General features: G+C 45.1%; 2 protein-coding genes and 1 long non-coding RNA gene across 9 annotated transcripts; 1 reads left to right on the top strand and 2 right to left on the bottom strand.

Moving 5' to 3' along the window:
- Nucleotides 1-34,912: 34,912 nt before the first annotated feature.
- Nucleotides 34,913-76,832, top strand: GALNT11 (polypeptide N-acetylgalactosaminyltransferase 11). The gene is made up of 12 exons (XM_069729757.1): nt 34,913-35,002; nt 35,261-35,581; nt 51,451-51,574; nt 53,963-54,129; nt 61,075-61,200; nt 62,037-62,286; nt 64,522-64,639; nt 67,046-67,198; nt 69,792-70,010; nt 73,054-73,158; nt 75,051-75,188; nt 76,150-76,832. Exons 2-12 carry the CDS (start codon nt 35,299-35,301, stop codon nt 76,279-76,281), a joined length of 1,815 nt encoding a protein of 604 aa, XP_069585858.1. The 5' UTR covers nt 34,913-35,002; nt 35,261-35,298; the 3' UTR covers nt 76,282-76,832.
- A 24,097-nt stretch (nt 76,833-100,929) lies between these two features.
- Nucleotides 100,930-426,478, bottom strand: KMT2C (lysine methyltransferase 2C). Of its 7 annotated transcripts, none has more exons than XM_069729749.1 (60): nt 426,000-426,478; nt 365,759-365,847; nt 362,391-362,529; nt 349,952-350,137; nt 333,500-333,645; nt 333,311-333,420; nt 300,245-300,407; nt 297,858-298,029; nt 295,560-295,674; nt 293,761-293,933; nt 292,570-292,712; nt 290,843-290,953; nt 288,485-289,173; nt 279,755-279,874; nt 275,043-275,156; nt 274,051-274,152; nt 267,050-267,154; nt 266,247-266,428; nt 265,685-265,849; nt 265,485-265,594; nt 261,029-261,082; nt 259,138-259,350; nt 246,352-246,480; nt 244,751-244,870; nt 244,394-244,524; nt 236,972-237,149; nt 229,345-229,449; nt 229,011-229,058; nt 227,419-227,556; nt 225,357-225,389; nt 225,086-225,229; nt 201,787-201,925; nt 200,613-200,827; nt 199,692-199,765; nt 199,163-199,342; nt 196,532-199,063; nt 188,404-188,732; nt 186,392-188,076; nt 184,843-184,951; nt 169,868-169,946; nt 166,777-166,840; nt 147,683-147,915; nt 144,914-146,443; nt 143,654-143,866; nt 143,378-143,542; nt 140,635-140,773; nt 132,964-133,111; nt 131,813-131,991; nt 131,565-131,716; nt 129,399-129,648; nt 120,955-121,094; nt 120,693-120,797; nt 116,880-118,002; nt 114,661-114,797; nt 114,240-114,382; nt 113,828-113,996; nt 111,599-111,715; nt 111,421-111,494; nt 109,598-109,706; nt 100,930-102,938 (listed from the first exon to the last, which is right to left on the bottom strand). In XM_069729749.1, exons 1-60 carry the CDS (start codon nt 426,140-426,142, stop codon nt 102,846-102,848), a joined length of 15,195 nt encoding a protein of 5,064 aa, XP_069585850.1. In that variant the 5' UTR covers nt 426,143-426,478; the 3' UTR covers nt 100,930-102,845. The 7 variants fall into 7 exon arrangements, with proteins under 7 accessions (XP_069585850.1, XP_069585853.1, XP_069585851.1 ...); XM_069729752.1 differs by having other exon boundaries at nt 114,252-114,382; XM_069729750.1 differs by having other exon boundaries at nt 143,378-143,539.
- Nucleotides 426,479-509,207: 82,729 nt separating this feature from the next.
- LOC138643575 (uncharacterized) lies at nt 509,208-509,753 on the bottom strand. The gene is made up of 3 exons (XR_011314192.1): nt 509,537-509,753; nt 509,386-509,460; nt 509,208-509,258 (listed from the first exon to the last, which is right to left on the bottom strand). It is a non-coding gene; the product is annotated as an uncharacterized lncRNA (long non-coding RNA).
- Nucleotides 509,754-576,716: the final 66,963 nt, after the last annotated feature.

Here is a 576,716-nt window from a genome sequence, read left to right as displayed (position 1 = left end):
TACACCTAATCAATGAAGCCCTTGTCTTTTGTAAGAAATAAAAAAGCACCATATACTCACCTTAATGCCTAATCCTCGATGCCCATGTCACCTGGAAAAGAGAAAAAATAATAAACCACCATATCTCGCACCTATACGCCATAATCCATACTGTCACATGAAGATGCAAATCACTTGTAGAATAGTCACATCAGCTGATGCAACTGTTCTACCTGGCAGCCGGCGACACACTGACAGGGACGTGTAATCACTCCTGCAGTTTGTAGCACTGAGCTGCCGTAAATGAGGTAATTGGAGTTTATCAGCTGATGAGCCATGGTTACCTCACATATGGCACCACTGCGTGAGAAAGTTCTCACGCAGCAGAGGTGTCGTAAGTGAGATCACCGGTGCTCAGCAGCTGATGAACTCTGGTGAACTTTCTCACCGCAGCCCAGTGCTACATACTGCAGGAGTGATTACATGCTACTGTCAGTGTGTTGCCAGCTGCCAGGGAGAGCAGTCACAAAGTCATCAGGATCGTTATGGATTATCTCTTCATTTTGGACAGGTGAGGAATATGGTTGTTTATTATTTTTTTATTAAAAGGAACCTGTCAGCAGATTTGGCCGATATGAGTTACGGCCACCGCTTTTCAGGGCTTATATACAGCATTATATATTACTGTACATAAGCCCCCAACCCAACCTGGAAGAGAAGAAAAATAACTGTTATTATACTCACCTGCAGGGGTGGTCCGGTCTGATGGGTGTCGCTCTACTTGGTCCGGCACCTCCCATCTTCTTGTGATGCCGTTCTCCTGCTTGCTTCATGTGGATGACGCGACCCTTGAATCGCGTTCCTACGCAGCAGTAGTTATCTGCCCTGTTGAGGGCAGAGCAAAGTACTGCAGTGCGCAGACGCCAGGAAAGGTCAGAGAGAGTTGCAGCCCACAGCTGTCAGTTTTTCCTGGCTGGTTATCAAAAATACAGGGCAACCTATGTAAATTTTCTTTTTAATTTTTTATTTACAGGGTCGTTGATGGGTCAATTGATGACACTTTTCCTGGTGTCTGCCCCTACTTTGAGCTGTTTTGGCAGTTTTTGGGCCCTCCTGAAGGTGTTGTCTATGCGTTTGGCTTTGCCTCCCATTGAATTCAATGGTGTTTGGTTATGCTCGATGAACATCGGAAAGTTTGGTGAACATAGCCTAACCAAACCTTCAAAGGTTCGGTCATCTCTAGTCATAATCCTACTACTAACCCTAGTCCTAAACCTACACCTAGCACTAAACCTACCCCTAAACCAACCTTAAAAAAGTGTAAAAAGGTAAAAGCAGCTCTTGCTCTGCACATGATTCAATACTATCTTCCTTCATGAGCTGCTCATCCACTGTCATCTCAGGCACATCAGTCAAGATGAATTTGTCATCCATGGCTGCCCTGTGCATAATCAGTGACCAAGATGACAAAACTCCCTTCATTATATTTAGAACTTTGCCTTCTCAATTACTGCCTATGCAGTGCGCAGAAGCTGATGATAAACTGCATAGGCAGGTGAGTAACCACTGTGACTCCTTCAAGAAAAGAGTTTGCAGGCATTATATGAGTGATGCAAAATTTTGCCCTCCATAGGCTTTGGTGTAACGGACAATACCTTGTGAGCCACCATATGCTATGAAGCTGGTTAGACCCCACAAATGTTCTTTTATATCAATCTGCAAAATTCCCACAAACAATCTGCTAATTTTTTCGAAAGCCTTTCCAGAAAAGTGGAGGCTGTCTTAGTTGCAAAGGAGGGACTAACTTCACATTATTCCTATTTATTTAGAATGAGATGGTTTAAAAGCTCCTGTAGGTGCAATGTGTAGGTGTACTAGTACTTTTGTCCATATAGTGTACAGTATGTAATCAACCTAGGGACGATCAAAAGAATCCCATCCAGTTAACATGTATTTATTACAGATGAATTTACAAAATTCTTGTTTATAAAAGCCTGTAGTATTTTTCCGTATTTAATGAAATTGTTGTCTTCGAGCCACAGTAATGTGAATGTTTCCAGCGCTGCGTTCCAGAATCGGAATCTGTTTTCCTTCTGATGTGTGTAAACATCAGTAACCATGTTGAAGTCCATGTGCTGATACCATTTCAGTTTTCTTTAAAAATTTGCTTTGTTCATCAGTGACCTCTTTATTAACTGTGCTTTCATTACATAAGTGGAATTAGAATCCTTTTGGCTTGCAGCAAGCATTCTGTCATGTGAGAAACAGATGAAAAACGTTACAATCTTTATCATTCCTCGGCCAGGCAATCATTCATGATCCAGAGCTCCAGCACAGACAAGAAATATGTGACACTCTGTTATAAACAAGACAAGTCAATGGTTCACTATTCTTTACTACTTATTTCCACACTCTACTCAGTGTATGTGTCTCAGAATGGACAACAAGATGTCCACCTTTTTAATATAAAAAAAACCTGCATGTCTTACATTTCATGGACTTATGTCAATATTTAAGCTGGAAATAATTATCTCGCAAATCATGCCGGTCCTGCGTTCTTTGCACTTGAATCCCATTGTCGGTCAGCAGTTTGGATTGGCAATATGAGCAGGACTTCCTCCTACTGCACTCGGAGTGCTGTTTTTAATCAACTTTTTCAGTGCATAAGTCAAATTTACTTACTATTATTCCAGTACTCAAACTGTAATTGACTACAAGAGAGATCTGAGAGTGGAAGGTGAGGGACCTCCCCAGTTCAGACGTCCGTGTTGCACATAAATGTTGTATCTAGAAAGATCTGAGAGTGGAAGGTGAGGGACCTCCCCAGTTCAGATGTCCGTGTTGCACATACGTGTTGTATCAAGAGAGATTTGAGAGTGGAAGGTGAGGGACCTCCCCAGTTCAGATGTCCATGTTGCACATACGTGTTGTATCTAGAGAGATCTGAGAGTGCAAGGGTGAGGGACCTCCCCAGTTCAGACGTCCGTGTTGCATATAAATGTTGTATCTAGAAAGATCTGAGAGCGGAAGGTGAGGGACCTCCTTAGTTCAGACGTCCGTGTTGCACATACGTGTTGTATCAAGAGAGATTTGAGAGTGAAAGGGCGAGGGACCTCCCCAGTTCAGACGTCCGTGTTACACATACGTGTTGTATCCAGAGAGATCTGAGAGTAAAAGGTGAAGGACCTCCCGAGTTCAGACGTCCGTGTTGCACATAAATGTTGAACTGGGGAGGTCCCTCAACTTCCACTCTCAAATCTCTCTTGATACAACACCTATGTGCAACATGGATGTCTGAACTGGGGAGGTCCCTCACCCTTCCACTCTCAGATCTTTCTAGATACAACATCATGTTGTATCTAGAAAGATCTGAGAGTGGAAGGGTGAGGGACCTCCCCAGTTCAGACATCCGTGTTGCACATACGTGTTGTATCTGTTTTTTTTTTTAACAAATGGAAAATGTACCCAGTATAACCTGTGGAGCTATTTACATTTCGTTGTTTTTTTCATGGACCGCGTGTCCATGAAAAACGCATGGAGACAGGTCCATTTTTTCCAGTATCACAGAAGAAAAGTGCCAATACAAGTCTATGGGTCTGTGAGGACACGTACAGCACATGGATGGCATCAGCATGCGGTCCCTGTTCTATCTGTGTGCTGTCTGTGATTCAGGAAAGATATATATCTTGGTACCGTGTTAGGGCAGTCTCACACATCCAGATAATTCCGGTACCGGAAAAATCGGTACCGGAATTATCCGTGTCCGTGTGCCCGTGCGCTTCTGTGGCACATCAGTGTGGCACACGTGCGGCACACGTGTGCCGCCCGTGTGCCCACTGGGTACCACACGCACCGTGCTGGGTGCCATACGCACCAGCATCTGGTGCTGAAGTCCCATTCATATCTTCCCTGCAGCAGCGTTTGCTGTAGAGAAGATATGAATAATCGTGTTTAAAATAAAGCTCTATGTCCCCACCGCCCTCCCACCCCCTGTGCGCCCCCCCTGCTGTTCTTAAAATACTCACCCGGTTCGCTCCCTCGCTGGCGCTGCTTCCTGTCCTGGCCGCACCTTCTACTGTATGAGCGGTCACGTGGGGCCGCTCATTTACAGTAGTGAATATGCGGCTCCACCCCTATGGGAAGTGGAGACGCATATTCATGACTGTAATCGGCGGCCCCACGTGACCGCTCATACAGTAGAAGGTGCGGCCAGGACAGGAAGCAGCGCTAGCTAGCGAGGGAGCCGGGTGAGTATTTTAATAACAGCGGGGGGGGGGGGCGCACAGGGGGTGGGAGGGCGGTGGGGACAAGGAGCGTTATTTTAAACACGATTATTCATATCTTCTCTACAGCAAACGCTGCTGCAGAGAAGATATGAATGGCGGCTTCAGCACCAGTGGGGGGACAGCGCTTAATGTAGCGCTGTCTCCTGCACGGCACACGGACTGCACACGGACAACGTCCGTGTGCGGTACGTGTTTTACACGGACCCATTGACTTTAATGGGTCCGTGTAATCCGTGCGCTCCCATGAACACTGACATGTCTCTGTGTTTGGCACACGGAGACACGGTCCGCAAAATATCAATGACATCTGCACAGATGCATTGATTTCACTGTGTCTACTTGTGTCAGTGGCTCCAGTACGTGAGGAAACTGTCACCTCACGTACCGGAGCCACTGACGGGTGAAACCGGCCTTAGCCAGTAGATAGAAAAATATTTAGAATTGAAAGTCCTCAGTGGTTGATACCTTTTAACCCCTTCACCCCCGGAGCTTTTTCCGCTTTTTCATTTTCGTTTTTCGCTCCCCTCCTTCCCAGAGCCATAACTTTTTTACTTTTCCGTCAATATGGCCATGTGAGGGCTTATTTTTTGCGGGACGAGATGTACTTTTGAACAATACCATTGGTTTTACCATGCAATGTAACAGAAAACGGGAAAAAAATTCCAAGTGTGATGAAATTGCAAAAAAAGTGCAATCTCACACTTGTTTTTTGTTTGGCTTTTTTGCTAGGTTCATCAAATGCTAAAACTAACCTGCCATTATGATTCTCCAGGTCATTATGAGTTCATAGACACATAACATGTCTAGGTTATTTTTTATCTAAGTGGTGAAAAAAAATTCCATAGTTTGCTTAAAAAAAAAAAATTGTGCAATTTTCCGATACCCGTAGTGTCTCCAATTTTCATGATCTGGGGTCAGGTGAGGGCTTATTTTTTGCGTGCCAAGCTGGTGTTTTTAATGATACCATTTTGGTGTAGATACGTTCTTTTGATTGCCCGTTATTGCATTTTAATGCAATGTTGCGGCGACCAAAAAAATGTAATTTTGGCGTTTTGATTTTTTTTCTCGCTACGCCATTTAGCGGTCAGGTTAATCCTTTGTTTTTATTGATAGATCGGGCAATTCTGAACGCGGCGATACCAAATATGTGTATGTTTGATTTTTTTTAATTGTTTTATTTTGATTGGGGCGAAAGGGGGGTGATTTGAACTTTTATATATTTTTTATTTTTTTTATATTTTTAATCACTTTTTTTTTTAAATTTTGGCATGCTTCAATAGCCTCCATAGGAGGCTAGAAGCATGCACAACTCGATCGCCTCTGCTACATAGAGGTGATGCACAGATCACCTCTATGTAGCAGAAATGCAGGGTTGCTTTGAACGCCAACCACAGGGTGGCGCTCAAAGCAATCGGCCATCAACAACCATAGAGGTCTCAAGAAGACCTCTGGTTGTTATGGCAATCCACTGCTGACCCCCGATCATGTGACGGGGGTCAGCAGTGCGAGCACAACCGGCCGCGCGGCCGGGAGCGCTAGTTAAATGCTGCTGTCAGCGCAAAAATGTATTGCCACAGGTAGATCCATTCTTTTTTCTCTTATTGTGTGGCGGTGAGAATTCATTCTTGTTCTAAGCTTTTGCCCTGTCTCCCCCACATACAGACCCCCAGTTGGACATTTAGTACAACTATGTATGTGGGGGAGAGAGGGCAAAATCTTAGAACAAGAATGAATTCTCACCGCCACACAATAAGAGAAAAAAGAATGGATCTACCTGTGGCAATACATTTTTGTCTCCCAAATCATAACATTATGGAAATGAAATTACTTGTGTTAAAAGGTAGCTTCAAATCTCAGAGAGTCACAATAGTCTGGGAATATAAACTGATGACGACCTTTGACAGTCTTAATGCAGGAATGAATGTGTCACACGGATTTATGTCTTTTTACAGCAACTAAGGAACTTGCCCCTCAGACTATGAGGGGTCATCACAACAGAGACCCTAATCAGAGGACAATAAAACAATCCTTATCTAAAGGTACTGTCACACTAGACGATATCGCTAGCGATCCGTGACGTTGCAGCGTCCTCGCTAGCGATATCGTCCAGTGTGACAGGCAGCAGCGATCAGGCCCCTGCTGGGAGATCGCTGGTCGGGGAAGAAAGTCCAGAACTTTATTTCGTCGCTGGATCTCCCGCTGACATCGCTGAATCGGCGTGTGTGACACCGATTCAGCGATGTCTTTGCTGGTAACCAGGGTAAACATCGGGTAACTAAGCGCAGGGCCGCGCTTAGTAACCCGATGTTTACCCTGGTTACCATCCTAAAAGTAAAAAAACAAACACTACATACTTACCTACCGCTCTCTGTCCTCCAGCGCTGTGCTCTGCACTCCTCCTGCTCTGGCTGTGAGCGTCGGTCAGCCGGAAAGCAGAGCGGTGACGTCACCGCTCTGCTTTCTGGCTGCCCGGCGCTCACAGCCAGACCAGAGAAGCAGAGCGCCGAGGACAGACAGCGGAAGGTAAGTATGTAGCGTTTGTTTTTTTACTTTTTAGGATGGTAACCAGGGTAAACATCGGGTTACTAAGCGCGGCCCTGCGCTTAGTTACCCGATGTTTACCCTGGTTACCGGGGACCTCGGGATCGTTGGTCGCTGGAGAGCGGTCTGTGTAACAGCTCTCCAGCGACCAAACAGCGACGCTGCAGCGATCCGGATCGTTGTCGGTATCGCTGCAGCGTCGCTATGTGTGACGCTACCTTAAGAGCTGGCCCAATATTTATGGACATAACTGTTTATCACTCATGGTAATTCTGCTTCATGTCACCTGTCTTATCCATGGTTTGTTTGTTTTTCTGTGCTATGTTGTGCATAAATATGTGATTCTTCAGAATTTGTTTTAGTCTTTGCCTGAGGAAGAGACCTGTGTAGTCTCAAAAGCTTGCAATTTGTTACCATCTTTTCAGTTAGCCATTAAAAGGTATCAACCACGGAGGACTCTCAATTCTAAATATTTTTCTGTCTGTGATTAACATTGCAAAGGATAGATGTTTTATAATTTATTTATCCATCCATGAAAAACACTGATGACACTGATGGTAAAAATTAACACATGGACTATACACTGATGACACACTGATCCAAAACTCTGATGACATCGGTACCATTTTTCATGTACATGTTTAAACACGGACATGTGAATGAGGCCTAAGAGTAAAAAATATCCAAAAGCAGTGCAGCAGATGTAAGATAGCTTATGCCTCTCTGGATGCTCTGTGTTCCTCTTCCCATTACTATTTTCCCCCAATACTGCTCTGTCACTTAGTTCCATGTATATCAGCTATTGGCTTCATAATATTACAAACCATGCTAAGTGCCCCTTACTTCAGCAAATAACTGTGTCCCAGGCTAGCCCACAAAATTATGGACCTGATATGGTTCCTATTCTACCAATGTATGATTTTTCTTCCTTTCTAAGTTTATTATCTGACTTGTTTCTTTGAGCTTGTCTTTCCATTCTGATCACTGCTTGTGAAGATCTGAGGTTGTGGGTTGTATTAATCACCCAGGCAGGTTAACGATGCAAACAGTTTATTTCTTCTGTCCACGGATTTACAGCAACTCTGGGTAGATGGCCACAATGTAATGCCCCCAATCCACAAGATTCCAACCCAGGACCGGTAGTATGACTGTCACAGTACCAGGCGATACTCACTATCTCCCAACTTTTGGTTGGCCCACAGCTTTTGTACCTCCCTTCGGTATAGTCGCGGCCTATGCTCCTCCATATTCTCCTGAGGCCGAGCCCCTCACCTGGGACTTTCTGCGAGACCCCCTGTGGTGACAGCTTCACTGGGTCTACTATCCCCATCCACATAATGGGACTAGTGACTGGGAGATCAATGGCTTAAATTGAGGCCCATGAGACACTAACGAAAGTAATGGAATGATTGCTGTACCTGATAACATAAAATCCATCCCGCACGTCTTCCTCTGCTTACTGTCACTGAATGGAAACGTGGATTCTTGAGACTGAACACTTTCCAGGAGAGATTTGTGCACCTAAAGGTACCTTCACACTGAACAACTTAACAACGATATCGCTAGCGATCCGTGACGGTGCAGCGTCCTGGATAGCGATATCGTTGTGTTTGACACGCAGCAGCGATCTGGATCCTGCTGTGACATCGCTGGTCGGAGCAGAAAGGCCAGAACTTTATTTCGTCGCTGGATCTCCCGCAGACATTGCTGAATTGGCGTGTGTGATGCCGATTCAGCGATGTCTTCACTGGTAACCAGGGTAAACATCGGGTTACAAACAGTACATACTTACATTCCGGGTCTGTCCCCTCGCCGTCAGCTTCCCCCACTGACTGTGAGCGCCGGCCGGCCGTAAAGCCCTGCGGTGACGTCACCGCTCTGCTTTACGGCCGGCCGGCGCTGACACAGTGCAGGGAAGTTGACGCCGGGGGACAGACACCGGAATGTAAGTATGTACTGTTTGTTTTTTTTACATTTACAATGGTAACCAGGGTAAACATCGGGTTACTAAGCGCGGCCCTTCGCTTAGTAACCCGATGTTTACCCTGGTTACCAGGGGACTTCGGCATCGTTGGTCGCTGGAGAGCTGTCTGTGTGACAGCTCTCCAGCGACCACACAGCGACGAAACAGCGACGCTGCAGCGATCGGCATCGTTGCCTATATCGCTGCAGCGTCGCTTAATGTGACGGTACCTTTAAACCAACGATTGAGCAAATAATCGGGCCACCATCTAGTCTCTAATAAAACACAACATTAAGATCAACATAACTGGTGCTACATGCTGGAAAAAGTCTGCGTGACACCCCAGGGTCCTGGTTGTCACAGTGGCAATGCTTTCCTCATGGAGAGAGCGATGTCACGCTTGGAAGCGAAGGAAGATCTCTTTCACCAGGTAAACACAAGCATACAACATGTTCACACTCCAGGCCAGAAGGGGGAGCTCTAAACCCGATTTAAGGGGAGATTCCCTAGATATACATTCTGGTCTGGAGGGAAAGTCAGTCTGTCAGAGGGACAGAGCAGAGTGAGTGAGTAGTCTGTCAGAGGGACAGAGCAGAGTGAGTGAGTAGTCTGTCAGAGGGACAGAGCAGAGTGAGTGAGTAGTCTGTCAGAGGGACAGAGCAGAGTGAGTGAGTAGTCTGTCAGAGGGACAGAGCAGAGTGAGTGAGTAGTCTGTCAGAGGGACAGAGCAGAGTGAGTGAGTAGTCTGTCAGAGGGACAGAGCAGAGTGAGTGAGTAGTCTGTCAGAGGGACAGAGCAGAGAGAGAAGGCCAGACAGCAGACTGGAGCAGTCTGAGGCCAGAGAGTTGGAAAAAAACCAGAGAGGAGCTTGTCACAGAACTTCATGAAACAACTATTTCTATGTTTTTTTAGCATAATTACTTTTTGTGTGAGTCATTATGTTTTGTTTTGTTTTTCAAAATCCAGTATGCTGTAGATGTGTACATTTTAAAGGTTTTTCTAAAGGTATTAAAAATGCATATAAAATATCTGAATTAAAAAAAATCCCAAAAATTCATTAAAATCATTTTTTTGTGAAGGAAGCCTTTAGTGTGTTTATTTTGCACAGAGAGTCATAGCATGAAGTCCGCTCCAGACATTTTTCACAACATTTTGTCATTGCAGCTTGAAGAGTTTCTTCTAACAACCTGTATGCTACCTCTGATGACCTCCCGTAATGTGACAAGCCCGGCTCGAGCTGCTCTAAGCCTAAAAGCTCTTTATGTGTCCTTAATACGTTATTGAACCTGTATATGAGGGTTGTGTTTGGAAAATGTTTTCTAAATTTTGCTACAGTTGCAATCACAATTAATCACCCCCCACTGCAAATTTGGCTTATTAGCAAAATTTATGAACTTCTGCTGATTGTCATAAACTAATTAACCTAGAGCAATTTAAGACGCTCAAGACAACTAATACAACAGGTGCTTTCTCCAAGTCATGCCACTTTTAGGCTACAGTCCTATGATCAGCTTTTCAGTGACTTTTGATGTTGCAGGTTTTCTGCACCCCTTAAGTAAAGTACGGTAGATTTGTATTTTTTTTGTAAATTTGCAGCATAAAAACAACTCCCCAAAAACTCATAGCTTTAGAAACTACGGCTACTTTATTGGTGTTTTTATTTTACAAGCAATTGTTTTAATATGTATAAAATACACAAAAAATGTTGCTGCAGTGTTTTGGAAATTAAAAAAGCAAACAAAAAGAAAATAGATCTGGAAAAGAATATGAAACTGGAAAAATAAAAATAAAACTATATATAAAATAATTTGCAATATTTCTCTATAGAAATAATGTGCTCAAAGTGCATTTGACCAAACAAATGAAGCCAAAAAGTGCTAAAATGCTGACCTTTTTTTTTTTTTATAACAGACAAAGGTTGAAAAACAAATAACACAAAAATTGAGCTTAGTTTAAGTTGGTATTCATGCAGAGCAGAAACAAAATGAGCACAAATCCTGCTATAACTATATAAAAAGCAAAAATGCATTTAAATAACATAGGGTTCTTAGTAACATTTTTTTTTTATGAAAAACAGCAAACAAGTCATCCCACCATCGGCAAGGTGACCCTGCTCGGAATGGTCCTACACTGTCTAATATTAAAAACTTTACCACATTTCAGAGTTGACCTCAATGTGTGAATAAGGGCAAAAAAAGGGTCGGGTCCTGAACTGTGGACACCAGTCTTGTGAAGCTATTTAAATGTCATTTCCAGCTCAAGGGAGGGAGGCCACGGCCTGGATTGCAAAAAAGGCAAAAATACAAAAGTTGAGCTTGGTTTAAGTTTGTATACATGTAGCACAAAAACACTTGTTCACATTGGTCATAAGGCATCCAAAACCTACAAGGAAAAGTGCATTTAAATAACATATGGTTCCTAGTAACACTATTTTTGATCAAAAATAGTATAAAACCCATCCCACCATCGACAAGGTGACCCTGGTTTTTTTTTATTTAGTTACAGCAGGGTCTATGTTCATTTTGCTTCTTGCAGGTTTATGTGTTGCATGTATACCAACTTAAGCCAAGCTCAATTCTTGCGTTTTTTCTTTGTATTTTTGCATTTTGTGCAAGCCGGGGTGTGGCCTCCCTCTCTTGAGCTGGAAATTAAATTTAAAGGCTTCCCCAGACTGGTGTCCACAGGTCGGGACCCGGTCCTTTGTGTGCTCTTATTCACACAGTGAGGTCAACTCTAACACATTGTAAGGTTTTTAATATTAGACAGTGTAGGACCGTCCCGAACAGGGTCACCTTGCCAATGGTGGGATGGCTTTTATGCTATTTTTGATCAAAAACAGTGTTACTAAGAACCCAATGTTATTTAAATGCACTTTTGCTTTTTATTTATTTAGTTACAGCGGGTTTTATGTTCATTTTGCTTCTTGTAGGTTTTGAAAGGTTGAAAATGTTTTGAAAATGTGCGGCTGCTTACATCCTAATTAAAAATAAATGTAAACTGTCTGATGATTCGATTCCAGATGCTTCAGATTTATTATTAGAATTGGAAATCTTTTTGGATAAATATTTTAATTACAAAGAAATGTGCTTTTAGAGCTACAGCAGTGTTGAATGGTCTGGGTGCATAAAAATTGGAATTAGAACAAATGCAGATGATAGTCATAGTAATCGAAAAAACATGTCCTTCAGGAGTGTGAGGTCAAATCAGGATTTTTCTGCCAGATGTCACAGCCCTGCTCAGATCATAAATAATTTAATGTTGTGGCATTGTAGCCTATCAAGTCATTGGAGACTATGGAACAATAATGAGATTTGTTTGTGGCTTATCGAGGTTTGCTCTGTTTTTCTACTCTGCTATATGTAGTCCACGTGTATTTCCTAATACAACAAGAGGCTCATTCACACGTTCATTTTTCTTGAATGTGAAAGAAAAAAGATTTTCATTAGAGTATTTTGTCAGATTTTTATCAGTGTCCGGTCCATGTGTCAGTTTTTACCATCAGTGATTTTCTCATATGCTAAACAACACAGGAATGGCATGCAGATGACTTCCATGTGCTGTCAGTGTTTCACAGAACTATGGATGTATGGGTCATTTTCATTCGTGATTTGTTACAAAAATAGACGTGTTCTCATTATTTTCCACGGAGCAATAGGGCCGCCAATAAACACAGGCTTGTGAACAGCTCTATAGCCTATAATGGGTATATGCTCTGTCAGTGAAAAACACGGATAAAAAAACGTATGTGAAAAATGGATGTCTGAATGAGGCCTACGGTTCACACTTGTGTTAGGGTTCATTCACAAGTCCGACTTTCACGTACAAGTGCTATTCGTGTAGAAGACTGCATTGTGTAGAATATTGTAGAAGACTGCATCAGTCAGAGAAGTATCACGTGACATCTGTCATGCCGTTCTGTCTGTCTCTGGTTTTCGGCATGACAATGCATATGTTTGCTTTAACCCTTTACTCTTTTCCCCCTAATTTGAGCTGGGATACTGCTGGCTGTTACCTTAATGGAGCCTTCTCAGTTCCCTGCTCTGCTACGCAGTCGTACATGGGCATTTAGGTATTTGCCCTGCTGCATACCTTCCTCATGTGCGGCCCCTGGTTGCTGCTGTGAAGCTGTCCGTGGGTTGTGAGGTCAATTGCGGCTGGTGCATGACTTTCCACATGGCTCAGTGCATGCAGTCTCAGCCAGGTGCCCTGAGCCTCAGAACCAGCACTGTGTGTGCTGTAATGGTTTCTGTGTGTGCTTAGGGCGTGCGCGGCCACACCTCCCCTGCTTTTACCAGGGTTAGGGTGTGTACTTGATATGCTATCCCCAGCCAGTTGCTGAGGGGCAGCTCATATATAAAGTTCCCCTGCCCGATGGGCGGGGCCTGAGCTACACTCACAAAGCTCTTGAACTTTGCTATGTGTGTTTGTGTTCCTGCCCCTCTCCTGTCTATGTTTTGGTACCAAAGTCCTTGCCTTGATTCCTGTTTTGTCCTGTTCTGGCGCCTGTCCTGGAGGCGGGATATCCAGGCCCGAATCCTTGATCCTGTACCTGTCCTGTACCTGAACCTATCTGAACTGTGTCTGCTGTGATTATGTTCCCGGAATCCCTCTGCATCTGGAGCCTCACTCCCAGTGATTTTGAGTCTCTTGAAACCGGTGTTTCTGCTGAGCATCTACTACTCTGTGCTCTGACTACCATGCGGTGTTAACCCCGTCTGGCTCATGTCCAGTACGGTGGTGTCTGCACCATCACGCTTGAGTTCCTTCCTAGATCCTATGCCCGGAGCCTGACGACCGCAGTCTGGAACCTGATGACGGCTGTCTGGAGCTTAGAGCCTGATGTCTCTGGTGGTGCCTGTAGGTCGTGTCGGATGTCCGGAACCGAACGACTCCTGTCTGTCTGCCCGTGACCCTGGGTCCAGATGTCCTGATGTCCTGCCTGTGTCTTGATGACCTCATGGACCCTGATGTCCTGATATCCTGTCTGTTCCCTGATGTCCTAATGTCCTCCCTGTGTTTCATATCATGATGTACCTGATTTCCTGGGCTGCTATGCCAGTGTCCCAGCCGATGACCTTGGCTGCCACGCCAGTGTCCCAGATGTATATCTGGTATTCCTGTGCCCTGATGCCCTGCCTGTGTCCTGATGTCCTGAGGTCTTTCCGGAGTCCAGATGTCCCAATGTCCTGTTTGTATCCTGATGTCTTGCCTGTACCCTGATATCCTCATGTACCCTGATGTCCTGCCTGGGTCCTGATGTCCCGCCTATCTGTGCCTCGGTGATCCGTTGGTGCCTTGGGGTCCACTGGGTGGTACCCTTCTGAGGTGTGGAATTGGGAGCCTGACATCGTCCTGTTTTGTTTATGTACTGTGTGACTTTACTTTAGTAAACTTTACTTTCTCTATACCTGAAGTATCGGTGTAATCAAGTCCTACGTGTCTCTTTCCTTGTCCACATGCTCAGCTGCCACAGAACCCCGGTCGCTGCCCTCCCCTAGTTTGGGTAGGATGGGTCCCCCTCTGTGGTTTAAAGGGTCTGCATTTCGTCCCCAGGGGACGCACGCCCCACGCCTTCTGATGTTGGTCGGCTTGGGGGCGTCTATGGGCTGGGCCGCATCTGCGGCTGCAGCTGATCGTGACAACATCAAGTGCAGCTATCAGTGAAGGGAGAGGAGAGGTGAAGTCCCAACAATGCCTTGCAACTGTCAAATCAACATGGTATAGAGTCAAACCAATCAGTAGGGACGATCATAGCCTGTATAAAAGCAGAGGCAGGAAATGCAGCAGCCATTGTCTGATGAATCTGTCAAAGTATGTTACAGCTCACAGCTTTTCCACAGAGATAGAGAAAGCCATAAAATCTTGAATAAACTGTAAATATATTGTGTGTGACAGTGCAGCAATGATTAGTGTGTAAGGAAAAGAGAACATTAGGGGAATCACTGGGTCAGTGAAGAAGGACCTTGAAGAGCCATGTAGGTGGCAGATGCTGTTTGCTTGATCAGTCTGGTTATAGCGCTGCTGCAATTCAATCACACATTTTTTCTTTTGCATTTAAGCCGAAGCAAGCCACCAATATTGCGGAAATAACTCTTTGATTTTTTTGTACACCCATTGTACGTGCATTGCACACCCATTGTATGTGATTTTTTGATGCTTCTTTTTGGGAAAGAAGCAATTGTATTAAAAAAATAAAGAACTTTAGAAGGAAAAAATATATATTTTCATTTCAGAAACTGCAAAGAATATAACCGTGCAGAATATTATTAAACAAGCTGTTGGTTACCATCGATTCCCATCTATTTTCCCATAGCCAGAAATGTTGAGGTTACTTTGGAATTATTAAAATTGTCTTTGTATTAAAGAGCTTGAAAGGGGTTACACACAGTCCTAGGAGACCTCAAAGTGTCATACATGGATTTTTTTAAGGCAAATAGCGCCTTTAGAATACATTTGATTAGTTGCAAATTGATTTGCTGTGAATCAAATCTAATAGGCAAATTCCGTTAAACTTTTTTATGTAGCTGCTCAAGACTTGCAAAAACAGCATTTATGTGGGACTCCAGTCAGGACCAAGCCAATCAAAAAGTTTTTTAAAGATTTTTTTATTACTTTTTGTAGCTTTGCTTTTAATTTTAGTGTTAGGACAAGTATGGGGACGCTTGACGTGGTTTGCGAGCTTGCATATCTTGACCAAAATATCGACCAATACCTCATATATTATGTATTTTATTTTTGCACGTAATTTTTCAGGGTGTAGACAAGCCCAGCATTGATGGCCTTGTAAACTAGGGTGTCTGTTCTCATGGGATGCACTTATATAGTGCTGGGCAGACCACCTAATCTAATAGTATGGGCGTCACTGTAAGCCAGACACTGTACAGGTCCTTCTCAAAAAATTAGCATATAGTGTTAAATTTCATTATTTACCATAATGTAATGATTACAATTAAACTTTCATATATTATAGATTCATTATCCACCAACTGAAATTTGTCAGGTCTTTTATTGTTTTAATACTGATGATTTTGGCATACAACTCCTGATAACCCAAAAAACCTGTCTCAATAAATTAGCATATTTCACCCACCCAATCAAATAAAAGTGTTTTTTAATAACAAACAAAAAAACCATCAAATAATAATGTTCAGTTATGCACTCAATACTTGGTCGGGAATCCTTTGGCAGAAATGACTGCTTCAATGCGGCGTGGCATGGAGGCAATCAGCCTGTGACACTGCTGAGATGTTATGGAGGCCCAGGATGCTTCTATAGCGGCCTTAAGCTCATCCAGAGTGTTGGGTCTTGCGTCTCTCAACTTTCTCTTCACAATATCCCACAGATTCTCTATGGGGTTCAGGTCAGGAGAGTTGGCAGGCCAATTGAGCACAGTAATACCATGGTCAGTAAACCATTTACCAGTGGTTTTGGCACTGTGAGCAGGTGCCAGGTCGTGCTGAAAAATGAAATCTTCATCTCCATAAAGCATTTCAGCCGATGGAAGCATGAAGTGCTCCAAAATCTCCTGATAGCTAGCTGCATTGACCCTGCCCTTGATGAAACACAGTGGACCAACACCAGCAGCTGACATGGCACCCCACACCATCACTGACTGTGGGTACTTGACACTGGACTTCAGGCATTTTGGCATTTCCTTCTCCCCAGTCTTCCTCCAGACTCTGGCACCTTGATTTCCGAATGACATGCAAAATTTGCTTTCATCAGAAAAAAGTACTTGGGACCACTTAGCAACAGTCCAGTGCTGCTTCTCTGTAGCCCAGGTCAGGCGCCTCTGCCGCTGTTTATGGTTCAAAAGTGGCTTTACCTGGGGAATGCGGCACCTGTAGCCCATTTCCTGCACACGCCTGTGCACGGTGGCTCTGGATGTTTCCACACCAGACTCAGTCCACTGCTTCCTCAGGTTCCCCAAGGTCTGGAATCGGTCCTTCTCCACAATCTTCCTCAGGGTCCGGTCTCCTCTTCTCGTTGTACAGCGTTTTCTGCCACATTGTTTCCTTCCAACAGACTTACCATTGAGGTGCCTTGATACAGCACTCTGGGAACAGCCTATTTGTTGAGAAATTTCTTTCTGGGTCTTACCCTCTTGCTTGAGGGTGTCAATGATGGCCTTCTTGACATCTGTCAGGTCGCTAGTCTTACCCATGATGGGGGTTTTGAGTAATGAACCAGGCAGGGAGTTTATAAAAGCCTCAGGTATCTTTTGCATGTGTTTAGAGTTAATTAGTTGATTCAGAAGATTAGGGTAATAGGTCGTTTAGAGAACCTTTTCTTGATATGCTAATTTATTGAGACAGGTTTTTTGGGTTATCAGGAGTTGTATGCCAAAATCATCAGTATTAAAACAATAAAAGACCTGACAAATTTCAGTTGGTGGATAATGAATCTATAATATATGAAAGTTTAATTGTAATCATTACATTATGGGAAATAATGAAATTTAACACTATATGCTAATTTTTTGAGAAGGACCTGTATTACCTGTGTGTGACCAGCGTCCCATATAAGCCGCTTTTTTGCAATTTAACACTAAGAAATCACCCCCTCCATGAACTGGTAGATTGTGAGTCGCTGTCTCATCAGTGGAGTTGAGCGAATTTGTTTGGCTTCAGTTCCGAATAGGATTGGCAGCGAATGTTTTTTTTTGTAATATTCGTCATTAGCGTCAATGCGAGTAGAAATTACCGAATATGTTCGAAACCGAACATCAAACGTACATTGGGCGCGTATTGCGTACCAATATGGCACGAATATGGCAAATTCAGATTCGGCGACCAATTCCAAACAAATTCGCTCAACTCTACTCATCAGTATTTTGGCACCTGTGTTGCCGCCATTTTTACTACATGGTTTTGCTGCGTCCTGATGCATTAGTTCTGAAACCTGGGAGATAACACTCTTGTCCCTTTTTCTGGCACCTGTGCATTTTGCCGCCATCTTTACCATATGGGTTTGCTGCATCCTAATGCATTAGTTCTGAGACCTGGGCAGATAAAACCTTTGTCCCTTTTTTGCTGTCTTAATTCTTGAATTTTTGGAGGAGTTTTTATTCCTCTTTTTGTGGCTTTGCTTTCAATTCTATTTCAGGAATGTAACAAAACGCCTTGTTTCGGGTGCCATCACTATCCGTGGTGCACAGGCCCTCTCAGTTTATGTGAATAGTGTAATAAGATATTGTAATTGGGTGTCACTAAATAAACCATATAATAGTCTGTTACTGTGGAATAATACAGCATTTGTCTTATCCCATTGGTCAAGCTTATTAAACATTTTTCATCAGCGTTGCTCAGTCCATAAATGTGTGGGGTATTTACTACACAGCAGTTACTGTTACAGTGAAAATATTATCCGCAGTTGTAACAAAGAACTTCTGTTCCAATATACTGCGACTGAGGAAAAGAGCTGAGGAACCAGATTTTTGTGTAATTTGTTTTGGCTTAAGGATTTTGTTATTCTTGGTTTGTACTTCACTAACATTGTACCTCCTTTTTACTATGTGCTTGTGTGTAAAGCTCCAAAAGATTTGTATCCAATCCTTTATTTACAAGCAGGGAAATCAGGTAACTGTGATCCAATGAACGCAAAAAGGCAAACTTGTCAGTCCAGCCTAAAACTATATAACATTATAAGGGATCAGGGTTAATGATGTCCCTAAGGATAGGTTTTACGTTTTGTTTAATGTGTATACTGGGAAATACTCCTGCAGTAAATATCTGATGGTCACATAAATTTTCATTAACCAAAAACTAAAAGAGTTTGCAATTTTTATTTACTTATTTGATGAGAGTGGGGTAATGAAAGGTTTGCAACCAAGGGTACGCTCACATCTGCGTATAAAAAGTAGCTGAGATTCTCAGCCAGAAAAGTTGGAGAGTGTCAGGCGATTATCATGCATTTTATTTCTCACCTAGTCTAGTGTAACGCGTTTTTAACATCAGCTTTTACATACAGTAACTCTCTGCCATTTCAAGCTAGTTTTCAAACTGATAAAACAATCTTATATGCAGATATAGATAGCTATAAATATATACGTGAAATGTATAGTTAGTGCAGTGCGTATGTAGCTTACTGTACATGTATTTAGCTAGTAATTAAATAAATTAAATAAAAAATAGTGTGGGAGCCCCCTTCATTTTCTTAACCAGCTGAGGGAAATGCTACAGCTGGGTACTGATTTTTATAGTCTGGCAAGGGGGTAATAAACATGGAGCTTCCCAGGTTATTAATATCAGCTGACACCTGTCTTTACTGGTTATTAACAAGGCTTGACCCCAAAAAATGATGTGGCGTCCCCCTATTTTTAATAATCAGTAAATGCTAGGAAGACAGTTGTGGGCTGATATTATTAGCCTAAGAAAGGGGCTATGGATATTGGCCCCTTCCCAGACTAAGACTATCAGCCCTCGGCCACTCCAGAAATGATGTACCCATTAGATGCGCCATCTCTGGCTCTTAGCCTCTCATTTTCCCACTTGCCCTGATGCAGTGACCAGTGGAGTAAAAATATTGGAGTTGATGTCAGCTTTTGGATGTCAGCTGACATCAAGCACAGGGGTTAGTAATGGAGACGCTTCTATAAGACACCACCATTACTATAAAGATATTGATGAATCTTTCATGCTGCCCTGACGCGTGTTTTGCGTAGTTGGTTTCTTTCTCTTGAGAAAACATGGAAAGTTCATCAATTCCTTTATATAATGGGTAAGCAATGTACTTGGCACTAATTTTCACATCACCCTCTGCTGTATATATGGGTACTTAAGTGCAACAGCTATAGGGATTGCACTTTCTTAATGGACTGTTGGTATTTACCCTTTGCAGTACTGCAAAAACTGAGCTTGATGTGGTTTATGCTATATCTGTGTACACTATTAGATATTGATGTTCCTCTATTACAATTTCCTCATTATTGAACCAACATATACACAGAGTAAAATTTTAAACATGTTCTAATAAAAATTATTTTATACTTTTTGATTGGTAGTTTGTGGCTTCTCCAACAATAGACTTGTAGTTTTAGACCATACAACCCCTTTAATCATGATCATTTTTTCCTGTGTAACCTATAGAGTTAAAAATGCAGTCGTGCAGGCAGGTGAGGCAGTGAAGCTCTAAACAGAGATGCAGGACTACTAACCCTCACCTGGTAAGTTGGGTGGATTCTCTAAACCAGAGGTTTAGATATGCAGTACAGACCAGAGGCGTTGGCGCAGCAAAGAAGTGGAGCTGAATGTGTCAATGTCCACAGTAGCAGTTCCGGCTCAGCAGTAGCAGCTCCCACTCATGCTAAAGAGAATTATGTAGCAGAGCTGAGGAGTACAAAAGTCAAATGTTACCTTGTAGCAGCATGGAGCATTGTAGCTGGATATGCTGGATGGCAACTTGAAGCAGTGTGGCACAGCAGAGTTGGAAATGCTAGAAGGCACTTTGAAATTATTTATCAAAGCCCGGACTAGGATATCTAGATATATTAGGAGGCTCACCTGAAGCAATTGAGAAGAGTCCGATGGCAAGGAAGAGCTGGGGATGTTAGGAGGCACACTTAACATAAGTAGCAGAGCTCAGTGGTGTGGCAGCAGCAAACATCAAACTACCTGAATACTCAGGCCATGCTAAAAAGGGCAAGAAATATAACATCAGAAGTGTCACCATAATAACCCAACCCGCACCTGAGCACTGGGAAGCAGAACCAGGCGCTGGTGCTGGAACAGACACTGTAAGTAACAGGGGTTTTAGGCGATAATAATAATATACTGTGTCCTTAAAGCTACATAGTTGCTTTATTTTGCCACAAAGTATTTGTACTGTTAAAGGAACACAATAAGGCTGCAATTCATCAAGGCTGGCGTTTTGTATGCCAGTCTTCATAAAGAGTGTAGTAAGATGTACCAAATTGATTAAGAGGTGTGCTACTCTTAAAGGGGTTGTCCACTACTAGAACAACCCCTTATTGATTAAAATGTTTGGCCTCAATAAAATAATAAAGCCTATACTCCCCTCCCGTGTCAGCGGCATTCCCGCGGTGTTGGCACTCCCTTTCGCCGAGGCTCTCATGCTGTTGTTGTGACATGTGAGGCCAGCACCCAATCAGCACTGGCATCACTGTCCCCGCTTCCTGTAGAATTGAGCAGGAAGAGGAAGTCAGAGATCAGCTGCAGCCCAGACTTCCTCTTCATGTTTGATTTGTCAGAAGGCAGGAACGGTGATGGTGTCACTGATTGGGCGCCGGAATGACATGTCACAACAACCGCACAAAAGCGCCGACACCGCGGGAATGGCACCGACCTGGGAGGTGAGTATAGGCTTTAATATTTTATCGGGGCCAAGTGAGGGGTATGAGAAGAGGTTGTCCAAGTAGTGGACAACTTCTTTAATGACATTGGTACATTTTTCTGATGCTGTGTACACTTCTGTGGTAAGTTATACCACTATCGTGATGTAAATTATTATGAATTTGTAGGGATTACTGTCCATCACCTGCTCTGACCATGTTTCAAAAAGCTGGGGGACTGACATTTCTCCTGACAAAAGTAGGTCTTGAAATTCTTACAGATGTGTACGGTCTCACCTGCCTGCAGATTGTGTGAAGGTCTCTAATGTCTCAAGATATAAATGTAATATATATTACTGAATTCTGCTAGCCAAAACCATTGACCACTACACTTCACATTACAATAACTGGGTGGATACAATTACACACAAAAAACATAAACATCTCCTAAAGTGTAACGTAAAAACAAGGGTTTTATTTTCTATTTTTTTCTATATATAGTGGCCAATGGGAAGGCAAGGAAGGACAACTATGTACGTCTTGGAGCATCGAAGAAAGTCTTGCAGAAACTGGAAGATGGAGACCACCTAAATTGCAGTGTCTGGCTGGGGTGCTAAGCGCCCACCACTAACCAACTCCAGGGCCCCACTTTTTCATGCTAATGTGACATTATCCTCAATCTCAAATTTATATAGTAATGAACTGGGAAGATTGATAAATGAATAAGATGCCACCTTTGTCTATACAGTTAGGGCCAGAAATATTTGGACAGTGACACAAGTTTTGTTATTTTAGCTGTTTACAAAAACATGTTCAGAAATACAATTATATATATAATATGGGCTGAAAGTGCACACTCCCAGCTGCAATATGATAGTTTCCACATCCAAATCGGAGAAAGGGTTTAGGAATCATAGCTCTGTAATGCATAGCGTCCTCTTTTTCAAGGGACCAAAAGTAATTGGACAATGGACTCTAAGGGCTGCAATTAACTCTGAAGGTGTCTCCCTCGTTAACCTGTAATCAATGAAGTAGTTAAAAGGTCAGGGGTGGATTCCAGGTGTGTGGTTTTGCATTTGGAAGCTGTTGCTGTGAGCAGACAACATGCGGTCAAAGGAACTCTCAATTGAGGTGAAGCAGAACATCCTGAGGCTGAAAAAAAAAGAAAAAATCCATCAGAGAGATAGCAGACATGCTTGGAGTAGCAAAATCAACAGTTGGGTACATTCTGAGAAAAAAGGAATTGACTGGTGAGCTTGGGAACTCAAAAAAGCCTGGCGTCCACGGATGACAACAGTGGTGGATGATCGCCGCATACTTAATTTGGTGAAGAAGAACCCGTTCACAACATCAACTGAAGTCCAGAACACTCTCAGTGAAGTAGGTGTATCTGTCTCTAAGTCAACAGTAAAGAGAAGACTCCATGACAGTAAATACAAAGGGTTCACATCTAGATGCAAACCATTCATCAATACCAAAAATAGACAGGCCAGAGTTAAATTTGCAGAAAAACACCTCAAGAAGCCAGCTCAGTTCTGGAAAAGTATTCTATGGACAGATGAGACAAAGATCAACCTGTACCAGAATGATTGGAAGAAAAAAGTTTGGAGAAGAAAGGGAACGGCACATGATCCAAGGCACACCACATCCTCTGTAAAACATGGTGGAGGCAACGTGATGTCATGGGCATGCATGGCTTTCAATGGCACTGGGTCACTTGTGTTTATTGATGACATAAGAGCAGACAAGAGTAGCCGGATGAATTCTGAAGTGTACCGGGATATACTTTCAGCCCAGATTCAGCCAAATGCTGCAAAGTTGATTGGACGGCGCTTCATAGTACAGATGGACAATGACCCCAAGCATACAGACAAAGCTACCCAGGAGTTCATGAGTGCCAAAAAGTGGAACATTCTGCAATGGCCAAGTCAATCTCCAGATCTAAACCCAATTGAGCATGCATTTCACTTGCTCAAATCCAGACTTAAGACGGAAAGACCCACAAACAAGCAAGACCTGAAGGCTGCGGCTGTAAAGGCCTGGCAAAGCATTAAGAAGGAGGAAACCCAGCGTTTGGTGATGTCCATGGGTTCCAGACTTAAGGCAGTGATTGCCTCCAAAGGATTTGCAACAAAATATTGAAAATAAAAATATTTTGTTTGGGTTATGTTTATTTGTCCAATTACTTTAGACCTCCTAAAATGTGGAGTGTTTGTAAAGAAATGTGTACAATTCCTACATTTTCTATCAGATATTTTTGTTCAACCCTTCAAATTAAACGTTACAATCTGCACTTGAATTCTGTTGTAGAGGTTTCATTTCAAATCCAATGTGGTGGCATGCAGAGCCCAACTCGCGAAAATTGTGTCACTGTCCAAATATTTCTGGCCCTAACTGTATATAGTGTATGAAGTATATTGTGAAAAGTGCTGCTCATATAAAAGGATGGTGGCTACTCTTGCACATGGGCCCACCAGAGGATTATCCTGTTCTCCTGTGGGCCAGTCCAAGCCTGGTGGGGAGTATCAGACATTTGCATTTTTTTCACTCCTTTACTTCTGACTGTGACCTAAAATCAGTAGAAATATAAAATACAGCTGCGTTAGGAACTAAATCACAACATACCCACCCCCCTCATAGAATTTCACAGTAGCATTATCCTTGTCTAGAAATCATTATTGGATTGTAACCAATTAACTTTTCTGCAATGAAAACGTTCACGAGATAAAAGTCCTTCAAAAAGCTCTTTATTGCAATAAACATTTCTCCTTTTGCCAAAGAAATGTTTTGTTAGCATATCTTTATTCAGCCACATCGAGGTCCACTCAGTTCTTAATAAGTAATAAACTTTGGCCAAATATTTCAATGTGGGGGAGTGAATATGGATCCAGTGTTGAAGTCTGACTTTCCGGCCACAAGCTGCCAAAGTGCTTACTAGCTTCTTTTATTTCAAGTGAGACCTAAGTTCAGTTAACTGTGATTCAGTCCAAAAGTTGTATAATAGTTTATAGAATAATTTCCTATTCAATAAATATATAAAAAAAAGTTATACTGAGTATTATATACACATTATATTAACAAAACATTTTGGAGAAATGCAATTTTTTATAGAAACTCTATATTTCTATGATAAAATTTCTAATTTTTATAATCTATTAAGAGTTGGTCAGCTATACAAAAGAACCAATTGAACAAAAGTAAGCAATTAGCATCCCTCATTCTGAACACTGCATGCTACACAAGGCAAAACACCAGCATGGCTGGTGGGGTCGTGGGCATCTCTGAAAGTGTCTCATCTGTCCTAGGTCCAGTGCCGGGTACTGCATCCTCATACCACCACCTCTCTCTGCTCCTCAATGCGTCAGATTGCTATGGAGTCCTGGCACGTACCTTTGGCATCATGCCTCTATGCCTTTAATGTTAGCCCAGGTGGCCACTACCAAGGACCACATCAGGTCTAGGACTTCATGTCAGATCCAGTCTGCTATACTGCTGGACAGCTCTGCTATACTAATCTCTGTGCCAAACCCAGTCTGCTATACTGCTGGTCAGTTCAGCTGTACTAAGCTCTATGACAAACCCAGCTCTGCTACACTTGACTCTTTAACAAATTCAGCTCTGCCATATCGCTAAATCACCTTAACACTATTTCCTCAAATTCCCTGACTCCTGGTTGCTTCTCCGATTGCTGTTCTGCCACTAAATCGTCTAATGTTCCAACATGACCTGTACAAGCTGCATAACAAAGGCTCCTCAGGACGGAGGGTTTTGAGGATCCACCTCACCAAGTAAGGTATAACAAAAAGTTTTCTTAATACATAAGAAAAGGGAAAATCAGAATACAAAAAAAATGTTAAAATATTATTTCCTGATTTGGTATCACAAAACTGAGTACATCCCTCACATTTGTGTAAATAATTGTTATATATTTTTATGGGACAGCACTGACGATATGACTTGGATACAATGTAAAGTAGTCAGTGTACAGCTTGTATGTCAGTGTAAATTTAGTGCCCTCTAAATAACTCAACACACAGCTATTAATGTCTAAACTGCTGGCAACAAAAGTGAGTACACCCCTAAGTGAAAATGGACAAATTGTACCCAATTATCCATTTTCCTTCCCCAGTTTCATGTGACTCATTAGTATTACATGGTCTCAGGTGTGAATGGGGAGCAGTCATGTTAAATTTGGTGTCATGGCTCTCACACTCTCCCATACTGGTCACTGGAAGTTCAACATGGCACCTCATGGCAAAGAACTCTCTGAGGATCTGACAAACATAATTGTTGTTCTAGATAAAGATGGCCTAGGCTATAAGAAGATTGCCAACATCCTGACACTGAGCTGCAGCACAGTGGTCAAAACCATATGGCGGTGTAACAAGACAGGTGCCACTCAGAACAGGCCTCACCATGGGTGACCAAAGAAGTTGAGTGCACGGTCTCAGTGTCATATCTAGAAGTTGTCTCTTCAAAATAGACGTCTGAGTGCTGCCAGCATTGCTGCAGAGGTTGCAGGGGTGGGGTTCACCGTGTCAGTATTCAGACTATATGCTGCACACTGTAGCAAATAGGTCTGCATGGCTGTCATGTCAGAAGAAAGCCTCTTCCACAAATGATGCACAAGAATGTCCATAAACAGTTTGCTAAAGCCAAGCAGACTAAGGACATGGATTACTGGAGCCATGTCCTGTGGTCTGATGAGACCAAGATAAACTTATTTGGTTCAGATGGTGTCAAGCATGTGTGGCTGCAAATAGGTGAGGAGTACAAAGACAAGTGTGTCCTGCCTACAATCAAGCATGGTGGTGGGAGTGCCAATGGTTTGGGGCTGCATGAGTGCTGCCAGCTGTGGGGAGCTAAAGTTCATTGAGGGAACCATGGATGTCAACATGTACTGTGACATTCTGAAGTAGAGCATGATCCCCTCCCTTCTGGGCTACAGAGCAGTATTCCAACATGATAATGACCTCAAGCATGCCTCCAAGATGACCACTGCCTTGCTAAAGAAACTGAAGGTAAAGGTGCTGGACTGGCCAAGCATGTCTCCAGAACTAAACCCCATTGATCATCTGTGGGGCATCCTCAAAAGGAAGGTGGAGGAGCGCAAGGTCTCTAACATGCACCATCTCCGTGATGTCGTCATTGAGTAGTGGAAGAGGATTCCAGTGACAACCTGTGAAGCTCTAGTGAACTCCATGCCCAAGAGAGTTAAGACAGTGCTTGAAAGTAATGGCGGTCACACAAAATATTGACATTTTGGTCACAATTTGGCCATTTTCACTTAGGGTGTACTCACTTTTGTTGCCAACGGTTTAGACATTAATGGCTGTGTGTTGAGTTATTTAGAGGACAGACCAAATTGTCCCTGTTATACAAGCTGTACACTAACAACTTTACAGGTGTCATTTCTTTAGTGTTGTCCCATAAAAATATATAATAAAATATTTACAAAAATGTGAGGGGTCTACTCACTTGTGATATACTTTATTTCTATGTATTTTCTTCTTAGAGGCAGTACTGCACATAATATAGACAGAAGCTAACACTAATATATTTGCAGACATTAATAATGTTGAACATGTGGCAATTATGTGGATGCGCATTGGCAGATGATGATATGTACTATAAACTCACATTTTGCTTGATGACCATGACAGGATGAAAGGACATGTGCAGACCATCACAGAAAGCTGAAATATCGCATTGTGCTTTTGAAGCTAAATGAAAAATTGCAGATACCGGTAGATAACTTTACTAGACTTGTCATCTTAAAGGAATCTTATTTCATGGTCACGGTAGACCATCAACGCAACAAAGAACCCTCCGGTCAGCCCAGGTTCTGAAATATTGAACCAAATACAACAGCTCCCCAAGGAAAAAAACTTGTAGACGGCATTGCAGACAATCATTTGCCAATAGGGTCTACTTCTTGGGAATTCTTCTTGATGGTTGACATGAATGTATGTAACATATTAGATCTAATTGATTACTGTATATGTTTTCTGTGTATAAAGATAATATTGAAGAATATGATAAAATTATAAATCCATGCTGTTTAAAGATGGAGGGAGGTCTTCAAATCAATTTGCTCTGCTCTGGACTTGTTCTGAAGCATCTGTAGTTCATAACCTAGAGTACAGAAGCTGTCTACTCCGGGGTCACATTTTTATCTGGAACTGTCAGTTCTTTTTCAACAAGGCCAACGCTTACAATGTAATGATTATCCAGTACAGTGAACCCTCAGCAGCTTTCTAAGAAAGCAGCTTTTCAGAAAACATATTGGATAATTAGCACTATGAAATCCAGAGTGCTAGAAATATTATAAGATCTGCTTTATGATCTCTTAGTAAGTGTTAGGGCTATCCATGTTTTTCACAGATAGAATTTGTATCAGTTATAGTCCACTGGGCTAAGTGTTCCGCACAAATTCACGGAGACATATCCGATCTTGATCCAAGTCTCGGATCAAACTTGCCAATGCAAGTCTATGGATCCATGAAAAAATTGGAAAGCATTTGGATGTCGTATGTGTGCTGTCCATTTTTTTATGGATAGCTTGTTAGGAGATGCTTGAGAAACTTCCTTTTTTGACATATGAGAAGAACTGATGACATTCTGAGAGTGAAGACTTAAAAACTGATCAGATCAAAAACACTAATGAAACTCGGATGACTTTTTGTGTATGAGAAAAATCACTGAAGACTAAGAGGTAAAACGCATTTATACCGCATGATTATCTGAAATGAGCGTTGCTAGCGTTTTCCAATAAATGTGCAGTGCAAACAGGCTGCCAAATACTTACTGAGCAAAGAAATTGCTCATTTGCCGGGTAAAATTATATTTGGGTTTTCATAACAGATCATGATTCTTGGCAGCACATCTTTTTGCTTATGCACACAAAATAATCATTTACAGATCATGCATGGACATTTTAAATCTGATCAGCCTGTCTTGTACCAGGGTCAGCGTTAGGGGCAGGCAAACTAGGCATTTGCCTAACGTCCCCACTCCATCAGGGGTCCCCATCCAGTAGCTTTCCGCTAATAATGACACACCACGTGGCCGCTATGGAACTCGTGAGTCAGGGGGTACCGATGCTGGCTCTGCCCACCCCGTGTCATGCCTTCAACTGTCTGGCATCATAGATAGATAGGTGAGTATGTTTTTTCTTTTAAATCAGTGAGTACATTGTGGTGGCCATAATACTGGACTATGGGGTGTGCATTATACTATATGTACTCTATGGGTCTGCATTATAGTTCATAGACTCTATGAAACTGCATTATACTCTACTGGGCAGCATTGTACTCTGTGGGGCTGCATTATACCCTATGGGGTTGCATTGTACTCATTAGGGCTGCATTATACTCTATGGGGCTGCATTATACTCTATGGGGATGCATTACATTCTATGGGGGCTGTATTATACTCTATGGGGCTGCATTATAGTCTATTGTGTTGCATTGTACTCTATGGAGCTGCATTGTACTCTATGGGGTTAGATTAAACTATATGAGGCTGCATTATACTCTGTGGAGGCTGCATTATACTCTATGGAGGCTGCTTTATATTCTATGGGTCTGCATTGTACTCTATTGGGGTGGCATTATACTCTATGTGGCTGTATTATAGTATATGGGGCTGCATTATCCTCTATGGGGGCTGCATTATACTATATGAAACTGTATTATGCTCTATGGCAGCTGCATTATACTCTATGAGGCTGCATTATACTGTATGGTGCTGCATTACACTCTATGGGGCTGCATTATACTCTTTGGGATGGCATTATACTTTGTGGGACTGCATTATACTCTATGAGGTTGCATTATACTCTATGGGGCTGCATTGTACTATATGGGTCTGCAGTATACGACATGAGACTGCATTATACTCTATGGGGGCTGCATTATACTTTATGGAGCTGTATTATACTCTATGAGACTATATTATACTTTATGTGAGCTGCATTATACAGTATAGGGACTGCATTATACGCTATAGGGCTGCTTTACACTCTATGGGGGCTGTATTATACTCTATGGGGGCTGCATTTTACTCTATGGGGCTGCATAACACTCACTGAGGCTGCATTATACTCTATGGGGTTGCATTGTACTCTATGGGGCTGCATTATACTCCATGGGGCTGCATTGTACTCTATGAAGCTGCACTGTACTCTATGGGGCTGGATTATACTATATGAGGCTGCATTATACTCTGTGGGGGCTGCATTATACTATATGAGGCTGCATTATATTCTATGGAGGCTGTATTATACTGTTTGGGGCTGCATTATACTCTATAAGGCTGCATTGTATTCTGTGGGGATACATTGTACTGTATGGGGCAGAATTATACTCTATAGGGTGGCATTATACTTTGTGGGGCTGGATTACAGTATACAGGGCTGCATTATACTCTATGGGGGCCGCATTATACTATATGAGGCTGCATTATATTGTATTGAGGCTGCATTATACTCTATGGAGGCTGCATTATACTCTATGAGGCTGCATTATACTATATGGTACTGCATTATACTCTATGGAGGCTGCATTATACTCTATGATGCTGCATTATACTGTATGTGTGCTGCATTATACACTATGGGGCTGCTTTTATTCTATGGGGCTGCATTATACTCTATGGGGCTGTATTATACTTTTTGAGGCTGTATTATACTCTAAGGGAGCTGCATTATACTCTATGGGGGCTGCATTATACTCAATGGGGCTGCATTATACTCTATGGGGCTGCAGTATACTCTATGGGGCTGCATTATACTCTATGGGGCTGCATTATACTCTATGGGGCTGCATTTTTCTCCATGGGGCTGCATTGTATTCTATGAACCTGCACTGTACTCTATAGGGCTGGATTATTCTATATGGGGCTGCATTATACTCTGTGGGGGCTGCATAATACTATATGAGGCAGTATTATACTCTGAAGCTGCCTTATACTCTATGGGTGCTGCATTATATACTATAGGGTCTGAATTATACTCTATGGGAGCTTGCATTGTACACTATGGGGCTGCATTATACACTATGGGGTGGTATTATACTCTGGGAGCTGCATTATATTCTATGGGGGCTGTATTATACTCCATGAGGCTGCATTATACACTATGGGGGCTGCATTGTACTTTATGTGGTGGCATTGTACTCTAGGGGTGGCATTATACTCTATGGGGCAGCATTATACTCTATTATTCACAGTCATGTTGCATTATACTATATGGTGCTGCATTATACTCTATGGGGGCTGCATTATACTGTATGGGGCTGTATTATACAATATGAAGCTGTATTATACTCTATGAGAGCTGCATTATACACTATGAGGGCTGCAATATTCTCAATAGGGCTGCATTATACTCTGTGGGGCTGCATTTTACTCTATGGGTTCTGCATTATATACTATGGGGCTGCATTATACTTTATGAGGGCTTACATTGTACACTATGGGGCCACAATGTACACTATGAGGTGGCATTATACTCTATGGGGGCTGCATTATATTCTAATGGGACTGTATTATACTCTATGGGGGCTGCATTGTACTCTATGAGGTGGCATTGTACTCTATGGGGTGGCATTATACTCTATGAGGCTGCATTATACTCTATGGTGCTGCATTATACTCTTTGAGGGCTGCATTATACTCACTGAGGCTGCTTTATACTCTATGATGCTGCATTTTACTCTGAGGGCTGCATTATACTTTATGAGGCTGTATTATCCTCTATGAGGCTGTATTATACTCTATGGGAGCTGTATTATACACTATGAGGTCTGCATTATGCTCAATGGGGCTGCATTATACTCTACGAGGCTACATTATGCTCTATGGGTGCTGCATTATATACTATGGGACTGCATTATACTTTATGGGTGCTTGCATTGTACACTATGGGGTGGCATTGTACTCTATGGGGTGGCATTATAGTCTATGTTGGCTGCATTATATTCTAAGGGAACTGTATTATAATCTATGAGGCTGCGTTATACTCTATGGGGGCTGCATTGTACTCTATGAAGCGGCCTTGTACTCTATAGGGTGGCATTATACTTGTGAGGCTGCATTATACTGTATGGTGCTGCATTACACTCTATGCGGGGCTGCATTATACTCAATGGGGCTGCATTATACTCTATGAGGCTGAATTTTACTCTATGAGTGCTGCATTGTACTTTATGGGGATGCATTATACTCTACAAGGCTGTATATGTACTCTATGGGGCTGAATTTTACTCTATGGGGCAGGATTGTACTCTATGTGGCGGCATTGTACTCTATGACTCTATTGGGCTGCATTGCACTATATCGAGGACTATGGGGAGTGTATTATACTATACAGGGGCTGCATTACACTATCAAGGACTATAAGCTGTGTATTTTATTGTATGTACTATATTGTGGTTGCGTTATTCTGTATTGAAGGATGTGGGGGAGCATTGTACTTTATCTCCCCATTCTTCACAGGAGGACTATGGGCAATATATTACAATATATGGAAGATGATGGAGAAGGCGGTATACTATATGGCTTACCGTGGGATGCATTATACAAAGGGGAGTGCATTGTACTATGTGGACGACTATGGGGGTGCATTGTACAATATGGAAGACTATGGGAGCATTATACCATATTGAGTACTATGTGCTGTGAATTATACTGTACGGAGGACTATGGCTAGTGTATTATACTATATGGAGTACTATGGGGAGTGCGTTATACTGCATAGAGGAATATGGAATATATTTAACACAAAAGCACCCAATCAAAATAGATGGACAATAGAGCTCAAAAAGCAAGAGTGACACGCATCATGGAGAATATTGGACCACCACAACCAAAGTATAATCCAAAGAATAAAAAAATGTATTAAATCATAAGCTAAAATATACAATACAATATAAAAGTCTGCTAGATTCCAGAATACAGGAGCCGAGGTTACTTAACAGTGCTAGGAGTAACTTAAACCAAGTGTTTAATATGCAATGGAGGAATATGGGGGTAAATTATACAATATGGAGGACTATGGGAAGTGCATTATACTGTATGGAGGACTATCAGGTGTGCATTATACTATATGGAGTACTATGAGATGCATTATACCAGGGGTCTCAAACTCGGCTGGGTATATGGGGCACATATAGAAAAAATTTGAATTTGGGGGGTCCGCATTCTTTGAAGGACAAAGTGACATTTTTAGTGATATAAATTTTTATACACCTTTTGAACATTTTTGCCGTGTTTATTTTATTTTTTTTAGAGCTCGGATCGTTATGGATGTGGAGATAACAGATGTGCACTTATATTGTAGTTACGTCCCCATCCAGGTCCCCATATTGTAGTTATGTCCTCATCCAGGTCCCCATATTGTAGTTATGTCCTCATCCAGGTACCCATATTGTAGATATGCTACCTATTCATTGAGTGATTGAATTGTTTATGCTGGAACAAAAATAATTGTTCTTGGCAGCACATCGCCCTTTGAAAACTGCAGATGTGCTGGTGATAACATGATACTGTACAGGGACAGATTGATCTGCTAGTGATCCTTCTGTGCCCATCATTGTTCCTCAGCCAGTGTACTGGGAAACAAGTGTCGAATGACTTCAATAGTGCTGATCACGCTTGTTTAACGGCCTCACTCAGCGCATGTAAATACAACCAAAATGTTCCTGTGTGATGGTGCAATATGTTAGCATTTGGAGACCCACATTAAAGTTTTGCCCAGGGCCCCACTTTGTCTAAAACCAGCCCTGCTTAGTAATCATGCAGATGTCTATGAATCTCAGTCTGATCACGGACCACAATGCATGGACTATACTCACCTTCTGTGCTGGCACCATTCCCGCGGTGTTGGCACTCGCAATCCCAGGGCTCGCCTGCGGTTGTTGTGACATGTGACGCTGGCGCCTATTCAGCGTCAGTGTCACTGTTCCCACCTTCGGACAAATTGAGCATGAAGAGGAAGTCCGGGCTGCAGCTGATCTAGGATTTCCTCTTCCTTTTCAATTCGACAGGAGGCATGAATAGTGATGCCAGTGCTGTACGGGCACCGGGGTCACATGTTACAACAACAGTGCGGAATCCCCAGGAGATGGAGTGATGACAATACGGGAATAGGTCCTTCACAGGAGGTGAGTATAAGCTTTAATATTTTATGGGGTCCAAGCGAGGGGTATGAGAAGAAGTTGTCAAGTAGTCGACAACTTCTTTAATGTTGGAAGAATTTCAGTATATGTAAAACTGCGGTTAAAATTTTCACAGATGGTACATACGATGCTTAATTTGTAACTTCTGCGGCATTGTTTAACTCAAGTCCCCAGACTAATTTACTGCTTTTTGGAACTATCTTCTACAGCAAGTACTTGCATACTTTAATAGATCAGCAAATAACAGAATGAAGGATGTGAATGATGTAAATAAAAATATTGAATAAAAAAAAAAAGTCTCTTAAATATGAAGGATCTTCAGCATTTAAGAGTATCCGTCAGATCTTTATGTGTGGTTCAAAAAATGCCTGAAATCCCCACATTATGAAAATTCTGGAGCAACTTTTCCAAGAATATTGCTTTGTGCTATTCCTCTGTTATTCCTCTTGGAAACATATGAAGAAATTTACAACTGATTGTTGCCACTTACTTAGTCCTACACGGTTTAACACTGTTCAATTAGTGCAGACATTATCAGACCATGTAGGGACAAACGTCCAAACTTTTGGTCTGTACTGTATATAAATTAAAAATGCATATATATATATTTACGTACCGATTGTTGTTGCTTCCAAATATGATTCCTGCCTAAATGTGTAATAGATGTGGAATGCTCACATTGGAGGTGAAGAGTCAAAGCGAGTCTATGGACAATGACTAAGGACACCTGTCTGAAACGCATTTATTAGCCATAGACGGCTTTGGAATTGCGACTTTTTACAACTTTTGTGACAAGGAGTGTTTTAATGGAAGATCCTGATATTGGAACCTCCTTCCTCGCCAAGAATGGGGTCCCGTCCCATAGTCGCTGTCAGAGAGGTGTTTGCACACGCTGGCTCTTTCTATTTATTTCTATAGGACATGCGAAGTCCCATTATCAGACCAGTCACTGGCCACAGTGGTGAGCTGCTACTGATCGGCTGCAGCGGTCATACATCCCGGGGGTGAATGTCATCACTTGCATCTGGCAGTAGATACGTTTTGCGCCTTTTATTTTTCAACTGCTTCTGAATTTTTGGATTCCCCAGAGAACCCCCTCTATGGTAACACTATGGTCACCCACCTGGATCCACACCTTTTTTTTTTGCTGCATAAACCTGGACATTTGTTGGGTGAAAAAGGTGACAACCTGTATTGTTTGCATCCCAATCCAGCAGTTTATACACTATAGGGCAGAATTTAAGAATAACTGTGTTGCCTATAGTAACCGATCACAGAGCAGTTTTACTTTCACCAGTCCACTTTTTTTTGTGTGTAACTGAACTTCAGCAAAAAAACAACCGATTAAATGATTGTCATTCCTCACATTCCCCGCACATTCCATACAATAATCATCACACATGCAATAGCATTCAGGGCAATGAGCCCTGAATGCTATTAAATAAAACATAAAATGACCGATAAAAAAAAAACACGAACAACGGCCATTTTCTCGTAGCTCTGAATCAATGCAATCATGGCGAGCAGACTAAACCAATATGTCTTCCTACAGGAGACAAACTAGTGAAGATCAATTCTGCCTCTACAGGACAGCTGAGTGAAGCTCCCGGTGAGCCCCGCCCAGAGGTGACGTCATGCAGCGGATCCCGCCCTTTTTATTTTGCAAACAGCTTTGCTTCAGACACGGCAAGAGAGGAGGCGGGGCTTGTGCGGTTTGTCACTCTGTGGGCGGAGACTGCGGCCAGTCACTCTGAAGGGGCCCCAGGTAAGCTGCTCGGTGAAGGGCCCCCGGGGGTCGCAGCGTGTGTTTTCTGCTGGGGGGCTCGGCTGTGGTGGGTGTTAGGCGCAGGGCGGCTGTGCGCAGAGTGCAGCTAGACACTAGCCTCCTGCAGGGTGACCTGGTGACACATGGACATCTGTGTGAGCGGCTGCGGGGGCTCTGCAGGGCACTGAGGGGACATTGCTGCTGTGACTTCATGACTTCTGCTGTTTTTCTTAATATTGATCTTTGTGATTCCGGCAGGGACGTGAGAATGGCCCCTGGACCATGCTAGGGTTACCATGGGCAGCGCCGCGCTCCGCTGTTTCTGCTATGGCTGCCTCTTCACCTCTGTGACCTGGACACTTCTGCTCTTTATTTATTTCAACTTTAGCGAAGAGAGCGCCGGCGTCAGACATGTGCCCGTCAAGGGGCTGGAGCCGTACAAGCCGCACCCCAAGAAAATGTACCCCCGCCTGTCCCGGGACTCGGCCGGGATGGAGTCCGATGGATCTAACAAGGGCCGGGCTGGAGATCACTTAGGAAACTTTGTGGAAACCAACGACAATTTCTCCCCGGAGATGGGTAAGAACACCGCAGCGCATGCGCTTAAAGGGGTTGTCCAGGATTTTACCAGAACCCCATTCCCCTGCCATTTATTTTCTTACTCCTTGGGTCCAGTGCAGAGTTTCTGCTGCTGTTCCCGGTGTCTGTTATCCCCTGCAGACGACGACGAAAAGGCGCTGCAGCCAATCAGTGAGGTCAGTGGCTCTGAGCGGCACACGACTTCCACTCAGGCTGCGCTCACTCATTGATTGGCTGCAGCGCTGTTGACAGTAACAGATATCTGAACCAGTGGCAGACTCTCCCTGCATTGGACCTATGGAGGGGAAGGGGAGTGTGGTATAAAACAAGCACAATCCATCACCGGTCCTGCATCATTGATCGTTCATATCAGTCCTGTGACCAGTGCTGCTAATCCTTGGCCTCAGCGGTATCAGTACTGCCCAGGCGGACCGCTGTGGCCGGTGAATGATATGCATGATGTCGCCGCTGCAGGGACCACGGCCATAACCACAGTGGGTGCAGGGGTGGCCCCGAATCCTGGAGCCTATAGGCTGTGAAACATCATGAGGGGACCAATACTATTAAAGACCAGTTGTTCTTGAGGGGCTTATTGGACATTTTGCACTGGGCCCACAAGTTTCAAGGTATGTGACTGGCAGTGACCACCCGCTGGAGGATTAAGTAGGTGAGGAATGCTTACATTGCGTTGTATGGAATGATTATTGTGCATTGTTGCGTTTTATATACCATTTTGATTCTTCATTCTATGGTTGTAAAACATTTAAAGGGATATTTCATTGTTGGAAAGAGAGGGTTAATATTCCCAGGCCCAGTAGTGTTTGTCAATATTTGGTTTCTAAAAGCTCATCTTGGAGACTGAGAGAGGGGATCAAGTTTGTGCGCATATGACTATAGAGCTGGCCATAGACATGAGATGGTTATCTGCAGATGATTGGCAGATCCTGCTAAATCTGGTGAGATCCCTACAATCTGATTTATGTAGAGGGTGTATGCATTAGGCCGGGGTCACACTTGCAACTGCAATGCGAGAAACTTGAGCGAGTGTCTCGCCTCAATACCCAGCACTTCCACCCGGAGCGTTCAGCTGCATAGAAATGCGTGCAGCCGCACACTCCGGTCCTGAGTGCTGCCGGGTATTGAGGCGAGTTTCTCACATTGCAGCTGCAAGTGTGACCCCGGCCTTAGGCTGACTTCAGCCATCCAGGTGTGACTGTTAGGGAAGAGTCAGACCACCATACAACTTGGATGAGGATCACAACGCAATGCTTGGACTGGCAGGCGGCTCTCCTGACCTGAGTGTGTTGGCTGCATAGAAAAACATACTGGCACGCTGGGGTCAGGAGAGCCACCGGCCAGTCCGAGCATTGAGTTGCGATTCTCGTCCTAGTTATATGGCCGTCTGCCTCTTCCATTAGAGTACAAACCATGATTTCCCATCCACGGTTCTCCTGACAACAGCTTGATATATACCGTCAGGAGACGCGTGGGTCAGGAGACGCGTGGGTCAGGAGACGCGTGGGTCGGGAGACGCGTGGGTCGGGAGACGCGTGGGTCGGGAGACGCGTGGGTCGGGAGACGCGTGGGTCGGGAGACGCGTGGGTCGGGAGACGCGTGGGTCGGGAGACGCGTGGCTGGTCTGAGCATCACTGTCCATACTTTTACTGCATTTCAGAGAAGACTGAAATCGAACTTAAAGGAGATTTTTCACCTTTTGGGGCAATTTTTTTTAATACTCAAATGCAGGTATGCTTTACTGTTACAGGCTCTTAGTTTCCCTTGGTCTGTGTTCATAAATAAGGTGAGAAGAACTAAAAGAAAAAGAGAGAAGAGTTAACTCCCCATCAGTCCATCATAGCGGGTCAACTGACGGATTCTCATTTGGCTCATTCTGAAGCCAGCAAAAGACAGGAGTGCAAAGTACAGGCGCTAAAAGGCAAATGGATCAACATTTTTAATAAAACCAATTTGCACAAATTGTTTTTAGCCTAAAATACATGCATTTAAATAAAAAAAAAAAAACACTCTTTAAGGCCTCCATAAACATCAGAATAAATTTGACTGAGCCCACTGAGATTGTTGTGCTTGGCTGACAGTCCAATGTGTATGGGAACTTCCCGACTATATTAAATGATAGCATACACAAGGGAAATAATGAAGGAAGTTTAGAGGGGCGGGCTATGTTTGCATTGGTTTTTCAGCTGGGGGGCACAGGTCAGATCTGGGAACCGGGTGAGAGCAGGCCCGGACTGACTGTCAGGAGAACAGGAGAATCCTCCGGTGGGCCACCTCCCTCTTAATTATTATTATTATTATTACTTATTATAACCATTAATTCCATGGTGCTGTACATGTGAAAAGGGGTTACATACAGGGTTATAGATATCGTTAACAGTAAACAAATTTACAGTGACAGACTGGTACAGAGGGGAGAGGACCCTGTCCTTGCGGACTTAAGGTACCGTCACACATAACGATATCGTTAACGATATCGTTGCTTTTTGTGACGTAGCAACGATATCGTTAACGAAATCGTTATGCGTGACAGCGACCAACGATCAGGCCCCTGCTGGGAGATCGTTGGTCGCTGGGGAATGATCAGGACTTTATTTCGTCGCTGGATCTCCCGCTGACATCGCTGGATCGGCGTGTGTGACGCCGATCCAGCGATGTGTTCACTGGTAACCAGGGTAAACATCGGGTTACTAAGTGCAGGGCCGCGCTTAGTAACCCGATGTTTACCCTGGTTACCATTGTAAAAAAAAAAAAAAACACTACATACTTACATTCCGGTGTCTGTCGCGTCCCCCGGCATCAGCTTTCCTGCGTCCCCCAGTGTCAGCGCCGGCCGGCCATAAAGCAGAGCACAGCGGTGACGTCACCGCTCTGCTTTCCGGCCAGCGCTTACAGAGTGCAGGGAAGCTGACGCTGGGGGACACGACAGGAATGTAAGTATGTAGTGTTTTTTTTTTTACTTTTACAATGGTAACCAGGGTAAACATCGGGTTACTAAGCGCGGCCCTGCACTTAGTAACCCGATGTTTACCCTGGTTACCCGGGGACTTCGGCATCGTTGGTCACTGGAGAGCTGTCTGTGTGACAACTCCCCAGCGACCACACAACGACTTACCAACGATCACGGCCAGGTCGTATCGCTGGTCGTGATCGTTGGTAAATCGTTTAGTGTAACGGTACCTTTACATTCTTCAGAGCAGTACTTGGCATAATACAATTGATTCATTATGAACAGACAAAGGTTGTATTCGTGAATGAGGGTAAAGTCATATTTACATGTAGCTGAAATCTTGGGTCCTGGAGGTGATGTTAGCGGTGGTCCCTTGGCACCCCAGTCCAACATTGGGTGAGAGGGTTGTTTGCATGGAGCTGGTGGCACCTGAAGATGTGCAGAGACTATGACGGAGGTATGGAAGTCGTGAGTAAGCGCTGCCTGCCTCCAGCTCTGGAGTTGTTAGAGTAGAAGTAGTCAGCACGGCTGGCACGAGTCCTAGTCACTGCTAATCTGCCACAGAGAAATTGGCATGAGATAAATGAGATCAGGCATACCTGGGTTGTAGCTCCGGAAATGCACAGCATTCGCCCATGCCAGCTACTGATACCTGAACTTACTAGTGTGATTTCTACATGGATGATTTGCACTTACTGTAATTAAAAAAAAAAAAATAACTCTGTATTTTCAGTTTTTCTGATTTTGTGAAATGTATTTTTCCTATATATGTTCAATTTGAACTATTAAAGAGATGGACATCACGCCATCCTTGCTCTGTTACCTACTAGAACTAGAAGACCCTTTTTTTTTTTTTTTTTTTTTTTTTTTTTAGAAGGTTTTATTGGTATGTCAAATCTAAAGTTTTGCAATATTTCTCCACTCTTCCTCATATACCATAGTGGAGTCCTGGGTACGTCAAATGAGCATATTAAAAGGGATATCCAAGTGCGACTACCCCTTTAAGTGGCATCAAGTCCATTTTGACGTCTAGCTACAATTTGTTAAGTAACTGCCAACAGCCCCTTTAAAGACCATTGTAAATGGCGAACAGATTTGTGGGGAATTGGATTTTCCCTACAGCCTGTTGTCTCTTGCTCCTAAGGCGAGTATCTCCATAGTAAGAGATCTGTTATTCATGCCGTCCTCTGTTATATTTTTTGTAAGCTACTAAAGTGTTCTGTCACATTATCATTCATGCCGCACACTGCTTTAAAGGGAATCTGTCAGTATGCTCCACCCCATAGGCATGCCATAGGAAGCTGAATAAAATGATACCTTGATATCTGCGATTCGATTCTTTATTCCGGAGAAATCCATGTTTTTCTTATATGTAAGTGAACTGTTAAGATCTATGGGCTGATCATAGATCTTCCCAAGAATCTGCCTCCAGAGTCTAATTTACATGAAGAGGCAGTTACCAGTATGATGTGTAATGGCCGCTCCCCTGATCTCGCTGCATGTGTGATTATAAGGGCTCGTACACATGACTGTATAACTCAGACAAATGTTATCTGTGGTTTTGATGGATAACACATGTCGCTATGTTATTCTGTGGAGCCATACATGTGTCCCGATATTTTTATTTTTTTTTAATCGGAGCGAGTTGGTCCCAGGGAAAAAAAATCACAACATGTAAGATTTGCCGATTCGGAGGACACTTGCCGATTCATATTTATGGTTCTATGGAAAACAACATACCACACTTGGATGACATCTGAATGTGGTCTGATTTTTACCGTCATACTGAATGGAGAAGATGGAGAATTTATTTATTTAATTTATTTTTTTAATAATCAAACTGACTCTCAGATTGGGAAAGGTTAGGGTCACACATCCATCTGACACATCTGCAGGTTCCTCTCAGCTTCAGCTTCCATCTCACAGCCAGACAGTGTGACAATAGTGTTGGAATACAGCAGAGCTGTGAGAGCTACAGCTGCTAATATGTTTGTTGTTATGCAACAAAGTTCAGTTCTACTCTTCTGTGTTAGTTACATGTCTCACACTGGTAAGTCCCCCTTTTATTAGAAATAATTATCTCTGGAGGCAGATTCTCAGGGAGATCAGTATCCGGTCCATAGAGTCAGGAACAATTCATTTACATATTTAAATAAAAATCAGTGGATCTCTCTGGAATAAGACGTCAGATCGCAGATATGAAGAGATCACTTTATTCAGCTTCTTATCACCTACATGCCCATACAGACAGCTCTGCCAGATTCCCTCTAAGGCCGGGGTCACACTTGCGTATGCAATGCGAGAAACTCGCGCCTCAATGCCCGGCACTGCCGCCGGCACTGCCGCCGGCACTCGGGACCAGAACGTGCTGCTGCATGTATTTCTATAGAGCAGAACGCTCCGGTCCCAAGTGCTGGCGGCAGTGCCGGGTATTGAGGTGAGAGACTCGCATTGTGACCCCGGCCTAAGCGTTTACCACTGCTGAAACTTTTAGAACTTACTCACATGGTTCAGTAAAGATGCATTTTTCTTAAAATAATTTGAAAACGTATGAAAAAAGCACAATCTGACAGCACTGCCTAAATCTGTTTTTAGGGTGTATTCACACATTGTGGTCATGCACCAGTTTTTGCAGCAATTTTGCAAGGACCACCCCGTCCAGCTGCCACGGAAGCCCAAACTACCCAGGTCCGGCTGCATCAGAGGTACGACGTCCAATTTGGTTCACTTCTGCGCCATCAAGGCCTCTGCCTCTTTCTAGATTCCTGTGATATTGTACCGCCACGGGTCATGACATCGCGGGGGCCTAGTAAGCTCCCTAGGGTGCTGGGCAGAGGATTGCTGGCACAGAAGTGAACACTGCCCCGATCTGGCTGCCACCGAGGACCGAACTGGACGCTGGACCAGGGCATTTCTAATCTTTTTGCTCATCTTATACTAAAGGAGTTTTCCCAAATTTTTAGACAGTGTGCGAACAGTAGAGAATTTTATAAAATAATGATATAATTAATCCTTGAATTCCCCCCTTTTTGCTAGCTGCCCCAGTAATGATGTCCTGTCATATGCTATACATAAAAACACCTCTGCTGAACCAATGATTGACACATGCACAATTAGTCCCTACTGTTTGATCACAGTCCTTACTCTTTGACCACTTTTTAGAAATTCTGGATACCCCCTTTAATCAGAATGGATTAAAGGGGTATTCCAACCTTTTACATTTATGGAATTACCATAAATGTCTGATAGATGTGACACTATGAAGACCCATGTAGTGAGGAGACCACAGCATCTAGGTGGAGAATGAGCGGTGAGTTAGCAGCACATTCACTTCTATCAGAATTTTGGAAGCGGTCGAGCAGTTACTCTCCACATAGCTGGGACCTGCATTTATCTGAAATTTATGGCAAATCACCCCCCCTAAAAAATGCCCCTTCAAAACTGTAATTTGAGTCAATTGTCCAATAAAGTATCCTGTAGCCAGTGATTTGGGGCCTCCTGTCACAACAACTCGTATTGATAACAAATAATGTGGTTTTTTTTTTTTTTTTTTTTTTTTTTTTTTAAATAGATTTTTATTGAAAGCGAATATGAACAATACAATTTATGCATTTTCCAGTATATTACAAAATTTTTACATTTTCCAAACCCCCAACAATCCCAACAAAACCCAAACCTCCCCCTCCCCTGACAGCTCATACCCATTTATACTTTGTTACCAGTATTGATGGCTCTTTGAGCCATTTGAATCACTTATGTCCGCTTGTTCTTTAGCACTCTCTTCCTTTCAGAGGCCCTCATCCTCCCATTTCCCATAACTACTCATCCCAGCTCGAGCCACGGAGACCACATTTTATCAAACGTTTCTATTTTCCCACGTCTTTTGTATACCCCCTTTTCCAAATTGAGACCATGTTTAACATATTTCAGGAATTCACCCCTTGTAGGCGGCTCATCCTTGATCCAGTTCCTTGCTATTACCTTCCTTGCCATATATAATAGCCTAGCTATTGCTATCTTCCAGGTGTTATCCACTCTAATTTCCTCTACATGTCCCAGTATACACACTATCGGATCTCTCGGCACTCTGCATTTATACGCCCCTTCCACACGGCTCATTACCACCAACCAGAAAGCAACCAGTCTTGGACATGTCCACATCATGTGGTATATTCCTGCATTCTCAGTCTTACATCTCGGGCATTCGGAGTCAGCACGCAACCCCGCTCTGTGCAACACTTCTGGTGATTTATAGACTCTGTGCAAGATGTACAGCTGCGATAGTCTATACGGCTCGCTCAGTGACACTCGTGGAACCCACTCCAACACCGACTCCCAGGTTTCATCCTCCATTGGGCCTAAATCTCTTTCCCATTTCGCTCTCGCTTTTAGAGGGAAGTCTAGTAAATATGCATGTAGAAGGTCCTTATAAAGGGTGGTAATGACTCCCCTTGTGGACCCTTCCCCACATACGTATTCCAGAACTACGTCCTCCTGGATCTCAATACCACCGCCCTTGTTTTGCGCTTTAAAGGCATGTTTCATCTGAGCATATTGGTACTCCCCAGTCGGTCTCAATCCAAACTCCCCCTGCAGCTGCGAAAAGGACTTTAATCCTTGTTGTTGAATTATCTGAGCCACCAAGTGGATTCCTTTGGCCTGCCACTCCGCCAGCACTCCAAGAGCCGCAAACTCAACCAAATTATTATTAAGCCATATCGGTGTAAATTTAGTCAGCCCCGTAACCCCCCGAATATGTCGCAGTCTGGTCCATAATTTATGTATCAAAAACATAGTTGGGTATAATTTCCCCAATACTCCCAAGGAGCCATCCTCCAGACACTGCGCCACCGGTCTTCGGTTTGTCACCCTCTCCATCAAGTGTTGTACCGCACTGGTAGACGCTCCCCGGGCCCAGCCCTTCAAATGCTGGCTCTGGGCTGCAAGAAAATATAACTCAGGATTGGGTAAAGCCAATCCTCCATCTTCCTTGGGTCGCTGAAGCGTCTCCAGGCGAATACGTGGGTACCGCCTCCCCCATATCAGGCTTCTAAAAAGAGCATTAATCTGCCGGAATTTCCCACGTGGAATCCAAACTGGCGCATTATGTAGGACGTAAAGTAATTTGGGCATCAGAACCATTTTAATGAGATTAACCCTACCCACCACCGATAGGTGTAATTTATTCCACGCATCCACTTTTGCTTTAAGGGCGCCCATGAGAGGAGTCAAATTCCTATACAAAAACTCTGTAACTGGGATCGAGATCCATATTCCCAGGTATTTGAAAAGGGATGCCACCTTAAGCCGCCCCTCTCCCAATGGCTCACTTCTGCTCTCCTCCACCCCATCCACCTCAAAGAGGACCGATTTATCCCAATTTATCCTCAATCCCGACAAGGCTCCAAATTTCCAAATGATCTCGATAGCCCCATTCAAGGCTTCATCCGGGTCCGCCAGGAACAGTAAGATGTCATCTGCATATAGCGCGATCTTCTCCTCAACACTCCCATATCTGAACCCAGGAACCTCATCCGATTGTCGGATCTTAGCGGCCAGTGGCTCCACAGCTAAGGCAAACAGAAGGGGCGACAGTGGGCAACCCTGCCTCGTACCTCTGGCCAACTTTATAGGCTGAGAAAGTTCCCCATTCACTCTAATTCTAGCTGTTGGTAGTGAATATAACAGTTGAGTCCATGCCACAAATTGCGGACCAATACCCATACACTTCAACACCCGCCAGAGATATCCCCACTCCACACTGTCAAACGCCTTATGGGCATCCAAGGATGCAATAACCCTTCAGCCACAGTTGTCAGACTTCAGCTGTAGGTTCATATGCAGCCTCCGCAGATTAACCGCTGTAGATCTGTCAGGCATAAAACCAGATTGATCCGGATGTACAAGGTTAGCAATGACGCTGGACAAACGGGTAGCTAACACCTTGGCCAAGAGCTTGACATCGATGGTTAACAGAGAGATTGGTCGATATGACTCAGGCTTCCCCAGATCCTTATCCTCCTTCGGAATAACCACTATAATAGCCTCCCTCATAGATGCTGGGAGATACCCTTGGCATCCAGCCTCCTCCAGTATTAACTTTAATCTGGGAATCAGCACTTCCTCCAAACTTTTATAGATTTCGGCTGGTAACCCATCAACCCCAGGTGCCTTCCCATTAGCCATAGACTTCAGCGCCCGACTCAGTTCCTCCTCGGTGATAGGGGCATCGAGGCTCACCCTATCCTCCTCACTCAATTTCGGAAGACCCAGACTCTCAAGGAAAGTCTCCGTATCTCCGGCTGACTCATTGACCCTGGAGGAATATAAGTCCGCGTAAAAGTCCGCAAAGACCTTTATAATTTCAGGTGTTTCAGATACCCTGCTCCCCCCATCTGAAACCAACGAATGTACATACGAGGTACCACGCTGAGCCTCGGCCACCACCGATAGCATGTGTCCCACTGTTTCTCCCTCCTGAAAATAAGCCACCCTCTGAAACTCCCGCTTCCTTTCAGCTTTTCCCAGCAGAATCTTTTCCATACAATTTTGCGCTGTTCTCAACCTTTTCTCTGCCTCAGAAGTCCCCAGCACTACCATCTCGTCCTCTGCGGCTTTCAGCTCCTCCATCGCCACTCTCTCCGCCTCCCTTGTCCTCCTCTTACACCTACTAATGTCTCTAAATAGTAACCCTCTCAGGTACGCTTTCATTGCATCCCAAACAGTTAGAGCATCTGTACTCCCATCATTTAAAGCAAAGAATTCCGTCACCTCCTTCCCTATACCGTCCAAATCAATACTCTGTAACCAGTTAGGATGGATCTTCCATTCTCTCCCACTTGCGATCCGTGTCCCCAACAACCTAACCTCCACCTCTATTGGACTGTGATCCGAAAGGGCCCTCGGTAGATAACGCACCTCACCCACCATTGTGTCCAACAGGCGGTTACCCAACGCCATATCAATTCTGGATAGCGTAGCATGAGCCGGTGAATAGCACGAGTATCCTCTCTCCCCAACATGTCTAACTCTCCATAGATCAATCATGCCTATTTCACGCACATAGGTACCAAATGTTGTAGTGTGCCCCTCCGACCTATTCTGGGCGTTCTTATTTTTATCCCAAAAGTCATCACAGATATTGTTCAAATCCCCAATAATTAAGAGTGGTAGTGGTTCCCATCGTTGCACCCTCTCCAACACCTCCCTGATCTTCTTACTTGAATATGGAGGTGGAATATACATTGCCGCAACACACAATCTCACTCCATACAATATACATTGTATCACCACATACTGACCCTCAGCATCCACGCATACTTTCACCTCTTCATACTGCACTCCCACCGGCACCAACACTGACACACCTCTTGAGTACGTCGAAAAGGTAGAATGATACCCTTTCTGTATCCAACGTCTATTCAGTACGTCCACTTTCTCCTGTATCAAGTGCGTCTCTAGCAAGCATATCATAGAAGCCCGCTGATCCTTCGCATACTGCAAGCTCGCAGCTCTCCTAGACTTATCCGCCAGGCCTCTCACATTCCAGCTCAATATCTTAAAGCGGTCCCCTATTATGTGACTCATCATCTTTAGTTATGTCTTTACTCCCCGTTCTGAGCTGTCTAACTTCCCTCCCCACCCTCACCCCTCCCCCCCCTCCCCCACACCCCCCAATATTATACATTCTGCCTCTTATCAAGAGTGGGGCACCATCACCCATTGCGAACACTCTTGTTAACGTAACCTTCTCCTTCCGCCTCCCGCTACCGTTTATAACAGAATTCGGCGCAATTCTTAGAAGAACAATATAATTCAACCTGTATTAAATTACAACTGCAAGAAACTAAATAAACTTTTAGTACGCTGCACACCCTTCCTCCCTCGTACTTCTCCGCCGCATCAGCACACCCAGTACATTCCCTGAATAATACCCAGCTCCACCCTCCAAGCTTCACATTTCAATTACCAATGTACTGTCAGTCCATCTCTTTTTCCCCTTTTTGAAAGAATTAAAATACCTCCCGACTAACCCACCCCACATTTTCAATCTCCTTTCCCTTTAAGCTTTTTAGCGTTAAGATCTATCCACTGGGTAGCGTCCTCCGGCGTCTGGAAAAAATGAATCTTATCCAGCGCTACCACTCTCAGTCGTGCCGGAAACATCATGGAGTATTGCACTCCCAGTTCTCTCAGCCGTCTCTTGATACCCGTGAACATCATCCGTTGTTTCTGTACCAGGGCGGAATAGTCAGGGTAAATAGCAATTCTTTGACCTCCAATTGTCAGATCCGTCATGTCTCTAGCTTTCCTCAGGATAATGTCTCTGTCTCTGTAGTTTAGGATTTTGGCAAGCATGGTACGGGGATTTGCTCCAGGGACAGGTGGTTTCGGTGGGACCCTGTGGGCTCTTTCTACCGCAAATACTTTTGTCAGTGCTGCATCACCAAAGGTCTCAAGGAGCCAGCTTTCAATATACTCCGTGGGATTCCTCCCCTCAATTTTTTCAGGGACACCCACTATACGAATGTTATTTCTTCTGGACCTATTCTCCAGATCCTCATTTTTTGCAGCCAGCTCCGATATTGCCTGAGTAAACTTCCTCTCCGCTTTCTGCAGCTGCACTATATGGTCTTCTGCCGTGCTCACTCTTTCCTCCACAGCCCCCACACGTTTGTCAATCTTCTGCAGGGCTGCATTTATCTGGGCTGTATCCCCCTTGACCTCCTGTAGCTGCTGGGTGAGGGATTGTTTGCATGCTGATACCAGTGCAAAAACGTCTCTAAGAGTGGGCTCTGCTCCTGACTCCTTATCTTCAGATCCCCCTACTACCACTGCCATGTCACCATCCCTGCTCCCCTGCTGTACCTCCTGCTCCTCTGCTGGGCTTTCCTCCTCTCCTTCTGTGTCTGTGTCTGCTCCGGCGTCCTCCTCTGCTTTTCCTGTGTTCCCTGCGGCCTCCACTCTAGCAAACTGCTGGAGCTTTGCCGCCGCCGACATTCTCTTCTGGCATGCTGCGTTGTCCTTCTCCGCCTTCTCTCTGGCGTCGGCGCCATCTTGACTGATCCCAGCCTCGCCGGCTCCTGCATCTCTTTGCCTCCTCCTGGTCATATTTGTTGACCTCGAGGCCGCCTCTATTCACCGCCGCACTCCCGGGACTTTCCTGCAGCCGGTAAGCGCCTTGAATCGCCGCTCAGCTGCGGCTTATAAGGATAAATTGAGCGTTAGCAGCGGGAGCGCTCTGTCACACGTCCGCTCACATGGACGTTCAGGCCACGCCCCAAATAATGTGGTTTTAAGACCACCATGGCTGAGTGTGTGGAAATAGGCCACCCTTATGTGTGTATCTGACCACATGGAAATTTGGAATAAACCACGCTGGACAAAGTCTCCACATATCTAAGTAAAAGCAGTCGCGAAAAAGGCAAACTACTTTCCTGGCAAGCCCTGGCTGTTTTGTGTCTCTAATGTTCAGTTCCCCTACATGCATTTGTCCGTCCATTTTGCTCTTTTTTTCTCCCACAATGACGCATTACACAGGTGGATGGAGACCTCCTGTTGTCACCCAGTGCATGGACGTCTTCAGTGTACAAAGCCAGAAGAAAACACAGACGTCATCATTTCAGGACAACATTCGTATGATGAATCTCTGGCTTTCACTGCGGTTTTCTGTTTAAAAGGGTGAAATTCTGTAAAGAGGAAGTAAAATCTTGCAATTTTCACGGAACATAGAGGTTATGTGCACATGTTCAGGTTTTTTCGCGATAAAAACTCATTAAAAACGCATACATTATGCATTCTATCATTTAGAATGCATTCTGCAATTTTTGTACACATGATGCGTTTTTTTGTCAGCAAAAAAATGCATTGCGGTAAAAAATGCAGCATGTTCATTAATTTTACCGTTTTTTCACGTTTTTCCCGCTATTCTATGCATTTGGAAAAAACGCAAAAAAAGCATCAAACGTGCAAAAAACGCATTAAAACCGCGAAAAAAGATGCGAAAAAATGCATTGCGGTAAAAAAGCAGCATGTTCATTAATTTTGCATTTTTTTTTCGCGTTTTCTATGCATTTGGAAAAAACGCAAAAAAAAAAAAACATCAAAACCGCGAAAAAAAAACCAAACAAAAAAAAAAACGCGATAAAAACGCATGCGGATTTCTGGCAGAAATGTCAGGTTTTTGTCAGGAAAATTTCTGACAGAAATCCTGACGTGTGCACATCGCCAGACAGTCGCCTAAGAACATTTTCATGGGCTCATCATCAGACCAATCTTATTGTGCGGTATAAACAGGCAGCAAATGAATAATGTACGGCTGCCCAGAACGGCAGATCCACTCCTGTTCTCTCAGAAAGTATCTGATCTGCAGTACGCAGCAGAGGCTGCTACGCATTGGACTAAGCAATACCATTCATTGGTTACAACCTGCAGTGGATAAGTGAAGGTGCAGGGGATCAAACTTCACTAAAGCATAGGTCATGAATATTGCCTGCCTTGACAGCTCCTTAAGGCTTGCCCCAGTTTGCATAATACTGTTAGAACTAAAATAGGACTGAAGAGTTTTACAAAAAGCAAATAATAATTGGTTACTAGAGGAACACATGTGGCACAGATCTCTAGGAATAATGCTGTAACTCTTTTCAAAGCAGATGCTCCTTTTGCCTTTGCAAGAGCCCAGATTAAGATTGCTAGCATTGACGTAAGCCTTTGTAAGAGTGTGATCGGAAATTATAAACTGACATGTCACAAAGAGAGCCTTGCCTAAAACCAAAAGCTGTGCAAGTCATTTCTTCTGATGAGTCTAGCTCTTTCATTTACAGGGACTGCTACTTCTTATATCATATATTATGGGATAGATTCAGTCTACGTTCAGTATGTGGAGGAGGATTTTTAGTTCTTTTTGTGGCTTTGCTATTAAGTTACTTTCTTTATTTGGACCATCGTGCCACGTGTGTCTGGACCATGCAATCAGTATTTTTTTATATTATGCACTGATCAACATCGAAATTGCAACACTAAGAAGGAAGAGTTGTGGAATTATGGAAAACACAGGAACGATAGACATATTAATGATCTGCAAACTAAAAATAGAAAAAGCATTTTCACAAACATCTCAATTATTCAGTACTGAGTATGAGCACCAGATGCAGAAATACCCACACGTGGCTTCTATCAGTGAGGTTATTAATGGTTGTCTGACGAATGTTCTGCTACACTGAACACACTTGGGCAAATCATCAAGATCTTCTGCTGGCAGCTCCCTTTGCAATTGCTGATCAATGACATCCTAGATGTGCTTGATGGAACACAAGTCCCGAGAAGCTGCAGGCCATGGTAGCATGTTTAGGCAACACAAGCTGCTCACAGCAACATGTGGCCTGCGGTTGTCGTGTTGATTTAGCCAAACCACTGGTTCCATGATTCATCCATTATGTACTGGAAAATGAACATCACACACAAAGTCTAAGGTCTATCAGAGTCTACACAAACCATCAGAACGTGTTTGTGCAACATTGGCTATGAGCCAGACATCCAGCTAAAGGTGTTCAATTGACCTCACACTCCAACCTCTCCACAATGGCCAAGACCAAAGAGCTGTCTACAGACACCAGGGACATAATTGTAGACCTGTACAAGGCTGGGATGGGTTACAGGTAAGCAGGCAAGCAGCTTGGTAAGAGGGCAACAACTGTTGGCACAATTATTAGAAAATGGAAGAAACCCAAGATGATTGTCAATCTTCCTCGGTTTGGGGCTCCATGCAAGATCTCGCCTCGTGGGGTAAGGATGATTCTGAGAGGTCAGGAATCAGCCCAGAACTACATGGGAGGACTTGGTCAGTGACCCGAAGAAAACTAAGACCACAGTCTCAAACATTACCTTTAGTAACACAGTATGCCATCATGGCGCGCAAGGTCCCCCTTCTCACACCAGCACATGTCCAGGCCCGTTTGAAGTTTGCCAGTGACCATCTGTATGATCCAGAGAAGGCATGGGAAACAGTCAGGTGGTCAGATGAGACAAAAATAGAACTTTTTGGTATTAACTCCACTTGCATGTATGGGAGAAGGATGAGTACAACCCAAAGGACACCATCCCATCTGTGAAGCATGGTGGGGGAAGCCTCATACTTTGGTGCTTTTCTGCAAAGGGGACAGGAAGACTGCCCCGTATTGAAGGGAGGATGGATGAGGTCATGTATTACGAGATTTTGGCTGGCAACCTCCTTCCCTCAGTAAAAGCATTGAAGATGGGTCTTGGCTGGGACTTTCCAGCATGACAATGACCCGAAACACACAGCCAGGGCAACTATGGAGTGGCTCCATAAGAAGCATTTTAAGGTACTGCAGTGCCTTAACCAGTCTCCAGACCTGAACTCAATAGAAAATATTTGGCAAACTCAATGTTGCCCAGTGACTGCTCCGAAACCTGAAAGATCCGGAGAAGATCTGTATGGAGGGGTTGGGCCAAAATCCCTTCTGCAGTGTGTGCAAACTTGGTCAAGCCCTACAGGAAATGTCTGACCTCTGTAATTGCAAACAAAAGTTTCTGTACCAAATATTAAATTCTGTTTTTCTATTGTATCAAATACTTATTTCATGCAATAAAATGCTAATTAATTATGTAAAGGTCATACAATGTGATTTTTCTGGATTTTTATTTTTAGATTCTGTCACAGTTTAAGTGTGCGTACAATAAAAAATGACAGACCTCTCCAATCTTTGTCGGTGGGAAAACTTGCAAAATAGTCCGTGCATCAGATACTTATTTTCCCCACTGTTTGTGCGTGGGATATATAATGTTTATCTTTTTATTTGGTTTTACATAAACTTGTCCGATAGTAACACCTTTCTCTTTCCCAGTCGTTCGTGCTATTAATATATTTAATGCTTTCTGATAGGAATGATCTTCAATGAACAAGACCAGGATGTGCGGGATGTTGGCTATCAGAAGCATGCCTTCAATATGCTGATCAGTAATAGACTGGGCTATCACAGAGACATTCCAGACACCAGGGATCCCAAGTATGTTTCTAGTGCTGTATTATGTGGTCAGTGCATAAATCATATTCATTCCTGCAGAAGAAAAATCAGTGTTATGATTGTAAGAGGACCAGGAGGAGTTTTTGGTAGTTCAGTAAATGCAGACGTCTGATGGATCAGAGTCAGGTTGTAGCACATATTGCTTTGCGTAAATTAAGCATTACGTAGGCAGCTTTGATGTGATTACTATAGTGTGGTGCATTGTATCGGGTCTTGTTTTGTGAGTTCACTGAAGCCACTGCCAAAGAATCATAGAATCATAGAATGTTAGAGTTGGAAGGGACCTCCTGGGTCATCTGCTCCAACCCCCTGCTTTTTTCTAATATCTAATCGGTGTCTCCTCCCATTCAGTTTCATCCCATTGCTTTTTGTCTCTCCTTGTGCAAATGAGGATAAAGATGATCCGTCTACAGTGTGACAGCCCTTGAGATATTTGTAGACAGCTATTAAGTCTCCTCTGTCTTCTTTTTTGCAAGCTAAAGAAGTCTTTCCTGATTATGTAGGATTGGATCTGATCCCAACCGTTGTGCCTATATGAAGCTACTGAGAGCGCACAACGCCTGTGTGTTACCACTCAGCTTCTCAAAGACGTCTGTGGGCTACATTGAACTCCCACAGAAAGCTATGAGAAAATGAACATGTGCAGATCGCTGCAGGGCGGAAAAAGGGAGTTCATCCTGCACAGACTTAATCAAGAGCAGGACAACATTACATCCTGGAAAAAACTGCAATATTATTTTTTTAAGTGAATTACAAAGTAGCTTTATATAAAAAAAACAAACTGGAGAGCTTTAAAGGTGTTTTCTCTCTCTCTATATATTTATTTATCTCACCATTTGTGAGGGCAGTACATAATAGACAGGTAGAAGTTGATCTCCATTTCAGAGACCTTCTTTTGTATCAGATCTGCTGCCTCCGGTTATGTCTGAACAATCATTGTGCTGCCGCACGATTTGTATAGTTACAGTGAAGTTGGATAGGTTTTTAGTGCAACAGTTCATAGAGGCAGAAGCACCTTGATTTTACTTAAATGGACAGTCACAGGATATACCCCTTTAAATTGCGGAAACTAGCTGATGGCTTGTATTGTTCTTTTTTTCTGTTTTGTTTTCCTTTAGGGAATGGGAAAAAAAAGATTGAATCATCCATAGATAGTAACTTACTACTGTAATATAGTTCTATAAGCCCAGGTTCTGCCTTAATGTTGCTGCTTTTTCCCAGTCCCATCGCTTTGCTTGGATCGTTGTGGAAAGGGATCTAGTTTACTGCTTATTTTAATAGCTAAGCCAGCCTACTTGTCCATCTTTGCTTTGGCTGAGACAAAGAAAGGGTCTGGCTTAGCAGCTGATGCTTATTTTCTGTGGAAAACCATTTAAAGTGTTTGACCTCCATTAAAAACTCTACCATCACTGTGGATGGGGTGAAAGTAACAAAATGATGGATATTCATCTGTTATCACCCATGTCGATACAGCGCAGGCTGTTCCAGTGGTGGTTATAAGGTTTGGCGGCCAGATGTATACATCAATGTGTACGTGTGGCTGGAGTTGCTGGCAGATGAGCAGTGGGGGTGTCGGACTTCCACTGGACTATTGATGGTAAATCCTGACGATGGGTCTTCAATATTATATGCACAGAGAACCCTTTAAATAGTGCACATTACGGTGAAATAACCTGGTGCTCCTCTGTGATGTAGTGTATCATGTACACACGGTTCATCTATCATGTACACACGGGTCATCTATAAGAATGGACGCTTGTGTGCTGCATTTGTAGGGCTTTCCGATGTGACAGGATGCAACAGCTGAGTATCACATGTCAGCGGCACATTCCACACTTCTAGAATCTATACATCTTTTACAACAGCTGCTTTTTCTGATAAATTCCTTTCCAAACATCTGCAGAGCATTTTTAGTGCAATCTTACATTTTTGTGATGTAACCTCTGTGACCCACAATTTGCAACCCAGACCCCACCATGAACGACGCAATCTTTTCCATAGCACTCACTGGTGGCAGTATACATGGCTGATGAGTGTAGTTGGAATGTTACAATGGTCGCTTTGTTACGGGAAGCTCCAGTTACTGACATGAAGGCTCTGCTTGCGGATTTGCTTTATGCGGTGTCTGTAGCAGATTATTGTGGATTTATTTGCAGAATAAATATGAAGTACCCATGTTTATTCCGCCCGCATGTTACCCTCAAATTGAAAAAAAACTTTTGATAATATGCAGTCTTGTGTTTATAGGTCTCCCCCTAGGTAAAAAAAAGACTAAGGGGTTCTGTCAAAAGTTGAAAATGGTAATGACCTATTTTATCTTTGGATCTAACTGACTTCCTTCATTAACATGATGTTTGTTTGTTTTGTCAGGTGTGCTAAAAAGATTTACCCCACAGAACTGCCCCTCGCCAGCATTGTGATCTGTTTCTACAATGAGGCCTTTTCTGCTCTTCTGAGAACAGTCCATAGCGTGTTAGACCGCACGCCGCCCAGTCTTCTACAGGAAATCGTACTGGTGGATGATAACAGCGACCTAGGTGAGAACTGCCATAGGGATGGGACGCTTAGCTAGCAGGCACATTCTGTTAATTAATATTAAATCATATAAACGATGATACAGAGGCCGTCTGTACCAAAAAGGACATTGGAGATATAGACACATCTCTCGGGAAGCGTGAAGGCTTACACCTCTAATACAGAGTAAGTGACACAAGATGCACTTTTCACAATTGTTGACTGTTAGTCACAGCTTACCTCCACCACCTCTACAACAACCCTATATGCAGTACAATGACTGATAACCCCACTAGACATGGTAAATAACACAGGATCCACTTTTTACAATTGCTGCTAGTCACAGCTCACCTCCACCTGCACAATGACTAATAACACCTTTTATATACAGTAGATGACACAGGTTCCACCATTCATAATGGCGATGTCACAGCTCACCTCTTCCTCCTCCTGTTCACAATGACCTTTGCACAGATCAGCGTATCTTCTATGCAAGTAAATAGTCTATTGCTGCTAATATCCATGTGAAGAACATAAATCATGAGCCTAATATTCAGCCCAGTGGCCATTGTGATAAATGCATTTATTTTAGCTAGTGATATGAAAAAAAAACATTATCACCCGTTTTTATAAAATAAAATTACCAGAAAAGCCTGATTTTTAACAATGGGTCATTTTTGATGATGGCTTCCCTTTCAGATTTTTTTTGTTCTTTATTATGATGGTCAATTCTCGCATTTATTAAGCAGTAAAAATATCTTTGTCAGTACAGATGGAATAATGTTGTCACTCCGACGATCCTTAATTATCTGGTCATGTTTAATGCTAGATGGTAATCTGGTTGGAATATTTTGTGCAATAATTAGAGATCTGACGTTCTCCTGAATGTTTTTGTCCATTGTGTGTCCTCGCTTACAGCTGCACAAGCCCCAGAGACAGAGAATAATCAGCAGCTGCTCAGTAGGTGGAGGTCAGCCTGATGACCACCCGTGTGTAAGGAATTGTTACACTTTAATGTTGTGAGGTTTTGTGGACTCTTGGTCTCATATGCACTTACATGACGGGCTCAGGCAAACAGCTGTACAAAATGGGTCTGTAATATGGCTTCCATACAGGTACATGAGCCCTTTACAAAGCGTTTGTCAGTATTCAGGTGTAAAAAGATTTGAAAAGTCAAAAATGTTGGCGGAACTCGAGTCATGCCATTTTTGTCCAGCTCTGGGACGGTGATTTGTTCGCTATGCCACATATGTTCCTCCAATCCCTGCTGCACACACAGAGGCACCCGTCACTTGTCAGATGCTCCTGGTTATTAAAAATGCAAACCCCCTAGTGACTCATGAGCCTCGCACTTCACCCTGCCCCCTCATCAAGACTGACATAAAGATCCCCAATCTCTTGCCCAGATTTTCTTTTTGGATGAAAATAGCCGTAATAATAAAGACATTGGCCCAATGCTCTGCCATACGTGTTTTGTACTAGTTAAATATACCTATACACCTGACCACACACCAAACATGCTTAGTGCAAAAGTATGGTGCCAGGATATATGGAATAAGGTTCAGTGCAAACATACGAAAATCATACCAAAGAAAAAAAGCACCAAATGAACCAAAGATTACTAAAACAATATGTCAACTTTATTGATACACAACAGTAAAATAACAAGTAAAATGAGAGCAGGGACTAGACAATGATACACTGAAGGGTGAAACCACGGTAAACAAGCAGGTTACATAAGTAAAGTATCTAGGCCACGCCACTAATGCATATAAAAAATAAAGTGCAGGTGTGCAACATAATATGGATACTAGCAAAGTGCAAAAGCCATAAGAACCAGCAAAGTAACAGACCTAGAGAGATAAGAATGCCATAAAATGTAAGGCCTGTATATATCTGTGTATACGCAGCAGCACCCACCCCAACACGCGTTTCGGCTAACAGTGCCTTCTTCCGGGGGATGGCATCAGGAAATAGAATAGGTTTTAAATATATTAGGCCGGCCAATCAGTACAGCCATGAAGAATGATGATCGCTCTATATTGGCGCATGCGCAAGTGGTCACTACCCGATCCGTGCATCACCAGGGGCGTCACCGGATGTGCGGGCCAATACTGCCAGGGCCCGCCCACTAGATGACGTGGACGGAGATCCCGGCGCGAGGCACACACAGCGCCGGAAAAGACGCAGCCAGCAATGCACAGCAGCAGAGCGCCACCGCGCATGCGCGCAGAGCTGAGGCCGCCAAAGCGCACAAAAAAAAAGTGAGATGGCATGAAGTGAGACATATAGTGAGAGTAAATAGAGTGGGAAAGAATGAGTGACAACTAGGAACGTTAAAAACTGAGCAGTGTAGGAGGCTGGGACAAGCCAAAAGAGAGAACAAATAAAGATGCAAATAGGTCAATAATAAATATGGTCCTAAAACATTACATACACATATGAATATAAAAATGCAAGGTATTATACAAGGAAAACATTATGTGAACATGTTACATATAATAAGCAAACATGCAATTACTAAAATAGTAATACAGTGAAAAAACACCATAACAGTAGTGATACTTGTGAGACATCATCCATCTTTAAGAAGACATCAGTCCATGGTGAAAAATGCGCCTAAAGGGTAAAAAACATGAAGCTCACATTCCATGTGTTAAGACGCTAAGAGAGAACAATGTAGAGAATTCGAATATAATTAAAATATGCATTAAACACATGAAGAAAATAAAATGGTACCAAACAGATGCCAATAAAAAAACACTAGACTGGTGATTAGAGAAAAGGAGCAAAGCGTAGCGTTTCATTAAGGCCAAGCAGTTGTATAGTTTTAAGCCTCCATATCCACCGAGATTCTTTTTGTGCCAAAATTTGGCTCCGGTTACCACCTAGGGTGGTATCAAACCTCCGATCTATCCCTTTAACTACGAACCCAGAAGGATCACATGAATGATACAACTTAAAATATCGGGGAATAGTTTTTAAAGACTCAAAATCAGGCTCCTTGGCTGCAGCCAAAATATCCCGGACATGCTCCCGCACACAGACCTTAAGAGCTCTTGTAGTAAGGCCCACGTAGATCTTATTACACGGACACGTACCGTGATAGACAACCATGGTTGTTGTACATGTTATTGTTTGGGTAATCAGGAATTCCTCGCCCTCAGAAGACAAAAAATGGTTGGCTTTGGCAATGTTTGGGCACGCAACACACCTCCCACAAGGCCTGCAACCCCAAGTGGGGCCACGGGAATGAGTCCCAATAGAAAAAATGGGGGGCGATCCAATTAGTTGCAGATAACTCCTAACCAAATGGTCACCCATATTTTTAGACCTGCGTGCTGTAATAGAAGGTTTGGCTGATAGATATTGTCAGAGTGGGATCCGCGGTAAGTATAGGCCAAAACTTGGCCACTACTTCCTGCATCTCCCTCCAACGGGAGTTAAACTGTGTCACCAACCTTCCCTGATTAGTGGTCTTGGATCTGGCAGTTGAATAAAGGAGTTGGTGTCTATCCATGTTTCTTGCCCTATTATAGGCCTTTTTAATACTTCTTCTGCTATAGTCACGGTTCATGAAACGAATCTTCATGTCTTCAGCGTGGGCCTCAAAGGCTTCATTTGAAGAGCAGATCCTCCTAATTCGGAGGAACTGGCCAGTAGGGACGGCATTAATTACATGTGGCAGAAGTGATGATGAAGAATGGAGCACTGAATTGACAGCTGTATCCTTACGGAAGGCACTGGTCAACAACATTCCATCCATCCCCCTCTCCACCAGGACATCTAAAAAATCAATACGATAAAAATCAAATTTGTAGGTCAAATGTATGTTGAGCTGATTGTCATTCAATTCACGAAAAAAAGATTGTAAATCAAGAGAAGAACCCCGCCAGATCAGGAAAGTATCGGCGATGTAGCGGGTCCAAAATATGACCCGCTCCATCAACGAACCCCGATCCAACGAGAACAGATCCCTCTCCCACAGCCCCAGGAACAGGTTAGTGTACGAAGGTGCACACGCAGCCCCCATAGCTGTTCCCTGGAGCTGCAGGTAGAAGGATCCGTTAAACAAAAAGAAATTATGCGTCAAAAGAAATTTCAAAAGCAGTACCAAAAAATGAGTGTCACTGGAGGAGAGGCCAGTCTTGGATAAGTAATAAGAAACAGCACTCAAACCATCCTGATGGCGAATATTGGTGTACAATGACTCCACGTCACATGTGATGAGGAGCATGTCCTCGTCAACATGAACGGAGTCGATTTTTTTTTTTTATTTTTTTTAAAATCAGAAGTATCCTTCAAATATGAAGGAATAGTGCTGCTGCGGTATACACAGGTATATACTGGCCTTACATTTTATGGCATTCTTATCTCTCTAGGTCTGTTACTTTGCTGCTTCTTATGGCTTTTGCACTTTGCTAGTATCCATATTATGTTGCACACCTGCACTTTATTTCTTATATGCATTAGTGGCGCGGCCTAGATACATTACTTATGTAACCTGCTTGTTTACCGTGGTTTCACCCTTCAGTGTATCATTGTCTTGTCCCTGCTCTCATTTTACTTGTTATTTTACTGTTGTGTATCAATAAAGTTAACATATTGTTTTAGTAATCTTTGGTTCATTTGGTGCTTTTTTTCTTTGGTATGTTTTGTACTAGTGTGCTTGAGCCTCGTTGTGGGCCACCATCACAAATCCTTCTAGCTCTTAAAGGGTTATTCTCTACTTCTTTAATGGCTAAAATTGCTAAGGGCGTGAAAAAACAAGCGAGATTGCCATTTACTTGTTATTACAAATCCTTTGTTATCAAAATGTAGACATTTTTAATTTTGTTTACTGCTCATTGCCTACGTTGCCAGCAATCTGTGCAGTCTATCATACGTGACCGATCTTCTAGGCAAGGAGTGCAGCGCTTGGAAGCTCTTTTCTCTAGAACCTGTAAGTGCTGCTCTGAAGCTGGCCAAATCGCTGAATTCGTCCGTCTTCGGTGCACCTGCACTCCTATGATGCTACAGAGATAAAGCTACCCCTGTTCACAGGTCAGGCTAGCTCTGCAACCATGCCACTGTTCTGCGTTGTCAATGTAAATCAAGAGGGCACTGTTCCCTAGCAATTAGGAAGCCGGGGGCAGGAGAGCGGAGCGCACGGGACCTAAATAGTGTGACATCCTTTTAATAAATTAATCCGTTTCACCTTTTAAAGATCTTTCCACTCAGTCCAAAATTTCATGAGGGTGTTCCCCAACTTCGCCAAGGAGATGTTTTATGTCCTCTTTATCCCTATGACACCTAATCACATTCATTAGGTAACCATATAATGCGGGGTTGTGTCAGATCTCCCAGTGTGACAGCAGGGCCTTTCTTCTCGAAGGAGAAGGTTTGTCCTAATGGGAGAACATGTTTGTCACTATGTGCGGGACACGATTTCCTAGGAGATCAGAAAGCCGTGGCCACTCTGTCCATGGGTTGTGCTTTGGTTTGCAGCTTAGTGACATTATTTTTCTATTTGTATACAGCCTCTTTAATTACTACACCTTTTGGTAAAGTTACGAGGTGGCCAATATGGATGCCATTGTGTCTTTTTTTTTTCTCCAAAATTTACAACAATAAAATCTTCACAGTTTCACTAATATACTCACCACAGAAAATAAAACAGGACAACAACCCTGAGACTGCTATTACTGCTAAGATTGGGTTGCCACCAACGAAATAAATAACTTGCCTACTAAGGCTTCTTTCACACTAGCGTCGGAATCTCCCCGTCGCAATGCGTTGGGGAGAGATTCCGACGCTAGCGTTTGTTGCATTGCACAATGGGTGCAGCGGATGCATTTTTCCGGCGCATCCGCTGCCCCATTGTAAGGTGCGGGGAGGTGGGGGCGGAGTTCCGGCCGCGCATGCGCGGTCGGAAAAAGCGGTCCGTCGGGAGAAAAAAACGTTACATGTAGGGTTTTTCTCTCCCGACGGTCCGCCAAAGCACGACGCATCCGTCGCAAGACGGATGCGAAGTGTGGCAATCCGTCGCAAATGCGTCGTCAATAGAAGTCTATGGGGAAAAAACGCATCCTGCAAACACTTTTGCAGGATGTGTTTTTTCTGCAAAACGACGTATTGTGACGGATTTAAAAAAACGCTAGTGTGAAAGTACCCTTAATGGCAATGCATTCCCAAGTTGTTTCTTGATGGGAGGTGCCCTGAAATGTCACTTTAGGTCAAGTTTATTAACTAGATTTATTAACTCGTCTTATGTGAGCACACGCGGATGTTATCTGAGCATCTGGTCGCGCTTGTATATTATGTTCTAGTCCCGGCGGCTGCAGGATTTGTGGCTGTTAGACAGCCTCAACATGTGTGGGTATTGCCTGTTTTTTGGGGAATCCCCACATGTGTTGAGGCTGTATAACTGCTGCAAATTATGCAGCCACAGGGACTCGAAAATAATATACGAGCACGACCAGTGACCAGATGATCAGATAACACCCAAGCATGCTTGGATAAGACGTTATCGGAGCACATTCGTTGATCACTACTTAATTAGGGATTTGGTTATTTCCAGATAACATTCTGGATTAAAGCCTGCCATGTACTTTGGATGGCTGTCAGCTGATGAGTTCTTCTGCCAATCGTTAGTCTGGCAGCAATCTCTACAGTCTGTCCCATACACCGGAGGGCTCACTCAGCTGACTGCTCCTTTGTTTTCTAAGAGAAAGCCGCCGACAGACTTCTCTGCCATTGACTTATCTCAGGGAAAGGAAAGTGATCAGTAGTCAGAAATCGGACATGCCCGATCGCCATCTCCCCCGACCATCAGTCAACTGTCACTATTACTCATCAGTATCGTTGGCTTTGGCTGACATTAGTCTAATAGGTAGGCGGCCTAAGACTATTTTTGGCTGATGCAGGACTAGCTGAACTTTCAGCTGCTGGTGAATGCAAGATGTTAACAAAAACTCCTTCTTTGGCAGGTGATTTGAAGGGGCCATTGGAGGATTATGTTAAAGAAAGCCTACCCAACAAGGTGAAACTGGTGAGAAACAAACAGAGGGAAGGACTTATTCGTGGAAGGATGGTTGGAGCTTCTCATGCGACTGGTAAGAATGTTTTAGACCAATCGCTTGTCATTGCCAACCTGACTATCGGGAATGATCACTGGGAAAGTCTGTGACCTGCCTTTAATGTCGCCTTGAGCTTTCACGTTAATGGCTTTCTGTGACCTATATGGCTGGTGTGGGTTTGACCATTCCTAGAGGGTTTTATGTTACCGGCGTAAGGAGAGGGTCACCTGCTATGTCTATATGTCCCAATAGACCCAAATTCAAAGGTACAAGCATGTAAAGGAAAGAGAAAATTGCTTTGAGCAGATTACTGGCTCAAAATAATGGTTGTCCTGTTTGTTGTGAATTTCACTATTGATTTAAGTAAAATTTCTTTAAGAAATTATTTTGTTTTTCACATTTATGACCTTCATGTAGGACATCAATAACAGATTGGTGGGTGCCCCGACTCTTGGCACCCAATTTATAGACTGTTTGAAGAGGCTGCAGCAACCTCGTGAGATGTGCTCCTCCATGGGTTCTTATGTGTGCTATAGTTGATGAACGAATAAATTCACAGGACCCTGCTCCAGCAGGTAGGTCAGTAGTCCATGGCCGTTGGGTGGGAGCCCTACAAACAATGACATTGCACCAGGCCAGCTAGCCAAGAGGAGTCAAGGTTGGCAGAATGTTCCCAGGGCTCCCATCTACCGGCCACTGACTATTAACGTGGCTGCTGGACCAAGGTTCTGCTAATTAATTTCCTCATTTCTACCTTTAACAACTACAATTTTTCCCTCTGTGTGTGATTATGTAAGTGGGAAATGTTTCAAGTAGCTTTTAATGTTCTCCCCACCTTGCAGATACCTGCCATTTCTCTTCTGTACTTTCAGGTGATGTTCTGGTGTTTCTGGACAGTCACTGTGAGGTTAATGAGATGTGGTTACAGCCTCTACTCACTCCCATCAAGGAAAATCGCAAGACCGTGGTGTGTCCAGTCATTGACATCATCAGCGCTGACACCCTAATGTACAGCTCGTCCCCCGTGGTGCGCGGTGGATTTAATTGGGGTCTGCACTTCAAATGGGACCCGGTTCCCATGTCTGAGCTAGGAGGTCCTGATGGATTCACTGCTCCTTTTCGGTAATGGTTTAACATTTCATGGTCAATTATTTTGCATGCAAAAGTTTAGAGTAATCTTTATAGATAAATTGGGATTCAGTCCTGATTTACAGATTGCGAACCCCTCTACAAAATGCCAAAATAAGAAAGAAATGAAGCAACATCAGGCTGTTACTGTCGTGGTTAAACCCCTAAATTTGTTTTCCTCTTGTAAAGCTGTACAACACAAGAAGCATTCTCATCGGGTTCCTGTAACTTTGTGTCCCAGATCGGATACATACAGGACTCCGCTGCCAAGGGGTCTCGTAGCAAACGTCTGGCAGAGATGTCAATGTGAATACTTGACCTGACTCTTTGTATCTGGAATGTAAAGGATTCATTTGACCAAGAAATGGATAGTATTCGAGTCTTACTAGCTGGATTGTTTATTGGAAAATGTTATGTGGTTTTGTTGGCGGCGAATCTGTAGTGCTGTAAATTCACTCCTGCAATATGGAAGTGATTTTTTTTTAAACTTTCCAGAATTGAGCTGGTCAAAAAAAATAAAAATACTTCCCAGAAGTCCTTAACACATGAAGGTCATCTGGTCTTTATCCACCTCACAATTACATTGAAAGTAATAATTACCAGTAGAAAACCAAAGTCTTTCATAATGTTGTTGGCACATGGAAATGATACGTTATGGACAAGATTTAGGGGATCCAGCGCTGCGCTAGAATACTATAAATTTGGCGCATGTCGTCATTTAGAGTGGTTGGTTAAGGAATGTCAACTGTTCACGGGATAGATGTATAATTCTTGGGGGTCCTACTGCTGAGATCTGCACCCATCTCCAGGACTAAGGAATCAAAGTGAGTGAATGAGACAGTAGTGAGCATGTGCGACCACCACTCCTATAGGCCGTGAATGGATTGGTGGTCACACATGGTCAGTATTGCTCCATTCGCACATTTGCTATAGGGTTACACTGACATTTTCATTCAGGAACGTTATTCTTGAAGCAGTGGCGGACCTGAGCACGTGTATGGCTAGGTTCACATCGCGTTAGTGCCATCCGTTTAACGGATCCGTTAATCGGATACGCTGATGCCCAAAATCGCTTTTTTGCTACAATCGCGTTAACGCATGGTACCATTGCGTCGGCATGCATTAGCAATAGAGGTCTAGGCACAGCAAACGCTGTGCTTTAGACCTAACGTACCCGAAAATGCGGTAAACCGTGTTCGAGGGTGCGTCACAAAGTAACGCATCATCACTAACGCATGCCGATTTTGACATGCGTTAGGATGCATTACGATAATGTAAGTCTATGGGCGCCTTAACGGATTCGTTACATTGCGTTAGTGCCGCTAAGTAAGGGATCCGTTAAACAGATCGCCATAACGCAAGATGAACCTACCCTATGTATCATGCAGTATACATGGATAAGAAGCATTGCGGTCTCCTCTTATGATACAAATACAGTCCTTGTGCCTTCATTAAAGGAGATCACTCGCGTGCTCCTGAATGGGACATAGGTGCCATTTCAGATGCAGTCCATGGCAATTAGTGGCCCTGTTTCTGGAAAGGATATTAAAGTGTATGTATCATCAGCAAATGAACAATTTTAAATTACGTTTTTGTGTTTTTAAGTGTATAGTGTATATTAACACATTTTGGCATTGTGTGTATATATATATATATATATATATATATATATATATATATATATATATATATATATATATATATATAAAATCTCAAATCTTAACACCCTGTCCTTCCAGAGAGCATGTTCACCAGCTTCCTCATCATCAGAGGCAGGATTACAATGACAGATGACCCAGGATCCACCAATCACAATACGTGATTACTCCCCCACCTCCTTTTAACTCTTTGCGCAAGCTCATTAGATGTTTTAGTACAAAACATGGGGTCTGTGTCGGTCTATTGTTGCTAATTTACACGTAGATTTTCTAAAACAAAAGGAATTGGTGTCTAAAAAAATATGTCTGAGTGGCCAGAATGAAAATTGGAATATGAAAGATTTCTAATATAGATTGTGATATGGAGAAAAAACATTGCCAAAATGTAAAAAAATAAAATGCATTTCATGCAAAAACCTGATCTCATAATTTTCCGATAGCACATTAAAGTCCTACAAAACTGTTTTGATATTTGGATTTGTTCTTCTGGCCCAAATCCTGTATAAATGCTGTTTTGTGCATTAGATCTTGACATAACTCACTGTTTATGTGTATTTCTCCTATATTGCAGCTCTCCCACCATGGCTGGAGGACTTTTCGCAATGGATCGAGATTATTTTAACACATTGGGGCAATATGACAGTGGCATGGACATTTGGGGTGGAGAAAACCTGGAGATATCATTTCGGGTAACTATAGGAAACATTTGGAGCTGGATAAAATGTATTTATATACAGCTAAATAAACTTTTATTCTTTTTGGGAATTATTTTTCATTCATGCCTATTTCTGCTTATTACATAACATTTCCTTTTCACCTAACAGAAGCGTAATCTTTTACATCACATTTTCCCCATTTATGGCATATCTGTGATTTCCCTATAGATGCTCCATGTATTCTGCAATTACCTCTCTAGGACCCTGCTCTTCGTAGTAACTGTAGCCCCCCGTATTATGCATCAGCCACTAAGCTGCTCTGTGCTCCGCATAGTAACTATAGCCCCCCGTATTATGTATCAGCCACTAAGCTGCTCTGTTCTCCTTGTAGTAACTGTAGCCCCCGTATTATGTATCGGCCACTAAGCTGCTCTGTTCTCCTTGTAGTAACTGTAGCCCCCGTATTATGTATCGGCCACTAAGCTGCTCTCTGCTCCTTGTAGTAACTGTAGCCCCCCGTATTATGTATCAGCCACTAAGCTGCTCTCTGCTCCTCGTAGTAACTGTAGCCCCCCGTATTATGTATCAGCCACTAAGCTGCTCTCTGCTCCTCGTAGTAACTGAAGCCCCCCGTATTATGTATCAGCCACTAAGCTGCTCTCTGCTCCTCGTAGTAACTGAAGCCCCCCGTATTATGTATCAGCCACTAAGCTGCTCTCTGCTCCTCATAGTAACTGAAGCCCCCCGTATTATGTATCAGCCACTAAGCTGCTCTCTGCTCCTCGTAGTAACTGAAGCCCCCGTATTATGTATCAGCCACTAAGCTGCTCTCTGCTCCTCGTAGTAACTGTAGCCCCCCGTATTATGTATCAGCCACTAAGCTGCTCTGTTCTCCTTGTAGTAACTGTAGCCCCCTGTATTATGCATCGGCCACTAAGCTGCTCTCTGCTCCTCGTAGTAACTGTAGCCCCCCGTATTATGTATCAGCCACTAAGCTGCTCTCTACTCCTTGTAGTAACTGTAGCCCCCCGTATTCTGTATCTGCCACTAAGCTGCTCTCTGCTCCTCGCAGTAACTGAAGCCCCCCGTATTATGTATCAGCCACTAAGCTGCTCTCTGCTCCTCGTAGTAACTGTAGCCCCCCGTATTATGTATCTGCCACTATGCTGCTCTTTGCTCCTCGCAGTAACTGTAGCCCCCCGTATTATGTATCAGCCACTATGCTGCTCTCTGCTCCTCGCAGTAACTGTAGCCCCCCGTATTATGTATCAGCCACTATGCTGCTCTCTGCTCCTCGCAGTAACTGTAGCCCCCTGTATTATGTATCAGCCACTATGCTGCTCTCTGCTCCTCGCAGTAACTGTAGCCCCCCGTATTATGTATCTGCCACTATGCTGCTCTTTGCTCCTCGCAGTAACTGTAGCCCCCTGTATTATGTATCAGCCACTATGCTGCTCTGTGCTCCTCGCAGTAACTGTAGCCCCCCGTATTATGTATCTGCCACTAAGCTGCTCTGTGCTCCTTGTAGTAGCTGTAGCCCCCTGTATTATGTATCTGCCACTAAGCTGCTCTCTGCTCCTCGTAGTAACTGTAGCCCCCCGTATTATGTATCAGCCACTAAGCTGCTCTGTGCTCCTTGTAGTAACTGTAGCCCCCCGTATTATGTATCTGCCACTAAGCTGCTCTCTGCTCCTTGTAGTAACTGTAGCCCCCCGTATTATGTATCTGCCACTATGCTGCTCTTTGCTCCTCGCAGTAACTGAAGCCCCCTGTATTATGTATCAGCCACTATGCTGCTCTCTGCTCCTCGCAGTAACTGTAGCCCCCCGTATTATGTATCAGCCACTATGCTGCTCTTTGCTCCTCGCAGTAACTGTAGCCCCCTGTATTATGTATCAGCCACTAAGCTGCTCTGTGCTCCTTGTAGTAGCTGTAGCCCCCCGTATTATGTATCTGCCACTAAGCTGCTCTGTGCTCCTTGTAGTAGCTGTAGCCCCCCGTATTATGGATCTGCCACTATGCTGCTCTCTGCTCCTCGCAGTAACTGTAGCCCCCCGTATTATGTATCAGCCACTATGCTGCTCTGTGCTCCTCGCAGTAACTGTAGCCCCCATATTATGTATCGGCCACTAAGCTGCTCTCTGCTCCTCGCAGTAACTGAATAGTCTAGAGTCCCATTCACACAGGCTCATTGATTGCTACGATTTGCTCTTTTACACGTGTGTGGTACAAGAATTGGCCAGGGTGAATGCCGCAGATCCACAGTAAATAATAAAACAATTAATGATTGGACGACTCTCCTCTTCGGCTGCAGTGGGGGATTTTGCCCATAAAAAACTTACTAAAAGCTTGTTCTCAATCTTTATTCATTTGTTAGTGGTTTGGAAAGTCCTGTCCTGTATAGACGCAGGTTTTAATGATATTTTCTCTCCTGTTCAGATCTGGATGTGTGGAGGAAGCCTTCTCATTGTACCTTGCTCCAGGGTTGGGCATATATTCCGGAAAAGACGCCCATATGGATCACCTGGCGGCCATGACACTATGGCTCATAATTCCCTAAGGCTAGCCCATGTATGGATGGACGACTACAAGGTATTTGCTATTTGTATTGTATTTACTTTGCTTTTGTTCGTACATTATGAAATGGATACTGTGGCCGCAGGCTGGGCTCACGCTCTTTCTGCCTCTTTTCATCCATCTATGGCTGCTGAGAACATGGCAGAGGTCTGCTCCGACCACAAAATTGTACTTTACGCCACTCTATGGAGTCACATAATAAAACATAATTCAAGGTAGAAGTCGGTCACAAGAGCGCTGAAAGGAGACACTGACACGAGATGAAGTTTCAACGGAAATACCGTCTTCTTCAGGTGGGAGAAGACTGTATTTCCGTTGAAATGCGTTGTGGCTAAACTTCATCTTGTGTCAGTGTCTCCTTTCAGCGCTCCTGTGACCGACTTCTACCTTGAATTCTGTGTCCATCCTCCTTTGGAGGTTTTTGGTTGGAGCTGCGGCGGTGCCTGGCACTTATCCTTGGGGCTCCCTCCTCAGCGCTCCTAAATGACCGCCATATTTTGACTTGCATAATAAAACATAGCAGGGGAGAAAATTTTTCACAATTACACAATCTTCTTCATACAGTGAAATGAAAAAGTAAGTAAACCCTTGGGAATTACCTGTATTTCTGCATAGATAACAATTGGACCATGGTTAATTAGTATTCAAAGTCACAATTATAGACAAACACAATGTAATTAAACTAATAACGCACAAACCATTGTACCATTCATGTCTTTTATAAAACACGTGGAGTAAACATTCACAGTGCAGGAGGAAAGGTAAGAGAACCACGGACTATAATAATTGGCAGATTCCCCTTTTATTTAGCAGCATTCACCCCACCAAACATTTCCTTTACCTGCAAATGAGATTTGCCCAAAGCGGAGTGACTTATAGGATTTTTCTCCCTGCAATCATTAACATTTCTAGGATAACCCGATAGGGTTAAAGGAATCTGTCACCCCAAAATTAGCCTATAAGCTGCGGCCACCGGCATCAGGGACTTATCTACAGCATTCTGTAATAGTGTAGATAAGCCCCCGATGTAAGCTGAAAGATAAGAAAAACTAGTTAGATTATACTTACCCAGGGGCGGTCCCGGTTCGGGTCCTAAGGGCGTCGCGGTACCGTCCGGCGTCTCCCTTCTTCATACGATGACCTCCTCTTTGCTTCCTGTCGCGGCTCCTGCGCAGGCGTACTTTGTCTGCCCTGTTGAGGGCAGAGCAAAGTACTGCAGTGTGCAGGTGCCGGGAAAGGTCAGAGAGGCCCAGCGCCTGCGCACTGCTATACTTTGCTCTGCCCTCAACAGGGCAGACAAAGTACGCCTGCGCAGGAGCCGCGACAGGAAGAAAAGAAGACGTCATCGCATGAAGATGGGAGGCGCTGGACCCGCACCGCAACACCCATCGGACCCGAACCGGGACCGCCCCTGGGTGAGTATAATATAACGTGATTTTCTTATATTGCACATCGGGGCTGATCTACAGCATAACAGAATGTTGTAGATAAGCCCCTGATGTTGGTGGCCGCAGCTTATAGGTGAATTTTGGGGTGATAGATTCCCTGTTAAGGTCAGGACTCTGACTTGGCCACTGCAATACACAAATCTTTTCTTCATCCGTTCTTTAGTTAATTTACGTGTGTGCTCTGATTATTGTCTTATTTCATCACCCAACATGGGGGTCATAGACTGCTGCTCTTAGTTTCGCCTAGAAAATATTTTCATGGACCTTTTAATTCCTTGTTACTGCAATGTTCATAAATCACATTGCACCCTCCACCATGCTTCACAAGTGGGAAGAGATTTTGGGTTTGGTTTGCGCTGTTCTTTTTCATCCAAACAGGGTAGTGTACATTTGTGGAAGATCAATGCCGCCTTTCCATAAACGCCATTCCTGTTAAGTGTTTTCTAAAAGTGGACACCTAAGGAGTTTTTGCAGCTTGTAGATCTTCAGTATGTCTCAAGTTCTTTCACATCCTTTTGATGACCATTGTTCTTTTTGGAGTGCAGCAGTCCTGAATATTCTCCATTTATAGACAATTCATGTAGCCCCTGATGTACCCCCAGGTGTTAAAGCCTTTGTAGCCACTTTTGCGTTTCTATATCATGACTTCTGAAAATTGCATGGAATATTAATCAATCTTTCTTGAGAAGACCATATTGGTCAGTAACCAGGCTTTGTGTGCCTTTGTTTTAACTTGCAAAGCAATAGTGAAGTCCATACTTCCAATCTCCTTTCCTCAATTGAAACCTTTTTTGCCTATTAGCTTGTGAGTTCGTAATTAACACCAAAGTTCACTTTTCTCTCTCTGTGCGTTTCATGTTTTGCTTAATGTGCTCCATAAAATACTTCAACAGAACAGCTTTGCGTTATTATATAGTGTTGTATTAGTTGATAAAATCATTTTGATAACAATGAGACCACATTGTATTCAATGCACAATGTTGAAATTTTCACTTTTTCTTGCAACTCTGTGACTACCCATAGCCTCAGGTTAATGATTCTTTAGATCATGTGTAGTTTTCTTACTGGCTGCATAAAAATTACTAGTCCAGAACCACTTTTAAGTAAATGTTCTGAGCAGTGACGTACATTTACAGTATTGACCTTTCTTTTATGACCAGGAGCAGTATTTTGTCCTCCGACCTGAGCTCAGGAACAGAGATTACGGAGACATCAGCGAACGAGTGGCCTTGAGAAACAGATTGAATTGCAAGTCATTCAAGTGGTATCTGGATAATATTTACCCTGAGATGCAAATTTCTGGTCCTAATGCCAAAGCCCAACCACCTGTATTCGTCAATAGAGGCCAAAAGCGGCCCAAGATCTTAAAACGTGGGAGGGTAAGATGATTGTTTCTGTCACGCTTTCTATATGTGCTGAATAGTTATATACATGAAGGTGGGCAAATGGCCTGTTCCAAAAAGAATAAAGCTGACTACCTAGCACCACCTACCAAATATTGCCATGAGCTTTGCCACATGACTTCAGATATTTGGTCGAGTCTCCTGAAGCAAAAGACCTCCGTTATAACATAGAAACCAGAAATTGTGTATAAAATGCCAGAATGATTAAAAATTTGTAAAAAGCTTCCAAAAGTCAAGGAGAAGAATTTGAGGATTAACATTCTCTTCTTGTAAATCCTGAAAAAATAACTAAAATGAGGGAAACAAAATGTGGATATAAAACGGGAGAGGAAATGATGAAAATCACTAGTATGCCCCTGGGAATTAGGCTATGTAAGACACCCGGCTGGAATGCTCAAGATCAGAGTTAATGAGCATAAAGCAAATATAAGACATGGCGCAGTATGTAGTAACGTGATTTAGAGGAATTTGCTTGTTGGAGGAATGGTGTGGGGTCACAAGTACATGTATGTACACATGTCTTTTATTGGGGAATAGTACCCCAGAAGTACGCTTTTGCCTTCACTCTACCAAAAACTTGGTTTTGGGAACATACACCTTTATCTAAGGGCTTCCGTGTCTACAGTCTCTTATGTCACTTGGGTAACTCCTTTAGGCCTGATGAAGAGTTAAAACCTGAAAAGTTGCTACCTTACTGTCACCTTACGACCACCAAGCTATACTACGGTCACTTTGTTATTGAAATAGTGTGATTTCTTTTATTAGTGGCTTCTCATATCCTGAAAAAAATCACTTCTGCATGCTTGTGTCTATTGCTGTGCGGTTCCTCCAAATGGCTTTACTACATGGAGGAGTTAAGGAGCACAGCGGTCTGCTCCAGAAGAACCAGCACCAGCTGTTATAAGGAGAATCCATCAGCAGGTTTTTGCTATGTAATCTGACAGCAGATCAGAGATCACTTAGTTTACGGGATGCATCAGTTATGATAGGATCAACGTTTTCTCTATTGCAGAGTTTAGCTGTGTATAACTCGCCCTTATCACTGATTTCTGTGTGCAGCAAAAACCTGCTGCCAGAGTCCCTTTTAATCTGCAATTCGGCTAGACTAGGGAACCTAAACCCTTTTAATAGTACTACATCTAATGAAGCATCCTGGGAGGGATCCGAGGGTATGAAGACATTAGTTGCTGGCAAGGAAGGAGGACATTATTTAGAGGCCAAAGCCCAGAAAAGATCTGTAGTGAGGACAGAATACACAATCACTCTCCCCTCTCCCCCCCCAAAAAAAAAAAATAAAAAAAATAAAATAAAAATAAATAAAAAATTGTGCCAAATTCTTCTTGCAACAGTTCTTCTGACAAGATTAGCACTCTCCCCCTCCCAAGTGAAATCACAAATAAAGAATGATGGACATCTGCTTTCTGATAAATTTCAACGATTGTGCAATATGTCTTACATATTGTTGTTATTCAGTACGAGATACCAACTTTGATGGGGAGTCAGTCCTATACAGCATCTGGGTGACAAAGTCAAGCCTTGTGGTTAGATCTGGGAGGATTTAGCCTGTTTAACTGTTTTATTGACTCGCTGGTCCATGGAATACAGTGGGAAATGGTTTCATCTAATTATCTCATTCAGCAGAAGAGAATCACTAAAATATTGACTTAGAAGGACAGTAAAAGGATTTACCTCAGTTGTTGTGTCTGTCCTTTCCATCTTACGTCTCTCCTTACCTAACTACATCAAGCATGAAGCAAGATAACGGCCCAGATCACCCATTTATTTTCATGCTGTACACTCACAGACTCTTCCCATGCAGGTCAGAAGCAAGAAGTCTCACAGCTGTTCAACTAGTGAGGCAGCAGAGAGCCCAGCTTCAGCCCTCTTCAGTGAGACAATCATTATTCCACATATTCTATACAAATATTTGAGACCTGTGAATCTGCTGATGTCAGTGGGTTTGGCTGACTGATCGTCAAGGGAGATGTCAATCAAGCATGTCCAGTTCGGATTGCTGATCGCATTGTTCTCCTGGAAATAAGCCTCTGGCAGAGATGTCTGTCTGCGACTTTCCCATAGAGAAAACAGGAGTATTCTTCTGAGCGAGTGCTCCTTTGTGTCTGCAAGATGACCAAGATGGCTGCCGGCCAAATGATTCACTGAAGCATCGTTCAGCCATCTGTAGTACACTTTACTGGTGGCCATGGCTGCCTCCATCTGCTTACACTGTGATGCCCTTTCTATTTAAATAAACATCCAGAGGAATTTTCTTTCACTAGATTATCTGTAAAACAAAAATTCCGTTGGCAGTATCTCTTAATCTGTGGGTTATATCTTTTATTCGATGGCTTTATGCACATGGTCACTAGAGAAGGTGCCGAGATGTAAGGATGGTGCTGATTGGCCTTACAAATGCACTGAACCCAATTAGGGCAGGGGAAGGCGCCATCTCTGGTGAGTTACCGTAGGACGTGGGGGACAGTGGGGAGAGAGCGCTTCCGTACTTAGATTATTATTATTCCGCACGCTTACCTGCTACTTCTCTCAGTTTCGATCATAGGAGGTAAAGCCAACATCAAAACGTTCTACGGTTATACGAAATAGGTTATTTTAGTTTTTTTATTGATGGTCGATCAAAGAACAATCACAAATGACGGGTTATGAAGACCTAAAATCACATAAAACATGCACTGAAATCAGACCTAGAGAGGGAAGGTCTGGGTTTAATAGAAGTAAATGAGTACGTGATATAGTGAAATTCAGGTACATGGATCCAAATTGGGTGAGGCACCCCTCAGTATCGTATAAAACCTATTGGGACTGGGGGAAAACCATAAAGCATACATGGCACCCATGTAAAACCTCATTCTTTTTTTGAAGGCTAGCCACAATCTGGGTTTCAATGGAGCTCCATGATGGCAAGCAGACCACCTGTTGTCATAGCAACCCATTGGCACCCCGTTCAGTTATCAGCTTACGTAAGCTCATGTCTAAATCACTTCTATTTTTTTTTTCTCAGCTCATCAACATGCAGACGAACCGGTGTCTTGTGGCCCAAGGTCATCCTAGTCAGAAGGGAGGATTAGTCGTTGCCAAAGATTGTGACTTTAACGATTCTGACCAGGTAATGGCGTTACTGTATGAGAGGGGCCTGGAAGAAACTATTATCTGTACAGTCATGGCCAAAAGTTTTGAGAACGAGACAAATATTAATTTTTCCAAAGTCTACTGCTTCATTTTTTCTAATGGCAATTTGCATATACTCCTGAATGTCAGAGTGATCAGCTTAACAGCAATTACTGTACTTGCAAAGTCAATATTTGCCCAGAAAATGAATTTTAACCCCCAAAACACATTTCAACATCATTGCAGTCCTGCCTTAAAAGGAGCAGCTAACATCGTTTTAGTGATTGATCCATTAACACAGGTGTGGGTGTTGATGAGGACAGGGCTGGCGATCAGTCAGTCATGATTAAGTAAGAATGACATCACTGGACACTTTAAAAGGAGGCTGGTGCTTGGTATCATTGTTTCTCTTCAGTTAACCATGGTTATCTCTAAAGAAACACGTGCAGCCATCATTGCACTGCACAAAAATGGTCTAACAGGGAAGAGTATCGCAGCTACAAAGATTGCACCTCAGTCAACAATCTATCCCATCATCAAGAACTTCAAGGAGAGAGCTTCCATTGTTGTCAAAAAGGCTCCAGGGCGCCCAAGAAAGACCAGCAAGCGCCAGGACCGTATCTTCAAACTGTTTTAGCTGCGGGATCGGACTACCAGCAGTGCCGAGCTTGCTCAGGAATGGCAGCAGGTTGGTGTGAGTGCTTCTGCACGCGCTGTGAGGCGGAGACTCTTTGAGCAAGGCCTGGTTTCAAGGAGGGCAGCAAAGAAGCCACTTCTCTCCAGAAAAAACATCAGGGACCGACTGATATTCTGCAAAAGGTACAGGGAGTGGACTGCTGAGGACTGGGGCAAAGTCATTTTCTCTGATGAATCCCCTTTTCGATTGTTTGGGACATCTGGAAAACAGCTTATTCGGAGAAGAAGAGGTGAGCTCTACCACCAGTCTTGTCTCATGCCAACTGTAAAGCATCCTGAAACCATTCATGTGTGGGGTTGCTTCTCAGCCAAGGGAATCGGCTCACTCACAGTCTTGCCTAAAAACACAGCCATGAATAAAGAATAGTACCAGAATGTCCTCCAAGAGCAACTTCTCCCAACCATCCAAGAGCAGTTTGGCGCCCAACAATGCCTTTTCCAGCATGATGGAGCACCTTGCCATAAAGCAAAGGTGATAACTAAATGGCTCATGGAACAAAACATAGAGATTTTGGGTCCATGGCCTGGAAACTCCCCAGATCTTAATCCCATTGAGAACTTGTGGTCAGTCATCAAGAGACGGGTGGACAAACAAAAACCAACAAATTCTGGCAAAATGCAAGCATTGATTATGCAAGAATGGACTGCCATCAGTCAGGATTTGGTCCAGAAGTTGATTGCGAGCATGCCAGGGAGAATTGCAGAGGTCTTGAAGAAGAAGGGTCAACACTGCAAATATTGACTTGCTGCATTAACTCATTCTAACTGTCAATATAACCTATTGGTACTAAACATATGATTGCGATTATATTTCTGTATGTGCTATAAACATCAGACACTAATAAAAACCAGAGGGCAGCAGATCATGTGAAAATATAATTTTGGTGTCATTCTCAAAACTTCTGGCCATGACTGTACACCAGATCTGGAGCTTCTCGTCTGTGCTCGTCCTAGTGGTACTCTGTCTAATGTAATGATTAGTAACCAGCATTAATCCCAGGCATTAATGACTTTATAGGGCAGAGGACTCATACAGCCATGCAGTCCTGTTACCTCCACATAGGCGCAGCCTGTACATATATAAATGACGATACCAATGTCAGAGGCACAGGTCAATGCAAATTGTAACAGAAATATTAGGAGTGAGAACCAGCAATGGTGCAGGATGATAATACATCTGTGTGACATTTCCAGGTCTGGACATATAATGAAGAACATGAGCTCATCCTGAGTAATCTATTGTGTTTGGATATGTCAGAGACTCGATCCTCAGATCCTCCTCGACTGATGAAATGTCATGGATCTGGTGGATCACAACAGTGGGTATTTGGCGTAAGTATATTTAATATACCTTTTAATGTATGGAGACTGGGAAGCGGAGATTGAAGCTATGTTCACACATTAGGTATTTGGTCAGTATTTCACACACTCCTGATTTTAGCTTACAAATACTGAATGAGGGGAAAAGTATAATAGTAACAGGTCACCACTTCTGCCGTTTGCTCGGGTCTAAACTATATTGGCATAAAAGGAACAGATGATCACCGGTGGATTTTGTCCTTCATTAATAGAATAAAAAAACCTTTCTCCCCACACACTCTCATCTTTGATTGACAGCTCTGGCTTCATAGAGCCAGAGAAGGGCTGAGCTAGGTGGAAAGGTGTACTTAAATTATTGGCCCCACAGTGAAGGACTGAGCGCTTATAGTTGGTTTGGACAGTCATTCTGTACTGCCAGATTCCCTTTAACGTGGTGAAACCGTTCAGTGCACCTTCCAACCTACTTGTTTCGCTTCTATCACCGCCCTCCTCTGGCTCCTGTAAAACTGGAGCTCTCAATCAATGAAGAGTACGGTGGAAATCAAGTAAGTGGGAAAGTGCACTGAACTGTTTGGCCATGCCAAGGGTGCAAAAAGTGACTGTGCTTTGTCTGATCCGTCATTTTGTGCTAACAGACTCCCTACAAGTTCCTCCCTTGACTAAAATGGTCAGAATCGGAGGAGTATCACTCCGAAAATAAATGATGTGCCATCAAAAAAATTCCAAGCATGTAGTAAGTGTGTATTGTGCCAGCGCATTGTGTATCACTGGTCACAGTGACTACACCCTTCGCCAGTTGTCCTAAAAACCTCAGTAAACCTGCCATGGACATGGGTTGGCACCAGTATATGGTTGACATTCCGGGAATAGTACACTTTGTGACTGGTTTTATGAGGAATGAGGTTTGTTTTTTTTTATTGCTTCTTGTGTGAATAAGAAAACAGAATTAGTAAGAAGTGCTTTCTTCCTCCAGAAAAACAACCGCCTCTATCAAGTGTCAGTCGGGCAATGCTTGAAGCTCATGGACTCCCTCAGTCATAAGGGATACGTGGCCATGGCAATCTGCGATGGGTCACCAGCTCAGCAATGGCATCTGGAGAACTGATGGAGACCCAGCCGGACCTGTCCACAAAGACTACAAGAATCTCAAAGGCATTACAAGCCGTATGCTGCTATTTTAATATGATACAGTTTTAAGGAATATATTGTCAATCTCTTAACATGTTGCGCATGTAGGCAGAGGATTAGGTGCGAGCATAGCAAACCGCTTCCCGCTACTAATGTGCAATTTATGGCGACACTTTAGAGGTGGGGTCGGATTTTAAAAATTGTTTTAAATAAGCTCTTGAAACATCTTTGATATATAGGAACTTGAGACCATTTTAAGCTGTTTTTTATTTTACTATACATCATATCATCAGTATTTTTACAAGTTTGTACAATTCAATCGTGACAAGTTTTAACTTTAGAAATTCCGGAGCAACCTGTTAATTTAACATTGACTTTGCATATGCTTTGCAAGGCTTGGGGCATTTTTTTTAATCTATTGCTGTCTGTATAATTTTATGTTCTTTCTCGCAAATTGATTTAAAAAAAAAATTTATCTGGGAATTTTTTTTTTTTTTAAAGAACACTATTAAAATGACATGAAGAAGGCAGGCTGTCATTCTCATCTGTAATGGCTGCAGTGTATTGTGGTGATTGTAAATCAGAGGACGGCAATCGGCGTGCAGATGAGCTGCGGTGATTTACCCTTACTAGAAAGTGTGCTATATGTAGCAACCAAGATTAATGTATTTCTTAATATCTTGTGTTTTGTTCAATCATCTACACTGCTCCAAAAATTAAGGAAACACTTGAATCGTCGAGATCCCATGTGTGATCGGGGTTGAAATATATATATATTTCTCCATCGCCACATTGGGGGACACAGGACCGTGGGTGTATGTGGGTTAGCTCCTCCTCTGCAGTATTCACTGCCCACTAGCTCCGGATAATACCAATTCTTGCTTAGTGTTCGTAGGAGTCACACTGCGTCTGTTTCTTTCCAGATGTTCTTATTTTTATTTTAATTTTTTTTTTTCACTTTGCGCAAGAGGATGCAGGGGGCGACGGACCCTTTTAAGGGGTCCGATCTCCCCCGAAACACCAACAGGCGAGCACGGCGAGTTTACTGCGACGTGGGATGCTCGGCCGTGGACATGCCCTGTGAAATCCTAGGGGAGCGAACCCTTAGGATACACAGAGTACGGTCCGGCTGCCCTCCTCTGCTCCACCACTAAAAGAATAGCGGTGCTGCAAGGAGCTTCCCAGTCCCTCTCCAGCCCCTCATCAAGAGGGCGCTGGATCGAGGTGGACTGCATCGCTCCTCATACCTCGCCTGAAGAGGATCTCAAGCGGTGAGTCTTCTGGGGTTAGGGGGGCTCCCGAGCGCACCGCGGGCTCGGCCACATTTTGCGGCCGGGCACCACTAATTTAGTCCCCGGCTTCTGATTCTGCTAGGCCGCGGTCCGCACACTGCGAGAAGCACCCTCCAAGCTCTCGGCGGTCATCTTGCCACAACAGGGGGACCTCAATGCCACTTCTCACCGATATCAGTGCGGCATCTTGTAGATTGTGAGCCTTCGCGGGCAGGGTCCTCATTCCTCCTGTACCAGTTATGACTTGTATTGTTTAAGATTATTGTACTTGTTTTTATGTATACCCCTCCTCACATGTAAAGCGCCATGGAATAAATGGCGCTATAACAATAAATAATAATAATAATAATCTGGACACAGGACCTGGGTACGTGCGCTGCGCGCTGACACAGCTCCCATCCTTCTGCAGGTTCTGCTTTACTCTGGGCTCTGGTTTTCTAGCTGCATAGTGCTCTGTTTTTATTAGCTGCACAGTGCTTCGCTTTATTAGCTGCACAGCCTGCACGGAGATTAACAGACAACATGTCTCTGCAAAAACGCATAGTGTTCTTTACTTCTTGCACTTCCTGTCAGGCTATGCTACCAAGCGGGCATAGTGCCCCACTCTGTAATGCTTGTGACCCTAAAAGCGCTCAGGAGCCCCCTGCCGCAAACGAGCCCGCGGTGACCAGTCCCCCTGAGTGGGCTGTCACTTTCGTAGTCTATGGCTTATTTAACTAAGGCTATTGAGTCCCTTCAGGATCCAACCAGGAGCAGGACCATTAATTCGCCTATTCAGGAGGATTCCCCTACAGCTACGGAATCTTCAGCCTGCAGGGGCCGCTCTTATTCTAAGCACATGTGGCCATCTAGGAAGCACGTCCGTAGCTAGTCCCCCAGGCCCTCTGGTGCCTCGGCGTCTGGTAGCTCCTCTTCCCGCTCCCCAGGCACCTCTTCCAACCAGGACTCTGATCCTGAGTCCGATGGGCCTCTAGATCTGGAGTCGCCAGGTTATCAGAGCACTATAGATAGTCTCATTGAGGCTGTCAACCAGTCCCTTCAGGTCGACGAGGAACCGGCGACCTCCAGTACGGATAATTTGGTGTCCTTCAAAAGGACTAAACGTACTCACAGAGTGTTTGCCAATCACCCGGAGTTCAAGGCCATAGTCCAGAGACATAGGGAGCGTCCAGACAAAGATTTTCAGGGCCAGAGATCTCTGGAGTCCAAATATCCCTTTTCTCCTAATCTCAGAAAACAATGGACAGAATCCCCTCCTGTGGGTCCTCCTGTCTCACGTTTGTCCTCTAAAATTATCCTTTCCGTGATGGACGGATCTTCTATCAAAGATCCCACGGACCGCCTAGTTGACAGCCTTGCCGTTCAGTCTTTGAGGCTTCAGGCTCGGCACTCTTTACCTCCTTCGCTGCTACCTGGGTAGCCAAAGCTGTGGCTTTTTGGGTAGACTCTGCATAAGACCTTACAGAACAGCGACCATTCTCCTGACATAGCGGAGCTTGCAGATCAGATCTCCTTGGCTGGCGATTACTTAGTAAACGCTTCCCTGGACGCGGCTAACTGCTCTGCACTTACGGCTGTTAACGCTGTGGCGATTAGGAGAGCGCTATGCCTGAGGAACTGGCGAGCTGACTCCGTATCTAAAAAGTCGCTCACGTATCTGCCATATCTCAGTGGCCGTCTTTTTGGTGAAAAACTGGGCAAACTGATTTCCGATGCTACGGGGGGTAAATACTTCCCTCCCCCAGCAGAGATTCAGGCAACCGTTCTGACGACAGCCACAGGCCCAGTTTCGGCCCTTTCGTGGAACCTACTCATTGCATTCCTCGGCCAGTTCCCCTGGTTCGCCGCCGGAGACAAAAGCCCTCAGGCTTCATACAGGCCCAACCATTCCTGGAGGGGCCGCTCCACACAATCTAGGTCCAGGGGATCCAGACCCCAATCATCTTCCAAATGAAATCGATTTTTCCTCCCCCCCTCCAACCCGGTTTTTCGCTTCCTGCCCTCCCGAAGCGGGAAGGCGCGCCCGAGCTTTTTCCCAGGCCATCCAGGCGCTCCGATAAGACGGAGTAATTGTCACTGTCCGAGAGGACGAAAGATTTAGCGGCTTTTATTCAAACCTGTTTATGGTCCCTAAAAAGGATGAAACAGTAAGGCCCATCCTGGACCTAAAGCTCTTGAACGGATTTGTCAAAGTCTGTCATTTCAGGATGGAATCCCTCCGTTCCCTCATTGTTTCGATGGAACACGGCGAATTCTTAGCATCCATCGACATCTGGGATGCATACCTCCACATCGGTTCCTTACGTTCCACAGGGACAAGGTAGATCTCCGACCGTCCCCTACTTTCCTCCCGAAGGTGGTGTCTTCCTTCCACCTCAATGAGGACATCGTACTTCCGTCTCTTTGCCCTGCTCCAACGCACCGCGTGGAGAAGGCTCTTCACTCCTTGGATCTTGTCAGAGCCCTCAGGAAGTGTCCAGGACGGCATCTTTTCAACAGACGGATGCTCTGTTCGTGCTCCCGTCCTGGCGGGACACCGGAAGGGACTGGCCGCCTCTTAGTCGACAATCCCCAGATGGATTCGGTTGACTATTCAGGAGGCTTACCGCGTCAGAGGCAAGCCTATCCCTGCGGGCCTCAGGGCACACTCCACTTGGTCGGTGGGTGCTTCCTGGGCCATTCGGAATCAAGCGTCTGCAGAGCAGGTTTGCAAAGCTGCGACCTGGTCTAACCTGCACACCTTTTCAAAGCATTACAATGTCCATACTCAGGCATCTTCAGATGCAAGCCTGGGTAGGCGTATTCTGCAGGCATTGGTAGCGCACCTGTAGTCAGCAGGTGCCATAAGTTTATACTGTTGGGTTGTTATTCCCCACCCAGGGACTGCTTTTGGACGTCCCACGGTCCTGTGTCCCCCAATGTGGCGATGGAGAAATAGGGATTTTTGTGTACTCACCGTAAAATCCTTTTCTCTGAGCCGCTCATTGGGGGACACAGGACCGTGGGACGTCCAAAAGCAGTCCCTGGGTGGGGAATAACAACCCAACAGTATAAACTTATGGCACCTGCTGACTAAAAAGGTGGTGGAAGGTGTCCTGGGGCATATCTTCCCACACTTTGTTCAGGAGATCGCCGATATCCTGATCTGTTTGACACATCACGACGATGGATGCACTGATACATGATGTCCTATGAGGTCTCAATTTGATTGAGGTCCTAGGAACGTGAGCCCAAGTCACACAATAAATACCTTCCCCCATGGCAGTAAACACAGCATATAAGGTCTCTGCAAAGACCCTTCACACAAATAATGCTTAACCACACAGTGCCTGGATCATCTTGCATTAACAGTTAATGAAGTTGTATGTTTACTGAAAAACATTTCCTATTTGACATATAAAAATATAGCAATGTAATGAACAGGAAACTGTATAAACCAAAATACACTACCAACGCAGTGTTGCAGTCTGAACGGGCCATTGATGCACAGTCCGTAACACTTCTCCTTGAAGAGACACTGGAGGTGAAGCTGCACTACAATGCTCAGTGCATCCCGACCAGAGACTGAATGGAGCGCACCGAAATGGCTGACGTGTGACGTCACAACCTTTCTCCTGGGTACAGTAGCCTAAGGGGCTGTACAAACCTTACGCATTTTGGAAATGCTCAGTTTCCTTAGTCAGAGGGTAATGGATAGACGCTGCTTCAACTGATTTTAGACAAGTAGAAAGGACGCACCCTCAGCTCTAGGTGGAGGTGCTGGCTGAGCTGGTTGTAATCCAAGTCAACAAGTAGTAGACAGCCGCACTCTGAGATTGTGCAAGAGAAGTCTTTTAGTATACAAAAAGTACGGTATATTAGTACACCACCTTGCTTGTAGAAGGTAGACAATTGGTATAGTGATAAGGTTATGTTTCAACCCAACCTGGGTCATTCTCAAACAACGCTAGAGAGGGGAGATACAATCAAAATGTACTGTACAAATATGCAGTGAAGGCTAAAATACCTGATACAAAAGTATACATGGTACAAACAATAGAAATCCAAGTGATACATGAAAATTAAAATGACGACAAACAAAAAATAACCGTCAAAATTAAAACTGAAAATAGAATCCAGCAAAAAAATGATCCAAAGAGAAAAGGAATAATTGGAGTAGAAAAAGGGAAATCATTTTGTAAAAAATATAGTGGAAATAAAAAATGACAAAATAGTGAAAAAAAATTGTAAAAAATTGGTATAAAGATTTAAAATAATAAACAACCAAGTGATGGAAATGAAAGCACAAAAGGTCATGTGAAAAAGTTAAAAAAATGTTAAAAATAAATAAAAATGAGGATAAATATATTGAAAATGAAATGAAGTTAAATGGAAAAAAGGAAGAAAACTTGGAAAAGAATAAAATTGGGGAAAAATGTTTTTTATTTTTTATTTTATATACCACGCACCTAAACCCATTCCTGCTAATTGGATCGGACCACAGCACCTTCCTCCATACATTTGGGGAGTCTCCCACATGTCTTTTGGCAAACTCAAAACAAGCCTTACAAATTGTGTGTATAAGTAAAGGCTTTTTTTCTGCCCACTCTTCCATAAGGGCCACCTCTATGGAGTGTATGGCTTTATTGTGGTCTTATGGACATACTCCAGTTTCTGCTTGGGAACTCTGCAGCTCCTTCAGCGTTACCTTTGGTCTCTGTGCTGCCTCTGTTTAATGCAGGGGTGTCAAACTGCATTCCTCGAGGGCCGCAAACCATGCGTGTTTTCAAGATTTCCTTAGCTTTGCACAAGGTGCTGTAATCATTATGTGTGTAGGTGATTAAATTATCACCTGTGCAGTACAAGGAAATCCTGAAAACATGACCTGGTTGCAGCCCTCGAGGAATGCAGTTTGACACCCCTGGTTTAATGCCTTCCTTGCCCAGGCTGAGAGTTTTGGTGGGCGGCCCTCTCTTGGCAGGTTTGTTGTGGTACCATGCTCTTTCTATTTAAAGTGAACATGTCACCCCCAAAATCAAAGGTCAGCTAAGCCCACCAGCATCAGGGGCTTAGCTACAGCATTCTGGAATGCTGTAGATAAGCCCCCGATGTATCCTGAAAGATGAGAAAAAGGTTAGATTATACTCACCCAGGGGCGGTCCTGGTATGAAGGGTGTCGCGGTCCAGTCCGGGGCCTCCCATCTTTTTACGATGACTTCCTCTTCTTGTCTTCATGCTGCGGCTCTGGCGCAGGCGTACATTGTCTGCCCTGTTGAGGGCAGAGCAAAGTACTGCAGTGCGCAGGAGCTGGGAAAGGTCAGAGAGGCCCGGCACCTGCGCACTAGGCTACCTATGGCGAGCACATGGAGGGCTGTGGGGCCCTCCAAAGAAATGCCACCCCACACCATTACTGACGCACTGCCAAACCAGTCATGCCGAAGGATGTTGCAGGCAGCAGATGGCTCTCCACGGCGTTTCCATACTCTGTCACATGTGCTCAGTATGAACCTGCTTTCATCTGTGAAGAGCACAGGGCGCCAGTGGCAAATTTGCCAATCCTGGTAGTCTGTGGTAAATGCCAAGCGTCTTGCACGGTGTTGGGCTGTGAGCACAACCCCCATCTGTGGACGTCGGGCACTCAGACCATCCTCATGGAGTTGGTTTCTAACCGTTTATGCAGACACTTGCACAATTGTGGCCTGCTAGAGGTCATTTTGCAGGGCTCTGGCAGTGCTCCTCCTGTTCCTCCTTGCACAAAGTCCTGCTGCTGGTTTGTTGCCCTCCTACGGCCCCCTCCATGTCTCCTGGTAGCACCTCCAGCCTCTGAACACTACGCTGACAGACACAGCAAACCTTCTTGCCACAGCTCGCATTGATGTGCCATCCCGGATGAGTTGCACTTCCTGAGCCACTTGTGTGGGTTGTAGAGTCCATCTCATGCTTCCACGAGTGTGAAAGCATAACCAACATTCAAAAGTGACCAAAACATCAGCCATAAAGCATTGGTACTGAGATGTGGTCTTTGGTCCCCACCTGCAGAATCACTCCTTTATTGAGTGTGTCTTGATAATTGCCAATAATTTCCATCTGTTGTCTATTCCATTTGCACAACAGCATGTGAAATTGATTGTCAATCAGTGTTGCTTCCTAAGTGGACAGTTTGATTTCACAGAAGTTTGATTTACTTGGAGTTATATTCTGTTGTTTAAGTGTTCCCTTTATTTTTTTGAGCAGTGTATAATTTTATAATCCAACCCTGACATGTACTTTTCAGCAACATTGTCCCTGACTTGTTTGGAGATCTCCTTGCTCTTCATGGTGTTTGGTTAGTGGTGCCGCTTACTTAAAGGGGTACTCTGGGGAGATAAAACATTTTTGTACTGTCACTGCCCTCAAACTATAAAAACAGCAGCTGCAACTCTATGCGCCCCCCCCATCCTGTCACACAACAGTGTGAAGCTTCAGGGTAAAGATAACAGAAGTGCACTGGGAATCTCATCTTTATAGTTTGGGGACAGAACAAAAATGTATCTACCCAGAGTATGCCTTTAATGGTGATACAGCCTCTGCAGCCTTTCAAAAAAGATGTGTATATACTGACAGACCATGGGACATTTAGATTACCCACAGTTGGACTTCCTTTCGTTAAGCATGTGACTTATAAAGGTAATTGCTTGCACCAGAAATTTTTAGGGGCTTAAAGGGAACCGGTCACCCCGTTTTTTCAGTATGAGATTAAAATACTGTTAAATAGGGCCTGAGCTGTGCGTTACTATAGTGCATTTTGTGTACCCCGATTCCCCACCTATGCTGCCGATTAACTTACCAAAGTCGCCGTTTTCACCTGTCAATCAGGCTGGTCTGGTCAGATGGGCGTGGTGACATCGCTGTTTCTTCCCCCAGATCTTGCATATCTTTCCGTTGGTGGCGTAGTGGTTTGCGCATGCCCTACTTCTGAATCCAGTGTGCAGGCGAAGAAAAAACGCGCGATCGGCGCTATTTCCCTGGTGATCGGTGGGGGCGGCCATCTTCCTGAGGCCGCGCGTGCGCATATGAAGTCCTCTGCTGCCCGGGGCTTCAGGAAAATGGCCGCGGGATGCCGCGCGTGCGCAGATGGAGATCGCGGCGGCCATTTTCCTGAAGCCGAGATGCGAACTCGGCTTCAGGAAAATGGCCGCCGCGATCTCCATCTGCGCACGCGCAGCATCCCGCGGCCATTTTCCTGAAGCCCCGGGCAGCAGAGGACTCCATATGCGCACGCGCGGCCTCAAAAAGATGGCCGCCCCCACCGATCACCAGGGAAATAGCGCCGATCGCGCGTTTTTTCTTCGCCTGCACACTGCATTCAGACGTTGGGCATGCGCAAACCACTACGCCACCAGCGGAAAGATATGCAAGATCTGGTGGAAGAAACAGCGATGTCGCCACGCCCATCTGACCAGACCAGCCTGATTGACAGGTGAAAACGGCAACTTTGGTAAGTTATTTCGGCAGCATAGGTGGGGAATCGGGGTACACAAAATACACTATAGTAACGCACAGCTCAGGCCCTATTTAACAGTATTTTTATCTCATACTGAAAAAACGGGGTGACAGGTTCCCTTTAATTGCAAAAGGGGTGAATACATCTGCACATGCCAATTTTTAGTTATTTGATCCCATAAATATAATTTATTCCTATATTTTTCTCACTTCACCAACTTAGACTAGTGCTAATGCATCACACACAAATCTGATTACAAAAAATATTTAGACACAGGTTGTAATGTAGCAAAGGAGGTGAATACTTTCGCAAGCCACTGTATTGCATGTGCAAAATTGCAGAGTCCCAATAATATAATTCTATCGGGACCCATAGAAACGTTTGTACACACAGAACAGCCGTCGTCCATAATGCATCCCGCTTCCACCACAGCAGTTTTATTTTTAATATTACAATAAGTACTTTTTAAAGATGAATGCCACTTTTCCACCTTTTGAAGAATTTATCACAAATGTCTCCTTTTGAGTTAAGCACCACAATATCCACAGAAGTAATTTGATGGGTCTGACATGTGGCATTGCAGGCGGATTGTGCCAAGCTTTTCTTTTTTTACGGTTATGAAGAGGCGCACACTTCTTCATGTATCAGAAGTGCCGGGCGAGTGGTGTGCACCTGTTTGTGCTTTGCCACAAAGCGTACTCCAGTCTCTGCTGGAGTAACATTTGTGGCGCACTGAAGGCCACCGCTCATCATGAATCTGACGAGCGGTGGTCGCCAAAACCTAGTCCCCTGCTCTGCCCATTTTGGCAGAGCTGGGAGAAACTGTCATGAAAAGGTCAGAAGTTACAAAATGTAAGCGCAGCTCTGAGATGCGCCTACATTTTGCCACTTTTCAAATCTTTTACGCCAGAGTTCTCGCGTGGAAGCTTTGATGAATTGAGCCCATAGAATTGCGCAATAGAAAATCTATACTTTTTTACTACTTCCATATTCCTAAACTGAACAATCCCTGGACCCAGACACCCACGGCTTTACTTGCAATTAAGAGAACAAAAACATAGCAGAAAATACATTATAAATTAACGTGAAAAAGCAGGCAGCAAATATTGGTGGTTGTAGTAGTAAAATAGCAACATGATGTGTATCAAGTAACTGAATGCAAAACAATTTTATTGGCTGGTATATAGTGTTGTTGACTTCAAGCTCTGGCACAGAAAAAATTACAAATAAGAAAAAGTTCCATTCCCATCCACTGACATCAAGAAAGAGATCAGAATAGCAGGAAAAAAAGGGCAGGGTTAAGATTTGGTTGCATTAAGAACTCAAGCTGCTTACAAAGCGGGAGCAGAAAACAGCAACCTGGAGATGTAGCAGTCCGGAGATGTGACTTACTGTACTACTTAATGGGCTCCTGTATATAGGGGAACAAATGACAAACAAGAACTAGAAAATTATGCTTACAATTAAAATTGCCAGCCTTAAAATGTTATAGCAAGCTCCCCTGCCCCCCCCCCCCCCTTATGACACAACAAGCACATCCTGCGTGTTGCAATTACCCTTGAAAGAGTAAATTAACCTCTTTAGCCCCCTCTAAAGGTACCTTCACACAACGATTTCGTTAACGCTTTTTGTGACGTAGCAACGATCCCGCTAACGATCTCGTTATGTGTGACAGCGACCAACGATCAGGCCCCTGCTGGGAGATTGTTGGTCGCTCGGGAATGATCAGGACCTTTTTTTGGTCGCTGATCACACGCTGGATCGGCGTGTGTGACGCCGATCCAGCGATGTGTTCACTGGTAACCTGGGTAAATAACGGGTTACTAAGTGCAGGGCCGTGCTTAGGGTACCGTCACACAGTGCCATTTCGATCACTACGACGGTACGATTCGTGACGTTCCAGCGATATCGTTACGATATCGCTGTGTCTGACACGCAGCAGCGATCAGGGATCCTGCTGAGAATCGTACGTCGTAGCAGATCGTTTGGAACTTTCTTTCGTCGCTGGATCTCCCGCTGTCATCGCTAGATCGGTGTGTGTGACACCGATCTAGCGATGTGATCTAGCGATGCGTTCGCTTGTAACCAGGGTAAACATCGGGTTACTAAGCGCAGGGCCTCGCTTAGTAACCCGATGTTTACCCTGGTTACCAGCATAAATGTAAAAAAAAAACAAAAAGCACATACTTACATTCTGGTGTCTGTCAGGTCCCTTGCCGTCTGCTTCCCGCACTCACTGACTGCTGGCCGTAAAGTGAAAGCAGAGCACAGTGGTGACGTCACCGCTGTGCTTTCACTTTACGGCCGGCAGTCAGTGAGTGCGGGAAGCAGACGGCAAGGGACAGACACCGGAATGTAAGTATGTGCTGTTTGTTTTTTTTTACGCTGGTAACCAGGGTAAACATCGGTGACGTCACCGTTGTGCTCTGCTTTACGGCCGGCGCTGACAGTCAGTGCAGGGAAGCTGACGGCGGGGGACGTGACACATCGGAATGTGAGTATGTACTGTTTTTTTTTTTTTTTACTTTTACAATGGTAACCAGGGTAAATATCGGGTTACTATGCGCGGCCCTGCGCTTAGTAACCCGATGTTTACCCTGGTTACCCGGGGACTTCGGCATCGTTGAAGACAGTTTCAACGATGCCGAAGTCGTTCCCCCGATCGTTGGTCGCTGGAGAGAGCTGTGTGACAGCTCCCCAGCGACCACACAACGACTTACCAGGTCGTATCGCTGGTTGTGATCGTTGGTAAGTAGTTTAGTGTAACGGTACCTTTAAGCCTTTTTTCACCTCCCTGGCCAGGCCAAATTTTACCTCTGGAACGCTTCAACAGATTCCATTGATTCTGAGATAGTTTTTTCGTGACACACTGTACTTCTTGATAGTGGTAAAATTTGTTCGATATGGCTTGCGTTTACTGGTGAAAAAAATCGTCAATTTGGGAAAATTTTAAATATTTTGCAATTTTCAAGCGTTTATTTCTTATGCCCTTAAACGAGAGTTGTCTCACACAAAATAGTTAATAAATAACATTTCCCACATGTCTACTTTACATTAGCTCAATTTTTGAAACATTTTTTTGGGGGGTAGGAAGTTAGAAGGCTTAAGGCTATGTGCACACGTTAGGATTTTCTGCAGAATTTTCCTGAACAAAACCAGAATTTTTCTGCAGGAAATCCGCATGCGTTTTTTGTGCGTTTTTTCCGGAGCTTCCCAATGCATTAACCCCTTCATGACCGGGGGATTTTTCGTTTTTCCATGTTCGTTTTTCGCTCCCCTCCTTCCCAGAGCCATAACTTTTTTATTTTTCCGCCAATTTGGCCATGTGAGGGCTTATTTTTTGCGGGACGAGTTGTACTTTTGAACGACATCATTGGTTTTAGCATGTCATGTACTAGAAAACGGGAAAAAAATTGCAAGTGCGGTGGAATTGCAAAAAAAGTGCAATCCCACATTGGTTTTTTGTTTGGCTTTTTTGCTAGGTTCACTAAATGCGAAAACTGACCTGCCATTATGATTCTCCAGGTCAGTACGAGTTCATAGACACCTAACATGACTAGGTTATTTTTTATCTAAGTGGTGAAAAAAAATTCCAAACTTTGCTAAAAAAAAAAAAAAAAAAAATTGCGCCATTTTCCGATACTCATAGCGTCTCCATTTTTCATGATCTGGGGTCGGTTGAGGGCTTATTTTTTGCGTGCCGAGATGACGTTTTTAATGATAGCATTTCGGTGCAGATACGTTCTTTTGATCGCCCGTTATTGCATTTTAATGCAATGTCGCGGCAACCAAAAAAATGTAATTCTGGCGTTTCAAATTTTTTTCCCGCTACGCTGTTTAGCGATCAGGTTAATACTTTTTTTTATTTGATAGATCGGGCGATTCTGAGCGCGGCGATACCAAATATGCGTAGCTTTGATATTTTTTTTATTGATTTATTTTGATTGGGGCGAAAGGGGGCTGATCGCTGCTATGTAGCAGAAATGGAGGAGTGCTGTGAGCGCCGACCACAGGGTGGTGCTCACAGCCACCGGTCATCAGTAACCATAGAGGTCTCGAGGACCTCTATGGTTACAATATACAAGCATCGCCGACCCCCGATCATGTGACGGGGGTCGGCGATGACGTCTTTTCCGGCCGCCCGGCCGGAAGCGGTAGTTAAATGCCGCTGTCTGCGTTTGACAGCGGCATTTAACTAGTTAATAGGTGCGTGCAGATCGCGATTCTGCCCGCGCCTATTACGGGCACATGTCAGCTGTTCAAAACAGCTGACATGTCCCGGCTTTGGTGCGGGCTCACCGCGGAGCCCTGCATCAAAGCAGGGGAGCCGGCATCGGACGGTATAGTACGTCCGATGCCGGTAAGGGGTTAAATAGCGGCAAAAACGTGAAAAATCTGCAAAATTAATGAACATGCTGCGTTTTTTACCGCAATGTGTTTTCGTGGAAAAAAAACGCATCATGTGCACAAAAATTGCAGAATGCATTAAAAATGATGGGATGCTTATGTATGCGTTTTTTAAGGGTTTTTTCCCGCGGAAAACGGACGAAAAAACTCGAAAAATCCTGAACGTGTGCACATAGCCTAAAAGTTGACCGGCGATTTCTACATTTTTCCAACAAAATATACAAAACCATTTTTTTAGGGGCCACCTCACATTTCAAGTCACTTTGAGGGGCCTATATGACAGAAAATACCCAAAACAAACACCATTCTAAAAACTGCACCCCTCAAAACCACATTCAAAACATTTAACCCTTCAGGCACTTCACAGGAATTAATGAAATGTGGAAGGAAAAAATTAACATTTAACAGTTTTTGGTCTAAAGTTTTACTTTAGACCCCAATTTTTTTTATTTTCACAAGAGTAACAAGAGAAAACAACTATCACCATGTTGTATTCAGTATGTAAAATAGGGGACAGGTCACTGAGATCAGAGACCTTTCATAAGCCATAATGATGAAAATCTAAGCAGAGTACCACAAAGACCCCACCACAGGCCGCCCTGGAGCACGAGAATCTCATTAGCTGAAAATAAAGATTAAACAACCACAAGACGGATTTCATTAACTCAGGTATCAGTTTAATCAGTATAATGGCGCCAACCTGACAATGTCTGTAGATTAGTTAGCACAATCATGCTGACAGGTTCACTTTAATATTTGGTACAGAAACCTTTGTTTACGATTACAGAGGTCAGACATTTCCTGTAGTTCCTGTCTTGTAGTTTGCACACACTGCAGCAGGATTTTGGCCTACTCCTCCAGATCTTTAAGGTTTTGTGGGCTGTCACTGGGCAACGTTGAGTTTCAGCTCCCTCCAAAGATTTTCTATTGGGCTCAGGTCTGGAGACTGGCTAGGCCATTCCAGGACCTTGAAATGCTTCTTACGGAGCCACTTCGTTGCCCTGGCTATGTGTTTAAAGGTAAGGTGCCACCAGTTTTCTTGTAGCTTGTTTTTTTGTGAAATTAAGCTTAAAATAGTAATTAAAATGTATTAATGCAATGTTTGCACACATTTCTATATGAAAAATATTATATATTTTCTTACTAATGTACAGGGTTACCACTAGGGGGAGCATTGTTTGTTTTAGACCTCAAGCAGCTATAGCTTTACTGTTAGCTGGAAAATTGGGGCAGTAACTGCTGACATCACCATTTCCCTCCCCTTTTGGGTGTTCTAGTATCCCTGAAGCAGAATGTAGAGTAGCATCACAGGGCAGCGCCATTTTGTGGGTGACTGCCCTGTGATCTGCTATCACCAGCAGTTACTGTCTCTCTCTCCCCCATCAGTCTCTCTCACCCACATTACACAATTCTGTCACCCCCCTCAACAATGTCTGGCCATTCACTGCAGACCTGCAGCTCCTTCTTATCTTACTGAGGGATTAATCATAGCTCCTGCTGGGTAGCTGACAGCACTTACCATAATGCTAATGATACACTGTTCCTCCTTGATGTCTCTGCTATTCTACCCTGCTTCTCTCCTGCATTTTACATCTGTCAGCCCTCAATCTAGGTTCTGTTCTGCTAGAAGCAGTACTGCTTACGTTAGCAGATCCGAGAGCTCCATGAAAATGGTAGAACACTCCCACTACTGTGAATTGTGCAGTCCACAGAGGCATGCCCAGTTCACAGCAGTGAGTTCTATTACAATAGATAGGCGGAGTCAGTCTTATCTCCTATGACTACAGGGTGCCGCATTATGACACTGAAAGTGTCCTGCTGCTCTTGTGAAAACAAAATGTCAGCCCCCAGTGCTTCTTTAAACTCATAACACAAAATGTTTCAAATGCATTCGAAACTTGGTTATAACAGCATGTTATGCTACATTACATTGATTTATTAATGATCTACAAATGCAGTACCTTCCATGCGCATGCCATAGCGTACATGCCATGACCTGCGCAATACCAGTAACGCTAGTGCTGCCGCTCACGTTCGCTCTGGGATGGAACCCTACGTGGGACCTGCCGCAGCGCTTCCAGGTCCTCCTGGTGCCAGCTGCAGCAGAGACTGTGCCCTGCTAGGAACTGATCGGCCCAGGGCTGGGAAAGTTTTCTTCACTGCCGTCTTACCAAAGGTTGCCCAACAAAGACAGGAAACCAACTGAGGTGGTGGAGAGGCACAGCCCTTTTAGCTCTGAAGGTTTCCTGTCCTTGAAGGGTGGATCCACTCTCTCAGGCGGTGCTTTCATGTTGGTCTCATCTGACCACATGACCTCCCATGCCTCCTCTGGATCATCCGAATAGTCATTGGAAAACTTCAAACGGCCCTGGACATGTGCTGGCGTGAGCAGGGAGGCCTTGCGTGCCCTTCATGATTGTAACCCATGACAGCGTAGTGCATTACTAATTAAAATGTTTGAGACTGTGGTCCCAGCTCTCTTCAGGTTTTTGACCAGGTCCTCCCGTGTAGTTCAGGGCTGATTACTGACTTTTCTCAGAATCATCTCAGAAAAACTAACAGGTCTGTGAGCGGCAGAATTCTTGCTGGTTGGTAGGTGATCAAATACTTATTTCATATAATAAAATGCAATTTATTTATTTAAAAATCATACAACGATTTTTATTTTTAGATTCCGTCTCACAGTTGACGTGTACCTACGATGGCAGGCACGGTACTGCATAAGGTGCGCGCCTCTGACTGGGGAGCACACTGAGCAAGCAACAATAAAATACGGTCAGTGCCCAGTCCCCCCCCTTGCACCACTCCCCTTGGTGATGCATTAATTAGGTTGCCCCAGCCTGCCAATGGCCCCTAAAGGGGAAGGGTCCTACAGCCACTCCTACAGGGGTTAAATCCAGGTGTCCGGCCGGGGACTTCCTCTTTTCACCGGCGGACACCTGGAAGCTTTTGTCCCTCCCTCCCTCCCCTCCCTAGAGCTGCTGTCGCACTGGCGGTGTTTGGTCAGGGTTTTGCATCGGTATTTGTAAGCCAAAACCAGGAGTGGAACAATTAGAGAAAAAGTACAATAGAAACATAAGCACAACTTCTGCATTTATCACCCACTCCTGGTCTTGGCTTACAGGTGCTGATGTGGAGTGCTGGCCGGGTGCTGCTAGTGTGACGGCAGCCTTACAGTGGCTAATGGCCATACTAATTGTAAATTGTAAATGCAGAAGTTGTGCGTATGTTGCTATTATACTTTTCCTCTAATTGTTCCACTCCTGGTTTTCGCTTACAAATACCAATGCAAAACCAAAATACGAGGCGGTCCTCATAGCAGCAGCTTTTGCAATCGTCTTTTTCGGAGCACTGCGCATTATCGAACTACTACCACGATCAAAAAAAACGTGTCAGAAGGAGACCTAATTAATGAGGACATAGTAATATGCAGCGAGGCTCTGCAAATTCGGGTGAGAAAATCCAAGTGCGATCCCACCGGGTCCTGGTTAACTCTACAGATGGCCCAGTTTGCCCGTTAAAACGCGTTCAAAGATACGCCGTAATAAGACAAGCAAGTAGATTTTTCTTCACAGATACAGTCGGGTCCCCTCTGACCATATAGGGATTTTTGTGTACTCACCGTAAATTCCTTTTCTCTGAGCCACTCATTGGGGGACACAGAACCATGGGTGTTATGCGGCTATCTCTAGGAGGCTGACCCTAAGTTGAGACAAAAAAAAGTTAACTCCTCCCCTGCAGTATACACCCTCATGCTGGCTTCCAGAGACCCAGTTCAGTGTAAAAGCAGGAGATTATTAACAACATATAACATAATATTAGAGTACAACATGACAGAGTAAGCAAAGAGCCAAAAAGAAAAGCCATGAGGCTAACAGGGTGGGAGCTGTGTCCCTCAATGAGTGGCTCGGAGAAAAGGATTTTACAGTGAGTACACAAAAATCCCTATTTCTCCTTCGCCACATTGGGGGACACAGAACCATGGGACGTCCCAAAGCAGTCCCTGGGTGGGGAAAACTCCACGTACCAATGGACTATAAATGGGCAACAGCCGCTTGCAGAACACGTCTGCCAAGGGCCGCATCCGCAGAAGATTGAGTGTGGACATTGTAGTGCTTCATAAAGGTATGCTGGCTGGACCATGTTGCGGCCTTGCAAACCTGCTCTGCCGGCGCCTGGTGCCAAATGGCCCAGGAAGCACCCACCGACCGAGTTGAGTGTGCCCTAATCCCCGGCGGGATAGGTCTGCCCCTGATCTGATAAGATTCTTGAATAGCTGATCGGATCCATCTGGCTATCGTGGCTCTAGAAGCGGCTACGCCCTTTCTGTGACCCTCTGGGAGCACAAAGAGGGAATCAGACTTGTGGAAGGGGGCAGTCCTAGAAACGTACCTCCTGAGGGCCCTTACCACTTCCAAGGTGTGAAGGGCCTTTCCAACCCTATGTCTTGGCTGTGGGCAAAAGGAGGGAAGAACGATATCTTCATTAAGGTGGAAGGATGAAACCACCTTGGGAAGAAAAGACGGAGATGGACGTAGGACTACTTCTTGGTGGAAGGAAAGGAAGGGCGCCCGGCAAGAGAGGGCGGCCAACTCTGAGACTCACCTGATAGAGGATACTGCCACAAGGAAGGCGACTTTCCAGAAGAGGACAACCAGCGAGACGTCCTGCAGAGGTCCTGAAGAACACTCAGGACCAAATTGAGATCCCAAGTCTCTAATGGCATTCTATAGGGGGGTACCACGTGAGACGCCCCATGAACGAAAGTTCTGACCTGCAGGTTAGCAGCAATCCTACGTTGGAACAACACGGATAATGCCGAGATCTGACCCTTGAGAGAATTGAGCGCCAGACTGGAGAAATTCCAGAATGGAGGGAATAGAAAAGGCAAGAGGAGGATGTCCACAGAGCCTGCACCATGAGAAGGCTTTCCAGGTGCGGTGATAAATGCAAGCGGGAGACAACTTGCAAGCACTAATTATGGTGGCAATGACTTGCTGGGAGAAACCAGCCTGAGTTAGGATCCAGGTTTCAACAGCCACGCTGTTAAACGTAGGGCCCCTGAGTTCTGGTAGTAGATCGGCCCTTGGCGAAGCAGGTCTGGGCGATCTGGTAGCCGCCAGGGAACGTCGGATACGAGTTGAACGAGCTCTGCGTACCACGAGCAACGTGGCCTTTGCGCGGCGACTAGGATCAAAGGAACCCCCTCCATCTTGATTTTCCGGATTACCTTTGGTAGTAAAGGAAGCAGAGGAAACACGTACGGAAGATGGAACTGATGCCATGGGAATATCAGTGCGTCCACCCCGATGGCTTGAGGATCCCGAGAACGCTCTATGAAGTCAGGAACCTTTGTGTTCAGTCTGGACGCCATCAGATCCATGTCTGGAGTCCCCCAGCGAAGACATCTGCTGGAAGACCTCCGGATGGAGTTCCCACTCCCCCGAGGCGAGACCCTGGCGGCTGAGAAAGTCCGCCGCCCAGTTCTCGACGCCTGGAATGTGCACTGCAGAAATGGTGGAGCGGTTGTGCTCAGCCCAGCGGAGAATGTGAGAGACTTCCCACATCGCCGCCCTGCTGCGGGTACCCCCGATAGTTTATGTAGGCCACAGCTGTGACGTCTGATTGAATCCAAATTGGGTGACCCGTAAGGAGGAAGTGGAAATGCCTCAGGGCAAATCTGATCGCTCGAATCTCCAAGATGTTTATCGGAAGTCTCGACTCTCAAATTGTCCAATGTCCCTGGGCAGTGTGGTGGTGAAATACCACTCCCCAACCGAGGAGACTGGCGTCGGTAGTTACCACCAGCCAGTGAATTGGGAGAAAAGCCCTTCCCCGGCTGAGAGATGACTTTAAAGTCCACCATTTGAGCGCTTGCCTGATCCGAGGGGGCAGAGGACATGGCCGATCGAGGGATAAGGGACTCCTCAATTGTCCAGTAGAGCCTGTTGTAAGGGACGGACATGAAGTTGGGCGAAGGGAACCGCTTCCATTGCAGCCACCATTTTCCCCAGGATCCTCATGGCAAAACGAATGGAATGAGGGAAGGGACGACAAAGTGTCCGGGTTCCCTGTTGAAGCGCTTGGGCCTTGGACCGAGGAAGTAGGACCAGCCCCTTGGATGTGTCCAGGATCATGCCTAGGAAGGAGATTCATCGGGATGGAACGGGGGAGGACTTGTCTAAGTTGATGAGACAGCCCAGGTGTGAAAGGGTATCCAAGGTAATGTGGACGCTTTCTTCGCAGGCCTGATAGACGACCTCCTGATCAAAAGTCCGTCCTAAGTATGGCAACACGACCGGGAATGAAGAATGGCCATGACCACCACCATGACCTTTGTGAATACCCTGGGCACGGTGGCAAGGCCGAAGGGTAAGGCCGTGAATTGAAAATGGTCCTCTTGGATGGCAAAACGTAGGAACCTTTGATGTGGCGGGAAGACTGGGATATGGAGATAAGCAGCTTTGATGTCTATTGATGCTAAAAATTCTCCCCTCTCCATTGAGATGACTGACCGGAGGGATTCCATCCTGAAATGCCGGACCTTTACATATTTGTTTAGGAGCTTTAGATCCAAAATAGGGCGCACCGTCCCGTCCTTTTTTGGAACGACGAAGAGGTTTGAGTAAAAACCTCTGAATCTCTCGTGTTCTGGAACCGGAACAATGACCCTCGATGGTGCGGTAAAGCGCGCGAGACTGAGGTCCTGAACTTGGAAGATGAGAGGGAAAAAAACGAGCTGGAGAGGAGGCGAAGAATTCTATTTTGTAACCAGAAGACACCAGATCTCTTACCCATTCGTCGCGGATGACGGAAAGCCAGACATGTTGAAAGAGAAACAGGCGTCTGCCTACTCTGGTGGTGTCGACTGGAAGACTCCCCGAGTCATTGTGAAATCTGGAGGGCCTGGATCCCCTAGTTCTGGGTTGCCTCTGCTTACCTCGCCAGGGCCGATTTGGTCTGTATGAGGGCCGAGAGTCTGTCTGTACGTGGAGAACAATCTGATCTGGACGAGGCTGTGGAGGAAGACTAGAAAGGGCTACTGCAAAAGGGCTGAAAACAAAAATGTTGCTGACGATGAAAAGCAGTTTTAGACCTGTGCTGCGGGAGGAATTTGCTTTTCCCTCCTGTAGCATCAGAAATAAGCTGGTCTAGTTTTTCTCCAAACATATGTCCGCTCTGAAAAGGCAGAGAAATCAGAGACTTTTTAGAAGAAGAATCCACACGCCACTGACTAAGCCATAGTGCTCTTCTAATGGGGACGGCGTTTGAGGCAGAAATTGCCGCACAGTCTGCTGCGTCTAAAGACGCGTACATCAGTCTCCAGCCATAGCGATTTGTTTGGCGAGATCCGCTGCCTCAGACGGAAAAGCATGGTCCTGAATAGATTTTGCAAGGGCGTCTGCCCAGAAAACCATTGCTTTTGCAAGCCATGCCGCAGCGAAGGAAGGGAATAGCGAGGAACCTGAGGCCTCATACACTGAGCGAGCCATGGAATCTATTTGGCGTTCTGTGGGATTTTTAATTGAAGCACCATCAGGTACAGACAAAAGCGTTTTGGTAGCCAAACGCGATACCGGAGGATCTACTAGTGGAGGTTCTGTCCAATCTTTGACAAGACCCGTAAAGTGCTTATCTAGTCGCTCCCTGTGTCGCCTGACTATCTCCAAAAAGTCTGGATGAGAGGCGAACACCCTATGGGATCGCTTGGTTCTTGTAAAGGAAACCGCGTGATCCGGAGCCGAATTCGTGTCATCATCAACCTTTAGCGCATGATTGACAGCTTCAATGAGGAAATCCAGTCGATTGAAACTCCGGAGAATCCGGGTCCAAGGATGCCTCAGACTCATACTCAGAGTCATGATCGCTGCGAACCCCTGGAGGGGGGAAGGCACTGGTGACAACACGCAGGTCTCCACAGTCTAAAAATTACAGACCTCTCCATTCTTTGTAGGGGGAAAACTTGCAAAACATGTATATTACTTACCGGTAATGTGTTTTTTTTCGGAACCCATGACAGTACTGATAGAGGGGATCTGCCCTCCAAGGACAAGAAATCTTCAAGATAAATAGGGCGGCGCCTCTCTTCGCATCAGTAGATTACAGAGCATGAGAGGACCTCCAAGTTAGTGTACACACACCTATATAATATAGAAATATATATTTTATAAACACATATATACAGTATATATATATTTATATATACACATATACATATATATAAAATGAAAAAAGGAACAGCATCAAAATACTACCTTGGAATGACGTGCAAAGCTTTCCAAACCACTATTGCAGGTGGTTCAAATATAAAGAAAAAAAAGGAAAACAGCACAACAAAAAGTAAAAAATGTGGACTTTAATGCCTAAAAAAGTGCATAAGTGCCATGGCGTTCACAGTATCAAAGTGCGCATGACTATGACGTCATTACCCATGAATCTTCGCGCTACACCCCACGCATGCGCAGATAACAAATGAAGTGCCGGGCGCCATCTTGTTTATGGTATTCACTCGCCGTTGTACATATGCCACGGCAAAGGCAATACATGAGCACTGAGGTGTAAACCAACGTCCCAAGTTAAAAGCAAAAGCTTCCTTAGATACCGGCATAGTTGCCAAAAAAAAAAAAGGAAAGGACGTTAAACCAGGGCGTTTACTGTCACTAAAAACGGGACTTCCATATGATCAAAATGGACACATAAAAAGCCCAGGTCGTGGCATAAGCCTTTCTTACATGGGTAATGACGTCATGGTCATGCGCACTTTGATACTGTGAACGCCGTGGATATGGCGTCTACAAACAAGATCGTGTGTGAGTTTCTTTTTTTGATTATGCTTCGTTTGGCGGTGCACCTGCTAGAATTAATTATGGCGATTAGGTACTTATTGTTTTTAGGTACTATTGGAGAGATCGCTATGAGTTATGCATTTTTAACAAGATGTCTTAAAGGGATATTTGATCACGGCACTTATGCACTTTTTTATGTCACTCTGTTCCTTTTTTCATTGTATATGTTTTTTGTGGAAATCTGCATCTAATGTTCTATTTTTGGTATTTTTTGTCCATTTTTTCTTTTTTTACAAGTTTTTTGTATTATTTCTCATTGTTTGTTGTGGACTATGGAAAACAATGTGCTTGAACCTGGCGTTTTTGCGTATACCAGTGAGGATGGGGAAAGAATACTCGGGGGTGTAGAGGCAGATGCTACCTTCCTGAGCACACCATCACTGTATGACTTGAAGCTGAAGTATGAGAACCTTATGAGAAAATTGACTACGGTACAACTACATTTAGTTACCCTTAGCGAATATTATAAAGTGAAGAAAATACCAAGGGGCCTACGCTCCAACATTCGCCCCAACCTCATGAACAATGATCCAGCTTTTTGTGCTAAGTTCAGTATGATTTCTAATAAGTATGGACTTGACATTCTTTTGAACATTGAGTTTTTACAGCAAGAAGTCAAGAAGTATAATTCTGAGATGCCAGTTTTGGAAATGGAAATTAAGGGTCTTATGAAAGATAATGAGTGGAATGGATACTATGAGTCCTTAAAAATTAAATTTGATAAACTACGACTTGAACTAGAGGATATGAAACGTAGAAAATGGAACCGGGATATGGAGGACTATAAGGATGGAAACATCTATAATTGGCAAAGAGAAAATTCAGGGAACTGGAAGAAGAAAGGTTTTAGACTTTTTGGGCAGAATGTGTGTGCAACTAATGATGAGATTTTTTCGCCTAACCATGGTTTTTTTTAGGTACAGATCCTCCCAAGGAAAAACCGAGCACATCAGGAAAAGGGGAGGAAAGAAGCATCGGAGACAACAAAAAAGAGAAAAAAGGGAAGGGCAGATCACCGGTAGAAAAGCAAGTGGTGACGAGGAGCAAGGAACAGGCCTAATTGTAAATATATATAAAAAAAAAACTCTTACTGATAATCAAGTCTCTGTTCTTAATAAGGGATTATCCTCCTGGAAGGATTCTATCTTTAATCACCAATGGAGTGAGTATCACTTCCTGCGGAAGTGGCAATGTACCTTCCAGGTAACCCTGTAAGGAATCTTAGCTTTCAAGTATATGCCACTAACTAATCAAGTGGATCTGAGCCCATTTTACTACCGGGATACAGGTGGTGAGTGCCGTGCAAGACTGAAGGTTCCCCAGTCATGGACAGGAAACCACTGATGTGGAAAGATGGGACACCTTTTTATCTTGAAGGTTTCCTGTCCTCATTGGTGTGGTTAGGGTGACAAAAATCGCCAGTGTTATGTTACCACCAATTTCTGCAGCGAGTTGACCTAATCTGTGCCCCACACATTTAAGGTACCGTCACACATAACGATATCGTTAACAATATCGTTGCTTTTTGTGACGTAGCACCGATATCGTTAACGAAATCGTTATGTGTGACAGCGACCAACGATCAGGCCCCTGCTGGGAGATCGTTGGTCACTGGGGAAAGTCCAGCACTTTATTTTGTCGCTGGATCTCCCGCTGACATCGCTGAATCGGCGTGTGTGACGCCGATTCAGCGATGTCTTCACTGGTAACCAGGGTAAACATCGGGTTACTAAGCGCAGGGCAGCGCTTAGTAACCCGATGTTTACCCTGGTTACCGTTGTAAATGTAAAAAAAACAAACACTACATACTTACATTCCCGGTGTCTGGTCATGTCCCTCGCCTTCAGCTTCCCGCACTGACTGGTGAGCGCCGGCCAGCCGTAAAGCACAGCACAGCGGTGACGTCACCGCTGTACTTTACGGCCGGCGCTCAGTCAGTGCGGGAAGCTGAAGGCGAGGGACATGACCAGACACCGGGAATGTAAGTATGTAGTGTTTGTTTTTTTACATTTACAACGGTAACCAGGGTAAACATCGTGTTACTAAGCCCGGCCCTGTGCTTAGTAACCCGATGTTTACCCTGGTTACCCGGGGACTTCGGGATCGTTGGTCGCTGGAGAGCTGTCTGTGGGACAGCTCTCCAGCGACGCTGCAGCGATCGACATCGTTGTCGGTATCGCTGCAGCGTCGCTTAGTGTGACAGTACGTTTAGGTAAGTGGTGCTTCTGGTACTATCAGCAGCCACATCGTGTTTGTTTGTTCTTTCCCAGTGTCATCATTAGATACAATCTGTGCAATTAACTAATATTTGACAAGAAAATTTTCAAAAAAGATTATACAGCCATTTCAGAGTAGGCACACTAACCTCATCAGGTCTAAGATCTATTTAACAATACATGCAGTTTGTATTGTGAAATGTGGTGACTGATCAGGTGTAATTGATTTACACAGTTTCATGCTACATTTTAATGCAACTGTTATTGGGTCAAACTGGTTTAGGTGTTAGGTAGTTGTAGGGGGTGAAGAAATGTGACAGGCTATATTTTGTAACTTGTCAATTCTAAACAAAAATTCCATAGTAAAACATTGGATTACGTGAAAGCAGAACATCACACTCCTTATAGTTGTAAAATATTTTTTATTTGTAAATGCTGATCTTCTAAACCTGTTTCCACAAATTCCAAAACCCATAACACTCTGTATACTCCAAAAAAAAATCATTTTTTGCCAACATTAGATACTATTTTACAGGACAGGAAAAAAAATGAACTGTAGGACAAATACTGGTAGGATGTTGGGATATTTTACAAGAAAAATATTCAAGAAACAATTTCATACAGCTATTTATCAAGAGAAAAATATATACAATTGATTTCTTCTGTACGATAAAAAATACATCATGCCATATACATTACAAGTTCAAGACTGTGTGACTGAATAGATCAAGAGCATACAGTCCACTTTCATTGTGCACACAAATAAAAAGCTTTTTTTTTCTTTTTTTATATTCAGCCCGTGAAGTGTCAGTACCGAAATTTGCAGTACAAGAATAGGTGGGAGAGAAAAAAAAAAAAGTTGATTTGCAAAATTAAGATTCTACAAGCAAACTTAAAATGTATCTTTTTTTTTTTTTAAAGAAATGTAAACAAAAACAATTCATAAATTTTTTTTTAAATTAATTTTTCCAAACTCTATCATTAAAGTCCTGGAAGTCAATTACTCTAATAATAAATTCTATTTTTTATTATTTTACCCTTAGTACAAATGAAATAATAGTTAAAGAATTGTCTTCTTCTGCTTAACATGATCCTTTATATGTCATGATATAAGCTAACTGATGACCTAAATCTGACGACTTATATATATTTTTTTATATATATATATATATTTTTTTTTCTTTTTTGCAGAAAATAAAATGTAAAATACAAAAAGTAAAAAGAGGAAAAACAAAAACAGCCCTCCTTTGGGTAGATGTAGCAGTTATTCACAGTTATCACGAATTATAAGCACAAAAAACCTGACTTGCAAAAGAAAAGAACAGGGATGTTACAATATGATTTCATATGTGGGGCAAAAAACAAACTAGTAATGTTAATAATATTAGAGATGAGACACACCAGCTCACCGAGAAAATGTATAATAAAAAGACCACAGTAACTTCCTGTTTTAAACAAAAACACATCCCCTTTAACCAGTTTTCATTATTAACTAAAAATACGTTTTGTCTTTAAAAAAAAAAAAAAAAAAAAAAAATCACACTGTAACATCCCCATCTTAAATTCTGAAAAATTAGCACCCAAACTGCTGTGGAGTCTGGTAGCATTTGGTCAATCACTATTTTTATACTGTATTATATCTTCAAAATATTTACAGGTCTGTACAAAGTAACATAATTTTGTTAATTCTGCAGGTAACAGCAGCAGCTTGGCTTTCTTCTATTTCTTTTTCTTTTAAAAAATAGCTTCATTCAGTTATCCAATAATAAATACAAAATGTTTCTCTTATATTACAGAAATAAAAAAAAAAACTACAATAAACTGACTCATGGAATCAAGTATTTTAAATGTATTTTAGTGCAAGTTATTTTCCCTTAGCTCTATCCCTAAGGAAGTCATTTCAGTACATTCCTTGTTCAGTGGTGTCTACGTTTATTTTATTTAGTTTTCTTTATTAGAGGGCCTGCCCCTTTTTCATATAAGGCTGTGGCCAGCACATTGGGCATCTTGCTTAGCTGGTGATCTCAGTCTTACATTCATGTGTTTGCCCACCTGCTGACGCATTTCTTGACCCAGTGAATTTTTTTTTTTTCTTCAGCAAGCTCCAAGCAGAAGCGGTGAACTCTACAACCAGCTGCCCCCTTCATCACGCTTTATGGAGGCCCGACAGCTTAGTCTGCCAGTGGTCTCCTCTCTCGGCAGCAACGAATGTCACTTCCCAAGTAGATTCTTCACTTGAAGACAAGCGTGTCATTTTGACAGCATTTTAATATCACATCTCAGGGACAAGTACAAACTTGGAGAAGCAAGGAATGCATTCAGTTCATCCATTTCCGGCAGTTTACGGCACCACAGTGGCAGGGGATCTTGTGCTGGTCGTCTTCAAAATCAAACTTATAGTCATAACAAAGCTGGAAAGACAGACAGGTTATGTTACAGATTACCGGAGCCACTCATTCTCCAGGACAGTAAAACAGCAAGAATGACGGAAAGAAAGTGAGAAAATCCTAGCTTCTCCTCCGATGAGGATTCTGGTACAACTCAATACCGAGGGCAACCTAGAAGGCCAATTTTCATTTTTGCAATTTTTTTTCCCTTTCATCATAGGGTAATATGCAGCTTTTACTGACCGTGGAAACATACCCTTATTGTCGGTACAAGTCCCCTCGAAAATTTAAAGTGCTGCGGAATATGTTGGCGCTATAGAAATAAAATTATTATTAAAGAAATTGAAAATTCTAAGTGGGTTGAAGTGATGAAAAAAATTAATGCAATTCTGGGCATGTTTTGTTTCTTACGGCATTCATTGTGCGGTACAGTGGACATGGCAGCTTTATTCTTTTTTTTTTTTTTATAAATATTCTATTGATTTTAGATTCAGAACTTAGTAAAACCAATAAATGATGTTTGTGTCACAATTTAAGTCTGAACTTTTTAAAATTTGTTTCCATCAATGGAGCCGTATGAGGATTTGCTTTTTTGTTGGGACGGGTGTTGATATTTTGCTTGATATCATTTTGCAGAAAAAGGGAGATCGTGTGTTTTCTTTTTTTTTTTTTTTTACTGTTATCCCCCTTCAACACCCAGGCCATTTTTTTTTTGTTATTTTTTGCTCCCCTTCCTCCCAGAGTACAAGTTTATTATTTCGGGTCCAAATGGCCATGTGAGGGCTTGATTTTTGCGCGACAAGTTGTAATTTTCAACGACACAATTGCATTTACCACATAACACTGGAATATTGGTAAAAAAAATTCCAAGTGCGGTGAAATTGCAAAAAAAGTGCAAATGAACAATTTTTTTTAATCATGTTCACTAAATGCTAAAACTGACATTATGATTTCTCCAGGTCATTACGGGTTCAAAGATACCAAACATGTGTAAAATCTTTTTCAATGCTCGTTAAAAAAAATAAACAATTGCTTCATTTTCCGAGACACGGAGCATCTCCATTTCTTGGGATCTGGGGCTCGGTGAGGGCTTATTTTTGCAGCCCCTGTTAATCTTTTTATTGATACTATTATTTTGGGGTAGAAAAGGAGATTTTTGTGTACTCACCGTAAAATCTTTTTCATTGGGGGACAAGACCATGGGTGTTATGCTGCTGCCACTAGGAGGACACTAAGTAAACAAAAGATTAACTCCTCCTCTGCAGTATACACCCCTTCACTGGCTACAATTTCACCAGTTCGGTAGTAAAGCAGTAGGAGCATGAACAAATGACAAACTATGTCAAAAACCAAGAAGTAACAACAAGCCAAACAGGCTAACAGGGTGGGTGCTGTATCCCCCAATGAGTGGCTCGGAGAAAAAGATTTTACGGTGAGTACACAAAAATCTCCTTTTCTCCTACGCCTCATTGGGGGACACGGGACCATGGGACGTACAAAAGCAGTCCCTGGGTGGGGAGCAATATGCTAATACTCCATGTACCACTTGCTTACGGCTAAGGAACTGCCGCTTGCAGAATCAGAATACGCCTGCCAAGGGCGGCGTCTGCAGAAGAGAGAGAATGAATGTGGTAATGTTTGGTAAAAGTGTGCAAACTGGACCATGTCGCAGCCTTGCAGACCTGCTGTGCTGACGCCTGGTGCCGAATGGCCCATGAGGCGCCCACCGACCGGGTAGAATGGGCCTTGATCCCAGCTGGGATAGGAACACCTTTGACACGATAGGATTCTTCAATGGCCGACCGAATCCATTTAGCAATAGTAGCTTTGGAAGCGGGAGAACCCTTCCTTGGCCCCTCTGGAAGAACAAACAGGGCATCCGACGTGCGGAAGGGAGCCGTCCGCGAGACGTACCGACGAAGAGCTCTCACCACTTCAAGAGAGTGCAGAGCCTTCTCAATGCGGTGGACCGGAGCCGGACAGAACGAAGGCAGAACAATCTCCTCATTGAGGTGGAAAGAAGAGACGACCTTGGGCAGAAAAGCGGGAGAACTCCTCAATACCGCCTTGTCTGAATGAAAAATAAGAAACGGAGGGCGGCAGGAGAGTGCAGCCAACTCCGAAACCCGCCTGATGGATGTAATAGCCACTAGGAACACTACTTTCCAGGAGAGGAAAGTCAGGGACAAGTCCTGTAGCGGTTCGAAGGGAGTCTCCTGGAGAGCTCCGAGCAATAAATTAAGATCCCACGGATCCAAGGGCATTTTGTAGGGAGGCGCCACGTGGGAGACTCCCTGGAAAAAAGTCTTCACCGGCAATCTATTGGCAATCTTTTGCTGGAAAAGGACTGACAATGCCGAAACTTGACCCTTTAGAGAGCTAAGGGCAAGTCCCGACTCTAGTCCAGACTGAAGAAATTCCAGTATGGCAAGGATGGAAAATACCAAAGGGGATCGCCCCTGTGCATCGCACCATGAGAAGTAAATTCGCCAGGTACGGTGGTAATAGCGCATGGAAACAGGTTTCCTAGCCCTGATCATGGTGGAAGACACCTCGGGAGTGAAACCCGCTTGGCCTAGAATCCAGGATTCAACGGCCAGGCCGTCAAAGACAGGGCCCCTGAGTTCTGGTGGTAGTTCCCTGTGAGAGAAAATCCACGCGATTTGGAAGACGCCAGGGGGCGTCGGCGACCAGCTGAACCAGTTCCGCGTACCATGCACGGAGCGGCCAGTCCGGCGCGACAAGGATCACTGGTACCCCCTCTGCCCTGATCTTCTTGATGACCCTGGGCAGCAGGGGAAGAGGAGGAAAAATGTACGGGAGACGGAACTCGTGCCAAGGCAAGACCAGGGCGTCTACTCCGATGGCCCGTGGATCGAGTGACTGAGCAAAGAACTGTGGAACCTTGTTGCTCAACCTGGATGCCATGAGATCCACATCCGGAGTCCCCCAGCGAAGACAGATCTGCTGAAAAACCTCCGGGTGAAGAGACCACTCGCCCGAGGCGAGGCCCTGGCGGCTGAGGAAGTTCGCCGCCCAATTCTCCACACCCGGAATGTGGATCGCCGAGATGGGCGAATGATTGGATTCCGCCCAGTGCAGAATGTGGGACACCTCGAGCATAGCCATCTTGCTGCGGGTTCCCCCCTGATGATTGATGTACGCCACAGCCGTGGCGTTGTCGGACTGGATTCTGACTGAGTGACCCGCCAGAAGGTGATGAAACTGGAACAATGCTAATCTGATAGCTCGTATCTCCAGGAGATTGATGGGAAGGCGAGACTCTCGAGAGGACCACCACCCCTGAGCTGTGTGGTGGTTGAAAACCGCCCCCCAGCCTATGAGGCTGGCATCGGTGGTCACCACCAACCACTGCACAGGGAGAAAGGATCTTCCCTGGGTTAGGGAGGACTTCAACGTCCACCACCTGAGGGTCTTTCAGACCCGTGGGGACAGGATGAAGCGGCGGTCGAGGGAGGACGGATTGCCGTCCCACGCCGACAGAAGCACATGCTGAAGAGGACGGAGGTGAAATTGCGCGAATGGAACCACTTTTCATGGCAGCTACCATCCGCCCGAGAACCGGATGGAGTGGGAGACTGGACGGGAAAGACTTTGGGCTCCCTGCTGCAAGGCCAAGGCCTTGTCTTGAGGGAGGATGACCAGACCGCGAGAAGTGTCCAGAGTCATTCCAAGGAAGGTAATACGCTGGGCCGGAATCGGAGAGGATTTCTTGAAGTTTATCTTCCAACCCAGGCGAGAAAGAGTATCCACCGTGAGAGCGACGGACTCTTCGCAGGCTGGGTAAGAAGGACCTTTTATTAGTAGGTCATCCAAGTACGGAAGTACCACCACTCCCCTGGAATGAAGAATGGCCATGGCAGCCGCCATGACCTTCGTGAAGACCCTGGGGGCGGTGGCGAGGCCGAAAGGAAAGGCCATAAATTGGAAGTGCTCTCCGCAATACGCGAAGCGTAGGAACTTTTGATGCGGAGGAAAGATTGGGATGTGGAGGTAAGCATCCTTGATGTCTATGGACGCGAGAAATTCTCCTTTTTCCATAGACGCGTATACACAGGGAAGGGGTTAAGCTTTCTTGAAGCAGCTTACCCATGATCCTGTGCCTGTGTCCCCGGGGAGGAATTAGCCGTGGCGGTTCTGGAGAGCTGTGGACGTGTGGGCTCCTTGCAGGGAGGTAGAGCAATATGGCCCCCGAGATCTGCAGGGCGCCTCTCGTCCCAGACGAGAAGTGCCGAAATAGGGGGCGGGGTTACAGCCGTGGGAGGGATCTGCCCACTGCGGCCTACTCCAGCTGAAAAAGCCGGGGACTAAATATTTGGCCTGCCTGGCGATGTGCGGCGGCGGCCGCAAGGAGCGCTGCATACCACTGCGGCCTACTCCGGCTGAAAAAGCCGGGGACTAAATTTCTGGCCTGCCCGGCGATGTGCGGCGGCCGCGACGGAGCGCTGCTTACCACCGCTGGCTGACGGCGCCTCTCCCCAGGGACCCGGACCGCATCGCTGCCGCAGAGTGGGGGCGCAGGGAGATTCTATGCTCACAGCGTCGCAGGACCTCCTGTCCTGTGAGGGTGCGCACTCAATCCATGCACCCTGGATGGGGGATGGAGAGGCCCCTGATGCGTCCTCATCCCCAAAAAGGGGTTTGTCTTGGGGCTTTGTGGATCTTCCTTCTGTCATGCCCCGGAGAGGTACATGAGAGCAGGGCTCTATGTGCTCGCTGCAGGGAGGGGGGTAGTGGGGGGAAATCGGGACCAAGGATGGAACCGTTGCCCCAGCAATAATTTGCCCCAGCAAAATTTGCCCCAGATGTCGCAGGAGAGGGACGGGGAGGTATACTCGCCGTGCTCGCCTGTTGTTGGTTCGGGGGAGAGCGGGCCCTATAAAAAAGGACCCGTCACCCCCTTCACTCCGTTGGGTAAAATTAAAATCAAGAATTAAAATAAAAATTTAAAACAAGAAAGTTAGGGTCTGAAAACAGACCCAAGTGCCTCCTACAGACACTAAGCAAGAACTGGTGAAATTGTAGCCAGTGAAGGGGTGTATACTGCAGAAAAGGAGTTAATCGTTTGTTTACTTAGTGTCCTCCTAGTGGCATCAGCATAACACCCATGGTCCATGGTCCTGTGTCCCCCAATGAGGCGTAGGAGAAATGATAATTTGATCAACTTTTTTTTAATTTTATTGCAATGTTGCATCGACCAAATAAAATTCTTGCATTTTGATTTTTTTTTGTTACGCCGTTTACCAAATGGATGAATCCTTTGAATATTTTGATAGATTGGGCGGTCCTGAACCTCAGCAACAACAAATGTGTATTTTTGATTTGAACTTTTCTATTTAAACTTCTTTTTTCTTTTTTTTACCCTTTTTAGTGGCTTTAGTTGTCTCTTTAAGAGACTTTAAAGGGCCACTGTCACCCCACCCCCTCCAGCCGTTATAAACTAAAAGAGCCACCTTGTGCAGCAGTAATGCTGCATTCTAACAAGGTGGCTCTTTTAGTTTTTGGTTCATGTATTCCCAAAATAAAGCGTTTTGAAACTTATCCAAAATACCCGTCTTTATCCAGGTAGGCGGGTCCTCACTTCCCTGCTTGAACGGCTACTCTGCCGTCACTCAAATCTTCAGGGGCTTTCGGCGCCACCCCCTCCGCGCTGTTTTCGCTTCAAAACCGGCGCCTGCGCTGTGTACTACTGTGTTGTGCAGCCAGTGCGGCCACCCACCTTGGGAATCCCTGCCCCGCAGTGTGTTATGCATTATGCAAGGTGCGGGGCTGGGATTCCTGGGCACGCGCACTGCGTGTGTCAGCGGGGGAAACCTGGGTGAGTGGCTGACACACGCAGTGCGCGTGCCCAGGAATCCTAGCCCCGCACTGTGCATAATGCATAACACACTGCGGGGCAGGGATTCCCAAGGTGGGTGGCCGCACTGGCTGCACAACACAGTAGTACACAGCGCAGGCGCCGGTTTTGAAGCTAAAACAGCGCGGAGGGGGCGGCGCCGAAAGCCCCTGAAGATTTGAGTGACAGCAGAGTAGGTTAGTGATGCGCTTCTGACTTGAACATGTTACATGCCAATGTCAGAGCTTACCAGCGGCATTTAACATGTTAACAGCTGCGGATGGATCGCGATTCCACCAACGGCTATTAGGGACACATGTCAGCTGATCAGATTATGATATGTCATGCTGTTAAGGGGTTAAGCTTATGAGTTAAGGGGTTGGCAGTAGCAAATACCCGGATTTTGTATTTTTGAATTGGAAAAACAGGTGTGTTTGCACATAAAATGTATGCTTATGCGATCTCACTACATCTGCACACAGGACACCGGATGCAGTCTGTGGTTCAGCGGCCGGACACCTACAGGTCGTACATTTATTATCCATCCTGTGATTGGAGCAACTGCTTTAAACTTGTTTGACAATTAACGTTTTCTGGGTTATGAATAATCACAAATGTATATTCCTTGTACATTATCTCACACAAGAAATAAAATCATAATTAAATAAATGTAATATTAAACACATACCTCTATACGAGAAAAAAAAAAAAAAAAAGATTACATATTATTTATTGTTATAGCGCCATTTATTCCATGGCGCTTTACATGTGAGGAGAATATACATACATATATATATATACATATAGAATAGAACCTTGAAATTACCTCTTCACCCTTTTGTATCCTCCGGTTGGAGCTGATTATTATCTTATGCCCCTTCTCAAATGTCACTACCTCAGCCACACAGTTAGGAGCACATGAATGGTTAATATACCTGAAAAAAAAAAGAAAAAAAAAGTCACAGCTGCACTACTAGCAGAGAGCACAATAAGGGTATGTTCACACGTTCAGGATTTCCATCCTTTTTTTTTCCTGACTGTTTTTTAAAAAACTGCAGCTCTTGGCAGAAAACGCAGGTCCTTTTTTTGGTCCTTTTTTGGTCCGTTTTTGATGCGTTTTTTGATGCGTTTTTTTGATGCAGTTTTCTAGCCAGAGTCTGTGTGTTTTCTAGGAATTTTTTTAGGGTTAAAATGGCTGAAAATACCCTAACCCTACCCCTACCCCTAACCCTACCCCTAACCCTACCCCTAACCCTACCCCTACCCCTAACCCTACCCCTAACCCTACCCCTACCCCTATTCTAACCTTAGTGAAAAAAAAAAAAAAAAAATTCTTTATTTTTTTTATTGTCCCTACCTATGGGGGTGACAAAGGGGGGGGGTGTCATTTACTATTTTTTTATTTTGATCACTGAGATAGGTTATATCTCAGTGATCAAAATGCACTTTGGAACGAATCTGCCGGCCGGCAGATTCGGCGGGCGCACTGCGCATGCGCCCGCCATTTTGCAAGATGGCGGCGCCCAGGGAGAAGACGGCCGGACGGACACCGGGACGCCGGGTGAGTATAAGGGGGGGAGATTAGGGCACGGGGGGGGCATCAGAGCACTGGGGGGGGGCATCGGAGCACTGGGGGGGGGGCATCGGAGCACGGGGGGGCGGGATCGGAACACGGGGGGGGGGCAGCCACACTCCGCCCACGCACTTCCGCCCGCTCCCCGCACTTCCTGCTGCAGCGGTTCTGCACATCAAATCGCAGTAAAACCCGCAGATATATTTTTGATCTGCGGGTTTTACTGCGGTTTGGACCTCACAATGGAGGTCTATGGGTGCAGAACCGCTGCGGCTCCGGAAAAAGAATTGACATGCTCCTTCTTTTTTCCGGGAGCTATTCAGCGCGTCTTTTTTTTAACAATTTCCGGACCATGTGCACAGTGTGTCCTGTTTTCCATAGGGTACAGTGTACTGTACCCTGCATGGAAAACAGCTGCGGAACCGCAGCGGCAAAACCGCCGCGGTTCCGCGGTAAAAAACGCACTGTGTGAACATGGCCTAACTTCCCGCTCATAAGAGGCCTTCGGGTAGCCCAAGAAAGCCATTCCATATGGAGCTACTGTCATAAATCGAGGCTGCAATCCTTCGATCAAAAGATTAGCATATAATCATAGAGGTTACCTAGTCAAGATGATGACAGCAGAGAAACACTACAGGATTCAACCCAATAATAAATCAGAAGTGCAGCACTATTATAATAAGCCAGGTCTAGATGTCTCGACTAAGATCATCACAATGTACCCATGAAATAGTGCTCTGCATCCTCAGATACTTTGGTAATGAATTAGGCACTTGCAGTTCGGTGTTTCAGAAAGAAGAACGCAAGATAAGACAATGGTGCATTTTACTAAAACTGATGACTTTGGAAAGGCTGAACTAGAATATTACCACCACCACAAAGGTTTTTTTTATTTATTTTAAGTAAATTTGAAAGAAGTTAAATGGCTAAGCAGAGCTGATATAGCGGCCCCTCTGTATCCCTTCTGAATAGTCAGTGGTCTTAACACACAAATCTTTGTGTAACAGCTCTGTTGTCTTACAAGTCTCCTGGTTATGCCAATCCCTCAGAAGACTGAAGGCACATTTTGTACCCACCTTGCAGGTCCTCCAGTCAAAGTTGCATCAATCACATGTTCATTATCAATACGAAACATATATACACCACGATTCTGGAATGAAAGTATTAGAGAAGGTCGCATCGTTAAGTTTCCATTTTACTGCTTCTACTTTCCATAAGTAACTGAAAATAGTAAAGTGATCCAGCAGGTGGTACCTGTGACTCGTACAACTTTTCTTTTCTATTGGCTACTTCATTGCGAATTATGGTTCCAATGTATTCAATCACCATAGTGTGCTTTTCAATGTCTCTAGCAGCATATAACCCCAGACCCTAAAAATTAAAAAAACACTCAGAATAAGATATGGCATTGATGTACATCTATTACAAATGCGTCAAGGGGCGCCGATAGATGCACAAAATGATGCACCCCCTTGCCGGCGTGCTGTAAATGCTGCTGTTCGGGATTATGAATAACACAGCCATTGTTTGCCGGGAAAGATGGAATCTTGGCTTGTGAGCCAGCATCAAAATTAGGGAACCGATGCATGACATGACTGTACGTCATATGTCGGTAAGGGGTTAAACATTCTTAAGGTACCGTCACACTGAACGATATCGCTAGCGATCCGTGACGTTGCAGCGTCCTGGCTAGCGATATCGTTCAGTTTGACACGCAGCAGCGATCAGGATCCTGCTGTGCCATCGTTGGTCGGAGCATAAAGTCCAGCACTTTATTTTGTCGCTGGATCTCCCGCAGACATCGCTGAATCGGCGTGTGTGACGCCGATTCAGCGATGTCTTCACTGGTAACCAGGCTAAACATCGGGTTACTAAGCGCAGGGCCGCGCTTAGTAACCCGATGTTTACCCTGGTTACCAGCGTAAACGTAAAAAAAACCAAACACTACATACTCACATTCCGGTGTCTGTCCCCCGGCGCTGTGCTTTCCTGCACTGGCTGTGAGCGCCGGCCAGCCATAAAGTACAGCGGTGACGTCACCGCTCTGCTTTACGGCTGGCCGGCGCTGACAGTGCAGGAAAGCACAGCGCCGGGGGACAGACACCGGAATGTAAGTATGTAGTGTTTTTTTTTTTTTTTTTAACGTTTACGCTGGTAACCAGGGTAAACATCGGGTTACTAAGCGCGGCCCTGCGCTTAGTAATCCGATGTTTACCCTGGTAACAAGGGGACCGGCATCGTTTGTCGCTGGAGAGCTGTCTGTGTGACAGCTCTCCAGCGACCACACAGCGACGCTGCAGCGATCGGGATCGTTGTCTAGATCGCTGCAGCGTCGCTTAATGTGACGGTACCTTTAGTGGTCCACAAGTATTTTAATGGTAATTATAACATACTAGAAAATTGATGAGTGCTTTTTTTTCTCTAAGATGGAAACAGACTCAGATTACAGTTGTGTGGAAAAAGTGTTTGCCCCTTCCAGATTTCCTATTCTTTTGCATGATTGTCACACTAAAATGTTTCAGGTCAACAAACACATGTAAATATTAGACAAAGATAACGTAAGTAAACACTAAATGGCAGTTTTTAAATGAAGATTTTTATTATTAAAGGAAAAAAGAAATCCAAACCTACAGGGCCCTGTGTGAAAAAGTAATTGCTCCCTAAACCTAACAACTGGTTGGGCCACCCTTAGCAGCACCATCTGCAATCATTCGTTTGCGATAACTGGTATTGAGTCTTTTACAACGCCCTGAAAAAATATTGGCTCGCTCACCTTTGCAGAATTGTTATAATTCAGCCACAATGGAAGGTTTCCGAGCATGAACCGCCTTTTTAAAGGTCTTGCCATGGCATATCAATCGGATTAAGGTCAGGACTTTGATTAGTCCATTAGGACTTGCTGGTGTGTTTTGGATCATTGTCCTGCTGCATAACCCAAGTGCACCTCAGCTTGAGGTCATGAACAAATAGCAGGACATTTTCCTTCAGGAATTTTTGGTTGACAGCAGAAATCATAGTTCTATTTACCACAGCAAGTCTTTCAGGTCCTGAAGCAGCACAACAGCCCCAGACCATCACAGTACCACCACCATATTATACTGTTGGTATGATGTTCCTTTTCTGAAATGCCATGTTACTTCTACGCCAAATGTAATGGGACATACACCTTCCAAAACTTTTGTCTTATCAGTTAATTTGTCTAATACTTATGGTACATTGTTTGGTGATCTGAAACACTTAACTGTGACAAACATGCAAAAAAATAAGAAAACTGGAAGGGGGCAAACACTTTCACACAACTGTATATCTATGGGCTGTTGGAGGATCGGTGATCACTTCTTGTAAGGTCACATTCACACAACAGTATTTATAACACACATCAGGAGAGGAAGAATCAGAGACAAAGTACAACAGTAACACGAGCAGCACTCCTGTACTATGAACAACATTTGGCTTACAAACACCAAGGTGAAATACACCAACCTGAATTCGAGACCTGGCCAGGTACACATTGGATTTCCATTCAGTCTTCATCTTCCGGTACTGAGAGGATTTGGAGTGGACGAATTGCTTGCTGTAGGGTGCGTTCAGTTCCCCAGTGACTGTGCTCTGGAAGGACTTTGAAGTGCTGGTGCTGTTTAACGTGTGAGGCCTGTTCATGTTCACATAAAAAAAAAAATGAACAGAAAACTGAAGATTACTTGCACCCAAGAAGTTATCTACAAAGATACCCTGGGCTAATTTAAGCCAAGCTGGCACGGACAACACAGCAGTTGTTAAGGGTACATACGTATACAGCCAAAGACAACAGGGTTTGTAAGCAACACACAGGAGCACAGAGCAGCACAGTTGCTGTAAACCCTCAGCTGTACAATGTGAAATGAAAGGAAAATACCTTAACACAAACCTCTTGACATGATTGCTCATTTTGGGCTCAGAGCGGGCGCAGCCTGAGGGATTGATGGCCAGAGGGAGCTGCATCAGAGGGTTCCGGCCGTAACGGAAAGTGTAACTCTCACAGGCTTCCACTCCAGGTAGCTGAGCAATGAAAAAACAACAATAAGCCCACCACATAATTACATTAACATATACAACAATTAAAATGCCATTGTGAAAAATGCTAAAAATGTTTACTAATCAAGTGAATGCAGACAATAGATATTTAATAATAAAAAACACAAAAATCCTTTCTGCAGTTTTATTCACTGTTGGCGGTGTCTTTATGTGAGTATTAGCAGCACCACCTTGCAGCTTTTACTATGAAATGGTGTGGTCCACATGAGTGCAATATAACGCCAAGTATTTTCTGCTATTACCGATTCTGCTATTCTTGTAACAGCTGAAACTGTTAAACCAAAAAGATCTTCCCCCTTCAGGTACACTGGGAAGAGCCTGAGAATTTCTGAACCCTTCCGACAGTTTGCAACAGGCTCCAAGATTTTGTCCCAAACACCTAAGAAAAAAAAACAGGTTGTCAACAATTAATGCAAAGGTACAAGACATCCCACAAAATAATTGAGACAAGAAACCCCCCATGCCCTCATTCCATTTAGGAGACTCGTTAAGCAACTCTACGTATTCAGCACCAATGAGAGGAAGAAAGAAAATGACAATGGTCTGTGTCCCCCAATGAGGCGTAGGAGAAATAAGGTTTTAACCCAAGTTTAGTGAATTAAAGTGACCCTCCACCTGGGACTGAACATTGTCCGTACATTTTATACATAGTGACACTCCAGGGTGCCAGTGTCACTTCAGTGGCTTGAATACCATTGGCGTTTTTATAATACTTTAGCTATGAGGCCATTAATCAGGTCTCATCGCTTCTGCTCAACTCTGCAGCTCATCACAAAGTGATTGTGTCACGGGGATGGGGGACAATTAAGGAAGCCTGCTCCCGGTTACCCTATCAAACCACTTAAAGGGAATTTCTCAGTAGGATCAACCCTTACGCTGTCTATGTGGGTATGTAGGTCATAGAAAGCTGAATAAAATGATACCTTGATATCAGCAATCCGATGTCATATTTCAGAGAGATCCACATTTTTCACAGTATGTTAATGAGCTGTTAAGATCTATGTGCTTGACATAGATCTCACTGAGAAGGTCTCCTGAGCTTATTTTAAATGAAAGGTGGAATTACCATGTTGAGACATCTAGATCAGGAGAGCAGATTGTCAGTCATTACAAATTGCAAATGGTAAAGTCCCCTTTAATTTAATATAAGCTCTGGAGGCAGATTCTCATGGAGATCTGTGTCTGGCCCATAGATTTTAACTGTTCATTAACAGAGAAAAAAAATAGATATTTCTGTAGTAAGAGCACAGATCATATTTATAAAGGTATAATTTTATTCAGCTTTCTATGACCTATATGCCCATGCAGATCACTTAGGAGGGGTGATACCACTGATCGGTTCCCTTTAAGTATTGCAATCCCTACTGACCATGGCAAGAGTATAACTTCAGAGATCAAGAGCCAGTGATTCACACTTTACATTGTGAAAACATGGTCATAAAAGAGACGGTCACCTGATAAGATCCCTCCTTAAATCTGACATCTCCCTCTCCCTGGGTGGCACCATAATAACACCTAGGCAGCAGGCACTCTGTCTGGGTGTTATATTTGACACCAATCTCTCCTTCACCTCCTATATACAAATATACAATCTCTTGCCCACTCTTGTTACTTGCACCTAAAGAACATCTCTAGAATCTGCTTCTTTCTCACCATGGAAACAAAGACCCTCACTGTTGCCCTGATTCACTCCCACCTGGACTACTGTAATGCTCTATTAATTGGCTTCCCCCTCACTTGACTTTCTCCTCTCCAGTCCATCCTTAATACAGCAGCCAGGGTGGTCTAACTGGGTTGTCGGAAGAGTCCACTCTGTGCCAGTCACTGCACTGGCTGCCCATAGTTGCTCGCTACGCTCTGCAAGCGACTTTTGACTAACCTCTGCACTAATCCATACCTCCCACTTCTGGCACCAAGACTTCTCCCGAGTTACGCCAATGCTCTGGAATGCTCTACCCCAATAAATTAGGACTATCCACAACTTACACAGTTGTAGGCGCTCCCTCAAAACACATCTGTTCAGAGCATGTGTGTAACCCATTCACTATCTGAGAATTACCCTCCATCAAACTCCACCGCACCCAACAGCACCACAAATACTGGCTGGTGACCACCTCATGCAGCTTTCATCTAGCCCCCATCTTTTATCTATCCCCATTTCTCAAGAAGGACAGACCATCATTATAAATAACCCCCTGTATTTTGTCTACCCCACCTCATTGCAGATAGGTAAGCTCTCATGAGCAGGGTCATCTTATTATATTTTAAACGTTGTTGCGTATGACTTGTGTATGAACTGTTTAACTGTAAAGTGCTTCGGAATATGTTGGCGCTATATAAATAAAGATTATAAAAAAACGTAGAGAAAAATAACCAAGGCGGCTAAAAAGGCAATACATTTCTGAAAAGTAATTTTGAAAAAGTGGCAGAAAAATTGCTAAATTCTCCCTATTGTGCATACCTTTTGGCGTATTATCTGTCAGGACCAGGTCTTCGTGTCCCTGTTCATGGGCTCTGATGACAAATAAGGGCAACCCATCATCCTCCTCGATGGAGCAGAGGTACCGGCAGCGCCTGTTGGGGTACCGCATACTCCAGTATAACCTGCTGGCTTCAAAGCCTACTGGGAAAAGAGCAGTCGCAGAGTGAAAGTCCTGCATTTGCTGTGGTAGCAACTGACCAATTGCATGGAAGATCAAGCTGCCAACACGGAAAGTGTGGTCGCGTTCCCCACGCTGCACTATGCTGGCTATCTGCCGCACCTCATCACGCTGAACGTAAACTCTACGAAAGACTGCAAAGTAAGTCAGTTCTTGCTCATGAGCTCCCTTTGGCTTGTGCATGGGGCAAAGCATAGTTTTGTCTTTAAAGAACATGCATTGTGCTTTTATTGCACAGGTGAAGTGATAGATATTGGTGCACCGTAACCTGTGGCAGCCACTTGTGGCTCCCGTTTTATGACAAAAGACACACTTCATCTGCAGTCCGCGTCTCAAAGCAAGTTCTACATTAATTAAGGCACCAGCCTGTGTCTCATAGACTTCGGTAGACCAAAGAGCACAGTTTAGATGGACCCAAAGGTCAAGGTCAAGGTTGAGCAGCCTTGCAGGCCCATCCGTCATTCCATCACCTTCTTCATGGCAGAAACAACATTTTCTAAAATCTTTGGGCAGAGGATCTGGCTTTAGAGACGTTCCTAGTCTTTTCAAAAATTCATCTATGTCATCCTCGCATTGAGGCTTAAAAGGCATCTTGGGAATAACAATTTGAATATTCCATTTCTTCCACTTCATCCCTTTCCACCGCTTGCCGAAAGGCCGAGAATCATCCAGACCACAATGCACCATTCTCGGCCGAGGTTTTAACTTCACCGTGACTTTCAGCTCATCCGGCTTTGCCTCAACCTTCGCAGTTTCAAAAGCAGCGGGTGGAAATGAAATCGGAGGAGACGACGGAGGTGAAAACTTGTCCTGCAGCAGCGGAAGGCAATGAACGTCCAGGGTAGAAGTGTTGTTACTGTACTGATGACATGACTTTGGTTGCGTTTCCTTTACAGATGGAGATGTTAAGGAACAATCCGGGGGCTAAAAAATAAATCACATTAATCCAATAAAGACATTGCTAAACCTTCATTCACAATGTCAGCAGAAATGTACAATTGCCCCACAAAACTGTCTGCACCAACAATGCTCAATATTCGCCTTACAAACCCCTACTACGCCTTATTGTATCTGCTCCTGCAACTAGAGTGCAAAGTTACAAGTCAGAGGATGTCGCACGCCGGGCAATGGGGTGTGGACCGGGCTCAGCTCCCGCTACGCAGCCTGTAACTGCAGCGGTTCTTATTTTTCAGACACTTCATGTTTCATTTAATGTTGTGGCGGAGTCAATCAAAAGGTCGTATGTACCCTACAATAGTGCAAGGTAAAAAAAAAAAAGCTGTAGTCCGCCCAGAAAAAGGTTGAGCACTTTTACAGCTCTACTAATGAAAGAATATGATGAAAATATAATGACGGGGTTAAGATTTTTGAGACACAAATTTTAATTTATGTTTTTTATTTTAAGTAAAACATAAAATAAAGAAAAGTATTTGTGTATATACATACACACACACTGTGGTTTGCAAAAGTATTCAGACCATGTGACACTTAGATTGCACACAGATGGACATCCGCTCACTAAGCATGTGACTTAGGACGGTAATTCCTTGCACCAGAATTTTTTAGGGGCTTTACTGCAAAAGGGGTGAATACATATGCACATGCCAATTGTTAGTTATTTGATCCCATAAATGTAAGCCTATATTATTCTCACTTCACCAATTTAAGATTATTTAGTGCTGATGTATCACATACAAATTGGATTGCAAAAAATATTTAAACCCAGGTTGTAATGTAACAAAATGAGTAAAACGCCAAAAGGGTGAATACTTTTGCAAGCCACTGTATTTGTGGCTACTTAACTACCAATGGCCTTAATATACTGCATGAAGATATAAAAGGGAACCGGTGAGTAAAATCAGCTGCCTTCCTGCAGATGGTTTACAGCAATTAGTAAGGTTAAGAGGTGCTGCTCCTGGGAGAAGGCAGACATGTTTTTTTTTAATTACATAGAACTTCATTAGAAATTAATTCATTTATACTACCAGAACCACGGACAGCCTGAATCAAACACTAGCTCTACCATTGCAGCAATGTATGATTTTACTCTGAAAAGCTGGCTGGGTTCTGTCTCTGATGCCCTGTGGCTTTCTCTCTGCTCCCCAGAACTGACAGGTCTCTCCTTAGACACTCATAGCTGTCAATCTAAGGTCTCCTTCACACTTCCTGGTGATTTTGGTACTGGAAAAATCAGTACTGGTGAGATCCGTACCCCGTGTTTGTGTGCCATGCGTAAGGAATGAAATGCAGTACAGAAATAAAAGAGTGATATGTATTAAAGATGTTCAAAGATAGAGATAGTGATGATGAACATGATAGACCGATAGAAATATGTCAGTTTGCTATATATTAGTGCTTTGTATGTGTTTTTTATGCACTTGTTTTTTATTATAGTCTTTATGACATTTGACTATGGGGTTAGTAATGGGGTGTTTTATAGACGCCTCTCCATTACTAACCCCTGAGCTTGATGTCAGCAGCCATACAACAGCTGATATCAACCTCAATCCTATTACCCTACTTGCCACAGCACCAGGGTAAATGGGAAGAGCGGAGGCTAAGCACCAGGTTTGGCGCATCTTATGGATACTCCATTTCTGGGGCGGCTAAGGGTTGATGTTGGTAGCCATGAAGGGGGCCAATGTCCATGGCCCCTTCCTAGGCTATTATCAGCCCAGAGCTGTCTGTTTAGACTTTACTGGTTATAAATTATAGGTGGACTCTACCTCTTTTTTTCTGGGTTCCCCATTAAACTAACCAGTAATGTCAAAGCTAAGCAAAAGCTGTGAGGTGTTATTAATAGCTTGGGAACCCTTTGGGATATTGGCCCCTTCCCCAGATTGTTAACACTAGCCCCCAGCAGTCAGCTTTCCCTCTGCTGTTTATCAAAATTACATGGGAGCCCAAGACATAAAACATAAATAAAAATAAGTTTAATATGGGTGCTGAATAGATCTCCCATCATTGTCGCCTGGTCGAGTTGATTTCAGGGAGACCAGTCGACAATGATGAGAGCTGCCCTCCGCAGCCAGCGCCTTGGAACAGCGCAAACTGTACCATTTTTTCCCAGGCGTCAGTATGTGTCACACTGACGACACACAGATGTTATCCGTGTGCAGCACACATTTTGTCCGCGGTCCATGTGAAAAACCCGACATGTGTGCATGACCATTGAATACAATGGGTGTGTGTGTCCGTATTTGCGCTCCTTTAAAAAACACTGCATACAGACACAAAAAACAGACATGTGACTTGGAATAGTCATCCGAGCCACAATCCCTTACCAGCTTTTCAAAGTATGATTGATGCCGCAGCATTTCAGAGAACATACACAGCTGCAATATTGAATCCCTTGTCTGATTTAGGCTGTCTGTGATTTGGGCAGCACATACTGCCAAGATCTCTTTAGGAAAGGGTTGTATGTGATTAGAAAACCATGTGTGCCTTCTCCCAGGAGCAGCACCACTGTTGTGCATGGCATGTGTTATTGGTGATCAACCTCATTGAATACTGTAAACCATCTATAGACAAGAATGCTACTCTATCAGTAAGAAAGCAGACAAGGTTCTCTCATTTTAGACATAGCCAATGCGATATTAAGCTGCAGACATTACCTTCATCCCGTTGCTCTTTGCCTGTGCGGCAGAATGCAGCATGAAGCAGTTGTTGCTGCAGAAAACAAGTTCACCATCCATGCGTCCAGGGCTGGTGAGGAGCTCCTGTCAATGAGAAATATCTTTAGTTAGTTTCTAGACAAGTCATCTTTATTGCCCAGAAACTAATTTTAGTGATGACACCGTCATTTGCCTATTGATGATAACTTTCTGCCACTCTGAACAGTTAACATGTATTGGTATAGGAAGAATATTAAGATACCTGTTTGGGAAAGCTTAAATCTTTCATAGTTTTTCGCACCCCATTTCCAAACACCACAACCTTGCAATGGCAGCACCATGATTGCCTAAGAGACGGAGGATTACCCATAGGTGGGTGGTGAGGTCTGTACGCTGGCATACCTAGGGAGGGGGAAACCAATAGAGATCACACAATACTGCTATAGATTATTCACTGCTGAACAGTAATAGACATCAGTTATATCTGTGTGTACACAGTACCCAGAAGACACAGTATTGAAGGGAATCTGCCAGCAGGATTTCATACCTCAAAGTATTTATACATGTGGCTCTTTCAAAGACAAGTCCAGCATTAGCTTTACCTGGTTATTCAGTTCCTCTGTTACTGAGAAATTGGAGTTTGAATGGATATGTAAATGAGGCTGAAGATCTATTTGTAGATCTGAAGCTTCTGTCACTCCAGCTCTATTTCCTGCCCAGCGCCGCCACCTTTGCTACATGCAGGATGTTTGACAGCCTCATTTGTATATCAATACATACAAATACTGATTTCTCAGTAACAGAGGAAAAGATCGACTATGTATTGCTGGATTTGTCTATGCGCAGATAAATAGTTTAACCCCTTCAAGTCGCGGCGCGTTTTCATTTTTCACTTCCCTCCTTCCCAGAGCCATAACTTTTTTATTTTTCCGTAAATATGGTCATGTGAGGGCTTATTTTTTGCGGGACGAGTTGTACTTTTGAACGACACCATTGGTTTTACCATGTCTTTTACTAGAAAACGGGAAAAAAATTCCAAGTGCGGTGAAATTGCAAAAAAAAGTGCAATCCCACACTTGTTTTTTGTTTGGCTTTTTTGCTAGGTTCATTAAATGCTAAAACTAACCAGCCATTGTGATTCTCTAGGTCATTACGAGTTCATAGACATCTAACATGTCTAGGTTATTTTTTATCCAAGTGGTGAAAAAAAATTCCAAACTTTGCTTAAAAAAAAAAAAGTGCCATTTTCCGATACCCGAAGCGTCTCCATTTTTCATGATCTGAGGTCGGTTGAGGGCTTATTTTTTGCGAGCCGAGCTGACGTTTTTAATGATACCATTTTGGTGCAGATATGTTCTTTTGATCGCCCGTTATTGCATTTTAATGCAATGTCGCGGCGACCACAAAAACGTAATTCTGACGTTTCGGATTTTTTTCTCGCTACGCTGTTTAGCGATCAGGTTAATGCTTTTTTTTATTGATAGATCGGGCGATTCTGAACGCGGCGATACCAAATATGTGTAGGTTTTTTTTTTAAAATTGTTTTATTTAGGATGGGGCGAAAGGGGGGTGATTTAAACTTTTATATTTTTTTCATATTTTTAAAAACATTTTTTTTTTTACTTGTGCCATGCTTCAATAGCCTCCATGGGAGGCTAGAAGCTGGCATAGCCTGATCGGCTCTGCTACATAGCAGCGATCATCAGATCGCTCCTATGTAGCAGAAATGCAGGTGTGCTGTGAACACCGACCACAGGGGGGCGCTCACAGCAGGCCTGCATCAGTAACCATAGAGGACCTCTATGGTTACCTTCCTGATGCATCACCGACCCCCGATCATGTGACGGGGGTCGGCGATGACATCATTTCCGGCCGCCTGGCCGGAAGCGCCGGTTAAATGCCGCTGTCTGCGTTTGACAGCGGCATTTAACAGGTTAATAGCGGCGGGTGAATAGCGATTTCACCCGCCGCTATTGCACGCACATGTCAGCTGTACAAAACAGCTGACATGTCGCGACTTTGATGTGGGCTCACCGCCGGAGCCCACATCAAAGGGGGAGATACGACATGCGCCGTACTATTACTGCGCATGTCGTGAAAGGGTTAAAAGTGTGAAATCCTGTAGATAGAGTCCCATTAAAAGGTTATTCCCAACTGTGCCTTTCACTGCTTCTATGTGCCGGCCACCAGAAATAGGGCTACAAAAACAGCAGAGTGCAGCTGCGTTACGCTGTTTGCGCAACTCTCAAACAAATGAGAGTTACAGAAAGAACGTAACAAATCTGCGCTCTGGAGTTACGCCAACCGCGCAGCTCACTATTTAAAGCAGTTTCTTCAGCGGATATTTTTTTCTATGGGAGTCAAGCTAATAACATAGTGCAGCTGCGCTCCGCTGTTCTCTTAGGCCCCATCCCTGGTGGTCAGCACCTAGAAGCCATTCTTCCTCCGTTAGCCATAAGAACAAAAATGTTAAAAATACACAGAGGATGGGAAAAGGAAAGTGTCCACACGGAATGGGGCTCATAGACTTGACCCACACATGGGACCTAATTAAAAAAAATATGTACCTAAAAGGTCAGGGCTGATTTACATAACCACATGGAAGCCATATTTTAGTCTATACTGTCGTCGCCACAATGTGGGACGTTCTGAGACATTGTGCCTGTTCCATGCTCGTATTTGAAATTTACAATTTAATTTGGAAGAGCCACTCTAATATATTAAGAATCAAAGCAGATCTCTCCTTATTCCATACCTTGGTCAAGGGTTTTATAGCTTATCAGTATTCATGTATAGTAACAATATAATTGGCTCATCTTATCTCTAAATATGTGGGCTGGCATATACATACATACATACATACATACATACATACATACTTCTAATTGGCTAATTTAACACTGTTGACACCCAGCCCGTGGGTCTAGGTGTCCTCCTAGACTGTAAGTTTAGTATCTCTCACTTTGCTTTGTTTTTTCTAAGTTACACAAAGACATTCCTTAGCCCCCTTATCTGATCTATGTGAAAATGGACTTCATCTTGGAAATATAAAATATAAATCCTGCTCTCACAATACTACAGCCATAAGCCTCAACCTCATCACGGGTTTCGCCATCTGAACCAACAGTATAACTTACGGTATTTCGAGGAACCAGTTGGTTAGTGTCATGAAAACTGAAGTAGGATCTCCAATGAGATAACCTTCACGTTTTACTCATGGATCCTGACAAACCTTTTTTACCTGTCTTGTAACATGCAACTTTTTATATTCTTTCCTAATTAGGCAATGAAGCTCTGATCTCATTGTGTGGACATGTTTGACATACGGAAGTTGATAGGCCCCATTCATGTGATGTTAAGCACAAGAGAGGGATTTTTGGTACTCATCATAAAATCTCTTTCTTGGAGCCTACATTGGGGGACACAGGTAACCATGGGGTGTATGCTGCTGTCGCTAGGAGGCTGACACTAGGCAAAAAAGGAAAATAGCTCCTCCTCAGCAGTATACAACCACTGACAGGCACCAAGTACCTTAGTTCGTGTTAAAGCAGAACTCAACATATGTAACAACCCAACAACAAGGCACGTTGGCCTAAAAGTTACACACAGTTAGGGAGGGTGCTGTGTCCCCCAATGAAGGCTCCAAGAAAGAGAATTTATAGTGAGTACCAAAAAGGAAGTATTCATTGAGAGGTAGACTCGGATAGCTCTGACCAGATCCAACTTGTGGGTGGACTTTTCCAGCGAATGGACCGGAGAGGGACATGGAGAAGGAAGGACAATGTCTTCATTAATGTGAAATTAAGAGATCACCTTAGGTAGGAAGGATGGAACAGGTCTGAGAACTACCTTGTCCTGATATAGAATCAGGAACGGGGAAAGGCAGGATAATACTGCTAACTCAGAAACTCTCCTGATGGACGTAATGGCAACTAAGAAGGCAACTTTACATGACAGGAAAGAAGACGGAATGTCTTGAATGGGCTCAAACGGAGAGTGGTGGAGTGCACCAAGGACAAGGTTAAGACCCCATGGATCTATTGGAGGACGATAAGGAGGTGCCAGGTGCGCGACTCCAGTGTCTGTAGTAGATATGCGAAGATGCTAGCTTTCTTGCCCTAATCATGGTCTGAATGACCTGATGGGAAAAACCATCCTCCCTCAAGACTGCGGCTCAACAGCCATGCCATTAAACTCAGAGACTAAACACTGGTGGAAGAGGGGGCCTTGTGAGAAGATCTGGACGGTCTGGAAGCCTCGAGGGAGCGTCCATGAGCATGTTCACCAGCTCCGCGTACCAGGCCCTTCTTGGCCAGTCTGGAGATACCAGGATTACGGGAATTCCTTCCGCCTTTATCTTTTTCACGACTCTTGGAATCAAGGGGAGAGGCGGAAAAAGATAAGGCAGCTGGAATTGGAACCACGGGATCACTAGAGCATCGCAACAGAGACCTGGCTACGAAATGAGGAACCTTGAGATTCATCCAAAACACAATCAGATCGATGTGTGCCCCATCTCTGGCAAATTTGGTTGAAAACAGCTGGATTGAGAGACCACTTGCCCGATGCGAGATCCTGATGACTCAGAAAATCGTCTGCCCAATTTTCCACCCCCTGAATGTGCACAACAGATAAGGTAGGAACGTGACGCTCGTCCCATTGCAGAATCCTTGTTACCTCTGCCATCACCTGTCTGCTGCAAGTCACGCCTTGATGGTTTATGTAAGCCACAGCAGTGGCGATGTCCAATTGTATGCGAAACGGTTGGCCTGCGAGGGGGGATTGCCAGCGGCGAAGGGCAAGAAAAATTGCCCTGATCTCCAAAAGATTGATGGGGAAAGCGGCTTCTTGGCCGTTCCAGCGACTCTGCACTGTGTGATGAAGAAACACCAAGGTTACTTACTGGTAGCCGTTTTTTCCAGAGCCCATGACAGCACACCTGAGAGAGGGATCCGCCCAGTCGGGACAGGAAACCTACTGAAATAAAAGGGCGGTACCTCTCCCTCGCTTCAGTTGGTTTTCAGAGCATGAGAGGCCCCTTGGTTAGTACACATGGCAATCTACCACCACATTGTAATAATAAATAACACCCACTAAAAAGTGCACACCAAAAGGGTGAAAAAGAAGGGAGGGAATATACAGGTGCTGTCATGGGCTCCGGAAAAACCGGCTACCAGTAAGTAACCTTGGTGTTTTCCCGTCTCCCATGACAGCACACCTGAGAGATTTTTGGAGAAAGAACACCTTAGGGAGGGACCACCGCTTGTAGCACCCTTCTACCAAAGGTAAGGTCAGTTGAGGAGGATAGATCTAGCCGGTAGTGTCTAAAGAAGGTAGACGGTGAGGACCAGGTAGCGACCTTACAAATCTGATCAATAGATACCTCTGCTTTTTCTGCCCAGGAAGTAGCCACGGCTCTGGTGGAGTGAGCCTTGATGCCTTCAGGGATCGGGGCACCACGAGAAGCATAGGATAAGGAAATGGCCTCCCTAATCCACCTAGCAATAGTACCCTTGGATACCCCATATCCCTTCCTGCTACCCTGGAAAGCTATAAATAGGGATTGATCCTTCCTCCACTGACTAGTCAGAGATATATACTGCAAAATAGCTCTTCTCACATCCAGTGTATGAAATTTCTCTTCCCCTGGGTTCTTGGGATTATCACAAAAAGAGGGCAACACAATTTCTTGACTCCTATGGAACTTAAGTACTACTTTCGGCAGATATGCCGGATCTGGTCTGAGCACTACTCTGTCATCAAATATCTGCGTGTAAGGAGGGGAGATAGACAGGGCTTGCAAGTCACTCACCCTATGGGCTGATGTCAACGCTACCAGAAGTACTGTCTTAAGAGTAAGTGTTTTTACTGATGACTCCTGCAAGGGTTCAAACGGATCACTAGTCAGAGCCTCTAACACCAGATTCAAATCCCATGGAGGAACCCTCTGAATTACCACTGGTCTAGACCTACTACAGGATTTTATAAAGCGGGACACCCATCTATTGGAGGCCAGATTACAATTATACAAGGCTCCTAATGCTGACACTTGTACCTTGAGCGTATTAGTTGCTAACCCTAGTTGCAACCCCCCTGTAGGAATTCTAAAATAGTACCCACAGGAGCCCTGTCCCCCACAGGTTGCCCCGAAAATTCCAGAAACTTTTTCCATGTTCTGCCATATATCCTCAATGTTACTGGCTTTCTACTTTTTAACAAGGTGGAGACTAACCCTGGTGAAAACCCCTGCCTACTCAGTAATGCCCTCTCAAATTCCAGGCTGCAAGATGGAAGCCCTTCACTTGAGAGTGGCATATTGGACCCTGAGTAAGCAGGTCCGGAATTTCTGGCAGAATCCATGGATCGGTCACTGACATTTGTCTCAGGAGGGAGAACCAAGGTCTTTTTGGCCAGAATGGAGCAATCAAAATTACTCTCGCCTGCTCCATTCTGATTTTTCTTACTACCATCGGAATCATCGCTATTGGTGGAAACACATATGCGAGACTGAAATTCCATTGTATTTGGAGAGCATCTACCGCGAAAGGTTTTTCTCTTGGATCTAGTGAACAGAAGCTCTCTACCTTCCTGTTGCTTAGGGTGGCAAATAAATCTATCACAGGTAAGCCCCAAGCCTGCACTATCTGTTGAAACACCCGGGGATTCAAAGACCACTCTCCTTGCCTCAGTGTTTTGCGACTTAGGTAGTCTGCCTTTATATTCTCGACCCCCTTTATGTGGAGAGCCGAGAGGGATAGAAGGTGGCGCTCCGCTAGTTGTAGGAGGACAGACGCTGACTTCATCAGGGAAGGGGATCTCGTCCCCCCTTGGTGGTTGATGTACGCAACAACTGCGTGATTGTCCGACATGACCCTGGTATGATGACCCTGGAGGATGGGAAGGAAATGTTTTACAGCTTTTTCTACAGCCCATAACTCTCTTAGGTTTGACGCTTGTTGTGATTCTAATTGGGACCAAGATCCCTGAACTGAGAGTGTCCCCAAATGAGCTCCCCATCCTGAACCGCTTGCATCTGTGGTGATGATCTGGTCTATCGGAGTTATCCACTGGACCCCTGATGTCAAATGGTCTCTTATGGCCCACCATTTTAGGGAATCTTACCTCTAATGAAAGGCGTAGCTTTCCCTCTAAATGCCCTTTTAACCACCTATGCGCTGACAGGACCTCCCATTGTAATTGTCTTAGATGTAACTGTGCCCATCTTACTGCGGGTATACAGGACGTCAGAGAACCCAACAGGGACATTGCCCTTCTCAATGTCATTACGGGGTGATGAATTGCTGACTCTACAAGATTTTGAATTTTGACCAGCTTGTTTTCTGGCAAAAGACAAAGCTGACGCCTGGAATCCAGGACTAAACCCAGAAAAGATTGCACTAGCTCCGGCGTCAACCTTGACTTGGCAAGATTTATTTTCCACCCCAACCGCTGTAGCGTTGATATGACTTGTTCTATTTGTGTTTGGCAATGTGTTGATGAGTTCCCTATTATGAGGAAGTCGTCCAGATACGGAACTATAACTACATTCTGAGAGCGGAGGAAGGACATGACCTCTGACATTAATTTTGTAAAAATTCTCGGTGCTATTGATAGGCCGAATGGTAGGGCAGCATACTGATAGTGCTTGAGACAGCCTTGTACATAAACCGCCACTCTTAGGAATTTTTGGTGGTCTTGATACCTTCCCAGCGTGCTCTGCGCTGAACGCCAGCCGCGCACCCGGAAGTCGCTCAGCAGAGGGGGAGAGAGCGGCGTGTCAGCCGCAGAATGGCTCCAGAGATCCGGACTGCGCTGGACCGACGCCCGCACGTGCGCAAGAGCCCGAAGGATCTGCGGACGGCGCTACCAACATCCCGAAGGCCGACATACAGGCGTCCTGCCTGTGCTTCAAGTGCCGGGACGGGAGTGGGTAAGTGGATCTTCTATCAACGAAAAAACAAAAACAAAAAAGTACCGCCGTGATTCAGCACAAGGGTTCCCGTCAGGACAGGAAACCCAACTGAAGCGAGGGAGAGGTACCGCCCTTTTATTTCAGTAGGTTTCCTGTCCCGACTGGGCGGATCCCTCTCTCGACTGGGCGGATCCCTCTCTCAGGTGTGCTGTCATGGGAGATGGGAAAAGACAGCTCCCCAACTGAGGAGACTGACGTCAGTGATGATGACCTGCCACCAGAGATGGAGGAAGGACTTCCCGAGGAGGCTGATAGTGTCCATCAGGGGTCAGGGCTTGCCTCACCTTGAGAGGCAGAAGCATGGGATAGTCCAGGGAGACGGTCCTCTTGTCCCAAGCAATATCCACAAAATCTGAAAGAACTGAAGAAGATCTGTATGGAGGAGTGGGCCAAAATCCCTGCTGCAATGTGTGCAAACTTGGTCAAGAACTACAGGAAACATCTAACTTCTAATTGCAAACAAAGGTTTCTGTACCAAATATTAAGTTCTGTTTTTCCATTGTATCAAATACTTATTTCATGCAACAAGATGAAAATGAATTATGTAGAAATCATACAATGTGATCTTCTGGAATTTTTTTTTAATTAAGATTCTGTGTCTCACAGTTGATGTGTACCTACAATAAAAATTACAGATCTCTCCATTTTAATAGGTGGGAAAACTTGCAAAAATCGGCAGTGTATCAAATACTTATTCTCCCCACTGTATATGTGGAATGTTGTCAGAGACTTACCAGTACTATTAGGCATGAATGGCATGCCGTGCGGTTTCATGCTGTATGATCCTATGAGTCTGGTTTGGGGTATAAACCCTGGTCTGGGGCGCTGACGTAATAGCTGTTGCCTGTACTCCATGTTTGGGTTCATCCTGTGCCCATTCATTAGGAAAATGGAAGCAGAGTCTGGAGCACTGCTCACTTCATAGCTGGTGGGAATGTGAACTTGCAGCAAATCAGCAAACGCAGCCACTACTCCACTGATGTTCTAGAAAAAACAAAAACAAAAAAAAAAAACAACACATGGAGACATTAACCCCGAGACTGTTTTCACTTTCCTGACCAAACCAAATTTTACAATTCGGACCACAGTCACTTTATGAGGTAATAACTCTGGAACGCTTCAACGTATCAAAGTAATTCGGAGACGTTTTTCGTGGCACATTGTCCTTTATGCTAGTGGTAAATTTAGGTCAAAATGTTTTGAGTTTATGAAAATATCGGCATTTTGACAATTTTTTGCAATTTTTAAACTTACAATATTCTGCAATATTCTTATACCAGTTAGTTATGCTGAACAAAATAATTAATAAGTAAATAACATTTCCCACATGTCTACTTTACAGCTGCATAATTTTTTAAACCATTTTTTATAGGAAGTTAGAAGGGTTAAAAGTTAATCAGGAATTTCTCATTTTGCCAACAAAATTATTGGCATCACATTTGAATTTTTCGTTACCAAATATGTGTAATTTTTTTTTTTTTTTACAGGGTCTCGCAGACAGGCAGGGAGGAGGCGTGTCAGATTTTGCTGTGAGCAGATGCTTACAGGCCATGCTATAAGGGGTTAAAATAGTAAAAGTTTTAAGTTATAGCCTCTCTTTCCACTTGCTCTGTAGCGGTGGCAAGTGGGGTAAGAGTTGTGGGGTTCATGTCACCTTTGTATTGTAAGGTGATATCAAGCCCATGGCTTTGTAATGGAGAAGCCTCAATAAGACACCTATCCATTACTAATCCTATAGTTGTTACACGTTAAAGACACAGCCAGAATAAAGTATTTTAATGAAATAAAACAAAAGTCTTGTAGATTGTGAGCCCTCGCGGGCAGGGTCCTCATTCCTCCTGTACCAGTTATGACTTGTATTGTTTAAGATTATTGTACTTGTTTTCATTATGTATACCCCTCCTCACATGTAAAGCGCCATGGAATAAATGGCGCTATAACAATAAATAATAATAATAATAATAATAATAATAATAATAACAGTTTCCCATATTTAACATACGCCTAATTCCTGTGATGCCTCTGTTTTCCTGCAAAGAAAATAAAATGATAAACCAACACAAATACTCCCTGTTCCGATGTAATCCATTTAGGAACTACTGTCCCACGACGATCTCCCATGTAGAGCTGTCACATCAGGAGATGTGACCGCTCTACAGGGGCCTCCGATGATACACTGCAGATAATACTCCTGCAGCGTAGTTCATCTGAGTTCGTGCTCTCACTTTACGGCACTACAGCTGCGTGAGAATTTTCTCACGCAGCGGTGCCGCAAGTGACAGGACAAACTTCGGTGATCTCTAGGCGCACACAGACACACATCTTTTGCTGTGGATTAGACTGACTCAATGGAAGTCAATGGGTGCAGAAACGCTGCAGATCCGCAAAAAGAATTGACATGCTGCGGAAAATAAAACTCTGAAAATCCGTGCGGATTTTTCCACAGCATATGCACACCAATTCTGGATTTACATAGATTAACATTGGTTGTGCACTACATTGCAAATTTGGTGCAATTCCGGGAGTCCAAAAATGCTGCGGATACGCAACAAAATCCACAACGTGTGCACATAGCCCAAGAATCTGCACATACATTCTCTCACAGAGTGGTACACAGACCTCCTATTGAGCTCATGCACGGACAGTTACAGTGACAACCTGTGCATGTACAAAACAGGCAGCCCCTGCACCCCTCCACTAGGCCGATGAGCACACACAGCCAGTCATGTCTGCAAACTGCAGACACAACTTGTCCACAAGGTTCGGCATCTGAATTTAGCTTAGGAGTGAGAATAAAACATACAGACAAAAATGTTCTCCAAGTGCTGGATAATCTAGAACATACACAGAAGGTAAAAAACAAATCTGTATACTTAACTATGGATCTACAGGTACATTACCTCAGCAGCTGTAGGGTGCAGGGTGATGGACACAGAGATAAATCCAGATTTGGGTCCATTTGGTGCTTGTGCAAACTGTGATCCAAAAAGCAGGGTACCTGCTCCTGGCTCTCTCTTCAATCCACAATCTCTGGCATCAGATCCTGGAAAGACTAAAAGAAGAGGAATCATGTAACTGGGATCCTCGTGGCCGATCTATCATCGTAAATATGGACCACCCTTATTTGATTTCTCTCAATATACGGTACCTTTTCCTGTGCTGCTCGGTAGCATTGGAATGATGGGGGAAGGTGCGGGATCTGGAGGCTCCTCTTTCACCAGCGACAAGTCTGGGTATCTGCTAATTTCCATCCCAACCACACTTTCAGGAGATGAGGAGGGCACAAAACTGTCAGGACTATCCCTGGCATCACAGTGATCCTGAACCCTGGTAAAGAGAACATACAAATTGTTAGCACTGACAAAGCATTGTACCACGTCACCAAACAAACGCTGACACAAAGTTTAAGTCTAAGTGCACACGTTGCTGAATTGCTGTGGAAATTTCCGCGGCAATTCCGCAACTCCTGCCGCGGGTATATCGCATGTGGAATTGGCATGCGTATTCCCGCTAAACACTAGCGTTTTGCAAGCGTAATTAGCTTGTAGAATGCTAGCGTTTTCCAAGCGATCTGTAGCATCGTTTGGAAAACTGATTGAAAGGTTGGTCACGCTTGTCAAACAGTGTTTGACAAGTGTGACCAACTTTTTACTATTGATGCTGCTATGCAGCATCAATAGTAAAAAGATCTAATGTTAAAAATAAAAAAATAGTTATTCTCACCTTCCGACGTCACCCTATCTCCTCAGCAGTGCACGCGGCGGCTGGGATGCTGTGTGCGAAGGACCTGGGATGACGTCACGGTCACGTGACCGCGACGTCATCGTAGGTCCTTCGCACACAGCATTCCAGCCGCCGCGTGCACCGCTGAGAGGCGGGAGGACTCCAGGGGCCATCGGAAGGTGAGTATATCACGATTCTTTATTTTAATTCTTTTTTTTTTTTTTCCAACAATTACATGGTGTCTAGTCCGTGGAAGAGAGTCTCCTCTCCTCCACCCTGGGTACCATCCGCGCATGATCCGCGTACTTCCCGCATGGTGGGCATAGCTCCAAGCGGGAAGTAAGCAGATCAATGTGTTCCTATGTGTGCGGAATCCCTGCGATTCCGCAAATTAATAAACATGCTGCGTTTTTTTCTGGAATGCATTTCCGCTTAGGAAAAAAACGCAGCATGTACATACAAAATGCGGATTGCATTCTTTTAAATAGGATGCATAATGTGAGCTTTTTTTTTTGCGTTTTTATAGCGAAAAAAACGCGAAAAATCCGGAACGTAAGCACACAGCCTACATCTCACCTCAACTCCTCCTGATTATTGTGGGGTGGAGTTGGCAAAGAAGCAGGGACATCCACTGATTTAGGTCCCTGAGTCATGGCTCTAGCCAACAAGTCATCCTGGGACCTGAAAGGCAGCTGAAATTGTTTGGGTCCCAGAGCTTTGGTAACTGAAATACAAGATAGATATAAGCACAAATATACAGGATATTTTCTTTATAAGAGAATGAAACACTTAGGGGCCCAATTCACCATTTGCAGTTTTTTTTTTAAAGTTCCATTTTGTTCTTGTGGTATTAATCATGTCTTTGTGTCAAAATCTTCGAAATGACGCATGTAGATAATGAATTTTGCAGAAAAAAAAAATTCTTTCTCTATCGCCTCATTGGGGACACAGGAACCATGGGTGTATGCTGCTGCTACTAGGAGGCTGACACTATGCACAAAAAAAAGTTAGCTCCTCCTCTGCAGTGTACACCCCACCGACTGGCATTATGCACTTCAGTTTAGCTTTGTGTCAGTAGGAGGTGGACACAGGTCTTTCATTAGACCCATATCTACCTCAGTGTGCGTCGTTTTCTTTCAGGTTTTCCGGAGGGATACAGGGTGAATAGTCACCCCGGCCACCCCGTATCCTCATAGATCCCACAGCAGGACCAAGACCCCTAGCACACAAGCGTGCTCAGAAGCCCGGTCCTGGCTCCGTCCCCCACCCACCAGAGCCTGTCGGTTGGAGGAGACGAGGACATCCATCACCCTCCCCGGTTTGTGGTTAGTAACGGACGGCGTGGGATGTTTTAGGTGAGTATTCAAAAACATACCCCTTCCCTCCTCAAATCCGGGGTAGTCAATGGGGGGTGCCTTGGGATCCCCTTTTTTCGCAGGGGGCAGAGTTTTTTTCTAGGCCTGGTCGGTCCTTCCTGACCGCAGGCAGAGTCACATGGGGCGGGGGTCGTCGCTCCTTTTGCGTGGCAGCCTTTTTTTTCTGGCAGCCGCGCTACCTTCTTTCCTGGGCTTTGCTCTCTGAGGCCGGCGCGGCTGCCTTAGAGGCAGCCGCGCTGCCTTTCCTGCGGCCGCACTGTTTTTCTCCCGGCGGCCTCACCTTTTCCTGGCGGTCGCCGGCCTCTAATTTAGGCCCCGGGGGCTACTTCTGGTGCCGCGACTCCACCCACTTGGACTCCGCCCACTTCCTGTTTCTCAGGTGGGCTTTTCTCCTCCCTGTATCCACCGATGCCTTGCTCATCTTCGGCGAGCTCCGCCCCCAGCGCCATCTTGGTGCCCCTGGCCAGGCGGTTAGCTCCGCCCACCACCTCTTGTGCCGCTGTAGATATTTTCTTTTCGGCTCCAGGAATGTCTTGCCCTGCCCCCTCCAAAAGTGCAGATCTTGGCATCCCAACGGTTCCGGTGATATCTTGCGGTCGCCTGAGCCCTGTAGCAGGCTCCGGACAGGAGAGGGTCCCAGAGTTTTTCCCTGACTGCCTGTACACCTGCCTGAAGGACCATCGCTCCTGAAGACCATCTTCAAAATCGTGCAGCCTTACTTCTAGAAGTCGCTTCACCTGACGTGAGTAGCTCTGCACTGCAGACTTGACTCTCTCCTCTGCCCTCCCGTTCCCGTAACCTGGCATTTCCCTGGGGCTCGTTCGCCATGTCTAATTCTAAGGGCCTCCTCTTCTTCCTCTGCCTTAGTCACTTTGTGTGTTCGTTTTTTTTTTTTTTTTAACTGCAAGCTCTGTCAGGCCTGCAGCAACCCCATTATGCCCACCGCCCATGACCCCCCTGCTTCTCTGCTGGAGAGCGCAGCCCCCACCCTAGCCTGGGCCTCCTCTCTGTCACAATCGGTAGCAGATCTAACACGGGTTTCTCTGACCCTTGTGTTCGTAATCGATCGGCTGCCCCTGCAAACCTCCTCAGTAGCCAGCGGATCGCAGGAAGCTCCGTCAGAGACTTCCAATATAGGCAGCAAAAGATCCAGGCAGGAACGCCGGTCTGAATCCTCTTCCCGTTGAGTCAGGCGAGGCGTTCCCTGATGCGCCTTTGGAGAATAATTTGGAGCTGGACTCGAACCAAATCGCTACCATGAGGGATAAGGTTCAGAGTCTCATTGGAGCGATCAATCGGACCTGCGGCATCAAAGATCCCTCTACGGAACCCGCAGATCAGGCGGTTTCGTTTAGACGGTCTAAACCACCTCCCAAGGTTTTCGCTCCTCATCCTGAATTTGATGAGCTTCTAGCCCGAGAAAGAGAGAATCCGACCAGTAGCTTTCAAAGAGGAAATCGCCTTGGCGTCTTATATCCTTTTCTCCGGATCTCATCGCCAGCGGGACCGTTTCTCCCTCTGTGGACCCACCAGTGTCTAGACTATCAACAAACACCGTCCTCCCGCTGTCTGGTGGAGCGTCACTGAAAGATTCCAACGATAGAATCATAGAATTCTTTGCCAAGTCGGCCTTCCAAGCGGCCGCGTCTACCCTATGTCCGATCTTTGCTTCCATCTGGGTTGCGAAGTCTATATCCGAATGGGCCTAAAAACTTCGTCTGGGCATCCTGGCCGGAGCCACACCAGAACAGCTGGCGGATTGCTCTACACAGATTTCCCATGCTGGGGAATATTTAGTTTATGCTTCCCTGGATGCCGCGTCTTGTGTTGCTCAGGCGTCCAGTAACGTTGTTGCCATTCGTCGCACCGTTTGGCTTAAGGCCTGGCAGGCGGATCTGTCATCTGTCATCTAAAAAGTCCCTTACCAGCCTGCCTTTTTTCAAGGATCACGTCCTTTGGTTCCAAGCTGGACCAAATTATTAAGCACCCCCCCTAGGCAACAATTTCTGTCCTTTCGGCCCTTTTTGTCATTTCGTGGCGTCAGATTTCTTTTCCCAACAGCAGAAGCCACAGGCACATCAAGAGAAGAAGGTATCCTTCAGACCTACCCCTTCCTGGCATTCCCACTACTCCCAAGGTAGATCCTCCAGGTCTATGAAAGGAAGTTCCACCTTGGCATGACTCCCGACTAGTCCCCAGCCTACTTCCCAAGCTGGGCAGCAGTCTCCTCTTCTTCAGGGACGTCTGGATCACCTCAGTAGAGGACGCATGGGTCAGGGAAGTTGTATCATCAGGATACAAAATAGAGTTCATTTCACGGTCACGGGATCGTTTCTTCGAATTCTGACCTCCAAGAGACCCCGCTCTGTCCCGGGTTTCCTTGCAGTGATCGCTCCCCTTCTCAAGTCCGGGGTAATCGTTCCCGTCCAAGAAAAGAAAGGTTCACAGGGTTCTATTCAAATCTTTTTGTGGTACCGAAAAAAGGCGGTGTCACGGATCCCTTCTCCGTGGTGTCACTAATTTGTCACGTGCCCGTTCTCACACGTGTCTTGGGGTTGTGCCTGCAAGGGTTATCTATCTCCCCTCTCTCAGTCCAGCATTCAACCCCTGCCCTATGCTGTAATCGGAGCATAAATCACACACCGACCCAGGCCACACACCCGCTCATACACGCTGCCACCACTCACCGAATACACGGGCGATGAGTCCCAGACTATTAATACTAGTAATGTCTATCACTCATAAGGCTCACACACCTTAGGCGATGGATTCTTTTAGAACATTCAAGGTTCAACTTGTTAAAGTTTTATACTTTAATAACAAAAGGTTCAATGCTTACAATAAGAAAAAGGTATAAAAATATAATAAAAAAAGACATACAACTTATGCAAAACAGTATAAAATAAAGAGGAGAACTTACAAAAATTATGTAACTGGTAGTTGCTTTCTGCTCCCTGAGGGTAGGATGAATGTAGATTGGATCACACCAGCTTCCCAGGCTGCCCCCATCATGTGAACACAATTCTGTCTGCAGCCTAAATTTATAACTTTGGTCTGGAGGTCAGGTTTTTAGACCGGCCCCCTCAGGTTAATATCATAATTGCTGGCTTTCTGATTGGCCACGGCCGCGCTACTAATGAATATATTATTTTTCTCTTGAGACACTTGTGAAAATGTTCTCAGGAATAGATACCTCAGGCCACAATTAACATCTCCCCTCCAAGCACTAGGAGGTGTCAAGTGTTCCTTTCTTCTTGGCCCTAGCCAGACCTCCTGGTGAGATATGGAGACACAATTTCTACTAGTCCCAAGGAAGTTCCTATTAATACCTAGGTGCGACTTGCCTGCAGGACAGATGTTACATTATCACTAGTCACACATATAACCCTAGACATATGTCACTACATATATATATATACATACATACATATACACATATACATATATATACATATACATATATATATATATATATATATATATATACACACACACACATTTCACCACAGACGGCAAGGTTCACCCCATTCTGGATCTCAAGTTGCTGAACAGGAGGGTTCATCATAGACACTTCAGGATGGAATTCCTTCGTTTAGTGATTGCTTCCATGGAGGCTCAGGAATTTCTGTGCTCCATAGACATCCAGCATGCCTACCTCCATGTCCCAATTTTCCCAGGACACCAGAGATTCCTACGTTTTGCAGTACATCAGGACCATTTTCAGTTTGTCACCCTGTCGTTCGATCTCGCAACCGCTCCCAGGGTTTTCACGAAGATCATGGCAGCGCTGATAGCCATCTTGAGGGTCAGGGGCCTGGTACTTTTTCCATACCTCAACGACATCCTCATCAAGGCTCCGTCATTTTCTCAGGCTCACAAAAGTCTGTCCATTGTCCTCAACATTCTAGCCCGTTTCGGGTGGCTGGTCAACAGGAAGAAATCCTGCCTTATTCCTTCTCAGCGCCTCGTATTTCTGGGCATGCTCTTTGACACTCGTCAGACCAGTCTTCCTTCCCGAAGACAAGAGATCCATCCTTCGTCGGGAAGCTTGCTTCCCCCAGGGTCCTCGGCTTTCCTTCTTCCAATCGGCCATGGAGGTTCTGGGGAGGATTGTTGCAACATCGGAAGCGATTCCCTTCGCCCAATTTCACTCCAGACCTTTTTAGCAAGCTATTCTCTCACAGCGGGACAGGTCTGTCTTCTCCCTGGATCGTCCGATTCGGCTTTCGCCTCGGGTCAAACGAACCCTCAACTGGGCGCTGACACCTCTCATCTCTCAGGGCAGGTCCTTCCTCCCAGTTTTCTGGCAGGTGGTTACGACGGATGCCAGCCTTTTCGGCTGGGGTGCGGTGTTTCGTCGCCTTATTGTTCAGGGTCGTTGGTCGGCGCAGGAGTTATCTCTGCCGAGCAATGCCCTCGAGATTCATCCATCTTTCTGCCTCTTCTTCACTGGGAAAAGGATTTTCAGGTGTCTGCCAATTCGAAACCACGGACAGTGCCACAACAGAGGCATGTCAACCACAGGGGGGGGGGGGGGTGTTGACTCGGAGTTCTCTGGCCTCGGCTGAGGTATCCAAGATATTCTTTTGGGCAGAGGCAACGGTCCCGGTGATATCCGCAGTGCATATCTCCGGTGAGGACAATTGGGCCGCCGTCTTCCTCAGCCGCGAGGAGAATGGTCCTTGCATCAGGAGGTCTTTAATCGGAATTGTCTCCAATGGGGGACTCCAGATGTGGACCTCACGGCGCCCCGAATGAGCAGGAAGGTCCCTCGGTTCGTCTCCAGGCCCCGCGATCTTCTCGCAGTGGGAGTCGACGTTCTGGCCATTCCTTGGTCGCAGTTCATGTTCCCCTGTTTCCACCCCTGCCCTTGCTTCCCAAGCTGTTGAAAAAGATCAAGGCGGCAGGGGTGCCGGTCATTCTTATGGCCCCGGATTGGCCCAGGAGATCTTGGTTTGCGGAGATCGTCAATCTTCTCGCGAACGTCCCCTCGCGGCTTCCAGACAGTCCCGATCTGCTGTCTCAGGGCCCGATCTCCCACCCGAATTCTCGGTCGCTCAGTTTAATGGCGTGGCTGTTGAGACCGCAGTTCTAAGAGCGTCCGGCCTTTCAGATCGGGTGTTTTACACTATGATTAAGGCTAGGAAGCCTTTGTCTTCCAGGATCTACTGTTTCACCCAGAAGGCTTACTTCCGTTGGTGCGTGTCCAACCGCGTTTCACCTATGTCCTTTTCCCTTCCTTACATTTTGGCCTTCCTTCAGGCAGGACTGGATGCGGGCCTTGCCCTTCGTTCCCTAAAGGGCCAGGTTTCTGCGCTCTCCATTCTCTTCCAGAAGATGTTATCTTCTCGGCCACAGGTTAAGACCTTTCTTCAGGGAGTAGCCCAGGCTGTCCCTCTGTACAGGGCTCCTGGGGATTCATGGGATCTTAATCTTGTTCTGGTGGTTCTGAAGGGTTCCCCCTTTGAGTCTCTCAGGGAGGTTTCCCTGTCAGTTCTATCATGGAAGGTGCCCTTTTCTTGTGACCATCACCTCTATCCAGCGCATTTCGGAGTTGGCGGCCCTTTGTCGACCTCCTCTCTTGGTTATCCACCAGGACAAGGTGGTGCTGAGGCCTCCGCCTGCCTTCCTTCCTAAGGTGGCATCCACCTTTCACCTCAAGGAGGACATCGGCCTACCTTCCTTTTGTCCAGCTCCGACTCATCCTCTGGAGCGATCGTTGATCTACCTAGTTAGAACGGCCTCTTTCCGGGAGACGGATTCCTTTTTCGTCATTCCCGATAGCACGAGTAGAGGCCTGCCGGCTTTCAAGGCGACTACTACTTGCTGGATCAGAACGGCAATTTTGGAGGCTTACCGGGTCAAGAACAGAGTGCCCTCTCCTGGGATTAAGGCTCACTCTACCCGGGCAGTCGACGCCTCCTGAGCGGTGCACAACAGGGCTTCCGCCCTTTAGCTTTGCAAAGTGGTAACCTGGTCTTCCATCCACACGTTCGCCGAATTTTACAAGGTCCATACCTACGCTTTGGCGGACGCCAGCCTAGGTAGAAGGTTCTTGCAGGCGGCAGTGGTTAGTTCTCTGACCTGATGGAAGTCTGTTTTCCCACCCCAGGGATGGCTTTGGGACGTCCCATGGTTCCTGTTTCCCCCAATGAGGCGATAAAGAAAACAGGATTTTTCGTTGCTTACCGTAAAATCTGTTTCTCGGTGCCTTCATTGGGGGGGACACAGCACCCTCCTATATTATTCAGTTTCTGTTATTCTGTGTTCTATGACTGTTCTCATGCTTAGAGTTCTCATATTTGTGATTGTTATCTCAACTTTATTGTTTTTTCTCCTACTGCTTTCTCACTAACTGAAATGCATAATGCAAGTCGGTGGGGTGTACACTGCAGAGGAGGAGCTAACTTTTTTGTGCATAGTGTCAGCCTCCTAGTGGCAGCAGCATACACCCATGGTTCCTGTGTCCCCCAATGAAGGCTCTGAGAAACAGATTTTATGGTAAGCAACCAAAAATCCTGTTTATGGTGTTTAACCATTCTGGGGATTTTTTTTCTAGCAACCAAAATTGCTGGTTTAGCAAAAATGTTGCAAAATTTGTGCAATTTTTTTTTTTTAAATGGAACATAATTTGAACAAACATTTAAAAAGTTGCAATTGATGAATCCACTGAAATCACCCAAAAATATGAAACTGTCCACAATGACGAGCATGAAGAGAAAGAACACAAAAAATAAAATAGTCTTTAAAAAAGCACAAATTCTAAGAATTAATGTGCAAATGAAAATCAGGTGACATGAAATATAAAAAAAGGCACAAAATGCAATAATGAATGAATCTTTTCAGAAGAAGAAGCTAAACTCATTTATACCATGGCCCCCAAGAATGGCAGCCTTTCCTGCCAGCTCTTCAGTGGTGGCAAAGCCATTCACCATCTTCTGGCAGGCCACTGGCGGTGGAGTGGGAGGCAGAGAAGCCGGAGGAGTGGGAGGATTGCTGAGATTATTTTGCTGTAAAACAGATAATATACATCACCATTAGTGATGAGCGAACATGGTCAGATAAGGTATCTTCTGTTTTTTCTTATTTTTTCATATTATAAACACTTTCTTTTCCCACTTTTAACAATTTTTATTAGTCCCCTTAGGGGACTTGAAGCTGTGATCATCTGAAGGTGATTTTCTCTATACATAGCAGTGCTGATAGCACAAACTGTCTCCTATGAACGCCGGCCACAGGCTGGCTTTCACAGAAGAATCGTAATGACAGGCACTGGGTCATCAGCAGACCCCTGGGTGACATAGCAACCCATCGACGACCCGCTATCACATCATGGGCACACCAATAGAATGACGCACTCACTGTCAGCACGTGTTAAATGCTGCCGTCAGAGATTGACAGCGGGATTTAACAGCAACTGATTAAATCAACCATCAAGCAGGGAAAGATGCTGGCTATGAGTGCGAACCCGCATCCAATCAAGTACATCACTTTTGACGTATTCGTGCCGTATTTTTCGGACTATAAGACGCACTGGACTATAAGACGCACCTAGGTTTTAGAGGAGGAAATTAGGAAAAAAATTAAACAAAAAATGTGGTGAATTCTATACTTAATACCTCCCATCCTGGTATGCGTGGCCCCAATCCTTATCCTGGCATGCGTGGCCCCAATCCTTACCCTGGTATGCGTGGCCCCAATCCTTACTCTGGTATGCGTGGCCCCAATCCTTACCCTGATATGCGTGGCCCCAATCCTTACCATGGTATGCGTGGACCCAATCCTTACCGTGGTATGCGTGGACCCAATCCTTACCCTGATATGCGTGGCCCCAATCCTTACCTTGATATGCGTGGCCCCAATCCTTACCTTGGTATGCATGGCCCCAATCTTTAACCTGGTAGGCATGGCCCCAATCCTTACCATGGTATACAGGGCCCCAATCCTTATATTGGTATGATAGGCCCCAATCCCTATCGTGGTATGCAGGGCCCTCATCTCAGTCCTGGTATGATAGGCCCCATCCTTATCCTGCTATTATTGGCCCCCTTCCCCATCCTGGTATGCTTCGCCCCCAGCAGAAAAAAAGCAGCTGCTTTATGCTTGCGAGCAGCATATGGCAGTGACGTCATGCGATGCTTACAAGCCGCCAGGGACAGCTGTCGGAATGCTCACTGTTTTCCAAGTCGGGACTGTGTGCGTGTCAGCCACAGGGTTCTTGCAGCTGCCGGGCTTCACGTGAGCCGCTACTAAAGGTAAGGAATATTTATTGCATTCCAAGCCTATGGGTGTGGAATGCAGTGAATATTAATTGCCTTAAGTAGCCGACACACTCGAACGCCGGGCAGCTGCGGCTAACACTGTGCTCGCTATTAAAGAGAAATGAATATTCACTCCTTTCCACGCTCATGGGCATGGAATGGAGTGAATATTCATTTCTCTTTAGCAGCGGGCACAGGAGTTCGCCATACAGCCGGCTCCTGCCTTCTGTGACCCGCTGCTCCTCCACCTCAGCCAGATTAGGGACATCTGGACTATAAAATGCACTCCCCATTTTCCTCTACATTTTTGGAGGAAAAAAAATGTGTGTTCTAGACTGAACAATACGGTACCTTAACAGTTGTGAAGGGGATAAAGAGGTTGGCGACAAGTTTTTTATTGATGGTCTATCGTTGGGATAAACTGGCAATATTTGATCAGTGAAGGGGCAACTCAGGCACCCTTGCTGCTCGGTAACAGCTGATTGGAAGGGTGTCCCACTGCTAAAGATCAGATATTGATGGTCCGTCCCAAGGATAACCCACTAATTAAAATGAAGAGGCCAAACTCTCATTATAATTTACTTAAAAGTCAGTTAGTTTACAAAAAAATATACTTTTTGGGGGGATTATAAAGAATTTAAAAATAGTGTTTTTTTTTTTGTTTTTTTTTAAGGTGCCTTGGATCTTTAACTGGCAGCCTTAGTCCAGGATTCAGTAGCTCTACGTCTGCCCCAGGTGTTGGCAGATATATGTTAGGGGGGCTGGCCTGTAGCTAAGCCAGTAACTTCTCTTTCAAGGCTGATGTATAAACCGAAAAGAGAGCCGGCTTAGTAATTGAATTGAGCAGTCAGCCTTCACATGCAGCTCTGATATCACATGACGTGCCAACAAAGGGCATGAAGTGGCGCTTCCAAATTTGCCAAACGCTGACAGCTGAAGATCAGCACACCGAAAAAATACAACAATTAGGTTTTTTTCCCCAGAATTTTATTCTGAAAATATCTGGAAATTGTATGGATGGCCAGTGACTATTACTCAGCCCTGACACCATCTACAGTATCGCTGTGAAGCTTATTGACCATGATGGATGTTGAGCACTTCCGATTATGGATTTCCCACAGTGGTATTGGGGAAGCGGTAGGCCTAGGTGCTTGTTCTATTGTTCTGATGCCTGTAATTACAGTGTAGGTGAACAGTGAGGCAAGTAGCAGATTCTACAAATTATTGATGTTGTTCGTCATTCGGATACAGGAGGTAGAGTCGGAGAAACAAGCTTTTACGATTTAATTTTCCAACCACCAATGTTTTAAATCTCATCTCCCCCTTCAAACTTGGAAAAAAGAATGTACACACCTTAAAGATAAGCTGAGAATAGTAATCAGATACGCCGTCAAGAGAAGCACAGCCGAAAGATCCCAGCAGCCGACTCCCGGCACTCATTGGGCCAGTTCCATAAGGGAGAAATTGTGCAAAATTGATTCCAACTATTGGCTCAATTAGTGGAAGCAAAGAAAGCTGCTAAAGAAAAGAAATTAAGAAAATGTTACTGGTAAAGGATTAATACTCAGGTCATCAAAAAATGCTTTATGTTTTTAGAACATAGCGAATGGCGTTGCTGGGATTAGTTACCTGCTTTATTTGGCTGAAGGTCTCGGAGTTAGAAAATATGGCTGTCTTAGGCTCTTCCTCCTTCTTCCTTTTCTTAGATCGAGGAGCTGGCTTCTCTGCTGTCCTCTGTACCCGCTTGTTTCTTGGTTTCTTCTTCTCAATTTCAAAATCCGGTCTTGGAAGCAAGTTCTGGTTGACAGTAAAGCTGACCAGCTCTTTGTTGTCTGGGAAATGCTAGAAAACACAAAGCGGGGCATTTAGTACTGCGGTCTTGTGCTAGAGCTGAAAACTAGGCCTGGCAGTAGAGGAGCTCCATTATTAAGATTTGTGCCAGCAGCATGATCAAACTCGTGCATCGCTCTACACATAGGACACTTCCTTATTTAACCCCTTGGTTGGCTTACTCTACACTTGGCCCCTTCACACACATTAGCTGAGCATTACATCTGCAGTCTAGTGAATCACAATAAATCCATACAACGCATATACGCCGGCAAATTTGAGCCACAATTCAAACCCATTTCGGCCTTCTTGACCGTATGTTTCACCCCACAACTGGGACTGTCAGGGTTTCTGTCTGAAATAAATTTGCAGCATTGCACTTTTTTTTTTTTTTTTAGCATTTTCAATGTACTTGGAGTTTTTTTTTCCTTATTTCCAGTACTTTGAATGATGAAATGAATGGGGTCATTCAAAAGTACAACTTGCTCAGCAAAAAAACAAGCCCTCAACGCTGTTATAGCTTTTGCATGAAGTGGAAGAAAAAAAAAATGAGAGTACGAGAACGTTAAATTGCCAAGTCGGAAACGGGGTAACGATCAAGCACAGCATTCGCTCAGCAATCTGCCTGTTCAAACAGTATTGCACTCCCAACCGATGGAGCAAAAAAAAAAAAATTACTGGACCTTGGGGAAGGTGAGCAAGCCAGCCAGAACAAACCCTCTATTTACACAGGACCACCAATATTACACTCACTTTTTCTATTTTAGCTTAGATAATAAGCTGTTAAAACCCATTTTTAATTAATTAAAAAAAAAAAAAAAAAGCTCATGGAGATTTTGCTTCAAATCTGCACAGCAGTCACATATATTGCTCCAGATTTCATGCTATGCGATGATGGCTGAATTTCATGCAAAGTTAGTAAGTGGACGACATTTGGTCACATAATTTTCGCACTGCTGGTACAGTAGAAATCTGCGAGTGTTCTGCCCAGAAAACAAGGAGCATGTCCACCTCATGAGGACAAATCCTTGCACTAGGTGAAACCATAGCTCAACTCACCAGTGCATTGCCCGATCTTCCTGTGGACTTCAAATCGAAGGGACCATCTTCAATTGACTGTAAACGTTGCTCAGATTTTTGAGGCAACAGGACCGGTTGTTTCTTGTTTTTGAGCAAGTGTTTTAGTAACTCATTTCCAGATTCCAGTTTTCCTGAGGGGCTGGAGGCAGTGTGAGAAGCTATTTCTGTGGAAAGTGCATTGTGCGATGTGGCTTTATCATCTTCAGTCTTAAGCCCGACTGATGGCTGCTTTACTTTAGAGTCAGAGTCCTCTGGAGATTGATCTCCTTCCACCGGCTCCAGTTTAATTTCCTGAATATTAAGGATGCCCTTGGTGTGCAGACGACTGTCCTCTTGGTCTAGTCTGGGTTCCTGAAGTATCGGATTCACATCTTTAGGGAGAAGTGGCCCTTCAGTATTTACAGAGCTATTGTTTGCTGTGTTGGGTGTTGATGAACGTATTAAGTCAGCCCCATGTTCTCCTTGAAGATCATTCATGACACTGACTGTTGGGGTTGATGCTTCCGAGATACTTGGCGTTAGTGGAGCAGTGGAATCAGATCGTGGCGTTGATGGAGGTGATTTTAAAGAATCGGAGTCTTCTTCCTTTTTCTTCTTTCGCTGTCTTTTCTTTTTTCCTTTCTCTTCTGGAATGATATCAGAATATAACTGTATGAGAGACTGGCTCGGACTCTGGAAGTTTGACGAACTTGCAGGCCTGTCCGGTCCACAAGGGTTTCCATTGTCCGCAACAGTTGATGAGTTGGAGACATTTGGCATTAAGGGGGTATGTGGAAATCCAGTCTGATTGTCTTGACCATATGGGGAAAGTTCTAAAGATCTTTTATCAGGGGTTTGAACAAAAGGTGCAGCAGGAGGAGAGTTACCTACATTTGGATGGGTCACTCCATGTACCATTGGAGATTGCTCTTGGCTAGACTGTTCAAGGAAGTCATTGGGCAAGTCAGAACTGAAGAAAGTCATTTGTGACAAAGGTCTATTATTGGTGTCCGGACCCACTATGCCATGTTGCTCCATTTCTAACCTTTGCTGCAATGCTCTCTGACGATCCACCTCCTGCATGAGTTGAATTCTTTGCCGTTCCTGTTGTTCCCGCAATCGTTCTTTCCTCTCCCTCTCTTGGAACGTTTCGCTGAAGGGGTTGTTGTCATCAAACTCAACCCTAGGTGGGGCATTGGGGTTTACAGCAGCAGCAGGACTGGTTGCTTCAGTACTGACAGGACGTGGCATCTTAGGTGGATTTACTGGTGTGGCACCTCTAGGCGGGGGCTGCCACCCTTGCATGTTTGGCATCCTCGGCTGATTGGGTTGGCCTGATATAGGCCCTGGAGGGTGCAGTGCTTGTGGAACAGGAAAGCCAGGAGCATTCACTGGCCGCGGCCCTCCCACTGTCATCATCGCTGGCGGTGGCAGGACTCCAGGCAGTAAAGGTGCTACTGAAAACTGCTGCTGCTGCTTATTTCTGTATTCTTCTATAAGCTCTGTATGTTCTTTCTGCTGTTTTCGTATCTATTAGAGAGTAAATAAATGATATTGTCAAAGCAAATCCAGAGTCGCATTAAAATAAGTGACGGCTCGCTACTTAAAAGCAAACGTGTGTTACACGGGCGAGTACAGGTCTGGTCACATATTCGCTTATGTGTAGGTTGTGTGCCTGGAGAGAAGCCAACATACATGCTAGATGTGTCAACAGGGCGTCTTTAGGTGACACACATGCCAAATGTGTCCATATGGCACCCTTTTCAAATGGAGGATAAAAAAGTGTGCAAAATTTTGGCATCTGTCTCATAATGTGTCAGAAAAAAAAACACATGGAACAACATGTGATAGGACTATGCTATGTTCATCCAGTGAAGGCCAGTAAAAAGAATGTGAGACTGCTGGTGACTTATGCAACTACATGGTATCCATCAAACGTATATGTAACAAGCGCTTCAATAATTTTTCAGGACTTATTTGTTAAAAATATTTAATTGAAGTCTCTAAGTTCTGGTTGCCTAATGAGTATTTGGCAAACCTAGGATTTGAAGTTAAAATGTAATCAGAGTTTCACTATGTAATCTGAGAGCAGCATGATGTGAGACGACTATTCCAGCGCTTTATCACTTACATTTTGATAAAATCAGTGTTTTCTCTGCTGCTGATCTAGACGTTCTCTGAATGCTTAGCTCTGCATGACCCCACTCACACCACTGATCGGCAGCATCCTGTGAACACTGTGCAAAGGCAGAAAGTTGCCAGTGGTGGGGGTATGGTTACCCAGAGCATGAGGACTAAATGGCACTAGACAACTAGTCCTTTAGTGATAATCTCCTGATGATAAAACACTGATTTCATTAAACATGCAACAAACAGCCTGGTAAGTGATATATATTTCACTGGAATCAGGGTGCCTGCACTTACCGTACATAATGCTGCTCTCAGATTACATATTAAAAAGCGGCTGAGATCTTCTCTATATTGCTTCCTTTCCATGGAAAGATAATTAAAATTTAAAATCTTAAAAATGTATGTGTTAATTTAAACCATTAGCCTAGTATTAGTCTTTGACTAACAGATGCTAAAAAATAAATAAAAATTAAACAAAAGATTGCAAACAGGGTTTCATGTAAGATGTGTTGTTGCCTGATAATTAATATCATCCTATAAGTACCAATGAAATCATTTGGAGGATGCCGGGCAATGCAGCTACACAAGGCGGCCGATGCACCTTTCCAGTACTCTACGGCTTCAGGAGGTGTCATATACCTGCTCCAGCTGTTTTTGCACCATGCTTTGCTGCTCTGTGACATGTTTCAGCTGTTCAGCGTCCTCCTCAGGGAATTCTCGCCCCGCCTTCTTGGCTGTCCGCTGCTTGGCTGACAACGCTTTCTTAGATTTTCTGTGAGCGCCAATTTGTTCCTCCAAGAATTTTTGCTGGATTTGAAGGAGTTGCTGAGTCTCTTGAAGCCATTCCTCATATTGTTTTTTCTGAGAGTCATCTAAAGTAAAAAGGAACAAAAAAAAATGTCAACTCTGTATTAGACGAGACAGAGTTCCAAAAAATGTGGCATTGGTTCTCTAGGCAACTGAATAACTGAACGGCTCTACTTCCGTGCATGAGCGCTGAGGCTGAGGGGCTGAGACACAGACTTCAGTGACACTGATGCTGTTTACATACAATCAGTGCTTTATTAGCAGATTAACACTAAAGGTACCTTCACACATAACGAAATCGTGAACGATATCATTGCAACGTCATGCTTTTTGTGACGTAGCAACGATCCCGCTAACAATCTCGTTGTGTGTGACAGCAACCAACGATCAAGCACCTGCTGGGAGATCGTTGGTTGCTGTCACACACAACGAGATTGTTAGCGGGATCGTTGCTACGTCACAAAAAGCGTGACGTTGCAACGATATCGTTCACGATCTCGTTATGTGTGAAGGTACCTTTAGTGTTAATCTGCTAATAAAGCACTGATTAGCGATGACAGCGGGTGATCAGCGACCAAAAAAAGGTCCTGATCATTCCCAGCAACCAACGATCAGGCACCTGCTGGGAGATCGTTGGTTGCTGGGAATGATCAGGACCTTTTTTTGGTCGCTGATCACCCGCTGTCATCTCTGGTTCGGCATGTGTGACGCCGATCCAGCGATGTGTTCACTTGTAACCAGGGTAAAAGTAAAAAAAACAAAAAAACACTACATACTCACATTCCGATGTCTGTCACGTCCCCCGCCGTCAGCTTCCCTGCACGGACTCTCAGCGTCGGCCGTAAAGCAGACGTCACCGCTGTGCTCTGCTTTACGGCCCGCACTGACACAGTCAGTGCGGGAAGCTGAAGGCGGGGGACGTGACAGACATCGGAATGTGAGTATGTACTGTTTATTTTTTTTAACTTTTACAATGGTAACCAGGGTAAATATCAGGTTACTAAGCGCGGCCCTGCACTTAGTAACCCGATGTTTACCCTGGTTACCCGGGGACTTCGGCATCGTTGAAGACAGTTTCAAAGATGCCGAAGTCGTTCCCCTGATCGTTGGTCGCTGGAGAGAGCTGTGTGTGTGACAGCTCACCAACGACCACACAACGACATCCCAACGATCACTGCCAGGTCGTATCGCTGGTCGTGATCGTTGGTAAATCGTTTAGTGTAACGGTACCTTAAGACTACATCTCCAATCCCACCCCCAGCACCCACTAGCAATTTAAAGTCAGCATACAATGTACACAGAAAGCTGTGGTGCGGGCAGGGGCAGCTTTCTGAGCTCTGCTACATCTAAAAACTCTTGATTGCTGCATAACTGCTGCCTCAGTAAACTAAGTGATACATTGCTGGAATCAGGGTCTCTTCCTACATTATGGTGTTTTCAGATGCAGTAGCAAAACCTGGTGACTGGTTCCCCTAACCCCTGGGCCATTTGTGTTTTTGTTTTTTGCTTCCCTTCTTCTCAGAGCCATAACTTTTTTATTTTTTTGGTCAAAATGGCCATGTGAGGGCTTGTTTTTGCGGGACACGTTGTACTTTTGAAAGACACCATTGGTTTTAACATAACGTATACTGGAAAAGGGGAAAAAAGTGCAATTCCACAGTTTTATTTTTACCATGTTCACTAAATGCTAAAACTGACCTACCATTATCTCCAGGTCATTACGAAACACCAAACACGTCTAGGTTATTAACCCCTTAAGCCCCGAGGGTGGTTTGCACGTTAATGACCGGGCCAATTTTTACAATTCTGACCACTGTCCCTTTATGAGGTTATAACTCTGGAACGCTTCAACGGATCTTGGCGATTCTGACATTGTTTTCTCGTGACATATTGTACTTCATTTTAGTAGTAACATTTATTCGATATAACTTGCGTTTATTTGTGAAAAAAACGGAAATTTGGCGAAAATTTAGAAAGTTTCGCAATTTTCCAACTTTAAATTTTTATGCCCTTAAATCACAGAGATATCTCACGCAAAATACTTAATAAGTAACATTTCCCACATGTCTACTTTACATCAGCACAATTTTGGAACCAAAATTTTTTTTTGTTAGGGAGTTATAAGGGTTAAAAGTTGACCAGCAATTTCTCATTTTTACAACACCATTTTTTTTTAGGGACCACATCTCATTTGATGTCATTTTGAGGGGTCTATATGATAGAAAATACCCAAGTGTGAGACCATTCTAAAAACTGCACCCCTCAAGGTGCTCAAAACCACATTCAAGAAGTTTATTAACCCTTCAGGGGTTTCACAGGAATTTTTGGAATGTTTAAATAAGAATGAATATTTAACTTTTTTTCACACAAAATTTATTTCAGCTCCAATTTGTTTTATTTTACCAAGGGTAACAGGATAAAATGGATGCCAAACATTGTTGTACAATCTGTACTGAGTACGCTGATAGCCCATATGTGGGGGTAAACCACTGTTTGGGCGCATGGCAGAGCTCGGAAGGGAAGGAGCGCCATTTGACTTTTAAATGCAAAATTGACAGGAATTGAGATGGGACGCCATGTTGCGTTTGGAGAGCCACTGATGTGCCTAAACATTGAAACCCCCCACAAGTGACACCATTTTGGAAAGTAGACACCCTAAGGAACTTATCTAGATGTGTGGTGACCACTTTGACCCACCAATTGCTTCACAGAAGTTTATAATGCAGAGCCGTAAAAATAAAAAATCATATTTTTTCACAAAAATGATCTTTTCGCCCCCAATTTTTTATTTTCCCAAGGGTAAGAGAAGAAATTAGACCACAAAAGTTGTTGTGCAATTTGTCCTGAGTGCGACGATACCCCATATGTGGGGGTAAACCACTTTTTGGGTGCATAGCAGAGCTCGGAAGGGAAGGAGCGCCATTTGACTTTTCAATGCAAAATTGACTGGAATTAAGTTAGGACGCCATGTTGGTTTGGAGAGCCCCTGATGTGCCTAAACATTAAAACCCCCCACAAGTGACACCATTTTGGAAACTAGACCCCATAAGGAACTTATCTAGATGTGTTTTGAGAGCTTTGAACCCCCAAATGTTTCACTACAGTTTATAACGCAGAGCCGTTAAAATAATTTTTTTTTTTTTTTCGCAAAAATTATTTTTTAGCCCCCAGTTTTGTATTTTCACAAGGGTAACATAATAAATTGGACCCCAAAAGTTGTTGTCCAATTTGTCCTGAGTACGCTGATACCCCATATGTGGGGGGGAACCACTGTTTGGGCGCATGGCAGAGCTCGGAAGGGAAGGAGCGCCATTTGGAATGCAGACTTAGATGGATTGGTCTGCAGGAGTCACGTTGCATTTGCAGAGCCCCTGATGTACCCAAACAGTACAAACCCCCCACAAGTGACCCCATATTAGAAACTAGACCTCCCAAGGAACTTATCTAGATGTGTTGTGAGAACTTTGAACCCCTAAGTGTTTCACTACAGTTTATAACGCAGAGCCGTGAAAATAAAAATTCTTTTTTTTTTTCACAAAAATGATTTTTTAGCCCCCAGCTTTGTATTTTTACAAGGGTAACAGAATAAATTGGACCCCAAAAGTTGTTGTTCAATTTGTCTTGAGTACGCTGATACCCCGTATGTGGGGGGGAACCACTGTTTGGGCGCATGGCAGAGCTCGGAAGGGAAGGAGCGCCATTTGGAATGCAGACTTAGATGGATTGGTCTGCAGGCGTCACGTTGCATTTGCAGAGCCCCTGATGTACCCAAACAGTAGAAACCACCCACAAGTGACCCCATATTGAAACTAGACCTCCCATGGAACTTATCTAGATGTGTTGTGAAAACTTTGAACCCCCAAGTGTTTCACTACAGTTTACAACGCAGAGCCGTGAAAATAAAAAATCCTTTTTTTTCCCACAAAAATGATTTTTAGCCCCCCAAATTTTTATTTTCCCAAGGATAACAAGAGAACTTGGACCCAAAAAGTTGTTGTCCAATTTGTCTCGAGTACGATGATACCCCATATGTTGGGGTAAACCCCTGTTTGGGCGCACGGGAGAGCTCGGAAGTGAAGGAGCACTGTTTTACTTTTTCAATGCAGAATTGGCTGGAATTGAGATCGGACGCCATGTCGCGTTTGGAGAGCCCCTGATGTGTCTAAACAGTGGAAACCCCCAATTATAACTGAAACCCTAATCCAAACGCACCCCTAACCCTAATCCCAACTGTAACCCTAACCACACACCTAACCCTGACACACCCCTAATTCTAATCCCAACCCTAATCCCAACCGTAAATGTAATACAAACCCTAACCCTAACCCTAGCCCTAACCCTAGCCCTAACCCTAACCCTAATGGGAAAATGGAAATAAATACATTTTTTTTAATTTTATTATTTTTCCCTAAGGCTAGGTTCACATTGCATTAGGGAAATCCGTTTAGCACTAGCGGATTGCGCTAACGCAATGTCTTTTTAGGTGTCGTGTTTAGTGGTCGCGTTAACGTCCCCGCTCTGGAAGATCGGGGATCGGACCTCGGGCGCGCCGCGGACGCTGCAAGCAGCGTCTGAGGCGCGCCACAAAAGAACGGCACCTTGCTAGCGCGAGCCGAAAATGGCACGCTCTAGCGATGCGCTACACCCGAAAATCACATTGCTGTCAATGGTTGTGCTAACGGACCCGTTGCACGGCGTTAATTGTGACATTTTCGCCGTGCAACGCTGTCCGTTAGCGTTAACCCATTAACGCAATGTGAACCTAGCCTAACTAAGGGGGTGATGAAGGGGGGTTTGATTTACTTTTATAGCGAGTTTTTTATATCGGATTTTTATGATTGGCAGCCGTCACACACTAAAAGACGCTTTTTATAGCAAAAAAGTTTTTGTGTCTCCACATTTTAAGACCTATAATTTTTCCATATTTTGGTCCACAGAGTCATGTGAGGTCTTGTTTTTTGCGGGACGAGTTGACGTTTTTATCGGTTACATTTTCGGACATGTGACATTTTTTTATCGCTTTTTATTCCGATTTTTTGTGAGGCAGAATGACCAAAAACCAGCTATTCATGAATTTCTTTTGGGGGAGGCGTTTATACCGTTCCGCGTTTGGTAAAATTGATGAAGCAGTTTTATTCTTCGGGTCAGTACGATTACAGCGATACCTCATTTATATCATTTTTTTTATGTTTTGGCGCTTTTATACGATAAAAGCTATTTTATAGAAAAAATAATTATTTTGGCATCGCTTTATTCTCAGGACTATAACTTTTTTATTTTTTTGGTTATGATGCTATATGGCGGCTCGTTTTTTGCGGGACAAGATGACGTTTTCAGAGGTACCATGGTTATTTATATCCGTCTTTTTGATCGCGTGTTATTCCACTTTTTGTTCAGCGTTATGATAATAAAGCGTTGTTTTTTGGCTCGTTTTTTTTTTTTTTTTCTTACGGTGTTCACTGAAGGGGTTAACTAGTGGGCCAGTTTTATAGGTCGGGTCGTTACGGACGCGGCGATACTAAATATGTGTACTTTTATTGTTTTTTTTGTTTTTTTTTTATGTAAAGAAATGTATTTATGGGAATAATATTTTTTTTTTTCTGCTTTATTTAGGAATTTTTTTTTTTTTTTTTTTACAAGTGTGGAAATTTTTTTTTTTACTTTTTCACTTTGTCCCAGGGGGGGACATCACAGATCACCGATCTGACAGTGTGCACAGCACTCTGTTAGATCGGTGATCTGACATACAGCCGGGCAGGATTAGAGCTGCAGCTGCAGCCTGATCCTGACCCGGAAGTGCTCCCTGCAGGACCCGGATGCAGCCCGGCGGCCATTTTGGATCCGGGGACTGCAGGGAGAAGACGCTCGGTACACGGTGAGCACATCACCGTGTACCGATCGTCTCAGGGAAGCCCGCAGGGAGCCCTCTCCCTGCGCGATGCTTCCCTGCACCGCCGGCACACCGCGATCATCTTTGATCGCGGTGTGCCGGGGGTTAATGTGCCGGGAGCGGTCCGTGACCGCTCCTGGCACATAGTGCCGGATGTCAGCTGCGATAGGCAGCTGACACCCGGCCGCGATCGGCCGCGCTCCCCCCGTGAGCGCGGCCGATCGCATATGACGTACTATCCCGTCCATGGGAATTAAGTCCCAGGTCACCTGGACGGGATAGTACGTCATATGGGATTAAGGGGTTAATACTTAAGTGGTGAAATTTTTTTTACCAAAACCCTTGTTAAAAAAAAAAATGTGCGATTTTCCAATACCCATAGTATCTCCAGTTTTCATGATGTCAAGTCAGGTGAGGGCTTATTTTTTGTGTGCCGAGCTGACGTTTTTAATGATACCATTTTGGTGCAAATACGATCTTTTGAACACCCGTTATTGCCTTTTAATGCAATGTTGCGGCGACCAAAAAAAAAAAAAAAAAAGTAATTCAGGCGTTTGAACTTTTTCGTTAAGCAGTTTAATGATCGGGTTTATTTTTTTTATATTGATAAAATTGATTCTTGGTGATTCTGAAGTGGCGATACAAAATGTGTATGTTTGATTTTTTTATGGTTTTATTTTGAATAGGGTGATTTGAACTTTTATTTTTGTTAATATTTTTAAAAACTTTTTTTTTTTTTTTTTTTAACTTTTGGCATGCTTCAATAGTCTCTATGGGAGACGAAGCTGCCATAATGCGATCGGCTCTGCTACATACAGGCGATGATCAGATTGCCTGTTTATAGCAAGAATGTTCACTTGCTATGAGTGCTGACCACCGGGCAGCGCTCATAGCAATCCGGCAGGGATAACCAGAGGTCTGTTGGAGACCTCTGGTTGTCATGCCAACCCATCAGTGACCTGCGATCATGTGACGGGGTCACTGAAGGGAGAAATTTCCAGCGCGCTTGCCAGAAGCACAAGTTACAGAAATTGACAGCGGCATTTAACTAGTCAACAGTAAGGGTATGTGCACACGTTAGGATTTCTTGCAGAAATTTTCCTGACAAAAACCGGACATTTCTGCCAGAAATCCGCATGCGTTTTTACCGCGATTTTGACGCATTTTTGATGCGTTTTTGACGTGTTTTTTGTGCGTTTTTTCCCAAATGCATAGAATTGCGGGAAAAACGCAGAAAATCCGCAAAAATAATGAACATGCTCATTTTTTACCGCGATGCGTTTTTTTCGCGGAAAAAAACGCATCCATGTGCACAAAACATGCAGAATGCATTCTAAATAATAGAATGCATAATGTATGCGTTTTTAATGAGTTTTTATAGCGTTTTTAGCGCGAAAAAACCTGAACGTGTGCACATGGCCTAATAGTACGCCAATGTCGGACTCCCCGTTTGGTGTAGGCTCCGGCATGGAGCCTGCACCTTTCCGGGCACATGCCAGCTGACATGTGCCCGCAACAGCCACGGGTGAAATCATGATCAGGGGGAGTCCAACATTGGAATACTATTACACCCGATTTCGGAAAGGGGTTAAAACAGTTTACCTGGTAAAAAATAAATAATCTCAGCATGCACTACTCTGTTTTATGGACCTCGTATCACCAGCAGTGCTCCCGTCCGCTATCTATACGAGCGCATGGAGCCAGTTACATCAGCAATTTGCACATGTGAGTGGCCTGACTTAATAGCACCGAGAGCAAAAGGCCAAAGTCCTCTTACTAGCAGCAACACATTCACAGATGTCTGCAGTTAAGAAGACAAGATGGCTCTGGAAATTTATCCGAAGAGTCCCTTTAATGAATGCTTCCTAGAATGTTATCCTGATAATAAAATTAGTGTTATAAAATAATTAAAGGTGGAAATACATGGAACCAATCTCAATCCCTGCATGACATGGCCAATCTCCATTTTTGCCTCCTTCTTCCCAGAGCCATAACACTTATTTTTCTGTCTACATACACATATGAGAGCTTGTTTTTGTGGGTCGATTTACACTTTTGAATGACACCATTGATTTGGCCACATAGTGTACTGGAAAATGGGAAATTGTGAAAAAAGAAAAAAAAAGAAAAAAGCAATTCGGACATTGTTTTATGGGAACTGTTTTTACAGTGTATATATGCTGTGGTAAAAATCACCTGGCAATAGGACTCGGCTCATCAGTACAATTATGGCACTACCAAACATGTCCAGTCATTTTTTTTGTGGTGAAAAAATAAAATCAATAGAAGAAAAAAAAAAATGATATATACAGTACAGACCAAAAGTTTGGACACACCTTCTCATTAAAAGATTTTTCTGTATTTTCATGACTATGAAAATTGTACATTCACACTGAAGGCATCAAAACTATGAAGTAACACATGTGGAATTATATACTTAGCAAAAAAAGTTGGAAACAACTGAAATTATGTCTTATATTCTAGGTTCTTCAAAGTAGCCACCTTTTGCTTTGATGACTGCTTTGCATTGGCATTCTCTTGATGAGCTTCAAGAGGTAGTCACCGGGAATGGTTTTCACTTCACAGGTGTGCCCTGTCAGGTTTAATAAGTGGGATTTCTTGCCTTATAAATGGGGTTGAGACCATCAGTTGTGTTGTGCAGAAGTCTGGTGGATACACAGCTGATCGTCCTACTGAATAGACTGTTAGAATTTGTATTATGGCAAGAAAAAAGCAGCTAAGTAAAGAAAAACAAGTGGCCATCATTATTTTAAGAAATGAAGGTCAGTCAGTCTGAAAAATTGGTAAAACTTTGAAAGTGTCCCCAAGTGCAGTTGCAAAAACCATCAAGCGCTACAAAGAAACTGGCTCACATGAGGACCGCCCCTGGAAAGGAAGACCAAGAGTCACCTCTGCTTCTGAGTATAAGTTTATCCGAGTCACCAGCCTCAGAAATCGCAGGTTAACAGCAGCTCAGATTAGAGACCAGGTCAATGCCACACAGAGTTCTAGCAGCAGACACATCTCTACAACAACTGTTAAGACGAGAATTTGTGCAGCAGGCCTTCATTATCATTATGCCTCCATGGTAAAATAGCTGCTAGGAAACCCCTGCTAAGGATAGGCAACAAGCAGAAGAGACTTGTTTGGGATAAAGAACACAAGGAATGGACATTAGACCAGTGGAAATCTGTGGTTTGGTCTCATGAGTCCAAATTTGAGATCTTTGGTTCCAACCACCGTGTCTTTGTGTGACAAAGAAAAGGATGGACTCTACATGCCTGGTTCCCACCGTGAAGCATGGAGGAGGAAGTGTGATGGTGTGGGGGTGCTTTGCTGGTGACAATGTTGGGGATTTATTCAAAATTGAAGGCATACTGAACCAGCATGGCTACCACAGCATCATGCAGCGGGCATGCTATTCCATCCGGTTTGCGTTTAGTTAGACCATCATTTATTTTTCTACAGGACATTGACCCCAAACACCTCCAGGCTGTGTAATGGCTATTTGACCAAGGAAGAGAGTAATGGGGTGCTACGCCAGATGACCTGGCCTCCAGTCACCAGATCTGAACCCAATCGAGATGGTTTAGGGTGAGCTGGACCGCAGAGTGAAGGCAAAAGGGCCAACAAGTGCTAAGCATCTCTGGGAACTCCTTCAAGATTGTGAGAAGACCATTCCCGGTGACTACCTCTTGAAGCTCATCAAGAGAATGCCAAGAGTGTGAAAAGTAGTCATCAAAGCAAAAGGTGGCTACTTTGAAGAACCTAGAATATAAGACATTTTCAGTTGTTTCACACTTTTTTGTTAAGTATATAACTCCACATGTGTAATTCATAGTTTTGATGCCTTCAGTGTGAATTTACAATTTTTAGTCATGGAAATCCAGAAAAATCTGTAAATGAGAAGGTGTGTCCAAACTTTTGGTCTGTACTGATTATATATACATTACATTTTTTTTCATGAGATGTTTTTATTGATGATAGTTTGGGACAGATGTAATGCTTTGATCGCTTGTTACAGCATTTTTTGTGGAATTGCAACAACCAAAAAAAAAAGTAACTTTTGGCGTTCATTTTTTTCTCATTTACGGTGTTTACCAACTGAATTATTTTGATAGATTGGACTTTTCTGAATGCGGTGATGCATGTGTGCTTTATTTTTAAAATATCTGAGACAAAAGGCGGCCGATTTTAACTTTTCTGTGTTTTTTTTTCTTCATATTTTTAAAACATTTTTGTTTTACCTTTCACTGTTTGGTCAGTCCCCTTAGGGGGATTGAAGCTGTGACCATCTATCTGATCACTTGTGCTATATACAGCGATACCACAACATTGCTGAATATAGTAAAAATCACTGTCTTCTTTGAAGCCCAGTCACAGACTGGATTTTAACCCCTTCCCGACATGTGATGCCACATAGGCGTCACGAAAGTCGGTGCCAATCTGACCTGTGACGCCTATGTGGCGTCATGGAGGGATCATGTCCCTGCAGATCGGGTGAAAGGGATAACTCCAATTTCACCCGACCTGCAGGGACTGGGGGAGTGGTACTTCAGTCCAGGGAAAGGGGGGGGGGGGTTTGCCCCCACGTGGCTGCGATCGCTCTTATTGGCTGCTGAAAGTGAAACAGCCAATCAGAGCAATTTGTAATATTTCACCTATGAAAAGTGGTGAAAAAAATTACAATCCAGCCATGGCTGATGCTGCAATACCATCGGCCATGGCTGGAGACCGCGATCTGCCCCCTCCACCAACCGACAGCGGCGATCTGCCGCCGCTGTCAGTCTTTCCTCCCCTCCGTTCTGTGCTCCGCTGAACCTCCTCTCCCCTCCGTAATTAGGTTAGGGTTGCAATTAGGGTTATAATTAGGCTATGTGCACACGCTGCAGACTTGGCTGCGGAACCGCAGCGGATTGGCCGCTGCAGATTCGTGGCAGCTTTCCATCCGCTGTGCCCATGGTGCGGAAAATACCGTGCGGAAACTCTGCTTTGTATTTTCCACAGCATGTCAATTCTTTGTGTGGAATCCGCAGCGTTTTACACCTGTTCCTCAATAGGAATCAGCAGGTGAAATCCGCACAAAAAACACTGGAAATCCGCGGTAAATACGCAAGTTTTTCAAGTCCGGTAAGTCCACGGATTTTTCAAAAATGGTGCGGAAAAGTCCGCACACGAATCCGCAACGTGGGCACATAGCCTTAGGGTTAGGGCTGGAACTAGAGTTAGGGTTGGAATTAGGGTTAAGATTAGGGTTAGGGGTGTGTTGGGGTTAGGGTTGTGATTACGGTTAAGGTTAGAGTTGGGATTAGGGTTAGGGGTGTGTTGGGGTTAGTGTTGGAGTTAGAATTGAGTGGTTTCCACGGTTTAGGAACATCAGGGGATCTCCAATCACGACATGGCGCCACCATTGATTGCAGCCAATCTTGCATTCAAAAAGTCAAATGGTGCTCCCTCCCTTCCGAGCCCCGACGTGCACCCAAACAGCGGTTTAACCAAACATATGGGGCATAAGCGTACTCAGGAAAAATTGAACAACAATTTTGGGCGTCTAATTTCTAGTGTTACCCTTGGAAAAATAAAAAAATGGGGGATACAAAATTATTTTTGTGGGGAAAAACACGTACTTTTTATTTTCACGGCTCTGCTTTATAAACTTCTGTGAAGCACTTGGGGGTTCAAAGTGCTCAACACACATCTAGATAAGTTCCTTGGGGTGGTCTCCAAAGTTTCCAAAATGGGGTCACTTTTGGGGGGTTTCTACTGTTTAGGTACATCAGGGGCTCTGCAAATGCAACGTGATGCCCGCAGACCATTCCATCAAAATCTGCATTTCAAAACGTCACTACTTCCTTTCTAAGCCTCGACGTGTGCCCAAACAGTGGTTTACCCCCCCACATATGGGGTATCAGCGTACTCAGGACAAACTGGACAACAACTTTTGGGGTCCAATTTCTCCTGTTACCCTTGTGAAAATAAAAAATTGAGGGCTAAAAAATAATTTTTGAGGAAAGAAATAGGGATTTTTGTGTACTCACCGTAAAATCCTTTTCTCCGAGCCATTCATTGGGGGACACAGACCGTGGGGTGTATGCTGCTGCCACTAGGAGGCTGACACTAAGTGATACAAAGAAAGTTAGCTCCTCCCCTGCAGTATACACCCTCCTGACGGCTCTCAGCTAACCAGTTTGGTGCAAAAGCAGTAGGAGATCAATAACAATATATGAGCGTATAGCATGTCATATTATATATGAAAGTATAGCATGTCAGATTATAAAAAACAATCAAAAGCTAATAACAGGGTGGGAGCTGTGTCCCCCAATGAATGGCTCAGAGAAAAGGATTTTACGGTGAGTACACAAAAATCCCCATTTCTCCTTCGCCTCATTGGGGGACACAGACCGTGGGACGTCCCAAAGCAGTCCCTGGGTGGGGACAACAATAGATCATGCCCTGTGTAACCGCTACTTACAAGTGCGCCACCGCGGCCTGCAGAGTCCGCCTGCCCAGACTCACATCTGTGGAAGTGTTGGAATTATAGTGCTTCAAGAATGCATGCGGACTGGACGAATCCGCAAGCTTGCAGGCGTGCCTTGCCGACGCCTGGTGCCTAGAACCCTTGATAGACAGGGAGATAGGCTGACATCTAGCACGGAAGGACTCCTGGATGGTGGAACGAATTCACCATGTTCTCATGGTCGATGAAACGGCTAAACCCTTCATGAAAATGTCAGGAAGCCTTCCTCTACCGTCAGGAAGCCCAAATAAAGCATCCAACCTTCGGAAGGATGCCGTCCTCAAGACGTACCTACTCAGAGCACTCACTTCGTCCAGAATATGGGGGAACTCATTCCATTTTGTGGACTGGTGCCAAAAGAGATGAGGGAAGAACTAAGCCCTCATAACAGTGGTAATACAGTACCACCTTGGTAACAAGGGATGGGGATGGCCTGAGGACAACCTTGCCTCGAAGGTAATAAGGGAAAAAAGTCTGAAAGAGCAGAGCAGCTAGCTCCGAAGACTCGTCAGAGTGAGAATATTGCCGAGGAAAAAGGGGCGACTTTCCCTGATAGTAAAGTCTGCCCGGATGAAAAGGAGCCTACTGTAACGCTCCTAGGAATAATAAGGTCCCAATGAGCTAACGGTATGCGATAGAGAAGGACTACGTGTGAAAACTCTCTGTGAGAAAGTCCCTACTTGCAGTTTTGCTGCGATAAGGCGAGAATATACTAGCTCCGCAAACAAAAAATGGACGTGGTCAGTGCGGATCTCTGGGGCCCCTTTCTGCTTCCGAAAGGCTTTCGGAAGTAGTGGAAGGGGAGTTATGGAAACTGGTACCACGGCAGAACCAGAGCATGGAGTGCGATGGCTCTTGGATCTCGAGGCCGAACCACGAACTCGAGTACATTGGCCTTCAGTCTGGATGTCATCCCACCTACAACTGTAGAGCTCCAGTAAGGGCAGATCTGATGGAAGACTTCGGGGTGAAGTTCCCACTGACTTGAGGCGGAACCCTGACGGCTGAATTTGTTTGCCGTTCAGAGTTCTACTCCTGGGATATATACTACCGAGATCACCGAATAATAGACTTTGGCCCATCAGAGAAAGTGAGGTACCTCGGTCATGGCGCCTGACCATGGGTACCTGCTAGATGACTGACGTATGGCACCGCCGTGGCATTATCCAATTGAATTCGGATAGGGTGACCCGCCAGAAGGCAGTGGACCTGCTGTAGGACTACCGTTCGGATCTCCAGAACAATGATAGGGAGAAAAAGACTGGCATTGGTAGTTACTAATAACCATTGAACTGGGAGAAAGGCCCTGGATGAAGAAGGAGCTCAGAGACTATTGTCTGAAAGTCTGTTTGACTTGCTGAAAACGAGCGGAGCGGAGGAAACCGCTTCCATTGTCGTCACCATTTTTCCTCAGAACTCTCTTAGCAAATCGAATGAAATGAGGGGGTGAGTAATCAAGTCCTCAGAACTCTCCTTGCGCGAGCTCCCTGTTGAAGGGCCATGACCTTGTCTCGAGGAAGAATTACCATCCTTCTAGAAGTGTGCAGGATCATCCTCAAAAAGGATATCTGCTGGGCTGGAAATGAGGAGAACTTGTCTAAGTGTAGCTGCCAGCCCAGGTGAGAAGGTATCGCAAGTGATAGACGACTTAGCGTAGTCCTGGAAGGGCAACTAGACAGTCAACCACACAGGGCAGGACGAGCACGCCTCTAGAGTGCAAGAGAAACATGACATCTGCCATGACCCGTGCGAACACTCTGGGTGCGGAAGCAAGGCCGAAGGACAGGGTTGTGACTTGAAAATGCTGTTGACGAATGGAAAGGCGAAGGAATTTTTGCAGAGGGTAAGCACCCCGAATATCGATGGATGCCGGAAACTGCACCTTTTTCTGTTGAAGTAATGGCTGAGCGGAGGGACTCCATCCAAAGAAGGAGGACCATGTCAAAGGTTGTTAGAAGTTTGAGGTCCAGGGTCGATCTTACTTTTCGTTCCCCTGTTTGGAACCAAGATCCCTTAGATCTAGACTGTGCTGGACAATCCTTTTACAATCCTTTGTCAGTCTCCCGCTCAAAGGATTTGATTGGCCAGTTGTTACTGGTGTGAATCAAGGTAGTTAAGGTCTCCAGCCAGGAGACCATTGCTCTAGCAATCCATGCGGCCGCTAGGGAGGATAGAGCGCCGAATCCGAAGACGGAACGAACCAGATTTGCTATCTGACAGTCCGTGGTATTTTTAATTGATGACCCATCGGGTAGGTATACCACAGGAGATTCTACCCGGTTAACCTGCCCCATGGCAGAATGTGCGGATGCATCCAGCAAGTCATAGTCTCTTGCCATCGCCGCTCTCTTTTCACGGTGCAGAGATAAAAATTAGGAACCCTCGATCCATCAACCTCTTAACAGGGAAGTGGAGAGGAATTGTCCGCCTTCTTGCTTCTTCCGCTAAATAGTGGTGATGCAGAGGGGGGTGCTCGTACGCCAAAAAGGGTGCCTCTGTATGTCCACAGAGTCCAGGTCTCCGGGTGGACAGGGCTGGTTGTCTGGCGTTAGGCCTGGATGCAGAAGAGGAAACATGGAGGCGACACTCCGTGTGCTCGTCTGTTGATGGTGTGGGGAGATCGGTGCCCTTTAAAGGACCCGTCGCCATTAAAAAAACAGGCCAGGCATGGCATCCCACGTAGAGGCTTCTGTCCAGTGAATCGCTTATCCGAATTGAATGGCAAATGCTCTCGAGGGAGTTTAGTCTCTGAAGCTTTGGCAAGTTCAGGCAATATCCAATCCATATTCAGAGCCTTGTTGTCATCAAATCATTGGTGAGGGAGCAGGAAACGAAAAACTTCCGTTTTTCTAGATGCCTGTATGTTTCTAGACGCCTGCACGTTTCTAGAATACTTGCGGCCCCTGCTAGCCGACGGCTCCCATGTAGGATAGGGACCATGTATATTGTTCCTGCGAGCACTCCAAACACAGAGGGTACACAGAGGGATTCAATCTCTAGGTCAGAGAACCATGGATTGTGGTCAGTGAAGAAGTCCACTAAGGGGAACTAGAGGATAAAGCTGGGGTCGGCGGCGGAGGGCTCCTCGGATTGATCAAGCGCCTTTAAGACCAGGGAATACTGGTCATACGCCTTTAAGACCAGGAAATACTGGTCATGCGCCTTTAAGACCAGAGAATACTGGTCATGCGCCTTTAAGACCAGGGAACACTGGTCATGCACCTTTAAGACCAGAGAATACTGGTCATGCACCTTTGAGACCAGAGAATACTGGTCATGCACCTTTAAGAACAGGGAATACTGGTCACGCGCCTTTAAGACCAGGGAATACTGGTCACGCGCCTTTAAGACCAGAGAATATTGGACATGCGCTTTTAAAGATCAAGGAATACATGTCATACACTTTTAAGACTGGAAATACTGGCCATATGCCTTTAAGACCAGGGAATACTGGTCATGTGCTTTTAAGACCAGGAAATACTGGTCATGTGCCTTTAAGACCAGGGACTACTAATGTAGAGTCGATGTGCCCCTTTAATGCAAAAAAACTGTCACCCCAGTGTGAGCTGGCCGGGTGGACCAAGATGGCCACCGGGAGTTGCAGAGTTGATAAAATCTCGCAGAGAGCGAGAAGCGCCAATTTGGGGGGCGGAGCCACAGACACGATGTTGAATAGGCCCAAGCCGGGGCCTAAATTTCTGCAGCCGGCGGACGTCACCAGTGGGTCGTTCCAGGCAAGACTTCCAGAATGCGGCCTACAAATCGGCCGAAGCCGGGGACTAAATTTTTGCAGCCATCCAGAGCGTTACCTCAGAGAGGTGGGCCACAGGGAAGTGGCTGAGGCTGCCTGTCAGCATGTGAATATCCCACTTAAGATGGATCCACTCACCATTGGTGCGCGTCCTGGCATGGAGCCGCCGCGGATGTGGGTTTCAGCGCTGTTCTGTGCAGCGTAGACGGTGCAGGGATAAACCTCAATCCATCATCCCTTTGTTAGGGAGGTGGAGAGGAACCGTCCGCCTCCTTGTACCATCCGCTTTCACAGTGGTGGGACAGTGGGGGCTGCTCGGACGCCATAGAGAGGGGCCTCTCTACATCCACGGAGTTCAGTCCCCGGGTGGACAGGGCCAGTTGTCCGGCATTAGGCCTGGCTCCAGGAGAGGATACATGGAGGCGACACTCCATGTGCTCGCCTGCTGCTGGTGTGGGGAGATCGGGACCGTGAAGGAACAGTCGCCCCTGAAGTGAGCTCAGGCATGGCTTCCCACGTCGCAGGAGAGGGTACGGGGAGGTATACTCGCCGTGCTCGCCTGTTGATGGTTCGAGGGAGATCGGAACCTTGAAAGGAACCGTCGCCCCCTTCACTCCGTTAATTAAAAAATAAAAATTTACAGAAAATTAAACAATAAAATAAAAACGTTGGGGTCTGAAACAGACCCGTGTGCCTCCTACAGACACTAAGCAAGAACTGGTTAGCTGAGAGCCAGCAGGAGGGTGTATACTGCAGGGGAGGAGCCGAGAGCCAGCAGGAGGGTGTATACTGCAGGGGAGGAGCCGAGAGCCAGCAGGAGGATGTATACTGCAGGGGAGGAGCCGAGAGCCAGCAGGAGGGTGTATACTGCAGGGGAGGAGCCGAGAGCCAGCAGGAGGGTGTATACTGCAGGGGAGGAGCCGAGAGCCAGCAGGAGGATGTATACTGCAGGGGAGGAGCCGAGAGCCGGCAGGAGGGTGTATACTGCAGGGGAGGAGAGAACTTTCTTTGTATCACTTAGTGTCAGCCTCCTAGTGGCAGCAGCATACACCACGGTCTGTGTCCCCCAATGAGGCGAAGGAGAAAAATGATTTATGATTTTCATAGCTCTGCTTTATAAACTTATGCAAAGCACTTGGGGGTTCAAAGTGCTCATCACACATCTAGATGAGTTCCTTGGGGGGGGTGTAGTTTCCAAAATGGTGTCACCTGTGGGGGGAGCTCCAATGTTTAGGCACACAGGGGCTCTGCAAACGCGACATGGTGACCGCTAACGATTGCAGCTAATTTTTCATTCAAAAAGACAAATGGCGCTCCTTCCCTTCCGTGCCTTGCCGTGTGCCCAATCAGTGGTTTACCCCCACATGTGAGGTATTGGTGTACTCAGGTGAAATTGCCCAACACTTTTTAAGATCCATTTTATCCTGTAGCCCATAAGAAAATAAAAAAAATTGAGGCTAAAAAAATTTTTGTGAAAAAAATAAAAATACTTTTTCATTTTTTACGGATCAATTTGTGAAGCACCTGGGGGTTCAAAGTGCTCACTATGCATCTAGATAAGTTCCTTGGGGGGGGGGGTCTAGTTTCCAAAATGGGGTCACTTATGGGGGAGCTCCAATCTTTTAGGCACACAGGGGCTCTCCAAACGTGACATGGTGTCCGCTAAAGATTGGAGCCAATTTTTCATTCAAAAAGTCAAATGGCGCTGCTTCCCTTCCGAGCCCTGTCGTGCGCCCTAACAGTGATCCCTTCCCCCCCCCCACAGACATATTGGGTATCGGCGTACTCAGGGCAAATTGTACAATAACTTTAGGGGTCCAGTTTTCTCCTTTTACCCTTGGGAAAATAAAAAGATTGTTGCAAAATCTTCATTTTTTCCTTCCATGTTGCTTCTGCTGCTGTGGAACACCTGAAGGGTTAATTAACTTCTTGAATGTGGTTTTGAGCACCTTGAAGAGTGCAGTTTTTAGAATGGTGTCACTTTTGGGTATTTTCAGCCTCATTGACCCCACAAACTGACTTCAAATGTGAGGTGGACGCTAAAAAAAAAATGGTTTTGTAAATTTTGTTGTAAAAATGAGAAATCGCTGGTCAAATTTTAACCCTTATAACATCCTAGCAAAAAAAAATTTTGTTTCCAAAATTATGCTGATATAAAGTAGATATGTGGGTAATGTTATTTATTAACTATTTTCACCAAATTTCAGTTTTTTCACAAATAAACGCAAAAATTATCGACCTAAATTTACCACTATCATGAAGCTCAATATGTCACGAAAAAACAGAACCACTAGGATCCGTTGAAGCATTCTTGAGTTATTACCTCATAGAGGGACACTGGTCAGAATTGCAAAAAATGGCCAGGTCATTAAGGTCAAAATAGGCTGGGTCATGAAGGGGTTAACAGAGCTCAGTCTTCAACAGACCCCTGGCTATCATAGCTGCCCATCAGCGACCTGTGATCATGTCACGGACGCGCTGATGGTCACATGGAACACCACATCCCCCATGGGCCTGTCCGAATTTAAGTTAAATGGCATTTAACAGGTTAACCATTGCGGGCAGAGCTCTGCTCCACCTGTGGATGTTAGAGGCATGTTCTGGCTGTACCACACATAGTCATCACCTGCCGAGAATCTACTTTCAGAGTCCCAATATTGTAAAGCCCAAGTAGTGGACAACCCCTTTAAGCTTAGTCCAGACTGGTGTACCATAAAAAACAAGCCCAACACACAGCCTACATAACACATTCACACAAGTATACTCACTGACAAATCCTGGACCGAAGTTTGGGGGGTTTGGTCGAATCATTTGTGGTGCTATATTTCCATCCTACAGAGACAAAAAGTTATACATAAATTTACAAACACTAGATGCTGATTTTTCAGGGCAGATATAACATACTACAATAAAGCACAGGTACATTTTGGATCTTTATGGACAAGCTATTAAAGTGATTTTATATTTCTATGTGCTACTGTTAATGTTTATTTTGATACTAGATGGTGGAACGATTCTAACGCATCGGGTATTCTAGAATATGCATGTATGTATGTATATAGCAGCTACATAGTATATAGCACAGACCACGTAGTATATAGGAGCCATGTAGTATATAGCAGACAAATACTACGTGGCCTGTGCTACATACTATGTAGCTGCTATATACATACATACATATTGTAGAATACCCGATGCGTTAATACAAGCCACGCAATATATAACAGTGGCCACGCAGTATATAACGCAGCCCAAATAGTATATAACACATCCCACGCAGTATATTGCAACCACGCAGTATATAACACAGGCCATGCAGTATATAACAGTGGCCACGTAATATATAGCATAGGCCACGCAGTACATAACACAGCCCACATAGTATCTAACACTGACCATGTAGTATATAGCAGCCACGCGGTATATAACACTGCCCACACGGTATGTAACACTGCCCAAGCGGTATATAACACTGCCCATGCGGTATATAATATCGCCCACGTAGTATATAACACTGACCATGTGGTATAACGCAGCCCACGCGGTATATAACACTGCCCAAGCGGTATGTAACACTGCCCATGCGGTATATAACACTGCCCATGCGGTATATAACACTGCCCATGCGGTATATAACACTGCCCATGCGGTATATAACACTGCCCATGCGGTATATAACACTGCTCATGCGGTATATAACACTGCCCATGCGGTATATAACACTGCCCATGCGGTATATAACACTGCCCATGCGGTATATAACACTGCCCATGCGGTATATAACACTGCCCATGCGGTATATAACACTGCCCATGCGGTATATAACACTGCCCATGCGGTATATAACACTGCCCATGCGGTATATAACACTGCCCATGCGGTATATAACACTGCCCATGCGGTATATAACACTGCCCATGCGGTATATAACACTGCCCATGCGGTATATAACACTGCCCATGCGGTATATAACACTGCCCATGCGGTATATAACACTGCCCATGCGGTATATAACACTGCCCATGCGGTATATAACACTGCCCATGCGGTATATAACACTGCCCATGCGGTATATAACACTGCCCATGCGGTATATAACACTGCCCATGCGGTATATAACACTGCCCATGCGGTATATAACACTGCCCATGCGGTATATAACACTGCCCATGCGGTATATAACACTGCCCATGCGGTATATAACAATGCCCACGCAGTATATAACACTGCCCACGTAGTATATAGCAGTGTGGGCACATATCCGTGTAAAAAAAAAAAAAAAAAGATAAATAAAACAATAAAAAAGTTATATACTCACCCCCTGGGATCTAGCGAAGCTGTCCCTATGTGCGCGGCTGCCGCCATCTTCCGTTCCCAGGATGCATTGCGAAATTACCCAGATGACTTAGCAGTCTCGCGAGACCGCTAAGTCTTCTGGGTAATTTTGCAAAGTATCTCGGGTAACGGAAGATGGTGGCAGCTGCGAGCGCATCGTCGAACTACGGAGGGTGAGTATATGTTTTTTTTAATTATTTTTAACATTGGATCTTTTTACTACTGACGCTGCATAGCCAGCATCAATAGTAAAAAGTTGGGGGCACACAGGGTTAATAGCAGCGGTAACGATACCCACGGCATAGCGCGGTACGTTACCGCTAGCATTAACCCTGTGTGAGCGGTGACTGGAGGGGAGTATGCGGGCGCCGGGCACTGACTGCGGAGAGTATGGCGCGGGCGTCGGGCACTGACTGCAGGGGAGTAGAAAGGGACTAATCGAACTGTGCCCGTCGCTGATTGGTCGCGGCAGTCAAGACAGGCAGCTGGCGAGACCAATCAGCGACGCGGGATTTCCGTGACGGAAGTTGCAGACAGAAAGACAGAAGTACCCCTTAGATAATATATTTTATATACATATATATATTTTATATATATATATATATATATATATATATATATATATTTTATATATATTTTACATCTATCTATATCCATCTATATCTATATATATATATAATATATATTAATAGATATAGATAGATATAGATAGATAGATATATATATATATATATATATATAGATAGATAGAGAGAGAGATATAGATAAGACATAATGCGCTGAACTGCGAATGAACTAGTGCTTTTGGATGCTTACTAGTGAGTGGTTAAGGTTTTCAATTACAATATTTGCTATAATTTAATTTTTTCATTTTTTTCCCTGCTAGTAAAGGAATGGAAAGCCTATTGACATGGTCTTTTTCTCTCTAAAGTGCATGTTTGTCCTCCATAGATGGAGCAGTAATACCAATTACAGGTGACTGCCGGTTCTAGTTGGGGTTTAAATGATTTTTTAACTATACAAATTTGAAGAACTATCCCTAGATTAGGTCATCAACATGAGTAGGGTCCGACATCTGGCACCCACACCTGTGAGCGGTTATCGACAGCACTGAAAAGTGCAGCTCTGTTCACTGCCAAGAACTTCAGCTACCCTCCTGTTCTCTTCAATAGAAGCTGATCCGCAGCACCTGGGAGCGACCACTACACAATGAATGAAGCTGCGCTGCTCAGTGCCGTTCACTGTTTACATCCAGCCGAAGTGAACAACTGCTGATCAGTGGAGGGTGCCAGGTGTCAAAAAACTGCTTTAGAGGTCAGCAATTTTGGAATTTGAAAATTGTTCTTCAGGTAGAAGCAATAACATTCATAATGGAAATCTTAAGATGCTACAATATGGGTAACATAAGATGATAATGAACACCTGGGAAACAAATTATTCAATAACAGAATTTAAGTGAATTTTAACAATGCATCTGGATAAGGCATGCGACCATTTATTATCCACGCATCCATTCTACCTGACCTGTGAAATCCCTGGTGGAACAACGCTCTGGCCTTCAATATTTTGAGCAACAGGCATTTGCTGAGCCGTGAAAGGGAATCTGGTAGGAAAAAAAAAACATTTAAAAAAAAGTTTAAATTACAATAACATGATCTAATTCCATAAAGCGAACCTGTCGGCAGGATTGTGCTCAGCAACCTACAGACAGTGTCAGGTCAGCAACGTTATATTCATTAAAGTGATACCTTGTTTGGATCAGTCTTGTGGTTGTTGTTTCATCCTTATTTTCAGTTTTGAGTTAATGATATGTCCGTGCTTCGAGGTGGTCTGTGGTGTCTCCATGTGGTGCTCTCATTAGCTATTCATAATGCAGACTACTGACAGGTCACTGATCCCTCACTGCCCCCTAGTTTACATAATGAATATATATACATACTACAAAGAACCTTTCTGCAGGAAGGTGCCGCGCTGCAGCAAAATTACATTGCATGCTTAATTTGTAGTTAATAACTGTGCTTGAGGTTCTCCTGAAAAGTAATATAAAAAATCCATTTGAAAATGGTGCTCGCCTGAGAAGAAAAAATAAAAATAAATAAATTTTAACCCCTTCATGACCCAGCCTATTTTGACCTTAAAGACCTTGCCGTTTTTTGCAATTCTGACCAGTGTCCCTTTATGAGGTAATAACTCAGGAACGCTTCAACGGATCCTAGCGATTCTGAGATTGTTTTTTCGTGACATATTGGGCTTCATGTTAGTGGTAAATTTAGGTCAATAAATTCTGCGTTTATTTGTGATAAAAACGGAAATTTGGCGAAAATTTTGAAAATTTCGCAATTTTCACATTTTGAATTTTTATTCTGTTAAACCAGAGAGATATGTGACACAAAATAGTTAATAAATAACATTTCCCACATGTTTACTTTACATCAGCACAATTTTGGAAACAACATTTTTTTTTGTTAGGAAGTTATAAGGGTTAAAATTTGACCAGCGATTTGTCATTTTTACAACGAAATTTACAAAACCATTTTTTTTTAGGGACCACCTCACATTTGAAGTCAGTTTGAGGGGTCTATATGGCTGAAAATACCCAAAAGTGACACCATTCTAAAAACTGCACCCCTCAAGGTACTCAAAACCACATTCAAGAAGTTTATTAACCCTTCAGGTGCTTCACAGCAGCAGAAGCAACATGGAAGGAAAAAATGAACATTTAACTTTTTAGTCACAAAAATTATCTTTTAGCAACAATTTTTTTATTTTCCCAATGGTAAAAGGAGAAACTGAACCACGAAAGTTGTTGTCCAATTTGTCCTGAGTACGCTGATACCTCATATGTGGGGGTAAACCACGGTTTGGGCGCACGGCAGGGCTTGGAAGGGAAGGAGCGCCATTTGACTTTTTGAATCAAAAATTGGCTCCACTCTTTAGCGGACACCATGTCACGTTTGGAGAGCCCCCGTGTGCCTAAAAATTGGAGCTCCCCCACAAGTGACCCCATTTTGGAAACTAGACGCCCCAAGGAACTTATCTAGATGCATAGTGAGCACTTTGAACCCCCAGGTGCTTCACAAATTGATCCGTAAAAATGAAAAAGTACTTTTTTTTCACAAAAAAATTCTTTTAGCCTCAATTTTTTCATTTTCACATGGGCAACAGGATAAAATGGATGCTAAAATGTGTTGGGCAATTTCTCCTGAGTACACCAATACCTCACATGTGGGGGTAAACCACTGTTTGGGCACATGGTAAGGCTCGGAAGGGAAGGAGCGCCATTTGACTTTTTGAATGAAAAATTATTTCAATCATTAGCGGACACCATGTCACGTTTGGAGAGCCCCTGTGTGCCTAAACATTGGAGATCCCCCAGAAATGACACCATTTTGGAAACTAGACCCCCAAAGGAACTAATCTAGATGTGTGGTGAGGACTTTGAACCCCCAAGTGCTTCACAGAAGTTTATAACGCAGAGCCATGAAAAAAAAAAAAAAAATTTTTTTCTCAAACATGATCTTTTAGCCTGCAATTTTTTATTTTCCCAAGGGTAACAGGAGAAATTTGACCCCAAAAGTTGTTGTCCAGTTTCTCCTGAGTACGCTGATACCCCATATGTGGGGGTAAATCACTGTTTGGGCACATGCCGGGGCTCGGAAGTGAAGTAGTGACGTTTTGAAATGCAGACTTTGATGGAATGCTCCGTGGGCGTCACGTTGCGTTTGCAGAGCCCCTGATGTGGCTTAACAGTAGAAACCCCCCACAAGTGACCCCATTTTAGAAACTAGACCCCGAAAGGAACTTATCTAGATGTGTGGTGAGCACTTTGAACCCCCAAGTGCTTCATAGAAGTTTATAATGCAGAGCCGTGAAAATAATAAATACGTTTTCTTTCCTCAAAAATAATTATTTAGCCCAGAATTTTTTATTTTCCTAAGGGTTACAGGAGAAATTGGACCCCAAAAGTTGTTGTCCAGTTTCTCCTGAGTACGCTGATACCCCATGAGTGGGGGTAAACCACTGTTTGGGCACATGCCGAGGCTCGGAAGTGAAGTAGTGACGTTTTGAAATGCAGACTTTGATGGAATGCTCTGTGGGCGTCACGTTGCGTTTGCAGAGCCCCTGATGTGGCTTAACAGTAGAAACCCCCCACAAGTGACCCCATTTTGGAAACTAGACCCCGAAAGGAACTTATCTAGATGTGTGGTGAGCACTTTGAACCCCCAAGCGCTTCATAGAAGTTTATAATGCAGAGCCGTGAAAATAATAAATACGTTTTCTTTCCTCAAAAATAATTATTTAGCCCAGAATTTTTTATTTTCCCAAGGGTAACAGGAGAAATTTGACCCCAACATTTGTTGTCCAGTTTCTCCTGAGTACGGTGATACCCCATATGTGGGGGTAAACTACTGTTTGGGCACATGCCGGGGCTTGGAATTGAAGTAGTGACGTTTTGAAATGCAGACTTTGATGGAATGCTCTGCGGGCGTCACGTTGCGTTTGCAGAGCCCCTGATGTGCCTAAACAGTAGAAACCCCCCACAAGTGACCCCATTTTGGAAACTAGACCCCGAAAGGAACTTATCTAGATGTGTGGTGAGCACTTTGAACCCCCAAGTGCTTCATAGAAGTTTATAATGCAGAGCCGTGAAAATAATAAATACGTTTTCTTTCCTCAAAAATAATTATTTAGCCCAGAATTTTTTATTTTCCTAAGGGTTACAGGAGAAATTGGACCCCAAAAGTTGTTGTCCAGTTTCTCCTGAGTACGCCGATACCCCATGAGTGGGGGTAAACCACTGTTTGGGCACACGTCGGGGCTCAGAAGGGAAGTAGTGACTTTTGAAATGCAGACTTTGATGGAATGGTCTGCGGGTATAACGTTGCGTTTGCAGAGCCCCTGGTGTGCCTGAACAGTAGAAACCCCCACAAGTGACCCCATTTTAGAAACTAGACCGCCCAAGGAACTTATCTAGATATGTGGTGAGCACTTTGAACCCCCAAGTGCTTCACAGACGTTTACAACGCAGAGCCGTGAAAATAAAAAATCATTTTTCTTTCCTCAAAAATTATGTTTTAGCAAGCATTTTTTTAGATTCACAAGGGTAACAGGAGAAATTGGACCCCAGTAATTGTTGCGCAGTTTGTCCTGAGTATGCTGGTACCCCATATGTGGGGGTAAACCACTGTTTGGGCACACGTCAGGGCTCGGAAGTGAGGGAGCACCATTTGACTTTTTGAATACGAGATTGGCTGGAATCAATGGTGGCGCCATGTTGCGTTTGGAGACCCCTGATGTGCCTAAACAGTGGTAACCCCTCAATTCTACCTCCAACACTAACCCCAACACACCCCTAACTCTAATCCCAACTGTAGCCATAACCCTAATCACAACCCTAACCGCAACACACCCCTAACCACAACCCTAACCACAACACACCCCTAACCACAACCCTAATTCCAACCCTAACCCTAAGGCTATGTGCCCACGTTGCGGATTCGTGTGAGATATTTCCGCACCATTTTTGAAAAATCCACGGGTAAAAGGCACTGCGTTTTACCTGCGGATTTTCCGCGGATTTCCAGTGTTTTTTGTGCGGATTTCACCTGCGGATTCCTATTGAGGAACAGGTGTAAAACGCTGCGGAATCCGCACAAAGAATTGACATGCTGCGGAAAATACAACGCAGCGTTTCCGCGCGGTATTTTCCGCACCATGGGCACAGCGGATTTGGTTTTTCATATGTTTACATGGTACTGTAAACCTGATGGAACACTGCTGCGAATCCGCAGCGGCCAATCCGCAGCCAAATCCGCACAGTGTGCACATAGCCTAATTCTAAAGGTATGTGCACACGCTGCGGAAAACGCTGCGGATCCGCAGCAGTTTCCCATGAGTTTACAGTTCAATGTAAACCTACGGGAAACAAAAATCGCTGTACACATGCTGCGGAAAAACTGCACGGAAATGCAGCGGTTTACATTCCGCAGCATGTCACTTTGTGCGGATTCCGCAGCGGTTTTACAACTGCTCCAATAGAAAATCGCAGTTGTAAAACCGCAGTGAAATGCGCAGAAAAAAACGCGGTAAATCCGCCATAAATCCGCAGCGGTTTAGCACTGCGGATTTATCAAATCCGCAGCGGAAAAATCCGCAGAGGAACAGAATACGTGTGCACATACCGAAACCCTAACCCTAGCCCTAACCCTATTCTAACATTAGTGGAAAAAAAAATTTTCTTTATTTTTTTTATTGTCCCTACCTATGGGGGTGACAAAGGGGGGGGGGTCATTTATTATTTTTTTTATTTTGATCACTGAGATATAATCTATCTCAGTGATCAAAATGCACTTTGGAACGAATCTGCCGGCCGGCAGATTCGGCGGGCGCACTACGCATGCGCCCGCCATTTTGGAAGATGGCGGCGCCCAGGGAGAAGACGGACGGGACCCCGGCTGGATCGGTAAGTATGATGGGGTGGGGGGGACCACGGGGGGGGATCGGAGCATGGGGGGGGGGGGGGAGAATCGGAGCGCGGGAGGGGTGGAACGGAGAACGGGGGGCGTGGAACGGAGCACGGGGGGGTGGGGGGTGGAACGGAGCACCGGGGGGGTGGTGGATCGGAGCGCAGGGGGGGGGGGGGGTGGATCGGAGTGCAGGGGGGGTGATCGGAGCACGGGGGGGTGATTGGAGCACGGGGGGAGCGGACAAGAGCACGGGGGGGGAGCGGAGCACTGGACGGAGGGGAGCCGGAGCAGTGTACCGGCCAGATCGGGGGGCTGGGGGGGCGATCGGTGGGGTGGGGGCACATTAGTATTTCCAGCCATGGCCGATGATATTTCAGCATCGGCCATGGCTGGATTGTAATATTTCACCCGTTATAATAGGTGAAATATTACAAATCACTCTGATTGGCAGTTTCACTTTCAACAGCCAATCAGAGCGATCGTAGCCACGAGGGGGTGAAGCCACCCCCCCTGGGCTAAACTACCACTCCCCCTGTCCCTGCAGATCGGGTGAAATGGGAGTTAACCCTTTCACCCGGCCTGCAGGGACGCGATCTTTCCATGACGCCACATAGGCGTCATGGGTCGGAATGGCACCGACTTTCATGACGCCTACGTGGCGTCATGGGTCGGGAAGGGGTTAAAATGACACCTGCACAGTAGCAGCAGTTAATGGTGCATATAGAGGTGATCTGATAGCTAATATTGTGCATGCACTGGCGGCTCCATCTTGCTAGAGAATAAAAAAAATATTTCCTCCTCCAAGATGGCGCTGTCTGTGCAGTAGCAGCTCTCGGCGATCGCTAATAGCTGCTACTACGCTATGGCGCCATCTTGGAGGAGGAATTTTTCTTCTGCTTTAGCAAGATGGCACCGCCAGTGCATGCACAATAACAGCTATCAGATCACCTCTATATACACAGATAGCTGTTACTGCGCAGGCGCCACTTTAAAATTGATGTTTTTTTTTTTTTTTTTTTAACTCCTCAGGAAAACCTCGAGCATAGTTAACTACACATTAAACATGCGATTATGCTGCAGCGCAGGTGCCATGGCTGCAGGTGTTTTTTTTTTTTTTTGCAGTATGTACATATATTCATTATGTAAACTAGGGGGCAGGTCAGTGAGGGATCAGTGACCAGTCAGCAGTCTGCATTACGAATAGCTAATGAGAGCACCACAAAGGACCTCCCCCACAGGCCGCCCCGGAGCATGGGCATATCGTAAACTCAAAACTGAAAATTTCTGTGTACTCACCGTAAAATCCTTTTCTCCGAGCCATTCATTGGGGGACACAGACCGTGGGTGTATGCTGCTGCCACTAGGAGGCTGACACTAAGTGATACAAAGAAAGTTAGCTCCTCCCCTGCAGTATACACCCTCCTGCTGGCTCTCAGCTAACCAGTTTGGTGCAAAAGCAGTAGGAGATCAATAACATATGAGCGTATAGCATGTCATATTATATATGAGAGTATAGCATGTCAAATTATAAAAACAAGCACACGCAAATAACAGGGTGGGAGCGGTGTCCCCCAATGAATGGCTCAGAGAAAATCATTTTACGGTGAGTACACAAAAATCTTTGTTTCTCCTTCGCCTCATTGGGGGACACAGACCATGGGACGTCCCAAAGCAGTCCCTGGGTGGGGACAACAATAGATCAGTCCCTGTGTAACCGCTACTTACAAGTGCACCACCGCGGCCTGCAGAGTCCGCCTGCCCAGACTCGCATCTGTGGAAGTGTGGGAATTATAGTGCTTCAAGAATGCATGCGGACTGCACGAATCCGCAAGCTTGCAGTCGTGCTTGCTGACGTCTGGTGCCTAGAGCCCTCAGACAAGGAAATAGGCTGACATCTAGCACGGAAGGACTCCTGGATGGTGAAACGAATCCACCAGTCTAACATGGCTGATGAAAAGGCTAAACCCTTCCTGTGACCGTCAGGAAGCCATCTTCTTACCGTCGGGAAGCCAAAATAAAGTGTCCAACCTTCGGAAGGATGCCGTCCTCGGTACGTACCTACTCGGAGCACTCACTTCGTCCAGATTATGGATAACCCATTTCGTTTCCCGGATAGTAAAGTCTGTCCGGATCAAAAAAAGGAGTCTACTGCAAGATCCCCAGGACCATTAAGGTCCCAAAGATCTAACGGTATGCGGTAGGGAAGAACCACAGGTGAAGACTCCCTGCGAGGAAGTCCATATTTGCAGTTTTGTTGCAATAAGAAGTAAAAATACTAGTACCGCAAGTGAGAAATCCTGACATGGTCAGTGCGGGTCTCCCAAGATCACAGGGCCCTTCCTGCTTCCACTCTAGGGATATGTACTGCCGAGATCACCGAAAGATAGATCTCGGCCCATCAGAGAGTGTGCGGTATTTCGACCATTGCGCTTGACTGTGGGTACCTGCTAGATGATTGACGTATGGCACAGCCATGGCATTATCCAATTGAAGTCAGATGGGGTAACCCGCCTGAAGGCAATGGACCTGCTGTAGGATTAGCCGTACCGTTCGGATCCCCAGAGCAATGATCGGGAGAAGACTGGCATTGGTATTCACTAATAACCATTGGACTAGGAGAAGGCCCTGGATGAGGAAGGAGCTCAGAAATTACCCTTTGAAAGCCTGATTGACTTAATGAAAACGAGGGGAGCAAAGGAAACTGCTTCCATTGTCGTCACCATTTTTCCTCAGAACCCTCCTAGCGAATCGAATGAACTGAGGGGATGAGTGATCAAGTGCGCAAGCTCCCTGTTGAAGGGCCACGAACTTGGCTCGAGAGAGAATTACCATCCTTGTTGTGCAGGATCATCCTCAAAATTGATCTGCTGGGCTGGAAATGAGGAAAACTTGTCTAAGTTTAGCTGCCAGCCCAGGTAAGAGGGTATCGCAAGTGATATAGACGACTCAGCGTAGTCCTGGAAGAGCGGCTAGAAAGTCGACCAAATAGGGCAGGACGACCATGCTTCTAGGGTGCAAGAGGAACATGACAACCGCCATGACCCTTGCGAACACTCTGGGTGCGGTAGCCAGGCCGAAGGGCAAGGTCGTGACTTGAAAAGAAAGGCGAAGGGATTATTGTAGAGAGGGAACATAGGAATGTGAGGGTAAGAATCCCGAATGTCGATGGATGCCAGAAACTCCACTTTTTTCTGTTGAAGTAATGGCTGAGCGGAGGAACTCCATCAGAAAAAGGAGGACCTTCTTAAAGATTGTTAGAAGTTTGAGGTCCAGGATTGGTCGTACTTTTCATTCCCCCTTTTTGGAACCAAGGTCCCTTAGATCTAGACTGTCCTGGACAACCCTTCCACTGCTGGTTGGGTCAGTAGAAAAAAATACGATCCCTTGTTAGTCTCCCGCTCAGAAGTTTTGATTGGCCAGCTGTACTGTCTTCGGGGAAAGGTTACTTGTGTGAATCGAATTAGTTAAGGTCTCTGACCAGGAGACTATTGCTCAAGCAACACATGTGGCGGCTAAGGAAGGGTAGAGCGCTGAACCCGAAGCCACAAGACTGAACGAACAAGATTTGCTGGCCGACAGGCCGTGGTATTTTTAATTGATGATACATCGGGCAGGGATGCTGGTAGGTATACCACAAGAAATTCTACCTGGTTAGTCTGCCAAGTGGCAGAATGCGGGGCTGCATTCAGCAGGTCAGGAAAAAAACCATCTCTTGCCATCGTCGCTCTCTTGACGGTGCTGAGTAGAAAATTAGGAACCCTCGATCCACCATCCTCTTAACAGGGAAGTGAAGAGGAATCGTCCGCCTTCTTGCAACATAGTGCAACCGCTAAATAGTGGTGATGCAAAGGGGGGTGCTCGGACGCCAAAAAGGGGTGCCTCTGTACATCCCCAGAGTTAAGGTCCCCGGGTGGACAGGGCAGGGTGTCCGGCGTTAGGCCTGGATGCAGAAGAGGATACATGGAGTCAACACTCCATGTGCTCGTCTGTTGATGGTGTGGGGAGATCAGTGCTTTTTAAAGGACCTGTCGCCCTTAAAAATCAGACCAGGTATGGCATCCCACGTAGAGGCTTCTGTCCAGTGAATCGCTCGTCAATTTGGTTGATGATATAAATAGGGGAGTCCATCCTTTTCTGAAGCTCTGGCAATCCAAGGCAATATCCGATCCATATTCAGAGCCTTGTTGTCAGCAAATCATTGGGGAGAGAGATCAGGAAATGAAACTTCCGTTTTCTAGATGCCTGTACGTTTCTTGACGCTTGTACGTTTCTAGAATACTTGCGGCCCCTGCTAGCCGACGGATCCCATGTCGGAGAGGGACCATGTATATCGGTCCTGCGATCACTCTGAGCCACAGAGGGTTCACGAAGGAATTCAATCTCTTGGTCAGAGAAACCATGGATTGCGGTTAGTGACAAAGGGGGACTAGGTACTCTGGGATAAACTGGGATCAGCGGCGGAGGGGGCTTCTGAGCTCATTTAGGGTGACAGGCATCGGATTGATCATGTGCCCTTAAGACCAGTGAATACTGGTCGTGTGCCTTTAAGACCAGGCAATATTGGTCGCGCGCCTTTAAGACTAGGGAATACTGGTCGTGTGCCATTAACCCCTTCATGACCCAGCATATTTTGACCTTAAAGACCTGGCCGTTTTTTTGTAATTCTGACCAGTGTCCCTTTATGAGGTAATAACTCAGGAATGCTTCAATGGATCCTAGCGGTTCTGAGATTGTTTTTTGTGACATATTGGGCTTCATGCTAGTGGTAAATTTAGGTCGATAATTTTTGCGTTTATTTGTGAAAAAAATGGAAATTTGGCTAAAATTTTGTAAATTTTGCAATTTTCAAATTTTTAATTTTTATTCTGTTAATCGAGAGAGTTATGTGACACAAAATAGTTAATAAATAATATTACCCACATGTCTACTTTACATCAGCACAATTTTGGAACCAAAATTCTTTTTTGCTAGGAAGTTATAAGGGTTAAAATTTGACCAGCGATTTCTCATTTTTACAGCAAAATTTACAAAACCATTTTTTTTAGGGACCACCTCACATTTGAAGTCAGTTTGAGGGGTCTATATGGCTGAAAATACCCAAAAGTGACAGCATTCTAAAAAATGCACCCCTTAAGGTGCTCAAAACCACATTCAAGAAGTTTATTAACCCTTCAGGTGCTTCACAGCAGCAGAAGCAACATGGAAGGAAAAAATGAACATTCAACTTTTTAGTCACAAAAATGATGTTTTAGCAACAATTTTTTTATTTTCCCAAGGGTAAAAAGAGAAAATTTGTCCTGAGTACCCCATATGTGGGGGGGAACCACTGTTTGGGCGCACGACAGGGCTCAGAAGGGAAGGAGCGCCATTTGACTTTTTGAATGAAAAATTAGCTCCAATCATTTGCTGACACCATGTCGCGTTTGGAGAGCCCCTGTGTGCCTTCCCCACATGTGACCCCATTTTGGAAACTAGACCTCCCAAGGAACTAATCTAGATGTGTGGTGACCACTTTAAACCCTCAAGTGCTTCACAGAAGTTTATAACGCAGAGCCATGAAAATCATAAATCATTTTTCTTTCCTCAAAAATTATTTTTTAGCCCACAATTTTTTTATTTTCACAAGAGTAACAGGAGAAATTGGACCCCAAAAGTTGTTGTCCAGTTTGTCCTGAGTACGCTGATACCCTATATGTGGGGGGAACCACTGTTTGGGCACACGTCGGGGCTTGGAAGGGAAGTAGTGACTTTTGAAATGCAGACTTTGATGGAATGGTCTGCGGGCGTCACGTTGCGTTTGCAGAGCCCCTGAGGTGCCTAAACAGTAGAAACCCCCCACAAGTGACCCCTCTATGGAAACTAGATGCCCCCAATGAACTTATCTAGATATGTGGTGAGCACTTTGAACCCCCAAGTGCTTCACAGAAGTTTACAACGCACAGCCATGAAAATAAAAAATCACGTTTCTTTTCTCAAAAATGATGTTTTAAGCAAGCAATTTTTTATTTTCACAAGAGTAACAGGAGAAATTGGACCCCAATAATTGTTGCCCAGTTTGTCCTGAGTATGCTGGTACCCCATATGTGGGGGTAAACCACTGTTTGGTTTTTGAATGCAAGATTGACTGGAATCAATGGTGGCGCCATGTTGCGTTTGGAGACCCCTGATGTGCCTAAACAGTGGAAACCCCTCAATTCTAACTCCAACACTAACCCCAACACACTCCTATCCCTAATCCCAACTCTAGCCATAACCCTAATCACAACCCTAACCCCAACACACCCCTAACCACAACCCTAACCCCAACACACCCCTAACCCTAATCCCAACCCTAACCACAACACACCCCTAACCCTAACCATAACCACAGCCTAATCTTAACCCTATTTCCAACCCTAGCCCTAATTCCAACTCTAACCCTAAGGCTATGTGCCCACGTTGAGGATTCGTGTGAGATTTTTCCGCACCATTTTTGAAAAATCCGCAGGTAAAAGGCACTGCATTTTACCTGCGGATTTACCGGGGATTTCCAGTGTTTTTTGTGCGGATTTCACCTGTGGATTCCTATTGAGGAACAGGTGTAAAACGCTGCGGAATCCGCACAAAGAATTGACATGCTGCGGAAAATACCACACAGCGTTTCCGCGTGGTATTTTCCGCACCATGGGCACAGCGGATTTGGTTTTCCATAGGTTTACATGGTACTGTAAACCTGATGGAAAACTGCTACGAATCCGCAGCGGCCAATCCGCTGCGGATCCGCAGCCAAATCTGCTGCAGATCCGCAGCCAAATCCGCACCGTGTGCACAAAGCCTAATTCTAACCCTAACCCTAGTTCTAACCCTAATTCTAGCCGTAACCCAAACCCTAAGGCCAGGTTCACATTGCGCTAGCAGCAGCCCGTTCAGCACATACGCTAACGGGCTGCTGCTAGCGCAAGTGCCGACGTTTACATCGCGCTAGCGCAGATAGAGCATCTGCCAGCTCTATCTGCGTTAGCAGTGACGGACCCGGAAACGCTGCAGCCCGCGTCTCCGGGTCCATCACTCAATGACGGCACATCCCTAGCATACACCCATTGTGGGCGTGCGCTAGTGATGCGTCCGACATTGCTGTCAATGGCGGCCATAACGGACTACGTTACACCGCGTTTATGCCATGGTGTAACGTAGTCCGTCTAACGGACTGCTTAGACGCAGTGTGAACTAACCCTAACGGATCAAAGGAAAAAAAAATCTTTATTTTATTTTTGTCCCTACCTATGGGGGTGATAAAGGGGGGGTTTATTATTTTTTTTATTTTGATCGCTGTGATAGAACCGGACAGCGGGGGGGGGGTGGAGGGGGTATGGGATCCGGACAGCGGGGGGAGCGGACAGGAGGACGGAGGGGAGCGGAGGACAGGAAATGACATGACAGAGGGGAGGTGATCGGTGGCGGTGGCACATCGTGATCTCCAGCCATGGCTGATGCTATTGCAGCATCGGCCATGGCTGGATTCTAATACTTCACCAATTTTCATTGGTAGAATATTACTATCGCTCTGAGCCGCGCCCCCTGGGCTAAAGTACAACTCTCCCTGTCCCTGCAGGCCAGGTGAAATTACAGTTAAACCTTTCACCCGGCCTGCAGGAGCCCAATCCGCCCATGACGCATATGCTGCGTCACAGGTCGGAATGGCACAGGTTTTCATGACGCATACGCTGCGTCAAAGGTCGGGAAGGGGTTAAGCCAGGGAATTGGTCTTGTGCCTTTAAGAGGAGGGCATACTGTTCATGTGCCTGTAAGAGCAGGGCATACTGGTCATGTGCCTTTAAGACCAGGGCATACTGGTCATGTGCCTTTATGACCAGGGCATACTGGTCATGTGCCTTTATGACCAGGGCATACTGGTCATGTGCCTTTATGACCAGGGCATACAGGTCATGTGCCTTTAAGACCAGGGCATACTGGTCATGTGCCTTTAAGACCAGGGCATACTTGTCATGTGCCTTTAAGACCAGGGCAGCCACCGGGAGTTGCAGAGGTGGTAAAATCTCGCAGAGAGCGAGAAACGCCAATTCGGGGGGCGGAGCCACAGACACGATGTGGGTGGAGCCTTGAGACTTCCATGAATAGGCCCAAGCCAGGGCCTAAATTTCTGCACTCGGCGGGCGGTAGAAGTGAGGGGCATTGTAGTGGCCGAGAAAATTGAGCGTTCCCGTGACAGGCGAGAAGCGCCAGAAAAGCAGGTGGAGCCGCCTTAGTGCGCCATAGTGCGGGTGCGGCTTCCGGGAGAGATCGGTATCCCTGAAGGGACCCATCGCCCCTAAGAATCAGCCCAGGTCTGGCATCCCACGTCGCAGGAGAGGATACGGAGAGGCGACACTCTCCGTGCTAGCCTGTTGATGGTTCGGGGAGATTGGAACCTTGAAAGGATCCGTCGCCCCATTCGTCTGCGGCCTACACATCGTCCGAAGCCAGGGGCTAAATTTTTGCAGCCAGCCGGAGCGTTACCTCAGGGAGGTGGGCCACAGGGAAGCGGAGGCTGCATGTCAGCATGTGAATATCTCAGTGCAGAGGCCACAGCTGACTGGATCCATTCACCATCGGTGCGCGTCCGGGCATGGAGCCGCCGCGATGACTAGGTTTCAGCGCCGACGGAAGCGCGCGCACTCTACTGTTCTGCTGCAGGTCAGGTTTTGCAGTGTGGACAGTGCAGGGATAAAAGGTGTAAGCCTCAATCGACCATCCCTTTGCTAGGGAGCTGGAGAGGAACTGTCCGACCCTCCTTGTGTCATCCGCTTTAACAGTGGTGGGACAGTGGGAGCTGCTCGGACACCATAGAGAGGGGCCTTTGTACATCCATAGAGTTCAGTCCCCGGGTGGACAGGGCCAGTTGTCCGGCATTAGGCCTGGCTGGGGAAGAGGGTATGTGGAGGCGACACTCCATGTGCTCGTCCGTTCAGGATGCGGGGAGATCGGTGCCCTTGCAGGGACTCGTCACCCCTAAGAATCAGCCCAGGTTTGGCATCCCCTGTCATAGGAGAGGATACAGAGAGGCGACACTCTCCGTGCTCGCCTGTTGATGGTTCAGGAGATCGGAACCTTGAAAAGATCCGTCGCCCCTTTCATCCGTGGAAAAAATAAAATCTAAAATAAAAAATGTAAAAGGTAAAAATAAAATAGAGTTTTGGGTCTGAAAAGCAGACCGGTCCGTGTGCCTCCTACAGACACTAAGAAAGAACTGGTTATCTGAGAGCCAGCAGGAGGGTGTATACTGCAGGGGAGGAGAGAACTTTCTTTGTATCACTTAGTGTCAGCCTCCTAGTGGCAGCAGCATACACGCATGGTCTGTGTCCCCCAATGAGGCGAAGGAGAAATAAAGATGAAACAACCACAAGACGGATTTCATCAACCAAGGTATCATTTTATTCAGAATAACGGCGCCGACCTGACACTGTAGGTTACTGTGCACAATCCTGCTGACAGGCTCCCTTTAATGAAAAGGGTATTTTTTATTTTCTTCATTAGGTAATGGAAGCATATTTGCAGCAGTTTAGCTATTAAAAGGCATTTGCCAACTATAAGAACTCATTGCTAGTGATGAGCAGATTTACTCGTTACTCGCGATTTCCCAAGCACGCTCGGCTGTCCTCCGAGTATTTTTTAGTGCTCGGAAATTTAGTTTTTATTGCCGCAGCTGAATGATTTACATCTGTTAGCCAGCATAAGTACATGTGGGGATTCCCTAGCAACCAGGCAACCCCCACATGTACTTATATTGGCCAACAGATGTAAATCATTCAGCTGCGGCAAGAAAAACTAAATCTCCGAGCACTAAAAAATACTCGGAGGACACCTGAGCGTGCTCGGGAAATCTCGAGTAACGAGTATATTCGCTCATCACTTCTCATTGCCTATCCATTGGTGATAAGCTGCTGATGACCAGGACTATAAGATTGATGGAGACAGCTGAACACAGCGCTCTGTTCTCTATGTTAGTATATTTTCAAAACATAATATTTGCATGTAAATGAATCACAGACTTACCGGTTCATCACCATTGGTGGCATTCCCATGTTGTTTACCATGACTTTATTGATGCCTTTCAGAGCGACCATTTTTGCCTTCATTATAGGATCAGTGATGGCATCAAAATCTGAAATGGACAAAACACAAGAACATGTGAACTACTAAGAAGGAATATTTGCTACATGGATGTAAGAAGATTGGCAGCCACGATCAAACGGAGCAGCGGACGTGACTGGCTCAATTTTTACTAAGGCTGGGTTCACATTGCGGCATAAACGCGGTGTAACGTAGTCTGTTAAGGCCGCCATTAACTCCAATGTTGGACACATCGCTAGGAATGTGCCGTCATTGAGTGACGGACCCGGAGATGCAAGCTGCAGAGTTTCCGGGTCCGTCACTGCTATCGCAGATAGACCTAGCAGATGCTCTATCTGCGCTAGCGTGCTGCAATACTTACGTTTACAGCAGCCCGTTACCGTATGTGTTGAACGGGCTGCTGTAAACTCAGTGTGAACCCAAACTAGGGCAGTCTAAACTCGGCCTAAACCTCCTTTTATGATAAAAATAAAAAGCAACAATTGGAGAGTCGAAGCGGAAGGAATGTTGTACCCACTAAAGAAAAGTTAAATGGAAAAATGGAACCCCTTCCCTCCGAGGCAATTTTTAATTTTTGTGCCTTTGTTTCCTTTCTTTTACAACGAAAAGGGGTGATTCAAAATTGTATAATTTAATTTTTTTTATATTTTTAAAAACACCATTTTCATTTTTAGTTCCTTAGGGAACTTGAATCTTCAATTGTTTAATTTCTATATTCTATATCATGCAATACCACAATATTGCAGTCCATAGAGGGAGTGATTGTCTCCTATGAAGCTCAGCCTGAGGCTTCACAAGTACCGAGATAGCAGGCTCCCAGCAGACATGGGAACCTATTTATGGCCTGTGAGTGGGTCATGGGCATCAAGAGCGCCAACCGGATCACAATCATTAAAGGTGTGGTTCACTAGTGCACAACCCCAGCTTAATCAATTCAATGTGCACGATCTCCTTCCACGTTGCATCAACGTCCGTCTACTGCAGCTAAATCAGAGGCCGCTGGTTGGCTGCAGCCTCTGTATCGTCAGAGCTGACATTTGCACTGATGGAATATTGATGAGCTGCAGACAAACAGTGGCAGCTGACTGGCTGCAGTGGTCATGTGACAATACAATAGTAGGTCACCTGCTGGGAATCACTAGACTGCAGTCCTGAACTGTTAAAGCATGGGGCGGTCAGTGGTGGACAATCCTCTTAAATGTAACTGTCAGCGGCATTTATGGGGTTGACAGCAACGGTTGGAGCTAGCTCGGGTCATTGCTTTTGGAGACAGAAGCCAAGTATAACACAGCCAGAAGTACAAATCCTTTTTAAAAAGCTAATTTTTTGGTCTTTCTTTAATTACCTCATATTAATAAGTACTCAACAGAAAGAGAACATCACCAAGAAATTTGTAAAGTACAGTGGCAACAATTATATAACAAACATAAAAAGAATGAAGGAAGCTGTACTTTGATCAAAGCCTACTTACCAATATTTGGAAAAAAAGGCTCGGAGCGTTGTCGGATCATCGCTTGCATCTGCCTCTGTTGCTGCTGTTCTTGTCTTTCTTGATCTAGAAGATCTTGCAGTAATAAAGGCTGCTCCTCCAGTAGAAGAGGTCTCTCACGACTCTGTTGGAGCATTACTTGCTGAGCATTAGTGATGCCACCTGAACATGACAACGTCTGATTTAATGTTTCACCTGGGGAAAAGTTATTGGCTCCCTGCTGAGCAGTCAGAAAACCGCTGTTTGATGGTGATCCTTGGGTAAACCCATGTTTAAGTCTTGGTCCCATATCTTGAGATAGAGGGTGATCCACTACTTGATTAGGAGAGGTCATGACATTTTGTGGAATGGCCTGCATTACATTTAGCGGTGGAGCTGCCATGACTCCTGATGGAGAAACCAATTTTTCAACATCATTTAGTTCAGAGTTCTCATTTGATAGCAGGTTATCAAGTGCCGGTGAGGATTCTGGTACACCACAAGAGTTGATCGTATCTTGAGGAGGAACCTGCGATGGGTCATTAGGCTGCACAGAATTAGGAGCACTCTCCTTATCTCCTTTATCTGACCGTTCACTCTTACAGGATGGTACAGAGCAAATATCCTCTTCTAGTTGTTGAGTCACAGAGGCCTCCATAGTTGGCTCAGATTTAACATCCGGCGTCTTTGTCTTTGGTGATGCTCCATCTGTGCTTGTTTCATTAGTAACATCAGCCATAGTCTCGGGAATAGGATCAGATGCAGCCTTGGGACTTTCTTCACTGGCTTCTACAGTTTTGCATGGAAGCTCCAACTTTTCATCAATCGGAACATTAAAATCCAGGTCTTCGTTAAACATGTCTTTTTTGTCTCCGAGATCAAGATCTGGATCCGTATAAGCGATTATGTCAAACTTACCCGAGCGCAACAAGTCATCGAGTTGAGGATCATTTGCTTCCAGAGTATCTAAGCCATCTAGTTCAACACCTTTTGCATCATCTGGATCCAGATTTATGTTTTCAAGATCATCATCGTCTAAATCCTTAACCTCAACTCCATCTAAATCTTTTACATCAAGGTCTTTTACAGAAGGATCATCAGGGTCAAGTTTTTCTTCCAACTCACTCGGTGCTGAATTATGACTCGAACCCTTGTTTGAGGTCTCAATAGACAATTGAGTTTGCAAATAGTTCTCGGTCATTAACGGGTGCTCAATATCGTGCATCATGGCATGCGGATTTTGCAGAGTCATCAATTGTTCTAAACCATGAGGCACTTGATTAGAAAAACCAGGATGATGAGCACGGACTTGATCCATCAACCTTGGGCCTTGAAATTCTGGTCTAGGGAAAAAGCCCATTTGCCTCTGATGTGGCATAGGTTGTTCCATTAGATTATGAGATGGCCCGAAGAGAATCCTTGGCCTTCCGTCTGGAGGCCTGTGACGAAGTTCAATATATGGCTGACCCGATATATTATGCTGTTGAAGCTGCATTCCCTGGTGCGAGAAATGTGGTGCCATTCCAGCTGAATTTGCGATCGGTGCATTACTTAACGGTCTAGTCAGTTCAATTGACATATCCCTCCTCATCTGCTGTGGAATCCCTGGACCTTGCATTTGTAATGGAGGACCCAAAAAACGCTCATGACTGGGCACAGGACCAGGTCCTGGTATGGCATACACAAACCTGAAATGAAAAAAAGCAAGATTTACTGAATATTTTTCAAAACACTAAATAAGAAAATGTACTATATACAAAGTTAGTGTAAAACTACTGAGTAGTAACTGCTGCTACTTCATGACCAATATACTGAGCCACAGCAAAGGAGTGGTGTGAGCCAAAGGGCATTCGGAATTTGCTCCAAATTAGTAAATTTGCTATTTCTTTATATTATCCACATTTGGCTAGTGAAATCTTCAAGAATAACCACAAATACATGAAAATAATTTCACAAAGTGGCCATTTACATATACCAGACAACCAGGTACAGTGAAAATCAAGTACGTAACGCACCTATTTCCAGTGTGTGGTCTCATAGCCATATTAGCCATGTCGCCAGGAAACTGTGGTCTAGTGAACTGGCCATTCACAGCAAATTGAGTATGTTGCTCTTTGACAAAAACAGGAAATCGTGGGTTTCCTTTGGGGCCAAGTGCAGCGCGAATGTTGCCAGGGTAAGGAGGTGGAGGTCTGTTAAAGATTTCGTGCTGTCGATGGGCGTTGTCTTGCCACTGTGAGGGATGTCCACCCTGGTTCATCTGTAATGGATCTACTGGTTTCTCTTGTCGGATAGAATTCTTATTTTGTTGCTGTCTCAAAATCATCTCTCGTAACTTCTGACGCTGTTTAAAAAAACAACAACAAAAAAAAAGGAAAAATTCACATTCCCTATATGTCTGGTTGCACATACAATTGTATAGCTCAAGTTAGATTTCACAATGTTTCCATCACAAGGTTTACAGTGATTAGATACTAGGAGACAAAGCTTAAAACCCAAGTGACATTTTAAGCTTTTTCTGACCAATTTTTCAGATTATGCTTTTGTTTTTCCCACCCAAGTCATGTGCTGTAAACGCCACTGTCACAGATTGACTCCACTCGATGTTGTTAGAGGCAGATGATGGCTGAATAAAACAGCAATCATCTGCAGGCAAAAATACAATACGAAAAACCAATCCATCATATCAGCAAGGGGTTAGTAGCCTAAAATAAGGGTGAAACATTGGGAAACATGGTGAAAAACAGGATTTTTGGTTGCTTACCGTAAAATCTGTTTCTTGAAGCCTCCATTGGGGGACACAGGAACCATGGGTGTATGCTGCTGCCACTAGGAGGCTGACACTATGCAAATAAAAAAGTTAGCTCCTCCTCTGCAGTGTACACCCCACCGACTGGCATTAAACTCTTCAGTTAGTGAGAAAGCAGTAGGAGAAAAAACAAGGTTGAAAAACCATAACCACAAACTTGAGAACTGTAAACGTGAGAACAGTCAGAGAACATATAACAAAAACATTGGGAGGGAGCTGTGTCCCCCAATGGAGGCTTCAAGAAACAGATTTTACGGTAAGCAACCAAAAATCCTGTTTTCTTTATCGCCTCTCATTGGGGGACACAGGAACCATGGGACATCCCAAAGCAGTCCCAAGGGCGGGAAAAACAGACTTCCATCAGGTCAGAGGACTCACCACTGCCGCCTGCAGGATCCTTCTGCCTAGGCTGGCGTCCGCCGATGCGTAGGTATGGACCTTGTAAAATTCGGCGAACGTGTGGATGGAAGACCAAGTTGCCGCTTTGCACAGCTGTAGGGCGGAAGCCCTGTGGTGCACCGCCCAGGAGGCGCCGACTGCCCGGGTAGAGTGAGCCTTAATCCCAGGAGGGGGCACTCTGTTCTTGACCCGGTAAGCCTCCAAAATTGCCATTCTGATCCATCGAGCAATAGTCGCTTTAGAAGCCGGCTGGCCTCTGCGCGTGCCATCAGGAATGACGAAAAAGGAATCCGTCTTCCGGAAAGTGGACGTTCTGTCCAGATAGATCCTCACAGCCCTGACAAGGTCCAGCTTGTTCAACGATCGCTCCAGAGGATGAGTCGGAGCTGGACAAAAGGAAGGTAGAACGATGTCCTCGTTGAGGTGGAAACCACCTTAGGAAGAAAAGAAGGTGGGGGCCGGAAGACCACCTTGTCCTGGTGAATGACCAAAAACGGAGGACGGCAAGACAGGGCTGCCAGCTCGGAAACGCGGCGAATGGACGTGATGGCCACAAGAAAGGCTACCTTCCATGATAAAACTGATAGAGAAATCTCACTAAGAGGTTCAAAGGGAGAAACCTTCAGAACGTCCAGTACCAGGTTTAGGTCCCATGCCTCCACAGGGGCCCTGTACGGCGGGACGGCGTGGGCTACCCCCTGAAAGAAGGTCTTAACCTGTGGCCGAGAGGCCAAGGTCTTCTGAAAGAGGATGGAAAGCGCAGAGACCTGACCCTTCAGGGAACTAAGAGCCAGGCCCGAATCCAGTCCTGCCTGAAGGAAGGCCAAAAGAGAAGGCAGGGAAAAAACCATAGGCGGAACGCGGTTGGACTCGCACCAACGGAAGTAGGCCTTCCAGGTGCGGTAGTAGATCCTGGAAGACGAAGGCTTCCGAGCCTGAATCATGGTGTGAATCACCCGGTCCGAAAGGCCGGACGCTCTTAGAACCGCGGTCTCAACAGCCACGCCGTTAAACTGAGCGACCGAGAATTCGGGTGGCAGATCGGACCCTGGGACAGCAGATCGGGCCTGTCTGGAAGGCGCCAGGGAGCGTCCGCGAGAAGGTTGACGAGCTCCGCGAACCAAGCTCTCCTGGGCCAATCCGGGGCGATCAGGATGACCGGCACCCCTTCCGCTTTGATCTTCTTCAACAGTTTGGGAAGTAATGGAAGGGGTGGAAACAGGTAGGGCAGCTCGAACTGTGACCAAGGAATGGCCAGAGCATCGACGCCCACTGCGAGAGGATCGCGGGACCTGGAGACGAACTGCGGAATCTTCCTGTTGACTCGGGACGCCGTGAGATCCACATCCGGAGCTCCCCATCGAAGACAAATCTGATGGAAGACCTCCGGATGCAAGGACCATTCCCCTGCCGCGAGGCCCTCGCGGCTGAGGAAGTCGGCGGCCCAGTTTTCCACGCCGGGGATATGCACCGCGGATATCACCGGAACCGTTGCCTCTGCCCAAAGGAGGATCTTGAATACCTCGGCAAGGGCCAAGGAGCTCCGAGTCCCCCCCTGATGATTGACATATGCCACAGCCGAGGCGTTGTCCGTCTGGATCCGGACTGGAAGGCCCCTGAGGATCCTTTCCCAGTGGCGGAGGGACAGAAAGATGGCCCGAATTTCGAGGACGTTGATCGGCAGAGATGACTCCTGCGGTGACCAACGGCCCTGAACCGTCAGGTGGCGAAAAACCGCACCCCAGCCGATCAGGCTGGCGTCCGTTGTCACCACCTGCCAGTGAACCGGAAGGAAGGACCTGCCCTGGGAGATGAGAGGTGACGTCAGCCACCAGTTGAGAGACCGCCTGACCCGAAAGGAGAGTTTGATCGGTCGATCCAGGGAGAAGACCGACCTGTCCCACTGAAACAGAATGGCTTGCTGAAGGGGTCGCGAATGGAATTGGGCGAAGGGAATCGCTTCCAATGTAGCTACCATCCTCCCCAGAACCTTCATGGCCGAACGGAGGGAGGGAGGTCGAGGACCCTGGAGCAAGCGTATGTCCCGACAAAGAGTGGATCTCTTGTCTTTGGGAAGGAAGACTCTGCTCTGACGAGTGTCGAAAAGCATGCCCAGAAAGATGATGCACTGAGAAGGAATAAGGCAGGACTTCTTCCGGTTTACCAGCCACCCGAAACGGGCTAAGGTGTCGAGAACAATGGACAGGCTTTCGTGGGCCTGAGCGAAGGACGGAGCCTTGATGAGGATGTCGTCGAGATATGGAAATAGGACCAAGCCTCTGACTCTCAAGATGGCCATCAGCGCCGCCATGATCTTCGTGAACACTCTTGGCGCGGTTGCGAGACCGAACGGCAGGGCAACGAACTGAAAATGATCTCGTTGCACTGCGAAGCGCAGGAAACGGTGATGTCCGGGAAATATCTATATCTATTGAGCATAGAAACTCCTGAGCCTCCATGGAAGCAATTACTGAACGAAGGGATTCCATCCTGAAGTGTCTCAGGCGAACCCTCCTGTTCAGCAATTTGAGGTCCAGAATGGGACGAACTTTGCCGTCTTTTTTCGGTACCACAAAAAGATTCGAGTAGAAACCCGTGAAGCGTTCTTTTTCTGGGACGGGAACGATTACTGTTATGCTGTGCTATCAGGCAACACAGTGTGCAGTAATCAGCGCACATACAGTGATATGGCAATAACCCAAAAACAATAGAACAAGCTCTGAGACCTGGAATCTCTGCAGACTGCAATACCTGAACCTATCCTCACACAACTAAAAGCAGCAGTGGATTGCGCCTAACACTACCTATGCAACTCGGCACTGCCTGAGGAGCTGACTAGCCTGAAGATAGAAATACAAGCCTGACTTGCCTCAGAGAAATACCCCAAAGGAATAGGCAGCCCCCACATATAATGACTGTTAGCAAGATGAAAAGACAAAACGTAGGAATGAAATAGATTCAGCAAAGTGAGGCCCGATATTCTAGACAGAGCGAGGATAGCAAAGAGAACTATGCAGTCTACAAAAAACCCTAAAGCAGAACCACGCAAAGGGGGGCAAAAAGACCCACCGTGCCGAACTAACGGCACGGCGGTGCACCCTTTGCGTCTCAGAGCTTCCAGCAAAAGAGAATAACACAGCTGGACAGAAAAAACGGAAACAAAAACAAAGTAACACTTATCTAGCAGAGCAGCAGGCCACAGGAAAGATGCAGTAGCTCAGATCCAACACTGGAACATTGACAAGGAGCAAGGAAGACAGACTCAGGTGGAGTTAAATAGCAAGGCAGCCAACGAGCTCACCAAAACACCTGAGGGAGGAAGCCCAGAGGCTGCAATACCACTTGTGACCACAGGAGTGAATTCAGCCACAGAATTCACAACAGATTACCCCGGATTTGAGCAGAGAAGCGATGGCTGAGAAGAAGCCCGGAACTAGAGCGGGGTCTCTTGGAGGACGGGATTGGAAGAAACGATCCCGAGGTCGGGAAGCGAACTCTATTTTGTATCCGGAGGATACAACTTCCCTGACCCATGCATCCTCTACTGCAGAAATCCAGACGTCCCTGAAAAGGAGAAGACGGCCGCCCAATCTGGGAGTTGGGCTGGAGTCTTGCCGAGAGTCATGCCGAGGTGGATCTTCCAGTCCTGGGCCTGGAGGATCTACCCTGGGAGAAACGAGGACGCCAGGACGGAGTGGGCCTAAAGGACACCGCCTTCTTCTCTTGACGTGCCTGTGGCCTCTGTTGCTGCTGGGAAAAGGAGTTTGACGCAGCGAAGCGACGAAAAGGCTGAAAAGAACGAAACTGTCGTCTAGGAGGAGGGCGACGAGGCTTAGCCTGGGGGAGAAGAGAACTTGTACCCCCGGTGGCGTCCTTAATTATTTGGTCCAGCTGGGAACCAAAGAGGCGAGAGCCCTGGAAGGGCAGACTAGTAAGGGACTTTTTGGAGGACAAGTCCGCCTGCCAGGCCTTAAGCCAAACGGTCCGGCGGATGGCAACGGCATTGCTGGAAGCTTGAGCCGCACAAGACGCGACATCCAGGGAGGCGGAAACGAGGTATTCACCAGCGTGGGAAATCTGGTTGGCAAGTTCCGCTAATTGTACGGGAGGCGCCCCGTCCAGGATACCTCGCCGAAGATCCTTGGCCCATTTTGAAATGGATTTTGAAGCCCAAGTGGACTCAAAAGCTGGACATAGAGCCGCTGAAGCCGCTTCAAAAGCGGATTTCGCGAAGGATTCTATAACTATCGTTTGAATCCTTCAGAGATGCTCCGCCAGACAGTGGAAGCACCGTGTTGGTGGACAGCCTGGACACAGGTGGATCCACTGAGGGAGAGACCGTCCAATTGGCGGTAAGTTCTGGAGAAAAAGGATATAGCACACCCAGGCGTTTTCCCCTCTGAAAACGCCTAGTGGGGTTCTCTCTCTCTCTGGACAAGATTTCCTCGAATTCAGGATGAGGAGCAAAAAATTTAGAAGGTGGTTTGGCCCGTCTAAACGAAACCGCCTGATCTGCGGGTTCCGTAGAGGGATCCTTGATGCCACAGGTTTGGTTTATTGCCCCAATGAGGTTCTGTACGGTCTCACTCATGGTGGCGATTTGGCTAGGATCCAGCTCTGAAATATCCTCCGAAGGCGCATCAGATAATGCCTCGCCCGACTCAGGGGAGGAGGATCGGTGGGACACCAACCGCGGGGGAGGGCCAAGCGGCGAGATGGAGCGCGAAGAGGACTCAGACCGACGTTCCTGTCTGGACCTTTTGTGGCTTATCAAGGAGGGCTCGGGCGGCGGTTCCTGCGACCCGCTGGCCACTGCAGGGGTCTGCAGGGGTAACCGATCCAGCGCGGACACTAGGGTTTGAGATACCCGTGTTAAATCGGCCACCAATTGTGACAGAGAGGCGGCCCAGCCTGGGATGGGGGGGATCACTCTCGGGCGGAACAGCCGGGGGATCCTGGGCGGTGGGAACAATCGGGTTGCTGCAGGACTGACACAGCGGGGAGGACTGACCTGAGGGAAGTTTGCTGTTACAGGACGAACATGCAAAGTACGTGACTAAGGCAGAAGATGAAGAAGTCAGAGGACGAGAGCGGCCCCCTTTAGAGTTAGACATTTTGAAGAGGTCCCTGAAGAAAATGCCAGAAGGTTAGGGGACAGTGGGGCAGAGGAGGGTGTCAGTCTGCAGTGCAGAGCTACTCACGGCAGACGAAAAACCCCGGATACCAGGAGCTGCAGGCCTGGAGGAAGATGCTGTGGATCCCCAGCGCAGATGGCGTGCTGTGTTCCCAGCAAGAGCGCTCTGCGAAGTTCCCCCGGCGCAGGAGCGTGGCACGATGAAGAGAACTCGTGCCCTGAGCGTCCAGCAGCGGCGTGGAGGAAGGGGCGGAGCCAGCCGAGATGGCGCCGGCAGAGTTTGTCGGGCGGGAGAAAGCCCGCCCGATGATACCGGAAGTGACGGAGCGCGTCACCGGAAGTAGGCCCCGGGGGAAGCCGGGGCCTAAATTAGCGGCCGGTGACCGCTGAAATGGGTGCCGGCACCGAGGAAAAGGTGCGGGCGTCCCGTCTGACAGGCGCGGCAGCCGCCGCAGAAACAGCGGAGCGCCGGTGTCGGAAGTAGGCCCCGGGAAGAGCCGGGGCCTACATTAAAAGCCGGCCGCCGCAGGAGACGACCGTGGCCGCTGAAAAGGAGGGACTGCCGTGGAGATAAAAACAGAGCGGCTGTCTGTAGTGGGGCCGCGCCGCAGAGGAAAGGGTCTGGGGCACCGATTAGAGGTGCAGAGCCACCGTGGGAAGGTAGCGCGGCCGGAATTAAGAGCCGCCGCGCAAAGGATGGGCCCCGGAAATTGTCCCTAATTGCTGGTACAGGAAGGGTGCTGCCGCAGGAATAGCAGTGCGGCCGCAGAAATGCAGGAATAAGGGAATCCCGAGGTCCCCCAAATACTCACCTAATATCCCACGCCGTCTACTAACCTTAAAAACGTGGAAGATATTAGACGTCCTTGGAGCTGATGGACGTCCTAGTCTCCTCCGACCGACAGGCTCTGGAAGGCGAGTGGGTGGGGGACGGAGTCAGGACCGGACTTCTGAGCACGCTTGTGTGCTAGGATCTAGGTCCTGGAGAGGGATCTATGAGGATACGGGGTGGCAGTACACGCCGTACTCATAGTCCGCTTTGTGGGACTACAGGTGTGACTGTTCACCCTGTATCCCTTCCGAAAACCTGAAAAAGAAACGACGCACATTGAGGTAGATAAGGGTCTAATGAAAGACCCGTGTCCACCTCCTACTGACACTAAGCTAAACTGAAGAGTTTAATGCCAGTCGGTGGGGTGTACACTGCAGAGGAGGAGCTAACTTTTTTATTTGCATAGTGTCAGCAGCATACACCCATGGTTCCTGTGTCCCCCAATGAGAGGCGATAAAGAAAAATGAATAAAATGTGAGAAATACTTAACAGTTGAAGCGTACAATTACTTTCAGATATGTCCTTAACTTATCTCTAAGGGTATGTGCACACTTTCAGGATTTCTTGCAGAAATGTCCTGACAAAAACAGGACATTTCTGCCAGAAATCCGCATGCGTTTTTTTCCGGAGAATTCCCAATGCATTAATAGCAGGAAAAATGCGAAATATCCGCAAAATTAATGAACATACTGCTTTTTTTTTTTTTTTTTTTTTTTAGTGCAATGTGTTTTTTTCACGGAAAAAAAAATGCATCATGTGCACAAAAATTGCGGAACGCATTCTAAATGATAGAATGCATATGTATGCTTTTTTTATGCGTTTTTATCGCGAAAAAAAACACAAAAAACCCTGAACGGGTGCACATACCCTAAATCAAACAAAATCCCTAGCCAAGAGAGCAAAAGTTTAAATATGTAAATAAAAAAAAATTGTAGTATATGCATAATTGGTCAAGGAATTCATATCTACCTGTGTTGCTTTCTCTTCAGAGTCTGCCAGTGGCATGTTCAGAGAATTTTGTCCATCTGGCATACTAGCTGCTTGCTGAATGTTCGCAAACTGTTGGCTTTGAGGGCTCATGGCAATGTTGGTAGCTCCACTAAAAGCTTCCTCTGAAAATGATCTTTGTTGATCAGCTAGATCATGTGAATCATTAAACCCATCTCCAGTCTGCACATGAGGAGTCATTGGGGGCTGTTCAAAATTTTCCTGGCTATTAGAGGAATGACTAAACATGTCAGCACCTGGACCAGCCATTCGAGGATTTTGGGAGCTGGCGTCGGGCCTCAAATAGGAAGGCGGCAGAGAAGGTCCTCTGTTTTGTGTACCATGTCCAAATGACTCCTGATTAGAAATCAATCCTGAGCGGACCACAGAAGAACGATTAAAGTTATCTGGAACACCTGGCATGGGGGTTCTCGGAGATTGAGAATAAGGGTCAGGAAGAACAGGCCTAGGAGTTCTGTTTGGATGAGGAGAATAAGAATCGGTAGAAGGCCTTGGTGTCCCAGGGGACTGAGAATATGGATCTGACAGAACAGGTTGTGGTGTACCAGGGGGCAGAGAATAAGGATCCATATTAGTAGGTCTTGGAGTCCCAGCAGGGTGAGAATATGGATCTGAAGGCATCGGTCTTGGTGTGCCAGGAGGTTTACAATATGGATCTTGGGGCATAGGCCTAAGTGTTCCAGATGGTTGTGAAAAAGGATCCGATGGTACTGGCCTTGGGGTTCCAGGTGGTTGAGAGTATGGATCTGAAGGCATTGGCCTAGGTGTACTCGGTGGCAGTGAGTAGGGATCTGGAGGCATTGGCCTTGGTGTACCAGGTGGTTGAGAGTATGGATCTGAAGGCATTGGCCTGGGTGTACCAGGTGGTTGAGAGTACGGATCTGGAGGCATTGGCCTGGGTGTACCAGGTGGTTGAGAGTACAGATCTGAAGGCATAGGCCTTGGTGTACAAGGTGGCTGTGAGTACGGATCTGAAGTCACTGGCCTTGGAGTTCCTGGTGGATGAGAATATTGATCTGAAGGCATTGGCCTTGGTGTACCAGGTGGCTGTGAGTATGGATCTGAAGACACTGGCCTTTGAGTCCCAGGCGGTTGAGAATATGGATCTGAGGAAATAGACCTAGGAGTAGCAGGCTGTTGAGAGTAAGGCTCCATGCCAGACCTTGGAATTCCTGAAGAGGTAACAAAGACATCATGGTGTCTCTTATTCATAGTAGGCTGAGCAAATACATCTCCAACAATCGATCTAGGAGTAGGTGGTGACTGACTGTAGGGATCCATTGTTTGTGCAGATTGTCTTGGGGTAGCTGGCTGCTGAAGGTAAGGGTCTATGACTTGTGCTCTTGGAGCATTGGACTGTAAATATGGGTTATTTACTGGCCGTGGTGTTCCTGGAGGTTGTGCGTATGGATCCTGAGCATTTGATCTTGACAAAGACTGCGGGTCACTATGTTGCCGCATCAACCTTGGTGGATGAGCAAATTCATTTGTAGAGGAACGATGTGATGCCTGGTTATATGGATCATTTGAAAAATTCTCAGATGGGCGTGGTGTCATAACAGGCCTTTCATATGGGTCTGTAGATAGTCTACGAGATGCTGTTGGCAATGAGCTATAAGATTCCTGTGGTGACTGAGGGGGGCGAAGTGGTGTCTTAAATGGGGCAGGACTTCCAGGGGAAAGACCTGGAGTAGGGGTGAGTGGAGGCCTTGCATATTGATCTACTTTATTTTGCGCCATTGATTGTCTCTGAATCAATTCAGACCTGGAATTTTGTTTTGCAAAGTCATTGTTTGCGAAACCCAAAGGGCCATCTACAACCAGATCTGTGTTATGTGGGATCCTTGATGGAAATCCAGGCTTTACGAAATGTTCAGATGATATTATAGATCTTTGTGAATTCCCCAACCTCACCCCCAGATCACCACTGGATGGAGATGAAGAAGGATCTCTTATAGGTGATGGTTTAGTGTCCAAACCTTCATTTCCAACATTTCTTGTGGAGCATATATCAATAGGTGACCCGGAGTTCCTCCTGTGGTAATTCTGAACAGGTGGAGGTCTTGGTGTTCCAACCATTTTAGCATATGGATCCACAGGTGATGATGGCCGAGAATTTGAAGATCCAGGTGAGAAGATCATCTGTGGGGACTGCGGCTGAGACCCTTGAGACAGCTGAAGAGGGTCTTGCATCGAAATTCTAGTTGGTGTAGGTGGTGGAGCTTGTGGCTTCACAAATACATCATCAGAGAAGGAGGATGGAGTTTGTTTTGAAAAAGTGTCCTTATTAAAGGTCTGCTGAATTGGAGACATGTTTCCACTATTTTGCTGAGGAGACAATGGACTTTGTATTCCGCTGTTTGGGGTGTCACTTCCTGACTGACTCAAATGATGTTGGGATCCAAACTGCTGCTGTTGCTGCTCATTCTTTACTTGCTCAAGTTTTTGTGTTGCTTCAATCTTGGCTTGCTGTTTGCTCTTCTGGCGCATTTGCTGCAAAATCAGTGGTTGAAACAAAAATACACTGTGAGAATTTTTTATAAAAATATATCTGTAGGCAAAATTCAAATGACACACATGTTAAATATGTACCTGTCGAAACTTCCACTCCTGCTCGTGTTCAGATTCTCTCTGCCTCATTGGATCTTTAAATAAATCTGAATCAATGCGGGAGTTCAGTTCAACTATTTCATGCTGCTGGCGCTTTAAAGAGTCATTGGACATCTGTACTTTGTTGATTCGCAGAGCTGCTCGGTTATCTCTGGCCTTTTGCTGAGAGAAAAAAAAAATACATTTAGGCCTTTACAGTAATGTATTAAGGCAGAACTAGTGAACAGTTTAAAAGACAACATCATTTATGTTTATCCAAATATGATCTCTCGGTGCACAAAGATTATTATCCTACTTGGCAGCACATCTGTCTGCACAGGATGAGGTGCTGCCGAGAACAATAATGTTAATGTAGGCATGAAAAAGCCACTCACTTGGAAAACTTGCGTTTTGTTGGTTCACCGGTTGATTGCCAGCATGTTTACACATGTCGATAATTGGTGGACATGCATTCTGATGGATGTAATATCTGATTATTGCTTTGTCTACATGAGCGTTAAGGCTCACTTACCACATATGGTGCTCTTTCTTGTGAACTGGCTTTTCTCCAAAGTTTTGCAATTTGTTTCACTCTTGTGGACCAATCTACAAAATGTCAACACATGAGACACTATAATTAACAGAAAAATTGAACATGTATATGTAACGTACACACACACACAATAGGCAAGTTTAAAGGTACCATCACATTTAGCGACGCTGCAGCGATCTAGACAACGATGCCGATCGCTGCAGCGTCGCTGTGTGGTCGCTGGAGAGCTGTCACACAGACAGCTCTCCAGCAACCAACGATGCCGAAGTCCCCGGGTAACCAGGGTAAACATCGGGTAACCAGGGTAAACATCGGGTTACTAAGCGCAGGGCCGCGCTTAGTAACCCGATGTTTACCCTGATTACCAGTGTAAATGTAAAAAAAAAAACAAACACTACATACTTACATTCCGGTGTCTGTCCCCCGGCGTTCTGCTTCCCTGCACTGTGTAAGCGCCAGCCGTAAAGCAGAGCGGTGACGTCACCGCTGTGCTTTACGGCCAGCCGGCGCTCAGTCAGTGCAGGGAAGCAGAACGCCCGGGGACAGACAACGGAATGTAAGTATGTAGTGTTTGTTTTTTTTACATTTACGCTGGTAACCAGGGTAAACATCGGGTTACTAAGCACGGCCCTGCGCTTAGTAACCCGATGTTTACCCTGGTTACCAGTTAAGACATCGCTGAATCGGCGTCACACACGCCGTTTCAGCGATGTCTGCGGGAGATCCAGCGACGAAATAAAGTTCTGGCCTTTCTGCTCCGACCAACGATGTCACAGCAGGATCCAGATCGCTGCTGCGTGTCAAACAACGATATCGCTATCCAGGACGCTGCAACGTCACAGATCGCTAGCGATATCGTTGTTAAGTTGTTCAGTGTGAAGGTACCTAAACAGATCTCACCTGGAAACTCGTCTTTCAAGTTTGGGAAGTTAACGTTTGTATATAAAACAGGGGCCACTGTGGCCATTTCACCAAGTGCCTCCTCTTTCTCCCATTTCAGTGTACTCCGCTGTGCATTGGACATAGTATCTCCCTCGGTTTCCATCACAGGAGCTTGCGTTGGCCATACATTGGTCGGGTCGTTCACGATGCCATGATACACTGGGTTCTTATCCCTGGCAGGGCAGAGAGATAGGCATTTTTAGCAATGTGTGTACCTACAGTTAGTATTGGAATACAACAGCCACTTTACAGTAGCCTTAAAAAGTAACATGATTGTTACCAAACGTCCCTTGAAGAAGTGTAGAGGAAACGTGCGTTGGGGTGGAGGGACACGGCACTGATTCCACACACCTTGTAAGTACAATTTAGAGGTTTCATGCTGATATTCCATATGCTGCAATTTGCGGTCATTTTGCTCTTAAACTCAGGACTATTACAGGCCACTATAGCTGCCAGGTGGTGGTCTATGAAAGATATAGATACACAGCCTTTCCCTATTCTAGCATAAGCATTTCTCATGTAGCATGAATTTGCACACAGCATGGTTTAATATGAATAGGTGGTTTTCCTCTTATTGAACAATATCACATATGTAAATATTGTAGTAGATATTTTTCATTGTTGGTGTGTTTAATGGAGTCCTCAGCCATGAGAGTCTCACATTGGAGGTCACTAGATTATTTTTTACCGAACCAAAATGTAAAAATAAATAAATGTTAATGGATTGATATTAAAACCTTTTTCTATTTGTGCTTATTCTGTTGAACTCCCCCATGATGGAGGGATTATTGTGTAACGGACGGGATTGTTGCATGCATGTTAAACACGTTATATTGTTTGGATTATTGATTGATCAAACTAGCATCTGGTAGTAAGAAGAACAAAAACAAAGGAAATGAAGGATATATGAAGCTGGACATACGCATTAAATATCATTGGGATACACCAGCACTTTAGATTTTGACAAGCCACAGCCCTCCTTGCTTCTACAATTGACAAACTGCTGCCATAATGGCATTTCTCTTTTGGGAAGCACAACCGTTTCCTCTGCAATCAGATGGCCCATGGAATCATGGACAAGAGTGGAGTATGCCACAGACATCCTTTTAAAAAAAGTCAACATGAACAATACCTGTTATCTGCAAACGGTGGCTGTGTTAGCGGAGGGAAAGCACCGAGTCCACCGCCTGGTGCAAGAGGATTATGTTGCAGGTGTGCGTTAGGTGGCAACATGCCATTTACCATGGGCATTCTTGGAAAAAGGCCATCTCCTAAATAGATAGAAAATTAATCAATATGACTAAACACCAAACATCTTAATATGATACATTAAATGCATTCACAATTTTTCTGTAAGCTCTGTAAAAAAAAAAAAAAAGAAAATGCACAACATGCATTGAACTAAAAAAGTGAGGAATGTTGCGAAAACTTGTATGCAGAAGTAATGAAAGTTAAACATTGGACATATTAATGAAAATGCTATGTATTTCAAGAAGACGCAAACGTCATTTTAAAGTTTCTCTTGTAAAATGGAAATAAGCGAGCAGTTATAAGATCAGATACGCCACAGCTTGAAGAAAGGGTCTGAACTCGTAAGTACTAAGTAAACGATGTGGGGAAAAGACTACTAGAACGTGTCCTGAAAGTAGTGTTTACAGTCCATACATGGACCACTATGTCTAGTCTGACCGTCCGCCTGCCTCGATCTTAGAGACTTGCATGGGTCTATGAGGATGTAAGTTTGGGTAGGGAGACATGACGATAAACCGGGCATTGCGGACCATACGCTTTTGTAAACCCGGCCTTGTTCTAAAACACAAAACTGCCATTACACCCCAAAAAAGCAGAAATGCCTATACATGGAATGACTACAATCTCTGCCCTTGTTCTGTATTTTTTTTTTATTCATAAAGAAGCACATTGCTCACTGAATTGGGCTGTACTAAGCTGCATAAAGTCTTAAAAAAAAAGAAAAGCAGAATGCAACAAAACCTCCCCGGTATTGAAAGGAGTTATCCAAAGATATATTTTATAATACCAGTTGACCCATATTGGTCTTAAATTTTTAGAGATAAAAAAAACTTGAAAACCCTGCCGACTGTTCCTCTACTTCTCTGCCCATGTCCCTCTACATTCACTTCTTTTGAGGGAAAGTTACGCGACTGCTGCAGCCAATCAATGGTCGCTCATAAGCTGCAGCAGTCACTTTCCGTCCATGCAAATCACCTATGAAACAAGAAGGACGCTCTAAATACTGACCAAGTAGTGGAGGAGCCATTAACTGTCCATCCCAAAAAAGAACAGAAAAAACCACAAACCAGGAACTGCATGAAGGGGCTGCAGGCAAATCCATGCCATGTGAAACCTGTATGTCACACCTTTACTACATTTACACTTTTGTTGTTGTGTGCCGAAGAAGCAGGACTGCTTAAGGGTATGTGCACACGTATCTGTGAGGGCTGCGGATTTTTCCGCAGCGGATTTGATAAAGCCGCAGTGCAAAACTGCTGCGGTTTTTACTGCGGATTTATTGCGGTTTCCGCTGCAGGTTTACACCTGCAGTTTTCTATTGGAGCAGGTGTAAACCCACAGCGGAATCCGCACAAAGAATTGACATGCTGTGGAATGTAAACCGCTGCGTTTCCGCGCATTTTTTTCCACAGCATATGCACTGCGGATTTTGTTTCCCATAGGTTTACATTATAGGACAACACTACCGCTTAGGCATTGGTATGACCTCATCTGGAGTACCCAAAACAGAACTGCACACTAGTTCATAAAAATTATGCCATGGACTTAGAAAAAGGGAGACAGAAAAGTGACAAAACTGATAAGGGGCATAAGGGGCACTTGTGAGATAAGATTAAAAGATTAACCCCCGAAACGACCAGGGGCATTTCCATTTCTGAGTTTCTGTTATTTTTGCTTTCCATCTTCCCAGAGCCACAACTTTTATTTTTCCAACAATATGGCCATGCGAGGGCTTGCTTTTTTCAGGACGAGTTTTACTTTTTAACGACACCATTGGTTTTATCGTGTACTTGAAACCGTGAATATTTTTTCAAGTGAGGTGAAATTGCAAAAAAAAAGTGCAATTCCACAATGCTTTTTTTTTTTTTTACTATGTTCATTAAATGCTAAAACTGACCTGCTATTATGATTCTCCAGGTCATTACGAGTTTATAGACACCAAACATGTGCAGTTCTTTATTATTTACATGGTGAAAAAAAAAAAAATACAATAGCTGATGTTTTTATTGATACCATTTTGGTGTTTATACAATGTTTTGATCACCCATTATTGCATTTTATTGTAATGTTGCAGCAACCCAAAAAACTATTTTGGTGTTTTGATTTCTTCTTTCTTGTTATGCCGTTTACTGATCGGATTATTTTTATATATTGATAGATCAGGCATTTCTGAGAGTGCGGCAATACAGAAAAATGTGTATTTATTGAAAAAAAAAAAAAAAAATAATTATATATATATATATATATATATATATATATATATATATATATATATATATATATATATATATATATATATATATATATATATATATATATATAAGAAAGGCTCATTTGTAGCCGAAACGTCGCCCATACATGTGGGTTGATTAAAATCCTGCACATTTTTCCACTGAAACAATGGAGTGTTGCCTCTTTTTTGGAATTCTATGAAGTTTGTATAATTATTGGACGGATGGTCTAGGGGCCTTGCACCCGAAGATAAATATTTATACTGTGCTGTATATATATATATATATATATATATATATATATATATATATATATATATATATATATATATATATATGCAATCATCTGATGGGCAGACAAACACTGTCTCTATGATGAGGAATATGTTTGTGCTTCGGAGTGACCTGTGGTCCGGTCTTTCCTTGGTTTCTGTGGCTCAGAGCAGGAAGATCAGACTCTGCCTACAGTCCTGACTTGGAGCATGGGCATATCATTAACTGAAAACTTCCAACACTGATTAAACAAGAACCACAAGACAGATTTCTTCACCCCAGGTATCATTTTAATCAATTGGATTTATTCATAAGTGGTTTTAAGAGCTGTACAATTTTCTCTTGTTCAGATATTCAAAATGTTTGCATTTTTTGTGATATGTGGGGAGTATCTTTGTTACTTTCATATTTTATTTTTAGATTTTTTGAAAATACTGTTGGGAGAATAAGTGTCCATTTTACACTTTTTTTTTGTTGTGACCACAAAAAGGCCACTAAAATACATTTCATAATTGGTCCCTTTTCCATAACAATTATTTTTTCATGTCGGATACTTCCCCCTTCCCCCCCGACTTGAATGGGGCTAGAAGTTTTGGATTGGCAGCGTCTTTATTTGAATTTATATTTTTCCTTGTTTTTATGCTTTTTTTTATTTTTTATTGTTGCACACATTTTGTCCCCATAAGGTCATTAAAAACCTTTGAGGGGCATTTCAACATTTAAATACTTTTTTCTTACATTTTATTTCCCATGTAACAAGCTCGGACATTCATAGTCTATAGGCTGTCCAGGAGGTAAAGGGGTTTTTCTGTATTGACGACCATATAGCTAAATTTATCTTGGTAAGAATGTGCCACCTACACACCACAGGTTCCTAGTATTTACAAGCTGCTCGTGTTCTGTCTGCAATGATGTGATGTCTATGAAACATGTGATCGTGGTAACCAACTAGCAGCACACTACATGATTTTAGCAGGGACCGGACGTATTAGGCCTCAAGGTTGGGTTCACACTTATGGCCACACAGCAAGGGAGCAGAGACTGGTCAGATATGCAGCTGAATTCTACATGTCCACGTGGTAAACTATTGATTAGGCCGGGTTCACAAGTCCATGTGCTTGGATTGCCATACCAGCCCCAGTGGCAGGGTTCCTGACCTGGGCCATGTGCCTCTTACGCACACACGGTGCAATTAGCTCAGGTCAGTAGTCCCAGGCCAGGCATTGAGATCCATCGGCAGTCCGTGTTTCCAGGCCTTCGCTGTATAAACATGGGGTTATGTACAATGCAACACGTTAAGCTGCAATCCGTCAAACTGAGAACGGTCGGTCTGCCACACAGATGGTGCTTCTTGGCCGGGAAGTGTGATCCCACACCAAGAGGTCCACAAAGAGACCGATTTCGGTCTGTTAATCAGCGTTGTTCATTCACTGGCCTGTTTACACAGGCCAATGAATACTGATGGAAACAGAACTACAGTACTATTAATTCGATTGTTCTGCTGCCACGCAGCTTGCATACTGTCGGCAGCACATCTTCTTAAATGGTGCGATGTGCTGCCATTAACATACTAAGTCTTTTGTGGTTTGACAGACGATTGCAGGCATGTTTACAGGGATGATAATGTGGATTAAGTGTTAACAGAAATGCTCGTTCACCAATTGTACACTTCTCTAACTGCACTTTTAAATTATGAAAGGAGATTTTCCCATGAGAAAAAACCCCGTGCCAAATTACTAAATTTAGGCCTTGCTCAGGAGGCCATATTTTAAGTCTGCCTGCTATCCTTGCACACAATCCAAGCGTACACTAACCTGGTCTGTTTAACGTACCAAAACACTGCATGTGATTACAGGTAGTGGATGGGCACACGGAGTTGTGGACATGACTGACTAATTTACCTTTGTTTTTTTGTTTTTAACAGCAGTTTGACCTCGGTCTAAGAGAAATTAACTCACCTGTGCAAAATAAAAGAAAATTCGGTCCAAGCACAGACTGCAATGAACAGACCATATGGAGCCTCCGACCTCAACAGCCTCATATATAACTATGAGGAGGCTGTTGAGCTCGGACAGAGTTTCACGGACGTCTGCATTAACCCAAAAGTTTTCCAAAACTGTCCAGACCCCTATCAACTCCACAAATGGAAGGACCATCATATAGAGACTCAAACTAGAAAGTTTGAAAATAAATTTGCCATTCTTTCTGCAACACATGAAACTTCTGTATGATAACTGAATTAATAGTGACATTTACAACCGATATGGCTGACAAAATCAAACACAAATGGAGATATCAATGGAGGACATCTTTTATGGCGCTGTTGCCTATGCCAGGTGATTTAAGTGATCTCCGCTTGCAAGAAGCAACTCTCTGACCTGTTCCTGAAATGAAAGGCTTGAGTCCTCTTAGGATCATTTTCTATTTAATTATCCAACATTTACAACATGTAAATTTAGGAAAAGCGATGTACAGGGTGGGCCATTAATATGGATACACCTAAATAAAATGGGACTGGTTGGTGATATCAACTTCCTGTTTGTGGCACATTAGTATATGGGAGAGGGAAACTTTTCAAGATGGGTGGTGACCATGACGGCCATTTTGAAGTCAGCCATTTTGGATCCAACTTTATTTTTTTCCAATGGGAAGAGGGTCATGTGACATCAAGATTATTGAGGATTTCACAAGAAAAACAATGGGGTGCTTGGTTTTAATGTAACTTTATTCTTTCATGAGTTATTTACAAGTATCTCTGTTTTCAGCCATTGACATGTCACAGGGGTTAACACGTGAGGAGCTGATAGAAATTGTGTTGATGTCTGGTGAACGCAGTACCCGAGGAGCAGATAGAAATTGTGTTGATGTCTGGTGAATGCAGTACAAGGGTCATTACAGGAGATTTCAATGCAAGACACCCTACGCAAGAAAACGGTCACCAATCCAATGTTATTTAGGTGTATCCATATAAATGGCCCACCCAATAAAGTTTGCCTCATCACTGAACATACAGGTCCTTCTCAAAAAATTAGCATATAGTGTTAAATTTCATTATTTACCATAATGTAATGATTACAATTAAACTTTCATATATTATAGATTCATTATCCACCAACTGAAATTTGTCAGGTCTTTTATTGTTTTAATACTGATGATTTTGGCATACAACTCCTGATAACCCAAAAAACCTGTCTCAATAAATTAGCATATTTCACCCATCCAATCAAATAAAAGTGTTTTTTAATAACAAACAAAAAAAACATCAAATAATAATGTTCAGTTATGCACTCAATACTTGGTCGGGAATCCTTTGAAGAAATGACCGCTTCAATGCGGCGTGGCATGGAGGCAATCAGCCTGTGACACTGCTGAGATGTTATGGAGGCCCAGGATGCTTCAATAGCGGCCTTAAGCTCATCCAGAGTGTTGGGTCTTGCGTCTCTCAACTTTCTCTTCACAATATCCCACAGATTCTCTATGGGGTTCAGGTCAGGAGAGTTGGCAGGCCAATTGAGCACAGTAATACCATGGTCAGTAAACCATTTACCAGTGGTTTTGGCACTGTGAGCAGGTGCCAGGTCGTGCTGAAAAATGAAATCTTCATCTCCATAAAGCATTTCAGCCGATGGAAGCATGAAGTGCTCCAAAATCTCCTGATAGCTAGCTGCATTGACCCTGCCCTTGATGAAACACAGTGGACCAACACCAGCAGCTGACATGGCACCCCACACCATCACTGACTGTGGGTACTTGACACTGGACTTCAGGCATTTTGGCATTTCCTTCTCCCCAGTCTTCCTCCAGACTCTGGCACCTTGATTTCCGAATGACATGCAAAATTTGCTTTCATCAGAAAAAAGTACTTGGGACCACTTAGCAACAGTCCAGTGCTGCTTCTCTGTAGCTCAAAAGTGGCTTTACCTGGGGAATGCGGCACCTGTAGCCCATTTCCTGCACACGCCTGTGCACGGTGGCTCTGGATGTTTCCACACCAGACTCAGTCCACTGCTTCCTCAGGTTCCCCAAGGTCTGGAATCGGTCCTTCTCCACAATCTTCCTCAGGGTCCGGTCTCCTCTTCTCGTTGTACAGCGTTTTCTGCCACATTGTTTCCTTCCAACAGACTTACCATTGAGGTGCCTTGATACAGCACTCTGGGAACAGCCTATATATTGAGAAATTTTTTTCTGGGTCTTACCCTCTTGCTTGAGGGTGTCAATGATGGCCTTCTTGACATCTGTCAGGTCGCTAGTCTTACCCATGATGGGGGTTTTGAGTAATGAACCAGGCAGGGAGTTTATAAAAGCCTCAGGTATCTTTTGCATGTGTTTAGAGTTAATTAGTTGATTCAGAAGATTAGGGTAATAGGTCGTTTAGAGAACCTTTTCTTGATATGCTAATTTATTGAGACAGGTTTTTTTGGGTTATCAGGAGTTGTATGCCAAAATCATCAGTATTAAAACAATAAAAGACCTGACAAATTTCAGTTGGTGGATAATGAATCTATAATATATGAAAGTTTAATTGTAATCATTACATTATGGTAAATAATGAAATTTAACACTATATGCTAATTTTTTGAGAAGGACCTGTAATGTTCTGTGTAAACCGAGGGTCCTGTTCCAATTTTTTTTTGCCCATTCTGCAAATACAGAGCGCCGGTTTGGGTCACTAACCATTCCCATTTTATTTAGAGAACAAGAGACCATGCTCCAATCATAAACCGGACCAATGGAGAGATGACAGGGAATATTTAAAAATATATATGTTTATTATATATGTGCACCCCTGAGTAAGGAACTGTGATTCAGAAACGCGCGTCGGGGTGCACATTATCAAGTATTTGGCGGTCCTGGAACATTTTTCCCCTATTTTCATAAGTGGCTTTTTGATAGCAACTGCATATAGCACTTTTTCCTATGCACATTATACACAGTATGCATCCTTAGAAGCAAGTGGGCTTTAAGAATATTGCACATAGCACTTTTTGCACATTTCATTGTGTATTTTTGGTATGATATGTATATTTTTTGATATTTTAAACACTTTTTTATGGTTTCTTTAACTTTATCACTTTTTATAGCATATGCAATACATGGTCCCCCTTTTGATATTTGTTTTGCCTATTGGGGTATATAGTATATAACAGAAATTGACCTGCCTTATGTAATTGGATATTACATTATATTTCAAACCCCACCAAGGTCTCTTGTTCTCTTTAGTGGTCTCACTAAACCTCTGACACATGTGGTGACTCTGGAATTATTAGGATTGAATTATAATAACTTTTGGAATAAGTATTGAAGATTCTTTATATATAGTGTCTGGGTGTCATTACTGTGTTCATTTGATTACCATTTCATTTAGGTGTATCCATATAAATGGCCCACCCAGTACAATATTGGATCAGACTGTGCTCAAAGTAGGCCACAGCTTCCCCAATATGTGGCGTTACCATGTTTATTTGCCCTTACAACATACAGCAGACCATTGCAATGCACTTGTCACTCTGGCATCCTCTACCGCCTTCACTGCTCTCCTTCTGGAGTGTCCTCATTACTAAATCAATGTTGCTGAGTAATTCACATGACCCCACACAAGCACTATACGGAGTCTTATTAGTATTTTATTAGTATCTTATTTTTTTATGAGAAAAAAATGCTGCAAATTATCTCTCTTAGAAAGTAAACAGTCTCACTAGTGGAGCTAGATACCCCATATGTCAATGACTATTCTTTTAGCAAACCTTAACCCTGCTGTGGAACCTTGGGGTCATATAGACACCAGAACTGAATAAATTGAAATATTTATAAAACTGGTCAATCTGACCTTCTATATATTTTCAAGTAACATTTCTGCCTGTGTTGATGATATTTTGAATTTGTTTTTCAATTTTGTTTAAAAGTTATTTTCAATTTTCGGTGTCTGGGACTCTCCTGACCCCATAGTACCTTTATTGTCTGACATTTTATTTTTATATATTTTTTGTTTATTCACATGTTTTGTAATATAATTGTAAATAAACAATGGCTAGACTGAGGACGCCTGATGAAATATTGGCAGCTTTGAATGCTTCTAGTGATGCCGATATTGATAATGAAGGTAATTTATAAGATAATTTGAGCTGGGTCTAAAGTGACACAGATCTCGATGCCGCATCGGATTCACACAGCTAACAAAGTGCTATTATGTCTTACACTGGCAACACTAATTCCTCCGATGATGAGGACGACGATGATGATCCTTCAGGTGAAATTCTTGGCAAAGAGGACTATAAGTGGCTGCTACAGCCAAAGACTATTCGACGAACTCCAATATGGAACATTGTCAAGGCCAATTCAGGACCAAAAGGTTGATGGACGTCTTGCGGATACGCCCTTGAAATCATTACAACTTTTTTTCAACAATGCTTTGATTGATATCGTCGTCAAATGGACGAACCAAAAAATTCAAAGAGCTAAAGTGAAATACAAGACCCAGTCTGGATATTTGTATGGCACAAGCATTGACGAGATTCGTGCTCCACTTGGAATTCTGCTCTTCTTGGGTGCTACGAAAAGTGGAAAAGAAAGCACAGTGTTTGGAAGAAAAATGGCACTGGAAGGCCAATTTGCATAGCAGCCATGAGTCAGAAACTTTTCTTTTTTTATTTCTTCGGTATTGCTTGTGCTTTGATGACTCCACCACTCGATATCAAAGATGGGACGCTGACAAATTGGCACCGATTAGCAAGATTTACATTCAATTTGTCTTGGCTTGTGAAGCGAACTACTCTCCTGGAGTTGGGTGTATTGTGGATGAAACTTTGCTTGGATTCAGAGGAAGGTGTGGCTTCAAACAGTCCATACCAAATAAGCCAAGCAAATATGGAATCAAGGTATATGTCATGGCTGACAGCAAGAACTTTTATTCGGTTTCTTCGAAGATTTACAAAGGAGCTGGAACTCATTGCTTCAGGATTGCCGATTCCTACCCAAGCTGTGCTGGATTTGATTCCTACAATTGTTGGAACGAACAGAAATGTTACAACGGACAATTACTACACTTCGATTCCCTTGGCTTTGGAGCTGAAGGCTCGCAGTTTGTCTTTGGTTGGCACATTGAAGAAAAAAATCTTGTATCCCTCCAAGCTTTCTGGCTAAAGCCGATCAAGAAACAGTTCAGTATGCCTTTTGATCATGCAAACGACTTTACATTGCTGTCCATTGCGCCAAAGAAGAACAAGAGAGTTGCGTTTCTGTCGACCATGCATCGCAAAGAAAAGAAAGATGAAGAAACCGGAAAAGAAGAAATAAATGCTTTCTACAATAGCCAAAAAGGAGGCGTCGATAGTCATGATCAAATGTGCAGCTTGTACAGCACTGCAAGAAAAACGAATCGGTGGCCAATGAGGGTCTTTTATGGAATGATTGACAGCGCTGCGGTGAATGCGTATGTTATTTTTATTGATAATGTACCTTATTGCGCATCTAAGAATTTGGACAAACGCAATAAGTTTTTGAAGAAAGTTGCAGTTGCACTGATCAGCGATTGGATGTGCATCAAACGCCAAAGGATGTCAAGCAAATCATCCGCAGCTGTGGAATTTTGCAGGCACCATCAGAGCTTCCAAGTGACACCAGCAGTGTTACAGGACAGCGCAAACGGTGCAATGTTTGTCCTTGATCGAAGGACAAAAAGACGAGATTTGTTTGCAATGACTGCAAGAAGTTCATTTGTGAAGAACATGGCACTATGACGTGCAGTGAATGCAAGGGCTAAATTTATTGCCAGATCATTCGCTGTCATTATGTTTTTACTAAAATCCACACAGTTGCAGTTATTGTGCATTTTTTTTTATTGCATTTGAATACTTTCAGTTATTAGTAAAGCGTTTTGGTATAAATTTCAGTTTGTGTTTGATGATGACAAATCACTTCAAAGTTACGTTTGATTTCATAACGGTGTTCTGAAATGATGACAGAATAAAACTTGATTATTCTGAACAGCCAACATGTTCATTTTAATGAAATATGACGATTTTGAGCCTGGGGTCATTTAGACCCCACGGTATCAAAGAAGTGATTTTTTTCATGGTTTCACAGCAGGGTTAAAATATGAGTTAAAGGGACTCTGTCACCTGAATTTGGAGGGAACAATCTTCAGCCATGGGTGTTTGATTCACCCTTTCCTTACCCGCTGGCTGCAATATTGGATTGAAGTTCATTCCATGTCCTCCGTAGTACACGCCTGCGCAAGGCAAGATTGTCTGTACTATGGAGGACAGAGAATGAACTTCAATCCAATATTGCAGCAAGCATGCAGCCAGCGGGTAAGGAAAGGGTGAATCAAACACCCGAAAACCCCGCCCCTATGGCTGAAGATTGTTCCCTCCAAATTCAGGTGACAGAGTCCCTTTAAGACAGACCGCCATTAAAGTCAGACAAAACTAGCCAATTTCCGAAGGACCAGCGAGCATTCTAATGCTTATGGGGTCCTCCGACAGATGGCGCTGCGGGATGACAAGTATCAGACTGTGGGATTTTCACAATCTTTGTCACGGGAGAAAAGCTGCTGCCTCAGGTGTCTGGCAATGGCTTTTTCTTGCTCTCCCCATGGGAAATAAATTTGTACTAACAAGATGGGAGAGACAGCAATTTGATAAATCAAAGTGCGTCCAACATGCCATGTGCATGCTCAGCTATAGGACTATGTGCCCCTTATCAGTGTAGAGATGGCTTTGGCTAACTGAACAGACAACCTTGATGAAGCACGGGCAACTGGCTCTTCTTACAGAGACCAGCAGAGTATGGAGTCTTGATGTTTTTTTTAAACTTTTTTTTTTTTTTTACTATCTTAGAGAGCTAATATGCATAAAGTCTTACACACTGCTCAGTGTATTTTAAAACAGGATTTTTGGTTGCTTACCGTAAAATCTGTTTCTCGGAGCCTTCATTGGGGGACACAGGAACCATGGGTGTATGCTGCTGCCACTAGGAGGCTGACACTATGCAAATAAAAAAAGTTAGCTCCTCCTCTGCAGTGTACACCCCACCGACAGGAAGTAGGATATTCAGTTAGTGAGAAAGCAGTAGGAGAAGCAACATGTTAAAGATAGAAAGTCAAACTGTGACAATATAACACAATAAAACAGAGCTGTTCAACTTGGGAGGGTGCTGTGTCCCCCAATGAAGGCTCCGAGAAACAGATTTTACGGTAAGCAACCAAAAATCCTGTTTTCTCTATCGCCTCATTGGGGGACACAGGAACCATGGGACGTCCCAAAGCAGTCCCTGGGGTGGGAACAGCAGAAAAAAACTCCATTCAGGTCGGAGAACTTACCACTGCAAGATCCTTCCGCCTAGGCTGGCAACTGCCGAAGCGTAGGTATGGAGCTTATAACATTTGGCAAATGAGTGAATGGAACACCAGGTTGCCTTGCAAAGTTGTAGGGCGGATGCCCCATGGTGTACCGCCCAGGAGGCGCCCACTGCCCGGGGCAGAGTGAGTCTTAATCCCAGGAGGAGTCACTCTGTTCCTGACCCGGTAAGCCTCCAGAATAGCAGGTCTGATCCAGAGAACAATCATAACCTTGGAGGCTGGCAGGCCTCTTGGCGCACCGTCTGGAATGACAAATAGACGGTCCGTCTTCCTAAAGAAGGTGGTCCTAGACAAATAGATCCTCACCGCCCTGACCAGGTCTGGCCTGTTCAGCGAACGCTCCAGAGAATAGGTCGGAGCAGAACAAAAAAGTGGGAAGGACGATCTTATTGAAGTAACAAGGAGGACACCACCCTGGGAAGAAAAGGCGACGATGGCCGTAAAACTACCTTATCTTGGTGAAGAACCAAGAAATGGGGCGACAAGAGAGCCACCAACTCCGAGACGCGCCTAATGGAGGTGATGACCACCAGAAACGACACCTTGCAGGACAGAACAGACAGTGAGGCCTCATGGGGAGGTTAAAGGGGGGGAACCCCACTGAGCCTCCAGAACAAGATCCACGAGAGTCCGGTACAAGAGAGCTGCATGCACCACTCCTTGGAGAAAAGTTCTGACCTGAGAACGGGACGGATATATATCCTTGTACCGTGATAGCCAGTAGATAGACAAATATTTGGAATTGAATTAGTCTATGCCTGATGAAGAGGCCTGAGAAGTCTCGAAGTTTTGCAATTTGCTACCATCTTTTCAGTTAGCCATTAAGAGGTATCAACCACCGAGGTCTCAGATCTAAATATCTGACCTGAGAACAGGAAGTCAAGGACTTCTGAAATGGGACTTCAGAAAGAGAATGGAAATTGTTGCTACCTGACCCTTTAGAGGACTAAGGGCAAGGCCAGCATCAAGTCCCGCCTTGAGAAAAGGCCAAATGGAAGGATTCAACAGTCAAGATGTTAAATTGAGCAACCAAGAACTCTGGTGGCAGATCGGTCCTTGGGACAGAAGATCTGGCCTGTCTGGGGCCTCCAGTGGAAGTCCGCGAGGAGATTGACGATCTCAGCGAACCAGAACCTTCTGGGCCAATCTGGTGCGATCAGAAAGATCGGCACCCCCTCCGCAATGATCTTCAACAGCCTGGGAAGAAGGGAAGGGGAGGAAACAGATAGGGAAATACAAAATGCGACCCAGGAATGGCCAAAGCATCGGTCTCCACTACAAGAGGATCGCGGACCTGGAAACAAACGGTGGAACCTTCCTAAGCAGTCGCGACGCCAAGAGATCCGCGTCCGGAGATCCCCATCAAAGGCAAATTTGAAAGACAACCTCCCGATGCAGGGACCACTCTCCTGCCGAAAGGCCCTCGTGGCAGAGAAAAACACCGCGGCCTAGTTGCCAATGTCGGGAATATGCACTGCGGATAGTTCCGGAACCATCGCCTCTGCCCAGAAGAGGATCTTGGATACCTCCGCCATTTGCAAGAGACTGATTCCCTCCCTGGTGTTTGACATATGCCACAGCCGTGGCATTGGACGTCTGGATTCTGACTGGCAGACCTCTGAGAACCTTTTCCCAGTGACTCAGGGACAGAAGAATAGCCGCTATCTCAAGGATGTCGAACGGCAGAGGAGAATCTTGCTCCGACCAACGCCCCTTTAACTGACGGATTGCGGGAAACCGCGCCCCAGCCGGGAAGGCTGGCGACCGTCGTCACCACCTGCCATGGGCGAGAAGGAAGGACCGGACCTGGGGAATGAGAGGGGATGACAGCCACCAGCTGAGAGACCATTAGAATCGGACGGAAGGCCGAATCGGACGATCCAGAGACAGCACAGACCTGTCCCACTGAGAAAGGATGGCCTGCTGAAGTGGAACAGCGCAAAAAGGGAACGCTTCCGATGCTGCCACCATTCGTCCCAGGACCTTCATTGCTGAACGGAAGGAAGGCAGCCGAGGGCCTTGCAGAGAACTCCGTCCTGGAGAATTGCCCGTTTCTCCTTGAGAAGAAAAAATAACAAAAAACCCTTGACTGACAGGTGTCGAACAGCATGCCTTAGAAGACGAGGCACTGACTCGGAACAAGACAAGACTTTGTTCTGCTGACCAGCCACCAGAAACGGGACAGAGAGTCGAGGACGATTGTCACTCTCCTGGGCCTGAGAGGGGGGCGGAGCTTTGATGTCTTTGAGGTACAGAATGAGCACTAGGCCCCTGATCCTCAAAATGGCCATAAATGTAGCCATGATTTTTATGAAGACACTGGGTGCGGTCGCAAGACCAAGTGGCAGGGCGATGAACTGGAAATGACTCTTCTGCGCCACGAAACGCAGGGGACACAGGTGTGCTGGGAAAATCAGAACATCGAGATAGGCTTCTTGGATATCTATGGAGCACAGGAATTCCTGTGGTTCCATGCAAGCCAATACTGAACAGAGGGACTCCATCTTGAAATGCCGCAGGCGGAACCTTACGTTCACTAACTTAGGAACCAGATGGGTCGAACTGCGCCGTTCTTCTTCGGCACTACAAGCAGGTTTTGAATAGAAACCTGTGAAGCGTTCCTACTCTGAGATGGAAACGATAACCTCTGAACAAAGAAAGGCAATGGACGCAAAGAAACCTGGGATCAGATTAGGATCTTTTAGAGGGTGGGATTCGAAGAAGCGATTCCGGGGCCGTGAAGCGAACCCCATCTTGTACCACCTCCCTGACCTCAACTGAGGCAAGCCAAACGTCCCTCCAAAAAAAGACGCCTGCCCAAACTGGGAGGAACGCTGGGCCCTTAGCACGAGTTATGCCAAGGAAGATCTGCCAGGTCTGGGCCTGGTGGACCTACCATGAGAATTGAAGGAACGCCAGGAAGGGGTAGGCTTGAAGGAAGCCTTTTCTCTAGCCAGGCGAGACCGCGGTCTGTGCTAGCCAGAGGAATATTCTGACGCCACGAACCAGCGAAAGGACAAAAAGGGAGCTGAACTGCCATATCAGGGGAGGCCAGCGACGCTCGTGCCTCCCGTGGCGTCCTTAATAATTTGTTCCAGCATGTAGTCAAAGACGGGCCCCCTGGAAAGGGAGGCTGGTAAGGGACTTCTTTGAAAACAAGTCCACCTGCCATGTCTTGAGCCAAATATTCCGCCAGATGGTCACCATATTGCTGGATACCTGAGCTGCACAAGACGCGCATCTAGGGAGACAGCTACCAAATATTTCCCTGCATAGGAAATCTGGTCCGTCAGGTCGGCCAGCTCCCCCGGAAGAGGTCCAGCCGTGGAACCCTTACAAGGCTGTTTGGTCCATCTAGCTGTGGTCCTTGAGACCCAGGTAGAGGCAATGGCCGAGGCACAAAGCAGAAGCAGCCACTTCAAAAGCATTAAGCTACTTACTGGTAGCGGCATTTTTCGGAGGCCCATGACAGCACACGAGAGAGGGGATCCGCCCTTAAGGAACAGGAAACCTACAGATACAAAAGGGCGGCACCTCTCCCCATGCATCAGTTGTATTTCAGAGCCTGAGAGGACTGCCGCGGTTAGTGGTACACAAATATACAATATATACATTATATACATTTGAAACAAAATAACCCATTATTGTAATAAGACACCATACGTGAGATTTACATATTACGCTATATACATATCAGGAAGTGCTACCCCCACGTGAATAGGGAGGGAACTAAGGGTGCTGTCATGGGCCTCCGAAAAATGCCGCTACCAGTAAGTAGCTTAATGCTTTATTCGGACTCCCATGACAGCACACGAGAGATTTACAGAGATGTAAGCTACCTTAGGGAGGGACTATAGATTGTAGCACCCTTAACCCAAAGGAAAGATCAGAGGAGGACCCCAAATCCAACCGATAGTGTTTAAAGAAAGTGGAAGGGGATGACCATGTGGCCGCCTTACATATCTGCTCCACTGACACTCCAGATCTTTCTGCCCAGGATGACGCCATGGCCCGGGTGGAATGTGCCTTTAGGTTCTGCGGAGCTGGCCCCCCACCTGCTGTATAAGCTAGAGAGAGAGTTTCCCTAATCCATTTAGCCAGTAAATATTTCGATACTCTAAATCCTTTCTTTGGACCTTGGAAGGAAAGAAGCAGTGCCCCATCCTTCTTCCAATTATCAGTAGCTGAAATATACTGAAGAAGAGATCTCCTGACGTCTAACGTATGAAGCTCCTGCTCTTTAGGATTAGAGGGATTAGGAATAAAGGACGGCAAAACTATCTCCTGTGATCTATGGAACCGTGTCGCCACCTTTGGCAGATATGCTGGGTCTGGTCTAAGGACTACTCTGTCTGACAAGATTTCAGTGTATGGAGGAGCTCTGGAAAGTGCCTGTATATCCCCTATCCTGCGAGCTGAGGTTATGGCGATCAGGAAGGCTGTCTTAAGTGTCAACATTTTGATCGAGGCCTCCTGCAGAGGTTCAAAGGGGGGTTTAGTTAGAGAGGACAGAACTAAATTTAAATCCCATGGAACTGTTCTGTCTTTATGCAGTGGTGTAGATCTACTAACTGCCTTCATAAACCTCGCTATCCAGTAGTTATTCGCTATATTACAGGAAAACAGGGCACCTAAAGCTGAGACCTGTACCCTAAGGGTACTAGGAGAGAGTTTCAACTCGAACCCCTTCTGTAGGAACTCTAGGATTTGTTGTACTGGCACCCCGTCTTGGATATTAAACTTTGAACAAGACAAGAACTTTCTCCAAGTCCTAGAGTAGATTTTCGTAGTTACTTGCTTTCTACTCTTTAGGAGCGTCTCCACCAAGTTTGGAGAGAAGCCTTTTCCCACTAATAGTGACCGTTCAAACACCATGCCGTCAAATGGAGCCCCGTCACTTGTGGATGGGAGATCGGTCCCTGCGAAAGCAAGTTCGGGATCTCTGGCAGTACCCAGGGGACCGCTACAGACATTGTCTTGAGCCAGGCAAACCAGGTTCTTCTGGGCCAAAAGGGGGCGATAAGGATGACTTTCGCTCGATCCTCCCTGATTTTCCTCACCACTAGAGGTATCAGGTTCAGTGGTGGGAAAGCATAGGCTAGTGGAAAATCCCATTTCATGAGAAACGCGTCTACCGCCAGGGGATTCTCCCTGGGATTTAGGGAGCAAAAAAGTTTTACTTTTCTGTTGTTTCTGGTGGCGAATAGATCCACCACTGGCTGACCCCATCTGCGGACGACAAGATTGAAAATGTCCTCGTTGAGAGACCACTCTCCCTGTTTTAACACATTTCGGCTGAGGAAATCTGCTGCCACATTTTCTTTTCCTTTGATGTGAAGAGCTGTCAAAGATAGAAAATTGAGCTCTGCCACCTGGAACAACCGATCCGTGATCTGCATTAAAGTTTCGGAACGAGTTCCCCCTTGCCGGTTTATGTAAGCGACCGCCACTCTGTTGTCCGACAGAATTCTGACGTGCTGGCCCTGCAGATATACGAGGAATTTTTTAACAGCCAGTTCAACCGCCAACAACTCTCTTTGATTTGATGAAAATGTTGTGAAGGGTTCCCACTGTCCCTGGACCACCATGTCCCCCATATAGGCTCCCCACCCTGAAGAGCTGGCATCCGTGGTTATCACGTGGGTGACATCTATCATCCAGGGAACCCCTGCTGATAAATTTTGTTTATCTAGCCACCATCTAAGGGAATTCAATGTTATCGGCCTCAATGTCAATTTTCCATTCAATGCGCCTCCTAAGGCTCTGTCATGGAACAGGACTTCATTTTGTAGGGACCTGGTGTGGAACTGAGCCCACTTAACTGCTGGGATGCAAGATGTGAGTGACCCAAGTAGAGACATTGCTTGCCTAAGTGTCATGGAAGGTGTATTGATTGCTCTTAATACAAAACTCTGAATTTGGTCCATTTTCTCTATAGGGAGGAGACACTGCTGTGTCACTGAATTCAACATTAACCCCAGGAATTTTTGAACATTTAGGGGCTGTAATTTAGATTTTTCAAAGTTTATGATCCAACCCAACCGTTCTAGTTTGGTTTTAGCAATCTCCCATTGTGACAGACAATGATCTACCGAGTTACCTACAATGAGGAAATCGTCTAAGTAGGGGACTATAAGGATATTTGACTCTCTTAAATGCGCCATAACTTCCGCAATTATTTTAGTAAACACCCTAGGTGCCGAGGTGATCCCAAAGGGGAGCGCTCTGAATTGAAAATGTCGAATCCTACCCCCCATTAGTATCGCTACCCTCAGGTATCGTTGGAAATCAGCATGAATGGGTACATGATAGTAGGCATCTTTCAAATCCACTACTACCATGAAACAGTTGTTGAAAAGCATTTTTATTGCCGAATTGATGGACTCCATTTTGAAAGTATGTTTCACCAAAAACTTATTGAGACCCTTAAGATTTATAATGGTCCTGTAAGATTTATCAGGCTTCTGGATTAGGAACAGGGGAGAGTAAAACCCTTCCCCTGCCTGAGAATACGGCACTTCTACCAAAACATTTTTGGAACAGAGAGTCCTCACTTCCTCTTCTAGGGCGAATTGTTCAGTGGGAGATGAGCGCCAGGGTGTTAACCTAAATTTGTCCTGTGGAATATGAACAAATTCCAGCTTGAGACCATGGGAAACAGTGTCTTTTATCCAAACGCTGTTTGTGATTTTCGACCACTCTGCCGAGAAATGCAATAGTCTCCCTCCCACTGGAATTGCCAGTCATTGGTCTTGTTTTTTATTTTCCGTCTGGTTACGGCGAAACATGAGACCTGTACCTCGCTTTCGCCTATCCTCCCATCTAGGACGATCTCTCCCTGGTGAAAAGGCTCGCTTTCCTCCCCGGTTGAACCTTCTTTTGTTGAAGGGACGACGGTATGGATTGAACAGGTTGGGAAACTTTTTCTTATCATCTCCTGCTTTCTCCAGGAGTTCATCCAGGGTAGGCCCAAATAAATATTCGCCTTTACAAGGGATAGCGCAGAGCTTCGCTTTTGCCTGCATATCCCCCGGCCAGCATTTCAGCCATAGGGCTCTCCTTGCAGCATTAGAAAGTCCTGCTGCTCTAGCTGCCAACTTTACGGAGTCAATTGAGGCGTCTGATAAAAAAGCCGCCCCCTCCTGGATTACAGGTAATGCTGAGAGAATGGACTCTCTAGAGGCCCCTTGTTTTAATTGGGTCTCCAACTGGTCCAGCCAGACCATCATTGACCTTGCCGTGCAGGTTGAAGCTACCGCAGGTCTTAAGGAGCCAGCTGCCATCTCCCAGGTTCCCTTCAGGAAGGTATCCACTTTCCTATCCAGGGGGTCTTTAAGTGTTCCCATATCTTCAAATGGGAGAGAAGATCGTTTAGCTACCTTGGCAATTGCTGCATCCAGCTTGGGTGCTTTCTCCCAGTTACCTACTGCCGGGTCATCAAAAGGGTATCGGCGTTTTTGCGCAGGTGGTAAGGAGCCTTTTCTCTCAGGTTTCCTCCATTCCCTATTAATAAGATCTTGTATTTTCTCATTTAAAGGAAACACTCTGCGCTTCTTTTGCTCCAATCCACTGAACATCATTTGTTCTTTGGATAGTTGAGGCTTGGGTTCCGATATACCCATTGTGCCTCTGACCGCCTTTACCAATTTGTCTATCCTTTCTAGGGGTAGGCAAAACCGAGCAGCGTCTTCTTCCGAAGAGGAGGATGATGCTGCTGAATTGTCTGATTCTTCGGACTTGTCCTTTTCCACAGACGAATCAGATGCCCACTCAGTTCTCTGCCTAGAACCTCCTGACTGTGAAAGGTTTTTAAAAGACTCTTTAACCTCCATTCTAATCATCTCCTTGAGACTGGCCGTAATAGAGGAGGATTCTTCGGCTACCTACGGGGATAAGTAAGGTAGACTAGAGTGTAAAATCTACATGCTATACCCCCTCCCCTCCTTCCAGAACCTCACCGTCTGCTGGATACAGGGGTCACATAGTTTTTTAGGGTGTGAGTCAGGCAAGGGAACCCCGCAGATGGCACATTCCCTATGCTTCGCCTTACTGACGTTTTTCCTTCCCTGCATAAAACACATGAGGGGAGACTAGTCACTAAGTGAACTTTCTCGAAGATCACTTACCAGTGGCTGCTCACACCCAGAAATACCGAAGCACGAGGGGGATCCTTTTTGACTGACCCTCCAGACCCCTGTCTGGAGGAGCTTCTGCGGCCCGAACCATCGCTCCTTTTTTCATGTTCCTTCTCCTTGGGTTTCTGGGATGCTTGTTCCAGCAGCACAACCTGCTGATCCTGATCTGAATCCATTTTCAGTAAATTGGAGCCAGAACCCGGGAACATGCTGCTGGAGCCGCCTTATAAGGCCCCTCCTTCGGTCAGCGCACCTTGCCCAGCTTGTTTGTTTAATTTTCCCGCCCCCCCGCAGCTGTGGGGAATCAATCGTCGCTCCGGAGGGATTGCGGCATGATCTCCGGTGGGCGCCGCCATCTTGGAGCCCCCGCGCATGCGCAGGAGCTCACCGATCCGGAAGACGTCGCCGGCTCCGCCCCCCGACGTCACCACAGCTTACAGCGCTTCCTGTCAGCGCTGCAGCTCTCGTGGAACGCCGAGGCCGGCCAGCTACGATCCGATCGGCGCCCCCCAGATGCCGCCGCGCTCCCCCCTGCTCCAGAGAGACCCACAGCCCACGGGAAGGGCGACTTACCAGACGCTGGCCCCGGAGACCGGACACCCCCTGGCGACCGCTCCTCGCTGCCTAGTCACCGCCGTGCCGCCCTGCCAGGGCCACCGTGACTACTTCAGGTACCCGCACCGGCCGAAGTGGGAGACCCTCTCGCCACCAGAATCGGTCCGGCCGGCCTGGACTCCTGTAGTTTCTATAGGCATCCAGTCCCTTCAGGAACAGGAAACCAACTGATGCATGGGGAGAGGTGCCGCCCTTTTGTATCTGTAGGTTTCCTGTTCCTTAAGGGCGGATCCCCTCTCTCGTGTGCTGTCATGGGAGTCCGAATAAAGGCTGATTTTTCCAACGATTCTATAATTGTATCCTTGGAATCCATGAGGGATGCTGCATTAGAAAGTGGAAGGACCATGTTGGCGGACAGTCTGGGGACTGACGAGTCCGCTGCCGAGGAATCAGTCCAGTTAGCGATGAGCTCAGGGGAGAAGGGATATAGGATGCCGAGACGCTTCCCTGTCTGAAAGCATCTGGTATGGTTCACCTTTCCCCTGGCAAGTACCACAACAAATTCAGTGTGTGGAGCAAAGCCCTTGGAAGTTGGTTTTGACCGTCTAAACGAAACCGCCTTTTCTGCGGGTTCCGTAGAGGTATCCATGATGCCTAAGGTCTGGTTGACTGCAACAATAAGGCTTTGCACCCTATCACTCATGCTAGAGGCCTGTAGTGAAACAAAGTCTGAATCTTCCTCTGAAAACATGACCGAGGACGCCCGTCTGACTCGGGAGAGGAGGATCTGGAAGAGGGATCTCACCGTGCCAGACCGGAGGGCGAGATGGATAGGGAAAAGGACAGAAATTCGCTCCTGTCTGGATCTCTTGTGACCTGTGTTGAAAAGGCCGGATGGAGAATCCTGTGACCCACTGGCAACTGCGGGGGGCTGGGAGGGACAATCTGTCAAGCACGGACACCAGGGACGTGACATCCTGGTGAGGTCCGCCACAGACCGAGACAGAAGGAAAGCCCACCCAGGGATAGGGGCCTCGGTCTCACCCGGGGTAGGAACTCCTGGGCGGTGGGTTCATGATGAGCAGACCCATTAACTGATGCCAGAACATTAGGGGATAGGAGAGCTGAGGAGAGTGTCGGGCTGCAGAGCAGCTACTCACAGTAGGTGCAGTCATCCTGTATTCAGCTCCAGACTGTAGGGCTGCTGTGCCAGGAAGAGAAGGCTCCACAGGAAACAAGTACAATCTGCATCAATAGGAAAAATGGCAGTCACAAGAGGGTGTCCAGGACCAGGAGTGAAAAAGCGCACACTGCAGGGACACATGCTGAAAAGCCTGCTCTGAGACAGGAAAAAGGGGCGGAGCCAAACCGCGGGACCAGGGGGCGGAGCCAAGTGCCGGGGGCAGAGCTAAGTCCCGGCAGGAAGGAGCTGACTAAGAGCTAGGTGGGAAAAGCAGAAAGAAGAGGGGCGGAGCCAGCCCTGCAGCTAGGCCCGAGTGAAGCCGGGACCTAAATTAGAGCTGGTGACCGCCGGAGAATGGGGGAGCGGCGCAGAGGATTGAAAAACGCTGCAAAACAATGCCTGCAGCCCCAAATACCCGCAAAATTAAAGGGGAAAAGACCCCCGATGCCCCACTCTGCAGCTAGGCCTGGAAGAGGCCGGGACCTAGATTACATCACATGACCACCGGAGCATGGGGGAAGTGTTGAGGAAAGCCCTAAAACTGCTGCAAAGGTAACCCGAATTAAGGGGCCCACTATTAAAATAAAGGAATTTTTTTTTTTTCCCCCTTTCCCGATCTTCTTTCTTCTGTGATCTTCTTATCTCTGTACCTGGGGAGAGAGAGAGAGAGAGTACCTCCCCATCCAAGATCGGACGTCCGATAATCCAGCATAGTGGGACGTCCGTGTCTCCTCGAACCGACAGGCTCTGGTGGGCGAGTGGGTGGGAGACGGAGGCAGGCCCGGGTCTGAATCACCTCAACACGCTTCTGTGTTAGGGGCTGGGGTCCTGCCGACTAGACGTATGAGGATACGGGGTGGCAGTACACGCCGTACTCATAGTCTCTTTGTGGGACTACAGGTGTGACTGACCACCCTGTATCCCTCCGTGGTACCTGAAAAGGAACGACGCACACTCAGGTAGATAGGGGTCTAATGAAAGACCCATGTCCACCTCCTACTGACACTAAGCTAAACTGAATATCCTACTTCCTGTCGGTGGGGTGTACACTGCAGAGGAGGAGATAACTTTTTTTATTTGCATAGTGTCAGCCTCCTAGTGGCAGCAGCATACACCCATGGTTCCTGTGTCCCCCAATGAGGCGATAGAGAAATGTAATTTTTCTCTTCTCCATTGTAGTCTATAGGTACGGGCTTATTGAGGCTATAAGTACACAAGACCCTGTATGTGTATAACTGGACAAAAGTGAACAAATTTGGAGATAACATGTCTTCGAGGAAGCACTGATGTCAGTGCTGTTACAATTTTACAACTCAATGACAAGTGTCCTGAATTGCTTCGGAGTAAAGACATCATTTAGTTGCTTAAAAGTTGGCGTGAAAGATTCAGCAAACACCTTCACCTGGTTTTACAGATGAGAGGCTATAACCAGGACTAAAACTTACCCTGGTTGTGCAAAGGCAAGAGCTGTGTATGTGGAGGATGAGGATGAGCTGAAGGTGGTGGCGGTTGTGGCAAAGATGGCGGATGGGTGGCTACAGGACTCAGCACAGCAGTAAATAAATCTTCAACATCTTTTCCTTCAAGTTCTGCAAACCCAACAAAAAGAGTAGGAACCAAACATTTTTTTTTTTTTTTTTTTTTTTTAAAGAAAACACTTTGGTGAAAATTTCTTGGTGCCACGATCAAGTGTACAAAGAGGATGGTCATAATTACCTGGAATCTTAGATAACTTTTCCAAAATAGCACCTAAAATGAGGGGGGGAAAAAAAAAAGATTAAACACTATGGCTTTGTTTGGTTATTATTAAAGTTAAGGTCTATGTTCCTACATGGCTTATCACCCATGGAACTTCCACAACGTAAAAACCAGAGTGGTAAATAAGGAGTTATTTAGAACACAATGCAGCCAGGGGATGAGGAAAATAACTTTTAAACTTTTCATATACGGTAAATAAAACTATTTCAGTTTTTACTGAGTGTTACAGTACTGGCATTGTCAGTTGTCAATTTTGACGAATGCAAAATACGCGCTGCGTTGCCAATGTGCAATATTGTTTTAATGCACAGTGACAGTGCTCTCCCTCAACGGCTCTAATGAGAAGTAACAAATCAAAAAGAGAGAGCATAATGCGTGCGTATTGTAAGGAGAAAACACTGTAAGCCGGGATCAGCCTTGCCCCTGAAAGCGACATCTGTTTTGGGGGTGGGGCTGGCCTCTGCTCTCCTTGCTTGCAGAGTACAACCTTTACAATGTACACCAAGAGGGAGCTCTCTTGCTAGGCCCTCCCTTCTGAATTAGAGCTGGGGAGGGAGCACACTGTCACTGTGCATTGAAAAGAATATCCCACAATGACTACGGAGCACGTACCGAGCATGCGTTAGAGCAGACATCCAACTCATGCTCAATAGAGCAAGTACGAACCCAGATACTGAAACAGACGTCAATGATGAGGCGTCATTCCAGGGTGGGGATTGAGGCTGCTGCAGTGACCGCAGCATATGCCCCCTGATGATATCCCGTATGAGTATGCCAGCATGCACTGGTGGTTCTCAAACAAAGCGTCATCAAATAGGAAGGTTAAAAAAAAAATTAAAGCAGATAGGTCAGAGAGGGAATGATAGGGACTTTTTAATGGAAGTAGGTTAGAAAAGCGATTTAATTACTACAATAGACATTTAGGATTAAAAATCAATATACGTTTCAGACCACTCCTTTAATTTACAGTATTCTATCTTTGCAATTACATGTTACTGCAATTGGTAAAGATCTTTGTTGGTGTTTATAGGACTAAATTTCCATAGGAAAGTAGTGAAGGTTTACAATGGAGTATGTTTTTTCCCCATATTTAAACTATTTATTGTTTAATCATGGAATAATTTTAATATAAACATTTAAAGGGAATCTGTCAACAGGTGTTTGCTATGTAATGAGAGTACACCATGACAATAGGGCAGAGACCCAGATTCCAGGGATATGTCACTTACTGGACTGTTTTTCTGTTTCAATACAAATCAGTGTTTTATCAGCAGGACATTATCACTACAGGACGAGAGTCCAACACTGAATAGCAGCTCTCTGGCTATAAAATATGGACAAAGCTGTGGTGTGGAATGGGTTATCTATCATGATACATTGCTATAATCAGGCTCTCCGCCTCTACATGCTGCTGCTGTCTGATTTCATAACAAAAACCTTTTGTTAAATTGCCTTTAACAAAGTAAAAATGCACCGGGCAAAACATCAAGATGAAGTGTTATGTAGTTAAATAATTCAGGGGAGGACAATACTGGACACTTTAGCAGCCAGAGACAACAACAAAAAAAAAAAAAAAAAAAAAAAAAAAAATCACAAAAAGTTCTGTCTTGAATAAAATTGCAAGATGTATCAGTGGTGGCCACAGAGCCTTCTTACAGGGATATGAAGTGGGTAAAGCACGTGACTTTTGCTTATAGATGACAGGAGTATGTCATTTTTTGGTGGACTGGGTGCACATCGATTGCAAAACCGATACCTACTGTTCCTGAGTATGAACACTGTGCACAATAGGTCACAGAATACACTATGTAGATGTCACCGTACAATGGTGCACCTAATATCTGAGCTGAAGGATTGGTAATGTTTTGTGCAGTGAATCTGCAATATATTGATGTACATAAAGGTCTGGCATAGAGAGAACTGAGCCAAACGTTGTGTGCACGTGTGACTATACAATATCCTTTCCCACACTTATAGAGGGAACATTATTCAACTCGAGATGGAAAACAAACGCTTTTACCATCTGTAACCATTTTGTCCAGCTCGGGGCTGAGAATCCCATCCAATTGGTCCTCGCTTAAATGTCGGGAGCTCTGGTTGATATTGGTGTGAGACAGTGATGAGGAATCATCTGATATGGTACCGATGTCAAGCCCCACTAAAAGGAAATGAACACCAGTTTACACATGGAAATGTTTTGCTCAAGCAGCAGAGCAATGGAGTAAATACAATGTAGGGCAGATCGCCTGACTTAGAGCCAGTGATACTGTACAGAGCTGCATTTATAATTCTGCTGGCATCAAACATAAAATCCCATCACTCTGCCTACTCAATACCTATTCTACACATATGTAATATTATGCGTGAATAAGCATGGATGTCTATAGTAATGACAGGGCTCCAGTACAGGGCCTCAGCTTAATGGCACCAATAGAACTATGAACGCAGCTCTGGATTAGAAAATATATGATGACGTAGCTTAGGACAGATGCAATATAAGGGAAGCAATGTATTAAAGGGAACTGGTCATCAGGACATACAACATTTTAACTAAAGGTATTTGTGTAAAGGCCCTTTAATGCTTCTTAAATCCATACCTTGGTTGCAGTATTTCATTTAGAAAGTGTAGGGAAATCCAGGCTTGACATTTTATGAGCAGGGGGCAAACACTGCAATGTCAGCTCTCCTGCCTCCTCTTTTCCTTGCCCGCCCCTGGTCTCTGATGGACAGGTCACTGTCTCAATGACCCCAGCTCGAGTTTCTGTGCAGGCGACATCATTGCCCGTCATGGTCTGATCAGGGGAGCGGCTGGACTTCTTTACAATTTCCAAATTAAATAGTGTGCAATTAATAAGCATTAAAGGGCCTTTACACACACATGCTCATGTACTGCGGTCACCACTGCAATCACATATGTGGACGGGATAAGGTGTGAAGGGGTTAAAGGTGAGCCGTATGATTTTAGCAAGATGTAAGAATCCACTTTGGACATTATTATGTAATTATCTGTACAATTCCAAGGGATGCACCAACTAAAGATATTCAAGCTGAATGTACATACAAAAATACATTTAAGAATATAGAACTTTTAGAATACACAGCATTAAACAAATGATCCTCATCTTAAAAGTGGTCCTGGGAAAATATAACACCTCCCAAAAAGACTGAATAAACAGAAGAAAAAAAAAAAATCAAAAAATCAACTAAATAGTAATGCTAATCTACCAGGATTCACCTGGATTGGGTTGCCCTCTGGTATACACCGGCACAGACAGAGGTACAGCATGTCACTGGACCGCTGCAACCAATCACAGGCCTCACTGCTCAAGCGTTGATGGAGAGGTGACGTCACCACTTCCGGTGTCGGCGCAGATTAAAGGCGCAGCCTGATCTGAACAATGCAGGCGAGTGCCCGTAGGCAATTATCACCACTTTAAAGAACAGCGAACAAGCACATTTTTTTTTTACAGATTAATAAAATGATATTTAATAAACATGGTTTAAAAAAACAAAAAGAGAAAACAAACAAGAAAGCGTGTTGCATGCAGAACCCTAGCAGGTAAGGATGGGTTATGACCCACCTCACTACTGGATTTTTTATGGTTTTCTTACCAAAAGGAGAGGATGAATTCTCGACCTTGAAAGTGCATAAATCAAGACCTACAAGACCCAAACCAGATAAAACGGATGATTATAACAAAGAAAAAGGAGTGGAAGCGAATGTGTCAAGCAGCATGCTGAAAAAAAAAAAAAAATCAATATGCGGTTCGAAACGAAAACATAAAAGAAAAAAGCAGAAGAGACGGCAAGCTGATCCAGGGGAGTCAAATCGAAAGAACCATCCATATGGGAGTGCTCCTGTAGTAAAATGTAGCTATGGATGCTTCTAATACTATAATTTATGCAGTAGATTCCGTGGCTGGAGAAAAACCTTTTGAAGACATACCAGTCTGACTTCCAGACTTTGCAAGATCGTCTGAAAGTATTCCAAAAATATCATCTTCTGTATTCAGCACCTCAGACAGTTCAGCTAAAGGATCTTGAGAGCCACCTTAAAAAGAAAAATGATGCTATATTACACAAAAACCTACCCACTTAAACTGTACTGCGGACAACCAGAAGACACATCAATTATCCAGCTGAGACCACACATTGCCTTCAAAGCAGCAGGTATACCTTTGAAGGAACTCAACAGGAAAATTGTTCCAGACATCTTAGGGACCTAACCACAGATCGTCTATGGATGTAGGCATGCACAGATTTTTCTCACACTTCATATAATCCAAGACAAACTTGATGTTGAGATCAGGGCTCTGTGGAGGCCAAGCCATTACTTTTGGTAATCTTTATGCTGAGGATAGTTCTTAAAGGGGTTGTCAGGGGTACAATGATAAGTCTGTAGTCCCTCCGTGTGACTGCAGACTTTTGAATCCCCCCAGAGCACGCATTGTGAGGATCCGCTGGAAAAGGCGGTGATGCATGCGATATGCAGAGGCAGTCTAGTAGGCGCGATCTCGCTCTGTACAAGTGTATGGAGCGTTGCTACAGCCGTCTAGTGAACGCACTTGTATGGAGTGACGCCGCTCCCACGTGACAGCTTCTGCCCAGGAGTACGCATATCGCAAACATCACCACGGTTCTATGCTCAGAAATAGGTGAATCCTCGCAGCTCACAGTGCGGGGGAAAAGACAACCCCTTTAAAGATATTGGCAGTATCTTTGGGGTTGTTATTCCAGTGCAGAGTACATTAGGAGCCAATCAGAATCCTCCCTGATGGTTTTGCATGATGCATAACAAGAAATGGGCAACCTTGAGGATCATACAGTAGATGGCCAAGGAAACTTAGTGAAGCAGATGAAAGACACATCACTTCCCTTAAAATTGCAAGATGTCAAGCAGTGTCATCAGCCCAGAATTAACTGGAACCAGTGGTACCTAGCTATGTCCATTTATTGTTTCGGAGAAGTCTGGCCAGGTGTGGTCTCCAAAGAAGAGTAGACAAAAAACAAACAAACATATATTCAACATGGAAACTGTGCCAAATCGACTCAACTATCCAGGAAATTTTTTTTACCATTCATCTGGAGCTGGAGTATATACATGGTTGGATCCAGGAAAATATAGGAACTGGGGTGAAGAAATATGACAGGAGGTCATCTGGAGTCCAAATGTGAAGCATTTGCTGTAACAAAAGGCAGTTTGCTCGCTGAAGGGCTGGAGAACGATACAATAATGAGGGTCCGCAGACAAGCTATTATGGTACAGGGTCCTTGTAAGTTTGGAGCTGTAGTTCAGCAAATCATTTCTATTTTGAAAGCATTAATTAGCTTTATTTTAGAAATGGCCACTTTTTGTTTCTATTATAGTCTCGCAGCTCTCCTGAGTATGGTATTTAAATGGGGGACTCTGGGGAGATAAAACCTTTTTGTACTGTCCTTGGCCTAAAGGTACCGTCACACTCAGCAACTTTGCAACGAGAACGACGACAATCTGTGACGTTGCAGCGTCCTGGATAGCGATCTCGTTGTGTTTGACACGCAGCAGCGATCAGGATCCCGCTGTGATATCGCTGGTCGGAGCTAGAAGGCCAGAACTTTATTTCGTCGCTAGATCGGCGTGTATCGTCATGTTTGACATCAAAAGCAACGACGCCAGCAACGTTTTACATGGAGCGAGAACGATAAGTGAGTCGCCGTTACGTCACTGGATCGCTCCTGCATCGTTCTGGAGCTGCTCTGTTTGACGTCTCTACAGCGACCTAAACAGTGACGCTCCAGCGATCTAGTTTAGGTCGGATCGTTGTCTATATCGCTGCAGCGTCGCTGAGTGTGACGGTACCTTAAGATGTCCAGTGCTGCAGTTTTATGATCTTTGTAACCCTTGTAATTCTGCGTGACAGCAGCTGCTCCTCACTGCTCCCCTTCCCACCTGGGTCATTACATCATACACAAAGTGCTGCTCCCCCTGTAAGGAACAGCTAGCCTGAGAAGAGGGGGCGTGTCCTACTCCCTGCTATTAGCCCTGCAGTGAAGGAACCATCAGGCCTCGCCCCCTAATCTTGGACTACAGTGAGGGAAACTATCAGGGGGCTGGTGTGACAGAAGATGTTTTCACTTCACTGCTCACCCCTCCTGTCTGGGACATTAAAGCAATATGGAGCTCCCTGATGTTATCAAGAGACTGGCAGATAACAGCTGCATCTCTGCAGAGAACTGGGGGCATGGCCACACCCCCTCTTGTCAGGCTAGCTGTTCTTTACAGGGGGGAGCAGCATTTAGTGTAAGATCTAATGACCCAAATGGAAGGGGAGAACAGTGAGGAGCAGCTGCTGTCACATAGAATTACAAAGGTTATCAAGATAATAGAACTGCACTGACCATCTCATCATTACAGTTTATGCGGGCAGGGACAGTACAACATTTATTTTTTTTTTATCTCCCCAGAGCACCCCTTTAATGCATTGCCGCATGTCAGTTTTGTTCATGTCATAAATGAGAAACACCACAAGGTTAACTTGGCTATGCAGAATTTTACTGTTTTTTTTTTGTTTAAAAAAAAATAAAAAAAAAATAGCCCCGATTCATCAATACCAGCCGGGCTGTGTAGTCAGTATAAAATGGACCGACAGATTCCTAAAATATATAATTAACCCCTTCATCACCCAGCCTATTTTGACCTTAATGATTCTGGCCGTTTTTTGCAATTCTGACCAGAGTCCCTTTATGAGGTAATAACTCAGGAACGCTTCAACGGATCCTAGCGGTTCTGAGAATGTTTTTTCGTGACATATTGGGCTTCAGGTTAGTGGTAAATTTAGGTCGATAATTTTTGCTTTTATTTGGGAAAAAAATGGAAATTTGGCTAAAATTTTGAAAATTTCGCAATTTTCAAATTTTGAATTTTTATTCTGTTAAACTAGAGAGTTATGTGACACAAAATAGTTAATAAATAACATTTCCCACATATCTACTTTACATCAGCACAATTTTGGAAACAAATTTTTTTTCCTAGTAAGTTATAAGGGTTCAAATTTGACCAGGGATTTCTCATTTTTATAGCAAAATTTACAAAACTATTTTTTTTTTTAGGGACCACCTCACATTTGAAGTCAGTTTGAGGGGTCTATATGGCTGAAAATACCCAAAAGTGACACCATTCTAAAAACTGCACCCCTCAAGGTGCTCAAAACCACATTCAAGAAGTTTATTAACCCTTCAGGTGCTTCACAGCAGCAGAAGCAACATGGCAGGAAAAAATGAACATTTAACTTTTTAGTCAAAAAATTTATCTTTTAGCAACAATTTTTTTTATTTTCCCAAGGGTAAAAAGAGAAACTGGACCACAAAAGTTATTGTACAATTTGTCCTGAGTACGCCGATACCCCATATGTGGGGGAACACCACTGTTTGGGCGCACGACAGGGCTCGGAAGGGAAGGAGCGCCATTTGACTTTTTCAATGAAAAATTGGCTCCAATCTTTAGCGGACACCATGTCACGTTTGCAGAGCCCCCGTGTGCCTAAACATTGGAGCTCCCCCACAAGTAACCCCATTTTGGAAACTAGACCCCCCCAAGGAACTTATCTAGATGCATAGTGAGCACTTTAAACCCCCAGGTGCTTCACAAATTGATCCGTAAAAATGAAAAAGTACTTTTTTTTTCCACAAAAAAAATTCTTTTAGCCTCAATTTGTTCATTTCCACATGGGCAACAGGATAAAATGGATCCTAAAATTTATTGGGCAATTTCTCCTGAGTAAAGTGATACCTTACATGTGGGGGTAAACCACTGTTTGGGCACATGGTAAGGCTCGGAAGGGAAGGAGCACCATTTGACTTTTTAAATGAAAAATTAGCTCCAACCGTTAGCGGACACCATGTCGCGTTTGGAGAGCCCCTGTGTGCCTAAACATTGGAGCTCCCCCACATGTGACCCCATTTTGGAAACTAGACCTCCCATGAAACTAATCTAGATGTGCGGTGACCACTTTAAACCCCCAAGTGCTTCACAGAAGTTTATAACGCAGAGCCGTGAAAATAAAAAAATCTTTCCTCAAATTATCTTTTAGCCCGCAATTTTTTATTTTCACAAGAGTAACAGGAGAAATTGGACCCCAAAAGTTGTTGTCCAGTTTGTCCTGAGTTTGCCGATACCCCATATGTGGGGGGAACCACTGTTTGGGCACACGTAGGGGCTCGGAAGGGAAGTAGTGACGTTTTGAAAGGCAGACTTTGATGGAATGGTCTGCGGGTGTCATGTTGCATTTGCAGAGCCCCTGATGTGCCTAAACAGTAGAAACCCCCCACAAGTGACCCCATTTTGGAAACTAGACCCCCCAAGAAACTTATCTAGATATGTGGTGAGCACTTTGAACCTCCAAGTGCTTCACAGAAGTTTACAACGCAGAGCCGTGAAAATAAAAAATCATTTTTCTTTCCTCAAAAATGATTTGTTTTAGCAAGCAAGTTTTTATTTTCACAAGGGTAACAGGAGATATGGACCCCAATAGTTGTTGCCCAGTTTGTCCAGAGTATGCTGGTACCCCATATGTGGGGGTAAACCACTGTTTGGGCACACGTCGGGGCTCGGAAGGGAGCACCATTTGACTTTTTGAACGCAAGATTGGCTGGAATCAATGGTGGCGCCATGTTGCGTTTGGAGACCCCTGAAGTGCCTAAACAGTGGAAACCCCTCAATTCTAACTCCAACACTAACCCCCCCACACCCCTAACCCTAATCCCAACTCTAGCCATAACCCTAATCACAACCCTACCCCCAACACACAACCCCAACACACCCCTAACCCAAACCCTAAACATAATCCTAACCCTAATCCCAACCCTAACCCCAACACACCCCTAACCATAACCCTAACCACAAGCCTAATCTTAACCCTATTTCCAACCCTAGCCCTAATTCCAACCCCAACTCTAATCACAACCCTAACCCTAAGGCTATGTGCCCACGTTGCAGATTCGTGTGAGATTTTTCCGCACCATTTTTTAAAAATCCACAGGTAAAAGGCACTGCGTTTTTCCTGCGGATTTATTGCGGATTTCCAGTGTTTTTTGTGCGGATTTCACCTGTGGATTCCTATTGAGGAACAGGTGTAAAACGCTTCGGAATCCGCGCAAAGAATTGACATGCTGCGGAAAATACAACGCAGCGTTTCCGCGCAGTATTTTCCGCACCATGGGCACAGCGGATTTGGTTTTTCATAGGTTTACATGGAACTGTAAACCTGATGGAAAACGGCTACGAATCCGCACCGGCCAATCCGCTGTGGATCCACAGCCAAATCCGCACCGTATGCACATAGCATAATTCTAAGGGTATGTGCACACACTGCGGAAAACGCTGCGGATCCGCAGCGTTTCTGCAGCTGTGGGTCCGTAGCAGTTTCCCATGAGTTTACAGTTCAATGTAAACCTATGGGAAACAAAAAACGCTGTTCACATGCTGCGGAAAAAACTGCGTGGAAATGCAGCGGTTTACATTCCGCAGCATGTCACTTCTTTCTGCGGATTCCGCAGCGGTTTTACACCTGCTCCAATAGAAAACTGCAGTTGTAAAACCGCAGTGAAATCCGCAGAAAAACCACAGTAAATCCGCAGCGGTTTTGCACTGCGGACTTATCAAATCCGCTGCGGAAAAATCCGCAGAGGACCAGAATACGTGTGCACATAGCCTTATCCTAGCCCTAACCCTAGCTCTAACCCTAACCATAGTGGAAAAAAAAAAATTTCTTTATTATTGTCTCTACCTATGGGGGTGATAAGCCATGATAAGGGGGGGGGGGGGGGGTTTCATTTACTATTTTTTATTATTTTGGAACGAATCTGCCGGCTGATTCGGCGGGCGCACTGCGCATGCGCCCACCGTTTTGGAAGATGGCGGCACCCATGGAGAAGACGGCCGGACACCGGGAGGCTCGGTAAGCATGAGGGGGGGGAGATCGGAGCACGGGGGGGAGAAATCGGAGCAAGGGGGGGAGAAATCGGAGCACGAAGGGGAGAAATCGGAGCACGGGGGGGAGAAATCGGAGCACGGGGGGGGGGGGGAGAAATTGGAGCACAGGAGGGTGGGATCGGAGCATGGGGGGAGCGGACAGGAGGATGGGGGAGCGGACAGGAGGATGTGGGAGCAGACAGGACGACGGAGGGGAGCGGAGCACAGGACGGAGGACAGGGGAGGAGATCGGTGGCGGTGGGCAGATCAGGGTTTCCAGCCATGGCCGATGATATTGAAGCATCGGCCATGGCTGGATTGTAATATTTCACCACTTTTCATAGGTGAAATATTACAAATTGCTCTGATTGGCTGTTGAAAGTGCAACAGCCAATCAGAGCGATCGTAGCCACGGGGGGCAAAGCCACCCCCCCTGGGCTAAAGTACCACTCCCCCTGTCCCTGCAGATTGGGTGAAATTGGAGTTAACCCTTTCACCCGATCTGCAGGGACGCGATCATTCTGTGACACAGCATATGCGTGACAGGTCGGATTGGCACCGACTTTCATGACGCATACGCTGTGTCACAGGTCGGGAAGGGGTTAATTGGGTTCAGTAGTACAATGCAGGATGTGCTGTCAATTGTTTCATAAAATTTGGCAAAGTTATAAAATGACTGAGCTATTCCAGATCTAAGGATCTCAGCTTTTAGTGGAAATGAATCTGTGCTGCACTTTATGTACATGCTCAGTAGTGACCAGTGCTGTGGAGATGAATCTGTGCTGCACTTTATGCACATGCTCAGTATTGATGCAGGGCTGTGGAGTCGGAAGTCAGGGAAATTGAGAAGTCAAGAGTCTGTTTGGCTTAATGACGGCACAGCCCTGAATCCAATAATCAACATCAGTCTTGATGAGGAGGCATGTCGGAGTCAGACACACCTGATTCATTAAGGGGCACATGTGTCTTAATAAATCCGGCACTTGTGAAATATAGTGTGCTCCATGAAACAAATCTTAATCCAGACAACGAGTGGTGTAAGCCTATGTGCCCACGTTGCAGAATAGAAGCATAATTTTTTACTTCAATTCTGCATACCCTTCGCAGGAAAAACGCATGCGGATTTATTCACGTTTTAGACGCGATTTGCATGCATTTTACAAGCGATTTTCTAATGCATGTCTATGGGTGTGGAATTGCCGTGATTCCACAAAAATAATGAACATGCTGCGTTTTCTTCCATGATGCATTTCCGCTGCAGAAAAAAAACACATCATGGGTACATAAATTGTGGAATGAATTAGAAAATAATGGGATGCTGTTTGTAAGCTTTTTTTTTTTTTTTTTAAAGTTTCCTCCACAGAAAATCGCAGCAAAAACGCTTAAAAACGCAACGTGGGCAAATAGCCTAAGGTATGCCCATAGTGAGCTGTGGTGTCACACCCCGTCCTGCCCCAGCTCTGCCTACTTTGGCGGAGCTAGACATAGATTGAAAATTCCAAAAGTCAGTAAATTTATGCCATCTCTGCAAAAAAAAAAAGCAATTATTTTAAGACTTTTTAAAGCGATTTTAATTGCTTTGATGAATTGGAGCCAAAAGACCTCAGGTAATTGCTTCACTTACCATGTGCATTTTTGGAAGGTGTTGCTGCTGAACTGAGCAGGGGGTCTGAGGAAGGATCCAGAAAAGTTGAGTTTAGATTTACTCTGTACAGAATAGTGGCAGCCTCCTCAGAAGGGTTTTCAATACCGAATTTGTTTTGTCTACTTGTATCCAGAAGATTTCTCCCAAAAAATGCCTCCTGTGTGAAGTAAAGCAGAAGAATTATACAGCGAGAAGAGATTTTCATAATATTTCAAAAAAGTAAAGGAATATAAGAATGAGCACCATTATAAATAGGGGAATCTAACAGTAAAGCTTGCAAGCTACAAAGGAAGGTGAAATGATTAATGTGACCAGCACGACTGTGAACACTGACTAGTCTCCTGGAGCATGTACTGGTTGTATCTCAGCCAGAATGCAGGTCGCCTTACACGGGTGGTCCAAAACTAACATGGATATTAATCCTACATGTTTATTTAATTAAATTAAATTGCTTTTCTAATGTTTGTTAAACTGGATGACATCAGAGGGCAGGCGCTGTGGTCACTGGCATAGTCTGTCTCAGGGCTGGGCTAGTCCCTGCTCTACTGAGCATGTGTTGGTCTCACTTCAGGCGTATGCTCAGTATGAGCTCCCTCCGCAGTATTCCTTTCAATGCACAGTGATATTCTGCTCCCTTCCGGCTCCAATGAGAAGCGATGAGGTGGCCAGATAGCACACTGTCATGGCGCATTGAATAGGAGAGAAAGTGGCAAGCAGGGAGAGCAGAAACCAGCACAGCCCCCGAAACAGACCAGTAATTCTACCATACAAACTTTGACAAAGTAAGTTTTTGAAAATTATTTCATCTCATCTGAAATCAGCATAGACTTGCTGTGTGGATTTTAAGATCCCCAGGATGTGAACTATTCATAAGGACCTTTGGCAGATTTCACTCTTGCAAGAAAAAGAGTGAAATCTGCAACAAAATTTGTGCCCTGGTTTTGGGACAAAATCAATCTTATCAGTATGATGCCTTAGGGTGCCTTTACAAGAGCAAGCTATGCTGCAGATTTTCTGGCAGAGTGGATTAAATTGCAGCAATTCTAAATTGCACAGAAATTGATCTTCCATGTGGATATTAGATGTGCAGCAAGTCAATGATGTTGCAGAGTTGAAGAGCAATTACCCTCTGTAATGGATAGAAGAGATCTACTTACAGCTCACGCAGATTTAACTGATTTAATTGTAAATTCAAAGCAAAAATGTCCGCTTTTATGTCCCCAATCGGCAATACTGTAAAATAGGGATTTTTGTGTGTACTCACCGTAAAATCCTTTTCTCCGAGCCACTCATTGGGGGACACAGGACCATGGGACACAGGACCATGGGTTATGCTGCTGTCACTAGGAGGCTGACACTAAGCTGAGACAAAAAAAGGTTAGCTCCTCCCCTGCAGTATACACCCTCGTACTGGCTTCCAGACACCCAGTTTAGTGCAAAAGCAGTAGGATAGTAACAATATAACAAGTAACATTAGAATATAACATGTCAAACAAACAGTCAAGATCAAAAAAAAAAAAACAAGATCACGAGCCGAAAGGCTACCAGGGTGGGTGCTGTGTCCCCCAATGAGTGGCTCGGAGAAAAGGATTTTACGGTGAGTACACACAAAAATCCCTATTTCTCCTTCGCCTCATTGGGGGACACAGGACCATGGGACGTCCCAAAGCAGTCCCTGGGAGGGAAACAATACAACCAAAATAACTCCGTGTACCATCTGACTACAAATGCGCAACGGCCGCCTGCAGGATACGCCTGCCAAGGGCCGCGTCCGCAGAGGAGTGAATGTGAACATTGTAATGCTTTGTGAAAGTATGCAGGCTGGACCACGTTGCGGCCTTGCAAACCTGCTCCGCTGTTGCCTGGTGCCGGATGGCCCAGGAAGCACCCATCGACCGAGTGGAGTGAGCTCTAATCCCCGCCGGGATAGGACTGCCCCTGACCCGATAGGATTCCTGAATAGCAGATCGGATCCATCTGGCTATCGTGGATTTAGACGCAGCCAAACCCTTTCTGTGACCTTCCGGGAGCACGAAAAGGGCGTCCGATTTCCTGAAGTGAGCCGTTCTGGAAATGTACCTCCTGAGGGCCCTTACCACGTCCAGGGTATGGAGAGCCTTCTCGACCCTATGTTTGGGCTGCGGGCAAAAGGAGGGAAGAATGATGTCCTCATTGAGATGGAAAGATGAGACCACCTTCGGAAGAAATGCCGGAGAAGGACGTAGGACTACCTTGTCCTGATGAAAGGCAAGGAAAGGAGCCCGGCAGGATAAAGCGGCGAGCTCTGAAACCCTTCTGATGGACGTCACCGCTACCAGGAAGGCAACCTTCCAAGAGAGGACAGAGAGCGGAACGTCTTGAAGGGGTTCGAACGGAGGTTCCTGAAGAACCCCCAGAACCAAGTTGAGATCCCAGGTCTCTAGCGGCATCCTGTAGGGAGGAACCACATTGGAGACTCCCTGGATGAAAGTCTTGACCTGAAGGTTGGTGGCGATCCTGCGCTGGAAAAGCACGGATAACGCTGAGATCTGACCTTTGAGGGAACTCAGGGCCAAACCGGAGTCCAGACCAGACTGAAGGAAATTCAAGATGCAAGGGATAGAGAAAACGAGCGGAGGGTGACCCCGGAGCCTGCACCATGAGAAGAAGGTTTTCCAGACGCGGTGGTAGATGGAGGCGGAAGACGCCTTGCGAGCACTTAACATGGTGGGGATGACCTGCTGAGAGAAACCGGCACGAGTTAGAATCCAGGTTTCAACAGCCACGCCGTTAAACGTAGGGCCCCTGAGCTCTGATGGTAGATCGGTCCTTGGCGAAGCAGGTCTGGGCGGTCTGGCAACCGCAAGGGAACGTCGGCTACGAGCTGAACGAGCTCCGCGTACCAAGCGCGACGAGGCCAGTCTGGGATGACCAGGATGACTGGAACTCCCTCCGTCTTGATCTTTCGGATCACCTTCGGCAGTAAGGGAAGGGGAGGGAACACGTATGGGAGCTGAAATTGATGCCACGGAGAGATCAGCGCGTCCACTCCTATGGCCTGGGGATCCCGAGATCGAGCAATGAAGTTGTGGACTTTGGCGTTCAATCTGGACGCCATCAGATCCACGTCCGGGGTTCCCCAGCGAAGACAGATCTGGTGAAAAACCTCTGGGTGGAGTTCCCACTCCCCCGAGGCAAGGCCCTGGCGGCTCAGGAAGTCCGCCGCCCAGTTCTCGACTCCCGGAATGTGCACCGCAGAGATGATGGAATGGTTGGTTTCGGCCCAACGAAGGATGAGGGAGACTTCCTGCATCGCCGCCCTGCTGCGGGTACCCCCCTGGTGGTTGATGTAAGCCACCGCCGTGACGTTGTCCGATTGGACACGTACTGGGTGACCCGCGAGCAGGGCGTGAAAGTGACTCAGTGCAAGTCTGATAGCACGAATCTCCAGGATGTTGATGGGGAGTTTGGATTCCCGAACTGTCCAGCGGCCCTGGGCAGAGTGGTGGAGGAACACCGCCCCCCAGCCAAGGAGACTGGCGTCGGTAGTTACCACTAACCAGCGGATCGGGAGGAAGGACTTCCCCTGGAGAAGAGATGGGCCCAGGGTCCACCATACGAGAGATTGTCTGACCCGCGGGGACAGGGGACAAGGGCGGTCGAGAGATGAGATACTCCTGTCCCAGATGTCCAGCAAAGCCTGTTGCAAGGGACGGAGATGGAGTTGAGCAAAAGAAACTGCTTCGATTGTGGCAACCATCTTCCCCAGAATCTTCATGGCGAACCGAATGGTTCGCGGGCGGGGATGACAGAGCGTTCGGGCTCCCTTCTGAAGTGCTTGGGCCTTGGACCGAGGAAGCAAGACCAGACCCCTCGAAGTGTCCAGGATCATTCCCAGAAAGGAGATCCGACGGGCCGGAACGGGAGCGGATTTGTCCCAGTTGATCAACCAACCTAGGCGCGAAAGAGAATCCAGGGTAATGTGGACGCTTGACTCGCAGGCTTGAAAAGACGGGCCCTTTATGAGGAGATCGTCTAAGTAAGGTAACATGACGACTCCTCGAGAATGAAGGATGGCCATGACAGCCGCCATGACCTTGGTAAATACCCTGGGCGCCATGGCGAGACCGAAGGGTAAGGCCGTGAACTGGAAGTGGTCCTCCCGAATGGCAAAGCGGAGGAACCTCTGATGAGACGGAAAAATCGGAATGTGAAGATAGGCATCCTTGATGTCTATCGAGGCCAGAAATTCCCCTCTTTCCATCGAAGAGATGACCGATCTGAGCGATTCCATCCTGAAGTGCCGGACTCTTACGCACTTGTTCAGGAGCTTCAGATCCAAAATGGGCCGCACTTTTCCGTCCTTCTTTGGCACGACGAAGAGGTTTGAGTAGAAACCTTTGAACCTCTCGTGTTCCGGGACCGGGACAATGACCCCGCTCTGGCGGAGGGAGTGGATGGCGCAAAGAAGGGCGCGAGCCTGAGCTGCCGAGCTGGGAAGACGAGAGGGGAAAAACCGAGTTGGAGGAGGAGAGGAGAACTCTATCTTGTAGCCTGACGATACCAGATCCCTGACCCATTCGTCGTGCACGATGGAGAGCCAGGCTTGCTGAAAAAGGAGCAGGCGTCCGCCTACTCTGATGGTATCGACTGGCGCCGTTCCCGAGTCATTGAGACGGGAATCTGGGAGGTCTGGACCCTCGGGATCTGGGTTGTCTCGGTTTCCCGCGCCAGGAAGGAATAGGCCTGAAGGAGGGACGAGCGTCTCTGTCAGTGCGAGCGGAACGGTCCGATCTGGGAAGACCGGTAGGATTGGACCAGGCTGGGCTGGTACGAAAGGGCCGAAAGCGAAAGTAAGGCTGGCGCTGGAAGGCCGCCTTGGGCCTCTGTTGGGGAAGGAACTTGCTCTTTCCCCCTGTGGCGTCGGAAATAAGCTGGTCAAGCTTTTCGCCGAAAAGACGCCCGCTTTGAAAAGGGAGGGAGATCAGAGATTTCTTAGAGGAGGAATCTGCGCGCCACTCCCTGAGCCAAAGAGCCCTTCTGATAGCGACGGCGTTGGAAGCCGCGGATGCTGCGCAATTCGCCGCGTCGAGGGATGCGAACATCACATAATCGCTAGCCATGGCTAACTGCTTGGCTAGGTCTGCCATATCAGACGGGAGGTCCTGTTCGTTAATGGATTTCGCTAGAGCATCCGCCCAGGAGACCATAGCCTTGGACACCCAAGCCGCTGCGAAGGAGGGGGACAGGGAAGAGCCAGAGGCTTCATACACCGAACGAGCTAGCGAGTCTATCTGGCGTTCGGTGGGGCTCTTAATTGACGCGCCCTCCGGAACTGAAAGAAGCGTTTTAGAAGCTAGCCGCGAGACCGGCGGATCTACTAAAGGAGGATCCGTCCAGTCTTTCACGAGATCCGCTGAGAAGGGGTACTTTGATAGCAGATCCTTCTTACCCGTGAACCGCTTATCTGGATGCTCCCTGTGACGCCTGACTATATCCAGAAAGGCTGGATGAGAGGCAAAGGATTTGTGGGAACGTTTGGATCTGGTAAAAGAGACCGCGTGTGTTCCGGAGCGGAATTAGCGTCATCCTCCACCTTAAGAGCGTGATTGACTGCTACGATGAGGGAGTCGACCGTAGCTCTGAACTCCGGAGCCTCCGGGTCCAATGATACCTCGGACTCATGTTCAGAGTCGGGAACGCTGTGAGCCCCCAAAGAGGGTGAGCGAGAGGGGGAGCTGCCAGATTCTGAGCGGCGAGGAGAGCGTTCAGGAGAGGAAGGGCGGATCCGCTTTCGGGATGACCGAGCCTCTTTATGGAGAGAGCGGCCCCTGCTAACCGACGATTCCCCTGCTATGGAGGGATCTCTTAACGCCTGTAACGGGTTACCTCGTTCCCCGGGAGGATTTTGAATGGATTTGATGGCGTTGGCTAAAAAATCCACGGATTGAGAGAGAGAAGCGACCCACGGGGGGGGACTAGGTACGCCAGAGTCGGTGGCGGTGGAGGGCTCCTGGGCACATGGAGCATCGCAGGCAGAACAGAGGGGGGAACTTTGAGGCCTAGGAAGAGGGGCCTGACAGGTGGTACACGCAGAAAAAAAGGTCGTATGCACCTTAGAGGATTTTTTAGATCTAGTCTGCGACATGACTCTAATGCACAAGAAGCCACAGGGGCTATAATCTGGCCTGGGAAGCAGAGGGCGGTGCTGCAGAGGAGAAGCTGACGATGTCTCCTTACCCCGGTCCTGTGTCCCGCTGTCCTGGGGAGCCGAGCTGTGAATCCAGAGATGGGAACTAGCTGCACGTGGGCGCTGTGCCTCGGGGATGCGGCAGAGCTGGAGCTGCGGCGTGTATGTGAGGACCAAGATGGCCGCCGAGATCAGGGGAGAGATCTCGGCGGCTGCGAGAAGCGCCAGGGACCGGGGGGCGGCGCCGCCGATGACGCGCAGGAGTGGGCGGAGCCTATCGGCAGCGGCCAGGCCGAAGCCAGGGGCTAAATTTGCGGCCCCGGCCCGGCGCGCGGGCGCAAAGGGCCGACGTCTCGGCCCACCATCTGCGCTGCAGCCCGCCAATGTGCCAAGTTGAGGAGGAGCCCTCCGGACCGCTGTGACCCCCCCATCCCCCACGGAACACTTACCCCTATGGAGGTGAGAGGAACCTTAGGATGGCTGGGACGGTGCAGGGATTGGGAAGCCTCAATCCACCAGCCCCTGAGAGAGAGGGGGGTGGAGAGGAACCGTCCACCACCTGAGTCACACAGAACATTGGTGATGCAGTGTGGTCTGCACGGACGCCACGGGGATAGGGCCACTGTACAGCCGAGGGTAGAACCTGGTGGACAGGGCATATGTCCGGCAATAAAAAGGCCTGGCTGCAGAGGAGGATACTGGAGGAAAACACCAGTGCTCGTCTGTATAAAAAAGGGGAGATCGGGGCCCTTTTAGGGGAGAAACCGTCGCCCAAAAAATGTCAGCTCAGGCAGTGGCTCCCACGTCGCAGGAGAGGATACGGAGAGGTAAAACTCCCGTGCTCGCCTGTTGTTGGTTCGGGGGAGATCGGACCTTGAAAGGACCCGTCGCCCCCTTCGTCCGGAATAGATTAAAAAGAAAAAATTCGAGAAATTAAAAATCAGTGTGCCTCCTACGGACACTAAGCTTAAACTGGGTGTCTGGAAGCCAGTACGAGGGTGTATACTGCAGGGGAGGAGCTAACCTTTTTTTGTCTCAGCTTAGTGTCAGCCTCCTAGTGACAGCAGCATAACCCATGGTCCTGTGTCCCATGGTCCTGTGTCCCCCAATGAGGCGAAGGAGAAATTCAGCTTATGTCAACTCTGTTGCTGTTAGAATGGGTCACTATTTTTAGCACATGTAATTAAAACAGATTATTTCTGCGTACACCAACAACAAGTACAGCAAAATACCTGGAGATATGCAGGAAAAATTTCTTCCAATTTATTTTTCTTTTTCCGGTAGCGTTTCTTTATTTTCTCGGTGGTATCACAGCCAGGCATGCATTCATCTATAGGAGTTCCTGGCAGAGGTTCGTTCCAAGCTTAGAGGAAACAACGCACAATTAGGTAAGTAATTTAAAAGATCTATTTTTTTCCCCCTATTTTTAAAGTCCTTGATTCCCATCTTGAAGGAGTGTATGGGAATTACAAAGATCACATAACTACACAAAAATACAGCAGGAGACAACTATAAATACAAAGACTGGTGTGAACAGAGACCAAAAAGTTTATGTTCCAAATCGATAATGTGATACTTGTGACACATACCTTCTTCTTTACCAGTCAGGAGCTCAGACACAGAGCCAGAAGAATCCTTTCTAGATAAAGACCTCTTGGATTTTCCCTGACCGGTTCGGCTTCTTTGGCGCACCATGAATCCCCCAATACCTATGATGATAATGAGTAACACTGTCAGATATTGCATACCACTGCCGGTCTCTCACACATCGGGATTATTGTTACTACATTGACCACATGGGTGATTGCTTAGGGATTATTTTTGAGACACTGACATAACAGTGCAATGTGACCTGCAGTTTTATATCAGAAAACCTCATCAAAGCCCTACAGAAAGTAATACAGCAGGTTATACAAAACTAATAAAAATAGACTGTTTTCTTTTAGAAAAAGAACCTCCGAAACCCACAGACAAGATTGCCGACATTACTAGAAGTAATAATGCTTTTTAATCTCATACAGGCGATTTCCTAATAACTTGTTTACCAATTAGTGACTTCACAAAGGGAATCTGTCACCAGGATTTTGCCACCTAAGAGCAGCATAATGTCGCGACAGAGACCCCAATACCAGCGATGTGTTACTTACTGAGGGGATTGCTAAAAAGTTTTAATCAGTAGGAGATCACTAGTGGACTGGTAAATCTGCTGCCAAGTAGTCCTCCATATTCATGAGCGCTGTATAACCCCGCCCTCACCACACATTTCTGCCTATGCACAGTGTACACAGATTCAGTGGTGTGGGCAGGATTATACAGAGCTCAACATTCAGAGAACTGACAGATCTGCAGCAGACAACGCATTGCTGGAATTGGGGTCTCTGCGCCTACATTATGCTGCTCTCGGATGGGGCAGCAATCTGGCGACACAGTCACTTTAAACCTCTTATCCAATATTTTGGGAACGTCCCTTAGTGCCACCAAAACATCTATGACCCCTCACAACCTCCATGTCTGAGTGCCCTGTGGAATCTAGCACCAAGACATTAGTTGCAGGATCCTTTATTTAGTGATGGGCGACCTCCATGGTTCTGAATTTTCATTTTTAGATAAGATTGAGAATATGTTCAGCAAACTCAACACCTTCAATCAAACATTTATTTTTTTTTACAGTGTGTGTATAGCGTCATCATCCTGCTGTAAGAAGAAACTATCGGTAGGGGATGATACTGCCATGTAGGGGTGTACAAATTTTAAGTACTGGTATGTGGCATGTGTCAAAGTAATAGGCACATAAATGCCGAGACACAAGCTCTCCCAGTAGGACATTGCCCTCACTGACTTGCCTTCTTACAGAGTTCATCATGATGCTGAACCAGAACTTGGCATTACCAGCGCCTCTTATGATGAGTAGGCCTGGCACGACATCACCATTGATTCCAGCACTACTGGCAGGAAGGAGCAGGAGGTTTGCAGGGTGTCGGTGCGATGATCATGAATATTTTTGTTCGACTAGAGTGTAAACCCATTTGTACACACAGATTCATCGGCTATTTTCAAAAACTATATTCATGCAATGCATCAAGAAAAAAATAGTGTGTGACAGTGGTATAGAGAAGCAACTTATTTTGTACATTTATCCCAAAAATTAACAAAAATTAGAAATGTTTTCACAGCAACAATAAGCCTGTACCTGGTCTGTATGGCTTTCGCTTCCTTTTCTTCATTCCATCCATTATTTCGGCAGTTTTTGAGTCATCATCAATTGCTTCCCGCTCTGGACTAGAGTCAGATTTTACATCACAGTCCATTAGGTCACCCTCTGCAACACAAACTGGGTCATTAGATTATTAATAGTGATGAGCGAGTGTACTCGTTGCTCGGGTTTTTCCATACACGCTCGGGTGACCTCCGAGTATTTTTTAGTGCTCGGAGATTTAGTTTTCATTGCGGCAGCTGAATAATTTACAGCTACTAGCCAGGCTGAGCACATGTGGGAGTTGCCTGGTTGCTAGGGAATCAAGCAACGAGTTTATTCGCTCATCACTAATTATTAAGAATATAAAAACATATACGAGGTTCAATAGGAGGCAGAATATGTGCATCAGCTCCTGGATAATACTCATTACTGGACAGCTAATGTGTACAAAAAGTCCGAACAAAGAGGGGAGGTGGGCACGGACTAGGTGAGCAGAATAAGCCCCTTTTGGGGGTGTCAACTGGGGGGTTATTCAGGTTGGTAATTAACACATGTAAGCTCAGCCAGACCAAGAATGCGTGTGTATGGGGAGGTTGTGTGCAACAGTTCATAAGCTATTGATGGTGTGATCTAAAAAGACTGCAGAAATCATCTTCAATGGTGGAAAGAGTATCCGGCAGAACATGATTGCTGAAATGGCCGTTATGCAGGACTTAAGAGCAGCCTCTGCGAGTCTATGTCAATCTGTCTATACATCCGCCTATTCCCAGATGGACGCAGTAAAAGTACTCAATCTGTGATCATTAACTATAATGTTGTAACTGCGTTTGATAGTTACACGACAATGCTTTTTCTACTGTGCTCTAGGATTTTTTTGTTTCTTTCTCAGCTTTATCTAGCCATTGTTCAGCTTGTAATGATTTTTCTTTTTGTTTAATGCCAATACAAAAAATAAAAAGATCTATATCTCCCCAAAAAATGTTTATGTAATATCTGTGTATATGGAAGCAGAATTTCCTATTCAATGTATATAGAAAACCTATTGTTGTGTGTGCCGCTGTATTATAATGGTTCTTTGAAAAGATGCTCTACTTCCCAGTGCAAATACAGGTGCTTCTCACAAAATTAGATAATAAAAAATTAATTTCAGTTCTTCAATACAAAAATTGGAACGCATATATTATATAGAGTCATTACAGACAGAGTGATCTATTCCAAGTGTTTATTTCTGTTAATGTTGATGATTATGGCTTATAGCCAATGAAAACCCAAAAGTCATTATCTCAATAAATTAGAATACTTTATAACACCAGCTTGAAAAATGATTTTAATATCCAAAATGTTGGCCTACTGAAATATATATTTTGTAAATGCACTCAATACTTGGACAGGGATCCTTTTGCATTAATTACTGCATCAATGTGGTATGGCATGGAGGTGATCAGCTGAGGTGTTATGGAAGCCCAGGTTGCTTTGATAGCAGCCTTCAGCTCATCTGCATTGTTGGGTCTGGTGTCATCTTCCTCTTGACAATATTCAAAAAGGGGACAAAAACTGAACTCGGTAATTATAGGCCAGTAAGCTTAACCTCTACTGTGGGTAAAATCCTGGAGGGCATTCTAAGGGATGCTATACTGGAGTATCTGAAGAGGAATAACCTCATGACCCAGTATCAGCACGGGTTTACTAGGGACCGTTCATGTCAAACTAATCTGATCAACTTCTATGAAGAGGTAAGTTCTGGACTGGACCAAGGGAACCCAGTGGACGTAGTGTATATGGACTTTTCAAAAGCTTTTGATACGGTGCCACACAAAAGGTTGATACATAAAAACAGGATTTTTGGTTGCTTACCGTAAAATCTGTTTCTCGGAGCCTTCATTGGGGGACACAGGAACCATGGGTGTATGCTGCTGCCACTAGGAGGCTGACACTATGCAAATAAAAAAGTTAGCTCCTCCTCTGCAGTATACACCCTACCGACAGGAAGTAGGATATTCAGTTAGTGAGAAAGCAGTAGGAGAAGTAACGTGTAAAAGAGAAAGAATAATAATAATATAATAATAATAAACTTTATCTACATAGCGCCAACAAATTCCACGGCGCTCCATAGATTAACAGTTTCAAACACTCAAAGAGTGTTCAAACAACTCAAAAGTATACAGTAAACAGAGCTGTTCAACTTGGGAGGGTGCTGTGTCCCCCAATGAAGGCTCCGAGAAACAGATTTTACGGTAAGCAACCAAAAATCCTGTTTTCTCTATCGCCTTTCATTGGGGGACACAGGAACCATGGGACGTCCCAAAGCAGTCCCTGGGGTGGGAAAAACATACTTCCATCAGGTCCAAGGACTCACCACTGCCGCCTGCAGGATCCTTCTGCCCAGGCTGGAGTCTGCCGTAGTTCGGCGAAAACATGTGGATGGAAGACCAGGTTGCCGCTTTGCAAAGCTGTCGGCGAAAGCCCTGTGACGTACCGCACTGGAAGCGCCGACTGCCCGGGTAGAGTGAGCCTTTATCTCAGGAGGGGGCACTCTGTTCTTGACCCGGTAAGCTCCCAAAATTGCCGTTCTAATCGAGCGAGCAATAGTCGCCTTGGAAGCCGGCAGGCCTCTACGCACGCCATCAAGGATGGCGAACAGAGAATCCATCTTTCGGAAAGCGGCCGTGCTAGCCAGGGAGAAACTCACTGCCCTGACGAGGTCCAGCCTGTTCCACTATCGCTCCAGAGGATGATTCGGAGCTGGACAAAGGAAGGTAGAACGATGTCCTCGTTGAGGTGGAAAGATGAAAACCACCTCGTGAAATGAAGGAAGGCGGAGGCCTGGGACCACCTTGTCCTTGTGGAAAATCAAGAAAGGAGGTCGGCAAGAAATGGCCGCCAACTCAAAAACGCGGCGGATCGAAGCGATGGACCTGAGAAAAGCCACCTTCCGAGATAGAACTGACAGGGAAAAACTCCCTGAGAGGCTCAAAGGGGAAACCCCTAAGAACAACCAACACAACCTTTAAATCCCATGAATCCACAAAGGCCCTGTACAGAGGGACAGCGTGGGCTACTCCTTGAAGGAAGGTCTTAACCTGTGGCTGAGAAGATAATGTCTTCTTAAAGGGAAGAAGAGCGCAGGAACCTGGCCCTTTAGGGAATTGAGAGTGAAGCCCGAATCCAGTCCTGCCTGAAGGAAAACCAAATGGAAGGCAGGGAAAAGGACATAGGTGAAAAGCGGTTGGGCTTGCATGAACGAAAGTCTTCCGGGTACGATAGTAGAACCTGGAAGACAACGAAGGCTTCCTAGCCTGGATTGTAGTGTGACTCGACCGGGACGAAAGGCCAGACGCTCTTATAACTGTGGAGTCCACAGCCATGCCGTAAACTGAGCGACCGATAATTCGGGTGGCAGATCAGACCCTGGAGGCCAAAGCGTAGACGCCCACGCGGGAGGGTCACGAGATCTGGAGACGAACCAAAGGAACCTTCCTGTTCCTTCGGGACGCAGAGAGGTCCACGTCCGGAGTCCCCCATCGAAGACAAATCTGATGGAAGACCTCCTGATGCAAGGACCATAACCCTGCCGCGAGACCCTCGCAGCTGCAGAAGTCGGCGGCCCAATTGTCCGTGCCGGGGATATGCACCGTGGATATCACCAGAACCATTGCCTCTGCCCAGAGGAGGATCTTGGATACCTCGGCCAAGGAGCTCCGAGTCCCCCCTTTATGACTGACATATGCCACCTCCATGGCATTGTAGACCCCTGAGAATCCTTCCCTAGTGACGAGGGAAGAGAAAGATGGCCCGAAGCTCGAGGATGTTGATCTGCGGAAGAGACTCCTGCGCCGACCAACGACCCCAAGCAGTCAGATGGCGAAACACAGCGCCCCAGCCAAGCAGGCTGGCGTCCGTCGTCACCACTTGCCAAAGAACTGGAAGGAAGGACATGCCCTGGGAGATGAGAGGTGACGTCAGCCACCAGCTGAGGGACCCTTGACTCGGGAAGAGAGTCGGATAGGACGATCCAGGGACAAGACAGCACTGTCCCACTGTGACAGAATGGCCTGCTAAAGAGGTTGAGAGTGAAATTGGGCAAAGGGGATTGCTTCGAACGTCACTACCATCCTGCCCAGAAACTTCATGGGCGATCAGAAGAAGGGAAGCCGAGGACCCTAAAGCAAGGGTACATCCCGACGAAGGATGGATCTCTTGTCCTCGGGAAGGAAGACTTTGGTCTGACGAGTGTCGAAGAGCATGCCCCGAAAAACGAGGCGCTGGGAAGCAACAAGACAGGATTTCTTCATGTTGACAAGCCACCCGAAGCGGACTAGGGTGTAGAGGACGATGGACAGGCTCTGGTGAGCCTGAGAAAAAGGGGGACGGAGCCTAGAAGAGGATGTCGCCGAGGTACAGAAAAAAATAATAAGCCTCTGACCATCAAGATGGCTATCAGCGCCGCCATGGTCTTCGTGCAAACCCTGGAAGCGGTTGCGAGAACGAACGGCAGGGTGAAGAACTGAAAATGGTCCTGGAGCACCACAAAGCACAGGAATCTGTGATGTCCCGGGAAAATCGAGACATGAAGGTAGGCGTCCTGAATTTCTATGGAACACAAAAGTTCTCGAACCTCCATGGAAGCAATTACTGAACGATGGGAATCCATCCTTAAGAGTCTCAGACAAACTCTCCAGTTCAGCAATTTGAGATCCAGAATGGGACGAAACTTGCCCTTTTTTTTTTTTTTTTTTTTTATTCTTTTCTTCTTTCAGTACCACAAAAGATTGGAATAGCAACCAGTGAACCGTTCTTTTTCTGGGACGGGAACTATTACTCCGGCTTTGAGGAGAGAAGCGGTGGCTGCGAAGAAGACCCGGAACTAGAACGGGGACTCTTGGGGTCGGGATCCGAAGAAACGATCCCTGAGTTGTGAAACGAACTCTATTTTGTATCCCGAGGATACAACTTCCCTGACCCATGCGTCCTCTGCTGAGGGGATCCAGACATCCCAGGATGGGCGGTTTTCCCTTCTTCAGGGAAGTGGGCTGGCGTCTTGCTGTGAGTCATGCCGAGGTGGATCCTCCAGTCCTAGCCCTGGAGGATCTACCCTGGGAGTAGCGGGAGCGCCAGGAAGGCGTGTGGTCTAAAGGAAACAGTCTTCTACTCTTGACGTGCCTGTGGCCTCTGTTGCTGCGGGGAAAAGGAGTTTGACGCCACGAAGCGACGTAAAGGCCGAAAGGACCGAAATTGCCATCTAGGAAGGGGGCGACGAGGTGTAGACTTGTGCCCCCCGGTAGCGTCCTAATGATTTGGCCCAACTTAGAACCAAAGCGACGTGAACACTGAAAAAGGCAGGCTGGTAAGGGACTTTTTGAAGACAAATCCGCCTGTCAGGCCTTGAGCCAAACGGACTGACGGATGGCAACGGCATTGCTGGACACCTGAGCCGCAAAAGACGCGGCATCCAGGGAAGCGGAGACCAAGTATTCACCCGCATGAGAAAACTGGTTGGCAAGCTCCGCCAGCTGTCCAGGAGGGCCCCGTCCAGAATGCTCCGACGGAGTTGTGTGACCTTTGGATATGGATAATGAAACCCAAGTATAAGCAATGGCCGGGCAAAAATAGACGCAGCCGATTCGAAAGCTGAGCTCGCAAAGGATTCTATGACTCTATAGTTAGAATCTTTCAGAGATGCTCCGCCAGATAGCGGGAGGACCGTGTTGGAGGACAGAGTCCAATAAGCGGTGAGCTCCAGAGAAAAGGGATATAAAAAACGCCAAGGCGCTTTCCTCTCTGAAAGCGGCTGGTCGGATTCTCTTTTTCTCTCGTCAGGGCCTTCTCGAATTCAGGGTGAGAAGCGAAGACCTTGGAAGGTGGCTTCGACCGTCTAAACGAAACCGCCTGATCCGCGCGTTCCGTAGAGGGATCTTTGATGCCACGGGTCTGGTTGATTGCTCCAATGAGGCTCTGAACCATATCCCTCATGTTAGCGATTTGGTCAGAATGCAGCTCCAAAACGTCCCTCTGAAGGTGCGTCCGAAAACGCCTCGCCTGACTCGGGAGAGGATCGGGAAGAAGCTGACCTCTGAAATGGGCCGTGAGGCGAGATGGAACGGGAAGAGGAGTCGCAATGGCGCTCCGGTCTGGACCTCTTTAAGGCCTATCCTGGTAGGCTCAGACGGGGCTACTTGTGACCCGCTGGCTACTGCGGAGGTCTGCCAGGACAATCTATCCAGAACGGACACCGGGGTCTGGGATACCCTGGTGAGATCCGCCACAGATTGAGACAGAGCGGAAGCCCACACTGGGATAGGGTCCTCACTCTCTCGGGGCAGAGGGGGGGGGAGCCCAGAATGATGTGGGATCGCTGCAGTCCTGACAGGTGGGAGAGGACTGACCTAAGGGGAACCTGCCCTTACAGGAGAGCACAAAAGGTGCCTGACTAAAGCAGAGGAAGGGTATTGGTCTGCAGTGCAGAGCTACTCACGGAAGATGTCCTGTGGATAGCTTCGGCTGTAGGAGGAGGTCGGCAGGGAAGGCAGGTCCTGTAAGAAATCACCGCTGGGTCCACACGCCGGGAGTGGTGTAAGGCCCCGCACTCTGAAGTCCGCAGCATGAGCCAAGAAGCGCCGAAAGCAGCCGGCGCTGAAGCTGCATGATTGAGAGTACAAAGATGGCGCCGGCCGCAGTCTGTGCTGAGGCCAAGAGGAGTGGGCGGGGCTAAGCGCTGGAGAGGAGAGAGGGGAAGACGCAGGAGAAAAGCCCGCCGGAAAGAGGACGGGGGCGGAGCCATAACGCCGCACTAGGCCCCGACCGAAGCCGGGGCCTAAATTAGCTCCCGGTGGCCGTCGGGAATGGAAGCCGCGGCGTGGAGGCCCCGCAAGGCTAGCCCACCCGACGGAGAGAGCGGGGGCTAGAGTCACTGCGGCGCGGTCTGTGCCTAGGCCAGGGAGTGGCTGGGGCAAAGCGCCAGAGAGAAGGGGGAAAACGCGGGAGAAAGACCCGCCGGAAAGAGGATGGGGGCGGGGCCGAAACGCCGCACTAGGCCCCGACAGAAGCCGGGGCCTAAATTAGCCCCCGGTGGCCGGCGGAAAAGGTCCAGGCCCCGACCGAAGCCGGGCCTGGATTAGAGCCTGGTGACCGCTGTGGGGGAGAGACGCCGTGGAAACCTTACAAGGCCCCGGCGCTACCGCCGCAATGAACCCCTTCTCTGGTGGACCCATGTGCCGCACAAGGGAAGCTGAAGAGAGATCCAGGGTGAGGTAAGAGCCCTGGACCCCAAACTGTGGGACACAGTGACTTCCCCATAAAACAACCCCTGAGCCCCACTCTTAGATTGCTAGACAGGGGAGAAAATACTCACCTTTCTTCATCTTACTTACCCTTGAATGATCTGGGATGGTATGGGGAAAATACTCACCTCAAACCTCCCACGCCGGTACTAACCTGAAGAGGAATGAGACGTCCAGGAGCTGATGGACGTCCTCGTCTCCGCAACCGACAGGCTCTGGTGGGCGAGTGGGTGGGGGACGGAGCCAGGACCGGACTTCTGAGCACGCTTGTGTGCTAGGATCTTGGTCCTGGAGAGGGATCTATGAGGATACGGGGTGGCAGTACACGCCGTACTCATAGTCCGTATTGTGGGACTACAGGTGTGACTGTTCACCCTGTATCCCTCCGGAAAACCTGAAAAGAAAATGACGTACATTGAGGTAGATAAGGGTCTAATGAAAGACCCGTGTCCACCTCCTACTGACACTAAGCTAAACTGAATATCCTACTTCCTGTCGGTAGGGTGTATACTGCAGAGGAGGAGCTAACTTTTTTATTTGCATAGTGTCAGCCTCCTAGTGGCAGCAGCATACACCCATGGTTCCTGTGTCCCCCAATGAAAGGCGATAGAGAAATGAGACTAATGGGGATAAGGGAAAATATGTGTAAGTGGGTTAAGAGCTGGGTCAGGGATAGGAAACAAAGGGTGGTTATTAATGGAGCACACTCGGACTGGGTCGCTGTTAGCAGTGGGGTACCACAGGGGTCAGTATTGGGCCCTCTTCTTTTTAACATATTTATTAATGACCTTGTAGGGGGCATTCAGAGCAGAATTTCAATATTTGCAGATGACACTAAACTCTGCAGGGTAATCAATACAGAGGACGACAATTTTATATTACAGGATGATTTATGTAAACTAGAAGCTTGGGCTGATAAATGACAAATGAGCTTTAATGGGGGATAAATGTAAGGTCATGCACTTGGGTAGAAGTAAGAAGATGTATAACTATGTGCTTAATTCTATAACTCTGGGCAAAACCGTCAATGAAAAAGACCTGGGTGTATGGGTGGATGACAAACTCGTATTCAGTGGCCAGTGTCAGGCAGCTGCTACAAAGGCAAATAAAATAATGGGATGCATTAAAAGAGGCATAGATGCTCATGAGGAGAACATAATTTTACCTCTACACAAGTCACTAGTTCGACCACACTTAGAATACTGTGCACAGTTCTGGTCTCCAGTGTATAAGAAAGACATAGCTGAACTAGAGCGGGTGCAGAGAAGAGCGACCAAGGTTATTAGAGGACTGGGGGGTCTGCAATACCAAGATAGGTTATTACACTTGGGGCTATTTAGTTTGGAAAAACGAAGACTAAGGGGTGATCTTATTTTAATGTATAAAATATGTATAAATATTAGGGGACAGTACAAAGACCTTTCTGATGATCTTTTTAATCATAGACCTGAGACAGGGACAAGGGGGCATCCTCTACGTCTGGAGGAAAGAAGGTTTAGGCATAACAACAGACGCGGATTCTTTACTGTAAGAGCAGTGAGACTATGGAACTCTCTACCGTATGATGTTGCAATGAGTGATTTGTTACTTAAATTTGAGAGGGGACTGGATGCCTTTCTTGAAAAGTATAATGTTGCAGGTTATATACACTAGATTCCTTGATAGGGCGTTGATCCAGGGAACTAGTCTGATTGCCGTGTGTGGAGTCGGGAAGGAATTTTTTTCCCCAGTGTGGTGCTTACCATTTGCCACATGGGTTTTTTTTGCCTTCCTCTGGATCAACATGTTAGGACATGTTAGGTTAGGCTATGGGTTGAACTAGATGGACTTAAAGGCTTCCTTCAACCTTAATAACTATATTACTATGTTAATATCCCATAAATTTTCTAATAAAAAAAAATTTCCATCCAAAATTATATTTTAGCCCCCAGTTTTGTATTTTCCCAAGGGTAACAGGAAAAATTGGACCCCAAAAGTTGGTGTCCAATTTGTCCAGAGTACGCTGGTACCCCATATGTGGGGGGGTAACCACCGTTTGGGGGCATGGCAGAGCTCGGAAGGAGCTCCGTTTGGAATGCAGACTTAGATAGAATGGTCTGCAGGCGTCATGTTGCATTTGCAGAGACCCTGATGTACCTAAACAGTAGAAACCCCCCACAAGTGACCCCATATTGGAAACTAGACCGCCCAAGGAACATCTAGATGTGTTGTGAGAACTTTGAACTCCCAAGTGTTTCACTACGGTTTATAACACAGTTTAACACAATACAGTTTATAACATGAAAATAAAAAAAAATTTTCCCACAAAAATGATTTTTGAACCCCAAAAGTTGTTGTCCAATTTGTCCTGAGTACGCAGATACCCCATATGTTGGGGTAAACCCGTTTGGGCGCACGGGAGAGCTCAGAAGTGAAGGAGCATTATTTTACTTTTTCAATGCAGAATTGGCTGCAATTGAGATCGGACGCCATGTCGCGTTTGGAGAGCCCCAGATGTGCCTAAACAGTGGAGACCCCTCAATTCTAACTCCAACCCTACACACCCCTAACCCTAATCCCAACCATAACCCTAACCACACCCCTAACCCTAATCCTAACCGTAATTGTAATCCTAACCCTAATTTTAGCCCCAACCCTAAGGCTACTTTCACACTAGCGTCGGATTCGGCCCGTCGCATTGCGTCGGGCCGAGATTCCGACGCTAGCGTTTGTTGTGCCGCACAACGGGTGCAGCAGATGCATTTCTCCGGCGCATCCGCTGCCCCATTGTAAGGTGCGGGGAGGTGGGGGCGGAGTTCCGGCCACGCATGCACGGTCGGAAAAAGCGGTCCGTCAGCTGCAAAAACCGTTACATTTAACGTTTTTTGCTCCCGGCGGTCCGCCACAACACTGCGCAACCGTCGCAAGACGGTTGCAACGTGTGTCAATACGTCAGTAATTAACTATGGGGCAAAACCGCATCCTGCAAACAACTTTGCAGGATGCGTTTTTTCCCCCTAAACGACGCATTGCGACGTATTAAAAAAAACGCCAGTGTGAAAGTAGCCTTACCCTAACTTTAGCCCCGACCCTAACTGTAGCCCCAGCCCTAACCTTAATGGGAAAATGGAAATAAATAAATTTTTTTAATTTTATAATTTTTCCCAAACTAAGGGGCTGATGAAGGGGGGTTTGATTTACTATTTATAGCGGTTTGTATGATTGGCAGCTGTCACACACAAAAAGACTCTTTTTATTGCAAAGAATAGTATTTGTGCGTCCACATTTTGAGAGCTATAATTTCTCCATATTTTGGTCCACAGAGTCATGTGAGGTCTTGTTTTTTTGCGGGACGAGTTGACGTTTGTATTGGTACCATTTCTGGGCACATGACATTTTTGATCGCTTTTTATTCCGATTCTTGTGAGGCAGAATGACCAAAAATCAGCAATTCATGAATTTCTATTAAGGTGGGGGGGTGTGTGCGACGTTTATACTGTTCCGCTTTTGGTAAAATTGATAAAAGCAGTTTTATTCTTCGGGTCAGAACGATTACAGCGATACCTCATTTATATCTTTTTTATGTTTTTGCACTTTATACGATAAAAACTATTTTATATAAAAAATAATTATTTTTGCACTGCTTTATTCTGAGGACTATAACTTTTATTTTTTCGCTGATGATGCTGTATGGCGGCTTGTATTTTGCGGGACAAGATGACGTTTTCAGCGGTACAATGGTTAATTCTGTCTTTTTGATCGCGTGTTATTCCACTTTTTGTTTGGCGGTATAATAAAGCGTTGTTTTTTGCTTTTTTACGGTGTTCACTGAAGGGGTTAACTAGTGGGACAGTTTTATAGGTCGGGTCTTTACGGACACGGCGACATTAAATGTGTACTTTTATTGTTTTTTCTATTTAGATAAAGAAATTATTTATTGGAACAATATTTTTTTTTCTTTATTTAGGAATTTATCTTATCATTTTTTTTTTTTTTTTACACATGTAAAAAAAAAATTTTTAAACTTTTTTACTTTGTCCCAGGGTGGGACATCATGCTCTCGTGTCAGATCGCTGATCTGGCACACTGCAATTCACTGTGTCAGATCAGCGATCTGACAGGCACTGCAGGAGGCTTGCCAGCGCTTGCTCTCAACAGGCGCTTATAAGCCACCTCCCTGCAGAACCCGGAAGGAGCCCCATGGCCATTTTGGATCCGGGGCCTGCAGGGAGGAGACGCTCGGAACAACGCTATCACATTGCACTGTTCCGAGGGTCTCAGGGAAGAACGCAGGGAGCCCCCTACCTGCGCGATCCTTCCCTATGCTGCCGGGACGCTGCGATCATGTTTGATCGCAATGTTCCGGGGATTAATGTTCCGGGGATTAATGTGCCGGGAGCTGTCCGTGACCGCTCCTGGCACGTAGTCCCGGATGTCAGCTGTAATAATCAGCTGACACCCGGCAGAAATTGGCAGCGCTCCCCCCCCGTGAGGGCAGCCTATCGCCTTTGATGTACTATCCCTAAGTCCCAGGTCACCTCGACGGGATAGTACGTCATATGGGATTAAGGGTTATTCCCATCAAGTGTAAGGGGTTAAGGGGCATTCCCATCAAGTGTTCTCATGGCATATCCATAGGGTAAACGTATAATAAATGCAGGTGTACATTTATCTTGAGAACAGGGAGCCAGATGCCTCCTGCAGTAAGTGGAAAGGTGCTCTGAAGTCTTTTTTTCCATGTGAATTCCTACATCATCTCCACTGACCGCAGCGCTTGACGAGTTTTCGGGACATTCCTGCATCATCATCTACAAAGTTATGTATACTGAATTTGAAAGTGATGTAGGAAAAGTCCCCACAGTTCACAATGAGATCGTTCCCACCTGGCTGGCAAATCGTTGCTGACCAGTGGGGCAAGTTTGATGTAACGTTTTGATCCAAAGCTCGACCAGCGCCAGGAAGTAACTGGTGTAAAAGGTCGATGGCGACTGATACAATTTAATATCAGTTTTGCCAACAATTGTGTTTCGCTGATCTGATTTAAGCTAAAGAAAATCCTGAGCTTGACCCAACCACAAAATGTGAATCCACCCTTAAAGAGAACCTGTCATCAAGTCAAGAATGTTCAGTTTTTTCTCTTATTTTATTCCCAAAGCGTCTGAATATTTAAAAAAAAAAAAAAAAAAAAAAGATACAGTTCTAGAGAGGATTTTTTTTAAATTATATCTTTTTATCAGAGGGGTGTGGGTCACAGGGTAATAATGCAGGATAGCCTAAAGACATGCTCTCATAGAATCCTGTGAGCAACGCCCCCTTGGTAAATATAAAACATTAGCACTAAATAAAAAGTATCCAGATCTGTTGGACCATTTGGCTATTTAAAAAACAAAAACGGGAATACTCAGAAGGAGTGGGACTAAAATAAGAGCCTAAAACTAGCCACTTGAGACCTGGTGACTGGTCCTCTATCGATACACTAAAATCTGCCGATCACTACAGCTCATAATGAGTGAAAAGACATCACCTCTACTATCATCCATCTCCCCATCACGTGAATGCTCAGATTGCGGGTCTGGCGGCGTCTGAAGGACGGCCACACTGTTCTGGTTGATGATTTTTAATTTCAGCTTTGGCTTTGATCGCCTCCTCCGCGGTACAGTGATCGTTAGGCTCTGTAACTGTGAAAGCCCCGATTCGGTTAAACACACTCCATCCTGGGTAAAGGTTTTCAGAATATCTGCAGGAAAACAAGAAAGTATGAACATGATTGGGATAAGGCTGCAATCACGCGAACCGATATTTTTCTCAGGTGTCCTTCCTCCTAGTTGCTCCCATTATTTTCTCATCTTTTTCCCTACTGAAGCAGGTTGTAGATGGTCTGAACATTTTTCTCCATTCACTTATCAATGGATCAGTTAAAAACGGATTAAACATGGATGGAAAACTTAAAGGGAACCTGTCACCCCCGTTTTTTGAGATTGAGCTATAAATACTGTTAAATAGGGCCTGCGCTGTGTGTTCCTATAGTGTATGTAGTGTACCCCGATTCCCCATGTATGCTGAGAAATAACTTACCAAAGTCGCCGTTTTCGCCTGTCAATCAGGCTGGTCAGGTCGGGAGGGCGTGGTGACATCGGTGGTTCTTCCTCAGCTTTACGTTGGTGGCGTAGTGGCGTAGTGGTGAAGACACAGCGCGCGATCTGCGCTGTAATCCCTTGCATCGGTGGGGGCGGCCATCTTCCTGGGGCCGCGCGTGCGCAGATCGAGTGCTCTGCTGCACGGGGCTTCAGGAAAATGGCCGCGGGATGCCGCGCGTGCGCATTAGAGATCGCGGCGGCCATTTTCCCAAAGCCGAGTTTGCATCTCGGCTTTGGGAAAATGGCCGCCGCGATCTCTAATGCGCACGCGCGGCATCCCGCGGCCATTTTCCTGAAGCCCCGTGCAGCAGAGCACTCGATCTGCGCACGCGCGGCCCCAGGAAGATGGCCGCCCCCACCGATGCAAGGGATTACAGCGCAGATCGCGCGCTGTGTCTTCACCACTACGCCACTACGCCACCAACGTAAAGCTGAGGAAGAACCACCGATGTCACCACGCCCTCCCGACCTGACCAGCCTGATTGACAGGCGAAAACGGCGACTTTGGTAAGTTATTTCTCAGCATACATGGGGAATCGGGGTACACTACATACACTATAGGAACACACAGCGCAGGCCCTATTTAACAGTATTTATAGCTCAATCTCAAAAAACGGGGTGACAGGTTCCCTTTAAGTACAAAGTCTGTCTTCTGGGTGACGTCCATTTTATACCAATCCCTATAGTCTTTAGTGACGGAGTCTGATCTACGAAACGGAAGAGCTCAGGATTTGCTCAGAGTCTCATGGATCAGAGACGTAGATCTGTGTTTGAAATTGGTGTATGGTTCAATGAAACTTTGGGTCAGTGTGCTGTCCGAGAAGAAGAAAAAAGTAGCACTAGGACATGTTACATGGATGTGTGAATGTCACCCAAGTCTTCGAGAACTAGGGTTACCACACCAGACGGAAATAAATCACCGTAATAATTCCATCATCACCTTTGCGGTATGCTCACAAGAAATAGGAAGCAAATTGAGGAGTTCTAGGAACTACACGCTATATGTATGTAGCCAAATCAATCAAGTCAGGAGAGACCACGATTATGGGGACAGAAGAAGAGCACAGCTTGGTCTGAAGCAATGCCACCGATTTGCACCAATTATATAAATGTTCCCCGCCAGATAGCAAAGGGTTGCCGGAGTGCCATTAATGAGCATAAGGGTGGTGGATATGGTATATAACGGCAAAACTAAGTGAGAGGTTTCCTTCGAATATTTAAAGAAAAAAAATCATGCTATACACCATCATAAAATAACCTGACAAAAGCAAAACTTACCATATTCTCTAAACTTCGGAACAATCTGAGCATCAATTGGTGGTTCACACTCTTCTGTTGGAAAACAGCAATAAAAAAAGAAATTAAACCATTATATGATTTAGAAAAAAAAACAACAAATAATGAACAATTTATAATCTCAAAGGAACACAAACACTATAGCTTTAGAGAGCAAACAACTGATGTATTCAAGAGGTTAAAATAGCAATAGATATCCAGAAATGGGATTCTTGGAAACAAATCCTAAAATAGTAACTTTAGAATAGATTACGCTTTATACTACAGGGGACATTACAGTATTCTTACACCAAGCAATTGTTTAAACTGCAGGATTACTGTCCAGGAATAGTGCGGCTGACACTCTCGCAGGGTTGGTTTCACATACAACAGTTTTTGAAAAATATCAGTGGATTTTTTGGTGCAGATTTCTGAGCCAAAGTCTCGCATGTTTTCAAAAGCAAAGATTATTTCCTGCGGATCCCTTGTGGAGCTGGATAAAAAATGGCATAAAAACACTGCAGTGGCCTCCTAACAAACAAATGCTGGGGCGGATTTACCAATGCGCCTACTTCTTCATTCAATTAGTGTAAACTTTGACTGGGCAGAATTAAAATGTAGCTGTGGCTCAGGCACTGAAAAACTGGTATATTTTTAGACCATTTAGTCTGAGCTTACACCACCTATTTGTTGGCTTAGTTTGTAGCAGAAACTTGGCGATTTAGGCGTGTGACGTCACATGACCGGCCACGCACATGTCGGCTAAAGGTACCTTCACACATAACGATATTGTTGCAACGTCACGCTTTTGGTGACGTAGCAACGATCCCGCTAACGATCTCGTTATGTTTGACAACGACCAACGATCAGGCCCCTGCTGGGAGATCGTTGGTCATGGGGAATGATCAGGACCTTTTTTTGGTCGCTGATCACCCGCTGTCATCGCTGGATCGGCGTGTGTGACGCCGATCCAGCGATGTGTTCACTTGTAACCAGGGTAAATATCGGGTTACTAAGCGCAGGGCCGCGCTTAGTAACCCGATATTTACCCTGGTTAGCATTGTAAAACTAAGGCTACGTTCAGACTAGCGTTGTGCGCCGCTGCGTCGGCGACGCAACGCACAACGCACGCAAAAACGCGGTAAAACGCACGCAAAAACGCTGCGTTTTGCGACACGTGCGTCGTTTTTTGCCGAAAATCGGACGCAAGAAAAATGCAACGTGTTGCGTTTTCTTGGTCCGACGCTTGCGGCAAAAAAGACGCATTTGTCGCAAAACGCAACAAACAAAAACGCATGCGTCCCCCATGTTAAACATAGGGGCGCATGACGCGTGCGTCGCCGCTGCGTCGCGCGACGCTAACCCGACGCACACTAGCACAACGCTAGTCTGAACATAGCCTTAAAAAAAACAAAAAAACAACAGTACATACTCACATTCCGATGTCCGTCACGTCCCCCGCCGTCAGCTTCCCGGCCTGCACTGACTGTCAGCGCCGGCCGTAAAGCAGAGCACAGCGGCCGCTGTGCTCTGCTTTACGGCCGGCTCTGACAGTCAGTGCGGGAAGCGGACGGCGGGGGACGTGACAGACATCGGAATGTGAGTATGTAGTGTTTTTTTTTTTTTAAACTTTTACAATGGTAACCAGGGAAATATCGGGTTACTAAGCGCGGCCCTGCACTTAGTAACCCGATGTTTACCCTGGTTACCCGGGGACTTCGGCATCGTTGAAGACAGTTTCAACGATGCTGAAGTCGTTCCCCTGATCGTTGGTCGCTGGAGAGAGCGGTCTGTGTGACAGCTCCCCAGCGACCACACAACGACTTACCAACGATCACTGCCAGGTCGTATCGCTGGTCGTGATCGTTGGGAAGTCGTTTAGTGTAACGGTACCTTTAGCCATGTCTGCTTGTTGGGCAGAGAGCAGGAAGGGTCTAACACACAAATATGGTGCAAGTCACAAAAGACATTGTGTGTAAATTCTGACACCTTTCGGGAGATAAATCTCCACCAATGCGTGTGATCCCACCCCAGAAGAGTTCTGGGCACAGGTTTTCCTTAAAGTCGTTAATCAGGATATTGAAAACGTTACACATTGGCAGTAAAAATATGTAACAAAAAAATAAATAAATAAAAAATTGAAGTAATATATACTCAGTTACTTTCAACATTCCTGCACCACATCCCTGATGGTCTCCGCTCATGTGCAGACTCCACAGCCCTGATACACCACGTGACAGCTGCAGTCAGTGTCCTCAGCAGTCGTGGGCCATATACAGCCAGTGATTGGCTGCAGGCGTGGGGTATATACAGCCAGTAATTGTCTGCAGACGTGGGGTATACACAGCCAGTGATTGGCTGCAGGCGTGGGGTATATACAGCCAGTGATTGTCTGCAGACGTGGGGTATACACAGCCAGTGATTGGCTGCAGACGTGGGGTATATACAGCCAGTGATTGGCTGCAGATGTGGTGTACATACAGCCAGTGATTGGCTGCAGACGTGGGGTATACACAGCCAGTGATTGGCTGCAGACGTGGTGTACATACAGCCAGTGATTGGCTGCAGACGTGGTGTACATACAGCCAGTGATTGGCTGCAGACGTGGTGTACATACAGCCAGTGATTGGCTGCAGACGTGGGGTATATACAGCCAGTGATTGGCTGCAGACTTGGGATATACACAGCCAGTGATTGGCTGCAGACGTGGGGTATATACAGCCAGTGATTGGCTGCAGACGTGGTGTACATACAGCCAGTGATTGGCTGCAGACGTGGGGTATATACAGCCAGTGATTGGCTGCAGACTTGGGATATACACAGCAAGAGATTGGCTGCAGACGTGGGGTATATACAGCCAGTGATTGGCTGCAGACGTGGTGTACATACAGCCAGTGATTGGCTGCAGACGTGGTGTACATACAGCCAGTGATTGGCTGCAGACGTGGTGTACATACAGCCAGTGATTGGCTGCAGACTTGGGATATACACAGCCAGTAATTGGCTGCAGACGTGGGGTATATACAGCCAGTGATTGGCTGCAGACGTGGTGTACATACAGCCAGTGATTGGCTGCAGACGTGGGGTATATACAGCCAGTGATTGGCTGCAGACTTGGGATATACACAGCAAGAGATTGGCTGCAGACGTGGGGTATATACAGCCAGTGATTGGCTGCAGACTTGGGATATACACAGCAAGAGATTGGCTGCAGACGTGGGGTATATACAGCCAGTGATTGGCTGCAGACGTGGTGTACATACAGCCAGTGATTGGCTGCAGACGTGGGGTATATACAGCCAGTGATTGGCTGCAGACTTGGGATATACACAGCCAGTGATTGGCTGCAGACGTGGGGTATATACAGCCAGTGATTGGCTGCAGACGTGGTGTACATACAGCCAGTGATTGGCTGCAGACGTGGGGTATATACAGCCAGTGATTGGCTGCAGACTTGGGATATACACAGCCAGTGATTGGCTGCAGACGTGGAGTATATGGGCTGTGACGTCTTCAGCCAATGTAAACAAAAGACAAGTAGGAACCATCAGCAACACGTCCCTAGCAATTCAGGAGTGGAAAGGTGTATACATAGATTTCAGTATTTTACATGTATTGCTGCCCATAACAAGCTTTTTCCTTATTTTGGACAACCCCAACCCCTTCAATATTTTAACGAATTTTGTTTCTGAGTATGTTAGGATAACCTCAGAGCCAACCTGTGTTTTGAAAGGGAACCTGTCACATTGTACAAGCAATCTGATCTGTGAACAGCACGGTACAGACTGATATATGGGTCTGCTACTGATTGACAGATATCACCGTATGCATACAGGGAAGACTGTCAATCACTAGTAAGTCCACCCACTGGACTCATATGCATAAACACCAGGGATCTCACTAAGTAAAATGTAAGTTTTAGGCTGTGTGCACACGTTAAGGTTTTTGCCGCGTTTTGGGCACGTTTCTTACAACACGGATTTGTTAAAAAGCCTGAAGCAAGACCTAACACCAGCAAAGTGAATAAGAAACCTGAAGTGCCATCTACACATTAAGTATTTTAGAATTGCAGATTTGGTGCAGAAAATAATCTGCTGAATGTCAATTCTCAGTGTGTTTTTCACCAATGACTTCACTCGCATCATTCAATAACAGGCACAAAAAAACGCAAAAACGTGCGTCTTGGCAGCTGCATTTTCCTGCTAAGGGCTGCAGAAATTTTACTTAAAGTGTGCACATAGCCTTACTAAAACTTTCCCCACAAAGATGCCTATCAATCTGATGAGCTGCTCCCGCGCTATATCATCCTGCAGATCAGATACCATTTTCAGCAGGTTCCCTTTAAGCTGCCATGACTGGGGTCTCTGTATTACAGGTAGCCATTACTGTGGCTTGCACAAAGAAGTAAAGCTGGCCACACGTTATACATAATAATTTAGCCAGTACATATCGATCATACCTGGAACTGGTACTGCAAACGGCTTACACATCGCACAATCAAATCCACTGTCAGCTGCACGTTCAACTTCAGCTTCTGTGTGTAGGGTCTGGCAAGCACCATGAGACCACCTAGAATGTATCATCATTAGCAGTCGAAAATACGATGCAAAAAGAAAACAAACCCCCCCCCCATAGACTAAGGTGTGTGTCAGCACTTACCTATCGCACTGCCGACACTGAATAATAACCTCATCCTCTATGTAGTTCTGGGCACATACAGGGCAGGTGGACAGGCTCGCACAAGGCGCACACTGGGTATAGTTATTCTGCCACTCGCATCGCAAACCCGGAGTGATGGCTTTGCAGTTGTTACATGATACACACCTGCAAGGGAAAGCCGTATATTTACTAAAGGGTTACAAAGTGATGATCGCTAGGATATGCCAACACCATCATTGATGGAGGCCTAACCTCCTGGACTCCCTTTCAACCTGTGTTCCCCTTGAAATATTTTTTTGTTTTTTTAGCATAGTGGTACTCATCCATCTGGATGGACAGAGAACGGGAGCTGACTCTGTTCACCCTAAATCCTCATCTCCCCTCCACTATAATGTTAGTAACATTCCTCCTAGTAGAGGCTGCAGTTACCATTTAACCAGTATGGCTGGCTTAGAGGGATTAGGGAATTTACTGCTCTTAAATGGAAAAAATGAAGGTACACATTAAGCAAACAGACACAAAAATAAATGAGAGGTGAATACGTGAGACAGATAAAGCTCACCATTTACACTTCCAGCCTCCCTTGGGGACAGTTTGTAATGGCGGATCCAGGCAGTATGTATGGTAGCTAATGTCACAGTCATCACAGAGCAGCAGGCGGCCGGGATCGGTGGCCTGACCACAGGCCTCACACACTGTGCACTCCAAGCACCTCCAACCTTTGCGAAGGATGACTTTAGTAATCTGGAGATTTAATGATACACAAAAAGAGTAGAAAAAAACAGCAAATTAAATGGTTAACCTTCCCAGAACAATATTGTGGAAGGCACTAAACTATGCACTTCCATTAGAGCTCAATAAGTAAATATAGAAACATTCCCATAAGCAGGAAACAAAACATTGTAGGGAAGATATAAATAGAGGAATCTCTGTTGCACTAGATTTCCAATCTCTGGAGAATGAGCTTAAAGGGGTTGTCCGGGACTTTAATAAGGACAGACCATAAATGTCTGATGGGTGGAGGTGTAGCACCCGCCTCTCCTGCTGAGCCGCTGTTCCCAGTACCGACCAGAACTGCTGAGTTGTGGAGCTGCAAAGCTTTGCCGCAGCCAGGTACTGCACCTCCACCGCCTCAATGAATCAATAGTTGGCGATGTAGATGTACAGTACCTGGCCGCAAACACTTGTCTACTGACTGAGCCGAGCAGCTCTGCAACTAAGCAGTTCTGGCGGCCGCCGACTCCAGGAAAAGCTGATCTGGGGGTGCAGAGTGTCGCACACCCACCAATCACACATAGGCCATCAACGTTAAAGTCCCAGACAGCCCCTTTATAGAGTAAAAGAAAACCACTTGTGTGCACTTACCTTAATACTGACACAGTACGGATGGTAACATTGCCCGCACTGAGAGCAAGCAAGTAATCTTCCTTCTGCACCTTTTCCAAAACTACCGCAAACAACGCACATATCCTGCAAGACAACACAATCAACTCTATTACATGCTGCAACTCCGAGAGCTGGAAAACATATACTGACTTTAAAGGGGGAAGGGGGGAATCATCCACTTACTACCAAATACAGCCAGATCACACATATAATAGGCTTATTTATTACTAGATGGTGGCCCGATTCTAACGCATAGGGTATTCTAGAATATGCATGTCCACGTAGTATATTGCCCAGCCACGTAGTATATTGCCCAGTGACGTAGCATATTGCACAGCCCGTGTAGTATATTGCCCAGCCACATAGTATATTGCCCAGTGACGTAGCATATTGCACAGCCCGTGTAGTATATTGCCCAGCCACGTAGTATATTGCCCAGCGACGGAGTATACAGCACAGAGCCACGTAGTATACAGCACAGAGCCACGTAGTATACAGCACAGAGCCACGTAGTATACAGCACAGAGCCACGTAGTATATTGCCCAGCCACGTAGTATATTGCCCAGCCACGTAGTATATTGCCCAGCCACGTAGTATATTGCCCAGCCACGTATTATATTGCCCAGCCACGTAGTATATTGCCCAGCCACTTAGTATATTGCCCAGCCACTTAGTATATTGCCCAGCCACTTAGTATATTGCCCAGTCACGTAGTATATTGCCCAGCCACGTAGTATATTGCCCAGCCACGAAGTATATTGCCCAGTCACGTAGTATATTGCCCAGCCACGTAGTATATTGCCCAGCCACGTAGTATATTGCCCAGCCACGTAGTATATTGCCCAGTCACGTAGTATATTGCCCAGCCACGTAGTATATTGCCCAGTCACGTAGTATATTGCCCAGTCACGTAGTATATTGCCCAGTCACGTAGTATATTGCCCAGTCACGTAGTATATTGCACAGCCCATATAGTATATTGCAGTTTGGGCATCATATCCCTGTTAAAAAAAAAATAAAAAAAGAATTAAAATAAAAAAAAGTTATATACTCAACTTCCGGAGGCCCCGGATCCAAGCGAAGCGGTTACCGACGCTAAGTCCTCGTGCGCTCCGGTCTGAAGAGTGCATTACGGTCTCGCGAGACCGCTATGTCATCATCTCGCGAGATCGCAGCATGGACTGGTTACCGGAGCGTCGCGAGCGGGAAAGGCCTGTTGTGGATCCGAGGGGCCGACGGATGGTGAGTATATAATGATTTATTTTTTTAAATTATTTTTAACATTAGAACTTTTTACTATTGATGCCGCATAGGCAGCATCAATAGTAAAACGTTGGTCACACAGGGTTAATAGCAGCATTAACCGAGTGCGTTACACCGCGGCATAGCGTGGTCGGTTAACACTGCCGTTAACCCTGTGTGAGCCGTGACCGGAGGGGAGTATGCTGGCGACAGGCACTGACTGCGGGGAGGAAGGAGCGGCCATGTTGCCGCCGGACTATGCCCGTCGCTGATTGGTCGTGGCTGTTTTGCCGCGACCAATCAGCGACTTGGAGTTCCATGATAGACAGAGGCCGCGACCAATGAATATCCGTGACAGACAGAAGGACAGAGACAGAAAGACGGAAGTGACCCATAGACAATTATATAGTAGAAGAGATATTTTAATTAAAGCATGGCTGCGTGCACACGGTGCGTTTTTGGCTGCAAGTGTAACACCTGTACCGTGTTTAGCAGCCATTTTTTTAAATTGCAACAAATTGAGCATTTTGTTGTGGCAAAAATAAACCATGCACATCATGGTCACAACGTGTGAACACAGCTGAAAAGTAAGCCTTAAAGCATTGTATGACATGTAAAATGCATGCGGTGCTACTGCAAGAACAGGGAGATTCTGACCACAGATAGGGACTTGCCCAGGATCGTGGGCGCCCCTTTGCCGTTATTCCATCGGGCACCCTGGGCAGTGTCTGTTTCTGACTTCCAACCACAGACATCTTTTTACATGTCAGAAGAGGTTTTCGGGAAAAGCTTTATCATAACCCTTTCCCTGCCAAAAATGTATATCATATGTCTTTGCAGGGTAGGCAATCAGTCAAAGAGGTACGAGATACGTCCTGGCTAAAATTTGGGCCACATGTTAACCTGGATCACAGCCACAAAAGCAATTTGGTCTGACTCAGCATTGAGATATCACAGGTTGAAGTGAGCTGTAGTTTTCTGCAGCAGCTGACACTCCGGACTTTATCACGTGATATCACGGTCTGGATCGTGACTCTTCTGCAGCTGGGATCCAGCCGGAGAATTACTTTAGGCAGTGTTAAAGAGCTGAGGGGGAACTGCGAGGGCTCTCAGGCAGGAGGTACAGGAGAGAAGTGTGTGATCTCTTCCTGACCCTGTGTAAGATTGTGCATGAAAGAAGAAAAATTTAAAAAAAAAACCTAAAAAAGTTAGAAACTAAAAATTTAATTTTTGCAAAAAAAGAATTACACATGTCTGGCATTTTTAGGTCTGCCAGTGGAGGTCAGTATGTGAAATCTCTGCTTATAGTGTATGTGGGCCTATTTTCAGAGACATCACTGGGGGAGAGTGATTTACCCTTCCCTCCCAGATGCTGCCAATCACAGCTCAGTAGAGACAGACCGCTAGACTTTGTATCAGCTACTGATTTGTGATTGGCAGCATCTGGGAGAGAGGGGTGAAAGCTCATGCCTCAAATCGAAGACGGATGAAATGCACAGTTGCATTACAAATGGAGATTTCACATACTGAGCTGCTAAAGCAACAAACAAATATGTCTGCAATGGAGCAACAGTACAAAATGAAAAAAAAAAATGCAGAAAGTGGAGCACAAGGATTTTTACAAGGTACGTAACTATTTTTTTGAGCAAGTGACACGTTCTCTATGACGGTGTGGTGTATCTACATTTTCTATTTGGGTTACACTTTAAAACCACTAATATCAATTTTTATGCATTTCAGAGATAAATCATACCTGGCTGCAGTCGCGCAGCAGGGATCTGATTCATGCTGCCCATGGTCTAGGTAGCAAAAATCGAGTGACAACCTCCTTAAATATAGGAAGTCTCCTCCTTGGAGAGCAGGATCAGCGGTCACTGATGGAGGCGTATACATTAGTGATGAGGGAACATGCTTGGATACGCTGTTATCCGAGCATGCTCATGTGCTAACAAGAGTGCCTTCAGCATGCTCGAAAAATATGTGAGTACACAAAGCTGCATGTGTCACAGCTGTTAGACATATGTGGGGATTGCCTAACCAACCAGCAGTCCCTGCATGTGTTGCGGCGGTCTAACAGCCGGGAGACATGCAGGCGCGGGGACTCAAACATATTACACTGGGGAACACAATTTTTTAGGAGTTAGGTCAGACAACTGTTCTTAATTAATTTTTGGATGCTGAATCCAGAAATGATCTCAGTTTTTCTCTATCACGTCAAGTTTTTGAACTATAGGATTTTTGTCTTCTCAAAACTATGTAAACTCCTGTACCTAAAAAGTGTTTTTTTTTTTTTTGTTTGTTTGTTTTTTTTAAATACCGTATATACTCGAGTATAAGCCGAGATTTTCAGCCCAAATTTTTGGGCTGAAAGTGCCCCTCTCGGCTTATACTCGAGTCAAGGTGGGTGGCAGGGTCGGCGGGTGAGGGGGAGAGGGCGCTGAGGTATACTCACCTAGTCCCGGCGGTCCTGGCGCTGTCCCTGCCGTCCCACGGTCTTCGGTGCTGCAGTTCTTCCCCTCTCCAGCGGTCACGTGGGACCGCTCATTAGAAAAATGAATAGGCGGCTCCACCTCCCATAGGGGTGGAGCCGCGTATTCATTTCTCTAATCAGCGGTGCCGGTGACCGCTGATAGAGGAAGAAGCTGCGGCACCGAAGACCAGCTGTGTGGGGAGCGGCAGGACTAGGCAAGTATGTAATATTCACCTGTCCGCGTTCCAGCCGCCGGGCGTCGCTCCATCTTCCCGGCGCCTCCATCTTCCCGGCGTCTCTGCGCTCTGACTGTTCAGGTCAGAGGGCGCGATGACGCATATAGTGTGCGCGGCGCCCTCTGCCTGATCAGTCAGAGCAGAGACGCCGGGAAGATGGAGGCGCCGGGACCGGACGCTAGGAGCTGCAAGCAAGAGAGGTGAGTATGTGTTTTTTTTTTTTTATTGCAGCAGCAGCAGTGGCGGCGGCACAGATTTATGTGGAGCATCTATGGGACAAAATGAACGGTGCAGAGCATATATGGGGCACAGATATGGGACAATAATGAACGGTGCCGAGCACAGTATGGGGCACAGCTATGGGGCAATATGAACGGTGCAGAGCTATGGGACAAAATGAACGGTGCAGAGCATATATGGGGCCCAGATATGGGGCAATAATGAACGGTGCAGAGCACTATATGGCACAGATATGGGGCAATAATGAACGGTGCAGAGCACTATATGGCACAGATATGGGGCAATAATGAACGGTGCAGAGCATTGTACAGTGGGGCAAAAAAGTATTTAGTCAGTCAGCAATAGTGCAAGTTCCACCACTTAAAAAGATGAGAGGCGTCTGTAATTTACATCATAGGTAGACCTCAACTATGGGAGACAAACTGAGAAAAAAAAAATCCAGAAAATCACATTGTCTGTTTTTTTATCATTTTTTTTGCATATTATGGTGGAAAATAAGTATTTGGTCAGAAACAAACAATCAAGATTTCTGGCTCTCACAGACCTGTAACTTCTTCTTTAAGAGTCTCCTCTTTCCTCCACTCATTACCTGTAGTAATGGCACCTGTTTAAACTTGTTATCAGTATAAAAAGACACCTGTGCACACCCTCAAACAGTCTGACTCCAAACTCCACTATGGTGAAGACCAAAGAGCTGTCAAAGGACACCAGAAACAAAATTGTAGCCCTGCACCAGGCTGGGAAGACTGAATCTGCAATAGCCAACCAGCTTGGAGTGAAGAAATCAACAGTGGGAGCAATAATTAGAAAATGGAAGACATACAAGACCACTGATAATCTCCCTCGATCTGGGGCTCCACGCAAAATCCCACCCCATGGGGTCAGAATGATCACAAGAACGGTGAGCAAAAACCCCAGAACCACGCGGGGGGACCTAGTGAATGAACTGCAGAGAGCTGGGACCAAAGTAACAAGGCCTACCATAAGTAACACACTACGCCACCATGGACTCAGATCCTGCAGTGCCAGACGTGTCCCACTGCTTAAGCCAGTACATGTCCGGGCCCGTCTGAAGTTTGCTAGAGAGCATTTGGATGATCCAGAGGAGTTTTGGGAGAATGTCCTATGGTCTGATGAAACCAAACTGGAACTGTTTGGTAGAAACACAACTTGTCGTGTTTGGAGGAAAAAGAATACTGAGTTGCATCCATCAAACACCATACCTACTGTAAAGCATGATGGTGGAAACATCATGCTTTGGGGCTGTTTCTCTGCAAAGGGGCCAAGACGACTGATCTGGGTACATGAAAGAATGAATGGGGCCATGTATCGTGAGATTTTGAGTGCAAACCTCCTTCCATCAGCAAGGGCATTGAAAATGAAACGTGGCTGGGTCTTTCAACATGACAATGATCCAAAGCACACCGCCAGGGCAATGAAGGAGTGGCTTCGTAAGAAGCATTTCAAGGTCCTGGAGTGGCCTAGCCAGTCTCCAGATCTCAACCCTATAGAAAACCTTTGGAGGGAGTTGAAAGTCCGTGTTGCCAAGCGAAAAGCCAAAAACATCACTGCTCTAGAGGAGATCTGCATGGAGGAATGGGCCAGCATACCAACAACAGTGTGTGGCAACCTTGTGAAGACTTACAGAAAATGTTTGACCTCTGTCATTGCCAACAAAGGATATATTACAAAGTATTGAGATGAAATTTTGTTTCTGACCAAATACTTATTTTCCACCATAATATGCAAATAAAATGTTAAAAAAACAGACAATGTGATTTTCTGGATTTTTTTTCTCAGTTTGTCTCCTATAGTTGAGGTCTACCTATGATGTAAATTACAGACGCCTCTCATCTTTTTAAGTGGTGGAACTTGCACTATTGCTGACTGACTAAATACTTTTTTGCCCCACTGTATATGGGGCACAGATATGGGGCAATAATGAACGGTGCCGAGCACAGTATGGGACACAGCTATGGGACAAAATGAACGGTGCAGAGCACTATATGGGGCACAGCTATGGGACAAAATGAACGGTACAGAGCACTATATGGCACAGCTATGGGGAAATAATGATCTATTTTTATTTTTGAAATTCACTGGTAAATGCTGCATTTCCACCCTAGGCTTATACTCGAATCAATAAGTTTTCCCAGTTTTTTGTGGCAAAATTAGGGGGGTCGGGTTATACTCGGGTCGGCTTATACTCGAGTATATACGGTAGTACAAATATGAACAAAAAATGAAATATATAAGAAATAGGCATGACAAAGTTGAGACTACTCTTACAAGTTGCCACGTAGCTCTATATGAGTCGAATTGTAATCAGATAACAAGTCTTATTACAGATATCAGTGCAATTGTGCTTCTCTGGCAGGTAAGTTGTGTAGGAAAAACTTGACGTGCTAGAAAAAAACTGACTACATTTTTGGAATCAGCATGCCAATTTTAGTATAAATCAGCTCAAAAACCTAACTCAACAGAAATTTTTTTTAAAATTGTTCCCCTGTGTTATTCAAGCACCCTGAAGACACCCTCAGCACCCGAGCATGCTCAGATAACACCTTATCCCAGCACGTTTGCTCATCACTAGTAGACACTCAAACATGCCCATCTAATGCTGTATATCACAGTGGATCCCGGAGATGCATTATATGGTCAGTGCTTCAGAGTATGGTACGTATATGCAGTTTGTTCACTGGTTGCATAACTAGGGTGGACTGATGAGGCAATTGCTGTGAAGTTTAGATTTCTGTTTTGTTTACTGAAAAACTAATAAAACTGTGCTTACCTGATGTAAGGTGAACTTGTCGGTTGTGGAAAATAAAACCACTGTGTTGTGCATTGAGGTCTCTTCTTCCTCCTTGTATGATGAAAGATCAATCGTGGTTATCTAAAGAAACAACACAACGCTCAGAAATATTGCAGCAATTTCAAACAAGTATTTGGCATCAGTTCTGTGATTTCTGTTATTAAAAAAATAACATTGCCAGATTCGTCGTACAACTCCTGTGCTGGCGCACCCCGTTCGGTTACAATGGGGTCTACTGATGTGTCCAACATCTAGAGGATTTAACAGTGCTATATGATGGAGGCCACAACGCAGAGGTGAAGCTTGCCGATTATAATGGTGTCTGAAGAAAACATTTACAACTGGAATTTTTCTACAATCCACACTTGCCCGAAAGTTTGATGCCTTTCTAAAACTTTGTGCCAACATTAGTCACTATATTTTTTTTAAACAGAAAAATGAAAAATTTGTATCTTAAGTTTACGCTGGTTCTTAGCTGGCGCAAATGTCAATGACTGACACTGTAATAGCCCAAATTCTATGCAAAATTTATTAGGTGGGTGTCGTTTAAAAAATATCCCATCAGTTGCTCCCGGTGGCATAATGATCGGGGCAGGCATATGAAACGTCCCTTATGTAAGGCTTCTTGAGGAACTGTGTGCTGGCGGTGAAGAAGATCATTACAAGTATAATTAAAATAATTAACCAAGTGAAGACAAAAACTAGAGTGGGTGTGAACTGATCTGCAGGACCCGATGGATTGGCCACACCAGTAATCTGTGGTCAGGATGGGAGCCCTGAGAACTACCTCCCTGACGGTATTTTCATTAGCTGGCCATTGTGGCATGATGCACATGAGACATGATGCCAGGCCAGGCCATCAAAAGAGCCGTGGATGCCGGGAGACAAGCGGTTCCCAGTGGTCTGGTCCGGTGGCCACCAACGTGACTGATAATACAACTGTCAACATGAAATAATTGTTGATACAATACCCCTGGAAATATGAAGTTGCCTATGGGAGCTTTTAATTTGGAACGACCTCTTCCCCCACGGCCGGACAGACCAGACCCCCTAGGTCTCCTCCTAGGAAATCCTGATCCACGACCCTGTAAAAATAACAAAAGAAATTAGTATTTCTACAGTTAAATCATGGTAAAAACATAAGACACAGCTCTTCTTCAATATATGCACTACAGTGGAGATGATGAGAAAAGTAGAAATCAAGTTACTGCACCCTCTTGTAAGACAAAATATGGGACCTTCCTATTGACTTAAGATATTACTATTTCTAATGCTGTTTGCAGATAACTTATAGATTTCACAGCCTGTAAGAAGCAGGAAAACTCAGAAGCTTCAATTAACACATTTTGGAAATGTTAATTAAAAAAAATCAAAAAAGGTCAAAAGACAGTAGTTCTAAGGGAGAAGAACGCCTTCAGAAGTACAACATTGCCACAAAGCAATGATATTACTCTAACCAGACTAAAGAGCAATAGGACAGCACCGAGCGAGCAGGGAAATCTATCAGCAATTCCCTGTATGTTACAGCACTGAGAGCTACGCATACGACAATCAGCTGGTAGGTACATTGTGCAGATCCAGTCACCAGTCTGCAGACAGAAGAGTGCAGCTTCCCCAGCACTTCTAGCATATATATATTCAGCAGTCTCAATGACAGAATACAGACCACAGTAAGTGACAGCCTGCATTCTGCAGGCAGATCTGTAGTTCAGAGGAGGGAGATTTCATTATTCTGTTTCAGGACTTCTCAGACTTTTACTTAAATTGCCTCATCACCAGACAGAGAAAGAGGAAAGTGGTGGGAAAACACGGTGATAGAGGACCGGAGGTGGATCCGTTACATTTGTTTTTCTTTTTTAATAGTATACATGGAGAATATTTTCAGGAAGAAATTAGTTATTGCATCTTAATGTCATGTGGTCCTGTTTTCATAGGTTCAATTAGTCCTGTGTAGGGGGGACAGTGTCCTTATTCTTATGTAAGGCCATGTGAACACGTTCAGTATTTTTTGCGTTTTTTTTGCGTTTTTTCGCTATAAAAACGCGAACAAAAACGCTTACATATGCCTCCTATTATTTAAAGTGTATTCCGCATTTCTTGTGCAAATGTTGCTTTTTTTTCCCGCGAAAAAAAAAAAAATCGCATTGCGGAAAAAAAAGCAACATGTTCATTAAATTTGCGGAATTACGGGAATTCCGCACACCTAGGAATGCATTGATCTGCTTACTTTCCGCATGGGGCTGTGCACACCATGCGGGAAGTAAGCAGATTATGTGCGGTTGGTACCCAGGGTGGAGGAGAGGAGACTCTCCTCCACGGACTGGGCACCATATAATTGGTATAAAAAAAAAAAAAAAAAGAATTAAAATAAAAAATAGTGATATACTCACCTTCGATGGGCCCGGAGTCTTCCCGCCTCAGCGGTGCATGCTCTCTCTTCCATTCCTATAGATGCTCTGTGTGAAGGACCTGCGATGACGTCGCCGTCTTGTGATTGGTCGCGAGACCGCTCATGTGACCGCTCACGTGACTGCGACGTCATCGAAGGTCCTGCACACACACACCATCTATAGGAACAGACGCCGCTGAGGAGATCGGCTGTCTGCAGGTAAGTATAACCATTTTTTTAATTTTTTTATTATTTTTAAACATTCTATCTTTTACTATTGATGCTGCATAGGCAGCATCTATAGTAAAAAGTTGGTCACACTTGTCAAACACTATGTTTGACAAGTGTGACCAACTTGTCAGTCAGTTTTCCAAGCGATGCTACAGATCGCTTGGAAAACTTTAGCATTCTGCAAGCTAATTTCGCTTGCAAAATGCTAAAAAAACAAAAAAAAAACAAAAAAAAACGCAAAAAAAAAAACGCAAAAAAAAATTGCGGATTTCTTGCAGAAAATTTCTGGTTTTCTTCAGGAAATTGTAGATAAACCCAAACATTGGAAGCAGCGACAGAGACTTTTTTTTTTATTACCGTAATTTTTTTTTATTTTTTTTAAAAAGGCACCTCGTGAAACATTTTTTTAAAGCAAAAAACCTTGGGCTATGCTTACACATTGCATTTCTTGCAATGCAAATTATAAGCTGCGTTATACAGTACCACCAAAGTCTTTCAGATTTCAGAAATCTCAGGCACACACATTGGTTTTATTTCCTGACTGATTTGGAAAAACTACTGTTTTTTTTGTATTTTGTTTTTTTTAAACTGCAGCATGATACTTTTCAGCGTTTTTTCTGCGTATTTAATGGGCAAGGGCAATAATGCCGCAAAAAATCCATGATCCCAGAAAACAGTACTTGCTTACCAAATATGTTAGATGAGTGTTTTTAGGAAATGAAAAGCTCTACGTGATACTGAGCTAATACACTGTTAGGCTAGGTTCACGCAGGTTTTGCTGCGTTTTTATTTTTCTTGTGCATTTTGATAAAGTTTAGTGCCCTCCCTCCCTCCCTCCCCAAAAAACATAATGAGGTTTTGTGCACCAAAACCTGATACCTGCATTTTATTTTTGGACTTATTGCTTTCCGTGGGTGAAAAAAAAACACTGCAAAAATGCTGAAAGTAGTGACGTGCTGCAGTTTTCAAAAACAGTCTTCCAAATCAATCAGGAAAAAAAACAATGCGTGTTTCTGAAATCTGATGGCTTTTACTGTAAAACACTAGTACAGTAAAACACAGCTTAAAACGTGCATTAAAAAAACGCAGTGACAACCAGTGCTGTGGAGTTGGTGTCCATTTTGGTGGAGTTGGTATAAAATGGACCAACTCCAAAAATATATAATAAATTGGATACAGTAGTATAATGTAGGATGTGCTGTAAATGTTTTTCATAAGAATTGGGGAAAGTTATGAAATGTCTTATAAATGTCTGTTCTTTTCCTGATCTAAGGATCTCGACTTTTAGTGGAGAATTGAATCTGTGCTGCACTTTATGCACATGCTCAGTAGTGACCAGTGCTGTGGAGTCATAGGTGAGAAGAATCTTTGCTGCACTTTATGCATATGCTCAGTAGTGACCATTGCAGTGGAGTCATAGGTGAGAAGAATCTGTGCTGCACTTTATGCACATGCTCAGTAGTGACCAGGGCTGTGGGGTCATAGGCGAGATAAATCTGTGCTGCACTTTATGTATATGCTCAGTAGTGACCAGGGCTATGGGGTCATAGGCGAGATGAATCTGTGCTGCACTTTATGTACATGCTCAGTAGTGACCAGGGCTATGGGGTCATAGGTGAGATGAATCTGTGCTGCACTTTATGTACATGCTCAGTAGTGACCAGGGCTATGGGGTCATAGGTGAGATGAATCTGTGCTGCACTTTATGTACATGCTCAGTAGTGACCAGTGCTGTGGGGTCATAGGTGAGATGAATCTGTGCTGCACTTTATGTACATGCTCAGTAGTGACCAGGGCTGTGGGGTCATAGGTGAGATGAATCTGTGCTGCACTTTATGTACATGCTCAGTAGTGACCAGTGCTGTGGGGTCATAGGTGAGATGAATCTGTGCTGCACTTTATGTACATGCTCAGTAGTGACCAGGGCTATGGGGTCATAGGTGAGATGAATCTGTGCTGCACTTTATGTACATGCTCAGTAGTGACCAGGGCTATGGGGTCATAGGTGAGATGAATCTGTGCTGCACTTTATGTACATGCTCAGTAGTGACCAGGGCTGTGGGGTCATAGGTGAGATGAATCTGTGCTGCACTTTATGTACATGCTCAGTAGTGACCAGTGCTGTAGAGTCATAGGTGAGATGAATCTGTGCTGCACTTTATGTATATGCTCAGTAGTGACCAGGGCTGTGAGGTCATAGGTGAGATGAATCTGAGCTGCACTTTATGTACATGCTCAGTAGTGACCAGTGCTGTGGGGTCATAGGTGAGATGAATCTGTGCTGCACTTTATGTACAGGCTCAGTAGTGCGGCAGGGCTGTGGGGTCATAGGTGAGATGAATCTGTGCTGCACTTTATGTATATGCTCAGTAGTGACCAGGGCTGTGAGGTCATAGGTGGGATGAATCTGTGCTGCACTTTATGTACAGGCTCAGTAGTGCGGCAGGGCTGTGGGGTCATAGGTGAGATGAATCTGTGCTGCACTTTATGTATATGCTCAGTAGTGACCAGGGCTGTGAGGTCATAGGTGGGATGAATCTGTGCTGCACTTTATGTACAGGCTCAGTAGTGCGGCAGGGCTGTGGGGTCATAGGTGAGATGAATCTGTGCTGCACTTTATGTACATGCTCAGTAGTGACCAGGGCTGCGGAGTCAGGGAAACTGAAGAGTCTGAGTCGGTGGTGTGGCTTGCCAACTCCACAGCCCTGGCAAAAACGAAACGTGTGAACATCGCCTTACACTTCCATAGTGACAAGTTTGTACAGAGATCACAGACTGATCAAAAGAACAAAAAAAAAAAATCCATTTAACAGAAAAGGAAAAGTACACTGATACATTTATTTTAGCTTTCAAAGCAAAGACATAAAAAGCTGCATTAGAAAAGCATTTAAAAGGCAGTTAAAGGAAATCTGAAGACATTCAGGCAACATGGCTAAAGCTTGCAAGACTGCACAGAATGGAGGTGTAAGATCCTGAAAGCTGGAGGAAGACACTGCGCTCCTTCTACAGACAACACAATAAGGAAAGTAAAAGGACATAGAAGTAGAAATGCAACTTATTTACCACTTTGATGCTCCAATAGGGACTGCCGGGAAGCTGTCTGGACTTAAAAATGTCCCAACCCTCTGAGCCATCAGCTGACCAGGAAGGTGGGCTCACTGTATTATTGGTACTCCAAGTGCCCTAAGACATGGCAGGTGAGAAAATATATGGATAAACTCAGCAACACAAAAAAACAAAGCCAGCAACATAAAAGGGTTAGAGAAGCCAAGCAAATGTAGACAATGAGGCTGCCACAATTAATCTGATACACAGCACAACATGCACCAAGAGCTTTGTGGAGCGAGCGGCCAACACTACTGGACATCACAGCCTGGACACCGCGGGCAGACGAGGACGCAGGAGGGGAACGTGGAGGGTCAGCAGCCATACACGAGGCCTGCAGAGGCTGCTCACTGCACGCAGTACTAATCCATCGTACAAATGCAGACAAATTAATAATCACCCGACCAACCAGATCCGCTGCATTTTACAGTGCTGTATATATAGTACATGAGATTTTAGGAAATCATGCACATGCTGGAAAATATCCACAGGACAAACTGCTGAGAGCTGCAGGTTTGTGATCTGCTGCATGTCAATCTACGCTGCAGATGTACAGGTGCTATTTCAGTTCTTCAATACAAAAAGAAAACTCTATACAAACAGTGATCTATTATTTCTGTTAATGTTGATGATTATGGCTTAGAGACAATGAAAACCCAAAAGTCATTATCTCAGTAAATTAGAATACTTTCTAACACCAGCTAGAAAAATGATTTTAAAATCCAAAATGTTGGCCTACTGAAAGTTATGTTCAGTAAATGCACTCAATACTTGGTTGGGGCTTTTTTTGCATCAATGCGGCGTTGCATGGAGGCGATCAGCCTGTGGCACTGCTGAGGTGTAATGGAAGCCCAGGTGGCTTTGATAGCAGCCTTCAGCTCGTCTGCATTGTTGAGTCTGGTGTCTCATCTTCCTCTTGACAATACCCTATAGATTCTCTATGGGGTTAAGATCAGGCGAGTTTGCTGCCAATCAAGCACAGTGATACTGTTGTTATTAAACCAGGTATTGGTACTTTTGGCAGCGTGGACAGGTGCCAAATCCTGCTGGAGAATGAAATTTCCATCTCCAATAAGCTTGTCAGCAGAGGGAAGTATGAAGTGCTCTAAAATTTCCTGGTAGACGGCTGTGCTGACTTTGGCCTTCATAGAACACAGTGTGAACCTACACCAGCAGATGACATGGCTCCCCAAACCATCACTGATTGTGGAAACTTCACACCAGACCTCAAGCAGCTTGGATTGTGGCCTCTCCACACCTCCTCCAGACTCGGGGACCTTTGATTTCCAAATGAAATGCAAAATTTACTTTCATCTGAAAACAACACCTTGAACCACTGAGCAACAGTTCAGTTCTTTTTTCCTTGGCCCAGGTAAGACGCTCCTGGCGTTGTCTATTGGTGAATAGCCAGCTCCTTTAGCAATTACCTTTTGTGGCTTACCCTTCTTATGGAGTGTGTCAATGACTGCCTTATGGACATCTGTCAAGTCAGCAGCCTTCCCATGATTATGGAGCTACTGAAACAGACTAAGGGACCTTTTTAAACACTTAGGAAGCCTCTGCAGGTGTTTTTTGTTAATTATTCAATTTTACTGAGAGAATGACTTTTGGGTTTTCATTGGCTGTAAGCCATAATCATCAACATTAACAGAAATAAACACTTGAAATAGATCACTCTGTTGGTAATGACTATATAATATATGAGTTTCACTTTTGTATTGAAGAGCTGAAATAAATTACCGTAACTTTTTGATGATATTCTAATTTTGTGAGAAGCACCTGTATTTCACCTTTTGCATTGTGAATTGCTCAGCTCCCCCGCTGCACAATGCAGATGTTGCTTCAGGAGGTCCTCAGACTGCTCAATCTTTCATTATACCATGCATAATGCTTTATTTTCTGAAATCATAACATTGGTAAGTAGGGATCCCAACTTCAGGTCCCGTACCAATCCTGAGAACAAAGGGGCTACCGCTCTAACTTAGCACCCTGGCCCACCTCACAGCTCATGCACAATGGTGCCCTAGCCATAGTAGGGTAGAGGCACAGTGGCGCATCTCCAGCCATGATGCAATCTCCTAATAACATTATTTCATATTAATGAAAAAGACTTTTTTCCACAAAAAAATTCTTTTAGGCTCAATTTTTTCATTTTCACATGGGCTACAGGATAAAATGGATCCTAAAATTTGTTGTGCAATTTTTCCTGAGTACACCGATACCTCACATGTGGGGGTAAACCATTGTTTGGGCACACGGCAGGGCTCGGAAGGGAAGGAGCGCCATTTGACTTTTGAATGAAAAATTAGCTCCAATCGTTAGCAGACACCATGTCGCGTTTGGAGAGCCCCTTTGGGCCTAAACATTGGAGCTCCCCCAAAAGTGACCCCATTTTGGAAACTAGACCTCCCAAGGAACTAATCTAGATGTGTGATGAGCACTTTGAACCCCGATGTGCTTCACAGAAGTTTATAAGGCAGAGCTGTGCAAATAAAAAAATCAATTTTCTTTCCACAAAAATTATTTTTTAGCCCGCAATTTTTTATTTTCACAAGAGTAACAGGAGAAATTGGACCCCAAAAGTTGTTGCCCAGTTTGTTTTGAGTATACGGATACCCCATATGTGGGGGTAAACTACTGTTTGGGCACACGTCAGGGCTCGGAAGGGAAGTAGTGACGGTTTGGAATGCAGACTTTGATGGAATGGTCTGCAGGTGTCATGTTACGTTTGCAGAGCCCCTGATGCACCTAAACCACAGAAACCCCACACAAGTGACCCCATTTTGGAAACTAGACCCCCCCAAGGAACTTGTTTAGATATGTGGTGAGAACTTTGAACCCCCAATTGCTTCACATAAATTTATAACGCAGTCGTGAAAATAAAAAATCATTTTTTTCCCACAAAAATAAGTTTTTAGCCCCCATTTTGTTATTTTCCCAAGGGTAACAGGAGAAATTAGACCCCCAAAGTTGTTGTGAAATTTTTCCTGAGCATGCTTATGCCCCATATGTTTGGGTAAACCACTGTTTGGGCACACGTCGGGGCTCGGAAGGGAGGGAGCACAATTTGACTTTTTGAACGCAAGATTGGCTGGAATCAATGGTGGCGCCATGTCGCGTTTGGAGACCCCTGATGTGCCTAAACAGTGGAAACCCCTCAATTCTAACTCCAACACTAACCCCCAACACACCCCTACCATAACCCCAACTCTAGCCATAACCCTAACCACAACCCTAACCTTAATTCCAACCCTAACCATAACCCTAGCCACAAGCCTCACCCTAACCTCAACCCACCCTAACCCTAATCTTAACCCTATTTCCAACCCTAACCCTAATACCAACCATAACCCTAAGGCTATGTGCCCACGTTGCGGATTCGAGAGAGGATTTTTCCACACAGTTTTTGAAAAATCCACAGGTAAAACCCTAACCCTAATTGCAACCCTAATTGCAACCCTAACGCTAATTGCAACCCTAATTGAAACCCTAACCCTAGTTCTAACCCTAACCCTAGTTCTAACCCTAACCCTAGTTCTAACCCTAACCCTAGTTCTAACCCTAACCCTAGTTCTAACCCTAACCCTAGTTCTAACCCTAACCCTAGTTCTAACCCTAACCCTAGTTCTAACCCTAACCCTAGTTCTAACCCTAACCCTAGTGGAAAAATAAAAGTAAATATATTTTCTCTATTTTATTATTGTTTTATATTTATTTCATTTATTATTTTTTTTATTTTGATCACTGTGATAGAACCTAGAATGTACCTGGAATGAATCTGCCGGCTTTTGGAAGATGGCGGCGCCCGTGGAGAAGACATCGGGAGGGACACCGAAGCTCGTTAAGTATGCGGGAGTGGGATCGGACCACGGGGAAGGGGGGGAGAGGAGGGGGGGGGCGGTGAGATCGGACTGCGGGGGGAGTGGACAGGAGGACAGAGGGGAGCGGAGGACAGCAGAAGACAGGACGGAGGATGGGGCGGTGGATCGGTGGCGGGGCCAGATCGCTGTCTCCAGCCATGGCCGATGATATTGCAGCATCGGCCATGGCTGGATTATAATATTTCACCAATTTTCATTGGTGAAATATTACCATTGCTCTAACAAAGTGAAACGTCACTTTCAACAGCCAATCAGGGCGATCGTAGCCACGGGGGGGACGAAGCCCCCCCTGGGCTGAAGAACCACTCCCCCTGTCCCTGCAGGTTGGGTGAAATTACAGTTAACCCTTTCACCCGATCTGCAGGGACGCGATCATTCTGTGACATCGCATATGCGTCACAGGTCGGCTTGGCACCGACTTTCATGACGCATACGCTGTGTCACAGGTCGGGAAGGGGTTAAATAAATCATATCCTATCCTTTGCAATGTCAATCACAGAGAATACATTTAATGCACACCGCTAACAAGCCCTTTTAAGAGGACATGTTCTTTGCAACAATAAAAAATTAAATGCCAAATATCTGAGCTCCAGATTCTAGCGCTTTATCTCTGCAATGGAGTGAAGCAGCGCATTCATATTTGATGCTTCTGAAGCACAATATGTGAAATCTCTGCTTGCAGTGCAACTAGGAGTTTCTACTTCACCCTTCAACATGCTGATCTAGCCGTCTCTGACACTGCTGAGCTAGGAAAAGCAGCATCTGGGAGGAAGGACTGAAAGCGCACGGCCCCAGAGAAGACTCTAAACAAAACCCAGTTGGATAGTAAAGCAGAGATTTCACATAAGGAGCTGCAGAAGAAACAGTTGAATAAACTCTGCAATGGAGCGAAGCAGCACAAAATGAAAAAAGTTGCAGATTCAAGGGAGCTCAGGGATATTTCCAGGATATTACGTAATTTAAGCAAATATAAAGTCGCCTTTAAAAGCAAATACTTAAAGGGAACCTGTCACCTCCAAAATCGAAGGTGAGCTAAGCCCACCAGCATCAGGGGCTTATCTACAGCATTCTGGAATGGAGATGGAGACTACTCATAAGTATTATAAATGCAATCATTCCAACCAAGACCGCTGGGAAGACTCTACTACTCCAGTCTAGAGATCATCCTCGCACAACCTTAATGCAGCAAGTAGAAGACCTCCTTCACTTCACCTTGATGAATGTAAATTGGCCGATAATCCAGACGGCTGACTATCATGCATTAGATCCATCGTAAGGGTGGCATTACACCAAGTTTTACTGACGACAAAAACGGCTTCATAAAAAGCAAAAAGTATAAAACGCCTACTAATGTGTAATAGCACTTGTGGCATCGTGCTCATGACCTCTGCAGAACTAATGTATGGATGGATGTTCTACAAGACAATTACCGTATATACTCGAGTATAAGCCGACCCGAGTATAAGCCGACCCCCCTAATTTTGCCACAAAAAACTGGGAAAACTTATTGACTCGAGTATAAGCCTAGGGTGGAAATGCAGCATTTACCGGTGAATTTCAAAAATAAAAATAGATCATTATTTCCCCATAGCTGTGCCATATAGTGCTCTGCACCGTTCATATTTCCCCATAGGTGTGAACCATATAGTGCTCTGCACCGTTCATTGTGCCCCCTAGCTGTGCCATATACGGTGCTCTGCACCGTTCACTGTGCCCCATAGCTGTGCTGTGCCATATACGGTGCTCTGCACCGTTCACTGTGCCCCATACATAGCTGTGCTGTGCCATATACGGTGCTCTGCACCGTTCACTGTGCCCCATAGCTGTGCTGTGCCATATACGGTGCTCTGCACCGTTCACTGTGCCCCATAGCTGTGCTGTGCCATATACGGTGCTCTGCACCGTTCACTGTGCCCCATAGCTGTGCTGTGCCATATACGGTGCTCTGCACCGTTCACTGTACCCCATAGCTGTGCTGTGCCATATACGGTGCTCTGCACCGTTCACTGTGCCCCATAGCTGTGCTGTGCCATATACGGTGCTCTGCACCGTTCACTGTACCCCATAGCTGTGCTGTGCCATATACGGTGCTCTGCACCGTTCACTGTGCCCCATAGCTGTGCTGTGCCATATACGGTGCTCTGCACCGTTCACTGTGCCCCATAGCTGTGCTGTGCCATATACGGTGCTCTGCACCGTTCACTGTGCCCCATAGCTGTGCTGTGCCATATACGGTGCTCTGCACCGTTCACTGTGCCCCATAGCTGTGCTGTGCCATATACGGTGCTCTGCACCGTTCACTGTGCCCCATAGCTGTGCTGTGCCATATACGGTGCTCTGCACCGTTCACTGTACCCCATAGCTGTGCTGTGCCATATACGGTGCTCTGCACCGTTCATTGTGCCCCATAGCTGTGCTGTGCCATATACGGTGCTCTGCACCGTTCACTGTGCCCCATAGATGTTCCACATAAATTTGTGCCGCCGCTGCCGCAATAAAGAAAAAAAAACACATACTCACCTCCCTTGATTGCAGCTCCCGGCGTCTCGTTCCGGCGCCTCCATCTTCCCGGCGTCTCTGCTCTGACTGATCAGGCAGAGGGCGCCGCGCACACTATATGCGTCATCGCGCCCTCTGCCTCAACAGTCAGAGAGCAGAGACGCCGGGAAGATGGAGGCGCCGGCCGGGAAGATGGAGCGACGCCCGGCGGCTGGAACGAGGACAGGTGAATATAACATACTCACCTAGTCCTGGCGATCCTCGCGCTGTCCCCTCCTGTCTTCGGCGCTGCAGTTTCTTCCTCTCTTCAGCGGTCACCGGCACCGCTGATTAGAGAAATGAATAAGCGGCTCCGCCCCTATGGGAGGTGGAGCCGCTTATTCATTTCTGTAATGAGCGGTCCCACGTGACCGCTGAAGAGAGGAAGAAACTGCAGCGCCGAAGCCCGTGGGACGGCAGGGACAGCGCGAGGATCGCTGAGACTAGGTAAGTATACCCCAGCGCCCTCAGCCCCTCACCTGCCGACCCCACCGCTACCGTGACTCGAGTATAAGCCGAGGGGGGCACTTTCAGCCCAAAAATTTGGGCTGAAAATCTCGGCTTATACTCGAGTATATACGGTACCTATTTTTAAACCAGGTTTTTGTGTTATAATTTTTTTTTTTACATTATGTGATCACCTTTAAATCTTTATTATAAAAAACAAAATCTTACCATTTTACAAACTGGCTACTTGGGCTATATTACAAGGGGTTGAGTCTGACCTTACGGTACAGGTCTGCCGACTTGTGAATCCTCACATCGCGTGTACTGCGAGGATCCTCTGGCGCTGTGAGCGGATTCAGCAGGACGGCAAATATGTGGTGCAGACTAGATGTGTGTAGCCCCACACTCCATGCAAGTGTACTGAACGAGGCAGAGTATGGTCTAGTCGGAATGTGGCCGGAAGAAAGCAAATCGCATACTTACAGTCACGTGACTGCACGCTCCTGGCATCCTCACAGTGCTCCATGCACGCGATGTGAGGATTCACTAGTTTGCAGTCAGAGAGCGGCTGAAGACTTGTACCCGAAGGACAGACACAACCCCTTTATACTTTTACAACCTGTTTTTTTCGTGAAGAGTTTACAACAGTTTCCTCCCCACCAGAGGAAGGATTACAATGACAGGTGACACCTATAGACATGTCACAGATGATCTTACTCCTCTTCCTTTCACAATGATCTTTGCACACACTTATTAGATGCCTCAGTGCAAAAGACATTGTCAGAGTCTGTTCATTGAGGATAATGTGGGAGGAACTAGACTATGCAAATCTACGAGGGGGTGGGCCAGACTACAATCTGACATGGGGGTGGTACAGACTACATTATTTATACAGACTTTATAGCTGCTTACTTGCACAGCAATTAGAAGCACATTAGGGTCAGTGCACACATTGCATATGTTGGTGAATTTTCCAAAATTACTACAAGGAGATTAAAAATAATTCACACAGACATATTTTGAGACCCACATTTATCTTGAAAGTGAACCCCATTGTTAATAGAGAGTAGCATGTGCTGCCACCCCTCCTTTTAAAGCAAGAATCCTCACACCCCGAGTGTAGAGGCCGGCACATCCAGATGAGGGATTTCAACAAATCTCATCTACATGTTGCTGAAACCTTCTGCGTGGAAATTGACCTAAGGTACAGATTTAAAAATCTGCGGCGAGTCAATGCTTTGTGTAAAACAAAATCACAAAATTGCCACAAATAAATAAAAAAAGCTGAAGTTCACACACTGTGTAATTGGTGTGGATTTTCTCGCAGTGTATAAGCAGCAAGGTCTAAGCTTGTTACATGTAGATTTTACTGACGATACTTAGTGTGAAAGTCCCAAAAAGTTTTTGGCCATTAAAAGTCATTTTATCACAAGTCTAAATTTTAAAAAGTTCATTAACAACAAGTATTTCAAATCCTCCCCTCCCCCCACCAAAAAAAATAAAAAAAATAATGGAATTTCATTTTTTGGGGGTTCTGTAAATGTAGTACTTTAGGACCATAAAAAGCAATAGATGAAAACAAAAACAGAAGGGGGAGGAAGGAAAAAAAAACAAAAAGGGTCGTCAGCCTTAATTTGTCATTGAAGCAACATTTTCTTTACAGTTTAACTGCACAAAAAAAGCCAACAAAAAACAGCGTGTCATCCATTGCAGATGGTGACGTTTGCCCATTTGGTCATTATGATACGAAAAGGATAAAAACAGTAATACAATTTACAAACTGACTTATTGTTACTTATCCTAGAACATACAGAACATTTACCTGTCTTGATCTTGGTCTGCCAGGAGAAAACTTCCTTTTGGTGATAGCTGGCTTACCCATGCCAATTTTTGGAGTTACAGATATAAATGTGGTTTGAAAGGCATTTGCTGTGCTATAACTATGTGCTGGCGTTTGACTCTGAAATATATCATTAGATGATTGAAAGTCGATGGAAACTGCAGGAGAGGATGACACACTGGTCTTACTGGTGTCCACTGAAGTGGCAGGAGACTCCATTCCAGTAGGAGACTTCAGACCTTTGTGCCCGGCCGGGGAGCTCATTTCTGTTGAAGTCTCACTGTTCGGAGTAGTTTCCGTGTCACGAAGATCAGATGTTTCAGAAACCAATGGCGCATCCTTTTTTAGTGAAATGTGTTCATGACCCCTAGTCAAATCAAAGTGCTCGTCTAACTTAGGATTGCTTGTGAGCTCAAACTTCGATGGTGATCCACAGGAATTCTCCAGGACACGTGGTTCCCTCTGGTCTTCAGAAGGACTTTGAGTTTCTTTGCTTTCACCACGATGACATAGTGGCTGCTGTATTGATATCTGTACACTCGCAGCCTTTCGTACAGCCTCATCTGGTACCATGTGCATGTGATCTGAATGAGAGGTGTCCATGCGGTCTGCTTCTGCGTTGTGAGAGGCATCGGTCTCCAGGTCTGCCTTCTCATTGTGCTCTGGTGTCACTAAAAGGAAACGCAAGAAAATATTAAAGGGTATCTGTGTGTGCATGAGGAATAAAACTTTCTGGATATTAAGATCTTACATCCTGCATTTTTAATTAACTTTTCCTCTATGCAAGCTCTATTTTTTTTTCTTTTTTTTTAGTGCTTATCCAATAGTTTTTGTTGTTGTTTTTCAAGCTATGGGCCTAAAAACTAACAGGCAGGTATAGTCTTAGCCTACCTGCCTGTTGTACCCGGCGGCAATCTCTGCTGGCACAGAGCGGTCAGCGATTCAGTGGCTTCCACTTACGTTCAGTCGACAGAGCAGCTGCTTCACTTCTGCTCTACTCAGTTGAAGGGGTGTGACAACCAATGTCATGCTGATTGGCAGCTAGCTCCCCACAGTTATGCAGCGGGGAGCCAGCTGTAAATCAGCATGTTGTTGAAAGAGCAGCCTAAAAGAGAAAGAGCTGCTCTGTTGACGTTGAGCAGATGGATCGCCGACGGGAACGATAAATGACGGCTCTGACAGGTAGAACAGGCAGGTGGTTAGCAACTATGTGTATTACTTTTTAGGCTCAGTTTAAAAAAAAAGTCCTGGATAAACCCTTTAAATTTGCAACTCACTGAGCTGGTGGGAGGAGGTGGTTAACCGCTATGAGGTTTCCCATACACAACACATAGTAAGAAGGATTCCTGCTCTTCATTCCCCAGTTAGCACACAGAGGAGCAGTAGCCTCATGAATGGCACTATACAGCAGTACTGAGCAGTGTAGCTGCGAATATGCTCAAAAGCTTGTTAGAAAAGCTCAATACAATCTTTCTAAGTCTCACTCTGCTCCTCGCTCACTACCAGACAGTGGGAAAGGGGTCGAAGTGGCTCATAGGTGGACAATTAAGCCAAATTCTCTAATAAGATATGTTACTAAGTTATTTCTATTAGCTTGTATTACTGATTTATGCAAAAAGTTTGTCAACAGTAAAGTTTATAAAATCAGCTTATTACTATATACTGAATTATTTTTAATATTGAGCCAAAGGACAGATCATAAATGTCTGATTGCTGGGGCTCCCACTACTGAAACTTCCAATGATCAAGAGAACAGGTGTCAGATCTGACGCCCTTCCTACTATGTCAGAAATGAATGAAGAGGTAGCGCCAATTCTATGTCTACAGGACTGACCATCTACAGACATGAAATGATCGGCCAAGGTGATGAATGGCTTTTCTACTATATCCAGTCCAGACACAATGAAGAGGTATCGAGAATCAGACTCCTCGTCTAGTGCTTTTTGCGGGTTGCAAGGATTGTTTCTCTATTAGATGTTACATCCTCCGTATAGATCATAAAAATATATTTGCCACAAACTTGATGTTTAAAAAAAATAAATAAATAAATAATCCAGTTAAGAGGAACTACTACTTGGTGTTCAAAATGTATGGCACCGTGTACGGCCATCTAATGAGCTGCGCTGGTCGGCGGCGGGGAGAAATCGGAATCTGGCACTCAGATTGCACTTCCATGGATCCACAAGAGAATTAGCCTCAATTATCATTTAATAAAACTAATCCGCAAGAACAAGTAGCATGATGCCATTTAAATCTTTTTTTTTTTTTTTTTTTGCAGAGAATTTTGATACAATAACTGAATAAACCAAAAACGATGTGTAAATAATAAATGCAGCGCACCTTCATCGAGACACATTAATGCTGCACCTGGAACATGATCATTGTGATTAAGTGCTTCTTCTTGAAATGTCATTTTTCCACCTGTATCCACTTCCAGCTCGTCTGTGCATGCTATTAATAAAGGAAAGATAATTCAATAGCGTCACAAAGATCAGTAAAATGGTTTTCAGCTTCACAATCAAAACTAAATACAACACAGGAGGTCTCGTAGCCCCCATACTGCGAGCTGTGCAACAACTGCCAGCTCTGACGTAAGGCTTCTATCCACAGCTTTTTTCCAGTCCTGATCTCCCTTTACCTTAAGAGAACCTACCAGAATGCATCAGGAAATACTTAATGGGGCTGTCCAATGAAAACCAGTTATCAACTATTCACAGGATAGCAGTTACCTTACCAGCGGTGGGTCAGTCTGCTAGGATCTGCACAGATTGGAAAAGGTTATCTTTTAGGGTATGTGCACACGTTCAGGTTATTTGCATTTTTTCCGTGTTTTTTCCACGATAAAAACGCTACAAAAACGCATTAAAAATGCAGACATATGCATCCTATCACTTAGAATGCATTCTGCAATTTTTGCGCACATGATGCATTTTTTTCCGCGAGAAAACGCATCGCGGTAAAAAAAGCAGCATGTTCATTAATTTTGCGGATTTTTCGCGTTTTTCCCACAAAAAAACACGCACAAAAAAAACACGTCAAAAACGCATTAAAAACGCGAGAAAAAAAAAGCATGCGGATTTCTGGCAGAAATGTCCGGTTTTTGTTAGGAAATTTCTGCAAGAAATCCTAACGTGTGCACATACTCTTACAGGGAAATTAAAAAAAAAATGGAGTAGCAGGTTGGCTGCACAGTGCTTGGCCACCACACAGAGAATGAATGGCGAGGTGGTCGAGCGTATGCACTGCAGCTCCGCTGTAACGAGAAGAGTTCCCTCTTCTCCCGATCTGTACAGGCCGCAGAAATCAGACCACGATGATCTATAGACTTACCCTTTAATAGGTGATAACTAGTGATGAGGGCAAGTGCTCAATACTAAAGTTTGCCTAGGGTGCTTGGGTCTGCACCGAGTATTGCGGGTGCTCGAGAGACCCCGCGGCCGCATGTTTCGCAGCTTTTCGACAACCTTAAGACATGCAGGAATTGCCTGAAACGCTGGCAATCCATACGTTTTGTGAGCGCTTTGTCAGCATGTCACTCGATTGCCCGTGATACTCGGTGCATACCCAAGCAGCCTTGGCAAACTCTAGTAACGAGCACTGACGCTCATCACTAGTGATAACTTGTTTACACTAGACAACCCCTTTAAGGGTCCCTGGCCCGACTCCTTAGTACTCCTTTTAAAGTTTAGAACAGCGTAACTAATGTTACGGATTTTATGCAGTTTATATAAAATCCCTTTATGACGCGCAATTTGAGCAGAGCCACACAGTCCTCCAAGGTATGAGCGGCTGGTACTCCTGTACTCCACACCAAAAAGGCAGAGCGCACATAACGGAGACGACGCCAGTCCTCAGATTGTGCTGCACATAATATACACCAAGTATAAGCCCAACATCTATTCTCCACTTCACTAACCTCCTGGGGGCTGAATGTCTACAAATCCACACAGGCATCTACAAATCTAGCAAAATGTCATTCCAGAAAGGTAGAGGTGGCTGCAGCCCGAACATGAAATATCCATATTCCCTTTAACATCAATATGTGGTTACTGTGAAAGAATAGTTACCGGCATCAGCGTCCGCAACCTCCATGACCATACATTCGTCTCCGTCCTCCACGTCAGATTGCTTACATAATGCGCAGCTGTAATCGTCTTTCCAATGATCATCTAAATAATCTGCACATTTTTCACAGTCTAGATGTATCCACCTCAAGGACAATAATAATATAAATGTCAAAATACAGCGCACTACAAGTCACAAGCAGTAAATACAGTGATGCAGGCAATCCCCAGCATTAATGATCTCTTACTCTAAAATAAAGCATACACCTATGGTTACCTGTCCCCTCCCCCGAATGATGCAATAAAAAAAAAAAGGTTTGCAGGGGACCTGTTCATACAATGGGGGAAACTAGATCTGGGGGAATGCTCCTACACTGTTCAGAACATGCTGCGTTCAGCATTAGATGCAGAAAGATCGTTATGAAGCCACCGGCCTCATTCACACATGTTTTTCACAGATCGATCAGGTGCCTGTTATGGTCTATGGGGCTGTGTTTATTTCTGGACTAAGTAGCAAAATAAAAAAAAAAATAGAGACAAGACCGTTTTTGATCCAAGTAGAGTCTCAATCTCAATGCAACTGAACAGGTGAAAAAAACAAAAACAACAAAAAAAAAAGTGTACAAATGTCATACAGGTTCAGTCTGTTTTACTGTTCAATGGGTAGAGGCTTAGAATAATTTGGGGTTTTTTTGCATGTAAGGCTAGGTTCTCATTTCGTTTTAGTGTCAGCGCTAACGGACAGCGTTGCACGGCGAAATTAACGCCGTGCAACGTGTCAGTTAGCGCTCCCATTGCCAGCAATGTTAAAGCGCATTGCTAGCGCGTGCCATTTTCGGCACGGGCTAGCGATGTGCCGTTCTTTTGTGGCGCGCCTCGGACGCTGCTTGCAGCGTCCGCGGCACGCTCGAGGTCCGTTCCCCGCTCTCACAGATCGGGGATCTGCGCTAGCGTGGGACGTTTAACGCGACCCCTAAAAAGACATTGCGTTAGCGCAATCCACTAGCGCTTAGCGCTAAACGGATTGCCCTAACGCAATCTGAACCTAGCCTAAGAACGAATGTCACAATCGGATCCAGCAAACTGATTTAAAAAAAAAAAAAAAAGACCATACGGAGGAATCATCAGGACTGATGGGAGTGGGGGGATAACAATATGGTCAAGTCTTTTTTACAGCATTTCCTCATATATTACCTTTTGCACATCTGACAATGCAAAAGATCTTTGTGCACGTCTGCCTGAAGTGGATGATCACAAACCGGGCATGGCAGGCTGGTCTGCTGCTGGAAACAGTTATAACATAGCAAACAGTTCAGATACCACTGAGGACTGGTCCGAGCCCCACACTCTGCACAGATACGGCAGTTCTGTTTTAAGAAAAAGAAAAAAAAGAAAAAAATATTAGTCAACTAGATGGTGGCCCGATTCTAACGCATCGGGTATTCTAGAATATGTATTTATGTATGTATATAGCAGCCACATAGTATATAGCACAGGCCACGTAGTATATAGGAGCCATGTAGTATATAGCAGACAAATACTACGTGGCCTGTGCGGTATACTATGTGGCTGCTATATACATACATACATATTCTAGAATACCCGATGCGTTAATACAGGCCACGCAATATATAACAGTGGCCACGCAGTATATAACACAGCCACGCACTATGTAACAAAGGCCATGCAGTATATAGCAGCTACGTAGTATATAATACTGCCCACGCAGTATATAACAGTGGCCACGTAATATATAACGCAGCCCACGCAGTATATCACACAGCCCACATAGTATATAACACTCCCTATGTAGTATATAGCAGCCACGCGGTATCTAACACAGCCCACGTAGTACACAGCAGTGTGGGCACCATATCCCTGTTAAAAAAATAATTAAAATAAAAAATAGTTATATACTCACCCCTGGGATCCAGCGAAGCTCTGGCGATACGCGCACGGCTGCCGTCATCTTCCGTTCCCAGGATGCATTGCGAAATTACCCAGATGACACAGCCTTGTGGGTAATTTCGCAATGCATCGCCGGGAACAGAAGATGGCGGCAGGCGCGAGCGGCTCGGCGGACTACGGAGGGTGAGTATAGCAGGTTTTTGTTTTTTTTTTATTATTTTTAACATTACATTTTTTTTACTATTGATGCCGCATAGGCAGCATCAATAGTAAAAAAGTTGGGGACACACAGGGTTAATAGCAGCGGTTACGGAGTGCGTTACCCGCGGCATAACGTGGTCCGTTACCGCCGGCATTAACCCTGTGTGAGCGGTGACTGGAGGGGAGTATGCGGGCGCCGGCCACTGACTGCGGGGAGTAAGGAGCGGCCATTTTCTTCCAGACTGTGCCCGTCGCTGATTGGTTGTGGCTGTTTTGCCGCGACCAATCAGCGACTTGGATTTCCATGACAGACAGAGGCCGCGACCAATGAATATCCGTGACAGAAAGAAGGACAGACAGAAAGACGGAAGTAACCCTTAGAGTCTAAGGGTTAGACAATTATATAGTAGATAAAGAACAACAAAAAGTTAATTATAAATATAAATACACCCAAAAGTCTGTAGTCAATAAAACCTAAGGATATATTTTCTGGGCAGGATGTAAGGAGAACGTAAAAACCGAGCTCATGTCAGATTTGTGCTATCTACTGTAGGACATTTACATGTGAATCTATGCTGTAGCACTCAGAAGTAGCCGTATTATAGAACATATGCCTGTCTGAGACTAGGCACCAAGCGGGCACAGCCGCAACTCCTCCAGCTCACAGGTGCCGTGACTGCAACCACATGATGGCTTCCTGAATAGGAGTTTGGGAATCTGCGCAGTAGGTGCACTAAATCACATTACTATGAGCAGAATATATTTGGTGAAATGCAGATAGTGTATGTGCATACAGAGATAAGGCAAGAAGAAAGACTCCCCCCATGGTCCTTTATTAGAGTCAGTAGCCATCATAAATGGCCACTTGTACAGAGGCGACTCACTTTACACTTCCAGCCATTTGTCGGCACAGAGTCCATAACCGGCTGAAGACAAAACGTATGGTACCCTTTGTCACATGTATCGCAGACAAGCATCTTGGTGTCATCTCCAGATTGTCTGTAGAAGAATCCAAGGAAAAAACATGGTAAGGTAACAAATATACAAAAGAAAGTGGCACAGAAACCAAACAAACGTTACCACTAAGGTATGAGGCTTCTGAGTGTTTTGCTCTATAACAAAAATCTTGTTTCAGAATCCACAGGAGCCATTTATGTACTGCTATACCAGCCCTGATCTGCTGCTGAATGTACTTGTGGCATAAATGAGCTGTCCACGACGATTACATATTTTATTTTTACTATAGGCCTAAAAACTATTCGGCACATTCTTGCTAATAGAGGCAACCACCTGCCTATTGTAACCGGCGCCGGCTCGGAGCCAGCTCTTCTACAGAGCTGATCTGCTGACTTCCTTCAGTCACCATGACCTCGGCAGTCGCGCCCCACCGATCGAGCACATGACATGTCGCTGTTCTGTGGCTGTGAGGTCAGCGCAAGGCGTCCTCTGTGCCAATGGAGATGGCGCTGGGCACAATAAAGTAGATCGCAACTACCTGCCAATTAGTTCTTAGGCCTTAGTTCCTAGGTAAAAAATAAATCAATTATATAGCCCTGGATGAGTAAGAAGACCCAATAATCTCGCTACTGTAGATTAAAAGATTACTTGTGCATTAGTAGTTTACGGTACGCAAGGGTAGAAAGGCTACAATTTTAGGGCTCTGGACCTACACAAGTTACACCTGTTTTATTTAAAGCTGTACATGAAGTAGGATGAGATCATGGCAATCCTCAGCATTCCTACAGTATTCGGAGGGTTCCACTACTCTGACAAGCCTTTCTCACCCACTATACTTCCCCTCATGTAAAATAACTGCTATATTCAGCTCCGCTTTGGGCGACGTTCCGGCGATGTGGGCACCTTACCTCCCGGGGCTCACACGACATCGTTATGTCAGGGGAGCACTGCAGCTAATCATTTGGACGGGACGGACTCCTGGAAGAAGTGAGAGCTGCTGCCGGTCTGGGAGAGCAGGTGCAGACATCGCCCAAAACAGAGGCGGGTATAGCGGTTATTCTTTTTCATGGAGGAACTAAGGTGATAGAGAAGGGGTTGTCCGAGCACTACACAACCATCTAACACATCACAAACAATAATAATGCCTTAAAAAAGGATCTTATTTGACCCCTTCATGACAGGGTGATTTTCTATGGGGGGGGATTACACACTCTCGTTTTATCCTCCCCCTTCTTAACAGCCATAACTTTATTTTTCCATCGACAACTGTATGAGGACCAATTAAAACATTAAAAAACATTTTAAATGGGTTGAAATGGTGAAGAGGGACACACTGTGGCTGAAGGGCGTTACCGACAAACACCAGAGCAGTGGTGGGGGGGCCGGAGCCGGTGATGTACGCAATACTCTTGTTATAATTACTGAAATCTACAGCCCAAAGTTTTCTAAAAGAGGATAACCCCTCTAAGGGAACAATATTCTTATAGCTCTATGTTAATTATGTCACAATAGTTTATGTCCTTTTGCATGGGTAGAATTTTATAATGTCACAGTGGCATCTTGTTTTCACAGGTAAAGTTTTATTTTGACGTCACAATTAAAATAAACAACAATTGTCGTTAAATTAGAATTTTGTCCAGGCACTTCTCTTTCAGCATAGTAGGCGTGTACATCAGCAGCCAATCAGTGGCTGCAGGAGCAACCAACGAATCCCTGCAACAACCAATCAGTGGCTGCAGCAATGATGCGCTGTTAGCCACTGCGGCGCCTCGATTGAACGCAGCTTATACGCACAGGACAGAGAACCACAGTAGGGTCACTCACTGGGCTTTCTGCTGTTTTACCTGCTAAGCCTCTCAATGATAAGCGCCTGTCTACAGTCCTCAGCATTCAATGACTCTGGCGGTCACTGCCCTCTGCCACGGATTGGCAGCTTTTTGCCTCTACAGGTAGAATACACCTATAGAGTAGGCAGAAATGCTAATGGTACAGAGTTAAGAAGAGCTCATCAATGAGAGGACTAGAAGAACTGAAGACGACACAGCAGGGCTTCATGGAAACTACAGCAAGGAGCCCAGTCAGTGTCATGAAGCTGGAAACAGGGTCTCCATAGTTTATGCTGTTCTCAGATTGGGAAGCATAAACCTGGTGACAGGCTCCATTAAAAAAAGGGAGTGGGTTCACACCAACTATACGCCATGTTACTGGACTATTCGGCAACTTACTTGCAATTCTGACAGACTTTACAATCTGGGCACTGCCAACCAGCACGCTTCAAAGGGGTCACTTCTATGTCCAGACACATGCCATGGCAATGCTGACCACAAGTTGTGCAAAAAAGCTGGTCCAACAGGTCTCCGGAGCGGTCACACAGTGCACAGTTCGCATAATCCGTATCTAAGAGATTAAAAACAAAAAAAGCCTGATCATGTACTCGATTACATAAGCAAAAAAGTTCTAAGCAATTCTATAAACTTGGTAAAGCTGGATTATATTCTTGTCTCTCAACTTCCCTCACTTGTAAAGAACAGTTACAATCACTGCTATAGGATGTCAAAGACAAGAACATTGAACAGAGAAAGGTTATGGCTTGGTTATTTGATAAATATAAATTACGGTAACAAACTCCGGTAAAAAAAAAAAAAACACAAGTATTTGAAATCATCATTCTGTTGTGCTGTGGATCGGCAATAAAAGGGAACATGTCACCCCAAAAATAGTGTATGAGCTAAGGCCACCGCCATCAGGGGCTTATCTACAAGTATTCTGGAATGCTGTAGATAAGCCCCCGATGTAACCTGAAAGGTAAGAAAAACAGGTTAGATTATACTCACCCAGGGGCGGTCCCGCTGCGGTCCGGGTCCGATGGGCGTCACGGTCCGGGTCCTCCTAGCTTCATACGATCACATCCTCTTCTTGTCTTCCTGTCGCGGCTCCAGCGCAGGCGTACTTTGTCTGCCCTGTTGAGGGCAGAGCAAAGTACTGCCGTGCGCAGGGCCTCTCTGACCTTTCCCGGCACCTGCACACTGCAGTACTTGGATACTGTGATCATATGAAGATAGGAGGCACCGGACCCGGACCGCGAAGCCCATCGGACCGAACTGCAGCGGGACCGCCCCTAGGTGAGTATAATATAACCTGTTTTTCTTACCTTCCAGGTTACATCGAGGGCTTATCTACAGCATTACAGAATGCTGTAGATAAGCCCCTGATGCTGGTGGCCTTAGCTTATATACGATTTTTGGGGTGACAGATTCCATTTAAAGGCACTATCCAGTACTTGAATACTGATGGCTTAGCTTGGATGGATAGAGCATGAATATCAGTTCAGTGAGCACCAGACATATACAGATTTAGGGGTCTTATAGATTAGTAATCCGTGGGCTTGATGTCACCTGACAATATAAAGGTGACATCAACCCCACAAATATGAACCCCACTTGCCACCGCTACAGGGCAAGTGGGAAGAGCCAGGCAAAGCACCAGAATTGGTGTATCTAATAGATGTGCTTTTTCTGGGCAGCTGAGGGCTGCTATATTTAAGGCCGGGGGGGATCTATATATCGATGGCCCCTTACCAACCTGAGAATACCAGCCCCCAGCTGTCAGCTTTAGCAAGGCTGGTTGTCAAAAATGGGGCGACCCCATTATAGAAAGAATAGCGTGAGGACCCCCCTATTCTTGATAACTAGCCTTGCTGAAGCCGACAGCTGAAGATTGCTGCCCCCCGGTGTGAGTTTTGGGTGGCTGGTTATAGAAAATAGAGGGGAAGCCACGCCGCATTTTTAATTAATTTATATATAGCGCAGGCGGAAGGTGATGAATACCCCCCATCAGCCGCTCCTCCTGCCAGTTATTAGCGGCAGCAGGGGTAGGCTGATGAGTAATAGTCCACATCAGCCACCTGCTGTCATTGTGATCACTTGGATACAACTCTCATCATTCTCCTCTGCTTGCGACGATCTCCGGCAGAGCAGGGGAGAACGACGTGTGTGTCTTCAGCACCCGGCACCGGGGAACAGCGCTCACTGTAGCGCTTCTTTCCTGGCGCCTGTCCGTGCGGTACTGATGCAGCATGTAGGCGGCACATGGTTGCCACACACAGACACTGTCATCTCCGGACGTGTGAAACTGGCCATACAGAGAGTACAGCGCCAAGAAACCACAGCTTCGCACACAGCAGTGACCGTTCTCAGGTACTGCAGCTCAGCTCTAACTGACTGCAATAAGGGATGAGCTGCAACACCCAAAAACAGCTGCTACACACTGTTGCAAAGGTGTGGTGTCCTGCTTCTGTACACGTCCGCCATAGGAGCTGCAAACAGCTGATCTGTGGAGGTGTAAGGGTCTGATGCCCACAAATCTGATACCGATGACCGATCCCAAAGACATGCCATAAGATCCTCATACTGGACAACCTCTTTAAAGAAGTTGGCTAGAATTAGAATATAAGGTCATCCAAGTGATTGGTACTACAAAGACTGTGTGTATGGGGGATAGACTATTTCTAACGATCTTTTATAAGATTGCCTGGCATCACAGAGGACCTGAGCTGGAATCAGATTCGCCAACTTGTACATAACGTCTACAAAGAGGGAAAAGCTTCACTTACAACGTTCAAGAGCCTGATCGATGTGCTCGGGGCAAAGAAGGGAAAAGCAGGCAAGATCCTGAAAGGCGCCAGATCCAGCAGCGCAGGGGAAATGGTATGTCTGTGAACAGGTCTCTTCACAGCATTTGATAGTAGCTCCAAGGTGCTTACAGTATGCACAGCGCTGAAACAAAGAAAACATACCGGTAAAACGTACACTCGGCAGGAGACAATACAATTCAGGACATGAATGACTTTACAAAGTTTTTAACTTTTATTACCAAATACATCAAATTTCTGCAAAAGACAACATTTACAGGGCTGACCCTAATTTTTCATGACTTCTGCCCTTTGCCCTGGTATGGATATCATCTTCTTGACCAAATCCTGACTGACGACAACCCATTCTTACCTAATCAGTGCTTGGAGTTTATGACAATTAGTGTTTTTGTTTGACCGCCTGCCCTCTTTTTAAGGATTGACCATAGGTTCTCAATAGGTTTGAAATGCAGGGTGTTTCTTGGCGAAGGACCCAAAATGTTAATGTTTTGTTAACAGAGTCAGCTTAATCTCTACTGTGGGTAAAATCCTGGAGGGCATTCTAAGGGATGCTATACTGGAGTATCTGAAGAGGAATAACCTCATGACCCAGTATCAGCACTGGTTTACTAGGGACCGTTCGGGTCAGACTAATCTGATCAGCTTCTATGAAGAGGTAAGTTCCGGACTGGACCAAGGGAATGCAGTAGATGTAGTGTATATGGACTTTTCAAAAGCTTTTGATACGGTGCCACACAAAAGGTTGATACATAAAATGAGAATAATGGTGATAGAGGAAAATACGTGTAAGCGGGTTAAGAGCTGGCTCAGGGATGGGAAACAAAGGGTGGTTATTAATGGAGCACACTCAGACTGGGTCGCGGTTAGCAGTGGGGTACCACAGGGGTCAGTATTGGGCCCTCTTCTTTTTAACATTTATTAATGATCTTGTAGGGGGCATACAGAGCAGAATTTCAATATTTGCAGATGACACTAAACTCTGCAGGGTAATCAATACAGAGGAGGACAATTTTATATTACAGGATGATTTATGTAAACTAGAAACTTGGGCTGATCAATGGCAAATGAGCTTTAATGGGGATAAATGTAAGGTCATGCACTTGGGTGGAAGTAATAAGATGTATAACTATGTGCTTAATTCTAAAACTCTTGGCAAAACTGTCAATGAAAAGAACTGGGAGTATGGGTGGATGACAAACTCACATTTAGCAGCCAGTGTCAGCCAGCTGCTACAAAGGCAAATAAAATAATGGGATGCATTAAAAGAGGCATAGATGCTCATGAGGAGAACATAATTTTACCTCTATACAAGTCACTAGTTCGACCACACTTATACTGTGCACAATTCTGGTCTCCAGTGTGTAAGAAAGACATAGCTGAACTGGAGCGGGTGCAGAGAAGAGCGACCAAGGTTATTAGAGGACTGGGGGTCTGCAATACCAAGATAGGTTATTACACTTGGGGCTATTTAGTTTGGAAAAACGAAGGCCAAGGGGTGATCTTATGTTAATGTATAAATATATGAGGGGACAGTACAAAGACCTTTCTGATGATCTTTTTAATCGTAGACCTGAGACAGGGACAAAGGGGCATCCTCTACGTCTGGAGGACAGGAGGTTTAGGCATAATAACAGACGTGGATTCTTTACTGTAAGAGCAGTGAGACTATGGAACTCTCTGCCATATGACGTTGTAATGAGTGATTCATCACTAAAATTTGAGAGGGGACTGGATGCCTTTCTTGAAAAAGTATAATGTTACAGGTTATATACACTAGATTCCTTGATAGGGTGTTGATCCAGGGAACTAGTCTGATTGCCGTATGTGGAGTCGGGAAGGAATTTTTTTCCCCCAATGTGGAGCTTACTCTTTGCCACATGGGTTTTTTTTTTTGCCTTCCTCTGGATCAACATATCAACATGTTAGGGCAAGTTAGGTTATGGGTTGAACTAGATGGACTTAAAGTCTTCCTTCAACCTTAACTATGCTACTATGTTACTTAGTTAAAGCTTTTGTCTTCTGACGGTCTCCATCATGTTGGAAAAAAATTCATGTTCATCACAAAATTACTCCTGGATGGTTGGCTTAAGTGGCTCTTGGAGGAGGTTCATATACCATTATGTGGTCTCAGGATGAATTAATGTTGGTATGATACATGACTCATGGTATTGTTCACGTTTCCTTCCCCAGACAATCACTCTTCCAGCTTCCCAAACAGTCTGAAGGGGCTTCATCAGAGAAAATTGCAGAATGTACAGGGATAAAATTATTCCCTCTGATGAAGCCCCCTTCAGACTGTTTGGGACATCTGGAAGAATGATTGAAGAAAAGGTGAGAACTCTTGTGATTGTAGCCATGTGGGGAACATTAAAAAGTTAGTCCAGTTCCACCCAGATAGGCATGAATGAGTGAGTGGGGTGGTTGACGTGTTTTCCAATTCCTCCTGGGACCACAAATGATCAGTAGCAATTAGGCATCTGTCCCGTTCATTACAATGGGACTGGAGCTCCATACCAGCTCATTGCAGATGCATCCCAGCAGGGAATCACTAGACAATTCCTCCTTCCCCTCTCACCTATCCATGCAGATGTGAGTGGAGCTGGACTAACCCTTTAATAATCAGAAGCTGAAGACTGCAGGAGGGGGGTGGGTGGAACTACTCTTTCTATGCTTTTGATTATGTAATATAACGGCAATGATCCTTCCAAATGGCAGTCGGGGGGGCACTTGGACATGTAATTACTAATTCAAAGCCCAAAAATAAAATGGAGACAGATCTTCATACACATGTAGGGAAGTGCTAAATCTATAATGTTCGGGGAAAAAAAATGATATCTTCAATAAGACTAAGTCCAAGATTAGGATTGAACGGGGTCCGTGTACCAAGATCCCACCCAACAACTTAGACACAAGGACAGAAGTAGCCGAGCACTATTCTCTTCCCACAACGGTCTGAACGGAGAGTCAGATGCTTAGCACCATATGAATTACTAGCAGAGGAGCGCTTATTCTTGCCACAAGTAAATGTATACAAAGTTTTGATGCATTAATAATGTAACGGAGTGACAAAATTATCATCATTAAAGCTTTAGAGCCATGAATGCACCTAAATTACAAAAAATAAAATAGAGAAAAAACCCACAACTTTACAGCATGAAGGCTCCAGCGCGGCTTCACCTGCCAAATCCTTGTCAGGCCTTTTATGACGCATGAGTCATGTATCTACCAGGAGTCATAACTGTTAAGTTAATTAGATCCCTCAGATTAATATGCTTCGTGCAGATCAGCATTGATTTTTCTAACCATTTAACAATGTCCCAAAACAGATGTGCAGCCCAGCAAACTCACTGCGCCTTCATGTTTACAAAGTGTGATGACATTTTTACAATTATGCATAATCTGCTCAGCCCGTATTAAGGAGAGACAGAATAATTCTTTGCCATCTGCTTTTTAATTTCACATTCGCTTCCACTGCACGTTAAGCTAATAAGTGCTTTTACAAAGCATGCACGGAAAAAAGAGAGAGAATGAAACTAAGTAATAATTCTACTTCTAGAAAGATTGTTCCCGGAGGCATCACGGCTTCTCTATTGGATCCATTGTGGAAGATGTTACTGGCGCTGATATGGACACATGCCAGCAACTTCCAAGTTTTAGAAAATGGTCCTCCAGATCTTTCTACTACATAAGCCTCATTCATACACTTATCACACAATAAAAAAAATAAAAAAAAGTTATCTTATTAGATCCACTTTTCAGCCATTTTGGTCCATGCCTTCATTTTTATCATGTTTGGGGTTTTTTTTTATTCTCGTGGTAAAAACAAAACAAAAAAACAATGCATTTTGTAATATGACATGGATGTGCTATGTTTTTTCCCCAAACACATTGATTTACATTGAGTTTGGGATCTGTAACTCGGATAAAAAATGTATTATTCTTTTTGCAGAAACTCAGTTCACCAAAAAATAAATACAAGCAGACATGTGAACAGTGCCATAATTGTAAGGCAGCAAATGTGAAAAATTGACATGTGAATGAGCCCTAACGACCCCCCATACACAATACATGAGCCAAAAGATCGTTCAGCCGATCGTGTCGCCCACAGCTCTCTTCCCCGACCTCTCCTGTGTTCTCTATGACCGAGCCGCCTCCTGACAGCTCTTGTGGGAGAACCTGAAGACACCCATACAATGGCGGACAGCAGAGCCCACCGATATCATCGGGATCAGCCAACGGCAGTCTAATGTGTATGGCGGCAGACAGAGTCAGCGATGGTACAAATAATATTTTCCCGAATTGATAAAATATATCAAGCAATCAATTTCCCATCAATCCCTTTGCAACATTAGCAGTGTGTGTGTGTGTGTGTGTGTATATATATTTTATTATTATAGCGCCATTTATTCCATGGCGCTTTACATGTGAGGAGGGGTATACATAAAACAGGTACGGTGATCTTGAACAATACAAGTCACAACTGGTACAGGAGGAGAGAGGACCCTGCCCGCGAGGGCTCACAATCTACAAGGGATGGGTGAGAATACAGTAGGTGAGGGTAGAGATGGTCATGCAGCGGTTTGGTGGATCGGTGGTTACTGCAGGTTGTAGGCTTGACGGAAGAGGTGGGTCTTCAGGTTCTTTTTGAAGGTTTCGATGGTAGGTGAGAGTCTGATATGTTGTGGTAGAGGGTTCCAGAGTAGGGATGATGCGCGAGAGAAATCTTGTATACAATTGTGGGAAGAGGAGATAAGAGGGGAGTAGAGAAGGAGATCTTGAGAGGAGTGGGATCTTTTCCATCTCCACTCTGCAGCCCTGGAAGCTCAACTCAGTTCTTTGGTCAGGCTGGTGTGCCAGGGCTGTCTGTTGATTTTGTAAGCTTTGGTGTGTGAGAGGGGCAAGAGATTCCAATGCTGCAGCTATTGTGGTGTCATATAGAGAGGCAGCATCATCCGCATTGTGTAGGGAACTTATGTCTGTGAGAGGGAGGAGGGATTCAGAGAGTGAATGAAGATCAAGGTGTTTAAGATTTCTGCGAGGGTGTGCAAGTTTGTGCGGTGGGGATTGTAGACAAGGAGTGGAGAGGGAAGAGAATGTGAGTAGATTGTGGTCAGAAAGAGGAAGAGGTGAGTTAGAGAGGTTAGATAGGGAGCAGAGGCGGGTGAAGATGAGGTCCAATGTGTGACCATCTTTGTGAGTGGCTACAGAAGACCATTACGTGAGGCCAAAGGAGGAAGTGAGATAGAAATTTATATAGATAGATAAATTATTATTATTTATTGTTATAGCGCCATTTATTCCATGGCGCTTTACATGCGAGGAGGGGTATACATAGTAAAAACAAGTACAATAATCTTAAACAATACAAGTCATAAATGGTACAGGAGGAGTGAGGACCCTGCCCACGAAGGCTCACAATCTACAAGGGATGGGTGAGAATACAGTAGGTGAGGATAGAGCTGTCATGTAGCGGTTTGGTCGATCGGTGTCTACTGCAGGTTGTAGGCTTGTCTGAAGAGGTGGGTCTTCAGGTTCTTTTTGAAGGTTTCGATGGTAGGTGAAAGTCTGATGTGTTGTGGTAGAGGGTTCCAGAGTAGGGGTGATACGCGAGAGAAATCTTGTATAAGATTGTGGGAAGAGGAGATAAGAGGGGAGTAGAGAAGGAGATCTTGAGAGGATCGGAGGTTGCGTGTAGGCAAGTACTGGGAGACGAGGTCACAGATATATGGAGGAGACAGGTTGTGGATGGCTTTGTATGTCATGGTTAGGGTTTTGTACTGGAGTCTCTGGGCAATGGCGAGCCAGTGAAGGGATTAGCGGGGGGACAGGTGGATTAGTCGGGCAGCAGAGTTTAGAATAGATTGGAGGGGTGCGAGAGTGTTAGAGGGGATGCCACAGAGCAGGAGGTTGCAGTTGTCAAGGTGAGAAATGAGGGCATGGACTAGGGTTTTTACAGATTCTTGGTTGAGGAATGAACGGATTCGTGAAATATTTTTGAGCTGAAGTCAGCAGGAAGTGGAAAGGGCTTGGATATGTGGTTTGAAGGAGAAATCAGCGTCAAGGATTACCCGGAGGCAGCGGGCTTGTGGGACTGGGGAGAGCGGGCAGCCATTTACTGTAATGGATAGGTTCGTTGGGGAAGGGGGGTCGCGTGAGATGGGGGAAAGATGATGAATTCTGTTTTGTCCATGTTAAGTTTCAGAAATCTAGTGAAGAAGGATATCTGGTCCAGAGATGTAGATCTCTGTGCCATCAGCATAGAGGTGATACTGAAAGCCATGAGATTCTATGAGCTATCCCAGGCCAAAGGTGTTCAGATTTGGAGTAGCTTGGAAGATATTACAATCTAGAACAACGTACAGAGAGTGTCCTTTCGCTGCCACATTTCCAGTCTTCTGAGGCTTTATAGCAGTGCCGCGTAAATTATATTTCTGCAGACACCACTCTCTTGACCCCCACATGTTAGGCAGGTCGTCCAACCATCTAATGTCTATGTTCTGACACATTAGGATGGTGGACATCAGGATTGGGTAGTGGGAATTCAGTCAGACCCTGGGGAGTTTAGTCACTGCTGGATTATTGTGGCAGCAGCTTTATACACAACACAGGAGCCCTCAGCCAAGAGATTGTGTGCATCGGATTTGGGAAAGAAAGCACTAAACGATCAGCCACCAGCTATCTAATGTGTGTGGCCGGCTAATAATCCATGTGCGCATGTTTATTTCTAGAACTGGACGGTCCACTGACTGACATCTGAGAAAGTATTTAACTCCTAAGGAATGAAATATGTTGGATATGTTCTTGCTTGATGCTCCTTCCCCTCCACAGCAAACATTAGCTATGATGTACAGTCACTGCCGCAGACAGTATCAGGACTGCAGGGGCTGGGGAGCCACAAACGCATGGTGACGTTGGGTACCATTGGTGGTTTACAGCCACTGACAGATATATTAAGCACCAGAATTCTACCTTACTTCGTGCAAAAACGGTCTTACATGTAGTTGCACCATATTTATTATGTGTGTTAGCGACACTTTTTTGCACAAGCTAGACAAAGAGGTGTGGCCTAACAAGAAAGGCGAGCGGTCTGTGGTAAAGGGGGAATGGCTAGAACAGGCACACTGAGTGCTGGAAGCTTGGAGCAAACTACTAGCTGGTATAAAACTAAAATAAGAAAGCCTGAAAATGCATCAACGTTTATCAAACAGCACTGTCCAGTCTTCATCTACAGTTACACTGCCAATTGTTATACAGTTTTAGCAAATTTCCCCAACTATTCCAATTCATCTCAGATGTGTTCAGTGAGGTCCAGGCCATTCGTCTACGCAGGTTAGTGGAGTTCTTTACTTTTTAATAGTCGCATCTTTGTGAAAGGAGGAAATGTTGTAATAAAATAGAACAAGGTCTAACCCATCTTATTAATACAAAGTTGCTAGTCAGAGGTGTGGCCGAGGTTATCCTGCGCGAATGAATATGGAGGGCTACCTGGCAGCGGGGCTACTAGTCCTCTAAATCAGAGGTCCCCAACCTTTTTTGCACCAGGGACCGGCTTTAAGCAAGACCAGTTTTCCATGGCCCGGTGGGGTGGGGGTGGGGTTATGGAGGGGTGGAGCTAAGTGCATACTTATCATGTAATTATGACATTTATAATGAGAATGTGATTCACACACACACATTCACACACACACACACACACACACTCATTCACATTCTCACACACACACACTCACACACATACATACACACACACACTCACACACACACATTCACATTCTCACACACACACATTCACACACACATTCTCACACACACATTCACATTCTCACACACACACACATACATTCACACACACACATTCTCACACACATTCTCACACACACACATTCACACACCCCTCTCACCTCTCCTCGCACTCTACCACAGCATCTCATTGCCTTCCTCTGACACAGCCGGCCGCTGAATGATGACGTCATCCAGCGGCGCGTCTGTGTGAGAGGAAGCAGGAAGACAGATCGCTGGGCAGCGGGGATTTCTCCCTGCCCATCGCAGCCACCCTGCAGGGGCTCCCCTCCACCTCTGCACACGTTGGGAGCCGGCGCTCTGCAGCTTCTCTGTGCCGGCTGTCAGCTTGACAGTCGGCACAGAGAACAGCTGACTCCCTGACCGGGGGCGGCAGAATGCAGCCGCCGGGGGAGACACTGCGGACCGCCGAATGAGGCGGCCCGACTGCGCCCCTCCCTGCCGGCTGCGCCCGGGGCAAATGCCCCGGCTGCCCCCCCCCCCCTAGATACGCCACTGGGCGTGTCAGTGAGGAGAGCCTGCCGCCCCACCCCATCAGGAACACACCATGCTGCGCAGGAGGGCTGCGTCACTAAGACCCGCCAGACGCCCCGCCCCGTCCTGCATAATGTTCTCTGCCGGGAGTTGCGAGCTGTCACAGAGCGTGCTCTGACCAGGCGCAGGGCCGCGAAGCTAGCTGTCAGCGGCGCCGCGGACCGGCTGAAAAACCTCAACGGCCCGGTCCTGGTCCGCGGACCGGCGGTTGGAGACCTCTGCTCTAAATCATACACTGTGTGCAGAATTATTGGGCAAGTTGTATTTTAGAGGATTATTTTTATTATTGATCAACAACTATGTTCTCAATCAACCCAAAAGACTCAAATATCAAAGCTTAATATTTTTGGACGTTGGAGTGGTTTTTTTTTTAGATTTGGCTATCTTAGGAGGATATCCGTTTGTGCAGGTAACTATTACTGTGCAGAATTATTAGGTAACTTAATAAAAACCAAATATATTCCCATCTCACTTGTTTATTTTCATCAGGTAAACCAATATAACCGCACAAAATTTAGAAATAAACATTTTTTACATGCAAAAACAAAACCCAAAAAATTAGTGACCAATATAGCCCCATTTCTTTATGATGACACTCAGCAGCCTCCATCCATAGATTCTGTCAGTTGCTTGATCTGTTTACGACCAACATTGCGTGCAGCAGCCACCACAGCCTCCCAGACACTGTTCCGAGAGGTGGACTGTTTTCCCTCCCTGTAGATCTCGCATTTTATGAGGGACCACGGGATCTCTATGGGGTTCAGATCAGGTGAACAAGGGGGCAATGTCATTATTTTTTCTTCTTTGAGACCTTTACTGGCCAGCCACGCTGTGGAGTAGTTGGAGGCATGTGATGGAGCATTGTCCTGCATGAAAATCATGTTTTTATTGAACGATACCGACTTCTTCCTGTACCACTGCTTGAAGAAGTTGTCTTCCAGAAACTGGCGTCTGGGAGCTGAGCTTCACTCCATCCTCAACCCGAAAAGGTCCCACAAGTTCATCTTTGATGATACCAGCCCATACCAGTACCCCACCTCCACCTTGCTGGCGTCTGAGTCGGAGTGGAGCTCTCTGCCCTTTACTGATCCAGCCTCTGGCCCATCCATCTAGCCCATCAAGAGTCACTCATTTCATCAGCCAATAAAACCTTTCAAAAGTCAGTCTTAAGATATTTCTTGGCCCAGTCTTGACGTTTTATCTTATGTTTCTTGTTCAAAGGTGGTCGTCTTTCAGCCTTCCTTACCTTGGTCATGTCCCCGAGTATCGCACACCTTGTGCTTTTTGTTACTCCAGTAACGTTGCAGCTCTGAAATATGGCAAAACTGGTGGCAAATGGCATCTTGGCAGCTTCACGCTTGATTGTCCTCAATTCATGGGCAGTTATTTTGCGCCTTTTTGCCCGACACGCTTCTTGCGACCCTGTTGGCTATTTGCCATGAAATGCTTGATTGTCCGGTGATCACCCTTCAAAAGTTTGGCAATTTCAAGACTGCTGCATCCCTCTGCAAGACATCTCACAATTTTGGACTTTTCGGAGCTTGTCAAATCTCTCTTCTGACCCATTTTGCCTAAGGAAAGTAAGTTTCCTAATAATTAAGCACACCTTATATAGGGTTTTGATGTCATTAGACAACACCCCTCCTCATTACAGAGATGCACATCACCTGATTTACTTTATTGGTAGTTGGCTCTCAAGCCTGAACAGCGTGGAGTAGGACAACATGTATAAAAAGTATCATGTGATCAAAACACAACTTGCCTAATAATTCTGCACACAGTGTAATCTTCTGCTGATCGAACGAAGATTATATAAAAACTACACTAAACAGCTCAGTAAGTGATACATCACAGGAATCAGGGTCTCTGGCCCTACATTATGCTGCTCTTAAAATCTAAAACAAAATCTGGTGACAGATTCCCTTTTAGGCCATTAGCTACAGCATTTATGTCATTGATAGATTGGATGTCATCACTGCAGGAATAGTTGAGAGTTCAATAAGAAGTACGGTAAATAATGCTCATTTAGTTTTATAGAATTCCTTACTTTTTGATAACTTTTGAAAATTATCAGAACGAATGTAAAAAAAAAAAAAAAAAGTGAAGACGCTTCCAAAAAAAAAATCCTATTTTCCAATTAAAAATGTAAGACCAAGCAGACAAGAGTGATATGGAGAGCTCACCCCGCTGACATTTCACCGCCAAGCTAAATGAAGTGAGAATCTGAAAGCATCTAATAGAAGACATAACTGTGAAGAATATGACTGGGCTGCTTCCTGTGTCACCTACATCTCCCCTCTTTTAACCTTTATGTCTTGCACATGAATGAACACATTGCGGCTGCTGTGACCTTTACACAGGGAGCGATCCATCACACATTTCCGCGTGATGCAGCAAACAAATGGTGGCACGATCATCAGTAACGGGCGAGGCTTTGCCCGGTCTGATGCTCATGGGCTCTGTGTGAATCATTTGCGATCTTATTACAATAAAGAAAACTAAGATATGGTATTATGAACACAGAGCTCTAGAAACCAAGTACAACTCGCATCACTTTGCATTGAGCCCATTAATATAGCACTAGGCTAAAGTTTTACGCAGGTGTGCAAAAAATGCTGCAAAGTAACAATGCTTTCATAACTCGAAGTAACAATAGTTTAATTTTATCTATTGACTAGCTGAAGAGCTCGGTGTTGCCTGGGCACAGTAAATATCTGTGGTTACTTATAGCACCTCACTTCTCTTATTTTCCCATCACGCCTCATTTTCCCCCTCACTCCTCTCATTCCCCCCTAACACTTGTCATTTCGACCTCACATCTGTCATTTTCCAATCACTCCACTATTTTCCCTCACTCCTCTCATTTTGCACTCACGCCTTTTCATTTTCACCTCACACCTCATTTTCCCCCAGTATATACATGTTTGTCATCTCCCTTATATATAGTATACACCTGTATGTCATCTCCTGTATATAGTATATACCTGTATGTCATCTCCCCTGTAAATAGTATATACCTGCTGTATGTCAGCTCCTCCTGTATATTGTATATATCTATCTCTCATCTCCTCCTGTATATAGTATATACCTGTATGTCATCTCTTCTGTATATACTATATACCTGTATGTCATCTCCTCCTAAATATAGTATATACCTGTGTGTCATCTCCCTTGTATATAGTATATACCTGTGTGTCATCTCCCCTGTATATAGTATGTACCTGTATGTCATCTCCTCCTCTATATACCTATGTGTCATCTCCTCCTGTATATAGTATATACGTGTGTCATCTCCTCCTGTATATAGTATGTACCTGTGTCATCTGCTCCTGTATATAGTATATATCTGTGTGTCATCTCCCCTGTATATAGTACATACCTGTGTGTCATCTCCCCTGTATATAGTACATACCTGTGTGTCATCTCCTCCTGTATATAGTATATATCTGTGTCATCTCCTCCTGTATAAAGTATATATCTGTGTGTCATCTCCTGTATATAGTATATACCTGTGTGTCATCTCCTCCTGTATATAGCTGTGTGCCATCTCTCCTGTATATAGTATGTACCTGTATGTCATCTCCTCCTCTATATACCTATGTGTCATCTCCTCCTGTATATAGTATATACGTGTGTCATCTCCTCCTGTATATAGTATGTACCTGTGTCATCTGCTCCTGTATATAGTACATATTTGTGTGTCATCTCCTCCTGTATATAGTATATACCTGTGTGTCATCTCCTCCTGTATAAAGTATATATCTGTGTGTCATCTCCTGTATATAGTATATACCTGTATGTAGTATATACCTGTATGTCATCTCCTCCTGTATATAGTATATACCGGTGTGTCATCTCCTCCTATATATAAGTATATACCTGTGTGTCATCTCCTCCTGTATATAGCTGTGTGTCATCTCTCCTGTATATAGTATGTACCTGTATGTCATCTCCCCTGTATATAGTATATATAGCTGTGTGTCATCTCCTCCTGTATATACCCATGTAATATCCTCCTGTATATATCCAAATGCAGAAGAAGAGAGAGGAACGCACTCACCGATCAGGTAAAATCCAATCCTTTATTCAAGCATGGACAAACTTAGCAGGGAGGGGAGTGGAGGATGACGGACGACGGCCGTTTCACACTGACGAGCGCTTCTACGGGTCCTCCTGTATATAGTATATATGTGTGTGTCATCTCCCCTGTATATAGTGTATACCTGTGTGTCATCTCCCCTGTATATAGTATATATCTGTATGTCCATCTCCTCCTGTATTAGACCTCATTCACACGTTGTTTGGTCAGTATTTTTACCTCAGTATTTGTAAGATAAATTGGCAGCCTGATAAATCCCCAGCCAACAGGAAGCCCTCCCCCTGCCAGTATACATTAGCTCACACATACACATAATAGACAGGTCATGTGACTGACAGTTGCCGTATTTCCTATATGGTACATTTGTTGCTCTTGTAGTTTGTCTGCTTATTAATCAGATTTTCATTTTTGAAGGATAATACCAGACGTGTGCGTTTTAGGGCGAGTTTCATGTGTCAAGTTGTGTGTGTTGAGTTGGCGACATACATGTAGCGACTTTTGTGAGATGAGTTGTGTGGCGACATGTGTGTAGCAACTTTTTTTGTGTCGAGTTGCATGTGACAGGTTAGTGTAGCAAGATGTGTGCAGCAAGTTTTGCGCATGGCAAGTTTTATTTGTGGTGCGTTTTGAGTATGTGCAAGTTTTGTGTGAGGCAACTTTTGCATGTGTTGCAACTTTTGTGCATGTGGCAATTTTTCCGCGTGTGCAAGTTTTGCGTGTGGCGAGTTTTCCATGAGGTGAGTTTTGCACGTGTGGCGAGTTTTAAGTGAGCCTAGTTTTGCATGTGGCTAGTTTGCGCGTGGTGAGTTTTGAGCAGTGACTCTTGTGTTTCGACTTTTATGTGGCGAGGTTGGTGTATGTGTGGTGAAATGTGTGCTGAGGGTGGTATATGTGTTAAAGCACGTGGTAGTGTGTGGCGCCTTTTGTGTGTGTGTTCATATCCCCGTGTGTGGGGAGTATCCCATGTCGGGGCCCCACCTTAGCAATTGTACGGTATATACTCTTTGGTGCCATCGCTCTCACTCTTTAAGTCCCCCTTGTTCACATCTGGCAGCTGTCAATTTGCCTCCAACACTTTTCCTTTCACTTTTTCCCCATTATGTAGATAGGGGCAAAATTGTTTGGTGAATTGGAATGCGTGGGGTTAAAATTTCGCCTCACAACATAGCCTATGACGCTCTCAGGGTCCAGACGTGTGACTGTGCAAAATTTTGTGGATGTAGCTACGACAGTGCAATTGCAAATCCCGGACATACACACACATTCAGCTTTATATATTAGATTGAATGCAAAGTAAATGAACAAACGGACAAATCTAAAATAAGAAACAATGTTTGGTGTGACCGCCCACTGCCTTCAAAACAGCGTCAATTGTTCTAGGTACACTTGAAGAATCCGAGATTTGGTAGAATTATATATAGTCAGGTGTATGAGCATCAATTATGTGTCAAACAGGTGCTAATGATCATCACCTTCATATATAGGCTGAAACACAGTCATTAAATGAAACGGAAGGAACTGGGTGAGGAACAGACAAAATCTGCTACAAAAGGGTGAGATTATGGAAGACAGGTTCACATCACCAGACACAAGGTAGTTCTACTGCAACAACAAGATCTCTCCCAGGCAAAGATTTGAAAGCAGACTGGAGTTTCAAGATGTGATGTACAAGCTCTTTTGATGAAGCACCAAGCAATGGGTAACAACGAGGACCGTAGACACAGTGGTCAGCCCAAGATACTTACTGCAGCATTTGAAAGACCCATTATGCTTACTTCCCCTTGAAATTGGAAGATGTCCAGCAGTGCCATCAGTTTAGAACTGGCAACCAGCAAGACCCAGGTCCATCCATCTACTGCTTGGAAAAGTCTGGCAAGAAATGTTCTATATAGAAGAAGAATTGAGCTTAAAAAGCCATGACTTGAACATGGAAACAAGGCCAAGTGACTCAACTAAGCTGGAAAACATAGCAACTAGGGTGCAGAAAAATGGCAGCAGTTGCTCTGGACTGGTGAATGAAAAATAGGGAAATATTTGACTAAGTTTATCCACCAAAGCGCTGGAGAGTGATACAATAATGAGTGTTTGCATGAACAGTGAAGCTAAGTGGAAGGGCCGAGCACTGTATTTCAGCACATCGAGTTTAGGATTTGGTCAGGATCAAAAATGTTCTCAATGCTGAGAAATTAATTCAGGCAGATACTTAGCTGACCAATTGGTTCCAAATGTATTCTGCAGCAGGACAATGAGCCCAACAATGCCATTAAGAATTACCTTGGGGCGTGGCCTGAGAGTCCATGTGAGCGGACGTGCGGCTGTGAGCTCCCGCCGCTGTATATCTTAAAATCCTGCCGAGCCGCTGCTGTTTGGTCCCTGAGGGGGCTTACCGGCTGCGGGGAGACTTGTGGAGCCTGGTGGCGCTGAGCGGTAGCGCTGGAACCGGCGAACATGACAAGGAGATGGCAGAAGGACGCAGGAGCCGGGGATGCAGGCGCAATCCAAGATGGCGCCGACACAAGGGAGAAGGCGGAAAAGGAGAACGCCGCATGCAGAAAGCGTATGGAGGTGGCGGCAAAGCTCCAGCAGTTTGCGAGAGCGGAGGCCGCAGAGGAGGGAGCCGGAGCTGATACCGAAGAGGAGGAGGAGGAGGAGAGCCCAGCAGGAGAACATGAGGTACAAAAGGGGAGAAAGGAGAGTAAAATGGCGGTGGCAGAAGGGGGACCCGAGGAAATGGCGCCAGAAGCTGAGCCTACCTTAAGAGACGTTTTTGCGCTGGTTTCTTCATGTAAGCAGTCTCTGACCTTACAGATACAGGAGGTTAAGGGGGACACAGCCCAGATAAACGCAGCCATGCAGAAGATTGACAAACGTGTGGGGGAGGTAGAGGAGAGAGTGAGCACTGCAGAAGACCATATAGTGCAGTTGCAAAAAGCAGAGAAAAAGTTCACTCAAGCAATAGCTGAATTGGCGGCGAAAAATGAGGACCTTGAGAACAGGTCCAGAAGAAACAATATTCGCATAGTGGGCATCCCTGAAAAAGCTGAAGGGAGGAATCCAACGGAATATATTGAAAACTGGCTGTTAGAGACTTTTGGAGACATGGTGCTTACAAAAGTGTTCGCGGTAGAGAGAGCGCATAGGGTCCCACCGAAACCACCTGTCCCTGGAGCGAATCCCCGTACCATGCTCGCCAAAATTCTAAATTATAGAGACAGAGACATTATCCTGAGGAAGGCCAGAGACATGACGGATCTGACAGTTGAAGGCCAAAAGATTGCTATCTACCCAGACTATTCTACTTTGGTGCAGAGACAACGGATGATGTTCACGGGTATAAAGAGACGGCTGAGGGAGTTGGGAGTACAGTACTCTATGATGTTTTCAGCAAGACTGAGGGTGGTGGCGTTTGATAAAATTCACTTTTTTCAGAAGCCGGAGGAAGCTACCCAGTGGATCGATATCAATGCTAAAAAGCTTAAAGGAAAAGGAGACTGAGACTGTGGGAAGAGTCTGATTTTGGTTATCTATTTGTCAGTGGGCATAGAGTCATGTGATTGACAAACTAGGGGGTATGGGTGGTGAAGAAGGGAGCTGGATTATACTCAGTTAAAGTTAAAGTGAGAGTGTAATGGCTGCTGGGAAGGAGGGAGGAAGGGTAAGCGGCATATTTTAAGTGTATGCAGGTTTCTTGCGTGTGTAAATAATTCTACGTTAAAATACTTTGAGACACGTTATTTTTCAAAATGTCTGAAATCCTGTTATGTACAGTGGTGGGAGGAGGGTTGGGAAGGTAATGCCAAACGGAGTGTTCGCTATGGGCGATGATGCCCCACTCTTGAAAAGAGGTGGAATGGTTAGTTGTGAGGGGGGAAGGGTGGGAGGGGGAGATGGGAGGGGGGGGGGAGGGAAGTTAGACAGCTCGTGCTCAAAAAAGATGATACTTTGAGTGAAGATGAGCCAAGTGATGGGGACCAGTTTTAAGATTTTGTGCTGGAATGTGAGAGGCCTAGGGGAGAAATCCAGACGTGCCGCGTGTTTGCAACATGTAAGAGACCAACGGGCCTCAATGATTTGCTTGCTGGAGACGCATTTGGTAAGGGAAAAGGTGGATGTCCTGAATAGACGGTGGATCCAGAAGGGATATCATTCTACCTTCTCCACGTATGCAAGAGGAGTATCAATCTTGGTTCCAGCGGGAGTTCAGTATGAGGAGGTGAAGGTATATGTGGATGTGGATGGGCAGTACGTACTAATACAGTGTATATTGTATGGAGTGATGTTGTGTGTTGCCGCGATGTATATTCCGCCCCCCTATTCTAGCAGGAAAATTAGAGAAGTAATGGAGCGAGTGGAAAGATGGGGACCGACACCGTTAATAATTATCGGGGATCTTAACAACATCTGTGATGAATATTGGGACAAAAATAAAAATACTCAGAATAGGTCGGAGGGACACAACATTTGGCACCTATATACAGGAGATAGGTATGATTGATCTTTGGAGGGTCAGACATATTGGAGAGAGAGGGTACTCATGTTATTCACCAGCGCATGCCATGCTCTCTAGGATTGATATGGCTCTGGGTAACAGGATTTTGGACACGTTGGTTGGGGAGGTGAGATATCTGCCAAGGGCCCTGTCAGACCATAGTCCAATTGAAGTAGAGGTTAGATTGGAGGGGGCACGTTCGACAAGTGGGAGAGAATGGAAGATTCATCCCAATTGGTTACAGAGTATTGAGTTGGAAAGTATAGGACGGGAGGTGGCGGAATTCTCTCTCTTAAATGATGGAAGCACTGACGCTCTTACAATCTGGGATGCAATGAAGGCGTATCTGAGGGGACTACTGTTTAGGGACATTAGTAGGTGTAAGCGGAGGACGAGGGAGGCAGAAAAAGCGGCAATTGAGTTGAAGGAAGCAGAAGACGGGATGGCCACACTGGGAACCCCTGAGGCAGAGAGAAGGATGAAAAACGCACAAAATCATTTGGAAAAAATTCTGTTAGGCAAAGCTGAGAGGAAACGGGATTTCCAAAGGGTATTGTTTTATCAGGAGGGAGAAACAGTGGGACATATGCTGTCGGTAGTGGCTGCTGCTCAGAGAGGTTCTTCATATATACACTCTTTGGAATCTGCAAGTGGAGGTAGAATAACGGAAACGCCTGAAATCTTGAGGGCCTTCGCGGACTTCTATGCAGATTTATATTCCTCTCGGGTTGGTGAATCGGTCGAGGACACATACTTTCTTGGAGGGTCTGGATCTGCCGAGACTGAATGAGGCAGATAGGGAGAGCCTTGAGGCCCCTATCACTGAGGAGGAATTGAGTCGGGCATTGATGTCTATGACTAATGGGAAGGCGCCTGGGGTTGATGGGCTTCCCGCTGAGATCTATAAAGGTTTGGCAGAAGTGTTGATTCCTAGATTAAAAATGGTACTGGAGGAAGCTAGGTCCTGTGGGTGCTTGCCAGCCTCTATGAGAGAGGCCATAATAGTGGTTATTCCAAAGGATGATAAGGACTTGGGGAAACCGGAGTCATACCGCCCAATTTCTTTACTAACTATTGATGTCAAGCTTCTGGCCAAAGTGTTGGCTCTCCGCCTCTCTAGTGTTATTGCGAGTCTGGGGCACTCGGACCAATCTGGCTTTATGCCTGATAGATCAACGGCGATCAATTTGCGGAGATTATATGTAAATTTGCAGGTAGAGTCTGATAACTGTGGTCGAAGAGTGATTGCATCGCTAGATGCGCATAAGGCGTTTGACAGTGTTGAATGGGGATACCTCTGGCAGGTGCTGGAACGTATGGGGTTTGGTCCGCAGTTTGTGGCCTGGATACAGCTGTTGTATTCATTACCGTCGGCTAGAATTAGAGTAAACGGGGAGCTGTCTCGACCTATAGAGCTGGCTAGGGGCACTAGGCAGGGATGCCCGCTCTCACCCCCTCCTGTTCGCTTTGGCTGTAGAACCTCTTGCTGCTAAGATTCGGCAGTCTGATAGGGTCCCTGGGTTTAGGTATGGGAAAGTAGAGGAAAAAATAGCGTTATACGCGGATGATGTTTTGCTGTTCCTGGCGGATCCAGACGATTCACTAAGAGGGGCCATTGAAATTGTTGAGAGATTTGGTACTGTGTCGGGACTAACAATTAATTGGGATAAGTCGGTTCTTTTTAGGGTGGATGACGTAGGAGAGAATGTGAGTGAGGATGTTGGGGATGAGAGGCTAAAGGTGGTTTCCCAATTTAAATACCTTGGAATATGGATTTCGGTGCCAATTGAGGAGTTCCTGCAAAGGAATTTGACTCCTGTTATGGGGGTACTCAAGGCGAAGGTAGATGCCTGGAATAAACTACATCTATCGGTCGTCGGTAGGGTAAACCTTATTAAAATGGTCCTGATGCCAAAAATTCTACATGTTCTACATAACGCACCAATTTGGATCCCTCGGGGGAAGTTCAGGCAGATTAATGCCCTCTTTAGAAGTTTGATATGGGGAAGACAATATCCACGTATTAGCCTGGAGATGCTTCAGCGACCCAAGGAAGATGGTGGATTGGCTTTGCCCAACCCGGAAATATACTTCCTTGCGGCCCAGAGCCAGCATTTGAAGGGCTGGGCGCGAGGGGCGTCATCTAGTGCAGTACAACATCTAATGGAAGAGGTGACGGACCGATGACTGGTGGTCAGGTGTTTGGAGGATGGCTCCTTGGGCGCTTTGGGGAGAGTATACCCAACCCTGCTCCTGATTCGCAAATTATGGAATAGACTAAGGCAGATTCGCGGGGTTACAGGGTTGACTAGATTCACACCGATATGGTCTAACAACAATTTAAAGGAATTTGAGGCCTTGGGGGGACTGATGGAATGGCAGAATAAGGGAATTTGCTTTGTTCACCAGATAATCCAGCAGCAGGCATTGAAGTCCTTTTCCCAATTGCAGGTAGAATTTGGTCTGTGATCCACAGGGGAATATCAGTATGCGCAGATGAGACATGCCTTTAGAGCTCAGAATAAAAAGGTTGATATCAGTGTTCAAGATGATATAGTGTTGGAGTATGTGTGTGGTGACGGGACTACAAGGGGAGTTATTTCCACTCTGTATAAGGACCTTATGCACACGTTTTTGCTAGATTTCCCTATAAAGGCGAGAGCTAAGTGGGAGAGGGACGTGGGGCCGATGGAGAATGAAACCTGGGAATCGGTGATGGAGTGGGTTCCGCGACTATCCTTGAGTGAACCATATAGACTCTCGCAGCTATATATTCTGCATAGAGTATATAAAACTCCGGAAGTGCTATACAAAGCGGGATTGCGTGCCAATTCTGAGTGCCCGAGGTGTGCGAGTGAGAATGCAGGAATATATCACATGATGTGGACGTGTCCTAGGCTGGCTGCTTTTTGGGTGGTGGTTTTGAGCCGGGTTGAAGTAGCGTATAAGTGTAGAGTTTTTAGAGATCCAATAGTATGCGTGCTGGGATATGTGGAAGAAATTGGAGTTGACAATACTTGGAAGATTGCAATCGCTAGGCTACTATACATGGCCAGGAAAGTAATAGCACAAAATTGGATAAATGCGGAACCACCTGCGAGAAGGGAATTTCTCCAATATGTTCAACATGGTCTAAAATTGGAAAAGGGGGTGTACAAAAAAAGGGGAAAAATAGAAATGTTTAATAAGATGTGGTCTCCTTGGCTTGAATTGGATTGAGGAGTATAGACGTCGAGTTTCTTAAGACCTGGATAAGGATAAATTGCACGAGGCAGAGAAGGCCTCAGTGGGGTGAAGATTGGGATTGAGCTGTCTTAGGGGGGAGGGGGGTAGTTGGGGTAATGTTGGGGTTTATTAAATAAGAAAATGTGTATGTGATATATTGCAATGTAAATGGCATTCTGATGTTCTTCTTTATATTGTTAATAAAAATCTATTTAAATTAAAAAAGAAAAAAAAGAATTACCTTCAGAGTAAAGAAGAACAGTAAGTCCTGGAAGTGATTATATTGCCCCTACACTGCCCTGATCCCACCATCGAGCCTGCCTGGGATTACATGTAGAGACAGAGGGATTTGCACAAGTGACATCTACAGAAGATCTCTGGTTAGTTCTCCAAGATGTTTAGAACAACCTCCTTAGGCTAAGTTCACATTAGCGTTCGGGGCTTTGCGGAGGGCTGCGTACATCCTTCGTTAAGCCCCGCCTACTTCCGCATGCGTCCTGCGTACCTATCTTTAACATTGGGTATGCAGGACATGCGGATGCGTTTTCATGTACCCGCCGACTGCACAGGAACGCAATGCATCTGCATACATCAGCATGTCCTGCACACCCAATGTTAAAAATAGGTATGCAGGACACATGAAGTATGCGGAAGTAGGCGGGGCTTAACGGAGCACGTACGCAGCCCTCCACAAAGCCCCCGAACGCTAATGTGAACCCGGCCTTACTGAGGTCCTTCAAAACTGTATACAAGTGTAGCTAGAATAAGTAATGATACCCTATGTGCAGGGCAAAATTTAACATTGCTACTTATCCGCTAGACATGAATGATTGGCCACGTCTCTACATTAGTAATATTCTCTGCAGTGATTACTTTACAGAACATTTGGCAGATGATTATAAAAACTTCTGTAACACTGTGCACATTTAAAAAGCACAACTCCCTTCAAAGTTTTTATCATGTTAACATATTGCAGTCAACACATATAGCAATGTGTACTTACAATTGCTCATTTTGCCTTTCTACCCAGTTAATTCTTCTCTTTTCCATTAGGTCTATGATAAGCTTTATTCTTCTAAGCTAAAGGTAAAAACAGGAGGTCTATTTTCCCTGTATGAATCATTAAGTCACTACAAAAGTCCTTGGCAGGTGGAGGAGGGGGCAGCTGGGTCAGGAGCTGAGGAGGCAAGTGATAAAATGCAGAGCTAAGAGGCTTCCCTGTTTCTACATAGAGAAGAGAAAACAGAATAATTTAATGGTTAGAAAGGCAAATTTAGCAATTGTAAGTACACAGTGCTCTATAATATAATGATTGCAATAGATTGAGGATTCACATGTTGATGGGAGGAGTGTGTCCCCATCAGTGTGAACCTGGCAGCTAAAATATATGTTATAAATTCAGCGTAAAACAGCTGTTTTCTTAATGCTTGTAAACTGCTCATCTGTTCCTCTACCTGTTCTAGTCACAATAAGCGTCTGTCTTGGCAAAGCCTGGGATTTAATGATTTGGGAAGCAGGCATACTTTCTTGAGAGTTCTGGGTATTGTTAATATCTGCTTGCAGACGTGTTTTTCTACAGCAGCTGGCAACACTTTAGGAGCTTGCCATAAGTTAAGAAATATAGCCCGCACAACTATGCAACACTTGCTGTAATAGTCTTTAAAGAGCATGAACCAGAAGTGGCATCACTAGACTTTCATTATAATCTGGGATGGACTAACAAATTTGGAAATGTGAAGTTAGGCAGGACAACTAAAATAAATAATCTCAGGAATAGGCCACAAGTAGTAGCCATACTGTCCACTCGTGCAGAATCTAGTGCTCCTCACTTTACTGTGTGGTTAATAGTACGACATGATGGGAGAGGCTTCAGTTCTGCGCTTGTTCTCTCGCCCAACCACAGTGTGAGATAATAGGGACAGTTAAAGAGGTTGCCCACTACTTTTACATTGGTGAATTATCCTCAAGATAGGTCAGTGTTACTGATGAGCCAACGTACTCGGGGATAACCTTGTATCCGAGCATCAGGGCGTGCTCCTATATATTTTGCACATTAATTCACAGTCATTCATACCTATGGGGCCGCAGTTATCTGGTTACTGCTATTGTATAAGTAAACCCAGCACGGACAGCATTCAGCGCTTTGTGTCATACTGCACATGCCCTGCCTCTTCTATTATGTAGCTGTAACATGGAGGACGACTCTGGCAGGTCATGTGATTGCAATGATGCACTCCTGCACTATATAATCTGGCAGACATGGCGACTCTGTCGCCCTCCATGTGCACGGCGGACACCAGCTGCATAATGCCTAGTGGCCGGCAGTGTTTTCCTCCCTCACAGTACAGGACATTATGTGCATAGTGTCAATAACCCTTCACCACCCTCCCTGAGAAGTGTTTCACAATAACTATAATTGTTAACTGCTAAATATACAGTTCCCTTCTTCCCAACAGCCCCATAATGGGCTACTTAGCATCTAAAACCATAATACTAATTAATGTATTGCTCCAATTCCCCAGGCTTTTTTGAAAACTCTGTTGGAACCAGTTTTGGCAGGATATACGTATTTCCCAGTATACCAGGTCTTTTTTTACTTCTTTTTGGACTTCTTTATTTCACAGGCACCTATATGATGCAATACCAGTATCCTTTCTACACCTATGCACTTATCTCGTTTTGCCGCTTGTACGTCTTAATTATTACTTTCAGTCCTTAACCTCGATTCAGGTCTAGCCTCCAGGACACTATGTACTGTTTGTTCTCTGCTACTTTTTTCAAGACTATCGTCACCCACCATTTCTCATATGACGTACTATTTTTTCATTTGTCAATATAATATATGTGCCATGATATCATTTTCTTTTTATGGTTTTCTTTTTGAATAGGTTTATTCTCATATATTATGATTTTGTTTTATTAGTATAAATGTTCTGATGAAGGTGCAGATGTGGACCGAAAACGTTCAACTTTTGTCTCTATGGATGCACATTGAATAAATAACTATTCACGCTAAAGCATTTTTGGAGTCCCAAGTTTCTCTATTGTCTGCACATTTGTGGCTGTTAGACAGCCTGAACACATGGGGGGATTGTGCAGCCAAGTGGAAATCCCCACAAGTGTTGAGGCTGTGTAACAGCCGCAGGGACTTGGAGCTTAATATATACGAGCACGCCCTGATGCTTGTATAACACCCAAGCGTCTGGACCCCACAGAGTGACGCTCCCAGGAGATGGCGGTATGCGTAAGCACTGAACACACACCGCGATCTCCAATGGAGAGGCAGGGACCGCCAGGAGGGTAAGTATCGGCTATATTCACCTGTCCCCCGTTCCAGCGCTGCGTGCGGCTCTGTCTCCCGGTCCTCTGCCTGTGACATTCACGGTTCAGAGGGCGCGATGACGAGCTTAATGCGCGCCGCCCTCTGACTGACCAGTCACAGCCAGAGGACCCGGAAGATGGCGGCGCGCAGCGGTGGAACGGGGCCAGGTAAGGGCATATACAATGGAGCATCTTATGGGGCCATCAACCATAATGGAGCAGTGTACGGGGGCATATACCATGGAGCATCTTATGGGGGCCATCAACCATAATGGAGCAGTGTAAGGGGGCCATAATATGGAGTGCACGGGGGCATATAATATGGAGCATCTTATGGGGGCCGTCAACCATAATGGAGCAGTGTACGGGGCATATATTATGGAGCATCTTATGGGGTCATAAACCTTTATGGAGCAGTGTACGGGGGCATATACCATGGAGCATCTTATAGGGGCCATAAACCTTTATGGAGCAGTGTACGGGGGCATATACCATGGAGCATCTTATGGGGGCCATAAACCTTTATGGAACAGCGTACGGGGCATATACCATCTTATGGGGGCCATAAACTTTTATGGAGCAGCGTATGGGGCATATGGATGGGAGCAGCAAATTAAAGAACGGTGGCGCAGGATGGGAGCAGCACATGACAGAACGGGGGCGCAGGATGGAAGCAGCACATGACAGAACGGGGGCGCAGGATGGAAGCAGCACATGACAGAACGGGGGTGCAGGATGGAAGCAGCACATGACAGAACGGGGGTGCAGGATGGAAGCAGCACATGACAGAACGGGGGCGCAGGATGGGAGCAGCACATGACAGAATAGGGCAGCACATGACAGAACGGGGGTGCAGGATGGCAGCAGCACATGACAGAACGGGGGTGCAGGATGGAAGCAGCACATGACAGAACGGGTGCGCAGGATGGGAGCAGCCCATGACAGAACGGGGGTGCAGGATGGAAGCAGCACATGACAACGGGGGCGCAGGATGGGTGCAGCACATGTCAGAATGAGGCGCAGGATGGGTGCAGCACATGTCAGAATGGAGGCGCAGGATGGGAGCAGCACATGTCAGAATGGGGGCGCAGGATGGGAGCAGCACATGTCAGAATGGGGGCACAGGATGGGAGCAGCACATGTCAGAATGGGGGCACAGGATGGGAGCAGCACGTCAGAATGGGGGCGCAGGATGGGAGCAGCACATGTCAGAATGGGGGCGCAGGATGGGAGCAGCACATGACAGGATGGGGACGCAGGATGGGTGCAGCACATGACAGGATGGGGACGCAGGATGGAGCAGCACATGACAGGATGGGGACGCAGGATGGAGCAGCACATGACAGGATGGGGATGCAGGATGGAGCACATATACCAGGATGGAGACCATATACCAATATAAATGCTCGCCACCCGGGCGTAGAACGGGTTCAATAGCTAGTACATATATATATGTGTGTATGTATGTGTGTGTGTACGTGTGTTTGTGTACACGTGTGTGTGTGTACGTGTGTGTGTACGTGTGTGTGTGTGTGTGTGTGTGTGTGTGTGTGTGTGTGTGTGTGTGTACGTGTGTGTGTGTGTACGTGTGTGTGTGTGTACGTGTGTGTGTGTACGTGTATATGAGAGAGAGATATATATATATATATATATATATATATATATATATATATATATATATATATATATATATATATATACATACATATATATATATATATATATATATATATATATATATATATATATATATATATATATATATATATATATATATATATTTGTCTAAGGGGTACGTCTGTCTGTCCTGTCACGGTTATTCGTTCGCTGATTGGTCTCGGCAGCTGTCTGTCATGGCTGCCGCGACCAATCAGCGACGGCCACAGTCTGATTAGTCCCTCCCCTACACTCACTGCCCGGCGCCTTATCCGTAATCCCCTCCACTCACCGCTCACACAGGGTTAATGGCAGCGGTAACGGCCCGCGGTGTAACGCACTCTGTTACCGCTGCTATTAACCCTGTGTGTCCCCAACTATTTACTATTGATGTTGCCTATGCAGCATCAATAGTAAAAATATGTCATGTTCAAAATAATAAAAAAATAACAAAAAACCTGCTATACTCACCCTCCGCAGCCTTTCTCGCTCCTCGCCACGCTCCCGCTCCATTACAAGTGGCAGCTTCCGGTGAGGTCCCGTCCCAGGGCTGGTGTGCGACAAGGACTTGCCGTGACGTCACGGTCATGTGACCGCGATGTCATCATAGGTCCTGCTCATACCAGCCCTGGCACCGAAAGCTGTAGCTTGCAATGGAGCGGTCCCAGGAGCGTCCAGAGGAGCGGAAAAGGCGGCGGATGGTGAGTATAGCAGGACTTCAACGGGCTATAGGTGAGTATATGTTTATTTTATTTTTTTTTAAGTCTCTATACTACGTGGCTCTGTGCTGGACAATATACTACGTGACTGGGCAATATACCGTACTACGTGGGCTGTGCTATATACTATGTGGCTGGGCAATACGTGGCTGGGCAATATACTAAGTCGATGGGCAATATACTACGTGGACATGCATATTCTAGAATACCCGATGCGTTAGAATTGGGCCACCATCTAGTATGTGTATGTATGTGTGTGTGTGTGTGTGTGTGTGTGTGTGTGTGTGTGTGTGTGTGTGTGTGTGAGATTGAAGCCATTGGACCATTGGTTTGGGAGGCTCTGCACAACAATTGTGGTAATATTTGATGCTGTTCCTATTTTTGCTCTCTCTATATATAATTATATACACATAGGCCATTTCGCTGACAGACTCTGGCCGTCGCTGATTGGCAATGGTTGTGGGCGTTTTGCCACGACCAATCAGTGACTTGGATTTCCATGACAGATGGAGGCCGCGACCAATGAATATCTGTGACAGACAGAAGGACAGACGGAAGTGACCCTTAGACAATTATATAGTAGATATGGAGATGATAGATATAAGAAAAAAATTAAAATAATTTTTATATTTCCACATTTTAAACACCAGGAGGAAACTTGCCCACATTTCACATGAAGATCAAATGTAATTCTATCTCGCATTATGACTGCTGTAAAAGTGGGCGGGATCTGCTAGCCTGTGTCTGATCTTACTCCTCCCCTCAACTTATGGGTGTTTGCAAAAAGAGAGGGGAGGCTAAAGGACAGCGTGGTGGTATTGGTAATTGCAGTGTGACACTGACATGTACACAGCGTCCCAGAGGACTGCCAGCAGGGCTGATTCTACCGTACCTGGTAAATGAGGTGTAAATTATAATGGCGCCCCTCCCTGAAGTGCAATATAAACATGCAGTGAATAAACGCAATTCCTCTATTGGTTTTTTGAGATTCACTTTGTGGTAAAAATGACCCGATAACATTCTCCAGGTCGGTACGATTATGGCTATACCAAACTAGTATACTTTTTTCTATCATTATAGCATTAACCCCTTCCCGACCTTTGACGCATACGCTGCGTCATGAAAGTCGGTGCCATTCCGACCCATGACGCAGCATATGCGTCATGGAAAGATCGCGTCCCTGCAGATCGGGTGAAAGGGTTAACTCCCATTTCACCCGATCTGCAGGGACGGGGGAGTGGTAGTTTAGCCCAGGGGGGGTGCCCTGATCTCTCTCCCCCCCCCCCCCCCCTTATACTTACCTGGCCTCCCGGGGACCGTCCGTCTTCTTTCCTGGGCGCCGCCATCTTCCAAAATGGCGGGCGCATGTGCAGTGCGCCCGCCGAATCTGCCGGCCGGCAGATTCGTTCCAGAGTGAATTTTGATCACTGAGATATAACCTATCTCAGTGATCAAAATAAAAAAAAAAAAGTAAATGACCCCCCTCCCCCTTTGTCACCCCCATAGGTAGGGACAATAAAAAAAATAAAAAAAAATTTTTTTCCACTAAGGTTGGGGTAAGAACTAGGGTTAGGGTTAGGGTTAGGGTTAGGGGTAGGGTTAGGGGTAGGGTTAGGGGTAGGGTTTCGGTATGTGCACACGTATTCTGGTCCTCTGCGGATTTTTCCGCTGCGGATTTGATAAATCCGCAGTGCTAAACCGCTGCGGATTTACCATGTTTTTTCTGCGCATTTCACTGCGGTTTTACAATTGCGATTTTCTATTTGAGCAGTTGTAAAACCGCTGCGGAATCCGCAGAAAGAAGTGACATGCTGCGGAATGTAAACCGCTGCGTTTCCGTGCAGTTATTCTGCAGCATGTGTACAGCGATTTTTGTTTTCCATAGGTTTGCATTGAACTGTAAACTCATGGGAAACTGCTGCGGATCCGCAGCGTTTTCCGCAGCGTGTGCACATACCTTTACAATTAGGCTATGTGCACACTGTGCGGATTGGCCGCTGCGGATCCGCAGCAGAGTTCCATCAGGTTTACAGTACCATGTAAACATATGGAAAGCCAAATCCGCTGTGCCCATGGTGCGGAAAATACCGCGCGGGAACGCTGCGTTGTATTTTCCGCAGCATGTCAATTCTTTGTGCGGATTCCGCAGCGTTTTACACCTGTTCCTCAATAGGAATCCGCAGGTGAAATCCGGACAAAAAACACTGGAAATCCGCTGTAAATCCGCAGGTAAAACGCAGTGCCTTTTACCCGCGGATTTTTCAAAAATGGTGCTGAAAAATCTCATACGAATCCGCAACGTTGGCACATAGCCTTAGGGCTAGGGTTGGGTTGGAATTAGGGTTGTGGTTAGGGGTGTGTTGGGGTTACGGGTGTGTTGGGGTTAGGGTTGTGATTAGGGTTGCGGCTACAGTTGGGATAAGGGTTAGGGGTGTGTTGGAGTTAGAATTGAGGGGTTTCCACTGTTTAGGCACATCAGGGGGTCTCCAAACGCAACATGGCGCCACCATTGATTCCAGCCAATCTTGTATTCAAAAAGTCAAATGGTGCTCCCTCACTTCCGAGCCCCGACGTGCACCCAAACAGTGGTTTACCCCCACATATGGGGTACCAGCATACTCAGGACAAACTGCGCAACAATTACTGGGGTCCAATTTCTCCTGTTACCCTTGTGAAAATAAAGAAATGCTTGCTAAAACATCATTTTTGAGGAAAGAAAAATGATTTTTTATTTTCACGGCTCTGCGTTGTAAACGTCTGAAGCACTTGGGGGTTCAAAGTGCTCACCACATATCTAGATAAGTTCCTTGGGGGGTCTAGTTTCTAAAATGGGGTCACTTGTGGGGGGTTTCTACTGTTTAGGCACACCAGGGGCTCTGCAAACGCAATGTGACGCTCGCAGACCATTCCATCAAAGTCTGCATTTCAAAAGTCACTACTTCCCTTCTGAGCCCCGACGTGTGCCCAAACAGTGGTTTACCCCCACACATGGGGTATCAGCGTACTCAGGAGAAACTGGACAACAACTTTTGGGGTCCAATTTCTCCTGTAACCCTTGGGAAAATAAAAAATTCTGGGCTAAATAATTATTTTTGAGGAAAGAAAACGTATTTATTATTTTCACGGCTCTGCATTATAAACTTCTATGAAGCACTTGGGGGTTCAAAGTGCTCACCACACATCTAGATAAGTTCCTTTCGGGGTCTAGTTTCCAAAATGGGGTCACTTGTGGGGGGTTTCTACTGTTAAGCCACATCAGAGGCTCTGCAAACGCAACGTGACGCCCACAGAGCATTCCATCAAAGTCTGCATTTCAAAATGTCACTACTTCACTTCCGAGCCCCGGCATGTGCCCAAACAGTGGTTTACCCCCACATATGGGGTATCAGCGTACTCAGGAGAAACTGGACAACAACTTTTGGGGTCAAATTTCTCCTGTTACCCTTTGTAAAATAAAAAATTGCAGGCTAAAAGATCATTTTTGAGAAAATAATTTTTTTTTTTTTTTTCATGGCTCTGCGTTATAAACTTCTGTGAAGCACTTGGGGGTTCAAAGTCCTCACCACACATCTAGATTAGTTCCTTTGGGGGTCTAGTTTCCAAAATGGGTTCATTTCTGGGGGATCTCCAATGTTTAGGCACACAGGGGCTCTCCAAACGTGACATGGTGTCCGCTAATGATTGGAGCTAATTTTCCATTTAAAAAGCCAAATGGCGTGCCATCCCTTCCGAGCCCTGCCGTGCGCCCAAACAGTGGTTTACCCCCACATATGGGGTATCAGCGTACTCAGGACAAACTGGACAACAATATTTGGGGTCCAATTTCTCCTATTATCCTTGGCAAAATAGGAAATTCCAGGCTAAAAAATCATTTTTGAGGAAAGAAAAATTATTTTTTATTTTCATGGCTCTGCGTTATAAACTTCTGTGAAGCACCTGGGGGTTTAAAGTGCTCAATATGCATCTAGATAAGTTCCTTGGGGGGTCTAGTTTCCAAAATGGGGTCACTTGTGGGGGAGCTCCAATGCATAGGCACACAGGGGCTCTCCAAACGCGACATGGTGTCCGCTAACAATTGGAGCTAATTTTCCATTCAAAAAGTCAAATGGCGCTCCTTCCCTTCCGAGCCTTACCATGTGCCCAAACAGTGGTTTACCCCCACATATGAGGTATCGGCGTACTCAGGAGAAATTGCCCAACACATTTTAGGATCCATTTTATCCTGTTGCCCATGTGAAAATGAAAAAATTGAGGCTAAAAGAATTTTTTTGTGAAAAAAAAGTACTTTTTCATTTTTACGGATCAATTTGTGAAGCACCTGGGGGTTCAAAGTGCTCACTATGCATCTAGATAAGTTCCTTGGGGCGTCTAGTTTCCAAAATGGGGTCACTTGTGGGGGAGCTCCAATTTTTAGGCACACGGGGGGCTCTCCAAACGTGACATGGTGTCCGCTAAAGAGTGGAGCCAATTTTTGATTCAAAAAGTCAAATGGCGCTCCTTCCCTTCCAAGCCCTGCCGTGCGCCCAAACAGTGGTTTACCCAACATATGAGGTATCAGCGTACTCAGGACAAATTGGACAACAACTTTCGTGGTTCAGTTTCTCCTTTTACCATTGGGAAAATAAAAAAATTGTTGCTAAAAGATAATTTTTGTGACTAAAAAGTTAAATGTTCATTTTTTCCTTCCATGTTGCTTCTGCTGCTGTGAAGCACCTGAAGGGTTAATAAACTTCTTGAATGTGGTTTTGAGTACCTTGAGGGGTGCAGTTTTTAGAATGGTGTCACTTTTGGGTATTTTCAGCCATATAGACCCCTCAAACTGACTTCAAATGTGAGGTGGTCCCTAAAAAAAATGGTTTTGTAAATTTCGTTGTAAAAATGACAAATCGCTGGTCAAATTTTAACCCTTATAACTTCCTAACAAAAAAAAATTTTGTTTCCAAAATTGTGCTGATGTAAAGTAAACGTGTGGGAAATGTTATTTATTAACTATTTTGTGTCACATATCTCTCTGGTTTAACAGAATAAAAATTCAAAATGTGAAAATTGCGAAATTTTCAAAATTTTCGCCAAATTTCCGTTTTTATCACAAATAAACGCAGAATTTATTGACCTAAATTTACCACTAACATGAAGCCCAATATGTCACGAAAAAACAATCTCAGAACCGCTAGGACCCGTTGAAGCGTTCCTGAGTTATTACCTCATAAAGGGACACTGGTCAGAATTGCAAAAAACGGCAAGGTCTTTAAGGTCAAAATAGGCTGGGTCATGAAGGGGTTAAAAAAAAATTCAAAAGTTTGCATATAAAAAAAGGTTTGTGGTCCAATATTTAGAGACTAGTGATGAGCGAGTTTACTCGTTGCTTGGGTGACCTCCGAGTATTTGTAACTGCTCGGAGATTAAGTTTTCATTGCCTCAGCAGCATGATTTAAAGCTATAAGCCAGCTTGATTACATGTGGGGATTCCCTAGCAACCAGGCAACCCCCACATGTACTCAGGCTAGCTAATAGCTGTAAATCAGACAGCTGCGGCGATGAAAACTAAATCTCCGAGCACTAAAAAATACTCGGAGGACACCTGAGCGTGCTCGGGAAAACACGAGCAACGAGTATATTCGCTCATCACTATTTGAGACCAGTATTGTTTTTATTTTTCTGTTGATTGAGATATGAGAATAGCTTTATGTGTGGAGAGCATACATGTTTATTGATACCAATTTGTGATGCATACAAATGTTTTGATCCTTTTTATTGCAATTTTTTTTTGTTTAGGGAGGTGTGGTGACCTACAGAAAAGGCAATTCTGACAGCTTGATTATTATTCAGTTTACGGCATTTCCAGTAGATTTTAATTAATTTTATGTTTTGATTAAGTGGACTTTTATGGATGTGGCAATATTAATCATGTTTAGGCTGGATCACACTGCGTTATGGCTGTCCGTTAGATGGACTGCGTTACACCGCGGCATAACGTGGTGTAACGCAGTCCGTTAACGGTGCCATTAACCCCTATTATCGGACGCATCGCCAACACATGCCATAATCGGCATGCACTAGCGATGTGCCGTCATTCAGTGACGGAGCCTTGGACGCGGGCTGCAGCGTCTGCAGCTGTCACCGCTAGCACAGATGAATCATCTGTGCTAGCGGTGTAGCATAACATGATGGCGCGTATGCTATAGCGTTAACGCAGCCCGTCAACGCTATGCGTTGAACAGGCTGCTTTATTGCAGTATGAACCTGGCCTTACTTTATATATAGAAAAAAAAATTAAAGTGTTGTGTGGTGACCAGAACCGGCACTAGAGTGAAAGGCACAAACTACAAGCCCCTTTAAGTACTTCCTTCTGCCACTGTTAGAATATGTTCACATGGCCGATATCTCCACATATGTGAAAAACAGAAATTATTCTCACCAGAGCAGAATCAGTTTGTATGTGGAAAGAAAAAAAAAAAAGTCCTCCACCTCGTCCTGTCTGTGAAAATTCAAGTGCGGTCTGATTTTTTTTCATGGACTCAGACTTGCCAGACCAAAATAGGACATTTCTCAGATTATATTTATGCGGACCACTCAGTCAGAGGAAGAAAAAAATAAATAACTGACATGTGCACAGTCCCAAAGAAAATCTTAGGTGAAAACCCCAGACTGCACTCGAACAGGAACGTCTGTAGTGTGCACAAGCCCTTAGTGAATTCTGTTCCTGGGAAGGCTGGGTCATCAGGAAAGTTGTTCCTAGGAAAGTTTACTACCCAGCATTCCCAGAAAAAGCTACAACTAGCAGCAGCTGAGGAACCCAATACCATACTAAGGCATTAGAGAGGTTAGGGGGGAATGATGGGGTGGGAAGTTTGCATTCTCCCCTCCTCAACACCTGCCCAGGTCACCATTCGCGATCCTTACAGTGATCAGGGTGGAGCAGGTATATCATTGCAGGCCAATTACTGTGATCAGAGTGCTGCAGCCGACAAAGGTTTGACTGCTCCGATCTGATCACAGTAAGCAGCGGGGACAGCGGGAAATTGTAGCCCAGTGCACGGCCCTGAGCTACAATAAGATGTCGCTGGGCTCCACCTACACGGGGTTTGCACAGGTCACAGCAGAGACTGATGCAAGCAGAAGAGATACGGGTGAACGCCAACCAAAGTCTCCTATGGACTCATTTCTAGTCACCAATAACTTACTTCTGTGCTCCCTGAGATGACCACTTTGTCCACGTTGACCAAACCCTGGTCTTCAGAGTGGTGCACGCCTGGTGACCATTCTGCACAGCGCTGATGAGCCCAGCAATGACCTGGGGGAGAAAGGATTGCTTAGCACGTGCTGTAATGTGAATGATCCACAAGAGGAAACGTAAAACTAAATTATCTTACCTGTAGGCTCAAACAAGAACTGGACGTGGATGTCATCAGGAAGGCCAACTTGAGACAGTTCATCCCAGAATTTGCTGCCCTGCTCCTCAGATGCCGTTTGGGTGCTTACACTTGTATAGGTGACATTGTGTAGTGGGGATTTTACTCTGTAGGAAAGAAGAGATAGAAGTAATAATGCAGCATGGCTCTGTACTATAGGAAGACAGGAGAAAGAGCAGCACAGCCTGACGAGAACAGGAAAATACTCCAAATGCCTGAAAATAATGTAATATATTGTATCAATTAAAAATAAATATATTCATCTAGTGTTATTCACACATGGATGTTCAAGAGAATTGAATTATACCAAGCCTTAAATGTTAAAATGTTCGTGTTGTCATCATGGGTCAGGACATGTATCACTACTGCAGGTGGTTTCATTTATACCTATGTAACAGCATATGGCAGATGAATATAAAAACAAAAAGAAACAAACAAACAAAAAAAAAAAACATATCCAAGTCCATATCCAGAATAGAAAGAAACATCTCATAAACCGGCACAAGGACGACTCGGAGAATTCTGAAAGGGCACATACACTTCCAATAGTCATCAGCCTTTAAAATAGAGAAAAGGGAGAGGAGGAGAATGCAGCTGCAGACTTGATTTGTGAAAAAGGAAGGCGCTCAAGCTTTGGGTATGTTCACATTATGTATTTTGTTGGTGGTAAATCCAAAGTGTATGCCTTGAAGTTCATAGATATCCAAGGCTGACCCTCGGATCTGCACTTTGCAATGCTGCGAGTCTGAAAGAGGATTATCCCCCAATCAATAGGGCTAATCCAAATGTGACTATATCTCCTGGTTTCTGGACAAAAACCACTTACACAAATGACTCGTCACTCATTAAAGCCATGCTCAATCCAGCAGCCATAGGAAGAGCAACCCAGATTTCCCATATGAAACACTAGGAGGTGGTTTGTGGGCACTGAAATCAATGTGGAAAATGCTCTGTGTAAGCATACTATTAGTGTGCCGAGCACAGCACTGACATCAAACCAGGAAAAATCTATCCATCAGCAGGCAAGCTGAGAGAAGATGGATTTTAAGGCCTATGAAGGACTAAGAACGCACAACAATCATTATTAAGCATCTTTAACATGCTTTTCAGAAAATAATAATTCCACCTTGAGCGTAGAAATCCCCATCTGCAAACAGCAAGTCTACAAAGCCCATGTTACCAGAAAGAGAAGGAGTGAGAAGCAGAGAGGGCACTGTTGCCTTCTAGCAGTGTTTCATCGCTCCCCAGTGCTGCTCAGAGTGCACAGCTACACTGCTCAGTACTGATGTTTTATGTCCGCCATGCTGCTGAACATGTGCTAGACACAGGAATACCTAATGTGTCAGCGTATAAGACGCCATGGTAGGTAGCCAGCTTCCTCCCACCAGCTCAGAGGCATCTAAAAATTAGAAACAGCCCCTGCAGAGATAACTGGTAAAAAACGCAGGATACAAGTCACAATGATCAGAAATAGTGTTATTGCTCTTGTGCATTATGCAAGAAGTTTGTGGAGGTCTTCGGAAGATCTCACTATGTAAGGAAGTTAATCACTCCCTCATCAGTACAATTACAGGATCCAAGGACCAACTAGTCTGGAGGAATCAAATGCCCATCCAGCCTAATACTCTTTGCATGTGCTAAGTCTGACTTAAAACTAAGAAAGAAAAATGCTTCTGTGTCACATGAAGGACTGTTTTAATATAGGAAACTAGGTTTTATTCAAAGATATGGCTTCAATATTGGATTGAAGTTCATTCTCTGTCCTCCGTAGTACACACCTGCGCAAAGTAATCTTACCTTGCACAGGCGTGTACTATGGAGGACAGAGAATGAACTTCTATCCAATATTTCGGCCAGCATGCAGCCAGCAGGTAAGGAAAGGGTGAATCAAACACCCGAAAACTCCGCCCATATGACCCAAAACTGGTCCCACCAAATTCAGGTGACAGGTTCCCTTTAAGGAGTATGTGAAGAGCGGAAACATTGTGGGCATTTGCTACTTGAAGGTGACCAGTATGGGGACATTGCTACAACAAGGTGACCAGTATGGGTGTATTTGCTACAACAAAGTGACCAGTATGGGTGTATTTGCTACAACAAGGTGACCAGTATGGGTATATTTGCTACAACAAAGTGACCAGTATGGGTGTATTTGCTACAACAAGGTGACCAGTATGGGTATATTTGCTACAACATGGTGACCAGTATGGGTATATTTGCTACAACAATGTGACCAGTATGGGTATATTTGCTACAACATGGTGACCAGTATGGGTATATTTGCTACAACAATGTGACCAGTATGGGTATATTTGCTACAACATGGTGACCAGTATGGGGATATTTGCTACAACAAGGTGACCAGTATGGGGATATTTGCTACAAGAAGGTGACCAGTATGGGTATATTTGCTACAACAAGGTGACCAGTATGGGTATATTTGCTACAACAAGGTGACCAGTATAGGTATATTTGCTACAACAAGGTGACCAGTATGGGTATATTTGCTACAACAAGGTGACCAGTATGGGTATATTTGCTACAACAAGGTGACCAGTATAGGTATATTTGCTACAACAATGTGACCAGTATGGGTATATTTGCTACAACAAGGTGACCAGTATGGGTATATTTGCTACAACAAGGTGACCAGTATAGGTATATTTGCTACAACAAGGTGACCAGTATGGGGATATTTGCTACAACAAGGTGACCAGTATGGGTATATTTGCTACAACAAGGTGACCAGTATAGGTATATTTGCTACAACAATGTGACCAGTATGGGTATATTTGCTACAACAAGGTGATCAGTATAGGTATATTTGCTACAACAAGGTGACCAGTATGGGTATATTTGCTACAACATGGTGACCAGTATTGGGATATTTGCTACAACAAGGTGACCAGTATGGGTATATTTGCTACAACATGGTGACCAGTATGGGGATATTTGCTACAACAAGGTGACCAGTATGGGTATATTTGCTACAACAAGGTGACCAGTATGGGTATATGTGCTACAACAAGGTGACCAGTATAGGTATATTTGCTACAACAAGGTGACCAGTATGGCTATATTTGCTACAACAAGGTGACCAGTATAGGTATATTTGCTACAACAATGTGACCAGTATGGGTATATTTGCTACAACAAGGTGACCAGTATGGGTATATTTGCTACAACAAGGTGACCAGTATGGGTATATTTGCTACAACAAGGTGACCAGTATAGGTATATTTGCTACAACAAGGTGACCAGTATGGGTATATTTGCTACAACAATGTGACCAGTATGGGTATAATTGCTACAACAAGGTGACCAGTATGAGTATATTTGCTATAACAAGGTGACCAGTATGGGTATATTTGCTCCAAGACGGTGACCAGAATGGTGACATTGCTACATGAAGGTGACCAGTATGGGGACATTGCTACCTCAAGGGGACTAATTTGAGGACATTGATAAAAACAAGGTGACCAGCATGGGGATTTTGCAGTATGAAGGTGACTAGCTATAAACGTGTACCATAACCTATACGACGAATTACATAAAAAAATGTATATATTGCCTAAAATGATCAAAAAGTTGTATAGAAAAAAACGCTATACAAAAGTGTAATCTCACTCTGGAAAGAATGCGTCCCGCCAAATTCTAATTATTTTCTATGTACGGTCCATATACCCAGGAGAGTTTCAGACCCCTGGATTATACAAACTTTTCTGAGTATTATGGGGAGGGACTTGTATCCATCTCTTCCATAAAACACATGCACGCTTAGCTCCATACCTCACACTTAATAAATAAACTTCTTTTCATTAACTTGGGCACTAGTTTTGAACTAAGCATCCTAAAGCTGGCATAACATGTCATCCAGCATTGCCTATATTTTTTCTTGTGGCATACGATAGTTATTTTTTACCAACGCCTCCGGGAGATAAGACAGCCCCCCGTCCCCACCATTTCCAACATATTTTAAATGCAGAAAAACATTACAATTTCCCAATTGGTTAGTTAGCAACAGATGTGGTATGCACTGGATCACGCACACAATTTGGGCAGGAATGTCATTTCCCTTGCGACAATGAATTCCCTGATACTTTACAGGGCACGCATGATAATTGCCAGCTAATTGCCGTGGCTTCTGGGGAGAATACTAGACGAGGATACAAAGGATGAAAAAAAAAATATTGACACCAGCAGCTTTTCCTGACGAGCAAAATATGCAAGATTTGGGATGCTTTCATTGTTCATTGGCGATTAAACAATATTAAATCATAGTAAAAGCAAAAATAAAAAAAGCATCAAAGAACGAATAGAAAAAGCTGCTGAATCCAAATCCATGACTGTCCCAATATGTCTCGGCAGCTAAAGGGTAAAGCCTAAACAAAAATAGGTGCTCCGCATTAGCCTGCGGAGACGCGATCCTCTAATTGTTGTCTTCTACTTCCCTTCTGATCACGACCCTGGCGTGATGCCAGCCAATCAGATGTGTGCCGCACAACAGAGGCTCAGTGCTGGGTCTTGGCCACTGTCCACGGCGGAGCTCGGAGATTACTCAGCAGCACACGGGGACACTACACTTGTTCCAAGATAAATCAATTTGGCTCTTTTCAGAGAGGCTCCAGGAAGCTCTTGGGATGAGAGGCAGCCGCAGAAAGCGCTCAGTCCAAAAACGTGCCGGGGCCTCCGAGCTCACATTTAAGCCGAAACCATGGTGAGCAGCGCATGCAAATCCAACAGATAACCTAGAGACGGATTTTATCATTACTTTTATTACTCACTGTATGTTCGGGTCCTCTGCCAAAACCTGCCCCTGCCAGGGCCGTAATACACAGAGTGGTCTCTATACGGCTAGCGAGAGCGGGGTAATTATACGGGGGCTTTATAACGATAGCAGGAAACTGCTTACAACAGAAACAAATCTGTCCTGATCGCGTCATGGACACAAATCCACGGGGATCAGCAACATGTGACCGTGGTTGTAGAAACCCCATGTACAATGCATTGAAGGGGATTTTAAAGTGGACAATCTGCATCAAAACCCACACCATTTTTTTAGGCCGGTGTTCAGGGATTTTTTTTTTTAATCCTTTTTATGCAAATCAAAAACATTTTTTTTTTTTTTACAGTACAAGAAAAAAACAGATTTCTGAAACCTCTTGGACAAGCTTGTTTTTTTCCTGAATTATAGAATTGCAGCGTTTTTTAAAACTACAGTATGTACATTCTTTCAGCTTTTTTTACCCATAAAAATCAATGTGGAAGGGGAAAAAAAGCTGCAAAAAATGCAACAAATGTTTGTTTTGCAGCATTTTTATGAGGTTTTGGTGACTAAAATCAAATCAAGTGTGTACAGTAGACACATCCGACATGTAATCCTGACCCAATAAAGCCATGAAAAAAAAATAAATAAATAAAATCTGACAAACTGCGAAAGCGCAGCAAAACGGGCATTTTGAACGCGTCTGCAGCCAGGAGAGAAAGTTTTGGTTGCGTGTGAACATTGCCTAAAAGATTTTACACTGAAAAATGTGTGTATTCAGCGCAAAAAACACCTATAAAAGTGTACACTACTGGGTTCAATGCAGTCCATGCTGCTGCACCTTTGTCCTGTGGTTTCCAAGACCACACTGCAATAAGTGTCAAGTCCCTTCTAGAAGCAGTTTACTGATTCCAGGTGCATCAGTCTACAGCTATGTTCACACAGCTTTTTAGACAGATTCCATGCCACCTAATTCAACATAAAAAAAGCTTCAAATCTGTAAGCAACAAGCTTTCAATTGATTTGCATGAGAAAAAGTGCACCTCTAATTTATCTATTTATTTTTAAGTTTAAAAAAAAAAAGTGTCCTGTCAGTTGTTTGGCACAGCTTATGCATGCAAATCGCCTTTTGTTTGCTTTAGTTTTTATTGCTTTTTTGATGCATTTTTTCCTGTAAAGACTGTACAGGGGAAACCATCCAATAATACACCCTATATTATAGATTTAAAAGAACAAAACATGCTAAAAAAGAAATTGCAGCAAAAAACATGTTTTCTTGCAACAGTTTTGTATAATCCAAAAATGTTCTACGGATTTTTAATAGTCAACACTTAGAACATGCTAGTATGGACTAAAGTAGGATTAGGTTATATCAGAGGTCCCCAACCTTTCTGACTTTGAGATCCACATTGAGCTATGAACGAGGGTCACGAGCCACCTCCAGCTCCCGCCCCACTCACAGTAGTGACATCCAGAGCCCCCGTTACCAGTATAATGACAGCCAAAGCCTTCCTACAGTATGCCAAGCTCCAGGGTTTCCCATCGGCTCTGTGCAGGGCTACACAAAATAATAACCATCTATAGATCTATTCTAATAGTTGTTTGCTACATATGGTGCGGATGCACCAAGCTAGAAGACAGCCGGCAGCCGCGAGCCACACTGTCATGATTCCAATGGCAGGGAATCACAAAAGGACAAGCACCAACGAGCTCTAGGGTGATGGAACCTGAGCTGACCGCGACCCTAAACCTGAACACACAAATAACAATAGCCGGGGAACGTGCCTACGTTGATCCTAGACGTCTCGCACCAGCCGAAGATCTAACTTCCCCTATTAGAAGAAACACAGACCTCTCTTGCCTCCAGAGAAATACCCCACAGAAATAGCAGCCCCCCACATATAATGACGGTGAAATGAGAGGAAGGCACATACACCGTATGAAAACAGATTCAGCAAAATGAGGCCCGCTAAAACTAGATAGCAGAGGATACAAAAGTAAACTGCGCGGTCAGCAAAAAACCCTTCAAAAAACCATCCTGTAATTACTTGAACTCATGTTCCAACTCATGGAACATGAGGAGCAATTACAGCCCACTAAAGCAACCAGCAGCAAAGAGAAAATTATATGCAAGCTGGACAAGACAAAAATAAAGCAAAACGTGGAACAAGAAAATCAAAACTTAGCTTGTCCTGAAGAATACTGAAGCCAGAAGCTGAGGTAACAAAACACTCTGATAACCTTGATAGCCGGCGGGGAAATGACAAGAAAGCCCGGTTAAATAGGAAACTCCCAAATCCTAATAGAACAGGTGGACACCAGAGACAGCAGAACACAAATCACCCAGTACCATCAGTAACCACCAGAGGGAGCCCAAAAACAGAACTCACAACACCACACATCACGGACCCACGAGCCACATGTGGGACAACACTGAAGAAATGACACACTGATACAATGTAAAGTAGTCAGTGGACTGCTTGTATATTTTGTGTCCTCTAAATAACTCAACACAGTCATTAATGTTTAAACCACTGGCAACCAAAGCGAGTACACCCCTAAGTGAAAATGGCCAAAGTGTCAATATTTTGAGTGACCACCATTATTTTCAAGCACTGCCTTAATTCTCTTGGGCATGGAGTTCACTAGAGGATGCTTGTCCAGTCCAGCACCTTTACCTTCAGTTTCTTTAGCAAGGCAGTGGTCGTCTTGGAGGCATGCTTGGGGTCATTATGTTGGAATACTGCCCTGCGGCCCAGAAGGGAGGGGATCATCTACTTCAGTATGTCACAGTACATGTTGGCATCCATGATTCCCTCAATGAACTGTAGCTCCCCAAAGCTGGCAGCACTCATGGCACTCCCACCACCATGCTTGACTGTAGTCTTTGTCCTCCTCACCTGGTCGCAGCCACACACGCTTGACACAATCTTAACCGAGTAAGTTTATCTTGGTCTCATCAGACCCCAGGACAGGGCTCCAGTAATCCATGTCCTTAGTCTGCTTGGCTTCAGCAAACTGCGGGTTTTCTTGTGCATCATTTGTAGAAGAGACTTCCTTCTTGGATGTCAGCCATGCAGACCGATTTGATCCAGTGCGCGGCGCACGGTCTGAGCACTGACCATTCACACCTTGTAACATTAATGAGTCACATGACACTGGGGATGGAAAATGGCTAATTGGGCACAATTTGGCCATTTTCACTTAGGGGTGTACTCACTTTTGTTGCCAGCAGTTTAAACATTAATGACTGTTGAGTTATTTAGAGGGCACCAAACTTACACAGATATACAAGCTGTACACGGACTACTTTACATTGTAGTAAAGTGTCAGATCTTCAGTGTTGTCCCATGAAAAGATTAAATATTTACAAAAAAGTGAGAGATGTACGTACTGATTTGTGTGAGATATTGTATAGAGTATCTATCAGATCTTGGTGACTAGACCCCACCGCACAGCCTTATGTAAGTTCATCCTACATTATTCAGGTATATAAATAAGCTGAGCTGTGTTGGTAAAGTGAAGGGCCAGCCCTGCAGTAGTAACGAGCGGCAGGTAAAACAAACCACCGAACGGCACAGTCTCCCCCACCTATAATAACTAAATCTCACTTTGTTCTTTTTCCCTTTTCATTCAGCTCAGACAAAAAGCGCCATTTACTTCATTTTCTGCTGTGAAAATTAGTGTTTACATAGGAAGGCACAATGCAACGAGTGTGTATATTACTGCGACGCCGGGCTGCGGAAAGCAGTATAGCGGAAGCAGAGACCCCACAGTAACCCCCTGCGTCTTACACACCGATCACCCCACAATCTACTGCTGTCTCCACAACTCAATACCAGCGTCCAGACAGGAAAGACAAAAAGAGACATGAAAAATACAACTACTGGCTAATGCTGAAGCACACAGTCAACACCAAAAACAAAAAAAAAATGACTGACTTCAAAACAGCAACCTGCCACAGTCACAGGAGACAACCCGGAGAGAAACACATCACCACCCCTATAGTGAAGAGTCTGAAGAAACAGTCACATCTGGAAAACAAGTATCCACAATCTAGAAAATATGGCGGTCGGTTATTAATAATCGCAGGGCACTAAACATATGAAAGATAATACAACAATAACAAACATATAACATAGGGAATAAAAAATTATTGTGGAAGTAAGTTACCCAGGATTATTTAGTTATTTTACTATCAGCCTAAGAACTTACAGGCAGGTAGTCACTAACTACCTCCATGTTATGCCCAGCGCTGATCTCTGCCAGCAATTCAGTGGCTTCCGCTGACGTCACATTGATAGAGAAGCCACATCTGCTCCTCTTCTTATCTGCTTCTTAACTGTGGGGAGCGAGCTGTCAATCAGCATGACGTCAGCAGTTAAGCCTTGTCGACAGAGCAGCCCAGAAGAGCTGCTCTGTTGATGGGGCGTGACTGCGGATGACATGCTGACTGACAGCCAGCTCCTGATAGAAGAGCTGCTCTGTTGATGGGGCGTGACTGCGGATGACATGCTGATTGACAGCCAGCTCCTCATAGAAGAGCTGCTCTGTTGATGGGGCGTGACTGCGGATGACATGCTGACTGACAGCTCCTGATAGAAGAGCTGCTCTGTTGATTGGGCGTGACTGCTGATATGCTGATTGACAGCCAGCTCCTGATAGAAGAGCTGCTCTGTTGATTGGGCGTGACTGCTGATGACATGCTGACTGACAGCCAGCTCCTGATAGATGAGCTGCTCTGTTGATTGGGTGCGACTGCTGATGACACGCTGACTGACAGCCAGCTCCTGATAGAAGAGCTGCTCTGTTGATTGGGCGTGACTGCTGATATGCTGATTGACAGCCAGCTCCTGATAGAAGAGCTGCTCTGTTGATTGGGCGTGACTGCTGATGACATGCTGACTGACAGCCAGCTCCTGATAGATGAGCTGCTCTGTTGATTGGGCGCGACTGCTGATATGCTGATTGACAGCCAGCTCCTGATAGAAGAGCTGCTCTGTTGATTGGGCGTGACTGCGGATGACATGCTGATTGACAGCCAGCTCCTCATAGAAGAGCTGCTCTGTTGATGGGGCGTGACTGCGGATGACATGCTGACTGACAGCTCCTGATAGAAGAGCTGCTCTGTTGATTGGGCGTGACTGCTGATATGCTGATTGACAGCCAGCTCCTGATAGAAGAGCTGCTCTGTTGATTGGGCGTGACTGCTGATGACATGCTGACTGACAGCCAGCTCCTGATAGATGAGCTGCTCTGTTGATTGGGTGCGACTGCTGATGACACGCTGACTGACAGCCAGCTCCTGATAGAAGAGCTGCTCTGTTGATTGGGCGTGACTGCTGATATGCTGATTGACAGCCAGCTCCTGATAGAAGAGCTGCTCTGTTGATTGGGCGTGACTGCTGATGACATGCTGACTGACAGCCAGCTCCTGATAGATGAGCTGCTCTGTTGATTGGGCGCGACTGCTGATATGCTGATTGACAGCCAGCTCCTCATAGAAGAGCTGCTCTGTTGATGGGGCGTGACTGCGGATGACATGCTGACTGACAGCTCCTGATAGAAGAGCTGCTCTGTTGATTGGGCGTGACTGCTGATATGCTGATTGACAGCCAGCTCCTGATAGAAGAGCTGCTCTGTTGATTGGGCGTGACTGCTGATGACATGCTGACTGACAGCCAGCTCCTGATAGATGAGCTGCTCTGTTGATTGGGCGTGACTGCTGATATGCTGATTGACAGCCAGCTCCTGATAGAAGAGCTGCTCTGTTGATTGGGCGTGACTGCTGATGACATGCTGACTGACAGCCAGCTCCTGATAGATGAGCTGCTCTGTTGATTGGGCGCGACTGCTGATGACACGCTGACTGACAGCCAGCTCCTGATAGAAGAGCTGCTCTGTTGATTGGGCGTGACTGCTGATTTTCAGGTCTACAGGCCTCCTTCAAAGTAGGTCTCCAGCCTTGCTATTAAATACACGAATGGTTCTGCCACAACTTGTTGCAATCTGTTCACAAAAAAAGCGCCACCATAGCTCCATGCCAATGAAACTACAGGGCCTACAGCGTCCATCTATACAGCCTCTACTGACCGGTGGAGGCCCATGTATTTATAGCATTGCATTGACTACCTCAGACAGAGGTTTGTGCCAAGCACTAAAGAGAATAAAGGGCTTTCCAGAAATAAACTCATCACCTATCCACATGACAGGCAATAAGTGTTTGCTGGATGGGGGTGAGCAGTTAGGTGCTGCACTAATTGTGAGAAAGGGGTTCTTCCCCGATTTTCCTCTGTAAATGCATAGAAACCATGCATGCAGCCAGACACCGCAAGCGCACGTGATGATCACACGTGCACCATCACTCCATCCGTATAGAAAAATCGGGGACCCCATTCACACAAACACTGGGAACTCCGGAACCCCCACTAATCACAGCCTGTGGGAAATGGATGCGATTATAGGAAAGTCCCTTTAAGTAAAGATCACTGATAAAACAGACTATAAAACACATGGTTTCTAATGTAAAATATGTTGGGACACACCATTATCCAACGTCTGACATAAAGTGAGTGGAAGACCTATGTTTTAGCCTCTATTATCTGCTCCGTAATATTTATCCCCTTTATCATAATTCTGTCATTTCAGCTATTATAAAAACAGAATACCAAGTGACACTGACATACAATGGTACATTTTACTCTCCGTGCTGTCAGAAATCCATTAGTGATCCACAATGCATCCAGATCTTTTCTCCAAACCTATCAATGACCTGAGGCGGCCACACAATTTCATGTAAGCAATTAATTTATCCGAATCATAAAATATGAAAATACAGAAGCAGAGAGGATGACTGAGAGGACAGCAAAACTTTGCCCCGTAGTTAAACTCCGTTGGAGATCCTAATTTTTATTCAGAACAGTCCTCTTAATAATCCTTTCACCTATTTTATCTGAGTGGGAGTATCTTAGCACGAACATTAGAATTGTAATTTATGTTTAACCCCTGACTGTCCTTAGTGGTGTGCGGTTTTTGTTTGCAGCAGATACCCTTCTCTCCTTTCTTTGTACTAGCGCCCCCTTTCATTAATTCAGTAATATACTTGCCTATTGCTACGTTCCCCAGGATCCAGCGTCGTTCAGCTCCTCTTCTCAGTGATGTCACCACTCTGCAAACTCTCCACCAGGGTAGAGCACCGTTCACCTCCTCTTCTCAGTGACGTCACCACTCTGCAGACTCTCCACCAGGGTAGAGCACCGTTCACCTCCTCTTCTCAGTGACGTCACCACTCTGCAGACTCTCCACCAGGGTAGAGCACCGTTCACCTCCCCACCAGGGTAGAGCACCGTTCACCTCCCCTTCTCAGTGACGTCACCAATCTGAAGACTCTCAAGGGTCCAGCACCATTCACCTCTTCTCAATGACGTCACCACTCTGCGGACTCTCCAGGATCCAGCACCGTTCACCTCTTCTCAGTGACGTCACCCCTCTGCAGACTCTCCAGGGTAGAGCACCGTTTAGCTCTTCTTCTCAGTGACGTCACCACTCTGCGGACTCTCCAGGGTCCAGCACCGTTCAGCTCCTCCTCTCAGTGACGTCACCACTCTGCAGACTCTCCAGGGTAGAGCACCGTTTAGCTCTTCTTCTCAGTGACGTCACCACTCTGCGGACTCTCCAGGGTCCAGCACCGTTCAGCTCCTCCTCTCAGTGACGTCACCACTCTGCAGACTCTCTAGGGTAGAGCACCGTTTAGCTCTTCTTCTCAGTGACGTCACCACTCTGCAGACTCTCCAGGGTAGAGCACCGTTTAGCTCTTCTTCTCAGTGACGTCACCACTCTGCAGACTCTCCAGGGTAGAGCACCGTTTAGCTCTTCTTCTCAGTGACGTCACCACTCTGCGGACTCTCCAGGATCCAGCACCATTCACCTCCTCTTCTCAGTGACGTCACCACTCTGCGGACTCTCCAGGGTAGAGCACCGTTCACCTCCTCCTCTCAGTGACGTCACCACTCTGCAGACTCTCCAGGGTAGAGCACCATTCAGCTCCTCTTCTCAGTGATGTCACCACTCTGCGGACTCTCCAGGGTCCAGCACAGTGCAGCGCTTCTTCTCAGTAACATCACCGCTCTGCAGACTCTCCAGAATCCAATGCCGCTCAGCTCCTCTTCTCAGTGATGTTACCACTCTCTGCAGATGCTCCAGGATCCAGCACCGTTCACCTCTTCTCAGTGACGTCACCCCTCTGCAGACTCTCCAGGGTAGAGCACCGTTCAGCTCCTCCTCTCAGTGACGTCACCACTCTGCAGACTCTCCAGGGTAGAGCACCGTTTGGCTCTTCTTCTCAGTGACGTCACCACTCTGCGGACTCTCCAGGGTCCAGCACCGTTCAGCTCCTCCTCTCAGTGACGTCACCACTCTGCAGACTCTCCAGGGTAGAGCACCGTTTAGCTCTTCTTCTCAGTGACGTCACCACTCTGCAGACTCCAGGGTAGAGCACCGTTTAGCTCTTCTTCTCAGTGACGTCACCACTCTGCGGACTCTCCAGGGTCCAGCACCATTCACCTCTTCTCCATGACGTCACCACTCTGCAGACTCTCCCGGGTCCAGCACCGTTCACCTCCTCTTCTCAATGATGTCACCACTCTGCACTTTCCAGGGTCCAGCACCGCTCACCTCCTCTTAACAGTGATGTCACCACTCTGCACTTTCCAGGGTCCAGCACCGCTCACCTCCTCTTCTCAGTGACATCACCACTCTGCGGACTCTCCAGGGTAGAGCACCGTTCACCTCCTCCTCTCAGTGACGTCACCACTCTGCAGACTCTCCAGGGTAGAGCACCATTCAGCTCCTCTTCTCAGTGATGTCACCGCTCTGCGGACTCTCCAGGGTCCAGCACAGTGCAGCGCTTCTTCTCAGTAACATCACCGCTCTGCAGACTCTCCAGAATCCAATGCCGCTCAGCTCCTCTTCTCAGTGATGTTACCACTCTCTGCAGATGCTCCAGGATCCAGCTCCGTTCAGCTCTTCTTAGTGATGTCACCGCTCTGCGAACTCGCTGGGTCACACTGCGCTCTGCATAAGCCGAAGTCTCTTTTACAATGTAACTCTATTGAGCGTCAGAACGAAACCCCATAGGCTTACATTGTAAAAGACTTCTGGCTCACGCGGAGAGTGACCCGGAGTGACTGAGAATAGGTGACTTTACTGAGAAAAGAAGAAGCTGAATGGCACTGGATGCCAGAGAGAGCAGCGCTAGGAGAATATATCAATACACTCACACTACATACACATATACACAGATACACAGATTTAGAGCAAAAAAAAAGTTATGTATGTATGTACCGTATGTATTTTTTTTATTTATTGTTTATGTCCTACTTCAGATACTTTCAAGCCAGAACGCCTGATGCATTAGCTTTTAATCAGTATTCTAAAGTAAAAAAAAAAAAAAAAATTAGAAAAGTCAAAAATGTATTCATGCAACTGGCGCCTGTGCTAAAATTTCCCAACTGTTGGCATTTTGACGCTATTTTCATCCAGCCCTGAAGAACTTGGCAGGTTGGGCTACTTCATGACAAGCGTCAGCGTTCCTTACGCTACAAATCTTACTCCAGCAAGGACTGGAGTAGGGGATATGTGACGAGGCGCACACAGAGGTGTAGGTCACTTGTCAGACACTACCGATTCATAAGGGTATGTGCACACGATGCAGATTTAGTGCAGAATTGGTGCAGAACTGCAGCAGATTTTTCTGCTGCAGAACTGCACTGTGATTTACAGTACAATGTAAATCAATGTGAAAAGAAAAAAGCTGTGCACATGGTGCAGAAAAATCTGTGCAGAAACGCTGCAGATTTCAAAGAAGTGCACGTCGCTTCTTTTGTGCAGTTCTGCAGCGTTTCTGCGCAGATTTTTCTGCACCATGTGCACAGCTTTTTTCTTTTCACATTGATTTACATTGTACTGCACAGAAACTGCATAGAAACTGCACAGAAACTGCACCAAATCTGCAGATGCAGATTTAGTACAGAAAATTCTGCATCTCATTTCCTACGTGTGCACATAGCCAAAGGCTATGTTTACACGTTGCGTCCTGTCCCTGCGGGTTCTCCCGCAGCGGATTTGATAAATCTGCAGGGCAAACCCGCTGCGGTTATCCCTGCAGATTTATCGCGGTTTGTCCTGCGGGTTCCGCTGCGGGATTTTACCCCTACTATTGATGCTGCATATGCAGCAATATGCAGCATCAATAGTAATGTTAAAAATAATAAAATCATGATATACTTACCCTCTGACGTCCCGATCTCCTCGGCGCTGCAGGCGGCGGTCCGGTTCCAAAGATGCTGTGCGACCAGGACCTTCGTGACGTCACGGTCATGTGACCGCGACGTCATCGCAGGTCCTGGTCGCATAGCAAACCTGAGACCGGACGGCCGCGTGCAGCGCTGAGACTTCAGAGGTGAGTATATCATTATTTTTTATTTTAATTATTTTCTTTTTTTTTTACTCAAATATGGTTCCCGGGGCCTGGAGGAGAGTCTCCTCTCCTCCCCCCCGGGTACCACCCGCACATTATCCGCTTACTTCCCGCAAGGTGGGCACAGCCCCATGCGGAAAGTAAGCGGATCAATGCATTTCTATGGGTGCAGAATCGCTGCGATTCTGCACAAAGAAGTGACATGCTGCGGGTTGTAAACCGCTGCGGGTTGTAAACCGCTGCATTCCCGCGCGGTTTTTCCCGCAGCATGTGCACAGCGGTTTGCGGTTTCCATAGGGTTTACATGTTACTGTAAACGCTATGGAAACTGCTGCGGACCCGCAGCTGCAAAATCGCCGCGGTTCCGCGGTAAAAACCGCAATGTGTGAACATAGCCTAAAGGGGCGTATGCCTTCATGAATCAGGAGTGTCTGACTCCAGCACATCTGTTCATCAAATCCGACGTGAGAAATGTAGATCTTGATGAATCGGGGCCAATGAGTCTGAATGGTGGAGTAAATAGTAAAGGGTTTTACCAAAGATATATAGCAAGAGACAGACGTTATCCAACAGATCTCTGTCCTAAATGCTCAATACACATGCATACCTGATTTGGCAGAGCGTGCACGTGTTCTTAGTATGAAAAGGAGTAAGCAGCAGGCATAACGCCTCTGATAACAGCTTTTTAACCTCATACACATTATGCTGCTGACCGAACCTGTCGATATCGGCAGGTTCAACCAACAGTCGTCTATTGTGAATGGGGGTCCTGTGAACAAATGGATAGGATAATTATTCCTCAACTGCAGCATCTGTCCGAGGAGATTCATGAGGCCCAGATACACATTAAATTGGTCTCCCCAAATTCAGAACATTCAACCAATAAACATCTAATGTGTCCAGCCAGAATGAAAAGATGGATAGTGAGACACATACAGAGAACAAAGTCCGTGCCATCTTTAGACCAGTGTGCTTTCAATCTAGCGGACATCACCGGTAGCCCACGATGGCATCCATTTTTAAGCATTAAAAACCCGAAAAGAGGCAAAGCATACAGAGACCTACAGCTTCTCTAGTATTAATACCCCTGCACAAAAATCACATCAGTTTAATAAATAGATGGAGATAAAAGCACTTGAAGATAAAACACTGGAAGAGCATGAATACTCACTTTTGATGCCCTCGTTTTGCGGATTTTGCGGTGGGTTTACAGGTGCCAGTGCTGCAATTGGGGTCTTTGTTCTCAGTCAGTGTTTTCCATGGAAGGAGAAAGTCAGGTGTGGGACTAAACTGCTTTAATTCACCTTGCCCCAACAGACTTCGGTCACCACAATAACAGAAAGCGCAAAGTTGTTCACTAAAAGGGAGGAAAGGAAAAAAAAATAAAAAAATTTAGGCGAATGAGGTTTTCACAAGTCGCCCTGTGCAGCTGACATACAGCCCCGTGTTAGGACGTCTTCACAGCACCCTAAGTCATGTTTTTTTTGTCACTATTTTGCAGTTTTGGTCAGCGTCATGTATGGCTGTACAGACACCTACACCCATAGTTTATACTTGGTTTTGGGCGCCACTAGCCTCATGATGCGAAGTACAGCCTTTTTATGAGAGCGCTTGAATAAGTTCTATTTCTACATTAAACATCTCAAGATACAAGAATTTAGCTGGACGTCCCTTTTATGAAAGTGTGGTTTCCACTACAAGTCCCAGTTTCCAGAACTACCAATCTATAATATAACGCTGGGAGCGTCACTCTGTCCGAAGCCTTTATAGACTGCGCAAGCGCCGGCGCAGTGTGGCCCCCACAGAATGACGCTCCCAGGAGATCGCGGTATGCGTAAACACTGAACGCACACCGCGATCTCCACCGGAGAGTCAGGGACCGCCAGCAGGGTAAGTATGAGCTATATTCACCTGTCCCCCGTTCCAGCGCTGCGTGCGGCTCCATCTCCCGGGTCCTCTGCTGTGACGTTCACAGTTCAGAGGGTGCGATGACGAGCTTAACCCTGCTGTTCTGTTGGTCAAAAATGACCGACTTTGAACTTCAATATTCTTTAAAATATTCAAGATGCGGCTCTGAAACCCGTGGCCGACCGACCCATCCTCATTTAAGTCAATCAACCACAAGTTTCAGAACCGCATCTTGAACACCCCAAAAAATACCAAAGTTCAAAATAGGTCTCCCCAGACCGAACAGAACAGCAGGGTTAATGCGCGCCGGCGCCGCCCTCTGACTGACCAGTCACAGCCAGAGGAGCCGGAAGATGGCGGCGCGCAGCGATGGAACGGGACAGACAGGTGAGTATAGCAAGTGCTGGGGGCCTGAGCTAGCGGCGATACCGGCACCTGACCCCCACAGTGCGCCGGTGTCCCCGCCTGCTCAGGCCCCCCAGCACTCGGCGCCCAGCGACGATAGGCGAGTATGGTATTTATATATATATATATATATATATATATATATAGCGCAGCAGCATACGGGGCATATACAATGGAGCATCTTATGGGGACATGTAATACAATGGAGCATCTTATGGGGGACATATAATACAATGGAGCATCTTATGGGGGGCATATAATACAATGGAGCATCGTATGGGGCCATCAACCACAATGGAGCAGTGTACGGGGGCATACACACTGGAGCATCTTATGGGGGCCATAAACCTTTATGGAGCAGTGTACGGGGGCATACACTATGGAGCATCTTATGGGGGCCATAAACCTTTATGAAGCAGTGTACGGGGGGGGCATACACACTGGAGCGTCTTATGGGGGCCATAAACCTTTATGGAGCAGTGTACGGGGGCATACACTATGGAGCATCTTATGGGGGCCATAAACCATAATGGAGCAGTGTACGGGGGCATATACTATGGAGCATCTTATGGGGGCCATCAACCATAATCGAGCAGCGTACGGGGCATATGGATGGGAGAAGCAAATTAAAGAATGGTGGCGCAGGATGGGAGCAGCACATGACAGAACGGGGGCGCAGGATGGGAGCAGCACATGACAGAATAGGGCAGCACATGACAGAACAGGGGTGCAGGATGGGAGCAGCACATGACAGAACGGGGGTGCAGGATGGGAGCAGCACATGACAGAACGGGGGCGCAGGATGGGAGCAGTACATGACAGAATAGGGCAGCACATGACAGAACAGGGGCACAGGATGGGAGCAGCACATGACAGAACAGGGGCACAGGATGGGAGCAGCACATGACATAACAGGGGCACAGGATGGGAGCAGCACCTGACAGAACAGGGGCACAGGATGGGAGCAGCACCTGACAGAACAGGGGCACAGGATGGGAGCAGCACATGACACAACAGGGGCACAGGATGGAAGTAGCACATGACAGAACAGGGGTGCAGGATGGGAGCAGCACATGACAGGATGGGAGCAGCAAATGACAGAATGGAGGAGCAGGATGGGAGCAGAACATGTCAGAATGGAGGCGCAGGATGGGAGCAGCACATGTCAGAATGGAGGCGCAGGATGGGAGCAGCACATGTCAGAATGGAGGCGCAGGATGGGAGCAGCACATGTCAGAATGGAGGTGCAGGATGGGAGCAGCACATGTCAGAATGGAGGCGCAGGATGGGAGCAGCACATGTCAGGATGGGGACGCAGGATGGGAGCAGCACATGTCAGAATGGGGGCGCAAAATGGGAGCAGCACATGACAGGATGGGGACGCAGGATGGGTGCAGCACATGACAGGATGGGGACGCAGGATGGAGCAGCACATGACAGAATGGAGGCGCAGGATGGGAGCAGCACATGTCAGAATGGAGGCGCAGGATGGGAGCAGCACATGTCAGAATGGAGGCGCAGGATGGGAGCAGCACATGACAGGATGGGGACGCAGGATGGAGCAGCACATGACAGAATGGAGGCGCAGGATGGGAGCAGCACATGTCAGAATGGAGGCGCAGGATGGGAGCAGCACATGTCAGAATGGAGGCGCAGGATGGGTGCAGCACATGACAGGATGGGGACGCAGGATGGAGCAGCACATGACAGAATGGAGGCGCAGGATGGGAGCAGCACATGTCAGAATGGAGGCGCAGGATGGGAGCAGCACATGTCAGAATGGAGGCGCAGGATGGGAGCAGCACATGTCAGAATGGAGGCGCAGGATGGGAGCAGCACATGTCAGAATGGAGGCGCAGGATGGGAGCAGCACATGTCAGAATGGAGGCGCAGGATGGGAGCAGCACATGTCAGAATGGAGGCGCAGGATGGGAGCAGCACATGACAGGATGGGGACGCAGGATGGGAGCAGCACATGTCAGAATGGGGGCGCAAAATGGGAGCAGCACATGACAGGATGGGGACGCAGGATGCGTGCAGCACATGACAGGATGGGGACGCAGGATGGAGCAGCACATGACAGAATGGAGGCGCAGGATGGGAGCAGCACATGTCAGAATGGAGGCGCAGGATGGGAGCAGCACATGTCAGAATGGAGGCGCAGGATGGGAGCAGCACATGACAGGATGGGGACGCAGGATGGAGCAGCACATGACAGAATGGAGGCGCAGGATGGGAGCAGCACATGTCAGAATGGAGGCGCAGGATGGGAGCAGCACATGTCAGAATGGAGGCGCAGGATGGGTGCAGCACATGACAGGATGGGGACGCAGGATGGAGCAGCACATGACAGAATGGAGGCGCAGGATGGGAGCAGCACATGTCAGAATGAAGGCGCAGGATGGGAGCAGCACATGTCAGAATGGAGGCGCAGGATGGGAGCAGCACATGTCAGAATGGAGGTGCAGGATGGGAGCAGCACATGTCAGAATGGAGGTGCAGGATGGGAGCAGCACATGTCAGAATGGAGGTGCAGGATGGGAGCAGCACATGTCAGAATGGAGGTGCAGGATGGGAGCAGCACATGTCAGAATGGAGGTGCAGGATGGGAGCAGCACATGACAGGATGGGGGCGCAGGATGGGAGCAGCACATGTCAGAATGGGGGCGCAAAATGGGAGCAGCACATGACAGGATGGGGACGCAGGATGGGTGCAGCACATGACAGGATGGGGACGCAGGATGGAGCAGCACATGACAGGATGGGGACGCAGGATGGAGCAGCACATGTCAGAATGGGGGTGCAGGATGGGAGCAGCACATGTCAGAATGGGGGTGCAGGATGAGTGCAGCACATGACAGGATGGGGACGCAGGATGGAGCAGCACATACCAGGATGGAGACCATATACCAATATAGCTGCTCGCCACCCGGGCGTAGAACGAGTTCAATAGCTAGTAATAGTCTAATTAGACAGCGAAGGCCCCTACTAAATGGTATAGATAATGAACCGAATCTGGAAAAGCCTGGAACAGTCATTTTACTCATCACCCGGCATTCCTAAAAGCCACAAGGAATCAGAAACTGCTCGCTGCGGCCATCATTATTCCTTCTTATAATCCAGTCCATCATTTCTATATTGCAGTAATACAGCAGGCAAAGAGTGAAGTGAAGCTTACAAAATGTCACTCTCCTGCTAGCAGCCACTTCTGACCCATGAATACTCCTGACTGGGGGGCGGGGGCGGACGACCGTCTCACCAGAACAAACAGCTCTCCGCACCGGAGACCTCACACTTGTATGCTCAGAACCAGCAGACATTGTGGTCCGAGATTTCATGTAATGTAACGCAGTCTCTTATCGTCACATTTCAAGAGAATTAACCCATTACATGATCAATCTTGCCAGTATAGAGCTTTATGGCGCACTGCCAAGATAAGTTCTAAAGATTAGACCAGCGGGGGTCCCAGCAGGAAGACATGCACATGTACTGGGAACAGGAGTGCTTAGCCCCCCGTCCTTGCTGGCACAGAATTGGCCGCTTCGGTACGGATACATGACTTAATCAATGGTTGTTCGGACCGTGATTTTACAGAATACCTTCATAGCACTCTGTGGTCGGTTAGCAGGACCCATCATCACACGCCTTGAATTGTTTTCTATTTATTTATATACTGGATTGCTAAATGTAAAGAAAATCCGTCAGTAAGATCAACCCCTTAAACGCTACATATGATAATGCCGGTCTCTGAACTGTAGATTAATCCATCGTCACTTATGCCTTCAATCTGAATTCTTCCTGAGTAATTAGCATTTTCATTCATATGCAAATGAGGCGTTAAGTGCTCTGGGCGTGGCAGTAATTACAGAGCCTCCGCCTCCAGAGAGTTTCTTCCCCAGCACCAGGTTAATTAATGTGACTGATAACTTACCGCCTGTTATCATTCAAGCTATAGAGACAGGCGCTCAGCGGGGAAACAACCTCCAGAGCCAGGGGCTCCTTAAAGGAATCTGGTCACTACATTTTTGCCACCTGATCTGAGAGCAACACGATGTCGGGCAGAGTCCTTGAATCCAGTGATGTGGCACTTACTGGGCTGCATGCTGAAGAATTGATAAGATCACAATTTTATCAGCAGGAGATTATCACCATAGGACTAGCAATCTTACTAGCAGGTAGTCCTCCACATCCATGAGCTCTGTACATCCCCACTCTCACCACTGATTGGCAGCTTTTATACAGAACTAGCAGTAAGAGAACGCCTAGATCTGCACCAGAGAAAAAGTGATTTTTATGAAAACTACAGAAAGCAGCCAAGTAAGTGACACATTGCTGCAATCAGGGTCCGGCGACAGATGATACCTCAGGTCATGCTCCGCTCACTAAACATCTCATTTACATTAATTACTCAAAAATATTTACAAACTTATTACATAAAAGAAGAATGCAGCAGTAAATGTGGAGAGGCATTAGAGAGTTGCTCACCAGTATGTGTGGAGCACTGGATTCTGGCTCAGTGACCAGTATGGTGACTCACATATTAGCGGTGCCCTGGTGATAGGGTAATTACTATTGATTTTGTTCCTCAAGTGCACAAGATAAAAGTTGTCATTTGAGCAAAACAACATCTGGAGAGGAAAGGAGCCATTTTATCAGTTATAGAAGCATTGCTTTGAAGCAATTAAAGTAAAAGCTTCAAAAGCAGGGGGGATGTACGGGACATGTAGCACCAGAGCTGGGCCAACACTGCCACAGAAAATCCTAAAGTTTGGACACGATTTTCTATGGGGTCTCAATGTGCCTTCCACACACTTCCAGATGTGTTCCATTTTCTGCTGCCGGTCACAATTTTCACACAACCCAATTACCAAAAGACTTCAATACCAATCACAGGCGACAGCTACTTACCTGTGACATTCCTGTGATTTGGTTGTTTTGGGGATTTGACGGCTCTAAAAGATTTGAGGGGCAGTAGGCGAGTTAAATGTTTTTGGTCACAGAACTTAGATCTAAGAATTGCTGGCAAGCGACACGGACGTATTTTGTCCCAGCCTTACACGGCAGGTGACTTGCAGGACATTTCTGCGCATGTTGTGTTCTTAATGCAATTTTGCATGTTGCAGAAGCATAACTATGAAGACTCAGTACTGACCAAAGATTTGTTTTGGCTGGATGTCAGACCAGATGTGTCGTGAAGCAGTATACACCTTCTTCCTCTGAATGAACAGCCAAGCGGAGCATGAATGTATACAGGAGGGTCAGGAAGAATAGTGGTCAGCAGGACTGTTCATCGACAGCCAGCGTGCATGGTGGATACATTCAGAAACGCTTCTGTCATGTCACATGGAAACTTACAATCAGTAGCAATCCCACCAGTACAGATGTCCCTGGCATTTAGCTGGAAAAGGACACATCACGCGATACATTAGAGGTAGCGTAAAGGGAATGTGTCACCAGGTTTATGCCAACTAATCTATAGCGCAGCATAATGTAGTGACAAAGACCTGGATTCCAGCAATGGATCACTAAAGGTACCGTCACACTAAGCGACGCTGCAGCGATACCGACAACGATCCGGATCGCTGCAGCGTCGCTGTTTGGTCGCTGGAGAGCTGTCACACAGACAGCTCTCCAGCGACCAACGATGCCGGTAACCAGGGAAAACATCGGGTTACTAAGCGCAGGGCCGCGCTTAGTAACCCGATGTTTACCCTGGTGACCAGCGTAAAAGTAAAAAAAAAAAAAACACTACATACTTACCTTCCGCTGTCTGTCCCTCGGCGCTCTGCTTCTCTGCCCTGTGTAAGCACAGCGGCCGGAAAGCACAGCGGTGACGTCACCGCTCTGCTTTCCGGCCGTTGTGCTTACACAGGGCAGAGAAGCAAAGCGCCGAGGGACAGACAGCGGAAGGTAAGTATGAAGTGTTTGTTTGTTTTTTACTTTTACGCTGGTAACCAGGGTAAACATCGGGTTACTAAGCGCAGCCCTGCGCTTAGTAACCCGATGTTTACCCTGGTTACCAGCGAAGACATCGCTGAATCGGTGTCACACACGCCGATTCAGCGATGTCTGCAGGAAGTCCAGCGACGAAATAAAGTGCTGGCTTTTCTGCAGCGACCAACGACATCACAGCAGGATTCTGATCGCTGCTGTGTGTCAAACTGAACGATATCGCTAGCCAGGACGCTGCAACGTCACGGATCGCTAGCGATATCGTTTAGTGTGACGGTACCTTTACCGTATATAACAATCTATAAAAACACAGCTTCACCAGCAGAAGATTATGACTAGAGGAAAAGTAAACCTGCTGCCAGGTGGTCCTCCATATCCATGTCATCGGTATAATCGCACCATCACTGACTGGCAGCTTTCTGTGTACACTGTGCATAGGCAGAAAGATGCCAATCAGTGGTATGGGCAGGGTTATAACAGCGCTCAGCATTCAGAGAACTGCTAGAAGTGCAGCAGATAAAACAGTGATTTTGCCTAAACTGCAGCAAGCAGCCCTGTAAGTGACACATCATTGAATTCAGGGTCTCTGACTGTACATTATGCTTGCTGCAGCAAAAACCCAGAGAGACTTTTCTTTAATATTCACTACCTTAGCCCTTTCATCAAATCTTTCATGTTGAGCTGGATAGATGATGCAATATTGGCTGTAGAGCAAAATACATTTTTTTTTAAATCTTGCCACCTCGTTGCAGAAATATTGGCACAGTATTTGACACCTAATGTGCTACCTAAAGTTAAGTCCATGCGGGTGGACTTTTAACTGGGAGTGTGTACTAGGTTTCCTTGTATGAGCTGGAATCTGATGACTTTAGTTAAAGGGGTATTCCCATCTCAAAGATCCTATCGCAATAATTATTATTAGTATTACTCCACAATTAGAAATGTAGTATAGTTTTTCTGATTCACTATGTCCCTTCCTCATATGAAGGCATTGCAGTACCTTACGTATCCATGGTTACGACCACTGATATAGTGAGATACATAGTTGCTAGTGACCGTAACCTTAGATACCTAAGGTCCTGCAATGTTTGCACATTAGAAAAGACATCAGGAATCTGAAAATCTATACTACATTTCTATGTGGAGGAGTTTGCTAATATTATTACACCTACTACATATTTTGATTTGGAGATGGGAATATCCTCTTTAAATTCAAGTAGGTGTCAATTTAGGTGCCAAATACAGAAGAAGAAAAAATATTTTGCTCTGATGCCACTATAAGGCTGAGTGCTTAAGTTGCGCTTTTTATGCGTTTCTGCTTAAAAACGCATTCCCATGCAATCCTATGGGATTCCGCAGTTGCTGTGCCCATGCTGCGGATTTTCCCACTGTGGAATCGCATAGCGGTAAAATCAGCAGCATGTTCATTATGTCTGCGGAATCACGGCGATTCCGCCGCCATAGGTTTGAATTGAAACGCTCACTTTACGCATGTGGCTATGCCCACCATGCGTACACTTCATGTGCGGATGGTACCAAGGATCTTGAGGAGAGGAGACTCTCCTCCAAGCCCTAGCTAATAATAATAAATAATAATAATAATAATAAACTTTATTTTTATATAGCGCTAACATATTCCGCAGCGCTTTACATTTTTTCACACATTCTCATCACTGTCCCCGATGGGGCTCACAATCTAAATTCCCTATTAGTATGTCTTTGGAATGTGGGAGGAAACCGGAGTGCCCGGAGGAAACCCACGCAAACACGGAGAGAACATACAAACTCTTTGCAGATGTTGTCCTTGGTGGGGTTCGAACCCAGGACTCCAGCGCTGCAAGGCTGCAGTGCTAACCACTAAGCCACCGTGCCGCCCCACTAAGCCACCGTGCCGCCTACAATATCCATGTAAAAAAAAAATTAAAATAAAAAAAAGGGATATACCTACCTTCTGATGGCCCCCAGAGTCCTCCCGGTGGCTTCCGTTCCCAGGGATGCATTGCGCGAATCACCTGAGAAGACGTCGCGGTCATGCGACCGTGACTTCACAAAGGTCCTTCAAGCAAGGCATCCCTGGGAACGGTACGTACCGGGAGCACCGCTGAGGAGATCAGGGGCCGTCGGAAGGTGAGAATAACCATACTTTTATTATTATTATTGTTAACATTCTATCTTTTACTATTGATGCAGCACTAGGCTTGATAAGTGTGACCAACCTGTCAATCACTTTTCAAAGCGATGCTTCAAATCGCTTGTAAGTAAAATTCATAAATCGACACAATATGAAAAAAATGGCCTCCCAACTAGCTATTAAAATTATTTGCTAATCCTGAAGGCTCACATACTTTTGCCACTCTCAAGACATATGATTATTTTCCTCATTTCAATAAAGGACAAGGAGTGTAATATTTTCTTTCATTTGGTTTGCTTATACATTTAAGACGTGTAACAATCTGATGTAATTTAAGGTAAAAATTTATGCCGAGTTATGGAAGGTTCTGAAAGGTTCACTAACTTTCAAGCACGTGTGTGGGTTTGTGTCGGACAGGATTTACACCAGAAAGTTATTTTTCCTAGTTAGAAGTTAAATGCAATGATAGACGTTTTGATCACCTAAGCAAGGATATTTTTGAGAGAAGATGCATGAAGAGCAGCCCATCTTAGCATGAAATGTTTAGCTCTTACAAATATGCATTTTATTTGAATTCAAGGTCTACAAGCCAAGATAGAGAAAAATGAAATAATGCATAAAAGATGTTGTGCAAGGTCAAGTCATCTCAACAAAATGACCTTGAACAACTTTATGTACTAATGTAGTCAATTATCAGACCTGTACAATCTCTGGAGACCAGATGCTTCAGAAACTAGGAATCTGGAAACCTGCTGCAATCAAGTAGAATCTCAGGAGCCCACCATAATTTCTATGGGAGCTGTTCATATGTCTGGATTTCTTGTATAAGAGTCGTCCCCGCAGAATTGAAGAGGCATATATCAGTTATTGATCGGAGTACAATCCGAATCTGGTCTATTTTGCACAAACTGTTCGGAGAAGGTGGAGAAATGTTTTTTCTTCACATGACAAAAACGAAGAAAAATCAGACCAAACTCTGATTAAACTCAGATAAAACTGATGAAAATCACTGATTATCCTCAAATAGTTGCTCTCGAATATGAATAAAAAACAACAACATCTGAATGTGGCCTCACAGGGCCAACCACACCGCTGTGTGACTTCTGTCCTGTATTAGGCCATTTACACACTCACATGGTCATACAAAGCACAGCCATGTGGTCAATTATTACATACACTGCCCATGCAGGTACTGGGTGCGAATATTATATATAGTATTATAACTGTAAGGCGACGACCACAGGTCAATGCAACACAGTCAACTCAGGAACAAAATCTTAAAGAGACCCCGTCACCACTGCAGATAGGTCTGGTTAAGTGAATGCTTGTCTCCCCATACAAAGGTTTTTTTCTGTCGAGCTGCCAGTCTTCTGAGCTCTGGATTCAAATGGATCGTCACCCACTCATGACGCACTTTCCTCCTGAGAGGGTGATGAGGCATCCGAATCCAGAGCCTGAAAGAGGGGCCAACGGACGTAAAAAATCACTGGGAGAAAACAGTGAATAGAGACAGACACGCATGACAAGCTGTGAGATTGTCTGCAGCTGTTAGGACAGATGTGGCACGTTTACTAGGCAGGTTTTTAAGTGGCGGACAACCCCTTTAACAGCAGAATATGAATGTGTTAAAAGAAATCTCCAGAACAAAACAAGTTTTCCACTGTGATCTTCCACTGGTGATTCTTCGACGACTGCGTCATTATGCAGCTTTCCAGCATCAGTCTAAACTCTCCTCGCCACACACACACATTACTAATACTCCTAATCATCGCAGCCCTCGAGAGGATGGCGGTGGACGAGACCAACAGTGGATCACGGATTATTGGGATTACATTTTATATACTGGTGTTAGGGGGGCTCTGAGGAACGAGGGTCATCTTGTCTTGCCGCAGACTGCTTTCATTTGGGTATAGGAGACTAATGTAGCTTGGACCTAGTTATGGGGTCATGTCACTGCACACATCAGACCACCTAAACCCTTGATTCTTTTGTAGAATCCTTCCACGGACAGAGTTATTTCTTGAGAGATCAAATCCTACTAAAGGGGTTGTACCAAGCTAATAAGTGATCACCTATTGATTGGATAAGGAATATCACTGATGGCTGACCAATATATTACGCCACCAATCCCGAGAACAGGGCTCTGAATGGAGCGGAGGTCGACCACACTCTGCTTTATACATTCTCTATGGGACTGTAGAGGTCGTGGAGCTCGGTGCTATTAATGGGGATAAGTAATGAACTCAGCACAACCATTTAAGTTTGATTTTTTTTTTAAATTGTGCTGTTAAAGGGGTTTTCCTACAGAAACTGTGATACATTAATGCTCAATGTGAGTGTGAACGGGAAAGACTGCTGTGATCGAGAAGCAGGTGCGACCACCGCTCCACTCACTTTTACAAGATTAGTGGAAGGACCATACAATCCATACCATGGAAGTGAACGGAGGGGTCATTGAGCATGCACGCTACCACTCCATTCACACAGGGGAGTTCAGGACCCCATTATTAGGACTGGTGTAGATTCCACCAAGTAGGACACACAGCGAGAGTAAAATGATAAAACTACGGAGGAGTGAATAGCCAGCGCAAGGTGTGAGCATGAGAAAGTAACCCTTACAAGCTCATTGTAAAAGTGTGGCCCCATCTCTCTGCTCCAAAACACGCGGGATTAACCAGTAGGTAGCAGGACTGCATCTACATCTGAAAACCCTTTACCCAATGGTGCACAAATCCAGTCCTATAGCAGGACACTGACTATCCCTCCAGAAATCACTAATTATTATTAACACACATTTCTAAAGCGGCTTCGCTCACCAAGCGGGTTCACTAGGTTATCCGGTCAACCAGATAATCTCAAGAGAAACTCCCACCTTCATTCAGGGACAATCACTGCTCACAATAGTAATAATAAAAACAAAAGAAAAAAAAACAACAACTACTCTGCATCTGTAGGAAACGTGCCTGGGGACAGCACAAAAACAGTATTACGGGATTCAATCTCAAAGAAACCCTCATACAAATGTTAACCACAGAGGAGCGCGTGGGATGCGTCAGCCTCTGTCCCCATCTCGCACTAATTAAGACATCGTGGATTGAGTTTGGCAGCTGCTAGCGCATCACCGCTCATCACCGCTCCTCCCAGCATCCTCTACACGGCCACGGACGCCCTTCCCCCAGCCCTGACTCAGCATCAGGCAGCACAGTACACGGACCTGCTTCTGGCTTCCACTCCCACAGAGACTGTGGCGGGCTCGGACTCTTCGGATGGCGAACGCTGAAGAACGGGTGTTAGTAGCACAGTGTCCGTCACCTCAGTCTGGACGCACTCCTCCACAGATTGTTCTTTAATATCTGGAAAACACGGAAGGGACATTTATGGATTAACAGTATGGGAAGCAGAACACCACTATGGATTATTTATCGCTAGCGCAAAATATATTACTGCAAAACTAAACAGAAAAAACTTCTTAAAACACTAATATGGTATTCCAATAACCTGTGCGCTCACTACTAGTGTGAATGGGACCCGGAGGCCAGGGCGCAGCCGGAGGCCAGGGCGCAGCCGGAGGCCAGGGCGCACCCGGAGGCCGATTCTTTATCAGTATAGTAAGACGGCCTTGTAGAACAAATGGCATCTACGTACAAGGTGACAACGGTCTGTCCTTTCTGTATGCTAAAGGTACCTTCACACATAACGATATTGTTAACGATATCGTTGCTTTTTGTGACGTAGCAACGATATCGTTAATAAAATCGTTATGTGTGACAGCGACCAACGATCAGGCCCCTGCTGGGAGATCGTTGGTCGCTGAATAAAGTCCAGAACTTTATTTCGTCGCTGGATCTCCCGTGGACATCGCTGGATCGGCGTGTGTGACACCGATCCAGCGATGTCTTCACTGGTAACCAGGGTAAACATCGGGTTACTAAGCGCGGCCCTGCGCTTAGTTACCCGATGTTTACCCTGGTTACCGGCATCGTTGGTCGCTGGAGAGCGGTCTGTGTGACAGCTCTCCAGCGACCAAACAGCGACGCTGCAGCGATCCGGATCGTTGTCGGTATCGCTGCAGCGTCGCTTAATGTGAAGGGGCCTTAATGGAAAGCCAGTTTTCAGAGGTGAAATTTTGCCATTGTGGTGAAACCTAGAACTGGATTATTAGTGGTTTTCTATCTACTATCCCCCTGAGATCTCCTCTCCAAGTACAAACCAGTGACAGGACTTGTGTGTTGTAGGGATAAGGTGGGACTCACAGAACCGGCCATCCTGAGAATCTAATTTTACTGCAGATCAACAGTTCTGTACGGCTCTCTTGTGTCCACAACCCCTCATAGCAGATCAGTTTAGCTTGTGTCTGATCAAACACCAGCTTAAAGGTACCGTCACACTAAGCGACGCTGCAGCGATACCGACAACGATGTCGATCGCTGCAGCGTCGCTGTTTACTCGGTGGAGAGCTGTCACACAGACAGCTCTCCAGCGACCAATGATCCCGAGGTCCCCGGTAACCAGGGTAAACATCGGGTTACTAAGCGCAGGGCCGCGCTTAGTAACCCGATGTTTACCCGGTTACCAGCGTAAACGTTAAAAAAACAAACACTACATACTTACCTTCAGCTGTCTGTCCTCAGGCGCTCTGCTTTTCTCTGCACTGTCAGCGCCGGTCAGCCGGAAAGCAGAGCGGTGACGTCACCGCTCTGCTTTCCGGCTGGCCGGCGCTGACACAGGATGCAGGAGGAGTGCAGAGAAGCAGAGCGCCGGGGACAGACAGCGGTAGGTAAGTATGCAGTGTTTGTTTTTTTAACGTTTACACTGGTAACCAGGGTAAACATCGGGTTACTAAGCGCGGCCCTGCGCTTAGTAACCCAATGTTTGCCCTGGTTACCAGTGAAGACATCGCTGGATCGGCGTCACACACGCCGATCCAGCGATGTCAGCGGGAAGTCCAGCGACGAAATAAAGTTCTGGACTTTCCTCAGCGACCAGCGATCTCCCAGCAGGGGCCTGATCGTTGGTCGCTGTCACACAACGATTTCCTTAACGATATCGTTGCGACGTCACAAAAAGCAACGATATCATTAACGATATCGTTATGTGTGACGGTACCTTAAAGGGAATGTGTCATCAGATAATGGCCATAGTGTAAATCAGGACTTCGTTACATGATGTGTTTTTTTTTCCATGTCATGAACATTAACGAAATTAGCAATCTTGCAAGCAATTTTTACACTGGCCGCTAAGGGTTTTTAAAACTCACAATTAGCTTTGCACATGCTCATTAGATGCTTCAGTACAAAAGTTCCATTTATACTGGGCACATGCACACATTTCGGCTCTGGCAACGAGCCCTTGGAAAAAAAGGCTAAATGACAGAGCCAAAACTTTATTGAAATAGGAGTACTGAAAAATGCGTATTTTTTGTAATTTTCTTCCACATGGATCCAGCAAGATGGCTAGCATTTTTCTTACCATAAAAGGCCTAACAAACAAACAAACAAAAAAAAAAAACCGCTAGGCCAGACCTTGGCTTTGAGGAGGAAAGTCCCAGTCCAGCATGAGAGGTCTCAGGAGCAGGAATAGATACGACAGACCAGACGAGTCACGCGGAAGGCCAAGAAAAGTGAATGTGAGGTTCTTTTTGGTTTTTAACATATTACGTTCCTTGTGCTCTTAAGTCTGGAGAGGAACATCTTTATTTTCTGGCGTATAAGACGACTGGGCGTATGAGACGACCCCCAACTTTTCCATATAAAATATGGAATTTGGGATATGCCCGCTGTATATGACGGGGGTCATCTTATACGGCGTGTGGTTCCCAGGGTCTGGAGGAGAGGAGACTCTCCTTCAGGCCCTGGTATCCATATTCATGTAAAAAATAAAGAATAAAAATAAAAAACATGGATATACTCACCCTCGGACGGGCCCTGGATCACAGCGCTGCTAGCGTCTCCCTCTGTTCCTTAGAATGCGGTGAGTGAAGGACCTTCGATGACGTCGCGGTCACATGAGCGGTCAGGTAACCGGTTACCTGACCGCTCATGTCTGCGACCTCACTGAAGGTCCTTCACTCACCGCATTCTAAGGAACAGAGGGAGACGCTTGCAGCGCTGTGATCCAGGGCCCGTCCGAGGGTGAGTATATCCATGTTTTTTATTTTTATTCTTTATTTTTTACATGAATATGGATCCCAGGGCCTGAAGGAGAGTCTCCTCTCCTCTCCTCCAGACCCTGGGAACCACACACCGAAATGCAGGATCGCTCCCTGCACACGCCGTACCCGGCGTATAAGACGACCCCCGACTTTTAGGACAATTTTTAGGGGTCAAAAATTCGTCTTATACGCCGGGAAATACGGTAAATTAATGAACAATAACTTCTCTGCACATCCAATTTGCAGGGACAAAATGCGCAAACTGACAAGGTTGTATTTTGCCAGATCCGCTCATCTCTAAAGGATATAGTTTACACTGTTCTAGAAAAGGACTCTGACACAAACAAAATGTCTGGAGGTATCAGGCTAAAAAAAATGTACAGACGGGATGGATTTTTCTAGTGCACCCATAACAATTTGCAACCACTAACCTGTGTCGGCAGAGCTTTCCAGTTCTGCTGCCTCCAGTCCATCCATGCTGTCTTCATCCTCCAAAGCAGTCTTTCCTCTACTCCGAGGCCTAGAAAAAGAATACGATACCAATGAACAGGTGCATGATTATTCTGCACGACTAAGACGGGAAATTCAGAGGAATTAGTAGTATTCCAGTGTCTCAGGATTCAGTGATCCAAACAACCACAACAGTAAACACAAGCATGAATCAGCAAGTCATGGATGAATCACGTTTTATTACTTTGCATCAATGATCTGAAAAGCGTTCGATGTGTCCAGCACGTATTTACTAATCTCTGAACACGTTCATAGGAAATCGAGAAAACAATAACAGAAAATAAAAGAATGGTAAGGTCTGCAGAGCGCAGTGCAATATGATGGCGCTGTACAAGTAAAATAAAACAAGTTATCTACACCAGGGGTCCCCAACTCCAGTCCTCAACGCCCACCAACAGGTCATGTTTTCAGGATTTCCTTTGCATTGCACAGGTGATGCAATTATTACCTGGGCAAGACTAAGGAAATCCTGAAAACATGACATGTTGGTGGGCCTTGAGGACTGGAGTTGGGGACCCCTGATGCACACAATAGAAGTGAAAGCTCAGCTCTAAATATTTTTTTTACGCGCAAAATTCTCTGCGGATAAAATATAGTGTTACGAGTTTTATTTTTCTAAGTCGAGCTCTAAATGCCTTGTGAAGGGTTAAATAAACCTGCCACCACTAGAGGGAGCTTCAGAGCTTACTGCATACTTTACATACACTGAACTAAATACTACAGAATGTAGACAGCTACTCGGCGCCTCCTAGTGGTGACCAAATGCTTTCACTGAACTAGGTGGCTAAATAAAATAAAGAGCTGTTTATTGGCTGCTTGTAATTGGATTTATCAGGGTTTTTTTTCCCCACACAAGTTATGATCTTAAAATCATTGCATATTTACTTATCCCCTTCATGACCCAGCCTATTTTGACCTTAAAGACCTTGCCGTTTTTTGCAATTCTGACCAGTGTCCCTTTATGAGGTAATAACTCAGGAACGCTTCAACGGATCCTAGCGGTTCTGAGATTGTTTTTTCGTGACATATTGGGCTTCATGTTAGTGGTAAATTTAGGTCAATAAATTCTGCGTTTATTTGTGATAAAAACGGAAATTTGGCGAAAATTTTGAAAATTTTGCAATTTTCACATTTTGAATTTTTATTCTGTTAAACCAGAGAGATATGTGACACAAAATAGTTAATAAATAACATTTCCCACATGTTTACTTTACATCAGCACAATTTTGGAAACAAAATTTTTTTTTGTTAGGAAGTTATAAGGGTTAAAATTTGACCAGCGATTTGTCATTTTTACAACGAAATTTACAAAACCATTTTTTTTAGGGACCACCTCACATTTGAAGTCAGTTTGAGGGGTCTATATGGCTGAAAATACCCAAAAGTGACACCATTCTAAAAACTGCACCCCTCAAGGTACTCAAAACCACATTCAAGAAGTTTATTAACCCTTCAGGTGCTTCACAGCAGCAGAAGCAACATGGAAGGAAAAAATGAACATTTAACTTTTTAGTCACAAAAATTATCTTTTAGCAACAATTTTTTTTATTTTCCCAATGGTAAAAGGAGAAACTGAACCACGAAAGTTGTTGTCCAATTTGTCCTGAGTACGCTGATACCTCATATGTGGGGGTAAACCACTGTTTGGGCGCACGGCAGGGCTTGGAAGGGAAGGAGCACCATTTGACTTTTTGAATCAAAAATTGGCTCCACTCTTTAGCGGACACCATGTCACGTTTGGAAAGCCCCCGTGTGCCTAAAAATTGGAGCTCCCCCACAAGTGACCCCATTTTGGAAACTAGACATCCCAAGGAACTTATCTAGATGCATAGTGAGCACTTTGAACCCCCAGGTGCTTCACAAATTGATCCGTAAAAATGAAAAAGTACTTTTTTTTCACAAAAAAATTCTTTTAGCCTCAATTTTTTCATTTTCACATGGGCAACAGGATAAAATGGATCCTAAAATGTGTTGGGCAATTTCTCCTGAGTACACCAATACCTCACATGTGGGGGTAAACCACTGTTTGGGCACATGGTAAGGCTCGGAAGGGAAGGAGCGCCATTTGACTTTTTGAATGGAAAATTAGCTCCAATTGTTAGCGGACACCATGTCGCGTTTGGAGAGCCCCTGTGTGCCTAAACATTGGAGATCCCCCAGAAATGACACCATTTTGGAAACTAGACCCCCAAAGGAACTAATCTAGATGTGTGGTGAGGACTTTGAACCCCCAAGTGCTTCACAGAAGTTTATAACGCAGAGCCATGAAAATAAAAAATAAAAATTATTTTCTCAAAAATGATCTTTTAGCCTGCAATTTTTTATTTTCCCAAGGGTAACAGGAGAAATTTGACCCCAAAAGTTGTTGTCCAGTTTCTCCTGAGTACGCTGATACCCCATATGTGGGGGTAAATCACTGTTTGGGCACATGCCGGGGCTCGGAAGTGAAGTAGTGATGTTTTGAAATGCAGACTTTGATGGAATGCTCTGTGGGCGTCACGTTGCGTTTGCAGAGCCCCTGATGTGGCTTAACAGTAGAAACCCCCCACAAGTGACCCCATTTTGGAAACTAGACCCCGAAAGGAACTTATCTAGATGTGTGGTGAGCACTTTGAACCCCCAAGCGCTTCATAGAAGTTTATAATGCAGAGCCGTGAAAATAAATACGTTTTCTTTCCTCAAAAATAATTATTTAGCCCAGAATTTTTTATTTTCCCAAGGGTTACAGGAGAAATTGGACCCCAAAAGTTGTTGTCCAGTTTCTCCTGAATACGCTGATACCCCATGAGTGGGGGTAAACCACTGTTTGGGCACACGTCGGGGCTCAGAAGGGAAGTAGTGACTTTTGAAATGCAGACTTTGATGGAATGGTCTACGGGTGTCACGTTGCGTTTGCAGAGCCCCTGGTGTGCCTAAACAGTAGAAACCCCCCACAAGTGACCACATTTTAGAAATTAGACCCCCCAAGGAACTTATCTAGATATGTGGTGAGCACTTTGAACCCCCAAGTGCTTCACAGACGTTTACAACGCAGAGCCGTGAAAATAAAAAATCATTTTTCTTTCCTCAAAAATTATGTTTTAGCAAGCATTTTTTTAGATTCACAAGGGTAACAGGAGAAATTGGACCCCAGTAATTGTTGCGCAGTTTGTCCTGAGTATGCTGGTACCCCATATGTGGGGGTAAACCACTGTTTGGGCACACGTCAGGGCTCGGAAGTGAGGGAGCACCATTTGACTTTTTGAATACGAGATTGGCTGGAATCAATGGTGGCGCCATGTTGCGTTTGGAGACCCCTGATGTGCCTAAACAGTGGTAACCCCTCAATTCTACCTCCAACACTAACCCCAACACACCCCTAACTCTAATCCCAACTGTAGCCATAACCCTAAACACAACCCTAACCGCAACACACCCCTAACCACAGCCCTAACCCCAACACACCCCTAACCCTAACCACAACCCTAATTCCAACCCTAACCCTAAGGCTATGTGCCCACGTTGCGGATTCGTGTGAGATATTTCCGCACCATTTTTGAAAAATCCGCGGGTAAAAGGCACTGCGTTTTACCTGCGGATTTTCCGCGGATTTCCAGTGTTTTTTGTGCGGATTTCACCTACGGATTCCTATTGAGGAACAGGTGTAAAACGCTGCGGAATCCGCACAAAGAATTGACATGCTGCGGAAAATACAACGCAGCGTTTCCGCGCGGTATTTTCCGCACCATGGGCACAGCGGATTTGGTTTTTCATATGTTTACATGGTACTGTAAACCTGATGGAACACTGCTGCGAATCCGCAGCCAAATCCGCACCGTGTGCACATAGCCTAATTCTAAAGGTATGTGCACACGCTGCGGAAAACGCTGCGGATCCGCAGCAGTTTCCCATGAGTTTACAGTTCAATGTAAACCTATGGGAAACAAAAATCGCTGTACACATGCTGCGGAAAAACTGCACGGAAACGCAGCGGTTTACATTCCGCAGCATGTCACTTCTTTTGTGCGGATTCCGCAGCGGTTTTACAACTGCTCCAATAGAAAATCGCAGTTGTAAAACCGCAGTGAAATGCGCAGAAAAAAACGCGGTAAATCCGCCATAAATCCGCAGCGGTTTAGCACTGCGGATTTATCAAATCCGCAGCGGAAAAATCTGCAGAGGACCAGAATACGTGTGCACATACCGAAACCCTAACCCTAGCCCTAACCCTACCCCTAGCCCTAACCCTAGCCCTAACCCTACCCCTAACCCTACCCCTATTCTAACATTAGTGGAAAAAAAAATTTTCTTTATTTTTTTATTGTCCCTACCTAATAATAATAATAATAATAATTTTTATTTATATAGCGCCAACATATTCCGCAGCGCTTTACAAATTATAGAGGGGACTTGTACATACAATAGACATTACAGCATAACAGAAATACAGTTCAAAACAGATACCAAGAGGAGTGAGGGCCCTGCTCGTAAGCTTACAAACTATGAGGAAAAGGGGAGACACGAGAGGTGGATGGTAACAATTGCTATAGTTATTCGGACCAGCCATAGTGTAAGGCTTGGGTGTTCATGTAAAGCTGCATGAACCAGTTAATTAATTTTTTTTTTTTTTTTTTTAATATAGGCCACACAGGGATCGTTAGGTTAATGCATTGAGGCGGTAGGCCAGTCTGAACAAACCTATGGGGGTGACAAAGGGGGGGGTCATTTATTATTTTTTTTATTTTGATCACTGAGATAGATTATATCTCAGTGACCAAATGCACTTTGGAACGAATCTGCCGGCCGATTCGGCGGGCGCACTGCACATGCGCCCGCCATTTTGGAAGATGGCGGCGCCCAGGGAGAAGACAGACGGGACCCCGGCTGGATCGGTAAGTATGATGGGGTCGGGGGGGACCACGAGGGGGGGGGGGGAATCGGAGCACGGGGGGGGGGATCGGAGCACGGGGGGGGATCGGAGCACGGGAGGAGTGGAACGGAGCACGGGGGGGCTGGAATGGAGCACGGGGGGGTGGAACGGAGCACCGGGGGGGTGGATCGGAGTGCAGGGGGGGTGATTGGAGCACGGGGGGGGTGATTGGAGCACGGGGGGAGCGGACAAGAGCACGGGGGGGAGCGGAGCACTGGACGGAGGGGAGCCGGAGCAGTGTACCGGCCAGATCGGGGGGCTGCGGGGGCACATTAGTATTTCCAGCCATGGCCGATGATATTTCAGCATCGGCCATGGCTGGATTGTAATATTTCACCCGTTATAATAGGTGAAATATTACAAATCGCTCTGATTGGCAGTTTCACTTTCAACAGCCAATCAGAGCGATCGTAGCCACGAGGGGGTGAAGCCACCCCCCCTGGGCTAAACTACCACTCCCCCTGTCCCTGCAGATCGGGTGAAATGGAAGTTAACCCTTTCACCCGGCCTGCAGGGACGCGATCTTTCCATGACGCCGCATAGGCGTCATGGGTCGGATTGGCACCGACTTTCATGACGCCTACGTGGCGTCATGGGTCGGGAAGGGTTTAAAAAAATGATCAGCATTCCAAATTTAGACAGGTTTATGATAACTTGGAACATTAACATGTATTACAGATTATAAGCAGAGATGTTACCAAGGCTCTGGTCACAATATATACCCCTGCTGTAGGGGGGTACAGAGCCTTGGCCCTCTACCATCACAAAGGTGATGACAGCTGGCTCCCATGTACACCAAGATGCAAAAAACGGGTTACGGACTATTAAATGTTTTTTTTTTGTTTTTTAAACACCATGCTGGAGTGGTGCCTTAAATGAGCTAAACAACCCTCAGGACAGGCCATTGTGTCTTACCTACATGTTGTACCACACAATCAGGACAGAAGGCAACGCCGACATATCAGGCTCAGAGAATTGTCTATAGACAACTGAAACCTACGTCCATAAAGAACCGACAAAGTCAGAAAATGAAACAGAGCAGATTCATAATTTGCGATTTATTGATTCTCTTTTTTGGTTCTGTACTCCCGCCAATCTGTTCAAGTGGTGCAGAAGAGTCCATGAATTTGGCGCAAAATTAAAAAGGTTTTATTTAACCAATTTTTTTTGCAACTTTTGAGCACCAAATTGAATACTACGCCACAAGCCTTACTACGGGTGCAGGGAGGAGTGAGATGCATCAGAAAATTGTGATATTGGGTAAAAGTCGCATTTCATGAATCTTCTGGATAAGTGAAGTCGTTGAGGGGGGAAACTTAAAAGCAGGAAAATAACTTAAGAGCCACAAAACATATAGTGAATAAGGCACAAATATTAATGCCACTAATAAAGAGCAAATTAGTGAATAAATCGGAGATTGAGAGCTATAGGCTGATCGGCCATGACATCATTGTTAGGACTTCACCTGTCAGTGGCGCTCTCGCACTACAATGGCGCCTGCCAAGAGATGGGATACATAAAGGGCGGCATATGAGCAGGCCGTTCTTGAAGTTGACGTAACGAAAGCAGCAAAACGGACGAATGTAAGGCTCTCTACAATCCTGACTAGGCCCCTACTGTGATGGCCAGTGGATTGAGGCAGAACATTTTTAATACTGGTGTTTCTAGATGGTCCAAGAGAGGACAACAGTGCAGCTGGGGAGTACGGGCTAGCCTCTCTGGTCCGATCCCACAGAAGAACTACTGGGGCACAACTGACAAATGGGTAATGCCGGCCATGACAGAAAGGTGTCAGAACACGCAGATTACACCTTGCCGTGAATGGACTAAGCGGCTGCAGACCCTTCTGAGAGCCAATAGTCCCGACTTATCAGCACAATTACGCAACCCCTGGAATTCAAGGTGTTGACCTGAGCACTCAACTGCCCAAATCTCAACCCAAGTTGGTGGTGGAAAAAACTTGAACCCCTTCAAAATGTATATAAATAGTGATCGGTTAAAACTTGCATGGCATGCTTCACTTCTAAGCGAATAATCTCCACAATCTGGTGTCCCCTTTAAGATCCAGCCACACAAGTTACTATGAAGATAAAAGCAGCTAACACCTCTGCGGGCGCTGCGACTGGTGACCACAATGTGAGATGACGCTGCAGCTACTCATGAGGCCGGCGCTGTGGTTATCGCTCGGCTCTGCTGTTTTGTTCTGTTTGTCTGCTTAGGAACAAGATCAGCAGCAGCATGGAAAAGGGACGGAGCTTTACCGATAAAGGAGAAAAAAAAAAAAGATTTAGGGCAAATTTACACGTGTGTTATGAAATCTGTGCATTTACAGGTGCTGTAAGAAAAGAAAAAAAACACCTGGTGCAAAAAAATTTACACCAAATTATCCTGGAAGTCCTGGGGTAGGACAAATCTCTGCATCACTTACAAGAAATAAATTGTGGCAGAACTTTTTGAATGGAGATACCTTTTCCGCTGTACACTCTGTATGAGTCAATGTAAGAGCCACAAAAGGAGCCTTGACTCAGGGCTATAAGGAGCCAAAGCAGACAACCGTCAGAGTAGTCACTAGGAGCCGCACCGTCCGAACACAGCTACAGCAGGGCAATGGGGCCAGGTACACCGGCATATTAACTGTGGAGGTGCCGAGCACACCTCACTGCGTGCCGAGCACGCCTCGCTGCGTGCCGAGCACGCCTCGCTGCGTGCCGAGCACGCCTCGCTGCGTGCCGAGCACGCCTCGCTGCGTGCCGAGCACGCCTCGCTGCGTGCCGAGCACGCCTCGCTGCGTGCCGAGCACGCCTCGCTGCGTGCCGAGCACGCCTCGCTGCGTGCCGAGCACTCCTCACTGCGTGCCGAGCACACCTCACTGCGTGCCGAGCACACCTCACTGCGTGCCGAGCACGCCTCACTGCGTGCCGAGCACGCCTCACTGCGTGCCGAGCACGCCTCACTGCGTGCCGAGCACACCTCACTGCTTGCCAAGCACACCTCACTGCGTGCAGTATATTGGGCCCAGCTCTCCCCCAAAGCACCGAACTAAGCGCTTATAGAGGAAAATCAAAATGGTCCCGTTTGCATTAAAGGTGTTGGCTCACTCACACGTTGATTATTTGGAAGCCAAAACCAGGAGTGGGTATAAAAAATTTAAAAAAAAAAAATTGTAGAAGTGGTGATGTGTTACTATTACACTTTTCCTCCTCTGTCTGTTCCCCTCCTAATTTTGGCTTACAAATACTGATGCAAAATACTCAATGTGTGAACGTGGCCTTATTCCCAACATGAACATCCACAGGAAAGGTGCTAACTTTCTGACCGAAGCCCAGAATAGCTCTGGAAAGCCCCATAAGAATGGCGTGTTGGGTAACACTGCTCCATTCTTCGTCAGATCAACAGAAAGCTGACAGCTGTACTTGGCCATTTACAGTAGCCCCAATAAAGAATAGATGGAGAGGTGGTGCGCATGTGTCTTATGCTCAATACAACAGAAATCATTCACGGAATCGGTGGGGGTCGCCACGGTTGGTTCTCCACAATCAGTACATTTTCAATGTTGGAAATAATTTAAGCCTAAAAGTGACCCATCACCTTGGGACTAAAAAGTGTATGTATACATTTCTGATGTATAGTCGCCATACCTGGTACCCTCTGTTGCCTCATCCACTCAGATTGCCAATCCGTTCCTCGTACTTCCAAGATGGCCACAAGAAAAGCATAAAGCGTGCAATGACGTCTAAATCACATCTCACCTGCCTTTTCTGTGCTGTACCATAGGAGAGTCAGGAGAGTCATGGCTTAGATGTACCGCTGTGGTTGCCATCTTGGAAGCAGGGGGAATGGGGAACATTGATCTGGGACAGTAGAATTCTGGAGGCAAACTGAAGACACGTTATGGTGGCTATACACGAAACATGTAGTCAGTATTTAGTCTCAGGTTGGAAGGTTGCTTTAAGGCTGCATTCGCACATCCGTGTTCAATCCATTTCATCTAGGACAGCACCCGGACCCCCATAGTTTCATTGAGTCATACACACTTTGGATTTTAAACCTCAGCCTGCCCTACTCTTCCGAGAGCCTATTGGGATGAGCATAAGATGGTTGGAACACGAATGGAAAACTGAAGTACGCAGCCAGTCCTCCAAGTTTGGAAACTGATCCAAACTGATGTTTAACTGATCCACTGCTAGGGGTCAACATAAAAAATAAAAGTTTACAAAAATGCATGCAACTAGATGCACCTGAGAAATGGATGCACACGAGGGGGAAAAAAAATGGTATGTTTCTATCGCATGATAACTCACATGTATGACTGCAACCTGAGCCAAACAGGGGGATGAGTTATTCACTGAAAGCAAAACCTGGTAAAATTATGACCAGGTACAAAACATCATACAGACTAAAGACAACTCAGGTAAGAACAACAGGCTGGAGATTACTAGTAGCCAGGTACTCAGGTAAGAACAACAGGCTGGAGATTACTAGTAGCCAGGTACTCAGGTAAGAACAACAGGCTGGAGATTACTAGTAGCCAGGTAGACAAAAAAAATATATGACATCAGTAGAAATCAATAGGGGCAGCTGCAAACTTCCTAAGGTCTCTAAATGGGATCCAAGGCGCTGTCAAGCCTGAGAGATCTGATCGACATAAGTCTCAATTCAGCAACAAAACATGAATTTTGGGTCACCAGGTCCAGCATTCAATGTCTGATCGCAGGGGATCAGAATTCATCAGAAACCTCTGCTGCTGATCACCTACAGGGATAATAAGAGTTTTACTCCCCAGCAAACCTCCCGTGGCTTGATGCTTAAAGCACGTGGACATTTTAAATATTCTATGGGATTATTCACGTATCGTTTTTGTTTGGCTCAATGATGGCCCACAAAATAATAAAAACAGACAAGCCTACCCAGGCCCATCTCCCAAACAGAACTCATCCATTCATGTGACTGAAAAATGGAAGTTTTACACTGACAGCTTGCTAGGCGAAGCTTCGGAAACAGACATCTTTTTATTTTGGTGAAACACATGGACCACATTTTTTTCTTTTTAGCAAACGTGAAAACAATTACGGTATCGAGGAGTAAGGCGTTATTTGCCGCTGTATATGGAGCAGGTGCCTGATCATTAGCTCTCACTAGTGGTTTAGTAATTTGTACTCTATAATTATTGTGCTTTTGATATGATAGAAATTACCGTAGCTCTCTTGGTGCCAAGTGTCTGCTGAGCCCGTGCTGGAGGTGTGTTCACACACATCAGCCAATCGGAGGAGGCAGAGATGCAGAGGGCAGAGTGCAGCAGCCTGAGCCAATCACAAGGCAGACGGCGTGTCTCAGACTACCTCAGACTACCTGTGGGCAATGTTGCCAATCTGCAGTCACAGATCACAACTTTGTCCTAACGGAGTCGATACAAAATGCAACCAAAAAAATAAGATTGGGGAAAATAAAAAGCATGTACAGCTCTACAAAATCCAACAACTTGCACTTCTTTTTGAGCACACAAGTGGACAGTCGTTTTAAAAGAAGATCTGTCTGCACTCGACTAGAACCATTTTCTAATAAATACTTACATCACTAAATAAATCTGCAGCATCTTTGATAAAACTGGATCTTGCCATGTTAGTCCGTTATTTACCCAATAAACTGACAACTTGGTGGACAGTCGCACCACGCCAGGGTATCAGATTGCAAGGGAGAATCAAAGTGTAGACACCCTTTAACGGTTGTTAACATACAAACTTGACAGAAAGAAGCATATTCACATATAGCAGGGTCTGAATAATGGCGCTTCTGTAATATGTACACAGACTTTAAAAAATCTCATTCATAGAATGGTAGAGTTGCTCAATGTAGGAGTCACTAAACCATCCCAGACAGATGTCTGTCCAGCCGCTGTTTGAAGACTTCCATTGAAGGAGAACTCACCACCTCTCATGGCAGCCTGTTCCACTCATTGATCACCCTCACTGTCAGTTTTTTCTAATATCTAATCTGTATTTTCGCTTTCAGTTTCATCCCATTGCTTCTCATGTTTCCATGTGCAAATGAGAATAAGGATGATCCCTCTACACTGACATCCCTTCAGATATTTGTAGCCAGCTATTAAAGGGAACCTGTCAGCAGGATTGTGCTCAGTAACCCACAGACAGTGTCAGGTCGGCGCAGTTACACGAATTAAATTATCTTGGCTGATGAAATGCGTCTTGTGGTCGTTTAATCTGTATTTCTAGTTTTCAGTGAATGAGATTCTCGTGCTTCGGGGCGGCCTGTGTGTGTGGTGGGGGGGTCTTTATGTGGTGCTCTACTTATGGCTGTGGGGTTAGAAAAAACATTTTTACATTAAACAAAGTGGTGCCGATGCAGTAGCAGATATTGCAAAATGCATATAATATGGTCAGGTAAAAAAAAAATATTTTACTTCAGCAAAATGGAGCCACCGGCAAGTTCCTTCCCCCGCCCCCCCACACCAGACAATATTAGATGCAATATGTGATACATGCTACTGCACAGGCACCGCCACGATGATTTTACTGAATGTTAGGTTTTTTTTTCTAACCCCACAATATTCTATGCATTATACAAATGCATATGTAAGCAAAGCACATAAGACCCCCCACAGCCTGAGAATTTAATTAACCGAAAACTATAAATAGGGATTAAACAACATCAACAACCACAAAACGGATTTCATCAAACAAGGTATCATTTTATTCAGTGTAACAGCACCAACCTGACACTGTCTGTAGGTTACGCTGCACAATCCTGCTGACAGGTTAGCTTTAAGTATCTTCTTAGCCTTCTTCCTCATAGGACATACTTTGCAGTCCGCTCACTATTTTGGTAGCTCTTTTCTCTGAACTTGCTCGAGTTTTTTAAAGTCTTTTTTTTAAAATGTGGTGTCCAGAACTGGACACAGTATTCCAGATGAGGTCTGACCAAGGAGGAGTAAAGGGGGATAATTAAGTCACGTGATCTAGACTATGCTTCTCTCAATACATCCCAGAACTGCATTTGCTTTTTTTGCTGCTGCATCACTCTGTTGACTCATGAGCAGTCTGTGATCTATTAGTACGCCCAAGTCATTTGCACACTTGCTGTTGCTTAGTTCTATTCCTCCCATACTGTAGATGTAATTCACGTTTTTCAAAAATCTGCTATGTGTAAAAGTAACTTTCAGGCTATGTGCACACATAGGAAAAGAGGTGCAGAATTTTCTGCACAAAATCCGCATCTCCTGGCAGAATCCGCAGCCGCGGATTTGCCACGGTTTTTATGTGGATTTTGTGCGGTTTTAACGCGGAATTGAAGCGGATTTTGTGCAGATTTTCTGCGTTTTTTGCCACTGCGGATTTTTTATCATGGAGGGGTGCAGAAACGCGGCAGATCTGCACAAAAGAAGTGACATGTACTTCTTTGAAATCCGCAGCAATACCGCACTGATTTTTCCGCAACATCTGCACAGCTTTTTTTTTTTTTAATCCCATTTAATAACATTTTACTGTACATCACAGTGCGGATCAGCAGTGTTTCTGGCGGAAAAAAACGCTGCGGATCCGCAGCAAATCCGCATCGTGTGCACATAGCCTCAAGCTTTGGTTGTGGTGAAGATTCTCAGGCCATGCGCACACGTTGCGGATTTGCCTCTGAAATTTTTTGTGCGGATTCTGCATCTCTTGGCAGAAAATGCAGGTGCGGATTTGATGCGTTTTTTATGCGGATTTTGTGTGGATTTGCTGCGTTTTTACCCCTGCGGATTTCTATAATAGAATGGGTACAAAAACGCTGCAGATCTGCATTGTACTGTAAATCACTTGCGGATCTGCAGCGTTTCTGCGCGGAAAAAAAAACGCTGCGGATCCGCAGTAAATCCGCAACGTGTGCACATAGCTTCAGCCAACTTCTGCATCAAGAGATTCTACAGAAAGTTTCCAGGCAGATTTTTGGCAGCAGTGTGGAAATCAATTTGCCACTAATTTGCGTCAATTTTTTTTTTTTTTGTGTGTGGATCATTTGGTACTTGTGTATGATTTGCATGTGTGAACAAACTCTTACATTGTGTGTTTTTCAAAGCTTTTTTTGGCATCTACAGGCACCTCTTTAGCCCTAATTCTTCATCACTAAAATTACCGTAACTTATCAGAACTGTCAAAAATATTTTCCTACAAGATCAACAAGCACATAGTGACTGAGCTGTGGTCTTATTAGGCACAGTATTCAGTGTTAAACAAGCTGAATAATTTCCTGCACTTAAGGTTTCCTGGTGATAAGTAACCAAACTGACAATACTGTGACTATGTTGCTACACATCAATCCAACCAACCAACATCTACCTTTTCACAGTCTAGGAAAACAGCCCAATGTTATATTTTAATGCTCACATTAGAGGAATATAAACACAAAGAAACTCATAACGCAGAAAATCTCGTCATCTACAGTCAGGGTCCACTATGGACCGGTCAACCACCACTCAATACAGCAATGATTCTTACATCAGAAGCCAAGAAGCAAAACAGATCAGTATATTGCAGAAAACATTTTTTTTTTTAAATATCAACTATATCATCTCTAATGGCTGTGGAGAGACACATGCATAATATACTCAGATTTCTTCACTAACCAGGTGACACATGTGTTGCCTACTGACACTAAAGACTAAAACACTAATCATTAAGCATAACACAACATGAGTGGCCGAGAGCATGTTCAATATCCAATCAAAAGCTCTCCCATACGTCAAATACAAATATATATGACCAGGAGTGTCACTCCTACTCCAAATAATGAAAAACTAGTGAACAAAGGAGAATATTCAAACAAATATATATAGATATTTTATTGAATATAAATATCAAACGATGACAGACAAAATATTTAACATACATACATGACAGAACCCGTTTAAAAAATTCCACCATGTGGAGAGGAGGAAAAACAACCAGTACACTAAAGGAAGGCACACATCCGTGATCCGACCTGGGCAGGTATCAATACAAAGATGTCTGGGATGTCAGTAATCCTATAATCAGGAGTCTATCACATAATAGAACCCCATATTGAAATGGTGAACATCTGTCCCATACATGACATGTCCCTAAGGCAATCTGAACTTACCCATAGTGAGGCGGGATATTTTGTGTGGCCTTCCCACAGCCCCTGACGCGCGTTTCGCTCAATCGCTTTCTCAAAGGGGAGTGACCACTAAAGACTGTACGTAAAGTCCAATGTCAATCCAGCTCTCACCAGCGATCATTTTTATAAGTTCCTGATCATGTCAGAAGATTAAGGATAAAAAAAAGGTAGGGAAAAGACTGTGCTGATGAAGAGCCAAACCAGACCGATGTGACCAAAACCCACACAGTAAGTGGCTCTGCGGTGCTGACCTACTAGTTCACATCCCGGGGGTCCATTCTCCCAAAAACGTCTTGAGGGCGCCAAACTATAATCATCCAAAGAAAGGTATACACAGAAAATACTGGACTGTGCAGTATACTTTATTCTTTTTGACAACGGGACCCCAAGTTTCACGTATCCCGCTGTACATCCATATAATGGGGTACACAGCAAACTTCAATCGGAGATGCACTTTTTTCCCAGCACATACATCAAAATAGGTTTAGGCTGTAATATAGGTGATGGTGGGGTTGTTGGCAGAAAAGAGGAAGGAGCCTGTTCACAATTAAGAAATCTACAGTACGGGCAGGTTCTATGGAGATGACATGAGCCTGAAAACGATTGCTTGGTCTATAAATCACAATAAACTGTTTCCAAAACAACCCCTAATGTTTGCTAGATTTCTACAAGTTCACATTTTTGCATTTGGCCTTTGACCAATTCCCCGTTACTGCCTGGGTTTGCAAACAAACTTTGATAAAGCTCTTTGAAGAGACTCCCCCCCTTTGGAATCAGACAGCGCTCACATCTGCATCAGATCCTCCGATACAAATTCCCTCGCATTTCACAAATTGGAGCTGCATGCAATGTCTTCTGTTCTAGAAAAAAAGATGGACTCCAGTAAATGCCAATGAGGTCTGTTAAGATCTGTTGTGTGATAAATCCATCAGCGGTGGGCTGCGTTTCTAAGTACGATGCTCCTAGAGTCTGCAGCAACAAGCATTGCTCCTATTTGCTTACCTGCAGCACATCCATGGCATAAGGACGTGAGCACAGGACCCCCTGTATGTAATCTGCCAGTGATCACTGTCCCTAAGACATTGCACAAACATGGACATGCTCTGCATTTTTCTCATTAAAGGGAACCTGTCTCCCCCCGCCCCCGTCCCCAGGGCCTATAAAAGTAAAAGCCACCTTCAGCAGCACTAAGGCTGCATTCTGTGAAGGTGACCCTTCTGTTTATTATCCCTAGGAACATTGAAATAGTGACTTTTATAAATTTCCTGCTATACCTCTATTGAGTCAGGTAGGTATGTTTCCTCCCCCTGACTCAAGCACCTCGCAGCCATCCATCATCCCCCGTTCTCCTCCGGGCGCCCCCTCTGTCGTGACGTCACCGGCGCCTTCGTGTAGCCGAGGCCCCAGATCCCGCCCGCAGTGGGTTATGATGAATTCACACTACGGGGCTGAGAATCTGGCGCCTGCGCAGTGGAGCGGGTCACCGTAATCCATTGAAGTTAGTGCCTATGTCTCACGAGATTTGTGAAGTCTCGCGAGCCTTCAGCACTATCTACAATGGAGCACGATGACCCGTTCCACTATGCAGGTGCCAGATTCCCAGCCCCGTAGTGTGAATTCATCATAACACACTGCGGGATGGAATCTGGGGCCTCGGCTACACGAAGGCGCTGGTGACGTCACGACTAAAAGGCGACGGCGCCCGGTGGGATGATGGACGGCTGCCAAAAAGTGTAGTAGGCCTCAATCAGACATCAGGTTTTCACATACCGATTTTATCCGTGGTATTTACAGACAGATCTTGTACGCATTAAATTCTACATTGCTATTAACATGTCTGTGCGGTTTTTATTTGCAGACAGTAGGTACGCAAAGAAATAACATCATGGTGACATGTCTTTCTTTATTCGGCATCACGGATCAAAATTACCAATTCATATCTCTAGGTTTATGAAATTCACGGACACTTGGATGACACCCGCGAGACCTCAGTCATTAACATTGTAATGGGTAGGAGATGATACATAATTTATTTTTTCATGTGTGAAAATCACAAGTGAAACTTTGATGGTAAAAGCTAAAACACGGACGAAACACAGATGAAAAACGAATGAAAAACATTGATACTCAGTGATTTTTCTCATACAGAAAATAAACGAACATCTGAGTGAGGCCTTGATTTGACCTAAAAAGTAAAGATTTTTGAAAAATACATGAATGGGTTAACGGTTACAAACAGAGCTGCCTAGATCCTTTGTCCAGAGGATCAGGTGAGGTCTCACACAGCGCTCTGCCTTCAGCAAGAACTAGTCACATGCCGGCTGCTACAGTCACAGCACTCCTAGGAAAGCACCAAATGCCAACACCTGTACTAGAAACAGGGAGAAGGGAGCACAAAAAGGTTTTTTAGAAACATGAAGAGTCCCATAAACCCCTCTACAGAGCTCTGCATCCAGCCCCAAGCACCCTCCTCCTCTACAGAACTCTGCATCCAGCCCCAAGCACCCTCCTCCCCTACAGAACTCTGCATCCAGGCAAAGGCACCCTCCTCCCCACAGAACTCTGCATCCAGGCCCAGGCACCCTCCTCCCCACAGAACTCTGCATCCAGGCAAAGGCACCCTCCTCCCCACAGAACTCTGCATCCAGGCAAAGGCACCCTCCTCCCCACAGAACTCTGCATCCAGGCCCAGGCACCCTCCTCCCCTACAGAACTCTGCATCCAGGCAAAGGCACCCTCCTCCCCACAGAACTCTGCATCCAGGCCCAGGCACCCTCCTCCCCTACAGAACTCTGCATCCTGCCCCAGGCACTCTCCTCCCCTACAGCTCTGCATTCAGCCCCAGGCACCCTCCTCCCCTATAGAACTCTGCATCCAGCCCCAGGCACCCTCCTCCCCTACAGAGCTCTGCATCCAGGCCCAGGCACCCTCCTCCCCTATAGAACTCTGCATCCAGCCCCAAGCACCCTCCTCCCCTACAGAACTCTGCATCCAGCCCCAGGCACCCTCCTCCCCTATAGAACTCTGCAACCAGGCCCAGGCACCCTCCTCCACTACAGAGCTCTGCATCCAGGCCCAGGCACCCTCCTCCCCTACAGAGCTCTGCATCCAGCCCCAGGCACCCTCCTCCCCTACAGAGCTCTGCATCCAGGCCCAGGCACCCTCCTCCACTACAGAGCTCTGCATCCAGGCCCAGGCACCCTCCTCCCTTACAGAGCTCTACATTCAAGCGCCCTTCTTCCCTACAGAGCTCTGCATCCAGAACCAAGTGTCCTCCTTCCCAACAGAGCTCTGCATGCAGGCACCCTACTAGTCTACAGAGATCTGCATTCAAATACATGCAATCACCCCAGCTACGGAGCTCTATATTATAGCTAAAGCCACATTCACAGTTTTATTAATGTCTCTGACCTCAACACTCTGCAGTCCTTAACGATTCAGGATCTATATAAGATCTCCGGTATCCTGCACTCTAGCATCAATCATAATTTGCATGCACAAAAAAAAAAGAAAAAAAAAAAAGGGGGGGGGTGTTTAAAGAATTTTAAAGGGAACCTGTCACCCCGTTTTTTGAGATTGAGCTATAAATACTGTTAAATAGGGCCTGCGCTGTGTGTTCCTATAGTGTATGTAGTGTACCCCGATTCCCTATGTATGCTGAGAAATAACTTACCAAAGTCGCCGTTTTCGCCTGTCAATCAGGCTGGTCAGGTCGGGAGGGCGTGGTGACATCGGTGGTTCTTCCTCAGCTTTACGTTGGTGGCATAGTGGCGTAGTGGTGAAGACACAGCGCGCGATCTGCGCTGTAATCCCTTGCATCGGTGGGGGCGGCCATCTTCCTGGGGCCGCGCGTGCGCAGATCGAGTGCTCTGCTGCACGGGGCTTCAGGAAAATGGCCGCGGGATGCCGCGCGTGCGCATTAGAGATCGCGGCGGCCATTTTCCCAAAGCCGAGTTTGCATCTCGGCTTTGGGAAAATGGCCGCCGCGATCTCTAATGCGCACGCGCGGCATCCCGCGGCCATTTTCCTGAAGCCCCGTGCAGCAGAGCACTCGATCTGCGCACGCGCGGCCCCAGGAAGATGGCCGCCCCCACCGATGCAAGGGATTACAGCGCAGATCGCGCGCTGTGTCTTCACCACTACACCACTACGCCACCAACGTAAAGCTGAGGAAGAACCACCGATGTCACCACGCCCTCCCGACCTGACCAGCCTGATTGACAGGCGAAAACGGCGACTTTGGTAAGTTATTTCTCAGCATACATAGGGAATCGGGGTACACTACATACACTATAGGAACACACAGCGCAGGCCCTATTTAACAGTATTTATAGCTCAATCTCAAAAAACGGGGTGACAGGTTCCCTTTAAACAAAAATGTTTGCAATTTTTTACACTAACTCCACCAACTTTTTGTAATGCAACTCAGATTCACTTCAACTTAGGCAAGAACAAAAAAGTTATAGAAGTTTACTCTAGTCCATGTCTGGATTAAATTTGTAGTGCTGGAACACAGCCAGCAAAAAAGATGAGCCAAACTCATTCAAAGGGTTGATTTTGGTGCATCTTACTCGAGTAGAATCTGGATCAAGACTGGAATTTAAAAAAAAAAAAAAAAAAAAAAACACGTTTGACTTGATGAATTGCCTAAAACTGTTTACTGCAGGAAGTAGCGAAAACAAAATATATCACAAATTAGTTTTCAAAATCCCCATATTTGGTAACAAAACTAGATGGGAGGCCAAAAACAAAAAGTGAGGGCTTGTGCCTGTATTATGATCTGCTTAGAATAGAGAGGCATGAGCCCTCTGCTGCGCCCCTGGATGCCACATAGGACAACCTTACTGTTAGGCTGTGTGCACACGTTGCTGCTTTTTCGCGTTTTTTTCGCTATAAAAAAACGCAAAAAAGCATACATTATGCATCCCATCATTTAGAATGAATTCGGCAATTTTGGGGCACATGATGCGTTTTTTTTTCAACGAAAAAAACGCATCACGGTAAAAAACGCAGCATGTTTATTAATTTTGCGTTTTTCCCACTATATAATGCATTGGGAAATGTCCGGAAAAATCCTCAAAAAAAAAAACCCCACCAAAAACACGCAAAAAACGCATGCAGATTTCTTGCAGAAAATTTCAGGTTTTTCTCAGGAAATTTCTGCAAGAAATCCTGAACGTGTGCATATAGCCTTACTCTAAAACATTCATACCCTGCATCAACGGTCTCCAAGAAGGAAGCGTCTCTCCTTGGGGAGAATTTGTTTATCATACACAAAGTATGGCAGGCCTGAACATCAGTGTATGGACGTTCGGCAGTACAGAAGTTATACAGGCTCCAGGCTGCTATACATTGACAACCAACCGGACTGTTAGGCCGAGACCCCATTCCGGATCTATAGCCTCACTCGCGACAACCCACTGGTGGGCAATACATCAGATCCTTCTCAGATGAAACATCGGAAAACAAATAAATAAGAAAGGGAAAATCAAAAAACGTGTAACATGTAGTCCCTTTAAAACAATATATATTTTATTTAGAGATAATCTAAAAAATACCACTTCCCAGTGAACACAGAAAAATGGAATACAAAAAACGAATCCACTAGTGCACCTTTCCTCACAGATAACCCTACACTCGCCTGCTATCCCTTCCTAGCAGTGGAGGTTGGCACCCTGATAGATATTTTGGCGCCCCCACTCCGCGACGGCTGACACCTGCTATCCCTGTTAATGAAACTAGTCAGCTATAGGAGGGAAAACAATAAGCAATAAAAAAAAAATGAAGGAAGATGTAGGGTAGAGAAACTAAGGTGCACAAAAATCTATATACCGTCCTCCCTCAATGACATCTCATGTTCAGCCAACAGACACTCGAGAAAAAAAAAAAAAATATATATATATATATATATATATATATATATATATATACTAGTGCGTGGAGCCAAACAAAACATGTGCTCCCAGCGTTGCAATACAGCAGTCCCGTTATGTATCAGCAAGGGACATAACTCCGTGCATCAAATGGCGAGATGACAGTGGGAGAACAGGTACAGAATAACAAATGACCTGATTTAGTCTAAGATAGACACAGTGCATGGTAGCACCCCCTTGGCAAAACAATCAATATATTTTAGAATGTGAAACAATGTAACACAACTCAGTATAGCTACAATTGTCTCTAGGTACACAGTAATAACATGATGCCACACTGGTACAAAGTCTTAAAGGGATATTTCAAGCTACACACTAGATGAGCTACCCAGTGGGTTCTAATAGCCAATAGTAGGTACCAATACACATGCACAGTCGGATAGACAAAAAATAGATGATTTCAGCAACAGCCAGTGAAAAAAAGGGGGTGGTTAACCCAAAAGAAACCAGACACTTAGCTGTCAGAATAACGCCCCGACGCGTTTCCCCGTCATACGGTTCCTCAGGGGGCAGAGATAATGATAAATCGGAGGTCATAGATACAGGTGCCCTGATGCCCAGGCCCAGCTAAGTGTCTGGTTTCTTTTGGGTTAACCACCCCCTTTTTTTCACTGGCTGTTGCTGAAATCATCTATTTTTTGTCTATCCGACTGTGCATGTGTATCGGTACCTACTATTGGCTATTAGAACCCACTGGGTAGCTCATCTAGTGTGTAGCTTGAAATATCCCTTTAAGACTTTGTACCAGTGTGGCATCATGTTATTACTGTGTACCTAGAGACAATTGTAGCTATACTGAGTTGTGTTACATTGTTTCACATTCTAAAATATATTGATTGTTTTGCCAAGGGGGTGCTACCATGCACTGTGTCTATCTTAGACTAAATCAGGTCATTTGTTATTCTGTACCTGTTCTCCCACTGTCATCTCGCCATTTGATGCACGGAGTTATGTCCCTTGCTGATACATAACGGGACTGCTGTATTGCAACGCTGGGAGCACATGTTTTGTTTGGCTCCACGCACTAGTATATATATATATATATATATATATATTTTTTTTTTTTTTTCTCGAGTGTCTGTTGGCTGAACATGAGATGTCATTGAGGGAGGACGGTATATAGATTTTTGTGCACCTTAGTTTCTCTACCCTACATCTTCCTTCATTTCTTTTTATTGCTTATTGTTTTCCCTCCTATAGCTGACTAGTTTCATTAACAGGGATAGCAGGTGTCAGCCGTCGCGGAGTGGGGGCGCCAAAATATCTATCAGGGTGCCAACCTCCACTGCTAGGAAGGGATAGCAGGCGAGTGTAGGGTTATCTGTGAGGAAAGGTGCACTAGTGGATTCGTTTTTTGTATTCCATTTTTCTGTGTTCACTGGGAAGTGGTACCCTTCTCAGATGAATCATATTGACTCTGCTGATTTGCTTTATAGTTCCCAGAACGAGATTGAGGAGCGCTGTGGATACTTGTTTGCGGGATTTCAGATGGAAGTATCTATCCACCCTTACCATGTTTGGTGCCATTATCCTTAAAGTTGTTGGAGTAGAGATAAGATATAAAAAAGGGTCTAAGAAGAGGATTTAAAACTGTAACTAAACTATCCTACCAGTGCAAAAAAAAAAATAAAATTTTTAAAAACCACATTATGTGAATGATAACCCCCACCCCACTCCAGCTGACCTTTGCTACAGGGACTTTAAATAGTAGCAAACCAAAGGCCATACGGCCCTACGTGATGTCTGTGATTGCCTGCAGCAGTCTCCCCTGTGCACGTCATGGCACCAATGCAGAAAATCAAATTGGGACCGCTGCAACAGGGCAGGATTTATTGGAATATTATAAATATTTGCATTTCCTCTTTTTACTTCAAAGCCGTTGTCCGTTAAACAGCATTTATCTGCGGGATAGATGACAAAGATATAATGGCAGGGGCTCCGGCTGCCCAGACGGCCAGCACACCAGAGATCAGGTGGCCCACATTCCAAAACTGTAGTGCACAATGGTCCCACACACCAATAATGGAGCTAGTCGTACATTTAAACACAACTGCTCCATTTGTACAAAGACTTTTGGGACCCCAATTCCCGTGGTCACCACCCAATGATCAGACAACATATACTGCTTATCTAGTGTATATGAAAAAAAAAAACCTTTTAAGGCCTCAAATAATATCTGCGTTTCACATACACGTATCCATGTTTTGCATGGAGAGAACGTTGGTTATTTTATGTGTCCACAAAGTAGAAAAATAAAAACACAACAACGTTCGTTTTTGAGCCAAGGCAAAGAGCAAGCTCTCCAGTGAAAGCCAACAAGTCGGTGGCCATCCGGGCCGCACACCCATGGCAATGTCCGGGCCACCTGGTGCCGTGACCATGGCCGGCCCGTGCACCGTACCGATGTGTGAGAAGCCTGAGGCTATGACAGCAGGAGGGTTTTGTGGGGTTTTTTTGCAGGGAAAAACTGCTGAAACACGGATGGAGATCTCAAGAGCATAAAAGTCTGTGGAGGCGCGGTGATGGCCGCACTGTGCACACCACAACCCCGGCACAAGTGCTCCCACCGTCACCGTGCAGCCTCTGAGGGGCCCCACATCACGTGACCCGGACACCAGGCCCCTGGACCCCGCTGTGGGCGCACGCCAGCCCTCCGCTGCAGTCCCCGCGCAGTAAAGTTCTCCGCACCACCCGGCGCACTGTGCGACTTTCCCCAAGTTTCCCAGCAGCAGCAGCAACTCTGCGCTCACCCCCGGCGCGGGCACTGGAGGGTTAAGGCTGCAGCGCTGTGACAGGCGCCGCACACGACGGGTTAAGCCCCGGTGACATCACTCCCTCTCCCCTCTGGCTGTCAGTGTCAGCTGGCCGCGGAGTGACACACGCCATGGACGTGGCAGCGCTCACCTGCCGGCTAGGCGCTCTCCTCCGCTCGGCCCATGTCCCGGGAGCGGCGCAGGCAGTTACTGCAGTGTGGCGCTCTTCCTGTACGGGGAGGCTGTCAGCGGTTCTCGGAGATGCCCCGGATCATCACCGGAACACACGGCGCTCACAGATCCCTCCGACAACAGCACCGCAGCCCCTCCCCCTCCCCAGCAGAGTCACAGCACGGGATGTAGATCCGGCCAAAGCTGAAGCCAAATCCCGGCCTGGATTCTGCGCTGTACACAATGCGGGTCACAGGCGGAGCACAATGAGTGCGGCGCCCCTCCGCCGGCAACAACGATCCCGGACCACAGAAGTAATCCCCAGCACTGCAACAACGGATAACGGGGCCGTGCCCGCAGCGGTGGCCGGTCCTGTACAGGCAGCGCAGTCACCTCACCAACTGACATGGAACTGTCTAACTGTCTTTGTTGCCAATCACAACCAATCACAGTAGAGCTTTCATCCCTTAGGGCAATTACACAGTGAAAGCTGCGCTCTGATTGGTGGCTATGAGCAACAGTTCCTTGTAATGCACGTGACTGCGGCCTCAGGCTAGTTTCACATTTGCGTCTGTGCGCGCAGTGTATCATCCACAAACGCATGCAAAAATGCATGATAATGCAACGCTTTTTATCCACATCAGCTTACGCATGACGGCAAAAACCCCACAGAGTTTGCATGCGTTTTTAGGCTACGTTCACATTAGCGTTGTGCGGGGATGCGCCCCTATATTTAACATGGGGGGCGCATGGACATGCGTTGTCTTGCGTTTTGTGACGCATGCGTCATTTTGGCGCAACAGAAAACGCTGCATGATGCAGTTTTTTCTGCGCCAAAAATCATGCAAAAATGAACGCATGCGTCACAAAAAGCTGCGTTTTGCATGCATTGTGCGTTGCGTCGCCGATGCAGCACCGCACAACGCAAATGTGAACGTAGCCTTACATGCGCTTTTTATGCGCATGTGTTTGATATTTCCACGAGGGCGTGTCTCAATGGTCGTGTCTAAATAAGTTCCTGGACATGCGCAGTCCAGAGTACGGAAGTGCATTGAACGCATGCGTTCCCATAGACAGTAATGCATTTTTTAACACGCTCATGCACATTCCTGCGCATATGACAGAAATTTGCTGCCTCAAAATTTCCAACATGGTGCGTTAGCAAACTTAGCAGTGCCCTGCCGCACACCACAAAAGAAAAGCATGCGTTAGCAAACGCGGGCGAACGCATCGTCTACAATGTTAAAGATAGGAAATCAAGACGCAGGTGGATGTATGCGCTCGAAACGCTGCGGACACAACAGCAAATGTGAAACTGGCCTAACACAGCGACGTCACGGCACACATAAAACAGTGATGTCACATAGTACGGAGTATAAACAGCAGTGTCATTACTTGTAATAGCACCTGGATATCCCACAGCACAGAACACAGATGTCAGAACAATAATAATCATCTGATGTCAGAACACAGATCATAAAAGTGACGTCATAGCACAGAGATTAGAAGAGCAGTCACGTCACAACAGGATAACATTGTGCCTCTTCACATCACAGAAGACCAACCAGTGATGTCACAGGTAACGATTAAGTGAAATGACAGCGGAGGGTTTAGCCACACAGTGACATCATAGTATATCGGTGAAGCAGTCAAAAGCTTTGCGCACACAGTTATGTCACCGGGGCTGTAAGCCAAACTTCCAACTCCACAGCCCTGGTCACTACTGAGCATGTGCATAAAGTGCAGCACAGATTCATCTCCACATCAGTGGTCACTACTGAGCATGTGCATAAAGTGCAGCACAGATTCATCTCCACATCAGTGGTCACTACTGAGCATGTGCATAAAGTGCAGCACAGATTCATCTCCACATCAGTGGTCACTACTGAGCATGTAAATAAAGTGCAGCACAGATTCATCTCCACTAAGGCTACTTTCACACTTCCGTCAGTACGGGCCCGTAGCAATGCGTCGGGCCGACGTACCGACGGACGTTGTGAAATAACTGCAAGATATGGGCAGCGGATGCAGTTTTTCAACACATCCGCTGCCCATTCTGCAGTCCAGGGAGGACGGGGCAGAGTTTTGGCCGCGCATGCGCGGTCGAAAATGGCAGACACGTCGCACAAAAAAAGTTACATTGAACTTTTTTTGTGCTTCGCATCCGCCAAAACACGACGGATCAGTCGCACGACGGATGCGACGTGTGCCCATCCGTCGCTAGCTAATATAAGTATATGGGCAAAAAACGCATCCTGCAAGCACATTTGAAGGATCCATTTATTGCCCATAATGACAGATTGCGATGGACAAAAGACGGAAGTGTGAAAGTAGCCTTAAAGCCGAGATCCTTAGATCAGGAACAGAACAGATATTTCATAACTCTCCCAAATTCTTATGAAAAAATTTACACCACATACTGCATTGTACTACTGTACTCTTATGTATTTTAGCAGTCGGAGATGGTCCATTTTATACCGACTCCGAAGCCCTGGATGTCACAGTATGGAATTAATGCAGTGGCCATCAGCTCAGAACACATGGATCATGCAGACAGATGTTTCAGTAGCTAAGTGACCCACAACATGAGGACTATCTTTAGGGTAAATCTGAGTGGTACAGAGGCTGCATGTCGCAGGGTCCGCCGCAGGTCTACATCGCAGGGTCCGCCGCAGGTCTACGTCGCAGGGTCCGCCGCAGGTCTACGTCGCAGGGTCCGCCGCAGGTCTACGTCGCAGGGTCCGCCACAGGTCTACGTCGCAGGGTCCGCCGCAGGTCTACGTCGCAGGGTCCGCCGCAGGTCTACGTCGCAGGGTCCGCCGCAGGTCTAGGTCGCAGGGTCCGCCGCAGGTCTACGTCGCAGGGTCCGCCGCAGGTCTACGTCGCAGGGTCCGCCGCAGGTCTAAGTCGCAGGGTCCGCCGCAGGTCTACGTCGCAGGGTCCGCCGCAGGTCTACGTCGCAGGGTCCGCCGCAGGTCTACGTCGCAGGGTCCGCCGCAGGTCTACGTCGCAGGGTCCGCCGCAGGTCTACGTCGCAGGGTCCGCCGCAGGTCTACGTCGCAGGGTCCGCCGCAGGTCTATGTCTCAGGGTCTGCTGCAGGTCTATGCTGTGCCACTATATGGGGCTTCTTCAGGCAAGCATTCTTAGAAGCAATTCTCAGCCAAGTGCAACTATGAAATAATAAGAAAAATAGCCACAATTTATATGAAAAATCCATAATCTGTATGAGACTATGGCAGCTGGGGATAAAGGGGCATAGACTTGTGTGGTTTATTACCAGCCTAATGGCGAGGGCCCAGTGCGACTTTCTGCAGAACAGTTCAGAATTTCATTACACAGTCTGAAATCCCATGAAGCCGCGCAGCCTTTTACTTTCAGATTCTGTCGGAGATCGTCACCATGAGGGCGCAGAGCCAGAGCTGCCCTGGAGCAGAGGCTGCACCTTCCAGCAGAAGTTAAAGAGACAGCACTGCACAGCAGGATATGCTGCCTCCCATGGAACAGCTTGATGGCCTGTTCAGGAAAAGGGTTAAAGCTACAGAAATGTTCCACTTGTCAAAAAAAGCTCTCTCCATGTAGCAATGTCACATACAAAACACAAGAAGCAAATAATAGGCAACCAATGTCCCTAGGAAAGAATGCATAGGCCGCCAAAAAGGAGCAAGGAGCCACAGGCGCAGGACTGGTTATGGGCCTATGCCTACACATGAATTTATGGCACATTTTTCATGCATTCTCCACCCCACCGTCCGAGAAGGGCACATACAACTGTTCACTATGGACTTCCAGATTCACCCATATATCTCCTAACAAAAATCTCCAACTACTGCGACATCAGGAAATCAGCAGAAGGAGGGAATGTAACTGCAGTAGAGTATGTTCACACATCGCGGATTTAACACTTTTTAATTTCTTCTGTTTGCGCTTCTCTGTCTCAGACAGTTAAAGGGAATGTCAGCACAGAATGACATTCAAACCAAGTCCTGATGCATCATGGGGGGGGGGGCAAACGTGTAATTGCACCTCCCCACCTTTTTGTTTCCCCCCCCCCCCCCCCCCCCCCATCTCCACCCCCTTCTTTGATTAACAGCTCTGGCTTCATAGAGCCTGAGAAGGTTGGACATAGAGGGAAACCAAGCAGGTGGGAAGGTGTCGGTAAATGTTCAGCCATGCCGTGATGTGCCAAGTGCCTGGATTTGGTTTGAACAGTCATCCTGTGCTGCCAGAGTCCCTTTAAAACCGTCTGCCAAAATACACCAACAACAGGCCCGCCATGGCAGTTCCCACAAGTTCTCTGCATCTCCTCCCAGCTGGAGGCAGTTCTTCATTAAAAGAAAAACAGAAGCCTGTGTGACCCGGACATTGTGAACCCTCTAAAACTGCCTGTATTTAGTATGGTTTACTCATATAGAGCCATCATATTAGGCAGCGCTTTGCAGACATCACGGTCCCCATTGGGGCTCACAATCTAAATCCCCCCCATCAGTATGGCTTTGGAGTGGGGTGGGGGACACATGGAGAACATACAAACTCCTAGCAGATGATGTCCTTGGTGGTAACTGAAGCCAGGACCCCAGTGCTAACCACTGAGCCACCTCTGCAAGTTAACGGCAATGAAAAAAAATCATATTTAGAAAAAAAAAAACTCTGCATTCCTGACTTTTGCAGTGGTTCCAAATATGGAAAAAAGTATCACACATATCAATAGGCAATATAAGCGAGTATGGTAACTACTGATAATGTTACCGGTACTGGCCTTGTTAGGGCAGGAGCCACTCATATGGGGCACAACAGGGGATTATAGGGACCAGTTGTCCCCTTCCTCCTCCTGCAAAGTGGTCCTATACTATCTATCTCTACAGGATACGGGTGAGATCTCTCCAATTTCTTTTATTTCCACTGTGGTTGTCGTGGGCGCTTTTCTTCAATACGATTGTCATATGTGATACCTGTTTTCGAACCGTTTTTTAGATATAGTATTTTTAACATATCCTAGTAGAAGTTAGGTTATGTGGCTCCCTTGCTGAACACATAAATAGCCAATATGTAACATTTTTCATTGGTAATTCTCAGCTCTTTAGTGCTCTGGCACACAACCTAGCAGGACTGAAAGGGCACCACACACTGGATTTTTTTTTTTTTTTATCTAAACCGAGCTCCTCCTACACTTGGTGCTGTTCCACTGATTCTGATTCCAAACTTATGCACATTGGTAATAAAGATATATAAAATAGGCGCATACACAGGACTCCTCTGTGTGCTGCGGCCGTGTTTTGGGTGCCATTTCTCCTCTGATTCTGGTCAGTCAAAACACGGCCGCACGTACAGAGAAGTTAGGGGAATACACCCAGTTCGTTGAAGGGAAAATTTGTATCTTTAATGCCAGGGTGCATAACTTTGGAATTGAGGAGCACAGGAGAAAAATAAAATTGGTCAAGAATCAGTAGAGCAGTGCCAATTGAAGGAGGCAGTTTAAATAAAGAAGACTATTACCAAATAATTCACTTTGAGCTCAACACACAATGTGATCGTGTCTGCAGAGTACCCTTTTTTTTTACCTCGATTGCAGCGACATTGGCAATCAAATATTTGGCACATAATGAGTTAACTATAGCCCAAGTGGGTGTTATTAGTTTCCACTGGGGTGTGTACTTCTGCCTCCTGTATGACGCTGGCCAATCATTAGCAAGAAGCAACATAGAAGTGCAGAAGGACTTGTGATGTCATCAGGGTCACATGTCCTGTCAGCTGGAGTGTGAAGCTTAAATAAGCACTGAATAGATCACTCAATACAAAAAAGTGTGGAGCTCTTAACACCAGTTATTTCCACATTACTGTGCGACATATTTTCAGTGCTTACTTAGACTGCACACTCCGGCTGGCAGGACCTGTGGACTAAGCTCATTTGACACTGCTGACATCACCACAAGTCCTTCTGCACTTCTATCTTGCTGCCTGCTTATGATTGGTCAGTCTCACACAGGAAGCAGAAGTACAAGTCCCAGTGGAAACTGATAACACCCACTGTGGCTAAACTAAAGTTAACTCATTAGGTGGAAAATAAATTATTGCCAACATTTTAAAAAATACAAAAAAAAAAAAAGATTTGTTTTATTCCCCTCTGCAGCAACTATTGCATCGCATGTCCAGTTCAACATGAAACATTAGGTGAAAAATCCTAAAACATCACAGTGGAAAGAGAAAAAGCAGCAAGTTTTCTTCGCACATTTTCACCCCTGCAATTAAAGCAGGAAATCCACACGTGTGGTGGCCGGCACAGTGAGATTCAATTACTGTATAAAGACAAAGTGGGAAGATGGCGGACGGTTAGAATAAGGGTATGTTCACACGTTCCTGATTTCCATCCTTTTTTTTTCAGGACTGTTTTTTAAAAAAACTGCAGCTCTTGGCAGAAAACGCAGGTCCCTTTTTTGGTCCTTTTTTTGTCCTTTTTTGAAGCGTTTTTTGATCCTTTTTTTGATCCTTTTTTTTATGCAGTTTTCTATGCAGTTAAAATGGCTGAAAATACCCTAACCCTACCCCTAACCCTAACCCTACCCCTAACCCTATTCTAACCTTAGTGGAAAAAAAAAAAAATTCTTAATTTTTTTTTATTGTCCCTACCTATGGGGGTGACAAAGGGGGGGGAGGTGTCATTTACTATTTTTTTTTACTTTGATCACTGAGGTTATATCTCAGTGATCAAAATGCACTTTGGAACGAATCTGCCGGCCGGCAGATTCAGCGGGCGCACTGCGCATGCGCCCGCCATTTTGCAAGATGGCGGCGCCCAGGGAGAAGACGGCCGGACGGACACCGGGACGCCGGGTAAGTATAAGGGGGGGAGATTAGGGCACGGGGGGGGCATCGGAGCACTGGGGGGGGGCATCGGAGCACGGGGGGCGGGATCGGAGCACGGGGGGGCAGCCACACTCCGCCCACGCACTTCCGCCCACTTCCCCGCACTTCCTGCTGCAGCGGTTCGGCACCACAAACCGCAGTAAAACCCGCAGATATTTTTTTCATCTGCGGGTTTTACTGCGGGTTTGACCTCACAATGGAGGTCAATGGGTGCAGAACCGCTGCGGCTCCGAAAAAAGAAGTGACATGGTACTTCTTTTTTCCCGCAGCTATTCAGCGCGTTTTTTTTTTTTTTTTTCCGCATTGTGGGTACAGCAGTTCCTGTTTTCCATAGGGTACAATGTAATGTACCCTGCATGGAAAACAGCTGCGGACCCGCAGCGGGAAAATCGCGGCAATTCCGCATGAAAAAAAGGATCGTGTGAACATGGCCTAATACTGGGGTCAGGGAACTTATATTAGGCTACGTTCAGACTAGCGTTGTGCTAGTCTGCGTCGGCGCCGCGTCGGGCGACGCACGCGTCATGCGCCCCTATGTTTAACATGGGGGACGCATGCGTTTTTGCTTGTTGCGTTTTGCGACGCGTGCGTCTTTTTTGCCGCAAGCGTCGGACCAAGAAAACGCAACAAGTTGCATTTTTCTTGCGTCCGATTTTCGGCAAAAATAGACGCACGCGTCGCAAAACGCAGCGTTTTTGCGTGCGTTTTGCCGCGTTTTTCGGTGCGTTGCCGACGCAGCGGCGCACAACGCTAGTCTGAACGTAGCCTTAGTGGCACCACCTCAGCGCTGCAATAAAAAAACTGGTGCAGCGCTGCTTTAAAGGGATCCTGTCAGCAGGATTGTGCACAGTAACCTACAGACACTGTCAGGTCGGCGCTGTTATACTGATTAATATGATACCTTGGTGATGAAATCCGTCTTGTCCGTCAAAATTTAGCCTAAAAGGTAAGACGGACTAAAAAAGTGAATAGTATGAAAACTGAAGAAAAAAAAAGTGTGTGTGTGTGTGTATATGTATATGTATATGTATATATATATATATATATATATATATATATATATATATATATATATATATATATATATATATATATATATATATATATATATATATATATACACACACACACACATACACATATATATGTGTATATATATATATATATATATATATATATATATATATATATATATATATATATATATATATATACACATACATACATACATATATTACTAAAAATATTGAGCTATATAAAATATTTTTGTTTTTAAAACAGCACTTGATTTTAACCCCTCTGTGACCTTAGACGTACTATCCCGTCGAGGTGCCCTGGGCTTATCTGACCCTGGACGGGATAGTACGTCATAGCCGATCGGCCGCGCTCACGGGGGGAGCGCGGCCGATCGCGGCCGGGTGTCAGCTGCTTATCGCAGCTGACATCCGGCACTATGTGCCAGGAGCGGTCACGGACCGCCCCCGGCACATTAACCCCTGGCACACCGCGATCAAACATGATCGCGATGTGCCGGCGGTGCAGGGAAGCATCGCGCAGGGAGGGGGCTCCCTGCGGGCTTCCCTGAGACCCCCGGAGCAACGCGATGTGATCGCGTTGCTGCGAGGGTCTCACCTCCCTCCCTGCTTCCTCCAGCCCCGGATCCAAGATGGCCGCAGATCCGGGTCCTGCAGGGAGGGAGGTGGCTTCACAGAGCCTGCTCAGAGCAGGCACTGTGAAGGCTGCAGCGCTGCATGTCAGATCAGTGATCTGACAGAGTGCTGTGCAAACTGTCAGATCACTGATCTGTGATGTCCCCCCTGGGACAAAGTAAAAAAGTTAAAAAAAAAATTTCCAAATGTGTAAAAAAAAATATTCCAAAATAATGAAAAAAAAAAAAATATATTATTCCCATAAATACATTTCTTCATCTAAATAAAAAAAAAAACCTAATAAAAGTACACATATTTAGTATCGCCGCGTTCGTAACGACCCGACCTATAAAACTGTCCCACTAGTTAACCCCTTCAGTAAACACCGTAAGAAAAGAAAAAAAAAAAACGAGGCAAAAAACAACGCTTTATTATCATACCGCCGAACAAAAAGTGGAATAACACGCGATCAAAAGGACAGATATAAATAACCATGGTACCGCTGAAAGCGTCATATTGTCCCGCAAAAAACGAGCCCCCATACAGCATCATCAGCAAAAAAATAAAAAAGTTATAGTCCTGAGAATAAAGCGATGCAAAAATAATTATTTTTTCTGTAAAATAGTTTTTATCGTATAAAAGCGCCAAACCATAAAAAAATGATATAAATGAGGTATCGCTGTAATCGTACTGACCCGAAGAATAAAACTGATTTATCAATTTTACCAAACGCGGAACGGTATAAACGCCTCCCCCAATAGAAATTCATGAATAGCTGGTTTTTGGTAATTCTTCCGCACAAAAAACGGAATAAAAAGCGATCAAAAAATGTCACGTGCCCGAAAATGTTTTCAGTAAAAACGTCAACTCGTCCCGCAAAAACAAGACCTCACATGACTCTCTGGACCAAAATATGGAAAAATTATAGCTCTCAAAATGTGGTATTGCAAAAAATATTTTTTGCAATAAAAAGCGTCTTTCAGTGTGTGACGGCTGCCAATCATAAAAATCCGCTAAAAAACTCGCTATAAAAGTAAATCAAACCCCCCTTCATCACCCCCTTAGTTAGGGAAAAATAAAAAAAAATGTATTTATTTCCATTTTCCGGTTAGGGCTAGGGTTGTGGGGGGTTTCAATGTTTAGGCACATCAGTGGCTCTCCAAACGCAACATGGCGCCCCATCTCAATTCCTGTCAATTTTGCATTGAAAAGTCAAACGGCGCTCCTTCCCTTCCGAGCTCTGCCATGCGCCCAAACAGTGGTTTACTGCCACATATGGGGTATCAGCGTACTCAGGACAAATTGGACAACAACTTTTGAGGTCCAATTTCTTCTCTTACCCTTGGAAAAATAAAAAATTGGGGGCAAAAATATAATTTTTGTGAAAAAATATGATTTTTTTTTTTTTTACGGTTCTGCATTATAAACTTCTGTGAAGCACTTGGTGGGTCAAAGTGCTCACCACACATCCAGATAAGTTCCTTAGGGGGTCTACTTTCCAAAATGGTGTCACTTGGGGGGGGTTTCAATGTTTAGGCACATCAGTGGCTCTCCAATTGCAACATGGCGTCCCATCTCAATTCCTGTCAATTTTGCATTGAAAAGTCAAATGGCGCTCCTTCCCTTCCGAGCTCTCCCATGCGCCCAAACAGTGGTTTACTGCCACATATGGGGTATCAGCGTACTCAGGACAAATTGGACAACAACTTTTGGGGTCCATTTTCTCCTGTTACCCTTGGTAAAATAAAACAAATTGGAGCTGAAGTAAATTTTTTGTGTAAAAAAGTTAAATGTTCATTTTTATTTAAACATTCCAAAAATTCCTATTAAACACCTGAAGGGTTAATAAACTTCTTGAATGTGGTTTTGAGCACCTTGAGGGGTGCAGTTTTTAGAATGGTGTCACACTTGGGCATTTTCTATCATACAGACCCCTCAAAATGACTTCAAATGAGACGTGATCCCTAAAAAAAATGGTGTTGTAATAATGAGAAATTGCTGGTCAACTTTTAACCCTTATAACTCCCTAACAAAAAAAAAATTTGGTTCCAAAATTATGCTGATGTAAAGGAGACATGTGGGAAATGTTACTTATTAAGTATTTTGTGTGACATATCTCTGTGATTTAATTGCATAAAAATTAAAAGTTTGAAAATTGCGAAATTTTCAAAATTTTCTCCAAATTTCCGTTTTTTTCACAAATAAACGCAGGTACTAGCAAAGAAATTTTACCACTATCATGAAGTACAATATGTCACGAGAAAACAATGTCAGAATCACCAGGATCCGTTGAAGCGTTTCGGAGTTATAACCTCATAAAGGGACAGTGGTCAGAATTGTAAAAATTGGCCTGGTCATTGACGTGCAAACCACCCTTGGGGGTAAAGGGGTTAAAGTGTAATGTAATTTTGTAAAAGATGTTATATTTTACAAGCTCTGCATAGGATTTGTGATCAGTGGAGTTCCTGGGTCCTGAGACCCCCACTGATCTGAAGTCTGCTTCTCCTGCATGAGCTGCGCACACAGATTGGTGACCAGTTCAATAGTAGCCTGTGGGTTTGTACATTGCCACAGAGTGGTGTATAGACCCATAGACTTACTATTGAGCCCGTACACTGCTCTGTGCATGCTGCTCATGCAGGAACTACGGACACCCACTGATCAAAGACTCTATGCAGCACCTCTAACTTATGAAAACTTTTACAAAATAAGTTACCTTAAATCGTGTGCCGCCCGTGTGCCGACTGAGGACCACACGGACCGTGCAGGAGACAGCGCTACAGTTAAGCGCTGTCCCCTGCATGCGGTGCTGAAGCCGGTATTCATCCCTTCTTCCCAGCAGCGTTCGCTGGAGAGAGGGAATGAATAATCTTTTTTTTTTTTTTTCTTTTCCCTTAAAAATAAAGTTTGTGCGTCCCCTCCCGCCTCCCATCCCCTGTGCCCCCTTCCCCTAGCGCTTGCCAGGAAATACTCACCGATACCCAGCTCCAGCGATGTCTCCTCTCAGCGCCGGCAGCAGGCCCTGTGTGAGCGGTCACGTGGTCCCGCTCATTACAGTGAGGAATATGTGCATATTCCTCACTGTAATGAGCGGGACCACATGACCGCTCACACAGGGCCTGCTGCAGCCGCTGGGAGGAGACATCGCTGTAGCTGGGTGTCGGTGAGTATTTCCTGGCAAGCGCTAGGGGAAGGGGGCGCACAAACTTTATTTTTAAGGGAAAAGAAAAAAAAAAAAGATTAATTCCTTCTCTCCAGCGAACGCTGCTGGGAAGAAGGGATGAATTCCGGCTTCAGCACCGCATGCAGGGGACAGCGCTTAACTGTAGCGCTGTCTCCTGCATGGCACACGGACTGCACACGGACAGCATCCGTGTGCGGTACGTGTTTTACCCGGACCCATTGACTTTAATGGGTCCGTGTGATCCGTGCGTTCCCACAAACACTGACATGTCTCCGTGTTTTTCAAACGGACACACGGTCCGTGAAAACACGCTGACATGTGCAGAGACACATTGATTTTAATGTGTCTACGTGAGTCAATGTCTCCGGTACGTGAGGAAACTGTCACCTCACGTACCGGAGCCACTGACGTGTGAAACCGGCCTTAGCAGCGCAGAACTCTACAAATCTCCCTTTGAAGACATTATTTTGTCTGGTCGGTGAAGACCTGTGGATCTGCAGCAGCCACTATCTATATGCTCTAATCTCATCCTAACCAGGTGAGCAAATTTGGTATATATTCTCCTCTGTGTAACGTGGATAAGACCCCATTGCGCTCTTTGTCTCCCCATTGTTTTGCAATAGTTACCCCCTATAATAAAGCATAAGCCAATGTGCAAAAAACAAAAAGGCTGTAACAACGTCCCTACTAGATCCGGCAAGTGGCTTATTCTCTAAACACTGCTGGCCATGCAATTTAACCAGGGGTTAATCCTTGATGCCTGCTGCCGGCTACCTGTTCACCTAATGAATCGCATGCCTCAGCAATCAGAAGTAATCCGCCATCAAACAGTACAAGTCCCGCTGGTTCTGCTATGCCCCACTATGGAGGACGGCACTAATACCTCAGTGGCAGCTGTAAAAATGCAATTAAAGAGTATTTTCACCCACAACACAAGACTGCAATCACCATCATGTATAAATCTAGCACCAGGAGACATTTAAATCACTGTACTTTAGAAGACTCAAATATGGCGACCTCATGGTTTGTAAAAGAACAGCACAATCACAATATGTCAGGACTCGGGCACTGCTTGGGCTCAAGAACGCTGCTCCTGAAAAAGAATGCTGATGGTGATGCCACCATATAGCAATGTATTCTCTCTTTGGATGGTACAGGCCTGATTTTTGGGAATTCGAAACATGAGTACAATACAACATCTGTACAACCCAGAGCTGTGCTATTCTGAGGGCTTTACCTTCCGCTGACTGTTAGGATGCAGAGAAGTGACCCTCCGCCAGACAGTGGTGGCCTACTAGGCTATGTTCGTACACAGCTCTTTGAGGGCATGTGCCCACGGTCAGTATAGGCTGCGTGTTGGACGCTGCGTTCATTCGCAGCGTCCAACCCGCAAGAGCCAGATGTTACAGCATAGTGGATGGGATTTTAAGAAATCCCATGCCCACTATGCGTTTATTGGCACCCATGGCTCACCTGCGGAGACGGACATGAGGCACATCTTTCCAGGCTGCAGCATGTCTATTTATCTTGAGGACATGCGAGTCTCCGTAAGATAAATATCACCCATACAATGTATTTGGCGCAGTGATTCTGCATGGTTCAATGAACACATGCGAAATCACCTGCGTTCAATAGCACTTTGGACGGAGTGGACATGTGCGGTGTCCAAAGCGCTGCCTAATACTGAACGTGTGCACTACCCTTAGGGTTTTACAAGCAAAAACTGCTTCAGGAAATGGGGATGGCGTGGGGGTGTTATTTATTTGGAGGAGTTTTTACTTTCTTGAAGCGATTTTGAAGAAGTTGGAGGGATTTTTTTCCTTCACACTTTTTGCAGCCTTTTTGATTTGACAGTTTCTACTTTGGATTAGCGTTAAACAAGTGACATGCACTTTACAAAGCCTGAAGTGGAAAAGACACACAAACTCCCCATATGAACTGCAAAGGGTATATCCCGTAGAAATGAATAGAAACAGTTATTGGAGGTGGTTACGCTATTATTAAAAAAAAAATTGTGTGAACATGTCACTACATTTTTAACTCCCAGATATTTAATTTAAAAAAGTATTCCAATATAAAGCAGTGTTTGCACTGGCTCTTCTGAGGCCCATTGTGACATTGGCGCTGCAGCCAATCAGCGCTGGCTTCACTGTCCCCTACATCGCACACGTCCGGCATCCGGAGGAGGTGAGCTGCGGCTGCTCTCCGATTTCCCCAGGTGTCCAAATCATCCAAAAGGAGGGGAGAGTGAATCAGCTGCTGAATGGCTGCAGAACCCTGGAGAGCCGATGCCAAAACCTTTGGATCAGCGCCTGCACTGGAGGAGAGTACAGCTGCTAACATTTTATAAGGCAGTAACTAGTGATGAGCGAGCTGGGATAAGGTGTTATCTGAGCATGCTCGTGTGATGATACAGTATCTTTGGCGTGCTTGAATACTATGTTTGTGTCCCCGCGGCTCCATGTCTCGCTCATCACTAGTGGTATCAATGATTGAGAAGGGCTCGTCTGATTAGTGGACAACACCTCTAATATATTTTTGGGGGGTTAAGTGGGAAAATGAGTATAACTCGTAATTCATCAATTTTAAAGGGAATTTGTCATCAGGATGTTACTACGCCATCTAACAGCAGCATGATCCACGGTCTCAGCAGAGAAATCCTAATTCCAGCCATGTGTCACTTAGGCTTCTTTCACATTTCCGTCTTTACAGATCCGTCGCAATGCGTCGTTTTGGGAAAAAAACGGATCCTGCAAATGTGCCTGCAAGATCTGTTTTTTTCCCATAGACTTGTATTAGCGACGGATGGCCACATGTCGCATCCGTCGTGCGACGGTTCCGTCGTGTTTTGGCGGACCGTCATCACAAAAAAAAAAAAACATTCAGTGTAACTTTTTTTGTACGTCGCGTCCGACATTTTTAACCGCGCATGCGCGGCCGAAACTTCGCCCCTCTTCCCCGGACTGCAGAATTGGCAGCGGAAGCAGTTTTGCGACGCATCCCACGTCGTGCAACAAATTCACAACGTCCGTCGGTACGTCGGCCCGTCGCAATGCGACCGACGTACCGACGGAAATGTGAAAGAGGCCTTACTGGGCTGCTTGCTCATGATATTTTACCAGCAGGAAATCAGTGATTTTAATCAGAACTACAGTAAGCAGCCCAGGAAGTGACGTCACTGGAACCAAGGTCTCTACCCCTACATTATGCCGCTATCAGATTTAGCAGCAAAAAGGTGGTCCTGACAGTCAGCTGCATCCATACTTTTAGACAAGTGAGACTGTCAATCACTTAGACCACCCACTAAACTCCTAACGTAAAAACTGTATTAAAGTATTATCACGCAGTAGAATTTTTTTTACACTCCATCAAGAAACAGAATTTGACCTGACAGAGAAAAAAAACTTGCAGGTAACAATAGACATGGGAAAACCTAATTATAACTTCAAGTTTGAAGACTTTATGACAATGTGCCATGATATATTCTACACAAATCTGAAAGCCCTAGAGACAAACAATGGCTGACATACAAGTGTAATACAGTAATGTTTTGCTGGCTGCAGCGCCATATTTGCTTTTGCAGATGTGGGTGGGATATCGCCCCCCATACACTCCACCTCCTCCCTGAACACAACCTCTGGCACACACCGCACCTCCAGCCTCTCACTCCAATGTTTGCAGAACTAACTCCATAAACATGGAGGAAAATCCTGCTAGTGTGAGCAGCACGTCTCGTACAGCATCTATCAGAAACATGGATTGAAATATTGGTACAGAAGACAAAAAAAAAGGGGGGATACAAATTCTGCGAAGGTTTCTGGAGTTGTGCTGCAGTTGGGAGGCAGATCGCACTGCTGGAGAGGGAACATTTTGTTCACGGTTTCTAAGGTCTAGTTATAAGGCTGCGGACTACAAATAAAGGTATGTTACACCTTATTCTGAAGCTCCATGGGACAATGGGTAAACAACCCCCAAAATAAGAAGAAAAATAAAACTCGTTAAGGACCAGGTGCGGATCTGCAGCGTTTCTGCACCCTTCCATTATAGAAATCCACAGGGGTAAAAAACGCATGAAATCCGCAGCAAATACGCACAAAATCCGCATTAAAAAAAAAACGCATCAAATCTGCACCTGCGTTTTCTGCCAGGAGATGCAGATTTTGTGCAGAAAATTCTGCACCCCAATCCGCAATGTGTGCACATAGCCTAAAAAGTGTTAATCACGTTGTGGTTTTTACTGAAGTCGTTGCAAAAACTGCATCATAACCGCTACATATAAATAAATCCTACTGTATATAAAAAATAAAACGTTTTTCAATGTCCGATTTTTAATTGATATTTTATCAGTGGGTATCCGAAACCCCCACACTGACCCCCAGTATCCCCTCCGCACACGCAGCACGGAGTACGCAGTGGTGTCTACGACCTCATATCAATCTCATTCAACCACTGTCCAACAATCCATTACTGTATTAGTTTGTGTCTCATCCCCAGGACTCTTATTTTTTACTCAATCCTCTGAAATGTTTGTCTAAAGAATAAGAATCATGTTTAGAGAAGGTGAACAAGCTCTTGCCAAAACTATTACTGTTCATGATCATTCCAGAAATACCCCGATAAACATAATACCAGGGACATTAACTCCGACAGTCAGAGATACAATAGGAACAAAACAATTGTACACGATCATATAGATCAAGATCAGTCTGAAAGTGCAACCCTGTCCAGTATGAGCAGCGTACAAGACCACAATCACCACGCAGACCTGTCCGTACCCTTACAGGCTTTAGGACCCGGCAGACCACTCCAGGAGGCTGACTGACCATTGTGTAGACAGGAAATAAGAAATGTCAAAGCAAACCAAGAAATCTAAGCTCCAGCTGCAAGTTCACCGCATTACAAAAGCAAAACACAAAAAGTCAATGACTTCTCAATAAAGACCAAAAACAAGAATGGTTTTTGGAAGAAACATCCCCCTAGTCAGTGTCTACTCACGTTACTGTCAATATGTTCCCCTCACAATCAGGCCATACACAGAGGTGCTTAGTTGACAGCCATCATTTCTCTGTCAGCCCAAAATGCATGTCTTCTGGGATTGGGGGCCAAAATCTAATGGCCCAATTCTTATGTCCCCCGACATCCATCACACAGTCCCATTGACATTGAAAGTGGGGGGGGGGGGGGGGGAGAATCTCAGCCAACATTATTTTTCATCATTAATATTTATACAAAATAGAGAAATTATAGTACAACTTTGAGCTCTATATTAGAGAAAACAAAGATTTCTGCATTTCTCCATCAGTAATAAAGTAAGAAGGATCCTACAGACCCAAAGTAGTGGCGGCACAACGGCTCCAAAATTCATCTGTTTTTTGGCCAGAATTTGGGCATAAAACTTTAATTTTTGATGTTTTTAGACCAGTCAAGGTGGGCTCCACCAACTTTTTGAAAAATCAGTAGAACTTAGCCAGGAAGAGAACATGGCTAACAAATGTATTATAAATTTATGCCACAAAATTAACATTAATGATGACAAATTTACTTTAGTCCTCACTGTAGTATATTTTTTGAAGAGAAACAGCAGCAGAAAGATGAATCCAATTCATACAGTGGCTTGCTAAAGTATTCACCCCTTTGGCATTTTTTGTGCTTTGCTACCTCACAACCTGGAATGTCACAGTTTTTTTTTGAGGGTTTGCATCAGTAAAGAACATGTCTACAACTGTGACCATTTGATTTTCTATTTATTGTAAAGTAAATGAATAGGACAAAATAACGGAAAACTTCAGTGAACATAACTATTCACCCGCCTAAAGTCAGTACTTTGTAGAGCCTCCTTTTGGACCAATTATAGTTGTAAGTCGCTTTGGATAAGTTGCTATGAGCTTTTTTCCACTGGGAGTTTTTGCCCATTCCTCAAGGCAACACTGCTCCAGCTCCTTCAAGTTATATTGTATCTTCTGGTGAACAGCAATCTTCAAGTCTGACCACAGAGTCTCAATTGGATTCTGGTCTGGGCTTTGACTAGGCCACTCCAAAACATTTACACTCAATGACAAACAGGTTTTGTTCAAGAATATCCCTGTATTTCGCACCCATCCATGTTCACCTCAACTCAGACCATTTTCCCTTTCCCTGCTGTTGAAAAACATCACCACAGCATGATGCTGCCACCAGCATGTTTCACTGTGGGGGTGTTGTTCTTGGGGTGATGAGCTGTATTGGTTTGGCACCAGACATGAGTTTACCTTGGTGGCCAAAAAGTACAATTTTGGTCTCATCTGACCACAGCACCTTCCTCCATACATTTAGGGAGTCTCCCACATTGGCTTTTGGGAAACTCAAAATTAGCCTTACAATTTGTCTGTGTAAGTAAAGGCTTTTTCTGCCCAATCTTCCATAAAGGCCACCAGTTTCTGCTTGGGAACTGTGCAAATCCTTCAGGGTTACCTTTAACCTCTGTGCTGCCTCTTTGAATAATGCCTTCCTTGCCCGGGCTGAGAGTTTTGGTGGGCGGCCCTCTCTTGGCAGGTTGTTGTTGTACCATGCTCTTTCCATTTCATGATAATGGATTTGATGGTGCTCCGGCGGATCGTCAGATATTAGGATTTATTTTTATTTATTTTAATAACCCAACCCTGACTTGTACTTCTCAACAACTTTGTCCCTAACTTGTTTGGAGATCTCCTTGGTCTTCATGGTGTTTGGTTAGTGGTTCCTCTTGCTTAATGGTGATGCAGCCTCTGTGGCCTTTCAGAAAACGTGTATATACTGACAGATTATGTGACACTTGGATTACACATAGGTGGACTTCCTTTCACTAAGCATCTGATTTATGAAAGTAATTGCTTGCACAGAATATATATTCACATGAAAATTTTTAGTTATTTGATCCCATAAATTTATACCTATATTTTTCTCAATTCACCAACTTAGACTATTTAGTGCTGATGCATCACACACAAATCAGATTACAAGAATATTTAAACAGGTTGTAATAAAACAAAATAGGTAAAAAGCCAAAGATGGTGAATACTTTTGAAAGCCACTGTAGAGAGTCACATGCCTCTTGATAAAATTAGCAAATCTAACTCCAGTGCACCCTTCAGTAAGACTGGCATGCAAAATGCTAAACTGGACTAATCAGAGGCAAAAAGAGTTCTCCACTGCATCCAGTGTCTCTGGAGGATTGTAGGTATCCATGTAAACTGACAACAAGCAGTGAGAGCCCATCAGAGGGGCTCCAACCAGTGATGACCCCGCAATCAGATGAGGAAAGTCCAGACCAGAAAACCCATGTAATAGTTACTGAGAAGGGGGAACTGGGTCGTACTGTTAATTCACAAGGATGTGCTGCCAATAACTATACAGAGGTGAGTGTCTCGTCTATAAACCTGCATTAAAGAGGTAAATGATATACTACACGTAAAGCTTTGTCCCCTGATCTGTCAGTCCTACATTAGATAGATTAGCTGTAGAAGCCGTGACTAAAAAGTTCAAGAAACGAAAATGAGTTTTCATGTACAAAATCAATCCCAACATTAAATACAACCACATAAACTTTATAGCACCTTCCATACTACTTCCTCAGCAAAGAAGAAAACAGACTAGTGCCGCCCAGGGCTGTGGAGTGGGGTAAGCCAAACCTCCGACTCAGACTACTCAATTTCCCTGCCTGCCGACCACGCAGCCCTGGTCACTACTGAGTATGTACATAAAGTGCAGCACAGATTCATCTCATCTACGACTCCACAGCCCTGATCACTACTGAGCACGTGCATAAAGTGCATCACAGATTCATCTCCACAGTACTGGTCACTACTGAGCCTGTACAAAAAGTGCAGCACAGATTCATCTCCACTAAAAAATGAGATCCTTAGATTAGGAATAACAGACATTTATAGGACATTTCATAATTTTTCCTTGCGCAGGCGTGTACTATGGAGGACAGAGAATGAACTTCAATCCAATATTGCAGCCAGCATGCAGCCAGCGGGTAAGGAAAGGGTGAATCAAACACCCAAAAACCCCGCCTCTATGGCTGAAAATTGTTCCCTCCAAATTCAGGTGACAGTGTCCCTTTAAAGTGTAGACAAAGCCTTAATTTGAGGGTATTCACATCCTAATTGGAGTAAGGGTTACAGCTTTTTAATATATAGCCGCCTCATTTTCAAGGGCCAAGAGCCAACTGAACAATTAGCCGAAAAGCTCTTTAAATAGGCTTCATTGGCTTTTCCCTCGTTAATCCATCATTTAACCCCTTAAGCCCCGAGGGTGGTTTGCACGTTAATGACCGGGCCAATTTTTACAATTCTGACCACTGTCCCTTTATGAGGTTATAACTCTGGAACGCTTCAACGGATCTTGGCGATTCTGACACTGTTTTCTCGTGACGTATTGTACTTCATGTTAGTGGTAAAATTTATTCAATATAACTTGCGTTTGTGAAAAAAATGGAAATTTGGCGAAAATTTTGAAAATTTCGCAATTTTCCAACTTTGAATTTTTATACCCTTAAATCACAGAGATATGTCATGCAAAATACTTAATAAGTAACATTTCCCACATGTCTACTTTACATCAGCACAATTTTGGAACCAAAATTTTTTTTGTGTGAGGGGGTTATAAGGGTTAAAAGTTGACCAGCAATTTTTCATTTTTGCAACACCATTTTTTTTTTAGGGACCACATCTCATTTGAAGTCATTTTGAGGGGTCTATATGATAGAAAATACCCAAGTGTGACACCATTCTAAAAACTGCACCACTCAAGGTGCTCAAAACCACATTCAAGAAGTTTATTAACACTTCAGGTGTTTTACAGGAATTTTTGGAATGTTTAAATAAAAATAAACATTTCACTTTTTTTCACACAAAATTTATTTCAGCTCCAATTTGTTTTATTTTACCAATGGTAACAGGAGAAAATGGACCCCAAAAGTTGTTGTACAATTTGTCCTGAGTACGTTGATACCCCATATGTGGGGATAAACCACTGTTTGGGCGCATGGCAGAGCTCGGAAGGAAAGGAGCGCCATTTGACTTTTCAATGCAAAATTGACTGGAATTGAGATGGGACGCCATGTTGCGTTTGGAGAGCCCCTGATGTGCCTAAACATTGAAACCCCCCACAAGTGACACCATTTTGGAAAGTAGACCCCTTAAGGAACTTATCAAGATGTGTGGTGAGCACTTTGACCCACCAAGTGCTTCATAGAAGTTTATAATGCAGAGCCGTAAAAATAAAAAATCATATTTTGTCACAAAAATGATCTTTTTGCCCCCAATTTTTTATTTTCCCAAGGGTAAGAGAAGAAATTAGACCAGAAAAGTTGTTGTGCAATTTGTCCTGAGTACGCTGATACCCCATATGTGGGTGTAAACCATTGTTTGGGCGCATGGCAGAGCTCGGAAGGGAAGGAGTGCCATTTGACTTTTCAATGCAAAATTGACTGGAATTGAGATGGGACGCCATGTTGCGTTTGGAGAGCCCCTGTTGTGCCTAAACATTGAAACCACCCAAAAGTGACACCATTATGGAAAGTAGACCCCCTAAGGAACTTATCTAGATGTGTTTTGAGAGCTTTGAGCCCCCACGTGTTTCACTACAGTTTATAACGCAGAGCCGTGAAAATAAAATTCTTTTTTTTTTTTTCTTTCACAAAAATGATTTTTTAGTCCCCAGTTTTGTATTTTCACAAGGATAACAGGATAAATTGGACCCCAAAAGTTGTTGTCCAATTTGTCCTGAGTACGCTGATACCCCATATGTGGGGGGGGAAGCACTGTTTGGGCGCATGGCAGAGCTCGGAAGGGAAGGAGCGTCATTTGGAATACAGACTTAGATGGATTGGTCTGCAGGCGTCACGTTGCATTTGCAGAGCCCCTGATGTACCCAAACAGTACAAACCCCCCACAAGTGACCCCATATTGGAAACTAGACCTCCCAAGGAACCTATCTAGATGTGTTGTGAGAACTTTGAACCCCCAAGTGTTTCACTGCAGTTTACAACGCAGAGCCGCAAAAATAAAAAAAAATCTTATTTTTCCCACAAAAATGATTTTTAGCCCCCCACATTTTTATTTTCCCAAGGATAACAAGAGAACTTGGACCCCAAAAGTTGTTGTCTAATTTGTCCTGAGTACGCTGATACCCCATATGTTGGGGTAAACCCCTGTTTGGGCGCACCGGAGAGCTCGGAAGGGAAGGAGCACTGTTTTACTTTTTCAACGCAGAATTGGCTGGAATTGAGATCGGACGCCATGTCGCGTTTGGAGAGCCCCTGATGTGCCTAAACAGTGGAAACTCCCCAATTCTACCTGAAACCCTAACCCTAACACACCCCTAACCCTAATCCCAACGGTAACCCTAATCACACCCCTAACCCCGACACACCCCTAATTCTAATCCCAACCGTAAATATAATCCAAACCCTAACCCTAGCCCCAACCCTAACCCTAGCCCCAACCCTAACCCTAACTTTAGCCCCAACCCTAACCCTAATTTTAGCTCCAACCCTAACCCCAACCCTAACCCTAGCCCCAACCCTAACTTTAGCCCCAACCCTAACCCTAATTTTAGCTCCAACCCTAACCCCAACCCTAACCCTAGCCCCAACCCTAGCCCCAACCCTAGCCCCAACCCTAGCCCCAACCCTAGCCCCAACCCTAGCCCCAACCCTAGCCCCAACCCTAGCCCCAACCCTAGCCCCAACCCTAGCCCCAACCCTAGCCCCAACCCTAGCCCCAACCCTAGCCCCAGCCCTAGCCCCAACCCTAGCCCCAGCCCTAGCCCCAGCCCTAACCCTAGCCCTGATGGGAAAATGGAAATAAATACATTTTTTTTTATTTTATTATTTTTCCCTAACTAAGGGGGTGATGAAGGGGGGTTTGATTTACTTTTATAGCGTTTTTTATATCGGATTTTTATGATTGGCAGCCGTCAAACACTAAAATACGCTTTTTTTTATAGCAAAAAAGTTTTTGCGTCTCCACATTTTGAGAGCTATAATTTTTCCATATTTTGGTCCACAGAGTCATGTGAGGTCTTGTTTTTTGCGGGACGAGTTGACGTTTTTATTGGTAACATTTTTGGACACATGACAGTTTTTGATCACTTTTTATTCCGATTTTTGTGAGGCAGAATGACCAAAAACCAGCTATTCATGAATTTCTTTTGGGGGAGGCGTTTATACCGTTCCGCGTTTGGTAAAGTGGATGAAGTAGTTTTATTCGTCGGGTCAGTACGATTACAGCGATACCTCATTTATATCTTTTTTTATGTTTTGGCGCTTTTATACGATAAAAGCTATTTTATAGAAAAAATAATTATTTTGGCATCGCTTTATTCTCAGGACTATAACTTTTTTATTTTTTTGCTTATTATGCTTTGTGGCGGCTCGTTTTTTGCGGGACAAGATGACGTTTTCAGCGGTATCATGGTTATTTATATACGTCTTTTTGATCGCGTGTTATTCCACTTTTTGTTCGGCGGTATGATAATAAAGCGTTGTTTTTTGGCTCTTTTTTTTTTTTCTTACGGTGTTCACTGAAGGGGTTAACTAGTGGGACAGTTTTATAGGTCGGGTCGTTACGGACGCGGCGATACAAAATATGTGTACTTTTATTGTTTTTTTGTTTGTTTTTTTAGATAAAGAAATGTATTTATGGGAATAATATTTTTTTTTTTTTTATTTAGTAATTTTTTTTTTTTTTTTTACACATGTGGAAAAATTTTTTTTATCTTTTTTACTTTGTCCCAGGGGGGGGACATCACAGATCGCCGATCTTACAGTTTGCACAGCACTCTGTAAGATCGGCGATCTCATTCATCGCTGCAGCGTTACCAAGTGCCTGCAGGCGACCCGGAAGTGCTCCCTGCAGGACCCGGATGCAGCCCCGCGGCCATTTTGGATCCGGGGACTGCAGGGAGAAGACGCTCGGTACACGGTGAGTACATCACCGTGTACCGATCGTCTCAGGGAAGCACGCAGGGAGCCCCCTCCCTGCGCGATGCTTCCTTGTACCGCCGGCACATCGCGATCATGTTTGATCGCGGTGTGCCAGGGGTTAATGTGCCGGGAGCGGTCCGTGACCGCTCCTGGCACATAGAGCCGGATGTCAGCTGCGATAGTCAGCTGACACCCGGCCGCGATCCCCCCGTGAGCGCTGCCGATCGCATATGACGTACTATCCCGTCACTGGGAATTAAGTCCCAGGTCACATGGACGGGATAGTACGTCATATGGGATTAAGGGGTTAAGCAGGTAAAAGGTCTGGAGCTGACTCCTGGTGTGGCATTTGCATTTGGAAGCTGTTGCCATGAACCCACAACATGTGGTCAAAGGATCTCTCAATGGAAGTGAAAAAAACAAAAATGTTAGGAGCGGCCAAATCAATAGTTTGGTACATTCTGCAAAAAAAAAAAAAAATGTAAAAAAAAAAAAAAAGGAACTGGTGAGCTTGTGAACTCAAAAGGCCTGGACAGCCACACAAGAAAACAGTGGAGGATGATCACAGAATCCTTACCATGGTGAAGAAAACTCTCTCACAACTTCCACTTGCAGGCTTTCAGAGCACAGGGGCTCCTCCTTCAAGTAGGATTACAAATGAAAATGTCCCGCTGTAATCTCTTAAATGATGCGCTCTTATCTTTTTAATTTATTTGTAGACCTGCCTGAAGAAAGGTGCCCTGAAAGCTTGCAAATATATTTTTTCTGGTTAGCCAATAAAGGTTTCACTCCGAGAATACTTTTGTCATTTTTGGGCATAAAAGTATTTGCATGAACTATCTAAGTCTAAGAGAGGAAACACAGTGGGGATCACCACGATTTGCAAACCATTAGGCTATGTGCACACGTTCAGGAATTCATGCAGAAAATTCCTGAGAATTCCGGACATTTTCTGCATGAAATCCGCATGCGTTTTTGCCGCGGTTTTTTCCGGACACTTCCCAATGCATTTTGGAGTGGGAAATCCGCAAAAAAACCGCAAAAAGATAGAGCATGTCCGGATTTTGTGCGGTATGCGTTTTTTTTGCGGAAAAAAACGCATCATGTGCACAAAACATGCGGAATTCATTCTAAATGATGGGATGCTTATTGTATGCGGTTTTTTTGCGCTTTTATAGCGTTTTTATCGGGAAAAACCGCGAAAAAACCGCAACGTGTGAACACAGCCTTAATCAGGGCTGTGGAGTCCTGAAGTCAAACCTCCGAATCCTTAATTTCCCGGGCTCTCAACTCCAACTGCATAGCACTGTGCTCTCTACTGACCATGAAAACCAAAAGAGGAAAAAAATGAGGAACGGTTAAAAATGTATATTGAAGTAACAGGACAAAAAAAATACTGAAAATTGCCTTTACTGAAACAAGTATGAGGGCAAGTGATGTCATGAAAGGCGCACACATCAAATTAAATTACATATAAACCGGCAAATAATGTTCATGGGGAGAATGGTATCAATTGTATAAGTGCTAGGTCCAGTATAGACCTAACGAGGGGAGCATACACATATATAGGCATAAGGTAAGTAAGTAGATAGATCCCATGGTAGTTTGTATTATCAAAAAAAGAAATAAGAAGGATCACAAGTAGGATGCTTATTAATAGATAGACAACTATAGATAGAGCCGCTCATGGTATAAAAGACATTAGTAAATTTAAGTATAAGTTCCTATGGACCTCGTACATAGCCTGTTTAAACTAAGAAGCAGAGATAAAACAGAGTTTAAATAATGACCATTGCAAAGGGGTACATTCCAAACAAAGTGATGTGCTGAGTAAGATGTGTAGCGCCGAACCCCCAACGCACGTTTCGGAGCAGACCAGACCTTCGTCAGGTGATATATTTATTATTAATTCTTTATTTATATAGCACCATTAATTCCATGGTCCTGTACATGAGAAGGGGTTACATACAAAGTTATAGATATTGTTTACAGGGGTATACTTCAATATACATTTTTAACCGTTCCTCAGTTTTTTCCTCTTTTGGTTTACATTTTATCCCAGCACTCATGTGTACTGACACCGTTGATAAATATTTAACGCTCCATGGATTTTTATGTGTCAGCTTAGATCCTTGCACATGTATGTCACTACTGAGCGTGTACATAAAGTGCAGCAGAGATTCATCTCAACTAAAAGCCGAGATCCTTACATCAGAAACAGAATAGATATCTATAGGACATTTTGTAACTCTCCCAAATTCTTATGAAAAAAATTTACAGCACATAAATTGATGATAATGTGTGCAAAACTGTATAGCGCTGCAGAATATGTTAGCGCTATATAAAAATAAAGATTATTATTATTATTATAAAGTGGGTAGAGTAGTTTAATGCAGTATGTATTTTAAGAGTCGGACCATTTTATAAAGACTCCAACTCCGCCGAAATGGACACTGACTGACTCCACAGCCCTGCCATTATTCATGCTTAAAAATAGAATGGCCAGGTTAGACTTCTTTACCAAAAATACTTAAAAGAAACCAGTTTTGAAAAAACATTCTTTGGACAGATCAACCTGCACACCATACCCTTTGTAAAGCATGGTAGAGACAGTATGACTTCCAGTGGCACGGGGTCAATAGTACTTGTTGATGATGTGACTGAAGATAGAAGCAGCTGGATGAATTCTCGAGTGTAAAGGAGGATACTTTCTACTCAGATTCAACCAAATGCACCAAGGTTAATTGGACGGCACTTCATAGTACAGAAGGACAATGACCCAAAACAACATACCGCAAAAGCAACCAAGGAGTTTTTAAGGCAAAGAAGTGGAATATTCTGCAATGGCCGAGTCAATCACCAGATCTCAACCCCATTGAGCAGCATTTCATATACTCAAAATAAGATAAAACATAAGGCAGAAAGACCCACAAACAAGCAACAACTGAAGTCAGCTGAAGTAAAGACTGGCAAAGAATCACAAAGGAGGAAATCCAAGGTTTGGTGGCCTCCATGGCTTCCAGACTTCAGGCAGTCATTGCCTGCAAAGGATTCTCTATTAAGTATTGAAAATGAACATGTTACTTAGGATGAAGGTAATTTGTCCAATTACTTCTGAGATCCTAAAATGTGGAGACTTTGACGAAAAACTTCCAATTCCAAAATGTTTCACAGGGTTTTTTGTGCAACCCCTGTGATTAAATCTGAAAATCTACACTTCACTTACATCATAGTTGTTTCATTTTAAATTAAAACATACGGAGCCCAAAGACTCGGTCACTCCAAAGATTTCTGAACCTAACTGGAGACTTGCTGAAGAAGCAGGGACTAAGAGGCCGAGTAATGGGAACGAGTTTTCGTGCACAAGATCAATCCCAACATTACTATAAATATAACCATGTAAACTCTACAGCAGAGTAGTAAACACGCTAGTGCCGCCTACACATAATTGTCCTGTAAGCCAAAGTCTGACCAATTAAAAGGGCTTTTCCCTCACTTACAATATTAACCCTTTCCCTTCTGCAGGCAATTTTCATTTGCATTTATCCCTTCTCTTCTTCCCAGAGCCATAACTTATTTTTCTGTCGACATTGAATGACATCTATTTTTAGAGATGTGGTGGTCCCAATTTTTTATTACTATTTCTTTGTTATGGGGTAAAGGCAGTAATTCAAATTTCTATGTTTCTTTATATTTAAAAAACAAAACTTATTTTACATTTTTTACCCTCTTATGAGTCATGACGATACAATCACAGTATTGCAGTATTCTGTGTAAATCACATTTTCCTATGAAGCTGAGCCTGGGTAGAGCTTCAGAGGTGTATGAAGATGGCAGCCGCTGGGGGCCTTCAGCAATGCCATAGTAAACCTTCGCTGCCCCATCAAAGCTTGTGTGTGGAATCCAAAAGGTTAACTGCGATTGGCGCTCAGCTCTGGCCACTGCTGTTAAAGACATGCTGCCTGTGTACCACAGCCAGCACCTACCACGTGCACCACGGCCTCAGCTCCTGAACCCCTTCCACACATGCTCGGTACATCATTTTGCATTAGGGGTCTTTAAAGATTCTTGAAATATTACTAAAGATTTCATCCACACCAGAGACCACCATCTGTAGACCTTTCTTTTGGAGTTTCTTTCATCAGTACAGAGCAGGCTTCTGGTTTACTGGATGAGATGCTTTTGACACTACCCTCAGGACAAGCTGGTTCTCACTGATGAAGTCTTACAGGCGATATTTCCCGAGAACAAGTATGCATATTTGCTCCCCTCCAGAAGGAAGAAAATCAGAACCCAGTCAAGAAGAACTGTAATAATAAATAAATACTGTCCATAAATAGTTCCCTTGGCCAATATCCATACTCCTACATCAAAATCTGCACAAAGCTCCACACTGCCTTAGAGGACAGCAAATAGGAGGATTGCATTAGAGAAATATTTCCCTTCCTTCTGGAGGGGAGACAATCTGCATGCCTTTTCCAAGAGCTCAAGGTACAGTCATGGCCAAAAGTATTGACACCCCTGCAATTCTGTCAGATAATACTCATTTTCTTCCTGAAAATGATAGGAAACACAAATTATTTGGCATTATCATCTTCATTTAATTTGTTTTAAATGACAAAACACAAAAGAGAATGAACCAAAATGCAAAACAGTGATCATTTCGCACAAAACTCCAAAAATGGGCCAGACAAAAGTATTGGCACCCTCAGCCTAATACTTGGTTGCACAACCTTTAGCCAAAATAACTGCGACCAACCGCTTCCAGTAACCAACAATGAGTTTCTTACAATGCTCTGCTGGAATTTTAGACCATTCTTCTTTGGCAAACTGCTCCAGGTCCCTGATATTTGAAGGGTGCCTTCTCCAAACTGCCATTTTTAGATCTCTCCACAGGTGTTCTATGGGATTCAGGTCTGGACTCATTGCTGGCCACCTTAGGCTATGTTCACACTTTGCGGATTTTGCTGCGGATCCGTAGCGGATTTGACCGCTGCGGATCCGTAGCGGATTTGACCGCTGCGGATCCGCAGCAGTTTCCCATGAGTTTACAGTACAACGTAAACCTATGGGAAACAAAAAACGCTGTGCACATGCTGCAGAAAAATCCGCGCGGAAACGCTGCGGATTACATTCCGCAGCATGTCACTTCTTTTCTGCGGATTTTCACCTGCTCCAATAGGAAACTGCAGATGAAAATCCGCAGAAGAAACCGCAGTAAAAACCGAGATAAATCCGCAGTAAAAACCGCAACGGGTTTTCACTGCGGATTTTGGAATTCTGCTACGGAAAAATCCGCAGTGGAATCCGCAAAGTGTGAACATAGCCTTAGAAGTCTCCAGTGCTGTCTCTCAAACCATTTTCTAGTGCTTTTTGAAGTGTGTTTTGGGTCATTGTCCTGCTAGAAGACCCATGACCTCTGAGGGAGACCCAGCTTTCTCACACTGGGCCTTACATTATGCTGCAAAATTTGTTGGTAGTCTTCAGACTTCATAAAGCCATGCACATGGTCAAGCAGTCCAGTGCCAGAGGCAGCAAAGCAACCCCAAAACATCAGGGAACCTCCGCCATGTTTGACTGTAGGGGCCATGTTCTTTTCTTTGAATGCCTCTTTTTTTTCTCCTGTAAACTCTATGTTGATGCCTTTGCCCAAAAAGCTCTACTTTTGACTCATCTGACCAGAGAACATTCTTCCAAAATGTTTTAGGCTTTTTCAGGTAAGTTTTGGCAAACTCCAGCCTGGCTTTTTTATGTCTCGGGGTAAGAAATGGGGTCTTCCTGGGTCTCCTACCATACAGTCCCTTTTCATTCAGATGCCGACGGATAGTACGGGTTGACACTGTTGTACCCTCGGACTGCAGGGCAGCTTGAACTTGTTTGGATGTTAGTTGAGGTTCTTTATCCAACAACCGCACAATCTTGCGTTGAAATCTCTTGTCAATTTTTCTTTTCCATCCACATCTAGGGAGGTTAGCCACAGTGCCATGGGCTTTAAACTTCTTGATGACACTGCGCACGGTAGACACAGGAACATTCAGGTCTTTGGAGATGGACTTGTAGCCTTGAGATTGCTCATGCTACCTCTCAATTTGATTTCTCAGGTCCTCAGACAGTTCTTTGGACTTCTTTCTTTTCTCCATGCTCAATGTGGTACACACAAGGACACAGGACAGAGGTTGAGTCAACTTTAATCCATGTCAACTGGCTGCAAGTGTGATTTAGTTATTGCCAACACCTGTTAGGTGCCACAGGTAAGTTACAGGTGCTGTTAATTACACAAATTAGAGAAGCATCACATGATTTTTCTAACAGTGCCAATATTTTTGTCCACCCCCTTTTTTATGTTTGGTGTGGAATTATTTCCAATTTGGCTTTAGGACAATTCTTTTTGTGTTTTTTCATTTAAGACAAATTAAATGAAGATAATAATACCAAATAATTTGTGTTCGCAATCATTTTCAGGAAGAAAATGAGTATTATTTGACAGAATTGCAGGGCTGTCAATACTTTTGGCCATGACTGTATGTAAGACACCTTACACTATCTGGATCCACTAGAAACAGTTCCCCCTTGAGAAACAGTAAGCAATGAATTCAATTTACCGTAGGTTATATGCATAAAGCCTGTAGAAGGTAAACAGAGTCCATGATGCTCTTGTATATACAGGCACTCTGCATACTGCCATATGGTGCCCCGGTATATGCTGTACGGTATATGCCAGAATATAATGAAGCATGTCACAGCACGACTCAGTGGTGCAGTGGCACCATATAGGGGTATTTTCAGGTGCGGTATGAAGTTGTAAATACCATCATGTGAATATGTCCTATTACTCCAAAAATGCAACTACAGAAGGCAAAATCAAAGCCAAACCAATAAAAAAAATAACAGACCTTTGCAAGGCTGACAGTGTCTTCAAAATCAACAAAGCAAAGCTTGAACAGACTTTAAAAAGATATGCACACCTTGGGATTGGGTGGGGGGGTATTTTTTTTATTTTTACGGAAATGCCTGTATTTTTGGATAAAAAAAAAAAAAGTTATTGCAAATGAAAAAATGATGCATTATACACGGTCCCTCTGAACAAACTCACTGACAACTCAGTTAATACATTCCCAGAGGTGCCTTTTTTTTTTTAAAGAAATTTAACAGCAAAAATTGAATTTTAGAAGAAAAAAAATACATGCAAGAAAAGCCAACCCTATCCACCAAAGGAGTGCATATCCTTTAATACCCATCATCAAGAGAAGCAAAGGACCCTGAAGCCCCCAACACCTCAGAGGATGCCCTGTATGGAGTCACGCGCCTGTGGAGTACTCACATAAGGACAAACAATAAGGGTATGTGCACACGTCAGGATTTCTTGCAGAAATTTTCCTGACAAAAAACGGACATTTCTGCCAGAAATCCGCATGCATTTTTACCGCGATTTTACAGCATTTTTCACGAGTTTGTGGTGTGTTTATCCCAAATGCATAGAATAGCGGGAAAAATGCTGAAAATCCGCAAAATTAATGAACATGCAGCTTTTTTTACCGCGATGCGTTTTTTTCGTGGAAAAAAACGCATCATGTGCACAAAACATGCAGAATGCGTTCTAAATGATAGGATGCATAATGTATGCGTTTCTAATGAGTTTTTACAGTGTTTTTACTGCGAAAAAACCATGAAAAAACCTGAACGTGTGCACATAGCCTCATTCAATGGCTACAAGCATGATTTTGAGAATTATAAAGGAATGGATATATTGTATTTTTTTTTTTTTAAGAAAATCATAGCTTTCCTTTATACAAAAAATATTTTGGAGTTTATCCATCTGAAATTAGAAGTCTGATCTATGATTACCATACACGGTGTGTATATATTAGCAATATTTAGGAGACCTCTTGTAATGTAGCCCAGTATAATGCATACAAAAATTGCAACATTTAGATCATATCATGAACCAGCTCTTACTTTCATGGCATTATGACTAGCAAAAAAAAAAAAATTATTACTCAGCTCAGGAAAAGCATCTAACTAAAGCTGCAGTAAGCAGACAGTACAAGCAGAACAGGTACAAGAATGTGCCCCCTGGCACAGCACCGCTCAGTACTCAGCAGGTCCAGCGCAGAGCAGCCGGTCATGTGGCCATGTATGTACAGCAGATAGACCGTTATGAAGCCATGCTATCCACAGCCTCCAATAGCCGGGCAGCGGAGGATGACTGCAGCACAAGGACGGCTTACAGAATCAGGGGGGTCTCGGCGGCCTGATCTTAGCACAAGGAGATCAGTGTTAAAAGCAAACAGAATAGTCTGTTCTACTACAATGGGGTTACTGTTAAGTGGGTTCTAGTCGGTCTGCATAAGCGCAGGGGTCAGAGGACCTGTGTTCACAAATGACCAAGGTGTTTAGTCGAAGAAAGGGGTGTTATATAAGCCGGAAGCCCGAGTGTCAGCGATCTGTAAGCCGGCCCAGATGTGACAAGTACAAGCAGCACCCTGATAAAGCTCTGATCACAGACAGATGGGTGGGCATTAGAAATTATCACATTTTTCGGCGGCGAGTATTGTTTTTGCAATATTTGTCGAATGTTATTGAGTCAGTGGGAGTAGAAAATTAATGAATATGTTCGGAACAGATCAAACATAAATCCGGCACGATTAGGGTAACAATATGGCAAATTCGGGTTCGGCGACCGATCCCGAACATTCGCTCAACTCTAGTGGGCATCTCACACACAGTTACAAAGGTAGAAAAAATGACCTAGGTCCATCAAGATCAATCTTCCTCCACCAATTGTACATTTGTCACTAATTTAACTATAACCCGCAATGTGTATAAAGAAAATCAGAAAAGTCCATTTTCTTTGCCAGTAATATGCGATGTTAGTACCAAATATTTCAGTATTAACAATTATTATAAGATTTGATGTTCTTCAGCACTTAGTTATTAGTCATATATTGTATATTTATTGTATACTTTATTATCCATTACATATATTTGTATCTGACATTTATTGTATATATTGGTTTGTATTTTGGCTTAGAACCTAGACTAGTTCTTACAGGTTTTATTGATCCCTCTGATAGTGTGTTCATAGACATATTTAATAAAAAAATTAAAAAAAAAGTCGTGTGGCTTCTTAACACAACCTGGGGTCAAGGCAGAGTTTATGCACCCACTTGTAATAATATTCCATCCTTCAGTAGTATCTGGCACTCCAATAAACATATTCCATATAATGTGATACATTTTTTTTAGGTTTTAATGTGAACTGACCACTGTGGTTGGATGCACAGACACATACCTGTCACTATGGATTGCAGACTCAAGCATGTTTTCTTATTTATTTCAGTGGTTACTGCATATACTGACACACAAAATAATACAAACATGTGGAAAATGTCTATAAAAGTAACTTATGTAAAGAAGTCCGCGATTACACAGCAGAGCCTGGGGAGATGGGACTCTATCCTAGGAGCCTACAAGGTGTAGTGCAATCTGCACGTGCGTGGGGATAAGGCAAATGCAGTTTGTGTACCAATTGTAGTAAAGTTAATGATTTACAGAGGCATTACTATGGGGAAACCCAGAAAATGATTCCACTACTGGGGAGCCCCCTTCGTCCTACAAAGACACTTGATGTGGGGGTGGGTATAGCTTTCTATAATTCTTTCCCAGCAGCCCAAGAAGACTGTACCAAGCCATGACAGATGGGGTGGGCACCCACAAAGACGGAGCATGTGCACAATGGGATATACAAGAATGGTGAATATGTAGCAATACATCACACCAAAGAATTCATTGCTAAAACGGAACATATTCATGAGAAGCCGTGCATGAGTGACAGACATGGAACATGTTCTACAGTGGAGAGAGGAAAAAAAAAGTATGTGGTCATTATAGGGCGCACAACACCACGCGACAGGCGTCAGGGCGCACGAGTGGCACTGCGCCACGCAACAGGCGTCAGGGCGCACGAGAGGCACTGCGCCACGCAACAGGCATCAGGGCGCACGAGAGGCACTGCGCCACGCAACAGGCGTCAGGGCGCACGAGAGGCACTGCGCCACGCAACAGGCGTCAGGGCGCACGAGAGGCACTGCGCCACGCAACAGGCGTCAGGGCGCACGAGAGGCACTGCGCCACGCAACAGGCGTAATGGCGCACGAGGCACTGCGCCACGCAACAGGCGTAATGGCGCACGAGGCACTGCGCCACGCAACAGGCGTAATGGCGCACGAGAGGCACTGCACCACGCAACAGGCGTAATGGCGCACATGCTGCACTGTATCATAGACCATGCATACGCATGACAGTGAAACATGAAGCTCATTGTGTCATAAAAGCTTAGTGAATACACACAACACCTGATGCAATATGCCACATAAGAGGAGTACACACATCAGAACTAACGGGGGATTCTCCCCTTAGTTCTCAAAATAGGCAAAGTAGAAGGGGCATTCATTAAAGATTTCCCCTGACCCATTTTTATTTATCACAGGATGCTGAAACTGCACATGTGTAATGATATAAGTCTCTATAGGTTACGTGCCAATTCGAAACTCAGAACTGATAACGGTCTTGATTTTACAGGTGCTGAAGTGGTGTGAGGTTTGATAATGGACCCAGTGGAATACAGAGCAATCATCAAGTTCCTTTACTTGAAAGGAAACACCAAAGGAAACGTCGATGAGATGAAAGAGGTTTATGGTGATGACTCCTCATCATATGATGTAGTCAAGAACTGGCCTAGTCAATTTAAATGTGGTCAGACTTCAGTGCAAACAGCTCCAATTCCGGGGCAACCCCACTCTGCCATTGATGAACACACCACCCAGCAAGTGGAGGTCGCCATTTTGGAAAATCACTGCATAACCACTCGCTCAAAATGTCAAGATTAGTGTGAGGTCCGTGAAAAAAAAAAAAAATCATCCATGGCCATCTTCACATGCATGAGGTATCCACTCGCTGGGTTCCCCGGCTGCTCACACCTTTCCAAAAGCAGGAACGAGTCGAATGCTCTCAGGCTATATTGACGACGTGCCATGGAAACCAGGAGGACTTTTTCAAGACTGATCACACAGGATGAAAGCTGGGTCCATCACTATGAGGCTGCAGTCACACTAGCAGTATTTGGTCAGTATTTTACATCAGTATTTGTAAGCCAAAACCAGGAGTTGGTGATAAATGCAGAAGTGGAGCATATTTTTCTGTTACACTTTTCCTCTATTTGGCTTACAAATACTGATGTAAAATACTGACCAAATACTGCTAGTATGACGGCAGACTGACCCTGAGACTAAAGTCCAGTTGATGTAATGGAAGGATCATAACTCACCGCCTCCAAAGAAGGCATGTGCCCAACCCTTTGTAGGCAAGGTAATGCTCACAGTACTTTGGGACCAGCACGGAGTAGTATTGATGGACTTCCTAACAAAGGGTACCATGATCACTGGGGCATATTGTGCTTCACTGCTGCAGAAATTGCAGGAGGCCATCAAAACCAAATCTTGTGCCATGCTCACCAAAGATGTCCACCTTCTGCATGCACCAGTTCACAACTCACATGTTGCCCAAATGGAAGCATGCTCCTGTGGCTTTGAAATTCGACCACATCCCCCTTATTCAACCAACCTCGCACCAGCGGGCTTCCACCTCTTTCCAACAATAAAGTTATTTTTGAAGGGCAAGCATTCTTCAGATGATGAGACTGATTTCCGAAGTCACAACTTGGCTATTGGAGCAACCTGTCGACTTCTACAAGCGAGGTGTTTACAGTTACTTAAAGAGATGGGAGACGAGTGCGTCCCTAGGTGGCACCTATGTAGAGAAGCACTAATAACTGTTTCATTGCTCTCAGTCCACAGGAAGTGGGTCAGGGGAAATCTTTAATGTACACCCCTCGCAACTGGTCCTATGACTGTAAAAGCCCCCCATTCTGGATGCCCAGCCTCTCTGACTGCAGGTAAACGAGACAGCGCTATGGATACGGTGGTATTTTTGCACTATACAGCTCTGGCAAAAATTGAGACCACCACATCAAAACCCTGTCATGGGCAGCCCAATCTCCAGACCTGAACCCCATTGAAAACCTCTGGAATGTAATCAAGAGGATGATGGATAGTCACAAGCCATCAAACAAAGAAGAACTGATTACATTTTTGCGCCAGGAGCAGTGTGAACGACTGGTGGAAAGCATGCCGAGACGCATGAAAGCTGTGATTAAAAATCATGGTTATTCCACAAAATATTGATTTCTGAACTCTTCCTGAGTTAAAACATTAGTATTCTTGTTTCTAAATGATTATGAACTTGGTGTTGTTGCATTATTTGAGGTCTGAAAGCACCGTTTTTTTTAAGTTTTGACAATTTCTCCTTTTCAGAAAGAAAATACTAAATTTATTGCTTGGAAATTCGGAGACATGTTGTCATACGTTTATAGAATAAAAGAACTATTTACATTTTACTCAAAAATATAACTATAAAGAGAAAAATCAGACAAACTGATAATTTTGAAGTGGTCTCAATTTTTGCCAGAGCTGTATTGTGTGAATTTGAAGGAGTTGTCTGAAAGTTTTACAAACCAAATTACGTAAGTTACAAACTTAGAAAAAAAAAACAAACACAAAGTTAAATCTGCTGCTGCTACATGATGCTTCGGTGGCACAGCAATAATCCCTTGCATCAGCTGTGACGCTCGCACATATGACATAAGACTACTGAGGCCAGGGGTTGGCTGCAGGTAACGTGCACATTCATGACATCAACAGAGCAAGAGTTGAAAACAAAGTCTGATGAAGACAAGCGGAGCATTGGACTGACCAGGTGGATACAATTTTTTTTCCTCATTTTATAGCACTTCTTGTGATGTTACATTGACTTTAGAAATCATATTGAGCAATATTATAGGTTACGGAGCGCTGGCAAAGCCCCAAATGACAAAATAGAGAAGTTCTGCAGGACATGTGGTACAAACAGTAGATATGTGACAGGCAAGGATGGACCGGGCGCAGGCTGGGGGACAGGGCGCAGGCTGGGGGACAGGGCGCAGGCTGGGGGACAGGGCGCAGGCTGGGGGACAGGGCGCAGGCTGGGGGACAGGGCGCAGGCTGGGGGACCCGGCGCAGGCTGGGGGACCCGGCGCAGGCAGGGGGGACCGGGCGCAGGCTGGAGGACCGGGCGCAGGCTGGAGGACAGGGCGCAGGCAGGGGGGACCGGGCGCAGGCAGGGGGGACCGGCGCAGGCTGGGGGACCCGGCGCAGGCTGGGGGACAGGGCGCAGGCTGGGGGACCGGGCGCAGGCTGGAGGACCGGGCGCAGGCTGGAGGACCGGGCGCAGGCAGGGGGGACCGGGCGCAGGCAGGGGGGACCGGGCGCAGGCTGGGGGACCGGGCGCAGGCTGGAGGACCGGGCGCAGGCTGGGGGACCGGGCGCAGGCTGGAGGACCGGGCGCAGGCTGGAGGACCCGGGCGCAGGCTGGGGGACCGGGCGCAGGCTGGGGGACCGGGCGCAGGCTGGGGGACCGGGCGCAGGCTGGGGGACCGGGCGCAGGCTGGAGGACCGGGCGCAGGCCGGAGGACCGGCGCAGGCAGCAGCTCGTCTCTCCACAGCTGGGTGTCACGGACAGGCACTTACTTCTTGCGGACTCTCTGTAGCGGGGAGGCTCCATCCTTCCGGGGGCGGCCCCGGGGTCTTTTGTCCGTGGTTGCGGGGCTGGCAGGGGCCGGGGGCCCGGGCTGCTCACAGGCGGACTCTAGCTTCTTGTCCTCGGATGACATCCTAGGGAAGGGGGCCGCATTGATCCTCCCCGGGCTCAGGCCGTCGCATCGTCGGGTGGATGTTGCGGGTGACACTGGGGGGCGGATTCGGGGAGGGACGGAGAGGAGGTGGAGGCCCCGGCTTACCCCTTGGGATAACAACAAAGAAGGAGGAGAGGGCAGTACGGGAGAAATGGCCCCTCCGGAGCCGCTCCTCGGTCTGTACGCCACGGCCTCACCCCGCTGTCTCTGAGGCAATCCGGTCAGCACGAATCCCGAGCGAGTCACTGTGTGCGACAAGCTGCGTGTGACTCACTTCCCCCTCCCTGCGGGCTCCCACTCTACAGACACGCATGCGCGCCAATGGGAGGGGGAGGGTGGGCGCGCTGGTAGTGACGTCACTCAGCCCAGTCCCCGCCCCTCTCACTCTGACAGCAGAGAGAGGGCGGCTGAGGTCGCAGGGGAAACGTGGAGCTCCGGAGTGCTGACGTCACGGGATCCGGAGTCCCGGCTCTGGGCTACAGGATCGCGGATGAGTGCTGTCCCCGGCGGCAGAGGCAGTGCTGTCAGCGGCCTCCCGGGGCTGCCGTGCTCTGGCTGCTGCTGGGCCGGCACCACTCCAGGTGGTGACTTACAATAAGTTCTCATCCACATAAAGCTGCAGAGAACTGTGACTACTTTCCCTGTGCTCACGCAGAATTACAGCCTAGAGCTGCACTCACTGATCTGTCAGTGGAAATACACTATTAAGCCTTTATAATCCGGCTTAACGGCAAGGAATGCTGGGAGATTTCAGCTCTGAAGCCAGCATGTCATGAAAGCAGCTAAAAAAGATTCCTCCAGACTTCATGTGCATCTAGCCTAAAGGGGTTTTCACTGCTAATCCGTCTCTCATGTGACTGCAGATTGCCTTATGGCTGTGGGCAGTATGCAGACTGTCAGGATTCACCGAGCGAAGAGCCGATCACATGACCGCGTATGCCGGTTGCAGATTTATGGTCACATTGCCGACCTCTTGTCCTGAAATAGAGGGGAATCCTGATGGGCATACTGCATGCATCCATAAGGCGACGGTCCCACCATGAGTATCTGATGAGGTTTTGACGTTGCAGATTTTCTGTACCTATTGGCGAAATTAGGAAACTTGTGGGTTTTTTCTTTGTGTTTTTGAGTGTGGCTTTTTTTCACATGCTTATTGCATTTTGTGTCTCTTTGGTATGTTCCATTTTACATAAAGTTGCTTTGTTTTTTTATTCGTCCTGATATTTGGCTTTGACAAAACTATTGTTACAGTCACTTGTGGACAACGTGATTTTCCGAATCTAATATAATTCTGTGGGGAACGTCTACACAAAAAACTCAGCATACCCGCAAGAGAATGCGACATGTCGGGGATTGGGGAACATCCGCACAGAAAACTCAGTATACCCTCAAGAGAATGCGACATGTCAGGGATTGGGGAATGTCTGCACAGAAAACTCAGTATACCCTCAAGAGAATGCGACATGTCGGGGATTGGGGAACGTCTACACAGAAAACTCAGTATACCCTCAAGAGAATGCGACATGTCGGGGATTGAGGAACATCCGCACAGAAAACTCAGTATACCCTCAAGAGAATGCGACATGTCGGGGATTGGGGAACATCCGCACAGAAAACTCAGTATACCCTCAAGAGAATGCGACATGTCAGGGATTGGGGAACATCCGCACAGAAAACTCAGTATACCCTCAAGAGAATGCGACATGTCGGGGATTGAGGAACATCCGCACAGAAAACTCAGTATACCCGCAAGAGAATGCGACATGTCGGGGATTGAGGAACATCCGCACAGAAAACTCAGTATACCCTCAAGAGAATGCGACATGTCGGGGATTGAGGAACATCCGCACAGAAAACTCAGTATACCCTCAAGAGAATGCGACATGTCGGGGATTGGGGAACGTCTGCACAGAAAACTCAGTATACCCTCAAGAGAATGCGACATGTCGGGGATTGAGGAACATCCGCACAGAAAACTCAGTATATCCTCAAGAGAATGCGACATGTCGGGGATTGGGGAACGTCCGCACAGAAAACTCAGTATACCCACAAGAGAATGCGACATGTCGGGGATTGAGGAACATCCGCACAGAAAACTCAGCGTACCCTCAAGAGAATGCAACATGTCGGGGATTGGGGAACGTCTGCAAAGAAAACTCAGCGTACCCTCAAGAGAATGAGACATGTCGGGGATTGGGGAACATCCGCACAGAAAACTCAGTATACCCACAAGAGAATGCGACATGTCGGGGATTGAGGAACATCCGCACAGAAAACTCAGCACACCCACAAGAGAATGCGACATGTTGGGGATTGAGAAACATCCACAGAGAAAACTCAGCGTACCCTCAAGAGAATGCGACATGTCGGGGATTGGGGAACATCTGCACAAAAAACTCAGTATACCTTCAAGAGAATGAGACATGTCGGGGATTGGGGAACGTTCGCACAGAAAACTCAGCGTACCCACAAGAGAATGCGACATGTCGGGGTTTGGGGAACGTCTACACAGAAAACTCAGCGTACCCTCAAGAGAATGCGACATATCGGGGATTGGGGAACATCCGCACAGAAAACTCAGTATATCCTCAAGAGAATGCGACATGTCAGGGATAGGGGAACGTCTGCACAGAAAACTCAGCCGCAAGAGAATGCGACATGTCAGGGATTGGGGAACATCCGCACAGAAAACTCAGCGTACCCTTCAAGAGAATGAGACATGTCGGGGATTGGGGAACATCCGCACAGAAAACTCAGTATACCCTCAAGAGAATGCGACATGTCGGGGATTGGGGAACGTCTGCACAGAAAACTCAGCATACCCACTTAAGAGAATGCGACATGTCGGGGTTTGGGGAACATCCGCACAGAAAACTCAGTATACCCTCAAGAGAATGCGACATGTCGGGGATTGGGGAACATCCGCACAGAAAACTCAGTATATCCTCAAGAGAATGCGACATGTCAGGGATTGGGAAACATTTGCACAGAAAACTCAGCCGCAAGAGAATGCGACATGTTAGGGATTGGGGAACATCCGCACAGAAATCTCAGCGTACCCTCGAGAATGCGACATGTCGGGGTTTGCGGAACGTCTGCACAGAAAACTCAGTATACCCACAAGAGAATGAGACATGTCGGGGTTTTGGGAACGTCTCCACAGAAAACTCAGCCGCAAGAGAATGCGACATATCGGGGATTGGGGAATTTCCGCACAGAGAACTCAGCATACCCACAAGAGAATGCGACATGTCGGGGTTTGGGGAACGTCTACACAGAAAACTCAGCGTACCCTCAAGAGAATGCGACATATCGGGGATTGGGGAACATCCGCACAGAAAACTCAGTATATCCTCAAGAGAATGCGACATGTCAGGGATAGGGGAACGTCTGCACAGAAAACTCAGCCGCAAGAGAATGCGACATGTCAGGGATTGGGGAACATCCGCACAGAAAACTCAGCGTACCCTTCAAGAGAATGAGACATGTCGGGGATTGGGGAACATCCGCACAGAAAACTCAGTATACCCTCAAGAGAATGCGACATGTCGGGGATTGGGGAACGTCTGCACAGAAAACTCAGCATACCCACTTAAGAGAATGCGACATGTCGGGGTTTGGGGAACATCCGCACAGAAAACTCAGTATACCCTCAAGAGAATGCGACATGTCGGGGATTGGGGAACATCCGCACAGAAAACTCAGTATATCCTCAAGAGAATGCGACATGTCAGGGATTGGGAAACATTTGCACAGAAAACTCAGCCGCAAGAGAATGCGACATGTTAGGGATTGGGGAACATCCGCACAGAAATCTCAGCGTACCCTCGAGAATGCGACATGTCGGGGTTTGCGGAACGTCTGCACAGAAAACTCAGTATACCCACAAGAGAATGAGACATGTCAGGGATTGGGGAACATCCGCACAGAAAACTCAGTATACCCACAAGAGAATGAGACATGTCAGGGATTGGGGAACATCCGCACAGAAAACTCAGTATACCCTCAAGAGAATGCGACATGTCGGGGTTTTGGGAACGTCTCCACAGAAAACTCAGCCGCAAGAGAATGCGACATATCGGGGATTGGGGAATTTCCGCACAGAAAACTCAGCATACCCACAAGAGAATGCGACATGTCAGGGATTGGGGAACATCCGCACAGAAAACTCAGTATACCCTCAAGAGAATGCGACATGTCGGGGATTGGGGAACATCCGCACAGAAAACTCAGTATATCCTCAAGAGAATGCGACATGTCGGGGATTGGGGAACATCCGCACAGGAAACTCAGTATACCCTCAAGAGAATGCGATATGTCGGGGATTGGAGAACATCCACACAGAAAACTCAGTATACCCTCAAGAGAATGCGATATGTCGGGAATTGGGGAACATCTGCACAGAAAACTCAGTATACCCACAAGAGAATGTGACATGTCGGGGATTGGAGAACATCTGCACAGAAAACTCAGCCGCAAGAGAATGTGACATGTCAGAGATTGGGGAACATCAGCACAGAAAACTCAGCGTACCCTCAAGAGAATGCGACATGTGGGGGATTGGGGAACGTCTGCACAGAAAACTCAGCGTACCCTCAAGAGAATGTGACATGTCGGGGATTGGGGAACATCCGCACAGAAAACTCAGCATACTCACAAGAGAATGCGACATGTCGGGGATTGGGGAACGTCTGCACAGAAAACTCAGCATACCCACTTAAGAGAATGCGACATGTCAGGGTTTGGGGAACATCCGCACAGAAAACTCAGTATACCATCAAGAGAATGCGACATGTCGGGGATTGGGGAACATCCGCACAGAAAACTCAGTATATCCTCAAGAGAATGCGACATGCCGGGGATTGGGGAACATTTGCACAGAAAACTCAGCCGCAAGAGAATGCGACATGTCAGGGATTGGGGAACATCCGCACAGAAATCTCAGCGTACCCTCAAGAGAATGCGACATGTCGGGGATTGGGGAACGTCTCCACAGAAAACTCAGCGTACCCACAAGAGAATGCGACATGTCGGGGTTTGGGGAACGTCTGCACAGAAAACTCAGTATACCCACAATAGAATGAGACATGTCGGGGTTTGGGGAACGTCTCCACAGAAAACTCAGCCGCAAGAGAATGTGACATGTAAGGGATTGGGGAAAATCTGCACAGAAAACTCAACGTACCCTCAAGAGAATGTGACATGTCAGGGATTGGGGAACATCCGCACAGAAAACTCAGCGTACCCTCAAGAGAATGCGACATGTCGGGGATTGGGGAACATCCGCACAGAAAACTCAGTATACCCTCAAGAGAATGAGACATGTCGGGGATTGGGGAACATCCGCACAGAAAACTCAGCCGGAAGAGAATGCGACATGTTGGGGATTGGGGAACATCCGCACAGAAAACTCAGACGCAAGAGAATGCGACATGTCGGGGATTGGGGACCATCCGCACGGAAAACTCAGTATACCCTCAAGAGAATGCGATATGTCGGGAATTGGGGAACATCCACACAGAAAACTCAGTATACCCTCAAGAGAATGCGATATGTCGGGAATTGGGGAACATCTGCACAGAAAACTCAGTATACCCTCAAGAGAATGTGACATGTCGGGAATTGGAGAACATCTGCACAGAAAACTCAGCCGCAAGAGAATGCGACATGTCAGGGATTGGGGAACATCTGCACAGAAAACTCAACGTACCCTCAAGAGAATGTGACATGTCAGGGATTGGGGAACATCCGCACAGAAAACTCAGCGTACCCTCAAGAGAATGCGACATGTCGGGGATTGGGGAACATCCGCACAGAAAACTCAGCCGGAAGAGAATGCGACATGTTGGGGATTGGGGAACATCCGCACAGAAAACTCAGCCGCAAGAGAATGCGACATGTCGGGGATTGGGGACCATCCGCACGGAAAACTCAGCCGGAAGAGAATGTGACATGTCGGGGACTGGGGAACATCCACACAGAAAACTCGGTATACCCTCAAGAGAATGCGACATGTCAGGGTTTGGGGAACGCCTGCACAGAAAACTCAGCATACCCACAAGAGGGGAACGTCTCCACAGAAAATTCAGCCGTAAGAGAATGCGACATGTTGGGGATTGGGGAACATCCACACAGAAAACTCAGTATACCCTCAAGAAAATGCGACATGTCGGGGATTGGGGAACATCCGCACAGAAAACTCAGTATACCCTCAAGAAAATGCGACATGTCGGGGATTGGGGAACATCCGCACAGAAAACTCAGTATACCCTCAAGAAAATGCGACATGTCAGGGATTGGGGAACATCCGCACAGAAAACTCAGCCACAAGAGAATGTGACATGTCGGGGATTGGGGAACAGTTTACACTGAGTAAAAAAGACGCACAGTGGGAATGAGAGTTCTATTAATCCCATCCACTTTGCTGGAACTGTAGGACGCTGTGTTTTTTTTGTGCAGTGATATTTTGCAGCTTCTAAAACTCATGGTGGGAGCTTTACCTGAGGCAACTGATCGCTTACGGTCACAATAGTGTTCAAAAGTGAATGCAAATTACAAGGCTTTTATCCTATATGAACAAACAGTCATTTTGCAGATTAAGTGTTGACAGGTCCAAGAAAGTGTGTTTTTATCAGGTGCAGACAGATAGAAAGGGGCCCATGGGAAAGAACCTTATATGGACCCTTGGCAGTCCACTAACTCCTCATAGATAATAATGCACAATTCCACCTTCTTTGGGTAGTAGAGGACCTCTTACTCCTTGGTCCCTTGTGCAACTGCACAGATTGTACCGATGGTATGTCTGCCCCTGATCGATATACATGTTCGGCAGATCAGTGGAGGTCCGAATCCTGAGATCACCACCGATCACACAAAAAGTACAAAAGTGCGCTGCTCAGTAGGAAGAAGCACTGGGTTCCTGCATGAACTCAGGCAAATCAGAGAGTAATAGCTCAGTAGAATCATATAATGTTACAGTTGGAAGGGACCTCCAGGGCCATCGTGTCCAACCCCCTGCTCAATGCAGGATTCACTAAGCCATCTCAGCAGATGTCTGTCCAGCCTCTGTTTGAAGACTTCCATTGAAGGAGAACTCACCACCTCTCATGGCAGCCTGTTCCACTCATTGATGTCCTTCACTGTCAAAATTTTTTCTCTACTATCTAATCTGTATTAAGTCTATGAACCCTTACCCATAGGACCCAGAACCCACCGATCTGAAGGACATAAAATGAAGAGAGAAGAGAAATGTATGTGCACATAAATATACATCTATATATTATTGGGGCAGCATGGTGGCTCAGTGGTTAGCACTGCAGCTTTGCCGCACTGGGGTTCTGGCATATTCAAATCTCACCAAGGATGACATCTGCGAGGAGTTTGTATATTCTCCCCATGGTTCTCCGGTTTCCTCCCACACTGCAAAGACATACTGATAGGGAATCTAGATTGTGAGCCCCAATGGGGACAGTGATGTCTTTAAAGCGCTGTGGAATTATTGGCGTATATAAGCGAGCACAATAAAGATCGGTATTTTTAAGTTTTTCATTTGTTCAGATACCCAAATAATTTTGTTATTGTTTCCTTTAATATCTTGTTAAGTATTATTAGAAGTAGATTGCAAATTGTACAAAAAGTGGAACTTTTTAGTTTACATTTTATTTTTGTAAAGTTTATCTACAATAAATGAAAACGCCTGTCTGCAGACTTTGATACTGATACTGAGCTGCAGTTGATTAGAACAGACACTACACAATGAACAGAGATCCGATGTCCCGACTTCTTACACCAATTACATCTGGCCACTGTGGCAACAGCTGATGAGTGGGGGTGCCGGGTGTTGGATCCCCACCGATCTAACCTAAGAACTCATGCAGACTACTGTAAAAATCAGGCGAGTTCTATCCGGCGGACCAATATTATCCAATGAGGATTGTGCACACCTCAGATTTTTTTTACTTAGTCCCAGTAAAAAAATCACAGCATGCCCGAGTTGCATCCAATTATCGGATCTCACTTGGCCATTCATGTTTATGTGTTTGTGAGAAAAATCGGACTGAACTCGGATGACACCCAAGTGCATTCTGATTTTCACAGACTAGCTGCATGGAAAAAAATGTTTTCTTCTACACATCTGAGAAAATTGGTTCACACTCTAATCAAACTAGGACCAAAGTGTGATTAACATAATCGGACCGATTTTCTCGGAGGAGAGAAAATACAGTGGTGTGACCCCAGCCTATGGATACGTCATTAATGGGGTATTCCCATCTCCTATCCCAATATGTAGTAGGTGTAATAATAATAATATTATTATTAACAAATACCTTCAATTAGAAATGTAGTATAGTTTTTCTGATTTGCTATGTCTCTTTCCTCATGTGTAGGCACTGCAGGACCTTAGGTATCCATGGTTATGACCATTGATGTAGTGACAGGCCGGTTTCACACGTCAGTGGCTCCGGTACATGAGGTGACAGTTTCCTCACGTACCGGAGCCACTGACACACGTAGACACATAAAAATCAATACATCTGTTCAGATGTCATTGATTTTTTGCGGACCGTGTCTCCGTGTGCCAAACACGGAGACATGTCAGTGTTCGTGGGAGTGCACATATTACACGGACCCATTAAAGTCAATGGGTCTGTGTAAAGCACGTACCGCACACGGACGATGTCCGTGTGCAGTCCGTGTGATGTGCAGGGGACAGCGCTACATTAAGCGCTGTCCCCCCCACTGGTGCTGAAGCCGCAATTCATATCTTCCCTGCAGCAGCGTTTGCTGTAGAGAAGATATGAATAAGTGTGTTTAAAATAAAGATCTATGTGCCCCCCGCCCTCCCACCCCCTGAAAATACTCACCCGGCTCGCTCCCTCGCCGGCGCTGCTTCCTCTCCTAGCTGCTGCAGGGAAGATATGAATGGGGCTTCAGCACGATTCCGGGGACAGTGCTAAACTTTAGCGCTGTCTCCGGCACGGTGCGTGTGGTACCCAGTGGGCACACGGGCACTGATGTGGCACAGAAACGCACCGGCACACGGACACAGATAATTCCGGTACCGTTTTTTCCGGTACCGGAATTATCTGGACGTGTGAGACTGGCCTTAGTTGTTGCTAGTGGTCGTAACTATGGATACCTAAGGTCCTGCAGGGCCTGCACGTGAGGAAAGAGACATAGCAAATCAGAAAAACTATACTACAGTTCTAATTGGAATTATATACTAATATTATTATTACACCCACTACATATTGGGATAGGATCTTGTAGCTGGGCATACCCCTTTAACTTCCAGAGTGAGCTGGGGATGCACTCTGGGTTAGTGCTGGCAGTTCCCTCTCTATAATATAAATGCTTATTTTGCAGCATTTTATACAAAACGGGTAGACAAATTCAGTACTCAATATGGGACAGAATCCTGGTTTAAATTGAGGCTAAACAATTGCACGTGCTGTGAGTCTCACTTGTTAAGGATTTCAAGGCCCTTGCAGACAAGTGTATGAGAAATCGTCCATGTTTCAGCCAAAAAATTTCGATTGTTTTTTTTTTCTAATTTTCATTCATGTGCCATCTGTGTGTCGGCTTTTTATGTTCGCGTGAAGTCTGTGTGCGATCCATTTTCAATCATCTACATTAAGAAATGTACAAGATCAAATGTGGTTTCCTAGCTTTATTATAGAAATGTATCCGTAAAAATCGTGTGGCACTCTATGTTCTCTGTGGGATCCGATTTTTTTTTTTACGTCCCGTAGACTTGATGTATGAGTCTCATCTGAGACTCGGAAGAAAGCAGTGCATGCTGCGATTATTTTTTTCATGGACAGTCAGACCATAAGATAAGCATAGCCTTATGGTATACTTACTCGAGGCCATTTTGTTGCTGACATTTTCACAACCGTCCCATCCATATGAATGTGGATTGCATAAATCTATATATTTCTCCGCAACAACCCCATTCAGAAACATGAGTGTCTCAGACTGCCTGCCTGGGGGGACAACATACTCAAAATGTATTGATCTCCCATAAGAGAGCTGGTCTACTGGTTTTATCAGGATTTGATGTTTGTCTGCTTTGTATACACTGTGTGTTATCCTGTACACAATGCAAATGAGATCTAGAAGGGGGCTGCAGAATCAAGGACTTTCCGCTTAAAATCTCTGTGCTATCTTAGATAATTCATTAACACCATGTAGACATGAAAACTGATAAGTGTATGTTCACATGTGGCGTTTACCCTATGTATTTTTTGCTGCCTTGTTTTTGCAGAAAGGAAGTTGCATTTTTACTGTACCAGACAAAGCTATGAGACTTTAAAAATGTCATACACAGGCTTGTTTTTTTTTTTTTTTTTTGTGCTGACTGAATTTGAAAACTGCAGCATTATATAAATCATCAGCACGTCAATACTTTTCTGAGTTTTTGCAGCTTTCTTTTGTTCATAGAAAGCAATAATAATGTGTAAAATGCTGCAAAAAAAACGCAAACAGGTTTTGCTGCATTTTTGGTCAATAAAACTAAGTAAACATGGACTGCGGACAAATCACACGTAATCCGCACAGCAAAAACGCAGCTGTGTTTTATATGCAGCTTTTTTTACTGCCAAGAGGGAAGGTTTTGGCTGCAGAAAAAAAAAAAAGCCAAATGTGAACATAGCCTAAATCTGAACTGCATCTTTGTGTCACACTTTTTTGGGTGTCCATATTATTTTTGATCTCTAGATTGCTTAAGGCTATGTGCACACGTTAGGATTCTTTGCAGAAATTTCCTGAACAAGACCGGACTTTTTCAGCAGGAAATCCACATGGGTTTTTTTTTTGCTTTTTTTAGCGTTTTTCTCACTTTTTTGCGCGGATTTTTCGTGTTTTTTTCTGAAGCTTCCCAATGCATTAAATAGCAGGAAATCCACAAAATTAATGAACATGCTGCATTTTTTCACCGCAATGCGTTTTTTCCGCAAAGATGTGCACAAAAATTGCGGACTGCATGCTATTAATAGGATGCTTAATGGATGCGTTTTTTTTTCGCGGTTTTTATAGCGAAAAAAAACAAAAAACATCGAAAAATCCAGAACGTGTGCACACAGCCTAATACATTATCTTGGGATCAGTAATTTTCCCCATGGTTACTTATTTGGGGCGATAGAAGAATTATGTAAAGTGATAATAGATGACACTGCCATGTTTTGGTTTTTTTTTTAACTAAAGAGGGGTGGGAAGAACAAAAAAATTTCATATAGTCTAAAGCTGTCAAACCCCGACAACTATGAAAAGAATTTAAAAACAATCATATATGAAAAAATATGTGCAAACAGAAAAAAGGAAAATGGATTACATGGTGACATGTTAGATACATCAAACACCTCAAAAATCAGAAACGGAGACTGAAGTGAAGTGCGTATTTTGTAGTGTAACATCAATTCTTTTTTTTAAGATTTACGGTAATCCTTTTGGAACACGGGCATCCAGCAGATAGATCCAAAATGCTTCTCTATCACACGTAATAATTTCTATCTCCACCCCGAGAATGTTTTTTTTCACTTGTTCAATTGAAAAAACATTGCAATGAATTGTGTCCCCTATTGTGAACAGAAATAAAGTGGTGTGACACATTGGATATGTTACGAGTAGTAGGTTGCACGATATCATAGAGATGTTCTCATATTCTATTTTTTAACTTTCTAGTAGTAGAACCTATATATTTGAGATTGCAAGCTTTGCATTCAATTGCATAAACCACATAGTCTGAATTACAATTCAGAAATTATTAATTTTGAAGCTCTTGCTGTTATTGGAACTTGAGAAAACAAGAGTTTTACATGAAAGGGAACAGGTTTTGCATAGAAATTGTCCACATTTGGGGTAACCTACTGTAGATTTTCAGCAACGGATGTTTTATTAGAATTATAAAAACTCAGGGACAAAAACAATTACCCATCTGGATACTATTCTAATACCATTTTCCAGAAAAGTGTCCATAGTACTATAGCAAGAGGTCCAAAATTAATTAATTTTTGAGTGCTGCTGACCTGCCTGCTGATGCTGCTCTCATCACCGGCTGGCTGATGATCCGGGACGCGGCGCACTACAGTCAGGGGGGACCGATGCTAGTAATGGCATCGGCTGCCTCACCCCTTAAACTGTTTCAAATACCTCTCCCCGTTGCTAGTGCTCCGGCGTCTCCTCTACGGTCTGCTCAGCATCTCTGATTCTCTGTGACGTCTCAGTGCAGAGGTCACTAGTTTATACAATGGGGAAAAAAGGATTTAGTCAACCACCAATTGTGCAAGTTCTCCCACCTAAAAAGATGAGGGAGTCCTGTAATTGACATCATAGGTAGACCACAACTATGTGGGTCAAAATTGAGAAAACAAATCCAAAAAATCACCTTGTCTGATTTGGCAAGATTTGTTTTGCAAATTATGGTGGAAAATAAGTATTTGGTCATTAACAAAAGTTCACCTAAATATTTTGTTATATATCCTTTGTTGACAATGACAGAGGTCAAACATTTTCTGTAAGTCTTCACAAGGTTGGCACACACTGTTAGTGGTATGTTGGCCCATTCCTCCATGCAGATCTTCTCTAGAGCAGTGTTGTTTTGGGTCTTTCGCTGGGCAACACGAACTTTCAACTCCCTCCAAAGGTTTTCTATGGGGGTGAGATCCGGAGACTGGCTAGGCGACTCCAGGACCTTCATATGCTTCTTACGAAGCCACTACTTCGTTGCCCTCGTGGTGTGCTTGGGATCGTTATCATGCTGAAAGACCAAACCACGTTTCATCATCAATGCCCTTGCTGATAAAAGGAGGTTTACACTCAAAATCTCACGATACATGGCCCCATTCATTCTTTCATGTACACGGATCAATCGTTCTGGTCCCTTTGCAAAGAAACAGCCCCAAAGCATGATGTTGCCACGCCCATGCTTCACACTAAGTATGGTGTTCTTTGGATGCAACTCCGCATTCTGTCTCCTCCAAACACGACGAGTTTTGCTTCTACCAAACAGTTCTACTTTGGTTTCATCAGACCATATGACATTCTCCCAATACTCTTCAGGATAATCCAGATCTGAGTCCCTGGCGGTGTAGTGTGTTACTGATGGTAGCCTTTGTTACAGTGGTCCCAGCTCTATGCAGGTCATTCACTAGGTCCCCCTGTGTGGTTCTGGGATTTTTGCTCACCGTTCTTGTGATCATTTTGACCCCATGGTGTGAGATCTTGCGTGGAGCTCCAGATCAAGGGAGATTATCAGTGGTCTTGTATGTCTTTCATTTTGTTATTGTTTCCACAGTTGATTTCATCACACCAAGCTGGTTGGCTATTGCAGATTCAGTCTTCCCAGCCTGGTGCAGGGCTACAATTTTGTTTCTGGTGTCCTTCGACAGCTCTTTGGTCTTCACCATAGTGGAGTTTGGAGTGTGACTGTTTGAGGTTGTGGACAGGTGTCTTTTATACTGATAAGTTCAAACAGGTGCCATTACTACAGATATTGAGTAGAGGACAGAGGAGCCTCTTAAATAAGAAGTTACAGGTCTGTGAAAGCCAGAAATCTTGCATGTTTTTAGATGACAAAATACTTATTTTCCACCATAATATGCAAAGTCTTGCCAAATGAGACAAGGCGATTTTCTCGATTTGTTTTCTCATTTTGACTCTCATAGTTGTGGTCTACCTATGATGTCAATTACAGGCCTCTCTCGTCTTTTTAAGTGGGAGAACTTGCACAATCGGTTGCTGACTAAATACTTTTTTTCCCCACTGTACATTGGTTATCTGTGGATCACAGGTCAAGTATGATTTTTGTTCTCTGAGATTACTTTCTTTGTTAGAGAGCACTCCTATTCTGGTCTTTAGGGAGTGGGGGGGCGTTTAAAGTGTCCATAAACATTTAAAGCCAACCATGAATTTGAGTCCAGTTGTCCAGAAAAAGTTTTTTTAATAGGATTGTAAACCTAGTGCACTTCCTTTCACTAAGCATGTTGCTTATGAAGGTATTTGCATGCACTAGAAATTTTTAGGGGCTTCATCGCAAAAGGGGTGAATACACATGCACATGTCAATTTTTAGTTATTTGATGCCATAAATTTAATTTATGCCTATTTTTTTCTCACGTCACTTCACCAACTTAGACTATTTAGTGCTGATGCGTCACACAGGAATTGGATTACAAACATTTTTAAACACAGGTTGTAATGTAACAAAATAGGTAAAAAGGCAAAGTGGGTGAATACTTTCACAATCCACTGTATATATGGAGATGGCTACTCTTTGTATGCACCTGTGCACACTATTTTTCTGTTTGGAAGTGATGGTCAGCCTTTGATATTTGTATACATAGGCTCTCTGAGTGCTTCAGCCTATGGCGGTTTTAATCCCAGCAGGATCCTACCTACTCATATAAATGTAGGCTATCAGCCAATGAGAGGAGTCACATTAGGTTATGTTCCCAGCATTGAAGATTGCCTTGTCCTTGGCTGCCCAAGGACCCACAGGGGGACTGTGGTAGGCTGGGTTTCTAACTGGTCCCCCTACAATCTTTGGTGGTTTGCAGCCCTCCAGATCCATGGGCGGACCCCTAGTGACCATCTTTGATCCGAACAACTGAGGCCTCCTGGCATCATGATGTTCATCGGCCAGACGAGCGGCTTCCTCAAGAGTCATTGGCCGCCTGTCCCGAAGCCATTCCTGTGTCTCGGGGGTTAGTCCATTAAAGAATCGTTCTAACAAGAAGAGCTGGAGGACGTCCTCCTTAGTGGTTGCTTGGCTCCCTTGTACCCACTGTAGCAGTGACCGCCGTAATTTACAGGCCCATTCAGCGTGGGTATCGGTTACGCGTTTTATAAGTCCGCGGAACTTTTGGCGGTATGCCTCTGGTGTCAGCGCATACCGGGCCAAGATCACTTCTTTGATCCGCTCATAGACCATACAGTCCTCATCAGGTACCGTGCGATAGGCGTCCGCTGCCCGGCCTGTCAGCTTGCTGGCCAGAATCTGAACCCTTTTAATGTAGTCCTCTTTAACTTCTGGTAGTTGTTTTCCATTCATTCCTTTCCTCCTGTAGAAGGGGTATCATATTCCACTCTCTGCCACCAGTGTAACGGGGTCTACCAAGCTGGGGTACCTCTTTCAGTACCACCCCAAGTTTCAGGAGGTCCACTCTGCTTTGGTTGGAGTCTGCATGAAGGACGCTGGCTGGAATTGCTTGGTTACATGGGCGCATATAAAAGATCACTGCTTCTCCACGTATTTCCAGTCTGACAAAACTTTACTCACAGGACACAGAATATATCACACAGATACAGAGGGTAGGCCAATAGAAAAGCGGCAGGCCAGACATACATTATAATAGCCACAGGTGGCCGGATCCTGCAGATAGTTACTGTGGGAATTACAAAGGTGGGGGAGTACAAAAGGGGAATATCGTGTCCCCTCTGCCCAGGGGCGCAGCCTGTGGGCTGATGCATTAGGGACATGCATCTCACATGGAACCTATTTTACATACATATAAATGCACAACATATTCTGGGTGCTGAGTGGTTCCGTAACACCAGCCCAGTCCCAATACCAAACATAAACATAAGGATGAATGACCTCGGGGAGATCAAAACATCCAACACCGCGGAGACACCATCACGTGTTTCTCAACGCAGTGGTCCAGAACGCTGCTCCCATCCCTTATGGGAAATATGCAAATGCATGTAGAAAAGCCGGGATGGTGTCTCCGCGGTGTTGGATGTTTTGATCTCCCCAAGAGCCTTCATCCTTATGTTTATAGTCCTTTTACTAGGCACTGCTCCTAATAGCCAGTTTCCTACTCCACACTGATGAGGGGCAAATACCCCAAAACAGCTGTCTGTGGATGGATACCATGTTTTGGCATAGGTGGTTTTCCTTTTTGTATGCTGCCCTTCCCGTGGTTGTTCCTTCCTGGTGAAAGACCTGGCTATTTATTGCTTGCGTTGAGAAACACGTGATGGTGTCTCCGCGGCTTTTCTACATGCCAATACCAAACACAGTCACAATACCAAACCCAGTCCCAATACCCAACTCAGCCCCTATTCCCATCCTGGCCCCAAATCCCAATGTCTTCCCCAATGTTTTCTTCCTTGTCAAGCTTTCCCCATTTAGTATTCCACCTACCCCAACACCACCCAGCCCCCCCCCCCCCAGCTCAGCCTCCTGTTTTTCCCCCCTTCCACTACACCCCAACCCAGTAGGCTTTCCCCCACTATCGATGGGGTCCAACCTTCCAGCCCCTCCGTTAGTATCTCCACCTCACAATTTACAGATTTGTTAAGTTTAATGTTTTCAAAATTTGTGTAATAAAAATTGTTTAAAAAATTTGTTTAACCCAAACAGGGTTAAAAAAAAGTGTATTACCCAAAAAGGGTTTATAAAAAAATGTGTTTAACCAAAAAAAGTTTAAAAAAAAGTGTTTAACTCAAAAAGGGTTTTAAAGAAAATTGTTTTCCCCAAAACGGTTAAAAAAAAGTAAAATAAAATTTGGTTTTGTTTAAAAACTATTTTATTGTTAAGTGTCTTCATTTAAGTATGGTAAAAAACAAAAAAGGTACAAAAACATAACACACGTTGACAAGGTATAACATGTGTGGTTTATTATAAAACATACCAAAATTTAGGGAAGTAAGTAAAACTTGGTGTCAATAAAATCATAAAACTTCATACAGAAACATTATTGACAGAGACATCAAAGAAACATCTCAAACTATGTCATCTTGCCATGGAACTCTGCCTTCAGGTGACATGAAATAATCGGCGAAGTGGTCGCGCATTCTGGAAACCGCAGTGTCAGCATCAGCCGCTACGCCTGTGAGATGGAACACATGAACCGTGTGTCCTGCCTTCGGATAACATCCCCAACAAGTTTCAACAAAACATAAGTGTTCCTGTCTTATCTGAACATAATTAAAAAATGTAACTGGGTTCTGCCGCAACTCCATGTAGAGAGTTGAATACACGCCCCGGGTCATTCGCTGGGCGTTTATGGGATGTATCCATAGGCGGCGACATCGCTGTTGAAGAATCCTCTCTTGCTGCTGCCTCCTTCTCCCGAACTATTATTGCCAGCCTATTGGTCTCAAAAATAACATCAGAACATATGGTCGCAATCTTCACATGCACTCCTTCCAGCTCTGCCACTTTCTCTTAGGCCAGGTTCACATTCCTTTTTTGTTGTCCGTTAGACGGACTACGTTACACCGCAGCATAACGCTGTGTAACGTCCGTTAACGCCGCCATTTAGTCCAATGTCGGACGCATCGCTAGCGCACGCCCACAAAGGGCATGTGCTAGCGATGTGCCGTCATTGAGTGACGGACCCTGGGACTCGGGCTGCAGCATTTCTGGGTCCATCACTGCTAGCACAAATAGAGCATCTGCTAGCATATCGGCACTTGCATTAACCCCTTCCCGACCCATGACGCCACGTAGGCGTCATGAAAGTCGGTGCCATTCCGACCCATGACGCCTATGCGGCGTCATGGAAAGATCGCGTCCCTGCAGATCGGGTGAAAGGGTTAACTCCCATTTCACCCGATCTGCAGGGACAGGGGGAGTGGTAGTTTAGCCCAGGGGGGGTGGCTTCACCCCCTCGTGGCTACGATCGCTCTGATTGGCTGTTGAAAGTGAAACTGCCAATCAGAGCGATTTGTAATATTTCACCCATTATAACGGGTGAAATATTACAATCCAGCCATGGCCGATGCTGAAATATCATCGGCCATGGCTGGAAATACTAGTGTGCCCCCACCCCACCCCACCGATCGCCCCCCCACCCCCCCGATCTGGCCGGTACACTGCTCCGGCTCCCCTCCGTCCAGTGCTCCGCTCCCCCCCGTGCTCGTGTCCGCTCCCCCCGTGCTCCAATCACCCCCCCGTGCTCCAATCACCCCCCCTGCACTCCGATCCACCCCCCCCGTGCTCCGTTCCACCCCCCCGTGCTCCGTTCCAGCCCCCCCGTGCTCCGTTCCACGCCCCCCGCGCTCCGTTCCACCCCTCCCGCGCTCCGATTACCCCCCCGTGCTCCGATCCCCCCCCCGTAGTCCCCCCCCACCCTATCATACTTACCGATCCAGCCGTGGTCCCGTCCGTCTTCTCCCGGGCGCCGCCATCTTCCAAAATGGCGGGCGCATGCGCAGTGCGCCCGCCGAATCTGCCGGCCGGCAGATTCGTTCCAAAGTGCATTTTGATCACTGAGATATAACCTATCTCAGTGATCAAAATAAAAAAAAAAATAAATGACCCCCCCCCCCCTTTGTCACCCCCATAGGTAGGGACAATAAAAAAATAAAGAAATTTTTTTTTTTCCACTAATGTTAGAATAGGGTTAGGGTTAGGGGTAGGGTTAGGGTTAGGGTTAGGGGTAGGGCTAGGGGTAGGGTTAGGGTTAGGGCTAGGGTTAGGGTTAGGGGTAGGGGTAGGGTTAGGGTTAGGAATGTGCACACGTATTCTGGTCCTCTGCGGATTTTTCCGCTGCGGATTTGATAAATCCGCAGTGCTAAACCGCTGCGGATTTATGGCGGATTTACCGCGTTTTTTTCTGCGCATTTCACTGCGGTTTTACAATTGCGATTTTCTATTGGAGCAGTTGTAAAACCGCTGCGGAATCCGCACAAAGAAGTGACATGCTGCGGAATGTAAACCGCTGCGTTTCCATGCAGTTTTTCCGCAGCATGTGTACAGCGATTTTTGTTTCCCATAGGTTTACATTGAACTGTACACTCATGGGAAACTGCTGCGGATCCGCAGCGTTTTCCGCAGCGTGTGCACATACCTTTAGAATTAGGCTATGTGCACACGGTGCGGATTTGGCTGCGGATTCGCAGCAGTGTTCCATCAGGTTTACAGTACCATGTAAACATATGAAAAACCAAATCCGCTGTGCCCATGGTGCGGAAAATACCGCGCGGGAACGCTGCGTTGTATTTTCCGCAGCATGTCAATTCTTTGTGCGGATTCCGCAGCGTTTTACACCTGTTCCTCAATAGGAATCCGCAGGTGAAATCCGCACAAAAAACACTGGAAATCCGCGGAAAATCCGCAGGTAAAACACAGTGCCTTTTACCCGCAGATTTTTCAAAAATGGTGCGGAAATATCTCACACGAATCCGCAACGTGGGCACATAGCCTTAGGGTTAGGGTTGGAATTAGGGTTGTGGTTAGGGTTAGGGGTGTGTTGGGGTTAGGGTTGTGGTTAGGGGTGTGTTGGGGTTAGGGTTGTGATTAGGATTATGGCTACAGTTGGGATTAGGGTTAGGGGTGTGTTGGGGTTAGTGTTGGAGGTAGAATTGAGGGGTTACCACTGTTTAGGCACATCAGGGGTCTCCAAACGCAACATGGCGCCACCATTGATTCCAGCCAATCTCGTATTCAAAAAGTCAAATGGTGCTCCCTCACTTCCGAGCCCTGACGTGTGCCCAAACAGTGGTTTACCCCCACATATGGGGTACCAGCATACTCAGGACAAACTGCGCAACAATTACTGGGGTCCAATTTCTCCTGTTACCCTTGTGAATCTAAAAAAATGCTTGCTAAAACATAATTTTTGAGGAAAGAAAAATGATTTTTTATTTTCACGGCTCTGCGTTGTAAACGTCTGTGAAGCACTTGGGGGTTCAAAGTGCTCACCACATATCTAGATAAGTTCCTTGGGGGGTCTAGTTTCTAAAATGGGGTCACTTGTGGGGGGTTTCTACTGTTTAGGCACACCAGGGGCTCTGCAAACGCAACGTGACACCCGCAGACCATTCCATCAAAGTCTGCATTTCAAAAGTCACTACTTCCCTTCTGAGCCCCGACGTGTGCCCAAACAGTGGTTTACCCCCACATATGGGGTATCAGCGTACTCAGGAGAAACTGGACAACAACTTTTGGGGTCCAATTTCTCCTGTAACCCTTGGGAAAATAAAAAATTCTGGGCTAAATAATTATTTTTGAGGAAAGAAAACGTATTTATTATTTTCACGGCTCTGCATTATAAACTTCTATGAAGCACTTGGGGGTTCAAAGTGCTCACCACACATCTAGATAAGTTCCTTTCAGGGTCTAGTTTCCAAAATGGGGTCACTTGTGGGGGGTTTCTACTGTTTAGGCACATCAGGGGCTCTGCAAACGCAACGTGACGCCCGCAGAGCATTCCATCAAAGTCTGCATTTCAAAACGTCACTACTTCAATTCCAAGCCCCGGCATGTGCCCAAACAGTAGTTTACCCCCACATATGGGGTATCACTGTACTCAGGAGAAACTGGACAACAAATATTGGGGTCAAATTTCTCCTGTTACCCTTGGGAAAATTAAAAAATTCTGGGCTAAATAATTATTTTTGAGGAAAGAAAACGTATTTATTATTTTCACGGCTCTGCATTATAAACTTCTATGAAGCACTTGGGGGTTCAAAGTGCTCACCACACATCTAGATAAGTTCCTTTGGCGGTCTAGTTTCCAAAATGGGGTCACTTGTGGGGGGTTTCTACTGTTAAGCCACATCAGGGGCTCTGCAAACGCAACGTGACGCCCACAGAGCATTCCATCAAAGTCTGCATTTCAAAACGTCACTACTTCACTTCCGAGCCCCGGCATGTGCCCAAACAGTGGTTTACCCCCACATATGGGGTATCAGCGTACTCAGGAGAAACTGGACAACAACTTTTGGGGTCAAATTTCTCCTGTTACCCTTGGGAAAATAAAAAATTGCAGGCTAAAAGATCATTTTTGAGAAAATAATTTTTTTTTTTATTTTCATGGCTCTGCGTTATAAACTTCTGTGAAGCACTTGGGGGTTCAAAGTCCTCACCACACATCTAGATTAGTTCCTTTGGGGGTCTAGTTTCTAAAATGGTGTCATTTCTGGGGGATCTCCAATGTTTAGGCACACAGGGGCTCTCCAAACGTGACATGGTGTCCGCTAATGATTGGAGCTAATTTTCCATTTAAAAAGCCAAATGGCGTGCCATCCCTTCCGAGCCCTGCCGTGCGCCCAAACAGTGGTTTACCCCCACATATGGGGTATCAGCGTACTCAGGACAAACTGGACAACAATATTTAGGGTCCAATTTCTCCTATTATCCTTGGCAAAATAGGAAATTCCAGGCTAAAAAATCATTTTTGAGGAAAGAAAAATTATTTTTTATTTTCATGGCTCTGCGTTATAAACTTCTGTGAAGCACCTGGGGGTTTAAAGTGCTCAATATGCATCTAGATAAGTTCCTTGGGGGGTCTAGTTTCCAAAATGGGGTCACTTGTGGGGGAGCTCCAATGTTTAGGCACACAGGGGCTCTCCAAACGCGACATGGTGTCCGCTAACAATTGGAGCTAATTTTCCATTCAAAAAGTCAAATGGCGCGCCTTCTCTTCCGAGCCCTGCCGAGTGCCCAAACAGTGGTTTACCCCCACATATGAGGTATCGGCGTACTCGGGAGAAATTGCCCAACAAATTTTATGATCCATTTTATCCTACTGCCCATGTGAAAATGAAAAAATTGAGGCGAAAAGAATTTTTTTGTGAAAAAAAATTACTTTTTCATTTTTACAGATCAATTTGTGAAGCACCTGAGGGTTTAAAGTGCTCACTAGGCATCTAAATTAGTTCCTTGGGGGGTCTAGTTTCCAAAATGGGGTCACTTGTGGGGGAGCGCCAATGTTTAGGCACACAGGAGCTATCCAAACGCGACATGGTGTCCGCTAACGATGGAAATAATTTTTCATTCAAAAAGTCAAATGGCGCTCCTTCCCTTCCGAGCCTTACCATGTGCCCAAACAGTGGTTTACCTCCACATGTGAGGTATTGGTGTACTCAGGAGAAATTGCCCAACACATTTTAGGATCCATTTTATCCTGTTGCCCATGTGAAAATGAAAAAATTGAGGCTAAAAGAATTTTTTTGTGAAAAAAAAGTACTTTTTCATTTTTACGGATCAATTTGTGAAGCACTTGGGGGTTCAAAGTGCTCACTATGCATCTAGATAAGTTCCTTGGGGCGTCTAGTTTCCAAAATGGGGTCACTTGTGGGGGAGCTCCAATTTTTAGGCACACGGGGGCTCTCCAAACGTGACATGGTGTCCGCTAAAGAGTGGAGCCAATTTTTGATTCAAAAAGTCAAATGGCGCTCCTTCCCTTCCAAGCCCTGCCGTGCGCCATAACAGTGGTTTACCCCCACATATGAGGTATCAGCGTACTCAGGACAAATTGGACAACAACGTTCGTGGTTCAGTTTCTCCTTTTACCATTGGGAAAATAAAAAAATTGTTGCTAAAAGATAATTTTTGTGACTAAAAAGTTAAATGTTCATTTTTTCCTTCCATGTTGCTTCTGCTGCTGTGAAGCACCTGAAGGGTTAATACACTTCTTGAATGTGGTTTTGAGTACCTTGAGGGGTGCAGTTTTTAGAATGGTGTCACTTTTGGGTATTTTCAGCCATATAGACCCCTCAAACTGACTTCAAATGTGAGGTGGTCCCTAAAAAAAATGGTTTTGTAAATTTCGTTGTAAAAATGACAAATCGCTGGTCGAATTTTAACCCTTATAACTTCCTAACAAAAAAAAAATTTGTTTCCAAAATTGTGCTGATGTAAAGTAAACATGTGGGAAATGTTATTTATTAACTATTTTGTGTCACATATCTCTCTGGTTTAACAGAATAAAAATTCAAAATGTGAAAATTGCGAAATTTTCAAAATTTTCGCCAAATTTCCGTGTTTATCACAAATAAATGCAGAATTTATTGACCTAAATTTACCACTAACATGAAGCCCAATATGTCACGAAAAAACAATCTCAGAACCGCTAAGATCCGTTGAAGCGTTCCTGAGTTATTACCTCATAAAGGGACACTGGTCAGAATTGCAAAAAACGGCAAGGTCTTTAAGGTCAAAATAGGCTGGGTCTTGAAGGGGTTAACAGCAGCCCGTTAACGCATGTGTTGAACGGGCTGCTGTTAACGCAATGTGAAACTAGCCTAAACCCTGTCAAAGATGGGCTGTAAAAACATCGTCAGTATATCGTTTTCCCTATTTTCCAGTAGCCAATCACATTTGGGAGACTCCCATTTTTTTTTTTGCCATGGAAAACAGATCCGTCATAAAAACGGATCTAACGGATGGTAAAAACGGACACAACGGATGCAACGCATCCAGTTTTTCGACCGAACCATCTAGCGGATCCGTCGAAATACTGGATGCGTAGCATCCATTTTTCACTATTTTTTGACGCATCCGTCGATACGTCGCGCCGACGCATTGTGACAGCCGCCAGAAAACGCTAGTGTGAAAGTAGCCTAAAGCAGAGGTGCCCCACAAGAGACAACAGAGTGACTGATGCCTGAGTATTACAGACTGACACATGGTAACTGTGAGTAGGCTGCAGGAGTGCGCAGGCTGTGGCAGGCTCTGGAAGTGTGTGCTGTTCTGCATTCAAACAGACTGTGCCAAGGTAAAGTATGCAATGAGGAGTTCGTGCTAAATGTCAATAATTTGTCAGACCACCAATGTATTCAAGCTGTGAGGTTACCGAAACCATCACGCTCACTACTGTAACTTACATAACACTCTGTAATTACTAATCTTGTTGCCTCTCCTTCTGTAACGCTGTTGAACAGCCTCATGCACTCCTGCTATCCTACTTCCATTTTTTTGTGAGGAAACACTTTACCTTCAAGGGTTGATACATTTTATATAATATTTTAAGGAGCACACCATCATCCATTTGCATTCCTTACTTACCCTAAAAGGGTATATTGAAAGAGATAACCCCTTTTATTGCATGATTGTGGGAAAGTATTCTGGGTTCTGTAACAGAATAAAGCATTATTGAATCAGGGCGGATTTTGGACCTAACTAGAGTGAATTGATGTTTAAAGATGGACGTTCACTTTCAAGCGTTCTACAAACCTTTAATATTTTCATGTTATAAAGAAAAACAATGTGCACAGTTTCTCACTACATCTTGCTTTGCTAAAAATACTCAGTGCTAATTGTCAGATGTAGCATATGGGAATGATGAGCAATGGTTTATTTACATAGTGTCAACAATGTAGTTCATATTCCCAGAAAACAATAGTGTGAGGCCAGTAATGCCAGTTCTAATTAGTAACACAAAATTATTATCTTACATAGGGAAGTTGGCAAACAAAAATGTTTGGAATAACATGGATGGTCAGTATTATAATGTTATGACACATTAGGTCTTATCACACATGCCTAATAAATACACTGAGCCAGCGTTGGACTGGAGTAGTTTGGGCCCACCAGAGACAATCATTCTAAGGGCCCACCATGCTTAACCCCTTCAAGTCGCGTCACTTTTTCGTTTTTGCGTTTTCATTTTTCACTTCCCTCTTTGCCAGAGCCATAACTTTTTTATTTTTCTGTCAATATGGTCATGTGAGAGCTTATTTTTTGCGGGATGAGTTGTACTTTTGAACGACACCATTGGTTTTACCATGTCTTTTACTAAAAAAAGGGAAAAAAATTCCAAGTGCGGTGAAATTGCAAAAAAAGTGCAATCCCACACTTGTTTTTTGTTTGGCTTTTTTGCTAGGTTCATTAAATGCTAAAACTAACCTGCCATTATAATTCTCCAGGTCATTACAAGTTCATAGACACCAAACATGACTAAAATTCAAAACTTTGCTTAAAAAAAAAAGTGCCATTTTCCGATACCCGAAGCGTCTCCATTGTTCGTGATCTGGGGTCGGGTGAGGGCTTATTTTTTGCGTGCCGAGCTGACGTTTTTAGTGATACCATTTCGGTGCAGATGCATTCTTTTGATCGCCCGTTATTGCATTTTAATGCAATGTCACGTCGACCACAAAAACGTAATTTTGGCGTTTCGGATTTTTTTCTCGCTACGCTGTTTAGCGATCAGGTTAATGCTTTTTTTATTGATAGATTGGGCGATTCTGAATGCGGCGATACCAAATACGTGTAGGTTTTTTTTTTATTATTGTTTTATTTAGGATGGGGCGAAAGGGGGGTGATTTAAACTTTTATATTTTTTATATTTTTTTCATATTTTTAAAAACATTTTTTTACTTGTGCTATGCTTCAGGCTAGAAGCTGGCATAGCCTGATGTAGCTGAAATGCAGGTGTGCTGTGAGCGCCGACCACAGGGGGGCGCTCACAGCAGGCCGGTATCAGTAACCATAGAGGTTTCAAGGACCTCTATGGTTACCTTCCTGATGCATCGCCGACCCCCGATCATGTGACGGGGGTCGACTCGGCGATGACATCATTTCCGGCCACCCGGCCGGAAGCGACGGTTAATTGCCACTGTCTGCGTTTGACAGCGGCATTTAACAGGTTAATAGCGGTGGGTGAATAGCTATTTCACCCACCGCTATTGAGCGCACATGTCAGCTGTACAAAACAGCTGACATGTCGCGACTTTGATGTGGGCTCACCGCCGGAGCCCACATCAAAGGGGGTGACACGGCATGCGCAGTACTAGTACGGCACATGTCGTGAAGGGGTTAAGGGGTACTAGCTGCAGAGTCTTCCCTTTTTCACTGGATCCTGCATAAAAAAACGGTCCGTCGGGCAGAGAAAACGTTCAGAGGAACGTTTTTTCTGCACGTTGGAAAATCGGTCAGTGACGCATCCTGCGCCCATAGGCTTCCATTGTAGCCAGTGACAGGCAGCGCAGGATGCGTCACTGACCGATTTTCCAACGTGGTGTTTGTGAAAAGCAGGAATCCAGCGACGGGTCCCATCTTTTCAAAGAGAGCATGCGTGGAAGAATTTCCTATCAGGGAAATTCTCTCTTGCTCTCTCTCTCTCTTTTTACTATTGATGCTGCCTATGCAGCATCAATAGTAACAAGATATGTTAACCCCTTCCCGACCTGTGACACAGCGTATGCGTCATGAAAGTCGGTGCCAATCCGACCTGTGACGCATATGCTGTGTCACAGAAAGATCGCGTCCCTGCAGGCCGGGTGAAAGGGTTAACTCCCATTTCACCCGATCTGCAGGGACAGGGGGAGTGGTAGTTTAGCCCAGGGGGGGTGGCTTCACCCCCTCGTGGCTACGATCGCTCTGATTGGCTGTTGAAAGTGAAACTGCCAATCAGAGCGATTTGTAATATTTCACCTAAAAAAATGGTGAAATATTACAATCCAGCCATGGCCGATGCTGCAATATCATCGGCCATGGCTGGAAATACTAATGTGCCCCCACCCCACCCCACCGATCGCCCCCCCAGCCCCCCGATCTGTGCAGCGCTCCCCTCCGTCCTGTGCTCCGCTCCCCCGTCCTCCTGTCCGCTCCCCCGTGCTCCAATCACACCCCCCCGTGCTCCAATCAAACCCCCCCGCACTCCGATCCCCCCCCCGTGCTCCGAACCACCCCCCCTGCACACCGATCCCCCCCCCCTGCACACCGATCCACCCGCCCGCACACCGATCACTCTCCCCCATGCTCCGATCCCTCCCCCCCGTGCTCCGACGCCCCCCCGTGCCCTGATCTCCCCCCCCCTGTGCCCTGATCTCCCCCCCTTATACTTACCGATCCTGGCGAGGTCCGTCAGTCTTCTTCCCCGAGCGCCGCCATGTTCCAAAATGGCGGGCGCATGCGCAGTGCGCCCGCCGAATCTGCCAGCCGGCAGATTCGTTCCAATGTGAATTTTGATCACTGTGATATAATCTATCACAGTGGTCAAAATAAAAAAACAGTAAATGACCCCCCCCATTTGTCCCCCATAGATAGGGACAATAATAAAATAAAGAATTTTTTTTTTTTTTCACTAAGGTTGGAGTTAGAACTAGGGTTAGGGTTAGGGTTAGGGGTAGGGTTAGGGGTAGGGGTAGGGTTAGGGGTAGGGGTAGGGTTAGGGTTAGGGGTAGGGTTAGGGTTAGGGGTAGGGTTAGGGGTAGGGGTAGGGTTAGGGGTAGGGTTAGGGTTAGGGTTTCGGTATGTGCACACGTATTCTGGTCCTCTGCGGATTTTTCTGCAGCGGATTTTATAAATCCGCAGTGCTAAACCGCTGCGGATTTATGGCAGATTTACCGCGGTTTTTCTGCGCATTTCACTGCGGTTTTACAACTGCGATTTTCTATTGGAGCAGTTGTAAAACCGCTGTGGAATCCGCAGAAAGAAGTGACATGCTGCGGAATGTAAACCGCTGCGTTTCCGTGCAGTTTTTCCGCAGCATGTGTACAGCGATTTTTGTTTCCCATAGGTTTACATTGAAATGTAAACTCATGGGAAACTGCTGCGGATCCGCAGCGTTTTCCAAAGCGTGTGCACATACCTTTATAATTAGGCTATGTGCACACGGTGCGGATTTGGCTGCGGATCCGCAGCGGATTGGCCGCTACGGATCCGCAGCAGTGTTCCATCAGGTTTACAGTACCATGTAAACCTATGGAAAACCAAATCCGCTGTGCCCATGGTGCGGAAAATACCGCACGGAAACGCTGCGTTGTATTTTCCGCAGCATGTCAATTCTTTGTGCGGATTCCGCAGCGTTTTACACCTATTCCTCAATAGGAATCCGCAGGTGAAATCCGCAGTAAATCCGCAGGTAAAACGCAGTGCCTTTTACCCGCGGATTTTTCAAAAATGGTGCGGAAAAATCTCACACGAATCCGCAACGTGGGTACATAGCCTTAGGGTTAGGGTTGGGTTGGAATTAGGGTTGTGGTTAGGGTTAGGGGTGTGTTGGGGTTAGGGTTGTGGTTAGGGGTGTGTTGCGGTTAGGGTTGTGGTTAGGGTTACGGCTACAGTTGGGATAAGGGTTAGGGGTGTGTTGGCGTAAGAATTGAGGGGTTTCCACTGTTTAGGCACATCAGGGGGTCTCCAAACGCAACATGGCGCCACCATTGATTCCAGCCAATCTTTTATTCAAAAAGTCAAATGGTGCTCCTTCCCTTCCGAGCCCCGACGTGTGCCCAAACAGTGGTTTACCCCCACATATGGGGTATCAGTGTACTCAGGACAAACTGGGCAACAATTACTGGGGTCCAATTTCTCCTGTTACCCTTGAGAAAATAAAAAATTGCTTGCTAAAACATCATTTTTGAGGAAAGTAAAATGATTTTTTATTTTCACGGCTCTGCGTTGTAAACGTCTGTGAAGCACTTGGGGGTTCAAAGTGCTCACCACATATCTAGATAAGTTCCTTGGGGGGTCTAGTTTCCAAAATGGGGTCACTTGTGGGGGGTTTCTACTGTTTAGGCACACCAGGGGCTCTGCAAACGCAACGTGACGCCCGCAGACCATTCCATCAAAGTCTGCATTTCAAAACGTCACTACTTGACTTCCGAGCCCCGACATGTTCCCAAACAGTGGTTTACCCCCACATATGGGGTATCAGCGTACTCAGAACAAACTGGGCAACAATTACTGGGGTCCAATTTCTCCTGTTACCCTTGAGAAAATAAAAAATTGCTTGCTAAAACATCATTTTTGAGGAAAGAAAAATGATTTTTTATTTTCACGGCTCTGCGTTGTAAACGTCTGTGAAGCACTTGGGGGTTCAAAGTGCTCACCACATATCTAGATAAGTTCCTTGGGGGGTCTAGTTTCCAAAATGGGGTCACTTGTGGGGGGTTTCTACTGTTTAGGCACACCAGGGGCTCTGCAAACGCAACGTGACGCCCGCAGACCATTCCATCAAAGTCTGCATTTCAAAAGTCACTACTTCCCTTCTGAGCCCCGACGTGTGCCCAAACAGTGGTTTACCCCCACATATGGGGTATCAGCGTACTCAGGAGAAACTGGACAACAACTTTTGGGGTCCAATTTCTCCTGTAACCCTTGGGAAAATAAAAAATTCTGGGCTAAAAAATTATTTTTGAGGAAAGAAAACGTATTTATTATTTTCACTGCTCTGTGTTATAAACTTCTGTGAAGCACTTGGGGGTTCAAAGTGCTCACCTCACATCTAGATAAGTTCCTTTCGGGGTCTAGTTTCTAAAATGGGGTCACTTGTGGGGGGTTTCTACTGTTTAGCCACATCAGGGGCTCTGCAAACGCAACGTAATGCCCGCAGAGCATTCCATCAAAGTCTGCATTTCAAAATGTCACTACTTGACTTCCGAGCCCCGACATGTGCCCAAACTGTGGTTTACCCCCACATATGGGGTATCAGCGTACTCAGGAGAAACTGTACAACAACTTTTGGGGTCAAATTTCTCCTGTTACCCTTGGGAAAATAATAAATTGCAGGCTAAAAAATCATTTTAGAGAAAATAAAATTTTTATTTTATTTTCATGGCTCTGCGTTATAAACTTCTGTGAAGCACTTGGAAGTTCAAAGTCCTCACCACACATCTAGATTAGTTCCTTTGGGGGTCTAGTTTCCAAAATGGGGTCATATGTGGGGGATCTCCAATGTTTAGGCACACAGGGGCTCTCCAAACGTGACATGGTGTCCGCTAATGATTGGAGCTAATTTTCCATTTAAAAAGCCAATTGGCGTGCCTTCCCTTCCGAGCCCTGCCGTGCGCCCAAACAGTGGTTTACCCCCACATATGGGGTATCAGCGTACTCAGGACAAACTGGACAACAACATTTGCGGTCCAATTTCTCCTATTACCCTTGGCAAAATAGGAAATTCCAGGCTAAAAATCATTTTTGAGGAAAGAAAAATTATTTTTTATTTTCATGGCTCTGCATTATAAACTTCTGTGAAGCACCTGGGGGTTTAAAGTGCTCAATATGCATCTAGATAAGTTCCTTGGGGGGTCTAGTTTCCAAAATGGGGTCACTTGTGGGGGAGCTCCAATGCATAGGCACACAGGGGCTCTCTAAACGCGACATGGTGTCCGCTAACAATTGGAGCTAATTTTCCATTCAAAAAGTCAAATGGCGCGCCTTCCCTTCCGAGCCCTGCCGTGTGCCCAAACAGTGGTTTACCCCCACATATGAGGTATCGGCGTACTCGGGAGAAATTGCCCAACAAATTTTAGGATTCATTTTATCCTATTGCCCATGTGAAAATGAAAAACTGAGGCGAAAAGAATTTTTTTGTGAAAAAAAAAGTACTTTTTCATTTTTACAGATCAATTTGTGAAGCACCTGAGGGTTTAAAGTGCTCAATATGCATCTAGATAAGTTCCTTGGGGGGTCTAGTTTCCAAAATGGGGTTATTTGTGGGGGAGCTCCAATGTTTAGGCACACGGGGGCTCTCCAAACACGACATGGTGTCCGCTAACAATGGAGATAATTTTTCATTCAAAGAGTCAAATGGCGCTCCTTCCCTTCCGAACCTTACCATGTGCCCAAACAGTGGTTTACCTCCACATGTGAGGTATCGGTGTACTCATGAGAAATTGCCCAACAAATTTTAGGATCCATTTTATCCTGTTGCCCATGTGAAAATGAAAAAAATTGAGGCTAAAAGAATTTTTTTGTGAAAAAAAAGTACTTTTTCATTTTTACGGATCAATTTGTGAAGCCCCCGGGGGTTCAAAGTTCTCACTATGCATCTAGATAAGTTCCTTGGGGCGTCTAGTTTCCAAAATGGGGTCACGTGTGGGGGAGCTCCAATTTTTAGGCACACGGGGGCTCTCCAAACGTGACATGGTGTCCGCTAAAGAGTGGAGCCAATTTTTCATTCAAAAAGTCAAATGGCGCTCCTTCCCTTCCAAGCCCTGCCGTGCGCCCAAACAGTGGTTTACCCCCACATATGAGGTATCAGCGTACTCAGGACAAATTGGACAACAACTTTCGTGGTTCAGTTTCTCCTTGTACCATTGGGAAAATAAAAAAAATGTTGCTAAAAGATAATTTTTGTGACTAAAAAGTTAAATGTTCATTTTTTCCTTCCATGTTGCTTCTGCTGCTGTGAAGCACCTGAAGGGTTAAAAAACTTCTTGAATGTGGTTTTGAGCACCTTGAGGGGTGCATTTTTTAGAATGGTGTCACTTTTGGGTATTTTCATCCATATAGACCCCTCAAACTGACTTCAAATGTGAGGTGGTCCCTAAAAAAAATGGTTTTGTAAATTTCGTTGTAAAAATGAGAAATCGCTGGTCAAATTTTAACTCTTATAACTTCCTAGCAAAAAAAAATGTTGTTTCCAAAATTGTGCTGGTGTAAAGTAGACATGTGGGAAATGTTATTTATTAACTATTTTGTGTCACATAACTCTCTGGTTTAACAGAATAAAAATTCAAAATGTGAAAATTGCGAAATTTTCAAAATTTTCGCCAAATTTCCGTTTTTATCACAAATAAACGCAGAATTTATTGACCTAAATTTACCACTAACATGAAGCCCAATATGTCACGAAAAAACAATCTCAGAACCGCTAGGATCCGTTGAAGCGTTCCTGAGTTATTACCTCATAAAGGGACACTGGTCAGAATTGCAAAAAACGGCCAGGTCATTAAGGTCAAAATAGGCTGGGTCATGAAGGGGTTAAAAATAATAAAAAAAAAAAAAAAAAAAAAAAAATCGCAATATTCTCACCTACCGACGTCTTGAGCAGCGTCACCAATGCTCCCGGCAGCAAGCGTTCCTAGTAATACATTGTGACTTCTCGCGAGATTTCGCAGTGTATTAATAGGAACGCTAGCTACCAGGAGCATCGCTGCGCGGGAACACCGGTAGGTGAGAACACTGCAATTTTAAAAAAAAATTTTTAACCTGGTTTGTGTTGTGTATGCGTTTTTGCATCGGAAAACCGCTGCGAAGACGCATACACAACAGGTGCACATAGCCTCGACAGGTCCGTCAGAAAGACAGGGCCCAGTGCACACGTTTTCCACAATCTGCACAGGATCCGTCATTTCAACGGCTTGATGGATCCCGTGCAGATTTTGAAGATGGAAGTGTGAAAGTAGCCTTAGTTTCCATCTAGTTAAGCACCCTTACCGGCAGCAGATAATTTTTGTGTAAAACCTAGAACAATGATATTCTATAAGCACAGAAAGATTTTATTATTTAGACATGTGCCACATACACACAACAGACACGACACATACACACCAGTCACACGCTAGACACAGGATACATACATGTGACACACACACCAGTCACACGCTAGACACATGATACATACACGTGATACACACACCAGACACACGCTAGCCACATGACACACTCACGCACCATACATACACCAGTCACACACTAGACACAGGATTAAAGATGAGCGGACCCCTAGATGTTCGAGTCCGGCCGAACAGTTAAAAATGAGTCCAGGTTCGGGTACCAGAACAGTACCTGGACCCTATTCATTTGAATGGGGGGCCAATACATCCAGTGTTTACCACTCTGTCAGATGCAAGACAGAGCGGCAAACACTGCTTCTGATTGGCGGTAAAATCATTAGCTGATGTTCACACGCTGTCAAATTATGCGAGCCCACAGCTGTGATCGGAGGTATAAAGTTTACCTCCGGTCACTGGCGCCGGCTAACCTCATCGAGGTTATGGCAAGTCACTGAGGCTATGTTCTCAGCCAGGACCCTGAACTGCAGTGACCTTGGTGAGATCCCCACTAGCGCAGTGAGAAAGTCCCACGGTGCAGAGGCGGTGAACTCACCAATGGGTTTTTTCTCACTCCCCCCTCTTCTCCACACAGCCCCGTATCACCTCTTTTTCCACAAAGCTCATCATCCCCCCTTTTCCACACAGCCCCTCATCGTCCCTCCTTCTCCACACAGCCCCCTCATCATCCCTCCTTCTCCACACAGCCCCCTCATCATCCCTTTTTCCACGCAGCCTCCTCATCGTCTCTCCTTCTCCACACAGCCCCCTCATCATCCCTCCTTTTCCACACAGCCTCCTCATCATCCCTCCTTCTCCACACAGCCTCATCATCCCTCCTTCTCCACACAGCCTCCTCATCATCCCTCCTTCTCCACACAGCCCCCTCATCATCCCTCCTTCTCCACATAGCCCCGTCATCATCCCCCCTTTTCCACACAGCCCCTCATCGTCCCTCCTTCTCCACACAGCCCCCTCATCATCCCTCCTTCTCCACACAGCCCCCTCATCATCCCTCTTTTTCCACACAGCCTCCTCATCGTCTCTCCTTCTCCACACAGCCCCCTCATCATCCCTCCTTCTCCACACAGCCTCCTCATCATCCCTCCTTCTCCACATAGCCCCGTCATCATCCCTCCTTTTCCACACAGCCCCTCATCGTCCCTCCTTCTTCACACAGGCCCCTCATCATCCCTCCTTCTCCACACAGCCTCATCATCTCTCCTTCTCCACACAGCCCTCATCATCCCTCCTCCACACAGCCCCCTCATCATCCCTCCTTCTCCACACAGCCCCCTCATCATCCCTCCTCCACACAGCCTCCTCATCATACCTCCTTCTCCACACAGCCTCATCATCTCTCCTTCTCCACACAGCCTCATCATCTCTCCTTCTCCACACAGCCCTCATCATCCCTCCTCCACACAGCCCCCTCATCATCCCTCCTTCTCCACACAGCCCCCTCATCATCCCTCCTCCACACAGCCTCCTCATCATCTCTCCTTCTCCACACAGCCCCCTCATCATCCCTCCTTCTCCACACTCATCACCCCTCCTCCACACAGCCCCCTCATCATCCCTCTTTCTCCACACAGCCCCTTTCAAGTTACAGGCTTCAGCAAATAAATTCATCCTCTGACCACTCACACTGAATCCTGGGTATTCATTCCTGTCTGTGCAAGGGTCCATTGTGCAGACCCTCATTCCTCTCCTCACACAGTTCCATAGAGCAGCCCACTCGGTCCTCTAGTAGTCACAGGGCTCCAGCAGCCACAGTCAGCACAGCGCTGCTTCCTGTTATCAGGTCACTGGTCTGATGGAGGCCCCGCCCCTTCCAGTGACATCATGCCCTCCAAAAATCAACTCCGTTCTAGACGCTGTGTGCAGTGTGTCACATCCTGTGGCTCTGTGCTGTGCGTGGTGCTGTGCGGGTTATTCTATACCCGGTGCCGGCCGCCTGCACTGCTCAGTAACATGTGATGTGAGGTGAGAGCTTTCTATCACCTGCTGCTGCCGCTTCTATTGATCTCATGAGCACTGCACAGCTGAGAGAGCGGCGCCAAGACATCAGTAGAAGCCGCAGCAGGTGATGAGAAAGCTCTCACCTCACATCACTTGTTAGTGAGCAGTGCAGGCGGCCGGCACCAGGTATGGAATAACACTCACTGCTGGGTGCATGCAATCATAATGCGCTAAAATACAGGACAGAGCAGGAGTCTGCTGAGGGGGAGGGCCCTCTGGGGGGAGGGCCCACCGGAGGATTCTCCGATCTCCCGGTGGGCCAGTCCGACCCTGCACTGAGCTAGTCAATTGTTGGATATTTGTGTTTAAAGAAGCACTCCCATCAACATTTTTATTCTCTTAATATATTGCAGTCATCATAGTATATACATTGGGGAAAAAAGTATTTAGTCAGCCACCAATTATGCAAGTTCTCCCACTTAAAAAGATGAGAGTGGCCTGTAATTGACATCATAGGTGGACCACAATTATGAGAGTCAAAAGGAGAAAACAAATCCAGAAAATCACCTTGTCGATTTGGCAAGATTTATTTTGCAAATTATGGTGGAAAATAAGTATTTGGTCACCTAAAAACATGCAGGATTTCTGGCTCTCACAGACCTGTAACGTCTTCTTTAAGAGGCTCCTCTGTCCTCCACTCATTACCTGTAGTAATGGCACCTGTTTGAACTTGTTATCAGTATAACAGACACCTGTCCACAACCTCAAACAGTCACCCTCCAAACTCCACTATGGTGAAGACCAAAGAGCTGTCGAAGGACACCAGAAACAAAATTGTAGCCCTGCATCAGGCTGGGAAGACTGAATCTGCAATAGGCAAGCAGCTTGGTGTGATGAAATCAACTGTGGGAGCAATAATAAGAAAATGGAAGACATACAAGATCACTGATAATCTCCCTCGATCTGAGGCTCCATGCAAGATCTCACCCCATGGGGTCAAAATGGTCACAATAATGGTGAGCAAAAATCCCCAAACCACACGAGGCGACCTAGTGAATGACCTGCATAGAGCTGGGACCCCCGTAACAAAGGCTACCATTAGTAAAACACTACGCCACCAGGGACTCAGATCCTACAGTGCCAGACATGTCACCTTGCTTATGCCAGTACATGTCCACGCCTGTCTGAAGTTTGCTAGAGAGCATTTGGATTATCCAGAAGAGTATTGGGAGAATATTTTATGGTCTGATGAAACCAAAGTAGAACTGTTTGGTAGAAACAAAACTTGTCGTGCTTGGAGGAGACAGAATGCTGAGTTACATCCAAAAAACACCATACCTACTGTGAAGCATGGGGGTGGCAACATCATGCTTTGGGGCTGTTTCTCTGCAAAGGGACCAGGACGACTGATCGGTGTACATGAAACAATGAATGGGGCCATGTATCGTGAGATTTTGAGTGCAAACCTCCTTCCATCAGCAAGGGCATTGAAGATGAAACGTGGCTGGGTCTTTCAACATGACAATGATCCAAAGCACACCGCCAGGGCAACGAAGGAGTGGCTTCGTAAGAAGCATTTCAAGGTCCTGGAGTGGCCTAGCCAGTCTCCAGATCTCAACCCTATAGAAAACTTTTGGAGGGAGTTGAAAGTCCGTGTTGCCAAGCGAAAAGCCAAAAACATCACTGCTCTAGAGGAGATCTGCATGTAGGAATGGGCCAACATACCACCAACCGTGTGTGCCAACCTTGTGAAAACTTACAGAAAACGTTTGACCTCTGTCATTGCCAACAAAGGATATATAACAAAATATTGAGATGAACTTTTGTTAATGACCAAATACTTATTTTCCACCATAATTTGCCAAATAAATGTTGCCAAATCAGACAAGGTGATTTTCTGGATTTATTTTCTCTTTTTGACTCTCGTAGTTGTGGTCTACCTATGATGTAAATTACAGGCCTCTCTCATCTTTTTAAGTGGGAGAACTTGCACAATTGGTGGCTAACTAAATACCTTTTTCCCCACTGTAGCACTATGTTCTTACTATTGCTCATTTTTCCCTTATACCCAGTTAATTCTTCTCTTTTCCATTACGTCTATGACATCACATGATTAAAAACTGACTAGCTGAATTTGTTTTTATTGCCTAACAGTTCCAAAGCATACAAAATAATATAAATGTGCTATCATTGTAATCGTACTGACCCATAGAGTGCAGTCAGACGGACGTATAAATCGGACTGCGATCAAACTGCAATGCTCAGGCTGGTCACAACTCTCCTGACTAGAGCGTGACAGCTGTATAGAAAAATATGAAGCTATCAACACTCGGGTTGGTAGAACCATCGGCCCGTCCGGGCACTGAGGTCCGTTCTCGATCGGATTGATACAGCCGTCTGATTGCATCCTAAAAGATAAAAGCTGTCAATGCAGGAGAATGGCAGCAGATGGAAAACACAAGTCAATTGCAAACCTGTTTATTTTCATGCTGTCTAATTAATTATAGCAATTGAAGAACTTGAGAATACATCTTTAATTTTAACAAAATCCCCCCTACCCCCGGGTTGCCGTTTGCAGCCTGATCCACATTTCAGATTTTTATCTTAGGTAAGTTTCTCCCTTCTGTAGAGTGTAAGCTCTTATGCTCAGCGGGTTCCTCTCTCCCTGTACAGCGTAAGCTCTTACGCTCAGCGGGTTCCTTTCTCTCCTGTAGAGTGTAAGCTACTTTATACTCTGGGGGCTGCATTATACTCTGAGGGGGCTGCTTTATACTCTGAAGGCACTGCATTATGCTCTCAGTGGGTTGCATTATACTCTGACGGGGCTGCATTATACTGTGTGGGGGCTGCATTATACTGTGTGTGTGGGGCTGCATTATACTGTTTAGGGAGGGGCTGCATTATACTGTGTGGGGGCTGCATTATACTGTGTGTGTGGGGCTGCATTATACTTTTTAGGGAGGGACTGCATTATACTGTGTGTTCGGCTGCATTATCCTCTGAAGGAGCTGCTTTATACTCTGGGGGGACGGCATTAAATCTGAGGGGATGCTTTATACTCTGGGGGCGCTGCATTATACTCTTAGGGTGCTGCATTATAATGTGTGTGGGGGGCTGCATTATACTCTTAGGGGGCTGCAATATACTCTTAGGGTGCTGCATTATACTGTGTGTGGGGAGCTGCATTATACTGTGTGTGTGAAGGGGGCAAGTTGTATTTTGATCACATGATACTTTTTATACATGTTGTCCTACTCCAAGCTGTTCAGGCTTGAGAGCCAACTACCAATTAAGTAAATCAAGCGACGTGCATCTCTGCAATGAGGAGGGGTTTTGTCTAATGACATCAAACCCCTTTATAAGGTGTGCTTAACCCATTATCTACCAATGTCCTTTTTTGGGACGCCTAATCTTTAGCTTCTAGCAGCTATGATTTTATAAATTATATAATTAGGTCCAATTTTTTGTGTTGTGTTTGTAAAATCAATGTTTTCAAAATAGGAAATCATGTCATTGTCATTTTTAATTGAATATTGGGATGCCTTTTCCTGAAAAATCCGTACTTGTAAAAATTTTGCAAATTATGTTTCTGATTCATTAGGACCCAAATCATTAAAAATCTGTCATAAAAAAAGAAAATTGCTAATTTGGCAAGTAATGGGTTAATTACTAGGCAACTTCCTTTCCTTGGCAAAATGGGTCAGAAGAGAGAATTCACAGGCTCTGAAAAGTCCAAAATTGTGAGATGTCTTGCAGAGGGATGCAGCAGTCTTGAAATTGACAAACTTTTGAAGTGTGATCACCGAACAATCAAGCGTTTCATGGCAAACAGCCAACAGGGTCGCAAGAAGCGTGTTGGGCAAAAAAGGCGCAAAATAACAACCCATGAATTGAGGAAAATCAAGCGTGAAGCTGCCAAGTGTCACGCTCGCGCCCAGACTGGTTGGCGTGGGCGTGCGGGGGTGTGGCACCACTGTGCCACAGACCAGACTACCCTGGAAGGGGCATAACTAAGTAGCTTCCTTGATATTCACTGGAGCCTCTGATAGGCAGGAAGCTACCAGGTACCACTCCAGGGTGGTGTCTGGCTGTGGCTGCTGATCCCAACGGAGGAATGGAACATAAATAGGCAGGTGGGCACGGCTGGCACTCTGCAGACAGGCGGACATGGCTGGGACCTGGGCAGGCAGATGGGTACAACAGAGACCCTGGCAGGAATGGCTGCGACACTGGCAGGCAGGCAGGCACAGCTGGTACTCTGGCAGGCGAGCACGGCTGACGCTCTGGCAGGACAGGTGGACAGGACTGGTACACTGGTAGGGACCGGTATAAAGGCAGATATATGAAAACAGGTAGGAACCTGTTCAGACAGGAGGACTTATGAATAGGAAAAAAAAAATGACGGTCAAATTACCACCTTCTTAAAGAAGCTAACCATGAATAAAATTTCATTATTTTTATTGAAACAATAAGAAAAGATAAACATACATGTTAAAAAAAGCTACTTCATATTAATCAGAACCATACTCCATGGGGGAACCGTGGACAGAAACACACAAAATGCCGTACCAAAACAAATAATCCAAGGAGTACTGGAAAACCACCTAACTATAGCATATGCCAAATCATAGAAGCCCACTGCTCACATATATCTCATATTGAGTCTTGTTTATATTGGGATCACAACGCTATGGCCTTATATAATATTACTGCACGCTATGAATTGCACAAAGTACTCTAGCATGGATATAAAATAGGATGCAATTAGCACCAGATATGAGATCTATGTGAGTAGTTTGTAGTTAGGTGAGTTGTGACAACTGGAGAGACTGGAGGAGATGTGAGGGAATGGTGTCGGTAGTGCATGTAGTCGGACGAGAAGAAGAGAGGAGCCTGGAGACTTCTTCTTCTGTGATGGGATCGAATGTGGAGAGTGAGCCAGGGAAAATGCAGGGAGGGATGGGAGTTGCTGCGCTTGGTGGCTAAGATTTCCTGACGGATGTTATCAATTTTCTCTATAAAGTGGGAGGCCAGGTCATCAGCACAAATGACAGTGATAGGGGCTTGTGGTTTTGGCCTGAGGAGGGAGTGAAATGTGTCAAAAAGTTTCTTGGGGTTGTTGCATAGTGAGAAGATCAGAGTCGTGAAGTAAGGCTGTTTGGTGTGGTGAAGGTCAGAGTTATAGGTTTTTAACATGCAAATTGCCTCTTCTGAGAAAAAGAGGACTTAAACTATACAGCGCCACCTGTTGGAAGTAGCGATCCTACAAGTCACAATCAACCCTTTAACGAGTCTTGCAATATGACTTAGGATAAAAGCCAAATCAGTATCTCAATTCGCAGACACGGTGTTTCGGGCTGTTGGCCCTCGTCAGTGCGAAGCATGAGAACTAATTTGGCTAGGTGAGAGGCTCTGGAATGGGGTCTAAGGGGTATCGTTTCTCCTTATGGAGAGTGACATACCATCTCTGGCTTGTCAAGGTAAGGAGGCTTATTCGCTGTGCAATGCTCCTTTGGGAAATATAATATGCAAATTGCCTCTTCTGAGAAAAAAGAGGACTTAAACTCTATAGCGCCACCTGTTGGAAGTAGCGATCCTACAAGTCACAATCAACCCTTTAAACGAGTCGTGCAATATGACTTAGGATAAAAGCCAAATCAGTATCTCAATTCACAGACACGGTGTTTCGGGCTGTTGGCCCTCGTCAGTGCAAAGCATGAGAACTAATTTGGCTAGGTGAGAGGCTATGGAGGTTTTTAACATAAATTTGAAGTGTATGAAGTCTTCTGGTGTGCGAGTTTTCCTCCATAAGCGTTCAGCACTCCTAGAGCATCGCTGGAGAAATCGGGTTTGCAATGTGAGTCAGGGCTGTTTTACTCTGTGCTTGGAGGTTCTGGGGGTGAGGGGCGCTACTTGGTCCAGGGTGCTTCTAAGAGTGTCATTGTAGTGATGTACAGCAAGATCAGGACAGGAAAAAGAGGAGATTGGGGACAATGATAAGTGTAAGAAGTATGAAAGTGTATGAGGGTTAATGGCCTGTAGATTTCTGAATGTGTGGTAGGTAGGAGGGTGCTGGGGTGGGCGAGGAATTGTGAGTCTGAAGGAGAGAATGTTGTGGTCAGAGAGGGGAAGCTGTGAGTTATCTAGGTAGGAGATTGAACAGAGCCGGACGAAGACCAGGTCAAGGGTGTTACCATCTTTGTGTGTTTCACAGGTTGAGAGCTGTGAGAGGCTTAGAGAAGTGGTTAGTGATTGAAGCTGGGATGCAGATGTAGAAGTGGGACTGTTTATGGGGATGTTGAAGTCTCCCAGGATAAGGGTTGGGAGTTCTGAGGACATGAAGTGCGGCAGCCAGGCAGAGAAATGGTCCAGGAAGTGGGTGGGTGAGCCTGGGGGCTGGTATATGACCTCTACTCTGAGGGAGAGGGGACGAAAGAGCCTGATGGTGTGGACCTCAAAAGAAGGGGATGAGAGTGTTGGAGCTGGGGGGATGACCTGGAAAGTGCATTGTGAGGACAAGAGTATGCCGACTCCACCACCATGTCTGTTTGTGGGTCTCGGGGAATGTGAGAATTGTAAGCCACCATAGGAAATGGCAGCAGGAGAGACAGTGTCAGAGTCCTGGATCCAGGTTTCCGTGAGGGCCATCAGATTAAGAGAGTTTTTCAGAAAATAATTGTGTAGGAAGGGAAGCTTGTTACATTCAGACCGTGGATTCCAAAGGGCACAATTAAAAGGAGATGAAGGAGGGCAGATAATATTAGTAAGATTATTAAGGTTTCGATGTGAGGTAGGGTAGGGGTTGAGGTTGGGGGATGGTGGACCAGGGTTTGGGGAGATGTCCCCTGAAATCAGTAGGAGTAGGAAGATAAAGAGCAAGTAGTTTTTGGAATTGTCTGAAGTTTTTTTGTGCAGTGTGTTTGGGAAAGATGGGCTGAGGTTTTTCAGGAAGGTGAGAATTGCATGGGAGCTGTACATGGGAGAGGGAAGGAGAGAGGAGCTGATGTATATGAGTCGTGATGGTATTGGTTGGTGAATGTGGATTGCAAGGGAACATAGGAGGATAGGAATATAGCACATGGATAGATGGGAGAGCGGAGTGTGGGTTACCTGACTCCTGCACTGACTAACTGCCATGGAATAACTGCTGTATCACGACGCTTATCTTCGTGACACTTTGCTTCAGGATGCTTGCGTGCACCCCCACATGCATGCACCCCTAAGGATGTTTCAAAATTTATAGTCCAGGATGCTGGGTCAGAAGAGATGGATTGTGGGCACTGGTTGGGGATAATTTGGCAGCTGGGGCCAGCACACCAGGGAATTTCACCACTAAAATGTACTGACTTTGTGCTTTTATGTTTTGGGACTTGACGTAAACCCTTTCTTCCTGCAGCCAACAACCTCTGTTTCCACTTTCTTTCACGTTGAACTGCGTACCTTCTGGAAATTGCTAATTCTCATGCGGACTGCAGCAATTTTCTGGAAGGATTTCTCTATTTTTTTTGCAATATTTTATTTTCTAGCCATTTTCTCAGCTTTTAGCATTGAGGTAAAACACAGGGGTGACTGTATATTAAATTCACCACGCAGAATGGATAACGGTCACTGAAGTGTGCGATTCTCCCCGTGACAGTGTAAGATCACATAGGTCTGACTGTGTGTAGATGCTGCCCAATATAAAGTGATGGATACTAATGCTGTTTCCCCCTCCTATGATTAGAAGTGTGAACCTGCATTTCATTGAATTTTATGACCTTTATCTATCACACTAAATGCTGCACTCAGGTGACAGAGGGGAGAACAGATACATTAAGGTTTGATTCACGCATTAAACAATTACATTTTGTCTACTGACTGAGCAAATTGCACAAATTAGCTTCTAATATAATTACAGTCTCGGCAGCTCATTTCATGTGGAAATCATTGTGGGATTTACACATTCAGGTGCTTTTTGTGGAGTGGCCAGTGATTAATGGCAGTAGAAATGCATTAGTAAAGCCTTTATTTTGCTTTTATCACAAAGCATAATTTCCGCCAGTACATTTTAGTGGTGAAATTCCCTTTTGTTTATGGAAGCTCTTATTTATGTGTTATTGTAATGTATCTGATGTATTAGTGCATTATGGCTTTAATGACAGAGTAACTGGATTAAATTATATTGTTAATTAAAGTTTGTTTATACCAAATGATTCCATCCAAGAATAAGTGCACCCTGCGTCCTTTAGATCCTGGCATACCAGAGGAAGATGCTTCTGGACACACCGGAGTCTTTTTTTCCTTTTTTCAGGGGTATTTTCGATTATTATTTTTATATCTTTTCACCGGCATTTTTTTTTTGGCAGGCGGGCGATATTTTGATATAAACTATTGAGCAACTTTTAAGTGGAAGCTTCCTAAAGAATGATCAGGTTATGTCTTCTAGCTGCTTCATGGCTTTCGAAGCTCAGAGAAGATTAAAAGAAGCAGAAAAAGACTGAGTGTAGGCACAGCAAGTCATTTTGCAATGCATGTATTCTATTTCATAAGCTGCGAGGAAACCCGACTGATGAAGCTGTTCTATGCACATACCCTAAGGGCCCTATACATCAAGGCCGGTGATTGTGCTTGTTGTCTTGATGAGGCTATGGGCTGGAGTCAGACGCTTCTGGCATACATCTTTTCATGAATCAGGGGGGCCAGACGAGTGGCATATATCTCTGTGTGTGCCTCGCTACAATCCTACTCCAGTGCCTGCTGGAGTAAGATATGTGGCATGGCGAACGCTGCCACTCGTCGTGCCCACTTTGTCAAAGCTGGGCAAAAACGGCGTGAGAACATGAAGTTGAATCATTTTAATACAGCCTCTAGTTGCACCAAAATTATACGACTTTTCAAAGGTTTTTACGTCAGAATACTGGCTTAAAAGCTTTTGATGAATCATGCCATAAGGGCTCATTCCCACTTAGAATGAAATCGGACGAATGTAATCGTGTGCACCTTGTCACAAATTCTCCTTGCATTACGTCAGAAATCTTACACTAGTGCCTGACTGGAGAAATATTTCTGGCGTAAGGAAGATCACAGCTTGTCATAAATCAGCCAAGCAGTGATTTCACGTCCCCATCGCACTAGCTCATATCTTTGGAACTGCAGATTTTAGAAAATAAAAAGTGAACTACTCAGGGAGGGAGTGGGAATAAACGAAGAGCATTACTGACTAGTTTTGACCTGGTACAAAAACAAAAAAATTGACCAGCACCTCCGAACAGAGGTGCAAACTGCCATGACTGCATAATATACAAACAAGAGAAAACAGTAGCCTCTGTAATGTATAAACATTGTGTATATGACATGTAAACTATATTGCTGCTATATAGAATATACTTATAAAAATGAAGATACTTGGCACATAAATTGGCCAATTCATGAGAGCCCACCTGTCTTGGCAAGGCAACCTAAATATTAAGTTTATTGTCCCATCAAAGAAAAGTTGCTTGGCCCTTCACCATTCCTTGTAGATTGTAAGCTCTTGCTGCAGGATCCTGTGTCTCTCTGCACCACTCTGTCACCCAATTGGCCATGTTTACTCACCATTTCACATCCACAGTGCCCCGAAATTAAAAGGGTCTTCCACTTCTAGGATATTGATGTTGTATTCTTCAGAATAATATTTGGCATTAAGAGTCCTCAGTGGTTGATACCTTTTAATGGCTAACTGAAAAGATGGTAACAAATTGCAAGCTTTCGAGATTACGCAGGTCCCTCCATCAGGCATAGACTAATACAGATTCTGAAACAAAAAACACATTTATGCACAATACAGCCCAGAGTACAATAAAACATTCACACTCCTTATCTATGAACTGTTCCAATATTTATGGTCATAACTGTTTATCACTCTCACATAATGGTAGTTCTGCTTCATGTCGCCTGCCTTATCTATGGCATTTTTTCTGGGCTGTATTGTGCATGAATTTTTTTTTTTTTTTTCAGAATTTGTATTAGTCTATGCCTGATAAAGGGACCTGCGTAGTCTCGAAAGCTTGCAATTTGTTACCATCTTTTCAGTTAGCAATTAAAAGGTATCAACCATAGAATACTCTCACTTCCTAATATTATTCTATCTACTGCCTAACACAGTACAAAGATATATATCTTTCCTGTATTCTTCTGATGCATTATCAATATCAGACCTAGTGCGCCTGACACCCAACACTCACACGGATCAGCTGTTACCATCTCTGGCTGTTGCTGGATGTAAAGAGTGGATCAGATTATACACTGTTTAGTGGACCCTTTGGGTACTGCAGATCAGTTCCTATTCATTCCATTGACGCAAGGATAGATTCTCCGTCTCACTGTAAAATGCTTGAAGATTTACATATAAGGTCAAGAAAGGCTCTTTGAGGCATATTTATTGGGAGGTAACCACACAGCCTATCTGTGCTGTAAAGAAAGGCTTTGTCAGGTGCAGTATGTGCAGAATCAGTGGCGTAACTAGAGCCTGATGGGCCCCAGTGCAAAATTTGAACCTGGGTTCCCCCTGCATGTTGATCAGATGTATGGACCCTTATAGCAATCTAAATCCTATAAATACATGTTTGCCCCCCCATCCTTGGGCCCCTTCCTGGTATATATGTCCTCCTTGAGAAAGCCACTAGGCGAAACATGCATTGGAGTAACAGGAGCCATGGGTTACGGACCACTGGTATATTTTATTCTATTCCTTTCCCCCTTTTATCTATGCCTTTTTCATATATATATATATATATATATATATATATATATATATATATATATATATATATATATATATATATATATACATATACATATACACATATATATATACACATATTTGCTATATTCATTTATAATTATTTTATAGGCTATTTATATGGGGCTTGAATATATATGATCATGTTATTTAGTCTTTGTACCCAGTATAATTATATCTGTGCTGTGGTTTCTGCATATTTTGTCACTTGGTTTCCCATTTTTATGTCCTTTACATTTTAAAATTCTATATTTTATATACATTTTTTTTTTGGTTTATTCATTCTTCTTGAGCAAGTATGATTATTGTTCTTCAGTGAATATCTTAGGTGTTGTATTAACAATTTTCCAGTGACAAATCTGCAGAATAATCCAGTAATAAAAATGTAGATAAGACATAAGAAGTGAAGCGTCAGCTACATGTTATGGATATTTTATACAACTCTTTTCAGAGCTTGATGAATATGGAGGAAACTGGTGTTACTATATTGCACATATGTCTGTTTGCTGTCAGACCTTGATAGACCACATCCCTTTCCACTGACACCCACCCATTTTAGAAATGGAATGTGGGATGAGTGTAAAAAAAAAACAACAGAAACTCACTAATGATCACAAAATATTTAAGAAAAAAATTGAATTTTACATGCTAGACACTGGCCTAATGACTGATGAGTTCCCCATAGTTTTGCGGTCGCTGCCATTCTCCATTATCTGATATCTGGGCAGCACGGTGGCGCAGTGGTTAGCACAGCAGCCTTGCAGCGCTGGGGTCCTGGGTTCTAATCCCACCCAGGACAACATCTGCAAAGAGTTTGTATGTTCTCTCCGTGTTTGCGTGGGTTTCCTCCGGGCACTCCGGTTTCCTCCCACATTCCAAAGACATACTGATAGGGATTCTAGATTGTGAGCCCCATCTGGGACAGTGATGATAATGTGTGCAAACTGTAAAGCGCTGCGGAATATGTTAGCGCTATATAAAAAAATAAAAGATTAATAATAAATAACACAATGTCCTGGTAATAACTACATTGAGGGAGTTGCTGTATATTTCAAAGTTACGATAAATTACGGATATTTTCTTTAGATGCTAAAAGAAAATAAAAACCTGATATACTGTATATAAACAACAAATTGTTTTCCCTCCAGATAATGTAATGTCATGAAATATGAAGGTTATTTTCTGAATACATTTTCAACAAAAAGAAGTGTATTTGTGCAAATTTTAGTAAAAATATACCAATAATGGTGGGACTACGTATTTGGCTAAGCTGAGATCATACCACTTTGGGTACTAATGTACTCATAGACTAATATTTGCCCGGGGTCTCAAAAAAGTGACTTTTGGCATGTGGTGTTAAAAAGTAAAAATAATAATCTTATAGTTTTCACACTAACCACTCGATCTTTTACTCATATTACTGTTCTTCCAGACCAAATTTTCAGCAGTCTCCTTATTATTAGAGGCATAATTACAATAACAGGCAACACCTCTATACACAGCGGATAACAGGATCCACCAATCACAGTAAGTGATGTCACAGCTGACCCTCCTCACTCTCCCTTCACAATGAATGACCATTGCACATGCTCATTAGCTGCTTTAACACAAAAGAGAGGGTCTGAGATAGACATGTACATTAGCATTAACAGAGTAATGTATAATCACTGCACACTCTTGATAGATACTTGTGAGAATTTTATTGTACAAATACAGATGCAGCAATAACACAATTCAGGTGCAGGGATAGAGAAAAGTGGTGAGGCGACAAGGACATAACATTTCGACCCTCAAAGGGTCTTATTCATATAGTTGCTGTTGGCAAGGTTCTCTGAACTGTATAAAGGATATTCTTATTGCAAAGGACACCTAGGTCCAGGGTAGGTCCGGCACACCTGCGCCTTGGATTATAGGCTGCAAGGCAGATAGGAGGGGGCACACAGACAGCCAAGGAATTTGATCTTGGAGGCAAGCAGGTGGAGTGTGGGAATCCGCAGGCAGGCAGAGGACCTCATGAGATTGTAGGCAGGTAGATGAAGAGCAGTTAACTGCAGGCAGGCGGAGAACATCATGAGACCGCATGCGGCAGGTGGAGTGCAGGAAACTACAGGCAGGCGGAGGACGTCGGGAGACCGCAGGCAGGTAGGTGGAGTACATTAAAACTTCTGTGTTGCTAGACCGTGATTTTCTACACATCTTTTCCTGCATTTTACCTGCCTGCCTGTAGCCTCCTGATGTCCTCCACCTGTATGTTGTTTCCTGCCCTCTGCCTACCTCCTTGCAGTCTCCTGACATCCCCTGCCTACCTGTGGTCTCCTGCACTTTGCCTGTCCACCTGCGGTCTCCAGATGTCCTTCACCTGCTTGTGGCTTCCTGCACTTCTTCTGTCTGCTGTCTCCTAACATCCTCCACCTGCCTGCAGTGTCCTGGTGTCTTCCACGTGCCTTTGGTTTCCTGCAGCCAACCTACCTGCTTTCTCAAGTTGTTTGGCTGTTCATGTCCCGTGTGCCCTGCCTATCTGCTGTGCTGACGCCCATCGCCTCTGTGCCCTCTTGGACCTTGGAGGATCCACCTCACCTGTTGAGTTGTGATGAGCGAGTATACTCGTTGCTCGGGTTTTCCCGAGCACACTCAGGTGATCTCCGAGTATTTAATAATAATAATAATAATCTTTATTTTTATACAGCACTAACATATTCCGCAGCGCTTTACAGACATTATCATTGCTGTCCCCAATGTGGCTCACAATCTAAATTCCCTATCAGTATGTCTTTGGAATGTGGGAGGAAACCGGAGTGCCGGAGGAAACCCACGCAAACACAGAGAGAACATACAAACTCTTTGCAGATGTTGTCCTTGGTGGGATTTCAACCCAGGACTCCAGCGCTGCAAGGCTGCTGTGCTAACCACTGAGCCACCGTGCTGCCCATGCATTTGTTAGTGTTCGGAGATTTAGTTTTCATCGCAGCAGCTGAATGATTTACAGCTAGTAGCCAGCCTAAGTACATGTGGGGGTTGCCTGGTTGCTAGGGAATCCCCACATGTAATCAAGCTGTCTAGTAGCTGCAAATCATTCAGCTGAGGCGATGAAAACTAAATCTCCAAACACTAACAAATACTCGGAGACCACCCGAGAGTGCTCGGGAAAACCCAAGCAACGAGTACACTCGCTCATCACTACTGTTGAGTCTAACATAGATCAGGTCAAAGACAATCTATTTAGACTTGTATGATGTGTATATGGTGAAATCTGGTGACAGATCAGCTTATCTTAGATACACTACAGACTGTAATAATTGTCAGTGCGCTGACAGATCTCTGCTGAGTAATTACAGAATCCAGCTGTCCATCTGGTTACATTTCTAAAAATAAAATAAAAAAGAGAAAATAAGGATTTTGGTCAATATTTTGCATGACAGGAGCAGAAGTGGGTCTACTACACAGAAAATGTGCAAGTTTGCACTCGCTGATCTTCCACTTCTGGAGTAAAATAGGTTTTCTTTATTTGTCCTGTTGGGCAGTTGTGCCACACGGCTGAGAACCCTGCAGTTTAGCCAAAGTTAAGCTCGTGTAAAACTGCGGCTTTTTGTGGTGTTCTAGCAAACATTTCTCGCTCCCACCCCTGATTTTCTACATTATGGCATAAACCACTGGCCATCGCTAAGTCTGAATAAAACCATACTGCTGAAAGTACTGACCTATACACTTGCCATATATATCTGCATTATATCTGTCTATTAACGGTCCAAAAGTGTGACACTTGGACAACATAACCCAGATAGCTCCTTACTCCAGCACACCTGACCAGATGAGGGTTGTGGCCTGAGCTGTAAAATGATGCACCTGCACAGCAGCCATCACTCAAGTCTCCTCCACTAGTGGAAGGGAAGTGTGGTGAATGGTTACCGTCATGCTTTATGGATGATTGTCATGTGTGTGTCACATGTGTGACTGTGTACGGTAGAAATGCCGGGCACAGGGAAGTGCAGGTCCCAAGTACATAGACCTAGGGGGTGGAAGAAGCGCTCAGAAGGGGGAAGGGACCAGTTCTCTCCAGCTGTTGTCACACTGTCCTCCCTGAACTATGTTATTAATGAGTGGAGAAGGGGAGGGAAGTGGGGCCTTTAATTGTTGCTTGGCCTCCCCTTGTGATGCTGCTGATACTTGATAATTGGGCGGTATAGGAGGGGAGGTGGCAGCAGGGGCCTGGGGCTGCACTGGGCTTGTATGTCTGTGGTTACATAACACCAGGCTCAGCCCTGCCCCGCTCCCCGGCTGCTCTAGCACTTGGGCAGGCACAGCCTAGACAGGAAGGAGGGGGAGGACAACAGCAACTGGTTCACTGCCAGCAGCAGCCACACACTCCAATGTTACAGCACACACATCCAACTGTGTGCAAGAAACAACATCACTAGTGACACATGAGGAATACACACCACTGCAGTACTCACAGCATGGCACACAACTGCAGCCACCAAACACGATCACTACGTAAGCTGCTCCAGTGTCTGTACAACATTACCACCGCTATACAACCTACACACAACTACAGGGACCAAACACTATCACTACTAGATGTCACACATGTAAGCTGCTCCAGTGTCTGTACATTACCACCGCTATACAACCTACACACAACTAGAGGGACCAAACACTATCACTAGATGTCACACATGTAAGCTCCTCCAATGTCTGTACAACATTACCTCCGCTATACAACCTACACACAACTACAGGGACCAAACACTATCACTACTAGATGTCATACATGTAAGCTGCTCCAGTGTCTGTACATTACCACCGCTATACAACCTACACACAACTAGAGGGACCAAACACTATCACTACTAGATGTCATACATGTAAGCTCCTCCAATGTCTGTACAACATTACCTCCGCTATACAACCTACACACAACTACAGGGACCAAACACTATCACTACTAGATGTCATACATGTAAGCTCCTCCAGTGTCTGTACAACATTACCACCGCTATACAACCTACACACAACTACAGGGACCAAACACTATCACTACTAGATGTCACACATGTAAGCTCCTCCAGTGTCTGTACATTACCACCGCTATACAACCTACACACAACTAGAGGGACCAAACACTATCGCTACTAGATGTCATACATGTAAGCTCCTCCAATGTCTGTACAACATTACCTCCGCTATACAACCTACACACAACTACAGGGACCAAACACTATCACTACTAGATGTCACACATGTAAGCTCCTCCAGTGTCTGTACATTACCACCGCTATACAACCTACACACAACTACAGGGACCAAACACTATCACTACTAGATGTCATACATGTAAGCTGCTCCAGTGTCTGTACATTACCACCGCTATACAACCTACACACAACTAGAGGGACCAAACACTATCACTACTAGATGTCATACATGTAAGCTGCTCCAGTGTCTGTACATTACCACCGCTATACAACCTACACACAACTAGAGGGACCAAACACTATCACTACTAGATGTCATACATGTAAGCTCCTCCAATGTCTGTACAACATTACCTCCGCTATACAACCTACACACAACTACAGGGACCAAACACTATCACTAGATGTCACACATGTAAGCTCCTCCAGTGTCTGTACATTACCACCGCTATACAACCTACACACAACTAGAGGGACCAAACACTATCACTACTAGATGTCATACATGTAAGCTGCTCCAGTGTCTGTACATTACCACCGCTATACAACCTACACACAACTAGAGGGACCAAACACTATCACTACTAGATGTCATACATGTAAGCTCCTCCAATGTCTGTACAACATTACCTCCACTATACAACCTACACACAACTACAGGGACCAAACACTATCACTAGATGTCACACATGTAAGCTCCTCCAGTGTCTGTACATTACCACCGCTATACAACCTACACACAACTAGAGGGACCAAACACTATCACTACTAGATGTCATACATGTAAGCTGCTCCAGTGTCTGTACATTACCACCGCTATACAACCTACACACAACTAGAGGGACCAAACACTATCACTACTAGATGTCATACATGTAAGCTCCTCCAATGTCTGTACAACATTACCTCCGCTATACAACCTACACACAACTACAGGGACCAAACACTATCACTAGATGTCACACATGTAAGCTCCTCCAGTGTCTGTACATTACCACCGCTATACAACCTACACACAACTACAGGGACCAAACACTATCACTACTAGATGTCGTACATGTAAGCTCCTCCAGTGTCTGTACAACATTACCTCCGCTATACAACCTACACACAACTACAGGGACCAAACACTATCGCTACTAGATGTCACACATGTAAGCTCCTCCAGTGTCTGTACATTACCACCGCTATACAACCTACACACAACTACAGGGACCAAACACTATCACTACTAGATGTCACACATGTAAGCTGCTCCAGTGTCTGTACATTACCACCGCTATACAACCTACACACCTCTACAGGGGCCAAACACTATCACTACTAGATGTCACACATGTAAGCTGCTCCAGTGTCTGTACATTACCACCGCTATACAACCTATACACAACTACAGGGACCAAACACTATCACTACTGGATGTCACACATGTAAGCTGCTCCAGTGTCTGTACATTACCACCGCTATACAACCTATACACAACTACAGGGACCAAACACTATCACTACTAGATGTCACACATGTAAGCTGCTCCAGTGTCTGTACATTACCACCGCTATACAACCTACACACAACTAGAGGGACCAAACACTATCACTACTAGATGTCATACATGTAAGCTCCTCCAATGTCTGTACAACATTACCTCTGCTATACAACCTACACACAACTACAGGGACCAAACGCTATCACTACTAGATGTCACACATGTAAGCTGCTCCAGTGTCTGTACATTACCACCGCTATACAACCTACACACAACTACAGGGACCAAACACTATCACTACTAGATGTCATACATGTAAGCTCCTCCAGTGTCTGTACATTACCTCCGCTATACAACCTACACACAACTAGAGGGACCAAACACTATCACTACTAGATGTCGTACATGTAAGCTCCTCCAGTGTCTGTACAACATTACCTCCGCTATACAACCTACACACAACTACAGGGACCAAACACTATCACTACTAGATGTCGTACATGTAAGCTCCTCCAGTGTCTGTACAACATTACCTCCGCTATACAACCTACACACAACTACAGGGACCAAACACTATCACTACTAGATGTCACACATGTAAGCTCCTCCAGAGTCTGTACATTACCACCGCTATACAACCTACACACAACTACAGGGACCAAACACTATCACTACTAGATGTCATACATGTAAGCTCCTCCAGTGTCTGTACATTACCACCGCTATACAACCTACACACAACTACAGGGACCAAACACTATCACTACTAGATGTCGTACATGTAAGCTCCTCCAGTGTCTGTACAACATTACCACCGCTATACAACCTACACACAACTACAGGGACCAAACACTATCACTACTAGATGTCACACATGTAAGCTCCTCCAGAGTCTGTACATTACCACCGCTATACAACCTACACACAACTACAGGGACCAAACACTATCACTACTAGATGTCATACATGTAAGCTCCTCCAGTGTCTGTACATTACCTCCGCTATACAACCTACACACAACTACAGGGACCAAACACTATCACTACTAGATGTCGTACATGTAAGCTCCTCCAGTGTCTGTACAACATTACCTCCGCTATACAACCTACACACAACTACAGGGACCAAACACTATCACTACTAGATGTCACACATGTAAGCTCCTCCAGTGTCTGTACAACATTACCTCCGCTATACAACCTACACACAACTACAGGGACCAAACACTATCACTAATAGATGTCATACATGTAAGCACCTCCAGTGTCTGTACATTACTACAGCTATACAACCTACACACAACTACAGGGACCAAACACTATCGCTAATAGATGTCACACATGTAAGCTCCTCCAGTGTCTGTACAACATTACCTCCGCTATACAACCTACACACAACTACAGGGACCAAACACTATCACTACTAGATGTCACACATGTAAGCTCCTCCAGTGTCTGTACATTACCACCGCTATACAACCTACACACAACTACAGGGACCAAACACTATCGCTACTGGATGTCACACATGTAAGCTCCTCCAGTGTCTGTACATTACCACCGCTATACAACCTATACACAACTACAGGGACCAAACACTATCACTACTAGATGTCACACATGTAAGCTCCTCCAGTGTCTGTACATTACCACCGCTATACAACCTACACACAACTACAGGGACCAAACACTATCGCTACTGGATGTCACACATGTAAGCTCCTCCAGTGTCTGTACATTACCACCGCTATACAACCTATACACAACTACAGGGACCAAACACTATCACTACTAGATGTCACACATGTAAGCTGCTCCAGTGTCTGTACATTACCACCGCTATACAACCTACACACCTCTACAGGGGCCAAACACTATCACTACTGGATGTCACACATGTAAGCTGCTCCAGTGTCTGTACATTACCACCGCTATACAACCTATACACAACTACAGGGACCAAACACTATCACTACTAGATGTCACACATGTAAGCTGCTCCAGTGTCTGTACATTACCACCGCTATACAACCTACACACAACTAGAGGGACCAAACACTATCACTACTAGATGTCATACATGTAAGCTCCTCCAATGTCTGTACAACATTACCTCTGCTATACAACCTACACACAACTACAGGGACCAAACGCTATCACTACTAGATGTCACACATGTAAGCTGCTCCAGTGTCTGTACATTACCACCGCTATACAACCTACACACAACTACAGGGACCAAACACTATCACTACTAGATGTCACACATGTAAGCTGCTCCAGTGTCTGTACATTACCACCGCTATACAACCTACACACAACTAGAGGGACCAAACACTATCACTACTAGATGTCATACATGTAAGCTCCTCCAGTGTCTGTACATTACCTCCGCTATACAACCTACACACAACTAGAGGGACCAAACACTATCACTACTAGATGTCGTACATGTAAGCTCCTCCAGTGTCTGTACAACATTACCTCCGCTATACAACCTACACACAACTACAGGGACCAAACACTATCACTACTAGATGTCGTACATGTAAGCTCCTCCAGTGTCTGTACAACATTACCTCCGCTATACAACCTACACACAACTACAGGGACCAAACACTATCACTACTAGATGTCACACATGTAAGCTCCTCCAGAGTCTGTACATTACCACCGCTATACAACCTACACACAACTACAGGGACCAAACACTATCACTACTAGATGTCATACATGTAAGCTCCTCCAGTGTCTGTACATTACCACCGCTATACAACCTACACACAACTACAGGGACCAAACACTATCACTACTAGATGTCGTACATGTAAGCTCCTCCAGTGTCTGTACAACATTACCACCGCTATACAACCTACACACAACTACAGGGACCAAACACTATCACTACTAGATGTCACACATGTAAGCTCCTCCAGAGTCTGTACATTACCACCGCTATACAACCTACACACAACTACAGGGACCAAACACTATCACTACTAGATGTCATACATGTAAGCTCCTCCAGTGTCTGTACATTACCTCCGCTATACAACCTACACACAACTACAGGGACCAAACACTATCACTACTAGATGTCGTACATGTAAGCTCCTCCAGTGTCTGTACAACATTACCTCCGCTATACAACCTACACACAACTACAGGGACCAAACACTATCACTACTAGATGTCATACATGTAAGCACCTCCAGTGTCTGTACATTACTACAGCTATACAACCTACACACAACTACAGGGACCAAACACTATCACTACTAGATGTCACACATGTAAGCTTCTCCAGTGTCTGTACAACATTACCTCCGCTATACAACCTACACACAACTACAGGGACCAAACACTATCACTAATAGATGTCATACATGTAAGCACCTCCAGTGTCTGTACATTACTACAGCTATACAACCTACACACAACTACAGGGACCAAACACTATCGCTAATAGATGTCACACATGTAAGCTCCTCCAGTGTCTGTACAACATTACCTCCGCTATACAACCTATACACAACTACAGGGACCAAACACTATCACTACTAGATGTCACACATGTAAGCTCCTCCAGTGTCTGTACATTACCACCGCTATACAACCTACACACAACTACAGGGACCAAACACTATCGCTACTGGATGTCACACATGTAAGCTCCTCCAGTGTCTGTACATTACCACCGCTATACAACCTATACACAACTACAGGGACCAAACACTATCGCTACTAGATATCATACATGTAAGCTCCTCCAGTGTCTGTACAACATTACCTCCGCTATACAACCTACACACAACTAGAGGGACCAAACACTATCACTACTAGATGCCACACATGTAAGCTCCTCCAGTGTCTGTACAACATTACCACCGCTATACAACCTACACACAACTACAGGGACCAAACACTATCACTACTAGATGCCACACATGTAAGCTCCTCCAGTGTCTGTACAACATTACCTCCGCTATACAACCTACACACAACTAGAGGGACCAAACACTATCACTACTAGATGCCACACATGTAAGCTCCTCCAGTGTCTGTACAACATTACCACCGCTATACAACCTACACACAACTACAGGGACCAAACACTATCACTACTAGATGCCACACATGTAAGCTCCTCCAGTGTCTGTACATTACCACCGCTATACAACCTACACACAACTGCAGGGACCAAACACTATCACTACTAGATGTCATAGATGTAAGCTCCTCCAGTGTCTGTACAACATTACCTCCGCTATACAACCTACACACAACTACAGGGACCAAACACTATCACTACTGGATGTCATACATGTAAGCTCCTCCAGTGTCTGTACAACATTACCACCGCTATACAACCTACACACCTCTACAGGGGCCAAACACTATCACTACTAGGTGTCACATATGTAAGCTCCTCCAGTGTCTGTACATTACCTCCGCTATACAACCTACACACAACTACAGGGACCAAACACTATCACTACTGGATGTCATAGATGTAAGCTCCTCCAGTGTCTGTACATTACCACCGCTATACAACCTACACACAACTACAGGGACCAAACACTATCACTACTAGATATCATAGAAGTATTCCATTTATTTTACTTGTTTATACAGCACAATTCATTTCCACAGTGATTTACAGACTCATCATGACTGTGCCAATGAGGCTGAGAATCTAAATCCCCTATCGATGTGTGTTTGGACATAAGCATCTTGAGTGTCTGTACAGCATTACCACCGCTATACAACTTACACACAACTGCGCGGACCATGTCACAAAAAAGATGTCATAGTGCATAAACTATACAAGCATTTGTTACCGATCAGTAACTGCAGTGCACATAATGCGGCAGCGCTGACTTAGTTACAAGTGAGAGATGTTACGCTTTGCGTTTGCGGCTTCCCAGTGTTCTTAAACAAAAAGATCCACCTCCATAGAGATGATGGGTGCTTCTTATATGGAGACACGATGCAGCCGGTGGCAGCAAATTCTATCACTTTATGGGAGTACTCCTTTAATAATGTCACAACAAGAAATCTTAGGGTATGTGCACACGATCAGTAAATGCTGCGGGTTAGACGCTGCGTACTAGTGCAGCAAACGTCCATATGTTACAGCATAGTAGATGGGATTTCAAGAAATCCCATCTCCACTCTGTGTGCACCAATGCCCGTGGATCACCCATGGAGACGGACATGCTTCCCTCAAGATGGCTGCACCATCATTGTAAATACGCACCGGTTCTTTTGTCTCCCCCCACCTCATTGTAGATTGTAAGCTCTCAGGAGTAGGGTCATCTTTCTGTGCTTTAATTATTGTGTTATTGTTAGCATTGTTACTTATGATTGTTGTGAATGAAACTGTTAGGGCTCATACTCATTTTGGAGAAAAAAGGACGAGTGCAATCCGAGAAAACATTGCACTCGGACCAATGGGTTACATCTCATCTGCGATTTTTTTCTCAGCTGGAATCGGACTGAGAAAAAAATCGCAGCATGCTGCAATTTGCTGCGTATCTCGGACGAGACTCGCCAATGCAAGTCAATGGATGCGAGAAAAAAACGCACAGCACTCGCACCATTCGAGTGCTGTCCGTTTTTTACGCCCCGGTGTCCTTTGGAAAGCTGGTAATTCATATGCTGCATACAGGAAAATCACACTGCAGGTTAGAATAGAATACATAGAATAGAAATATACACAAAGAATACATATATATATATATACATGTCAGTAACACACATTATATATAGATACGTATATATTTATATTGCACAGAAAGATAGATCGAAGAAAAACCGGTAATTCATCTGCCGACTTCTGTAAAATCACTGCAGGGCTTATTTTTTGCGGGACAAGTTGTACTTTTGAACGACACCATTGGTTTTACCATGTCTTTTACTAGAAAATGGGAAAAAAATTCCAAGTACGGTGAAATTGCAAAAAAAGTGCAATCCCACACTTGTTTTTTGTTTGGCTTTTTTGGTAGGTTCACTAAATACTAAAACTAACCTGCCATTATGATTCTCTAGGTCATTACGAGTTCATAGACACCTAACATGACTAGGTTATTTTTTATCTAAGTGGTGAAAAAAAAATCCAAACTTTGCAAAAAAAAAAAAAAGTGCCATTTTCCGATACCCGTAGCGTCTCCATTTTTCGGGATCTGGGGTCGGGTGAGGGCTTATTTTTTGCGTGCCGAGCTGATGTTTTTAATGATACCATTTTTGAGCAGGTACGTTCTTTTGATCGCCCGTTATTGCATTTTAATGCAATACAAAAATAGGGAAAAAGGAAAAAATGGGAAGAAAATAAGTCAGCTCACCAATCCCTCAACAGTGCAATGATGTCCATGCACGGAGCCGCCTTGGTCAAGGGCGTAGTCCAGAGCCAGCAATGAAAAAGAAAAAATAATCTCCAGCATGGATCTTCTAAAAAGTCAATTTATTGAAAACACTTTAAAATGCAAAAATTTGCAAAAAAGAGATGGGGGTCCCAGGTGGTCAACGCCGACGTGTTTCGAGCATCAGGTCTTAGTCATGCCAATAAATTGACTTTTTAGAAGATCCATGCTGGAGATTATTTTTTCTTTTTCATTTTAATGCCATGTCGCGGCGACCAAAAAAATGTAATTCTGGCGTTTCGGATTTTTTTCTCGCTACGCCGTTTAGCGATCAGGTTAATGCTTTTTTTTAATTGATAGATCGGGCGATTCTGAACACGGCGATACCAAATATGTGTAGATTTGATTTTTTTTTAATTGTTTTATATAGGATGGGGCGAAAGGGGGTGATTTATTTTTTATATTTTTTATATTTTTTTCATATTTTTAAAAACTTTTTTTTTACTTGTGCCATGCTTCAATAGCCTCCATGGGAGGCTAGAAGCTGGCATAGCCTGATCGGCTCTGCTACATAGCAGCGATCATCAGATCGCTGCTATGTAGCTGAAATGCAGGTGTGCTGTGAGCGCCAACCACAGGGGGGCGCTCACAGCAGGCCTGCATCAGTAACCATAGAGGTCTCAAGGACCTCTATGGTTACCTTCCTGATGCATCGCCGACCCCCAATCATGTGACGGGGTCGGCGATGACGTCATATCCGGCCGGATGCGGTAGTTAAATGCCGCTGTCTGTGTTTGACAGCGGCATTTAACAGGTTAATAGCGGCGGGTGAATGGGGATTTCACCCGCCGCTATTGCGCGCCCATGTCAGCTGTACAAAACAGCTGACATGTCGCGACTTTGATGTGGGCTCACCGCCAGAGCCCACATCAAAGGGTGATTCACGGCATGCGCAGTACTAGTACGGCGCATGTCGTGAAGGGGTTAAAAAAAATGCAAATAATCTATTTTACTTAGGCTACATTGGGTTTTTTCATTGCATTTTTCAGTGCATTTTTTACATGCATTTTATCGTGTTTTGTCTCTTTTTGGTATGTCATGTTTTAAATAAAGTTGCTTTGTTTTTGAAATGTTCTAGTATTTGGCTTTGACAAAACTTTATTGATATACTGAGCGGATTACATGTGTTTTTGATGTGTTTCAATCTGCAGAATTGCCGTAAAAACACATGAAGGTCATTTGAGTGCAGTCTGATGATTTCCAAGCAGCCATAGACCTGAATGGGTGCGCGCTACTCAATTTGTGGAGCCTCTTACAAAATGCTGCAATATTTCTCATGCCAAATTGGTATGAGAAAAAAAAACCTGACCTGCATTGTCCCATAGAATGACACTGGTCCCAGTGCTATCTGATAAAACATCAGACACACTCGTCCGATGTATACTAGTGAGTGAGCACTTAAGGTTTTTTTTTCACCTTGTGTGAAGTAAGCCCATGTTCACATGTTTCATTTTTGCTGCATTTTTTTGGCTGCTTTCTTTAATGCAAATTGGAAGCTGCATTTTACTGGAAAAGCTATAAGATTTCAGAAATCTCATACACGCATTGTTCTTTTTTTTCTTTCTGATTTTGAAAACTGCTGGGTTTTTGCAAACTGCAGCACCTCACTTCTTTCAGTGTTTTTCACCCATAGAAAGCAATGACTAAGTGAAAAATTGCAGCAAAATCACAGCAAAAACACAGGTATCAGGTTTTGCTGCATTTTCTGTGCAAAAACCTAAGGAAGTTGCATTATGATTTTTTTTTTTGGGGGGGGGGAGGCAATACATGTTATCAGTATGCACAAGAAACAATACAAATGCAGCAAATATGCAGCAAAAATGCAGCAAAACCTGCTTTTTGTATGCAGCTTCTTTACTGCCAAGAAAGCAGATTTTGCCTGCAGCAAAAATGCAACGTGTGAACATAGCTTAAAAGTTCAAAAAGTTTCTTGGCATTAACCATCTGTTCTTCCACATTGCTGCACACATATTTAGGAAGCTGACATATTATATCGTGCACGCCAAGTGACCAGGATAGTCTCTTAATTCACCTGCTGGCATCTCCCTGTCTGCATAACGTTTCATTCATTATCCCTTGTGTAATTGGAGACCATGAAAGACAACATCATATAAGCGTAGTATTGGTAGCCGCTGCCAGAGCAGATGTCGGCATGAAAAAGTACCCGGAATGAATTAAATGTCCGTCTAACAAGAGCTTTTCTTTGATCTCGATTCTTCTGCTATAATGTATTTTATGCTATTGTAAAGAAACATATAGTCGGCTTTCTCATTTTTTTCAAAATTGTTCTTATTGTCACATTTTCATTGACTCAAAGGTGAATTCACATGAATTAGATTTGTTACAGAAATTCCTATACTTATCCTATGTTCTCGCCAGCTAAACAATCCAACACAAATAAATGGATCCGATTTTCCGTCCATCCTGAGAGGTTATATGGATATCACGGTGAGGTTTGCTTCCTTTATGTGTCTGAATAATGATCTGTAAGACAGGGTTCACACAGAGGTTTTTTTTTTGCAGTAGCTCTAAAATCCCCCTCCACCATTTCAAAAACACATTAAAAACTATAAAAACGTGATCCCAGCTCACCCAGTTGCTCCATGCTCATCTACCTGGGGCTCAGACACCGCCTCTCCCTGGCCTCACATCAAGGAAAATAGAAAAAATTGGAGTCCAGCTCAATAGGACTGGATTTTCCTTTTCTTTTTCTTTTTCAAAAGAAAATTCATGTCATGAGTAAGACTGCCTAGTGCAGTCGAAACGCGTCAACTGGGTCATGTCGACCATGTAAATTTTTCTTTTGCATGCACTATATTTTCTTTTGAAAAAGAAAAGGAAAATCCAGTCCTGTTGAGCCAGACTCCAATTTTTTCTATTCACATTAAAAACTATTCCTTCTCATTTCAGTGTCATATCCTCTTTGCTGCTCATATCAGGAGTTTTTGGAGGTTTTTTGCCTGACAAGAGTTTTGAAAAGCATCTGGTGGAAAAAGAGAAGTAACCTGTTAGCGTATGTTCACACATTTTTTTTCAGTAGTTTTTGGAACAGAAACCTTAGGGTATGTGCACACAAAATCTCTTTCAGGCGGATTCCACCTGAAAAAAAAAAAAACACAAAAAAAAGCAAAAAGAATTAACATATATATGCACAGCAATGCCGAAACAACCTGACATGCACACTTCATCTTTTTTAACTTTTTTTAAGTACTTCAAAATTTGAAAGGCATTCGGTGGCTAAAACGAGTAACCTGATCATTTTTCAGGCAGATTTTCAGTGGAAGTAGCCACTAAGTTATATATAATATTTTTTTAAAAAAGGTGTTGGCAGCAAAAAATAATAAAATAATGACAAAGACAGTTCTTTAAAAAAACATAGCTAGCATTTTCCTGAAGCGTCATATTCTTCAAAAATTAAACACAGGCATCTTAAAGCCACCGGAGTTTCTTTTGGAGTTTATTGGAGTTGTAGTTTTTGGAGAGTTTATACTGAAAAAAATCTGCAAAAACTCGCTATGTACGTACTCTTAGTCCATGTGCACATGGCGTCTTTTTCTAGCAGATTCCATAAAATGACCATAGTGCACAGCAATGTCAAAATGTAATTGCTATGCATATATTCCATCTAATGTCACTTCCTTTAATCCACTCAGGGTTTGTTAAAAGTGACACTCTCATTCTTCAGGCGGTTTCCTTCACAGCAAAGCCACCTCAGCAAAACAACCGCCGGGGTTTGTCCGAAGTGACTTCACTCAAGATAACTTGGAGGCTGTGCTGGCATCTAAAGACACCATGTGCACAAAGCCTTAGGAAACTCTCCAAGGGTATGCGCACACAACATCTTTAATCTGATGGCAGAGGTTTTGCAGTCGTTTTTCTGCAGCTTCACTACCAGTCTCTTTTTCCTATATTTTTTATCATAGAGTGAGTGGCTTCCAAACGAAGTCACCCAAAGAAAGAAAATGTTGCTTTATTGAACCGCTTCACAGATTTCGCACCTTAAAGCTGTTAATAGAAATAATAAAAGACTGAACATGTGCACAGAAAAGTAGTTATTAACGCCTTTACTGCCCTTAGTGTTGTATTGGGCGCCGTGAACAGAAGTAACGAGGGGGGCCTGGACCCAGTGCTCCTGCTCACTGGGCCCCAGGGTATAATGAAACATTATATGCTGGCGCGCCACCATCTGTGGCGCACATCTCGAGGAAAGGAGCCTTCCTGGAGTTCCACAGAACAGCCATGCAGCTCCAAGGTAGTCCCTCCGCCTCTTCGGTGACGTGCTGGTGATGGTGCGTACACAATGACGTCATCGCCAGCATGTATGTGCACCACTTGCCAAGGCACCAGAATTGGAGCTGCACCTGCCGAGGATCGTATGAGAGGTAAGAAAACTTTAAAAAAAATAAAAAAATTAATTAAATGGGTTCGGGGGCAGCAAATTATGACAAATTGAGGTGGGGGAGTGCAAATAATGATGAATTGGGGGTGGGGGACAGCAAATGATGAGTAGACAGGGACAGCAAATTATAAATAAAGGGTGGGCGACAAGTGACAGCAAATGATGAATTGATGGTGGGGGATGGGGGACAGCAAATTATAAATAGAGGGTGGGTGACATGTGACAGCAAATGATGAATTGATGGTGGGGGATGGGGGACAGCAAATTATAAATAGAGGGTGGGTGACATGTGACAGCAAATGATGAATTGATGGTGGGGGTGAGGGACAGCAAATGGTGAATTGATGGTGATGTGCGCAAATAATGATGAATTGAGGGTGGGCTACATATATGTGGTATTCATCACTATGTGGTGGTAATATGTGGTCTAGTCAAAATGTGGTGGTATTTGTTCCTCGAATGTGGCATTATTCGATCGCTATGTGGTGCTAATATGTGATCTGGTCATAGTGTGGTGGTATTTCTCCCTTGTATGTAGTATTATTCAGTCACAACATGGTGGTAAAATGTGATCTGCTTATGGTATGAAATTATTTGACCCCAGAATGTGGTATTATTGATCATTTAAAAAAATATATATGACACATTCCCTTAAAGAAAAATAAAGAAAAATATACCTAAAAAGAGTATTGGATATTGTAAGGAATGTATAATAGGTTAGAGTCTACCTTGTCATGGTGGCAGGCTTAAAAAATATTTTGGCCAAAACAAAAGCTAATGGCTATGTATGTGATATGGTGTACAATGGGAACTGTCAATGTGTGATTGGTGCAGAAGTGTTTTTTTTCCAAGAGTGGTCTATGAGACTGTGGAAGATTCGAGGGGTGGAGGTGGAGCTGAAGTGGAGCCTGAGTGGAATATCAAATGTGCCCATAAATTTTGCCAGTATAGGGCCTGAAATTGCTGGTGGCAGCGCCCTATCTGAATGACTCAAGAGTCATTGCAAAGGTCTCTGGCCGGGTGGAAAGGTGGAGCATAGCAGCTGGGTCAGGACTTGGAAAGGGGAATGATAAATGCAGGGACAAGAGACTTCCTGTTTCTACATAGAGCAGAAAAAAGAGAATAATTATCTGTGTAGAAAGGCAAAAGGATAAAAACTTTGATGGAAGTGCTTCTTCAGCAGTATAGAGTAAGTGATGCTGCTAGTGGAGGCACTGCAAGAACTCACTATGCACAAGAACGATATAAAGAATTTTTTTGAGCATTTTTTTCCACTTCAGTTTTTGAAAAATGCCTGTTGTTTTAACATTGCTGTTGTCCACTATGATTGTCACATGACTGTAGTTTGATATTCTGGGGCTAGGGACTCCTTCCCTATCCCTAAAGCTAGGGGCGCCCAGAATCAGCCCTTATCTGTCCCCTTTCCCACTCAGGGAAGTGGGGAGTAAAAGTGTCTAAGAATACACAACCCAGACTAACAAGGGAAGGCATACAGGGATAAATGAAAATACCAATCATACATAGATACACTCACAAACAACAGAGTGGAACACCGAGAAGAAAAAGAAAGGAACAACCAAATAGAGAATGAGGTTATGCACACAGACAAATCACCAAGCAGCAGCAATCTTTAGATCAACACTCCAAACTCCTACTCAACAAACACCTCCAACTCCACACCAGGCAGCATAAAACTAACACTGGCAAATCTGATTGCCAGAGGCGAGGATAAATAGCAACAGGGAGTGGCCAACACTGAACAGCCGAAATCATCAAAGCAGGAAAGCTTCAGAGACTCTCAACTGAAAAGATGTAACCCCTGCACCACTAGCAGAAACCAGCACCATTTAATATGATGGTGAAGTGCTTCTAATAAGTGCATTAGTATGTGTAATTAGACACGGTAATCTTCTGGTCCCACTCTGTCTTGGTAAATCCGTGACAATGTTCATTTTATGGGGCGCTTTTGCAAGGCTTTTTCTGGGCAGAATCTGCTTGAAAAAAAGGCATTTTGCACACATACACTTACCTCATCAAAAATTCAAAACTCCTGAAAAACTTGCAGTTTCTGCTGCAGAAACCCATTGAAAAACTCTATGTGCACATAGTCCATAGAATTGCCTATGTGCTAATCTAATTTTATAGAGGAATATTTAGTTTTTTTCTTTGTTGGGTATCGTACCAATAGAAAAGAAAAAAATAGTGACAAGTGCCTTCAGATAACACATATATGGGTTTATTATTCTTACAAGAATGACTTTTAGGTGAGAATAGCTGAATACATACGAGCATTGCTCCGAAGTCAAATGCCTCTATACAGCCTCCGTAATGTAGGCACAAAGAATTGCCCTTAATCGCCAAAACACGCCAAAAACTATGTAAAGAGACAAAAGGTCCTCCAGACATAAATAAACAAAATAACATCATTTTTATTGAATTAAACAATTTTTTTTAAAAATCCATAAAAGGCAATGGGAGATGAGAGCAAACCTTACAGAAAGGTGGAAACAGCAAAACACTGGACAGAAGAAATAGATTGAATCAATGTCCGAAAAATAAATGCAGAATAATTCAATAAAAATTATGTTGTTTTGCTTAGTTATGTCTGGAGGACCTTTGCCTCTTTTCCGTAATGTGGGCATCAGGGCTTAAACTGTTTTTCATGCCATCTTTTTTTGCAGGGCATGGAAAAAAAGAATATTTACTGGTTGATTACTCCTTGTACATGTTGCATGGGTTCTGATAAATGACACATAATATGGCATTTAATGAATCTTTGCTTACCATTTAAAAATGTACTCAAATGCATGGCTTCACTTCATATGTCTTTCGGCACATAGCAAATAGGTGATTTCAATGCTCAAAAACCCACACCAGTGAGGTTCACCTGAAATCCCATTCAGAATTGGTGCTGACATTTATCACATTTCCTTCTTGAAGTTACTCCTACACTTTCTGAAAATGTCACGGAAACAGAAAAGACCCACCTCTGTGTGTATTTTCTTAGAAGTCTATTTCTATTTTTACTGTGCCCCTGGCTACTTGGAGAGACATAGCCCCACTATTTGGTTGTGCAGGTGCTGCCTGCTGTTATGCATCACAGGACAAGGAATATGGCTACTTAACTGTGGGACATTACCAACAGTAAAAATAGGGTAAATGCAACTGCAAAAAAGTTTGATGAACCATTGCTTCTGATTTTGTCCAAGATTGTTGTAACTCTCAGTAATCTTCATGGTTACATTGAATAGTTTTAGTTACCGTAAGTAAATTGATGTACAATAACAAATTGTTGAAAAGTCATAAACTCCTTTGATTTAAACTAGGGACAAAAAATAGAAACTATTAAAGGGTTATTTCCCAAAAAACAAGTTATCCCCTATCCATGTTATAAGATATAACTTGCTGATCATTGGGGTTTCGAATGCTGTGACCCCCAGAGACCAGAAATCAGGGCTCTGGAACACCCAGAACAGGATCTGCAGCCTCAGACTGAACAGTATATGCATGAGCAGCCTCCGCACCATTTCACTGTCTATGCGACTGCCAAAATAGCCAAGCACTGTATGCAGCAGCCCCACAGACAATGAATGGCACAGAGGCAGCATATGTACACCATCCTCTTCTAGGTCATTGGCATATCTCAGTGCACTGTTTTGACCTCTAATTTACATATCCAGCACTGTCTCGAGCTTGATTGATAGCGCTGGCTTTCTCATTGCGAGGTCTCCCTAAACTCAAATCCCTGTTCCTGCACACTGAGACGAGAGGAGCACAAAAGCGCACGTTCAGTGTGGGTGCAGGCATTCTCTGATTGCTGTCTCCACTCTTCAAGCCCCACTCCAGCATTATTTTTTATTTCAGAACTGGAGTTGTGCTTCTAATAAAACTCTGCCCGCGGACTTATACGTACCTGCCACCGTATTCTCCTTCTTCCGGCCTTTAGGAGTTTGTGACCTGCTGGAATGCTCCAGTGTTTGCTGGGTAAGCCAGAGGTTACTTTTCAGTGCACGTCTGTGAGAGCCTCGTTCTGGCTCTCATAGACTTGCATTGAGCTCTTGTGACCATTACTTTTGACTTTTGGCCACTCAGGAGCTGTGGTCACAAGATGGAGCAGAGCTGATAGGAGGTGAAGTCGGGTAATATAAGACTATGGTCAGGAAGCACATTTCCAGCACTGAAAGAAAAAAAATGCTGGAGTGGTGCTTTACTCACTCACTCGTTATATTTCCAGGTATAACGAGTGGTGGTCACTAGGGTTGAGCGAAACGGATCGGACAAATTAAAAAATCGTCGACTTTCGGCAAAGTCGGGTTTAATGAAGCCCGACCCGATCCTAGTGTGGGATCGGCCATGAGGTCGGCGATCTTCACGCCAAAGTCGCGTTTTGTATGACGCGTTCAGCGCCATTTTTCAGCCAATGAAGGAGGACGCAGAGTGTTGGCAGTGTGATGACATAGGTCTCGGTCCCCACCATCTTAGAGAAGGGCATGACAGTGATTGGCTTGCTTTCTGCAGCGTCACAGGGGCTATAAAGGGGCGTTCACACCGACCGCCATCTTACTTCTGCTGATCGTAGCATAGGGAGAGGTTGCCGCAGCTTCATCAGAAGAGGGGATATAGTTAGGGAGGGAAGATTAAGCCCAGAAACTGTTTGTGCTGTAGCGATTTCCTCTGTCCAACACCACCATTTGTTTGCAGGGACAGTGGAGGATATAATTTTGTGCATCAGCTCTGTAGCTTATTAGGCTGCCTTATAAGGCTCCCTGATAGCTGCATTGCTGTTTGCACGCCGCTGTGCAAACCAACTGCTTTTTTAAAAGCAAAAATCCTGTTGCTCCTTTCTGCACAGTTATCTTGTTTATTTGTCCACACTTTTGTGTGCAGCAGTCCTTTTTATTGCTGCCATAGTTGTCCTGAGATTATTGTAGGGAGATTGAAATTGTACTACAGTCCTTGTATTTTTTTTATATATCTTCCAGCCACTTTCATTGTGTTGTTTTATGCACAGGGTGTTAGGAGTCGAGTTTCCTCTGCTGCACAGGGGGAATCTCGATCCGTCTCGGCTGCGGTCTCCCATTCTCCTCCAGCCGCAGTGGAACCTGCTCAGCAGGGACGTCGATCCCAGCGTCTCGCTCAGTCTGACTCTGTGAGAAGAGTTACTGCTGCTTCTCCAGCTTCTGCCTTTAAAGCCAATACTGGTCAGCAGCGAGTGGACTTCTCTGGGACTAAGTCCTTGTCTGCGCACACTGAGCATGCCCAGGGCAAGATCTCCCGTTGGAGATCGAGGGTCATGTGCTCAGACTCTGCAGCGCATTCTATTGGTCCTCTTGGCAGGTCTCGGAAGGGCAAAGTTTCTGTGGCCGCTTCCTGTCCTGCAGCTATATAAACTGCGCATGACCGCACGGCCATGCGCTAGTGTACAACTTTATACGTGTGTTTGTTGTGAGTGCAAGTCGTCCTTTAAATACCCCTACCCTACTGTATGATTGTTCGCGTATGGTGTATGGCTGCTATCTAGCGCCCGACTTAACACTCAACGTGTCACACACGTGTCAGCGTCCTCTGCTGTGACCGCCAGTGCGGCGCCACGCGCCTGTGTGCGCTTCCTGACCCATGTCTGGGTACTTAGTGGTGCCTGCCAGCACGGCACAGTTTGCACTTCGGTGCCTCTATTGTATATACTTTTCACACCCAGTTGTGGTGTAGTGCCAGCAAGGGTCTAATCGGACTACTATCCCTGTTGGGGTCTAGTTCGCTGACCACTTGCTCGCGCTCTATGTGCGGTACCGCGATCCTGTGACGCAACAGGATCGCTTTCTTCACGCTGGGTGAGGTTTAACCCACGCGTGTATACTTATGAGTACCGCCATATCGTCTGTCATGTCCTAGCAGCAGGTTTCACCTGCACGGTGGACCCCGGACTGCGAACGCATCCATTACATCTCTCTTGGTGCGTTCCGCCAGTCCTAACATTACACTAGCGCCAGGGTCTGGCTAGTGATGACAGACATACAGCAATCTCTGCGGCATATCCAGCAGCTGGAGGGTAGGTTGGCGGCTCTCGAGAGCGCGACCTCAGCTGTGGATGTTACTGCAGTAGCTGTACAGGCTGCCAGCGTGGCTGCAGCTACTATGTCCATTGCCACCCCTGTTCCGACATTATCTCACCTCCCGCTGCCAGAAAAATTTTCTGGTGATAGCAAGTTTTGTAGGGGATTTGTGAGTCAGTGCTCTATTCATCTCGAGCTCCTGGCTACACGTTTTCCCACAGAGCGGGCTAAGGTGGGATTTATTTTGTCTCTATTGTCGGACAGGGCGTTGGAATGGGCTACGCCGCTGTGGGAGCGTGGCGATCATGTGGTGCAGAGTGCTCCGCTGTTTCTGAGCGCTCTGAAACAGGTCTTTTTAGGACCTCAAGTCACCCATGATACTGCGCTCCAATTGCTGGCATTAACTCAGGGTGAGTCCTTGGTCAGTCATTTTGCCGTCCAATTCCGCACCTTAGCATCTGAGCTGGATTGGTCGGATAAAGCTCTTATCCCCATATTTTGGAGGGGCTTGGCTGACCACGTAAAGGACGCTCTGGCCACTAGGGAGATTCCTGCCACACTGGAGGAGTTAATAACTGTCTCCACTCGAATTGACCTCCGTTTTAACGAGCGGAGGTTAGAGCGAGCCCAGTGTAGGCAGAGGTTTCGGCTGGCTCCTACTTTTGCCAAACCTCTTGAATTTCCAGTCCTGGTTCCTGAGTCACATGAGGCCAGGGAGGTGTCACAAGCAGGATCTAAGTCCCGGACCGCTTGTGCACTCAGGGTCTGTCATGTTTGCCAGCAGTCAGGACATCTAGCCACCAGATGTCCTCAGCGGTCGAGGAAACGTCAGCGTCTAGTGGTAGTTGGTGGAGGTACACTAGACACGGCGACGTTTGCCTCTAAGTTGTCCTTTAAGGGGACAATTACTATTGGCTCATTTTCCCACTCGGTAGAGCTCTGCGTGGATTCTGGGGCGGAGGGCAACTTTATGTCTTCTGCCTTCGCCCAACGTCACGCAATACCCTTGGTTATGCTTGCTCAACCAGTAACGGTGCGAGTGGTGAATGGGTCGACATTGCCCTCACAGATAACACACCAGACCATCCCTTTTAATCTGTCCATGTCGCCATCTCATCAGGAGATAATTTCTCTGCTCGTTATTCCGGAAGGAATTGATGAGATCCTGTTGGGAATACCTTGGCTACGGTACCACTCTCCTCATATCGAGTGGTCCTCAGGCAGAATTCTGGGTTGGGGTGAATCTTGTGGGGGTAGGTGTCAGAGGGAGTGCGTTCAGGTTGCTACTACTGAGGTATCCGCAGATCTATCCTCTCTCCCCAAGCAGTATTGGTCATATGCAGACGTATTCTCCAAAAAGGCGGCGGAGACCCTTCCGCCCCATCGCCCCTATGACTGTCCTATTGACCTCTTGCCTGGTGCTGAGCCTCCCCGGGGTCGAGTCTATCCGCTATCTCTCCCGGAGACGGAGGCAATGTCACAGTACATACAGTAAAATCTGGCAAGAGGGTTCATCAGGAAGTCAGTGTCACCTCCTGGGGCAGGATTCTTCTTCGTGCAGAAGAAGAGTGGGGAATTGCGTCCATGCATAGACTACAGGGGTCTTAACGCCATCACCGTTAAAGGGAACCTGTCACCCCGTTTTTTGAGATTGAGCTATAAATACTGTTAAATAGGGCCTGCGCTGTGTGTTCCTATAGTGTATGTAGTGTACCCCGATTCCCCATGTATGCTGAGAAATAACTTACCAAAGTCGCCGTTTTCGCCTGTTAATCAGGCTGGTCAGGTCGGGAGGGCGTGGTGACATCGGTGGTTCTTCCTCAGCTTTACGTTGGTGGCGTAGTGGCGTAGTGGTGAAGACACAGCGCGCGATCTGCGCTGTAATCCCTTGCATCGGTGGGGGCGGCCATCTTCCTGGGGCCGCGCGTGCGCAGATCGAGTGCTCTGCTGCACGGGGCTTCAGGAAAATGGCCGCGGGATGCCGCGCGTGCGCATTAGAGATCGCGGCGGCCATTTTCCCAAAGCCGAGATGCAAACTCGGCTTTGGGAAAATGGCCGCCGCGATCTCTAATGCGCACGCGCGGCATCCCGCGGCCATTTTCCTGAAGCCCCGTGCAGCAGAGCACTCGATCTGCGCACGCGCGGCCCCAGGAAGATGGCCGCCCCCACCGATGCAAGGGATTACAGCGCAGATCGCGCGCTGTGTCTTCACCACTACGCCACCAACGTAAAGCTGAGGAAGAACCACCGATGTCACCACGCCCTCCCGACCTGACCAGCCTGATTGACAGGCGAAAACGGCGACTTTGGTAAGTTATTTCTCAGCATACATGGGGAATCGGGGTACACTACATACACTATAGGAACACACAGCGCAGGCCCTATTTAACAGTATTTATAGCTCAATCTCAAAAAACGGGGTGACAGGTTCCCTTTAAGAATAAATACCCTTTGCCTTTGATATCTGAACTGTTCGATAGGCTTCGGGGAGCAAGGGTATTTACTAAATTAGATCTGCGGGGTGCTTACAACCTGATTCGCATCCGTGAGGGGGACGAATGGAAGACGGCTTTTAACACCAGGGATGGGCACTATGAATATCTGGTGATGCCCTTTGGGCTCTGTAATGCCCCAGCCGTTTTCCAAGACTTTGTGAACGATATCTTCCGGGATATGCTTTCCACCTCGGTCGTAGTCTATCTGGATGATATTCTCATCTACTCTCCAGATATTGACTCCCACCGGAGAGATGTTTGCAAAGTCTTCGACCTCCTACGGGCAAACTCCCTCTATGCCAAGTTGGAGAAGTGCATGTTTGAGCAGGAATCCTTACCTTTCCTAGGCTACATCATCTCAGCCCAGGGATTGGCTATGGATCCTGCCAAACTACAGGCTGTGATGGACTGGCAGGAACCTCATTCTCTTAAAGCGGTGCAGCGCTTTATGGGGTTCATCAATTATCGCCAGTTCATCCCGCATTTCTCAACTTTGGTAGCTCCCTTGGTTGCCCTCACCAAGAAGGGGGCAAATCCTAAATTGTGGTCTGAGGAGGTCTCCAAGGCCTTTATCTCTATAAAGTCACACTTCGCTAGTGCTCCCATACTTCATCGCCCCGATGTTGATAAGCCATTTATCATGGAGGTGGATGCCTCTTCTGTTGGTGCTGGAGCAGTCCTCTTCCAAAAAGATGCTCAAGGTCGGAAGCATCCTTGCTTCTTTTTCTCCAAGACCTTCGCACCAGCAGAGAGGAATTATTCCATCGGGGACAGGGAGTTGCTAGCCATGAAGTTGGCTTTCTCGGAGTGGAGACATCTCTTGGAGGGAGCACGTTTTCCCTTCCAAGTCTTCACAGATCACAAAAATTTGGTGTATCTGCAGACAGCTCAGCGGTTGAATTCTCGCCAGGCCAGATGGTCCTTGTTCTTCTCCCGGTTTCATTTCACCCTCCATTTCCTTTCTGGGGAGAAGAACATTCGGGCCGATGCTCTCTCTCGCTCCGTTGTGTCATCTGCGGAGGAGGAGGGGGAGCCTCGGCTTATTGTCCCCACCGAGAGTTTGAGAACCGTGGCCCCGGTTTCACTGGAGTCTGTGCCCCCGGGCAAGACTTTTGTTCCATCTAGTTTGCGGCCGGAGGTTCTCTCTTGGGCGCACTCGTCCAGGGTGGGTGGACATTTTGGTACTAAAAGGACATCTGAGTTACTGGCGAGGACATACTGGTGGCCGCATATGGCTCGTGATGTCGCGGAGTACGTTCGGGCGTGTGTCTCTTGCGCCAGGAACAAGACTCCTCGGCAACGGCCAGCTGGTTTGCTTTACCCTCTGCCCGTGGCTGACAGGCCCTGGGAGATGGTCGGGATGGACTTTGTGGTGGGCTTACCCAAGTCTCGTAATTGCACCATTATCTGGGTGATCACCGACCATTTCTCCAAAATGGTGCATTTGGTGCCTCTTCCACGGCTACCATCTGCACGGGCGTTGGCTGTCTTGTTTATCAAGCATATCTTTCGCTTACACGGTATGCCAGACAAAATTGTTAGTGACCGGGGTCCCCAGTTTGCGTCTCGATTCTGGAGGGAGCTATGTCGTTTACTCAGTATTGAGTTAAATCTCTCTTCGGCATATCATCCCGAGACGAATGGGTTGGTAGAAAGGGCCAACCAGACCTTGGTCACATATCTGCGACATTTTGTTTCTGCCAGACAGGATGACTGGGCATCCTTGCTACCGTGGGCAGAGTTTGCACTTAACAATGCCGTAGCCGACTCCACCGGTCAGACTCCATTCCTCTTAAATTACGGCCAGCATCCACGTGTTCCAGTGCCCATGCCTGTGTCTTCCGCTGATCCCAGGGTGGCAGACTGGGCTGTGGAGGCACGGGACATTTGGGATCGCACGCAGGATGCCATTCGGGCCTCCAAGGAGAGAATGAGGTCCTCTGCCGATGTTCATCGGCGCCCTGCTCCGACTTTTGTCCCTGGCGACTTGGTGTGGCTCTCCGCCCGTAACATCAGGCTGCGAGTTGAGTCCACTAAGTTTGCTCCTCGCTACTTGGGTCCCTTCAAGGTTCTCGAACAGGTTAATCCTGTGGTCTACCGCCTGGCTCTTCCTCCACGCTTGGGTATCACCGACACCTTTCATGTGTCCCTCTTGAAACCCGTATACATGTCCCGGTTTTCCGAGTCATCTGCCGGGACATCGGGTTCGTCTACGGACGATTACGAGGTGAACGCTATTTTGGGGTGTAAGGTGGTACGCGGCAAAAAGTTCTATCTGGTGGATTGGAAGGGTTATGGTCCAGAGAACAGGTCATGGGAGCCTGCTGAAAACATTCGGGCCCAACAGCTCATTGCTGCCTTCGAACGTAGCGAGGCCCAAGGAGGGGGGGGGGGCCCTAGGAGGGGGGGTAATGTTAGGAGTCGAGTTTCCTCTGCTGCACAGGGGGAATCTCGATCCGTCTCCGCTGCGGTCTCCCATTCTCCTCCAGCCGCAGTGGAGCCTGCTCAGCAGGGACGTCGATCCCAGCGTCTCGCTCAGTCTGACTCTGTGAGAAGAGTTACTGCTGCTTCTCCAGCTTCTGCCTTTAAAGCCAATACTGGTCAGCAGCGAGTGGACTTCTCTGGGACTAAGTCCTTGTCTGCGCACACTGAGCATGCCCAGGGCAAGATCTCCCGTTGGAGATCGAGGGTCATGTGCTCAGACTCTGCAGCGCATTCTATTGGTCCTCTTGGCAGGTCTCGGAAGGGCAAAGTTTCTGTGGCCGCTTCCTGTCCTGCAGCTATATAAACTGCGCATGACCGCACGGCTATGCGCTAGTGTACAACTTTATACGTGTGTTTGTTGTGAGTGCAAGTCGTCCTTTAAATACCCCTACCCTACTGTATGATTGTTCGCGTATGGTGTATGGCTGCTATCTAGCGCCCGACTTAACACTCAACGTGTCACACACGTGTCAGCGTCCTCTGCTGTGACCGCCAGTGCGGCGCCACGCGCCTGTGTGCGCTTCCTGACCCATGTCTGGGTACTTAGTGGTGCCTGCCAGCACGGCACAGTTTGCACTTCGGTGCCTCTATTGTATATACTTTTCACACCCAGTTGTGGTGTAGTGCCAGCAAGGGTCTAATCGGACTACTATCCCTGTTGGGGTCTAGTTCGCTGACAACTTGCTCGCGCTCTATGTGCGGTACCGCGATCCTGTGACACAACAGGATCGCTTTCTTCACGCTGGGTGAGGTTTAACCCACGCGTGTATGCTTATGAGTACCGCCATATCGTCTGTCATGTCCTAGCAGCAGGTTTCACCTGCACGGTGGACCCCGGACTGCGAACGCATCCATTACATCTCTCTTGGTGCGTTCCGCCAGTCCTAACACAGGGTCTGAGGTTTGGTTTAGTTTTCCCCCCAAAAAAGTGAGATTCAAATTATCAAAAAGTGGATATATTTCAGTCCTGTTCGTTAGTGGTATATCAGCCAGCCACTTTCATTTTTTGTTCAGTCTCCCCCCCAAAAAAAGAGATTTAAAATCTCAACACGTTTATATACACCTTCTACCTTGTTTTACAGTACCATATAACGGTTGTTATTTTGGTTAGATTTTCCAAAAAATGAGGAAGTCAGGTGGAAGAGGCCGTGGGCGGAGGTTGCCAGCTGGTACTGATGGTGGTGGTGTTGGTGGTGCATCTGGTGGTAGTGGCAAAAGCACAATAGCACCTAAGGCTGGAGGTGTTGAGCCAGCGTCATCGTCTGGCTACACAAGGCCTCGAAGGCTCCCTTAACTGGGAGTAGGAAAAAGGCTTTTAAAGCCGGAGCAGCAGGAAACAGTTTTGGCTTTCCTTGCTGACTCAGCCTCTAGCTCTTTCGCCTCCTCTTCAGAAACTTCCAAATATAAAACCAGCGAGTCGTCAGTGGATGCTCCCGGTCAGGAACAAGATGTTTCCTTGTGTCCTTCACCCAAACCAAAAGTGAAGGATGCGTCAGGCGACACTACAGGTTACTCCATGGAGCTCTTTACACATACCGTGCCTGGGTTAGAACGGGAAATTGTTAACTGCCCATTACAAGATGAATCGGACATGGAGTGCACTGATGCACAGCCACAGCTAGATTATAATACTGTTCCATTGACTCAGATCACTACATTGCCCTCGCAGTGTACTGAGCCAGAATCTGACCCTGATGAGACTATGGTGCCCCGTCCCGAACGCTATAGCACCTTACACGGTGACACAGAGGAAGGTGCACATGACATTGAAGAGGAGGTGATAGATGACCCAGTCGTTGACCCAGATTGGCAGCCATTGGGGAAGAGGGTGCCGCTGCCAGTAGCTTAGAAGCAAAGGAGGATGATCCGCAGCAGCCATCTACATCGCAACAGCTGTCATCTGGCAGGCCCGTATCAGGCCAAAAACGTTTGTCAAAAATAAAAACAGTTTTAGGACAGAGTGGCCATCCGGTGAAAGTAGCACAGCGTGCAATGCCTGAAAAGGTATTCCATAGTAGGAAGAGTGCAGTGTAGCAATTTTTTAACCAAGATCCGAATGATCAGTCAAAAGTTATCTGGAAGAAATGCTCAAAGACCTTTAGCAAAGGGAAGAATCTTTAAAATTTAAATACAATGTGCATGCTTAGACATTTAACCAGCATGCACTTGCAAGCCTGGACTAACTACCAAACGTCCCGTACCGTTGGTGCACCTGCTCAGAATGAAGGTAGTCAGCAACGCTACATTGCTTCCCTCACTGTAAGCCCACCGGTTAGGACACCACCAGCAGCAAATGTGGAGGTATCGTCGCAAGGCCAAAGCAGTCAGGGAATCACAAGGTTATTGGTAGGAAACACTGTATGTAGGCCAACATTGAGAATACCATCATCAACCCTCTCTCAATCCGCCATGTCCACCACCACCACCACCACTAGTTCCACCATATGCACCTCTCCAGTCCAGCTCACCCTACAAGAGACTCTCATTAGGAAAAGAAAGTACTCATCCTCTCATCTGCGTACACAGAGTTTGAACGCCCACATTGCTAGACTAATCTCGTTAGAGATGATGCCCTACCGGTTGGTTGAAAGCGAAGCTTTCAAAGCCCTGATGGCCTATGCAGTACCACGCTATGACCTACCCAGTCGACACTTCTTTGCGAGAAAAGCCATCCCAGCCCTCCACCAGCATGTCAAAGACCACATTGTCCATGCACTGAGGCAATCAGTCAGTAGAAAGGTGCACCTCACAACAGATGCATGGACCAGTAGGCATGGCCAGGGATGTTACGTGTCCATCACGACACACTGGGTTAATGTGGTAGATGCAGGGTCCACAGGGGACAGCCATAGTGGGACAGTTCTGCCTAGCCCACGGTCTAGGAAACAGTTGGCTGTAGGCGTTCACCACCCCTCCTCCTCCTCCTCCTCCAGAAGCGAAAGCTCATCCACAGCGCAGTCGCACGACCACTCCATCCGCAGCTGCCAGTGTTGCACACGAGGTGTCCCATTATCAAACAGCTAGTGGTAAGCGTCAGCAGGCTGTGTTAGAAATGAAGCGTTTGGGCGACAACAGACACACCGCGGTAGTACTGGCCGAGTACTTGCAGCAACAAACTCAGTCATGGTTGGGCAATGTATATCTTGAGGCAGGCAAGGTAGTCAGTGATAACGGAAGAAATTTTATGGCTGCCATAGCCCTTTCAGAACTTAAACACATACCTCGCCTGGCTCACACCTTGAACCTGGTGGTGCAGTGCTTCCTCAAAAATTATCCGGAGTTACCAGCCCTGCTCTTGAAGGTGCGAAGACTTTGCTCGCACATCCGCCGGTCGCCCGTACACTCCAGCCATATGCTGAACCATCAGCGATCGCTGAATCTTCCTCAGGACCGCCTAATAATCAACGTTGCAACAAGGTGGAACTCCACACTGCACATGGTTCAGAGGCTGTGTGAACAGAGGCGTGCTGTGATTAATTTATAGGAGGATACATATACACGGGCAGGCAGTTAGATGGCAGACATGGAGTTGTCTGGTGTGCAGTGGTCGAAGCTCCAAGACCTCTGTCAAGTCCTTCAGTGTTTTGAGGAATGCACATGGCTGGTAAGTGCAGATGACGCCATCATAAACATGAGCATCCCACTAATGCGTCTGCTGATGCAAAGTTTGACGCACATTAAGGAGCTGGCATCTGCAGCCGAGGAGGAGGGAAGCCTTGCTGACAGTCAGCCATTGTCTGCTCAGGGAACTCTCCTGGACGAGGTGGCGGACGAAGAGGAGGAGGAGGATGATGGATGAATATTTATGGGAGGAGGATGCTTCACAGGGGGTAATAGAAACTGGTGGCATTGCAAGGTCAGGTACAGGGTTTTTGTGAGACACAAGTGATGTTGATTTGCAAGAAAGTGCTCTTCAACCCAGCACAAGCAGTGAATTGACACCTGGAACATTGGCCCACATGGCTGAGTATGCCTTGCGTATCCTAAAAAGGGACCCCTGCATTATCAAAATGATGACCGATGACGATTACTGGTTGGCCTGCCTCCTGAATCCTCGATATAAAGGAAAATTACAAAATATCATGCCACATGAGAACCTTGAGCAAATATTGGCTACCAAACAAGCAACTCTTGTAGACTGTTTGGTTCAGGCATTCCCAGCACACAGCGGCGGTGATGGTTCTCACACCAGCTGTAGGGGGCAACATGGCAGAGGTGTTAGAGGTGCACAAATCAGAAGTGGCGTTGGACAGAGGGGTTTTATGACCAGGTTGTGGAGTGATTTCACAATGACTGCTGACATGACAGGTACTGCTGCATCGATTCAAAGTGACAGGAGACAGCATTTGTCCAGTATGGTTACGAACTACTTTTCTTCCCTTATCGATGTTCTCCCTCACAGGTCATTCCCCTTTGATGACTGGGCATCTAAAATAGATACCTGGCCTGAATTAGCAGAATATGCATTACAGGAGCTCGCTTGCCCTGCTTCTAGTGTGCTATCAGAAAGAGTCTTCAGTGCTGCTGGTTCAATACTGACCGAAAAAAGGACACGTCTGGCTACCCAGAATGTTGATGATCTAACCTTCATTAAAATGAACCAATCATGGATTTCAAATTATTTTGCCCCACCTTGTCCTGCTGACACATAGCTTGCCTGAAAAATGTCTTGCTTTTGGCCTCCTTTTACTGACTTCTCCAATTCCGCCATTTGCAGCTGCTGAATGTCTACCATAGGCGATTTTTATACCTCCTTAAATGGGCTGACTCCCCCCACAGGGCCGTGGTCACCACCTGGCGCAAGCACTCGTGTGAGTGCCGTTTGCCTGGACAGGTGGGTGCGCCCACTCTTGGGCGACGGCACTGGCACAGGGTCCCTCATAGTACAATGAAGTGTCTCTGATGGTGGTGGTGCACAACCAACGTCAGACACACCATCGTAATATGAGGGGCCCTGTGCCAGTACCACTGCCCACGAGAGTGTTCCCCTCCCAGCTCGAACAGTGCTCTACCACTTGCAATACTTACCTCTTCCTGCTCCACCACTGTGTAGTCTCTGCTGTTAAATCCTTCAATGGCACTGCCAATACAAATTTGTTGAAATGATAGATGATAGATAAAATATACAGGGGCCCTGGCCTCCATTTAGACCAGTTAATACTTTGCGCCTACTACCACTGTCTGCTACTCAGCAGAGGAGCCCACCCCAGTACCTAGCTATGCCGCCTGTTTAGTCCTGTTACCAACTTTGAACTGCATTTAGCCTACTTTATTATTTGGGCCTATATCTGTGTTTCCTCATTTTGCCCATTGCCCAGCCACTGCTAGATGAGTGTGCTGGTACATTGACCCAGACCACTACATTCCCCTTGCACTCTACACAGCCACAATCTGACCCTGCTGAAAGTCAGGTTTCCCTTCCCGCACACTATACCACCTTACACAGGGACAAAGAGGAAGGTGCAGATGAAAGTGCAGGTTCCTTCATCAGGTGGGGGGGGCATACTCGTTGGCGACGTCACTGGCCCCTCATAGTACGCAAAAGTGTCTCTGGCAGTGGGAGGCACCACCCGCCGTCAAACACACTGCCGTACTATGATGGGCCCTATGCCAGTGCCAAGTGCCAACGAGTGGGCCCCCCCCCTGCTTGCTCAGGATCACAGCACTTGCAAAGTTGAAATACTTACCTCTCCCTGCTCCACCGCCATGACGTATTCCGCATTTCCTGGGCCCACGAAAATCTTGAGCCAGCCCTACCTCCCCACAACTTTAGCCAAATGACCCCCAGTTTTCAATGCCTAACTATTATTATAAAGTAAATTAAGATTGAGAAGCTTAAGAAATAAGAATTGATGTTTTTGGCAGTAAAATGGACACTGTAGGTGCTTTCCTGTCCTCCACTCACTGCCGACTTTGATTCCCCATTGACTTGCATTGGGTTTCGTGTTTCGGTCGGCCCCTGACTTTTTGCAATAATCGGCCGATTTCACCCAACCCGACTTTTGACTAAGGCTACTTTCACACTAGCGTTAACTGCAAACCGTCACAAAAATGTCTTTTTTCCGAAAAAACGGATGCGTCAAAAAAGTGGAAAACGTATGCAACGCATACAGCATTTCGACGGATCCGTCGCAAATCCGCTAAACGTTTTCATTGAAATGCTGGATGCGTTGCATCCGTTTTTACCATCCGTTGCATCTGTTTTTACGACGGATCAGTTTTTAAAATGGGAGGCACCCAAATTTGATTGGCTACTGGAAAATAAGGAAATCTATATACTGACTGTATTTACAGACCATCTTTGAGGGTTTTAGTTTAGTGGCAAGGATGGATGGTGTACTTGGGAGGATTGCGAGTTTGGTTACTGACGTTATATTTGAGACGAATCGCCTGGATATCATAGTGCGGGAGAAGGAGGCGGCAGCAGAAAGACGGAGGATGCAACGGAGAGTGAGACGATTCTGGATACATCCAATCAATGAGCTGCGGATGACCAGGGGTGTCCAGTCCACTATTTGGAGTTGCGGTGCAACCCACAGAAATTCTTCAATTATGTACGGATGAGGATGGAACATTTTGATTATTTGGTTGGAAAACTAGGGGATGTCATCCAAAGGCAGGATACAAAGATGAGGCTTGCCATCACACCGGCGGAGCGGCTCCTGGTGACACTGCGGTAAGCCTCTTTTTTTGTCATTGCTCATATTGAATGTTATTACATGCTGCAGACAATACTGCGCTGACACATGGCGCACCATTTTCTGCAGCATGTAATTTTTTTTGTTGTTTGACGTCATTCCACAGTTTTTTTTTTTATGTCATTGCTCATATTGAATGTTATTACATGCTGCAGACAATACTGCGCTGACACATTGCGCACCATTTTCTGCAGCATGTAATTTTTTTTGTTGTTTGAGGCCATTCCACTATTTAACACATGTTTCATGCAGGTTTTATTGTGCGTCCCGTCATACAAAAAACATTTTCACAGTGCCATTTATTATAACTTTAACAGTAAACCAAAAAAAAAAAAAAGTTGATGGTCTGTGAAATTTTTTCTTACATTTTGTTTTCCTGCAGCTTCCTAGCTACGGGTGAGTCTCTGACTTCGCTCCATTACCAATTCCGGCTGGGGATTTCCACTATTGGCGGAATAGTGAAGGACACATGTCGGGCTATTTGGGACACTTTACAGCCGGAGTATATCCCACAACCATCAATGGACATCTGGTTGAGAAGTGCAGAACAATTTGAGATAATTTGCAATTTCCCAAATTGTGTTGGTGCCGTGGACGGCAAACACATAAGGATTGCTAAACCGTCAGGAACAGGCTCCGAGTACTACAACTATAAGAAATACTTCTCCATTGTACTCATGGCTATTGCAGACGCCAACTGCAAGTTTCTTGCTGTGGACATAGGAGCCTATGGCCGGTCCAACGATTCGCAACTTTTTAAAAACTCTCCAATGGGTCGTTGCTTGTATGGAGATACATACGATTTCCCGCCAGCCAGACCGTTCCCAGGAACAAGTGAACCAGCCATGCAATATGTTTGTGTAGGTGATGAAGCGTTTCAACTGTCGCCGCTCCTACTTAAACCATATAGTAGCCGTGACTTAAACCGTACCAAGTGGGTATTTAATTACCGTCTTACTAGAGCAAAAAGAGTAGTAGAGTGCTCTTTTGGTATATTGACGGCAAAGTGGAGAGTTCTGCTGACGGCAATAAAACTGGAAACCAAAACTGTAGACGATGTTGTTAAGGCATGTGTGGTGCTGCATAACTTTGTCCTTTCAAAGGAGCCCGTTTCCTTGGATGACGAAGAATTGGAGACAACCTTGTGGGATTACCGCAGTGCCTCTGTTCGCTCCACAGGTTCTGTTACTAGGATGAGGGACCAGTTTGCGGATTATTTTTTGTCACCTGTTGGGCGGATTCCATGGCAAGACATCATTGTGTGACATGTTTTTCGTGGCTTTTGTTGTTTATGTAAAAATTGTGTTTCTGGCAAACAAAAAAAAAAAAAAATTCCCAAAGCTTGGTTTGCTTGGTAATAAAACCATTGTGTTATACCTTTCAAACGTCTGGTGTTTATTTTCATTTAACCGTTTTTAATAGTTACCATATTACCTTAATGAATCCACACACACAAAGAGTAGATTTTAAATCAGAAAGATTTTTATTGTAACTCTTGAAATTTTTTTTTTTTCATTTGCAAAAAACATATTTTTTTTTTCTTTTCACAATTTTTTTGTGTTGTAAATTTAGAAACTTGTACTTAAAAAAATTATAAATCTTGGTAGTGTTGGGTGGAGTAACTATGGGAGGAGGGGCTGGAATGTTGGACCACGTCGGTAGATGGGGAAACCCTACTTGTTTGGTCTGCAGTGGAAGGGTGGTGAAAAGCAGGAGGCTGACCAGAGGGGGGTTGTGTTGGGGTAGTTGTAAAACTTAATGGGGAAGGAAAGCTGGACAAGGAAGAAGAAAACACTGGGGAATACATTTGGGTTGTGGGCCGGGTTGTGTATTGGGACTGGCGTTGATATTGTGGGGCATGGTGTTGAAATGGTGACTGTGATGTGTGGGGAGGTGTGGGGGTAGATTGTGGTTCGTGGAGGACCATAAGTAGAGCATTATGGCAGCTATTCATTACCCGCATCTGCTGCTCAAAAGAAAGCTTCTCCATGCTCCTAAGCATGGATTGAATAAAAAGATTTGCTGGAGATTGACTTACATCTAAATGCAGCCTATCCAAGCGACTGCTGGTTTCATGGTGGGTTTCACTGATGCGTGATTGCACCATGTTGAAACCAGCAGTCACTTGCTCTCCCAAAATTTTAAAAGAACTTTGGAAGGATGCATTTAGATGTAAGAACTCAGGAGCATAGCTCCTTTCCTGACCCCTCTGTCACTGCCGCCACGAACCTAACGGTGGTGTAGAGGTGGCAGGGTCAGAGGGGTGGGGTAAAGGGAACGCTATCTGTTGAGCATCAGATGCGAGTAACGAAGGCTGCACTCCAGTGCCTGAGGTGGATTAAGTGGAGGGGACAGAGGTGTGGGGCCTACCGACGTGGTCCCCGGTGGCGGACTCAGGAGGGATCGCTCCAGAGGGCGCAGAGGAAGATGCAGGCGCACGGTGGCTGGAGAAGGTGCTGTGAAAGAAAAAACAAAAACAATTAATGTATTGATATGAAAAAGCCCGGACTGAAACAAAAGTTTTGTGATTAGACAGGTTCTTACTGGGATGTTGAATACTTACACTCTACTCAGCATGGTTCGCCTCAGGAAGTAGAGGGCAGGGGCGTATCTGTAGGATTTCTTCTTCCTTCCTGCTGAGCCACTCGGGGCCTGCATCTCCTTGTTGAATTCCCTCTTAAAGCGATCCCTCAGTGACCGCCACCGCTTCCTAACCTTGCCACCTGTGAAGACAGAAATGAAGAAAAAAAAAAAATTGGTAAATGCAAGACATTACATTCAGCTCTAAACATCACTGAAAAGTTAATACTTACATAGTTTGCTCTGCTGCTGTGGAAGAAGGTCCTCCCACCTCGGAAAGATGTTCTGGCATACTTCCTCCCAGAGCCGACGGGTGACACTGGTATCAGCATGCCTGCGGTCAGCCATGTTCCACAGCGGCTCCCGCTCGCGAACCTCCTCAATTAGAGATTCGATTTTGATGTCAAAATCTTCGGCGGGAGCACGCTGTGAAGCCTTTGAGAAAAAAAATATAAGAAAAACATAAAAATTAGTACACGGAAAAACAAAATTACCAATCGAATCCCCCCAAAAAAACAACTCACTGATGGCCGACCGCGGCGACGAGTCCGCCGACTCTGGGAGTGCCTGGGAGAACCTTCACGGTGTTCAGCAGCAGCAGAAGCAGCAGGAGACTGAAATAAAGGAGAAAAAAATTAGCTTTAATGTATGTATATGTTTTCTGTGTTACGTTGTATCTGAAAATCTGTTTTGTGTATGGTGCAGTGTGATGTGTGAAGCAAGTGTTTCGCCACTACTTACACTTGGTTCCTCCTCCACTTGGATGTCTCCACCCGTCTCGGTCCCTTCTGACAGCTCCTCATCGGATTCGGATTCCTGTTAAAGCATAATAAATGCATGTAGTGAATAAAAATGATGTAAATTAAAAAAAAAAAATTTTTTGTTTACTTACCGATACACGCTGTTGCTGTGGAGGAGGGCTGTCAGAAGTGGACATTGTGTTCCTGGTGGGCTAGCCGGTGGCTGTGGTCCTGGTGGGTCTGTAAGTTAAAAGACACTTGCAATCTGCTCTACACATTGAAGTAGCAGATTTGGGGTCTTCAAAACTTACTTTGAAAAATGTGAGGATGTGGTCCTGGTGGTAAGGCCGGTGGCTGTGGTCCTGGTGGTAAGGCCGGTGGCTGTGGTCCTGGTGGTAAGGCCAGTGGCTGTGGTCCTGGTGGGTCTGTAAGTTAAAAGACACTTGCAATCTGCTCTACACATTGAAGTAGCAGATTTGGGGTCTTCAAAACTTACTTTGAAAAATGTGAGGATGTGGTCCTGGTGGTAAGGCCGGTGGCTGTGGTCCTGGTGGTAAGGCCGGTGGCTGTGGTCCTGGTGGTAAGGCCAGTGGCTGTGGTCCTGGTGGGTCTGTAAGTTAAAAGACACTTGCAATCTGCTCTACACATTGAAGTAGCAGATTTGGGGTCTTCAAAACTTACTTTGAAAAATGTGAGGATGTGGTCCTGGTGGTAAGGCCGGTGGCTGTGGTCCCTAGTGTATCTGTAATATAATAAGTATAATGGATTTATAGTTAGACCACCCCAGAACTAGTTAATGTTTAACAATAAACACCCTGTTAAAATGTGAGAAATAGGTGAACACCAAAACCCAAAAACAGGTGCACGTTATACCATTAATTTCCATGTCCCAAAAAAAAAAAAAAAAAATTAAAAATGTGAGACACCATGTAAAAATATTTTTACCACATTTTTTTTTAAATAACCTCCCCCAAAAAACCTTCAAAGGATAACCTTTAGTAAAAAATGAGCCCTCAACCAACTCTGTATTGCATGTGTAACCATTGGTACATACACCTGTTTTAAATTTACCTTTATGAAATTATACTACAGATAATTTTTTAATAAACATTTTATTAATATTTTTTTTTCGTTTTTTTTAAAAATCACAATGGAGCAGAAATGCTCTTTATTTTAAATACAAGTACATCAACTGGGAATGGTTTCAACAGTAATAAAAAAAATCAACACTTAAAAAAAAAAAAAAAAAAAAAGCACTCACACATTCTAACCACAAGCTGCAGACCACTAGACTTTGCAATAATACATCCGATTAAAAAAAAAAAAAAAAAAAAACATTCACACAGGCTGCACAAACCACTATACCAATGGTGGTCAATATAGAAGTAACATACAACTTCTTTAACTATTTTTCAAACCTTTTAAGGCCCAGATTTTTTTTAATGTGTTCTAATGCATAAAACCATAGAAATCAAAGAGTGTGTCCTCAGTTTTTTTAAAAAAAACCTATGTGTAAAATTGGTGGCTTGTCCTAAACATTTTACAAAGATCAGAAGATCCGAAATACATGTTCCATATTATTTTTGCAACTAACATCAATATATTTTCTAATAAAAATAGTTAAAATGAATACAATTATTATAAAATGAATCTGTATGGCATTTTCTCTCTATATTCTTGGGTTCATTTTAATTGCTCAGGGAAGATATATTCATAGATCCCTGCAGAGTCCTACAAAATGTCGCTGGTCCCCACTGGAGCTAACCAGTCTTAATTAACCATCAAACTCTAATGACTGGAAATTAAATGTAAATCTCTAATGTCAGCACAGATCCCAAACAGGGTCTTTCCAGGAAGCAGGATAAATGATAGAAAATGGATGACTTGTGCGCTGACTGAAGACTGAAAACTGCAAACATTGCTCACTCCATTGCAGTATACAGTATTCTACATTTATGCATTATACTAACTGCAAACAAGCAAAATGCATATCTGTTAATTGCATGGGACTGACTTTACATTTTTTTGTTTTGGGGGGGCAGACTTATAGGGTCCACAAAGGTAGCAGTTGCACCTAGATTCTGATACCTAAAGGTACCCGATGGCACCTCACAAGAGGACGTCAGTATTATAAAAGGCACCTGTCCGATTGCGGGCTCCGTTTCAGATTTTGCACCTGGAGCTACAAGGAAATTTGCTTTTTATGAAAGATAGCTGACATTGCTGAACATGTAATTTTGGTAATTTTTGTTGTCTAAAAAACAAGCCAAACAGTTGTTTGTTTTTTTTTTAAGATCTTGATACGAAATAACAAGAAGCTGTAATGTTTCATACGTTCTAGTGTTGACCTAAACACAATATACTGACCAGGGACGGACTGCGACTAAAATTTATGCCTGGCATTTGAAAGTACTGTATATAGGCCCATGCCGGGTCCGTCCTCTTCCCCAGATTGGAGTTTCGATTACGTAAATTATCCTGCCTGCAGGAAATCAAGATTTATTGTTACCTATATTTCCAATAAAGAGAAAGTGGCAGTATGTGAGTATATTAGTACACTCACACTACACACCATACATTATTTCATTAAAGGGAACCTGTCACCTGAATTTGGCGGGACCGGTTTTCGGTGATATGGGTGGAGTTTTCGGGTGTTTGATTCACCCTTTCCTTACCCGCTGTCTGCATGCTGGCCGCAATATTGGATTGAAGTTCATTCTCTGTCCTCCGTAGTACACGCCAGTGCAAGGCAATCTTGCCTTGCGCATGCGCAGTATGCTTTGCCCAACTGCGAGCAAAGCCGAAAAGCATTAGTGCGTATGCGCTGGCACACTATGTCCCGGAACACAGCAAAATACTTCCGGGACATAGTGCGCTGGCGCATGCGCACTAATGCTGAGAAGACAATTATGGGGTAACGGGGCAGAAGGCAATGATTGTGTTGACAGAGAGGGTAATGATGGGGGTGATGGGGCAGAAGGCAATGATTGGGTTGACAGAGAGGGCAATGATGGGGTGATGGGGCACAAGGCAATGATTGAGTTGACAGGGAGGGTAATGGTGGGGCAGAAGGCAATGATTGGGTTGACAGAGAGAGCAATGATGGGGTGATGGGGCAGAAGGCAATGATTGGGTTGACAGAGGGGGCAATGATGGGGTGATGGAGCAGAAGGCAATGATTGGGTTGACGGAGAAGACAATGATGGGGTAACGGGGCAGAAGGCAATGATTGGGTTGACAGAGAGGGCAATGATGGGGTGATGGGGCACAAGGCAATGATTGAGTTGACAGAGAGGGCAATGGTGGGGCAGAAGGCAATGATTGGGTTGACAGAGAGAGCAATGATGGGGGTGATGGGGCAGAAGGCAATGATTGGGTTGACAGAGGGGGCAATGATGGGGTGATGGGGCAGAAGGCAATGATTGGGTTGACAGAGAGGGCAATGATGGAGGTGATGGGGCAGAAGGCAATGATTGGGTTGATGGAGAGGGCAATGATGGGGGTGATGGGGCAGAAGGTAATGATTGGGTTGACAGGGCAATGATGGGGGTGGTGTCGGAGGAGGATTTGTTGGAGATGATGAATGGGCAATAATGGGGGTGGTGGGGAGGAGGAAATGATTGGGTTGACAGAGAGGGCAATGATGGGGGTGATGTCGGAGGATTTGATGGAGGTGATGAATGGGCAATAATGTGGGTGGTGGGGAGGAGGAAATTATGGAGGTGGTGTAATGGGCAATGATGGGGGTGGTGGGGGAAAAGACAATGATGGTGGTGGTGGAAAGGGCAATGATGGGTATGGTGGGGAGGAGGCAATGATGCAAGTGGTTGAATGGGTAATGATGGGGGTGGTGGGGAGGAGGAAATGATGGATGTCGTGGAATGGGTAGTGATGGGGTGGTGGGGAGGAGTAAATGATGGAGGTCGTGGAATGGGTAATGATGGGGTTGGTGGGGAGAAGGCAATGATGGGGGTGGTGGGGGAGAAGACAATGATGATGGCGGAGGAAAGGACAATGATGGGGGTGGTGGGGGAGGAGGAAATTATGGAGGTGGTGGAATGGGCAATGATGGGATGGTGGGGGAGAAGACAATGATGATGGCAGTGGAAAGGACAATGATAGGGGTGGTGGGGAGAAGGAAATTATGGAGTTGGTGGAATGAGTAATGATGGGGTGGTGGGAAGAAGGCAATGATAGTGGTAGTGGAAAGGACAATGATGGGGTGGTGGGGAGAAGGCGAGGATGGAGGTGGTGGAGTGGGCAATAATGGGGTGAGGGGGAGAAAGCAATAATGGAGGTGGTGAAGAGAGCAATCGTGGGGATGGGGGAGAGGGCAATAAGAGGGCAATAATGGGCTGCGTGGGGAGGAGGACAATGAGGAGTGTGGGGGATTGGGATAGGAGAAAGGGGCATTTATAATGGATTTAGGAAAAGGGGAGGTGGAGGAAGACGTTATTATAGATTATAATGTCTAACACAGTCCCTTAGTATAGAGTGTACGTACTTATTATGTATAACTCAGTCACTTAGTATAAAGTGTACTCATGTATAGCATAGTCCCTTAGTGTGTATATACATCTACAGTGGGGCAAAAATGTATTTAGTCAGTCAGCAATAGTGCAAGTTCCACCACTTAAAAAGATGAGAGGCGTCTGTAATTTACATCATAGGTAGACCTCAACTATGAGAGACAAACTGAGAAAAAAAAATCCAGAAAATCACATTGTCTGTTTTTTTTTTAACATTTTATTTGCATATTATGGTGGAAAATAAGTATTTGGTCAGAAACAAAATTTCATCTCAATACTTTGTAATATATCCTTTGTTGGCAATGACAGAGGTCAAACGTTTTCTGTAAGTCTTCACAAGGTTGCCACACACTGTTGTTGGTATGTTGGCCCATTCCTCCATGCAGATCTCCTCTAGAGCAGTGATGTTTTTGGCTTTTCGCTTGGCAACACGGACTTTCAACTCCCTCCAAAGGTTTTCTATAGGGTTGAGATCTGGAGACTGCCTAGGCCACTCCAGGACCTTGAAATGCTTCTTACGAAGCCACTCCTTCGTTGCCCTGGCGGTGTGCTTTGGATCATTGTCATGTTGAAAGACCCAGCCACGTTTCATCTTCAATGCCCTTGCTGATGGAAGGAGGTTTGCACTCAAAATCTCACGATACATGGCCCCATTCATTCTTTCATGTACCCGGATCAGTCGTCCTGGCCCCTTTGCAGAGAAACAGCCCCAAAGCATGATGTTTCCACCACCATGCTTTACAGTAGGTATGGTGTTTGATGGATGCAACTCAGTATTCTTTTTCCTCCAAACACGACAAGTTGTGTTTCTACCAAACAGTTCCAGTTTGGTTTCATCAGACCATAGGACATTCTCCCAAAACTCCTCTGGATCATCCAAATGCTCTCTAGCAAACTTCAGACGGGCCCAGACATGTACTGGCTTAAGCAGTGGGACACGTCTGGCACTGCAGGATCTGAGTCCATGGTGGCGTAGTGTGTTACTTATGGTAGGCCTTGTTACATTGGTCCCAGCTCTCTGCAGTTCATTCACTAGGTCCCCCCGTGTGGTTCTGGGATTTTTGCTCACCGTTCTTGTGATCATTCTGACCCCACGGGGTGGGTATTTGCGTGGAGCCCCAGATCGAGGGAGATTATCAGTGGTCTTGTATGTCTTCCATTTTCTAATTATTGCTCCCACTGTTGATTTCTTCACTCCAAGCTGGTTGGCTATTGCAGATTCAGTCTTCCCAGCCTGGTGCAGGGCTACAATTTTGTTTCTGGTGTCCTTTGACAGCTCTTTGGTCTTCACCATAGTGGAGTTTGGAGTCAGACTGTTTGAGGGTGTGCACAGGTGTCTTTTTATACTGATAACAAGTTTAAATAGGTGCCATTACTACAGGTAATGAGTGGAGGAAAGAGGAGACTCTTAAAGAAGAAGTTACAGGTCTGTGAGAGCCAGAAATCTTGATTGTTTGTTTCTGACCAAATACTCATTTTCCACCATAATATGCAAAAAAAATGTTAAAAAAACAGACAATGTGATTTTCTGGATTTTTTTTTCTCAGTTTGTCTCCCATAGTTGAGGTCTACCTATGATGTAAATTACAGACGCCTCTCATCTTTTTAAGTGGTGGAACTTGCACTATTGCTGACTGACTAAATACTTTTTTGCCCCACTGTAAGTGTGTGTATGTATGTATGTAGCTTTGTCGCCTTAAAAGGAGGGGGGCCCAAACACATTTCCTGCACAGGGGCCCCAAGCTGTTTGTGTCCGCCCCTGTTCTCAGCAGTGACGTTATTGCTGATTCATTCTTTTTACCTTTTCTTTTTCATTAGGCCCAGACTGCAATCCTTGTTCTTTTCCTTCTTTATAACGGCGCACACCACCTGACCCAGCAGCAATCCTGACACCAGGTACTAAAACATATAAAACCAATTTAGTACAAAACAGCTTTTTTACATCTATCAATCCAAAGAATCATAGTAATTAATCTTTTCACGATTGCATAATAAAAATCAAGTGTTATTCAAAAATGCATTAGAGACGCATCTCAGGTAATATTTACAAAAATATATAGTATGAGAGTCCCTCTCACAGCCCAAATATAGTATAATGGTCTCCCACAGCTCCCATATGGTATGAACATCCCTCTAAAAGCCCCAAAACAGTGCTATAGTCCCTCACAGCCACAATATATTATGAAGGTCCCCCTCACAGTCACAATACAGTGTGATGGTCAGCCACAGCCCCTATATTGTATGACATTCCCCCTCACAACATGATGGTCCCCTACAGCCCCAATACAGTATGATGGTCCTTCACAACCCTATATAGTGTGAGGGTCCCCCTCAAAGCCCCAATACAGTATGATAGTTTGGAGCGCCCCCATGGGGTACTCGGTACCGGGTCCTGCAGTTCACAGGGGGATGTCACGGTGGCTGACCTGGTCCGTGGCCCTGGGATGTCCATGTAAAAGGGAAAAGTCTTTAAAAGGGAAATGTTCATGATGCCACCTGTGGTATTCGGTCAGGGTGACCGACGCTGCTTTAAGGGGTCCCTGGGGTGATGTTATGGCAGCCAGATGGTATACCTTCCCACAGGTGAAGTATATCCCCAGGGCTTCCCAGTGTGTAGATGGTGGATGGTGAGAGGCGCAGAGAAGAATGAGGAAACAAGGTTGCAGTCTCTTTACCTTTACTGAAGACTTCAGCATCCACAGTCTAGGATACCAGATCACAGGGCAGGCAGAGTCCGTCCGGTTTGGAGGCAAGTCCAGAGTCCCCTTGTCCAGGTGGAAATCACTGCCTAAGACTTCACATAAGGTCCTAACAGATGTAATGTCTCTCTCTCTGTCCCCCATATAGGATAGGACAAACCCGTATGACTGGTGGCTTGAGGCGTTTTATAGGGACTCTATCATGCCCCAGCCTCTAAGGGGTGCCACCGTGCCTCCTGGGTGTAGGGCGGACAGGTAACGTGAAATTAGCTGTCCTTCCGGTCTCTGGAGCAATGCATAAAGGTTGTTACTCCCTCGGTGTTCCGGCTACTGGGCTTCTGTGCCTCAGCAGGAGGCAGCCTGTGTAGGGCTGGTCCCCTTCTGGTATCCTCTCCTTTGCTACAACTTCCTTGCACTCTCGCTGCAATACAGTTCTGCCTTCTATGTCTCTTTCTGGGAGATGCAGCTCTGAGGGCATGCACAGCTCCATGTCCTTCTCCTTCATTCTCTGACAGGATCCCACACCTGTCAGGGACCAACTACCTGAGCGGAGCTCAGCCAGCAACTAACTTTCCCTACAGGTGACCAGTTTTACCAGTGTTGGGAGTGACCTAATAAATAGGAGCAAGAGATCCCCCTGGTGGCTTGGAGTGTGAAATGTGTTGCATGTTTGTGATACCTGGATGCAGTTATCCTTCATTTCCTCCAAACGTAGCATCACTCTCCTCGAGCGGAAAGCAATACCACTGTGACGACCAGGACCCTGGGGCGCCGCAATAGTCTCCCACTGCCCCTATATAATATGATGATCCCCACCACAGCCCCAATACAGTTTGATGGTCCCCCACAGCCCCATATAGTATGAATACACAGCATCAATATAGTATGATGGTCCCCCACAGTCCTTCATATAGTATGAAGGTCCCCCTCACAGCCCAAATACAGTTTGATGGTCCCCCATAGCTCCTAAATAGTATGAAGATCCCCCACAGCCCCAATATAGTATGAGGGTCACAAAAAAACAACAACTTTATACTCCCCTAATCCAGCCTCTGTGTCCACCTCAGCTGCTGCTTCCTGTTCTATCATGTTTTGCAGTGGATGCGAGAGGCCTGATACAGTAACACCATTGTGGCGCTGACATCACCTGCGTGGCGCCGGCTTCCAGCAGGCCATGGACCGAAAGTGTCTTGCAGCCTGCTAGAGTAAGTGATTGAACACGGACTGGAAGCTCCACATTCTGCCACAGATGTTAACGGTATTGGCATCCTAAGGATGCCCAGTATTGTTAACAGAGTTGCAATTAATGTGACCCACTGCAGGCTCAGCCCATCTGGCATTTGCCAGGATTGCCAGTCCAGTTTTGATACTGATTTTACTTTCATCACAGCCAATAGTGTTGGCTTTAAAAAGTAGGATAACTATGAAAACTGTACAACAACACTATGAATAATGACAACGACTGTCTTCCAATGATGAACTGACATTTGTAGCAGAACCTAGCGGCAGGTGTTCAATATTAATGCAGAACCTCGACAGAGGAAATGAGGAATTACACAATGAGAATTTTTATTTATTTATTTCTTGCAGTTGCTTCCAATTTTCTTTTTTTTGCATATTTATGTTTTTCCTCTCCTGCCAAGAATCACACCTTTTTTCATTTTTCCATTGACAGCAATATGAGAATATGTTTTTTGCAGTACGAGTTGTAGTAATTAATGTTACAATTTTACCAGTCCTATTTTATTCCTGGGACCTGCGGCTCTGGCCAGTCCGGAAGCTACCGGGTTAATCTTGTTGATTTGGTTTCTGTCTGCTGTCAGCACTTGGTGGTGCTGTTCTATATAAACCTTTGAGAGCCAGCTTCCACTGCCAGCACTGCCAGTCAATGGTTTAGCTATCCTGGTTCAGCCCCTCGTGTTGTGCTTCCGTGGCTTGTACTGATTATTCCTGTTCTTGGCTTGTTATTTGACTGCCCGTTTGTTTTAGGATTCTGTTCCTGATGCAACACCTTGGTTTTGACCCTGCTTGGCGACCATTCCTACCTCTGGTTCACATTTACGGACAGCAGCCGTTCCATGGTAGTAATCCACTGGATCCTGTTGTAAAACCAGATCCCTGCATCAAGGTTAAAGGGTATTGGCATTCCTTTGGAGATAGAGTGGATTGAGCAAAGTCTGACCGAGCTAGCCCTTTGAGCTGGTGGACTCAGGCAAACGTGACAACAATATTACCGTACTTGAAACCGTTAAGAAAATTCCAAGTGTGGTGAAATGGTAAAAACTATGCTACTTTGCCATTGTTTTGGAGGCTTTGATATTATTGTGCTCATTGTGCAGGCAGCATGGTGGCTCAGTGGTTAGCACTGCAGCCTTGCAGCGCTGGAGTCCTGGGATCAAATCCCACCAAGGACAACATCTGCAAAGAGTTTGTATGTTCTCCCCGTGTCTGCATGAGTTTCCTCCGGGTACTCCGGTTTCCTCCCACATTCCAAAGACATACTGATAGGGAAATTAGATTGTGAGCCCCATGGGGGACAGCAATGATAATGCATGTAAAGAGCTGCGGAATATGATAGTGCTATATAAAAAAATAGATTATTATTAAATAAAGAGATTAGATTTGATTGTTCAGAAAAAATGTTGGGGCAACATGATTTGCGAGGTCCATAGATTAAGGTATATACAGGTGCTTCTCACAAAATTATAATATAATCAAAAATATATTGTATATTATTGTATTGTCATTACAAACAGAATGATGTATTTCAAGTGTTTATTTCTGATGATGATTATGGCTTACAGTCAATCAAAACCCAAAATTCATTATCTCAGTAAATTAGAATAATTGACAAAATACACATGCAAAGGCTTCCTATGCATTTAAAAGGTCCCTTTGTCTGTTTCAGTAGGCCCCAGAATCATGGGGAAGACTGCTGACTTGACAGATGTCCAGAAGGCAGTCACTGAAACACTCCACAAGGAGGGTAAGCCACAAAAGGTCATTGCTAAAGAAGCTTGCTGCTCACAGAGTGCTGAATCCAAGCATATTAATGGACAGTTGAGTGGAAGGAAAAAGTGTGGTAGAAAAAGGTGCACAAGCAACCGGGATAACCGCAGCCTTGAAAGGATTGTTAAGGCCATTCGAAAATTTGGGGGAGATTCATAAGGAGTGGACTGCTGCTGGAGTCATTGCTTCCAGAGCCACCACACACAGAGACGTATCCAGGACATGGGCTTTAAGTGTCACATTCCTTGTGTCAAGCCACTCATGACCAGTAGACAACAACAGAAGTGTCTTACCTGGGCCAAGGAGAAAAAGAACTGGACTGTAGCTCAGTGGTCCAATGTGCTGTCTTCAGATGAAAGTCAATTTTACATTTAATTTGGAAATCAAGGTCCCAGAGTTTGGAGGAAGAGTGGAGAGGCCACAATCCAAGCTGCTTGAGGTCCAGTGTGAAGTTTCCACAATCTGCTGGTCTAGGTCCACTGTGTTTTATCAAGACAAAAGTCAGTGCAGCCGTCTACCAGGAAATTTTAGAAGACTTCATCCTTCCTTCTGCCCACAAGCATTTTGGAGATGTAAATGTCATTCTCCAGCAGGACTTGGCACCTGTCCACACTGCCAAAAGTACCAATACCTGGCTTAAAAACAACAGTATCACTGTGCTTGATTGGCCAGCAAACTCTCCTGACCTTAACACCATAGAGCAGTGCTCCCCAACTCCGGTCCTCAAGAGTCATCAACAGGTCATGTATTCAGGATTTCCTTAGTATTGCAAAGGTGATTGGAATTCATGCCTTTCCAGATAATACAATTATCACCTGTGCAATACTAAGGAAATCCTGAAAACATGACCTATTGGTGGCTCTTGAGGACCAGAGTTGGGGAACACTGCCATAGAGAATCTATAGGGTATTGTCAAGAGGAAGATGAGAGACACCAGACCCAACAATGCAGACAAGCTGAAGGCTGCTATTAAAGAAACCTGGGCTTCCATAACAACTCAGCAGTGCCACAGGCTGATTGCCTCCATGCCACGCTGCATTGATACAGTAACATAGTAACATAGTAACATAGTTAGTAAGGCCGAAAAAAGACATTTGTCCATCCAGTTCAGCCTATATTCCATCATAATAAATCCCCAGATCTACGTCCTTCTACAGAACCTAATTGTATGATACAATATTGTTCTGCTCCAGGAAGACATCCAGGCCTCTCTTGAACCCCTCGACTGAGTTCGCCATCACCACCTCCTCAGGCAAGCAATTCCAGATTCTCACTGCCCTAACAGTAAAGAATCCTCTTCTATGTTGGTGGAAAAACCTTCTCTCCTCCAGACGCAAAGAATGCCCCCTTGTGCCCGTCACCTTCCTTGGTATAAACAGATCCTCAGCGAGATATTTGTATTGTCCCCTTATATACTTATACATGGTTATTAGATCGCCCCTCAGTCGTCTTTTTTCTGGACTAAATAATCCTAATTTCGCTAATCTATCTGGGTATTGTAGTTCTCCCATCCCCTTTATTAATTTTGTTGCCCTCCTTTGTACTCTCTCTAGGTCCATTATATCCTTCCTGAGCACCGGTGCCCAAAACTGGACACAGTACTCCATGTGCGGTCTAACTAGGGATTTGTACAGAGGCAGTATAATGCTCTCATCATGTGTATCCAGACCTCTTTTAATGCACCCCATGATCCTGTTTGCCTTGGCAGCTGCTGCCTGGCACTGGCTGCTCCAGGTAAGTTTATCATTAACTAGGATCCCCAAGTCCTTCTCCCTGTCAGATTTACCCAGTGGTTTCCCATTCAGTGTGTAATGGTGACATTGATTCCTTCTTCCCATGTGTATAACCTTACATTTATCATTGTTAAACCTCATCTGCCACCTTTCAGCCCAAGTTTCCAACTTATCCAGATCCATCTGTAGCAGAATACTATCTTCTCTTGTATTAACTGCTTTACATAGTTTTGTATCATCTGCAAATATCGATATTTTACTGTGTAAACCTTCTACCAGATCATTAATGAATATGTTGAAGAGAACAGGTCCCAATACTGACCCCTGCGGTACCCCACTGGTCACAGCGACCCAGTTAGAGACTATACCATTTATAACCACCCTCTGCTTTCTATCAATAAGCCAGTTACTAACCCATTTACACACATTTTTCCCCAGACCAAGCATTCTCATTTTGTGTACCAACCTCTTGTGTGGCACGGTATCAAACGCTTTGGAAAAATCGAGATATACCACGTCCAATGACTCACCGTGGTCCAGCCTATAGCTTACCTCTTCATAAAAACTGATTAGATTGGTTTGACAGGAGCGATTTCTCATAAACCCATGCTGATATGGAGTTAAACAGTTATTCTCATTGAGATAATCCAGAATAACATCCCTCAGAAACCCTTCAAATATTTTACCAACAATAGAGGTTAGACTTACTGGCCTATAATTTCCAGGTTCACTTTTAGAGCCCTTTTTGAATATTGGCACCACATTTGCTATGCGCCAATCCTGCGGCACAGACCCTGTCGCTATAGAGTCCCTAAAAATAAGAAATAATGGTTTATCTATTACATTACTTACCGTATTTTTCGGACTATAAGACGCACCGGACCATAAGACGCACCCCAAATTTGGGGTGAAAATTGCAGAAAAAAAGATTTTTTATAACATGGGGGTCCGTCTTATTGTCCGAATTTACAGTATCTTATGGCGGTGGCAGAGCAGGGTCACAGGAGGCAAGGTGGGGTGATGCTGGGATGAGGAGGTGCTGGGATGAGAAGGTGCTGGGATGAGAAGGTGCTGGGATGAGAAGGTGCTGGGATCAGGAGGTGCTGGGATCAGGAGGTGCTGGGATCAGGAGGTGCTGGGATCAGGAGGTGCTGGGATGAGAAGGTGCTGGGATCAGGAGGTGCTGGGATCAGGAGGTGCTGGGATCAGGAGGTGCTGGGATCAGGAGGTGCTGGGATCAGGAGGTGCTGGGATGAGAAGGTGCTGGGATCAGGAGGTGCTGGGATGAGAAGGTGCTGGGATCAGGAGGTGCTGGGATCAGGAGGTGCTGGGATCAGGAGGTGCAGTGAGAGGTATGGCGTGAGAGGGGTCCCTGGCGTACCATGCAGGCTTACCTAGGTGGCAGAGGTGCGGTGGCAGAGGTCCGGTGGCAGAGGTGCGGTGGCGGGGGTGTGGCAGCAGAGGAGGCGCAGGAAGCGGGGTCCCTTTCCCCGGTATGGTGATGCAGCAGGCCCGGTATGCAGCAGAGCCGGGTGAATCCTCTTGTTATCGGTGGGCGCGGCCATCTTCCTGAGGCCGCGCGTGTGCAGATGAAGCGCTCTGCTCCCGGGGCTTCAGGAAAATGGCCGCGGGAGGCCGCGCGTGCGCAGATGGAGATCGCGGCGGCCATTTTCCTGAAGCCCCGGGAAGCAGAGCGCTCCATCTGCGCACGCGCGGCCTCCGGAAAATGGCCGCCACCACCGATAACAAGAGGATTCACCCGGCTCTGCTGCATACCGGGCCTGCTGCATCATCATACCGGGGAAAGGGACCCCGCTTACTGCGCCTCCTCTGCCGCCACACCCCCGCAACCGTACCTCTGCCACCGGACCTCTGCCACCGCACCTCTGCCACCTAGGTAAGCCTGCATTGCGACTATTAGACGCACCCCCCATTTTCCCCCCTTTTTTGGGGGGGAAAAAAGTGCGTCTTTTAGTCCGAAAAATACGGTAGTTCTCTTAGTACTCGTGGGTGTATGCCATCCGGACCCGGAGATTTATCTATTTTAATCTTATTTAGCCGGTTTCGCACCTCTTCTTGGGTTAGATTGGTGACCCTTAATATAGGGTTTTCATTGTTTCTTGGGATTTCACCTAGCATTTCATTTTCCACCGTGAATACCGTGGAGAAGAAGGTGTTTAATATGTTAGCTTTTTCCTCGTCATCTACAACCATTCTTTCCTCACTATTTTTTAAGGGGCCTACATTTTCAGTTTTTATTCTTTTACTATTGATATAGTTGAAGAACAGTTTGGGATTAGTTTTACTCTCCTTAGCAATGTGCTTCTCTGTTTCCTTTTTGGCAGCTTTAATTAGTTTTTTAGATAAAGTATTTTTCTCCCTATAGTTTTTTAGAGCTTCAATGGTGCCATCCTGCTTTAGTAGTGCAAATGCTTTCTTTTTACTGTTAATTGCCTGTCTTACTTCTTTGTTTAGCCACATTGGGTTTTTCCTATTTCTAGTCCTTTTATTCCCACAAGGTATAAACCGCTTACAGTGCCTATTTAGGATGTTCTTAAACATTTCCCATTTATTATCTGTATTCTTATTTCTGAGGATATTGTCCCAGTCTACCAGATTAAGGGCATCTCTAAGCTGGTCAAACTTTGCCTTCCTAAAGTTCAGTGTTTTTGTGACTCCCTGACAAGTCCCCCTAGTGAAAGACAGGTGAAACTGTACAATATTGTGGTCGCTATTTCCTAGATGCCCGACCACCTGCAGATTTGTTATTCTGTCAGGTCTATTAGATAGTATTAGGTCTAAAAGTGCTGCTCCTCTGGTTGGATTCTGCACCAATTGTGAAAGCCAGGGATTCAAGCTTGAGGAGGCTAATTTGCATATTCCAGGTGCCTTCTGGGAAAAGCGAAGAGTCTCCCTAAGCTAGAAGATCGTTGGGTACAGCCGGGACCAGCTGCTTGGAAAGAATCACCAAACCGCGCGCCTTACGGCGTGCGAATTTTTGCCTGTAGGACATTATTGCAAGAGAGCTTGGCTGAGTAGATTACACAAGAAGGAAAACACACAGCAAGTCAGCAGGATCTAGGAGCAACATGGCAGATGTGACAACCTACATGGTGAGCTGCAGCATGTGCTACATGTTCACAGATCGACCAGAAGAAGAATTAAATTTCACCTGTCAGAAGTGTAGACTAGTGGCCCTTTTAGAAGAAAAGGTGCGGGGTCGGGAAGAAAGAATAGCAACTTTGAAACTCATCAAAGAGAATGAAGACTTTCTAGACAGAACAGAAGCATCTCTACTGGTCACAGAAGGTGAAAAAAGTGTCAGAGAACCTCCAAAAGCAGATGAGTGGAAGCATGTGACCAAAAGAAGCAAGAAGACCATGGAGAAATCACCAACCACACAACTGAAGAACCGATATCAAATCTTTGTAGAGGATGAAGATGGCACACCTAAGGATGAAGCAATACCAGCAAGCAAAAAAGAAAAGGGCACACAGCAACAAGTGACAGCAAAAAGTACTGCCAAGAAGCAACGAAGAGTGGTGGTGGTGGGAGACTCACTACTGAGAGGCACAGAAGCAGCCATCTGCAGACCGGACATAACTGCAAGAGAAGTATGCTTCCTTCCAGGTGCGATGATCAAGGATGTGACCGATAGGATACCAAAGCTCTTCAGCTCCAAGGACGTCCACCCATTTCTTCTGATACATGTTGGCACCAATGACACGGCAAGGAAGGACCTACCGACAATCTGCAAAGACTTTGAAGAGTTGGGAAAGAAAGTAAAGGAACTGGATGCACAGGTAGTTTTTTCTTCTATCCTTCCAGTAGACGGGCATGGCACCAGGAGATGGAACAGGATCCTTGATGCAAACAACTGGCTAAGACGATGGTGCAGACAACAAGGATTCGGATTCCTGGACCACGGTGTGAATTACTTGTACGATGGACTCCTCGCCAGAGACGGACTACACCTCAACAAACCTGGGAAACACACATTCGCCAGAAGACTCGCTACACTCATCAGGATGGCGTTAAACTAGAAGAAGAGGGGACGGGAAGAAAAACATTAGACTTGAACAAAGAAGATCTAGGAAAACATACTCAGAAGGGAGGTAAGAACATTTCTAAAACAATCCACAGCGAGGAGATTGGAACAAAACAAAATCCTCTAAACTGCATGCTCGCAAACGCCAGAATCCTGACAAACAAGATGGAAGAACTAGAAGCAGAAATATCTACAGGTAACTTTGACATAGTGGGAATAACCGAGACATGGTTAGATGAAAGCTATGACTGGGCAGTTAACTTACAGGGTTACAGTCTGTTTAGAAAGGATCGTAAAAATCGGAGAGGAGGAGGGGTTTGTCTCTATGTAAAGTCTTGTCTAAAGTCCACTTTAAGGGAGGATATTAGCGAAGGAAATGAGGATGTCGAGTCCATATGGGTCGAAATTCATGGAGGGAAAAATGGTAACAAAATTCTCATTGGGGTCTGTTACAAACCCCCAAATATAACAGAAACCATGGAAAGTCTACTTCTAAAGCAGATAGATGAAGCTGCAACCCATAATGAGGTCCTGGTTATGGGGGACTTTAACTACCCGGATATTAACTGGGAAACAGAAACCTGTGAAACCCATAAAGGCAACAGGTTTCTGCTAATAACCAAGAAAAATTATCTTTCACAATTCACAATCAGTAATTGATGCAAAAGGAGCCACGACCAAGTACTGAGTGCATTTACTGAATATACATTTCAGTAGGCCAACATTTTGGATTTTATAATAATTTTTCAAGCTGGTGTTATAAAGTATTCTAATTTACTGAGATAATGACTTTTGGGCTTTCATAGGCTGTAAACCATAATCATCATTAACAGAAATAAACACTTGAAATAGATCACTCTGTTTGTAATGACTCTATATATGAGCTTCACTTTTTCTATTAAATAACTGAAATAAATACATTTTTTGATGATATTATATTGTGAGAAGCACCTGTAGTTGTTTTTTAATTTTTCTGGTGAAAAAAATAGTATGCTATTTTTTAAGAAGCTAAACTTTTTTAATTTTTCTTTCAATGGGGGCGTATTATGATATGTTATTTGCGTGGAAAGCTCACCTTTTTAAAGTTACCATTTTGGGGTACATATAGTTTTTGAAAAAAAAATCTGCAATTCTGACTTTTCCATTTTTTTTTTGCAGTGTGTACCGTAAGTACTAAGTAATTTTATATTTTGAGACCATATGAGCTTAATAATTTTATATTTTATATTTATTTTTATGTTTAAAGGTGGAAAAGGGTGGTGGGTGGGCGATTCAAATTTATATATTTTTCTAAATATTTTTAAATCTACTATTTTTTGTTCTATTCCCCAAGAGGGTTTTAATTTGAGATCGTCTGATTGCTTGTTCTATAATACCTAGTGTTGTGCGATATAACAAAAGTCCGTCTCCTATGAAGCCCATCCTGTCAACTGCAATCCTATAGGTGCTCAAACTGATGTCCGGGCAGAAACAAGAGTCTTGATTATCATTGTGAGAGATTGTCAGCATAATTTAAAGGGAACCTGTCAATATGAGCTAAAAATACCGTTCAATAGGGCCTGAGCTTTGCTTTACAATAGTGCCTTTATTATCCCCTTATTCCCCACCAAAATACCTTAGTAAACTCGCCGTTTTCGGCTGTCAATCACCCCGGTCCGGTCCGATGGGAGTGGGCTAATCTCCGATTCTCCCCACCTCCGGCTTTTCACTAAGAAACTTCTTCCCGGCGTTGTATTTCGCGCATGCGCATTAAAGTGTCATGTCGCGCCTGCGCATTATGCTTTGCCCAACTGTGGGCATAGCATACAGCACATCATTGCGCATGCGCGGGTTTTCACTGTAACCTGTGTGCCCCGGAAAAGTTTACCGGCGTCCAGGACAAGACAATTTGCATATCCAGACTTCCGGGGCACAGAGGTTACAGTGAAAATCCGCGCATGCATAATGATGTATTGTATACTTTGCCAACAGTTGGGCAATACATACTGCGCATGCGCTAGAGCCTAATGCACTGCGCAACCGCAAAAAATGAGCGCGATCTGTGCTATTCACAGATCGAGTTATGTCTGACATGCCGAGGAGTGGGGTAGAGGCAGTGATTTGGCAACGTCCATCGGACCGGACCGGGGTGATTGACAGCTGAAAACGGCGAGTTTGCTAAGGTATTTTGGCAGCAAAGGTGGGGAATCAGGGGATAATAAAGGCACTATTGTAAAGCACAGCTCAGGCCCTATTGAACGCTATTTTTAGCTCATATTGAAAAAACGGGGTGACAGGTTCCCTTTAAAGTGTCAAACAGCAGTGATCAGAGCTAACATAGTTAGCATCTCCTGCGCGTGCTCCATATACCCGCACCTGCACGTAATGTACATACATTTCTGAGAACCTAATCAAGATTAACAACCAATATGGCTGCATTTCCTGTTGTTCCTTTAGAAAAAAATTGTTGATGCAAAACATATTTTTCATTTGTGGTTGTCCTGAGGAAGGAGTCAGATGGACTCTGAAACGCGTTGACGTTATACCACTTTTTCCTGAGATCTCTTGGATCGTGTTTAAAGTCAGCAGTGCATATCATAAATCCCCCCTACCTTGGTAACTCTCTATAATTTAGTAAGGGGCAGAGACCCTTATTCAGTAGGATATTATCACGAAAGGACTATTAAAACCTGTTGTTATATAGTCCTCATATTCATGAGCTCTACATAACCCCGCCTCCACTACTGATTGGCAGCTTTCTGTCTATGCACAGTGTACACAGAAAGCTGCCAATCAGTGGTGTGGGCGGGGTTATACAGATCTCAGCATTCAGAGAACTGCTAGATTTGCAGCAGGGCAAAGTGATTTTATCAAAACCGTAGCAAACAGCCGAGTAAGTGACACATCGCTGGACTCAGAATCTCTGCCCTTACATCATGCTGCATTCAGACAGGATAGTAGACAACTGGTGACAGATTTTTTTTTAAAGAGGGGTGTTAAGAGTAGCATATGTCATGAAGTAAGGATTACTTAACCTTTTAGTGCCGCAGTTACGGTGGTCCCTGTTGGAGGCAGAAGTGTGTTGATGTCTTGTCCAACATTGATATGCCCGCTGCAGCCAATTACAGGCTTACGTGGTCAGCTAATGTACATTGAACCGTCATCACTGAGGACAGCGATTGGCTGCAGCAGTCATGTGAATCTTGGACAGGAATATCACGAGACGGAAAGATGTGATGTCATCACTTCCAGTTCAGCAGCGATCACCGGAATTAGGGTATGTGCACACGTAGAATGGTCCACTGCGGATTTTTTTGCAGTGGATTTGATAAATCTGCAGGGCAAAAACGCTGCGTTTTTGCTACAGATTTACCGCGGTTTTTCTGCGGATCTCTCTGCGGTTTTACACCTGCGGTTTTCTATAGGAGCAGATGTAAAACCGCTGTGGAATCCTCAGAAAGAAGTGACGTACTGTGGAATGTAAACCGATGCGTTTCCGCGCGTTTTTTTCCGCAGCATGTGCACAACGTTTTCTGTTTCCCATAGGTTTACATTGTAATGTAAACTCATGGGAAACGCTGTGGATCCGCAGCAAACTCCGCAGCGTGTGCACATAGCCTTACAGTTCTGAAGTGGTAAAAGGTTCAAGGGCTAAGCAATGCTTATTTCATTATTTTACAACGTTCCTTATCCTGCTCACTTTTGAAAAATCCACGGAATCCCCCCCTTAATATTAATATTCACATGTAAAGCGCCATGGAATAAATGGCGCTATAAAAATGTATAATAATAATAATAATAATAATATATAGATGGTGGTGTTTTCAGTGAGCAGGTGCACGGTTCACCTGTGATATAGCTGTTTTTCTAATTTTTCTATATCTATGACAACTTTTGGTTGTGGCTCGGTATCCTAAGAATAAATGTACCTGTCACCAGTTGCTGAAAATCTGTTTGTCTTAACCCTGCCAGCAATGTACAAACCAGTTTTGTCATATTCTTAGCACAACTAAAAGCTCAGAAATCTGCCTGGGCCCTGGAGCACATTTCTTTTGAGAGAAGAAGATGGCCAAGTGGAAAATGACTCACACATGATTAGAGATCATTTTCACTGACACGTTTCAGCCGCTGAATAAAAATAAAATGTTAATTGCATTGCGGTATTGACTGCAAGAAAGTGATAAAAGTGCTGACAGCATGCATTTCTTCCAAGACGTCTGATGAAAGTTACATGTATAGTGGATTCTTCATGGGCCACTCTTAGAAATGGAAATGTTCATTAAATGACAGTTTGCTTCCAGCTATTGATTAGCTAAGGAAAATAATTACATTATAGCATTTAATTTATTATTAAAAACTGGTCTTACAGGTTAGCTGTCATGTTCTACTGCCCCTTCACCTAATTTGAAATGACCTCGAGAGATTAATATACACAAAAGATGTGCATGTCTTAAAGGGGTTGTCCACTACTAGGATTCTCAAATGAGGGCATCATTACAGAGGAAGTAAGGATATTTTTTTTTCTTGTGCTATTTCCTGATGAAGGAGTTCTGTGAAACTCTGAAACGCGTTGAATAAAAACCACAATTATTAATACGTCTGGACTTTCAGTGATTCAGCAGTGCAGAACAGGACCACGTTCCCCCAATTTTTATATCTAACAGTCGGTCCTTTTTGGACCCGTGGATCTGCTGCAGCGAATATTCTCAATGCTTCATCTCAGTTATGTCTGGTGAGTGCAATCCTATTGTGTTAACCATTTATCTCTCAGATAAGACCCTATTTTTGCACTATTTCCTTTAACAGCTTTCATAGGAAGGACATAAAATAGCAGTTAGATAGTGTAGTTAGGGAACAGTAGGGAATTTTTAATGCACGTGTAATGTGACGTGGGACGGTAGCTGTGGGCGAGATACTCGTCTGTTGCTCTCTGCCACATTATATGAAAGTGGGGGTCCTGGCTGGGTGTATGGACGTGTGTTATGGAGGCACTACACCCTTGCAGGCCACATGGAACCAATGACATTGGTTGGCCAGGACCAAGTGTTTTACAGTTCAATGAGAGAGACGACCAGTCAAAAATAAATGTTTCACTGAACAACAACTTGGTGAGAATAACCTAGTGCACCTTTCCTTCACACAGCATTTTCTACACAAACTTTCAATTCTTTCTTCTTTTCTATTTTTTTTCTCTATTTTCACCGTTTCTCACTACTTTGCTACAACTTAGCTCAGTACTGTACTACAATCCAGCTACCAAGAGTTCTTTCCTCAACCCGCAGTTCAGTGCCTTCTTTCCCCTCAAGGGAACTATGTAGCCAGTATGGCCGGTACTTTTAGGGGTACCGTATTCCCATCTACAAGATCCTATTCTTATATACAGTTATATGAAAAAGTTTGGGCACCCCTATTAATCTTAAGCTTAATGTTTTATAAAAATTGTTTTTTTTTGCAACAGCTATTTCAGTTTCATATATCTAATAACTGTTGGACACAGTAATGTTTCTGCCTTGAAATAAGGTTTATTGTACAGAAAATGTGCAATCTGCATTCAAACAAAATTTGACAGGTGCATAAGTATGGGCACCCTTATCATTTTCTTGTTATAAATACTCCTACCTACTTTTTACTGACTTACTAAAGCACTTTTTTTGGTTTTCTAACCTCATTGAGCTTTGAACTTCATAGCCAGGTGTATGCAATCATGAGAAAAGCTACTTAAAGTGGCCACTTGCAAGTTGTTCTCCTGTTTGAATCTCCTCTGAAGAGTGGCATCATGGGCTCCTCAAAACAACTGTCTAATGATCTGAAAACAAAGATTATTCAACATAGTTGTTCAGGGGAAGGATACAAAAAGCTGACTCAGAGATTTAACTGTCAATTTCCACTGTGAGGAACATAGTAAGGAAATGGAAGAACACAGGTACAGTTCTTGTTAAGGCCAGAAGTGGCAGGCCAAGAAAAACATCAGAAAGGCAGAGAAGAAGAATGGTGAGATCAGTCAAGGACAATCCTCAGACCACCTCCAGAGAGCTGCAGCATCAACTTGCTGCAGATGGTGTCACTGTGCATCGGTCAACTATACAACACACTTTGCACAAGGAGAAGCTGTATGGGAGAGTGATGCGAAAGAAGCCGTTTCTGCAAGCACGCCACAAACAGAGTCGGCTGAGGTATGCAAAAGCACATTTGGAGAAGCCAATTTCTTTTTGGAAGAAGGTCCTGTGGACTGATGAAACCAAGATTGAGTTGTTTGGTCATACAAAAAGGCGTTATGCATGGCAGCCAAAAAAACACAGCATTCCAAGAAAAACACTTGCTACCCACAGTAAAATTTGGTGGAGGTTCCATCATGCTTTGGGGCTGTGTGGCCAATGCTGGCACCGGGAATCTTGTTAAAGTTGAGGGCCCCATGGATTCCTCTCAGTATCAGCAGATTCTTGACAATAATGTTCATGAATCAGTGACAAAGTTGAAGTTACGCAGGGGATGGATCTTTCAGCAATACAATTATCCAAAACACCGCTCCAAATCTACTCAGGCATTCATGCAGAGGAACAATTACAATGTTCTGGAATGGCCATCCCAGTCCCCAGACCTGAATATCATTGAACATCTGTGGGATCATTTGAAGAGGGCTGTCCATGCTCGGCGACCATCAAACTTAACTGAACTGGAATTGTTTTGTAAAGAGGAATGGTCAAAAATACCTTCATCCATGATCCAGGAACTCATTAAAAGCTACAGGAAGCGACTAGAGGCTGTTATTTTTGCAAAAGGAGGATCTACTAAATATTAATGTCACTTTTCTGGTGGGGTGCCCATAATTATGCACCTGTCAAATTTTGTTTGAATGCAGATTGCACGTTTTCTGATAGTACAATAAACCTCATTTCAAGGCAGAAACATTACTGTGTCCAACAGTTATTAGATAAATGAAACTGAAATAGCTGTTGCAAAAAAACACAATTTTTATAAAACATTAAGCTTAAGATTAATAGGGGTGCCCAAACTTTTTCATATAACTGTATAGTAGATGTAATAATAATATTAGCAAACTCCTCCATTTAGAAATGTAGTATAGTTTTTCTGATTCGCTACGTCTCTTCTCTCATGTGCAGGCATTACAGGACATTAGGTATCTGTGGTGACCCTGAGGGTCCAGTCGCCACAGAGGTACTGCACCTCATCCAGAGGTGTGGGACCGCACTCTCAGGTAAGGATGGGGCACTACCCAGGATCCACACACTTGCATCCAACATCATATCCCTTTAGCCTGGAAAGATGGGCAGACCCTAGAGAAAGGAGAGGGATCTCACTCAGGCAGGAAGAGTAGTGAGAGTTGGAGGGAAAGTAGTCAGTCGGTGAGAGGAAGTAGATGGAGTGAGACGCGCAGAAAGGAGCTCCCAGGGAGAGGAAGCTAGAGAAAGGTGAAGCTACAGAAAGGAGGAGAAAGAGACTTCAAGAGAAAGAAGGGGTTCTAGGGGCATGGGTAGTGAGGAAATGACCAGTGGGGCCCACATCCATGCCGACCGTAGTTGGGTGGAGGGACCAGGTTGCAGAGGGCAACCGGCCCCCAAGACTAGTGGAGAACTACAAGGCTCAGCTAGCCAACCGGAGGTTGCAGTATCTGCATGTGCTGCAGCCACATCTAACACATTCGCTGAAAAGGCAGCTGGATAGGATCAAGGGGACTTAGAGCATGTCGCCTGACAAGATCCAGGCTGCTGGCTTGGGACACTGTGTGTGTGGAGGCGCAGGGCAGGAGAGGAGAGAGCCAGCGCAGTGAGACAGCCAGGAAAGGAACATAAGAAGGGGGTTCTGGCAAAGTATGCCCCGAATTACCTGAGAGCTGGCTGGATCACAGACCCAGAGGACACAGCACCCTGGCTGGGGACTGCATCTACGAACTGTGAGTAAAGATGTGAAACCTGCACCCTGCTGCGTCCCCTGAATTATTTGATGCATCACCTGCCCTGCACCACAACATCCACCATCACCTTTAACACCATAACTACCCTGGGACTTAGCTCTACCTGTGGAGAGCTGTACCAACACTGCTGCATCACCAACTGCCCCAGTGGACCTGAACCGCAGCATCCGCCACTCATTGCCGAACACCACGGGTGTCGTCATGAACGATCTCCCCATAAACTTTAACCCCTTTCTGCCAGCTGACGGAATAGTACGTCAGCTGGCAGAACCCCCGCTTTGAGGTGGGCTCCGGCGGTGAGCCCACCTCAAAGCCGCAACATGTCGGCTGTTTTGTACAGCTGACATGTGCGCGCAATGAGCGCGAGCGGAATCGCGATCCGCCCGCGCCCATTAACTAGCTAAATGCCGCTGTCAAATGCTGACAGCGGCATTTAACTAGCGCTCCCGGCCGCGCGGCCGGTGTTGCTCGCACCGCTGACCCCGTCACATGATCGGGGGTCATCGATGCATTGCCATAACAACCAGAGGTCTCCTTGAGACCTCTATGGTTGTTGATGGCCGATTGCTTTGAGCGCCACCCTGTGGTTGGCGTTCAAAGCAACCCTGCATTTCTGCTACATAGAGGTGATCTGTGCTTCACCTCTTTGTAGCAGAAGTGATCGAGTTCTGCATGCTTCTAGCCTCCTATGGAGGCTATTGAAGCATGCCAAAATTAAAAAAAAAAAAGTGTTAAAAAATATAAAAAAAATAAAAAATATATAAAAGTTTAAATCACCCCCCTTTCGCCCCAATCAAAATAAAACAATAAAAAAAAAATCAAACCTACACATATTTGGTATCGCCGCGTTCAGAATCACCCGATCTATCAATAAAAACAAAGGATTAACCTGATCGCTAAATGACGTAGCGAGAAAAAGAATCGAAACGCCAAAATTACGTTTTTTTTTGGTCGCTGCAAAATTGCATTAAAATGCAGTAACGGGCGATCAAAAGAATGTATCTGCACCAAAATGGCATCATTAAAAACGTCAGCTCGGCACACAAAAAAATAAGCCCTCACCCGACCCCAGATCACAAAAAATGGAGACGCAACCGTTATCGGAAAATTGCGCGTTTTTTTTTTTAGCAAATTTTGGAATTTTTTTTCACCACTTAGATAAAACAGAACCTAGACATATTTGGTGTCTATGAACTCGCAATCACCTGGAGAATCATAATGGCTGGTTAGTTTTAGCATTTAGTGAACCTAGCAAAAAAGCCAAACAAAAAACAAGTGTGAGATTGCACTTTTTTTGCAATTTCATCGCACTTGGACTTTTTTTCCCGTTTTCTGTTACACGACATGGTAAAACCAATGGTATCGTTCAAAAGTACAACTCGTCCTGCAAAAAATAAGCCCTCACATCGCCATATTGATGGAAAAATAAAAAAGTTATGGCTCTGGAAATAAGGGAAGCGAAAAACGAAAACGAAAAAAGCTCCGGGGGTGAAGAGATTAATTCCCCCCTTCTTTGCATCACTTTTATTGGACGCCCAGGGCCATAGAGCGGGTTACTGCTGCCATGACACATCCCTTTAATAATCGGCCCGGTACCGAGTGTCCCCACGGCCCTGGCGGGTGCTCTATATCTATGGTTACAACCATTGATATAGTGACAGTTAGCGAGTTGCTAGTGGTCGTAACCATGGATACATAAGGTCCCGCAATGCCTGCACATGAGGAAAGCGACATAGCGAATCAGAAAAACTATACTACATTTCTAATTGGAAGAAAAATGATTAAAATATCATTTTAATTGGAATTTTTTTCTCTCTACCACTATAGTTTAGATGATTGCGGTGGGATCCAAGGTTTAAAATAGCATTGAGATTATCATAAAGGAGCAGACTGACACTTAACTATTACTTTCAAATATACAGTACATCTGTTTTTGTCACATGTTGAAGAATTACATTATCTGCAATTCCCTGCATAATATTTTTATACGTGAATCCATTCCACTGTATGTAGGGGCTGTTATCAGTTCAAATAGAAAAAAATAATATTTCCTTGTGATTCCTTTGCAGTTTGCTAAAGGTACCGTCACACATAACGATATCGTTAACGATATCGTTGCTTTTTGTGACATAGCAACGATATCGTTAATGAAATCGTTATGTGTGACAGTGACCAACGATCAGGCCCCTGCTGGGAGATCGTTTGTCGCTGAGGAAAGTCCAGAACTTTATTTCGTCGCTGGATCTCCCGCTGACATCGCTGGATCGGCGTGTGTGACGCCGATCCAGCGATGTCTTCACTGGTAACCAGGGTAAACATCGGGTTACTAAGCGCAGGGCCGCGCTTAGTAACCCGATGTTTACCCTGGTTACCAGCGCAAACGTTAAAAAAACAAACACTACATACTTACCTTCAGCTGTCTGTCCCCAGCGCTGTGCTTCTCTGCACTCCCCCTGCATCCTGTGTCAGCGCCGGCCAGCCAGAAAGCACAGCTGACCGGCGCTGACAGTGCAGAGGAAAGCAGAGCGCCGGGGACAGACAGCTGAAGGAAAGTATGTAGTGTTTGTTTTTTTAACGTTTACGCTGGTAACCATGGTAAACATCGGGTTACTAAGCGCGGCCCTGCGCTTAGTAACCCGATGTTTACCCTGGTTACTGGGGACCTCAGGATCGTTGGTCGCTGGAGAGCTGTCTGTGTGACAGCTCTTCAGCGACCACACAGCGACGCTGCAGCGATCGACATCGTTGTCGGTATCGCTGCAGCGTCGCTGAGTGTGAAGGTACCTTAACTGATATGTTTATTTCTATAGTTTACTGTGTATAGATTAATCAGCTAATGCTGGGATCCCCAATCTGTGGCTCGTGGGCCCATTACATGTGGCTTGTGGCTGCCTGCCAGCTTGTTGCATTAGTGACAGGTCTAGCAAACAGCTATCGAGCAGGTCTCCAGATGGTGACTTTTGCGAGTAACCCCACAGAGAACAGCAGATCTGAATGTGCATTATACCAGTAATAGGGGGCTCTGGATGTGACTCACTCAACCATTTCTCAGAGCTGAATTTGACTCTTAAGACAAGACAGGTTGCGGACCACTGAGCTAATGTAATTAAACTAGAAATTTATTCAAACAAATTTGCAACCCATTCCCAGATATACCCTCAGAACCAGTAGCCACTGGGGGACACAGACAGAAAATGGCCCCTGTGCAAGAACAATATATGGGCCCTTTGTAGCCCAAAAGCTCCTAAAAATGCAACATTGCACCTGCTTTGGAGGTAGAAATGGGCCCCCTTACCTCTTGGGCCCATGTGCGGCTGCACAGATTGCACCAATGATATGTCTGCCCCTGCCAGTAGCGTAGCTACCGGGGGGAGGGGGGGGTGGGGCAGAGGGTGTGCCAGGCCCGGGGCTCTGAGGGGGCCCACCCTGAGCTACGCTACTGTAACGCGCGCCGATACAGTTACATTCTGTGGCAGAGCAGGGAGAATCGATCTCCCTGCTCTGCCGCCCAGCCACTATGGGGCCCCTGAGCAGGTGTGGGGGCTCGGTGCCAGCAGTGGGTCCCCAGCCGTCATCGGAAGATCTGCTGTACCAGCATTTAGCTGATACAGTTGATCGCATTGATGGAAGAAGAAGCGCTACTCTCCTCCCATCATCCCCGTCAGTGTTGGCGTCTGAAGTCGCCGACACTGACAGCGGGAGCGATGACGTCACTGCCCGGCGCCCGCTGTCAGGAGATCAGCGGGAGCAGCGCAGGAACCAGGAAGAAGAGAGGTGTGTATTTATTTATTTTTTATGAGTGCTGCTGCCATATTACAGGGTCTGCCTATGGGGATCTGTCGCTTTATTATAGGGTCTGCCTATGGGGGGCTGCCTTATTACAGGGTCTGACTATGGGGGCTGCCTTATTACAGGGTCTGACTATGCGGGCTGCCTTATTACAGGGTCTGACTATGGGGGTGCTGCCTTATTACAGGGTCTGCCTATGAGGGCTGCCTTATTACAGGGTCTGACTATGGGTTGCTGCCTTATTACAGGGTCTGACTAAGGGGCTGCCTTATTACAGGGCCTGACTATGGGGGTGCTGCATTTTTACAGGGTCTGACTATGGGGGCTGCCTTATTACAGGGTCTGACTATGGGGGCTGCCTTATTACAGGGTCTGACTATGGGGTGCTGCCATATCACAGGGTCTGACTATGGGGGCTGCCTTATTACAGGGTCTGACTATGGGGGCTGCCTTATTACAGGGTCTGACTATGGGGGCTGCCTTATTACAGGGTCTGACTATGGGGTGCTGCCATATCACAGGGTCTGACTATGGGGGTGCTGCCTTATTACAGGGTCTGACTATGGGGGCTGCCTTATTACAGGGTCTGACTATGGGGGTGCTGCCTTATTACAGGGTCTGACTATGGGGGCTGCCTTATTACAGGGATGAGTATAGGGGTGCTGCCTTATTACAGGGTCTGACTAAGGGGGCTGCCTTATTACAGGGTCTGACTATGGGGGTGCTGCCTTATTACAGGGTCTGACTAAGGGGGCTGCCTTATTACAGGGTCTGCTGCCTTATTACATTGTCTGCCAATGGGGGCTGCCTCATGCTATACAGTCTGCTTATGGGGAGTGCATTATACTATATTGTGGACTATTTGGTACATTATGCTACTGTATATGGAACTGGGGGGGGGGGGGCAGAGGGAGCCTTCGCCCCGGACCCTGTCACATGAAGGGGCCCACTGGGGGCCAGCACTGCCACTTCTGTGATGAGGCACAATACAGCACAGGAGGAGAGCAGCAAAATGCTGGCTCCTGTCTGAAGGAGATTCTGCACGCTGGTCGGACAGTGGCCAGTTGCAGAATCTCCCTCCTGCACTGTATTGTGCTGCCACTATGTCAGTGTAAGCCTCGTTCAGACATACCAGCATGGTAGACATCTGAAGGAGGCTTTAAGGTACCGTCACACATAACGATATCGTTAACAATATCGTTGCTTTTTGTGACGTAGCAACGATATCGTTAAGGAAATCGTTATGTGTGACAGCGACCAACGATCAGGCCCCTGCTGGGAGATCGTTGGTCGCTGAGGAAAGTCCAGAACTTTATTTCGTCGCTGGATCTCCCGCTGACATCGCTGGATCGGCGTGTGTGACACCGATCCAGCGATGTCTTCACTGGTAACCAGGGTAAACATCGGGTTACTAAGCGCAGGGCCGCGCTTAGTAACCCGATGTTTACCCTGGTTACCAGCGTAAACGTTAAAAAAACAAACAGTACATACTTACCTTCAGCTGTCTGTCCCCGGCGCTCTGCTTCTCTGTACTCCTCCTGCATCCTGTGTCAGCGCCAGCCAGCCGGAAAGCACAGCGGTGACGTCACCGCTCTGCTTTCCGGCTGACCGGCGCTGACAGTGCAGAGAAAAGCACAGCGCCGTAGGACAGACAGCTGAAGGTAAGTATGTAGTGTTTGTTTTTTTAACGTTTACGCTGGTAACCAGGGTAAACATCGGGTTACTAAGCACGGCCCTGCGCTTAGTAACCCGATGTTTACACTAGTTACCGGGGACCTCGGGATCGTTGGTCGCTGGAGAGCGGTCTGTGTGACAGCTCTCCAGCGACCAAACAGCGACGCTGCAGCGATCAACATCGTTGTCGGTATCGCTGCAGCGTCGCTTAGTGTGACGGTACCTTAACTCTGACATAGCAGAAGTGCGCATCTAATGTCAACATGTATAAAACAGCACGCCAAACCATGTATCTAATCTCATCATGTGTTATACAGCTCACAGAGCAGTGTATCTCATCTCATCATGTATGATACAGCCTGCAGAGCCGTGCGTCTAACCCAATCATGTGTGATGCAGCCCGCAGAGCCATGTATCTAATCCCATGACATGTGACACAGCTGAAGAGCTGCATATCTAATCCCATCATGTGCAATACAGCCTGCAAAGCCGAGTATCTATTCCCATCATGTGTCATACGGCCTGCAGAGCCATGTATCTAATCCCATATTGTGTGATACAGCCAGTAGAGCTACGTATCTAATACAATCATATAATAATTAGCCAATAATAAGCAGGCAGCAGCATATAAGTGCACTGTGCAGCCAAAACAAGCACTGAAGCTATATTATACAACGCACAAATGTTGAAATATTGACTGTAGGTGATAGCTCGATGCTTCTGTACTGTGTAATATATGGTCAATGCTTATTTAGGATGCTTATTTAGGCTGTGACCATTATGACATCACAGGTCCTTTTGCACTAAGTGCCAGAAGTGGTTCCACACCACTCCTGTCACTTTAAACCCCTAAATGCTGTGATCAAACCCGAACGCAGCATTCTGGGAGTAGGCAGAGGGAAGACAGCCCCTCTGCCCTTGGATCGGAGACCTCGCGGCATCATTACGAGGTCCCGATCGTTGCCATGGTGACCCAATGTCGTCATGACGATATCCGGGTTACCAGAGCTAGTAAAGTTGCTAGATTATGCTCAGAGCATGATCTGCAACTTTATCTGTGAGAGCAGAGCTGACAGTTTGCATAGCATAGGGATGAAAAATGAAAGTTACCTAGTGGGACAAAGTAAAAAAAAAAGTAAAAATAATATATATATTTTTTTAAATAATTGTAAAAATATTAAAAATAAATAATAAAAAATCAAAAGATATTGCATCTATAAAAAAGTACACATATTTGCTATCACTGCGTCCGCAACAACCCGACCTATAAAACTGTTCCACTAGTTAACTCCTTTAGTGAACACCATAAAAAGTAAATAAAAAAACAAGGCAGAAAACAATGCTTTATCATCATACTACCCAACAAAAAGAGGACTAAAACGCGATAATAAAGAAGGATATAAACAAACATGGTACCGCTGAAAACGTCATTTTCTGCAAAAAACAAGCCACCATACAGCTCCACCAGCGGAAAAATAAAAAAGTTATAGCCTTCAGAATAAAGAGAAGCAAAAATAATAATTTTTTCTATAAAATAATTTTTATTGTGTAAAGGAAACAAAACATAGAAAAACAATATAAATGTGGTATTGCTGTAATCGTACTGACCCGAAGAATAAAACTGCCTTAACAATTTTACCAGACGCGGAATGGCATAACCCCCCCCCCCTAAAAAAAAAAATCCTGAATTGCTGGCTTTTGTTCATTCTCCGAAAAATCGCAATAGAAAGAGATTAAAAATTGTCATGTGTCTTAAAATGGTACATAAAAAAAAAATCAACTCATCCCACAAAAAACAAGGCCTCACATGACTCTGTGGGTCAAAATATGGAAAAATTATAGCTCTCAAAATATGGTGATGCAAAAACTATTTTTTGCAATAAAAAGCGTCTTTTAGTGTGTGACTGCAGCCAAACATAAAATCCAGATATAAATATGGTATCGATGTAATCACACCACATGGAAAGAGTCATATAATCACTTATTCCGCATGAGGAACAGCATAAACAATAAATAAGACCAATTCTTCACCTGCTGTTGATTTTTCAATCTGCCCCCCAAAGTTCGCAATAAGGATCTCCGCACATTTATCCTGCGCCCTGCGCTGAGCGCTTGCACAGGGGTTTCTATGTAAATCTCTGAAATATGTGATTCAGATGGAACCCCTGGCGGAAGATTCCCTATAATGAGGCAGATTTAGGCACTGTCAATGCCGTCTGACCTGGGATCCGGTGGTGTCCTTCTTTTTAGGATTGCATAAAAGTGCCATCGGCCACAGTTTGTGCACTTCTGAAAAGAAGGACACAGCTGAACAGAGGCCAGACGGAGTCCAGAGTAACTCTGCTGCCTCATTATAGTGAATTAATCCCTCGGGGGTTTCATCTGCATCACGTTACTCAGTGATTTAGATGGAAACCCCAAAGTAAGTGCTCAAGAAGACACAAAAGAGAATGGTAAAACCAAAAACACTCAGTTTGAAAAAATGTTTGCAGTAATCCGCAAGTGCTAGTAAAAGATGTAAATAACAGGGTATTTGGTTGATACGTTTTTTGCAAAAAATGTATACTAAGCTGCTCTACCAATCTTCACGGTATACCCATATCAGAGCATGTGTTCCTGTTTCCAAAGTAAGTGCTCAGCATAGAGCGCCGGATAAATGTGATCCCAAATGTTATGTAAAATGTTCCAAATAAAAGCTTCAACGCAATCCATAAAAAAAGCAAGTCCCCATTCAGGTCTGTCATCTGTTAACGGAAATATAGGTGACTTCCTGTTACTGATAGTAAAAAGGCTTTGGAAATCAAAATGGCTCTTTACCCTTCAAAAGAAATTCAGCAAATTCTGCGCTCCCAAATCCAAATGCCCCCTCCATTCTGAGCCCCACAGCATAATTAAACCACACATAGTGTCCACATGTTTGGAAATTTCTGAAGTGATGAGAGCCCATCTGACTTACGGGTGCATGTCTCCAGAAGCACGGAATGGGCATTACATACTGGTGACTGCAATGTGCTGGTCACTACAGCGTACTGGTGACTACAACGACAGTTTGCAATTTTCACTCGGCAACATTCAGTGCTGCTTGTTTCTGAAAAATACCCATGGCATCAAAATAGTCACTATACTTGCAAATAAATTCCGAAAGGGGTATAACTGTTCTAAGAAAATCTGAGCTCCAGGAGGCAAATAGCGCTCTATTTCTCCCGAGTCTCTCTGTATGGCTAAGTAGTACTGCACAGCCACATACTGTATGGAGTATTGCCATGTTCAGTAGAAATTGTGGGACAAATTATCATGCCATTTTTACACACTTCTGTTATGAAAATGTAAAATCAGAGGCGAAAACAAAATTTTGGTGGTAAAAATGTAGTTACTTTTTCTTCACTGCCCAATGGTTTAAAATTCTGTGACACACCCATGGTGTCAATATGATCACTGCACCCCTAGATGAATTCATTGAGAGGTATAGTTTGCAAAATGGGGTCACTTATGGGGGTTCTGCTACCTCATGGGATCTCCCAGTGGGTCATGACGCCTGCAACACATAACAGTAAAATCTGCACTACAGTATAGTGCTCCTTCTGTTCTGAGCTTTGCACTGTGCCTGAAAAATATTTCCCTAGATGAATTAATTGGGGAGTGTAGTTTGCAAAAAAAATTCACGTATAGGGGGTTTCTGTTGTTTTGGCCCACCAGGGGCTCTGCCAATGTGACATGGCACCCTCAAACCATTCCAGCAAAATCTGAATTCCAATATGGCGCCTCTTCCCTTCTGAGCTTTGTACTGTGTCTCAAAAGTAGTTTTCTCCCTCATATGGGGTATTAGTGTACTCAAGAGAAATTGCACTACAAATTGTATGGTGCAATTTCTCCTGTTACCCTTATGAATTTTTTTTATTTACAGCTCAACGTTCTAAACTTCTGTGAAGTACATGATGGTTCAATGTGTGCACCACACATCTAGATCTGTTCCCTGAGTGGTCTAGTTTGCAAAATGGTGTCATTTGTGGGGAATTATCATTGTTTAGGTACATCAGAGGCTCTCCAAATGTAACATGGCATCCGCTAATTGTTCCAAAAAATTTTGCATTCAAAAAGTCAAATGGCGCTCCTTCCCTTCCATGCTCTGCTGTGAGCCCAAACAGTGTTTCTCTCCCTCTTTTGGGGTATCGGCATGCTCAGGAGAAATTGCACAACAAATTTTGGGGTTCATTGTTTCCTATTACTCTTGTCAAAATAAAATAAATTGGATCTGAAGTACAGTACATTTTTTGTGAAAAAAAAAATGTTTTTTCCAAATTCCAAAAATTCCTGTAAAGCACCTGAAGGATTAACCCGTTTACCCCCAAGGGTGGTTTGCACGTCAATGACCAGGCCGATATTTACAATTCTGACCACTGTCCCTTTATGAGGTTATAACTCTGGAACCCTTCAACGGATCCTGGTGATTCTGACATTGTTTTCTCGTGACATATTGTACTTCATGATAGTGGTAAAATTTATTTGATATTACCTGCGTTTATTTGTGAAAAAAACGGAAATTTGGCAAAAATTTTCAAAATTTTGCAATTTTCCAACTTTGAATTTTTATGCAATTAAATCACAGAGATATGTCACACAAAATACTTAATAAGTAACATTTCCCACATGTCTACTTTACATCAGCACAATTTTGGAACCAAAATTTTTTTTTGTTAGGGAGTTATAAGGGTTAAAAGTTGACCAGCAATTTCTCATTTTTACAACACCATTTTTTTTTAGGGACCACATCTCATTTGAAGTCATTTTGAGGGGTCTATATGATAGAAAATACCCAAGTGTGACACCATTCTAAAAACTGCACCCCTCAAGGTGCTCAGAACCACATTCAAGAAGTGTATTAACCCCTCAGGTGTTTCACAGGAATTTTTGGAATGTTTAAATAAAAATGAACATTTAACTTTTTTTCACAAAAAATTTACTTCAGCTCCAATTTGTTTTATTTTACCAAGGGTAACAGGAGGAAATGGACCCCAAAAGTTGTTGTACAATTTGTTCTGAGTACGCCGATACCCCATATGTGGTGGTAAACCACTGTTTGGGCGCATGGGAGAGCTCGGAAGGGAAGGAGCGCCGTTTGACTTTTCAATGCAAAATTGACAGGAATTGAGATGGGACGACATGTTGCGTTTGGAGAGCTCCTGATGTGCCTAAACATTGAAACCCCCCACAAGTGACACCATTTTGGAAAGTAGACCCCCTAAGGAACTTATCTAGAGGTGTGGTGAGCATTTTGACCCACCAAGTGCTTCACAGAAGTTTATAATGCAGAGCCGTAAAAATAAAAAATCATATTTATTCACAAAAATTATCTTTTTGCCCCCAATTTTTTATTTTCCCAAGGGTAAGAGAAGAAATTGGACACCAAAAGTTGTTGTACAATTTGTCCTGAGTACGCTGATACCCCATATGTGGGGCGGAACCACCGTTTGGGCGCATGGGAGGACTCGGACGGGAAGGAGCGCCATTTGGAATGCAGACTTAGATGGAATGGTCTGCAGGCGTCACATTGCGTTTGCAGAGCCCCTAATGTACCTAAACAGTAGAAACCCCCCACAAGTGACCCCATATCGGAAACTAGACCCCTCAAGGAACATATCTAGATGTGTTGTGAGAACTTTGAACCCCCAAGTGTTTCACTACAGTTTATAACGCAGAGCCGTGAAAATAAAAAATCTTTTTTTTCCCACAAAAATTATTTTTTAGCCTCCAGTTTTGTATTTTCCCAAGGGTAACAGAAGAAATTGGACCACAAAAGTTGTTGCCCAATTTGTCCTGAGTACGCTCATACCTGATATGTTGGGGTAAACCCCTGTTTGGGCACACGGGAGAGCTCGGAAGGGAAGGAGCACTGTTTTACTTTTTCAACGCAGAATTGGCTGGAATTACGATCGGACGCCATGTCGCGTTTGGAGAGCCCCTGATGTGCCTAAACAGTGGAAACCCCCCAATTATAACTGAAACCCTAATTCAAACACACCCCTAACCCTAATCCCAACGGTAACCCTAACCACACCTCTAACCCAGACACACCCCTAACCCTAATCCCAACCCTTTTCCAACCGTAAATGTAATCCAAACCCTAACCCTAACTTTAGCCCCAACCCTAACTGTAGCCTTAAACCTAGCCCTAACCCTAACCCTAGCCCTAACCCTAACCCTAGCCCTAACCCTAACTTTTATAGCGGGTTTTTTAGCGGATTTTTATGATTGGCAGCCGTCACACACTGAAAGACGCTTTTTATTGCAAAAAATATTTTTTGCATTACCACATTTTGAGAGCTATAATTTTGCCATATTTGAGTCCACAGAGTCATGTTAGGTCTTGTTTTTTGCGGGACGAGTTAACGTTTTTATTGGTAACATTTTCGGGCACGTGACATTTTTTGATTGTTTTTTTTTCTGATTTTTGTAAGGCAGAATGACCGAAAACCAGCTATTCATGAACTTCTTTTGGGGGAGGCGTTTATACCGTTCTGCGTTTGGTAAAATTGATAAAGCAGTTTTATTCTTCGGGTCAGTACGATTACAGCGATACCTCATTTATATTACTTTTTTATGTTTTGGCGCTTTTATACGATAAAAACTATTTTATAGAAAAAATAATTATTTTTGCATCGCTTTATTCTGAGGACTATAACTTTTTTATTTTTTCGCTCGTGATGCTGTATGGTGGCTCGTTTTTTGCGGGACCAGATGACGTTTTCAGCGGTATGTTTGGCGGTATGATAATAATGCGTTGTTTTTTGCCTCGTTTTTGTTTTTTTCTTACGGTGTTTACTGAAGGGGTTAACTAGTGGGCCAGTTTTATACAGCAACAAAAAGAAAGCGTTCCGGCTCCATAAAACAATGTTTCTTTATTCATTCATTAAAATTCCTTCAATTCCATAATTCCTTGCTATTGTGCAAATGCTTAGGTACAGAAGAATATGCTACGCGTTTCGATCGTGTCAGATCTTAGTCAATGCATAATCCTAACAGGCATATACTGATTCTTATATATTATGCTTGGACCAATACCAAGGACAGTCCAAGTCACCTGACTGGAACTGCAGGTCCTAAACAGCAATTCTACCCCTTGCAAATAAATATAACAGTTAATTTGTACAAAACTATCTAGTAAATTCACATAGATTAAAATTTGACAATAATAATATATTATTTTAATTGTTCGATTGGAATCTAATAGATATCTGATTTGATTTTCTTATTTTTTTATATGTGTTGCTTGGACCAATGTCAGAGGCAGTTCAAGTCACCTGACTGGAGCTGCAGGTCCTGAACAGAAATTCTTTCTTTTGCATATATAAATGTAGATATAACACTTAATTTTGTACAAAACTATTAGCTAAATTTACAAAAGTTAAAATATAAACACATAATGCAATTTAACAATAATGATACATTATTTCGGTTTTTCGGTTGAGACCTAATGGATATCTAGTTTGTAAATTATATATCCAGAAGGCTTCTCTAGTGAGAAGCCGTCTTTTGACATCACCTCAAATCACCTTGACAGTTTTATAGGTTGGGTCGTTACGGACGCGACGATACTAAATATGTGTACTTTTATGGTTTGTTTGTTTTTTTATTTAGATAAAGAAATGTATTTATGGGAATAATAGATATATTTTTTTTAATTATTTAGGATTTTTTATTTATTTATTTTTTTTACACATGTGGAAATTTTTTTTTAAACTTTTTTACTTTGTCCCAGGGGGGGACATCACAGATCACTGATCTGACAGTTTGCACAGCAATCTGTCAGATCAGTGATCTGACTTAGAGCACTGCAGGCTTACCAAGTGCCTGCTCTGAGCAGGCACTTGGTAACCCACCTCCCTCCCTGCAGGACCCGGATGCCGCAGCCATCTTGGATCCGGGCCTGCAGCGAGGAAGGAAGGTAAGAGACCCTCGCAGCAACGTGATCACATCGCGTTGCTGCGGGGGTCTCAGGGAAGCCCGCAGGGAGCTCCATCCCTGCGCGACGCTTCCCTATACCGCCGGCACACCGCGATCATGTTTGATCGCAGTGTGCCGGGGGTTAATGTGCCGGGGGCGGTCTGTGACCGCTCCTGGCACATTGTTTCGGATGTCAGCTGTGATAGGCAGCGGACACCCGGCCGCGATCGGCCACGCTCCTCCCGTGAGCGCGGCCGATCGCTATGACGTACTATCCCGTCGAGGGTCAGATAGTCCCAGGGCACCTCGACGGGATAGTACGTCTAAGGTCAGAGAGGGGTTAATAAACTTCTTGAATGTGTTTTTCAGCACCTTGAGGGTGCAGTTTTTAAAATGGTGTAACTTTTGGGTATTTTCTATCATATAGACCCTCGAAATCACTTCAAATGAGAGGTTGCCCCTAAATAAAATGGTTTTGTAAATTTTGTTGAGAAATGGCTGGTCAACTTTTAATCCTTATAGCTTCCTAAGGAAAAAATTGTTTAAAAATTGTGCTGATGTAAAGTAAACATGTAGGTAATGTTATTTATTAACTATTTTGTGTGACACGTCTCTCTAATTTAAGGGCATAAGAATTCAAAGTTTGAAAATTGCAACATTTTCCAAATTTTCTCCAAATTTCAGTTTTTTTCACAAATAAACACAAGTCATATCAAAGAAATTTTACCATGGTCATGAAGTACAATATGTCATGAAAAAACATACTCAGAATCACCGGGATCCGTTGAAGCATTCCAGAGTTATTACCTCATAAAGTTACAGTGGTCAGAATTGTTAAAATTGGCCTGGTCATTAATGTGCAAACCACCTTGGGGGTAAAGGGGTTAAAGAGCAGGGCTGATTTTAGGCAAAATGGAGCCCTAGGCAAAAGTTTAAAATGGGGCCCCAAATGCTAACATATTGCACATCACACAGAAGCATTTCTGTTGTATTTACATGTGTTGAGTTCAGGCCGCTAAACGAGTGTGATCGACAATACTGCAGTTGTTCGACACTTGTTTCCCGGCCTCTTTACACCAACTGAGAAAAAATGATGGGAACAGAACAATCACTAGGACATCAATCTGTCCTCATACAGTATCATGTTATCAGCAGCACATCTACAGTTTACACCAGCACTGTGCTGCTGAGAACAATGATTTTTGTTCCGGCATAAACAATCCAATCACTCGATGAATATGCAGCATTTTGCCTGTTTAGTATAATACACACCATAGTCCTCCATATATTATAATGTGCACCACAGTCATCCATATTGTAACATGCACACCCCATAGTCCTCCATATAATATAATGTGCCCCATAGTCCTCCATATAATATAATACACTCCCCATAGTCCTCCATATAGTATGATACACTCCCCATAGTCCTCCATATAGTATGATACACTCTTCGGTCTTCCATATAGTACAATACACTCCTCATAGTGCTCCATATAGTACAATACACTCCTCATAGTGCTCTATATAGTATAATGCACTGCCATAGTCATCCATGTAGTACAATTCACTCCCCATAGTATAGTGCACCCCATAGTTCTTCATATAGTATAATGTATTCCCCATAGTCTTCGATACAATATAATGCAGCCCACAGATAGTATAATGCAGCCACCCCACAGAGCCTGCAGAGTATAATGCAGCCACCTAACAAAAGTATAATGCAGCCATGCCATACAACATAATGTAACCACCATAGAATATAATGCAGCCCCCCTCAGAGTATAATGCAGCCCCTCCATACAGGGGCAGTGAGAAAGACATGGGCAAACGGTGACTAGGGGCAGGGGAGAAGGACACAAGGGGCTAGGGGAGACAGACACAAGGCTGACACAGGGGGCTAGGGTGCAAGGAAGACAGGCACAAGGGGACACATGGGGCTAGGAGCCAGGGAAGAAGGGCACAAGTGGACTAGCGGGCAAGGGAGATTGACACAAGGCGACAAGGGAGACTAGTGGGCCAAGGAGACTGACAAAGGGACACATGGGGATTAGTGGGCAAGGGAGACTGACACAAGGGGACACACGGGGACTAGTGGGAAAGGGAGATTGACACAAGGGGACACACAGGGACTAATAGGCAAGGGAGACTGACACAAGGGGACACACGGGGATAAGTGACACAAGCACAAGGGGACAAGGGAGACAGGCACAAGGGGACACACAGGGACTAGTGGGCAAGGGAGACTGACACAAGGGGACACACGGGCAAGGGACACAAGCACAAGGAGACTCATCGGGACTAGGAGGAAGGGGGGAAGGGCACATGGGGACACATGGGGACTAGGGGGCAAAGAAAACAGGCACAAGAGGACACAAGGTGACTCCAAGCGCCTAGGATCCAGCGCCGTTACTCCCTTCAGGCTCTGTGCCTTTCTGTGGCGCTTCTTCTCTCCATTGTGATCCTCCAGCTGACGCTCATCCAGGCTCCTTAGCTTCCTCATCCATAGTAACATAGTAACATAGTTAGTAAGGCCGAAAAAAGACATTTGTCCATCCAGTTCAGCCTATATTCCATCATAATAAATCCCCAGATCTACGTCCTTCTACAGAACCTAATAATTGTATGATACAATATTGTTCTGCTCCAGGAAGACATCCAGGCCTCTCTTGAACCCCTCGACTGAGTTCGCCATCACCACCTCCTCAGGCAAGCAATTCCAGATTCTCACTGCCCTAACAGTAAAGAATCCTCTTCTATGTTGGTGGAAAAACCTTCTCTCCTCCAGACGCAAAGAATGCCCCCTTGTGCCTGTCACCTTCCTTGGTATAAACAGATCCTCAGCGAGATATTTGTATTGTCCCATTATATACTTATACATGGTTATTAGATCGCCCCTCAGTCGTCTTTTTTCTAGACTAAATAATCCTAATTTCGCTAATCTATCTGAGTATTGTAGTTCTCCCATCCCCTTTATTAATTTTGTTGCCCTCCTTTGTACTCTCTCTAGTTCCATTATATCCTTCCTGAGCACCGGTGCCCAAAACTGGACACAGTACTCCATGTGCGGTCTAACTAGGGATTTGTACAGAGGCAGTATAATGCTCTCATCATGTGTATCCAGACCTCTTTTAATGCACCCCATGATCCTGTTTGCCCTGGCAGCTGCTGCCTGGCACTGGCTGCTCCAGGTAAGTTTATCATTAACTAGGATCCCCAAGTCCTTCTCCCTGTCAGATTTACCCAGTGGTTTCCCATTCAGTGTGTAATGGTGATATTGATTCCTTCTTCCCATGTGTATAACCTTACATTTATCATTGTTAAACCTCATCTGCCACCTTTCAGCCCAAGTTTCCAACTTATCCAGATCCATCTGTAGCAGAATACTATCTTCTCTTGTATTAACTGCTTTACATAGTTTTGTATCATCTGCAAATATCGATATTTTACTGTGTAAACCTTCTACCAGATCATTAATGAATATGAAGAGAACAGGTCCCAATACTGACCCCTGCGGTACCCCACTGGTCACAGCGACCCAGTTAGAGACTATACCATTTATAACCACCCTCTGCTTTCTATCACTAAGCCAGTTACTAACCCATTTACACACATTTTCCCCCAGACCAAGCATTCTCATTTTGTGTACCAACCTCTTGTGCGGCACGGTATCAAACGCTTTGGAAAAATCGAGATATACCACGTCCAATGACTCACCGTGGTCCAGCCTATAGCTTACCTCTTCATAAAAACTGATTAGATTGGTTTGACAGGAGCGATTTCTCATAAACCCATGCTGATATGGAGTTAAACAGTTATTCTCATTGAGATAATCCAGAATAACATCCCTCAGAAACCCTTCAAATATTTTACCAACAATAGAGGTTAGACTTACTGGCCTATAATTTCCAGGTTCACTTTTAGAGCCCTTTTTGAATATTGGCACCACATTTGCTATGCGCCAGTCCTGCGGAACAGACCCCGTCGATATAGAGTCCCTAAAAATAAGAAATAATGGTTTATCTATTACATTACTTAGTTCTCTTAGTACTCGTGGGTGTATGCCATCCGGACCCGGAGATTTATCTATTTTAATCTTATTTAGCCGGTTTCGCACCTCATCTTGGGTTAGATTGGTGACCCTTAATATAGGGTTTTCATTGTTTCTTGGGATTTCACCTAGCATTTCATTTTCCACCGTGAATACCGTGGAGAAGAAGGTGTTTAATATGTTAGCTTTTTCCTCGTCATCTACAACCATTCTTTCCTCACTATTTTTTAAGGGGCCTACATTTTCAGTTTTTATTCTTTTACTATTGATATAGTTGAAGAACAGTTTGGGATTAGTTTTACTCTCCTTAGCAATGTGCTTCTCTGTTTCCTTTTTGGCAGCTTTAATTAGTTTTTTAGATAAAGTATTTTTCTCCCTATAGTTTTTTAGAGCTTCAATGGTGCCATCCTGCTTTAGTAGTGCAAATGCTTTCTTTTTACTGTTAATTGCCTGTCTTACTTCTTTGTTTAGCCACATTGGGTTTTTCCTATTTCTAGTCCTTTTATTCCCACAAGGGAATTCCCACCAGTCAATGTCAAAGACACGCTCTGACGAAGGTCCGGTGTGGACCGAAAATGTTTAGCAGATTTGTTTGTCTGGATGCATCAATAAACTAAGAAGCTTTTCTTCTCACATTGAGTGCCAAGTTTTATTCATCTGCAGGTGAGTGTTGTGAATTCTGTTGTCGGGCTCCCTCCTGTGGTCATGAATGGTACTTCGGCTGGTTCTGTCCATGGACTTTCTCTGGTGGCTGTGGGTGTTTCTGAGTTTCCTTCACAGGTGACGAGGTTAATTCGTTAGCTGGCTGCTCTATTTAACTCCACTTAGATCTTTGCTCCATGCCACCTGTCAATGTTCCAGTATTGGTCTAGTTCACTCCTGGATCGTTCTTGTGACCTGTCTTCCCAGCAGAAGCTAAGTGACTGCTTGTTTTTCTCTGGTTTGCTATTTTTCTGTCCAGCTTGCTATTTTGATTGTTCTTGCTTGCTGGAAGCTCTGGGACACAGAGGGAGCGCCTCCGCACCGTGAGTCGGTGCGGAGGGTCTTTTTGCGCCCTCTGCGTGGTCTTTTTGTAGGTTTTTGTGCTGACCGCAAAGCTACCTTTCCTATCCTCAGTCTGTTCACTAAGTCGGGCCTCACTTTGCTTAATCTATTTCATCTCTGTGTTTGTATTTTCATCTTTACTCACAGTCATTATATGTGGGGGGCTGCCTTTTCCTTTGGGGAATTTCTCTGAGGCAAGGTAGGCTTTATTTTTCTATCTTTAGGGCTAGCTAGTTCCTTAGGCTGTGCCGAGTTGCATAGGGAGCGTTAGGAGCAATCCACGGCTATTTCTATTGTGGTTGATAGGATTAGGGATTGCGGTCAGCAGAGTTCCCACGTCCCAGAGCTCGTCCTATATTATCAGTAACTATCAGGTCATTCCGTGTGCTCTTATCCACCAGGTCCATTATTGTCCTGACCACCAGGTCATAACAGTACAGGTGGCCCAAAGTACTAATGCATCTCAATAGAGGGATAAGAGAAGTTCTGAGACCATTTTTTTTTCTTTGCAGTGTGTTTTGTTTCTCTTTTCCCCTTTACATCTGGGTGGTTCAGAACACAGGTGTAGACATGGACATTCAAGGTCTGTCCTCTTTGATGGATAATCTCACTATAAGTGTACAAAACATTCAAGATTTTGTGGTTCAGAATCCGATGTCAGAGCCTAGGATTCCAATTCCTGATTTGTTTTTTGGTGATAGATCTAAGTTCTTGAATTTCAAAAATAATTGTAAATTGTTTCTTGCCTTGAAACCTCGCTCCTCAGGTGACCCTGTTCAACAAGTAAAGATCATTATTTCTTTGTTACGCGGTGACCCTCAAGACTGGGCATTTTCCCTTGCGCCAGGAGATCCGGCATTGCGTGATGTTGATGCGTTTTTCCTGGCGCTTGGATTGCTTTATGACGAACCTAATTCAGTGGATCAGGCAGAGAAAATCTTGCTGGCTCTGTGTCAGGGTCAGGATGAAGCGGAGATATATTGTCAGAAGTTTAGAAAGTGGTCTGTGCTCACTCAGTGGAATGAATGTGCCCTGGCAGCAATCTTCAGAAAGGGTCTCTCTGAAGCCCTTAAGGATGTCATGGTGGGATTTCCCATGCCTGCTGGTCTGAATGAGTCTATGTCTTTGGCCATTCAGATCGATCGACGCTTGCATGAGCGTAAAGCTGTGCACCATTTGGCGGTACTATCTGAGCATGGGCCTGAGCCTATGCAATGTGATAGGACTTTGACCAGAGCTGAACGGCAAGAACACAGACGTCGGAATGGGCTATGTTTTTACTGTTGTGATTCCACTCATGCTATCTCCGATTGTCCTAAGCGCACTAAGCGGTTCGCTAGGTCTGACACCATTGGTACGGTACAGTCTAAATTTCTATTGTCCGTTACTCTGATTTGTTCTTTGTCATCCTATTCTGTTATAGCATTTGTGGATTCAGGCGCTGCCCTGAATTTGATGGACTTGGAGTATGCTAGGCGCTGTGGGTTTTTTTTGGAGCCCTTGCAGTATCCTATTCCATTGAGAGGAATTGATGCTACGCCTTTGGCCAAGAATAAGCCTCAGTACTGGACCCAATTGACCATGTGCATGGCTCCTGCACATCAGGAGGATATCCGCTTTCTGGTGTTGCATAATCTACATGATGTGGTCGTTTTGGGGTTGCCATGGCTACAGGTTCATAATCCAGTATTGGACTGGAAATCTACCGTATGTCTGTGTCCAGCTGGGGTTGCCAGGGGGTACATGGTGATGTTCCATTTTTGTCTATTTCGTCTTCCACTCCTTCTGAAGTTCCAGAGTTTTTGTCGGATTATCGGGATGTATTTGATGAGCCCAAAGCCAGTGCCCTACCTCCTCATAGGGATTGCGATTGTGCAATTAATTTGATTCCTGGTAGTAAGTTTCCTAAGGGCCGATTGTTCAATTTATCTGTGCCAGAACACGCCGCTATGCGGAGTTATATAAAGGAATCCTTGGAGAAAGGCCATATTCGCCCGTCGTCATCACCGTTAGGAGCAGGGTTCTTTTTTGTGGCCAAGAAGGATGGTTCTTTGAGATCTTGTATTGATTACCGCCTTCTCAATAAAATTACAGTCAAATTTCAGTATCCTTTGCCGTTGCTGTCTGATTTGTTTGCTCGTATTAAAGGGGCTAGTTGGTTCACCAAGATAGATCTTCGAGGGGCGTATAATCTTGTGCGTATTAAACAAGGCGATGAATGGAAAACAGCATTTAATACGCCCGAGGGCCATTTTGAGTACCTGGTTATGCCATTCGGGCTTTCCAATGCTCCATCAGTATTTCAGTCCTTTATGCATGACATCTTCCGAGAGTACCTGGATAAATTCCTGATTGTGTATTTGGATGATATTTTGGTCTTTTCGGATGATTGGGAGTCTCATGTGAAGCAGGTCAGAATGGTGTTCCAGGTCCTTCGTGTGAATTCCTCGTTTGTGAAGGGGTCAAAGTGTCTCTTTGGAGTTCAGAAGGTTTCATTTTTGGGGTTCATTTTTTCCCCTTCTACTATCGAGATGGACCCTGTTAAAGTCCAAGCCATTTATGATTGGACTCAGCCGACATCTGTGAAGAGCCTGCAAAAGTTCCTGGGTTTTGCTAATTTTAGCGGTGCTTCATCGCTAATTTTTCTAGTGTTGCTAAACCGTTGACTGATTTGACCAAGAAGGGTGCTGATGTGGTCAATTGGTCTTCTGCAGCTGTAGAGGCTTTTCAGGAGTTGAAGCGTCGTTTTTCTTCTGCCCCTGTGTTGTGCCAGCCAGATGTTTCGCTCCCGTTTCAGGTTGAGGTTGATGCTTCTGAGATTGGAGCTGGGGCTGTTTTGTCGCAAAGAAGTTCTGATGGCTCGGTGATGAAGCCATGTGCTTTCTTTTCTAGAAAGTTTTCGCCTGCTGAGCGCAATTATGATGTTGGTAATCGAGAGTTGTTGGCCATGAAGTGGGCATTCGAGGAGTGGCGTCATTGGCTTGAAGGAGCCAAGCATCGCGTGGTGGTCTTGACAGATCACAAGAATTTGACTTATCTTGAGTCTGCCAAACGGTTGAATCCGAGACAGGCTCGATGGTCGTTATTTTTCTCCCATTTTGATTTTGTGGTTTCGTACCTTCCGGGCTCTAAGAATGTGAAGGCTGATGCCCTGTCAAGGAGTTTTGTGCCTGACTCTCCGGGTGTTCCTGAGCCGGCGGGTATTCTCAAAGAGGGGGTAATTTTGTCTGCCATCTCCCCTGATTTGCGGCGGGTGCTGCAAAAATTTCAGGCAGATAGACCTGACCATTGCCCAGCAGAGAAACTGTTTGTCCCTGATAGATGGACTAGTAGAGTTATCTCTGAGATTCATTGTTCAGTGTTGGCTGGGCATCCTGGAATCTTTGGTACCAGAGATTTGGTGGCTAGATCCTTTTGGTGGCCGTCTTTGTCATGGGATGTGCGTTCTTTTGTGCAGTCCTGTGGGACTTGTGCTCGGGCTAAGCCCTGCTGTTCTCGTGCCAGTGGGTTGCTTTTGCCCTTGCCGGTCCCGAAGAGGCCCTGGACGCATATTTCTATGGATTTTATTTCGGATCTCCCCGTCTCTCAAAAGATGTCGGTCATTTGGGTGGTTTGTGATCGCTTTTCTAAGATGGTCCATTTGGTACCTTTGTCTAAATTGCCTTCCTCCTCTGATTTGGTGCCATTATTTTTCCAGCATGTGGTTCGTTTACATGGTATCCCGGAGAACATCGTTTCTGACAGAGGTTCCCAGTTTGTTTCGAGGTTTTGGCGATCTTTTTGTGCTAGGATGGGCATTGATTTGTCTTTTTCCTCGGCTTTCCATCCTCAGACAAATGGCCAAACCGAACGAACTAATCAGACTTTGGAAACATATCTGAGATGCTTTGTTTCTGCTGATCAGGATGATTGGGTGTCCTTTTTGCCGTTGGCTGAGTTCGCCCTTAATAATCGGGCCAGCTCGGCTACTTTGGTTTCGCCGTTTTTCTGCAATTCTGGTTTCCATCCGCGTTTCTCTTCAGGGCAGGTTGAGTCTTCGGACTGTCCTGGTGTTGATACTGTGGTGGATAGGTTGCAGCAGATTTGGACTCATGTGGTGGACAATTTGACATTGTCCCAGGAGAAGGCTCAACGTTTCGCTAACCGCCGGCGTTGTGTGGGTCCCCGACTTTCGTGTTGGGGATTTGGTTTGGTTGTCGTCTCGTTATGTTCCTATGAAGGTTTCCTCTCCTAAGTTTAAGCCTCGTTTCATTGGTCCGTATAAGATTTCTGAGGTTATCAATCCTGTGTCATTTCGTTTGGCCCTTCCTGCTTCTTTTGCCATCCATAATGTGTTCCATAGGTCGTTGTTGCGGAGATATGTGGCGCCTGTGGTTCCATCCGTTGATCCTCCTGCCCCGGTGTTGGTTGAGGGGGAGTTGGAGTATGTGGTGGAGAAGATTTTGGATTCTCGTATTTCGAGACGGAAACTCCAGTACCTGGTCAAGTGGAAGGGTTATGGTCAGGAAGATAATTCCTGGGTTTTTGCCTCTGATGTTCATCCTCTGCCGATCTGGTTCGTGCCTTTCATTTGGCTCGTCCTGGTCGGCCTGGGGGCTCTGGTGAGGGTTCGGTGACCCCTCCTCAAGGGGGGGTACTGTTGTGAATTCTGTTGTCGGGCTCCCTCCTGTGGTCATGAATGGTACTTCGGCTGGTTCTGTCCATGGACTTTCTCTGGTGGCTGTGGGTGTTTCTGAGTTTCCTTCACAGGTGACGAGGTTAATTCGTTAGCTGGCTGCTCTATTTAACTCCATTTAGATCTTTGCTACATGCCACCTGTCAATGTTCCAGTATTGGTCTAGTTCACTCCTGGATCGTTCTTATGACCTGTCTTCCCAGCAGAAGCTAAGTGACTGCTTGTTTTTCTCTGGTTTGCTATTTTTCTGTCCAGCTTGCTATTTTGATTGTTCTTGCTTGCTGGAAGCTCTGGGACACAGAGGGAGCGCCTCCGCACCGTGAGTCGGTGCGGAGGGTCTTTTTGCGCCCTCTGCGTGGTCTTTTTGTAGGTTTTTGTGCTGACCGCAAAGCTACCTTTCCTATCCTCAGTCTGTTCAGTAAGTCGGGCCTCACTTTGCTTAATCTATTTCATCTCTGTGTTTGTATTTTCATCTTTACTCACAGTCATTATATGTGGGGGGCTGCCTTTTCCTTTGGGGAATTTCTCTGAGGCAAGGTAGGCTTTATTTTTCTATCTTTAGGGCTAGCTAGTTCCTTAGGCTGTGCCGAATTGCATAGGGAGCGTTAGGAGCAATCCACGGCTATTTCTATTGTGGTTGATAGGATTAGGGATTGCGGTCAGCAGAGTTCCCACGTCCCAGAGCTCGTCCTATATTATCAGTAACTATCAGGTCATTCCGTGTGCTCTTATCCACCAGGTCCATTATTGTCCTGACCACCAGGTCATGACAGGTGAGTCTAACCATTTTTTTTAATTATTTTTAAACATTCTATCTTTTACTATTGATGCTGCATAGGCAGCATCTACAGTAAAAAGTTGGTCACACTTGTCAAACACTATGTTTGACAAGTGTGACCAACCTGTCAGTCAGTTTTCCAAGCGATGCTACAGATCGCTTGGAAAACTTTAGCATTCTGCAAGCTAATTTGCAAAATGCTAAAAAAAACCGCGAAAAAAAAACGCAAAAAAAATGCGGATTTCTTGCAGAAAATTTCCGGTTTTCTTCAGGAAATTTCTGCAAGAAATCCTGACGTGTGCACATACCCTTAGGCCTCCATTAGTATAATAGTGTTTTCATGAACTCACTAATCCTCTAAAGATAATGGGATGATTCTCCTTGGCCTGTGTTTATATCTAGATGTAGCAATGCTGACAAGTGAACTACGGCAAATAACAGTTTATTGTGACTGCTCTAGTGGTCAAAGTTAGACAGAAAGATTTTCTTGGGGGTATTATATATAATAAAAAAAATTATGTCCGAAAAACCTGACTTAAATATTTAATTTATTCCCTTTGACTAAAATAAAATTATATTAGGGACAGGAAATCTTTGGTAACTATAGATATTCATCTATGTCATTGGCAGTCCTGGCAATAGCTAAGGTAGCTCTTGTAACTCCAAGGACTTCATCAAACCCCATCATCAGTCATCAGTCCCGAGGGGCCAAAATGCAGCCAAGATGTAGTCCATGGACAAATGTAGACACAGGACAAAATGGGATGTGACCCAAAAATTATTACACCTTTATCTCTTTCAGTGGAAATCTCAAATCTGTGGATAGAAATGAGAAAATTTCAGTAAGTTTTTAAACAGTCTACAGGCACTCCATTATCTAACACAACATCTGTCATGTCAGGAAAGAGCAGACACAGAAAGAAGAGGGCCCCTCTGTAAGGGGTACTTCACACTGAGCGAGGTCGCTGCTGAGTCACAAGTTTTGTGACGCAACAGCGACCTCAGTAGTGATCTCGCTATGTTTGACACGTAGCAGCGACCAGGCCCCTGCTGTGAGATCGCTGGTCATGTCGGAATGGCCTGGACCTTTTTTTGATCGTTGAGGTCCCGCTGGGTAGCACACATCGCTGTGTTTGACACCTTACCAACGACCTCGTTGACGACTCAGACACCGACACATAGGCGTGCATTTGCGTTGCCTTTTCTGCACCCCTCCGCTCTGATTGGTGGTCGCTACTGTGTTCTGATTGGCGGTCATGCCTTCAACAAAAGGCGACATAGTAGCGCTTCCATCCTTTGTTCCTGACCGCGTGGTGGTTTGCAGATCGTTGTAGAGTTCTCCGGCCTGCGACTCCTCTTCGATTTATCTATTCTTCTGACACCTATATTTTGTACACGGTAGGTATCGTTTGGGGTCTCAAATGCGTTTTCATTTTCCTTAATTTATAGGGCACCTACTAATTATCAGGTCAGGTCAGGAACAAAGGACGGAAGGGCTATTGTGTCGCCTCATAAGGCAAGGCCGCCACCAATCAGAACGCAGTAGCGACCACCAATCGGAACTGAATGGGCGCGGAAAAGGCAACGCAAATGCACGCCTGTGTGACTACAACGTCACACAGGACGTCCCTCATCAAGGTCTGAATCGTCATAATAGCTGCCATGTGACAGGGTCACAACGACCAACAACATCGTTGTACAGGTCGCTACAGGTCGCCGCATAGCTGCTGCGTCGTTGGGAAGATCTCACTGTTTGACATCTCACCAGCGACCACATAGCGACGCAGCAACGATCCCTGACAGGTCGTATCGTTGTCGGGATCGCTTTAGCGTCGCTGAGTGTGACGGGGCCTTAAGTCTGATATATGGGCCCCTTAAATTTTGGGCTCCTGTGTGGCTGCACAAGTTACACTGTTATGCCCACCTTGAATATTCTCTGTTTGATCCTATTGTTTCTCCTAAAAGAAGTGTGAGAGATACCATTGTGATGTATTTGTTCTTTTTCAGATCCCTTACACTTGGTTTAGATCATTCTGATACTGAAAGACTGAAATGCAAACCTTCAAAATCCTCAGAAAAACAAAACTAATCAGTCCCAAATCCTCAAAGATCTGCAATAAAATGCATAACATAACCCTCAAGCGACTAACATACTTACAATACCTTAATAAATGACGAGTAATTAGTGACTCTGAATAGGGAATTAAATCCCCCACGGAGTTATTCCAAAGAGAGATTGTTTGCAGAGTAAAAAACAGCAATTATTGGGACAAAAATAGCAAGTTCTTATAATCTATTCAGTATTAATTATAATTTTACCCATTTAGTATCATGATTTATTATCATTTTTTTATTTATTCCATTGGCTCCAACTTGAAAACACAGCTCAGATGAATTAATAGGTACATTTTACTAGAGATAGCTATAAAGCACATATTGCTAGAATAGAAACATGATCATCACAAACTGTAGGTTAGAACAAAATGGTAAGTTCCGTTACGAGGATTTTGTGAGTTCTAGGAAGGCATTAATACACTCCTCCATTATAATCCATCAAAGACTAAGTCTAACCACATACAGCTCTGGCAAAAATTAAGAGACCACTGCAAAATTTTTCTGTTTATTGGTATATTTTTGAGTAAAATGTAAATTGCTCGTCTTCGAATTTCCAAGCACTAAATTTTGTATTTATTTTCAGAAAATGAGAAATGGTCAAAATAACCAAAAAAATGCAGCGCTTGCAGACCTCAAATAATGAATAAAACAAGTTCATAATCATTTTGAAACAACAATACAAATGTTTTAACTCGGGAAGAATTCAGAAATCAATATTTTGTGAAATAACCATGATTTTTTTATTCACAGCTTTCATGCGTCTTGGCATGCTTTCCACCAGTCTTTCACACTGCTTTTGGGTGACCTTATGCCACTCCTGGTACAAAAATTTTAAGCAGTTCTTTTGTTTTTCCAGGATAACCTTATATACGGCTTGATTCATACGTCCTTTGCAAAGATTAATCATCCCTAGATCATCACCGATCCTCCACCAAATTTCACAGTGGATGCAAGACACTATGGCTTGTATGCCTCTCCAGGTCTCCGTCTAACCATTAGATGACCAGTTGTTGGGCAAAGCTGAAAATTAGACTCATCAGAGAAGCTTACCTTACTCCAGTCCTCTATGGTCCAATCCTTATTGTCTTTGGCAAACTTCAGCCTGGCTCTCCTTTGCTTCTCATTGATGAAAGGCTTTTTTCTAGCTTTACATGACTTAAGCCCTGCCTCTAAGAGCCTGTTACGAACTGTTCTTGCCGTGCATGTCACCCCAGCTGCCATTTGCCATTCCTTTTGTAGGTCACTTGATGTCATCCTGTGGTTGCGGAGTGACATTCGAATAAGATGACGGTCAGTGGAGAGTCGTTTTCACCCTCTGCCGGTCTGTAGCTTTGTTGTTCCCAATGTCTGCTGCTTAACCTTGTTGTAATGGACTGCCATCTTAGAAATTCTAAGGATGAAGGCAACATGACGCTCACTGTACCCCTCTGCTAGTAAAACCAGAATTGAGCCCTTGTTTTCCTCACTCAAGACTTTTCTTCTCAACTCCTTTGGCATGGTTAAAAGTTGTTTTTTTCATTCCTATTACTTTTGGGATATTACTAGCACTTGTTTTGCCATCCAGCTTGTCATTGTGCAAGAGGATTGTGAACACCACAGCATTGTTTTTTACACTTTCCTTCATTAAATAAGATTTGGTTCAGGTGATCGCCTAATCAGAAGCACATTAAGTAGAATTAGGTGTACTCTGGTTGGAATTCAACTGACACTGAAATGGAATGGCTGTCAGACAGAGAGACGCTGATTTTTATAAAACTGTGCAATGGTCTCTTAATTTTTGCCGGAGCTGTAAATTCAGGAGAGATAGCTGAGGGAGCTGCTATATAACTCCACTATAATTCAGTCATAAGACGATTGTTTGGAGAACTAGACGAACACATTACTTTAATATTACTAAAGAATAGGTTTAGTAGTACAGGGTGAAACATTAGGACACTGAATTATAGTGATTCTAAACTTTATGTTTTGAAGGAAAAGGATGGTCACGCAAAATACTGATGTAATTTAATTTCTCTTTATCTAATGGCCGCCTCTCTCTATCCCTCTCTTCTCTCTATCTTAAATGAACAAACAGTGATTGGCTACATAGAACCTGATTGGTGGTCCTTTAATAGCCTGTTTAAACAGGCTGACTGAATTTCCCATTCACACAGAACAATCGGTAATATGATCGTTCTGTGGACCTATACTGTCATTGTTATTGGATAGAGAGCACTCACTGAAAAAAATCTGTGTAATATACACAGAACTTGTATGCGTAAAATGTAGCATAATGTCAATTGGCCAAAATAATAGGAGAATTAATAACAGGACTACCTATGGAGATAACAACAGGATAATTAGTACAATAAACAACAAAATAAAAATGGCCATAAGCCTATTAATATAAAATATGTAACAAAAATCTTTATTAAATTAAAAATAATAATAAAGGTCAGGAAAAATGGATACAACAGTTAAAAGGTTTCATACACAGCAGGAGAGGACATCACATATGATTGCATATTATCCCATTATATAGTACAAGGGTTGTTAGAAATAATTCAGTGAATATACATGGATAGTTTTGGCAATGGTGAGAAATATCGTACACAAACCCATCACAGATATACTCCTGTAGGAATGACACCAGCCCCTTAGTTATTGTTCTTGGAAGCATATGTCCTGCTTACAAAGGATGATATACTGCCAAGAATGATAATTTTCAAGCAAGCTTTGCAAAACATTTCACCCAATGAATAAATGTTTTGCACTGGCGAATTATCGGGAAATGAGCATGTCTAAGGACGCTCGGAAAAAATTGGCTAGTGTAACTGCACACCAAATCCATAAACATGAATATGGAGTTGGTTCCTGTCCTCTTTAGCATCTATAAGAGCTTCTACTCTTCTGGAAAGGTTTTCTACAACATTTTGGAGAGTGTTTGTGGGAATTTTTACCCATTCATCCAGAAGAATATTTAGAAGGACAGACACTGATGTTGGAGGAGGGCCGGGCTCACAATCTCTAGTTCATCCCTGTGGCATTCAATGTGGTGAGGTTTGGTCTTTGTCCGACCTTGCTTTGTGTACTTTGGCACAATCATGGAGAACAGAAAAAGGTCTTTCTATAAGATTATTGAATTGCATTGAATTTCCCCCCAAAAAATTGCATTCAGCAAAATCCAATTTTTTTTTCACTTTGATTCAGACAATTCCAGCAAAATGGGGTGGAAAGTGGTAAAACAAAAACAAGTAAATTAATGCTCACCTCTCCCTGGCACTAACCTTGTCTGCTCAGCTCTTTTAGTCATTTAGTCAAGGCCAATCTTCGTTCACAGGACAAAACTCTTCATGCCATGGATCCTATCAGGTCTGACAATTTGGTTTGTACTATCCTTTGTGACATTATGATTTTATGACTCAATGCTTGCCTTGACATGGTGTGAGGCCTGGACTGACTATAAACGTCCCAAAGAAAAATTCAATCAGCATGGAGTCCCGCATGTCACTATTGAGTGAATCATGTATGACATATATTCCTGATAGGAAGCCAGCCATAATTTTCAAAAAACACCTACAGTGCAGACCAAAAGTTTGGACACACCTTCTCATTTAAAGATTTTTCTGTATTTTCATGACTATGAAAATTGTACATTCACACTGAAGGCATCAAAACTATGAATTAACACATGTGGAATGATATACTTCACAAAAAAGTGTGAAACTGAAATTATGTCTTATATTCTAGGTTCTTCAAAGTAGCCACCTTTAGCTTTGATGACTGTTTTGCACACTCTTGGCATTCTCTTGATGGGCTTCAAGAGGTAGTCACCGGGAATGGATTTCAATTCAGAGGTGTGCCCTGTCAGGTTTAATAAGTGTGATTTCTTGCCTTGTAAATGGGGTTGGAACCATCAGTTGTGTTGTGAAGAAGTCTGGTGGATACACAGCTGATAGTCCTACTGAATAGACTGTTAGAATTTGTATTATGGCAAGAAAAAGCAGCTAAGTAAAGAAAAACGAGTGGCCTTCATTACTTTAAGAAATGAAGGTCAGTCAGTTCGATAAAATTGGGCAAACTTTGAAAGTGTCCCCAAGTGCAGTGACAAAAATGATCATGTGCTACAAAGAAACTGGCTCACATGAGGACCGCCCCAGGAAAGGAAGACCAAGAGTCACCTCTGCTTCTGAGGATAAGTTTATCCGAGTCACCAGCCTCAGAAATCGCAGGTTAACAGCAGCTCAGATTAGAGATCAGGTCAATGCCACACCGTTTGAGTTCTAGCAGCAGACACATCTCTACAACAAGGCGACTTTGTGCAGCAGGCCTTCATGGTTAAATAGCTGCTAGGAAACCACTGCTAAGGACAGGCAACAAGCAGAAAAGACTTGTTTGGGCTAAAGAACACAAGGAATGGACGTTAGACCAGTGGAAATCTGTGCTTTGGTCTGATGAGTCCAAATTTGAGATCTTTGGTTCCAACCACCGTGTCTTTGTGCGACGCATAAAAGGTGAACGGATGGACTCTACATGCCTGGTTCCCACCGTGATGCATGGAGGAGGAGGTATGATGATGTGGGGGTGCTTTGCTGGTGACACTGTTGGGGATTTATTCAAAATTGAAGGCATACTGAACCAGCATGGCTACCACAGCATCTTGCAGCGGCATGCTATTCCATCCGGTTTGCATTTAGTTGGACCATCATTTATTTTTCAACAGGAAAATGACCCCAAACACACCTCCAGGCTGTGTAAGGGCTATTTGACTAAGAAGGAGAGTGATGGGGTGCTACGCCAGATGACCTGGCCTCCACAGTCACCAGACCTGAAGCCAATCGAGATGGTTTGGGGTGAGCTGGACCGCAGAGTGAAGGCAAAAGGGCCAACAAGTGCTAAGCATCTCTGGGAACTTCTTCAAGATTGTTGGAAGACCATTCCCAGTGACTACCTCTTGAAGATCATCAAGAGAATGCCAAGAGTGTGCAAAGCAGTCATCAAAGCAAAAGGTGGCTACTTTGAAAAACCTAGAATATAAGACATAATTTCAGTTTTTTCACACTTTTTTGTTAAGTATATAATTTCATGTGTCCATTCATAGTTTTGATGCTTTCAGTGTGAATGTTCAATTTTCATAGTCATGAAAATACAGAAAAATCTTTAAATGAGGTGTGTCCAAACTTTTGGCCTGTACTGTATCCTACCACCATTAAGGATTGTTGGACGTTTCTCTGTCCAGTTTGCCTCCTCCGCTTTCTCCACCACCTCCTCATCTGGTCACAGTAACAGCTGCAGCAACAACTTTAGCACAGCCAGCGGGAAACAACAGCAGGCTGTTCTGAAACTCATCTGTTTGGGGGACAAATCCCACACCGCACAGGAGCTTTGGACAGGGATCAAACAGCAGACAGATGAGTGGTTGTTGCCGGTGAGCCTCAAGCCCGGCCTGGTGGTGTGCGGGCAAACTCTCGTAGCAGCTCTTGCCCTTGCCGGTTTGATGCACATTCCTTGCCTGGCACATGTGATGAATTTGATGATGCAGAGGTTCCTTAAAAACTACCCTCATATGTCAGAGCTGCTGCTGCTGGAAGTATAGGCAGTGTGTGCGCTTTCTGCATTCTCACCCTGCTGCTTGCTTGTCTTCACTGCAACGTCACTTCTGCCTTCCTGCTCACCACCACATATGAAACGTACCAACAAGGTGGAACTCCACCTTGCATGTGCTGGAGAGACTGTGCGAGCAGCAGCAGGCAATAGTGGAGTTTCAGCTGCAGCACACACAGGTGACTCGCTATGGGGAACACCACCACTTCCCCACCAATGAGTGGGCCTCCATGATGTGTGTGCAGTATTGTGCGGCTCCAAAACCTCAACCAACATGACCAGCGCTGATGATGCCATCATGAGCATTACTATATCACTTCTATGCCTGCTGTAAAAAACATTTCAGGCTCTAATGGATGAGGTGGAGGCACAGAAGGAAGAGAATAAGGAGGAAAAGGGAGCATGCACACCATTATCAGACATGTCATCCACACATGGCTTGGAGGGTGGGTTCCTGTACCAACAGCGGCCAAGTACACAACTGTCCAGCCAGGGGACAGTTTTGGAGGATGTGGGGGAGGAACCTGTTATGATACGGTGGTCTAGGAGCAACATGGAACAAGCTCTGAAGGAAGTGGTAACTGTACTGGCCGCAGTCCCTAAGCTCAACACAACACTAGAAGTAGCCGTGGGATGCTCCTAACTCTCCCTATGCACCTTGTCACAGCCTAAGAGCTAACTACCCCTAAAGATAGAAGCAGGAAAGCTATCTTGCCTCAGAGAAAATCCCCAAAGGATAGATTAGCCCCCCACAAATAATGACTGTGAGTGGAGAGGGAAAAGACATACACAGAATGAAACCAGGATGAGCACAGGAGGCCAGTCTAGCTAAATAGAAAGGACAGGATGGAATACTGTGCGGTCAGTATAAAACACTACAAAAAATCCACGCAGAGTTTACAAAAAATCTCCACACCTGACTAAAGGTGTGGAGGGTAAATCTGCTTCCCAGAGCTTCCAGCAAGACAGAATTAATTCATACTGATAAGCTGGACAAACATAGAAAGCACAGAATGGATAAGTCCACAATCTATGGACGGAAAAGAGCAAGCAAAAACTTAGCTTTGCTGAACTGGTCAGGATAACAGGGAAATCCAAAGAGATGTGAATCCATCCAGGAACCATTTACAAGTGGCACTGGCTGAAGAAAGAGCAAGGCCTAAATAGGCAAGCAGAAGAGATGATAAGTGGAGGCAGCTTAAGACAGCTAACTCCAAGGAGCAGCCATACCACTTGAAACCACAAGAGGGAGCCCAAGAGCAGAACTCACAAAAGTGCCACTTACAACCACCGGAGGGAGCCCAAGAGCGGAATTCACAACAGGAACCATGTTCACATCAAAATGCCGTTCAAAGCAGCTCATGGGCCATCACTGTAGCGTGGCTGGGGGGATATAGAGGACCCAGACCATACACCAGCCACTGGAGTCAGCTTGTTGCTGCCTCTGGGCAGCACTCACAGAAAAAATCCCAAGAATTAAAAGTTTAACTTTTATTGATACTTCTTAAAAACACTAAATATACCAATACGTGCATAACTACACCATCACCAAAACAACAACATCCCATAGGAAAGGCCAAGATGGTGCCAATCCCTAAAATCACTAATAACACCCGGCATTACTATCTTGTATGTGAATATAATAACTATAAGCTGTGTGGAGTATGAACGATCAGCACATTCTATGGGTATTTGTATATAGGAAGAGGACACTTTATTACTAAAATCGGGTTTATCCTCTTGAATGTTTACGTGTTCTAATGAGTCTAGGTAACATCCTGCCTACCCTTAGATTTTAGGGTCAGACTAGGTTAGTCGTCGTTGAGCGGGGGCACCATTTGCATGCTTCTAGGGTGCCGACCCCCGCTGATAGGAAGTACTAGTGCAGCTAGCGAGATAGTAATGCCGGGTCATTGCCACTGACTCACTATCTTCATTGTAGGGGCACTGAGTGTTTGTCATTTTTCCGTTCCCTGTTCCAATAGGGCATATCAGGGCTAGTAGGGAGAGTCGACGACGAGCGGGGGCGCCATTGCGCAGGTGTTATAGGGTGCCAACCTCCGCTGGTAGGTAGGGTGTTATTAGTGATTTTAGGGATTGGCACCATCTTGGCCTTTCCTATGGGATGTTGTTGTTTTGGTGATGGTGTAGTTATGCACGTATTGGTATATTTAGTGTTTTTAAGAAGTATCAATAAAAGTTAAACTTTTAATTCTTGGGATTTTTTCTGTGAGTTCTAAAATATTTATACCCAAGGTTGTACATTTTTTCTTTCTGTGAAAATTGCCTCTGGGCAGCCTGGCACACATGAGCCAATATATGCTGCTGTGCCTGCACAAAGACCAAGTCGCTTGAATTGTTACTACTGCTGGTTACTGGGTGGCCACCCTGCTGGATCCCCACTACAAGGACAAAGTACCATCATTACTTCCATCACTGGAGCTGGATTGATAAATGTGTGAATGCAAGCGTACGCTATTAGAGGCAATTTTAATGGCATTTCCACCTGAAAGAGGGGCTCAGTGGAAGAACAAGACAGAGATTCTATGATCTTTTAAGTCACTGCCATAAAAACAAAACACAAAAGCAGTGCTGGACACCTTCTCTCCTGCCTCTTCCACATACACCGCCACTTCCACCTCCACCTCCTCCACTAGGACCTCCGCCTCCTGGTTCTAGATTATTTTTTTTAAATTCTATGTTCTTTTAAGTCAGTTCCCTAAAACATCCCCAAAAAACAACAAAACACTAAAACAATGTTGGATACCTTCTCCCCTACCTCTTCCACCTACGTCGCCATGTACACTTCCACCTCCTGCTTCACTTGGACCTCTACCTTTTGGTTCAAGATTATTATTATTTTTATTTCTGTTATTTTAAGGCATTTCCCTATCCACATTTGTTTGCAGGGCAATTGTCCTGCTCTTACCCCCATTTTGCTTCTTTTTACAGCCCCCTAGCCCTAACTATGACCATTTTACAGGCATTTTAAAGCTCCTAAGTTCAGGTCCCTATTGACTTCTATTGACTAATAGATTTGGGGTCAAGTTTGGGGTCAAATTCGGATGCCGAAAGAAACTTTGAACTACAGTTCGTCCGAACTCGAGAATCCATGACTGGCTCATCCGTACTTGAGATAAAACACATTAAATACCTGGACTGACAAGTCATTTGTAGACTGTGATGTTTAATTGTATGTTACAAATATGGCTAGGTCAAAAAAGTGGTTCAAAATTTTAAAGGGAATCTGTCAGCAGGCATTTGCATTTTAACTGGAGAGCAGCAAGAGAGCCTCATTCCCGGGATATGTTAGGTAGGTAGGTAGGTAGGTTGTGTGTTGTAGTTTCAATACAATCAGTGTTTTTTCTGCAGGATATTATCACTACAGGACTAGGTCTCATATGCCCCCATCGCTGATTAGCAGCTTACTGACAATGTACTGTGTAGAAAGGAAGCTGCCAATCAGTGGTGTGGGTGAGGTTATACAGGGCTTACGATTCTGAGAACTGCTAGATTTACATCAGATCTTACAGGAATTCTTTCAAAACTGTACCAATCAGTCCAGATTCTCTGGAATCAGGATATCTTGCCCTATATCATGCCGCTTTCTGATTACATAGCAAAACCTGACAGATTCCCTTTAAGATAAAATATCTCTGCTTTTACACAAAGTAGGAGAAAGAATTAAAAAGATAGTACCGGCATTGACGTTCCTAGAGTTACTGTTGGAAGCATAGTTCAAAGATAAAAGAACACTGGCAACACTACTTCGAGGTTGCAGAAAGAGGAAGCGATTACCAACCACCACCCGAATTCTGAGAAGGCAGGTGGTCAAATCCCTCAAGTGACTGCAAGACATGCAGCAAAATTTTCTGAAAGCAGACATTGAAGTTTCAGCTTCCACAGTAAGGTGCATATTAACATCTGAAGGTCTCCATACCTTTAATGAGCTCAAAATTGTATAAATAAGTTACACAAGTTTAGGGATTTTGTCCTATTCTATGAATAAGCAGTATATATGAGTTAAGAAGAAAACAGCATAAAGAAAAGAACACCCCGCTTACAGTGAAGCATGGTAGTGGCTCGGTGATGCTTTGAGACTGATTTGCTTTCTCTGGTATAGGAAACCTACAACGTGTGGGGGCAAGATGGATTTAACAAGGCATTAAGATATCCTAGGAGAAAATATAATGCCATCTGTGAGGAAAGTGATGCTTGTGTGTCATTAGACCTTCCAAATTATTCCAAACAATCTTCATAGTTCACCAAAGCTTAATTTTAGAAGTCCTAAAATTTTTGGGAAGAGCCATCACAATTGCTTGACTTGAACCCTATAAAACATCGTTGATGAAATTTGAAGAAGGTGATGTTTGGTGATATATTACACTTGCAGCAAGTTAAGACAGCCAAAAGTGCTTTACTAAGTACTGAAAATGCTTGTCATGAAGTGGTTAAATTATTCTGAGACTAGTCATTAAAAGTGTCTTTTTCTGATAAATTTCGAGAAACCACTTGTTATATTAGTTATACTGAGGTATTTAAATTGTTCTTGCTTGATTGGTTTATTATAAGCAATAGAAAGTTTGGACCTCTTGCTAATAGTCCTATATTTTCAATGGGGGTTGAATAATTTTGATTGCAACTGTATTGCATTCCTAAGGCTCCATTCACATATCTGTTTTTCTCATTCATGTATTGTCTGATTCTTGGACATACAATCCCACCTATCAAACATTTATGATAAATACTACAAAAAACAGTATATGGGCAGAATATTCCTTTAATTCTAATGTAATTGAGATCTGATATTTGAGTTAGCTCAATGTGTAAGTATAACTTCTATCTTACGGTATTATGTATATTGCTTATGGTGCTAAATAAATACTTAAAGGGAATCTGTCACCAGATTTTTGTCTGTCACCTAATCTTTTGAAATTTGTATTTACTAGCCTTCTGTCCGAGCACTCCGCCTCTTAGCCACAGGAGTTTTATTCGCAGCAGGTCCATTACCCCTCCACAGAGAGAGAGAAATTTAGTCTAAGAAGAGGTTTCACAGGTACCCATTCAGATGAAGACGTTTGTTCTCAGCAGGGAAAGCGTAGGACCTGGTATACGAGAGATGCCATAAAGTGGATACCAGGTACACGTAAATTGGCCAATTTATGCGCTAAACGCTCTCATTTTTTCATATTTCTAGTGCAGTATCAATAATGCAGTCTAACTTTCATATTTTATGTTTGCATGTTTTGGCGCTACAGTGTTCTGCCTTGTTTGTTCGACCTAATCTGAGAGCATCATGGTGTTGGGGAAAGAGACCCTGATAGCCGCAATGCACCACTTACTGAGCTGTTTGCTGTTGTTGTGATAAAATAACTTTTATTAGATTATTACTGGAGGACTAGTAAATATGCTTTCATATAATCCACTATATTCATCAGTTCTGTATAACCCCTCCCCCCCCCCACTGATTGGCAGCTTTCTGCTCATGCACAGTACATAGAAATGCAGCAAATCAGTTGTATGGGCAGGGTTATACAGAGCTCAGCATTGAGAGAACTGCCAGATCCAAAGCAGATAAAACAGGGATTTTATTAAAAAAAATACAGCACTTAGTCCAGTAAGTGATTTACATCAAGCTGCACTTAGGTGGGATAGCAAAAAATTGACCAGAAAGCCTACAAAACGTATTTGTATGCAACAGCACCCACATCCTGACATAGAGAGAACACTTTTGGCAAGCACTAAAAACAATTATATTACCTGCGAAATATTAAAGGGAATCTGTTACCCCTGGATGATTTTAATCTATTACTATGGGCATACAGGTAATAGAATGGCTAAACCAGTCTTACCTGTATGTCTGATAGCTTTGATGTAGATCTTGAGAAATTAATTTATAATATTAATTAGGCGGGCTCTCATCACTACAGAAATGCCAAACGTAGACGCTAAATGTGATTTAGGCACACTATGGGGGTCAGAAGGGAGAGGGGCATTTGGATTTGGGAGTGCAGAATTCCCTGGATTTCTTTTAGGGGAGTGAGGATACATAGCGCTTTTCCAGAGATTTATACAACCAGTAACGTGGAAACTCCCTATATTTCCATTAACAGATGACCTGGGTAGGGACTTGCTTTTTTGTGGATTGAGTTGAAGCTTTTATTGGGATTCATTTTACATGACATTTGGGATCACATTTATCCTGCACTCTATGCTGAGCACTTACATCAGGGTTTCCACCTAAATTTGCAGGTGACATGATTCAAATGAAATCCCCAAGGGTCACTATAACGAGGCAGCAGTTACTTTGGTCTCTGTTTTGCCTGTTTCCGTCTTTTCCGAGGTACAGATAACTGTGGCTGACTGTGCTTTTATGCACAGCTGAAAAGACGGACACCTCCGGATCCAAGGCCAGACAGCATCTATAGTGTCCCCATCTGCCTTATTATAGAGAATCTTTTGCCAGGGGTTCAGTCTGAATCACGTATTTCAGAGATTTGCAAGGAAACCCCAGTGTTAGCACTCAGTGTAGCACGCAGGATAAATGTGCGCAGAGCCTTACTACGATCTTTGGGAGGAAGAATGAACAAATAGTATCAGAAGAATTGTTGTTTTTTTTGGTGGCCTGAGGCTATTTTATAGGGACCCTATAGACGCCCCTCCTCCACATTGCCACCTTGTCTGCTTAGGTTCTTAGGTCGGACAGCCAACTTGGAATCGACTGCCCTGCCGGTCTCTGAAGTAAAGCGTAGAGCAGACCTGGGCAAGATGCGGCCCGCCTGATGATTTTAAACGGCCCGCCAGCTAGCTGTCACTTCTGACAGCCGCCCCCGGCACCGCTCGGCCAGCCGCTTCTGAAGACCACTGACGGCTGGAGTGAAGGCGACACGCTGTCGGAACTGCGCTTGCAGAGCTGAGGGTGATGAGGAGCCATGTTCCCCTGTGCTGTGTGAGCAGAGCTGCGGGTGATGAGAAGCCATGTTCCCTTGTGCAGGAGGATGCAGCAGCAGCGCCGCCAGGTTCCTGTTTCCTTCTCAATCTTCTGCCCTCCCCCCGCATCCCAGAAGTCAACATGTCGAGTCTGCACACAAGAGCAAGTAAGAGCTGCAGAAGAGGGGAGTCCTGGGCCGGTCATGGGGGCTGCAGGTGGGAGAGGAGGGGTGCATGCAAGGCTCGGGGCAGCCTGCCAGCAGGGGTGACTGGGGGGCAGTTGCTGTCTCTGTGTGGGGGGATAGGAGGGCTCCATGCCTGTGCACCTGTATAGAAAGCTCCTGCTTTGTATCATGCATTGTGTGTTCTATATAACAGATACAAACTCTGTACATCTAGTGCTGCGTGTGATCTCGGGGGGTGCGGAGACCCCATTTCAGTGTTTGGGTGGTCCCCCAGGACACTATGAGGCTGTTACAGATACCTCAGCACTTGGGGCTCCTGTCAGCCCCATAGCCATTGCACATACAGTATGTGTTCCACCACTTGGGCGCAGGATCTTGTGAGCAGACGATCCCTCCTGTGATCAGACAGACAGCTCTTTTCCTGTAGAGGGGTCATAATTGCTCTTCACGGGCCAACCCCTTTAAAAGGGAACTTCCTGGATGTTTTTTCTTTTAAATACGGAAGCAGTGGTGTAAATGTGTCAGTGCTTGTCCCCCCATAAAAAATGAGACTTTTTTTGTAATGATCCAATGTGCTAATCTTGAGAAATCTTGCATAGAAACCATATGCAAATCATGCAAAAAGTGCACTGTGGAATGTCAATGCACTTAAAAGACAATACTGCTGCAGTGACACGCCCCCAGTGCACGTCCAGCCTGATTTGCATGTGACGTCTATACTAGATTTCTCAATATTGGTCCGTTGGATTGCTATACAAAAGGTGTATTGTTATTGGGGACAAAAAGCTCCTCCACAGCAATATTCCTACTGCCAGCTGTAAAGACGCGCTGACGGGCCCCTTTAAGCATTTTACCTTGTCATCCAGTCACTGGGGGTAGGTTTCCCTTTTTTAAGCAGTGATCAGACCCCAACTGGAAAATCCATAGTGCTTTTATGTTACAGTGGGTGGATTTGCTGTTTTAGTACAGTCTTAAAGGGGTTGTCCAAGATTAGGAAAACATGGCTGCATTACTCCAAAAACAGAGCCATCCCTGTCTGTTTGTTTATGAAAAGATAGCATATGTATACTACAGTATGGGTGAAAATGAGTTAATTATATTAGTCCGGCCCTCTAAAACCATCCCAATTTCTCATGCGGCCCCATGGCAAAATTAATTGCCCACCCCTGGCGTAGAGTCTATTACTCCCTCGGTGTTCCGGCCACCAGATCTGCGAGGCAGGGGGGCAGCCTGCTTCTAGCTGGTCTCCTTCTGTTGTTTCACTCCTGTTGCTACGACTTCTGTGCTCACTCACTACGGCACACTTCCTTTCTTGTCCTTCCATAGGAGGCTGCCGCATAGGTTGCAGGCGCAGCTCCGTGCCTTTCTGTTCCTTTTCTGGGCCGAGCCCAGTCTGCTCCTCTCCTCCTACTCCTCCGAACTCCTACTTACTTCTCTCCGACTTCCTAACCTACCCCCAGTTTCACCCAAGTGTGAGGAGTGGCCTAATAGATAGAACCTTTTGCTCCCCCTGGTGGCCGGTGTGTGTAGTGTGTGTGTGGCTGTGATACCTGGCAGGGTGAACTCCTTTGGTGCCATCAGATGTAACATCGCTCCCCCTGGTGGAAGAACGACATTACTGCAATGACCAGGACTCTGGGGCGCTGCAGTAGCATGTTTTGACAGACCGTGTGTCCGTGTGCAACACACGCAGACATGTCCGCTTTTACCTGGACACACGGCCCACCAAATGTCCTGCACACATGCACATGGAGAACAGTGTACACTGTCCTCTGTGCAAACGGATGGCTGCGGGGGAAGCAGTGCTGTTGTAAGCCACTGTTCCCCTTTGTGTGGTGCTGAACCTGGCTTTCATCCATTGTCCCCTGCTCTACCAGCAGCAACGCGAGCAGGGGACAATGAGTGAAATAAAAAAATGACGTGAGGTCCTCCCTATATTTATAAACCAACCCGGCAAAACTCACAGGTGCGGGCTGCTATTCTCAGGCTGGTAAGGGGCCATGGATATGGGCCCCCCCAGCCTAAAAACAGCAGCCCGCAGCTGCCCAAAAAAGGCGCATCTATTAGATGCACCAATTCTGGAGCTTTGCCCGGTTCTTCCCACTTGCCCTGTAGCGGTGGCAAGTGGGTAATGAGGGGTTAATGACATTAAGCCGGCTTAGTAATGGAGAGGTGTCAATAAGACACCTATCCATTACTAATCCTATAGTTGTTAAAGGGTTAATCAAGCACACCACACAGTTAGGGTACCGTCACACAGTGCAATTTTCATCGCTACAACGGTACGATCCGTGACGCTCCAGCATCGTAACAATATCGCTCCAGCGTCGTAGACTGCTGTCACACTTTGCAATCTACGACGCTGGAGCGATAATTTCATGACGTATGTGCGATGTAGAAGCCGTTGGTTACTATGCGCCCATCGTATACGATATATGTTACACCATGCGATCATGCCGCCACAGCGGGACACTAGACGACGAAAGAAAGTTTCAAACGATCTGCTACGACGTACGATTCTCAGCGGGGTCCCTGATCGCAGGAGCGTGTCAGACACTGTGATATCGTAACTATATCGCTCGAACGTCACGAATCGTGCCGTCGTAGCGATCAAAATTGCACTGTGTGACGGTACCCTTAGAAAAAAGTCTTTTAATTAAATAAAACAATATACACTTTTTTCCATCTTTATTAGTCTGCCATTCAAAATAATAAACCAACAATATACCATACCTGTCTGGCATACAGTCGGTGCCACGCATTAATCCATATCTAGGGGAATTTACTGTTTACAACCGGGAGCGCTCCCGGCTGTAAACTACTGGCGAATGCATGAAATGCTGGGAGCGGAGCTTCGGTGACTAGCGGTGACATCACCGAAGCTGTGCTCCCTGGTGGCCTGAACTAAAATAAACTCTTCAGCGTGGGAAAATCAGCTGGCATTTTTCCTGTTATTGCATTTTGGTGCAATGTTGCGGTGACAAAAAAAACGTAATTCTGGCGTTTTTAATTTTTTCCTCGCTACGCCATTTAACTATCAGGTTAATCCTTTTTTTGTTGATAGATCGGGCGATTCTGAACGTGGTGATACCAAAATGTTTATATTGTTTTATTTTTAATGTGGCGAAAGGGGGGTGATTTGAACTTTCATATTTTTTTATTATTTTATAAAAACATTTATTTTTTACTTTTGGCATGCTTTAATAGTTGCCATGGGAGACTAGAAGATGCCATAACACGATCGGCTCTGCTACATACAGGTGGCGCTCATAGCAAGCTGGCAGTGACAACCATAGAGGTCTCCAGGAGACCTCTGGTTGTCATGCCAACTCATCGGTGTGTATTTAGCAACTGGATAAAAAATAACCTTTATTTAGGTATATTAAAAGCCAATTGTTGGCACAATATATAAACAAAAGAAAAATATATAGGAACCCTGGTGTGATTTGTGCCCTAATACCTACACAGAATGCGAAACAAGAACAAGACAAACAACAATTCAAGACTAAATAACACTGACAGTGCTGAAATTGTTTCCAATCCAAATGCTTCTATTGTCCCAAAGGGCATAGGCCAACCAATTATATATAACACTCAAAGAGTATGGGTATGTGGAGTTTGAGTTACACCCTTTTAGATCAAGTCAAACCTTGCAGTTGTACCTTGACAACCACACCTGTCCAAATTTTGGCCTTTCAAAATTGCCTATATACAACTTACAATTGAAGCAAAAAATAGGCTATGTGTCCCATACAATTTCTAAGACACCACATGCTACTATTCTACTCATGTGACCAATAGAAAAAAATGCCATATATATATGAATTGGAGCTCTGTGCAAAAACGCAGCACTTCCTTAGCATTTCAACATGCCATTAGCAAAAGAATATCCGTCCATATATCTATGGGATACAATTTTCTCATTTACACAATATGAGTGTCCCCTATGGATTCATTCATGGCAAATTGTGTTCTGAGGCTGACATCAGTGGAATAATACATCTGGGAGCTGATATGCATGAGACAGTATGTATTAAATAAACCCATGCGCTTGGGTAGATCTCACCACACACTGGTCATCCCCTGCCATTCCTCTGTCCCTGTCCACCTCTATGTTGAAACTTAGTGCTGTGGAAAGCGTCTCCCACACACAAATTATTTGGTATTATTATCTTCATTTACCGTATATACTCGAGTATAAGCCGACCCGAGTATAAGCCGACCCCCCTAATTTTGCCACAAAAAACTGGGAAAACTTATTGACTCGAGTATAAGCCTAGGGTGGAAATGCAGCATTTACCGGTGAATTTCAAAAATAAAAATAGATCATTATTTCCCCCTAGCTGTGCCATATAGTGCTCTGCACCGTTCATATTTCCCCATAGGTGTGAACCATATAGTGCTCTGCACCGTTCATTGTGCCCCCTAGCTATGCCATATACGGTGCTCTGCACCGTTCATTGTGCCCCATAGATGTGCCATATACGGTGCTCTGCACCGTTCACTGTGCCCCATAGCTGTGCCATATACGGTGCTCTGCACCGTTCACTGTGCCCCATAGCTGTGCCATATACGGTGCTCTGCACCGTTCACTGTGCCCCATAGCTGTGCTGTGCCATATACGGTGCTCTGCACCG

Source organism: Ranitomeya imitator, chromosome 6 (genome assembly GCF_032444005.1).
Source record: "Ranitomeya imitator isolate aRanImi1 chromosome 6, aRanImi1.pri, whole genome shotgun sequence".
Classification (NCBI taxonomy): Eukaryota; Metazoa; Chordata; class Amphibia; order Anura; family Dendrobatidae; genus Ranitomeya; species Ranitomeya imitator.
Note: the sequence above shows the minus strand (reverse complement) of the source record. Positions and strands in the feature narration are given on the sequence as shown.

What these genes read in the sequence shown, in the direction of transcription:
- GALNT11 (XM_069729757.1), top strand. Translation starts at nt 35,299, where the DNA reads ATGGGCAGCGCCGCGCTCCGCTGTTTCTGCTATGGCTGCCTCTTCACC. An exon ending in CAATTTCTCCCCGGAGATGG is followed by an intron (nt 35,582 to 51,450) that starts GTAAGAACACCG and finishes GCTTTCTGATAG; the next exon opens with GAATGATCTTCAATGAACAA. An exon ending in GGATTCACTGCTCCTTTTCG is followed by an intron (nt 62,287 to 64,521) that starts GTAATGGTTTAA and finishes CCTATATTGCAG; the next exon opens with CTCTCCCACCATGGCTGGAG.
- KMT2C (XM_069729749.1), bottom strand. Translation starts at nt 426,142, where the DNA reads ATGTCATCCGAGGACAAGAAGCTAGAGTCCGCCTGTGAGCAGCCCGGG. An exon ending in CATTGTCAGATGTGCAAAAG is followed by an intron (nt 292,713 to 293,760) that starts GTAATATATGAG and finishes ATTGTCCTTGAG; the next exon opens with GTGGATACATCTAGACTGTG. An exon ending in CAAAGAGCAACGGGATGAAG is followed by an intron (nt 118,003 to 120,692) that starts GTAATGTCTGCA and finishes TTTATTTTTTAG; the next exon opens with CCCCCGGATTGTTCCTTAAC.